The 487192-nt window shown below is 42.8% G+C and overlaps 2 protein-coding genes across 12 annotated transcripts; both read right to left on the minus strand.

The window, feature by feature from the left end:
* Positions 1 to 1576: 1576 nt before the first annotated feature.
* mrc2 (mannose receptor, C-type 2) lies at positions 1577 to 257895 on the minus strand. The gene is made up of 30 exons (XM_072248739.1): positions 257698 to 257895; positions 177041 to 177412; positions 159141 to 159314; positions 158012 to 158176; positions 153867 to 153980; positions 150504 to 150644; positions 147127 to 147315; positions 143582 to 143736; positions 142083 to 142199; positions 129231 to 129346; positions 127071 to 127216; positions 114680 to 114900; positions 84315 to 84457; positions 83484 to 83580; positions 82603 to 82741; positions 71235 to 71267; positions 67883 to 68049; positions 66833 to 66900; positions 64675 to 64775; positions 55854 to 55999; positions 46033 to 46147; positions 44889 to 45052; positions 42778 to 42886; positions 39833 to 40071; positions 34688 to 34856; positions 20785 to 20931; positions 20540 to 20662; positions 10059 to 10238; positions 2219 to 2245; positions 1577 to 2115 (listed from the first exon to the last, which is right to left on the minus strand). The coding sequence occupies exons 1-30, from the start codon at positions 257786 to 257788 to the stop codon at positions 1883 to 1885; spliced, it is 4401 nt and encodes a 1466-aa protein (XP_072104840.1). The 5' UTR covers positions 257789 to 257895; the 3' UTR covers positions 1577 to 1882.
* Positions 257896 to 270174: 12279 nt separating this feature from the next.
* On the minus strand, positions 270175 to 448289 carry tlk2 (tousled-like kinase 2). 11 transcript variants are annotated; one of them, XM_072249849.1, is made up of 21 exons: positions 448228 to 448289; positions 403516 to 403601; positions 380106 to 380174; positions 376952 to 377024; positions 375557 to 375600; positions 369856 to 369954; positions 368842 to 368937; positions 359280 to 359372; positions 332540 to 332650; positions 326772 to 326908; positions 324383 to 324535; positions 321219 to 321285; positions 320019 to 320116; positions 318847 to 318928; positions 314825 to 314916; positions 306119 to 306208; positions 300038 to 300207; positions 297905 to 298043; positions 295452 to 295563; positions 293889 to 293996; positions 270175 to 276500 (listed from the first exon to the last, which is right to left on the minus strand). In XM_072249849.1, exons 1-21 carry the CDS (start codon positions 448244 to 448246, stop codon positions 276333 to 276335), a joined length of 2106 nt encoding a protein of 701 aa, XP_072105950.1. In that variant the 5' UTR covers positions 448247 to 448289; the 3' UTR covers positions 270175 to 276332. The 11 variants fall into 11 exon arrangements, with proteins under 11 accessions (XP_072105950.1, XP_072105951.1, XP_072105954.1 ...); XM_072249850.1 differs by having other exon boundaries at positions 403516 to 403598; positions 448228 to 448255; XM_072249853.1 differs by lacking the exon at positions 448228 to 448289 and adding an exon at positions 447858 to 448161 and having other exon boundaries at positions 403516 to 403598.
* Positions 448290 to 487192: the final 38903 nt, after the last annotated feature.

A 487192-nucleotide genomic window follows, 5' to 3' on the forward strand; every position in this document is an offset into this window, starting at 1 on the left:
CCTCTCTAAAGCTTCCACATCCTTCCTGTACTGAGGTGACCAGATCTGAACACAATGCTCCAAGTGTGGTCTAACCAGAGTTTTATAGAGCTGCAACATTACCTCATGGCTCCAGTCCTCCCAAACTATGAGCTCTGCTCCCTTCTTCCCCCTCATTGCCCCAATATCCCATCCTTCACCAACATCATTCTTCACTAGTATTTGTAACCTTCCCTGTGTCCTCTATTCTTCTCTAGAAACAGTTCACCTACTTTCCACCAACATTAGGACTCAGGATCACACAGCACAGAAACAGGTCTTTTAGCCATCAACTAGTCATTTAAACCCACCCAGCACTGAGCTCATTTTATTCTCTGCACTTTCCCACAACTTGCCCCAGATTCTTCCATTCACCCAGAGAGAAATTTACAATGGCCAATTAACCTACCAACCACATTTCTTTGGGATCTTCCCTGTGATCTGTTGACTGGTCACTTCCCCAGCCCGACACAATAAAAATCTAATGAGCGTAGCAACCCTCAGGAGCCAGGAAACTTCCTAATGACCCTTTAGAAGTGGACACTTCTTTCACAGATCACATCCCATATTTCCTCTACCTGTCTTTCAAACAGGAGACATTGGACATCTGGAAAAGAAGGTGTTCCCACATCTGCCAACTTGAATGTGCTCCACATCCGATCTGGTTCACTTCCGTCTCTTCTGCCTTCACAATGAACAATGAAAATCTTCAAACAACTTTTAAAGACAAGTTTTTCAACTCCTGGCTGAATGCAAATTGAGACAAAAACAGAAGGCCATTCAGCCCTCAACTCTGTGCTGCCCTTCTACCAGGTTATGCTTAATTTGAATCGTAACTCCATTTTCCTTTTACACTTGTAACTCTTGGTGTACTTTCCTATCAAAGGTCTTCAATCCCAATTTTGACATTATCAATTGACATCTAATCTCTAGTATCTACAGGCAGAGTTCCAGCTTTTTGACGCTGTCATTCTTGACATCACCACCTATTCCCTCCACCCCCCACCCCGATTCCTATTTTCCCACCAGGAGAAATGTCTCCTTCATTCTATTCTGCTAAACACGAACCACCTTAAATATGAGTCAAGTGTATAACAAGTGACAGGTCAGAGGAGTTAAAAATCACCCTATATCAATCGAGTACACACCCCAATCTCTTAAGATTCTTCTAGTGCAGGGGTTCCCAGCCTGGGACCCCTGGGTTAATGGTGGGGTCCATGGCATAAAAAAGGTTGGGAACCCTTGTTCTAGTGTCACCTCTGTCTATTTTCTATGCTGCTCTAAGGTTTCCACAGCTTCTAGAGGGTTGGAGTCACAAGGAGATCAAAAGCTGTTCTTGGGCAATATTTCAAGGTCAAAGGTGAACAGCCCAGGTCTCTCTTACTCAGTGTAAACATATTCCTCCATTTTCATCTGCAAAATGACTGGGGTAAACACTGTGGCCAACATCCTTACCAAGCTGAAACTGAGGGAAGGTTCATCACGTGTAGTGCATGACAACTTTACACTTTGTTTTACGCACTTTTACATAAAAACACTCCTGGACCATAGTCAATAAGACAGTTGAAGCTTGTTTATTGGGGTGCCCTCATGGATACAAATTGCCTCCATTGTCAGATCGTCGCAGTGAGGCAAAATCCACCAGTGTGATGTAAATATATTCTGTATATCTATATATAATACATACATATATTATATATACATATACACATGGGGAATGAACAGGTTTCCTATAAAGGCATGTCCCCACTAAGCAGTGCCAACTGCATCCCGAATGTTACGGTGGTGGGACTCTGAGCTCTTTGTGTTCCGATCACCAGTCTATGCTTTCCACACTGCTCGAGGATGAAGAAAAGGCCCAGCGTTATTCCTGTTGTTCGTTCATCTCCATGTCTGACACCAGGATGTTTTTCTCCACCGACTCGCTGGGTGCAGAGGATGTTCGGCTGTACCGCGCACTCTCAAAGGCTCTGCGCCGTGAGCCCAAGGCTGCCCGCCGGCGATACAGTAGCAGGAGGACCACCACCACCACCGTCAGGAGCACCAACGCGCCCAGCACGTACAGGATGATATCCAAGGTGCGGCCTTGCAGATTGGCTGCAGAAACAAACACGCACAAGCAAAGACAAGTGAAACCCCGGCACTGAGTGACTGCTTAAATAAAAATCACTAGCAAAAAACTGTGGGAGGTTTTACTCACAGGAATCAGCAAGACTGCTTTCTTGAACTGTGTGAAGAAATAAAAGAAAAATTGCATTAACTTAATTAACAACCAGAGGAATTAACAAGGTTCCCATCTAAGGCACAGCAGGTGCACTTTGACTCTGTACAACAGTGTAACATACTGTAGGTGTGGTGAATAGCCAAGATGGTTAATAACTCTTCTGATTGATTTTAATCAAAATAAAAACTGCATGTGAAGTAAAACAGATTGCCAGTCTGGTACTGCATAAAGTCAGGATTACCCCTGCAAAATTTATCGACTTATTTATTGCTTTATTAGATATAGTGCAGGACAGGGCCTTCCAGCCTAACAAGCTGTGCTGTCCAGCAACCCACCTATTTAACCCTAGCCTAATCACAGGACAGCTCCAAGAGGACGACAACCTTGTTGTAGTGTTTGGAGGCTTGTGTGCCTCAGTGACCCGGAGAGCGATGTTGGCTGGAGTCAGGACCTTGTGCTTTGACTCTTGGTTGGGTCACCCATGCTAAACAGGTCAAAGGGTAGCGGCCAGTCTAAGAGAGGTCCACTGGTCCTCCAGGTTCGGGGATTCAGCTCAGGGCTAATACTTTATACTTTATACGTTTGTACTTTATTGTTGCCAAACAATTGATACTAGAACGTACAATCATCACAGTGATATTTGATTCTGCGCTTCTCGCTCCCTGGATTACAAATCGATAGTAAATATTAAAAATTTAAATTATAAATCATAAATAGAAAATAGAAAAATGGAAAGTAAGGTAGTGCAACAAAAAAACCGAGATGCAGGTCCGGATGTTTAGAGGGTACGGCCCAGATCCGGGTCAGGATCCGTTCAGCAGTCTTATCACAGTTGGAAAGAAGCTGTTCCCAAATCTGACCGTACGAGTCTTCAAGCTCCTGAGCCTTCACCCGGAGGGAAGAGGGACGAAAAGTCTGTTGGTTGGGTGGGTCGTGTCCTTGATTATCCTGATTAATTATTATTATCCTTAATAACCCAGATTGGTCAAAAAAAATGTAAACAACAATGAAGAATCCTACATCTGTGTGTGACGGTATTCCTGGGTCTCCACCTGGGACTTGCATGACTGATAGGGGCGAAAACCAAGAGGAAGCTACTGACAGGATGAAAGCGCTGTACTGTAGAGGCAGAAAGGAGCACCCAGAACCACACCTGGGGCACAATAGGACAGTTAGAGATGGAGGACCTTCATTGCCATCCTAAATGCCAGTGGTGTAACAGGCAGTAGGTAAGTAATCACAGGACCATTTGTAATGACCAATTAACTTACTAACCAGTAGGCCTTTGGGCTGTGGAAGGAAACTGGAGAACCCGGAGGAAACTCACGCATTCCACAGAGAGATTGTACAAACTCCTTACAGACAACACCAGAACTGACCTCCAGCTGTAATAGTGTTGTGTTAACCACCATGTTACAGTGACAGAAGAGGGACACTGTACAGTTTTTAAGTTTTCCGTAAAAGGTATCATGCGGGAACCTTATGGTAGAGGGCTGGATGAGTTCTATGGTGAAGGATGCATGGTAACACAAAACACCAACCGTTTATTTCAGAGGTAGGGTACAGGCTATGGCGTGGCATGTGGAAAAGGCTAGCTTTGCCTTACGAGGAGATCTCCCCTCTGCTGGAAGCAGACCACTTAGAAAACCATGGAATCACTCAGCGAGTCAGGGCGGAATCTGTGGAGAGTAGAGTTCATTCAAGGTGGACGGCACTTTTCGTGAAGGTCAGCAGACAGCTAACTAGGCTTACATCTAACCTCATAAGTTTGACCCTTGGCTTACTCCAGCACAACTGGTGACCCAGAGACAGTCAGGCTACAAACGGACCTCAACTCAATCTTAGACACTAGGGATTCTGGAAATCTTGAACAACACACACAAAATGCTGGAGGAACTCAGCAAGCCAGTTGGCATCTAAGGAGGGAAATGAACAGTTGATGCTTCGGGCCAACACCCATCATCAGTCTGGGTGAAGGGTGTTTCCATTTGATTCTGCTTGACTTGCTGAGTCCCTCTAGCATTTTGTGTGCGCTGCTGGGCTCAGTCTTGGCAGCTCAGTCATAGGATCTGTCATATTGCAGGCGGCCGCCAGGTTATGGCAGGGTTCCTGTGGATTGTCCACAACCTAAACAGTCTGTAGGTGGGAAATGTTAGAGTGAGTCAAGTTCCCACACAGCAGAAGATGCCTACACCTCCTGGCAAATTCACCCTGCCAGTCCTGCAAATGGGTTGCATATGTCTAGCATTTGTGAACTAGGCAGGGTAGAACCTGTACATTGATATTCTGTTTAAATACGGAGCATGCAAAATGAGGCTGCTGAGAACCCCACAAGTCAAAGTCAAATTTTTCAAAATGCAAAGTTCAAAGTTCAAAAGTACAAAGTAAATTTATTATCAAAGTACGTATATGTCACCATATACAACCCTGGAAAACATTTTCTTGAGGACATAGATAGTAAATCCAATAAACAAACAATCAATGAAAGATCACATCCAACAGGACGGATAAACAACCAATATGCAAAAGACAATAAACTGCAAGTACAAAAGAAAAAAAAATGAACAAATAAGCAATAAATAACCAGGACATGAGATGAAGAGTCATTGAATGTCCATAGGTTGTGGGAACATTTCTGAGTGAAATGACCTCCTTTAGTTCAAGAGCCTGATGATTGAGGGGTAGCAACTGTTTCTGAACCTGGTGGTGTGGGTCCTGAGGCTCCTGTACCTCCTTCCTGATGGCAGCAGTGAGAAGAGAACGTGTCCTGTGTGGTGGGGTCCCTGATGATGGATGCTACTTTCCTGCAAATGTAGATGTGCCCAATGGTGGGGAGGGCTTTTACAGTGATGGACTGGGCCATATCCCTTACTTTTGGTAGGATTTTCCATTCAAGGGCATTGATGCCATACCGGGCCATGATGCAGCCAGTCAATATACTCCCCACCACACATCTATAGAAGTTTGTCAAAGTTCTAGATATCATGCCAAATCTTCGCAAATTCCTCAAGAAATAGTGGCACTGCGGTGCTTTCCTCATAATTGCACTTACATGCTGGAGCCAAGACAGATCTTTTGAAGGGATAACACTGAGGAATTTAGAGTGTCTGACCCTCCCCAGCTCTGATGCCCCAGTGAGAACTGGCTCATGGACTTATGGTTTCCTCCTCCTGAAGTCAATAATCAGCTGCTTGGTCTTGCCGACATTGAGTGAGAGGTTGCTCACTCAGCCAGCTTCTCAATCTCTCTCCTTTATACTGACTCATCTCCACCTGGTGTCATCAGCAAATCTGAATGTGGCATTTAGAGCTGCACTAAGCCACACAGTCATAAGTGTGAAGCGATTAGAGCAGGGGGCTAAACACACAGCCTTGTGGTGCTCCTGTGCTGAGGGAGATTGTGGAGGGGATGTTGTTGCCAATCCAAGCTGGCCGGGGTCTGCAAGTGGGGAAATTGAGGATCCAGTTGCACAGGGAGGTCTTGGAGCTTATTGATTAGATTTGAGGGGATGATAGTGCTGAATGCAGAGTTGTAGTCAACGAAGAGCATCCTGATGTGTACATCTTCACTGTCCAGATGTTCCAGGGTTCAGTGAAGAGCCAATGAGATGGCATCTGTTGTTGATCTGTTGTGCTGGTAGGCAAATTGGAGTGGATCCAAGTCACTTCTCAGGCAGGTGTTGACGTGTTGTATCACCAACCTCTCAAAGCACTTATTCACAGTGGATGTAAATGCTATTGAACGATAGTCACTGAGGTAGGTTCAAAGGTTCAATTTAATGTCAGAGAAATGTATACAATAAACATCCTGAAATGCTTTTTCTTCACAAACATCCATGAAAACAGAGAAGTGCCCCTAAGAATGAACGACAATTAAACGTGGAAACCCCAAAGTACCCCCCCAGCTCCCCCCTCTCGCGCGTAAGCAGTGGTGAGCAACAATCCCCCCTCCCCCCAGCAAAAACAAGCGCACCCGCTACCAAGCACAAGCACGAGCTAAGCAATAGCAAAGACACAGACCTTGCAGCTACCCCGGAGACTATCGCACTTCATCCAGCATTCAGCAATCCACAGGTTCCCTCTCTCCCTCATAAGGGAGAGGGAGGTGTCCCTCATTTTCACAGCGAGCGGGAGACATAACAACCCGCTGGTTTACGATGTTAAAAAGTACGTTTCATTGCTTTTTACAAGCTCTGTGCCCAAAGATCAGAAAGATCTTTGGTCTTCGGGCCCACAGCGAAAGATTTTCCGGCCTCCCCGACGACACACGAGTCTCCTGCCGTGACACCGACCCTCAATCCGCCCGTCTCCAGAGCCCCGAGATCTAAGGCTTCCAAACACTAGGCCGCCTCTCAGGCTGAACCCTTGGCATGCCAAACAACGGCCGGTCCTGAAACCCCGAGAACGGGTCCCATTCCCGCAAAGAGCCGGAGTCAGCATGTAACTCCAGGTCAGGGTCTTCAAAAGAACCCTGAAAGAGAAAAATAAAGGTATTAAAGATGGAACCATGTTCTTCTCAGGCACTGGTATGTGAAGCCTGCTTGAAGCAGGTGGAATCTTAGACTGCCGAAGCGAGAGGTTAAAGATCTCAGTGAACACTCCACACAGTTGATCAGCACAAGTCTTTAGTACTCACGCAAACACAAGGAATTCTGCAGATGCTGGAAATTCAAGCAACACACATAAAAGTTGCGGGTGAACGCAGCAGGCCAGGCAGCATCTCTAGGAAGAGGTACAGTTGACGTTTCAGGCCAAGACCCTTCGTCAGGACTAACTGAAAGAAGGGTCTCGGCCTGAAACGTCGACTGTACCTCTCTTTGGTACTCAGTCAGGTACTCCATCTGGGCCGGATACCTTAAATGGGTTTACCCGCCTGAAGGAAGCTCTCACGTCGGCCTCAGTGACTGAAATCACACAGTTATTGGGGGCTGTGGGAGTTTGTGAAGGTTCCTCCATGGTCAAAGCGAGCAGTAAAGGTACTGAGCTGATCTGGGAGTGAAGCCTTGTCGTCACCTATGTTACTTGGTTTCATTTTGTAGGAGGTGAGAGTATTCAAGCCCTGACACAGTTGTCAAGCATCCTTCAGTGATTCAGGTTTGGTGCGGAATTGAGACTGCTTTCTGGAGAGTGTACCTGGACCTCTTGTAACGCACTTAGTCGCCACACCTGAATGCCATGGATCTGGCCCTCAGTAGATTATGGATCTCATGGTTCATCCAGGACTTCTGGTTGGGGAAGACTCTGAATGATTTAGTGAGGACACACTCATCTACAACTGTTCTTTATAAAATCCATGACATCAATGGCGTATTCATTCAGATCCTCTGATGAGTCCTTGAACACAACCCAGTCCTTCGACTCAAAGCAATCCTGCCTTCTGCAAACACCTCTTTATTGTCCTCATCTCTGGAGGTTTGCTCTTAATCCTCTGCCTGTATGCAGGTAGGAAAAGGACAGCCAAGTGATCAGATTTCCCTAAATGTGGTCTGGGCATGGAATATTAAGCATTTCTAATCATAGTATAGCAGTGGTCGAGTGTGTTGAGACCCCTGGTGCTGCAGGTTATACGTTGATGATAATTGGGCAGAGCTTTCTTCAGATAAGCCTGATTGAAGTCCACGGAAATGATTTGAAAGGTGTTGGTGTAGACTGTTTGCTGATGACAGCACTCAATATCTTGAGTGCCTGATTAAAGTCAGCCTTAGGCAGTATGTAAACTGTGGTCAGGATCATAGAGGAGAACAGTCGGAACTTAATCATTAGATGTTCCAGGTTGGGGGAACAAGGATGTGACAAGTCCGCTGCATCCAAATGTCATAGAATTTATCATGAAATACACATCCCCTCCTTGTGCCTTCTCCGAAATAGCAGTCTGGTCTATCCTATGCACTGAAAAGCATTTAGGTCTTACCAACCTATCTGGCATGTCTGGAGTGAGCTATGTCTCCATGAAACACAGAACGCAGCAATTCCTCATTCACCTCCGATACAGTAATCTTGCCCTTAGGTCCTCAATCATGTTCTCCAGTGTTTGCTAACAAGGTGCTGGGCAGAGGGAGTTTCATTCCCCGGCATTTTAGTCTGGTTTCGAGTCCTCCCTCACTTTCGGCCATGGCGATGTACCTTCACCTGCTTAAAAGTGCCATACCTGCATACTTGAGAGTTAAATCCACTGAGTCCTTCAGAAGTCCTTCTTATCATCTTATGCACAACTACATGCCTGCACAGATGCAATGAAAAGCTTACTTGTCACAGCATCAAGGAAGCTTTTCATTGTACTGATGCATATATGTAATTGTGCATATGAGAATAAACGCAACTTGTGGGGTTCTCAAATGATAAAGAGCTGCTTTCCTTCCAAAATCACATGGGCTGATTGCTGTAAATAAGGATCTGCTTGGGTCAGTGAAAGGACACATCCTGCTAAGTACTTCCTGAGGTGATTCAAAGGGCAATGGTTTGTCTACAGATTGGATAACAAGGTTGTCTGTAGATCTCTAGGTGCTCCCCAGGGACTGCGGGAACAGCAGGAAATAACTGGTCTGTTTTTTAAAGATTGTTTTGCATCTGTAACACAGTGCTTCCAATTAAAGAGCACTTTGCCGTCTACACATGATCTGATCCCAGATAATTCTTACAAAAAATGAACTTCGAAAGAACCAAAAAGAAGATGCAGGCAATAATAAGAGTGATGTGTTCACGGTAGGTTCCCAAGCAAATGAGTGTCCCAGCTAGACTTTGGTGGTCAGCATAATCCTCAGAGCTCACAAGCTCCAGTTTCAACCCTGGTGTGAACTGCCCAGGCTGGCCTTGGCTAGGACCAAGGAAATGGCAGAATGTTGGCCTTGATGCCTGTGAGTCATGGTGTGGTTGTGGAAGGAGGAAGCGGAAACTGCGGTTGGACAAAAGCTGAGCACACCAGAGTTTCTGCTCTTTGTTCCTAATTTGTCTGTCTCTGATAGAATGGCTGTCAATGTCAATGTTGAATGATGTCAGGCGGCACGGTAGTGTAGTGGTTAGCACGCTTTACAGTACCAGTGACTTGAGTTCAATTCCCGCCGCTGCTTGTATGGAGTTTGCACATTCTCCCTGTGACCACGTGGGTTTGCTCCTGGTGCTCCTGTTTCTTCCCCCAGTCCAGACCTTCCAGTTGGTAGGTTAACTGGTCGTTGTAGATTGTCCTGTGATTGGGATAGGATTGCTGGGCAGTGCGGCTCGAAGGGCCGGAAGAGTCTGTTCCATGCTGTGTCTCAACAAATAAATAAAAAATTTGGTTGGGATAAACCTCACTAAAGGGACTGAACAGCCTTCTGGGGGTATGAATCATGGCCTTGGGGGAGAGCAGGAGAAAGAGTGTCACCAGAAATATCTTGTTAGATTGTAATACGTGGGCAGTTCCCGGGTTACACCAGCGTGCCACTCCCGAGAGCTGTTCATAACACTAAGTGGGACTGGACAGCGAGCAGTTGTGTTAAGGGCTGCTGCCAGCTGGCCTCACGGACTGAGTCAGTGAGCGAGCAAGTGACCTGGCTCAGTGATTCCAGCTCTACTTGCCTCCACCCGGATCCTGATTGTCTGCACTCAAGGTGTGGGGAGAGGAGGCACGTGGAAATGCCCCATTCCCACCTGGCAGGAGATGCTTGTCGCCCTACAGCAGCCGGCAAATCCATCTCCACCCATCCTGCCAGTTGCCAAACACTCACTTGTATGTACAGGGAATAAACAAATTGAACCAATGACCCTGCCCGTTGAAGACAGCGTGTGGAGTTGCATTACATTCTGCTCATCTCAGAAGTTTCTTCTCTTTCAGCTCTTACCTCTTGGCATTTTGCAGACGATGCCTAGCGCGATACTGGTGCAGGGACCAATTCCCCAGATGCCGGTATTGCTCTTGATCCAGTAACATGAGTTTGGACTCATTAAGCTCATGTTCTCGGTTTCTGGAGCCCAGTTTGAATAGTTCAACGGTGTCTTATCGGGCCAGACAAGTGTGCCACCTGAGGCAAGGGAAAGTGAACTGAAGATTACACCAATGTCCAAAGTACATTTGTTATCAAAGCATGTATCATATCCAACCTTGAGATTTGTCTCCTTACAGGCAGCCACAAAACAAAGAAACCCATTGAAAAAGACCGTCAAACTCCCAATGTGCAGAGAGAAAAAAACAAATCATGCAAACAATAAAAAATAAGGAAATAACATTCAGAACTCAGTAAATAAACTATCGAGAGCAACTGGTTACACTGCACAGTAACTGCTAACTACAAACACTATGGGTTCGGTGTGAAACCCAAGTAATCACAGGTTGGCTGTGGTTGCTAACTAGAGTAAAGAACATTGAGAAGACATTTGACAGTCATGGGCTATTTCAATACTCTGATTGATAACCAGACTTACCACAGAATTTGATCACATAACTCTCTAACAAAAGTAACTGATTGATAACTACACTAATCACATGGTACAGTAATTACCAAAATCACCCGGTGAACCCTGCATTCAAATGACTACACGTGTGGCTCTCCGGGCTTTGCTCAGTGCTGCCCTCCAGTGTTCACTCAGTGAAAGAATAAACTGGACCAGGATTACAGTCATACGACTCAGGGCTACATTATTTTTTTTTTGTGACTGTATGTTTTTCTGAAATCATAACCATTTGTGCTTTAGTAAACAATGAAGCTATCCGTTAACCAGATTCTATGAAATGATAGAATATATGTCCTGGTAACCACTCGTCTTTCGAATTGATGTCGCTGCTTGGCCATTGCTTTAATTGTAACACCAGTTGTAACACAACTCCCTCTCCCCAGCTTCTCTCTACTATCTACCGTAACACAGCCAGTAGTTGCACAAACTAATCCAACTAGATGAACTAGTGACACACATGGTAACCATTTTAACTTTAGCACTGAATTCACTGTTTGGAAACTAGGTTAGTGACAAAATTGACTATGCTGCACAATGAGCAGAACAGCTACACCACATGGTAACTAACTACATTGCTTGGTAATGAAATATCTAGAACAACCTGATGACGTGGCCTCGAAACCCATTCACTACATTCATAGCTTATACTCTATATCAGAGGTCCCCAACCTTTTTTGCACTGCGGACCGGCCGACCGGGGGCGAGGGAGTGTTAATCACGGCTGGAATATAGGTGATAAGTCACTTATAAGTGGCTAATACACTCAATTTCATTTCTAAAGGGGTTAATCTAACAAATTTAATATTAAACACACAGCGCATATTTTCCTCGCATGAATACAGTGATAAGTCAATTATAACAGTGGTCCCAAACCTCCAGGCCACGGACCGATACATTGCCGTGAAGAATGCAGCGGTACAGCGGTGGTCGGGACGCACCCAGCACACCCTTAAGAAAAAAAGCCGAAATAAACAAGCTAATTGATTAGGTGCTGCCCGGCAGTAAATGTTGGCCCAGATCAGAGACGACGCAATCAGCAATCGCCTCTGATCTGTGCCGACATTTACGTGCCGAGTGGCACCTAATTAATTAGCTCGTTTATTTTGGCTTTTTTCTTAAAGATGTGCTGGGTGCGTTCCAGCCACCGCTGTACCACAGTATTCTTCGCGGCCCGGAGGTTGGGGACCACTGGATTATAAGTTACTTATAAGTCAATAGCATCATAACATTTTAAGTAACATTTGGACATTAAACACACAGCACATATTTTCCTCGTATGAACATATGAAATCATTGCAACACAGCAATATCGCTGCATCAGTGGGAGCCCTGGGCTTGTTTCCCTGCAACAAGACGGTCCCATCGAGGGGTGATGGGAGACAGCGATACTCGAAGGGGGTTCCTTATGTCCAGTTTATTCCGCAATTTAGTTTTCGTTGCATTCATTGCAGAAAACTCCGCTTCGCAGTGATATGATGTTGGAAATGGAAGCAACGTTTTCAGTGTTTTTGTGGCTATCTCAGGATATTCAGCCTTGGCTTTCATCCAGAATGCCGGCAGAGATGTTATGTCAAACATACTTTTCAGCCTACTGTCATTTGCAAGCTCGAGGAGCTGATCTTTTTCCCACGCTGACATGGATGATTCACCGGGGACATTCACAAATGGGTCACTGACCCATTCCTTTGCACGTCTTGGGTCACTGATGACCTCGCGTGTGTTCAAGTTCAACAGTGCGTGACAGGGAATGAGGAAAGATGCAGCTGAATCATATCGTTTCATATCCCCAAATCATATCATATTCTCGCGGCCCGTGGCCCGGTCACACATGCTTTGTGGCCCGGTGGTTGGGGACCGCTGCTCTATACCATACTATATTCTACACAAAGCTAACGGCAAATGGTAATTGCACCAACATTAGCAACTATCAACAGAAATCAATTAAAACTACACAGTAACAAAGCTAACAATACTAACTACTGACACACCAGTAGAAAAGGGTTATTGTAGGTTACAATAGGATGCAGAGCTGAGCTAAGAAGTGGCAGATGGAGTTCAAACCAAAAACATGTGAAGTGAGAACCTGGGCCTCTGTACCTCCCTCTGCAACTGGATCCTTGACTTCCTAACCGGAAGATCACAGTCTGTGCGGATTGGTGATAATATCTCCTCCTCACTGACGATCAACACTGGCGCACCTCAGATCAACACTGGTGCACCTTGGGTGTGTGCTTAGCCCACTACTCAACTCTCTATATCCCACATGACTGTGTGGCTAGGCATAGCTCAATCACCATCTACAAATTTGCTAATGATACAACCATTGTTTGTAGAATCTCAGGTGGTGACGGGAGGGCATACAGGAGTGAGATATGCCAACTAGTGGAGTGGTGTTGCAGCAACAGCCTGGCACTCAACGTCAGTAAGACGAAAGAGCTGATTGTGGACTTCAGGAAGGGTAAGACTAAGGAACACATACCAATCCTCATAGAGGGATCAGAAGTGAAGAGAGTGAGCAGTTTCCAGTTCCTGGGTGTCAAGATCTCTGAGGATCTAACCTGGTCCCAACATATTGATGCAGTTATAAAGAAGGCAAGACAGTGGCTATACTTCATTAGGAGTTTGAAGAGATTTAGCATGTCAACAAATACAGTCAAAAACTTCGATAGTTGTACCGTGGAGAGCATTCTGACAGGCTGCATCACTGTCTGGTGTGGAGGGGCTACTGCACAGGACCGAAAGAAGCTGCAGAAGGTTGTAAATCTAGTCAGCTCCATCTTGGGCACTAGCCTACAAAGTACCCAGGACATCTTCAAGGAGTGGTGTCTCAGAAAGGCAGCATCCATTATTAAAGACCTCCAGCACCCAGGGCATGCCCTTTTCTCACTGTTACCATCGGGTAGGAGGTACAGAAGCCTGAAGGCACACACTCAGTGATTCAGGAACAGCTTCTTCCCCTCTGTCATCCAATTCCTAAATGGACATTGAACCCTTGGACACTACCCCACTTTTTTAAAATATATAGTATTTCTGTTTTTTGCACATCTTTAAATCTATTCAATATACATATACTGTAATTGATTTACTTATTATTATTATTTTTACTTTATTTATTATACATTGAACAGCTGCTGCTAAGTTAACAAATTTCACGCCACATGCCAGTGATAATAAACCTGATTCTGATTCTAATTCTGATATACTTTGGAAGGTTGAATTTGAAGGCAGAATGCAGGATTAACGGCAGAATTCTTGGCAGTATGTATCACTGCCTGGTATTGAACTGTACTTCCCTCAGTCACAGGACTCCGCAGAGAGTGGTGCAGACAGCCCAGCGCATCTGTAGATGTGAACTTCCCATGATTCAGGACATTTACAAAGACAGGTGTGTAAAAAGGGCCTGAAGGATCATTGAGGACCCGAGTCACCCCAACCACAAACTGTTCCAGCTGCTATCATCTGGGAAATGGTACCGCAGCATAAAAGCCAGGACCAACAGGCTCCAGGACAGCTTCTTCCACCAGGCCATCAGACTGATTAATTCCTGCTGACGTAACCATATTTCTACGTTATATTGACTGTCCTGTTGTACATACTATTCATTACAAATTACTATAAATTGCACATTGCACATTTAGTCGGAGACTTAACGTAAAGATTTTTACTCCTCATGTATATGAAGGATGTAAGTAATAAAGTCAATTCAATTCAAGTGTGGAGGAACAGAGGGATCTTGGGGCCCACATCCCTAGATCCCTCAAAGTTGCTGCATCAGTTGATAGAATGGTTAAGAAGGAGTATGATATGTTGCCCTTCAATAGTCAAGGATTGAGATCAAGAGCCGTGAGGTGATGTTACAGCTCTATAAAACTCTGGTTAGACCACATTTGGAGTATCGTGTTCAGTTCTGGTCACCTCATTATCAGAAGGATGTAGAGTTCTGTTGAGGGAAAATAAGAGATTTGCCAGGATGCTGTTTAGATTAGAGAGCATGTCTTATGAGGAAAGGTTGGATGAGCTAGGGCTTTTCTCTTTGAAACAAAGGAGGATGAGAGGTGACTTGATAGAGGTGTACAAGATTATAAGAGACAGAGATAGAATGGACAGCCAGTGCCTTTTTCCCAGAGAGGAAATGGCTAATACATGAGAGGGCATCATTTTAAGGTGATTGGAGGAAAGCACAGCGGTAGGTTTGTTTACACAGAGAGTGGTGGGTGTGTGGAATGCACTGCCAGGGCTGGTGGTAGAGGCAGATGCATTATGAATATTTAAGAGGCTGTTAGGCACATACATGAAAGAAAAATGGAGGGCTATGTGGGAGAGAACTATTAGATTGATCTTACAGTAGGTTAAAAGTTTGGCACAATACCATGGGCTGAAGGACCTGTACTGTGCTGTAGTGTTCTATGTTTTAATTTTGACTCTGATGCTGACTATGTACCTAATAACTAGCTTCAGTGTCTGAGATTAAGCAGAAAAGTGGTCCTTTCCCAACAGGTTGTGTAAGGTAATGAAGTCTAAGCAGCGATACACCTCAACAGCCATCACATCTTCACCAGGCACAGGCAGGCAGAAGCCCTTTAGGGTAACGGCCTGGAGATTCTATTGGATTGGCTCAATTCACCTAAAACCCACTGAGGATCACAGAATTCCCAGAGGTGGGAATAAGCCAGTGCAGACCAGTGTGGAGTTTGCACATTCTCCCTGAGCAATGCTCCTTCTAAGGTGAGTGCACGTACACATCTTTTGCTACTAGCGCACAAAGGAATTTAAACTGCACACGAAAGGTTGTCACCCTCTACCTCGTTGGCATGTTAAGTATATTGCACCATCATAAACAATCACATTTCATTTTCCAGTTTCTGATGTGAACAGTGTTGACAACGTGGAGTTTGCGATGAGTTGCCTGGTGATTTTAGAACTGGCTTATTTATACTGTTTTCATTGAAGACATTATTGATTCGCTATAATTCCGAAGAAGGGTGTGAAGCACAAAAGAAATGCTAGTTCATTTAAAGCGAAATGGCTTAATGAAACAATAGAAACTGCTACACTGAAAGCTCATGAGGTCAGGAACCTGCAGCTACGAGAAATATTTATGTACAATACAGAAACTGGTGTTACCTGCGTGTATTGTCACGATGCAAAAGCTGCTGGAGAAATTGCAGGTGGGAAGAAGTGGTGTGATATTTGGAAACTTGATTTTTCAAAGCATCACTTAAAAACCAAATCATATACGGACAGTGTGCAAAAACTTCAGCAAGAAAATCTTTCATTACCCACTACAGGCCTGCTATATATGCTTTGTGAGAGTGCAGATAAACGAGAGCGAAAATGATCAAACCCAGAGGAGTTCAAAGTTCTTATTGACAGTGTTTTGCTAGCTATTAAAATGAGTACCTCTATATATAAAACTCAGTGCACATATGTTGTTGTCACTTTTAAAAAAGTTGCACAGCACAAGATTTTTGCGCACACTGGTCATGACAAATTAGAGGGAACATTGTCCCTGAGATCACACAGATTAGCTCCAGATGTTCCAGTGTCCCTTCAGTTATCACTCATCAAGAATACCTACAATACCATCTTCCTGATTAGAATCAGCCATCTGCCTTCTATAAAGCTATTTGTTAGCTTTAGTGCCAAGCTTTCTCCCACATCCCAAAGAGATGCGGGAGGGTTAGGTTAATTGGCAGCTATAAATTGCCTGTAGTGTGGGTGGGTGGCTGGAGAATCACGGTGGAACTGATAGGCACCTGAGAGAGAGATTAGATCACAGGGAATAATATGGGTGAATGGGTCTGATAGAATTGACTGAATAGCCTACTTATAGATCATGAAGAAATATGAGAATTAGCACTTGGTGACAATCAAACAAATTGGACTGGAAACCCGACGCAACTTTGTGCTGCGATTGCATCACAAACTGTATCCCACGAGCTCTCCGGGGATGCTGCACAACCATTCCGATGACTGTTCCTCCTTCACGAGCGCTGAGAGTTTACAAAATATTCTGTTTCCACTTCAGCTGCTCAGCATCCGCAGAGTTTCACCTTCAAACGTTGTATCATCAGAACAGTGAACAAATAAAGGGTTAACTGACTGGAAGCAAAAGGGTCTCCTTTGAATCATTATACTAAATTACACTCAGCACTGCTGTCTCTTCCCTTTATTGGCTGGTCACTAAAAGCATCTAATTTGATGTTCCACTGATGAAGTTAAAATTTACGGCTTCAGTTCAGGAGAGAGAGGGCACTGCACAGTACAAGATAAGCCTGCTCATTAAGTTGATCAATGATCAAACAAGCATCAGGCCTTACAGCCTTCCTTTCCAAAAGGGACTCCCAGTCATTTTCATTGTAAATCTACAAAGCTTTTATGACCTTCTCCTTTGCTTTCTCATTTTCCTCACAGATGTTTTGTCCACTGCAACCAGTGGAAGCTTTGGCACTCGGTCCAGAGGACAATTCAGAAGAAAGGCCCTGCTCTGAAGCCTCGACAGTTCATTTACCCCACAAATGCTGCCTGGCATACTGAGTTGTGACAGTAGTTTGCTTTTTGTCCCCTATTTCAGCATCTGCAGTCTTTTGTGGTTACAAAGGGACAAGAAGGTGGCATCCATCATGAAAAGCCCTCACCGCCCGATGAAGGTTCGTTTTCTTCTCTCTCTCTCTCATATTCTCTCTCTCTCTCCCCCCACTCCCACCACCGATGACTGAAGCCCCAAGTCTGTGAATGTCTCCTAGTCTACTGGGGAAGTCAAAGGTCCAATGTCTGTGAATCTACAAGTTCACTGGAGGCTGGAGACCAAAAACTGTCTTGTGCATGTACATGGGTGGGAGAGACGAACAGGACTTAAAGTTTTGATATTGCTGCTTTTTCACTTTGGTACTTTCTGTTTTGTTGTGCTCTTTCTTGTTCTGCTGATCACAGTGCGTACGCTCTGTTGGCATTGAAATGTGTGGCGACACTTGTGGGCTGCCCCCAGCACATCCTGAGGCTATGTCGGTGTTAAGACAAACAACACATTTCATATGAGACATAAATGAATCTAAAAATGACAATTAACCTGATTCTGATACCTTCACCAGAGACAAACTGCAGCTTTGAAGAAAGCATCACCGTTATCCTCCCTAACACACAGATATGCAATAAGGGCTGGTCTTGTTTGAAGAAGAGCACTTCACCTCCCATTTGAATGTACTGCAGCTCCTGGAACTTGATAATGAATTCAAATAAATAAAAATCAAAAATATCAAAGGCGGTGCAAATATGAAATATTGGACCATTTGGAGAGAGATTGTGAGAGCGAGTATGCATGTGATAGATATATATGGATACACAGGATATGGATATTCCAGTGAATTGGGCACATCATAACCATTTCATTTCGGCCCAATGAAGCAGCTGCCCCAATTAGCCGAAGTTTCATGGAAATAGTTTAAAGGTATAAAACGACAAAACTGAGTTACAAATTATGTATTTAAATGAAATCCAGAACAAATTAGAACACTACCAATACTACCACAGAACTATAAAACTGTGTATTAGTTCCTAATAGTTATTGATGAAGGAATTCATCCGTGTCATGTTCTTTTGATTGATAGTGAATGAACAAAATCAGATGCAGACACCTAGTGTAGATAATGAATTGCCTTCATACGATGCTTTCAATGATTGCATCCTCCTAACCTTCATTTTCACTGTAATGTTCGAGATGATTGTCGATACCTTCAAATTCTTTGTAGTTTCTAACTTGAAGTAGTGAAATAGTTTCATTTTCATCCCTGGCCATTTCTGGCATCTCCAAGCCTGAATGCTTGAAACTACAGTGAGCAAAGCAGTTCTGAATTGTCTTACTGCTTATTTCTCACCAAATATCAGTGACAAAAATCACTGCTTTTTAAACACAAAACTGTGCAACTGATGCTATTTAAAAACTGTTTGCTTGAAGCATGGTGTAGTGTCTAACGGCCACGCAAGCACACGTGACTAACGCCAGTTAGAAATTGTTCAGCAACAGTCTCCTGTCCCAATTAAGCAGCATGGTGTCCCAAATAAGTGAAGAGAATCCCGGTTATTTTCTCCATTAGCTTTTAGAGTTGTCCCAACACATGCTGGCCCAATTAATGGGAATCCACTGTGTATATGAAATCTGTACTGACCATCACCACCCGCCCCCTCCTCAACATACACACATACAGATGATGTTCTATTCCTTGTACAGACTCAAATCCAGCCTCCTGTATGCCTGGACAGCCTTGCTGAAGGATGTCAAGGTCAAGGTCACTCTTCAGGACTCTTTCTGGCTGCTGATTACTGATGATCGCTGCCACCTCTCAGCTTGCTAACCACCGCTGCATTAGGAGAGTCACATATGCTCCACTTGAAGGGTGGAGAGACCTCATCTAATTTCCTACTGGCCCACTGGTGCAGGCAGATTGAGCTTGGAGATGTACTAGTATTGTAGATTTCTCAAGAATGTTATATTTTTATTTTCTGAATTTCTTAATACAGACACTGTTTTGACCAATTATATCTACACTGGTTCACAGAACAATCAATTTCCCTGGAACCTATTCCCTCCAATGTTCCCATTAACTCTGCTTTTCCAGATTCCACTACATTAGGGGCAACTTCAACTTACCAACCATCATGCATTTGGATTGCGGGAAGAAACCAGAGTATCTGGGGAAACCCATACTGTCACAGGGAGAACAAGTAAACTCCACAGCACCCAAGATCAAGATTGTACACAGGTTGCTGGGGCTGTGGAGCAGCACCTTTACCAGATGTCCTACTGTGCTGCCCACAATACAAGCACTTGGTCAGTATTATTCAGTTCAGAGACCTTATGGGTGTTCTTGAAATCCCTGATTGGTTTATGAGGGGTCTGTCAGTCTGTCAGCCTCACACAGAAAGCATGCCTCTTGTGGATACTGTCCTGTACCAGTCTATCCATATCACTCTAATCTCCTGGGAGTGCTGTCTCAAAACTACAGCACCTTTTCATTAAGTAGCAACAATCCTCGGTGGATGGAAGAGTGCTTCGTGGATTATAGCATGGCACTTTGAGAGTCTACACTTATGACAATACCTCCAAGAAGACCACAACCTTGTTGTGGCTTGCTTGGAGGCTTGCGTGCCTCAGTGGCCCAGAGAGCGATGCTGGCTGGAGTCTGGGCTTGATGCTTTGACTCTTGGTAGGGTCACCCAAGCCAAACAGGTCAAAGGGTAGAGGACAGACTAAGAGTGGTCCACCGGTCCTCCAGGTTTGAGGGTTGAACTCAGGGCTAACAACCCTGACTGGTAAAACAAAATTGTTATGGAAATAGCAATGAAGATTCCTTCTACATCTGAGTGCAAGGATATTCTTCACTCTCCACCTGGAACTTGCATGACTGACGGTAATGAAAACCAAGAGAAAGCTATTGGCGCAATGAAGGAAGCCCTGAACTCCATCAGAGATGGAAGACCTTCATTGCTGCCCTAAACACCAGCAGCGAAATGGGCAACAAGTAAGTAAGTACTTGCGACAATAAATGACAGCTTTTGTGACAATAGACCTATTGAATATACATCACTGAAGCTAATAGAGTGGCCTTCCACGAGGAAACTTGACAACATTGTTCTATCAGTTTCACCACTGAGTATTTTTGTCTTTTTGGGACTTTCACAAACAACATTAGGTCAGCCCATAACAATACATGATTGCCATTGACTGGTAGCGATGCAACTTCTAGGCTTACCCTTTCAAAAGAGTATTCTGCCATTACACCTCACTGCTGAAGAATCCATGTGCTACATAAAATTAACTCCACTTAGGAACTGTTTGTTCTATTTCCAGGTTTCTATGGCGATACACACTTACCCTTTGTGTTGTACGTGAGGCTCAGCCAGGCACCTTTGGTATCATTTTCATACGTCTGTAGATGTTCCCATACAAAGACATTCTCTGTCTCGTCAAGAATGGACAGCATCTCTGCCCCTCGCACTGTTCAAGCACAATGACAATGAAGCACAGCTTTTAGCAGAGGACAACACTCCACTTCCAGAAAATGGCCAATGCCCCCCAAAGCCGTGTGTCATATTAAATATCCTTTAGCAGTCACATACCTTTCTGGCAGAACCTGGCCGCATCTTTGGGGCTCGCTTTCTTCTCCAAGTGGAAGGTGTAACAGTGATTGCGAAAGGGGATCCAAGAGGAATCCTCCAGGCTGGTTGGGCAACTTCCAGAGAAATTTGACTTGGTGGACCATGAATCTGGGAAGAAAACAACCAATACTTGAGCAGGAGGAGATTAAATTCAGAATCCAACAGTCAGAAACATTACCGCTGCTCCTCTCCTCTCAGTTCCTTGATTTTCGTTCAATACTGCGAACTACAGATGGCCAGGCTTTAGGAATGGGGGGGCGGGGAACCCTGTTCCTATGTTCCTAAAACCAGTTTCCCCCTTCAGCCGGAGTCCGTAATCCTTTATACCCAGTCAAGATTGAATTAGATTTCCCTGATAAGTTCACTTCTTTTGGTCTGTAACTCGAGTGTCACAACTATTACAATGGCAAAATACCGAGAATGTTGGACATGTGGAATATAAATAGAAATTGCAGGATACAGCCTATGCAGAGAGAAACAGAGTTAATGTTTCCAGTCAGTAACCTCTCATCGGAACCAGAAAAGGTTTGGGATGTTACAAAATTTATGTAAGTACAGTGCCAAGGTTGGGAAGACGAGAAGGTTAGGAACAAAAGCTGGAAGACTGGAGTGATTAAATGACAAACTGAAGTTTAATGCAAGCAGAAGGCACAGCTTCTAAGCCTGTGCATCACTGGCCATCTGTTGGATCAGAGTTAGTTCTTACTCATTTTAATTCAATTGCATAATTGTATTCACTGCTTGGTCAGTTAACAATTCAGAATGCACATTAACACAATTGTTTTATTATAGACAGATAACCTGGCAGTCCTGAGCTCAAACCTGAACATTTCCATCTCCTATAGAATATTTTGGCTCTTTAATTCCATTCACTCAAGAAGTGTCAGCTGTGGGTTGACAACAAATAGCATCCTAAAGTTCAGTAATCACTCTTTGAGTTGGAAGATGGACAATCAGTCAGATCTGAGTTCAGGTTTAAGGCACTGCTGTACTAATAGGGTACTGTCTAATGATGGAACCAGATCTATCTTCTCATTACAAATAATCCCCTGATGTTATATAAACTCTTGATGTCCTGATCTGTCAAGCCTGCTCAGACAGGCACCTCCCAGTCTCACCCACCTGCCACTCGTTTCCAACTCATCACCTGCAGCCTATTTAAACCCAGCTCTCATCCACAATACTTGTTCACCCTTCAAACTAGCCAGCTTCAGCCAGTTGCACCAAGCCTTCAGTTATCTAGTTGCCTTGTCAAGTTAAGTATCCATCACCTTTTGTTTTGTGGCTCCTCGTGGCCTGTAATTTTGCAGTTTATTATTAAAGTTATCGCTCACCACTAAATCGTCCACACTGCTCTGTGTTTGGGTCAAGCCTCCTCTATATTTCCTGACAGGATCATTATATATCCTTTTAAAAAAGTACTTCAAACACATTGAGTGCTTATTGGTGTAGAAAACAGCTGGAGGAACTCAGAGGGTCAGGCACCTGTTGGGGGAAATGGACTTTTTTGGTGTTTGTGGAATTTTGAAGTGTAACAATAGGTTGCCACATTCAGAAGAGCATCTGCTTTTGGTGGCTTTTAAAATAGCAGTGAAAGATACGTTACAAATATGAGTTCCCTCATCAAAAGTGCAGGGGTCACAACGTTCTCAGGGAGCGATGCATTTACTTATGCTCCCCCTTTGCTCCATTCCCATATAAATCAAAAGATGGCCCTGGCTGATAACAGAAACCATTCTTGCTCTCCCTTGCAGCCAGTTTACTGGCATCTGCTATCCTGCTACAGTTATCTGGAATGCTTGAGCTGAATGTTTACTTTATTTTTATTTAGAGATACAGTGCAGAATTAGCCTTTCTGGCCCTTCGAGCCACACCACCTAGCAAACACCGATTTAACCCTAATCTAATCACAAGACTATGTACAAAGACCAATTAACCCACCCAGTTCATCTTTGGACTGTGGGAGGAAACCCAGGGAAAACTCACAGGGGGAACGTATAGACTCTTTACAGAGGACGTTGGAACTGAACTCTGAACCCCAAGCTGTAATAGTGTTGTGCTAACCACTACACTACTGTGCCACAGGAAATGCAAATAAAAGAGTTTTAAATTAAAATAGAGAGCAAATGGTGGAAAAATTAAATATCAGAGGCAGAGCCCAGGCAGTGGGGCCCAGTCTCAGGCCTGACAGTGAGGAAAGACCCAAGGTTTGATTGATTTAAGCACCGGGCCAAATTGGAAGATTGGGTACAGGCCAAATCAAGGCAGCAAGGCCCGGCCCAACAGTGTAACAAAGTGGCAGAGCCCAGATTTGAGAGTGAGGAACGACCCAAGGTTTGGACAATTTAAGCGTGGGGCCAGATTGAAAAGGTCAGGGTGTTAGGGCCAGTCACGAGGAACAGGGTGGTTCAACTCACTACACTGCGAGGTTTACTTGTCTCTGCACTGAACTGAGGCTGTGGCCTGCAACTAACGGACTCCTGGGCCGGTTGCAGCAATGACTGGCTTCCAGGCTGTGGACTCATTTCGTGAACTTCAGTTCAGAGTGTTACTTGCTTACTTTTATTGTTTGTACCATTTTTTTTCCTGCATTTTTTTTTAATAGGTTCTATTGGGTTTCTTTGCTTTGTGGCTGCCTGTAAGGAAATGAATCTCAAGGTTGTATAAAATATACATACTTTGATAATAAATTTACTTTGAACCTTGAACAGAGGTATGAGCAGGAGAGGGGCTGTCCTTTCCTCAGTCATTAACATGCTACAACTGCACTGCAGTCTCTCACCTCCACTGTTACTGGTCCTGATTGAGTGGCAGTAAGCAGTGGGATGTTTGACATTTCACGATTGGGCTTTCTGGTGATCTCAATCAGATCATGTTTAATTTAAAAGTTTAGGTTTGAGGAATCTGGTTAATAGATTGGTAGTTGGGACTTTTATTCTTAAAGGAATACATTAAAAAAAATGTGATTACTAGCGGTCACTGAATGCATCAGTCCCAACTCTTCATTGATTTCAACCTGACAGATTCTATAATGGACAATCAATCTGCTCCAGCCTCCCCCCGCCCCCTACACACACTTCAACAGTGATTACACTGTAGAAGCAATTCACATGAAGCATGCTGTAACTACCCAAGGTTGTGAAAAGTGCTGCAGGTGAAGGGGTGATGTAACTGAGATTAAGGCTAATAAAGAATTCTACAGGATAGGAAGTCAGAAAGAGACGGAAAGCAAGGGGTAGAGAGAGTGAGAGAGAGGGAGGGAGAGAGAGAATTTGAAATGTCATATCTGAGACTGATAGATTTATATATTATTTCTGTTGTACTTGGTGCTCACTACACGGACTCCTCCTCACTGTAGAAACTAACTGCAGATTGAGTGACATCTCGGTTCGCTCTGCAAGGATAACCTTGAGCTTCCAGTCAAGAGACAAAAAGCTTGTTTGAGGCTCCCTCTCCAAGATTGCCCTGAGGCTGCTATTGACCTCAAGGGACACAAATCTTGGGATCTACGGCTACACCCAACTATGAAAACAATCAGCTCAGCCTGGAGTAACAGTAACAACCTTCAGGAAATAAGCCATCCGTCATTGCCATTCGTAGCCTTGACTCTGGCCATGAGCTCTGACCTCCTGACCTTGACCCCTGATCGTGCACTGATTTACCCTAGGATGTTATCTTGCCAGCAGCAATCTGAGCACTACTCATCACTGGTGAACTCTGAGGCAGCCCCTTAATGAGGTTCAAAACCATAAGACCAGAAAACATAGGGGCACAATTAGGCCATTTGGACCATCGAATCTGCTCTGCCACTCCATCATGGCTGACGTATTATCCCTCTTGATCCCATTCTACTGCCTTCGCCCCATATCCTTTTAACATCCTGATTAATCAAGAGCCTATCAAACCTCTGCTTTAAATATACACAATGACTTGAGCTCCACAGCTGTCTATGGCAATAAATCCCACAGATTCACTAAACTCTGGCAAAAGAAATTCTTCCTAATCTCTGTTCTAAATGGACATCCCTCAATTCTGAGGTTGTGCCCTCTGGTCTTGGACTCTCCCACTATAGGAAACATCCTCTCCACATCCACTCTATCTAGGCCTTTCAACATTTGATATGTTTCCATGAAGATGGGGTCATTTTGTTCAGGGAAAAAAGAGACTGGCAGTAAGTTGGCAGTGTACAAATTCTGAGAGGCCTAGGGAGGATAAGTAGAAATACCGTACTTCCTTTTCACAAACAAAAGAAAATCTGCACATGTTGGAGATCCAATAAACACACAGAAAATGCTGGAGGGACCTAATGAAGGGTCTTGGCCTGAAACGTCAACTGTTTGCTCTTTTCCATAAATATTTCCTTTTGCAGTGGATGGTATGTAGTGACATGGATTTACAGTAATTGATGGAGGGTTCCGGGGGTAACTGAGGGGAAAAAATTTTCATAGAATAGTAGGGGAGTGGAACTCAGTGTCAGGTGAAGTCCATTTGTGGACAAAATGGACTTTTACAATTTTATGAATTTCTGGGAAGCCATAGGACCCAGAATCCAGAAGCATGCGATGTTAGTGCTTCTGCTGATGGACAGCTGCATTGGTGCAAAACAGAGTGTTGGAAGGTAAGTTGTCCAAACATTGGCACTAGCAGCAAAACAGACAGAGAGTGAGAAACTGATGGAAAGAGAGCCGGTGGAAGAGGAAATGTGGATGAAAGGAAGCCTGAAACATCCTTGTTCGTTTTTCTTGTATGACAAAGCAAAGCAGTGAATCCAAGATCAGCCCAACAGCTGAAAACTAACATCTGCTACTGTGTTACAGGTAGAACTCTTCTCTGAAAACCAGTGGCCTTTCGATCACTGGCTCAGCTTTGCTTGAGAGAGAGATGTGATAACTGCCACTGTAAAGTGGGCAAAGTGGATCGTGGATACAACCCAGTTCGTCATGGGTAAAGCCTTCCCCACCTTTAAGCACATTTACACGGAGCACTGCCCCAAGAAAGTGGCATCCATCATCAGGGACCCCCACCATCTAGGACATGCTCTCTTCTCACTACTACCATCAGGAATGAGGTGCAAAGGCCTTAGGTCCCACACCACCAGGTTCAAGATCAGTTAGAATCACAGAGTCATAGAAAGGTACAGCACAGAAACAGGCCCTTCAGCCCATCTAGTCCATGCCAAACCATTAATCTGTCTAGTTCCATCAACCTGCACCCGGACCATACCCTCCATACCCCTCCCATCCATGTACCTATCCAAACTTCTCTTAAATGTTTAAATTGAACCCGTATCCACCACTTCTGCTGGCAGCTCCTTCCACATTCTCACCACCTCTGAGCGAAGAAGCTTCTGCTTAATATTTCCCTTAAACATTTCACCTTTCACCATTAACTCGTGACCTCTGGTTCTAGTCCCACCCAACCTCAGTGGAAAAAGCCTGCTTGCGTTTACCCTAGCTATGCCCCTCATAATCTTGTATACCTCTATCAAATCTCCCCTCAATCTTCTACACTCAAGGGAATAAAAACCTCACCTATTTAACCTTTCCGATTAACTCAGGTCCTCAAATCCTGGCAACATCCTTGTAAATTTTCTCTGTACTCTATCAATCTTATTTACATCTTTCCTGTCGATAGATGACCAAAACTGCACACAATGCTCCAAGTTAGGCCTCACTAACGTCTTATACAATTTCAGCATAACATCCCATCTCCTGTACTCAGTACATTGATTTATGAAGGCCAATGTGCCAAAAGCTTTCTTTACAACCTATCTAGCCGTGACACCACTTTCAAGGAATTATGAACCTGTATTCCCAGATCTCTCTGTTCCACCGCACTCCTCAGTGCCCTACCATTCACTGTGTGAGACCTACACTGGTAGGTTCTACCAAAGTGCAACACCTCACACTCGTCTGCATTAAATTCCATCTGCCATTTTTCAGCCTATTTTTCCAGCTGGTCCAGATCCCACTGCAAGCTTTGATGGTTTTTCTTGCTGTCCACTGGTCCCCAATCTTGGTGTCATCTGCAAATTTGCTGATCCAGTTTACTACATTATCATCCAGATCATTGATAAAGATGACAAACAACAACAGATGCAGCACCGATCCCTGTGGCACACCACTAGTCACGGGCTTCCAGTCAGAGGCAACCGTCTACCATGAAACCAGTGTCTAATCCATAGGAGCATAGGAGAAAGGTCCTATGGAGAAAAGCCTATAGGGGAAAGGTCAAGATGGCACTAGTGAACAACGATTCCTCAGGTGACATCTTCCAGATAGCAAATCTCTTAAATTATTTCACATTTTCTACACCTTCTGCTTGTTATTTTTGTCTTGTTTGTGTTACGGAAACTGTTGGAGCAGGTGACATAAAGTTTGGAGCTTGAATGAATGATCTAGCGCTCTGCTGTATCCGGAGAGCTGCCTTGTGGAGATCAGAGACGGGGACCCAAAGAGGACCGAGAACACAAGCTGACTCTTGGAACAGACCAGAGACGGGGTGTAGGGTCATGAACGACTCCATTTCGAAGTGGCAAGAAGATTGAAGCATTGAGGTGAATGTGGAAGGGTCAGAGATTGCTCCCAACGGAGGTAATGATGATCACCAGCCGGATCGGTGGCTTTCGGACCCGGGTCGCGAACATTCTTCACGGAAGGACTGAGTTCATGCAGCTACTCTCCTCGTAAGCTGACAAAAGGATGTTTTCGATATTCTGAGATATTTGTGATTATTGGACTATACTCTATATTGATTTCCTTCAGTTTTTCAGTGTTTTCTTTCTTGTGGCCGATTGGCAGGTGGGTGATCTCATGGGGAGGGGGTGGTGTTTGGGGTTTTGATGTTACTGTTGATGTTCTTTACTGTGAGTGTGGAGATCAGGGGTTGTTATTGTCATTTTTTTCTGCAAGGGAAGGGTTGGGAATTTGATGATATTGTTACTGCCTTTTTTGTTGGGGGTGGGGGAAGTCTGGGGTTTGTGAGTTTTGTTTCTTTTTCTTTTTCACGCCGGGGGGTGGGGTTGATGTCTTTTCTTTCAATAATTTCCATGGTCTTTCTGTATTTCATGGCTATCTGGAGAAGACAAATATCAGAGTTGTCTTGTATATACTGTACATACTTTGACAATAAAATAAACCTTGGAACTTACGACCTCATCTTGAATACCAAATGACTGAACCTTCTTGACCAAGCTCCCATGCAAGTCTTTGTCAAATGTCTTGCTAAAGTCCATGTAGACAACATCCACTGCCTTGCCTTCATCAACTTTCCTGGTAACCATAATATGGTGGAATTCTTCATTAAGATGGAGAGTGACATAGTTAATTCAGAAACAAAGGTTCTGAACTTTAAGAGGGGTAACTTTGAAGGTATGAGACGTGAATTAGCTAAGATAGACTGGCAAATGATACTTAAAGGGTTGACGGTGGATATGCAATAGCAAGCATTTAAAGATCGCATGGATGAACTACAACAATTGTTCATCCCAGTTTGGCAAAAGAATAAACCAAGGAAGGTAGTGCACCCGTGGCTGACAAGGGAAATTAGGGATAGTATCAATTCCAAAGAAGAAGCATACAAATCAGCCAGAAAAAGCGGCTCACCTGGGAGAAATTCAGAGTCCAGCAGAGGAGGACAAAGGGCTTAATTAGGAAAGAGAAAAGAGATTATAAGAGAAAACTGGCAGGGAACATAAAAACTGACTGTAAAAGCTTTGATAGATAAGTGAAAAGAAAAAGATTGGTTAAGACAAATGTAGGTCCCCTACAGACAGAAACAGGTGAATTGATTATGGGGAGACATATCAGACCAATTGAATAATTACTTTGGACATGGCAGACCAATTGAATAATTACTTTGGTTCTGTCTTCACTAAGGAGGACATAGATAATCTTCCGGAAATAGTAGGGGACAGAGGGTCCAGTGAGATGGAGGAACTGAGGGAAATACATGTTAGTAGGGAAGTGGTGTTAGGTAAATTGAAGGGATTAAAGGCAGATAAATCCCCAGGGCCAGATGGTTTGCATCCCAGAGTGCTTAAGGAAGTAGCCCAAGAAATAGTGGATGCATTAGTGATAATTTTTCAAAACTCTTTAGATTCTGGACTAGTTCCTGAGGATTGGAGGGTGGCTAATGTAACCCCACTTTTTAAAAAAGGAGGGAGAGAGAAACCAGGGAATTATAGACCAGTTAGCCTAACATCAGTGGTGGGGAAACTGCTAGAGTCAGTTGGCCTTTCTCCAATTTAGAATCTTAACCTGAGGACCAGACCTATCCTTTTCCATAATTACCTTGAAACAAATGTCATTATGATCACTAGATGCAAAGTGTTCCCCAAGACAAACTTCTGTCACCTGCCCTGTCTCATTCCCTAACAGGAGATCGAGTATCGCACTCTCTGTAGTTGGGATTTCTGTGTACTGATTAAGGAAACTTCCCTGAACACAGTTGACAAACTCTTTTCCGTCCAGTCCTTTAACAGTATGGGATTCCTAGTCAATGTGTGGAAAGTTAAAATCACCTACTCTAATAACCTTATGTTCCTTGTTACAGTCTGCGACCTCTTTACAAATTTGGTCCTCTAAATCCCGCAGATTGTTTGACGGTCTATAATGTAATCCCATTAACATGGTCATACCTTTCTCATTCCTCAGTTTTACCCACAAAGCCTCACTAAACCTCCCCAGTCTGTCCTATCTGAGTAGTGCCATGACATTTTCCTTGTCTAGTAATGCCAACTAGTTACTACCCTACAAACATCAGGCTCCTGAATTGGCATGGATAACTTCATTCACCTCCACTCTGAACTGATTCTACGGACTCACTTTCAAGGATTCTTTACAACTTAGGTTCTCGGTGTTATTTTTATTTGTACAAGTTGTCTTCTTTTGCACATTGTTTGTTGGTCTTTGTTTATGTGTATTTTTTCATAACTAAATATAAAATTATACTGTAAATGCCTACAAGAAAATGAATTTGAAGGCAGTATATGGTAACATATATGTACTCTGATTATATATTTACTTTTAACTTTGCGCATCGGATGGCCAGTGTTGATGCTGCAGTGTGACTTTCCACCAGCAGAGGGCAGCATTGGCACTAGTAACTCCGTACTGAGCTTTCAAAATGGGCTCTCTGTCCAAAAGAATGGTTGTTTGCTGGTGTCCACCATCCCAGCTCACCCACACTTCACACTAGGGTTGCCAACTGTCCCGTATTAGCCGGGACACCCCGTACATTGGGCTAAATTGGTTTGTCCCATACGGCAGGGGACCCCAACCTTTTTTGCACCGTGGACCAGTTTAATATTGACAATATTCTGGCTGACCCGGTGGGGGGGGGGGGTGGGAGCGGTGTTCAAGTAGGATTAAACTCACCTCAACATGTCTTTTACAGTTAGGGTTGCCAACTTTCTCACTCCCAAATAAGGGACAAAAGCAGCAGTCAAATCTCAGGACACTTTACCCCAGGAAGGACTACCATGACCATGAAGCCTTGCGTGGGCACCTATGTGCGCATGCGCGTACGTGCCAAATTTTTTCCCACTAATTGGTTTTGCCTTCATCTTCCCAACTACACTGTACATACATTATTTTTACTTTATATAGGCTGTGTATTTATCATATCATTCCTGCTTTTACTATATGTTAATGTTATTTATTTTCGGTTTTATGTATTATTTGGTATGATTTATTAGGTTATTTTTTGGATCTGGGAACGCTCAAAAATTTTTCCCATATAAATTAATGGTAATTGCTTCTTCGCTTCACACCATTTCAGCATGAAAGGTTTCATAGGAATGCTCTACCCTAGCGGGGGAAATACAGGACAAACCAATTTAGCCCAATATACGGGATGTCCCGGCAAATACGGGACAGTTGGCAACCCTATGTTCAAGTTCAACAGGGCGTGACAGGGAATGAGGAAAGGTGCAGCTGACTCATATCGTTTCCTCACAGCCCAGTAGCACACGCTTTGCGGCCCAGTACCAGTCCGCGGCCCGATGGTTGGTGACCGCAGCTATACGGGACTGCGCTTGTCCCATATTTCCCCTGCTAAGGTAGACTGTTCCTATGAAACTGTTCGTAAGCTGAAATGTCGTAAAGCGCAGAAGCAATTACCATTAATTTATATGGGAAAAATTTTTGAGCATTCCCAGACCCAAAAAATAACCCACCAAATCATACCAATAACACATAAATCCTAAAATAACACTAACATATAGTAAAAGCAGGAATGACATGATAAATACACAGCCTATATAAAGTAGAAATAATGTATGTACAGTGTATCAGAATCGGGAAGATTTGTAGTAAAACATCGGCACATACGTGCATGAGCACGTCACGCATGCGCACACAGGTGCCTGCACAAGGCTTCATGGTTACGGTAGTCTTTCTCGGGGTAAACACAAGTGTCCCATATTTGACTGCTACTTTTGTCCCTTATTTGGGAGTGAGAAAGTTGGCGACCCTACTTCACACAGAAGGGGAAGGGGTGAATTCCATGGCAACACAAGTTTAGAGAAAACCTGCATTTTTAAAGGCTACTGGATGTCCTAAAAGGCTTCAAAGTTAATGAGCTGTAGTCAACATTGTGAAGTTAAAAAGGAGTGTTTTCTGCTTTACCCTGTAATGTCTTGTCCTTGATAAAGCCGATAAACACTAAGGTCCTGAAACCAGATTATGTGGTGCCTGGTCTTTCTGACCTCGTTGTTCAGTCAAAATAAAACATATGGCAATAAATTCCACAGATTCACTACACCCTGTCAAAAGAAATTCTTCCTAAGCTCTGCTCTAAATGGACGTCCCTCAATTCTAAGGTTTTGCCCTCTGGTCTTGGACTCTCCCACTATAGGAAACATCCTCTCCACATCCACTCTATCTAGGCCTTTCAACATTCGATATGTTTCCATGAAGATGGGGTCATTTTATTCGGGGAAAAAATGTGTCTTTGCATCGTGACCCCAGAGTAATGCTGTCACATTTGGCTGTATTCATATATGGTTGAATGACAATTAAATTTGAATTGAATTGAATTGAATTGAATTTCCTTTACACACCTCTGCTAATATAGAAATGAGACATTCCAAAAGTACAGGATCTGCTAAATTAACATATAATGCATTGGGCTTTATCTGCCAGTGGCACTCACACATACTGGACTTCTGCACATCAGTTATTTAATGCAAGCGCTATTTAATTTCTTGCCATTGTTGCTTGGAAGTGTGCTTTACAGTAAAGGAAGAGTAAATGTCATGCCACATTAGTCTTTATCTGTTGCAATCATCAAGTAGCTGAGAGTGAGGTGGGATAGCTGCCATTGCAGAGTGAGTACCAGGTGAACGGTTGCCAGTGCTGATGCTGCAGTGTGACTTTTTACCAGCAGAGGGGGGCATTGGCACCAATATCACTGCACCCAGCTATCAAAATGGGTTCACTGTCCAAACAAGGAATGATTGTTGCTGGTCTCCACCGTCAACACGGTGGGGAAAGGGTGCAAACAACAGCCCTTGAAGATGTCCTCAAAGGTGGTGAGGGTTGTGCCCATCATGAAGCTGGCTGAATCTATGCCCCTCTGCAGCCTGTTGTGATCCCATGCACTGGAGCCTCCACACCTTACAATTACCAGAAGTAATATACATAGAACATAGAACATAGAAATCTACAGCACATTACAGGCCCTTTGGCCTACAATGTTGTGTTGACCATGATTCTAGGAACTGCCTAGTATTTCCCCACTGCATAGCCCTCTATTTTTCTAAGCTCCATGTACCTATCTAAGAGGCTCTTAAAAGACCCTATTGTATCCACTTCCACCACCAGCAGTGCATTCCACGCACCCACCACTCTCTGTATAAAAAAACTTACCTCTGACATCCCCCTTGTACCTACTTCCAAGCACCTTAAAACTATGCCCCTTCGTGTTAGCCATTTCAGCCCTTGGAAAAAGCCTCTGACTGTCCACACGATCAATGCCTCTCATCATCTTATACACCTCTATCAGGTTACCCCCCCCCCCCCGCCATCCTCCGTCGCTCCTGGTAAATCTCCTCTGCACCCTTTCTATAGTTTCCACATCCTTCCTGTAGTGAAGTGACCAGAAGTGAGCACAGTACTCCAAGTGGGGTCTAACCAGGGTCCTATATAACTGTAACATTACCTCTTGGCTCCTAAACTCAATCCCACGATTGATGAAGGTCAATGCACCGTATGCCTTCTTAACCACAGAGTCAACCTGCACAGCAGCTTTGAGCGTCTTATGGATTCAGACCCCAAGATCCCTCTGATCCTCCACACTGCCAAGAGTCTTACCATTAACACTATATTCTGTCATCATATTTAACCTACCAAAATGAACCACCTCACACTTATCTGGGTTGAACTCCATCTGCCACAGTCATCAGCAAATTTACTAGACCATAAGACCATAAGATATAGGAGCAGAATTTGGCCATTTGGCCCATCGAGTCCATTCTGCCAGTTCACCACCTGATCCATGTTTCCTCTCAGCCGCAATCTCCTGCCTTCCCCCCCATAAACCTTCATGCCCTGACTAATCAAGAATATATCAACTTCTGCCTTAAGTATACCCAATGACTTGGCCTCTAGAGCCACTTGTGGCAATGAATTCCACAAATTCACCACTCTGGCAAAAGAAATTCACCCTCATCTCCATTCTAAAGGGACGCCCCTCTATTTTAAGGCTGTGTTCTCTGGTCCTAGACTCCCCCATCATAGGAAACATCCTCTCCACATCCACTCTTTTCAGGCCTCTCAACATTTGATAGGTTTCAGAGAACATAGAAAATAGGACATAGAAAATCTACAGCACATTACAGGCCCTTCAGCCCACAACGTTGTGCCAACCATGTAACCTGCTTCTGCACAGCCCTCTATTTTTCTAAGCTCCATGTACCTCCCTAAGGGCCTCCTAAAAGACCCTAGCGTATCCGCCTCTACCACCGTCATCACCAGCAGTGCATTCCACGCACCCACCACAATCTGTGTGAAAAACTTACCCCTGACACCCTCTCGGGACCGAATCAAAGAAAGTTTAAACACAGGAGTATATTTTATAATGCTACATGTCACATGGAATCCATGACAAGAGAACTGGGCGGCACGGTAGCACAACGCTGGACAGTACCAGCAACCCGAGTTCGATTCCCGCCGCGGCCTGTGAAGAGTTTGTCCATTCTCCAGGTGCTTCAGTATCCTCCCACAGCCCAAAGACGTACCGGTTGGTAGGTTGATTGGCCATTGTAAATTATCCTGTGATTAGGCTTGGGTTAAATTGGGGGTTGCTGGGTGATGTGGCTCGAAGGGTCTATTCTGCACTGCATCTCTAAATAAATCAATAAACAAACTGACAAAGCAGAGAGGTTGAACATAAGATCATGGGAGGGGGCGAGCTGGGTGCCCACCAGGACTTTTGATGAGAACATCTCGGAGAGCTTGAAGAGAGACGAAGGGGGAGGTTCGTGACTAATTAATCAGATTACATGAGGTGGAAGGTCAACAGCCCGAAAAACCTAAGGCAACAGCCACATTATACAGTGAGTGGGAATAAGGAGGCAATCAACATCAGGCAGCATCTATGGAGGTATGTGGGTAGCAAAATGATTCAGATTGAGACCCTTCATCACCTGGTTACAATATGCAGATTATCAGCCTCCGTGTCTCCTGTCACTTTAAGGAATAGGTTATAATTTTGAACATCTGCCTCTCTCCAACAAGCAGGATATCTGGCCCAGATGACGAGGTTTTTACACTTCACACACTCCAACTTTATCCAAAATCACTGGCAGCTTCAAACCCTGCCTCCTTTGCGTGACAGATCCCTCCTCATCATCCCCTCCTACCTCCCGCTGCGAGGCAGATGGCTCCACTCAGCTTGGCGTCGCAGTTGGATGTCTGCCACGTCCCGTCCACATCCATCCGAGCGCAGCCTGTGACCTGATGGGGCTCTCCATCCTGCCAGTTGGTGTAGAACAGCTCGTCCCCGCTGAGCCACGAGTAGGCCCTGCGTCCCTGTGCAAAAACATAGCGGTCACTGAGCGTGAGGGAGAACAGAACCAGAGGTGGGGAGAGAGGGGTGAGGGTGGTGGGTAAAACCACAAACAATTAAATATTGCAGAATGAGGTGCATATGGTTACAATGTACACACCAGGCAAGGTATGAAACAACACATAGGGTGCACAGCAACACACAGGCATACAACATGTGAAGCGTACAACAACAGAATCAGAATCAGGTTTATTATATCGTCACAGAGCATCATAGGAAGTCATTCGTGCCTGTGGCCATCAAACTTTACAACTCCTCCCTTGGAGGGTCAGACACCCCGAGCCGATAGGCTGGTCCTGGACCTATTTCCTGGCATAATTTACGTATTACTATTTAACTATTTATGGTTCTATTACTATTTATTATTTATGGTGCAACTGTAAGGAAAACCAATTTCCCCTGGGATCAATAAAGTATGACTATGACTATGACTATTAGGTAAATTAAAAAATAAGGATCTTATAGAAACATACAACATTTTGAAAGGGGTAGATAAGATAGAAGGAGGAAAGTTGTTTCCATTGGTTGGTGAGACTAGAACTAGGGGACATTGCCTCAAGATTCAGGGCAGAAGATTTTGGACGGAGATGAGGAGAAACTGTTTTTCCCAGAGAGTGGTGAATCTGTGGAATTCTCTGCCCAGGGAAGCAGTTGAGGCTTCCTCACTAAATATACTTAAGATACAATTAGATAGATTTTTACATAGTAGGGGAAATAAGGGTTATGGGAAAAGGCAGTTAGATGGAGCTGAGTTTGCGGTCATATCAGCCTTGATCTTATTGAATGGCGGGGCAGGTTCGATGGGCCGGATGGCCTACTCCTGCTCCTATTTCTTATGTTCTTAAGGATGGCAAAAAAAGAGGGAGTGGTTATGGACCATTTGAAAGTCTGATGGTGAAGGGTAAGAAGCCATTTCTGAATCGTTGAATATGGGTCTTCAGGCTCCTGTACCTGCTCCCCAATGGTAGCAATATGAAGAGAAGATGTACCAGATGCTGGAGGTCCGTAATGATGCCGTATTCTTTTGAAGATGTCCACAATCATGAGGGGAGGAGGGTTGTGCCCATGATGGAGCTGGCTGCGTCTCCACCCGCTGCGGCCTTTTACGACCTGGGCTTTGGAGCCTCCATACCAGGAGGAGATGCAAACATCTTTTGAAATTTGCAAGAGTCTTTGGTGGCATACCAAATCTTCTCAAACTCCAAATGAAGTAGAGTCACTGGCGTGCTTCTTTGTGATTGCATCAACGTGTTCTACCCTGGTAGGTACTCAATGGGGACTGGTCAGTGTTCTCTTGACTTCCCCTCTCCGAGTGCAAGGTTGCTGCAACACCTCTCAACCAGCTGATTCATCCGCCTCTTCTGTGCGATTCCTCGTCGACACCTGAGACTTTCCCAACAACAGTGGTATAGGCAAATTTATAGACAGGTGTTTGAGTTGTGCTTAGCCACACGGTCATGAGCACAGAGAGAGCAGGGCAGTGAACTACACAGTAGCGTAGTGGTTAGCATAACGCTGACAGCGCCAGCAATCGAGGTTCAACAACTGTAAGGAGTTTGCATGTTCTCTCCATGACTGCGTGGGTTTCTTCTGCTTTCCTCCCACATTCCAAAGGCATGCCAGCTAGGGTATGTTATGGGCATATGCGATGTTGGCGCTGGAAGTGTGATGACACCTGTGGATTGCCCTCAGCAGATCCTCGGACTGTGTTAGTCACTGATGCAGACAGCACATTTCACTCTATATTTTCATGTTTCAATGTACATGTGACAAATAAAACTAATCTTTAATCACCATTCTCTCTAATCTTGAGGAGTGTCAGTGAGGAGTAGATGTTACCACTAATCTGCACTGACTGCGGTCTCTCAGTGAGGAAGTCGGGATCAGTTGCAGAGAGAGGTAGAGAGGTACAGAAGCCCAGGTTTAGATCAGTACTGAGGGGGTTGGTGGCATTGAATGGCAAGCTGTAATTGATAACCAGCAGTCTGATGTGTGCTTTGCTGTTGTCCACTTTCTCTCCGAGTGGAGAACCAGCGAGATTGTGTCCACTGCAGACCTGACGCAGAGACAGACAAATTGCACTCGCAATTGGAAGCAGGTGGGAACCTCAGAGACACAGCAGTGCGAGACTGAGGATGTCCTTGAACACTCCAGCCAGTTGGTTGGTGCAGGTTTTCAGTGCCCTGCTAGGTACACCATCGGGGCTTGATGCCTTACGAGGGGTCACTCTCTTGAAGGATGTGCTGACATTGGCCTCTGAGACAGAGATTGCAGGATTGCCGGATACTGTGGGGATTTGCACAGGTGTAGTTTCATTCTCCCTTTCAAAGCATGCATAAAAAGTGTTTATCGCTCGTCGGGGGAGTCAGGCATCACAGCCATTCATGATGATGGGTTTCACCTTATACAAAATAATATTATGCAAACCTTGCCACAGGTGACCTGCATTTGGTTATGTCTCTAACTTCACACAGAATTGCCAATGGACTCACTTTCAAGGACTCTTCATCTCATGATCTTGATACTTATTGCTTTCTTTTTGTATTTACACAGTTTGTTGTCTTCTGCACTCCAGTTGGAGAGTCTTTCATTGATTCCGTTATGGTTATTAATCTATAGATTTATTGAGTATGCCCACCAGAAAATGAATCGCAGGGCTGCATATGGTGACATATGTACTCTGAACTTTTGGTGTTCAGTGGGTTGTACTGCACTGTAGTCGAAACCTGAATCATTGGTCATAAATGTCATAAATGCCACAGTATATCACTTAGCAGACTGCGATTCGTTTGATTCATCCATAGTTTCTGGTTAGGGTGTGTTTGGTACGTTCTCGAAGGCACACACTCAATCTGATGAAATTGGTGACAACTATTGCATATTCATTCAAATCTGAAGATGAATCTCTGAATATGATCCAGTCCACTGACTCAAAGCAGTCCTGTAAGTGCTCCTCTGCCTCCCTTGGCCATACCTTCTAGGTCCAAACCACTGATGCTGTGGTCCTCAGTATCTGCCTATACACCGGAGTAGAAGTACAACCAGGTGATTGGACTTTTCAGGCATGAGATGGTACGGTAAGCATTCTTGATGGTGGTGCAACAGTGATCGAGCATGTTGACTCCTCTGGTTCCACAGGTCATGTGTCGATGGTAGTTAGTCAGGAACTTCAAGCTGGCCTGGTTCAATTCCAGCACCATCCTGTAAGGTTTCTCTGTACGTTCTCCCCGTGGAATGCGTGGCCTTTGTCTGCATCCTCAGGTTTTCTCTCACAGTCCAAAGACGTACCAGCTAGGTTAAATGGTTATCGTAAATTGTCCCATGATTAAGTTAGGGTTAAATCATGTGTTGGCAATGTCCTGCCCCCATCACATGTATGACCCAACCATTACACACCTTGCGTTAAAAGCATTGTTGACAAGACACAAGACCAGAATGTAACGAAGACCCTCCTCTTGCTTGGGTGAGAGAAGAGAGCTGTGTCACAGGCTACTGTGACAGAGCAGATGGGGGTCTGTTACACCCAGATGTATGTTGAGTAGAGGCGCAATAAGTGAATGTAATAGCAGCACGGTGTGGGAGGAAAGCGGAGGACCCAGAGAAAACCCACACATTCCATAGGAAGGACGTATAGCCGGATAACTCAGCCTCTGGCCAAGTGATGTCACCCATTGTCACCAACACCCGAAAGGTCTAGCTGTGGAGTGCGATACAACTGCTCGGTAACCTGAGGATTGATTTCAATACGTGATCTAAACAGGCCCTTCAGCCCATCTGACCAGCAAACACCTATCTATACTAACCCTCCTTACCAACACTGAGGCTCTCAAACCTTCTGCACCCTGGTGGTTCAGCTATTCTGGCATTTACAACGCAGTGATATGCTCTACGTTCACAACAACTTAGTATCAGCACATCTGAAATGGGCAGCACAGCAGTGTAGGGGTCAGCACAATTCTTTACAGGTGACCCGGGTTCAATTCCCACCACTGCCTGTAAGAAGTTTGTATGTTCTCCCTGTGACCACGTGGGTTTCCTTCCACAGTCCAAAGTCATACTGGTTGGTAGGTTAATTGGTCATAGTAAATTGTCTTGTGGTTAGGCTAGGGTTAAATTGGGCCCTATTCTGTGTTGTATCTCAATTAGATTAGATTAGGTTATGAGAACACTCAATCCTCTTTTATTGTCATTTAGAAATGCATACATGCATTAAGAAATGATACAATGTTTCTCCAGAGTGATATCACAGAAGACAGGACAAACCAAAGACTAACACTGACAGAACCACATAATTATAACATATAGTTACAGCAGTGCAAAGCAATACCATAATTTCATAAAGAACAGACCATGGGCACAGTAAAAAAAGTCTCAAAGTCCCGAGTCGATCAACTCCCGAGTCCCCAATAGCAGGCGGCAAAGGAAGAAACTCCCTGCCATAAACCTCCAGGCACCGACAACTGCCGATGCATTGGAAGCACCCGACCATAGCCGACACTGAGTCCGTCCGTCCGAAAACTTCGAGCTTCCGACCAGCCCCTCCAATACACCCTCCCGAGCGCCATCCTCTCCCGAGCGCCTTCGACCTTGCCCAGCCACCAAAACAAGCAAAGCCGAGGATTCGGGGCCTTCTCCTCCAGAGATTCTGGACCACACAGTAACAGCGGCAGCGAAGCAGGCAGTTCAGATGTTCCTCCATACTCTCACGTCTGTCTCCATCAAATCAGAATTGTGCACGGTCCCCTACTTGACAAATAACAGACATCACCACCGAAGTGGCCGCGCGTGCTGCACCGCGCCGCCATCTCCTCCTCCAACCAATCAATTAATTAATTAATTAAAATCAGCATTTTACCCACATTATTTGCAGGTTACAACCAACCACCATGCAGATGGATGGATCACAATTAAATCGAGGAGCCTCAGTCACTGGAGTTACCTCTTCATTGGAGAGTCCAATCCAGACAGGGAACTGGACACTGTTGATGACCTGTGTGAGGTAAGCCTGATGGTAGGGGTCCATCACGGTGACCAGGGTCTCGTTCCGAGTCTCGCAGAGCCAAGCGGCTTCTTGCCATGTGAGGGGCTTCTGAATTACCCGGTAGGTGCTGTTCATGTAGGTCAGCTTTGACGTGAAGGTAGGCGGGAACTTGGCAGGTACCGATGGTAGAGATGGGTCTGCAGTGAAAGAAGAAGAGTTTGGGTCAAAGGGAAAGTGAAGAGAGGCTCTTGTCTCAAAGAAAAGGCTTCCAGCTAGTTGACCAAGAAAGAGACAAAGAGTTAGACCCCCTCTTTCCTGGTGTTAATCCAACACCAATGAAGCTTGCTAAATAACAGATGAAGTAGGTAACAGTGCTGAGTAGTTATGCTGAGAGATTAGTAATTCAGAAAACATGCTTGAATCTTATCTTAAAAGTTCATAAATTGGAATTCAGCTTATATCTCCGTGTGTCCTCCCTGTGGAACGTTTGGGGTTTTTCTGGGTGCTTGGGTTTCCTCCCACAGTCTAAAGATGTACTGGTTGGTAGGTTAATTGGTCATTGTAAGTTGTCCCCGTGATTAGGCGAGGATTAAATTGAGGTTTTTGGGGGTTGCTGGGGCACTGGGTCTCAAAGGGTTGGAAAAGCCTGTTCAGCGCTGTATCGCTACATAAATAAATAAGTATCTGCTCTTAATGAAAGACCCGGGACAGTGCAAATACCAGTGATGTCCACGTCCTGAGAATGAATATAAAAACAGATGAAAAATGTATGAAAAACTACATCTGCCATTAACCCACGACTGATGTTGCTACATAGATGTTCTAGTACTGTTTTGTGCTACAAGTTTTCAGGAATTTTACCAGTCCTTTGGGATCTCATTCTCAAATTCAGTTTGTTTTTCTGTAACCCTTGGCAAGGACGTGTGGAGTCAAGTAGAGCTGAGAGACAAGTGATGCATTGATTCAAAACCAAATGGACATGAGGTGTGTTGTTTCTGGAACACAGAAGGGATGACCTAAGATTTATTTTTCAGCCTTGTGTGGAGTGCATCTTTGCTGGAAACGGTGAATTTTCGACTACTTGTATTCTGTCAGTGCAACAAAGCACATGGTGAATACAGCTACAAAGTAAGGAGGCAGCTGCTCAAAGCTGATATGTGCTGCAACTTCCTTTTTGCAGAGGGTGGTGAACCTCTGAAATTCTCTAGGCTCAAGACAGTGGGAGGCAAGGCCACTGATGGCAGTTACATGCTCAAAAGATTGAGGAATGAAGGCTCCAGGCAACTGGCTCAAAAGAAATGAGGAGCCTTGATGAATGGTAGTCGGCCATTTGGAGGGTGGGGGTGGGTAGTGGTTCCAGCTCCATGGTGGAAACACCAACAGAACAAGGATTACGACATAGCAAGGACAACAGAGAGACACACAAGTGTGGATGTTTGGGTCTGACACCTCTTGACCTTCAGACCTAACTATTGACCCTCTCTATGCATCCACCCCAGGACCCCACCTGTCTTCTGTAACTATTCCTAGGCTCTGCATCTCAGTAGCCAGTCCTGAAGAAGTGTGCTCTGGCTTTAACCTAATTACTGCTCTGAACATCCTGGTCCCACTTGCTTTACTGATTAGTGAGGCTAACCCAGAGAATATTGCCCGGGTTGGCAATCTGAATCGGGACAACCAGCAGGCCACCAGGTGGAAGCCTGGGGCATCAGGACCTTTGACCATTAGACCATAAGACATAGGAGCAGAATTAGGCCATTCAGCCCATCAATTCCACTCCACCATTCCATCATGGCTGATCCCTGATCCCATTCAAACCCATACACCTGCCCTCTCACCATAACCCTTGATGCCCCGATCAGTCAGGAATCTATCAACTTCCACTTTGAATGTACCCACGGACTTGGCCTCCACCACAGTCTGTGGCAGAGAATTCCACAGATTCACCACTCTTTAGCTAAAAAGAATCTTCCTTATTTCTGTTCTGCTCAGCATTATCTCCCTACTTTTATGTTCTATTCCCCTTGAAATAAATGCCAAAAGTGCATTTGCTTTCTTTACCACAGACTGTGAATTAAACTTCTGGGTGTCCTGCATAAATACTACTAAGTCCCTTTGCAGTTCTGATGTTTGAATTTTCTCCCCATTTAGATAACAGTCTGCACTCCTGTTCCTTTTACCAAAATGCATTATGATACATTTTCCAACACTGTATTCCATCTGCCACTTTTTTTGCCCATTCTTCCAATTTGTCTAAATCCTGCTGCAATTGCATTGTTTCCTCAGCACTACCTACTCCTCTGCATGTCTTTGTATCATCTGCAAACTTTGCCACAAAGCCATCAATTCCATTATCTAAACCATTGACAAACAATGTGAAAATTAGCAGTTCCAACACTGACCCCTGAGCCCCACTAGTCACTGGCAGCCAAGCAGAAAAGGTCCCTTATTTCCGCTCACTGCTTCCTGCCTGACAGCCAATTCCTCTATCCATGCCAGTATCTTTCATTGACGAAACAGCGCCCCACGAACAGAGCATTGGAGTACTGTAGGCATCAAGGACTGCAGGTTGGGATCTGGGTTAACTGGAGATCTGAGTTGGATCAAGGACTGAGCTCTGTGGATTGGGTTGGTTGTCACTTCCATGGATTGTATATTTAATGCTTAAATTGTATTGGATATTCAACATGACTTATCTTAGAAACATCCAGTCAGATTACAGGATGCCACCAAATGAGCAGGAAATGGCCCTCATCATGTTACATTCTATCCAATCGGATGCCACAACAATGAACTGGACTTGGCCATTTTAGATGCTAAGATACAGACCCCTCAGTGTCAGAGTATGGAGAGTGAGCAGAGATTGGAATTAATGAGTTGGATGAACACTACATAGACCATACCTTTGCTTCTCTGACAAATGTAACCATTTTTATCATTGGCGCAGCTCCTGTCATCCCAACGTCCGGTGAACTGGGGGTGTAAGGCATGCCAGATCACCACGCAGTTTACCTGCACAGACAATACAATAGCTTAGTCCTCAGGTTAAATGACATCAGATATCCAACAATGACCAGAACAGAACGTTGCTTTCTGAAGCAGACTCGGCACCAAGTAACTGAATGCCAAATGACTGACCAATTAGTGACTACAGGGATACAACCACACCTCGGCCAGGCTTCAGGGCATCAGTGTCATCAATGCATCATGTATATGCCATTGGGCCCAACTTGTGCATGCTGACCAAGATCCCTATCAACACTAATTCATATCCCATATCCCATATCCCACAATATCTTTCCTATCCATGTACCTGCCCAAATGACTTTTAAAACCTGTAATTGTAGCTACCTCCCCATCTCCTCTGGCAGCTCATTCCACATATCCACCACCTTCTGTGTGAAAACGTGAATCAGAAAACGTTGGCTTAAACTCTATTCCAGGACAAAATTCAGTGTGTGCTGGCCTGGCGGAGGAATTTGTATTTGGTCTGAGCCAATTGCCTATAAATTCATCCATGGGAAAATAAGCAGTAATATATTGGACCATGAGGACCACTTGTCTCTTGTTGGTTTGTCCTCTTGTTGCTGATGGGTGGTTTTCCATGTACCTCGCACAAAGACTCTTGCGCTCCAGAAGTGCCCATCACCTTGTTCTTTCCGTGAGTGGCCTCAACCCTGATAACCGAGAGTCTCCACAGCAGCTGATGATTGATTGTAATCCCCACTGCACCTTCAAGACTCTAGAGCAAGGAATATCAATCTTTTTTATACCATTATCTGAGGGTTCTGTGGACACCAGGTTGGGAACCCCTGCTCTAGAGAGATAGGCCCTCGTGATTGGAGCCCTTCGTCCCTTGTCCTTTCACTTCTCTCTGAGGAAGCCTCCGTCCTAGCATTCCTGCTCATGCCGGAAGCTTGCTGGGGCCTGGTTAGAAATGGATAGCTTCACCCTTTACAGTGTTCAGGGCATTGCAAATGCCTACAGTTCCAAGTCAAAGCCCTGTAAACAGTGGACATGGATAGAAACTTTTCCATCAGTAGCAGAGTCTAGGATCTGAGGGCACAGCCTCAGAACAAAGCACACAGAAACTGCAGTGGGATGCCCTCGACCTCGGATGGGAGCCAACCTGACTGGGAAAACTGAGACCAACAGGAGCAAAGTGTGGACCTTGCAGGTCCTCAAAGAAGATCAACTGAAAGTTAACTTGAGAGTGAAGAAAGTGAATTGAGAAGAGACTTGCTAAGTCAGCCTGCAGAAAGCACAGAAACAGGCCTTTCATCCCACTGAGTATGCAGCATTCTTCACCTGCCCACTTACACCTATCCCACTGTCCTCACATTCCCATCAACTCCCGATTCCACCACCCACTTACGATCTACAATTTATGTTGGCCAATTAATCTACAAACCTGCAGGAGGAAACTGGAGCACCCAGAGGAACCCCACAGGATGAACATGCAAAGACATGGAGCCATACATCTATCAAGTCCTCATCTACACTAACGTGGACACAGGAGATTCCACAGATGCTGGAGGGAATCAGCAAGTCAGGTAGCATCTGTGGAGGAGAATAAAAAGTCAATGAGACCTTTTGATCTCAGCCTGAAACACCAACTATTGATTCCCTTCCATAGATGCTGCCTGACTTGCTGAGATCCTCCAGCATTTTGTGTCTATTTTCATCGGTACTAACCTCATTTTCCTTCTATTATTTGGCAATTCAAGTGTTCATCTAGATCAGGGGTTCCCAACCTGGGGCCCATGGACCCCTCGGTTAACGGTAAGGGTCCATGGCATAAAAAACGGTTGCAAACCCCAGTTCTAGATACTCCTTAAACTCCACACAGAGAGCACCAGAGGTCAGGATTGAACCTGGGTCTCAGGAGATGTGAGACAGTAATTCTACCAGCTGCACGATTGTGCTGCCTAGAGAAGGGTGAAGATATGCAGCACGCCAGTCAACGTCATTCACAGATCAGCTGAATGGAAGCAGGCCAAGAAGTGCAACCTACCAGATCACTGGACGCGGAGGAGGCATGCTGGCCTGAAGGCTCACCAGGAGCCCAGTTGATGTACTTCAATGGTTTCTTCTGTAGCCACTGGAAGTCCTTGCTCATGTCGTGCAACCCAATCCAGAGGTCAAAGGTGATGTTCGGAAGCATGGCTGTTATAAAGGCTGATGTAAAGAAGACACAGATCAGGGAAGGCAATGACCAAAGGACAAGGAGTTGAATCTCAGAGCTGGCTCAGTGAATGAGCTTCTCACCGCTCTGGACAGAATGTCGGGAATATAATTCCAATATTGAGCAATGGCAAAACAGCAAGCATGCCCGTCCACTTGTTGGGCTTCTATGTGAAATTTAATGTCCTCTGAAGTCTAAATTATCCCCACTCACAGTGCCTGACTGACATTTAATAAATCCTGAACTGCCTCTCATCAGCATTAAAAAGATTGAATTTGTTCAAGAAAGCACACCACCAATTTCTTAAAGACAATTAGAGACAGGCAATAAATGTAGTAATAACTGCATTCAGAAAATGAATGAAAAATACCAACAGAGCGAAGTTTGAGGAAGTAAATTGATATATCACTGTTTTGTGAGGTCCATATCATGTCCCAGCTTCACTTGACACTGCTTTTCTTGATTATAGGACAGTGGAAAGGTCCACAGAAACCTGCCCTGGTCTTACTATGATGCCGCCTCTTAACTTTGTGAATCCCATTCTGAACAGCTGATCTCCGTCACAGAGATTACCAGAGTGTGAGTGACACAAGCTAAATCACGGGCTTGCTCTTCTGACTAAAATTGTTAAACTCGAGACAAGAGTCTACGTGTGCATTTGTGCATTTCCGTCTGTTATTGGTTCACAGATTGTGAGCTTATTTATCCACAGGAACTACAACTATGTATGCATACCTGTACGTTTGTTATACACATATTTGAATGTACCTCTTCCTATCATGAGTAACCCTCTACTGTTTATGTTCCTCATTGACGAATCTTGCCAATAGGATGGAGTGTGAGACAGAATAGGGATAAATTACTAAAGTCAGGGGACAATCCCATTGAACAGACCCTCTCAAACAGGTCAAATTAAACCAAAGTTAAACATGGGAACTTGGTGCAAAACTGAGAATGGATGCAGGGTTGATACCTTGCTCGTGGTAATTGGAGATTGTTGCCAGTAGCCCTCCTGCTCTCTCACAAGCAGCCTTCGCTTCAATCCAGTTAAGACGATCCATTTTAGTATATCCATTTATCTGGTAGCACTGAGGAGAGATGAGCAAGAGATCAGGAGAAAATGTAGGAAAAGAGGAAAGAAAGAAATGAATAAAGAACATGTTTTTGCATCGCTCTGTAGTTGGACGGTGTGAAGAGGTAGACGGATTGTTAGGCTGATTATGATCTACCACAAACATATGCCACCAATAGTATTTCACCTAGTTAGGCTGATCAGTCCTACGTATGTGTACGACTTTATGATTTGGACAATCAATTCATCAACATAAAGTACTGGGCCCACACCCCAGCATTATCTCCTTCAGCCTCCTTACCTTCCCTTCCCCTTTCCAGGTAGGTTATAGAGTGCAGAGAGCAAGAGAGAAGAATGAAGGAACTGGAAAAAGAGAGTAAGAATTGATTGGTTAGAGAGGCCAGCACAAAGATCATAAGGTAATACAGCAAAGGAAAGGGCAAGGGGAGAGAGAGGTGTATAGAGAACAGTTTTCATCTTATCTCTGCTCTTTTCTCCCCGGCACTTCTCCCCCCACTGAAGGCATCCTTCATTATCCAATGTCAAGTGTATGGGCATTGCCCACATGTAGAGAACCTTTGCAGACTATTTCACTGCAGGGAGAACTTCAGTGGTTTGTCCTCATATCTAGCAGCTTGAAACTGACAAGGGGTGAGCAGCCTCCTCCCTAATCCAGGCACTGAGGATGGCTGATGACCTTCATATCGCTGATGCGAAGGATGAGAGGCCACACCTGAGACCCCCTGGTGGCTGAGCCATGCAGTGATCCAGAGGAGTGAGGAGCTATTGGAAGAGGGGTGACCCTGAACCCCAAGACTCAGGTGTGGCCTGTGCACACAACACAGTGATGCAGGGTCTGTGGTGATGTGTAATGGAAGCACGGGTTGCTTCAGCCTTCAGGAGTTCCTAGAAATCAAAATGTACATTGCAATTTATACACTACACACTAGATAAGTCAGTATGCTTCATCTCTCTGCTTTCATCTCCTTGTCTAAATCCCTGTCCTTGGGAGCTGTTAGGTCAACTTTTACACTAAGATGCTGAAGTAAACATAATTCCTGCAATCCCAACTGAACCAAATGGGTCATCAGGTTGGGAAAGGGTTGCCAACTCTCCAGGGGTACGTACAGTTTGTTACCCTCTAAGAATTTGCTATTAATCTACAAGACTCTGCTGGAAAAAAAAATTACCAGGGCATGAAAAAATTCACTTCACACTTTTCTTTGAATGCTTTTATAAAACTATTGGGCATAAAAAAAGAAGTTGTGACAGTCAAGGTACATCCTATCAGTAGGTGAACCTGTTTGCTTTCCAGTGGTTAACAGAACATAATAAGCAGGAGCAGTACACCTGGGGCTTTGAGATCAGATCATAACTGACCTTCTACCTTGTCTCAAAGTTCAAAGTAAATTTTATTATCAGACTACATAAGTCACCATATACAACCCTGAGATTCATTTTCCTGTGGGCATACTCAGCAAATCTATAGAACAGTAACTATAACAGGATCAATGAAAGATCAAGTAAAGTGCAGAAGACAACAAACTGTGCAAATGCAAACAAAATAGATAGTAATAAATAACCAGAACACAAAATAACAAGATAGAGACTTAAAGTGAGATCATTGGTTGTGGGAACTTCTCAATGGATGGGCAAAAGAGTGTAGTTATCCCCTGTTGTTCAAGAGCCTGATGGTTGAGGGGTAGTAACTGTTCTTGAACCTGGTGGTGTGAGTCCTGAGGCTCCTGTACCCGCTAACTGACGGCAGCAGTGAGAAAAGAGCATGGCCTGAGTGGTGAGGATCTCGGATAATGGATGATGTTTTTCTACAGCAATATTTCATGTAGATGTGATCAATGTTTGGGAGGGTTTTAACTGTGATATACTGGGCTGAATCCACTACCTTTTGTAGGATTTTCCATTTAAAGGCATTGGTGTTTCTATACCAGACCATGATGTAGCCAGTCAATACACTCTCCACTACACATCTATAGACGTTTGTCAAAGTTTTAGATATCATGCTTAATCCCTGCTGGCTCCTAAGGAAGTAGAAGTGTTGTCGTGTTTTCTTTGCAATTACATTCACATGCGGGGCCCGGGCAAGGTTCTCTGAAATAGTAACACCCAGTCCAATTAGGACTGGCTCATAGACCTTTGGTCTCCCTCCCCTGAAGTCTAAAATCAGTTCCTTGGTCTTGCTGACATTGAGTGAGAATTGTTGTTATGACACCACTCAACCAGATTTTTAATCTCCCTGTTTTTTGCTGATTCAACACTGCCTTTGATACGATCCCAACAGTGGTGTCATCAGCCAACCTGAATATGGCATTGAATATGGCCACGCAGTCAAAGGTGTAAAATAAGTAGAGCAGGTGGTAAGCACACAGCCCTGTGGTGCACCTGGGCTGATGGAGATTGTGGAGGTGTTGTTGCCAATCCAAACTGACTGGGATCTACAAGTGAGGAAATCCAGGATCCAATTGCACAAGGAGGTACTGAGGTCAAGGTCTTGGAACTTATTGATTTGTTTATTGACAGTGGTATTAAATGCTGAGCTGTAATCGATAAAGAGCATCCTGATGTATGTACCTTTACTGCCCAGATGTTCCAGGGTTGTGTGAAGAGCCAATTAGATGGCATCTGCTGTAGACCTGTTGCTCCGGTAGGCCAACTAGAGTGGATCCAAGTTTGCCTCTTGGGCAGGAGAGGTTAAAGTTCTCTGTAAACACACCAGCCAGTTGGTCAGCATGGGGCTTTAGTACATGGCCAGATACCCCATCTGGGCTGAATGTTTTCCTTGGATTCACCCTTCAGAAGCCAGCCCACACATCAGCTTCAGATACTGAGATCAAAGGATCGTCAGGAAATGTGGACATTCACAATGGTTCCTTCATGTTCTGATGGTCAAAGTGAACATAGAAAGCACTGAGCTCATCTGGAAGTGAAGGCCTACTGTCCCCCATATCACTTGATTTAACTTTGTAGGAGGTTATACCATTCAAACCCTGTCACAGCTGTCGAGCATCCCTCATTGGGTCCAGAATCTCCACTTTGCCTGTGAGATGGTTTTCCAGAGATCAAACCTGCACCTCTTGTAGCATTCTTGGTCTCTAGACTTGAATGCCTCCGATCTGGCCCTCAGCAAAATTTCGGATCTCATGGTTCATCCATGGTTTCTGATTGGGAAGACTCTGCACCATTTAGTGGGGATACATTCATCTACAACTGTCTTAATAAAGTCCATTACAGTCCTGGTTACAACCCTGTTCTGATCCATCTGGTAAAAGCACTCCCACAATGCAGTTATCTGGGGAGTTTTAGAATTTAAATTGAGCAATGTTAGAGGATTGGTGTTATATTTTGAAGTCTGGATGCTCTGGGACTTGGAGGTGTTGGATTCTGATGTTATTAATCCAAGGTTCTTTCGGAAGTCAAGAAGGAGGCATAAAACTTGTTGCTTCATGATCATTTTATTTAGCACTAGGTAGAAGAAAGAGAATTGGAAATGGAGAGCTGCAGAAGCAGAGGTCTAGTAAGGGAAAAGAGAGAAGGAGCAAAGATGGTGGGGTAGCGTGGTCAGCTCTTTTTATGCCCCATAGATAACAGTCCATTCAAATTCATAGATAAGAGTCAACCAATCAGATAGCCCACATTCAAATAATACAATAGCAAGAGAAGCTTCCAAAACTTGCAAAGCACTAAAGCGTTGTAAGCATTGAACAAATGCATAAACATACTGTGAGCACTAGGATACAAACTGTACTAAATAGTTATGTGTATATAAGTAGTTATATGGAATACAAGCAAGCAACTAATTGTTAAGATGCAAAAACAAAACAATTAAACAGTCTAATCCAACAACCCTGCCCCCTTTGATTCTAAATCACACATTTAAAATCATTACATTTGAAAATTAAGAGGTAAAAAACTTGTGGTATCTATGTTATAAAATAGTCAAAAATTATTTAAGTAATGAAAATATCAAAGGTTATATATTCTTCAAAGTATTTATAGGATCATGTCATTGTTAGACAGATTAGTGAGTTTGAATTACTCAATTAATGATCACCCTCAGACAAGTAAAAAGGATGCAAATTATGATAAAGCATATTAGTATGACTTTGCACTCATTGTAAGTAGGGGGAACTGGCAAAAATATGATAACAACTAATATCAGAATAAACTTCAGAAAGTCTAGTAGTCGTCAAGTCTGTATGAAGTCTTCTGGCTGGTTTGTGATTTACTCACTGTAGCCCAGCAGCATACGCAGTGGGTCAAAGGTTATTAGCACTTTAACCACAGTGCTTATTGTCCTCATTGGGCACCACCTTAGCTCTCTTGCGGTGGCTGGCGTGTATCCACTTACTTTTACCTTCTACCTTCACCACCGAGTTAGTCATTAAAGGCACTTGATAAAGATCTTTCCGTCGAGTTCCCAGTGGTTCCTTATATGGTTTCTTAATCAGGATGCCCTCACCAGGAATCAGGGTTTGTCATCCTCCTCTTGGAACACTCCAAGCGGCAGAAATCTGTTGAGAAACAGACTGTACAGCTTGGGTTAGTTTCACACGATAGTTAACTGAACTGTCGGCTATAACATGTATATCAGTCTCTTGGAAATTGAGAGCTCCCATCAGTGACATAGGACACCTTGTTACTACCTCAAATGGACAGTTTAGTTTTCTTGTTTGGGGTTGCCTTGATGCTTCATAGGAAGAGCCATAGGCCGTGGTATGCCTTCCTCGTGATACTTAGTCAGTCATTTGATAATTCTATTTATTTGTTCGACTTATCCTGATGACTGGGCGATGTGGACAATGAAAAGGTCATTTAATGTTCATCAGTCGACAGAATTCTTGACAACTCTCCCAGCAGGCATGGTAGCATGGTGGCTGGCACAATGCTTTACAGTACAGTCAACCCGGTTTCAATTCCCACCGCTGCCTGTAAGGAGTTTTTATATTTTCCAGATGTCCACATGGGTTTTCTCCAGATGCCACCCACAGTCTAAAGATGTACCAGTTGGTACATTAATTGCCATTGTAAATTGTCCTGTGATTCGGCTACGATTAAATCAGGGTACTGCTGGGTAGCGTGCCTCAAAGGGCCAGAAGGGCCTATTCATGCTGAGTCACAAGAAGTAAATAAATAAATAAATGTGAAACATGTTCCTTGGTCGGAGTTGATGTGACATAGCAATCCTCATCTAGGAAGATAGTTCTTAAACAGAGTTTTTGCTGTGTGTGTGGCAGTAGCTTTCTTCGCTGGAATATCTTCCACCCATCTAGAAAACTTGTCCACTATTACCAGTACGGTTGAGTATCCTTGACACCTTGGCAGGAGTACTTAATTGTGGTTGTGTTTCTGCTGTTCCAGGATTTGCTTTCTGGAACGTTGCGCATCTTTTAGATGTTTGTCCAGCTTGTGCCCCGAACTTTGGATTTCACCATCATTGGAAGAACCTGTCAATCATCTTTTCCACTCCAATATGTCCTGGGGAGTGTATCTGCTGTGCCAGATAAGGAAGCAACATAATTGGAGCTACTCGTCTATAACTAGTGCCATATCTTCATACTCCATCACTGTTTAATTTCCCACCATTCTCTATCCAGACCTACTTTTCTTGTTAGAGCATTGAACTTGCATCTCTCGAATATCATGCATGTTCATCTATGGTATAGAGTTCAACTTTATTTCCATAATTCCAGTTGTCAGGTTCACTGTATTTGTTCTCGGTAGTTCTTTTATTTCTTTTACTTCTTCCCATGTGCTGTATTTTGCAATTTCATCCATGTATGCATTTCCATGGCTTTCCATTGTAGGCATTTTGGGGGAGCTTCTACACTTTAATACAACAAATTTAGATAGCAGTTGTATGACATTTATAAGTTCTTGTACAAGTTGGCCATTCTTGATTGGGGTTCCAACAGCCATAAGAAATCCTCTTTGTGTCTATAAGTTTCCAAAATCACGAACAACTCCAAAAGCATATTGAGAATCAGTGTAGATATTTGTTGATCTTCCTTCTGCCAACTTATAGGCTTCAATCAAAGCTTTTAGTTCTGCCTCTTGCACAGAGGTGCCAGAAGCCTTGTTTCCTGATGCCAGCATTTCGGTTTCAGAAACAACTGCCCATCCAGCCATTCAAATTCCTCTCTCAATCGTTGAGGAGCCATCAGTGTACAGAATCAGACCCGGGTTCGATGAGGACATTTCTTTGTAATAATTTGCATCTTCATGGCATGTCATTGTCCTTGCACATCCATGGTCACCATAGTCTTTCACGCCCGATGGTATCAGTGTAGCTGTATTCACCGAACACGCTTGTTAAATGATGATATTAGGTGCCTCAAGAACAGCAGATGACTTGGACCACCAAGCAGCTGTTACTTGGGAGACCCTAATCATAGTCAGTAAAGTGTGTTCTGAGTGTGGATATTGAACAGCTAATACTTGATCAAACACAGTGCTAGAAACAGCCATAACTGCCAGGTAGGTTGCCTGCACTACTCGTAAATACAGACCCCATCCTAATTGTACATTATCCAATTTAGCAGAGTAATAACCAACAGAATGATGTTGGTCTCCATATTCTTGAGTTAAGACTGCCATTGTGTTTCTCATTGACACACAGGGTAAATGGTTTACCTGTATAAGGGATTCTTAATGCAGGTGCAGTACACAAATGTCGTCTTTAAAGTCTGAAACATTTTCAGTTGTTCTTCATTAAGGGTCACAGGGTTGTCTGAGCACTTTATGTCCTTCAGCAGATTGTTGAGCGGTTGAGCAATAGTTGATGGATCTGCCACTATAGGGGTTAGCTCATTAATACATTGATCAGCAACCTAGTAATCCACTGTCAGTCTCCTTTCATAGGTTTCATCTTCAGTCCTGCGCACCTTCACTCCCGCGCACCTTCACTCCCTTGGTCTTTATTGGAGGAAGCTTTAACATTGCTGCCAATCTTATTTTTTCATCGCTGTCATCCTCACTTGAGTCACTAGGGGCTGCTGTAGAGTCAATGCCATGTCCATCCTGCAGTTCCTCGGAGTTCAGATGGTGTCGCTGTCTCTGAGGATTGTCCCATGTAGGCTGTAATTCTTCAGAATTCGGATGATGTCATTGTCTCGGAGAACTGCCTGTGTCCGAACGAGGAGCGTCAGTAGTGTCATCACTGGCAGCATCACCAGAAGCGTCATCAGCAGGACGGCCCACTTGAGGTCCCTGCTCCACTTTTTCAAACTGGTTCAATCTGCTTTGGAGCTCCGTACACTGCATGTCAATTTGTTCTTTCGTTTGTTCAGTTAATGCAGAGATTTGCTCTTTAGGACTTCTTACTGTCTATATTATGCTGTTTTTATAGTTTGTCACATTTCTTTCCCAATCAATTAGTAAATGTCTTTACTTGCCCCGTTGACTTTTCTTATTTGCTCACACACTCGATCAAGCCAACCTCGTCTTCTTATCTTTAGCTCAGGTTTCTTCTTTCCCTCAGGCAATTTCTGGATCATATCACATAACTTCTTATTCATAATAAACATAACATTGTTTGCATTTTTAATCTGGATTTTTCATTAATTTTATCAAATTGAGATGTTTTATTCAGGTAAGAGCTTGTATCAGGTTTCACAAATTTGGCCATTGTTTTAATTGTACTTACTTTTTGTTACTTTGACTGCAATCTTGATGTATTAATAGATTCCAAGTGAAATTTCAGTAGGTTGAAATGCAACCAAAGTTTTCTCACACACTTCACTGGCTTGCACATATTGAATCCTACTGCTTGTGCATATTTGATTTTTTTCTGCGCTCCACTGGCTTGCATATATTTTGCGCTCCACCACTTGCACGTATTTAATTAGTTTCGCGCTCCACTGGCTTGCACGTATTTCGCGCTCCAACACTTGCATGTATTTAATCTTTTTCCGCGCTCCACTGGCTTGCATGTATTTCGCGCTCCACCGCTTGCACATATTTAATAACTTTCTTCTGCGCTCCACTGGCTTGCACGTATTTAATTTTTACAGATCTGTTTTCTCAAAATAGTAACGTAGTAGTTCCTCACTCCTACTTCCATCCGCATTGAAGCCAGAACTAGGTTTTCTCTCAGACAATTTGGGATTAGGAGAAGCTCTTACCTCCTTTCTTTAGGCGCTGAAATTTTCCACTTCATCTGGGATTCTTCCAAGTCCTTAAATCTTCGCAACCATCCTGCCGACTACGCCAAATTGTTGGATTCTGATGTTTTTAATCCAAGGTTCTTTCGGAAGTCAAGAAAGAGGCATAAAACTTGTTGCTTCATGATCATTTTATTAAGCATTAGTAGAACAAAGAGAATTGGAAATATGGAGCTGCAGAAGCAGAGATCTAGTAAGGGAAGAGAGAGAAGGAGAAAAGATGGCAGAGCAGCATGGTCAGCTCTTTTTATACCTCATAGATAAGAAACATACCATTCAAATTCGTAGATCAGAGTCAATCAATGAGATAGCCCCTATTCAAATAATGCAATACCAAGAGAAGCTTCCAGAACTTGCAAAGAACTGCAAGCACTAGGGGACACACTGAATAACTGCAAATACATACTGTGGCCACTAGGAAATATACTAAACAGTTACATGTACATAAGTAGTTATATAGAACACAAGCAAGCAATTAACAGTTAGGATGAAAAGAAAATAATAATTAAAGAGTCTAATCCAACAGAGAGTAACCTGAAGGTGTCTGTTGTCCTTGACTTTCTCGGTGGTAAAGGTTATAGATTGGTAGGTGCTGTCAAAGTAGCCGAAGTGAGTAGCTATGGCACATTTTGCAGGTGGTACATACTGCTGCCACTGGTGCAGGGGGTGAATATATAGGGTGGTGGATGGGTACCTATCATGAGAATTACTTTATCCTGGATGGTGTTGAGCTTCATGAGACTTGCTAGAACTGCACTCATCCAGGAGAGAATCCCGTCATGTACCGGACCTGCCCTTATAGGCATGGTGCTTACGTGGAGTTTCAAGTGAATGGCAACCCCAGAATGTTGATGAGATTCATGGCACTGAATGTCAAAGGCAGGGTTTTAGACTTTCTCACTGGAGACAGCCAATTTCTGGCACATTTGTGGGGTGTGTGTTACAGCCCTAAATATTGTCTAGGTTCTGCTGCATGCAGTAGAATCTGTTTTATTTTCTGAGGATTTGCAGTTGGAACTGAACACTGCGCAATCATCAGGAAACATCCAGGCTTCTGAATTTGCAGAAGAAGGAGGACATTGAAGCTGAAGATGGCTGGTTCAAGGATACTGCCCCATGGAAACCTTGCAATGATGTTCTGGGACGGAGAGCTACCTTCCTCTGTATGAGATACAGAGCTGTTTTCAGTTCTGAAATGTCAACAGTTTTTTCTGCCCACAGGTACTAACTACTTCCAACATTTTTAATGTCAAGTTTCACTACTGTCACTATTTTGCTTGAATTTAAATTACTTTATACTTGAACGTACAAGTGAATTTGGGCCCCTAGGTCAGGTGCCGTCCTCTGTTCAATACCAGCAAGACTGAACATCTGGACTAATTCATTCATCCATTCAAAAACTGATTAATGTTCAGGACCCTGTCACACATTGACTAATGGCGCAGAAATTGGACCAATCCCTAATGAGAATGAGGTCTGTTAAAGAATGATATGCTGGCAAGTACAATGAACACAGCCTAAACAAAACAAAGCCCTGGACTATACCTTATTTACAAATGGAATCCATCCCTTTGGGCAACCCCCATATTGTACAGAGGGTGGTGGCAGTACAGGAGGCTTTATTACTGAGGTGTTTGTCCGTTTACATATGTACTGCAGATCATTCAGACACTTCTGGTCACCCCACACTCCTGTAATGAGAACACAAATGTGTGTAAGAGAGGAGCGAATGAGGAGAACAAGTGTGACAGAATCAGAATCAGAACCAGCTTTAATATTACCGGCATATGTCCTGAAATTTGTTAACTTTGCAGCAGTACAATGTCATACATAATAACAGAAAAGGAACAAACTGTGAATTACAGTAAATGTATATATATTACATAGTTAAATTAAATAAGTAGTGCAATAAGAGAAATAAGAGAAGTAGTGAGGTACTGTTCATGGGTTCAATGTCCATTCAGGAATTGGATGACAGAGGGGAAGAAGCTGTTCCTGAATCATTGAATGTGTGTCTTCAGGCTTCTGTACCTCCTCCCTGATGGTAAGATTGAGAAGAGGGTGATAGGGGGTCCTCAACAATGGATGCCACCTTTCTGGGGCATCGCTCTTTGATGATGTCCTGGATACTAGAGGCTAGTGCCTATGATGGAGCTCTGCAGCTTTTTCCGGTCCTGTGCAGTAGCCCCCAGGTACCAGACAGTGATTCAGCTTGCCAGAATGCTCTCCACGGTACATCTATATAAGTTTTTGAGTGTATTTGTTGACATACCAAATTTCTTCAAACTCCTAATGAAGTATAGCTGCTGTCTTGCCTTCTTTATAACTGCATCAATATGTTGGGACCAGGTTAGATCCTCAGAGATCTTGACACCCAGGAACTTAAAGCTGCTCACTCTCTCCACTTCTGATCCATCTATGAGGACTGTTGTGTGTTCCATCGTCTTACCCTTCCTGAAGTCCACAATCAGCTCTTTCGTCTGACTGACGTTCAGTGCCAGGTTGTTGCTGTGACACCACTCCACTAGCTGGTATATCTCACTCTTAGAAACATAGAAACATAGAAAACCTACAGTACAATACAGGTGCTTCAGCCCAAAATGCTGTGCCGAACACGTACTTACTTTAGAAATTACCTAGGGTTACCCATAGCCCTCTATTTTTCTAAGCTCCATGTACCTGTCCAGGAGTCTCTTAAAAGACCCTATTCTATCCACCTCCACCACCGTCGCTGGCAGCCCATTCCACGCACTCACCACTCTCTGCGTAAAATACTTACCCCTGACATCTCCTCTGTACCTACTTCCAAGCATCTTAAAAATGTGTCCTCTCGTGTTAGCCATTTCAGCACTGGGAAAAAGCCTCTGACTATCTACATGATCAATGTCTCTCATCATCTTATACACCTCTATCAGATCACCTCTCATCCTCCGTCGCTCCAAGGAGAAAAGGCCGAGTTCACTCAACCTGTTTTCATAAGACATGCTCCCCAATCCAGGCAACATCCTTGTAAGTCTCCTCTGCACCCTTTCTATAGTTTCCACATCCTTCCTGTAGTGAGGTGACCAGAACTGAGCACGTTACTCCAAGTGGGGTCTGAACAGGGTACTATACAGCTGTAATATTACCTCTAGGCTCTTGAACTCAATCCCATGGTTGATGAAGGCCAATTTACCATATGCCTTCTTAACCACAGAGTCAACCTACGCGGCAGCTTTGAGTGTCCTATGGACTCGGACCCCAAGATCCCTCTGATCCTCCACACTGCCAAGAGTCTTACCATTAATACTATATTCTGCTATCATATTTGACCTACCAAAATGAACCACCTCACACTTAACTGGGTTGAACTCCATCTGCCACTTCTCAGCCCAGTTTTGCATCCTATTGATGTCCCGCTGTAACCTCTGACAGCCCTCCACACTATCCACAACACCTCCAACCTTTGTGTCATCAACAAATTTATTAACCCATCCCTCCACTTCCTCATTTAGGTCATTTATCCCAGAAGGGATCCCAGAACAGATCCCTGAGGTACACCACTGGTCACCAACCTCTATGCAGAATATGACCTGTCTACAACCATTCTTTGCCTTCTATGGCCAAGCCAGTTCTGGATCCACAAAGCAATGTCCCTTTGGATCCCATGCCTCCTTACTTTCTCAATAAGCCTTGCATGGGGTACCTTATCAAATGCCTTGCTGAAATCCATACACACTACATCTACTGCTCTACCTTCATCAATGTGTTTAGTCACATCCTCAAAAAATTCATTCAGGCTCGTAAGGCACGACCTGCCTTTGACAAAGCCATGCTGACTATTCCTAATCATATTATGCCTCTCCAAGTGTTCATAAATTCTGCCTCTCAGGATCTTCTCCATCAACTTACCAACCACTAAAGTAAGACTCACTGGTCTATAATTTCCTGGGCTATCTCTACTCCCTTTCTTGAATAAAGGAACAACATCAGCAACCCTCCAATCCTCTAGAACCTCTCCCGTCCCCATTGATGATGCAAAGATCATTCGCAGAGGCTCAGCAATCTCCTCCCTCGCTTCCCACAGTAGTCTGGGGTGTATCTCATCCAGTCCCAGTGACTTATCCAACTTGATGCTTTCCAAAAGCTCCAGCACATCCTCTTTCTTAATGTCTATATGCTCAAGCTTTTCAGTCCACTATAAGTCATTCTTACAGTCGCCAAGGTCTTTTTCCGTAGTGAATACTGAAGCAAAGTACTCATTAAGTACCTCCACTATCTCTTCCAGTTCCATACACCCTCTCGTCACCATCTGAGATTCTGCCAACAACAGTTGTATCATCAGCAAATTTATAGATGGCATTTGAGCTGTGCCTAGGCAAACAAAAAAGTGTGGTAGAGAAAGAAGGTGAGAGAGTCAGCATTTGAGAGAGGGATAGCACTTCTAGAAGATGCCACAGAAGACCATTTGAATCAAATCTCTTTGCCGGATGTGTGAGAGGCTATGGGATAAAGAGAAATAAATAAATAAAAATGAGGGCCAAGAGATGGACAAGAGAATACAAGCAAAAATAAATGAGAAAACAAATAAGAAATTGAGGAAGCCTCATGTATAAACCATGTTAAATTTTGAATCTTTGTTAATACTGGAGTAATTCATTTAATGTTGGGTATTATACAGAAGTCACATTTCTATTGGTTAAAAATTATTTTAACAACAGGTATATCACTTTGGATACTGTTGTGAGGGGGATGATCAAACAGAGGAAAGTCACAGCGGTCTGGTCTCTGACACTGAGTCTGCCTCTGCGATTCAGAAGGGAAAGGGTGAGAAGAGGCATGCTGCGGTGATACGGGAGTCATTAGTTAGGGGAATGGACAAGTATTTCTGTGGGTATGAATGAGATTCCCAGATGCTATGCTGCCTCCTGGGTGCTACGGTCCAGGATATCTCAGAGCAAGTCCTCAACGTTCTTAAGTGGGAGGGTGAACAGCCAGAAGCCGTGGTTCATGTTGATATCAATGACATGGGCAGGACGAGTGATGAGGTTCTGCATACATTGTTCAGGGAGTTCGGTGCTAAGTTAGAGGGCAGGACCTCCAGGGTTGTGATCTCAAGACGAAATCAAAAAGGGTGAATCCAGGACTGACAGTGTTGTATTTGAATGTATACAGTATACGGAATAAGGTAGTTGAACTTGCAGCACAGTTGCAGATGGGCAGGTATGATGTTGCAGGCTTCACTAAATCATGGCTGAAAGAAGATTAAAGCTGGGAGTTTAATGTCCAAGGATACACACTGTATTGAAAGGACAGGCAGGAAGGCAGAGGAGGTGGTGTTGCTATGCTGGTAAAATACGAAATCAAATCATTAGAAAGAGGTGACATACGGTCTGAGGGTATTGAGTCATTGTGGATCAACCCAAGGAACTGCAAGGGTAAAAAGACCCTGAATGGAATTATATACAGACACCCACAGTAGCAAGGATGTGGTCTACAAATTACAACGGTAGATAGAATACGCATGCCAAAAGGGCAATGTATCAATAGTTATGGGACTTCAATATGCAGGTAGATTGGGAAAATGAGGTTGGTGCTGGATTACAGAAGGGGGTATTTCTAGAATGCCTATGAGATGGCTTTTTAGGGAAGTGTGTGGTTGAGTCCACTAGGGGATCAGCTATTCTGGATTGGGTGTTGTGCAATGAACCAGAATTAGTTAGGGAGCTCGAGGTTAAACAAAAAGTTAGCGACAAGTGATCATAATATGGTTGAATTCACCCTGAAATTTGATAAGGAGAAGCTAAAGTCAGAAATATCAGTATTACAGTGGAGTAAAGGGAATTATGGAGGCTTGAGAGAGGAGTTGGTCTGAATTGATTGGAAAAGAACACTGGCAGGGATGACAGCAGAGCAGCAATGGCTGGAATTTCTGGGAGCAATTTGGAAGGCACAGGGTATATACATCCCGAAGAGTAAGTATCCTAAAGGCAAGATGACACAACCATGACTAACAAGAGAAGTCAAAGCCAACATAAAAGCCAAAAAGAGGGCATATAATAGAACAAAAATAGTGGGAAATTAGATGATAGGGAAGCTTTTAAAAACCAACAGAAGGGAACTAAAAAGCCATTAAGAAGTTAAAGATAAAATACAAAAGTAAACTAGCCAATAATATTAAAGAGGAGACCGAAAGCCTCTTCAGATATATAAAATGTAAAAGAGAGTTGAGAGTGGATATTGGACCACTAGAAAACAATTCTGGAGAGGTATTAATGGGGGAGAAGGAAATGGCAGGTGAACTGAATAAGTATTTTGTACCAATCTTCACTGTGGATGACATTAGCAGTATGGTGGAAGTTCCAGTTGTCAAGGGTTATGGAGTGTATGAAGTTACCATTACTAGAGAGAAAGTTCTTGGGAAACTGAAAGGTCTGAAGATAGATAGGTCACCTGAACCAGATGGTATACACCCCAGGGTTCTGAAAGAGGTGGTTGAAGTAATCATGGTGGCATTAATACTGATCTCTCAAGAATCACTAGATTCTGGAATGGTTCCAGAAGACTGCAAATTGCAAATGTTACTTCATTCTTCGAGAGAGAGGCAGAAAAAGGAAATTATAGGTCAATTAGTCTGACCTCAGTAGTTGGGAAGATGCTGGAGTTGATTATTAAGGATGAGGTCTCCGGGTACTTGGAGGCACATGATAAAATAGACCGTAGTCAGCATGGTTTCGTCAAGGGGGGATCTTGCCTGATGAACCTGTTGGAATTCTTTGAGGAAATAACAAGCAGGAGGGACAAAAGAGAATTGGTTGATGTTGTGTACTTGGATTTTCAAGAGGCCTTTGACAAGGTGCCACACATGAGGCTGCTTAACAAATTACAAGCCCATGGTATTACAGTAAAGATTCTAGTATGGATAAAGCATAGCTGCTTAGCAGGAGGCAAAGAGTGGGAATGAAGGGAGCCTTTTCTGGCTGGCTGTGGTGTTCCACAGGGGTCTGTGTTGGGACCAATTCTTTTTGCATGATATGTCAATGATTTGGATGATGGAATTGATGGCTTTGTTGCAAAGTTTGCAGATGATATGAAGATAAGTGGAGGGGCAGGTAGTTTTGAGGAAGTAGAGAGGCTACAAAAGGACTGAGACAGATTTGGAGAATGGGCATAGAAATGGCAGATGAAATACAGTGTCAGGAAGTGTATGGTCATGCACTTTGGTAGAAGGAATGAAAGAGTAGACTATTTTCTAAACGGAAAGAGGTGGAAAAGGGATTTGGAAGTCCTTGCAAAGGATTCTCGAAAGGTTAATTTTAAGGTTGAGTCTGTGGTGAGGAAGGCAAATGCCATGTTAGCATTCATTTCGAGAAGACTAGAATATAAAAGCAAGGATGTAATGTTAGACTTTATAAAACACTGGTGGGGCCTCACTTGGAGGATTGTGAACAGTTTTGGGCCCCTTATCTTAGAAGGGATGTACCAAAACTGGAGAGAGTTCAAAGAAGGTTCACAAAAATTATTCCAGGATTGAATGGCTTGTCATATGAAGAGAGTCTGATGCCTGTGCGCCTGTATTCATTGGAATTTGGAAGAATGAGGGGTGAATTCATTGATGTTGAAAAGCCTTGATAGAATGCATGTGGAGAGGATGTTTCTTATGGTGGGAAAGTCTAAGACCAGAGGACACAGCTTCAGAATACAGGGGCATCCTTTTCGTACAGAGATGAGGAGGAATTTCTTTAGCCAGAGAGTGGTGAATCTGTGGAATTCTTTGCCACAGGAAGATGTGGAGGCCAAGTCTTAATGCACATTTAAGGCAGAGGTTGACATATTCTTGACTGGTCAGGGCATGAAGGGATACGGGGAGAAGGCATGAGATTGGGACTGAGATGAAAACTGGATCAGCCATGATGAAATAGTGGAGCAGACTCGATGGGCCAAATGGCTTAATTCTGCTCCTATATCTTATGCTCTTATGGTCTTATTTAGCAAATTCTTTCCTGTTTAAAATTTTCAATGTACAAACATAGTTCATTTATTTCTAAATTAGATTTTATTCACAAAAATATATACAGGAAATACAACACAATTGGTGTGTTTCATCATACTCATAGTAACTCTTAATTTCAAAAATATATTTTATTCATGAACAAAGTATATACAAAGGAAGAAATAGTGCACAAAATTTATCTGTGGTTGGTACATTCAGTAGTGAAAACTTTACAGAGAAGAAAACACACACATACATAACACCATTGCCCCTCCCATGGCTCCCTGGCGTAAAATACTGTTACTATGTTCAAGGGGCTTCTCTGCCCAACTCTGCCCCTCCACGTACAGCAATAGTGGGAGGAGCCCAGAACATGGTCCTCCCCCACAGAGCCTCAGCATTGTCTGCACTGAGCTTCAGTGTGCCCCTCAGCAGCCTGGACTGTGCCATTCTGCAGCATTCCCTGACAGACATCTCTCTGTGCTGGAAGACCAACAAGATTCAGGCAGACCAAAGGGTCTTCTTCACCAAGTTAATGGCCTTCCAGCCACACTTGACATCTGTCCCGGTGTGTGTCCCTGGGAACAGTCCACTGTTTAGAGAGTCCTCTGTTACGCAGCTGCGACACGACCCTTTTATCGGTCTCCACACTCTCTCACCAAATCTACATTCTGCAAAGAGGTGGGTGACTGTTTCTTCCCCATCACAGCCATCCCAAGGGCAGTGTACATTGCGGGTGATGTGTTTGTTGGCTGTAGAGGAAAGCTCTGGCCGGGAGTGGGGGGGAGTGTCTCACCGCCAGCCAAGCGAGGTCTTGGTCAGATCTCATGAAAGCATTCTTCCACACGGCTACGACCGTTTTCTCAGGGAACAAACCCATAGAATCCATAGATTCCCTGTCCCGCAATGTCTGTACAGTATTCTGCGCTGATGGACTGTGATCAAAGGCATTTACTTTGCCATCCACATCCAAAAACTCCGAGGAAAAGTTGGCTCTCGCAATTCTCTCTTGCAAAAATTAGCAGGGACGAAATGGGGAGCTAATGCTCACACACTTAGATCAACTGCCCTAGCATTCTGCTATGCACCTGCAGAATACTGTGCACCTGTGTGGGGCAGATCAGCCCATGCGAAGAAAATAGACCCGTTGCTTAACAAAGCCTGCCAAATAATCACGGGCACACTGCGCCCCACACCCACTAACATCATTTACAGACTTGCAGGCATTGCTCCCCCAGAGATTCAAAGGCACACTACAGCAAAAATTGAAAAAGGTAAACAGAATTCGGATCCACAGCTCCCACTACATCATCATGTGCCAATTTCCAACCGCCTAAAATCGAGGAAAAGCTTTGCTACAATGGAGGAACTACCGCACGGAACATCCCCCCAAACATACAGGATTGACCTCTGGCAACGAACAGAAGCCAGAACCCCAACAAACAATACAGTGCAAGACCCCACAGAAATGTTACCAGATGGGGCACTGCTTGACAGATGGAAGTGGTGCACTCTCAACAGAGCGAGAGCGGGAGTTTGTAGGACGGGAGACAATATGGTGAAGTGAGGTTTAAAGACCAGCGAATCCTGTGAGTGTGGCGAAAGGGTGCAGAACATTGAACACGTTCTGTGCAACTGCCCACCCTCACCTGATTTAGCTGACACTGACCTGCTTAACATCAACCAAACAACACTAGAGTGGCTGGCTGTCTGGTGTGACAAGCTATGATGATGACTGTAAGAAAGAAACACTTTATTATCTACTAAATGATAGAAAAAATACTTAACATGGGATGGACAAACACACTGTTGGCCAGCAGTGTTGTCTATTTGCAACACCCACATGTTTGCCATTAAAAGGGCATTAAATTATGAAACCAATTGATGTCTCCAATTTCCATGCTATCAAAAGCAGCTCATTTGGCAATAATACTTGTTCCTTTGCACCCACACTCAATGAGTTACACGCCCCCAGCGACACGGAGCTCTCCTTCAATCATTTCTGCTTTCTCCTGCCCCATCAAACTCATGTCCGACCACCTCTCATCTCCATTATTTTGCTCTGATGGTTCATTACAAATGAATACAAGTTTTTCCCATTATGCGTACTCATCAGTAATGAGCCGCTTGCTCTGATGCAGGTGCTAAAGATTTTATAGCACCATTTTGCTGAAAAACTTTGGTGTTCTAATATTTATACTTGTATGAAGATTCACTAGTCATTATCACATTGTTATTTCTCAGAGCTAACTCTGCACTGATTGGGTACTGTGCCTCCAACATTACAAGAGTCTTCATTTACCTGCTATTATGCTGCAGGGCAGGATGAAAAAAAAAGCATTTATAGTTGAAATATCTGGCCAGTAAAGTTTACTCATTCACAGCCTCTCTTACCTTTAATGGGCGACATGTAAACACATTTTCTGTCTCTAGAAATTGGTCGTGGCCTCCCAGAGGCCCAGAATACAAAGTTCAGCAGTGAGCCATCAGACCACCTGAAATCAAGAATGCCAATCTTTTACTACACTGGTGGGGGGGAGGGGCAATGGCTATTTTTTTTTTTGACTTAGAACATGACCATTCTTGTAAATGCAATTCGGGGTTGGGTGCAATGCCTCCTGCCCTGAGATCAAAAATTCTGCTTATGGTGGAACTATACCCCAACAGGAAGTGTGGGGATGCAGACATAGAGGATTATGTGTGTTAGTGACTTACCTCAGGCTCCTGTAGAACAAGATCCTTACAGCAGCAACACACACGAAATGCTGGAGGAACTCAGCAAGTCAGGCAGCATCTATGGTTGGCTACAGATGGACCTTCATTGGAGTCTCAGCCCAAAATTTAGATAGATAGATAGATAGATATACTTTATTGATCCCGAGGGAAATTTGGTTTCGTTACAGCCGCACCAACCAAGAATAGAGCATAAATATAGCAATACAAAAACCACAAACAATCAAACAACAAAATGCAAACTATGCCAGATGGAAAATTTGACTGTTTATTCCCTTCTGTAGATGCTGCCCAACTTGCTACGTTCCTTCAGCATTTTGTGCGCGTTGCTCAAAATTTCCAACATCTGAAAAATCTCGTGTTTAGATCCTAAAAGAAGTGTAGGAGAATGAGGGGTGAGGTTATAAAGGTGTGTAAAATTATGAGGGGCACAGATAGGGAAAATATGCACGGGATTGGAATCAAGAACTGGAGGGCACAGATTTAGGGTGAAAGGGGAGAGGGCAGAGATTTAGAAGGAACCTGAGAGGCAACTAGCATACCCCGAGAACGGTCAGTATATGGAATGAGCTGCCAGAGGAAGTGGTTGAGGCAGGTACATTAACAACATTTAAAAGCTACTTGGATAGGAAAGGAAATTTTGCAAATTTGCAAATGCACGCAAATGGGACTAGCTAGATGGGAATCTTGGTTAGCATGGACTAGTTGGGCTGAAGGGTCTGCTTCTGTGCTATATAACTAACAGGAAGCATGGGGGTGCTGGTACAGTGGGGGAGATGAAAAATTGGTCGTTAATCCTTTACTTGGAGTGGAGAGTATAATTGAACTTGTCACCACAGGGAGCTGTGGAAACAAACTGCATTGATGTACTTAAGGGTAAACTAGGAAAGCTCCCGAGGGAGAGGGAACAGAAGAATACATTGAACAGTTGAGAGGAAGCAGGGCGGTGGCAGGCTCTGTTTCTGCATCCCAATATCCATACAGGAAAACCAGCTGGTACAGGATTGTCGGAAAAAGTGAGACATTAATGTACAAAAGAAGGATGGCTTTAAAGAGCTCTGAGGATAGAATCAGAATCAGGTTTATTATCACCGGCATGTGGCGTGAAATTTGTTAACTTAGCAGCAGCTGTTCAATGCAATACATAATATAGCGGAGAGAGAAAAAATAACAATAATAAATAAAACAAAACATAATAATAAATAAACAAGTAAATCAATTACATATATTGAATAGATTATTAAAATATGTGCAAAAACAGAAATACTGTATATTAAAAAAGTGAGGTAGTGCCCAAAGCTTCAAAGTCTATTCAGGAATTGGATGGCAGAGGAGAAGAAGCTGTTCCTGAAATCGCTGAGTGTGTGTCTTCAGGCTTCTGTACCTCCTGCATGATGGTAACAGTGAGAAAAGGGCATGCCCTGGGTGCTGGAGGTCCTTAATAAAGGACGGTATGTCAAGAGATAGCAAGATATGGCATAGAACATAGAACACTACAGCATAAGAACAGGCCCTTCAGCCTACATTGTTGTAGTAATCAAATTCCCAACTAAACTAATCACTTCTGCCCGAACAATGTCCATATCCTTTCATTTCCTGCACATTCACATGCCTAAGAGCCCCTTATCCCTCTGTCCCTGTGGTCCATGGACCACTTGGTTAATGGTAGGGATCCATACCATAAAAAAGGTTGGAATCTCCTGCTCTATCATTATTTGTCTCCACCACCACCCCTGGCAGCACATTCCAGGCATCCACCACTCTGTGTAACATGACGATTGAAAGGATCACTTGTTGCAGGAGACCAAACACCACCAACCTGAATCGTCCATCATTATCATAGGTGTGGAGGCCAATCCACCAAAGCTGGTCCTGAACCCGAGAGAGCTGGAGAAACACAAATTGTATCCGTTATTCCTGAGGGTATGGTTTACTTAATTATCTATGTTCACTGGTGAGACCAATAATTGCTCAATGCTAATGACCCTTCGTGGAAGGGACTTCTCAAGTAAGTAATATCACAGCACTATTTGGCAGGGTGCTGCTAATTGTTGACTTCGTGATGAGGAAGCAAATGATGATAAGATTCCAATTCTGGATGCTGTGTTAGCTGCAAGGGCAGAAGGTAAAGGCATTCCCAAATAATTGTTGCCTTTAACCGTAAAAGCGGGAAAGGTTGTAGATCATGGAAGAGCTGTGACAGTTCACCCTGTAGACAAACATGTTACAGCCATAGTGGGCAGCAAACAGAGTGAATGGATAAGGTGGTAGAATGGGTGTCAACCCATCAAATGCTTTGCCTGGAGGCGTAAGTGCTGGTTTTGTCAAAACTACCTGGGCAGGTGGAATTCTTTGCATCTCATGCCTGGAGACCATCTGGTAGAGCTACTGACTCACATTTATCGCTAATTTATTTTTTATTATTATTATTATTATTTTTGTTCTCCCTGTGGAATGCATGGTTTTTTTTTTCGGGTGCTCTGGTTTCCTCCCACAGTCCAAAGAACTATCGGTTAGCAGTTTAATTGGTCATTGAAAATTGTCCCTTGATCAGACTAGAGTTAAATAGGGGTTGCTGGGCAGTGTGGCCCAGAAGGGTAGTTCTGCACCGTTTCTCTAAATAAATAAAATAAATAAATAGACAGACAGACCATCACAAGCTGCAAAAATAATCTTATCAGAAGATCTACAAGTGGGCTGTATGCATTCACATGAACAGTTAAATCAGTTGAATGGTTCCCAGTAGCCTCCAGTGCCTTACTTCCCTAAACTAACTATCCTGTCCAGCTGTGCTTCACCTTAATGCAGTCTATCCAGGAAACTACCTGCCATCTAGTCCCAGTAATGACTCCAGACTCCGGATTCTTACCTCCTGAAGACTCTGTTCCAGGAATGTCAGCTCCTGTTGACTGTGAATAGATGCCAGTTCCGCTCTGAACCAGGTGCAGATCCGACGGGCCTGTGGCCAGGTGGAGCGATGTTCAAAGAACTTGTACTCAGCATCCTTGAAACGCACCCACTTGTTGCTTGAAGAATCTGGGAAGAGATAAAAATGGCTCCGTTTATACGAACAGAGTCATTCAAAGTCAACCAAGCATCAGGGAAGGAATTCACCTTTGATTGTGAACAACATGGCAGTAGCTGCGTGTTGTAGTCCAGTCTGTTCTATTGACTTCAATCGTGATTGACATTATCTAGCCAATAATATGTGAAGGATGGGCAAACCCCAGAAATGGAACAGCAAGAGCTGGGAAATACTGAGACTGTTAACTAATGTTTCAGGTAGATGACCTTTTGTCCAAACCCAGACCAAGTTAGAATTAACACCTTAAAAGCAGGGTGTAAACTCTGCCATGGACAGTCCCAAGACCGGCTGCAAAAGGAGGAGGGTTGGGCATGGGATTAGCAACCCATCTTGTAAAGAACAAAGAGCTTCTGAAGCTCTAGGGACCTCATCGCGGGGAGAGAAGGATACACCAAGAAGATGAGCTACACCTGGGAACATTTGAAAGACTGGCCCAGGACAGAGGACACTGGTGGGCTGTTGTCAGTGGCCTATGCCCCTGTAGGGGTGATGGGCTTAAGAAGAAGACACAGGGTGTAGAACAAAAGGAAAATCACAGGTGGGACTGGCCAGATACAAGGAGGGCAAAGCTACAACTGGAAAACTGGAGCTCTTGCTCTGAAGTCACCTCTGCTCTGTGTGTGTCCAGTTCACTTTCTCAGCTGGCTGATTGGATAACTGTAAAGTACAAACTGCACATTGAAAAAATCCAGGGTTCACCTCACTCACTCTCATTCTGGAAGGTTCACCACTCAGTATTCTGCAGTCGATGAGTAACACAGTCTTCTTGATGGATGCACATTCTATCTCAGATTCACAGTTCTGAGGATACGCCTTAGGCAGCAGAGATTCAAGTTTCACAGGAGTGTATTGCAGAACTACTAAGTCATTCTCCTCACTTCTGCTTGCAGGACTCTGCTGCATACAAATCTGATCCTAATGCTGGCCGGTAGTGTAGTGGCATCCGCACCGGACTTCAAGGCGAGTAGTCCTCGGTTCAAATCTACCCGTTCCCTGCACTTTTTCCATCGGTACTGGGTTGAGCGTCGAGCTAGCAAATTGGCCTTGTAAAAAACAGTCAAATGCTAAAGAAACAGCAAGGTTGCCACCCGATGTGCCACAAGGCACTGAACAACAAATTTGGTCCAGGTCAGTACGACGATTACTTTCCAAAAATAATTGATTTAAGGAACCAGGATTTGGTAGGTGCTACATATTTGTATCTTTTCCCTACACTGAAGACAGTAGATAAGTCTTTTACAATTTTTTTCATTGATGTGAGATGGAAATGAATAGTTTCTGGATTGTTATTGCAACGTGCAAGTTGCTTCACTTGATCTTCTTATTTCTTGACTATCCTTTGCCAGCAAGTCTGTTCACTAACAACCCTCTCTAACTTTCTTGGTCACACCTCCAAAGGCTTTGGGTGAACTTATATCACATACCCTTTTGAATATCAAGACCACCACTTCCACCGAGAGGCATACAGCATGGAAGCAGGCCCTTCAGCCCATCAGCAGAATGCTGCCTATCAAATACCTACCTATACTAATCCCATTTAGAGCACTTGGACTGTATGCACCTACCCCTCGGCGATTCAAGTACTTGCCTAGATGCTTCAACATTCTGAGAATACCTGCCTCCACCACCTTCTCAAACACTGTGCTTCAGTCTCCAACCATCCTCTGGGTGAGAAAAAATCTTCCTTACATCTCTAAACCTCTCACTGCTTATCCTATATGTTCTAGTCTTTGACAACTCCACTATGGACAAAAGTTTCTTACAATCCAGCCTATCTATGCCTCTCTTAATGCTGACCTCTATCAGGTCCTCTCACAGCCTCCACTGCTTCAAAGAAAACAAATGAAATCTATCTAGTCTCTCCTCATAACTCAAACACTCCACTGCAGGTGCTTACCAGCCTGCTCTTCTCCATTGCATCTACAGTATATCCTTCTACAGTATGGCAGAAATTCTTGCTGTGAACCAATGCTATACCTAGACTTCCACGGTTTTATACACTGTGTCCCAGCTAATGAAGGCAAGCACCTTTCTTCACATGTGCGATCATCTTTATCACAGGCCCTATATTCCTCTATACCTCCTCTTCTACTTCAGGTTTTGCTACCAAAATCCTCTCTCAGGCCTTTATCACCACGAGACTCCAATAATCCAAGGCTCCTCATATTGGCTTTCCAACTAATCCCCTCAATAAACTCGAGGGCATGTAGAACTCTGTTGCCTTCATCCTGAGGAGGGACATTCCCCATCACTCTTGTCAGTTGGTCTGTCTCTATCTTGAATACTCCCATGGCATCTGCCTACTAGCCATTTCTCATCAGAAGAATTCATACACGTGCATCTCCTGCTCTTCAAAATGAAGTTCAGGCAGTTGAAAGATCGCAGCACTCATGGACGATCGCAGCACTCACGGACGATCCCAACAGCAACAGACTTGGATCTCGCCTCACGACCACAGCCCAGGAATTCAGACACCTCAACACTGACGTGGCCACTCTGACCAGGAGAAATTCTGATCCCAGGTGAATACCCTTCTGCCGATAGAACAAATCAGAGGAGGAATTTTGTCTCTAAGGGATTGGTTTGGTCATCACAAATGAATTAATCTGGTATCTTGTTAATCCTGGTGTTTAAAAGAAAGCCTCATGACCCTCGGGCTCACTCTGTCACAGAACCGCCCGATAATAATCATTGGTTTTGACCCGCGAAACAATGGAAAAAGACCAAAGAGGATTCCTACTACAATTCTGAACATTTGACCTGAGGATCAACAGAAGATAAGTTGCTTCTCCTCATTAATTTCAGTATAAGGACACGAGCCTCTGGAGAGGTGCAACTGGCAGTGAAAGCCACCAGCAGCAGCATCATCCTGACAGAATGCGTAGAACGTTGCTCCATCCGAACCTTCATTGCTTTCAGGGAATATAAACCTTGAACCGAGGGCTTGGGCCAAATTAAGAAGACACAGGATATCCTTGTTGTTAACTTTACCAAGGAGGAAAGCTGCTCTGGGAAATTCTGATCACAGTGAAGAGTATAACAAAAAACAGGGACAACAATACTCATTGCTGATAGTAAGTTCAGAGCCATTACATACAATCCCCTCAGGCTGTAGGATGGTAAAACTAGACTGTACCTTCAGTGTCTTCTGGTTCTTTCACAATTGCTCCTGTGGGGAGAAGGAAGAGTAGATTAGAATAGTCTGAAACCCCAAGTCATGCAATTCCTCACTTCAAGTTACAGACACCTGCTGGGGCAGTGCACACTCTGGCTGGTTAAGTCTAAATGCATTGATAGTAGGAAGAATGGGATGTTGTTGGAAGCCTAATTAGTGAGGAACTACTGCTTTGAGGGAAAAATTAGAGACACTTAGTTCAAGTTCAAGTTCAGGTTTAATTTAAATGTCATTCAACCACACATTGGACACGTGGCCAAGTGGTTAAGGTGTTCGCTAGTTCGAGCCTCAGCTGTGGCAGCATGTTTGTGTCCTTGAGCAAGGCACTTAACCACACATTGCTCTAGTGTCTGTTCGAGGAGTGGCGCCCCACACAGACTTCCAATCTGCCCGACACAGGCCTCTCATGGTCTGAGTCGACGTTCCCTTCCCAACCACACATGAATATAGTCAACAAAACAACGTTCCTCGAGGGCCAAGTTGCAAAACACTGCATCAACAGTCATACACAGCACATGGCACATATAACTATGATAGCAAAAAAACAAAGTTACAAAAAAATAGCCCCAGTCCCTGTGTGTCATGGCTTGTAGATTGATGGTGCATGGATGCTGTCCTGATTGTCACTTAGATGAAGAGGGTGGATGATTGGGTTGCGATAGTTGGTTGTTGATGACAACAATCTCACTCAATGTCAGAAAACTAAAGGGCTGAATTATCGACTACAGGAAGAAGAAACCAGAGGTACATGAGCCAGTCCTCATTGGGGGAATGGAGGTGGAGAGGGTTATAACTTTAAATTCCAGAGGACCTGTCCTGGGGCTAGTATGCAAGTGCCATCACAAAGAAGGCATGACAATTATCTTTACTGCCTCAGAAATTTGCACAGATTCAGCATGTCATCTAAAACTTCAACAAACTTCAATAGATGTACCGTGGAACGTATCCTGACTGGCTGCATCACAGACTGTTATGGAAGCACCAATGCCCTTGAATGGAAAAGCCTACAAAAAATAGTGGATACTGCCCAGTCCAACACAGTTAAATTCCTCCCCACCATTGAGCACATCTACATGGAGAGCTGCCACAAGAAAGCAGCATCCATCATTAAGACCCCAACCATCCAGGCCATGCTCTCTTCTCACTGCTGCCATCAGGAAGAAGGTACAGGAGCCTCAGGTCCCACAGCACCAGGTTCAGGAACAGTTATTACCCCTCAACAATCAGGTCCTAAACCAGTGTGGATAACTTCATTCACCTCATCTCTGAAGGGATTCCACAGCCCACAGACTCACTTTCAAGGATTCTACAACTCATGTTCTCAGTGTTATCACTTGCACAGTTTGTATTCTTTCGCACATTGATTGTCAGTCTTTGTGTGTGGCTTTTCATTGATTCTATTGTGAATGCTTGTAAGAAAATTAATCTCCAAGTAGTATATGGTGGCATCTACAGTACGTACTTTGATAATAAATTTACTTTGAACTTTGATTTGTAGGAGTGCATGGGCTTGTGTTTGGTTTGCCTTTGGAGTTGGGAGCAGTTGGCCAGAGGAAAGTGGGTTGGAGTTCCAGAAGCTCAGGGGTTGAGGAGTGGAAGCAGGACAGGCTACAGGTGGCCAGGGAGGTGGGTCATGGGTGATCAGGGATTTGAGGTAAGAGTGATCAGTGAGAGGCGGTTTGAGACCAAGAGTAACTGAGTAGTTTGGGCAGAGGTGCCAGAGTCGTGTTCCAGGAGTGATCAGGGTCAGGTTTGAGGTGGTGAGTGCAAGAGTTTATGGACACCCAAGATTGGAAGGTAATAGATGGGAGTTACCAGAGTGGGCCCCAGGCCAGGGTAAGGCTCTGAACACCAAGGTGTCCTGGAAGTGCTCAATGATGTCGTACCTGGACAATGTGGACTAATTACTCCAACAATGTGTTAAAGCAGGCACAATGCATCACTGTACACACAGTGGCCACTATATCCTGTACCTGAAAAGTGGCTACTGAGCATATGCTCATTTTCTTCTGCTGCTGTAGCCCATTCACTTCAAGGTTCGACGTGCTGGCATTCAGAGATGCTCTTCTGCACAACACTATTGTAATGGTGATTTGAGTTACTGGCAGCTTGAACCAGTCTGGCTATTCTCCTCTGACCTCTCTCAATAAAACAGCATTTTTGCCCACAGAACTGCTGCTCACTGGATTTGCTTTTCACACCATTATCTGTAAACTCTAGAGACCATTGTACATGAAAGTCCCAGGAGATCAGCAGTTTCTGAGATACTCAAACCACCCTGTCTGGCACCAACAATCATTCCATGGTCAAGGTACTTAGATCGCCTTTTTTCCCCATCCAAATGTTTGGTGTGAATAACAACAGAACCTCTTGACCATGTCTGCATGCTTTTATGCATTGAGTTGCTGCCACATGATTGGCTGAATAGATATTTGCTCTAACAAGCAGGTGTGCACGTGAACCTAATAAAGTGGCCACCAAGTATATAATCACTGCTCAGGTCAGGTTTGATTCAGCCTAATGGACCATTTCCCAGTTGCTAGACTGGTCACTGTAACTTTGCAATTGCAAGACTGTACACTAAACATTTTGCTAATACATGCTCATGTGGTACTGTGGAGCAAGAGAGTCATTGATGCAAGTCTGCCTTCAGACTAGCACAGCTCCAGCAACACAGGTTCGATCTTGATCTTGGGTGTTGCTCTGTGGAGATTGCTCTTCCTGGAACTTATGTGGGTTTTCTCCGGGTGCTCCAGTTTCCTCCCACATCCTGTAGACATGGTGGTAAATGGCTGCTGTAAGATGTCCCAGGTGTTGGTGGGTGGCACGTGAATTAAGGAGAGGGTTGATGGGTGACAGACAATAAGCGAGGGTGGGGGGAACTGGTGGGAATACACTGAGCTGGTATAGACTCAATGAGCAGAATAATCTCCTTGTGCGTTGTGAAAAAACAGGAAGTCAAAGAGAAACATATACTTCCGATTTCATCTCAAGGAGGAAGAGACAAGCTATTTATCAGACCAGTGCTGTACACATACATTCTCTCTCCCTGAAATCAAAAATCAATTCAATAAGTCAACACACACAATATGCTGGAGGAACATAGCAAGTTGTGTAGGGAAGTTGCTCATAGTAAGAATAACAGAGTTGTATTAGTGGGAGATTTTAATTTTCCCTGGTATTGACTGGGCCATCCAGAGTGTTAAAGGCCTGGACGGGTGGAGTTTGTGAAATCAGGAGGGCAAACCAAGGTTGTGAGATGGATCTGGTAGGTAAGGTTAAGGAACCTCCCAAGAGGCTCTCCCGCTATATAAAGAGTAAAAGGACGGCTAGGGAGAGAGTTGGTTCCCCTCAGAGATCAGCAGGGCTCCCTACGACTTGAGCCGCAGGAGATGGGTGGAATTTTTTGTGAACATTTCTCCTTGGTGTTTACTGAGGAGAAAATCATGGCTGCTCAAAAGGGAAACAAGTAAGGACATGTTCAGCACTGCATTGTGGGCCAAAGGGCCTGTATTGTGCTGTAGGTTTTCTAAGTTTCTATGTTCTAAGTGGAGATATTTTGGAGGCCATCCATATTGCCAGGGAGGAGGCATTACAGCCTTGCAGCATATTAAAGTGGATAAGTCCCCTGGGCCGGAGCGGGTGCACCCTCAGACTCCATGGGAGGCTGGAGAGAAAATTGCAGCGGTCCTTCAGGAGGTATTTGCTCTATTGTTAGCCACTGGTGACGCTCCAGAAGACCTAGAAGGTGGCTAATGTTGTTCTGTTGGGGTAGCAAGAACAAGCAGGTCAGCCTGACTTCAGTAGTGGGGAAGTTACTGGAAAGAACTCTGAGGGAGAAGATCCTCCAGCATTTAGATAGACAGAGTCCGATTTGGAGGAGTCATTGGACTTTGCTCGATGACCTTTATAGAGTTTCGAAGTGAAAGCACTGAGTATAGGAGTTGGGACATTATGTTGCAATTGCATAAGTCACTGGTGAGAACTGCGTACAGTTTTGGTCACCCTGTTGTAGGAAACAGGTGGATAAAAGGTAAAGAATTCAGAAAAGATTTATGAGAATATTGCCAGGACTAGACCTGTGTTATAGGAAGAAGTTGTTCAGGCTGGGTCTTTATTCCTTGGAACATAGGAGAATGAGGGGTCACCTTATAGAAAAGTTTATAATTATGAGAGGAATTGATAAGGTATATGGTAATAGTCTTTGCCTCAGGGTAGGGCTAACCAAAACTTGGGGGAATGAATTTCGGATGAGAGGGGAAAAATTTAACAAGGACCTGATGGGCAAATTTTTCAAGTGGAGGGTGGTGAGTATGAAGGAAGTGTTTGAGATGGGTTCAATATTTATTATTTAAGAAGCACTTGGATAGGGACAGTGCATGGAGGGGCAGCACTTAAAGGGATATGGGCCAAACACAGGAAATTGGGACTAACTGGATTGACACTGTGGTTGGCATGGACTGGTTGGGCATGTATCAATGCGGTATTGTTCCATGTTCTGTCTCTATTTCTCAAAAATATATCATGTGCCTATACTTGTCATGAACTGTTCAGGAACAGTTACTACCCCTCAACCATCAGGCTCTTGAACAAAGGGGGATAACTACACTCACTTGCCCCATCATTGAAATGTTCTCACAACCAATGATTTTACTTTAGCAACTCTTTATCTCATGTTCTTGTTATTTATTGCTATTTATTTATATTTGCTTTGCACAGTTTGTTGTCTTCTGCACTCTGGTTGATCTTTCATTGATCCTGTTATAGTTACTATCCTATGGATTTGCTGAGTATGCCCGCAGGAAAATGAATCTCAGGGTTATATATGGTGACATATATGCACTTTGATAATATATTTTATTTTGAACTTTGAATTTATCATGCCCCTATATGTATAATCATAAAGCACTTGTCTGGTATCTTGTAAGGATACATCGGTCCTCTGAATCAACACTAATCCATCATCTATCTACATAAAGACTAAGTTATCATTCACTAATCTACACTCCTCACTATATTTCATTGGCTTTTCCTCTCACTAATATATCACAGCCTTTGTCCCAGAAGTATCGCAACTTCTGTCTGCATCTCTTAATAATGTAATATTCATCAATATCTATCCCACAAATATTCCACACCTGTGAGTTACACACTAATGCATCAATAATTAATATTTCTCACTTACCTACTATCCATCATTAGTCTTGACTAACATGTCTATATCCCCACTAACACATCATCCATCTGCTCGCTCACTAATACATCACCCATCTGAATGCCACACTAATATATCATCCACTTTCACCCACAATAATACATCAGCTGTCTGTAACCCACGCTGGTGCATCACACGGCATTCCTACATCAACTGTCTGTGGCCCACGATGAGGTATCATCTGCCTTCATCCTCACCAAGCATAATCGGCCTTTATACCTCACTCAAACACAAGCTATCTATGTTCCACATTAATAAATTACACTGTCAATAAAGATTCTGCTTCCTGAATACTTTTGGGTATATCTTATGGATTTTGGGCTGCTGATTATGAAACTTAAAATGAAATTTCCCTATCATGCACCATTTTTTTTGAAATCGTATATATTTGTTATTTTAATTCATAATTCAAGTCAATTAAAATGTTGTCCACAATGTAAGCTGACCAGTTTTCTATCTTCTCCAGACATGCCTGGGCATTCTTAGGCAGGGCGGATGCTGCATGGCAGAACAGGTTTTAGAAAGACTAAAAATTTCCGTGAAGGATTTCGGTATTTGAGACAGATGTTTCCCGGGATAACTGATGCCAAGATTAAGGAAGGCATTTTTGTTATACCCCAAATCAAACAGGTCATCAATGACAGAAGAATTAGTGGGACTGGAAAAAATCATGTGGAAGGCATTCAAGGATGTCGTTGAAAATTTTCTTGGCAACTACAGAGCATCAGACTACGTGGAGCTGGTTGACAACATGCTTCATGCATACAAAACCATGAAGTGAAACATGTCACTAAAGATTCATTTTCTGTATTCCCATAGAGACTTCTGTCTTGTAAATCTTGGTGCTGTCAGTGACGAGCATGGTGAAAGTTTCATCAGAACATTGCATTCATGGAGAAACTGTATCAGGGCAACTGGAATCATCAATGCTAGCTAATTATCATTGGACAGTTAAGTGAGAAGTCTCAACTACTGAGTACAAATGAAAATCATCAATAAAACAATTTTAGCTTAGTTAGCATCAGCACTGTTATGTAATTAAATGCATTATGCATTATATTCAATAAAAGTTAATTTCTTGTCTCTCCAAATTCCTACATGATACAGGTAGTCTGAAACTATATTTGTGCTCAGCTTCAAGTCATCTATCATAAGCAAAAAAAAAAAATTCTGAGGAAGCAACACTTTTGAAAAAATTTATTGTCCAGTGTTATCAAATGGAATCCCCACTGAAACATAACCAGCCTGTATCAAACTAATATGTTATCCATTTACTTAATACCATTCCATGTCCGCTACACCTTTCACTAGGTTTTCAGATATTAGGGGACGTAGGGTCAGTGCAGGATAATGGTGTCATTATCTCATCAAATGATGGAACAGGATCAAGGGGCTAAATGGCCTCTTCTTGCTTCTATTTCTTCTGCTACGTTTGTCTCCTCGTACATCAGTCCTATCTGTATCCCAGACCAACATATCAAATTGCCTATAACCCCCACTAATAGTACGAGAGAAAATGTGCAATCATTCAATAGGCAGTATTTATGGAGTGAGAAAGGTCCATGGCCATTCAACGGAACCAGCAATTGCCGGAGGTGAAACAAGTTTTAAGTTGTAGAGAAGAGAGGAAGGGGAACAAAGAGTTAAATGGGAAACATAGTAGCAGGAAGAGACAATTTAGTCCCTCAAACTTGTTCACAATTCAGCAGGGGTTCCATGGACTCCTCGGTTAATGGTAGGGTCCACGGCATAAAAAAAGGTTGGGAACCCTTTCTGTAAAGGTTAGGAAATAAAGGTCTAGCCTACTTGATCTTCCCTCATGTGACAGACCCACCATCCCAGGAACCCACCTGGCAAATTTTACAGAACAGCCTTCTTCAGGTTAGGTGACTAAAAGTGAATGCAACAAAACGCTGTTCTGAAAATCAAAATGCACTCTATCCATCAGATTCCCCTCATCCACTTCACTGGACAGATTATCAAAGAACTCCAGTAGTTTATTTAAACACAATTTCCTTTTTTTCATAAGTCCAATAGACTTCAATGTTTTCTCAACTACCGATGTCAGGCAGATCAATAGTTCCTCTTGTGCCAAGATGAGGCCACATTATATTCTGTCTGGGTAGCCTCCAGTCTGATGGCATGAATACTGATTTCTCCTTCAGATATATAAAAAAAAATCCCCCCCCCCCCACTCTGACATTTTCTCACCTGTCTATCACTTCACCCTGGGTCCACTCTCCTCTCCTTTCAGATTCCTTCCTCTCCAGCTCTCTTACTTTTCCTACCCACCTGGCTTCACCTATCACCTTCTAACTATCCCCTTTACCCTCCCCGCCACCTTTTTATTCTGGTATCTTCCCCTTTCCTTTTCAGTCCTGAAGAAGGGTCTTAGCCCAGAACATTGATTGTTTATTCCCCTCCATAGATACTGCTTGACCTGCTGAGTTCCTCCAGCATCTTGTGTGTGTTGCTTCAATAGTTTGCTGTTTTCTTCCTCCTCCTTTATTAAAATCAGGAGATGTAGTCAGGTGATACACAAGCAGAGGACAGGGGGCAGGATGTGTAGTGAGGTTGTTCTCAGACCCCCACCCTCACTTTTTCTCCTGGTACATTGATGACTGCACTAATACTGCTTTCTGCTAACGTGTTGCCTCATCAGCTTTGCTGCCAGTTTCCACCCTGCTCTCATATTCCTAATCTATGTCAAAATGAGAAAATACAAAATGCAGTTGGCCTATTACCTGCCAGGCTCTTGAGTAAATCCCAGAATTCTAATTATTAGGCTTGTTGTTTACATTTAAAATAAGGAATCTACTATTTATTTACTAGATCTTATTCCTGCAATTTAACATCTTTAGACAGTTGCCAACTCTCCATTCACATTCCCGTCTATTGCACTCTGACTTCTGATTCCACACGCACCTTTATCCTGACACAATGCATGATGCCCTGGCCTGCTTTATTCTACTAGTTTGGCAATCCTTGTTGGCATTGCGTTCAGCTCAAGCTCCCTTTTGAATTTGCTCAAAACTGTTGGATATATTCTCTTCCAGATTCCTTCCGTGATGTGGCTACAGCACATGACTTTAGTGGTATTCCAGCTGACTCCATACTTCCAAACAGGCAAATAGGTGACATATGGTTTCGATCAGAGTTCATTGAAACTGTTCTTACTTGCAATGCCACTAACGTCCAGCAGGTGCCTCCCTAACGCAGCCCTTGAACTGGGACACTGGTACTTCTCACTTAGCACTTAAGATGTGCTCCCAGGAAGGGAAGCACTTGAAAACACACCATCAGGAGTATATAAGTGTTTCACTGCTCTCAGTGCTGTATCTCTGAGCACCGGTGTAAACCCCTGTCTCTCTTGCCACCTCAAAATCAGAAGCAGAATCAGGTTTATTATCACTGACATACGGGCACTTCATGAAACTTTTGGTTTTGTGGCAGCAGTACAGTGCAATACACAAAAAAACTTTAAAGTTATAATAATAAGTACATTTAATAAATAAATACATAGAGTAAAAAGAGAGCAGAATAGTGAGGTAGTGTTCATGGACCGTTCACAAATCTGACGACAGAGGGGGAAAAGCTGGTCCTAAAATGTTGGGTGTGTGTCTTCAGGCTCCTGTACCTCCTCCTTAATGGCAGCAATGAGAAGACGGCATGTCCTAGATAGTGAGGGTCCTTCAAAATGGGTGCCGCCTTCTTGAGGCACTGCCTTTTGAGTAGAGGGGCCAGCGTAACCAAAGACCCCACCCACCCTGGCTATCCTCTCTTCTCCCCCTCCCATTAGGCAGAGGATACAAAAGCCTAAAAGCACACACACCAGGATCAAGGGCAGCTTCTATCCCGCTGTTTTCAAACTTTTGTTCTTTCTTTACATGCTACCAGTGCATAATGTTGCAGGAGTAGTCCTGGTTGTGGGGTCTGTCGCTGGGAACATCTGGCTAACAAGCCATAACATCTTTTAGATTTCTCCAGTGCCGACTCAATTTGTCAGGAGGTTTGAATGCAATTTTACAATTGAAATATAGCAAAGAGGTGAAGAAAAATAATCTCTTCAAAGGGTGATGGGAAGTAACACAGTCTTTCTGAAAGTCACAGGAACAAGGTCAACACACACTCGAAGAACCTGAAGGTTTATGTGTGAAGCCAAGAAAGTGCGGAACAATAAAAGAGCAAGGAAAGAGGACAAGAGGCACAAACTGGAGAGACAAAAGACTGTAGCCACAAAGTTGCTGAAGGAACTCAGCAGTTCAGGCAGCATCTATAATCATCCGTCCAGAGAAGGGTTGTGACCTGAAATGTCAACTGTCCATTTCCCTCCATAGATGCTGCCTGGCCCACTGAGTTCCTCTGCTGCTTTGTCTGTTACGATGGCAAATAAATTAATTGACAGACTCAATACTGACCTTGCTATTCCATGTCAAGCACTCTGGTAAGTAATGATATCCAGAAAGCAAAACATTCCATTAACGGTCCACTTACATTTGATCATGGAAACCTATCTGGCCTGACAGATCTGGTACAATTCAGTAGCAAGCAAGCAAGAAGTTATCCATTTGCAGCTTCTCAGCTCCTGATGGGAGATTTGGCCCTAATTTCCTGCACCAGAAACATGGACCCAGCATAGCATTTCCCAGAGTTGTGTCAATGATAGAAAAACTGTAGTTCTTGTTTACTTCTACAACGATCAGCTTTGGGGAACCCCTTTTTCCCTGAAATAATATACAGTATTTAAAGAGACAAAGCTCACTCTGCATTGCTCATTAGATTGCTCCTCAACACGAAACCCTCACTATTTTCTCTGCATACAGTTCACACTTATTGCTGAGCCTTCTTTGCATCTGCAGTGGCTTTTCTGCATTCAAATGGGGTCTCTATACATCTAACATCATCTCTTACAAACTGGAATGAAAATGGTGCCAAGACATTATGATGTGTTTCTGGTTTCTAGTCACTCCTTTTTTGGTGCTGTTTTGTGAGATTTTGATTGGGGGGGACTGGCGCTGTGGCCTGCTGATAACGAGCTACCCAGCACTGGATTGAACTGAACTGAATATACCTGGACTCCTTCAATGACTTTGTGATTTGGTGTTTTGCAGTCTTTGTTTTTCACGTTTTTTTGCTGTTTGCGCAATTTGTTCTTTTTTTGCACGTTGGGTGTTTGATGTTTTTCTATGAACTGATTCTATGGTTTTCTGTTTCGTGGGTGTCTGTGGGGAAGACCAAATTCAGGGTTGTATACTGCATACATAAATGTACAGTACTTTGAATCCCTGAATCTTTGACACTACAAACAGCCACAGGATCTGGGAGTGAATAGATCAAACATTTGAAGAGTACGGGAAATAAGCTGGAGAGAAATTAGACTGGGTGAGATATTAATGGATAAGATGTGGTTTCAGATTGAATGGAGTATTAACAGATGAGGATTCTGGGAATGAACATGTTGGCTGTTATAATTTCACAGATGAAAGCTGAATTTGCCTGTTCCCTGCTTTCTGTAACGAAACCAGTCATATTTAAAGTAATGACCGCTAGACTGTGTGTGTGTGTGTGTGTGTGTGTGTGTGTGTGTGTGTGTGTGTGTGTGTGTGTGAGTGAGTGAGAGAGAGAGAGAGAGAGATTGAGATTGCTCCTTTACTGATGTGTTACTGAGAAGGTGAGAGCTTTGGTAATGGTTCACTACCCTGTGCTGAGTGCTCGATCCTTACAGGCCTCTCCTCTGCTTTGAGGTGATATAACTTGCTCCACTCTGGGCAGAAGGGGAGTATTGCAACCACCCACTAAATGTTGTCTGGATGCTGGGAATATTGCCCAGGGCTACTATTCCAGAATACTTTCCCAGCTAGACCCTTCAAGAGCATAAGGCAGAATATTATTAGTTATTGAATTCCATGTCCAATGATTGTTCTCTGCGATTTGTGCATTTAATTTAGCCTTTCACTCCACTCCAAAAATTCAGATTGAAAGTCAGGAATCTCAGAAGCTGGGGGTGGCCTGCAGCACCAACCACTGAGAACAAATGGGCCTGGACTCCATTCGGTTTGCCCGAAGCAGTTGCTTTCTGCAGATTCACCTCCCTCCCATCATCATTATTCCTACCTTTGCGTATCTTGCAAATCCAGTCCAGTTGAATCTCACATCGCACAGAACGCCACAGTGAGGAGGCGATATCTGTGACCGCACAGCGACGGATGTTGTCGTCGTCGTAGGTATCCCGCCCAAAGTTATTGTAGGAATACTGTGGAGGGAGGATATGGGTTTCAGATGTGGCCTGCATCACGATCTGTATTCTTCAGAGTTTCAAACAATGAGGAGTACTTTTACTGAGGCACTACAGGGAAGACGCTGGAATGTTTACACTCGTGGGGAGCTTGCAAGGGCTGGGGTCAGTGGGAGCACCTTGACAGGCTGGGTGGTCTTACTCCTGCACTATGTTAATGAGCTTCCAGGCTCTGGACCAGGGAGAGGACACAGCCATGTCCTCACAGCAACTAGCATTTATAATTTTTATCACTGTCAAAGGTGATTCATGGCATCAGCAGCAGATAAAGCTTGGCACACGTCCATATAGATAGTTATTAGGTCTACCTGTTCAGAGGCTGCTGAGGCCAACAATGGTGTAGCAAAGGCAATGGGGAATAGCAAGAGCCAAAGGGAATTCTTGCTCAAAGTACAGTTGTCCATTATGGTCAACAATTTATCATAATCATATGAGTTACACACTTGATTCATTGGTCACCCATTACCAGTGTCAGAAGCAAACATTCACGTAAAATCATTCACTCTGTGTAGGTGTCAATGGCTGTATAAGGTACACTGGGAATTTAACTTGGAACAAGCTAGGAGAACAGGAAAGTTATTCAGGGTGTGGTGTTTCGCTGACTGAAAAATTCTGACATCCTGGTAAAGAGCACTAAGTTACCCTATAGTGCAGAAATGCACTTTTGTTCATTCCATACGAGCCTTGTTCAGATACTCACTCCTGTCCCATCACTCCATGCCCAGCTCCGGTCAGTCCCAGGGTTCCGCCTATTCAGCCCAAGCCAGAACCAATGATTCTCATGGTCCTCCGATTCCCTGGAAAACAGGAACACAGAGTGAGAGATCCAACAATGACTTTACACCCATCTCATAACTTTCACCATCACAGTGTTGTTTTGAGATTTGATTACCACACAATTAAATGAGATTGTGGGGACAGATAGAGATTGTGTGGATTATGTAACAAATCAAACTGTGTTTGGGTCATGTTGCAAATGGGGGGATTAGATATGGATTATTTAGGGGTTGACAGGAGGAGTGGGAAGCAAGTCAGGTGTATATGGTGAACTGAGTGCTACGGAGTCATGTAAAATTTGGGTGTGAGGTGGTATTTGTTATGGATCAGACATTATATAGGAGTTAGATAGAGATTGCATGATATGCTGTGGGTATACTGCAGATACTGCAGGTCAGATTGGGTTGTGACAATAATCTGGAATTTAAAGTTATAGATTCATGAAGGTTGTGGCGAGGTTACACAAGGTTTACTGTGAGTTTGCATTGTGACAATGGAGGTTTTTGGAAATGTCTTCAGTTCTGGTAGGAACCACCAGACTTTCAAGCAACGTGTTGTAGTGGAATCCCGGGGAGTGAGTTGCTAACAGTGTGGAAACAGTGGATCTAATGCAAATTCCACATCCATGCTTTCTAAAGATAAAACATCTCCAGAAAGAGCTTGCATGAAAAGAAGTCCATAAAGGAAAAGGAAGTTAGGCACCCCAAAATGACCCAATGCCTAGCACAAAAAGGAATTCTTTAACCTGACTCACCCAAATATGTCATGGACAATTTTTTCAGCAAACTTCTCTTCTTCAAAGCTGCTGATGCTGAGCAATTGAGCTCCTTGTTCACGGCAGAACATGTGTGCCTGCACCCAGTTCTTCTTACCATAGATGGTGTTGAAGTGAAACACCTACCCAGAAGAAGGAGAACAAGTCAAGTCTGCACAGTGTAGATAATACATTAACCTGAAAAATTAACACTCAGAAGTTTAGGACAAGAGAAATCACTGGTAAAGGTTCAAAAACTCGGTAAGTTTATTATCAAAGTACATATCTGTCACCATATGCAGCCCTGAGATTCGATTTCTTGTGGGCATAGAAACATAGAAAATAGGTGCAGGCGTAGGCCATTCGGCCCTTCGAACCTGCACCACCATTTATTATGATCATGGCTGATCATCCAACTCAGAACACCGCCCCAGCCTTCCCTCCATACCCCCTGATCCCCGTAGCCACAAGGGCCATATCTAACTCCCTCTTAAATATAGCCAATGAACTGGCCTCAACTGTTTCCTGTGGCAGAGAATTCCACAGATTCACCACTCTCTGAGTGAAGAAGTTTTTCCTAATCTCAGTCCTAAAAGGCTTCGCCTTTATCCTCAAACTGTGACCCCTCGTTCTGGACTTCCCCAACATCGGGAACAATCTTCCTGCATCTAGCCTGTCCAATCCCTTTAGGATCTTATACGTTTCAATCAGATCCCCCCTCAATCTTCTAAATTCCAACAAGTACAAGCCCAGTTCATCCAGTCTTTCTTCATATGAAAGTCCTGCCATCCCAGGAATCAATCTGGTGAACCTTCTTTGTACTCCCTCTATGGCAAGGATGTCTTTCCTCAGATTAGGGGACCAAAACTGCACACAATACTCCAGGTGTGGTCTCACCAAGGCCTTGTACAACTGCAGTAGTACCCCCCTGCTCCTGTACTTGAATCCTCTCGCTATAAATGCCAGCATACCATTCGCCTTTTTCACCGCCTGCTGTACCTGCATGCCCACTTTCAATGACTGGTGTATAATGACACCCAGGTCTCGTTGCACCTCCCCTTTTCCTAATCGGCCACCATTCAGATAATAATCCGTTTTCCTGTTTTTGCCACCAAAGTGGATAACCTCACATTTATCCACATTAAATTGCATCTGTCATGAATTTGCCCACTCACCAAACCTATCCAAGTCACCCGGCATCCTCTTAGCATCCTCCTCACAGCTAACACTGCCGCCCAGCTTCGTGTACTCAGTAATTACAAGATACACAATATCAGAGGATGCAGCAGAAGAGTAAGATCTGTGGATTTTCTAGAGACAGTGACCAACTCCTGTATTATAGGTATCTTAACTGAGGCATAAGTATTGGCCAGGGAGCCACTTTTCAGACCACTACAGGAGCTTGGGCAAGCTATAAACTCAGCCCTTAACACCTCCTCTGATGGACTGTGTAATACTCTCTTCTGGACAATAGGTTAATGTGCCAACAAGGCCACATTGCATTTGTTGCCTGGTACAAGCCACAAGTCTTTAAGATGAGTGGAGGAACTTTTCAGAGCGGCGCCAGAGATAAATGGGTGACAGGGTGGAGACATGTCTCTACCAAAGGAGGTGCAAGGCACTTCTTCCCTCTGCCAGCCTGCAGGTCACCCTGGGGCAAGGTGTAGCACCTGCTTAACTCCCACACACCGCCCCCCCCCCCCACGATCCGGGTCACGTGAGGCCATGGGAGCAGGCGATGGATGGTCATATGAGCAGCTGGTGCAGATCACAAGTCCTGGTTATATGACCACTGACGCCAAGGAGACAATCTCTGAAGAGTATTGATAATGGTTGGGGTCACCTGTCTTATAAAGACACTGCCCAGAAGAAGAAAATGGCAAACTACTTCTGCAGAAAAACTTGCCTGAAACAACCATGATCGCCTAGGTCACACAATACAGCACATAACAAACAAACGAACGGTCAGGCGGAACATTTAGGATGGAGGTGAGGAAGAACTGCTTTTCTCAAAGAGTGGTGAATCTGTGGAATTCTCTGCCCAATTGAAGCACTAGAGGCAACCTCAGTAAATATATTTAAGACAAGGTTGGATAGATTTTTGCAAAGTAGGGGAATTAAGGGTTCTGGGGAAAAGGCGGGGAGGTGGAGATGAGTCCATGGTCAGATCAGCCATGATCTTATTGAACGATGGAGCAGGCTTGACGGGCCATACGGCCTACTCTTGCTCTTATTTCTTATGTTCTATGTACTTTACACAGAGTGGTGCGTGCCTGGACTGTCAGAGATGGCAGGAGAGACTGACACAATAGGGGCATGTACAAAGGCTCTTAGATAGGCGCATGGAGCCATTCTCATCCATCTGGGCTAAAGGTCCAGCATCTGATTTCTAGAACTGAGTCAACCTTAGTATGGTGATCTCAGTTTTAAGGGTTTCAAATTTCAGACATGGCGCTTTCTTGGTAGAGAGGATTCCAGTTTCCTTACAAAGCAGAAGCTTTATAAGGCATTGGTCAGACTGCATTTGGAATACTATGAGCAAGTTTGGGCACAGTATCTGAAGAAAGATATGCTGGCACTGGAGAGGATCCAAAGAAGGTTCTCAAGAATGATTCCAGGAGTGAAAGGCTTAACCTATGTTATCTCAAATCAATGTGGTTCATAAGGATGAGGCAAGTACTAGATAAAATGGACACAGAGAGGATGCTTCCATTAGTAGAACAGTCTAGGATCCAATGATGTAGCCTCTGAATAAACAGACATCCCTATAAAACCAAGATGAGGGAGGAATTTCTTCAGCCAGAGGGTGGTGAATCTGTGCAATTCATTTGAGCCATGTCACTGTGTGTAGTTGAGGCAGTGGTTCCTAGGTTCTTGATTGGTTAGGGGGCTAAGGGCTATGGGGAGAAAGTGGCTGAAAAGCAAATCAGCTATGATTAAATGACAGATAGACTCAACAGGCTTCCCTTCAAATTATGACTCTCCAATTTGAGAAAAAGTTCTAGAAGTATTGAAGTTAAGGAATCTTATAACGGTCTTAAATACCTCAGTTTGATAAGCCTTTAATCTTAATTATAGTTTTCTGAATGTAGACCAACAGGCCTAATGCAAAGGGTAGAATATAACCTCCTCCTGTTCTGGCAGCAGATCCCCTGAAACACATCTAGCTTAGGGAGCTGGGGAACTGGTAGGTCGGCTGGCTGAAGCTATGATTTGTGGACTGGCTACTCTCTCTGGCACTTAGAAGTTTGGGTCTGGTTTCTAAGCCAATTGTATCTACTTATTGAATCAGAAATTCAAAGTAGCTGCAGGAGGTGGTGAATCTGCAGGGAGTGGGGGTGCTGGAGTGGGGCAAAAGTTTAGGCACATATATATAGCTAGGGTGCCTAAGAGTTTTGGACAGTACTGTATTTATCAACGTGGAGCGGAGAGCGAGTTTGTAAATTTGGCAGGAGCAAAGGATGTTGGGAATGGTGAGGGTGGAGTGCCAAGGGAGGGGTGTGGGACAGGTGGCAGAGAAAGAGTGCCAGGGGCAGGGAGGAGGGCAGCTATGGGTGCAGACACACCTAGCCCTGAGAAAACAGGTAAGGTTATTTGATTCCAAACAGTTGGTTTATTGATCATTACAGAATGTCTCTCTGGTGCTTCCTGATGCTTCTCCTCTCCCTTCCTCTTTTCCCAACCATGATTCCCGTCTCCCTGCCCCCTTCCCACTCTCAGTCTGCAATAGAGACCCACATCAGAATCAGGTTTATCATCACTCTCATATGACAGGAAATTTGTTTTATTTTGTGGCAGCAGTACAGTGCAATACATAAAATTACTATACCACTATGCAAAAGTCTTAGGCACCTTAGCTATGTATATGTGCCTGGGGCTTTTGCACAGTACTGTAGGTTACAGTATCTCAGGAAGGGAACATTTAATTCAGTAGAGTGGGCTATGTTTGTTGAGCTCATTTGTCTGGCAGCTGCTGAAAGGCCAAAGGTCATGAACAGTTTTACAATAAGAGTGTAATTGTGGAAGATTATACCTATGGGAAGCTCGCCCTCGACTGCTTAAAAAGTGAGCTAGCTTGATGGGGTCTTGTGATATCAGGTTAAGAATGAAACTTTCTCCCTTTGAATGCTTTATTTCTTTGTGCGAGCTTGAGTTTCTTGGACATAAGACTGTTTTCTTCAGAGGAAGTAGCACAGTGGTCCTTTCAGCCAGTACTGGGCTGCCTTTTGCAGGTAGAGTCTTTTCACAGATCAGCTTTTCAGACCACAATGAGCACTGTGACTCCTGCTTCTCAGCTCTTTTACTCCCGAGAGACAGCCTTGCACAACCGCAAAAAATCAAGGCAACTTTAAGCAACATTTTATTTTGTTTCTTTCCATCTCAAACAACTCCAGAAGCTTGACTCTTCCTTTTATTCATGTATGGACACTTGCACTTTCCTCTGATGCATACTAAATGGACACTGAGGCTAGCCTGGACAGGGAAAGGGTATGGAGATCCAGCAACCCATCTCTTCCTATGGTACCCACCTTCCCGGAATATCCTGGATCTCCAGGAAGGGATATCAATCTCTTTGACAATGCTCAGAATTTAGAAGAGAGGTTACAAAAGATTTGGATTGTTTTCCTAATCATTGATACGTTGGGTCAGCACTCAATGGAGGCAAAGTGTGTAAAAATGCAATGGAACATTCTGGAAAGCATCCAACTATTAATGGCAACCCCATCAGCACTCCACTTTGTCCCATTGTTTAATCAATTGAGCGAGAGGTCACCGTAAGTGTGATTTTCCACAATTACATTTCTGCTTTGACTACTGCTAAAAGCACAGAGAAGGTAATTATGCCTGAATTTCTATTGAGCGGTTGCAGCAAGCAATGCTCAGGGCTAGGAGAATAGATCTGTAGCATTGCATGGGTCCCATGCATTATAATCATTCCATTTTTTATGACTGCTACTGTTCTTCCTCTATGCCAGAAGGCTTCTTCGTGATGCATTCCACCTGACATCTTAAATCATCAGCCACAAAGTCTGTACAAACAATCTAAAAGATTTCACAAAAAGAAAGAGAGAATTTCAAGGCAAGTGCGAAACTACCAGTCGGGTAGCGGTTAGTGCAACACTACTACAACGCTAAGTTCAATTCCCGCTGCTGTTTGTGAGGACTTTTAACGTTCTCCCCATGACTGCATGGGTTTCCTCTGAGTGCTCTGGTTTCCTCCCACATTCCAAAGATGTACGGGTTAGTAGGTTAATTGGTTGCAGGGGTCTAATTGGGTAGCGCGGGCTTGTTGAGCTGAAAGGGCCTGTTACCATGCTGCCGTTTGTTCGTTATGTGTCACGTCATATAACGTGGGCAATCGTGGTCTTCCCATGACCTTGATTTTTCTTGGCAAATTTTTCTACAGAAGTAGTTTGCCATTGCCTTCTTCTGAGCAGTGTCTTTACAGGACAGGTGACCCCAGTCATTATCAATACTTTTCAGAGATTGTCTGCCTGGCGTCAGTGATTGCATAACCAGGACTTGTGATGTCCATCAGCTGCTGTATTTCTAAATAATAAATAAATAAATAGCAATCTGCTCTGCACAGAGATTGCCTCACAAGTGCAAAGGACTCACCATCAGAGACATTCCATGCTCCTTTAGTTAATGTTACTTTCTGTGCTGTGTGCTGGTCTACACTGAGTTCTCTCTACTGCTCTGCTGTGAGATCTAAGGGAAGGCTTCAACCCAAGTAACAGGGCAGGAAACCCACAGGATCTGGTCCAGTCACAAACATCTTCAGATGCTGGAAATCCAAGCAACACACACAAAATGCTGGTGGAACTCAGCAGGCCAGGCAGCATCTATGGAAAAGAGTACAGTCGACGCTTTGGACCAAAACCCTTCAGCAGGACTGGAGAAAAAAAAGCTGAGGAGTAGATTTTAAAGGTAGGGGAGGGGAGAGAGATATACAAGGTGATAGGTGAAACCTTAAGGGGGAGGGATGAAGTAAAGAGCTGGGAAGTTGATTGGTGAAAGAGATACAGGGCTGGAGAAGGGGGGAGTCTGATAGAAGAGGACAGAAGGCCATGGAAGAAAGAAAAGGGGGGACTCATATGCTATCTAATGTTATTCTCCCTGAATTTGAGCAGAATATAGCCAAATGACCTACAAAAACAGTACTCCTAGTCCTGTCAGTTTTTGTAGCTGAGATTAGGTTAAAATTGTCCCCTAAAGATGCAATGTAAGAGTGAACTGACAGCCATATACTGCACCTTAAAAAACAATTTATTCAGCATGTTTCACATCCATAAATCTTCTAGTGGAATGCAATGAATTGATGTTTGGAAGTGCTGCTGCTATTATAATAGGGTAAGGTGGTGGGGGAGAGAGGAGGGGGATTAAGAGAATACAGGGGCCACTTTATTCAGAGGAAGATCAGAGAAGTGTAAAACTAGCGGCCATCTTCCCAGTTTTATTACTGCTGCCCACAATCAATTCTTTTTCCAGATGGCAAAATCTCATGTGAGATAGTACGGCCAACGTAAAGGCTATGGTGAGTAGCAGGCCTTGCTGCGCTGAGGGACGCAGCATCTTTCCACAATCTGAACCTTCAGCGGGAAGTGACTGCACCGTGGCAGCACTATTCTGCTGGAGCTTGGAACATGTGGTTTTGGTTAAGATAGAAAATAAATCAGACCAGTAACACTTGAAACAGAAGAGTTCGGCCTCAGCAAGTCTGGTTTCTTGGTTCCAATTCCACAGGAAAAGAAGCCCTTGGCCAACATGAATTAGGAGCAGGAATTGTTAATTTAGTTTTTGCTCAGTCAGCAGTCTGAGCCTATTGAGAGAAAACTGGAACGAGAGAGGTTACTTGGTTTGTTTTGCTGATCCTTGCCACGAAGCACAGACAAGTTCCTCTATTGCAGATCTTATAGCACTGCGTGTAATCTTCTCCAAAAGGACTTCCATGTCTTCATGGATCTGCCCCATTATATCATCGGGATACTGCCCTGTCACACGTTTTACATCATACATAGATCTTGCTCCTTTAAATACTTTGACTGTCTGGTAGGGGGAGAGGAGGGGCTACTGCACAGGATTAAAATAAGCTGCAGAGAGTTGTAAACTCAGTCAGCTTCATCATGGACACTAGCCTCCCCAGCATCCAGCACATCTTCAAGGAGCAATGCCTCAAAAAGGTGCCATCCATCATTAAGGGCCCCTATCACCCAAGTCATGCCCTCTTCTTATTGCTACCTTCTGGAAGGAGGTACAGGAGTCTGAAGGCACACACTCAACGATTCAGGAACAGCTTTTTTCCCTCTGCCATCTGATTCCTAACTAGACTTTGAACCCATGTACACTACCTCACCACTTTCTAATTTCTGGTCGTAGTATATGACCCGGTGGGAGACCCGTTTGTTCAAGATGGATTGCGAGTGACGTTCAGATAGTGGTGTGGGCATTCACATTGACGAGGGCCCAGCTCATGAGTGACAGAGAAGTTCAAGATGGGTTCCAACTTGTGCACATTTGACTGTCTAATTAGAATGGGCCCTTTTCTTTTTGTTATTCTTTACCATCCCTTTAGTTAAGATTCATAAATATAATTCCTTTAACCCTATACAGTGTGCTGTCTGTAATTTTGTGGCACTAATTTGTAACAGGGTAGCAAATTACACAGCATCCACACAAACTGGGATCTGGGGTGGGAGAGCACCTCAGTCTCACGAGTTTGGTGGGGCCAGAGGTTTTCGCCCTAGACCTACACAGCCATGGAAACCAGCAGATTTCATATACATACTGCAATTCACAATTTTTCTTCTATTATCGTGTATGGCATTGTACTGCTGCCGTAAAGTGAACAAATTTCACAACATACGCTGGTGATATTAACCTAAGTCTGATTCTGACTTGGATATTCCCCCATTGTGCCCTTTACAAACTATGGTTTTTGGGCACATTTTTCAGAAGTTTTATCTTAATGACCCAGTTCTTTGGTTAATAGCAACTCAGGGATGTTATGATGATTTGGCAACATAAGTGAAGCCAAGGTTTACAGAGCTCATTTCTCATAATGAAACATATTCCTCTTGTATCCCAGCTCTTCTACTCTAGCAAACCTAGCTGCACTTTGACCTGCTTTTGCCTTATTTAAACCTTTTGGTTTACCTTACTGATGCCAGTTGATGACCTTGGCCTCCATAAGGTATACATCATTAACTCCCAAATCCTTGCAAACTTGCACATTTACGCAAGGAAGACTTATCCATTATGATCACTCATGCAAGGGTAATGGAAAGTTAAAATGAATCCTTAGATTTTCCCCAGTGCTTTTGGATGGTAAGTCAGATAAAACTACCAAGGCTATGGCTGAATTACGTTCAAAACTGAATGAAAATTATGCCCATGACACTTACTCTGAATACATTCAATTCTAATCTTTAATGGAAAGTTTTAAGATGGATTAGGTACATCTCACTAACCAGAACATCTCAGATAACCTTAGCAGTACTTTTAAATATGTTTTAATGCAGGTTTTGATTTGTTGAGGCTATTGACAACATCCCAAAGCTGTACAAAATAGAATTTAAAATACATTTAAATTATTTATATCAATAGGTCACTTCAGACAGAATAGAAACACTGTCATAATCAAGCAATATACGATGAGGAGCTTACTTAATGTGTAATTAAGAAATGTTTATGAGAGACAGCGTCTCTCCCCCTTGGTGCTGTTGGAGGATGGTGTCAGACTTCTGGGTCTTGGGCAGGGGTTAATTGAGGTGGTTTGTGGATTGGACTCTGTAGTTCACCTTATGACGTGTTTCTGCTTTCTGGTTGCTCATTTGTTATTGCTATTTTGGGCGATTTTGATCAGGGCGGACTGCAGACAATGAACACTGAGCTGAACTGAATATGCCTGGACTCTTTTCGATTTTGTATTTTATATTCTGTGTCTTTCGCTCATTTTTTTTGTTGCTGGTTGTGCGATTTGGTTTTTTTGTACGTGGGTGGGGAGGGGTTGATGCTTTTCTTTGAATGGGTTCCATGGTTTTATTTGTTTTGCAGCTGTCTGTGGGAAGATGAATCTCAGAGTTGTAAACTGCATACATACTTTGATAATAAATGTACTTTGAACCTTTGTATATTTCCTTTTCAAAAGGACATCTGCATCCTTGATTTGAAGGGGATAATGATGGTCAGTGGTAGGTAGGCAAGAGCAAATGGGTAACAGAGAGGGCTTGAAGGCTGGAGGGCAAGATAGAGGAACTGAGCTCAAACAGACTAGCTCATCACTGGTGATGGTATTGCTGAACAGACTCCATATGGTGAATCTAGCCATTGTGTGGTCCATTTGCTTGTTTTGGGCAATGGGATTATCTGAAGCCACATCAAATCCTCCTCTTAACTGGTGATAAACACATCTGAAGCTGCTTCTGGCTCAGCTTGTACCAGCATTAATGCAAAACTTAATAGTGTGTGTACATGAATATGGCTTCAAAAAATCTGGCTGCTGTGGTATTCACAAGTAAGCAGTCTGAGGGAGATGACACGGTGGTGTTGTTCAGATGACAAAGTCTCATCATCTCATGAGTTTCCTACTCTGTCCCCTCTTCTCCCTCCCTCAGATCTTATTCTCCTCCCTTTCAATCCCCATTTGCCTACCCTCTCTAATACCACAAACCCCTCCTGCTCTCCCACTGCCCCTCTCCTCCAACTTTCCAGAGGACTACCGTGTGCCTCACTCTCCAGCTACTAGCCACCTGCATCCCCCTGTGGTAAGGCTGCTCCCCATCCCACACCATCTACCATTAAAGGATTCTATCACCTTAAAACACACATCTCAGGCCTTTTGCTTATCACCACCACCTCTGGTTCCAGACATCTGCTGAAATGTGTGGAGGGTGGAGGAAGCAGTGGGGGGAGGAGGGTGGAAGGAGACAATAGTGGGGGGGGTTTGGATTTGACTGTTTAATTCTTAGTTTAGACTGTTTAATTGTTATTTTCTTAGCAGTTTTACAATTAATTATTTCCTTGTGCTAAGGAGTTCTTATATGCAAGTTTAGTGGTTATATAATGTATAATTCTGAAAAGCTCTGGAAGTTTGCATTACTTGAATAAATGCTTTCTCATTGGTTAACTTTGTACTGCAGTATTTACTTTGTCAGAGCTGGGGAGCAGCCAATACCTGCCAAAAGAACATCTGCAGGCATTCTGACCTCTGCAAGGGACTGGCAGCTGTTGGTGGACCTCGAAGGGCATCTGAAGTTCCCCAACCATATCGCAGCCACCACCCTGCGACCAGACATTGTCCTAGTGTCTGAGTCTACTAAGCAAGTGGTGCTGCTGGAGCTGATAGTCCCATGGGAAGATAGCTTGGAGGAGGCCTTTGAAAGGAAGCTCTCCAAGTATGCAGGACTGGTCAGCAACTGTCAGCAGGCTGGATGGAGAGCGAGGTGTCTCCCAGTGGAGGTTGGTTGTAGGGGATTCGTTGCCCGTTCTTTAGTTAGAGCCTTCAGCATCTTGGGCATCGAGGGAGAGAGGAAGAGGAGAGCCATTCGCAGTACCACCGATGCGGCAGAGAGGGCCTCAAGATGGCTGTGGCTCAGAAGAGGGGAGCCATGGAGTCATAAGTAGCTAGCCATCTGGACACAAGCTGGGGTCTGATCAGCCCCGGCTGGGTCACCTGGAGGAGGTTGTATGATGTTGAAAGACCCGAAACACCCGATGATTCCAGGAACATCACTGAAGGTGTGTCCAGGAGCATCAATAGATGTATGTACACAGTAAGTAATGGTTTTCTAGTTGGTTGATTCTTATTTATAGGTCTGAATAGCATTTTTCCTTATCTTGTTGGTATAAAATACCTAAACACAAAGCAACACCATCTTTAATCTTAGCTTTCTCATCACTAGTAGATCCCCATCACTGTCTGTTCTACTTTCCTCTGTTCTATCAACTCTTAATCAAACAATTGTGAAGCAACAAGTTGATTTATTGATTTGTTGAGATACAGTGTGGAACAGGCCCTTCTGGCCCTTCGAGCTGCGCCACACAGCAAGCCCCTGATTTAATCCCAACCTTATCACAGGCCAATTTACAATGAGCAATTAATCTTTCAACCGGTGTGTCTTTGGACGATGGGAGGAAACCGGAGCACCCGGAGGAAACTCACCTGGTCACGTGAAGAACGCACAAATTCCTTACAGGCAATTGAACCCCGGTCACTGGTAGCGTAAAGCATTGTGCTAGCCGCTACGCTACAGTGATGCTCTTTTATGCTTTATATAAAACATAAGATCAGGAAAGATGCATAAATTTTATGCCTCTTTCCTGACTTCTTCTAGAACCATGGATAGAAAATACCAGAAGCAAACAGGATTGGCCTCACTTGTCAGAAAATGAGCTGCTCAAAGCTAGGAAATGGCAAAAGAAAAAGGAGGAGGAGGAAATGGAGAGTGGGGTATTGGTATTGGAAGAGGAAGAGCAGGGCTAGGTTGGAAAGCGGGAGGAGAAGGGAAAGAGAGAACAGAGGGAGGACAGATTGGAGGAGGACTGCCTCTTCTCATTGTTACTGTCAGGTAGGAGGTACAGGAGCCTGAAGCCGTACACTCTGTAAGGGGTTTCTTCTTTTATGTTACTGCGTAGGCTAATTAAAATGGCTTCTTTGTTATGTTAACTGCTGAGAAAGTCCTTCCACTAGTAGTTTGTTTGGATTATGTTATTGATAAGAGGATGAAAAAACCAATTGGGATAGAAGTTATTCTTTCTGTGTGTCTGTAAGTTATTGTGATATGCGGGTTTTTGAGCAGAAGGCACGAGAGAGAGGGAGGGAGGATGGACAAGGTGCTGTGAGTCGGCTAATGGGGTCGGACCCCGCGCAGGAGTCCGAGATCCAGGGTGTTCAGTGAGGAGAGGAGACGGAGACAGAGACGGACTCGTGTGGAGCGTCTGGTTGACCACCGTTGTTAGTCCCAGGCGGCAGGTCAAGGTGGTCCGAGGGGATCGCAGGGTGAAGAAGGAGGGTCCCGAGCTCCAACTGTTTGTGCACGAAGAGACTGAACTTTGATAAGTGTGGCGCCTTTTATTTTCCTTTTATATTTTATTCTCTATTAATTATATAGTTCCAGTAATATCTATAAACTGTAAATCATTTAATTGTATCTGGTGTATTGTCTGTTATTTGGGCGGGGTGGGGTGCATCACACAGCATCCACACAAACTAATTACCCAGTTTGGCGGGGCCGAGGGTGTTTCTCTAGACGACAGTGAGCTGAGCGACCCTGAGGTTGTCCGGGGGGGCTACAACTCAATATTTTAAGAACAGCTTCTTCCTTTCCGCCATCAGATTTGTGAATGGTCCATAAACCCAACAACGCTACGTCACTATTCCTCTTTGGGACTGTTTAATTATTGGTTTTTAGAGCAATTTGTTAGGACTGCATTGTACTGCTACCACAAAACAATAAATTTCTCAGTCAGCATCTGTAAGACAATCTGACAACAAAATCCAGATAACAGACGTCATTCATTGGACGACTGCTCATGCAGAACACCGATCCCAGCCAATGTCGATCACTTGCCAGATCTCCATGTCACTTCTCAGAGTGAAAACCTGACAACACTGCCTTTGGCCAAATGAGAAAGAATGTTGGAAATAGGACCTCTAAGTCAGCCCTCAAGCTCGAGTCTACTTGGCAAATGTCCCTACACCCCAGATCCATCAGCAAGATTCCTGGACTGAAAGAACCTTTCAAGAATATTCCCAAAGCTTCCTTGCGCAAATGGACTCATGGAAGCACACTCTCAGAAACCCTCGGCTCAGATCTATACAACCTGGCAGTGAAACTTCCAGACAAATACCAAAAGCATGTCAAGTCTTTCCGGTCAGAGGCCAAGCAGCAGGAGGGTACAACAATTCTAACAACCCACTTAGTTGTTCCATAAAATTCCACCAACCCCTCCTGCAGCAGTCTACAATTCTCTCATGAGACTCCCCAGAACCCAGAGAAGTTGATGGATGAAGTCATCCTTGTTTCTAAGGGCAAGTCTATTAAAGAGAAAAGCTCTCAGCTGTCCAGGACCCCAACACCAGGGTTTTCTTCTTAAATTTCACTGGCCTTTAGACCATCGGACATATGAACAGAATTAGGCTATTGGGCTCATTGAATCTGCTCTCCCATTATCCCTCTCCCCTCCCTTGGCGGAGATCTTTAAATCTACTTCTTTGACTAAGCTATTGCTCGCAAGTTCTAAAGTACAGCCGCTGCCTCAGAGCTGCAGTGGCCCAGGTTCGATCCAGGCTTTGGGAGCCGTCTTTGTGCAGTCTGTATGCTCTCTGTGTAACGGTTTGATTTCTTCCAGGTTCTCTGGATCCCTCCCACATCCCAAGGATGCACAGACTGACAGGCTAATTGGCTGCTGTGTGACAATATCTGGGGGAGATAATGCGAAAGGGAACGAAAGGGAAGGAGAGGGGAGGGAAATAAAAATGCGGTTCATGTAAGATTAGTGGTTGATAGCCAGCACAGACAAGGTGGGATGAAGGGCCTGTTTCCATGCTTCTGTTTCTATGACTCTTTCTCCCCATGCTGCTCACTATGGAATAGTGCATGTGTCAATACTGTGAAACATTATTACATAAATACTTCGCCATGGACAGTCCCAAGCTCAGCTGCGAAAGGAAGCTAGCAACCACATCCCGTAAAAACCCAGTGGTACAGAAATTTCAACAGAAGCTCCAAAGACCTCATCCCTGGGAGAGGGAGGAGAAGATGGGCTGCACCAGGAGACAACATGAAAGACCAGCCCAGGACAGAGGACTCAGGTGAACTGCCGTGAGTGGCCTATGCCCCGATAGGGGGATGGGCTAAATTTACATATTACACTAAGCACAAGCTGCAGTTGGCATCAGTCCTTAGAAGGTTACAAGCTCTGCATCTCCAAAGTTGACATTGACCTTGGTCAGTGTTTATAAGCATCTCCCTTTAGGTTTCAGGTTGCAATCCAAAATCTTCCCAAGTTTGTTTGCTTGCCCATCTCCTGGGCATTCACCACAGTAGGTTTTGGAAGACTATGATCAAACAAACCCCACCCAGCAAAGCAATGTTCGCAATTGCCTTCTCCTGGCACTACTTCGCTTCACAAAGTTGAAAATGAGATCAAGCTCCTGTCATTTGATTCAATCAATAAGCCTCAGCTGAGGCAGGTAACACATGCTGAGAATTGGACAGGACTACTGCTTTAGAACAAAACAAGGTGGTTAGAATAAACTAAATATCAGAGTGAAAACAGATACTGAAGCTACTTTGCAAAAGATAACCTTTAGTGCTCATCATCCCTCTCTGCATCTGATAAAAGAACATTTTAAGAATGATGCCTTGAAATCTGGGTGGCAGGATGCAGATACGTTCTACCAAAGGAGGTATAAGGTACTCCTTCCCTTCGCTGGACTGAAGGTCACATTTGGGCTTAGCCTCTCCCCCCACCCCACTCAGGGTCACGTGAGGCCATGGGAGCATGCAGTGGATGGTCTTGTGAGCAGCTGGTGCAGATCCGCAAGGCCTGGTTATGCAACCACTGACGTCAGGCAGACAATCTCTGGAGAGTAGGAGCAAACCACTTCTATAGAAAAAATTTCTCAAGAACAATCATGGTTATGGAAAGATCTTGATCACCCACGTCATACATCACGGCACATAACGAACAATTGAAGCTTGAAATCAAATAGGCTGTTCAGAAGGTACCTTTTTACCCATAGTGTGGTTAAGCTGCCACAAAAGGCAAGTGAGATATAACAGCAGAAACACTAAGCATAAACAAGTAAGTTCTGAAGGAGAAAAGAACATAAGGTTTAGTTGATAAGTGAGATGAAAAGGGCAAGAGGAAATTCATGTGGGGCACATTCATTAGCATGGTTCTTATGGTTCTGACCTCACAATCTACCTCATTATGATCTTGCACCTTATTTGTTTATTTGCAATGCACTTTTTCTTTAGCTGTTACACTTTATTCTGCATTCTGCTCCCGACCAGATCCCCTCCACTGCCACACTCCTCTGTCTGGCAGAACTGGTCCTCACCCTCAACAATATCTCTTTCGGCACCTCCCACTTTCTCCTGATTCAAGGGTAGCCATGGGCACCAGCAAGGTCCCCAGCAATGCCTGACTTTCTGTTGGCTACATAGAACAGTCCATGTTCCAAGCCTTCCACGGTAATACTCCCCAACTCTTCCTGCACAAGATTGACCACTACATTGGTGCTGCTCATTACACCCATGCTGAGCTCGTTAATTTAATCAACTTTGCCTCCAGCTTCCACCCTGCCTTTAAATTCACTTGGTCCATTTATGACATCTCCCTCTGCCCTTTCTCCATCTCTGTCTTCATCTCCGTAGACAAGCTATCTACTATAAACCTACCAATTCCAATGGCTATCTTGACTACACCTCTTCACACTGTGTCGCCTATGAAAATGCTACTCCCTTTCCTCAGCTCCTTTGTCTCCGCTACATTTGTTCTCAGATAAGGCTTGCTTTCCAGGATATCAGAGATATCCTTCTTCATCAAAGAACGGGATTTCCCTTCCTCCATCATTGAGGTTGGCCTCACCTGCATCTCCTCCATTTCCTGGATATCTGCCCTCACCCCATCTTCCCACTGTCTTAACAGGGATAGAATTCCTCTTATCCTCACCCCATGAGCCTCCGCATCCAACACATCATACTCTGCAACTTACACTATCCTCAACGGGACCCTAGCACCTGTCCCTTCTCTCCACTTTCCACAGGGATTACTCCTTCTGTGATTCCCTTGTCCATTCATCCCACCCCACTAATCTCCCTCCTGGCTCTGAGTTGGACAATCCACATCAGGGTTGCATAAAAAGAGCTACTTATTAATCAAGACAGTGATCGAGATTTTAAAAGCAGAGTTTCGTGGCAGTTTCTCTAGTTGAGGAGCGATCAATCACCAAGAGGGCTTCATTAGAAAGGGCCAATAAAAATAATTTAAGTGCAAGAGGAGTGGCCATTCTTGGGATGACCATTGTTTTGGAGTTTGCCAGTGTTTAGAGTGGCTTTGGTGACATCAGGCTGGGGTGAGATAAATTCTCTAGTAAGTTACTCTCTCTCTGTTCTTAATTGTTCATTCTTCATCCGTTAGGGCACAGTAGTTTAGAGAGAATGGTTCCAGCGGCAGTGTTTTGTACTCTATGTGGGATGTGGGAAGACTGGGAGACCTCCACTCTCCCAGATAAACACATCTGCACCAGGTGCACTGAGCTGCAGCTCCTGAGAGAACGGATTAAGGAACTGGAGCTGCAGCTTGATGACCTTTGACTCACATGGGAGAACGAGGAGGCGATAGACATGAGCTACAGGGAGGTAGTCACCCCTAGTTTGCAGGAAACAGGTAACTGGATGACTGTCAGGAGAAGAAGGGGAAATGCACAACCAGTGCAGAGTACACCTGTGGCCATTCCCCTCAATAATAACTTCAGATACTATTGAGGGGTCGACCTACCTGGGGAGCCATAGTGACCGGGTCTCTGGTACTGAGTCTGGTGCTGTGGCTCAGAAAAGCAGAGAGGTGAAGAGGACTGCAGTGTTGATAGGAGATTCCTTAGCCAGAGGAACAGAGATGAGGTTCTGTGGGTGCGATAGAGACATCCGGATGGTATGTTGCCTCCCTGGTGCCAGGATCAGAGAAGTCCCAGATGGGGTCTATGGCATTCTCAAGGGCAAGGGTGAGTAGCCAGAAGTCTTGGTACACATTGGCACCAATGAGGCAGGTAGGCAAGGTGAGATGGTTCTGAAGAGAGATTTTAGGGAGCTAGGTAGAAAGTTGAGAAACAGGACCTCCAGGGGAGTGACCTCTGGATTGATACCTGTGCCATGTGCCAATGAAGGTAAGAATACAATGATCTGGCAGATGAATGTGTGGCTGAGGCACTGGTACAGGGGGCAGGGGTTCAGATTTATGGATCATTGGATTCTCTTCTGGGGAAGGTATGATCTGTGCAAAACAAACGGGTTACACCTCAACCCAAGGGGGTTCAATATTCTTGCAGGCAGGTTGGCTAGAATTGATTGGGTGGGTTTAAATTAATTTGGCAGAGTGGTGGTGCTGAGGATGAGGTAGTTGGTTTACAAACAGAGGCAGTGTGTAGTGAGACTCCTAGCAAGGAGAGGCTGGTGATAGGGCAAAATTACAGTCAACAGGATGAGTTGCAACGTAAAAGGCAGAAAAACTCGAAAAGGGTGCAAACAGGACCAAGAGTGTTATATTTGTATGTGCGCAGTATATGGAATAAGGTCAATGAACTTGTAGCACAGTATCAAAAGGATAGGCAGGAAAGCAGAGGGGTTGGTGTAGCTCTTGGTTAAAAAAATGAAATTAAGTAATTAGAAAGAGGTGACATAGGGTCGGAAGGTGTTGAATCATTGTGGATAGAGCTAAGGAACTGCAAGGATAAAAATACCCTAATGCGAGTTATATGCAGTCCCCAAAACAGTAATAAGGATGTGGTCTACAAGTTACTTTGGGAGATAGAAAATGCATGACAAAAGGGCAATGTTACAATAGTCATGGGGGAATTTCAATGTGCAGATAGATTGGGAAAATCAGGTTGGTGTTGGATTCCAAGAGGGGGAATTTCTAGAGTGCCTACAAGATGTTTTTTCAGAGCAGCTCATGGTTGAGCCTACAAGGGGATCAGCTGTGCTGGATTGGGTGTTGTGCAATGAACCGGAATTGATTAGCGAGCTTAAGGTAAAAGAACCCTAAGGGGCCAATGATCATAATATGGTTGAACTCACCCTGAAATTTGAGAAGGAGAAGTTAAAGTGAGATATATCAATATTACAGTGGAGTAAAGGGAATTACATAGGCATGAGAGAGGAGTTGGCCAGAATTAATTGGAAAAGAACACTGGCAGGGATGATGGCAGAGCAGCAATGGCTGGAATTTCTGGAATCAATTTGGAAGGCATAGGGTATATACATCTCAAAGAGGAAAAAGTAATTTAAAGGCAAGATGACACAACCACGGCTAACAAGATATGTCAAAGCCAACATAAAAGCCAAAGAGAGGCCACATAATAGAGCAAAGATTAGTGGGAAGTTAAAGGATTGGGAAGCTTTTAAATATCCACAGAAGGCAACTAAAAAGTCAATAAGACGGTAAAGATGGAATACAAAGGTGAGTTAGCCAATATGTGTTCGTCCATCGTCGCCGCCGATGAGGACCTTGATACCATTATGATGGTGTCGAGATGAGCGCGTGATTTGGATCTAAGTGAGGGAGAGTTGCGCAGCGTCAGCCTCACTCTCTCTTCCCAATTCCCATCTGGATCCAGTGGCAAGACAGAGTCGAGACGGCTGGAGATGGGACTAGGCGCAGCAGATGACCAGGACATCTTCTGTGTCTTGTCCTGTTCTACACGTTCCATGATGCTTGCAGAGACTGCCTTCTTGACCGTTGGACCTTCCATTGGTCTCGTCCGCTCAATCCGCCAGAGTCTGTCTTCACATGCTGGGATAAACAACTCCCTATCTCACCGAGGGTTTGAGACCTGTTGGCTACCCTCACCTGGTTTAGCCGGCTTGTCAAAGGTGTATAGGGTGTCAGGGAGGGGTAGCATCTCTGGTGGGGGAACATGTCGCATCCTTTTCAAGGCTGTTAGTCCATCTTTGGTCTCCACCTGGCACTTAGCTCTCACCTGTGGCTCCCCGTAGCTGTTTGCATGCGACAGCGGCCACACCCAGGCAAGTTAGTCAATAATATTAAAGAGAATACCAAAAGTTTCCTCAGATACATAAAGTGTAAAAGTGAGGCAAGAGTGGATACTTGACTGCTGAAAAATAATTCTGGAGAGGTAGTAATGGGGTACAAGAAAATGGCGGACGAACTGAGTAAGTATTCTGCATGAGTCTTCACTTTCAAGACACTAGCAGTATGGTGGAAGTTCCAGGAGTCAGGGGTCATGAAGTGTGTGAAGTTACCATAACTAGAGAGAAGTTTGTTCGGAAATGAAAGGTCTGAAGGTAGATAAGTCACCTGGACCAGATGGTGTACATCCCAGGGTTCTGAAAGAGGTGGCTGAAGAGATCATGGAGGCATTAGTAATGATCTTCCAAGAATCACTAGATTCTGGAATGGTTCCAGAAGACTGGAAAATTACAAATGTCACTCCACTCTTCAAGAAGGGAAAGCTGCAGGGCCTGATAACTTACCTGGCTGAGTACTGAGGGGACTGTGCAGCCCAGTTATCAGAGGTTCTGACAGACATCTTTAACATCTCTGGAACAAACCACTGTCGCCTTGGGCTTCAAGGCAGCCACCATCATCTCAGTGCAGAAGGCGGCAATAGTAATCTACCTCAATGACTGCCGTCCAGTGACAGTGACTTCAATAATAATGAAATGCTTTGAGCAGCTGGTTCTGGATCATATTAAATCCCATCTTCCTGCTACATTGGACACTGTCTAGTTCACCTATCACTCAAATTGGTTCAGTGACGTTGCCTCAGCCTCTGTACTTTACTCCGTCCTGTCCCACCTGGAAAATGGTGCCTCATGTGCCAGGATGCTGTTTGACTTCAATTCAGCATTTAATACAATCGTCCCTCAGAAGCTGGAGGGTAAACTGCCCTTGGGACTCAACACCTCTGTCTAACTGGATCCTGGACTTCTTGACAGAAAGGCCACAGTCAGTCTGTGTTAGCAGAAATATCTCTAGCTCTATCACGCTGAACACTGACACACTCTCGGGCTGTGTGCTCAGCCTGCTGCTGTTCACACTGCCAACGTATGACTTCACTGCCAGATGCAGTTCAAACCAAATCTTCCGGTTCGCTAATGACACAACAATGGTTGGCTTCATCAGAGATGACGTGACGGCGTACAGAGAGGAGGTAGAGCGGCTTGTAAAGTGGTGCGAGCACAACAACTTGAGTCTCAACGTGGACAATGCCAAACAAATGATTGTGGACTTTAGGAAGGTGCAGGCTGGCCACTCCCTACTGTAAGTACACGGCTCCTCCATGGAGAGAGTCAGAAGCACCACGTTTCTGGGAGTGCGACTGCTGAACTCAGTTCAGTGAAAGTACTGAAATCCCAGGTTTCATCACGTATGAAGCGCCAGTAGCATTTTACTGTTACTTTTTAAACTTGTGTCATAAATGCATCCTATAATTTGTTAATTGACTAGGGATAATATTACTTTATATATTACATGTGTGAGATATATGCATTGTGTTGTGCACCTTGGCACTGAGGAACATTGTCTCATTTGGCAGTATACATATGTATGGTTGAATAATAAGGAACTTGAAATTCTGACAGCAGCTATAGCACTCAGCAATGAGGTACCTTCTGCCTGCCAACTTCAGGTACAATCTTGACCACCAGTACTATCTGTCTGCCTGGAGCCCTCACCTTCTCCCTGCGAGTGCACAAAAGTATTGTTCCACGTTGCTAACATGTTCAGTGCCTTGTAAAAGTATTCGGCCTCCAACCCTTTGCCCACGTAAATGAGTATTACAACCAGGGATTTTCATCAACTTAACTGAGATTTTTTATTTGTGAATCACAAACTCCTTTTTTTTTTTCCCCCACAGTAGAGCCCAATAATGGGAAAACTGTAAAGCATGAAATGTCAACACAAGGAATTCTGCAGATGCTGGAAATTCAAGCAACACATATCAAAGTTGCTGGTGAACGCAGCAGGCCAGGCAGCATCTCTAGGAAGAGGTACAGTCGACGTCTCGGGCCGAGACTCTCTTCCTAGAGATGCTGCTCGGCCTGCTGCGTTCACCAGCAACTTTGAAGCATGAAATGTCAGCAGTTCAAAAGTATTCACCCCACTTTGCACAGTACTTAGTTGAACCACCTCTCACAGCTATTACAGCCAGTAGTCTTCTTGGATAAGTATCTATAGGCGTTGCACATGATGGAGCAAGTGGGAGATGGCAAAGGTAGTGGTGGTGAGAGTGGAACAGAGTGAAAGAGAGCAAGAAAGCAGGGACAAATAGGATTGAGGGCTTTGTCCTGAAACCAGCAGTGATTTGATGTACTTCTTGGTCTCCTTTGGAAATACGTGAAGCCAATTCCTGCAGTCACTGGGCACTTCAGTTCCTTAAACCTTTATACCACACCCTCAATTTTTCTTCTTTTTGGGTCTGTATTGAAGTTTAGACAAATGATGGCTTACCTAATCCAAAGATACATCTTCACAACTGGGAAAGTCAGGAACAAGGGCATATAGCTACAAAAAAATAGATGCTCATTTAGAACTAAGGTAGAAACGACTTCTCATGGGGGTAGTTAATCTGGAACTCTGACCCTGAGGGTGTGGAGACCAGATCATTGTATAGATTTAAGGTTGAGTTAGATACATATGGGAAAGATTGAGGAATTGAGGATGACTGGGAACTGGCACAGAGAGGTTGAGGTTGGCATAGATTATCCCTGATCATACTGAATAGGGAGGGGGCAGGTTTGAAGGGCTGAGTGGCCAAGTCTTGTTCTTATATCCGACCTTCCCTAGAACCAAACTCTTCAATCAAGCTTTCTGTCACTTGTACTAAAAGTCTTCCTTCTGGCTCAGTGTGTCTATTTTGCCTGAGAAACTTGCTCTAAAGCTCCATGAGTTTTACCGCACTAAAGGGTGCTATATGAATGCAAACTGTTGCTGTAAAAGTTATGGCTGAAAATTTTGTGTGCACATAACAGATAAAGAAAGGTTGCATCAGTCTGCTAAACCCCATCAACATCAGTAATTTTTGTCCTGAGAAGCAGAACAGTTTCATAGAAATAAAAAAAAACAGGATTTCAAAAGCAAATCTTTAGATATACATGAAAACTGCGAGGGAGATGTATTAAAAACCTGCAGTCCACCATTAAGTGACAACTGAGCTCAGAACTGCTGATCCTGCAGGAAAGTTCTGAATGAGGCTGATTGTATGTTATAAAGATAAACATGAAGGTCTCTCCTAAACTGCAACCAAAGCAGTCTGGGGAAATGGGCAAGAGCTGCTTTTGTATTTCGATCACTCCCCTGAGGCAATGTTCATGATCTCAGCAAAGGACTGACAGCCAGGAGATCACAGCCTCAAATACACTTTACTTTCCAGTCGTAGAGGATACAAAGGATCTCTGAGAACAGCCGGGTCAAAGGCTAGGGAAATCGTGCCTTTCCAGATGTGCGGCCTGCTAATGCACAGGGACTCTCTGCCTGGCCTTTGCTTTAAAGTTAGCCGCAGACCCTAACCCCACCACCAGTCATAGGGTATCTCTTCCTGCTACTGCTACCAGTCCCGAAATTCTGTCAAACTGGGATTGAAAACCTCAGGCTTGTCAGAGCTGAATTTTTCAGATTTTTTTTCTCTCTCTCTCTGCTTGGGGTTGGGCATCTTTTTTTTTGTTTTCTTTTGAGTCTCCTGTGAGATTATGTGGCTGATGGGGGAAAGGCAGGAAGTGTCTAGCCATAGTGCTCCAGGCATCCTGAGCTCTCTGGACCATCTGGTCTTTCCTGCCTGCAAATTTTAATGCATGAACAGAAATCCTGGCCAAGACTCACAACCTAACAAGCCAAAAACTCCCGTGCCTTGTGCCCTGCACTCTCTGGTTCTCTACTCCTCTGCCAGTTGTCTTTAACCAATTATCTTGGATCCACATTCTCTGCTGATGGAATTGCCTACAAGTGACAACACTGCTTCCCGCCTTACGCACACTCCTCTATCATTTTGAGCGCCTGCATTAAACCTTTCTTCGAGCATCTTGACAGTGTGGAGAACAAGTCAGTTCTACGTATATAATATGGTGCAGTTCTCAGAATTGTAGAATAAAACTGAACATGCTGTAAAGACTCATCAGTCAGGCGGCATCTGGGAAGGAGAAGCAAGAGTCAGTAATTCAGGCCAATGACCATCACAAAAGGTGTAGGCAACAGCCAATGAAAGATCATCAACCTCACCATCAATCCCTGCCAAGGTCACTCTGATAACCATGCACCCCCCAACCATCCAACACAACTGGCAGTATGCACGCACGATCAGTGGCAGGCCTACCTGATAGCCCATGTCTCCCCCAGAACAGTCAAAAGGCCCTGCTCTTTTTCCTTGAACAAAGTCCAACCGGTCCCCCTCCATTAGTTGCCTGCTGAATACTTTCTTGCATTGAAAAAAACATGCCCCAAGCAACACCTGTCTCTTTGCGGAATGCAGTTATTTCAGTCCCACTCAGGGCCCCAATCTCCCCTCAGCTATACTGACACCTGTACTTGGTGCTGCTTCCAGCTCTTGTTCGAAGCTCAGAGTGTCAATTTTTACCCTGTTCTCATTTTCATGTGGTCCTCTCTAACTCTTTGCGGAGCCATATAGCAGATGCAGGCCCTTCAGCCCATCACATCAACACTGACCGCCAAGTACCTATCTGTACTAATCCCATTTACCATCACATGATCCTACTAGCTTTGTATGCCTTGGTGATTCAAATACTCATCCAGATGCTTTTCAGGTGTCGTCAGAATCTTTGCCTCCACTACCCCTCAGCCAATGTGTTCCAGATCAAAACCACCCTCTAGATCAAGGGTTCCTAACCTTTTTTATGCCATAGCCCAATACCATTAAGCAAGGGGTCCATGGGCCCCAGATTGGGAACCCCTGATATAGATGAAAATATTCTTACTTATTTCCCCCCCTAATCCTCACATTAAACCTATGCTGCCTAGTCTTAGGCACCCTCTCTTAACTCTATCAAATACACCCCTCAGCACCAAGGAAAACAAACCCAGCCTCTCCTATCTCTTCTCATAATTGAAGTACTCCATCCCAGGCAAAGTCCTGGGAAATCTCCTTTGTACACTCTTCTTCCTATTCTTGACCTCTGCAATCTTCCATCTACTTCTCTCACCTCACTACCTTTGCCATTGGGTCCATCTTCAGTTTCCTCCCTCACCCACCCAGTCCTAATCCCAACTTCGCCAACCACTAATCTCACCCACGCATAATCTCTTCATCCCAACACAAAGTGTGGCTTTTCCAGATCCATAATCAGGCACACCCTCAGAATAGAAGCACGTCCCTTTAGAACAGAGATAAGACCGTAAGACCATATACCTTGTATATAGGAGCAGAATTAGGCCATTTGGTCTATCGAGTCTGCTCCGCCATTTCATCATGGCTGATCTAATTTTCCTCTCAGCCCCAGTCTCCTGCCTTCTCCCTGTATCCCTTCATGCCATGACCAATCAAGAATGTATCAACCTCTGCCTTAAATACAAATACAGACTTAGCCTCCACAGCTGCCTGTGGCAAAGAATTCCACAGATTCGTCACTCTCTAGCTAATGAAATTCCTCATCTCCACTCTATCCTGAGGCTGTGTCCTCTGGTCTCAGGCTCTCCCACCACAGGACACATTCCTCCACATGCACTCTATCAAGGCCTTTCACAATTTGATAGGTTTCAATGAGATCACCCCTCATTCTTCTAAATTCTGCTTAATCCTGGAATAAACAAATCCCACATAACCACATGACGTGGCACACGATGATGATGGCGACGACTGAGGGATCTTCTACCCTTCTAGTACTGGCTTTCCTTTTGAATGTCCTGCAAAATAATAGAGTTGCACACACAAAGCCAGGTTTTGCTGCTCCAAGCATGCAGCATGCAGGCAGACTCAACAGGCCACGTGGCCTCTGCTTGTCCATCATTTTCATTTGGGGCAGAACAGGAAATGTCTCAGCTATGACATTGAACAGCTGAACAGCTGAACACATTTTCAAGGCTCATTTTTGAAGTTTGACATGACAAAGGAATGTCTGGGTCTTGTATAGTTAACTGTGATCCTATCGCAAATGTGGTGTGGTTCACCATGGCCAGTTATTTTAAAATAAAGCCACTGTCCACCAAATCTATGCACATTACTGTGAAACTGCTGCGTGGCACTTGGCTAAATCTTAAAAGCAGATCCTGAGTCATTCTCTTGCAGATCCAGGAACAGTCTCACAAACCCAGGTTGTTGTGAGCGGGATTAATTATCGAATTTTGGAAGGTGAAGGATCCTGTGGATTGTGGAACACCTCCGCACACAGAGGAACCATCTGGACTGCAAGTGAAGCCAGATTCTGATGCAATATTCAGTAGTGCTCTGGGTCAAAGGGATTCCTGCTGAAATGCTGCAAAGCACAGTGATCCTAATGAGTGTGAATACAGAGAACAGGCACAAGCTAGCTCAGGGAAATAGGAGGTGAGGGGAACTCAACTGAATATCCTCCCAGTGACCACAATGACTCTCAAACACTATAACCAACTGTTCATTAATAAATCAGCTTTTACTGGGTGACGATTAGAAATTTATTCTTGAAACTGAAAACATGTCTTTGAGAATGTTTACATGAATTGATTCATTTTGGTCTCTTTTGTCAACATGATTGAGCTAAGCAAATGCAACCTGCCAAGCTGCTGTTTAGTCACTTATACACTGACGCGTTGTTTCGTCAGTGAATATACACAGTTCCTTCTGACTGGGCCAATCTGCAGAAACCTGCCTGGATCTGAGGCAGACCACAGTGTCATCACTGTCTGGTGCCTATGGGGCAGGATATGGTAAGTGACTGAGAGAAAATCAGTAATGAACCATGTCAGATCTTCACAAATCACTGCAGAACAGCACCTAGTGAACAATGATACTGATGAGAATCAATAGACATGCCCATAACAACACAGCAATGTTATCGAACAAACTTTGATGCAGAGTTGAGGAGCTGTTAGAAGATCGGTTTTAGGGAATGTTGAATAATCTGGTATTGTTGGAAAAGCAATGGTGACTACAAATTTAGTAGACTGTCGTAAAAAGTCACCAAATTCATTAATGCCCCTCACCCAGTTTAACTTACAGTAAGTGACTACAGACCCATAGTAGCGTGGCCAACTCTTTAACTGTGTTCTAAAACAGTCTAGAAAGCCCTTTTTTTGTATCCTAACTGCTACATTAAAATACATGAAAGAGCACGGTAGCGTAGTGGTTGGCATGCTTTACAGTACCAGTGACCCAGGTTCAAGTCCTGCCACTGCCTGTAATGAGCTTGTACGTTCTCCCCGTGACCATGTGGGCTTTCTCTTGGTGCTCCGGTTTCAACCCACAGTCCAAAGAGTTGGTAGGCTAATTAGTCTTTGTAAATTGACCCGTGATTAGGCTAGGCTCGAAGGGCCAGAAGAGCCTATTCCACGTTATATCTCAATAAATAAAAAAGAAAACTGTACAATCCATCCAGATTCAGCTATGTGCCTGTGGGGTTATCCCTACTCTCAGCTCCTCACAAAATCCTCTTCTTCATCAACATCTGGGGACTAAATTGGGAGACCTGTCAAAGAAACTAATAAGCAACGACCTGACATACTTAGTTAAAAAAAATTTCACCAGAGTCATCTTTAAAACACCATGGGAATAGTCCTATGCCACCAGCAGGATACAGCCCACCTGTGATGGCTATTTAAATGATGTACAGGACTGGAGTCCTCGCAATTAACTACAGAGCTCGTGAGGTCAGGCAAACATTGGCATGGAAACTTTCCCTGGATTATCACCGACCGTCTTCCTTTGGTTGGTGAATCAATGTTTCTCTGTGCTGAACAGTAATTGGAAGTAATAAGAACACAAGAACATAAGAAATAGGAGCAGGAGTTGGCCATCTGGCCCATCTAACCTGCTCCACCATTCAATAAGATCATGGCTGATCTGACTATGGACTCATCTCCATCTCCCTGCCTTTTCCCCATAACCCTTAATTCCTCTCCTATGCAAGATTCTATACAACCTTGTCTTAAATATATTTACTGAGGTAACATCCACTGCTTCATTGGGCAGAGAATTCCACAGATTCACCACTCTTTGGGAACAACAGTTCCTCCTCATCTCCATCCTAAATCTACTCCCCTGAATTTTGACGCTATGCCCCCTAGTTCTCGTCCCACTTACCAGTGGAAACATCATTCCTGCCTCTATCCTATCTATCCCTTTCATAATTTTATATGTTTCTATAAGATCTCCTCTCATTCTTCCGAATTCCAGTGAGTACAGTCCCAGGCGACTCAATCTCTCCTCATAGTTTAACCCCCTCATTTCTGGTATCAACCTGGTGAACCTCCTCCAAAGCTAGTATATTCTTCCTCGAGTAAGGAGACCAGAACTGCACGCAGTACTCCAGATGTAACCTCACCAGTACCCTGTACAGTTGCAGCATAACCTCCCTGCTCTTAAATTCAGTCCCTCTAGCAATGAGGGCCAACATTCCATTTGCCTTCTTGATAGCCTGCTGCACCTGCAAACCAACCTTTTGCGATTCATGCACAAACATGTGATGAATCCAGCAAGGGCACAGAATGAAAGCACCACAAATGGAAGTCATAGCAACTTGTGAGCAAAGCAACTACTTCACCTCATGCACATCATTGGTAGATGAGATGACTTACACATAGAGGCCCAAGTCCTGCTTCCACTGAGGACATCTTTTATTACATTGTGTGGTATTAGAGTTGTGCTAAATGAGATAGACTCAGAATAGATCTGGCAGCTCAAAACTGTTTGCCTTATATCACTGGCAAATTACGTTTAATAGGAGTGTCAAATAAAGATTTGGGGGGGGTGGAGGAAGGACCATTCAACCTTACTTTTTGGTAGTAGCTGGTCTGCTTTGTTTGGGGGAGCTATCCAATTATTTTCACGCACATAGGGTGTATAAAAACAATCCTATATGCCACATACACACAACAGGTGACCTGCATTCCCAAATTAATTGCTCAAAAGATTCCACACTCATTATTCACCAGAACACAACTGGTTCTATGGTTCTACTCTCACAGATCAGGAGCTCTCTTCACCCAATAGTGCAGGGAAGGTAGAAACTTGTAGGACTAGGGTTTCCAACCTGGGATCCGTGGACAGGAGGCCCAGGACTCACACCACCAAGTTCAGAACCAGTTACTATCCTCAACAATCAGACTCTTGAACAAAGTGGATAACTTCGCTCAACTTCACTTTCCCCAACATTGAAATGTTCCCACAACTAATGGGCTCACTTTCAAGGACACTTCATCTCACGTTCTTGATATTTATTGCTTATAAATAAATAAGTTAATAAATTATTATTATTTCTTCTTTTTGTATTTGTAGTTTGTTGTATTCTGCACTCTGGTTGAACACCTTTGCTGGGTGGTCTGTCATTGATCTGTAATGGCTATTATTGTACAGATTTATTGAGTATGCCTACAAGAAAATGAATCTTTAATAATAAATTTACTTTGAACTTTGAAAAAAAAGATTGGGAACTCCTGTTATAGAATAATCAAAAGGGACATTGAACTCTACTTCAACCAGTGCAGGAGGTGACCAAGTCTCTAATTACTGTTCAAAGGAATTGAGTAATCCTACAATTCCATTGCAGTGGGCGAGGTGGGGCTCCTTGCTCCCAATGTGGGTCACAGATTCTATTGTTGCCAAAAAAGGGAACTGGATAGCGTTATAAGTGCAATGCACAACAAATCAAATTGGATCCTGTGCTCCCAGGAACAGATCAGATATCATGTAATGTACCCAGTGACCCACATCAGGAGATTCTGTTTGAGGATGGGAGGAAAACAAGTGGATAGAGTGGGAAAAAAAAAGTGTGCGGTATACTTGCCTGCACAGGTTGGGGTGTCGAGTATAAAAGTTGGAAGGTCAAGTTGCAGCTGTATAGAACTTTTGTTAGGCCACATATAGAGTACTATATGCTGCTTTTGTCACTAGAACAAATTTGGAGCCATTGGAAAGAATGCAGAAGAGATTCAGCAGGATGTTGTCCAGATTGAAAAATATCAGCTAGAAGGATAAGTTGGACAAACTTGAGCAACACACATCAAAGTTGCTGGTGAACGCAGCAGGCCAGGCAGCATCTCTAGGAAGAGGTACAGTCGACGTTTCGGGCCGAGACCCTTCGTCAGAACCCTTCCTCTAGTCCTGACAAAGGATCTCAGCCCAAAACGTTGACTGTACCTCTTCCTAGAGATGCTGCCTGGCCTGCTGCGTTCACCAGCAACTTTGATGTGTGATACTTGAATTTCCAGCATCTGCAGATTTCCTCGTGTTTGCGTTGGACAAACTTGGATTGTTTCCTCTGAAACTAGAGTCAGAGGGACAACCTGATAGAAGTATATACTGTATAATTATGAGAACCACAGAGAGGGCAGATAGTCAGAGTATTTTTGCAGAAATCTGCAAAATGACTTCTTTTTTCCCCACACAGTAGTAGGTGCCTGGATTTTACTGCCCGGGAGGTGGTAGAAGCAGATATGAAAGCAACATTTCGGAGGCGTTTAGATACAGATCAAAGAACACATGAATGTGCAGTGGATAGAGGGATAGAGACCATGTGCAGGCAGATGGGATTAGACTGACATCAGAGCCAGTCCAGACAAGCTGGGCTAAAAGGCCTGTTCCTGTGCGGCAGAGCTCAGTGTTCTAAATCATTTCCAACTTTGCACACTTTTGATCTTGTTTTTGCACCTTGGACAGATTTCTGTTTTGAAATTTATCTATGCACAAATCCACATACAATAATGGCAAGCTTGCACACATTGGAATGGTTTGCTCATGAGGAACACACAAGATTAGTACCTGTACATCTCAATGCAGGACTGGAGTATCGCATTGTGATTCTTCATTGTTTGAGTGGCTTAACTACTACAAAGAAAGTGATTTTCTACCTGAGCCTCAGATGGATTTCCACATCTCATCTTTACACAGATTCTTTCTAAGCAAGATGTTTACACTGACAGATCTGTACCAATGATGAATTAAGTCATTGCAAATCTCAGCTCCATCCCAAGTTGTGATACTCTGCAACAACTTGCATTCGATAGAGTAAAACTTTGAAAAGAGCTTTATTGGAATGCTGTCAAATGGAATTTAACACTTGATCACTTGAGAAGAAATTAGGAGAGGTGCCAGAAATCTTTCTCAAGGGGGTGGGTTTTGAGAAAGAGTGTTTGAAGAGGGAATTCCAGAGTTTAAGATTGTTGGTGCTGAGGACACAGTTTTAGAGGCAGTTACAAGATTGCACGATAGGTACAAAAGCGTTGTTGAGGATGAGATGGATGGTAAGATGCAAAATACCGCACACGTTGAAAGCCTGAAATAAAAACAGAGAATGCTGGAGAAATTCAGCAAGTCATCAAGCATGTATGGAAAAAGAGTTCATGTTCAGATTGAAACGTTACACCTGTCTCTACAGATGCTGCCTAATCTGCTGTGTGTTCCCAGCATTTTCTATTTTTATTTGAGATGGACACTAACTGCTTTGTAATAGCACAAAAATGTCACACTTTCATACCTTATAGCAATATCGGAGTGTCGGGGACGATACCCATCCTGACGGGCAGCTTCCAGTAACACTGGGCGTCGGAGTCACTGCCACTGGACTGACCCCTGGGTCAAGAGAGGTTGCCAGATTCTGCCTGCAGATATACTTGGCCCGGAAGCTGTTGCAGTCCTTCACCTCCCACAATCCAACAGAGTTCCCTGTGGCCAGCACCACGCAGCCACCTTTGTAACCTGCAACATAAGGCCCATTTCGTCATCAATTAGGCTACCAACCACAAAGCTGGAGGCAGGGATTTCTCACATTCAAGATCAGAATTATGTCACTATTCAAAATAAGGGTAGATTCAATGGTCTTCATATTTGTTAAGGAAGAATAATTTAGGTAATAGTGAATGACCGCGGGGTTATTCACTGCAGTTAATAACCCAGTTATTGTTAAGAGTGTAGCCATTATCATCATTTGTCAAACATGACAGGCAAACTGTTTACAGAAAGGTTCCAAAAATGGCAATCAGCAAATTTGCTGATCACTTATTTTATTGTGCTTTTAGCGGAGTGATAGGTATTGGCCAGGTCACTAGGGAAGAATATTCCTGCTTATCTTTCAAGGATTGCATAAATCTTTTTATATCTGCCCAGGCAGTTTAATGTCTCATGCAAAAAATGGCTGGTCTGATGGAGTAACCCACAAATTTAGGTTGAGCTTTAATGCTCTGGTTTCTGAAACATCTGTCCCAGAGGTTAAAGAGCTACCATTAAGGCAGGACCACGACCACACTTGAAGTACTACAACCATAGCCCATCTTTGTTTTCTCTTCCAGAAGTCCCCGTATCAATCACTGTCTATGACAGCAGGCAAATGCACTGCACACTGCCTCAGTTCACACTGTTAACTGTGCAGAGATCTAGCTGGAGGTTTCACTAACCTCTGGTATCCCGTCATTGCCTTTGGTTTGATGGCCCCTCACAGAACAACTGTTTGGAACTTAAGGAGATATAATCACAGGCACACAAGACTCTCCCACTCTGTGGCATAACACAGAGAGATACAAGAGATGGCAGATGCTGGAATCTTTCGCAATAATCCAACTGCTGGAAGAACTCAGTGTGTCAAGCAGCATCTGTGGGAGGAAAGCAATTTTTGATGTTTCAGTCGAAACCCTGCATTAGGACTTTCCTCCCAGAGATGCTGTTTGACCCGTTGAGTTCTTCCAGCAGATTGCTTGCTGCTGTGACATAACACAAAGGTGAACACTACCCAACATCCTCAAACACAAGCTTCTGATGTTTCTTCTTTGTTCCACCTTCTGTTCAGGAAAGGCTTGTCGTAGGAGGAGCATGTGATGGCTCTGGGCCTGTACTCACTGGAGTTTAGAAGAATGGGGGGGGGTGACCTCATGAAAAATTATTTACAAGGATGTTGCCTGGATTGGGGAGCATGCCTTACGAGAATAGGTTGAGTGAACTTGGCCCTTTCTCCTTGGAATGACAGAGGATGAGAGGTGACCTGATAGAGGTGTATAAGATGATGAGAAGCATTGGTCATGTGGATAACCAGAGGCTTTTTCCCAGGCTTGAAATTGCTAACATAAAGGGGCATAGTTTTAAGGTGCTTGGAAGTAGGTACAAGGGGGATGTCAGAGGTAAGTTTTTTTATACAGAGAGTGGTGGGTGCGTGGAATGCACTGCTGGTGGTGACGGTGGTAGAGGCAGATACATAAGGGTCTTTTAAGAGACTCTTAGGTAGGTACATGGAGCTTAGAAAAATAGAGGGCTGTGCAGAAGCAGGTTACATGGTTGGCACAACGTTGTGGGCTGAAGGGCCTGTAATGTGCTGTAGATTTTCTATGTCCTATTTTCTATGTTCTCTGAAACCTATCAAATGTTGAAAGGCCTGAAAAGAGTGGATGTGGAGAGGATGTTTCCTATGATGGGGGAGTCTAGGACCAGAGAACACAGCCTTAAAATAGAGGGGCGTCCCTTTAGAATGGAGATGAGGATGAATTTCTTTTGCCAGAGTGGTGAATTTGTGGAATTCATTGCCACAAGTGGCTCTAGAGGCCAAGTCATTGGGTATACTTAAGGCAGAAGTTGATACATTCTTGATTAGTCAGGGCATGAAGGTTTATGGGGGGGGAAGGCAGGAGATTGCGGCTGAGAGGAAACATGGATCAGGTGGTGAACTGGCAGAATGGACTCGATGGGCCAAATGGCCAAATTCTGCTCCTATATCTTATGGTCTTGTACACATGGGTCTTGGTCCTAATAATCTACATATGTCTTCTTCACTAAAAATATTCAGTGGAAATATATGAATGTGTATAACTTTGGGCAACGTACAAACTCAGAATTTTATGGACAGACATTTTGTCTTTTTACAGGCTTATGTTCCAATCTATGATATGAAAGTAGATCAATATCTCAACATACAATAAACCAATCAGCCATATTGATCTACAAATAAACATCAAGAGCATGAAAACTGTCATACTCCTGACATTATTTGTTACTTTCTACCATTTCTCACATATCAACCATTTGCTTTTATGTAAGAGTTTTTTTTTTTTTTTTTTTTTTTTTTTTTACACAAATAATAGTTTACAGCCACCTATCAACAACACTGAATTAGTTGCTTAGTCAGAGGTGAGAACGAAACAAGGGAGGACTAGCTGAGTTGAGTGAAAAACTGAAACCTGGATAAAGGAGATGAACTTGAGTGCAGCAAATCTAACCTTGTAACATGGGGGCACAGGAGACTACAGATCAGGGGTTCCCAACCTGGGGTCCAAGGACCCCTTGTTTTATGCTATTGCTCCATGGCATAAAAAGGCTGGGAACCCCTGCTACAGATGCTGGAATCTGGAGCAAATGACAAACTGCTGGAGAAACTCAGAAGGTCAGGCAGCATCTATGGAGGGAAATGGACAGGAAGTTCCTCAGATTGAGATCCTTCATCTGTATTGCCTCCTTTAAAAAGGTGGGAAGAACCTGATCTAGGCCCAGCACATAGTGCAATTATGAAGAAAGCATGACATTGCCTCTACTTCTTAGAAGATTGCAAAGATTTGGCATGACATCCAAAAATTTGACAGACTTCTACAGATGTGTGGTGGAGGGTAATGTTTATTGACTGCATCACAGCCTGGTATGGAAACACCAATGCCCTTGAACGGAAAATCCTACAAAATGTAGTGGATACAGCCCAGTCTATTACAAGTAAAGCCCTCCCCATCAGTGAACACATCTACTCAGAGCATTGTTGCAGGAAAGCAGCATCTATTAGCAGAGATCCCCACCACCCAAGTCATGCTCTCTTCTTGTTGCTACCATCAGGATGAAGGTACAGGAGCCTCAGGACTTACACCAGCATGTTCAGAAATAGTTATTACCCCTCAACCATCAGGCTCTTGAACCAAAGGAGGATAATTTCACTTGCCCCATCACTGATATGTTCCCACAACCAATGGACTCACTTCCAAGGACTCTTTATCTCATGTTCTTGATATTTATTTATTATTATTTTTCTTTTGTACTTGCAGAGTTTGTTGTCTTTTGCACACTGGTTGAACGCCCAAGTTGGTGTGCTATTATTCTATGGAGTTATTGAATATGCCCGCAAGAAAATGAATCTCAGGGTAGTATGTGGTGACATACATGTACTTTGATAATAAATTTACTTTGACCTTTGAAAGTTCTCTTTCAAAAGCAAGAACTGAATCTGCTTCCACCATTCCATGAGTAAGTAGATTCCAAATCATAACTGCTCGCTGAATGAGGAGTTATTCTCCTCCAATTGCTATCATGTTCACTATAACTCCATGTTTTTTTACTGTTCCTTCATCAGAGCCAGTTTTTCTTTATTCACATTCTCTACACCCTTGCTGACTTGGAACACTTCCCAAATCATTTTTCAGCCTCCTCCAAGGAGGAAAATTCCATCTTTTGTAGACTACTAATGACAGAGATCCCTCGTCCATAAGACAATAAGACAATAAATAGAGCAGGATTAGGCCATTCAGCCCATCAAGACTGCTCCACCATTCCATCATGGCTGATCCCTCTCAACCAGATTCTCCTGCCTTCTCCCGTTACCTTTAATGCCTTGACTAATCAAGAACCTGTCAACCTCCACCTTAAATATACACAATGACTTGGCCAGCACAGCAAACTGTGGCAACAAATTCGACAGATTCACCACCCTCGTGCTAAAGAAACTTTTTCTCATCTTTGTTCTAAATAGACGTCTCTTGATTGCCCATTGGTCAATGGTACCAGATCTACAGTGTTTTCATCAAGGTGACCAATGCTACCTACATTCTAGTTGTGGTTGAACCAGTATTTTATACAATATCAAAGCACCCTCCTTTTATTTGTTTCCTGTTCATCTTCTTATAAGGCCAGGATCCCAAAGGCTCTATTTAATGGGTTTCTCAAACTAACCTCAGCATACAGTATACCCAGGTCTCCCTTTCAGACACCTCTTCAGCCTTTTCCCAATCACCCTAATTATCACTTCACACTTCTCTGTGTTAACTTTACCTGCTATGTCCACTTATCTTCCTGGCTGTTGACATCCTCTTGAGCCCTATTAACATTCTGCTCAAAATTTACCTTAATTCCAAGTATGGAATTTTAAGATGCTTGCACACTACAGTCCAAATAGTAACATATTTCAATAAAGAGCAGTGCTTCTAGAACCAACCCTTGGACAATACCTTCAACTAGACCGAAATCAGAAACTCTTCACCACAACCAGTTTCCCATCCCAAGCAATACCCTGAGCACTGGATGAAATGGACAGCTGACCTGAAACATCAACTGTCCATTTCACTTCATAGACGCTGCTTGACCTGCTGAGTTCCTCGCTCCAGATTCCAATATCCTCCTGAGCCCATTTATGTATACGTGTTGACACCACCGCTTTTAATCTACATGAATTTATTTATACTGGAACTTTAGTCCCAAATGCCCAATCCCTCTTTCACAAACAAACAGTATGAGGTACCAAGTTCCTGGTCTAAACAGATCGGGCATTTTTTGGATCTGGTATTTCTGGAAGTACAGGGCCAAAAAAAAAAAAACGAACACAGAGGTCCCAATATTTGAGAGAATAGCAGATTTTCTATGTACTCACGTGGTAGGGAGCCACTTTTTTTTTTTTTTTTAAAACTTCTTGACAGTGTTGTATGAATTTTTACCAACACATGGATAAACACTAGGCTTGTGGCCTCAATTCACTTCCTCAATTACTGGCAAGAGGCAGTAAGAATGAATCCTTGCTATGTACCAAGAAGGCAACCAACACTCACCATTAAACATATTTGTGGTTTAAATGGTCTCTATACTGAACTACACCCATCACTCTGTAGATCACAATAGACAAGCATAAATAGTTAATGCAAAATGTAACATTGATTAGATCATAAATTGCTTTCAGCTGGTGGCTGGATACAAGAACGGCCTTTTATGATTTGTGGACTTTTCTGTGTCATTAAGCGTAAAGTTTTAATGTTCCCTAATAAGAACCTTATCTGAGCTTGCTGTAATTTGCTGTAAATAGAATCACTCTGCCAGAAAACATTTTGCTGTTCAGCAGAGTTTCCATGAGCTGAAGACTGAATCAACACTTCACCATTCATCCGTTTAAACTCTCATCTCCACTAGCAAATCAGCCGGTTGACCAGGCAGCAGACTGATCCAGAAGCTTAAAGAGTTCAGACTTGGGTCCATGTTAAAGTCAGTAGGGTTATCTGTGGAGGGGGGAGGGGTTGGCAAGAGTGTACAACTCCTCGCCCTCTGAGTGAAGGAGGAAGAGGAGGAAAACAGCCAGTGCACCACATCTCCCTACATACTGAATGGCAAAAGAGAAGTCACAGACATGATGGGCTGAAAGGACTTTTTCTGCTCTGTTGAGCTTGATTTTATGACTATCTCCACAGCCATGCTCAGGGCCCACTGATCAGTGTACACAATCCTCAGTACTCAATACTAAAAGAGTCTTCATCCCTAGCACGACCATAGAAATCACTCAGTTATTTGAAGTGCTGGGGCCTGGAAACTGGACCAATGCTTAATGATAGCTGTTGGGCAGAACACTTGTGCCAAGTGATGGAATTGGACAATATGTAGGAATCAGCCCATTGCATCTGTGCCATCTTATTGGTGGGAACGGCCCATCAGTCCCACTGCCCTGCTCTTTATTCGAGAATCTAGATCATTCCATTTGTTTCCTTCAATGTACGTCTAGTACAATAGGAATGGACTCTCGATCTCACAATCTACCACGTTGTATCTTGCATCTTATTGTTTGCCAGCACTGCACTTTCTCTGTAACTGGAACAAATTATTCTGCACCTGGTTATTGCTTTTCCTTTATATGTTCTTAATAAGACCATAAGGCCATAGACCATAAGATATAGGAGCAGAATTAGGCCATTCAGCCCATCAAGTCGGCTCTGCCATTTCATCATGGCTGATCTAATTTTCCTCTCAGCCCCAATCTCCTGCTTCCCCCCGCTGCCCCGCCATCCCATATCACTTCATGCCATGACCAGTCAAGAACCTATCAACCTCTGTCTTAAATATAGACACTTGGCCTCCACAGCTGCCTGTGGCAAAGAATTCCACAGATTCACCACTCTCTGACTGAAGAAATTCTTCCTCATCTTCCCTCTAGTCTGAGACTGTGTCCTCTGGTCTTAGACCACCTCCCCCCACCATAGGAACCATTCTCTCCACATCCACTCTTTCAAGACCTTTCACCGTTCGATAGGTTTCAATTAGATCTCCCCTTATTCTTCCGAATTCCAGTGAATACAGGCCCAGAGACATCAAACGCTCTCCATATGACAAGCCATTCAATCCTGGAATCATTTTTGTGAACTTCCTTTGAACCCTCTCTAGTTTTAGCACATCCTTTCTAAGATAAAGGGCCCAAAACTGCTCACAATACTCCAAGTGAGGCCTCACCAGTGCTTTATATAGTCTCAACATTACATCCTTGCTCCTACATCAACTTTAGTCCTCTTGAAATGAATGCTAACATCGCATTTGCCTTCCTCACCACAGACTCAACCTGCAAATTAACCTTTAGGGGATCCTGCACAAGGACTCCCAAGTCCCCACGAACTTCAGTTTTTTGTATTTTTTCTCCATTTAGAAAATAGTCAACCCTTTCCTTTCTTCTACCAAAGTGCATGACCATACACTTCCCAATACTGTATCCCGTCTGCCACTTCTTGGCCCATAGTCCTAATCTGTCTCAGTCCATCTGAAGCTTCTCTACTTCCACAAAACTACACGCCCCTCCAGCTATCTTCATATCATCTGCAATATTTGCAACAAAGTCATCAATTCCATCATCAAAAATAATTGACATATAACGTAAAAAGAATTGGTCCCAACACAGACCACTGTGGAACATCACTGGTCACCGGCAGCCAACCAGAAAAGGCTCCCTTTGTTCCCACTCTTTGCCTCCTGCCAGTCAGCCACTGCTTTATCCATGCTAGAATCTTTCCTGTGATCCCATGGGCTCGTAGCTTGTTAAGCAGCCTCATGTGTGGCAAGTTGTCAAAGGCCTTCTGAAAATCCAAGTACACAACATCAACCGATTCTCCTTTGTCCATCCTGCTTGCTATTTCCTCAAACAATTCCAAGAGATATGTCAGGCAAGATTTTCCCTTGAGGAAACCATGATGACTATAACTTATTTTATCATGTGCCTCCAAGTATCGTGAGGCCCCATCCTTAACAATGGATACCAATATCTCCCCAACCTCTTGACGTCAGACTACCTGGCCTATAGTTTCCATTTTTCTGCCTCTCTCCCTCCTTGAAGAGTGGAATGACATTTGTAATTTTCCAGTCTTCTGGAACCATTCCAGAAAGATCATTACTAATGCCTCCATGATCTCTTCAGCTACCACTTTCAGAACCCTGGGGTGAACACCAAGTGACTTATCTACCTTCAGACCTTTCAATTTCCCAAGAATCTTCTCCCTAGTAATGGTAGCTTCCCACAGTTCATGATCCGACACGTGGAACTTCCACCATACTACTAGCATCTTCCACTGTGAAGACTGATGCAAAATACTTGTTCAGTTCGTCCACCATTTTCTTATCCCCCATTACTACCTCTCCAGCATCATTTTCCAATGGTCCGTTATCTGCTCTCACCTCTCTTATACACTTTATATATCTTAAGGAACTTTTGGTGTCCTGTTTAATATTATTGCCTAGCTTACTTTCATATTCCATCTTTACCTTCTTATTAACTTTTTAGTTGCCCTCTGCTGTTCTTAAAAGCTTCCCAATCCTCCAAATTCCCTAATTTTTGCTCCATTTTATGCCCTCTCTTTGCCTTTTATGTTGGCTTTGACTTCTCATTAGCCATGATTGCATCATCTTACCTTTAGAACACTTCTTCCTCTTTGGGATGTATATATTTTGTGCCTTCCGAATTGCTTCCAGAAATTCCAGCCATTGCTGCTCTGCCATCATCCCTGCCAGTGTTCTTTTCCAATTAATTCTGGCCAAATCATGCCTCTGTAATTCCCTTTACTCCACTGTAATAATGATACATCTGACTTCAGCATCTCCTTCTCAAATTTCAGGGTGAATTTGATTATATTATGATCACTTACCCCTAATGGTCTCTAATCAATTCCGGTTCATTGCACAACACCCAATCCAGAACAGCTGATGCCCTAGTGGGCTCAACCATGAGCTGCTCTAAAAAACCATCTTGTAGGCATTCTAGAAATTCCCCCTGTTGTAATCTAGCACCAACCTGATTTTCCCAATCTACCTGCATATTGAAATCCCACATGACTATCGTAACGTTGCCCTTTGGGCATGCATTTTCTATCTCCCGCTGTAATTTGTAGACCACATGGTTACCACTGTTTGACGGTATGTATACAATTCCCATCAGGGTCGTTTTACCCTTGCAGTTCCTTAACTCTATCCACAATGATTCAACACCTTCTGACCCTACGTCACCTCTTTCTAATGATTTGATTTCATTTTTTTTTATCAACAGAGCAATTCCACCCCCTCGACCTTCCTGTCTGTCCCTTCGATACAATGTGTATCCTTGGATATTAAGCTCCCTGCTATACAGTAATCTTCTTTCAGCCATAATTCAGTGACGCCTACAACATCATACCTCAGCCTCCTGAATGATCTGGAGTTCATCCAGTTTCAGCTCCAACTCCTTAACGTGGATTGTTAGAAGCTGCAGCTGGAAGCACTTCTCGTAGTAACAGTAGTCAGGGACACTGGGAGACTCCCTGCCATCCCACATCCCACAAGCGGAGTATTCAACTCCCCTGCCTGGCACCTATACTGTCCTAGCTGAGCAGATATAAAGAAAGGAAGGAAGGAAAAAGTAATTAACTTCATGCTTTTCTTTTCTTTGCTTTCTCTAAGTGAAGACTCGAAGAGCTAAAGCCTCAAGATCACCACTCTGACTATGTCCACTCTGACGATGGCCACTGTGCTTGCCCCTGCCTTCCTTTAATTTGCTCTTGTTAATCAATCCCAAATGCAGTCAAAGCTCTATTATGCTGCCATAAACCGCTTGCTGCTGCCTTTTTCTACTCAGGCAGTGGACCTGACTGAAATCCTCTCCTGTTAATCTGCTGATGTCTGGATTGGTTGCTGGTCAAAGCTCTATTAATGAACTGATTTGATTAAATCATCTGTATGGATGTCATGCAAAACAAAGTTTTTGACCATAGCTGTACATGTGACATTAACAAACCACTTACTATGTGGGGCAGCTGCAGAATTAAAGCTCATGTCCAAGACATTGGTTCACTAAGGCGTTCTCTCTAAAGGCAAAACTCTGCTTATTCTATTGGTGGTATGGATCAGTAAATCTCTGATAGCTCACTGTCTACCTATTTGGAATTCCTGATATTTCAGGGTATTGCCCACAGGATGCTGATTCTCTTGCCCCCTCCTGTTCATTGTTCCTACCCTCTCTTTCCACTCACTGGGGTCCCAGTTTCCGAATTCACTTCTACTTCCCCGGGCAGAGGTTCCCACACCCTCTTTCCAGGACATACACTTCCTTCAGCTCACTGGTGCATATTCCATCATACTGCCCTCCCTTGGAAAGGAAGCACTGGGTTCTTGCTGCCCAAATGCCCTGGTTCTGTTCCCTATGCTCTCTTCAAACTTACTGAATCATTGGAGTATTTCAAAGTACAAACTTATTATCTGAATATCTATGTTCATCTTCTTGCAGGCAGTCACAAAACAATGAAACACAAAAGAGCTAATGAAAATCCCCATACCCCGCAAAGACAATCAAACATCCAGTGTGTGAAAAAAGAACAAACTGTGCAAAAAATAAATAACACACAGAACATGAACTGCAGAGTCCCTGAAAGTGAGTGTACAGCCACCGAGCCAGTTCAGCACTGCAGCCGAAATAATTTGTTATTCTGCTGTGTTGACATCTAAAGGAAGTTGGAGGATTAATAGAATAACGTACAATAAACCAGAAAGTCTTCCAGCCTAGCACTATCACAGTCCCAGGTGTGCCAGATTGGTGTGACTGTAGTTACACTTTTGAACTGGTAGTCCTGACAGTCCCAGCTCAGATTCAGAACCCACACACACCCCACCCCTCAACCCCTGGCATTTTAAGAATTTTAATTGTAATAATGTGTGAAATAAAGGACATCAATAAAAGTAGTAAAGAAGCTGCTACACTACTGTCCAACCTCATGGTTATTCTTTATTGTATGTGCTTATGTGACTCCAGTTTGGTGAGCTCTAAACCAGCTTGGCAAACCATTCAATTTTCTCTAGCCATGATGAAAAGGACCAGCGCTTTCTGAGGGAAGAAAGCAATGGGCAAGAAATGCCAGATTCACAAATCACATTCAAAATCTCAGGTCAGGGGAGAAACAAAAGCTTTTAAATTTACCTTGGCCAGTTTTGATGAACAGAGTCAGACATAAAGCCAGTGACGTGAGCCAAACCCGAGTGAAACGTCAGCATGAGGGCAGAGCTGTACTCATGGCACAGCTGAACTTTTTAACTTGCCTAGGCTTTACTGCAATGCACAATGCAGAACAAAGCCACAATATAAAAGAGCTGCAAAGTCTGAAATCCACAGCAGTTAAGACTGAAACATTAGCCAGAATGATTATACAGACAGCCATCCATTCACACTGCACATTCATTTCCTTGTTTTGGTTCTTAATATCATTTCCAGATGTGCTATATATCACTGTGCAGCCAAAACGCCAACTAGCTCAGATTCACTGCTTTCTGTTCATGGAATATCACAGGAGACTCTAAATACTCAGTGTCTCTCTACACAAATTTTAATGTCCTCTTTCTCCTTTAGTGAACAGAAGTTTGTGTTGGTGTTCTCTCATTAAATCAAATGATAAACAACAGCTCACTCTCATTGCATTCCACTTCTGAGTTAGAAAGCTGTACCTTCAGAGCCGAGGGGTAATGTGTTGCAGCTATATAGGACCCTGGTCAGACCCCACTTGGAGTACTGTGCTCAGTTCTGGTCACCTCACTACAGGAAGGATGTGGAAACTATAGAAAGGGTACAGATACAAGGATGTTGCCTGGACTGGGGAGCATGCCTTATGAGAATAGGTTGAGTGAACTCGGCCTTTTCTCCTTGGAGCGACAGAGGATGAGAGGTGACCTGATAGAGGTGTATAAGATGATGAGAGGCATTGATCGTGTGGATAGTCAGAGGCTTTTTTCCAGGGCTGAAACAGCTAACGTGACAGGGCACAGTTTTAAAGTGCTTGGAAGTACATACAGAGGAGATGTCGGGGTAAGTTGTTTTTTTTTTTTTTTAAAAACGCAGAGAGTGGTGGGTGCGTGAAATGGGCTGCCAGCGATGGTGGTGGAGGGGGATACAATAGGGTCTTTTAAGAGACTCCTGGATAGGTACATGGAGCTTAGAATAATAGAGGGCTATGGGTAACCCTAGGTAATTTCTAAAGTAAGGACATGTTCAGCACAGCATTGTGGGCTGAAGGGCCTGTATTGTGCTGTAGGTTTTCTATGTTTCATGCCCTATACCTGACCAAAGAGTACACACCCTTAAAGAACAAAAACTAATCGAGAAAATGGCCAGGATCCTTTTGTTTAATTGGGACACTGCGTTGCGTAATTGGGACAGGAGACTGTTGCCGAACAATTTCTAACTAGTGTCAGCCCATGCGTGTCGTGTGACTGTGAGACCGTGCTTAGAGTGAACAGTTTTTATTGAGTGTCACTTGCATATATTTGTATTGAAAATGGAATGATTTTGGTCACTGATAATTGGTAAGACAATTCAGAACTGTTTTGGTCACTGCACTTTAAAGCATTCAGGCTGAAATGCTGATACAACAGTGCTGTGCTGTTACCTGGCTGGTTTCGATTCCAGTTGGTAAAGGAGACAGTATCGCCTCCCATCCACTGAAAGGCCCCTGGATGGTTGGCATCCTGTAGACTCGTCCAGAAGTTACCAGAGCGACCAAGAATGAGGCTGATGATAAATGACTGTTCAAATCTAACAGGGGAAACAAAGAAAATCAGGACAATTAAAAACCAATATTTAAAACTGGGGAGTAGACAGCTTTGGAAGAACAGGAAGGGGCTCTCATTAATTTTGTTATTCTCTGGATGCCTAAACTGTCCTAACCAAATGTTTCAGCCTCCATCAGCCGCAGCATCCTACTACAGGACCCCCACAGTCTGTAAATACTAACTCTCAACCAGTAAGGACAGTGGGAGGGTGAGGGTAGGTATGGGAGATTGGAAAATATTAAAGCCAACAGAGGTAGGAGTCTCAGGTTTGAAGCATCCATTCCCCTACTCTGTTACCTAAACTTCCCAAAAGGTCACCCATCTCATGACTTATATTTCTTTGTCTGACATAGCTTCATTTTTTTCCAAGACCAACCATAGCCTTGCTCCTTCCATTCTCTTGAGCCTCCTACAACCAAGATCTTGGCATTGCTCTGATTATGGCCTCCAAGTCATTGCTGAATTTCAATGTGTCGTCAACTACAGACGTGACCTAACTGTTCGAGCCTTGATTTCTTGAAATCCTTACTCTAAAACCTTCTACCCTACTGCTTCCCCTTCTGCATCGTACAGCCAGATTGGGGAACAGCTTCTTTCCAACTGTGGTAAGACTGCTGAACGGATCCTGACCCGGATCTGGGCCGTACCCTCCAAATATCCGGACCTGCCTCTCGGTTTTTTTTTTTGCACTACCTTACTTTCCATTTTTATATTTTCTATTTATGATTTATAATTTAAATTTTTAATATTTACTATCAATTTGTAATCCAGGGAGCGGGAAGTGCAGAATCAAGTATCGCTGTGATGATTGTATGTTCTAGTATCAATTGTTTGGCGACAATAAAGTATAAAGTAAAAATAAGTATTGGTTACGTCCTTTGTGTTACTGACAGTCAGTTTATTCGGTGACACTCCTGAGACGCATCCTCTGATAGTTAATAGACTAAAGATGTGATGTGTGCAAGTTAACGCGCTACTGATGGAGTGTTTTGATTCTAACAATGGAGACTCAATTAATGTTTCAAGGGGCATATTCATTCATTTCCTCTGTTTATAAGGTCAAGTGGAAGATACTTTAATACTTATAGTGTTGAGTCTGGTCTGTGTAGTTGCTTGCCTGTGCCAGATGTGGAGGATCTATGATTCACCGAGAGATTTTCCACAATGAACCTGGGTGGTGGATAAACTTAAGGCAGAGCAGTACAAAGGCCCTGACAATTTCCAGCAAGAGAGGAAGCATTCAGAACAAAACAGATCCCTATTTTTGGGCACCAGGAAAGAAGACCTTTCAGTATAAGGCATTAATTGCACTGGTAATTCCAAAGGAAACTACCACCCAGGTCGTTCCCAAACTCCGCTGCCGTGGATTTAGTGAAACCACAAAACCCAGTCTTACTGGGATTTCTCACATTCCCCTGGAAAATCAGGCACCCTAATTCCAAGCCAATCACACTGGTTCAAGACTCCTTTCAGTGGGATTCTTGGCTGGAAGTGGAAATAGAAGATGTGCTTTTTAAAAAATTAGTTTAGGGTTTATTTATTTGTAAGTATTTCAATGTATTTTTAATTAATTTTTATCTTATCATTAAAAAAGATCACACGAGTTTTCATGATTTTTAATTTCTCCAAAAAAAAACCTTCTAAGCTTTGTTAGAAGGCAAAGCTCCCTCAACTGTCCCCAACATACCCCTACCAACTCCCCCTGTTTGCAGGGTGTTAATGGACAGAGACTTTGCACTATGCTGCTTCACCTCACCAGAAAGAGGGTGCACCAAGATCATTCCTCCACATCGGAACCCAAGCAAGTGTAGGTGAGCAGCCAGTACAGGGTGGATTCAACACAACCCTGCTCAGTATCACTGTGGGCTGCAGAAGAGAGGACAGAGTGAACGGGAGGTTTCTATGCTAGTGTCAATACTCCTCAAGACATTTTCTCAATGATGCCCAGGCATCCCCTCCCTAGGTTGACACTGACCATTGTGTGAATCTTCAACTACCTGTTGAGGATGGTCACCAGAGTTGACCTTTGATCTGTGCATTTCTTCAAGGCTTCGTCAAAGGTCACCGATTCCTCGCCCACAAAATAGCATGAAGAGCCATGTAATCTCCAGTTCTGGTGAGGAGGGAAAGTACATGTTAGGGAAGGCTTGAAAACAAGAGGGCGAGAAGTGGGCTACATACATCCATGAATCTCTAAGGCCATAGTCTGAATTTCCATATCAATTTTCTTGCCCCAGCTCCTTATCTAGAAAAACCTGTCAACCTCAGTCTTGAGCATATTCATTAAGGATCCATAATGAAGAAATGACACCAGAACTAAATGGCTGATGCTTAATGGCTGATGGTTCTAGCAGTTGAGGTAGCTCTTGTAACTCAGACACTATGCAGATTCCTTGCACATCTTACAAATGAAACCTGCCTGATATGAATAGAGTAGACTTCTTCAAAACAAACACTATTCCATTCTGCTGCATTATGCAATGGGTGGTTCAGAAGAAGGATCTCTAGCAGTGCCCTTGTTGGAAATCAGGAACCTCCTTCACTTGACAGTGTCTGTGAGGAGGTTTCATGTGCCTATGAGTTAAAAGAATATTGAAAAAGTAACTTGTAATTGAGCAAACTAAATGGTTGCGTGCTACTAGCTGACTGGCAATCTTCTGATGGAAGGGGTCACCACAGGAGATAAACAGTGTTTGCATGAATCAAAAGGCAAACCCTAAGACTTCAGCTCACTGAAGTAGATTCCATGTCTACCCGGAAGTCATTTTCCTAATCTACATCATGAGCCTGACAGCAATGTACAAACATCAGACTTCCCAAACCCTGATATGGATCAAATCTCCATATTTCTGACAGAACCCTATTACTGAAGAGGCATGGGAAAGACACAAAGAAATCTGCAGCACAATCATCTCAATGCAGGAGGTCATTTCACACCTCCCATCAACTACGGCAAGGCACACAAACTAGAGTGTCTCTGATATTGATGTTCATGGTGCACGTGTTTCTACATTCTGGTCACTCTTTTTTTTGTTGTTTTTGAGCAGCTAATTGGGGCGATCGATGCGGATGGAGACACTTTGGCGAAGAATGACCCTGCGGCCTCCACTAGCTAGCGGCGCAGCGCTGAACTGAACTGATATCCTATGTGTAGTTTACTTGCTTTTTGCCATTTGCACGATTTGTTTTTTCTGCACGCTGGGTGTTTGATATCTTCTTTGAACAGGTTCTATGGTGTTTCTTTTTTTCATGGCTGTCTGTGGGGAAGACGAATCTCAGAGTTGTATTCTGTATACATACTTTGATAATAAATCCACTTTGACAATGTAACAGCTACTCCACTCTTCGGCTAAAGCTCAAGTTTATTGGGTCCCTTAATAGCAGCAGGAGCTCTCAGAGGGCTAACTGCACTCATTTTCAAATAAGACGCTAAATGTGCATGGACTTTAACAGACAAGAAGGAAAGTGACTCACTTTGTTTTTCAGTAGTTAAAAAACCCACTACCTTAGTGCTTAACCAGAATCTTGACGCCATCCACAACCAATTAAACTCTCACTAAAAATGCCTGTGGTAGGTATGACAGAAAGACAATACTCTGTTAATTAGTCATTTAGTTTTTTTTTATTTAGAGATATAGCACGGAATAGACCCTTCTGGCTCTTCGAGCAGCACCACCCAGCAACCCCCTGACAAACCCGATTAACCCTATCTTAATCATGGGACAATTTACAATGACCAACTTACCTACCAACTGGTACATCTTTGGACCGTGGGAGGAAACTGGAGCACCCAGAGAAAACCCACATGGTCACAGGGAGGATGTACAGGTTCCTTACAGAGGATGCCAGGACTGAACTCTGAACTCCAATGCCCCAAGCTGTAATAGCGTCACGCTAACCATTATGCTGCTGTGGTGCCCCAGGTTAATTCACGTGTACCAGCTGGACAGGGAGGATCTGTGATATTTCTTCCTGCAGTTTTCCTACCTGGCCAATCACGTGTTATCAATTTGATTGGAAAAATGATTTTGGTTGCTACTTTACAAATACTTCCTCTGTAATGGATATTTTTATTAAATGCACTTTTCACTATCTCCAGCCTATCAAATTGACAGCTGAATGACAACCAAACTCACTCACCATGAATGATAAGAATTAAATACAGAGGGAGAGTGTCATTTTGCAACTGTTTGCTCTACAATAAAGTGAGCTGTATATGGTGCTGATAAAGTACACTTCATTTCATGCTGCTATCCACCTTGAATTTATTTAGTGTTTTGCGGGGTGGTGTCATTTAAAGCCTTGGGGTGTTGTGGTATTGGTTCTGTTTCTTTGCCTGTTCTTATTCTGCTGCCTCTGTACAATCCTTCACAGAGTATCCACTAATGTTAGAGCTGAGTCTTTTCAACAATTAAAACATCCAGCTTGAGTCAGACTTGACCGTCTCCTTTTCTGCCTTTGTCTTCACTTCCCTTCACTGCCAACTTCACAACGTCACTACCATCAGTGTGAGTGAGGTACCTTATTCCTGCTCACCGAGGCTTTTAATCTAATAAGTTTGAAGAGGCTCTGTTAGGGGAAGATTTTGGGAAACCTCTAACTTAAAATGCACCCTGTCCCCTGATAAAACCAAATAGCATCTTTATTTACAGCAACACAGGGAAGATGCTGGAGGAACTCGGCAGGTCGGGCAGCATCTATAGAGGGGATTAAACAGTTGACATTTTGGGCCAAGATCCTTCATCAGGACTGGAAAGAAAGGGGGAAGACACTAGAAGAAAAAGGTGGGGGAAGGGAAGGAGGGTAGCTTGAAGGTGATAAGTGAAGCCACAAGAATGGAAAAGGTAAAGGGCTGGGCAGGAAAGAATCTGATAGGAGAGGAGAGTGGACCATAAGAGAAAGGGAAGGAGGAGGGGACCCAGGGGGAGCTGGTAGGCAGGTGAGAAGAAGTAAGAGGCCAGAGTGGGGAATAGAAGAAGTGAGAAGGGGGGGGGGGGGGGGAAGTGTTTTTTTTTTAAATAATCGAAAGGAAAATCAATATTTGTGCCATCAGGTTGAAGGCTACCCAGGTGGAATATAAGGTGTTGCTCCTCCATCCTGAGGGTGGCCTCACCTTGGCACAAGAGGAGATCGTGGGCCGACTCATTAAAGAGCAGAAACATCCCCATTTTGTGAAAAGCTCTGCCACTGCTCATGTGGCATTAGAGCAGCCCATCTGTAAAGGAACAACAGAACCTATCCAGAGATGTACCTGAACAAGCCTGGTTTCATAACCAATTAACCTACCAACCAGTACATCTTCAGACTGGGGGAGGAAACCCACACGATCAATAGGAGAGAGTACAAATTCCTTACAGGCGGTGGTGGGAACCTGGGTCGCCTGTACTGCACAGTGTACCACGCCGCTATTTACCTCCGAACTTGTCTGTCTCAATGCAATCTCTCCAGGAACACAAACCAATCCCAAATAGGAGATCATTTATGTGTCAGTGATTACTAGTTCCTCAACTCCATTATTACCTGGAAAGATTCCGCAAACTTTTCCTGCCTTACTTTTAGATTTTTTTCCCATATACTTCCATATTTGGCTGAACGACTCAGCACTCAGCTATCAGTGGAATTCACCTAGAAACAGAAACCTTTTCCAACCCACAAGTTTTCTTTTACTTAAACCATTCTGCCTCCAAAACTTCTGCCTAACCCCATTGCTCTCATCATCACAGCAAAATATGTGATCTCACATGAAAGAAGTCTCAGTAACACACTTGAGTGGTGAGTTTGTCCCCTCTGCCTCAGAAGGCAGGCACCAGTCAGTAGGAAGGGGCACATTGAAGGTTGGTAAAGGCTGAAATTGTGTAGGGTGACTCAAGCTTGTTTTGCATTACAATATTCTCTCATCTCCTAAAGCAGGTAACACTATTACAAGGGCTTTCAATGAATGTCACTGTAACTAATTGTTCTGCTAAACTGGCACATTTAGACTACGTCCACACTAGACCGGATGATTTTGAAAACGCCAGTTTCGCGTAAAAACGATAGGCGTCCACACCAGGCATTTTTGAAAATACCTCCATCCACATTAAAACGGGTATTTGGGCGAATCTCCTCCTACTGGGCATGCACAGGACACATCAACAGAAAACAAGCGAAGAGGAAACGGTATACTTGGTACGCGTTTGTGCAGTTACAGACAAGAAAAACTTAAACAGGAAATTGTCAAACGACAGACAGCTGTTGGCTCTCGCGCATGAGGACTTAAAACTAAAAAAAACAAATACTGGAGTGTATGGAGACGAACATTGAAAAACTGACTAACTCTGTTGCAGAGGGATTTGCAATGATGAGGAATATGATGGTTCCCCCCCAGCTCCAGTACTTTTCACCGCCACAATACCAGCCTCACAGCCACCACAATAGCTACACATACGGACACACAGACCCCAGGTGGCCCCACCAACATCTTCCCCACTCCCACAGAGGGATCACCCTGGAAACATTTCCTACAGCTATAGTCTCTTCACTGATGAAAGGGAAGACAGGTTTTTTAAAACGTCCGGTTACCCCGTACACACTACAACGCCCAAGTAACGAAGAAAGAAAAAAAAAGGCCCAATCTTATTAAACAGTCTGTTGCGCAATGTTGGAGCTCACAAATACAGCCATTCATCCACCATTAACCTCCGATCGTCGCTGCCCTTCGGACCCTCGCTCCAAGTCCACCCCGTCCGGCGGTCTACCAACTCTCTCCACTCGCGTCCTCTCTCCTCATCTCTCCCCAGCAAAAGACCACAAAAAAACTCTCTTCCAGCTCACAAGAACAATAGCATGCCTAACCCTGTTACCTCTAGTCGTAACCCAAACATTACTGCTACAGAGAAACCATTACATTATCAGTGAAATCCCATGGCATGTTATACAGCAGTGAAACCCTACAGCATGTTACACTTCCTTTTAATATAGTAACATTCGTAAGACCAGAAGATATAGCAGCAGAATTGGGCCATTTGGCCCATCAAGTCTGTTCTTCATTTCATCATGGCTGATCCATTTCACTCCTAGCCTCAATCTCTTGCCTTCTTCCTGTATCCCTTCATGTCCTGACCAGTCAAGAATCTATCAACCTCTGCCTTAAATATACCTAAATATTTGGCAAAGATATCCACAGATTCACCACTCTCTAGCTAAAGAAATTCCTCCTCATCTCTGTTCTAAAAGGACACCCCTCTATTCAGAGGCTATGTCCTCTAGTCTTAGACTCTCCCATGATAGGAAGCATCCTCTCCTCTTCTACTCTATCAAAGCCTTTCACCATTTGATAAGTTTTAATGATGTCACATTTCATTTTTCTGAACTCCAGTGAATACAGGCCCAGAGCCGTGAAACGCTCTTCATATGACAAGCCATTCAATCCTGGAATCATTTTCGTGAATTTCCTTTGAACCATCTCTAGTTTCAGCACATCCTTTCTAGGATGAGGGGCCTGAAACTGTTCACAATACTCCAAGTGAGGCTTCACCAGTGTCCTATAAAGTCTCAACATTACATCCTTGCTCTTACATGTACTCTAGTCCTCTTGAAATGAATGCTAACATCAAATTTGCCTTCCTCACCACAGACTCAACCTGAAAATTAACCTTAGAGGGAATCCTGCAGAAGAACTCCCAAGTCCTATTCCACCTCAGTTTTTTGTATTTTCTCTGCACTTAGAAAATATTCAACCTTTTCATTTCTTCTACCAAAGTGCATGACCATATGCTTCCCGACACTATATTCCATCTGCCATTTCTTTGCCCATTCTCCAAATCTAAGTCCTTCTGTAGCCTCTCTACTTCCTCAAAACTACCTGCTCCCCCACCTACCTTCATTTCACCTGCAAACTTTTCAACAAAGCCATCAATTCCATCCTCCAAATCACTGACATATAACATAAAAAGAATCGGTCCCAACACAGACCCGTGAAACACCAGTGGTCACCAGCAGCCAACCAGAAAAGGCTCCCTTCATTCCCACTCTGCCTCCTGCCAATCAGCCACTGTTTCATCCATGCTAGAATTTTTCCTGTAATACCACAAGCCCATAGGGTTTCTTGCAGTTTGAACTCAAATGAGTTCAATTGGTCATCACTGGTCCAGGTGAGCATAGAAAGATACAAAGGAAATTCAGTGAGGAAACACAGCCTGTAAGGACGTTGTCCTAGAGGGAGCCTGAACATTTGATTAATGTACTTCAACCCAATACAGATAAGTATTGGTTTCATAAAGGATACTGTCGAGTGAAATAATTTCACTTACAAATATGCCATTTTACACTTGGGGATTGAAAATCCTCTCAAATGTTAGAAGAGCAACTTAAAACAGACAATTGTATCCCTTCGGATATGGGGGTTGGGTTCAACAATGAGAATGGAAAGCCCATTTAATTCTCAGTGAAGGAGAATTGAGGAGCATTAAACCAGAACATACATTTCACAAGCTATTGAAGAAATAACCAGAATAAAAGGACTGGATTTTCACTCTTTTATGATCTCCAGCCATCCTAGCTCACAGTGCAGTCATTGTTATAATACAAGTGGAATAATGTGGATGCATTTGTGAGCCAACCAAGATAGCTCCATTACGTTATTCCTCTATTCCAAGTCGGAATGACTTTTGACAAGTTTACAACAAGAAGCTGTGTTGATATGACACTTCCAGTGTGGTTTCATTTCCTAACACAAGAGTTGACAAAATGAATCTGACAACCAGCCACATTAGGGGATACGCATCACCAAAGGTAATGGGTTTTAAGGGTTGGTTTGAAAATGGAGAGAAGCGTAGAGAGGTTTAAAGAGGGAATTTCTAGGCAACTGTAGGCAAGCAGCCAGTGAGGGTACAAACATAGTCAGGAGAGGAAGAGGAGGCCAGAAATGAAAAAAAAGCACATAGGTGGTTGTGGGGCCGGAGGAGGTATCAGAGATAGAAGGGCAAAGGCACAGAGGAACTTTATCACTCATTTTCCTTGGCTGCAGAGGACCTCCGTTATCAGGTCCTGTTAACAAGGTGAGTGTTCACCAATATGGAGGTCTGCAATATGAGACTGGGGAAGCAGGCAGTGCTCTATGGCCAGATTAGGTTACAAACGGATAGTGATTTGTAAGTACATAGCTTGGGCTTGCTGTTTCTAAAGCCCTACACCTCTTCGTGCACTTTACCAGGGGTTCTTCACATGCACTCTGCCCCAGAGCCACTTACATTTCCTGTATGCATTCTGACTCATGCCATACATTGCCTCAGAGATTTTGAAGAGAAGGCTGGGTGGTAAGTGTTGATACCACGAGGCCCTCAACTCTCATGATTCCAACCTCTATCCAATTACTTGATCCTTTGATTATCCAATTTTTATGTGGCTCCAGGTCAGATTCTTGTCAGTTATATACCTTTGAGTGTTTTGGGAAGTTGTACTAAAGACTTATGCAAAATTTATTGACATAGTTGAGCAGAAGGCTTGTAGGTTGATTGATCACTGAAAATTGCCTCAATGTGCTGGTGAGTGGTGGAATCTGGCAAGAATTAAAAAAGTTCAGAGTAAGCTTATTATTAAAGTACATATATGTCATCTTATACTACCCCAAGATTCATTTTCTTGCAGGCATTCTCATTAAAAGATATAGAATAGAATCAATGAAAAACTACACATAGAGACCGACAACTAATGTGCGAAAGACAAATTGTGCAAATACAAGAAAATCAAATAATTAATCAATAATTCTGAGAACACGAGTTGGAAGTGAGTCCACGGGAGAGAATTGAGAGGAATGTTGAAAGAATTGGGTGCAGGGAAAACTAGTGGGATATGGGTTTGCTCTGTGAGCCTCAAAGAACTGAAATGGCTTCTTGTGTCATAAGGAAAAATGGAATGGCACGACAAACTCACATATGTGAAACACATTCATTAAGAATTTCACAGACCTTGCCAAAACTAACTCCACTTGGATTGTTAACTATTGGATGTGTTAATCTCTCTGCAGTAGAGAATTACAACACAGGAGGTTTCTTCATATCTCTATAAGACAGGTACTATTGTCATTTCCAGCTTGCTTGAATCAAAAAATATTATATTTAGACTTTGAATAATGTAATTTATTAAGACTTTGGGTCCTTCAGCAGCTTTCATTTGTAAAATTGGGCACTTGAATGGAAAAAAGCAGTGGGCTTGGATGTTGTTAGAGCAATCATAAACAGAGAGAAAGAAAAGGCCAAAGGTTTTGAATTTTGCATTGCCCGTTAATGAAACTCTGTATCTGGAACTGGAATTGGTTTATTATTGTACATATACCAAGATACAGTGAAAAGCTTATCTTGCATACAGATCAGATCATTACACAGTGCATGAGTTAGAAAAAGGTAAAACAATAACAATGCAGAATAAAGTGTAAAAGCTACAGAGAAAGTGCAATGCAGGTAAATAATAAGGTGCAAGATCATAATCAGGTAGATTGTAAGATCAAAAGTCCACGTCATCATACTTGGAAACCATTCAATAACCTTATAACACGTTGCTTAGAAGCTGGCCTTGAGCCTGCGGTACGTACTTTCAGGGTTTTGTATCTTCTGCCTAATGGGAGAGGGGAGAAGAGGAAATGTCCAAGGTGGGTTGGCTCTTTGATACCACAGTGTCAAAGGGCTGATCCCTTATAGCTCACCCCTCATTCCCACAAGTCCCGACTTTAGGTCAGATGGCATGTAGAGGCAAAAGCATCCCCGTAAGGAGAAGTGAGAGACAAAGTGATGCCTTCAGCTGCTTTTAAACAACTTCTGGTTGTTGGCTTGGAGGTTTGTGTGTTGATTTGTGCTTCTCTATTATCATTTCTCTAACTTATCTTGAATGCTCTTTTGCCTTCACTTTGGTTTGGTCTGTTGAAAATCTACCATACTTTTGGACCTTGCAGAAAGAGGGGGTATTTATTCTTGTGAATTCATTGAAAGCAAGTGATTCTCCAATTTTTTACATCAACGAATTATTTAAGTTGGTAAGGTAATATACAGTATTGCACCTGAGGAAAGTTAGCATGGGGATTACAAAGGGGATGAATACTTTTTCAGACTCACAATTTTGGTTTTTAATTTTTAATAAGTTGCTGACAGGTTTTGGAATTTTTCTCTTGATTTGACATGATGAATAACATTTTGTAGATTAGCTCAAAAAATCATTCTTCAATACAGTTTAAATGTAGAAAATGAGACAGTAAAATGTGAAATTAGTTGTGGGGGCTGAATACTTTTTCAAGGTACTGTATACAGAATCTTTGTGAGGGGATACCTTGAGCACTGTGTGCAATGTTGATATCCTTACCAAAGCCAGGCTATACTTGCCAATGAGCGAGCACAGCAATTGTTTCCAGACTAATTGCTAGGATACCAGCATTGGCATATGAGAGACTTGGTCAGCTAGCTGGAATTCATTAGAGCTTCGAAGAACCAGAGAGAATCACAATTCTGAAGGGTTTGATAAAGGGGATGCAAGCAGGATGTTTCCCCAGCTGGGGCGGAGGGTGGTCTACTGCTGTGGTCCCCAACCACCGGGCCGCAAAGCATGTGCTACTGGGCCATGAGGAAACGATATGATTTGGCGATATGAAACGATATGATTCAGCTGCATCTTTCCTCATTCTCTGTCACGCCCACTGTTGAACTTGAACGCACACGAGGTCATCAGTGACCCAAGACGTGCAAAGTAATGGGTCTGTGACCCATTTGTGAATGTCCCCGGTGAATCATCCATGTCAGCACAGGAAAAAGATCAACTCCTCGAGCTTGCAAATGACAGTAGGCTGAAAAGTATATTTGACATAACATCTCTGCCGGCATTCTGGATGAAAGCCAAGGCTGAATATCCTGAGATAGCCACGGAGCACTGAAAACATTGCTTCCATTTCCAACATCATATCTCTGCGAAGTGAGGTTTTCTGCAATGAATGCAACGAAAACTAAATTGCGGAATAAACTGGATATAAGGAATCCCCTTCGAGTATTGCTGTCTCCCATCACCCCTCGATGGGACCGTCTTGTTGCAGGGAAACAAGCCCAGGGCTCCCACTGATTCAGCGATATTGCTGTGTTGCAATGATTTCATATGTTCATACGAGGAAAATATGTGCTGTGTGTTTAATATCCAAACGTTACTTAAAATGTTATGACACTATTGACTTATAAGTGACTTATAAGGTCCCCAACCTCCGGGCCGCGAAGAATGCAGCAGTACAGCTGTAGCCAGAATGCACCCAGCACATCTTTAAGAAAAATGCCGAAAAGAAAAGCTAATTAATTAGGTGCCGCCCGGCACATAAATGTCGGCCCAGATCAGAGGTGATTGCCGATTGTGTCGCCTCTGATCTGGGCCGACATTTATGTGCCGGGTGGCACCTAATTAATTAGCTCGTTTATTTCGGCTTTTTTCTTAAAGGTGTGCTGGGTGCGTTCCAGCCACCGCTGTATTCTTCGTGGCAATGTATCGGTCCGCAGCCCACAGGTTTAGGACCACTGTTATAATTGACTTATCACTATATTCATGCGAGGAAAATATGTGCTGTGTGTTTAATATTAAATTCATTAGATAAACCCCTTTAGAAATGAAATTGATTGTATTAGCCACTTATAAGTGACTTTTAGTTGACTTATCACCTATATTCCGGTCGTGATTAACACCCCCCACCCCCACCTGTCGGCTGGTCCGCAAGAATATTGTCAATACTAAACTGGTCCATGGTGCAAAAAAAGGTTGGGGACCCCTGGTCTACGGGCAGTGATAGCAGTGTTGAATAGATAATTAGGTCTGCGATAAGGAGAAAAAAGTTCAACTAGGAAGATGGTGAACCTGTGCAATTTGCCACTAAAAAGGTCTATGGGGGCTAACCTTAATGAATAGGTTTAAGAAGGTGATAAGTAGATTTTTGACACAAAGCCATCAAAAAGATAAGAGTGCAGGAATTATGGTACTGAGCTATAAGAAGCTCAGAGAGGAGAAGATGGCAGCATGCCTGCGCGTGCGCAGCTCTCCGGTGAAAAATGATATCGTATCTGTTAAATAGGGGCCGTGGACAATTCTGATTTGATGGAGAATGGACATGAAAGCACAGAGGAACATCTGGAGAAATTTCTGAAGCGCTCGTCCGCTGCTGTCATTACTGTGTGGTCGGGAATCTTTTGGAGGGAAGACCTCAAAACCCCCCGCCTTGCCTGCTTTTGGCGACCGAGAAGGAGGTCGAATCGTTCACAGAGATGGCGCTCAGTACTCGGTGTCGGAGAGCTGATCAGAGCTCGAAGTTTTCGGATGACTCAGAGTCGGATTGTGGTCGGCATGGCAGGGAGAGTTTTTCTTCCTTCTCCTGTCTGCATGAGATGTGGGACATTTGAGAGACTTTGAACTTTACTGTGCTCACGGACTTTCTTCATCAAGTTATGGTATTGTTACACTGTTTGTAACTATATGTTTTAATTATGTGATTTTGTCAGGTTTTTCAGTCTTGGTTTGTCCTGTGTTTTGTGATATCACACTGGAGGAAATAATGTATCATTTCTTAATGCATGCATTACTAAATGACAATAAAAGAGGACTGCGTGTCTTCATAATCATATCATAATTGTACGAAATGGTGGCGCAAGCCCAAAGGGCTGAAAGGAATTCTCCTGCTCCATTTTCCTCTCAATGATTCTCAGACAAAACTGAGACAACCACCCATGAATCTCAATGGTAAGACCATTGCTCTCCTGACCACTGAGATTCAATACTCAATCTCTTGTGCACCCCTCTTTCCATTGCTCCTTTCCCACCGTTGCCTTCTCTCACTACTAGGCTCTGTACTCGCTATTCTCTTTTCCCAATCCCTTTATTCTCTTAGCACTTAATAAACAATCATGAGCAACAGCTTCTATGTCTCATTCTTGAATTCTGAAGAACCTCAGATCAAAAACACCAGCTGCCAACACACATGAAGCAAAACTCTGTTTCAACGCAGCTGCCGCTTGCGCTGTTGAGTACCTCTGACATGGTTTATGTTTAAATTTCCAGCTTCAGTGCTACATTGGAACCTTGCTTAGTGTTCAGGAGTAGCTTTCTAGAAAGAAGCATGTTAATGGAACCAATACTTTAAGGGCTCAGTATAATATCAGATACACAGAGATATGTGTTACTGACAGGGCGACAGCGCTGGGAAGCTGACAAGAATCCAGCCATAATTCTCCACGATTCTCAGTGTGGAGTGGCTGTCTGTGGGAACTGTGGTTTAGTGGGCGAGTGAGGAGGAGCTGTGGAGGTCAGGCCAGTTGGCAGTGGGCACTGGGGGTGTGACTGAAATCTCAAGTTCTATGTCCACCCACGTCTCCAATTGGTTCTGACAGAAGCTGCTGAGTCTCCCTCTCCTTGTTTATCAGGACCGCTGGCCCACCCCCAAGATGGCTCTGGGTAAAAGAAGCCCAAATGCCAGCAACTGCCAGTAAAATCCTGCAGTCACCGTGTTCTCCAGGGTGCATCACAACACTCAGGGGTCACCCTTCCCCACTCAGCACAAGCATTCACTGGCAGCTCCTGTACATCATATCGGTGGCTCACTCCACACTCTGCCCTGTGCCAAGGAAATCACTGTTTTATTGCTGAAGGGAGGGCCGGGCCAGGACAGTAGGGGATCATGCCAGGGACATGACATACCAATGCACAGATGGCATGGGTGCACATACTGAAGGTGCACAAGAGCTCGATCGAATCAATGCTCTGTGGAGTAACACTAATTACATTTCGATTTTGGACTCTAATGCCATTAGACTTTAGTATCACTAACTATATTTTGATTTTAGGTATAGTGCCAGTAAACTGACCTTTGAACAGCCGAGGTTGTCCTCAATTGCCTCCTCTTCCTCTGTGGAGAAGTAGCCAGGTTTCTTGCAGATGGCTGGCAGCATGCTGTTGCAAGGACCATCTTTCCAGCGACCCTCCTGGTTCCGAAAAAAGATAGAAGGTTCAGTGCTGGAGTCTGAGTGTTTAGCAAGGTCGTGGAGCAACAGCACAGGGGGTCATGCAGAGATGCACGACTCAAATGCCCATTTAATAGAGTGTCAGATTAACAAACATCTGTGAATTAACTAGGATTAAATGTCTTTGGCTGTCTGAAATTTAAAAAAAAAAGTATTTGAAGATCAAGATCTCAACTCAACCCAAAATACAAGAAAGAAAGAATTCACGTTATCCTAATCAGTCACCTCAGAACTCACAGATCTGATGTAGAAGCAAGATTTCTTTAATCCCAGGGGATCATTTATAAGATTTCTTGCCATATCCAGAGAGGATACTTTATTCTATACCAAACCCAGAAGGGGTCTCGGTGGCCAATGTCATTTCTGGTAATGTCATTCTTGCATTATACCCAGAAAGGCTATTTCATGTATTGCATTATCCCAGAAAGAGAATCCTTTAAATAACATCTTACCAAGAAAGGGGATTCCCCATGTTGCAATAAATCCAGAAAAAGCTTCCTATATAATGTACTATACTACGGAAACTTATCCCCCTGTAAGACACCACTTCTAGAGAGGATATTCCCTACTCCATGTCCTATCAAAACTGGTCAACCCGGTGGAGACACAGGTCTATAGATGCTGAGATTTGGAGCCAAAAACAAAGCTGCAGGAATTCAGCAGGCTGGGCAGCATCAGTGAAGGCGGAAGAATTGTTGGTATTTCAGGTCAAGACCCAGCATCGGGACTGAGTGTACAGGGGAGCTAGCCAACAGAAAGGGGTGAGAGGGAAGGATGAGGCAGGGGCTGACAGGCAAGAGGTGGAAGCAAGTGAGGAGGGAGATGATTGGCAGATGGGAGTTGAGAGGGAGTGGCTAGTCAGTGGGAGGTAGAGACAGATGAGGTTTGAGAGTACCTGGTCATATCAGAAGGGGTACAGGTTTCCTGAATTTAGAGAATTTATTGTTTATATCGCTAGATTGTGGACTATAAGACTATAAGTTAATACCACTATTGGCCTCACTCTGGCAGTCGAGGATAGACAGTTTTGTGTGAGGATTAAAATGGCTTGCAATTGGAGCTCAAGATAGGCGAACTCTGTGCTTCATTAAGCCTGAAGAGAGTAACCCCTCTGATTCATTATCTTTGGGAAAGGAATCTCCTACGCTTCATTATATCTAAAAAGTGTGTCCTGAGCAAGGAAATCCTTCTTAATGCGCATTGCACAGACACCAACTCACAATAGAGGAGGAGAAGGCTTCCAAATATGCTCATTAACTATTCAGAGGTGAAACAAACTCCAAAAACATTCTTAGTTCTGCTCCGGCACTTTTAGCTCTCCTGATGGCATGACCATCCCTTACCGAGCCCCAGAGAATGATGCAGTCCTCTTGGCTGTTTGCAGTATTGTTGGGCTCAAAGGGGTGCCAGTAGGTAAACCGAACAGGACTTCCATCTGACCATTCAAAGTTCATCTGGTGTTTGATGTCGTTGAGACCAATCCACAACTTCTCAACATCTGCAGCAAGAAAGAGAGGTTTTGGGAGCTGAGGAAAGACGTTGACACCAGCTCTCCTAAGCCTACAGATACGCCAAACTGCACAGAGCACAGACACATAACAGGATTCTGATGAAGGGTCTTTCACCAGAAGCAGAAACTCCTTTTCTCTTTCCACAGATGCTGCCTGACCTGCTGAGTACATCCAGAATTTTCTGTTTTTATTTCTGATTTCCAGCATCTGCGGATTTCTGGTTTCATTCTAGATCAAGTACATTGGTAGCTCAAAGGAACTGAGAAAGTTGAGTTTCGGGTGACAGCTGCTATGGTGAAAACAACGGTGAGAAAGGAAGTTGGGACTAAGAGGCTGAAGAACTTCAAGAAGGCTTACTGACAAGCTACCACCTGTTGTTCCCTGTATTCCGTCCTTTTGCATAGCAGCGATGTTTAAGAATTTGTAGTTACACTCGTATAATTTTACAACAGCTGGCCGTCATAATTACGTTTGTCAAACGATACTGCAGGGCAAGAAGTTTCAAAAGTTTGTTCAAACTTGGGTGAAGTGGTTTTCAAAATGTCCAGAATCTGAAACATTGCTTTTTATTCGGGCTATAGATTCTGTCCATCTTATGTAACCACTGTATTTGCTCCTCAGGGTGATTGCAGATAAACACCTGCCCCAACCAGCTGTTAGTATTTAGTACAAAACAGTTCCAACATATAACACAGCAAGTAGTCCTGCACTATAAGGCAAGCTAGCCTCATGCAGCAAGGGCAGAGCTCTGTCAGGTTCTTCACTTAATGTTACTAGACAAAAGATAACTTACTGAAAAAGGAGACATTAGGGCAAAATGACTGAAAATTTGTTCAAAGTGTTAAATTTTATGGAGTTTTAAAAGAAATGTGATAGAGAATGTGTACAGCATTCTTGCCTTCATCGGTTGGGGCGCTGAGTGTAAAGGTTGGGAAGTCATGCCACAGCCATATAAAACTTAGGCTGGTCCACACTTGTGTATTGTGTGCCGTTTGGAGAAGTGCAGAAGAGCTCCGCCAGTATTAGAGAGTATCAGCTATAAGGAAAGGTTGAATAAATTTGGATTATTTTCTCCGGGGCATTGGTTTCTGAGGGGATGACTTTACAGAAGTACGTAAGCATTAGGGGAGGCATTCTTAGAGTAGTTAATCAGAATCTTTGTCCCAGGATAGAAATATCAAATACTAGAAGTGATAGGTTTAAGGTGAGAGGGGGAAGTTTAAAGATTTGAGGTAATTTTTTTTTTTATTTTTTATTTTTTTTTTTTTAAAAAACACAGAGCGATGGGTGTCTGGAAGGCTCTGCCGGGAGGAAGTGGTGGAAATGGATCCAATAACAATGATTAACAGGCATTCAGACAGGTCTATGATTAGGGAGGGAATGGGGAGATATAGACCATGTGCAGACAGGTCCATAGTTTAAATTGACATCATGGGAGCACAGATATCGTGGGCTGAGAGACCGTTTTAGTGCTGTACTGTCCTACGGGTGCAGTGAGGTTCAGGAACACTCAGCAAGTCAGGCAGCAACTGGGCAGAGACCAAAATATTAATGTTTCTGTCAAAGACTCTTCATCAGAACCCTTCTGAAGGGTCCGTTTTCTGTAACTATCACTCCCTTGACCTTTTTCCTCCCTCCTTCTGCAGCTAAGCTAACCAAGATGCCTTATAACCCAGGAAGATGAAACCATGGCTGCCAATTGGAGAAAAAGTGGGTATTTGCCAGAGACTAGAATTGGAGGAGCTCAGGAACCTTAAAGTGTTGTAAGTCATAACAATTAGGAGTGTATTTAAGAATGAGATCATGGAGAAACATAAATGCTTTAACTCTGAGCTGTAGTAGACATCAAACTGCGGCTGCACTGAAACATGGAATTTCTCTGCCAGAATCCATCTCTTGGAGATTGTTGAAGGGATATCCCACTCTGTGACCAGAAAACAGGAAGTCAGCCTGGCAGCTGGTAGCAGCCTCACTCCTGAGGTTGTGTTGAAACCTCATCCATGACCAAGCCGATGATGCAGTCCTGAAGGAGGAGATGCACTGTTGGATCTATTGTTTTCCAGGTGAGGTGAACATCTGGGGTAGGGTTAGAGTCAGAGTCATAGAACACTACAGCACAGAGACTGGCCATTCGGCCCATCTAGTCTGTGCCAAACTATTAATCTGCCTAGTCCCATTAACCTGCATCTAGACCACAGCCCTACATACCCCTCCCATCCATGTACTTGTCCAAATTTCTCTTCAGTGTTGAAATTGAAACCACATCCATCACTTCCACTGGCAGCTCATTCCACACTCTCACCATCCTCAGTGAAGAAGCTTCCCCTGACTTCTCCCTTAAGCTTTTCACTTTTCACCCTTAACCTATAACCTCTAGTTCTAGCCTCACCCAACCTCAGTGGAAAAAGTCTGCTTGCATTTACCCTATCTATACCTGTCTCAATCTACGGTTTATACACACATTCTTTTTCTCTCTCTCCTTTTTCTCCCTCTGTCCCTTTCACTATACCCCTTGCCCATCCTCTGGGTTTCTTCCCCCCTCCCCCTTTTCCTTCTCCCTGGGCCTCCTGTCCCATGATCTTCTCATATCCCTTTTGCCAATCACCTGTCCAGCTCTTGGCTCCATCCCTCCCCCTCCTGTCTTCTCCTATCATTTTGGATCTCCCCCTCCCCCTCTCAAATCTCTTACTAGCTCTTCTTTCAGTTAGTCCTGACGAAGGGTCTCGGCCCGAAACGTCGACTGTACCTCTTCCTAGAGATGCTCCTGGCCTGCTGTGTTCACCAGCAACTTTGATGTGTGTTGCTTGAAATTCCAGCATCTGCAGATTTCCTCATGTTTGCGTTTTTAATTTCAATCTGTGGTTGCCTGGTCAAGAAAACAATTCTGTGCCAATTTCTAAAGAGCAGAGCTCTCACTGTAACAGAGTGCAGAACTGGGCCATACAAACCCACTCGATCTGTACCTAACATCAAACACCCACCCACACTAATTCTCCTCCATTCTCCCTGCATTCCGATCAACTTTCCCCACTAGATTCCACCATTCACCCACACACTGGGGACATTTGGCTTTATAGATGGAGTACTCAATGTCCGTAAAACCATTAGGCTTATAGGTTATCTGGCTCACTGATCAGAAACTTTAAGCACAGGTTCATCTAGGGATAAACTATTAAACAGAAACTTGATGGCAGAGGAGTCCAGCAACAGACACAAAGACAGATTACGCCATACAGTGTGACCACCTCCAGCAGTAACTTATCCTGAGCAGAGCAAAACTCCGTGCTATCCAAAAGCAGAGATCATTGGTTGTGTGTGCGTTTTTTTTTTTGCCTGCAAGGAGGGAGAGCCGCTTCTCATGAGAATCATGGCTATACCTTGCTTGACGTGGGTGAGGATGAATTCCAGCTCGGCTAGGTGATGGATGCTGACCAGGTTGCCCTCAGACCGCATGCAACTCTTCTGCGATTCCTGCCAGCTCTTGTTTTCTTGATTCAGCCGGTAACAATTGCATTGGAATTTCAACCAGCCGGGTTCACACTTGGTTGTCTGATTGGCACAGGAATCTAGAAGGGAAATATATGGTTAAGTCCTCAATAAGAAAGAGGTAGTCAGTAGAACTCAGACTCTTACTCTTATGCACATAGCTAATTTAGGGGATTTGGAAGAATTTAATCATGTGATGAGAAATGAGGAAGGATACATCAGCTCCCACTTTGTCACAATGGTTCTTGCAAGTGATGCTACGTCTTAGTTTGGAGAAAATTTAGAAGTCAAACCTTTGAACCTTTATTTGATTTTGAGAAAAGATGGGACTCATTTGCTCGTTATTATCATTTGAGTTAATTGATATAATTTTTCCACGATCTAATTGTAAATTTTTTTAGTATATTTTCTTTTCTTGCTGGCGATTTGATGTTTATTTTTAGAAGCTTTTTGTATGACGCATGATTCCGGGGTTGTACACCTAATGGGTTCTTTTTTTCTCTCACTTTTCTGCTTAGTAGGTTTTTTTTGTTATCACAAAAACTGTTTTTCAATCTTTAAGATAATGTTTTTTTTGAGGCATTGTAAGTGTTGTTAGTTCGATGTACTCATGTTATTTTTCCTGTATATAACAACAAAAAGATTTGAAAATCTCCAAGTTTGCGGATGACACGAAGCTGGGTGGCAGTGTTAGCTGTGAGGAGGATGCTAAGAGGATGCAGGGTGACTTGGATAGGTTGGGTGAGTGGGCAAGTTCATGGCAGATGCAATTTAATGTGGATAAATGTGAAGTTATCCACTTTGGTGGCAAAAATAGGAAAACAGATTATTATCTGAATGGTGGCCGATTAGGAAAAGGGGAGGTGCAACGAGACCTGGGTGTCATTATACACCAGTCATTGAAAGTGGGCATGCAGGTACAGCAGGCAGTGAAAAAGGCGAATGATATGCTGGCATTTATAGCGAGAGGGTTCGAGTACAGGAGCAGGGAGGTACTACTGCAGTTGTACAAGGCCTTGGTGAGACCACACCTGGAGTATTGTGTGCAGTTTTGGTCCCCTAATCTGAGGAAAGACATCCTTGCCATAGAGGGAGTACAAAGAAGGTTCACCAGATTGATTCCTGGGATGGCAGGACTTTCATATGAAGAAAGACTGGATGAACTGGGCTTGTACTCGTTGGAACTTAGAAGATTGAGGGGGGATCTGATTGAAACGTATAAGATCCTAAAGGGATTGGACAGGCTAGATGCAGGAAGATTGTTCCCGATGTTGGGGAAGTCCAGAACAAGGGGCCACAGTTTGAGGATAGAGGGGAAGCTTTTTAAGACCGAGATTAGGAAAAACTTCTTCACACAGAGTGGTGAATCTGTGGAATTCTCTGCCACAGGAAACAGTTGAGGCCAGTTCATTGGCTATATTTAAGAGGGAGTTAGATATGGCCCTTGTGGCTACGGGGGTCAGGGGGTATGGAGGGAAGGCTGGGGCGGGGTTCTGAGTTGGATGATCAGCCATGATCATAATGAATGGCGGTGCAGGCTCAAAGGGCCGAATGGCCTACTCCTGCACCTATTTTCTATGTTTCTAAAAGAGAAATAAACAAAATGTTGTATATGGCTTCTTCCATTGCCTCCAGACGTGCTAGTGCCTTGCAGAAGTTAAGTTTTTTTCAGAAGCAAATACGCTACTGCAATGAAGAGAAAAGGAAACCAGAGTCGAGACAATCTTGCCATAGCCCAACATTCACAATGGTTGTAGCCAAACTCTGAGAATATAGAGGCCATTCACCCCTTGGACCCATTCCACCTGTCAGATTTACACTTAATTTGCATCAACTCCATCTATCTGCTTGCTTTTGTTCCATATCTCATGGAAACCTCACCTTTCAAATACCTTCTCAATCCTAACTGGTTCCACCTGCACATCAGCCTTCCTTTATCTAGTTTCACTTACCTCCTTCCTTGTTTCCCAGATTCCAGCATCTGCAACATCTCATACCTCTGTCTCTACTCCTCTCCCTTCCCCACCAGGCTCCATTTGCCCATTACCTCCATCCTCACCACGTATCTCCTGCTAGCCCCTGCCTCACCCCTCCCTCTAACTCTTTATTCTGGCTATCTCCCCTATACGCTCAGTCTTAATGAAGTGTCTCGATCTGAAATGTTGACTACCCCTTTCCCGCCTGATTCACTGAGTTCCTCCAGCAGTTTTTTTTCCTTTCCAGATTAATGAATCAATCACTGTCTCGACAATGACAGTTACTTCAAAGCTCAGGGCGTTTCAGAGACAGAGTTCAAAATTTCCATTTCTCTTTGCGTAAAGTTTTTTGATTTCCTTCTTGAACAGCTCAGCTCTCATCTTAGCCCTTCATTTCCTTGTTTTTGAATCAGCATTATCCTTCTTCCAAACCTCCACACCCTATATAATCAAAGAAGAGGAACCATCTCCCAGCCTGATGATCTCAGAGTTTCGGGGAGCACTGCAGTTGTTCACAGAGGAAGCAACCATAACTAACACCAGTTGGCACACACCGAGGATTCTTCAATCCCTCACACAGCTTGAGACTCCTCCAGCTGGGTTACTCAAGGGCATCCTATTTTTACTCAGGGCTCCACTAAAATATCATCTGCTTTTAATCAAAATGAGCCATAATTTGCAAATTCCTGCCATATCAGGGACAGAAACAACCATGCAATTTACCCGTAGGTTTGGCTTAAGTTCGGGACACACTGGAAAATTAGGAGCTCCATTAGCCAAAAAAGGGGATCTGCTCTACTGACCTGATCTGGCATCTCTTGCTTCTCAGTGGCACTTGGCACCCCCTACAGTTCTGGGCCACGTTATTTCCTGCCTTTTTCTGAAATCATGACCATTCTATAACCCCGGCTCCATCTTCCCACCTAATCTTTGCTTTCTCTAATGTACCTCTAACATTGATCATCAGTGGGACTTCTTACCGTAGATTCCACACACAGTTGGGAAGCTACCGTGCCAATGACGAATAAAACTGCAAGCACATTGTACTTCTAAACTGTGTGTGGAAGCTACAGTAAGAAGTCCCACTGGTGATCAAGGCTGGAGGTACATTAGAGGAACCAAAGATTTGTTCTTGGTTGGTGGATCAGTGTCAGGCTCCTAGTGACTGATAGGATAAAGAGAGGGTTTGTTCTACTGAAACTTTACTCAATAGTATAAGCCTATTATGCCCTGACATGGCACAGGGATTCTGTGTTAATTAAGGAAGCCAGGACACCTGGATAATTCCTTACCTATGGTTACACGGTCATTGGATTTTGGCTTCTTCTTGCAGACGTATGGCCTAGCGATGCCGCAGTCTTTGTTTTGCCACCTTCCTGAAGATTCAGTCCGGATAACTCCACAATTTTCCTCTAACGAGTTCACTGGCTGATCTACCAGAGGGAGAAAGGGAAGTTAGATTATTGCTGGACTTGGTTTATGCCAAGGCCTCTGGTCAGTTTACCCTGTGACCGTATACAGATTCAAGGATTCAAACCTCATAGCCAGAGAGTGTAGTGCCCAATTTTTAGGTGCCACATGATCCAATTTTAATTTTAACCAAACAGCATTGTGCTGGAGATTGTTTCTAGTTGAAATCGCGACAATCTCAGACTTCATATTTCTTTACTTAGAATTGAGTTGCCTCTAAGTCACAGGGCAACCCTATTCCTGTACTAATTCCCCCATGTAACCTATTCTCCCAGCATTGCCATCAATTCTACCACTCAAGGAGTAATCTACAGAGGTGAATTAATGTACCAAGTTGTATGCCTTTGGGACATTTCAGGAAACTAGAGACCTGGAGATACTCCATGTGGGCACAAGAGTGTGCACACTCCACATAAGACACCACATCAAGTCAAGAACAAACCTGGGTTGTTGGAACAGAGAGACCACAGCTGTGCTTCTTATCCTTGTCTAAGGATAATCCATCAACCCCAGTGTTGAACCTTTGATGTGGTTTAGAGGCTTGTGTGCCTCAATGACCTGGAGAGCTGTGCTAACTGGAGTCAGGGCCTTGTGCTTTGGCTTTTGGTAGGATCAACCATGCCAAACAAGTGAAAGAGTAGATGCCAGCTAAATAGCCATGTACCCTGATCCAGAAATGTCCATTTTTTTTAATGACTTTGGAAGATCACTATGCCAGCTAACAGAGCAATCCTCTTACCCTTCAAATGTTCCCAAAAACCTATTCTTCCCACATTCCTACCAACTCCACCCAGATTATACTACTCACCTACACAAGGTTAAATTAAATAAAAAGGTCACCACTTGACAAGGGGAGAAGAATAAAATCTGTCTTTGGTGGTTTCCCAATGAGTCCCATCTGGAAAGTGAGTATTGAACTGAGGTTGTGACTGGCTCAGCTCACAACTTCAACAACAAGATATTAGGGAAGGCAGACTAAGGAAAAAACCAGAGATGGAAGGGCAAGTAGAAATGAATGGCAGAAAAAAGGGATGAAGAGAAAGGAAAATGGAGAGATAAGGACAAAAGGAAATTAGATTGATAAAAGGACAGTCAGAGACAGAAAGAAAACGTGAGAGAAGATAAAGTGAGAAAGTGTGACAGGGAATTTCTTTGGGAACATTAGGAAACTCATGGTTGATCTGCTTGAACATATTTCAAAGGCAAGGCATGCCTGAAAGCACGGGCAGTGTGGCTGCAGCTATGCAGGTCCTTATTGGGGTCAGGAGCGGCACAGAGGCAAAGCCAATACAGCTGCTGCCTCTCAATTCCAGTGAACAGGGTTCAAAAATATATACAGGAAACACAACACAATTGGTGCATGTCCTTCATCACATAGTAACTCTTATTTTCAAAAATACACTTTATTCATGATTAAAGCAGTTTATGCCATAGACCCCTAACATTAACCCCACTCAACTCTGCCCCTCCAGGTACAGCAATGGAAGGAACCCAGACCATGGTCCTCCCCCACAGAGCCTCAGCATTGTCTGCACTGAGCTTCAGTGTGCCCCTCAGCAGCCTGGACTGTGCCATTCTGCAGCATTCCCTGACAGACATCTCTCTGTGCTGGAAGACCAACAAGATTCAGGCAGACCAAAGAACTGATGACCTTCCAGCAGCACTTGCCGTCTGTCTCGGTGTGTGCCCCTGGGAACAGTCCATAGATTAGAGAGTCCTCTGTTACGCAGCTGCTGGGGATGAACTGCAACACGGACCCTTATATCGGTCTCCACGTTCCAGAAATTTCCTCAAGACATTAAAAGAGGCCATTTAGCCCACTGGAGTCTACGCTGGCTTGCAGAGTAATCCCCTTACCTCAGTTGCTGAAAATATTCAGTACCTGCCTAGGGTTAATGTTTTATAAACAAGCTTTATAACACAGGGATTGTGGGAAAGGGAGGAAGAATGGAAAGGGAAGCCTGTGAAAGAGTGGAGGGCAACAGAGGAAAAAAGTGAAAGTGGATAACATTAAAGCAGTATGCATTGCAATTTTACTCAAAATTACTGAATGCAAACCTGATGGAAACATAATAGGTTAACTTCCCACATGATTCTGAGTAGTTTGAAAGCTGTTTCCTGCCTCTGCTCATCAAGACAAAAAAGTTGTTTTCTCAGTGCACACAATGCTTTGAGAATTAGAGAATAATTCAAGGATGCCTGAAGGAAGTCGAATTGAGAGAAAATTAGTTAACCAAAAGAGGGGAAAATGTGGGTGCTGAAAATAGAAAGTTATTGAATTGCTGATCATCTGCAGTGCTTATTTAGTTTCTCACTCCACAGCTATCACCTGATCTGCTGAGTATTTCAAAGTTCAAGGTACATTTATTATCAAAGTATGTATACATTATACAACCTTGAGATTCATCTCCCAACAGGTAGCCACAAAACTCAAAAATATAAAAAAAGACGATTGTCAAACACCCATTGTGCAGAGAGAAAAAGAACCACAAGAGATTCCCATCGTTCAGCACAGAGCCAAGTAAACCTCGTGGAGCAGCAATCTGAACCGGCCCTGAGCTTTTCAATCTGGCCCGTGCCTAAATGTCCATACATTGAGTTCAGCCGAATCACAACACTCTGGGGTCTGGACCTCGATGCCTCAATCAGCCTGTATCTGATCTTTCTGATTCAGCAAGGCACTTCAGTCTCTGTCCAAACATCGAGTTTAGTCGAACCACCCGGACCCCACCACCTCAATTTGGCCTTTGGCATGGCCCTTAAAACAATGGAACCTTGGGTCTTCCTCACTCTCAGTGTCAGGCCTGGCACCTCACCTCAGTTCTGTCACATTGAATTGCCTTTAAGTCTAAAGAGAAGTTACAGACTTTTGCTTGCAATGATCATTTACCAGAAAAAGTGTGATTAACAAAATATTTAGTTGTTTTCCTTGCTTCAATGGTCACCAGTCAGAAGCCGCTGAAGTTCACCAGTGCCATCTTAACTGGAAGTTATACAGTACAGCATGGCAGACTTCTGTAGACCATCTCTAAGGTAATCTAGTCTTGAGGAAGAAATTGGATTACTTTCATGCCAGAAAGCATCTGAGACAACACACCAACCTAGTCCATAACCTGGTGAGTTGGTTGGGGGAAAGCATATGTTTAAGACAGGAAAGAATTACTGAATTATTTAGAATTGATTACCACTCTCCCAGTTGAGGTACTTCAGTGGGGACCCATCTGACCACTGCCAGCCACCATTAATGTCCAGATCATTCAGGCCAATCCAAAGAGTCGCACTGTAGCCAGTCAACAGGCCTAGAAAAGGAAACGACAGCACAGCATAAATATACTGCCTAGATTAACAGCACCTTATTTGCTTCATCATCACTATAGACTGATCATGCACAGTTTGAGGTTTTGATGTCTCTAGGCCTGTACTCGATGGAGTTTGGAAAGATGAGGAGAAGGCCTGGCCAGGGTGGATCTTGAGAGAATGCTTCCAATAACAGAAGAGCCTAGGATCTGAGGGCACAACTTCAGAATAAAGGGACTGGGACGAGGAGTGCTTTGGTTCTTGCTAGGGTCAGCCATGCCAAACAGGTCAAAGTGTAGAGGTCAGACTAAGAGTGGTCCACTGATCCTACAGGTTCAAGGGTTCAGCTCAGGGCTATCAACCCTGACTGGTAAAACTAAATTTTTACAGAAACAGCAATGAAGAATCGCTCTATACCTGTGTACAACTGTATGAACAGACAGAGATGGAGGACCTTCATTGCTACCCTAAACGGCAGTGCTGTAACAGGCAGTAAGTAAATATATCCTCAATAAAACTCCATTAGATTCATCAAATGTGGCTTTCCTTTCATAAAGCCAATTTGACTCTATCATGTTTAAAATGCCCCCTTATCACATTCATAATTACAAATTCCATCAACTTTTTATGAACTGGCAGTCAGACTAACTCCACAGTTTCCACACACAGTTCTTATCATTCCTGCTGCAAACTGTGTGGCCACAGCTGACAGAAGATTGCAGAGTTTGTGGGGTCTTGGGGTCAGAGAGACCGAGTTCGACACTGATGGAAAACTTGGCAAATATTGCATGCCTCCACATCAAAAGTGGGAAACGAGATCCCACTTAATATCGCATCATTAAGCCCACTCTGAAATTAAACAGAGGAACGTAATGATATCAGAAGTCCAAACCATTCAACCAGGCTCCTTCATTCAACAACATTATGACTGAACTGTAACACAGCTCCTATTTCCCACATTAACCCCACAACCCTTGGTAACCTTAATGTCTGAAAATCTATACATCTTTGTCTTGAATATTTGAACTGCTATGGGTTTCTTGGTTTGGGAGCTGAAAACTCAGCATTTTAGTTTAAGGACAAGCACATACAGATTAGTTGCTCTTTTATTCAATATTAAAATCTCATTATCAGCCATGTCTGTGGTCCCCCACTTCTCTATCATTCAAGTTTTTGCAAATTAAAATGAACCAAGAGAGCAGACTGCATGCATTTGGAGTGAAAACTTTGCTGTCTCGGCAGCCTCAGCCATACATTGCTCACAGGCTTCTGCCAGAGGAAATGACTCACAACATGGGAACATTCCAACTTAGGCTGATGCAAAACATTAATGGAAGTTATTCCCCCTGGGCACCATCCTAACCTCCCCCTACCTCACTGAAATCCCAGAGCTGGCAGGTCACGTGACCAGCTGAGTGGAAAAGAAAACATTTAAAAAAACATACAAAAATACTATAGTGAGAGCAGTGGAAAACAATACCACAATATCTCTAATAGAAGCAACCTGTGCTGGTTCCTCCAATTTATATAGTGTGTTGAAAACCAGTGCTGACACTGCAGTAAGAGGATTGGTTGACCTCAACGAGGAGCAGGGTCAACAGCTAAATGACCTTGGACCAGCAGTCTCCTCTCTAAGCCAATTGGTTGCAAATTTTCAACACCCGCATTGCCAGAAATGTAATTTCTAGCATCATAATCTCTCTCTCTCTCTCTCTCTCTCTCTCCCACCCCACAGCCTCATGTCCCAACCCATTCCTGCCATTTAGTTTGGTGCCTCCTGGTCCAGAGGTCGAAGAGTATTTGATTATTTCAATGGGATGGCAGGAACAGGAAGAGTTTAAACCTGTGATTAGCTACCTCGCATCTCTTCAAAACCACTACCATGGGCGACAAAGTAGCGTAGTGGTTAGCACAGTACCAGTGACCCAGGTTCAATTCCAGTCACTGCCTTTAAGGAGTTTGTACGTTCTCCCCATGACGGCGTGAGTTTTCTCCCGTGCTCTGGTATCCTCCCACAATCCAAAGGCACACTGGTTGGTAGGTTAATTGGTCATTGTAAATTATCTCGTGATTCGGCTAGGATTAAGTCAGGGAATGGCTGGGCGGCACAGCTCAAAGGGTTGGAAGGGCCGACTCCACACAGTATCTCAATCATTCAATCAATCAATAAATCAACACCAGTGGCCTTGCTTCAAAAGTAACTTGCTGACTTTGAAGCTGCATTGCATCTGACAGCTGCTATACAAATTTAAGTTCTTGCTTTCATCTATGCTATATAATCCATTTGTAATTCTAACCATTGCCTGCAGCTACCACGCACACCATGCACTGAAGGAAAGAGAGGGAGTGGGAGCAAAAGAACGTGCAATGTTAAGACAGCCCAAACCACTTCTCTGAAGGATAATCATTGATGGCAGTGTAGGAATTCTAGCAGCAAACTCCACAATATCAATGTCCGGAGTAGCTGTTTTATTGACATTGACCAAAAGTGGGAGAACTCCACTGCAATCAGCAACATCCCAACTGCTGCACCAGAAATGGCCACAGGAAACCTGGTTTAAGGTACTCTCGAAAAGAACAAGTTTCAGTCAGAGCAAGTGAAGACTAGAAGCTAAGAGAGGGGATTTCATTGAAGCACAAGACCCCAAGGGGTTTTGAAAGGGTGGATGTGGAGAGGATTTTTCCCCTTGTGCAGACCCACTCACTATATCATCGTCTACACTTTAAAATGGATGGCAGGGTGGAGATAGGTCTCTACCAAAGGAGGTGTAAGGCACCCCCTCCCTCTGCTAGCCTGCAGGTCTCCCTTGGGCAAGGTGTAGCACCCGCTTAGCCCCCTGATCTGGGTCATGTGAAGCCATGGGAACATGTGGTGGATGGTCGTATGAGCAGCTGGTGCACATCACAAGTCCTGGTTATGCGACCAGTGACACCAGGCAGACAATCTCTGAAGAGTATAGATAATGGCTGGGGTCACCTGTCTTGTAAAGGCACTGCCCAGAAGGTGGCAATGGCAAACCACTTCTGTAGAAAAATTTGTCAAGAACAGTCATGGTCATGGGAAGACCATGATCACCCACCCACATCATACAACACGGCACATAATGAACAAACAAACTCTTTTAAATCTAGATTCTATGATTCAAAGAATTCCTGCACTGCACTTTTGCATGTTACTAAGGTATAGTAACTTACTTTGCATTGTTTTCCCCTGGTACTACCTCAATGTGATGAACTGATCCGTATGGATGGCATGCAAAACAACATTTTTCACTGTACCTCAGTACAGGTGACAATAATAAACCAATTTTCCAATCTACAGAACAAGTCGTCACTGTTTAACAATAAGTGCCCACCTAGCCAATAGAAAAATGAAATGTTTTCCCTGAGGGTTGTGCATGTTTGGAACTATTCTTCTCAAAGAGCCGTAAATGCATATGGTTTAATGTGTGTAAGACAGACATTCATAGAAACATGACAAGCGAGGGGATGAAAGGTTTCAGAGGGTGATTGGGAATGTACATTGGGAAGTTACAAGCAGAAGAGCTGTGATCTGATGAATGGCAGAACAAGTCAGAGGGGTAAAGGATCTTAATTTTTACTGTATTTTCTTGGGTGTAAGATGACAAAGGTGCATAACTAGCAAATTTGGGGACAGTCATCTAAAACTGAGGTGCCAAGATTTTGTTATTCTCTCAGGGGTTAGTGAATCTCTGGAATTCTCTGTCTGTAAGGATGGTGGAGGCCAGATCATTAGATTTATTGAAGATGGAGATAGATAAATATGTGAAAGATCAAGGAAAGGCAGCAACGGGGAATTGGCACAAGAGGAGTTGTGGCCAGCACAGATCAGCCATGATCTTATTAAATAGCAGGGCAGGCTTGAGGGTTTGGTGGCCCATTCCTGCTCCTATTTTCCTGCGTTCTATGCTGCATTGCGAGTCCAGATGATGTGTTTAAGTCCCTGGGCAGGGACTTGAACCCAGAATCTTGTGACTGGCAGAGGAGTAGCGTGCAGGTGTCACTGCTGTACCGTTGATGTAGGTCTGCTCATGGAGTTCGGTGATACTGAGGAGATCAGAACTCTGTTGCTGGCAACTGGTGCGAGCCTCGCTCCATGACAGTGTTGACTGGAAGTTGAACTGGTAACAGCTGTTGGTCAGTGGGTCCTTGTCCCAGAAGGTCTCACAGTCATCACCTGCAGGCAGAGAAGGATAGTCTCTTCGTCAAGAGCCTCATACAATGCACAATTTAACGGCAGAAATGTTGGGAGGTGCAGGTCCCGCTGGAATATACAAGCCCTTGGATGTGGTGGGTTGAAACCTGACAAGGTTACATGTAAATATTGCACAGAGTCTGTAAGAACCCTTGTGGGCAAAAGAGGGCACAAAGGCTTATTCTCCTTTCCCAATCGCGCCTCACTGTCTCTCTCAGGCAGTGACTCGCCTTCGGGTGCTCACTCGGTGGTGCCAGCTCCCGCCTCACACAATTGGCCATTCTTTGTGTGCCAATCTGGCAGATCAGTCTGAGCCAGTGAGCCTCTGGGCCAAACCCAACATTGCCCTCACGTAACATTCACAGACACATAAACACATACACTTTCCAGCAGAAGGTCAGGTTGAACTGTCACAGCTGCCTGGAAGCAGAGCTGCCTTCTCAGTTCTGCAACCTATAAGAGAGAATCATAAATCTTCCCTTGGCATGGTTTGGACTACGATTCTCTCAAACTTGGGTGTCCAGTCATAAAGCCATTACTTGGCTCATGTCCCAGACACCACAGACTTCTAGCACACAGTTTGCATTTTGAAGTTTCCTTGCATGCAATCTCTGAAATAAATCAGTTGTACCATAAGATTCACATTTGTACCTAATAGAAATGATATGAAAAGCAAACTATAAATCTCTTCAAATTTCTTTAGAGTCATAAATCTACTGTACATTTCTCCAGGTAAACTGCTAAGAGTTTGAATAAAGTTTCACATTTTGAGATGTGCCAGACAGTCAGGGAATAGCTAAAGATGGTCTAACTAGAAACTCTGCAGTGAACTCTCTCAAGGGAATATCAAAGAGCTTCTCACCAGAGAAAGGAAGAAAGACAGAGACTTGGACTGTGTGGTGGAGCACAGAGAGGTTCCCCTCCTTGCACAGTGAAGCTCACTCACTTGCGATGGGACAGAATCCCCATCTTTCATCCTTCCCATAGTCCACCGTCGTTGCACACCAAAGGTGGCCATCTTCTCGCCCAATGGTGGTGCAGTCATGGAACCACTGGCTGTCGTACATAAATGGGATAGTGCAGGGTTTCCCGTGGGAGTTCCCCTGGATGGTGTAGATCTCTAAAGGAAAAACAACACATCGATTTTAAATTGGTTACAACTGGAAATGGTTTATTATTGTCACTGGTACTGAGACAGAGTGAAAAGTTTGTCCTGCGTACTGTTCACACGGATCAAATCATTACACAAGGTAGAACAAGGTAAAACAACAACAATGCAGAATAAAGTGTAACACCTACAGAGAAAGTGCAGTGCAGGTAAACAATAGCTAGACCACCTTGTTGCACAACATGTTTACACACACACAAGATGCTGGCAGAATGGCGATGATTGGGTAGCTTCTCCCACAAGGGGATGGAAATGGCTTTGTGCACAAAATTTACATCACTGCATAGTGCTCTCCTCAGAGTCTGCACTTTACAGAGTGAACAACTGTAATGAGGCACAGAACAGCAGGGAGTCAAGTCAATGGGGTTTTCTGGCTGTGGACATCATAGACAATTGAGGAGGTCATTCTAACGAAGGAAACTAGTGAATAGGCTGAATCTGTATTCATTGCTTGCCACACTATGTAGTATTTAATGTGTTTTCTGTAAAGGGGGAGAGCAGTCTAGTGTATTTGCATAATAGACGTAATGTGTCATGTTCACAGGATGCAGATATATATTACACACACACACTGTAGATTCTGGTTAATTCAACCATTGATTAATTGGGACAGTCACTAATTTGGGACAACTCTTATAGAACAAAAACAAATCGAGAAACTGGCCGGGATTCCTTTCATTTATTTTGGACTCTATGCCGATTAATTGGGGCAGGAGGCTGTTGCTGAACATTTTGTAACTAGAACCAGTTGTGTGTACATTGTGTGGCCATTAGACACTGCATCGTGCTTTGAGCAAACAGTTTTTAAATAGCAAACAGGAGAAAATCTGCAGGTGCTGGAAATCCAAGCAACACGCACAAAATGCTGGAGGAACTCAGCAGGCCAGGCAGCATCTATGGAAAAGAGCACAGTCGACATTTCGGGCTGAGACCCTTCAGCAGATCTGGAGAAAAGAAAGATGAGTAGAAGATTTAAAAGGTGCGGGGAGGGGGGAGAGAAACACAAGGTAATAGGTGAAACCGGGGGGGGGGGGGGGGGGGGGAGTGAAGTAAAGAGCTGGTAAGTTGATCGGTGAAAGAGAAACAGGGCTGGAGAAAGGGGAATCTGATAAGAGAGGACAGAAGGCCGCGGAAGAAAGAAAAGGGGTGAGGTGCACCAGAGGGAGGTGATGGGCAGGCCAGCAGATAAGGTGAGAGAGGGAAATGGGGATGGGGAATGGTGAATGGCGGGGTACCTGAAGTTCAAGAAATCGATGTTTATGCCATCAGTTTGGAGGCTACCCAAACAGAATATAAGGTGTTGCTCCTCCAAATATGCCCTCTCGTGTTAGCCATTTCAGCCCTGGGAAAAAGCCTCTGACTATACACAGGTCAATGCCTCTCATTATTTTGTACACCTCTATCAGGTCATCTCTCATCCTCCGTCGCTCCAAGGAAAAAAGGCCAAGTTCACTCAACCTATTCCCATAAGGCATGCTCCCCAGTCCAGGCAACATCCTTGTAGATCTCCTCTGCACTCTTTCTATAGTTTCCACATCCTTCCTGTAGTGAGGTGACCAGAACTGAGAACAGTACTCCAAGTGGGGTCTGACCAGGGTCCTATACAGCTGTAACATTACCTCTCAGCTCTTGAACTCAATCCCACGATTGCTGAACGCCAATACGCCGTATGCCTTCTTAACCACACAGTCAACCTGTGTAACTCTAATTAAGATTTGGAAGATGCAATTGCTGAAAACATTGTATCGACAGATGACGCAAAAGCCACTGCTCTACATACCGTCCTTGCACATCTGGAGAAGGATATTTATGTGAGAATGCTGTTCTTGGACTACAGTTCAGCATTCAACACCATAGTTCCATCCAGGCTTGACAAGAAGCTCAGAGACCTCAGCCTTGACCCTGCCTCAGGCTCCGGGACAGCTTCTTCCACCAGGCCATCAGACTGATGAACTCACGCTGATTTGAGCGTACTCCATATTACATTCACTGTTTTATTTATTATAAATTATTATAATCTTGGGATTGGGAGAATTATAGTAATCACCCCCCCCCTCCAGAAGCTTTCATGTTTTGTTTTATTCTTTTACATTATTTAATCACAGTAGGTTTAATTTGGCTTTTTTGACACTGATCAACAGAAAAAGATTCTTTCGTCTCAAAGTGAAAACAGAAACAAAGTGATCTAAATTAATTACAAATATAATACACAAAATAATTGATTCCATAAGTACTTCAATATGCAAGGGGATTGAGAAAATCAGACTGGTGAGAGGCATTGATCGTGTGGATAGTCAGAGGCTTTCTCCTAGGGCTGAAATGGTTGCCACAAGAGGACACAGGTTTAAGGTACAGAGTAGGTACAGAGGAGATGTCAGGGGTAAGTTTTTTTTATGCAGAGAGTGGTGAGTGTGTGGAATGGGCTGCCGGCAACGGTGATGGAGGCGGCTATGATAGGGTCTTTCAAGAGACTCCTGGAGAGGTACATGGAGCTCAGAAAAATAGAGGGCTATGGGTAAGCCTAGTAATTTCTAAGGTAGAGACATGCTCGGCACAACTTTGTTGGCCAAAGGGCCTGATTGTGCTGTAGGTTTTCTATGTTTCTATTATAAATTACTATGATTGCACATTGCACATTTAGACAGAGATGTAACGTAAAGATTTTTACTCCTTGTGTATGGGAAGGATGTAAGAAATAAAGCCAATTCAATGAAGGCAGTTCATTATCTGCACTAGGTATCTGTGCTAATTTTGTTCATTTACAGTCAATCAAAAGAGCACATCACTGTACACCAGATTAATTCCTCTGTCAAAGACCATTAGGAACTGACATAGCATTGTTTTTATAGTACTGCAGCAGCATTGTTAGTATTTTAATCTCTTCAGTACTTCATTTAAAAGCATAATTTGTTACTCAATTAAACATTAGTTTGACTATTTTATACCTTTCTAACTATTTACATGAAATGTTGGCAAATTGGGGCAGTCGCTTAGTTAGGCCAATATGTATTGGTCCTGATGTATCCCAATTAACCAGAATCCACTGTACATCCAATGAGGTACATGTTGTGTGTTTCTTGCTGTTGGGTTTGAACAAAGCTTCTGTGTTCTATTATTGTTATAGGTGGAACATACATCAACTCCAAGGATCACCTAAAGGTACATTTTGGAGCAGAGAGCTGAGGGGAGAAAGGAGAATAACTGTGGAGGAGAATGAGGACAGGGACTAGGCTTGGAAGGAGGTTGAGGATATTGAAGGAGGTAACCGTGAGGTGAATAGGATGTTGAGAGATTGACATTCACATTGCGAGATCATGGGACTCAGTGGTTAGAAGGATCAGAGGAGTTGGAAGGGAAAACCAAGGCAGTCAGGAGACTCAGAGGGTTGGCAGTGCTGGTATTTAAGAGGTTCAGAGCGTCAGGGAAGGGATACCCTGGAATTTGTGAAAATGAGAGGATTGGGAGAATTATAGTGCCTACAAAAAGTAATCACCGCCCCCCCCCCCCGGAAGCTTTCATGTTTTATTGTTTTACAATATTGAATCACAGTGGATTTAATTTGGCTTTTTTGACACTGATCAACAGATAAAAAACTCCATCTCAAAGTGAAAACAGATCTCTACAAAGTGATCTAAATTAATTACAAATATAAAACGCAAAATAATTGATTCCACAAGTACTTCAATATGCAAGGGGACTGAGAAAATCAGACTGGTGTCGGATTGCAAGAGAGCAAATTTGTTGAATGCCTACGAGATGGATTTTTAGAGCAAGTTGTGCTTCAGCTCACTCGAGGAAAGGCTATCTTAAATTGGGTGTTGTGTAATAACCCAGATCTTATCAGGGAGCTTAACATAAAGGAACCCTTAGGATTGAATTCATACTGCAAGTTAAGAGGGAGAAGCACAAGTCACATGTATCAGTATCACAATGGAATAAAGGGAATTACAGAATGAGAGAGGAGCTTGTCCAGGTAGACTGGAGGAGGATACTGGCGGGGATGATGACAGAGTAGAGATGGCTGAAGTTTCTGGGAATAGTTCACAAGGCACAGGATAAATACGTCCAACAGAGGAAGACTTCTGTGAAAGCTTTTTATAGGCACTGTATTCAAGGTGGGACGGGAAAGCCATTTAAATGCCAAAAGAGCTGAGGGGCAAAGGGAGACCTGTGCTGTGGAGGATGAGGCTGGGTTATCCAAGATCTTAATGAACGCAAGGCACGCTCCAGTGGGTCAAAAAAGCTTTTTTTATATGCCGATGTTGTTATGTAATAATGATGATTTTATACAATCTTGTGCAAAACTGGTTCAGCCAAGGATAAATAAGGCAACCGTAGATGAATCACTAAGTTGTTAAGTGGATTAATTGCAGAAATAATTTGTGAGGTTCACAGGAAGCTATACAAGGTGCTATTTCATTCCATGATTCCATCACTCCATATATAAATCATCCATACCAGCTCATTAAATCACAGCCGTATAATTTTCATATTTTAACTCTTTTGTTAATATGAGGGTTTGAGTATTATTTTGGGAAAGCTGTTTGCTGTATGATTATAAACACAGCAGGAAGAATAAATGAGACATTTCTCTTTGTGACCCTCTGGTGGTAACCACAGCCCAAGAAAGGCTGATTTTTCAGAGATGTTTTTTCTTGTGACTTCTATCTTGGCTGAGGAACTATTGGAAAAATCTACCATTATTCAATCTGTTCGAAGGTTTCTTGGGCATCGAAAATGAAATGCACAATAACAGTAGCACAACTGTTTGGCCAATGCCTGTCATGTTTAAAAGCCAATTATTTATTTCAGGGAAAGTGTTCATGATTGACTGAGTGATGAAAGCACTTTCTGATTTTCATTCAATCAGATAAGTTCAGTTTTTCCCCGATACTTCCAAAAAAAAAAAAAGAACGATTTTTCAAATAACCAAGAGTTTTCTGTGGGTTTTCATTTTCTGGATATCTTCTTATAACTTGCACCAACTTCCACTAACACTCAAGCATATGCACATTTTATTCACTTATTGGGTTAAGACAAGCTGCCAATATTTCACAATACAAATAGCCACGATGTCAGACACATCATCCCAAAATAATCTTTTGAAAATGGGTATTTTCCCCAGACCAAAATGTAATCACTTAACTCCAGAAATCATTGACATGATTCACCCTTTCATTTCCAAATATATTTCCAAACCATTCTTATGCAACCCTCCTTTAGCAACCTGCAGGGGAACTTGGGCCACACTGTCCAAGAGTAGACCGTCATTGTTCCATGCATCGATACATTAGGATCCTTGAAAAGCAAGTTCCCAACTTGCCTGTCATCTTTCTGACCCACCTCACACTGAACTGCACACTGCACCCACACCATTCACTCATCCCCACTCACCACTGCTGCTCTGCAATCACGCAATCACTTTTGCTGTCACCCCCACCAAGGGTCAGGCCTTGAATCCTTGAAACACAAAATAATTGATTGCACAATTACTCACCCCCTTCAAGTCAGTATTTAGTAGATGCACCTTTGGCAGCAATTACAGCCTTGAGTCTGTGTGGATAGGTCTCTATCAGCTTTGCATAACTGGACACTGCAATTTTTTTCCCATTCTTCCTTCCAAAACTGCTCAAGCTCTGTCAGATTGAATGGGGATCATGAGTGAACAGCCCTTTTCAAGTCCAGCCACAAATTCTCAATGGGATTGAAGCCTGGACTCTGTCTTGGCCACTCCAGCACATTAGCTTGTTTTTAAACCATTCCTGTGTAGCTTTGGCTTAATACTTGGGGTTCACTGTCTTGCTGGAAAATAAATCTTCTCCCATGTTGCAGTTCTCTTGCAGACTGCATCAGGATTTCCTCCAGGATTTGCCTGCATTCATTTTACCCTCTACCTTCAAGCCTTTCAGGGCCTGCTGCAGTGAAGCATCTCCACAGCATGATGCAGCCATCACCATGCTTCATGGTAGGGATGGTGTGTTTTTGATGATGTGTGATGTTTGGTTTATGCCAAACATAGCGTTTAGTCTGATGGCCAAAAAGCTCAATTTTGGTTTCATCAAACCATAGAACCTTCTTTCAGCTGAATTCAGACTCTCCCACATGTCTTCTGGCAAACTAGCTGAGATTTTATGAGAGTTTTTTTTCAGCAATGACTTTCTCTTTACCACTCTTCCATAAAGCTGCGACTGGTGAAGCACCCAGGCAACAGTTGTTATATGTGCAGTCTCTCCCATCTCAGCTACTGAAGCTTGTAACTCCTCCAGAGTTGTCATAGGTCTATTGGTGGACTCCCTCACTAGTCCCATTCTTATACAGTCACTCAGTTTTTGAGGATGGCCTGCTCTAGGCAGATTTACAGTTGTGCCATATTCTTTCCATTTCTTGATGATTGACTTAGCTGTACTCCAAGGCATATTCAGTGACTTGGAAATTTTCTTGTATCCATCTCCTGCTTGTACTTTTCAACAACCTTTTCGCAGAGTTGCTTGGAGTGTTCTTTTGTATTCATGGTGCAGCTTACTGACAACTGACTCACCAGCTGTTGGACCTTCCAGATACAGGTGTATTTTTACTACCATCATTTGAAACACCTTGACTGCATGCAGGCCTCCAAAATCAGAGCTCCATTTAACTAATTATGTGCCTTCTAAACCCAATTGACTGCACCTGTGATGATTTGGTGTGTCATATTAAAGGGGTTGAATACTTCTGCAATTAATTATTTTGTGTTTTAAATCTGTAATTAACTTAGATCATTTTGTAGAGATCTGTTTTCACTTTGACATGAAGGAGTCTTTTTCTGTTGATCAGTGTCAAAAAAAGCCAAATTAAATTCACTGTGATTCAATATTGTAAAACAATAAAACATGAGAACTTCCAGGGGGGCGAATACTTTTTATAGTCACTGTACGCAAAATGACTCCACTGCTACAGCTCTCTGGGATAGAGGACTCGAAAGATTCACAAACTTCTGACAGAAATTTCTCCTCATCTCTTGTTTACAAAGAGAACTTTCACTTCAAAACTTCACCACAAAGGTAATAATCTCTGGATTACTACCAGTGCCACGTGCTAGTCAGAGTAGAAATAGGAGGATATTTCAGATGAATACGTGGTGCAAGGGGGAGGATTTCAAATTTCTGGGGCTTTGGAACCAGTTCTGGAGGAGGTGGGACCGGTACAAACAGGACGGTCTGCAGCTGGGCTAAACTGGAACCAATGTCCTAGGGGGAGCATTTGCTACTGTTGTTCAGGAGGATTTAAACTAATGTGGCAGGGGGATGGGAACAAGTGCAGAGAGACAGAGGGGTGTAAAATGAGGGTAGAAGCAAAAAGTAGTAAAGTGAAAAGTAAAAGTGGCAAGCAGGCAAATCCAGGGCAAAAATCTAAAAGGGCCACTTTTCAACATAATTGTATAAGGGCTAAGAGTGTTGTAAAAGCAAGCCTGAAGGCTTTGTGTGTCAATGTAAGGAGCATTCGTAACAAGGTGGATGAATTAAAAGTGCAGATAGTTATTAATGAATGTGATATAGTTGGGATCACAGAGACATGGCTCCAGGGTGACCAAGGATGGGAGCTCAACACTCAGGGATATTCAATATTCAGGAGGGATAGACATGAAAGAAAAGGAGGTGGGGTAGCATTGCTGGTTAGAGAGGAGATTAACGCAATAGAAAGGAAGGACATTAGCCGGGAGGATGTGGAATCGATATGGGTAGAGCTGCATAACACTAAGGGGCAGAAAACGCTGGTGGGAGTTGTGTACAGGCCACCTAACGGTAGTAGTGAGGTTGGGGATGGCATTAAACAGGAAATTAGAAATGCGTGCAATAAAGGAACAGCAGTTATAATGGGTGACTTCAATCAAAATATAGATTGGGTGAACCAAATTGGTAAGGGTGCTGATGAAGAGGATTTCTTGGAATGTACGCGGGATGGTTTTCTGAACCAACATGTCGAGGAACCAACTAGAGAGCAGGCCATTCTAGACTGGGTATTGAGCAATGAGGAAGGGTTAGTTAGCAATCTTGTTATGCGAGGCCCCTTGGGTAAGAGTGACTATAATATGGTGGAATTCTTCATTAAGATGGAGAATGACATAGTTAATTCAGAAACAAAGGTTCTGAACTTAAAGAAGGGTAACTTTAAGGTATGAGACGTGAATTAGCTAAGATAGACTGGCAAATGATACTTAAAGGGTTGACGGTGGATATGCAATGGCAAGCATTTAAAGATCGCATGGATGAACTACAACAATTGTTCATCCCAGTTTGGCAAAAGAATAAACCAGGGAAGGTAGAGCACCCGTGGCTGACAAGGGAAATTAGGGATAGTGTCACTTCCAAAGAAGAAAAATACAAATTAGTCAGAAAAAGCAGCACACCTGAGGACTGGGAGAAATTCAGAGTCCAGCAGAGGAGGACAAAGGGCTTAATTAGGAAAGGGAAAAAAGATTATGAGAGAAAGCTGGCAGGGAACATAAAAACTGACTGTAAAAGCTTTATAGATATGTGAAAAGAAAAAGATTGGTTAAGACAAATGTAGGTCCCTTACAGTCAGAAACAGGTGACTTGATCATAGGGAACAAGGACGTGGCAGACCAATTGAATAAATACTTTGGTTCTGTCTTCACTAAGGAGGACATAAATAATCTTCTGGAAATAGTAGGGGACTGAGGGTCCAGTGAGATGGAGGAACTGAGCGAAATACATGTTAGTAGGGAAGTGGTGTTAGGTAAATTGAAGGGATTAAAGGCAGATAAATCCCCAGGGCCAGATAGTCTGCATCCCAGAGTGCTTAAGGAAGTAGCCCAAGAAATAGTGGATGCATTAGTGATAATTTTTCAAAACTCTTTAGATTCTGGATTAGTTCCTGAGGATTGGAGGGTGGCTAATATAACCCCGACTTTTTAAAAAAGGAGGGAGAGAGAAACCGGGGAATTATAGACTGGTTAGCCTGACATCGGTGGTGGGGAAAATGCTAGAGTCAGTTTTCAAAGATGTGATAACAGCACATTTGGAAAGCGGTGATATCATCGGACAAAGTCAGCATGGATTTGTGGAAGGAAAATCATGTCTGACGAATCTCATAGAATTTTTTGAGGATGTAACTAGTAGAGTGGATAGAGGAGAACCAGTGGATGTGGTATACTTGGATTTTTAAAAGGCTTTTGACAAGGTCCCACGCAGGAGATTAGTGTGCAAACTTAAAGCACACGGTATTGGGAGATGGTATTGATGTGAATAAAGAATTGGTTGGCAGACAGGAAGCAAAGAGTGGGCATAATCGGGACCTTTTCAGAATGGCAGGCAGTGACTAGTGGGGTACCGCAAGGCTCAGTGCTGGGACCCCAGTTGTTTACAATATATATTAATGACTAGACGAGGGAATTAAATGCAGCATCTCCAAGTTTGCGGATGACACGAAGCTGGGCGGCAGTGTTAGCTGTGAGGAGGATGCTAAGAGGATGCAGGGTGACTTGGATAGGTTAGGTGAGTAGGCAAATTCATGGCAGATGCAATTTAATGTGGATAAATGTGAGGTTATCCAGATTGGTGGCAAGAACAGGAAAACGGATTATCTGAATGGTGGCTGATTAGGAAAAGGGGAGGTGCAACGAGACCTGGGTGTCATTGTACACCAGTCATTGAAAGTGGGCATGCAGGTACAGCAGGCGGTGAAAAAGGCGAATGGTATGCTGGCATTCATAGCAAGAGGATTCGAGTACAGGAGCAGGGAGGTACTACTGCAGTTATACAAGGCCTTGGTGAGACCACACCTGGAGTATTGTGTGCAGTTTTGGTCCCCTAATCTGAGGAAAGACATTCTTGCCAGAGAGGGAGTACAAAGAAGGTTCACCGGATTGATTCCTGGGATGGCAGGACTTTCATATGATGAAAGACTGGATCGACTAGGCTTACACTCGCTGGAATTTAGAAGATTGAGGGGGATCTTATTGAAACATATAAAATTCTAAAGGGATTGGACAGGCCAGATGCAGAAAGATTGTTCCCGATGTTGGGGAAGTCCAGAACAAGGGGTCACAGTTTGAGGATAAAGGGGAAGTCTTTTAGGACCGAGATGAGGAAAAACTTCTTCACACAGAGAGTGGTGAATCTGTGGAATTCTCTGCCACAGGAAACAGTTGAGGCCAGTTCTTTGCTATATTTAAGAGGGAGTTAGATATGGCCCTTGTGGCTAAAGGGATCAGGGGGTATGGAGAGAAGGCAGGTACAGGGTTCTGAGTTGGATGATCAGCCATGATCATACTGAATGGCGGTGCAGGCTTGAAGGGCCGAATGGCCTACTCCTGCACCTATTTTCTATGTTTCTATGTTTACCCTCTCATGAAAACATCATCTCAGCCTCCACACTGTTCCTCTCCCTCAGAATCTTATCTGTTTCAATAAAATTACCTCTCATTCACACATTCCAATGAGTATTGGCCCAAGTCACTCAGTCTTTCTTCATGTGTCAAGCCCTTCATTCCAGGAATCAGCCTAGTGAACTTATCTACATGGTCTCCAATACAACATATCTTTAAATATGGAGATCAAAACTACAGCTGGAATCCTACATACAGTCTCACCAGTGCCCTGCAAAGTTACATCAAAACTTCTCTTCATACCCCTAGCTCATTCCATGAGCCTTCCTAATTACTTGCTCTACTTGCACCCTAACCATTTGTGCTTCATGAAACAGGACCCCCCCCCCCCCCCACAGATCAGCTGTATCACAATATCTTCTATTGTTAATTAGCTTAAATAAGAACTTGTTTTTTCATTCTCCCACCTAAAGTGATCAACCATACAATTTCCCCATGTTAAACTCCAACTGTTAATTTCTTGTAAGTTCACTTAATCTAACCATATCGCTTTGGAAGCTCTTTGTGTCCTCCTCATAACTTGCTAACCTACCTACCTTTGTATCACCAGCAAATCTGGCTGGACTTCATTTGTTCTTTACATCCAAGTCATTAATATAGCTAATAAATAGTTAAAACCCCAGCACTGATCCCTGTGGTACCACAATAGTTAGAAATGGCCATTGCAAAAATGATCGACTTATCTCAACCCTATTTTCCACTAGTAAGCCACTCCCCTGTCAGTGCAAATAATATTAAACCCAGGCTATATGTTTTTGTTGTGTGTGGTTATCAAGTGGGAATCCAGAGCCTATAGTGCCATTAGTTTGCAAGTACTCCTAGTATAGATATTGTTTTACCATATGAGGTAGGAGCAAAATTGGGCCGTTCAGCGCATCAAGTCTACTACATCATTCCATCATGACTGATCCATTTTCCCTATCAACCCCATTCACCTGCCTTCTCCTCAGAACCTTTCATGCCCTGAATAATCAAGAAATGATCAACCTCTGCCTGAAATACACCCAATGACTTGGCTTCCGAAGCCACCTGTGGCAATGAATCCACAGATTCACTACCCTCTGGCTGAAGAAATTACTCCTCATCTCTGTTCTAAAGGGATGTTTCTCTATTATGAGGTTGTGACCTCTAGTCATAGGCTCCCCCACTATAGGAAACATCCTCTCCACATCCACTCTATCTAGGCCTTTCAGTATTTGATAGGTTTCAATGAGATCCCCTCTCGTTCTTCTAAACTCCAGTGAGTACAGACCCAGATGCAACAAAGGTTCCTTATACATTAACACCTTCATTCCTGGGATGTTCTCCTAAATTTCCTCTAGATCCTCTCCATTCTTAGATAAGTGCTCAAAACCCTTCACAATACTTCAAGTGAGGCCTCAACAATGTGTTACAAAGCCTCAACATTACATCCTTGCTTTTATATTCTGGTCCTCCTGAAATGAATGCTAACATTGCAATTGCCTTCCTTACCAGAGACTCAACCTGCAAGTTAACCTTTAGGGAATCCTGCACATGGACTCCCAAGTCCCTTTGCACCTCAGATTTTTGAATTTTCTGCCTGTTTACAAAATAGTCTATGCCTTTATCTCTTCTACTAAAGTGTGTGACCATACACTTCTCAACACAGAATTCCATTTGCCACATTTTTGCCGATTCTCCAAATCTGTCTAAGCCCTTCTACCAATATTTGTATTGTCTGCAAACTTTGCAACAAAGGCATCAATTCCATGAACCAAATCATTGACATAAAAAGTCAAGCCCTGTGGAAAACCACTAGTCGCCAGCGGCCAACCAGAAAAGGCTCCCTTTGTTCCCGCTGTTTGTCTACTGCCAATCAGCCAATGCCCTATCCATGCTAGTGTCTTTCCTGTAATACCATGGGCTCTTATCTTGAGGGTAGGAATAGGATGATATGGCTGATGAATGCATGGCTAAGGAACTGGTGCAGGGGGCAGGATTTCAGATTTCTGGATCATTAGGATCTCTTCATGGGAAGGTATGTCTTGTACAAAAGGGACGGGTGACACCTGAACCCGAGGGGGAACTAATATCCCCGTGGGCAGGTTTGCTGGAGCCATTTGGGGGAAGGCGTTTAAACTAATTTGGCAGGATATTGGGAACCAGAGTAATAGGGCTGAGGATGGGGCAGTTGGTCTATAAATAGATGCAGTGAGGAAGGACAGGCAGTTGACTGGACAGAATTGCAGTCAGTGGGATGGGTTGAAGTGTAACATGGGGGCAAAATTGAAAAGGGTGATGAATACAGGACTGAAGGTGTTATATTTGAATGCATGTAGTATATGGAATAAAAGTAGATGATCTTGTAGTACAGTTACAGATTGGTAGGTTTGACGTTGTGGGCATCAGTGAATCGTGGCTGAAAGAAGATCATAGATGGCAACCTAACAGCCAAGGTTATGCATTGTATTGAAAGGACAGGCAGGTAGACAGAGGGGGTGGGGTGGCTCTGTTGATAAAAAAAAAAATGAAATCACATCCTTAGAAAGAGGTGACGTAGGATTGGAAGATATAGAATCCTTGTGGGTAGAGTTGAGAAACTGCAGGGGTAAAATGATCCTGATGAGAGTTACATATAGGCCTCAAACAAAAGCCAGGATGTGGGCTACAAATTACAACGGGAGATAGAAAACACCTGTCATAAGGGCAATGTTACGAGAGTCATGGGGGATTTCAGTACGCAGATAGATTGGTAAAATCAGGTTGGTGCTGAACCTCAAGAGAGAAATTGTAGAATGTCTACGAGATGGCTTTTTCGAGCAGCTTGTGATTGAGCCCACTAGGGGAAAGGCAATTCTAGATTGGGTGTTGTGTAACGAACTGGATTTGATTAAAGAACTTAAGCTAAAGAAACCCTGAGGAGGTAGTGATCATAATATGATATGCTTCACCCTGCAATTTGAGAAGGAGAAGCTAAAGTCAGATGCATCAGTATTATAAACAAGAGAAAATTTGCATATGCTGGAAATCCAAGCAACACACACAAAATGCTGGAGGAACTCAGCAGGCCAGGCAGCATCTATTGAGCCCTGCCGAAGGGTCTCGGCCTGAAACATCGACTGTACTTTTTTACATAGATGCTGCCTGGCCTGCTGAGTTCCTCCAGCATTTTGTGTGTGTTGCATCTGCATTACAGTGGAGTACAGGGAATTACAGAGGCATCAGAGAACAGCTGGCCAAAAGTTGATTGGAAGGGGACACTAGCAGGGATGACAGCAGAACAGCAACGTGGGAGTATCTGGGAGAACTTTGGAAGGCGCAAGATAGATAGATCCTAAAGAAGAAGTATTCTATTTGCAGAAAGATGCAACTGTGGCTGACAAGGGAAGTCAAACCCAACATAAAAGCAAAAGAGAGAGCATGTAATAGAGCAAAAAGTAGTGAGGAGCTTTTAAAAACCAAGAGAAGGCAACTGAAAAAGTCATAAGGAGGGAAAAGATGAAATATGCAGGTAGGCTAGCCAGTAATATCAAAGAGAATACCAAAAGTTTGTTCAGATGTATAAAGAGTAAAAGGAAGGTGAGAGTGGTGGAAGATGATGCTGGAGAAGTAGTAATGGAGGACGAGGAAATGGTGGACAAACTAAATATGTATTTTGCATTAGTCTTCACTGTGGAAGACACTAGCAGTATGCTGGATAATTGAGAGTGCCAGAGGGCAGAAGTGAGTGCAGATGCCATTCCTAGGGAGAAGGTGCTTAGGGAGCTGAAAGATCTTAAGGTGGATAAGTCACCTGGACCTGATGGATTACACCCCAGGGTTTTGAAAGAGGTGGCTAGGAAGATTGTGGAGACATTTCAAAAATCATTAGATCCTGGCATGGTTCCGGAAGACAGGAAAGTTGCAAACGTCACTCCACTCTTTAAGAAGGGGGGAAGGCAAAAGAAAGGAAATTTGTAGACCAGTTAGCCTAACCTTAGTGGTTGGAAAGATTTTAGACTTAAATGTTAAGGATATTCAGGGTACTTAGAAGCACATGATAAATAGGCCAAAGTCAGTGTGGTTTCCTTGAGGGAAAATCTTGCCTGACAAATCTTTTGGAATTTTTTGAAGAAGTAACAGGCAGGATCAACAAAGGAGAATCGGTGATGTTATGTACTTGGATTTTCAGAAGGCCTTGGACAAGGTGCCGCACATGAGGCTGTCGCATCGCACAGGCAGCAATCCAGAGATTACTAACCTGGAGCTCTTTCTTTTCAGCTTCCCAACTCCCTAAATTCTCTCTTCAGGACATCCTCTCTTTTCTTACCTTTGTCATTGATGCCAATATGTACCAAGGCATCTCGCTGCCGTAGACCCAATCTAAGATAACCTTGACCCTGGCACCTAGGAGGCAACATACCATCTGGGTGTCGCTTACGCGTCCATAGAATCGCATGACTGCTCCTCTAACTATGGAATCTCTTATCATTACTTCACTCCTATTCTTCCCCCCTTCCTTTCTGAGCACAGGGCCAGAGACCTGGTCACTGCCGCTCCCTGGTAGGTCGCTCCCCTCAACAGTATCCAAAGCAATATACTTATTATTGAGGGAAACGTCTACAGGGTTGGTCTGCACTGGCTGCCCATTTCCTTTCCTTCTCCTGACAGTCACCCAGATACCTGCCTTCTGCAAACGAGGGGTGACTACCTCCCTGTGGCTCCTATCTATCACCTCCTCAGTTTCCCATATGAGCTGAAGGTCATCCAGCTGGAGCTCCCAGTTCCTTAACATGTTCTCTGAGACGCTGCAGCTCAGTGCACCTGGTGCAGATACAGTTATCTGGGAGGTTGGAGGTCTCCCAGGATTACCACATCTCCCACAAGGAACACAACACAGCCCCGAAGCCATTCTCACCACACTAACTGACGAAAAACGCGGGAAAAGAAACTTACCAGAAACTTATCTCACCCAAGTTCGTTGAGCCAAATCCTTTCCACTGTAAGACTGGTCCACTCATGCAATGGCCGCTCCACTTGTCCCTACCTTATTTTATTTGCCCTTGCTAATGAATCGTGATTCAACTGTGCTGCCGGAAAATGCCTAAAGCTCGTGAATGCTCCTTTTTAAGTTTTAACTTCTCCTCTCCCTATTGCACTTGGTCACTGTTATTCAGTACCTTCTACCAAATGCTGATACAAAGTAATTATTTAGAATTGCTGCTGTTTCTCTTCCCCTAGCTCACCCTCTAAGGGACGAACATTTCCTTCAGAATCAGGTTTATTATCACTGGGATATGTCATGAATTTTGTTTCTTTGCGGCAGCAGTACATTGCAAGACATAAAGACTACTCAAATAAATAAATAGTAGAAAATTGGAATAACAAGATGGTGTTCATGGACCGTTAAGATACTCGATTGTGGAGGGGAAGAAATTATTCCTAAAATGTTGAGTGTGGGTCTTCAGGTCCCTGAACCTCTCCCCTCATAGTAGTAATGAGAAAACACTCTCAACGTTTTTATATACACTCGTACAATCATTTGCCTATCTGGTTACATATACACACACATAAAACATATTATTTTCAAGTTTCCCCATCTTTATAATTGTTCTCATGTTTCTCGTCATCAGGTCAAGAGGTCAAGATATTAAATTTAAAACAAAACTCTCAAAAATATTCAGACTGGAGACATTAATTAGGTTAATAATTAGGCAGCATTTGGTGGAAATGTTTTTCCACAGTCCCTCTACAGGCTAATGCTTAGAAGAAGATCATGAAAGAAAATTTACATCGTCCTAAATTCCTGAAAGTCAGATAAACAGAAGGAATTCATTCAAAAATAATGTGTCCTGAACATTTCATCTGCAGCGTGTTGATCTTTTAATGCAACACATACAAAATGCTGGAGGAACTCAGGACTGCCGAAGGGTTTTGGCCCAAAACGTTGACTGTTTACTCTTTTCCATAGATGCTGCCTGGCCTGCTGAGTTCCTCCAGCATTTTGTGTGTGTTGCTTGGATTTCCAGCACCTGCAGATTTTCTCCTGTTTTTGATCTTTTAATAACCTTCTTATTGAAAAACAAAAGCTTAGCCATTAGAAATGTTTTCTGTACCCAAACACCTCGAAGTTCGTACAAGCACACAATGGCTACAGCAAGCAGACCATTTGGCCCATCAACTTCATACCAGCTCTATGCAACAGCAATCCATTCCACCAACTCTCCTATCCTCTTCCATCATCCTTTCCTTTCAGGTATTTACCTCACTTCCTGTTGAATGCCACAGCTGATACTGCCTCCTCCACCGTCTAATCTCTCACTATCAGAAAGGTTTTTCCTCACTATTAGTTCTATTGTCAATTACCCCACTCTGTCCTTCCCAGTTTCTGACCTTTCTGCTGATGGGAACGGTTTCCTCTATCTAGTTTTCTCCCCTCTACCTTGTTTGATTTCAAATACATCAATGAGATCTTAAAATCTCTTCTATTGCAAGAACAGCACTAGCTTTCTTGGTCTATCTGCATAACTAAAGTTTCTCATCTCCAGAATCATTTTGGTAAATCTCCTCTGCACCCTTTCTAAAGCCCTCTTATCTTTCCTAAAGTGCAACAGCCAGAACTGAACACAGTACTCCAGGTGTGACCAGGCCAATGTTTTTTTTATAAAGATTCATTAGGATTTCTTCACTTTTACCCTCTGTGCCATTTGTATAAATAAAGCCCAGGGATCTGTTTGCATTTTAACCACTTCTCAATCTCCTCTGTTACTTGCAACAAACTGGGTACATACATCCTGAGATTGCTCCATTCCCGATTTCAATCTGGAATTTTGCCTTCTAGTTTTCATTGCCATTTTTCTCTCTTCTTGCCAAATTTCTCAGTATTAAATTTCCTCTGCCACCTATCTGCTCATTCTACAAACCTTCTTACATCTATATGAAGTTCATTACTGTCTTCCTCGCTGTTAATTATGGCCCCAAGATCTGCTTAATGTGCAAATTTGGAAACAGTGCTCTCTTTGCCCAAGTCCAAATTTCCTTTGTTAAGGAAAATAGTGGGGAAAGACTGCCTTGCACTCCGAAAAACAGCCCTTCACCAATCGGCTTAGCCAATTTTCCATTCTAGCTACCACAGTTCCTTTTATTCCATGGCCTTCATGCCCAGTAAATTCACCCTCTCAACAGGGATCCTGTTATCATCCAGGGAAAGGGAGACTGTGTGCCTAGAAGACTGACAAATCTTGTCACTGTAAGGGAGCTGGATTAACAAATTGTGTCAAAGTCAGAATTCAAATCCAGACACCAAATCACTAGTGTTGCATTAAGGAGTACTGAGGAGTTTAGACCTTACCATGATATGGTCGAGAGCACAGGTCCTCGTCAGTATTGTATATCCTCCACAGGCCATCAGAGCCTGTGGCTGCGGCTTCAGGCTGCAGATTCAGGATGCTGTTGAGCTGAGTGCCTAGACTGTTACAATGCCATCGCATCTGGGCAGACTCCTGGTCACACTCCGTCATCCCCAGGACAGGCGCGGTTCCGTTCTTCCTCTGAGTGCTCAGGCACTGCTCGGATCCCAAGCTGAAGAGGCGCAGCCTGGACACCCACTTCCACTGCTGGTTGCTGGAGCTCTCGTTACAGGTCAGGGTCAGCCCTACACTGGAACCTCGGCTCTCCAGGCAACCTCTTGCTCTCTCACTGTACATCAAAAACACACTGGTATCTGCGAATCAGAAATATGTCATTAAAATTAAACACAGAGCCCAAGTGAGGAAACAACATTCAGCTAAAGTCACTCAGACTGCAACAACACAAAACTGTGGGAAACAAACCTCAAAGGTATTAGAATAAACTCCATGCTCAGTTTTGGGTCCAAACTTTATTGTTAGCCACAAGTAAACAAAATATAAATACTTCACCCACACGCATCTATTTCTCAGAAGTGGACTTACATTGGATTATCTCAGCTGTTAAAGCTTCAAGCTGTAGAATTCATTTCCCTTTGAAACTTTTGAACATTTTGTTACTGTAACTACATACAAAATAAACTATTGTTGTAGTTGCCAATAGTCAGCTTGCAAGGCAACAGCACATTGCGCAGGATAGTGTCTACAGTTCAAAGTTCAAAGTAAAGTAATTATCAAAGTACATACAGTATATGTCTCCATATATTACCCTGAGATTCATTTTCTTGTGGGCAATCACAGTAAATCCAAATAGAATCAATGAAAGATCGCACCTACAGTATGGACAACAATGTGCAAAAAAAAACAAACTGTGCAAACATAAAAAGAAAGAAAATAATAATAATAAATAAATAAGCAATAAATATCAAGAAAATTAGATTAAGAGACCTTGAAAGTGGGTCCATTGGTTGTGGGAACAGTTCAGTGGTGAGGTAAGTGAAGTTGACTGAAGTTATCTTCTCTGGATAACTTCTTTAGTTAATCTTGCACTCAACATCAGTAAGATCAAAGAGCTAATTGTGGACTTCAGGAAGGGTAGGACGAGGGAACACACACCAATCCTCATAGGGGGATCAGAAGTGGAGACAGCGAGAAATTTCAAGTTCCTGGGTGTCAAGATCTCTATGGATCTAACCTGGTCCCAATATATCAATGCAATTATAAAGAAGACAAGAAGCAGCTATATTTCATTAGGAGTTTGAGGAGATTGGTTTGTCAACTAAAACACTTGAAAACTTCTACAGATATACTATGGAGAGCATTCTGTCAGGCTACATCGCTTTCTGGTATAGTAATTGATTTACTTATTTGTTTTTTTCTCTATTATTGTGTATTGCATTGTACTGCTGCCACTAAGTTAACAAATTCCACAACATATGTCGGTGATATTAAACCTGATTCTGATTCTGGTTCAAGAACCTGATGTTTGAGGGGTAGTAACTGTTCCTGAACCTGATGGTGTGAGTCCTGAGGCTCCTGTACCACCTTCCTGAAGACAGCAGTGAAAAGAAGTATCAGAGAGAGACAGTGCACAGAGTGTGAGATCCAGTGACGTAGTGCAGTGGTGGACTATGTTAGTTTGCTTTTCCTGGAGAAGAGGAGTCTGAGGGATGATGTGATATATGAAATTATGAGGGATTATATAGGATAGAGAGTAAGAAACATCTTCCCATGGTGGGGGTACCTAAGGCAAGAGAGAGTTAGTTTAAGGTGAGGGGCAGGTCAGTCCAGGAATATTTCCTACACAGTTCTTGGAATCTGGAAGGTGCTGCTTGAGGAAGTGGTGGAGATAGATAACCTTATAGTACTTAAGCAGCATCTAGACAAGCAGACTACAGAGCAAATACTGGTAAATGAGACTCATACAGTGGTCAGCATGGACACGACAGGGAGACTGGCCTGTTTAACGTCATTACTCTAACACACAGAAAGGGGAATAGGCACAGCAGATATTTGCAGGTAGCTCAGAACCTCTCTGGTTGCATCCTCACCACTGTTCTCTCCAAAAACGCACCAGTGCACGGCCACGCAGGAACTGAAATGCTCCCACACACAGAGCCTTTGTTGCAGCACAGCTGGAATTTTCTTTTATACAATGTTAATATAAAGTGGCACACAGTTTGCAGGCCGTGTGAAAATTTCCTGCCCAGTACAGTGGTAGGTCTGTGCAGCTGTAAAAAAACTTAGAGGGAACGTTGATCCTCACTGAGGCACAGCACATAAAAAATGGAACAATGATCATATGGTCAGGTGCGTTATTTTATTCTTCTCACTCTAGGACCACGTAGCCTAAATTAATTCTCCAGTGGAGTAGAGCCAGTGTTGCACTGTTGGAAATGTTATCGATTTGAACTACTGAACTAAGATTCTGTCTATTCTTTCTGGTAGATTTAGGAGATCCCATGATACTTTTACTAAGTATGGCACTTCTCCCAAGTTCTCACCAATATTTTTCTTCCACATGATGTCATTCCCCAGGGTTGCTTCATGAATTGGACCTGCGAGTTTTAATGAATCAAGAGTGCAGTTTTGGTAACCTACCTACTGGAAAGATGTAAGTAAGGTTGAAAGAGTAAAGAGAAAATTTACAAGGATATTGTTGGGACTGGAGGGCCTGAGTAATAAGGAAAGATTGAACAGGTTAGAATTTTATTCCTTGCAATATAGAAGATTGAGAGGAGATTTGATAGAGGTATCGAAATTATGAAGGGTAAATGCAAGCAGGCTTTTTCCACTGTGGTTGGGTGGAACCACAACTAGAGGTCATGGGTTAAAGGTGAAAGGTAAAATGTTTTAGAGGAACATGAGGGGAAACTTCTTACCTCAGAGGGTCGTGAGAGTGTGAAACGAGCTGCCAGCATAAGTGGTGCATGTGAACTCAATTTCAATGTTTAAAAGAAGTTTAGATAGGTATATGGATGGCAGGGGTATGAAGGGCTATGGTTTAGTATTGACTAGATGGGCTGAAGGGCCTATTTCTCTGCTGTAGTTTCTATGACTCTGTGACAAGTGCAGCAAACAGCTCAGCCAGAGGAGAAGACTACGCACCTTTCCAAGGCATGTTTGATTTTGATCCAGTTGACAAATCTCACATCATGTGTTTGTTTCTGCCATGCACCCACTAATTTGCAGGCAATTTCTTGATGCTTCCCTTGCATTGCAAGAGATTGCAGTCTCCTGGTGCTGCCAATTGTATAGGATGTGCTCGCAGAAACTACAAACATGACCTTCCATCTCCAACCCCACACTACTGCTACTAGTCAACCTACATGACAAAACTTCATGGCATCCCAGTTCCTGTGACCGCTGATAAGCAAACTCAATCTTTGATACTTGATTGGATGAATTTTGATTGCCATTTTACAACCTCCATTGCAGCTCCATCCAATTAAAGCATGGCTTCCTATATCATGTACTCTACAATTGCTCCGAAATAAGTGAGTGACCCATTTAATTTGTTGACTCAAGAATGTGGTGATTACATTGGTTGAGAATCTACTAAAATCTCTAGATCTAAATTTAAACAAGATAGTTTAAAGGGTACAGAACTGCCTAGATGGGCCAAAGGGCCTGGTTCTATGCTGTAATTTTCTACGACTCTATGACTTATTTAGTGGTATTCAATGCATGCAGTGCCTATAAAATGTATTTACCCCCTCCTTGAAAATTTTCATGTTTTATTGTTTAACAACATTGAATCACAGTGGATTTAATTTGGCTTTTATGACAATGATCAACAGAAAAAGACTCTTTCATGTTAAAGTGAAAACAGATAGCCACAAAATGATCTAAATTAATTACAAATGTAAAACACAAAATAATTGATTGCATAAGCATTCAACCCCCTTCAAGTCAGTATTTAGTAGATGCACTTTTGCCAGCAATTGTAGCCTTGAGTTTGTGTGGAAAGGTCTCTATCAGCTTTACTCATCTGGACTCTGCAATTTTTCCTCATTCTTCTTTACAAAATTGCTCAACCTCTGTAAGATTGCATGGGGATTGTGAGTGAACAGCCCTTTTCAAGACCAGCCAGAAACTCTCAGTTGGATTGAGGTCTGGACTCTGACTTGGCCACTCCAGGACATTAACTTTGTTGTTTTTAAGCTATTCCTGTGTAGCTTTGGCTTTATGCTTGGGGGTCATTGTCTTGCCGGAAAACAAATCTCCTAAGTTGTAGTTCTCTTGCAGACTACATCAGGTTTTCCTCCAGGATTTCCCTGTATTTTGCTACATTCATTTTACCCTCTACTTTCACAAGCCTTGCAGGGCCTGCTGCAGTGAAGCATCTCCACAGTATGATGCAGCCACCACCATGCTTCATGGTAGGGATGGTGTGTTTTTGATGATGTGCAGTGTTTGGCTTACGCCAAACATAGCACTTAGTCTGATGGCCAGAAAGTTCAATTTTAGGTTTCAGCAGACCACAGAACCTTCTTCCAGCTCATTTCAGAGTCTCCCACATGTCTTCTGGCAAACTCCAGTTGAGATTTCATGTGAGCTTTATTCAACAGCGACTTTCTCTTTGCCATTCTCCCATAAAGTTTTGACCGGTGAAACACCCGGGCAACAGTTGTTGTTTGTGCAGTCTCTCCCATCTCAGCCACTGAAGCTTGTAACTCCTCCAGAGTTGTCATAGGCCTTTTGGTGGACTCCCTCAGTAGTCCTCTTCTTGCACAGTCACTCAGTTTTTGAGGACAGCCTGCTCTAGGCAGATTTACAGCTGTGCCATATTCTTTCCATTTCTTGATGATTGACTTAACTGTACTCCAAGGGATAGTCAGTGACGTGGAAATTTTCTTGTATCCATCTCCTGACTTGTACTTTTCAATAACATTTTCACAGAGTCGCTTGGAGTGTTCTTTTGTATTCATGGTGTAGTTTATTGATGACTGACTCACCAGCTGTTGGACCTTCCAGATATAGGTGTATTTTTACAATCAATTGAAACACCTTGACTGCACACAGGTGTCCAAATCAGATCTCCATTTAACCAATTATGTGACTTAGAAAACCAATTGGCTGCACCAGTTATGATTTGGTGTGTCATATTAAAGTAATTATGTAATCAATTATTTTTGTGTTTTATATTTGCAATTAATTTAGATCACTTTGTAGAGATCTGTTTACACTTTGACACGAGAGAGTCTTTTCTGTTGATCACTGTCAAAAAAACTAAATTAAATCCACTGTGATTCAATGTTGTGAAACAAACATGAACATTTCCAAGGGGTGGGGGTGAAAAAAAAGAGATCAGCCATGGCAGAGCAGACCCTGTGGGTCAGATGGCCTAATTCTGTTCCTACATCTTATAGTCTTATGCAATACTTTTTATAGGCACTATATATGTAACACCAGGTTTATACTGTACTTAACACCTTTTTTACTTCCACATACATAATCAGTCTCACACATTTGTAGTTGCTGCCTCCCAATTTGGTTGCAAGTGCAAATTTTCCCAATCTGCAGATTTTTTGTAAACAAATAATGGAGAAGCAAATGATTTCAACTCTGGCTTCTAAGCCACTAGCTCAGCACTTCATGCCCACCCCAACATGGTGCCTCCAAGAAGTATTTGCTTCTTTCTAATCCTCTGCCAATTCCCATCTACTCCAAAGTTTTGCCATAAGTTTTAAATAGCCTGCTATGAAGAAAATTTCTAAAGCTTTTCTTGGGTGTGTTGCTGCACCACATCAGGTCTGTTTGACCAAGTCAAATGGGATTCTATTGGCTGGTAAAAGCAATTCTAAAACTACAAAACATTCCATTGGACAAAACCTCAAAAAGGCAGTTGGCATTTTGTGAAGCCTGAGTTTCTGATTTGCTTTAATTGGCCAGTGGTGCTTCACTTGAGTTTTTGTGGTCTAGAAGCTTAAAACTGAAATTATTCGCACTGGGAAACTAATGCTTTTACTTACTGTTAGATTCTTCCAATAATTGCTGCAGGGAAGGCACAAACAGATACTACTTAGAAGTTTGTGGAGATTCGGCATGGCATCTAAAACTTTGACAAACTTCTATAGGTGTGTGGTGGAGAGTATATTGACTGGCTGCATCACAGACTGGTATGCAAACACCAATGCCCTTGAATGGAAAATCCTACAAAACATAGTGGATATGTCCTAGTCCATCACAGGTAAAGCCCTCCCCACCATTGAGCACATCTACATGAAACACTGTCACAGGAAAACAGCTTCCATCATCAGGGATCCCCACCACCCAGGACATGCTCCTCTGCTGCTGTGTAAGAGGGGTATGAGTTTAGCGATCCCAGTGCAACACCCCACCATCCAGGCCAAGCTCTCTTCTCACTGCTGTCACCAGGAAGAAGGTACAGGAGCCTCAGGACTCACACTACCAGGTTCAGGAACAGTTATTACCCCATAACCATCAGGGTCCTGAACCAGAGGGGATAACTTCACTCAACTTTTTACGTTATATGTCAATGATTTGGATGATGGAATTGGTGGCTTTGAACTGTGAAAATGCTGGAAGTAATCAGCAGATCAGACTACAACTGCTGGAAGTGAAACAAGAAAGGTTTCAGTCGAAAGGCCCTTCAACCAAAGCTCTGACGTGGGGTCTTGGAGCTGAAATATTACTTCTCTATCTTGTCAGATGCAGCCTAACCTGCTGAGTAATTCTCACATTTGCTGATTTTAGATTTCCAACATCTGCTGTGTTTTTATTTTGCTTTCAGGGACTAAAATCTGATTTTAGTGAGCAAGGTGCAGTAAAATCTGATGCTTTCCTCACAAACATCATCTTATGGGTCTATCTAATTGGCTGACATGGTGAGGTAGAGTCAGAGAAAAGGATGAAATGGCACTTAGTAGGTAAAGATATTTCAGGGCAGAGTCAAGGACAGGTGGAGTTAAATGAGTCTGGAGATGATGGATCAGACAAAGGGGCTGGATTGTCTTTACGACACTGACATAGGCAGGAGCAGGACACTCAACCTCTGGAGCCTGCTCCACACCCAGTGAGGTCGTGCCTCACCCGCTTTCCACCTGATCCCCTATCTGTAACTCTGTTGTTGTCTGAGACTCCAATCAATCTCGTTGTGAGTGAACTCATTAACCACGCAGATACAGCTCTCTGAGGTGGGAATTCCAGAGGCTCATTGTCCTCAGAATAAAGAAAGTTCTCCTCACATCAGTCCTGAATGGATGATCTTATTTTAATAATGACACATGAAGCAGCCATTCATTCTACATGGTCCATGTTGGCTCATAGTGGAGCACTCTTGTTAGTCCCATTCCCCTCCTCTTATATCCCTGTACACCTGCAAATCTTTTCTCTCACGCACATACACACACACCAACTCTGCTTTGGTTCTATTTGCTTTTATTCTACACTAAAGGATAACTGATGCAAGCTTCTTTATCCAGAGACTATTGTGCTGAGTTCTAAGCTCTCCGGCCTGAAGAAACAACCTCTGGACATCCACAGTGTCAATTCCGTTCAGAACATCGTTTTCCTTCCCAGAACATCTAAGTTTAAAGTACATTTATTATCAAAGTATGTATACTATATACAACCTTGAGATTTACCTCCTTACAGGCAGCCACAAAGCAAATTAACCAATACAAACCATTTAAAAAAGACCGTCAAACACCCAATGTGCAGAGAAAAAACAAAATGTGCAAACAATAAAAATAAGCAAATAACATTCAGAACTGAAGTTGATGAAAGTGAGTCCACAGCCACAAAGCCAGTCCTCACTACAGCCGGTCCAGGAGTCTGTTAGCTGCAGGCCACAGCCTCAGTTCAGCGCAGAGACGAGTAAACATCGCCAAGCAGCCAGCTAAACACCAGCCCGACCATCTGACACCAACACACTGGCCTTTTCAATCTGACACTAACACACTGACCTTTGCAATCTGGCCCGGTGCTTACATTGGTCAAATAGTGGGTCAGTCCTTGCCCTCACATAACAAAGGATTCACTACTCAGTAGAAGTGATATTTTTTAAGAAAGAAAGGTTGAAAATAACAGTATTAAAGGTATTCAACTATGGATTAGGTGGTGTTGGTTAAGAAAATATTAAAGCGCTGATCAGTCTCCATTCAATATTAGACTGACTCGTACACCCAACTGCAGGGTGGCCCTTTCAGCTCTGAAACGCTCTCCAGTGAAACGATTAAATGAGGAGATAATGATTTCAGCTGTCCTTGCTTGGGACGGGTGAGCAACTCAGCAGTAACTGTACCAGAGCATCTAACAACACAGTGACATCAGCAGCTCTGCTTTGCAGAAGCTCAGTTTAAGGGCCACAGCAGATGAGAATTGGTCGAGTTTTAGCCTGCAGCACAGCCTTCCAACACCCCCAGCTGAGGCATCAGAACCCAATAAATATCTTCAACGCTGCACACTTGACTCACAGGTCAAGTGGAATCAGACCTACACAATGCAATAATATCATTGCTAGGAATTCAATGATCAGAACAAGCAATCAAAGAAAGAGTTCAAGAGTGGAACTGGGAAAATTAAATTCCATTGAATCAATAATAGTAACTATTGAGGTATTAGGTCGTAAGAAAATAAAACAAATAGTTCATTAATGCTCTCCAGAGAAGGGGAGTACGATCAAATCTTATCACCGAAAACTTCTGTTAACAAAAGAGATCAGAAATGAGGTCAACAGAACGTTTACAAGCTAAGTTTCCTTTGACAGTGGATGGGGCAGAACAAATCACTATAAAACTGACAAAGTACCCAGAAATCAATGACAAAAACTAAAGGAATATAAGATCATAAGACCATAAGACAGAGGAGCAGAATTAGCCCATTTGGTCCATCAAGTCTTCTCTACCATTTCATCATGGCTGCTCCATTTCCTTCTCAAGCCCATTCTCCTCCTTTTTCCCTGTAACCTTTCACACCCTGACTAGTCAAAAACCTCTGAACCTTTGTCTTAAATACACCGTATGACCTGGCCTCCACAGCCACCTGTGGCATTGAATTCCACAGATTCACTACTCTCCGTTCTAAATAGACATCCCTCTATTCTGAGGCCTCTGGTCGTGGACTCCCCCACCACAGGAAACATCTTCTCCACATCCACTCTATTGAGGCTTTTTAACTTTCGATAGATTTCAATGTCTAATCCCCCATCTTCTAAATTCCAGCGAGTAAAGGCCCAGAGCCATCAAATGCTTCATATGATAAGCCTTTCATTCCCAGAATCATTCTTGTGAACCTCCTCTGAACCCTCTCCAACATCTGCACAGCCTTTCTTAAAGAAAGGGTCCAAAACTGCTCACAAGACTTCAAGTGAGGCCATCACAGTGCCTTACAAAAGCTTCAGCATTACATCCTTGCTTTTATATTCTAATCCTCTAGAATATAAAAGAAAGGATGTAATGCTGAGGCTAGAATATAGAACACATTTAACAATGAAGAAGTTGAGCGAACGAGAATTGTTTTCCAAACGAATTTTAGAAAGCAAGAGATCAGTTCGACTGAAAGGCCTGTATAATAGACAGTGAAATAGCATTTTAGAAATAACTAAATGGTCTCTTGAGAGAGGCAGCACTGCAGGACAGTGAGCAGAGCTACTGCTTTGCAGCTCAAGTTCCAGATTCAATCTTGACCTTCAGCGCTGACTGTGAGGAGTTCTCATTTTCACATAGTGACTGTAAAGGTTTCCTTGGAATGCTCAGGCTTCCGCGCACATCCTGAATATGTGTATCTTCGTAGTTTTAATTAGCAACTGCAATTTGCCCTGAATGTGTAGGTGAGTAATTCAATCCAGGGAGTTGATGGTAATCTGGAGGAATAAAATAGAACTGGGTGCTTGATGTCCAGTGAAGACTTGGTGGGCTGAAGTTCGCAAACACGAGGAATTCTGCAGATGCTGGAAATTCAAGCAACACACATCAAAGTTGCTGGTGAACGCAGCAGGCCAGGCAGCATCTGTAGGAAGAGGTGCAGTCGACGTTTCAGGCCGAGACCCTTCGTCAGGACTAACTGAAGAAAGAGCTAGTAAGAGATTTTGTAATCTAGTAAGGTCTCTTACTAGCTCTTTCTTCAGTTAGTCCTGACGAAGGGTCTCGGCGTGAAACGTCGACTGCACCTCTTCCTAGAGATGCTGCCTGGCCTGCTGCGTTCACCAGCAACTTTGATGTGTGGGCTGAAGTTGCCTGTTTCCATGCTGAATGATGTCAAGAAAGGGAAAAAGTACAAATGAGCAACAATATATATTTTTCCCAACCCTCAACTTAGCAGCTGGTGTGTCTCTTCAAGAGGTAATTAGGATAGATTCTATAAAGGGGCCATTATCTGGGCAGGAAACCACAGGCAGTCAGGGTGAACCACCTCTATAATTACATGTTCCAAATCTCATTATTTAGAGCACCATCATCTTTGTAAATACTCAGCAATCTTTGAATCCTGAAGTCATGGAGACATGTTGCATGGAAACAGGCCCTTCACTTCTACATAATTTCCTTTTCTGTACCGTATAGAAAAAAACATTGTACTTCTTAATGCAGCCAGCCCATTGAGAGGTGCTGTACGTGTTACAGGAACCACAGGTCGCACAGGAATGTGCTAATTAACTTGTCCATGTAACCCCTGGTCTGCCCCTTTTTGTATTTGTTCCCATTATAACACTCACCACGTGACTACCCTTACTGACTCTGACATCAGCAGATGTTGTAGCAGTCCTCTTCTCAGACACTGGCACCTTTCCTTCATGTCTGCAGTAATCACCTTCCACTTAAAATAAAACCTTTTTCTTCTTAATCCCTGTAAACCACTACTCCATCTTCAATGTCCCTTGAGCCTTCTGGGCTTGTATCACATTTTCCAACAACTACTTGTTTGAAATGGGTTTCTGGACTTGTCATGGAAACAATTCTTGTCAAAGTTACCCATGAGACTATGATCAAGGTGATCCATCTCTCTTCATTTTTCTCAGTCAGCTTGACCACTTTACCCTCCATACTGACCAACATCCCTTGACCATTGCCAACAGGTTCACCCCATAGTGGCTTAGCCCCATTTTTTATTTAACTCGTTGTAATGAGGGAATCATCTGCAAAAGCTTTTTCCCTATTTCCTCTGGCAACCCCCCAAGGACTTATCCTTGATCTGATCTTTCTGCTCATTTAATTAATGCCTTTTTGAAGAGAGTATCAAATTTCCACATGGACCTTGCTGATGACACTGCCATGACTTAAACCTTGTCTTTCTATGTTTGAGTTGCCTGAGTGCTTGTCCACCAATTAATATCATATGAACAGAACATGGAAACTGGCCTTTGGCCAACTATTAAGCATCAGATCCTACAACTTCTCATTTTTGTTCTCCCTACATTCTTATCAAAAGTTCCTAAATTCTTCCACGTACCTATACATAATGGATAATTTACAGCAGCTAAGCCCCTGGGATGTGGAAGGAAACTGGAGCACCTAGACCAGGGGTTCCCAACCTGAGGTCCATGGACCTCTCAGTTAATGGTAGGGGTCCATGGCATAAAAAAGGTTGGGAACTCCTAATCTAGAGGAACCCCACGTGGTCACAGGGATAACGTGCAAACTCCCTACAGACAGTGCCAAAGGTCAGGAATGTACCTGGGTCACCAAGTTGTGAACCAGTTGGGCCAGTGTGCAACTCTGAAATTTGTTCCACCTAAACTAATAAGGCGGAGAACATGTTCACTCTTGCCACAAATGCCATTTCCTAGACCTCTGTTTGTAGAAGATAAATGTTCTGTTTGTAACTTACAACCTTGGTGCCAAGACCAAGTTCCAGAGGCTAGATCTGTGCGTAAAGAAAATCACCTACTTCCATCTCTCTGCCTTTGCATTGACTGACTTTGACCCTGGTTCATCTCATTTGCCACTGAAACAAACCCTCAGTTATGCTACTGCCCACCAAAGGGAGCTCACTTTGACATGGGATTCTTTAATGATTAAGTTCAATGAATAAGAAAGTGTTCCATAAAAGGAATTAGAATCAGGTTTAATATCACTAGAATATGTCGTGAAATTTGTTGTTTGCAGCAGCGATACACAATAATAAAAACTATATATTACAGTAGGTATATAAAAATAGATTAAATAAGTTGTGCAAAAAGAAAAAACTGAGTTAGCATTCATGGGTTCAATGTCCATTCAGAAATCTGATGGCAGAGGGGAAAAAACTATTCCTGAAATGTTACGTTTGTGTCTTCAGGCTCCTGCATTTCCTCCTTGATGGTAGTAACAAGAAGGGGGCATGTCCTGGATGATGGGGGTCCTCAATGATGAATGCTGGCCTTCTGAAGGAGGCTAGGAATTTAATGTTCATTAATTTTTAAAAATGAAGCAACAATGAGAAACATTTATGATTTATGACATAGCCTTATCAAAACTGAGGTTATCATCTCCTCTGGGATTTGTAATTCAGTAGAATGTCTGCTAGAATTGAAAGCACCAATTTCACAAACACTGCTTCAGAGGAACCCATTCTAAATCCCTTGCTCCAATCTCAGATATACAACATTCTTGTGCTGCTGTCAGTTTATTCTCAATTCTCACTAACGATCTGGTAGGATAATGTTCGAGCTATATCTGGTCTCTCTACACTGGACAAACCAAACACAGATTGGGTGATTGTGTTGCACAGCAATGGTGTTCGGTCTGCAGGAATGATCTCAAGCTTCCTTATGCCTATCCCTTTAATTCTTGATCTCCCTCCAAGCTTATTGTATGGGTCCTTCTGCAGTGTTATAATTAGACCCAATGTAACTTTGAGGAACAACACCTTATCTTCTTCCTTCTGCCCACATTGCAGCCTTCTGGACTCGATATTAGGTAACTTGCTTTCTCTGTCTGTGTCAGAAATGGCCATTTCTCCTGTAAGTCCCAGTAGTGATGGTGCTTCAGTCTTTCCTCACTCCATTAGTGCAGCCAGACCAGCTGGGAACATCCCAAACCTGCTGCAGAACCTTGCACTCTTTTGTCAATGTTATCGCCTCCTAATTGTCCCCATTAACCCATTGACCAGATGATTCCTGCAACCCATTTCCACGGTAACCCTGGCCTCTCTCTATCACAGTTATTCCCCTTGTCCTATCTATCCTCCACCTTCTCTGCAAATTAAAATTACAGTTGTTTTATATTTCTTTCCCAGTTCTGCAGAAGGATCTTCAAACTGAAATATTAACTCTTTGTTTCTCTCTCCACAGATATTTCCAGAAATCTCTCATTTTTATTTGAGCAGCTGCAATATTTATCCTTTCCTGAACAGTTTTTCCCCAGTACTTAATCAAAGGCAGGTTATGGACTGCAGGCTGCAGCAGGAAGTCCAATAACCTGCTGACTTACAATGCCCTGGCATTTGAGCCACCATCTTGGGTCATGCTCGGTAGTCATTTTGGAAGGAAATGGAGCACTGGAAAAGAGGTATGAATAAGTGAGTGAAACTTATTTGATGACCCATAGAAAGACTAGATGAACACCACCAGTGGGTGCAATGCTCTTCATGCTTAGGCTTCTGCTCTCCAGGGTGAGATGGCCAGATAAAGCCACCCTACTCAAGTGGTCAGACCTGATCACCTTCACATGATACCCACCATGATGGTAGCTGGGAACAGCTGAGGTAGTGACTGTCCTACAGACAATATAGTTCTTCAGCAATCCTCTGCAATATAGAAATGGCCACTCGGCACACCAGCACCACTGCATGCACCATGAACATGCTGCTTACTACTTTACAGAACTGTCCATAGACAGGGCCTTGCTCCAATGGAGTTCGGTAGCCCAGATAAGAAGCATGAACAATTGGAACAAAAGATAGCCTTTGATCAGGGTATGAGGTGTTAGCTGGAGAATACCAAGTTTCCTAATACCTGGTTCTTTTAGGTTGTTATAGCTGGGGATGGTAATAGGGCCAAGCTCCCACTACCTACTAAATACTCGCAATAACGTGCATCTCAAATAGCCTCTGACAACCAAGTCCAGCTCCTGGCTCATGTGGCTCAGATACTAAACACAGTGAACTGTTTCTACTGACAGGAGGGGCACAGGTTCGGGCAGATGGGCCTATCAGCTGTGGTTGGCAGCTCATCGAGGAGAAGGAAAACTTGGATCTCAAACCTCCACTGCCTTGCGGCTATATCCACTTATGGGCAAGTCTTCAGAAGTAAACCCCAAAGGAAAAATCCAGAGCTGGAGTCCGTCAGGCAGTCCTACATTGAGTTCAACGCTGACTGGAAACTGCTGCAATACTGGTGCTTCCAAACTGTATTGGTCTCTGCCATTCCTTTGGGGGTCATCAGCTGCATGGAGAGGGGGAGCCTGTTTATGGACAACAGCTTGCTCTCCATATTGTACTGTCCTGGCTTGTGTATCACGTACTCGGTTAGGATGTAACACCCAAGGTCAACCCTGACCAACGGAGGTCTCCTCCTCCTCAATATTTGGTGAAGCCCATTACATTCCCCACCCTGAGATAAGGATGTCACTGATAACACCACAGGATTTATTGTCCCAGTTTCCCCAGAGAAGATGGCGTTCACCTTCACCATTGTCCTTCTGGTGAAGAGAATCCCATAATGCTGTTCGGTAATGAGTTGCAGGATTTACATTCAGCAATACATGTGCAATCAGGAAGGTGTGTGACTTGGAGGGGAAGCTGTAGGCAGTGATGCTCTTGGCCTTTTGGTCATAGAGAATGTGGGTTTAGGATATGCTGTGGGCACCTTGGTACGCAGCAGCTGCTGCTGTTTTCTGAAGAGATCTCGGGTCAGGATGGAGTAGATAGTGGGATGGCAGTTGCTGTTGGTGAAGAGGTTAAGTTCGAGGAGGTCACAGAATCAGAATCAGAATCAGAAGAATCAGAATCCTGTATTATCGCCAAGTATGTGGACACATACAGGGAATTTGATGCCGGTTTCCCTGAGCTCTCGCAGTACAGAATCAAAAAGCAAACAAAACAACAGTGCAAATAATCGTGAACTATATACAGTGAGGTATACCTGTGTATGCACAGGTGGCCTCGGTTTATAATAGACTAAAATTCAAGTGTTCATAAGACTGATGGCATATGGAAAGAAACTGTTCTTGTACCTATTTGTCCTGGCATACAGTGATCTAAAGCGTCTACCAGAAGGAAGGAGTTGGAACAGGTGATGTCCAAGGTGTGATGGGTCTACAATGATGCTGCTTGCTCGCTTCCTGACTCTAGATGCATATAAGTCCTGGATCGAGGGCAGCTTCACACCAATAATCCTTTCCGCAGCCCTGACGGTTCTTTGGAGTCTATTCTTGTCTTGTTTGGTAGCTGATCCAAACCAGACAGTGATGGACGAACAGAGAACAGACTGGATTATTCCTGAATAGAATTGAATTAGCAGCTCCTGAGGTAGGTTGTACCTCCTGATTTGACGTAGGAAATACAACCTCTGCTGAGCCTTTTTGATAAGAGTGTCTGCATTGGGTGTCCTCTTCAGGTCCTGGGAGATTGTGACACCCAGAAACCTGAAGGTCTCCACAGCAAACACAATACTGTTGAGTATAGTGAGTGGGGGGAGTATTGGGGGGCTCCTCCTGAAGTCCACTATCATCTCCACAGTCTTGAGCGTATTTAGCTCCAGATTGTTCTGACCACACCAGAGGGCCAGCCGTTCCACCACCCGTCTGTATGCAGACTCATCACCATCTCGGATAAGGCCAATGACAGTTGTGTCATCTGCAAACTTCAGGAGTTTAACAGATGGATCCTGTGAGGTGCAGTCATTAGTGTAAAGGGAGAAGAGCAATGGGGAGAGCACACATCGCTGGGGGGCACCGGTACTGATTGTCCGGGTGCTAGAAAATAAGAAGAATTAAGTGTAAGAGTAAGAGAATTTTTTTTTCCACACAGCACTTGGTTGAAATCTGGAATGCATTGCTTCCAGATATGGCGGAAGCAGGTTCTACTGTGGTCTTCAAGAGGGAACTGGATAAGTATATAGCGGAGGAAAAATTTCAAGAAGGGACTGGGATTGGGCGGAGATGTGTGGAAACAATGAGATGCACTGGTGAAAAGCTAGGATTGACACAATGGTCTATTTCTGTTTGTGACTGTAATGTCCTGGTTAAGATTTTTACTGCTTGGCTGTAGTTAATTCATTTTAGCAGTTTCTGCAGAACCAATGTGTCCTGCTGGTAGAATGTTTTGGTTTCAACTGAAGATAAGAATCCCAGCAATTCAACTTAGGAATGTTAGGTCAGCCAATCAGGATGGTGGAATCGGAGAAAGTTCTAGAGAGGGTGGAATGGAGAGAGATTTGTGACAGACAGTAGTCTGGGTTCAGGGGCTTTTGGTAGGAGTTGCAAAGGGGGACAGAAGGGAAGATGACACAGAATGGCAATGGGAGACAAGGCCCCATTGCACGAAGTGCTTTGTGCAGATGAATAGCTCCAAGTAGTAAGGACAATACTCCTGAAAGAGAGAGCCAGTTTGCTTGAGATAGATTTCAAGGTAAGTTTGGAATGTGGTGTGTGCTTTCACGCAAACTTTGGGTCCAGTGCATGAGTTAAAAACTGAGCTCCAACTTCATGTGCACATTTGGACTGGGTCAACCAAAATGGGCCCTTTTATTTATTTTTTCTTTTCTCTTTCCTATTAACTGTTTGGTGAAGCTGAAATTTGTAAATATACTTTCTTTATAACTTTATGCATTGTGCAATGTTATTTCTTGCCAATCGACAACTGTGTGTGGGCAGTATTTATACAGCATTCACTCAAATTGAAGTTTCTTTAATCGGAACCTCACGACATTCCTGTTTGGTTGAACCCCAAATCACACTGACCCAAGACACCTATTGTGTGTTAAAGGTGGTCTTCTCACCCCTGAATCAAGTGGCTCTTAGCAGAGTTAGCTAATGAGCCAAATTTGCAAACAGGCCCGGTGAGGAGGCTACACTGTAGGGACTATCGTCTGGTGATTTGCTGACTGCTGTGTGACTCCTGTTTCAGAATTGATAAAGCGGTTTGTGTGTCTAAGCCTGTGTTTAAACTAGTGTCAGGGAAAGTGACCAAGGTACTTTATTATGGACCTCACAGAAATAAAGGATTGGTGCAATTCAAAGAGATTATCCACAAATAATGCTTGTGTTTTGAGCAGGGTAGATGTCTGAATTCCCGATGAACGGTTACTCAGAGGGCTGAGTTCTGTAAAAGCTTTGGGGAAAGTTACGCTGATTGGTGTTTTGACCAGTCAGCTCGTAAGGATGTAAAGTTAGTCCGGACCAGCAGTGACATGACTGAAGTCGTGCTGCCTGATAGGTTGGGAGACCCTGGAGAGGCAGGGGCATGGACAGTCTGTATCTTTAGAGAAGGGGACATGTAGCTGAGGGTGAAGACTTTAAAGACAAGTTGTTCTCGTCTCTGCAAAGTGAGGGAAAAGAGTTGTCTGATGTGAAAGGTCTAATGGGTCCTTCAGTGGTTGATTTAAATCCTGAGCCGGTTTTGACCATTACATCACTGGTTGATAAATGCAGAAGTGTACCTGCGGAGAGCCAAAGTTATCGTAGGGTGGGAGTGCTCTCTGAGGTCAAGCCAACACCCGATGGGGAAGAGGAATATGGGGCTTGGGCTGACCAGACATCTCAGGTACTGGATGAATGGCCGTGCTCCGATAATATGATTAAAAACAGAGACTGGGAGAGAGCTTAAAGGGTCTGACGGCTGACGTAGTTTGGTTCCTCAAGGCAGAGAACCCATTAGTCACGTCAGCTAATTACTGTCAAGCTCTGGAAGATGCCTTTGGCACTGCCAAAACCGCAGCCGATCTGATGATGGAGAATTAGTCACACATTCCAGGAGGAAGGAGAGAAGCTGTCTGCCTACCTTTTCAGGCTGGAGAAACCACTGCATCACTTGTGTCACAAAAGGGGCATCCAACCGTCTGAGGGAAATTGCCTGAGGGTGGAACAAGTTGTGAAGGGCGTGCTGTCACACGATGTGATTGCACTACATATTTGAATGACCCACAAGATACACCCTGCTCCATCTTTTACTGAGTTACTCAGAGAAGTTAGAGAGGAGGGAAACATGATTGAGAAGTGGAACATTTCCAAAAGTCAGGTAGTGTCTCCAGCTGTAGCCGTTGCTGCTAGAGAGACATCTGATGCCACAGAGATACAGCTTTCGAGGAGTGAGGTGGAAATCCTTCATGCTGAGCTCATTCAATGGATGTCTGCTCATGTCTCAGCTGAATGTGAAATCTGACCCACCTGTAGGACTTAGGACAAAGAGGAATGCTGCTGAGAAGGGTCCCTTGACGAGAGAGGTGATGGGTATTTTCTGTTACAACTGTGGAGAAGACGGACATTTCAAGTGAGGCTGTGAGGGACAGGAAAATGTTCGGAGAGTACATCAGCGGGTGATTAAACAGGGAAGAAAAGGGACAAAACTACGGAGGGACCCAGTAAAAGAATGGGCTGGTGTTTCGGAGAGGATACGTTTCAATCGGTGTATCAAGGGAAACAGTAAAGTGCAAAACCCTATTCCTGAAGGTTTAGTGGGACCAAGCTCTGATGTATCCATATGGATTAAAGGTGTTTATACTAGAGCCATACTTGACACAGGTTCTCAAGTTACTTTGCTTTATCGATCCTCTTACAACCGGCATTTGAACATTTACCATTGGCACCACTCAGTGCCATTGAGATTCAGGGACTTCGTACTGATGAGTACCCAGACCATGGTTATTTGTCCTTGAAACAAGCACAGGTGTTGTAGTAGCTGAGACTACTGACACGCCCATGTTGGTCTGCTCAGAACTGGTCAAAAAGGATGGAGCTTCCGTTCTTGTGGGAACAAATACTTCCGTTGTGAGAAGGCTCGTGGAAGCATGCAAGGAGAGGAATGGGGAGAGAGCTATTTGAAACCTTGTCTGTTCACCCTGTGTTCAGAGCTGCTTTTGAGAAGGTGCAAGTTGCTCCTAAGCAGGATGATGAGCAGAAACGAGGAACTATATGGTACACCAGTCTAAACCTGTCATGTTGTGTCCTGGAGGAGTAGCTAGAGTGACAGGAACCCCAAATTTTGCTGGAATGCCCAACATCTTGGCCATCCAGGTGGATGCTCCTGATGATCAGGAAGAAGAGTCACATTTACCTGAAACAGTACTGCTGATGAGACCTAAACAGCAGAAAGCTTCAGCTGTCTATGCAAACAGGATGAGAGTGATTGTCAGGAACACCTCAGGAATAGAGGTTACCCTCACACGTGTGGTGCCAATCGCCCCTCTTCTTCCTGTGATGGTAGTGTCTAGATTTCCTGGGGAAACAGGAAAGAAGATGTTGGAACGCAAAGCTGCTTTTTCTACTGACGAGTCTGATATTGGTTGCTCCAAAAGTACTTGCCACACTATTAGAGGGACCGAACACGTCCCTTTCCGAGAGAGGCCTCACCAGTTAGCACCAGCCCAGGTTGAAGATGTTCAGCAGCACCTGCTTAAACTGAAGGAAGTTATGTTCAGTCATGGAGCAGGGGGATCTGAGCCGTCGGACGACACAAGTGATAGACAAGGGGAGGCACCCTCTAGTAGACAGGAGGGGTCACAAGGAGTGGTTGAAGCTGAAGATGAGATAAGGAGATCTCAGAGAGTCAGGGCTGGCAGAGGATGCACCTGGGAAACAGTGTGTTATGTCCATTCCCATGGGGAGATATACTACTTCCATTTAAAAATGGATTGGGGGTCCTGAAATCACGAAATTCATTTGAATACTGTGTTATTAGTAATGGTTTAATAAGTTCCAAAGTCATGAGGACATGACTATTTTTAGAGTGGGGAGAGTGTAATACCCTGGCTAAGATTGCTACTGCAATGCTGTAGATAGTTCATTTTAGCAGTTCCTGCAAAAGCAGTGTGTCCTGCTGGTAGAATGTTTTGGTTTTGGTTAGAGATAAGATGACCTGCTGTTCAACTTAGGAATATCGTTGTGATGTTTCTTTAATCGGAACATCACAACGTTACCCAAATAATACTGACCCTAGAGGTATATTGCTTATGAAAGGTGGTTGAGTCATGTGGCTGTTAACAGAGCTGGCTAAATGAGCCAAGTTTGCATACAACCCTGGAGAGGGGACTACATAACCATTCCATGATTCCAGAACTCAGAAAGGTTACATAAACTTGTCCCAGTTACTCAAACAAAGTGCTTCAGCTTTAAAATTATTTTTGAGAGTTTTTTTTTCCCAAGGTTGGTGTACATAGTTCATTCTTTGGTCAGCATGAGGTAGGTACTTGGATGGGTATCGATATCCCACAACATTCCAACTTAGAAGTGTGGGAGCAGCCACGCTAGTCATACTGCAGACAGAGCAAAAACAAAATTCTGATGCAGGTCCTCCATGAAAAACACCTCCATCCTATGGGTCAGTTTACGGCTTTTCCCATTCCTATTGGGAAATCAGCAACTCCCCGCAGGAACAAGTGTGGGTATTAAACACTGGCAACTAATCAAATGCCCTTCCAGCCGCCAGCAAACCTCTCCACAAATATGCCAATGGACAAATCCGCAATATGTACGGACTTGCTTTTTGATTTTGATTTTTTTTACAGATTAGAGAGTTTAGCAATCACTCCAAGCATCAAAATGTTAAACAGATGCCAGAGATCCATAGGCAAATTCAAGATTCAAGATTGCTTCATGTCATTTCCTGTACACAAGTGCAGGGAGAACAAAATAATTGTTACTCCAAGTCTGACGCAGCACGAAAAAAACACAAAAGATAAAGAACACAATTATAATTAAAAAGCACAATAAATATTAATACAGAAGATAGCTTATATGTATAGATTGATTTTATGTCCATAAAGTGATTCCAGGCTGTACATAAGATGACTGACGGGAAATAATAAAGTAGTGGTGGAGTTAGTGGGTGGAGGTGTTAATCAGCCTTACCGCTTGGGAAAAGGAACTGTTTTTGAATCTGGTGGTCCTGGTTGTGGATGCTACATAGACTTCCCCCTGATGGGACTGGGGCAAACAGTCCATGAGCAGGGTGGGTGGGATCCTTCATGATGTTACTGGCCCTTTTCTGGCACCTTTCTGTATATATGCCCCTGATGGCGGGCAGGCTGGTGCCAGTGATACTTTGGGCAGTTCTGACTACCCGTTGTAGAGCCCTCCTGTCCACCACAGTACAGTTTCCGTACCATGCTGTGATGTAGCTTGTTAGGATGTTCTCTACTGCATATCTGTAGAAGGACATGGATATAAATGTCCATAATCCAGCTCTCTTAAGCTTTCTCAGAAAGGAGAGGCATTGGTGAGCTTTCCTGATTCTGCGGGGTGCGTTCCGGGACCATGCCAGGTTGTGTGTGATGTGCACTGCCAGGAGTTTGAAATTGCTCACAGTTTCCACTGCTGTGCCGCCTTTATAAAGGGGGGTTCGGGAGAACCACACATGAAGATCACATTATGCTGCTTCAAATGAGGAGAGTGATTCCACCATCCTGAACAAGGATACATCAGACCAACATTCCTCTAAATTAAACACAGTTAATGAAGTGTTGAGAAAGTCCAGTGCAGCTGTCAGCATCTGAAGACCTTGTGCCCACCAGTTCTTCTCTGTACAATATCTAGGTCTCCAGTAAAGTTTAATGTTTGGATCATTGCAGGCTCATCTCTAAGAAGTGGATGAATCGGTATTTCTTTTCTAGAGGGAGGCCAATCTTTAGCAGGAAGCCTAATCTCAAACTCTGTTGATTCATAACCTGTATACAGCAGTATAACACACTGCCCATAGAGATGTAACAGGCTCACAGAAAGACTGGGCTCCTCTGTCTATCCCAGTACTTGAATGTGACCGACCACACCAGTTCTACGGTCAAACTGTCAGAAATAATCTCTCATCCGATGAAGTCTGCAGAAATGTGATAGCCTGTCCATTGACTGCCATATTCTAGGTCTTGTTGCAACAGAATCAATTCCAATATTTGATACGCACAATTAATCTTGTCCTCAGCAACTGGTCAACCTCGAACACTACACTGCCTCGGCACTGCAGCCTATCCTATCAACAGTTGAAGTACTGTACACAAGACCAGAACCAGAATCAGGTTTAATACCAATGGCATATATCTTGGAATTTGTTGTTATGCAGCAGCAGTACACTGCAATACACTATAATAAAAACTGTAAATTATAGTAAGTATATATAAATAAATTAAATTAAGTAGTACAAAAAGAAAAAAAAATAAAAAGTAGTGAAGAAGTGTTCATGGGTTCAATGTCCATTCAGAAGTCAGATGGCAGAGGGGAAGAAGCTGTTCCTGAATCGTTAAGTGTGTGCCTTCAGGCTCCTGTACTTTCTGAAGGTAGCAATGAGAAGGGGGCATGTCCTGGGTGATGGGAGACCTTAATGTTGGGATCACACCTTTTTTGAGGCATCGCTCCTTGAAGATATCCTGGATACTATGGAGGCTAGTGTCCAAGATGGAGCTGACTGATCTTACAACTTTCTGTGCCTTCTTTTGATCCTGTGCAGTAGCCCCCACCTCCCCACCCCACTGCATCCCCTCATACCAGACGGTGATGCATCCAGTTGAAATGCTTTCCATGGTACATCTGTAAAAGTTTGCGAGTGACTTTGGTGATATACCGAATCTCCTGAAGCTCCTGATGAAACATAGCTGTTATATTTCATTAGGAGTTTCTTTGTAACCGCATCGATAAGCTGGGCCAAGCAACAGACCTACATTTGCCCACATTAGAAAACCGAAGAGGAGATACAAGGGTCTGCAGACACAAACCCAGATTCCTCCAGCACACTGTGTGTTGCTCCAGGAGGCTATGCTGGCCAAGGATGAATGCTGGCGAAATGCTGACTTCATTACATGGTGAAGCCAACAACATTATCAGACTGATAAATGAAACCACTCTGCGCCGAATGAGGTGAAGGATTGGTACTGCTTAGAGAGGCAGAAAGAAAAGTGGCTGAAGGTGGATGGAGGCCCTTCAGGCTTATGCAACTGCAATTCCCTGTTGAAGACAAACTGACATAAGAAAGGCTGAATCACCCAGGCCCCATGGAGAGGCGGAGAGAATTATCCTTCCCATTCTACATGCTCAGTTTAGGAGCTGTTTCAAAATTTCTATTTGCTTCAAATTCTAATTTAAACACTTCATGAAGGAAGGGTGAATAAGTTAAATGGTAAAAAGAAAGTTTAAACCAATTACTGGACAAAGATCATTGGACAGTGACAAGTGTGGGAATGAATACTTTTCGATGGCACCACCCCACTCATGTAGGTAAAGCTAGATGAACTTCACCTTGTGCTTAGTTACACAATGACAGGGCCTCTTCCTTCATCTCCCTTCCCTCAAAAGCAACATTCTGAGTTATCAATGTTACCACCAGGAAAACATGACTTGTGAGTTGAGTTCAGTAGTGAGAACACAGAGGAACTGACAGACACTGAGATTCTGTTTCCACAATAGACCTGCAGCAATGTAAAACTAATGCAGAACAGGATGGGATTTGTTTTATTGAAGAAAACCAGGCCAAGGCTGGATGTGGTTCTGATACGGCACAGCATGGGTATACATTCAGCTCAACCCACGTAGTGGTGTTATTATTTCAGAGGACCTGTTCTGGGCACACCATGTAAGTGCAATTATGAAGAAAGCATGACATCGCCTTTACTTCCTTAAGGAGTTTGTGAAGATTTGGCACAATGTCCAAAACTTCGGCAAACTTCTATAGGTATGCAGTGGAGAGTATATTGACGGGCTGCATCATGGCCTGGTATGGAAACACCAATGCTCGTGAACGGAAAATCTTACAAAAGTAGTGATACAGCCCAGTCCATCATGGGTAAAGCCCTCTCCACCATTGAGCACATCTACACAGAGTATTATCACTAGAAAGCAGCATCAATCATCAAGGACCCCCATCATCCAGGCCGTGATCTCTTCTCACTGCTGCCATCAAGAAGAAGGTTTAGGAGCCTCAGGACTCACACCACCAGGTTCAGGAACAGTTATTAACCCTCAACCATCAGGCTCTTGAACCAGAGGGGATAACTTCACTCAACTTCACTTGCCCCATTACTGAACTGTTCGCAGAGTTTATGGATTCACTTTCAAGGACTTTTCATCTCACGTTTACGATATTTATTGCTTATTTATTTGTTTGTTTATTACTACTTTTTTCCTTTTGTATTTGCACAATTTGTTGTCTTTTGGATTCTGGTTGCACGTCTAAGTCAGTGTGATCTTTCATTGATTCTACAGTGGTTATTATTCTATAGATTTATTGAGTATGCCCACAAGAAAAAGAATCTCAGGGTTGTATATGGTAACATACATATATGCACTTTGATAATAAATTCACTTTGAACTTTCTTCAAACACATCCACAAGAGAATATTCTCAACAGACTTCTGAAATCACCTGTGCGTGGTTCAGGAAGCCTGTCTGAAGCTTTCTTCAATATATGTTCAGACTATCAGCAGTAAACTGAGGATGCAGATGGAGATGGAGTGAGTGGAAGGGAAAATAAAGGGCAAATTAACATTTCTTTACTAAATCTCTCATGCTAAAATGTGCTTGTTTAAGTGGCTATTAGATCTAATTACTTTTCAGCTTCCGTGTTATCATAAATCTTGAAGTAACAGTGTTGGTGACAGACAGACCCAGCAACAGAGGTTCTGAACAGACCGTTGTCACAGCAACTACAGTGCAAGAGTGCTTCAGTGGCTAGGATAACATAAACTTATCACAATGGAGCTATGTTTTGGAAATCAAGAAGTAAAAATTGCAAATTTTGGAGATCTAACACAGAAGTAGAAAACAAAAGATGCTCAAAATAGTTAGGAGTCAGGCAGTGAGATGAAGAGGGTTTATACCTCAAATCAATGACTTCTTGTCTGACAAAAGGTCATCAGCCTGAAAATTGACTCTTGTTTCTCTCTCCACTAATGTTACGTGACCTGCTGAATATTTTCAATAATTTCTGTTTTAATTTTACATTTTTTGGGAAGTTCAATAGAGTTGATGCTCTTGCATGTGACTGCAGCATCCAGAACAAGGTGCCTGCCCCAGGACATGGGTCCGTTGTTTAAGACTGAGAAGAGAAGACACATTTTTCATGGAGGGCTGTAGCCCTTTGGAGTATTTCACCCCTGAAGAGCCAAGGATGCTCAGTAGAGTATATCCCATGGGTTCATGGACATGAATAAAACCCAGAGCTACAGGCACAAGACAGGACAGGATCTCATCAAGTGGCCAGTGAGACTACACAATCTAGGCCCATTCCTATCTCATAGCTTCAGATTGTGAAAGGGGGCATATAAAGGCAAGCCCTGTGAAATCACAGAAATGGACAGCATCAAAGGAAGCCATTTGGCCCTTTGATTACATGCTAACCCTGAGAATGGCCAGTTGTGCATTGTCCCACACCTCCACCACTTTTACCCTTCATCTCCAACTCTCTCATTTTCAAGTATCTGCCAACTTCCTTTTAAATTATTTAATGGAAAAAGCTAGCTGATTAGACCTAATTTTCAGTACGTGCCAGCAGTGAAAGGGATTCTCCTCATCCTTTGCTAATGAGTTTGAACTTTGGCTTTGGGTTATTGGTCCAGTTTTACCCTAAAAACAAAATTGTTCTTGAGAACCTCATCCAGTCACACCCTCATTTCTGTTACTACCGGGAGAGACCTGCCTTACACGTTTATCTCCTGGGAACATCCCAGTAAATCTCTGCTGTTGCCAAAGTCGTGTTGTCCAGAAATGTGTAGGGACCAAAGGGTGATTTATAAAGCCTCAGTATCACAAGGGGTGCATGGTCCAGGTACTTTGCATAAAGCAACCAGATCCTGTAGGTAGATACATTTACATTTGCTAGAGTAGTCATCATACAATAGGAAAACAGGTTCTTCAGTCCACAGAATCCATGCCCATCATCAGGCACCAATCTACACTAGCTACAAAGAGTACACTCTATTCTCCCCCCTTCCATCACCATCAACTACACCCACAATTACCAAGAAAGCATGGCACTGTCTCTACTTCCATTAAGTTTGTGAAGATCAGGCATGGCGTCTACACCTTTGACAAACTTCTATCGATGTGTAGTGGACAGTGTATTGACTGGCTGCATCACAGGCTGGTATGGAAACATGAATGGAACATCCTACAAAAAGTTCTGGATATGGCTTACTCCTTCACGAGTAAAGCGTTCCCCACCACTGAGCACATCTACACGAAGTGTTGTTGCAGGAAAGCAGCATCCATCAAGGACCCACACCATCCAGGCTATGCTCTCCTCTCTCTGCTGCCATTGGGAAGAAGGTATGGGAGTGTCAGGACTCACATCACCAGGTTCAGGGACAGTTATTACCCCTCAACCATCAGGCTCTTGAACCAGTGGGGTTAACTTCACCCAACTTCACTTGTCCCATCACTGAACTGTTCCCACATCCTATGGTCTCACTTTCAAGGAGTCCTCATTTCATGTTCTCAATATTTATTGCTTATTTATTGTTATCTCTTTTTTTCTTTCTTTTTTGTACTTGCACAGTTTGTTGTCTTTTGCACACTGGTTTCCCCCTGTTGGTATGGTCTTTCATTGATTCTATTATGGTTATTGTATTTATCATCTATGCCCGCAAGAAAATGAATCTCAAGATTGTATATGGTGACGTATATGTAATTTGATAATAAATTTACTTCGTACTTTGAAATGCATCATAAGTTATTCCATAAATATATTATTATACCATTCTGTTAGTGTTCCTATTTATTTGCTCTTCCTGCATGACAAAATTTTGCAAATCACAACCTTGGCAACAGGTCCTTGCATCAATCCCTGTGATACACCACCTATTACATTTTGCCAACTAGAAATGGGCACATTTACATTGTCTGTTATGCCCACCAATCTTTTATTTAGACCAAAATGTTACCTCCTGCATCATCAGCTTTAATTTTCATCAGAAGTCTTTGATGTGGCACCTTGTCAAATGCCATCTGGAACTCTAACTGTTGTACACTCTCTCTGCTCTACTTTACTGCTTGTTACACCGCTGGTGTTTAGGGCAGCAATGAAGGTCCTCCATCTCTGGCAGTGTCCAGGGCTTCCTTCATCGTGCCAAGAGCTTCCTCTGGGTTTTCACTGCTGTCAGTCATGCAAGTCCCAGGTGGAAACTCAAGAATACTGTCACACTCAGATGTAAAAGGATTCAGTAACAAATTTTTTGGACCAGTTAGGGTTGGTAACCGTGAGTTGAACCTCTGAACCTGGAGGATCAGTGGACCACTCTTAGTCTGGCCTCTATACTTTGACCTATTTGCCATGGGTGACCCTACCAAAAGCCAAAGCATGAAATCCTGGCTCCAGCCAACATAGCTCTCCAGGTCATTGAGGCACACAAGCCTCCAAACTCTATGACAAGGTTGTCATCCTCTTGGAGGTGTACACCTACTGCTCTCCAATTATTCACTGCACATGTTCCTTCTTCAGAGAGCTCCAATAAATTATTCAAATGTGATTTCCCTTTCCAAAATCTTGTTGATTTTACCTGATTAAGGGGGTAGTATTCATACTTTATCCAATTTAATGGAACCTTCCCTGAATCTAGGGAATTTTGGAAAACCAAAACCAATGCATCATTTATCACACTGGCCATTTCCTCTGAGATCCAAGGAAGCAATCCATCAGGACCCAGAGATTTTTCAGTCCACAGTTCAAGAACTTGCTCAGTACCATTTCTCCAGTGATTGTAACTTTTACAATTTCCACTCTCCTATCAAATTCCTTCTTCTCCAGCCCTTGACCTTTTCCAGCCACCTGGCTTCACCTATCACCTTCCAGCAAGCTTCCTTCCCCTCCCCCCACCTTTTTATTCCCTCATCTTCCCCTTCCTTCTCAGTCCTGAAGAAGGGCCTTGGCCCGAAACGTCAACTGTTTATTCCACTCCATAGATGCAGTCTGACCTGCTGAGTTCCTCCAGCATTTTGTGTGTGTTGCTTTGGGCTTCCAGCTATTTCTGGTAAGTTATTTCTATCCTTTATCATAATGCAAATCACCATTTTAATTCATCTGCTATTTCTTCAATTTCCATTATTAATTCCCCAGGTTCATTTACTATGGGAGCAACAATCCCTCCATTCACCCCTTTCACCTTAAAGAGCCTACGGAAATTCTGACTGTGTTTACATTTATGGCTATTTTTATCTCAGCCTACATTTCTGTCTCCATATTAATCATTCTTTGGTGTTCCTTTTTATATTCTGTCCAACCTTCAGCCCCTTCCAGCTTGCACAATTATCTTCTTTTTCTTTAAGCCTGATACTACCTTTAACCATGAATTGTGGAATATTTTCCTTCCACTGGAATTTATCTTTTCAGTGTATTTCAAAAAATACCATTAAAAATATGCACTGCATTTCACCCAGTTCTCTGGTTCAGTGCAGCACAATCTGCTTTTAGGCCGTCACTGGCCTTTGAATTAGCATATAGAATAGTATAGCACAATACAGATCCTCGGGCCTACAATGTTATGCCAATCTTTCAACCTAATTCAAAATGAATCTAACACTTCCCTCCTGCATAGCTCTCCATTTTTCCTTTCATCCATCTGCCTACTGTAAGAGTCTTTTAAATGTCTCTAATGTATCTGCCTCTGCCACCACTCTCTGTGTAAAAAAAACTACCATTGAAGTTGAAGTTGTATAAGATGTTAGTGAGGCCTAATTTGGAGTATTGTGTGCAATTTTAGTCACCTACCTACAGGAGAGAAGTAAACAAGGTTGAAAGAGTACAGAGAAAATTTACAAGGATGTTGCTGCGTCTAGACCTAAGTTATAAGGAAAGATTGAATAGGTTAGGACTGTATTCTTTGGAATGTAGAAGATTGAGGAGGTTTGATAGAGGTATACAAAATTATGAGGGATATTGATAGGGTATATGTAAGCAGGCTTTTTCTACTGAGATTGGGTGGAACTACACCCAGAGGTCATGGGTTAAGGGTGAAAGGTGAAAAGTATAAGGGAAACATGAAGGCAAACTTCCCCACTCAGAGGGTGGTAAGAATGTGGAGTGAGCTGCCAGCACAAGCAGTGAATGCGGGTTCAATTTCAACTTTTAAGAGATATTTCGATAAGTAACCTTGTACTCTACCTTCAAGTTTGACCTTCCAAACTGTATCTCTTCACACTTTTCTGGATGAGCTCCACCTGCCACTTCTCAGCACAGCTTTTGACACTATTCATCAACCTTCATGTCATTTGCAAACTTACTAACCCACCCTTCCACTTCCTCATGCACGTTATTTATAAAAATCACAGAGCAGGAGTCCCAGACCAGATCCCTGTGGAACACCACTTGTCACCTCCAGGCAGAATACACTCTATCTACCATCATCCTCTGCCTTCTGTGGGCAAACCAATTCTGAATCCACACAGACAAGTTTCCCTGGATCCCATGCTTCCTGACCTTCTGAATGAGTCTACCACGAGGAACCTTGTCAAAACCATACCAAAATCCATATACACCACACCCATTGATCTACCTTCATCAATTTGTGTTGTCAGTTCCTCGAAAATTTCAGCCAGGCTCATGAGGCACGAGTTGCCCCTCTTAGCGCCATGTTGACTGTCCCTAATCAGCTCTGCTTCTCCAAATGCTTGTAAATCCTGTCTCCAAGAATTTTTTCTAAATGTTTGCCCACCATTGATATAAGACTCATTGGTCTCTAATTCCCAAGGTTATCCCTACTCCCCTTCTCGAACAAAGGAATAATATTTACCACCCTCCAGTCTACTGCTACTACTCCTGTGGTCAGTGAGGATGCAAAGATCATCGTCAAAGAAGCGGCAATCTCTTCCCTCACTTCCCGTAGTAACCTGCAGTATATCCTGTCTGGCCTCAGGGACTTATCTATCCCAACGCTTTTCAAAATTTTCAGCACATTCTTTTGTTCCAGCATATTAGCCAGTTCAACAGTGTCCGTACATCCCTCAAGGACTCTCTCACTGGTGAATACTAAAGCAAAGTTTTTATTAAGGATCTCACCTACCTCCTCTGACTCCAGGTACAATACTGTGCAAAAGTCTTAGGCACATATATATAGCTATGGTGCTAAGACTTTTGCATAGTACTGTATTTGTCAACGTGGAACGGAGAGTGAGTTTGTAAATCTGGCGGGAGCAAAGGATGTTGAGAATGGTGAGGGTGGAGTGCCGCGGGAGGGATGTGGGACAGGTGGCAGAGAAGGAGTGCCGGGGTGGAGGTTGGAATGGGTGCAGACACATTCAGGCAAGGTCATTTGATTTCAAACAATTGGTTTATTGATCATTACAGAATGTCTCTCTGGTGCTTCCCACTCCCTCCCCTCTCCCTTCCCCTTTTCCCAACCATGATTCCTTTCTTCCTGCCCCTTCCCACTCTCAGTCCACAATAGAGACCCATATCAGACTCAGGTTTATCATCACTCACATATGTCATGAAATTTGTTTTTTTTTGCGGCAGCAGGACAGTGCAATATATAAAATAACTACAGAACTATGTTAGGCACCCTAGCTATATATATGTGCCTAAGACTTTTACACAGTATTGTACATTTCCTTTTTTTATCCCTGATCGGTACTATCCTCACTCTAGTCATCCTCCTATTCTTCACGTACATGTCAAAAGCTTTGGGATTTTTTTTACTCTACTTACTGAGGCCTTCTCCTGTCCCCTTCTAGCCTTCATGAGTCCCTCTTAAGTCCCTTCCTGGCTACCCCATAACTTTCCAGAGCCCTGTCACATCCTTGCTTCCTAAACCTTAAATATGTTTCTTTCTTCCCCTTGACTAGATGCTCCACATCTCCTGTCAACCTGCCATCCTCTCCCTGCCTCAGTGAGACAATCCTGTCCAGAATCCCCAGCAAGTGCTCCCGAAACAACCTCTACATTTCCTGTACACTTCCGAGTATATCTGTTTGCAATTTACACTCCCAAGTTCCTGCCTAATAGAATCATAATTCGCCCTCTCAGAATTAAACAGTTTCCCATACTGTCTGCTCCTATCCCGGAACGAGGCTATAGAAAAGGTCAGGGAGTTGTGGCCACTATGTCCAAAATGCTCACTCACTGAGAGATCAGTCACCTGACTAGACTCATTGCCTAGTACTAGATGCAGTCCGGCCTCTCCTCTAGTCGGCCTGTGTTCATATTGGGCCTGGGCACAGCTAACAAATTCCACCCCATCTAAACCTTTTCAACTAAGGAGGTGCCAGTCAATATTAGGGAAGTTGAAGTCATCCATGACACCAGCACTGTTTATTGTGCGCCTTTTCAAAATCAGCCTTCCGATCTGCTCCTCAGTGCCCCTGTTATGGGGGTGGATTGGGGGAGAAGGTCTATAGAATTCTCCAGATACAGTGATTGCTCTCTCGCTGTTTCCGACGTCCACATCACTGAGTCAGTAGACAATCCCTTCATGACTGTCTTCCTTTCTGCAACTGCGATACTATCCATGATTAGCAATGCTACTCCCCCATCTCTTACCTCCCTCCCTGTCCCTTTTGAAACATCTAAACTCCTGAATATCCAACAGCCATTCCTGCCTTTAACAGCCAAGTCTCTGTAGTGGCCACAACATCGTAGTTCCTTGTTAAGTTTAAACTGTTGGCATGGGTCGTGATTTCTTCACTTCACACCTAATGTAATATTTGATCAGATTATGGCTGTCGCTACTTTGGAGTATCTTTATTTTGAGAATATTAATTCAGCATATCTTGTTGCACAGTACTAGGCCTGGTATAGTGTGGCTCTCTGGTTCGCATAGAAACATGTGGTTTTAAGAAAGAATCCCTAAACCACTCTATAAATTCATCTAAGCTTCCTTTGCCCATATTAGCTTTCCCAGACTACCCTCCATGATAATTGCCATAACTTTCTGACAACTTCTCGGTATTTCTTCCTTTAGACTCTGTCCTACCTTGTGGATACTGCTAGGTGGGACGTATAAGCAATTCCCGCTAATTATTTTTTTCCCTGGTTTCCTGATGTCAGATCACCCTCTCCATTGTGCTCGGACCACCACTGAGTACAGAGCCACCACTCCATCTTTCCCCAGCTCCCTGCCCTGCATCAATGCCACAGAGCCTTCAGCATTAGGGACCCGATCCATGCAGATGTACAGGTAGTACCTCTGTAATAATATCTAGGAAGAGGTACAGTCGACGTTTCGGGCCGAGACCCTTCGTCAGAACTAACTGAAAGAAGAGCTAGTAAGAGATGTTTGAGAAGTCAGTCAGTCCTGACGAAGGGTCTCGGCCTGAAACGTCGACTGTACCTCTTCCTAGAGATGCTGCCTGGCCTGCTGCGTTCACCAGCAACTTTGATGTGTGTTGCTTGAAATTCCAGCATCTGCAGAATTCCTCATGTCTCTGTAATAATGATCAGATAACACTCTTCTCTTTCTTTTCAAAGTGCCTTCAGCTTTAAACTCTGACCTTTCATTATATTTGTAAGCTTTAGCCTTATCTATTGATTTGTCCTATACTTTCCTGTTAGTTTGTTTGACTCTTCCCATATTAATACCTTTCTGTCTACTCTTTATTCCAGCCTGAAACTTTGACTGTTCATTTCCCTCTATAGATGCTGCCTGAATGCTGAGTTCCTCCAGCATTGTGTGTGTGCGTGTGCGTGGTTCAAAATTTCCAGCTTCTGCTGATTCTCATGTTCCCACCAGTCCTTCACTGTCACTGGATTTGGATCTAAAAGAGTTTTGCAGGAGCACTTTCCCACTGCATGGGTTCAAGAAGGCAGCTCAGCCCCATCTTCTCAAGTCAAGTCAGTCAAGTTTATTGTCATTTAACTATATATATTTATCCTGACAAACAATACGTTTCCAGACATCCCACCCTGCAAAAACTCATTTCAGGGAAGTAGCACCATCAATTTGCGGGAGACTCCCGGGAGAGGTGGGATGTCTGCAATAGAGTAGCTCCTTAGCAGCTGGCCAGCTAGTTTAAATAACGTTAGCTATGCTAGTGAACGAATGACACCTGTTAAACTCACCTCAACATGTCTTTTACAGTCTTAACCCACCATGGGCAATAGAAAGTCACTGTTGCAAACAGTGCAGCGAGCAACACTGTCATTATTTTTGACCCCTATTAGGCAGGGGGTACACTTTAGTGTAGTCTGGGGTGACGTACGTTTTATAATTTTTTTGGAACACTTTGCCATGGCGCGTTCTTGCTCGCTCTCTCTCTCTCTCGTGGTCGCTCGCGCACTCTCGCTTGCTTTCTCTCTCGCTCTCTCTCTCTCGTGGTCGCTCTCGCGCTCTCGCTTGCTTTTCTCTCGCTCGCTCTCAAAAAAATTGATTTCCGTGATATTGTATATAATTTGCGGGCATCAGGGAGCCACTATTAATATGCGGGAGACTCCCGGAACTTCCGGGAGAGGTGGGATGTCTGCATTTCTCCAGACCAGGGTGTAAAGCACAGTAGTACACAAAACACAGGTAAAACACACAATAACTTAGGAAATTAAGAATTAAATCTACAACTTAATTACACACAGATAAACAAAGTAAAGTGCATAAATTAAATATTGTAGGATACAGTACGAATTATCTGATGGCATTTCAAATACGATGCAGCAGGAGATCAGGGCCTAATGGCCTGAGGGAAGAAGCTGTTTCCCATCCTGACCGTTCTTATCCTTATGCATCGGAGTCTCCTGCCTGATGGTAGTAAGTCAAAGAGGATGCTGGTTGGATGGGTGGGATCCTTAGTGATATCAAGGGCCCTGCGTACACAGGGCTCCTCTCGGCTGTACTGTATATCTGTAAGCAGTATTATGGGTGGCCAATAAATGCCAGCAAACCTAGATCCCAAAATAAAAACGAATGACTAAAAGAGAGCAGGCAGTCCACGGGCAACTGTGCTGGTGTTGCTCCCTTCCCAAGCTGTTGGATGGGCTGCAACTAATGACCTGACTCCTCCTATGGCAGAATTGATAACCCTGATGCACGTGCATCTGGAGTGGAGGCTGTTAAAGAGATACAAACAGCAACAAGGGCAGGCAAATGAGGGATGGAGGGGTGAGTGGGGGGGGAGCAAATGGCAGAGGTGTGAATGAAGGATGGAGGCCTGAGAAAAAGATGTTAGGCAGCCAAAGGCTGCATTCCGATTTTGCTGGTGATTCAGAATAAGACCAATATCTTCTCATGTAAAAATATGAGAAATGATGACAGGATGTTAACCTACAACGTTACTTCTGTTTTTCTCTCTCTATAGATACTGCCTGACCTGCTGAGTGTTTTCTGTTCTATTTCAGAGCACTAACAATACTTCAGCTCTGCAGGGCAGGACAAACAAAATCCCTGTTTATTTCACACCTTATGGTGAGATGGGGTCATGCCTGTCCTATTCATGCAAAGCTAGCTCTGGCAGACGAGATCTACAGCGAGATCAGGGTTGATCAGGCCTGATGGGTTATCGGTTTTAATGCCAGAAAACTGGTAGGGTGTCTCCGCCATTATGCACATACTATCAGTCTAAGTTTTCTTCCTGAACTCGAAAAGAGTCACAACCTGTTGGTTCACAGGGCCAGTCCTACTGCTGGACAGAGTGGGACACTTCATAAGATAACTGAATATGGTCATTGTAAACCTCACTCTTGGTGCAGTCAGGTTAGAGAGGACACTAAAGTGAACAAAAATGCTTAAATCTGAACCCAGCCCTCTTGAAGCCACACACTTCCTGTAACAACTGATCACATATGGGAACAAATATCCACTCACTCACAGGAAGTCAATTTTATTTTCCAGTAGAAGTTGAATCTCGATTATCCAGGTGAAGAGCGGGGTCCTTCCCTGTATACATGGATAGCGAAAGGCCTGAAGGTAGATAAGTCACCTGGACCAGAAGGACTACACTGCAGGGTTCTGAAAGAGGTAGCTGAAGAGATTGTGGACGCATTAGTAGCGATAGCAACAAGAATCAATAATTGTTGCAGAGGACCTGAGAATCAAAAATGCCACTCCACTCTTTAAGAGTGGAGAGAGAATATAGAACAGTACAGGCCCTTCAGCCCATAATGTCTGCGAACCTTTTAACCTACTCCAAGGTCTACCCTCCCACATAGCCATCCATTTTTCTTTCATCCACGTGCCTACCCGAGAGTCTCTTGTATGTTTCTCATGTATCTTCTGCGGCCGCCAAACCTGGGAGCACCCACCACTCTCTCTGTCAAAAACCTACCTCTGACATCCCCCTTATACTTTCTTCCAATCGTCTTAAAATTATGTCCTCTTGTACTAGCTATTTCTACCCTTGGAACAAGGATACAACTATTGTGCTTAGAATGCCTGTCCTGTAAACATTGGGGCCACATCTCCTATGCCCCAAGTGGATCATCTTGTCTGGTGTGAAATGGTCAGGATGTACGGGAGCACTTCAGCTTTTGGGAGCCATGAACGCCTACAATAATATTTAAGGAGCATCAGGGAGTGTACAGAGCTGCACCCCTCTCCCTCTCTGTCCCTTTTCTCTCTCCTCCTGATCTACCCAGTTCCACCCACACTTATCACAGCCCTCCATTATCGTTTCCATTTCCGTCTGCCATCACCTACAGTCCAGATAAAGTGTCTCGAACCAAATGGTCAATTGCACACCTCCCTCCGCAGAAGCTGTCTGACCCGCTGAGATCTTCAGCAGTTTGTTTGACGCACCTATGCTGTCAATTGGAACCCATTTAGAATTATTTCAAATGCAGTTTATTTTATTTTTTAGAGATACAGTATGATAGGTTCCTTAAGGCTGTTATAGCCAGGGGTGGGAATGGGGACAAGCTCCCACTACCTATTAAATGCTCCCAATGACATGTGTCTCAAATAGCCTCTGACAACCAAGTCCAGCTCCTGGCCTTCACGTGTGGCTTAGCTACTAAGCCCAGCGGAACTGTTTCTACTGAAAGGATAAGGGGAAAAGGCAGGTTACTGGTGCCTTAAAACCAGTTGCTTCAGGCAGATGGGGCTCGTCAGTTGTGGTTGGCAGAGCATCTAGAAGAAGTAAAAAGCCTCGGCTGCCTTGCAGCTATACCCACTCACAGGCAACGCTCAAACTAATCCCCGAAGAAAAGTCCAGAGCTGGAGTCCCTAAGGCAGTTCAACACAGTCTAGCAACTCCTGTGACACTGCTGAGTCCTTTAGATTCATCAGCTGCGTGGAGAGGGGGAGGCTGCTACGTGGACAACAGCTTGCCCTCCGTATTGTACTGCTCCGGCTTGCATATCACGTAGACAACTCGGATGCAATATCCACGGCCGGCCCCTACCACTGGAGGGCTTCAACATTACTGTAACAAGCTCTTCCAGCCCGAGCCCCCGCTGCCCAATTACACCCATATGACTAATTAACCTACTAACCGGTACGTCATCGGACTGTGGGAGGAAACCCGAGCACCCGGAGGAAACCCACATGGTCACGGGGAGACGTACAAACTCCTTACAGACAGTGGCGGGAATTGAACCCAAGTCACTGGAGCTGTAATAGTGTTACGCTAACCGCTACACTGCTGTGCCGCCCTAAATTGTGGAACAATAATTCACTGAGCTTTGCACTATTCCAGATCTGTTACAGGACAACAGCAGTAGACAGCATGTTCAGTTCTCCACTTCACTACCTTGTTCATTCCTTTTTTAAACTGGTTTACGAGGAGACCTGCCTCAGGGGTATCAAAATGTTGTGTAAGAGACACACCTGAGTTTCCAGTACACTGGATGGCAAAGCTACAACATTCCACTCTGTAATGCGAGGGCCTTACAACTGAAATAAAACTAGTGGACCCTAAAGTTCTTCTTGCCAAAGAAATTGAAAGCAAACTCAGATAATCTAACCTAAAATTTCCCATCACAAACAAGAGAAAATCTTCAGAAGCTGGAAATCCAAGCAACACACACATTTCCATAGATGCTGCCTGGCCTGCTGAGTTCCTCCAGTATTTTGTGTGTGTTGCTAAACTAAAGCTTTTACAGTTGGTAAATGCACATGTGAAACCCAACTCCAGCTGCACAGGAAGTTTAACATTCCACAATCCAAGAAGTTTGAACAGTGAGTACTTTAACATGAGAAAGGATTTTTATTACATATTAATTTCGAAGACATGGGCATGGCCTGCAAGACCTACATTTGCTGCTCAACTCCAATTGCCCGAGGGGCAACAGTAATGCCAAGTTACTTTCTTGTATCACTGGTATACATTAAAATCCTGATTTGTGAAAATCTGTCTGGGTTCAACTTGCAAGCAGATATTTAAATATTCAGGGTTCTCAGGGATGTGGGGTTAGTACAGGAAAATGGTGCAGAGGTAAAGTGATTTTAACAAACACTGGAGTGGGCACGAGAGGATGAGATGTCTTCGCCTGCTTCCAGAAACAATGTGCACGTGAAAAGTGAATGTTTTTTATATACGTATTTTTAGCGAGCAAAGAAGCATTTTGAAGAATGTTACTCGCTATTTTTGATTGTTTGTTTGCTATTTTGAATGTTTTGCAGATTGGCCTCAGAGGAATGCAGTCTCATTCAGCTGTATCTATGTATGATTTGAATGATAATTAAACTTGATTTTACTTGAACTCCAACCACCTGAATTAACAATCCAAAGTTTACATGTTCAAATGCCACCTTGGCTATCTTAAAGTATGAGCACAGTAATAAAATCTGGAAATAAAGAACAGATATCAGTGAATGTCAGCACCCCTGTCCAATAATTGTTGAAAAATAAACCCAATTCAAATGTGGAAGAGAAACCTGTAAGCCTTATCCAACGTGGCCCGGAAATGACTTGAGTCCCACACCAATCTTGTACCTACCATCTAAGGCAGCGGTTCCCAAACTCTTTTATGCCATGGACCCCTACCTTTAACTGAACACTCCGTTGAATATGGAATGGATAATATTTGCTGGTATTACTTGCTTCCCATACATCCAGAGCAACATGAACATGTACAGAGAGGACCCAACGATCTCCAGCATGGACCCACATTGATCTAGCATTAGATATCCTCCATGCCATACTGGTCTAAACCAAGTCTGAAGCACAGCTTGGTTCCCATTTTGTTGAGGGGTGCTAGACAGCAGTGGTCAGCTTGCTACTCTATAGACCTGACAATTCCTTTCAGAGGGTGCAGAGAAGGAAGTGAAACTGACCCGAGCTGAGTGGATGGCATGCTTGCTTCAAAGTTAGGCAACACCACAGAAGGACTGTCTAACTTCCACTCTGTGGGTGGAAGTTAGAAACAGGAAGGGGGTCAACAACTCTACTGGGTGTTTTTATAGACCACCCAATGGTACCAGGGATATCAGGGAGACAGATTCTGGAAAGGCGTAATAATAACTAGGTTGCCGTGGTGGGAGATTTTAATTTCCCCAATATTGATTGGCATCTCCCTGGAGCAAAGGGGTTTAGATGAGGTGGAATTTATTAGGTGTGTTCAGGAAGGTTTCCTGACACAGTATGTATTTAAGCCTACAAGAGGAGAGGCTGTACTTGATCTGGTATTGGGAAATGAACCTAGTCAGATGTCAGGTCTATCAGTGCGAGAACGTTTTGGAGATAGTGATCACAATTCTATCTCCTTTTCCATAGCATTGGAAAGGGATAGGAACAGACAAGTTAGGGAAGTGTCTAATTGGAGTAAGGGGAAATATGAGGCTATCAGCCAGGAACTTGGAAGTAAATTGGGAACAGATGTTCTCACGGAAATGTACAGCAGAAATATGGCAAATGTTCAGGGGATATTTGCATGGCGTTCTGCATTGGTGCGTTCAAATGAGGCAGGGAAAGGATGGCAGGGTACAGGAACCATAGGTGTACAAAGGCTGTCAAAAATCTAGTCATGGAGGAAAAAAAATGCTTACAAAAGGTTAAAAAAACTAGGTATGATAGAGATCTAGAAGATTATAAGGCTGGCAGATTATAACCTGGTCAGGTGTCAGGTCTATGTGGGAGAGCACCTTGGCTAGTAGGAAGGAGTTTACAATGAAATTAGGAGAGCCAGAAGGGGCCATGAGAAGGCCTTGGCAGACAGGATTAAGGAAAACCCCAAGGCATTCTACAGGCATGTGAAGAGCAAGAGGATAAGACGTGAGAGAATAGGACCAATCAAGTGAGACAGTGGAAAAGTGTGTACAGAACCGGAATGGATAGCAGAGGTACTTAATGAATACCTTGCTTCAGTATCTACTCCGGAAAAGGATCTTGGTAATTGTAGGGATGACTTACAGCAGACTGAAAAGCTTGATCATATAGACATTAAGAAAGACGAAGTGCTGGGGCTTTTGGAAAGCATCAAGTTGGATAAGTCTCCAGGACTGGACAAGATGTACCCCAGGCTACTGTGGGAGGCGAGGGAGGAGATTACTGAGCCTCGGACAATGATCTTTGCATCATCACTGGGGACGGGAGAGGTTCCAGAGGATTGAAGAGTTGCAGATGTTGTTCCCTTATTCAAGAAAGGGAGTAGAGATAGCCCAGGAAATTATAGACCAGTGAGTCTTACTTCAGTGGTTGGTAAGTTGATGGAAAAGACCCTGAGGGGTGGGATTTATGAACACTTGGAGAAGCATAATATGATTAGGAATAGTCAGCATGGCTTTGTCAAAGACAGGTCATGCCTGACAAGCCTGATTGAGAGTTAAGTCCTGTCTGGCTGATGTAGTTCATTTTGCAGTCTCCACAGGTGATCCTGTACACCACATTGCTCTTGTCGGTTGTCTTAACTGGTACCTTGGTTCTTGGGACAAGCTGTTGGTTTGTGAGCGACAGTCTCTTCCTCCATGTCTTCAGTTCGGTTCCCACCCCCCAGCAAGTCTAGTTTAAACTCTCCCCAATAGCCTTAGCAAACCTCCCTGCCAGGATATTGGTCCCTCTGGGATTCAAGTGCAACCCATCCTTTTTGTACAGGTCACGCCTGCCCCAAAAGAGGTCCCAATGATCCAGAAATCTGAATCTCTGCCCCTGCTCCAATCCCTCAGCCAGGCATTTATCCTCCACCTCACTCTATTCCTATACTCACCGTTACGTGGCACAGGCATTAATTCTGAGATTACTACCTTTGATGTCCTGTTTCTCAACTTCTTTCCAAACTTCCTGTAATCTGTTTTCGGGACCTCCTCCCTTTTCCTACCTATGTCGTTGGTACCAATATGTACCACGACCTCCAGCTGTTCTCCCTCCCACTTCAGGATATCGTGGACGTGATCAGAAACATCTTGGACCCTGGCACCTGGGAGGCAAACTATCATCTGTGTTTCTTTCCTGCATCCACAGAAACACCTGTCTAACCCCCTAACTATAGAGTCCCCTATCACTGCTGCCATCCTCTTCCTTTCCCTACCCTTCTGAGCCACAGGGCCAGACTCTGTGTCAGAGTCACGGCCACTGTTGCTTCCCCCAGGTGGCCGTCCCCCCCAACAGTACTCAAACAGGAGTACTTATTGTTAAGGGGGACAGCCATTGGAGTACTCTCTAGTATCTGACTCTTGCCCTTCCCTCTCCTGACTGTTACCCACTTCTGTCTCAGTTGCAAATACTCTGAAGATGCATGTTCTCAGAGTCATTTTACAAAAGCAAACACACTGAAACATGCCTAGACAACACTTGCATTGTACAATATACAGTTGGGAACATGTAATTATACTTTTCAAAATTTAAGGCAGATGCTAGTGATGCAGTTTTTGTAAAACTTGTACTATGTGAAGCAGTGGGAAGAAACAGAGGTAGTCAGTCGGTCACATTTTCCTGTCCTGATATTCAATAAATAAAATTATGACTAATCTTTGACCTATCACTTTCTTGCACAGAGAAATAGAAAAGTACAGCACAGAAACAGGCCCTTTGGCCCACCTAGTCAGTGCTGAACCATTTACTACCTACTCCCAGTGATGTGCTCCAGGACCACAGCCCTCCATACCCCTACCATCCATGTACCTATCCAAACTTCTCTTAAACATTGAAATCAAGCTCGCATGCACCACTGGCAGCTCGTTCCACACTCTCATGACTCTCTGAGTGAAGAAGTTTCCTCTCATGTTCCCCTTCTACCCTCTATCCATGATCCACCTGTCCCACTTGCATTTACCTGATCTAAACCCATCTAATTTTGTATATCTCTATCAAATCTCCTGTCAATCTTCTATGTTCCAAGGAATAAAGTCCTAACCTATTCAATCTTTCCTTATAACTCATCTTCCAGACCCATCAACCACCATTCAGACATCTCCCTCAATTGTGAAAAATCTACTGGTGTCTGACATGAACATTGTCAGGGATGGTGTCTTCCACAGCCCTCTTGGGAAGGGAATTTGTACGATTCACTACTCTCGAGGTGAAGAGCTTTACGCCAGCCCCAGACACTACTCACTGTGTCTTGTTTACTGCTGCTGTTATCTGTCCTTGGTATGTGACTACATCTGCCTCAGAATTGTCTTGCAGAACACCTCCATCTCTCTGCAAGGGTGACCCTGAGTTTCTAGTCACCCCTCATTTTAATTATCCATCCATTCTCACTGAGCTTTTTGTTTTTAGCCATTTATGTTGTTCCAAAGATGCCCAACACAAGGTTGTGGACCCACACCTCATCTTCCACCTGGGTACACTGCAGCCTTCAAGAGTTAATGTTCAATTCAGCCATTTCAATAACCAGCCTTTCCTGGTCAGTCCTGATGCAAGATTATCCACCTGTAACACCAACTCAGTTTCTTTCTCCACAGATGCACCTGTTCTACCAGGTGGTATTCAGCATTCTTTTTTATTTTTCATTTCCAGGAACCGCTGTCCTCTGCCTCTCACAGATTCAGCACTGTTTTTCCCATCTCATCTTGCTCCCATCTTTCTCTTTACACTGCTCAGACAGTTTACCCCATCATAGACGGCACCAAAAGCAATGATGTCACTGGGACAACCATCACGTTCTCTTTGTTCCATCAGCCTCTGCTCCTCTCTGCAATTTACAGCACATTTATTTTTCTCCTTCTGACAGACAAATCTTTGGACTGAAGCATTAACTGTTTCTCCTTCTACAGCACTATTCGTGTCCAGCTGGGCAGACAGACACATCATCAGTCTAATATCAAAAGAGAGCGTTACTGTATGAAATACTCTGCTTTAGGGGACTTAACAGATTTTTTTTTATTGCCTTCAAACAATCACAGGACAAACCAGAAGATCTGGTCATCACTTGCTAGAGTTTGCTGCATAAAACTAAAGTTCCTGTGGCAGTAGTTAGAAGATTGAGTATGGATAAGGTCTGGATAATTAATTTTTAGGATCCAAGAGGAACATTTATTACATATCACTAATTGTCTCAAAGAAGGCGCTAGTGGGCAGCCTTCTTGAATTCCTGCAATCCTTCCATGGAAGTTCCTCCTACAGTACTGTAGGGAAGGGAGTTCCCAGAAAGCAAACCCAGTGACAATGAGGACTGGTGGCAAGCTGGTGAGTGGCTCCAGGATCATCTACAGATGGTGGTGTTTGTAGGCACCTGTGTGCTTGCCATCCTTAATGGGAGACACTCTGTGTTTAGCAGGTAGCATTTCAGTGAGTGACCCCAGTGCGTTTTGTGCGGAGTGGACACTTCAGCCACTCTGTACCAGTGGTGGCGAGAATGAATCTTTAGGATCATGGACAAGCCACCAATAAAGTGGCCTGATTTCTCCCTGGATAGTGTCAATAGTGACAGCACTTAGATCCAGGCAAGTGGAGAGGATTCCTGATTTGTACCTTGTGGACAGTGGAAAGGGTTTGGTGTGTCAGGAGGTACGTCACTCGCCACAGGACACCAAGCTGCTGGCATACTCTTGTAAACAGCGTTCACATGGACTGTTCCAGTTATGATTCTCCTCAGTGACGTCCCCCCCTTGATATTGATGTTGCAGGACTTGGTAACACCATTGAATGTCAAGGTCAGTGGTTAGATTCTGTCTTGCAGGAGAAAGGCAACGCCAAACAACTCTGTAGTATGAGTGTTGCTTGCCATTTATCAGCCCAGGTCTGCAGGTTGTCTACATCTTGCAGCACAAGGACATGGCCTGCTTCAGTTGGTCATACTGGATGGCAAGGCAGGCCTGAGGAGACAATTGGCCAACTCCCGCTTCCATCTTCTTGCACTCTCTTGAGTTGTGAATGGACCTGAATGTTGTGCGATTGTCAGCAAACACTTTTGGCCTTATAATCAAGGAAGAGTCATTGATGAAGCCACTGAAAATAGTTGGGTTCAGGTCTCTGTCCCTTGGATACAAACCCAGCCTATCCTGTCTTTCCTCGTATCTGAAATGCTCATTCCCAATGTTCCAGTGAATCTCCTCTGCATCCTCTCATTTCTGTGCTGTAACTTCTCAATTATTCTGTGGCCCTATTAGAGCTGAGGAGGAAATAGATCAGCCATGAAGAAATGGTGGAGCAGACTCGATGGGCCAAGTGGCACCGTTATAAGGTGCTGGGAAGTAGGTACAGAGGAGATGTCAGGGGTATGTTTTTTACGCAGAGAGTGGTGAGTGCATGGAATGGGCTGGCAGTGATGGTGGTGGAGGTGGATACGATAGGGTCTTTTAAGAGACTCCTGATAGGTACATGGAGCTTAGAAAAATATGGGTAAGTCTAGGTAATTTCTAAAGTAAGTACATGTTCAGCACAGCTTTGTGGGCCGAAGGGCCTGTCTTATGCTGTAGGTTTTCTATGTTTCTATGACCATAAGTTCATAAAATATAGGAGTAGAATTAGGCCATTTGGCCCATCAAGTCTGCTCCGCCATTTCTTCATGGCTGATCCATTCTCTTCTCAGCTCCAATAGGGTCACAGAATAATTGAGAAGTACAGCACAGAAACAGGTCCTTCGGCCCACCTAGTCCATGCCGAAACCATTTGTAACTCTTGTTTCGCTAGTGGCTTACCATAGGGGGTGATAACCCCCAGTCTGGCCAAACTTAAGAAATCTCGTTTGGGTGGATGCTGCGCGATGTGTCCCCTGTTACAAATCAGTACCACGAAATAACAAATAGTACACGATATGCGATTAAACGATTAAGCTTTATAATTCTTACTTTGACTATATGGTTAGTAAAGTAACAGAAAAAAAGGGCCCAATCTTATTAAGCAGTCTGTTGCGCAAAGTTGGAGCTCATTGATAAGTCGATCGTTCACTATCGACCTCCTCCGATCGTCGCTGACCTTCAGATCCTCGCTCTGAGTCCACCCCGTCCGGCGGTCTACCAACTCTCTCCATTCGTGTCTTCTCTCCTCATCTAACCCCAGCAAAAGCCCGCGAAACTCTCCTTCCAGATTCACAAGACAGAGCAACAAAATCCCAATTGACTAATATGCATACCGTAGTCCTGTTGTTTCCAGCCATAACCCAAACATTGCTGCTACAGAGAAACCGTTACCTCAGCAGTGAACATTACGGAGAAGCCATTACGACGCGTCACACATTTAAACAGCCTACTCCTATTGAACAGCACCGGGACCATAGCCCTCCATATCCCTACTATCCACATACCTATCCAAACTTCTCACTCACAGGTACCACTTGTGCTGGCAAGCTCATTCCACAGTCTCACGACCCTCTGAGTGAAGAACTTTCTCCTCATGTTCCCCTTAAGCTTCTCACCTTTCACCCTTAAGCCATGACCTCTGGTTGTAGTCCCACCCAACCTCAGTGGAAAAAGCCTGTTTGCATTTACCCTATCTATACCCCTGATAATTTTGTAAATGTCTATTAAATCTCCTCTCAATCTTCTATTTTCTAGAGAATACAGTCCTAACCTATTCAATCTTTCCTTATAACTCACATCCTCCAGACCCAGCAACATCCTTGTAAATTTTCATATAGGTAGGTGACCAAAACTGCACACAATACTCTAAATGAGGCCTCACCAATGCCTTATACAGCTTCAACATAGCATCCCATCTTTGTACTCAATACATTGATTTATGAAGGCTAATGTGCCAAAAGCTTTCTTTATGACCCTATCTACCTGTGACGCCACTCTCAATGAATTATGTACCTGTTTTCCCAGATCTCTTTGTTCTACCACACTCCTCAGTGCCCTACCATTCACTGTGTAAGACTTACACTGGTTGGTTCTACCTAAATGCAAAACCTCACACTTGCCTGCATTAAATTCCATTTGTTATTTTTCAGTCTTCAGTCTCCTGCTTTCCCCCATATCCCTTCTTGTCCTGACTAGGGAATCCAGATGAGGAGTCCCAAGTCCCTTTGCACCTCAGATTTTTGAATTTTCTCACTGTTTAGAGAATAGCCTACACTTTTATTTCTTCAACCAAAGTGCATGACCATACACTTCCCAACAATATATTCCATCTGCCATTTCATTGCCCAGTCTCCTAATCTGTCTAAATCCTTCCTCAAAACTACCTGCTCCCCCACAAAGCCATCAATTCCATCAACCAAATTATTGACATAGAACATAAAAAGAATTTGGGGCATTGTGAAAGTCCATGTAAACCACATCAACTATCCTCATCAACACACTTTGTTATGTTTTACCTGATTTGGATTGTTATTTTATTTCTAATTACTAGATCTCACCACTTACTTGTGGGTTCACAGCTGTTGTTGATTGCTCATAAGGCAATTAGCTTTCATCAACAGGTTGGCCATTTTATATCTTTGTACATTTCATTTAGTAGTTAAAGCATTTGTTAGATGTCAAAGGAATTACAATCAGTATTTGAATCTGCCTTTTGTTAAAACAACGAGAAGTACTGGATTTTTACACCAGCTCCTTAAGTACTGTAACGCATTGGGGAATAGTAAAACCGCCTTCAACTCCCGTTATTCCGGGACTAGACTGACCTACCTGTCTAGCTTAAGCAAACGTAGTAAAATCTAGAGCGAGGGCAGAATACACTTTATATTTCCGAAAAAAAATCAGTTAAATAGTATCTCCTGACCAAAGTCATGTTGACAATTTTTGATTTACTCTGGTCTTGCCAAGAGTACTTTAATCCCTCCCTCTTTCAACATTCTCTATTTAGTTTCCTACAATGCGCAGTTTCTGGTAAAGTTAAAAGCAGCAAAGGCCACATAGATACCATATTCCCAGACTGAAGGAAGCTTCCCTGCCTTGCTTCAGTTATTCCATTATGAACATTTGCACCTTCCCTGGATCTAGCTTGCAGTTTTGCTATTAGCATTTTCATTTGCCTGATACCATCTTCATTTCTCTCAGTCAATTATTTTGTCACAGACTACATTTTTTCTTCCTCTTCCCTGCCCCACTTCCAGGCATCAATACTTGCATTAAAGCTTCTACCTGGAACATTTTCCAGAAAGCACATAAACCTGAAATACTAACTTCATCTCCTTCACTACAGATATGGCCCAGCCTCAAACACTTCCAGCATTTTATTTCAGACTTCCAACATATGAATTATTTGGCTTCTTGTACTCCACTTGGAGCTAGTCTCCTGTGGTCCCAAGTCCAAAGTACTCGTGGAGTGGAACATTGCCAGACAAATGTGGCAACGTTCCAAAGCAACGTCTTCATTCTCCTTTTGCTTCTGCTTAGTTACAGCTTCAGCTGATCACATCAAGTAACCCCACCGAGGCAGTGCTCTCACTATCCTCCCCCCAACTGTGCCTGAGCTGGGGAGGTGGTGCCCAGCTGAAGATTGACTGAAAACATTGTAAACCATTCCTCTTGCAATTCATAGTCCCATAGGGGGAGGTCAAATAAACTCATGTCAGTTCAAAGGGACGAGAAAATGAAGAGTAAACGAATGTTGCAAGAAGAATAAAAACATATAAAATAGGAGTTTCAAGCCTGCCCTACCATTCCATAAGATCCTAGATGATCCTTTAGCTCTGTACCTGTCCCCTCCCCAATCTACATATCACTTGATTCTCTAAAAATCCAGAAATCTGCTATGAATGAACCCAATAACTGAGTCTCCACAGGCAGAGAATTCCAAATATTCTTTATCTTCTGCTTGAAGAAATTCGTCTGTCCGAAAAGGCCTCAAGCCGAGCATGAGACCTGGTTTTAGGCTCCTCAACCAAGAGAAAAATCCTCTCTGCATCTAGCCAGTTGAGTCCTTTAGGAATTATACAAATTTCAATGTTATCTCCCCCAGTTCTTCTAAACTCTTGTGAATACAGTCCTGGTCTACTCAATCTCACCTCATTTGACTAATCAGCCATTCCTGGAACCAGTATAGTCTATCATTACTAAGGCAAGTAGATCCATTTTTGGGCAAGGTGTCCCATAAAATCACAACAAGACATCTTTACTCAAATCCTCTCTTATTTAAGGCCAACATACAAAATGTCTGCCTAATCCCCACACATTGGCTATCTGTGACTTGTCTACAAGGACAACCAGGCCTCTTTGAACATCAGCACTTGTCCAAACTCTCTCACCCTATTTATTACCTCACCTTGTTTTATATCATAAGAAATTGGAAACATGGTAATTGATTCTCTCAGCCAGTAAACACAGTGGATAGCTGAGGCATAATCACTGAAACCTACAGTACCTCACTAGTCACAACCAATCAGCTCAAGAAAGGTGCCTCTATTCCAACTCCTTATTCTCTGTCAATTAATCAATTCACATCTGTATATTCAACCCAATTCCATGTGCTCTAACCTTATAGACCTACCTCCTGTGTGGAACTTTATCAAAAGCCATCTGAAAATCTAAATAAATCACATCCACTTGTTCTGCCTTTTCTAATTTACTATTCATTTCCTCAAAGATATCCAATAGTTTAGCCAAACAGACTTTTCCTTTCTTACTTTACATTGACTCTGCTCAATCCTGCTATTCTTTTCAAGCTATTTTGTTATTACGTCCTTCACTAGGACTCTAGCACCATCCCTACTGTTGAACTGGTCAGTAGTCTTTCCCGGTTTCCTCTCTCTTACCTTACTGAAACAGTGCAGTCAACATGTGCTCTCCTCCAATTCACAGGAACAATAGAGTTTACAATCTTTAAAGCCATGTCTCCTTTCAAAACTAGGGATTAGGCGGATTTGCGATTTTCCTGGCTTTTACTCCCACCAAACTCTCCAGAACCCTTTGTCCACTGTTACTTATTTCCTCATTCTTGCTCGATCCTTTGTTCTCTAGTATTCTAGGAACTTTAATGTTTCCTTCCATAAAACAATCATAAAGTAGCTAGTTAATTTTTCTGATTCTTTATTTCCCGCTTTATAACTTCTCCTGCCACTGTCTTCAAGGGATCCACATTTGCCTTTTTGCTTCCTTTTCACATAGTGTAGAATCCATTTTGGCTTCCTCCCAGTTTACTCTCATATTCAGTACCTTCCCTTATTCATTTCTTGGTTCTCCTTCAGCAAGTTTTAAAATGATCCCAAATCTCAGACCTCTTGCTCTTTCCAGCAACGTTATCAGTCCTTGCTTAGGAATTAATTAATTTCAAAGAAAATACTTTAGAATTAATTTAATTCCTTTCATTTCTCCTTTCAGTATAGATACAGACATTTTGAGTTTTGGTGTCTTAAAGGATTATAATTTTCCTGAAAATAATGCAGCATTTCATTCACTGCCATGTCTTTCAATATACTTTCCCATCAACCACAGCCAGTTCTTCACTCTTACTTTTTTTAGATTTACTACCTTAGATTTGGGCTGAACAACATCACTTTCATACACTTATGTACAGTGCCTGTAAAAAGTATTCACACCCCCCCCGCCCCATGGAAGTTTTCATGTTTTATTGTTTGACAACATTGAATCACAGTGGATTTAATTTGGCTTTTTTGACACTGATCAACAGAAAAACACTCTTCCATGTCAAAGTGAAAACAGATCTCTACAAAGTGATCTAAATTAACTACAAATATAAAACACAAAATAATTGATTGCATAAGTATTCACCCTCTTCAAGTCAGTATTTAGTAAATACACCTTTGGCAGCAATTGCAGCCTTGAGTCTCCATCAGCTTTGCACATCTGGACATTGCAATTTTTCCCTATTCTTCTTTACAAAACTGCTCAAGCTCTGTCAGATTACATAGGGATCCTGATTGAACAGCCCTTTGCAAGTCCAGCCACAGATTCTCAATTGGATTAAGGTCTGGAGTTTGACTTGGCCACTCTAGGACATTAACTTTGTTGTTTTTAAGCCATTCCAGTGTAGCTTTGGCTTTATGCTTGGGGTCAAAGTCTTGCTGGAAGACAAATCTTCTCCTACGTTGCGGTTCTCTTGCGGAGTGCATCAGGTTTTGCTCCAGGATTTCCCTGTATTTTGCTGAATTCACTTTACAATCTAGGGCCTGCTGCAGTGAAACATTCCCACAGCATGATGCAGCCACCATCATGTTTTGTGGTAGGGATGGTGTTTTATTGATGATGTGCGCTGTTTGGCTTATGCCAAACATAGTGTTTAGCCTGATTGCCAAAAAGCTCTGTTTTGGTTTCATCAGACCATAGAACTTTCTTCCAGCTGACTTCAGAGTCTCCCACATGCCATCTGGCAAACTCTAGCTGAGATTTAATGTGAGCATTTTTCAACAGTGGCCTTCTCTTTGCCACTCTCCCATGAAGCTGTGACTGGTGAAGCACCTGGGCAACAGTTGTATGCGCAGTCTCACCCATCTCAGCCACTGAAGCTTGTAACTTCTCCAGAGTTGTCATAGGTCTCTTGGTGGACTCCCTCACTGGTCCCCTTCTTGCACGGTCACTCAGTTTTTGAGGACAACCTTACAGACTTACAGCTGTGCCACATTCTTCCCAGTTCCTGATGATTGATTTAACTGTACTCCAAGGGATATTCAGTGACTTGGAAATTTTCTTGTATCCATCTCCTGACTTGTGCTTTTCAATAACCTTTTTGCGGAGTTGCTTGGAGTGTTCTTTTGTCTTCATGGTGTAGTTTTTGCCAGGATACTGACTCACCAGTGCTTGGAACTTCCAGATAGAGGTGTATTTTTACTACAATCAATTGAAACAACTTGACTGCACGCAGGTCTCCAAAAACAGATCTCCATTTAACTAATCATGTGACTTCTAAAACCAATTGGGTGCTCCAGTGATGGTTTGGTGTGTCATCTGAAGGGAGAGAGGGATGAATACTTATGCAATCAATTATTCTGAGTTTTATATTTGTAATTAATTTAGATCACGTTGTAGAGATCTATTTTCACTTTGACACAAAAGAGTCCTTTTCTGTCAATCAGTATCAAAAAAAGTCAAATTAAATTCACTGTGATTCAATGTTGTAAAACAATAAAGTATGAAAACTTCCAAGGGAGGTGAATACTTTTTGTAGGCATTATATAATTTTATTATATTTTATAGACATTGTATAGTTTTATTAGATTATGATCACTCCTCTCCTAAGGCCCTGAATAACACCGTGAATAAACTCACAGCACAAGATGTGATTTAATACTTTATCCCCTAGTTGGCCACCTTTTTAGTCCCCACTCTACATACACCCACATGACAGGATTTCAACTTCCCCAGCCTTGCCCATAAGCACCATCACCTCGTAAACCTGCCTATACTTCTAGGCACCAGCTGCATAGCTGTCATTGCGAAACATTTTGGTTAACTTTAATGAGTAGAAATCTGCTTTAAACAATGGCTCTCCCTCCATCTGTGAAACAATTGAGGAAAGAGACAGCAAAGAAGTCAATGCAAAATCCAGATACCATGGATTGAAGAGGTGCCTCATTTTTAGCAGAAGCAGGAGGATTAGTGGAGATCAAAAGCAAGGAGAAGTCTGCTAACTCCTCAGAGCTGGATATCAGAATTACAACAGTGTTTGCAAGGGCAGAAGGTAAGAGAGAAACAGATGAAGGGATGATTGAGCAATAGATACCAATGAGTTAGCCGGAGGAGGTGGGAAGAGGTCATGAACAGAAATTTGGTTTGAGGAGATGTGCTTGACATTAACCAAAGCCATATGGACAGTTGATGTTGGAAAAATAGCAATTATAGAACCTTATAGTACAGAACATCCCACTAAGCCCACACTGACCACGAAATACCCATCTATACCAGACCCATTTACCAGCATGTTCTCCATAGCCTTCTGGGCCTTGGTGATTCAAGTTCTTGGCTAGACACACCTTAAATGTTGCTGGCTATAATCTGAGAGAGTGGCCTTCTGTGTTGAGTTTGGAGATTTAACATGCATTCTGGAGGGTGAAGCTTCCATTCAGTTTTAGATAGATAGATAGATATAATTTATTGATCCGGAGGGAAATTGGGTTTCGTTACAGCAGCACCAACCAAGAATAGAGCATAAATATAGCAATACAAAAACCACAAACAATCAAATAATAAAATGCAAACTATGCCAGATGGAAAATAAGTCCAGGACCAGTCTACTGGCTCAGGGTGTCTGACCCTCCACGGGAGGAGCTCCAAGTTCGATGGCCACAGGCAGGAACGACCTCCCGTGCCGCCCAGTGTTGTATCTCAGTGGAATATGGCCGAAGTCCAACAGCAAAAAGTTCAATATCCCATCTACAAACACGTTCCTCGATCGTAATATGACCCGGATTGCACCATCTGTTGTTAACCAGAACAGTAAGCACCCAACTCCTTTACGCTTACCGCTCTCAGTGCACTTCCGGTCAGCCCGAACGGTCTGGAAGCCGTCCATGGAAAAGTTTTGATCGGGTATGTCCTCGTGCAGCCCCGTTCCAGTGAAACACATAACACTGCACTCCCGAAATGTTCTCTGACGCCTGGCTAGCACCGTGAACTCGTCCATTTTATTACCCACCGAACTCCTCTTCTCCATAAGTCTCTGTTGTCTCGACCCGGTCCTCTTTCCTCGACTTTGTGATCCCCCTCTGCATCCTCTGTGTGTTTTCCTCCAGATTTCAGCAGGGGTGTCCGCCGCTCTGCTCACTAAACCCGCCAGCATAAGCTCAATCAGCTGGTCCCTGGAATACACAATGCGACCATACTGCTGCCACGCTAATGAGACGTGTCCAAATGTAACTACTTCCAGCGCTAAAAACCCAAATAAAACACTCTCTACCAGCATGTTAGGGAGGGTGCAGCTTCAACGTGTTACCGTGAGAAAAAAAAATAATGTAAGTTAAAAAGTAAGAAGAAAAAAAGAAGTATACTGATCGGAACGGCTGTAACAGGCTGCATGCACGACCGGCGCATGCGCACTAAATAGTCTAACAGTACAAATGCAGACGGCTCAGATCAAACTAGGGTAGAGCAGCATCAGGTCTCAGCAGGCTTGTCGACACAACAGAGCTGTTCATCTGACCAACCACCAGTCTGAGGTTTGGATTGCCAGGCAGAGTAGATTAAATTGATATTATATGTACACCACCTTGTCACCTGAAACAGGTGTTTGGGACCCTGGCTGAGGTGAAGCAACAGTCACTGAACTTGCATGGTGTCTTCAAAAGTGGAGCAGGTGGAAATTAGGGGACAAAAAGACCTTAAGATATAGGATCAGAATTAGGCCATTCGGCCCATTGAGTCTTCTCCGCCATTCAATCATGGCTGATTTATTTTTCCTCTCAATTCCATTCTCTTATCTTTGCCCCATAACTTTTGACATCCTTACTAATCAGGAACTTATCAACTTCCAATTTAAATATATCCAATGACTTGGCCTCCACAGTTGTCAGTGGCAATGAATTCCACAGATTCACCACTCTGACAAAAGAGATTCCTCCTCATCTTTATTCTAAGGGGTGTCCTTCTCTTCTGAAGCTGTGCCCTCTGTTCCTAGACGCTCCCACTATAGGAAACATATTCTCTATGTCCACTCTACCTTGGCCTTTCAATATTCAGTAGGTTTTAATAAGAACACTATGATTCTTCTAAACTCCAGTGAGTACAGGCCCAGAGGCATCAAACACTCCTCTTATGTTAACCCTTCCATGCCTGGGATCATTCTTGCGAGCCTCCCCTGGACACTCTTCAATGCCAGCACATTCTTTTTTTTTTAAGATAAGGGGTTCAGAACTGCCCACAATATTCCAACTGCAGTCTGTCCAAAACCTTATAAAGCCTCAGCATTAAATCCTTGTTTTTATACTTATGTTGTGTATTTAATACTACAATAATATTTGAGTAATCTTACATATACATCATTAGATTAAGCATTCTTGTTCATTTAAATATTTCATTATAGGTTATTTGTATAAATACGTGACTTACATACATCATCACACTACCACGTGATATGTGCATGCCTTGCTTAAAGTAAACATGAAGTTTGACCTGCACCCCTCGACTCCCATGACTTTCTTTGACTTAACGTTTTCAAGTTACAAGACATTACATTGACGAGGTTTTTTTTAAAACAAACCCAAGACAGCTACCGACCTGTTAAAGCACAGTGATACGTTCAATTTAAAAAAGTGCAGAGAGAGGAACAGTGGAATTTTTAAAAATGAGCCCAGTACATGCAGAGAGTGATGAGTTTTTAAAAAAAGCAGTGCAGCAGCACTTGTTCTTCCGAAGGGAAGACACGGTCCAAGTTTTTTTTATATCAGAAAACGGAAGGATTCATGGGTTCATTAAGAGTGAGTACAGTGATAATAATCATTTAAAAAATCAGAAATGGCTGGCTCCATCCAAAAGATAGACATATTTGATTACACAGTGGATAATTGGATTTTATATACTGAGCTAATTGAACAATATTTTGAAACAAATAAAATAGTCAATGAGAAACAAGTACTAATTTTGCTGAGTGCATTGGGTTTAAAGGCTTACAGTTTGTTTTGAAGTTTAACTGTTCCAACCAAATTATCCGAAATGAGCTTTGCTGATATTGCCAAAGTAATGCAAGAACACTTAGAACCAAAGCTATTGTTCATTGCAGAACACTTGAGATTTCATAACCAGAATCAAAAAGAAGGGGAGTCCATTTCAGCGTATGTTGCTAAATTGATGAGATTGTCTGAGTATTGTCAGTTCAGAGATGGGATTAATGATGCACTGAGAAATGGTTTAGTTTGTGGAATCTTACTAGAAAGCATTCAAGAATGGCTCCTAACTGAAGCACAACTTACACTTAAAAGGGTAGATGAAATTGCTTTATCAATGGAAACCACAGATAGAGATGAGATTGAGTTCCAGTCAGGTATGAAAGGGAGCGTGAACAAATTGTAGCATCCAAACAGAAACTGGCTTGGCCAAACAAATTGTGTTACCGTTGTGGCAGGGGCTCACACATCCCAAACATATGCAGGTGTAAAGACAAAACTTGCAGAAAATGCAAATGGAGGACACGTATGAAGAGCAGGTCGGGTAGACAAAAATAAATGGACTTCACAGGGAAGAGAAAAAGCTAAAAAATCAAGTTACAATTTCAAAAAGAGCACTAATCTGAATGCTGCTGATGAGAAACCTGATAATGCTGAGAGTGACACAGGACTGAGCAGCCCTGAGATTCACCATGTGAAAATTAACCATAGACAAGCAATGTGGCTTACACCAGAAGTGAACGGCAAATTAATTAGAATGGAATTGGACACCAGTTTAGCTGTTTCAGTTATTCCATAAAATGAGTCTGAATGACATTTCGAAGATACTGAACTGAAGCCAGCAGGTATTCAACTAAGAACTAATACTGGAGAAAAGATAACTCCTGCGGGAATGACATTTGTAACAGTGAAATACAACAACTAACAAGGCACATTGAGCTTATATGTGGTAAAAAAACAGGAGGACCAGCATTGTGGGAGTATGATTGGCTGAGAATACTACAACTTTATTGTTGATCCATCCACTGTTTGCATGCCACATCCCCTGCAATGAAGTCGTATGAAAGTGAATTAAGAAAAGATACTGGATGGAGCCACAGCAGTGTTCAAGGATGGCATTGGAAAACTCAAGCATATCAAGGGTAAAATAGTGTTAAATAAAAATACATGACCCAAGTTTTGCCAAGCCTGTCCGGTTCCTTATACCATCCGTGATAAAGTAGCCAGTGAGCTAAATTGTATGGAGGCTGAAGGAATTCTTTCCAAGGTTGAGTGGAGCCCATGGACAACACCACTGGCCCCAGTAGCTGAGAAGAATCGGTCTGCCAGGATTTGTGGTGATTTTAATGTCACCATCAACACAGTACTGAAAGTAGATCAACACCCTCTATCCAGGTTAGATGATATCTTTGCAAACCTTTCTGGAGGAAAACACTTTGGCAAAGTGGACTTAGCTGAGGCTTACTTGTAGACAGAGATGGAAGAAGAGTGCAAAGTGTTACATTCGTATAGGGTTTTATCACTATAATAGGCTCACTCGGAGCAGCACCTGCACCTGCACTCTGGTAGAAAGCTACAGAGCAGGTGCTGCAAGGCTGCCCAGGCACTCAGTGTTACCTGGATGACATCATTGTTACCAGTAAGAATGACAAGGAACATCTCCAAAACATCAAGACAATGTTAAAAAGATTAGAAGATTATGAGCTTACAGTCTGACACAACAAGTGTAAACTCTTCAAACAAAGCATCACTTACTGTGGTCACACAATTGACACATAAGGATTACACAAGTGTGCTTTGTCCCAAAGCCAAAGGATGTGACACAGTTAACAGTCCTCTTTTGGATTTGTCGACTGCTATAACAGGTTCCTGCCAAACCTGGCTGTTGTGCTCCACCCTTTGAACTCATTACTACAGATCAGGAAGAAATGGCAATGGACTAGGCAGTGTGAGGTGGCTTTTCAAAAGGTAAAGGAAATGGTACTCACACATTATGATCCACATCGCCCACTGAAGCTTACCTGTGACACCTTGCCTTATGGTATAGGTGCAATCATGTCAGATGTTATGAGTGATGGAAGTGAACGCCCCATAGCTTTTGCATCACATTCCCTTACTGCTGCAGACAAAAGTTACATACAGATAGACAGAGAGGCCTTGAGTCTGGTTTGGGGTATAAAACATTTCAAACAGTACTTGTATGGGAGAGAGTTACCCCCAATACTGATCATCAGCCACTAGTGTCCCTTTTCAATCTACGGACGGACGGTGTTGCACTAACAGCAGCAGCATGGATGAAAAGATGGGCTGTTTCTTGGAGGACACAATTACAAGATTGAATTCAAGAGGATGACTAATTATAAAAATGCTGAAAGATTATCCCATTTACCCATGGAAAAGGAAATACAGAAAAATTTACTAAAAAAGACACTCCTCGATGTTTTCTCCTTAATGCAAATCAAAAGTCTCCCTATTATGGCAGCGGTGATCCAGAGAGAAAGCAGATCTAAATGGGCACCCAAAATAATTAGAACGTGCAGCAGAAACTCCAGGACAAACTTGCCTTTGACGGAGGTTGCCTTACATGGAGATTAAGAGTGAGGGATAATGTGTTGGAGGAGCTACATGCTGGTCATCTAGGCATGGTTAAAATGAAAGTGTGGGCTCTGGTGGCCAGGGACAGATCAGCAGATCAAGCAGCTTGCCATGGACTGCTCAGGATGACAACATGTCCAGACGATGTCGAGCAACACCTCTCCATCCCTGGGAATGGCCTGCATTACCCCGGCAGAGGATTCATGTGGATTTTGCCAGACCAGTCATGGGCACAAATTTCTTGGTAGTAGTAGACAGCGGCCATTAGTGCTCCCAATAGCCTCCACTACAGCTTCACACACTGATGATGTATTGAGAAGTCTCTTTGCAAGGACTGTTCCAGAACACTTAGTCAGTGACAATAGACCCTAGTTTGTGACAGAACAGCTTCAGTCATTCCTGAAAATGAATGGAATAAGACAAATTACATCTGCATTGTACCACCCTGCTACAAATGGCTTGGCAGAAAGGATTGTCCAGAGCTGAAAAAACGCACTATCAGCAGAACACACTAAACTAACACTGAACCAGAAGCTCGCCAATTTCCTCCTTGCATATGGCAATGTAGCACACCTCACAATGAGCAACTCACCAGCTATGCTGTTTCTGGGTCGTCCCTTGTGCTCACGCCTGAACCTCCTGAAACCTGATATCAGAAGAAGGACGCAGGAGAAATAGCTGAGACAAACTGAAGGCTCCTCAAACAAGGAGTTTCAACGTTTCACTCCTGGACAAGCAGTCCCTGCAAAGGACTACATAGGCATTGAAAGTGGGTACTCTACTTGACAGGTGAGACTTATGGCTATGAAACAATCTCAGGTTCAGCTTCTCTCTGTCAGAGAGAAAATAGTTTCTCCTCATCCTTTTTATCATGATAGGCATTGTGCGAGTGTGAGGGGCGAGGGAGAGAAGGGGAAAGAGAGATAGTGAGAGAGAGCTGGAGGAGGAGCAGGCTCACACAGCAAACACTTTCTGCCATTTACCAAAGTAAGACACACAAAATGCTGGAGGAACTCAGCAGGTCAGGCAGCATCTATATGGAAATGAATCAACAGTTGACGTTTGGGCCAAGACCTTTCATCAGAACTCGCCAGTTGCCAATGCAGGAGGTAAATGTGTGCAATGCAATTAATACACTCACTGGCAGACAGACATCAAAGACAGATCTTTCTCATCTGATGCTCTCTGCTGGTCGGGTCAACCATGGATCTTGCTTCCTAGCTGTCCATGTGATATGCAAGGTAGTACTCAAGCCAGGGCAGCACAATATGGAGAGCAAGCTGTTGCTTATGCAGTAGGCTCCCTCTCTCCACACAGCTGATGAATCTAAAGGAATGGCAGAGACTGGCTGCTACCAGCAGTGTCGCAGGAGTTGCAAGTTGACGTTGAACTCAATCCGCCCAGTTGCACTCACCCCCATCATTGCAAAGTGATTTGAGAGACTGGTTCTACCACACCTGAAATTCTGTTTGCCCTCTACTCTAGACCCCCATCAATTTGCTTATCGCACCAACAGGTCAACAGAGGATGCCATCTCCACGGCACCTCACTCTGCCCTGACCCACCTGGACAGCCCCAACTCTTACGTCAGAATGCTGTTCATTGACTTTAGTTCGGCATTCAATGCTGTGACCCCCTCCAAGCTGATTGCCAAACTTCGCCAGCTTGGTATCGGCGTATCACTCTGCAATTGGACCTTGGACTTTCTGACTAACAGACCCCAATCAGTTAAGTTAGACAACCTCTCCTCCTCCACTCTCACCCTGAACACCGGTGTGCCTCAAGGCTGTGTGCTGAGCCCTCTTCTGTACTCCCATTTCACCTATGACTGCATTCCTGTACATGGTTCTAACTCCATAATCAAGTTTGCAGACGACACCACGGTGGTTGGCCTGATCAGAGGGGATGATGAGACGACCTACAGGGACGAGGTCCAGCACCTGGCCGCGTGGTGTGCCGACAACAACCTGGCCCTTAACACCCAGAAGGCCAAGGAGATCATTGTGGACTTCAGGCACACTAGGAGCCACACTCACGTCCCCACCTACATCAATGGAGCTGTAGTGGAGCGTGTATCAAGCTTCAAATTCCTTGGTGTCCACATTTCCGAGGATCTCACCTGGTCCCTGAACTCCTCCATCCTGATCAAAAAGGTGCAACAGCGTCTATATTTCCTGCGGAGCAACAAGAAAGCTCACCCCTGTCCCAGGATACTGATGGACTTTTACCGCTGTACCATTGAGAGCATACTCACCAACTGCATCTCAGTGCGGTATGGCAATTGTCCTGTATTGGACCACAAAGCACTCCAGCGTGTTGTGAAAACTGCCCAGCGGATTATTGGCACCCAATTGCCCACCATTGAGAACATCTACCATAAACGCTGCCTGGGCAGGGCGAAAAGCATTATCAAGGATGCATCTCACCCTAACCATGGACTTTTTACTCTCCTCCCATCCGGTAGACGCTACAGGAGCCTCCGCTCCCGCACCAGCAGGCACAGGAAGAGCTTCTTCCCTGAGGCTGTGACCCTGCTGAACCTCACATCACAGCGCTAAGCAGTATTGCACCCATATTGTACTGTCTCAGTACTTTTATATTTGTGTGCTGTAGCACTTACTTTTTATTCACAGTTATTTTGTAAATAACACTATTTGCATTTCTGGTCAGATGCTAAATGCATTTCATTGGCTTTGTATCTGTACTCGGCACAATGACAATAAAATTGAATCTAATCTAATCTGATCTAGTATAGGACTGCCTTAGTGACTCCAGCTCCAGACTTTTCCTCAAGGTTTACTCCCAAAAGCCTTCCCCATGAGTGGGTGTAGCCACTAGTGAGCAGAGGTTTGAGATCAGTTTTCCTTCTCCTAGATGACATGCCAACCACAGCTAACAAGATCCATCTACCTGAAGATTTCACATTTGCAGACCTCATTTCCTCGTAACCTGCCATGAATTCAGCCAGATGGATGGCCCAATCAACATCAGGTGCAGCGTTCAGGTTTCAAGACAGGACTGCGCAGATGGATTCTAATTCTGGCTCCTCCTAGGTCCACCAATGTCTATGAAATGCAAGTGAAGAGATGGTCTAAGAGTGCCAGGTGGATTAGCCCAGGCCTGACAAAGATAATCTGAGGCAAGGTTAGGGTGACACATACATTGCACTGGGCTGACCACCTGAGCTGTGGGGGTGATCATTGCAGACTGTCCCACCAACCCCATCACCAGCCAAGATGATGCTCTTCATAAAGGCTTCATTTCAAACCAGCATGCCAGCTTTAGGTAACAGCACACACCACATGCTCTCAGCTTTTGTGTGATAGTGCAAGAGAGGTCCTCCCAAGTTTGTACTATTGAAATTCTCTCAAGCAACACACCACAGACCAACTGGCCAATTATGACTCAACTCACATTGATGAGATCCAAAAGATATCTTAGTATATTAAGAAAGACGTTGTAGTCATATTAATACATAGTATGTTGCCAGAAAGGCTTATTTTGTTTAAAAAGAAACACAAGAAAAGTCTGAAGATGCTGGAAATCCAGAACAATACACACAAAATGCTGGAGGAGCTCAGCAGATCAGACAGCCTCTATGGAAATGAATAAATAGTCGACATTTTGGGTCGAGGCCCTTCTTCATGACTTCAAAGGAAGAGGGAAGATGCCAGAATTAAAAGGTGGGGGTAGGAAGGAGGCTAGCTAGAGGGTGATAGGTGAAGCCAGGTGGATGGGAAAGGTAAAGGGCTAGAGAAGAAGGAATTTAATAGGGGAGGAGAGAGGACCATGGGTTTTTTAATCCATTTTGTAGACAGTGAGTGCTAATCCCTTTGTGGAACAGGATGCTAACACAGGCTGGGACTGGGTGTGAATGAATATCGAGGTGACTAGGAGTGTATACATGGAAATGTTACTTTATCCAATGCAGAACAGTTCTCTCCAAAGTCTGCACAGAACCTAATGGAACATGGAGAGGGGAGTTGGGTGAGACAGTAGAGTGAACATTGGGGAAAGGAGTGAGAAAATTGGAGACTGTGGAAGGGGAAATGTGCAGACACGAGAGTGAGGAGGGGAAAGCGTGCAAAGGGGTGTGAGAAAGACAGGTATCTCTCACACTCTGACCATTCAATGACTTAACAAGGACTTACAAGACCTTTTTTTTTGGGCAGCATTGGTTTGCAGTGACAGAAGGTCAGAGGGCCAGGTTCAGGGCTGGAACTGGGTGAATGCCCCTTATCCGAAATGCTTGGAGCAGGAAGTGTTTTGGATTTTGGAATATATAATGAAATAGCTTGGCAGTGTTGTCATTTCCAACTCTGAATTTATGTGCTACTGGTAATCAATCTTTGTCTTACACTTAAACACGAGGAAATCTGCAGATGCTGGAAATTCAAGCAACACACATCAAAGTTGCTGGTGAACGCAGCAGGCCAGGCAGCATCTCTAGGAAGAGGTACAGTCGACTTTCAAATCTCTTACTACCAATCACCTGTCCAGCTCTTGGCTCCATCCCTCCCCCTCCTGCCTTCCCCTATCATTTTGGATCTCCCCCTCCCCTTCCCACTTTCAAATCTCTTACTAGCTCTTCCTTCAGTTAGTCCTGTTTGTCTTGCACTTGTTTATCACACATGTGTACTGATGCAATCGTTCAGCATGTTAGATTTTCATCAGTGACTATCTTGGCAAACTCATCAAGGAATTTTGCTTCTGCTTCACGATGAGCAGATGCTTTATCACCATAAATCTTTAAAAACTTCATGCCGTGCCTTTTCTTGAATTTCTGCAACCAGCCTGTGGAATATTCACAATTACCTTCAATTTTCAGTTTGTTGTGTTAGATCTTTGCTTGTTTCATGATCAGCAGACCGTTAAATGGCATATGTTCACTCCAAAGCTGATGAATCCACTCTTTCAATACATCTAAATCTTCATTTTTTGCTTTATACAGTGTTTTTATTATTTTTCATTAACTCCTGTTCATTACATATGTGAAGTCACTTCTCAGAATTGTCTGTGGTGCACAGATACCTGCATATCGCCTGGGAACCTTTCCAGCGCCTTGTGGAATTTTCCATTTGTGACATCATGACAGCGCTCAACAAAATTTGGATTTTAGAGGTTTTTGGATCTCCTGTTAGGGAATGAGATGGGGCAGGTGACGGAGGTATGTGTTGGGGAGCACTTCGGGTCCAGTGATCACAATACCATTAGTTTCAATGTAATTATGGAGAAGGATAGGCCTGGACCCAGGGTTGAGATTTTTGATTGGAGAAAGGCTAACTTTGAGGAGATGCGGAAGGATTTAGAGGAGTGGATTGGGACAATTTGTTTTATGGGAAGGGTGTAACAGAGAAATGGAGGTCATTTAAAAGTGAAATTCTGAGGGTACAGGATCTTTATGTTCCTGTTAGGTTGAAAGGAAAGGTTAAAAGTTTCAGAGAGCCATGGTTTTCAAGGGATATTGGAAACTTGGTTCAGAAAAAGAGAGGGATCTACAATAAATATAGGCAGCTTGGAGTAAATGAGGTGCTCAAGGAATATAAAGAATGTAAAAAGGATCTTAAGAAAGAAATTAGAAAAGCTAAAAGAAGATACAAGGCTGTTTTGGCAAGTAAGGTGAAAATAAATCCAAAGGGTTTCTACAGTTTTGTTAGTGGCAAAAGGATAGTGAGGGATAAAATTGGTCCCTTGGAGAATCAGAGTGGACGGATATGTGCGGAGCCAAAAGAGATGGGGCAAATTTTGAACAATTTCTTTTCTTCAGTATTCACTAAGGAGAAGGATATTGAGTTGTGTAAGGTAAGGGAAACAGGTAGGGTAGTTATGGAAACTATGATGATTAAAGAAGAGGAAGTACTGGCGCTTTTAAGGAATGTAAAAATGGATAAGTCTCCGGGTCCTGACAGGATATTCCCTAGGACCTTGAGGGAAGTTAGTGTGGAAATAGCAGGAGCTCTGACAGAAATATTTCAAATGTCATTAGAAACTGGGATGGTGCCGGAGGATTGGCGTATTGCTCATGTGGTTCCATTGTTTAAAAAGGGTTCTAAGAGTAAACCTAGCAATTATTGGCCTGTGAGTTTGACGTCAGTGGTGGGTAAATTGATGGAAAGTATTCTTAGAGATGGTATATATAATTATCTGGATAGACAGGGTCTGATTAGGAACAGCCAACATGGATTTGTGCATGGAAGGTCATGTTTGACAAATCTTACTGAATTTTTTGAAGAGGTTACTAGGAAAGTTGATGAGGGTAAAGCGGTGGATATTGTCTATATGGACTTCAGTAAGGCCTTTGACAAGGTTCCACACGGAAGGTTAGTTAGGAAGGTTCAATCGTTAGGTATTAATATTGAAGTAGTAAAATGGATTCAGCAGTGGCTGGATGGGAGATGCCAGAGAGTAGTGGTGGATAACTGTTTGTCAGATTGGAGGACGGTGTGTAGCGGTGTGCCTCAGTGATCTGTACTGGGTCCAATGTTGTTTGTCATATACATTAATGATCTGGATGATGGGGTGGTAAATTGGATTAGTAAGTATGCAGATGATACTAAGATAGGTGGAGTTGTGGATAATGAAGTAGGTTTTCAAAACTTGCAGAGAGATTTAGACCACTTAGAAGAGTGGGCTGAAAGATGGCAGATGGAATTTAATGCTGATAGATGTGAGGTGCTACATTTTGGTAGGACTAATCAAAATAGGACATACAAGGTAAATGGTAGGGCATTGAAGAATGCAGTAGAACAGAGGGATCTAGGAATAATGGTGCATAGTTCCCTGAAGGTGGAATCTCATGTGGATAGGGTGGTGAAGAAAGCTTTTGGTATGCTGGCCTTTATAAATCAGAGCATTGAGTATAGGAGTTGGGATGTAATGTTGAAATTGTATAAGGCATTGGTAAGGCCAAATTTAGAGTATTGTGTACAGTTCTGGTCACCGAATTATAGGAAAGATGTCAATAAAATTGAGACAGTACAGAGGAGATTTACTAGAATGTTACCTGGGTTTCAGCACCTAAGTTACAGAGAAAGGTTGAACAAGTTGGGTCTTTATTCTTTGGAGTGTAGAAGGTTGAGGGGGGACTTGATGGAGGTATTTAAAATTATGAGGGGGATAGATAGAGTTGACATGGATAGGCTTTTTCCATTGAGAGTGGGGGAGATTCAAACAAGGGGACATGAGTTGAGAGTTAAAGGGCAAAAGTTTAGGGGTAACATGAGGGGGAACTTCTTCACTTAGAGAGTGGTAGCTGTGTGGAACGAGCTTCCAGCAGAAGTGGTTGAGGCAGGTTCGATGTTGTCATTTAAAGTTAAATTGGATAGATATATGGACAGGAAAGGAATGGAGGGTTATGGGCTGAGCGCAGGTCGGTGGGACTAGGTGAGAGTAAGAGTTTGGCACGGACTAGAAGGGCCGAGATGGCCTGTTTCCGTGCTGTAATTGTTATATGGTTATATGGAATTTCAGATACGGAGTACTGAACCCATATTTCTTTTCATAGATGGTGACTGTCTACATGTCCACAGGACAGAGCTGAGATTTGAACCACTTACCTTCAAGACAAGCAGGCCACTCAAGAACTGAAGGCAGCCGGCCTCACCAACTCAGTGAATGAGTTAGCCTGCTCTATGCTTGCCCCTCCCAATCCCCACAGGCCCCACCAAGCAGCCGATGGCTGTAACCACACAGCACTCGGGAAACCCATCCCACTCATCCTGCCGGTCTCCTGGACACTGGTACAAGATGTCCATAAGTCAGTTGTTTGGAACGCAGAGGGAAGCTGAACATCGTTGAACACATAGGGTGTTGTGTGAACATCTGTGTTGACAATAATCACATCCAATACAGTCACATACCTCCTGGTTGATAAAGCCATTATCTACAATGGCAACCAAGGCTGAAGTGCTAGCATTCCCACCGGAGGCACCACACTGTGGGTTCACTCACACACTAAATTGGATCCCTCCCATGGTAACCCACTGGCACACAATATTCAAAACCAGTTTTGAAGAAAGGCCAAACCAAGAAATGGTTTCTTGTAGCAGAATACATCAATATAGAGATTAGCTGTACATGAAGCAAAGACACTGTGGATTTAATTGGATTTTATTATTTTCATATGTTAGTTGTCTCAGCAAGGTCGTAACTTTGTTTACAACCTTTCTGCAACCATATGCTTGACATTTAGTAATAAGCACCACATGAGTTTTAATGAATTGCCTTGAACATTAATCTCATCTTGAATATTAAATGATCAAGTTCAATTTTGTGTTTGAAATGAAAAAAGATGAAATAACCAAGATTCTAGATTTAAGTGTGTAGAGCTGAAAACATTTTCCACAGATCCTGCCTGTTCTGCTGAGTGTTTCCAGCAATTTCTGTTGGAATTTTAGATCTCCAGCATCTGTAGCTTTATTCTATGGCACTTTGAAAACTAGGAAAATTATTTTAAAAAGTGGTAGGTTTTCAAAAAAAATTACATTTAAGATTAAATGAAGTTTGATAGTGAATCAATCTAAATCCCTAAAGGTGCAAGAATTTTACCTCATATGAAAGAGACAGTCAAAGACAACTCGAGGTAAACAATGTGAAACTATAAGGCATGTAAGCATTCTCCTGATTCTGATGAGTGAGATACAAGGAGCAATTGAACAACAGGGCAGCCTTTGAGATGATTCAGATTCAGCAAAGGCACATTCCCCACAGGGACAAAGGTAGGACAATTATAGACAGAGGTCCTCAGATGGCCAAAGAGATCAACAGTGAATGAAAGTAAGAAAACAAAGTCCTTATGACAGACTTCAGGAAAGGGAACACAAATGGGAATCCAGCAATACTGTTCAAAAGGAAGAATGAGAGGAGGTAACATAAAACAGAGGAGAACACATTTCAAAAGATGACTTCCTGAGCCATGTCAGTTGATCCATTTGACTGTGACAGAGCAAGAAAGCATACAGGATCTTGGACTTGAACTTTACAGAGGAGAACAGAGGGAGATTGAAAGCATGATAAACCTTTTTATGGAACAATGGTTTAGTTGAGATGTATGGGATTTCCACGGAGGGGTAGCACCTCTGGTGAAGGGGCTTGTTATGTCCATTCCCGGGCAGCTCACTCACCTTTGGTCCCCACTGGACACTTATCTCTCACCTGTGGCTCCGAGTAGCTGTCTGCACGTGACAGCAGCCACACGCTGGTACGCCGATTCGCCAGGCGGGCTAAACCAGGTGAGGGTAGCTGGCGGGCCTCATACCCTGGTGAGATAGAGACATGCCTGTCTTATCATGCAAAGTCGGCCCTAGCGGGCTGGGCGGATCAGATCTACAGGGAGATCCAATGACCAGGCCGGTGGTACTGCAACTCTCCATAGAGGGTGAAGGACATGACAAGGCACAGAAGACGTCATGATCATCCACTGCAACTAAGGAAGACCCTCGTTTGTGATGCTTGTTCGTACGACTGGACCTGGACTTTTGCGGTCAAGAGAGTGGAATTGCCCCAGAGCAACAGCTTTTCGACTTTAAAAACTCTCCCGCACAGGTCTCCTGTCATCATCAGACACGATGGACAACCACCACCACCGCAGTATGTTTGGGAGTATAATGTCTGGCACCTAGCCCTAGATTTTTCAAAAGATGTGAAGGCCGTAGAGAGTCAGCAGAATAATGGTAGAAAGAAGAGACTTCAGCAGTTCTGTAGCAAGACTACAGAAACTGTAGCTGTTGCCTTTAACAAAAGAAGATGAAGAACTATTTCAAATCATGAAAAGTCTAGAAAGGAGCATTTGATGGAACCTGTGCAGATTTAGCAAGGCTTTTGACAAGGTCACACATGACAGGCTGATCAAAAAAGTAAAAGCCCTTGAAAATAAAAGGAGAGGGATGAATTGGATCCAAAAACAGTGCACCTCAGGAAGTGAAGGGCAATCATTGTTGGGAATTTTCAGACTCAGCGGTTGTTGATTTTGAGATTCCAAGTTCAATACTCTGTCTCTTTCTTTCTACTTAATAAATTAGACTTAAATATAGTGGGTATTTAAAAGTAAGTATGTTGGTATGGTTAACCAGTACATGGTTGATTGGAATATTGTGCAGGCACAGTAGAAGTGTTCCCACGCAGGTCTGGTGAAGAGCTTTAGAAAACCCAGTCTCCACAGAACAGAGGTACCATCCAACGGAGCGGTTATCATCAGAGTGGTCTAAGTCAAGAGTGGTAAGGTGCTACAGGAGACAGATAAATGGGTGACTGCAGGAGAGGGGAGGGAGAACATCAGATAGTGGAGAGCACCCATGGCCGTCCCCTTCAAAATAAATACTCCAATTTGAGTACTGTTGGGGGACGGGGTGGTCGGCCTACCTGGGGGAAGGAAAAGTGGCCGTGCCTCTGGCACAGAGTCTAGCCCTGTGGCTTAGAAGGGTAGGGAAAGGAAGAGGATGGCAGCAGTGATGGGGGACTCTATAGTTAGGGGGTCAGACAGGTGATTCTGTGGATGCAGGAAAGAAACACGGCTGGTAGTTTGCCTCCCAGGTGCCAGGGTCCGGGGTGTTTCAGATCGCGTCCAAGCTATCCTGCAGTGGGAAGGTGAACAGCCAGAGGTCGTGGTACATATTGGTACCAATGACATAGGCAGGAAAAGGGAGGAGGTCCTGAAAACAGACTACAGGGAGTTAGGAAGGAAGTTGAGAAGCAGGACCTCAAAGGTAGTAATCTCAGGATTACCTCCTGTGACACATGACAATGAGTATAGGAATAGAGTGAGGTGGAGGATAAATGCCTGGCTGAGGGATTGGAGCAGGGGGCAGGGATTCAGATTTCTGGATCATTGGGACCTCTTCTAGGGCAGGTGTGACCTGTACAAAAGATTGCACTTGAATCCAAGGGGGAACAATATTCTTGCGGGCAGATTTACTAGAGCTGTTGGGAGAGGTTTGAATGAATATGGTAGGGGAATGGAAACCAGTATAATAGAGCTGAGGATGAACCAGCAGGTTTACAAGTAGATGATGAGTGTAATATGAAAGTAAGGAAGGACAAGCTAATGATTGGGTACAAATAACGGGGTGGCCTACAGGGAGAGGGAAGAAGTCATCTCTCTGACGTAGTGGTGACAAGAAAACAACCTCTCCCTCAATGTCGCAAAAACAAAGGAGCTGGTTGTGGATTACAGGAGGAATGGAGACGGGCTAACCCCTATTGACATCAATGAATCTGGAGTTGAGTGGGTAAACAGCTTTAAGTTCCTTGGCATACTCATCACCGAGGACCTCACATGGTCTGTACACACCGGCTGTGTGGTGAAAAAGGCACAACAGCACCTCTTTCACCTCAGACTGTTGAGGAAGTTTGATATGGGCCCCCAAATCCTAAGATCTTTCTACAGGAGTACAATTGAGAGCATCCTGACTGGCTGCATCACTGCCTGGTATGGGAACTGTACCTCCCTTAATCACAGGACTCTGCAGAGAATGGTGCAGACAGTCCAGCGCATCTGTAATTGTGAACTTCCCATGATTTAGGACATTTACAAAGCAGGTATGAAAAAAGGGCCCGAAGGATCATTGGGGACCCAAGTCACCCCAACCACAATCTGTTCCAGGGTACCGCAGCATAAAAGCCAGGACCAACAGGCTCCGGGACAGCTTTTTCCACCAGGCCATCAGACTGATTAACTCACGCTGATTTGAGTATATTTCTATGTTACATTGACTGTTCTATTTATTGTAAATTACTATGATTGCACATTGCACATTTAGATGGAAACATAACGTAAAGATGTTTACTCCTCATGTATGTGAAGGATGTAAGAAATAAAGTCAATTCAATTCAAATACAGAAAGAGCAAAGAGTTAAATTGTACCACAGGTGAAAAATTCAAAAGGACGAAGAATGCAGGACTGAAGGTGCTGTATTTAAATGCACATAGCATTCGGAATAAGGTGGACGAACTTCTGGCGCAATTAGGGATTGGTCGGTATGACGTTGTGGGCATCACTGAGCCATGACTGAAAGAAGGCCATAGTTGGGAGCTTAACATCAAAGGATACACTTTGTATCGAAAGGACAGGCAGGAAGGCATAGGTGGTGGTGTGGCTCTGTTGGTAAGAGATGGAACTATATCTTTAAAAGAAGTGACATAGGTTCAGAGTATGTTGAATCTTTATAGGTGGAGTTAAGAAACTGGAAGGATTAGAAAACCATTATGGGAATCATATATAGGTCTCCAAATAGCAATCAAGATATGGGGTTGAGATTGCAAAGGGAGCTGGAAAAGGCATGTAATAAGGGTGATGACACAATTGTAATGAGGGACTTCAATATGCAAGGAGATTGGGAAAACCAGGTTGGTGTCAGAGTGCAGGAGAGGGAATTTGTTGAATGCCTATGAGATGGCTTTTTAGAGCAGCTTGTGCTTGAGCCTGCTCGGTGAAAGGCTATCTTAGATTGGGTGTTGTGTAAAAACCTTGATCTTATTAGGGAGCTTAATGTAAAAGAACCCTTTGGAGGCAATGATCACAATATGTTTGAATTCATACTGCAATTTGAGTGGGAGAAGCAGAACTCACAAGTATCAGTATTGCAAGGGAATTACAGAATGAGAGAGGAGCTTGCTCAGGTGGATTGGAGGAGGATACTGGCAGGAATGACAGCAGAGCAGAGATGGCTGAAGTTTCTGGAAATAGTTCACAAGGCGCACGAGAGATATGTCCCACAGAATTTGTTCTCAAATGGCAGGGGGAGGCAACCATGACTGACAAGAGAAGCCAAGGAAAGGGCACAGAAGGTAGCAAAAGTGAGTGGGAAGTTGGATGATTGGGAAGCTTTTAAAATCCAACAAAAGGCAACTAAAAAAAACTATAAGAAGGGAAAAGATGAAATACAAGGACAGACTAGCCAATAATATAAAGCAGGATACCAAAAGTGTTTTTTCAGTTATATAAAGAGTAAAAAGGAGGTGAGAGTTGATATTGGACCCCTGAAAATGATGCTGGTGAGATAGTACTAGGGTCAAAGAAATGGCAGATGAACTTAATGGGTACTTTGCATCTGTCTTCACTGTGTAAGACACTAGCAGTGTGCTAGAGGTCCATGAGTGTCAGGGAGCAGCAGTGAGTGTCATTGCTGTTACAAAGGAAAAAGTACTAGGTAAACTAAAAGCTCTTAAGGTGGATAAGTCACCTGGGCCAGGTGGACTACATCCCAGAGTCCTGAGAGAGGTTGCTGAAGAGATAGTAGATGCATTGGTCATGATCTTTCAAGAATCACTTGACTCTGGCATGGTCCTGGAGGACCAGAAGATTGCAAATATCACTCCAATCTTTACAGGACGAAGGCAAAAGAAAGGAAATTATAGGCCAGTTAGCCTAATCTCAGTGGTTGGGAAAGTATTGGAGTCTATTATTAAGGATGAGGTTTCAGGGTACTTGGAGACTAACGATAAAATAAGTCAAAGTCAACACGGTTTCTGTAAAGGGAAATCTTGCCTGACAAATCTGTTAGAGTTCTTCGAGGAAGTAACAAGCAAGGTGGACAAAGGAGAGGCAGTGGATGTCATTTACTTGATTTTCAGAAGGCATTTGATAAGGTGCCACACGTGAGGCTACTTAACAAGAGAAAACCCTATGTCGTTACAGGAAAGATACTGGCATGGATAGAGGAATGGCTAGCAGTCAAGGGATAGTGAGTGGGAATAAAAGGGACCTTTTCTGGTTGGCTGCCAGAGACTAGTGGTGCTCCTCAGGGGTCAGCATTGGGACTGCTACTTCTCACATTGTTTGTCAGTGATTTGGATAATGGAATTGACGGCTTTGTGGCAAAGTCTGCAGATGATACAAAGATAGGTGGAGGGGTAGGTAGTGCTGAGGAAGCAATGCGATTACAACAGGATTTAGACAAATTAGAAGACTGGGCAAAAAGTGACAGATGGAAACAGTGTTAGGAAATGTATGATAATACATTTTGGTAAAAGGAAGAAAAGTGTGGTCCATTACCTAAATGGGGAGAAGGTTCAAACGCCAGAGGTGCAGAGAGACTTGGGAGTCCTTGTTCAAGACTCCCAGAAGGTTAATTTACAGGTTGAGTCTGTGGTAAAAAGGCAAATGCAATGTTGGCATTTATTTCAAGGGGAATAGAATATGAAAGCAAGGAGATAATACTGAGCATTTATAAGACACTAGTCAGGCTGCGCTTGGAGTATTGTCAACAGTTTTGGGCCCTATATCTCAGAAAGGATGTATTGTCATTGGAGAGAGTCCAGAGGAGGTTCACAAGGATGACTCTGAGAATGAAGGGGTTAACATATGAGGAGTGTTTGACAGCTTTGGGCCTGTACTCACTGGAATTTAGATGAATGCAGGGTGATCTCATTGACACCTACCAAATGGTGAAAGGACTAGATAGGGTGGATTTGGAGAGGATGTTTTCTATGGGGGGTGGAGAGGGTTGTCCAGAGCTAGAGGACACAGCCTCAAAATTGAGGGGTGACCTTTTAGAACAGAAGTAAGGAGGATTTTTTTTTAGCCAGAGAGTAATAAATCTAGGGAATGCTCTGTCACAGAGTGTGGTGGAGGCCAAGTTCTTGCATACGTTTCAGGTGGAAGTTGATAGTTTCTTGACTGGTCAGAGCATCAAGGGATATGGTGAGAAGGCAGGTGTATGGAGTTAAGTGGAATAGCAGAGAAGACTCAATGGGCTGAATGGCCTAATTCTGCTCCTATGTCTATAGGAAGGTGCAGGTGATTTCATCAGCTGGTCAGAAAGGTAACAAATGGAACTTAATTCACACAGGGTAATGTACTGGGGAGGTACCCTAAGGCAAAATACAATAACAGGGAGAATACTGGGTGGTGTAGAGGAACAGAGGGGCCATGGACATTATGTCCATATATCCTAAAAGTAAGCAACACAGGTCAAAGGTCTACAGAATATAGTATCAGGGAGGTTCTGCTACAATTATATAAAGCACAAATGGACCACAGCTGGAAACTACAAGCCAGTCAGCAGATTATGGGGAGATGCGATTGTGAGGAGAGGGGAGTTTCAAGGATGGTGACAGGCCTGGACCGGAGTAACGACGTGGATGGATTTAATACAGTGGGGTTGTTTTCTACAGCACTGTTCAAAAGTCTTAAGCAAAGGGCGCTAGTTGCACAGTACTGTAGTAATTTTATATATTGCACTGTACTGCTGCTACAAAAATAAACAAATTTCATGACAAAGGTGAGTGATGGTAAACCTGATTCTGATATGGGTCTCTATTGTAGACTGAGAGTGGGAAGGGGCAAGGGAGACGGGAATCATGGTTCGGCCTCTCTGATCAGCTGAAGTTTCTGGATCTGTTCAGTCACTTTGCCCTTGATTATAGTGTTGATGAAGAAGATTGAATTTCTAGAAAATATACACCAGAATATACAAAATGTACCATCCAGACAAGTACCTCAACCATTCAGCATGCTTCATCATTTAACCACATATTCCCAGGAATATATTTAATAACATGCACTTGACTGCTTTCTGGGGCTGGAGAATTCTAGTCACTACCCTTTTGGTGAGGAAATTCCTCCTGATCTGGATTCTAAATGACATACCGCACATCCTGAGGCTGTGACCTCTAGTTCTAGACATTACAGCTGTCAAGAGCATCCTCACTGTACCTAGCTTGCTGAGTCCTGCTACAATTTCATTCACCTCTCTGAGATGCCCTGTCATTCTTCGACACTTCAATCACTCCTCGAGGATCAGCTTGCCATCGCAGGAATCAAACTAGTGAACCTTTGATGTATTCCCTCTATTTCAGGGGTTCCCAACCTTTTTTATGCCATGGACCAATACCATTAAGTAAGGGGTCTGAGGACCCCAGGTTGGGAACCCCTGCTCTAGGGCATCAACTTTCTTCATCTGGTAAGTAGATCAAAGGTGTAGATAGATGGGGTCCCGCCTAAGCTCTGTATAGCTGCAAGAAAACATTTGTGTTTCTGTATGAACATCTTCTTGCATTGAAGGCTACTGCACCACTTGCCTTCCCGGATGCTCACAGCACCTGAACACTTGCTTTCAGTGACTGATGTTGCACCTTCCCTTTTCCCAATCTATCACCATTGTGTCCTTCTGTTTATAAAAATCAAAGGAGTGACCTCCCATTTACCTCCATAAAACTGCATCTGCCTTGCATTTGCCCACTTATCTAATTTGTTGAAATGACACTGGAGTCTCTTTGCATCCTCACAAATCACACTCATCTCCCCATCCCCAATACTGTGTTGCTTGACAACTTGCAGGTGTAATACTTAGTTCCCTCATTCGCATCAGCAACTTATATTGAACAGCAAACCCTGTGGCACCAGATTGGTCATGATCTCCCACCCAGATGAACCATTATGCCAATTCTCCATTTCCTGTCAACCAATGCTCAACTCTTGCTGGTATATCACCCCCATCTCTGACATGCTTTAACTTTGCCCCCTTAACCTCTTGTGAAAAGCTTTCTGAATATCCAAATATACCACATCCACTAGTCCTCCCTCATCTTTACCCAATATCCCTTCATGTCTCTGGTTAATAAAGATCACCCTAACCCTTTGGTTGTTTCCTTCCATATCATCCCCAACCTTGATTTCCAATCCAGCAGAATTACTTTTCCAATTTCCTCCCTTTAACCAAATCAAATCACTCTAAAACCTTCTAAATTCTACAGAATAGAGCCCTGTTTTTGAGTAGAATCATTTTATATAAGGAATCAACTGTCTGGTGAATCAGTAGTCTCTGCAAAGCCAGTGTGTAAACCCTCTCCTGGGGCCTGGTGACCGGAAGTGCACGTCATCTTGATGTGATCAGACACAGACCATGCTCTCACCTTGTCTTCTACTACTCTGGATACACCGGATCGAGCTTTTCATAATTTAGGTCCTACTCTGACTTATTGCTTTTTTGGGTCCAGAATTGGTTACCTCACGCTTGTTGATGTTTTAATGTCCAATTTCCACAGGTTACTGCATTCATCTAGTCAACTATTTTCTTTAAACTTTATTTCCATTTACACCACTGTCAATATTTTGTTAGTAATTTCAGCGAACTTGGAAATGTGGCTACCTCTCCAGTTATGCAATCTGCACGCCACAGATTGTTAGGAGACATTAGATTCTGCGTAACGGGAGAGAGATTCAAAATAAGTGAGTGGGTGCAGTCAGGACATTCTGTGTGCCAGTTCCCTAGGAGATGGTGGATTGTGGGTAACGAGGCACTTGGCAAGGACAAATAAGAAGTTAGGTTTAGGCAGAGTGGCCATTGTGGAAGCACCCTTTCTAGGAGTAGGTTAGTGTTAGAGTGGGGAGTTGAGGCTTTGGCGAGAAGAGGCAGAGTCTGCAGGTAGAATTTTTTTGTTTAAATTTTCTTTATTATTTTCTTATTGCACAGTTAGAACAGTGGGGATGCCAGACAGGATAGTGGAATGCTCCTCTTGTGGGATCAGGGAGACCTCCAGTGTCTCTGATAACTACACCTGTAAGAAGTGCATCCAGCTGCAGCTTCTTTAAGACCGTGTTAAGGAGTTGGAGCTGGAACGGGATGACCTTTGGGCCATTCAGAAATACTTTTTCAGGCAACGGGAGAGTTACAAATTTTTCACTACCCTTTAAGATTTTAAAAAAGTGTTTTCTTCCCTCACCTTGGACCAGCTGATTTTGATCCAGCTGACAAATCTCACATCATGTGTTTGTTTCTGCCATGCACCCACTAATTTGCAGGCAATTTCTTGATGCTTCCCTTGCATTGCAAGAGATTGCAGTCTCCTGGTGCTGCCAATTGTATAGGATGTGCTCGCAGAAACTACAAACATGACCTTCCATCTCCAACCCCACACTACTGCTACTAGTCAACCTGCATGACAAAATTTCATGGCATCCCAGTTCCTGTGACCGCTGATAAGCAAACTCAATCTTTGATACTTGATTGGATGAATTTTGATTGCCATTTTACAACCTCCATTGCAGCTCCATCCAACTAAAGCATGGCTTCCGATATCACGTACTCTACAAATGCTCTGAAATAAGTGAGTGGCCCGTTTAATTTGTTGACTCGAGAATGTGGTGATTACATTCATTGAGAATCTACTAAAATCTCTAGATCTAAATTTAAACAAGGCAGTTTAAAGGGTACGGAACTGCCTAGATGGGCCAAAGGGCCTGGTTCTATGCTGTAATTTTCTATAGCTCTATGACTTATTTAGCGGTATTCAATGCATACACGTAACACCAACTTCATACTGGATGTGGGCTCAATTTCAACATTTAAGAGAAATTTGGATAGGTACAGGAGGGCTATGGCCAGGGTGCATGTCGATGGGACCAGGCAGATTAATAGTTCGGCCTGAACTAGATGGGCTGAAGAGCCTGTTTCTGTGCTGTTGTCTTCCATGACATCCTCTTATTGCAGACCCAACTCAAATATGTGACACACCATGAGTTCCCTACCTTGCAAGTCCCTGCTTATCCCATTCTCTCTGCTGCTGCACAGCTAATTTGCAAACCAGGCCAGTAACAGAAAAGACTTCCAAGATTATCTGACTGTCCAAAAAAATGATAAATATAGATATTCCCTTCCAACTACTTTAGTTACTTCATGAAAGCAAATGTAGGTCCCTAACCATCAGAACCAGGAACAAAAATATAGCAGAACAATTAAATTAAGAGAACATAAAGGACCCCTTCTGACAATGTGAGGGGAGCCAAGGGTCAGTGAGGGAGGGGCTGAAGAAGATCAATAAAGACATAGTGAAAGGAAAGTTAATTGGGTTATATGCAGGTAAATTCCCAGGGCCTGATAATCTATGTCACAGTGTCCCTGAAAGACCGGATGACGGCAACATTCTTCTAAAATTCCTCGACTCTGAAGCAATTATTGCAGATTGTAAACCGGGGTGGGTGGTGGGAGGAACCTACTGACCAATTTAACTAAACATCAGTTTTAGATGCAAACAGAGCACTTGGAAAGCATTAATGGAATTAGCATGGTTAACCAATCAACTGGAGATTCTGAAAGATGCAGCTTCCTATCACTGTGCACTGATAACAGGGTTGGGATGGAAGGAGCTAACCCAGAAGTTAGAGTCAAATCTCTCTGCAAATGCTGTCATTTTAAATGGAAGGCCAACGGACCCTTATTAACCAAAGATACAAAGGGATATGACATAAAGGCCAGTGGAGGGACTTTTGTCACAGAAAAGCCTCGATCTTACCGAATGTTGGTACAGATTCAAAAAGTTAGATAGTCTACCCCTCTCCCAATAGAAATCACATCAGTTTTAGGGGCTTATCTCCTGGGTACAGCTGGTCACTGTAGATGTGGATTGTAAGACAGTGTCAGATATTGCCAGGGAGTGTGTCTGCTCAGAGTGGGTCAATTCAGAAAATTACTGTCAGAACTGAAAGTTTAGGCTTAAAGACTTTGGAAGAATTTTTTAGTTTAAGCCTATGAGGTAGTCAATTTCTAAATTTAGGTCTGACCACTTGCATTACAAAAAACTGAGACTAGGGTTGGGTTTTACTTCCAGTAGTCTGGGGGCAACAGTGGGAGTTCTCAAGCTTTCCCTCTGGAGTCCAGTGAACCACTCCTGCTCCACACCTCCTGCAGAAAATGAAGTATCTTACTGCCATGATCCATTCCCTGTGTTGGCAAGAAACTCAGTGCTACTTTCCACTCTGTCTCCAAATGATCCGATGCAGACGTGTCAAGGAGGAGCCTTACAGCTAGCAGCAGTTCCAAACATCTGTCCAAACACTGTGGAAATCAATTAGTTCTGGCTCGGTCAACCAGATAATTTTAATCCTGTCTATTTTTGAGTTTCTACTTAGCGTCATCAGAAATTTACTTCCATCTTTAACAGGATAAGTAAAAATGTGGCAGATGGCGCTCAATGTTGAAAAGTATGAATTTGTGACTTCATCCTTAAACTCAAGGCAAGCAGATCAGAATACTTTCAAAAACCAGGAATGGTGCAGAGAAAGAGACTTAAAGCACAAGTACAGAACACATTAAATAGTGAAGCACAGAAGTAACACTCTGTAAGGTTTCACTGCTAATGTAATAGTTTCTCTGTAGCAGCAGTGCTTGGGTTATGACTGGAGATAACGGGGCTTTGGAATGTGTGCCATCCAATGAGAGGCATGTTGTTACTTTCTTGTGGGCCCGAGCGAAGGTTTTGCAGTCTTTTGTTCGGCGGAAGATGGAGAGAGAAGATGCCAGAACGGGGAAGTCGTTGTTTGCAGGACGGAGTGGAGTTGGAATGGGGTCGGGAGTCAACGACCAGGGGGAAAATCAATGGAGAACGAACAGGCAGGAAAACCGTGAGCTCCAACGTTGCGCTTTAAGACTGTCTCATGAGAATGGGCCTCTTTTCTCTTTTTGTTTCTTTACTAACCCTATAGTCAAGTTAAGAATTATAAAGCTCAACCATTTAATTGTATATTGTGTACTGTTTGTTATTTCATGGCATTGATTTGTAACAGGGGAACACATCATGCAGCATCCACCCAAACAAGTTTTCTCAAGTTTGGCTGGGCAGGAGACTGTCATCCCCTAGATTCATCCGCTAGCTGAACCTGAGGGCTACAGATATAATTGGAAATAACACAAAGGAAATGGAAAATTAACCTTTATCATAAATGAGTGACAGTTTCTACAGAACTGTGTATCTATGATACACAGATGCCAAAGTCTTAAACTAGACTCCTTACAGGTGGATGTGTTGGCCATGGAAATAGTGAAGACTAAAGTGACTAGTATCTCATAGTCATCCAACATGGAAACTGACTCTTTGACTCATGATATCCATGCTGGACATATATTAATTCCACCTTCCAGCTCTTGGTCAATATCTGTTGCAAAGTCAAGTTCTCACCTAGGTACTGTTCAAAAGTGGTGGGAGTATTTGCCTCCAGCATCTTACACTAGTTAAAACTGTTAACATCACAAAAGAGGTATGCCACAGTTGCGTAGCGGTTAGCGCAACACAGTTACAGCTCAGGTCGTCAGAGTTCAGAGGTCAATCCCGGTATCCTCTGGAAGGAGTCTCTGTACGTCCTCCCAATGGAACGCATGGGTTTCCCCAGCACCTCTGGTTTCCTCCCACAGTCCAAAGACGTACCAGATAGGTTAAATGGTCATTGTAAATTGTCCTGTGATTAGGCTAGGGTTAAATCGGTGTAGTCAGGGGTTGAAGGGCCAGAAAGGCCTGTTCCACACTGTATCTCTAAATAACATAAAGATTGCATCATCTCGATTTGTTATTGTTGCAAGTGGAGAGGTTTAAGGACTGCTTTCACTGAAGAGTCTATAACAATCAATGAATTTGAAAGGACAGAGAAATCTCTTTATTCTGATGGGACAGTAGAGAACAAGCAAATGTGACCTTAATGCAAGAGCCCAGCTGGTCCAAGGTGAGAGAAGAAAGCACATTTTTTTAAATCTTAAATGGTAGTGAAAAATCTGTAAATCTCCCATTGCCTGAAAAAGTATTATTGCTGGGAGGCATGTAGGTTCCAGAACTGAGATGGAACTGAGATTTGTGGTTGGCAGCAGCACAAAGAGAAATGAGGCAAGCTGAGGGAGTGAAGATTGTATCTCAGAGAATGGCAGAACTGCTCCAAGGGCCAAAAGTCAAAGTGATTTGTTTTCCCCTAAATTTGTTCTTGATACTAAATAGCTTATTTAACTATTTACCTCCTGATAAGGCATTAAAACTCCATGGCTGTTGCCCGTGATCCAGGCTGAAGTGGCATCAAACTAGGTCACAACTAACTTGTTAACCAGCTGTCGGTATCAGATTACCTATCCCATTCCATAGAACCACTAGTACTCTGCCTTGGTTTCGTGGCCTCCCCCACAGTCTGCACTATAAGCATACACACCCCTTTCACGCCATAACGTGCACGCAGCCCTCTCCTCACACTGTGGATTCTGTGCATGCTCTCACTTTACACTCGGACTAATTACCAAAGTATCGCAAGAAACAACAAGAGGTCAAATCTTCCATTAAAGGTTAAAATTTTGCTGTCAAACTGAGGAACTGGGAGCCCAGTTTCTGAAATTACTATCGGTGGGAAAACCTGAACTCTCGACATAACATCTGGAATTCTTCTCCTGGAATGCTATTAATGCCAGAGCTCAGCTTCAAGCTAAAAACAACAGCTGTCTATTATAGAAAATTGAGGGGACATTGAATGAAGTGAGCAGAACTGTCAGATGTTATCTAACCCAATGGAATCAGTTGTCCCATAACTCCTGAGATTAAGAGAATGGAGAACTCAAGTTTTTCACAGACCTTCAAGACAGGTTCAATGATACTTAATCAACCAGTGAACATTTTCTCTTAAATTTTGACTTATGATGAGACAGGGTTAATTAATAATTTAGTGATCAAGGGTTCACTGCGACAGAGTGATCATAATACAATCAATATTCAATGGAAACATTCTCAGATCCAAAATTGGAGCCTTACGCTTAAAGCCAATTGGAAAGGTGTGACAGGTAAGCCAAGATGGAAGAGGGAACTAGATAAAACTAAGACAATAATTGTCCACGGACAAAGGGAGAAATGAATCTTTGGAATTCACTCCCCAGAAGTCTGTGGGTGAGTATATTTAAGGTGCCAATAGCTTTTTGGCACCAAGAAGAATGAAAGGATAAGGCAGTTGGAGTACATTGCTGTTCAGATTCCTGCTTCTATTTCTAAAAAGTAATAATGTACGTGTTGGTGGGTGTTGTGTGCACACACATGTACAACAGAGTGTGCATTTTGTGCAACAACTGATCAACCAAATGATCTCACCTGTAATTACCTCTGTCGCAGCTGATGAGTGTGACAATCACACCATTATCTGTGTGCCACTGGCAAGTACCACCAAGACCACAGCATCATCAGCAACTGTTCCTCATCACAGTGGAGCTAAACCAATGAGACAGGATCCTGGCTACAAAATGCTTGCAAAATAAAAATGCAAGGAAAGTTCTTGCGCCCCATGAGGCAAGGATGGGGCATTATTATATAAGTGAATAGATTCCATGCAGTGTTTATAATTGATGAAGAATTGTGGTGGGGGTGATTAAGTAAATGATAAACACACACTAAAGCTGAATCTCCACATCCAATGTAGGGTTCCTGATTATTCTTTCCAATGTATTGAAATAAAACCAGGTGAGTTTGTTGCCCTGACCAATATATATTCTTCAACAACATCACTAAAGAAGTATATTATCTAGTCACTACCACACTATTATGCACTGGAGCTTTGTTCTGCACCATCTGGCTGCAGTTCCCTATGTTGCCATATTGATACAAACCCAAGGGATTGGCTGAACATGCACTGTACCTTTTCTCTTGTTTTTATTTATTCATTGTCAGAAGGTTGACCCCACAAAAGAACACAAGCCACATCTTGCAAAGGACAAGACTTTCACTTTGCCTGGGCAAGTCTTCACCAGAATTCAGGTCCCAATGAAAGGTTGTTAAGCTGAAACATCAACTCTGCTTTCTTCTCCTCCTCACAGACGCCGCCTGACCGGCTGAGTTGTCTCCAACACTTTCTGCTTCGTTTTGGGATTTCCAGCATTTATTCCAGTTGGACATTCCAGAAAATGACAAATTGATTAAAGAGTGATGATACTTTACATCCCGTCATCTTAAAGAATCCAAACATTGCCACAGATTTGTGCTAGACAGCAGTGTTCGCCCTTTACCAAACCGCAAAGAAATAAAGCTCCCACTCCCACCCTTCCACTCTCCAGTCCAAGTGGGGTTCCGCCCTTCACCGGGAACGAGAAGAGCAGGAGGAAGAACCAAGTTTTACAGGCGTCCCGCAGTTGCAGAGGCACACCATACCGCTCAATTATTACTGCCCCCCGACTTCACCGAGCCAGGAGGATGGGGGGGGGGTACACAAAACATCTTTACTCCACCGGCTGTACATTGCAACACCCCCTCAGTGAAGCACCCTTCCTACAATTCCTAACAAACCCCCCCCCCAAACACACACATCTGTTTACACTCAATTCAGGAATTCCTTCTGCAACTTTACAACCAGTAAACCGACATCGTTCCATAGAAAAATAAGGACCAAATACGAACGTGGCCAATCAAACCTTCCACACAGGCGCCGGGAGGGCAGGGGTCTCCTCCCACAGCGGGATACAGAGCCCGGTGCCGCCGCTCCCCCTTAGCTGGGCGGCGGATGGTCCAAAGTCTGAATGGAAACTTTCCCCCGTCCCTTACCTGAAGTCGCCGGGCGCGACGCAGCGACCAGGAACAGGCAGAGAGCGGCGAGGCTGGCGAGAGGGGTTTGGCGGTGGGGCCGGGTGCCCATGGCTGGTGGGGAGCTCAGGCGCGGGTCCGATGCGAGCTCCGACTGACTGCGGAGTGGGGGAGACGGGAGGAGAAGCAGCGTGCGTCAGCAGCAACAGTGCGCCGCTCTTCAACCCACTCACACCCTGCACAAACTGCAGGCACCTATGCAGATGTTACTAAATTATTATATCATTTAAAAAAAATCTTGCAATGCAAATTGCCTCCCCCGCTCAAATACAAAAAAATATTCATAGGGGAGCAAAATCTGCTTTCAATAGGAAATAATGGCCATGAGGCAATTCACGTCCAACAGCTACGTGTGTGATGGGAGCAACAAATGATCACAAACTTTGCATCGCTGAGTTTGATTGCATTGAGGCTACCGGGGAAAAGCTGCACCCTCTCCTTTGCTGGTGCTTTGTAAACATTTGTATGGTCATTTCGGAAGGGGCTTCTCACTCAAACGGACCAAGTCACAGCCACACCTCTGTGACATTAAACAGATGGAAGTTTTTACAAGATGGTCATGGAAAGTTCCAACTCGCCAAAGTTTAGACCTTACTGAAATGTCGACCTTTCGTGGGGTAACATGTTTTTGGAATCCACGGTCGATCTGCAGAAATTAACACCGAACCACAACGCAAATGGCAGTTGCTCTGTTGGCAGAAAGCAGGAGCCAGAATTAATCAGAGCAGGACACCTTGTGGTGGACTCCGCGAGTTTAATTCGGGATGTATAATTTATAGTAGGAATTACAGTCAAATTCGATACAAGAGGTATTGAGAATTGACAAGAGCAAGGATTGTATTGAAATGAAAATATGCATAGAAAACAATAGTTTAAAATGGCATAAAATCCATACAGTTTCCTATCTGGGAAAAAAAGCACAGATGCTGGAAATTTGACACAAGAACAGAAACAACATCTGTAGGAAGGAACAGTCAATATTTCAGGTCAAAGAACCTTCGCCAGTTTTCTACCCGGTTTCAAGTGTGCACATTCTGGGCTCAAAAGTTCAGTACCATTTCAGGTCCGTAAACTCCAGCCCTCATGAGATGTGCTGAATGAGAGTGCATGTGCAGAAACGCTGTTCGGTGAGACTGATGGATTGCCATACATAGTAATCGTGGCGATTAGGGGCAGGCAGCATTCCACACACAAAACAACCTGTGTTTTTATAAAGTACTGCAATAATACGTGTGCCATGAACCAGCTGATACTGCCTGTGGCTTCTGGGACTATCTTTAAAACTACTAGATAACGCTTTTCATCTTTCTCTTTGTCTGGACCAACGCCTCATCACCTCCAGCCACTCTTTCCCCACTTGCTGTCCCTTTCATCTTCATTCCATCCTTTCTCTCCACCCCACCTTCCTGCCCCCCACTGTTTGATTTTGTCCCACAATGTGCATCCAACTCATCAGCTCTTCATGATGGGGACCAGCTACTCCTAGTCCTTGCTCTTGCGTCAGACTATCTGTTGCTATTCCCCTCACATGTGCCTTTGCCACACCTGCAAGCGTCTATTCCAATTTATTCCGAATCCATTCAAACCTCTGCTACCCTGTGGCAGGTCTCTCTCAAGTCCCATTCACCCATCACTCCTGCACCAACTGACTGAGCAGCTACCAATCTGAAAAAATTGACTGTAATTTCTAATTCTGATTTTCATTACAGTCCGGAGGCATCCTCTGATCTCCCCTTGGAGATCTACATGCTCCATCGCTGTCACTTGTACCTGATTCTCTTCAATGCCCAGGCCCCAAAACTTAATAATTAACTCTGTACTTCCCTCCTTCAAAATCCTTATTAAAATGATTCTTTTATCAACTTTCACATTACTATTGAATATCCAAAATACTGGAAGTAGTCAGCAAGTTAGGAAACATCTTTGGAGAATGAAACAAATTCACTTTTGGGGTTGATAATCTTCAATCAGAACTGGGAAATATCAGGAAGGACTGCTTAGCAAGCACAGAATAGGAAACTATTTAGAATATGGTGGGAAGAGAAGAGGAAAGGGCACAAGGGTAAGTAGGTAGTAGGAGGAAGGAGAAATATCTCAAAAAGGCAGCATTCATCATTAAGGACCCCCCCCCCCCCCATCAGCCAGGTCATGCCTTGCTCTCATTGCTACCATCAGGAAGGAGGTACAGGAGCCTGAATGCACACACTCAGCTTATTTTACTGTAATTTAATTTTTTTCTATTATGTATTGCAATGTACTGCTGCTGCAAAGACAACTAATTTCACAACATATGCCAGTGATAATAAACTTGAATCTGACTGTCTTATCAAGAGCAATGAAGGAACAAGGAAGCAGGATTCTGTGGAGCCAGTAAAGAAAAAATGGGAGTGATCACAGACTCATTCCCCTTGTCCTCACCTACCACCCCACCAGCCTCCGGATCCAGCACATTATCCTCCGCAACTTCCGCCACCTTCAACAGGACCCCACCACTAAGCACATCTTTCCCTCTCCACCCCTCTCCGCTTTCCGCAGGGATTGGTCCCTCCCCATGGATCTCCCACCCAGCACTTATCCCTGTTAAGTGCTACACCTGTCCCTACACCTCCTCTCTTGCCACCGTTCAGGGCCCCAAACAGTCCTTCCAGGTGAGGCAACACTTCACTTGTGAGTCTGTTGGGGTCATCTATTGCATCCGGTGCTCCCGGTGCGGCCTCCTCTACATCGGTGAAACCCGACGCAGATTGGGGGACTGCCTCGTCGAGCACCTCTGCTCCGTCCACCACAACAGACAGGATCTCCTGGTAGCCACCCACTTCAACTCTGCTTCACATTCCCATTTAGATATATCCATACATGGCCTCCTCTACTGCCACGATGAGGCTGAACTCAGGTTGGAGGAGCAACACCTCATATACCGTCTAGGTAGTCTCCAGCCCCTTGGTATGAATATAGAATTCTCCAACTTCCGGTAATTCCCTCCCCCTCCCTTCCCCTATCCCTATGTCACTCTGCCCCCTCCGCCAGCTGCCTATCACCTCCCTCATGGTTCCTCCTCCTTCTACTACCTATTTCTTCTTCACGTTTCCTGCCTATCCCCTCCCTGCCTCCCCTCCCCCACCCCTTTATCTTTCCCCTTACTGCTTTTTCACCTGGAACCTATCAGCCTTCTCCTTCCCACCCTCCCCACACCTTCTTTATAGGGCCTCTGTCCCTTCCCCGTACAGTCCTGACGAAGGGGCTCGGCCCGAAACGTTGACTGTTCGTTTCCATGGATGCTGCCCAACCTGCTGAGTTCCTCCAGCGTGTTGCTTTGACCTCAGCATCTGCAGAGTATTTTGTGTCACCACATACAACCCTGAGATTCGTTTTTCTGCAGGCATACTTAGCAAATCTATAGAGCAGTAACTGTAAACAGGATCAATGATCAACAAACTGTGCAAATGCAAATATAAGTAAATAGCAATAAATAACCAGAGCATGAAATAACAAGATAAATGAGTCCTTAAAGTGAGACCACTGGTTGTAGGAACATCAGAAATAGAAGGCAGAATAAAAACAGGACACGGCAGGGTAGCAGGATAAAGAGCTTCATTGTTATGAAGGAGATAATCTTTCTCTTAAGGCGATCATCAGTTGGGCTGGGTTACCAGCAAGGACACATCTAGCCAGGACTTGATGTCTCATAAACGCAAAGCTAATGGTTGTTCAGTTCATGGAAAGGAAATAGGGAATGAGCCGGAAGACAATGACTGGTGTTAATATAAGACAGATTTCAGCTGTGACCGATGTGTGAACTACGACTTTCACTGAAGGTCTTCTGAGGTCTCAACATTACAAAAGGTCAGAAAGTTGGCCCCAGTGTATATATTGGAAAAGAGAAGGATACAAAAAGAGGCAAACATATAAACTAGGGGATAGAAATCAGTCAGGATGCGTGAGACAGCACAAGATTACATTTGCTTCACGTGCAGTGGAATACTAAAAAGTGCCCTTGGTAACCTGGTATTTATTAATAGACAATGAAAACACACACACCAAGTTAGTTTTGTAATGTTTAAAGTATCTACAAACAATGCTGGAATTAATTAAGAAAGTTATTACCAAAACATAAATGTTCAACGCGATAGTTCCGATTCAAGAAGTCACTGCTCATAAAGCTGAAAAAAAACAATTAAGATAGAAAGGTTTAGTTAAGGAAATCAAATTTTTTAAAAATTTGATAATAACGTGGATTATTCCACATCAGAAAATAAACACCAAGGTTTATGTCGTCTTTGCCTTTGTATGGATCCTCTGGTTTCTTGTCAATTAAGCCATTAGACATCCTAAATCTAAACAATTGAATGGACTTGCAGATCTAATTTAAAGAAAAAGAGCCATCAAGAGGATTGGGAAGCTTTTAAAGAGCAACAGAAGGTAACTAAAAAGGCAACATGCAGAGAAAAAATGAGGTACGAAGGTAAACTAGCCAAGAATATAAAGGAGGATAGTAAAAGCTTCTTTAGGTATGTGAAAAGGAAAAAAATAGTTAAGACCAAAATTGGGCCCTTGAAGACAGAAGCAGGTGAATTTATTATGGGAAACAAGGAAATAGCAGACGAGTTGAACAGGTACTTTGGATCTGTCTTCACTAGGGAAGACACAAACAATCTCTCAGATATAATAGAGGCCAAAGGACCTAGGGTAATGGATGAATTGAAGGAAATTTATATTAGGCAGGAAATGGTGTTGGATAGACTGTTGGGTCTGAAGGCTGATAAGTCCCCGATACCTGATGGTCTGCATCCCTGGGTACTTAAGGAGGTGGCTTTAGAAATCATGGATGCATTGGTAATCATTTTCCAATGTTCTATAGATTCAGGATCAGTTCCCGTGGATTGGAGGGTGGCTAATGTTGTCCCTCTCTTCAAGAAGGGAGGAAGAGAGAAAACAGGGAATTATAGACCGGTTAGCCTGACGTTGGTGGTGGGAAAGATGCTGGAGTCAATTATAAAAGATGAAATTACGACACATCTGGATAGCAGTAACAGGATCGGTCCGAGTCAGCATGGATTTACGAAGGGGAAATCGTGCTTGACTAATCTTCTGGAATTTTTTGAGGATGTAACTATGAAAATGGACAAGGGAGAGCCAGTGGATGTAGTGTACCTGGACTTTCAGAAAGCCTTTGATAAAGTCCCACATAGGAGATTAGTGGGCAAAATTAGGGCACATGGTATTGGGAGCAGAGTACTGACATGGATTGAAAATTGGCTGGCTGACAGAAAACAAAGAGTGGCGATTAACGGGTCCCTTTCAGAATGGCAGGCGGTGACCAGTGGGGTACCGCAGGGTTCAGTGCTGGGACCGCAGCTGTTTATAATATATATTAATGATTTAGATGAGGGAGTTAAAAGTAACATTAGCAAATTTGCCAATGACACAAAGCTGGGTGGCAGTGTGAAGTGTGAGGAAGATGTTATGAGAATGCAGGGTGACTTGGACAGGCTGGGTGAGTGGGCAGATGCATGGCAGATGCAGTTTAATGTGGATAAATGTGAGGTTATCCACTTTGGTGGTAAGAACAGGAAGGCAGATTATTATCTAAATGGAGTCAAGTTAGGAAAAGGGGAAGCACAACGAGATCTAGGTGTTCTTATACATCAGTCACTGAAAGCAAGCAAGTACAGCAAGCAGTGAAGAAAGCTAATGGCATGCTGGCCTTCATAACAAGAGGAATTGAGTATAAGAGCAAAGAGGTCCTTCTGCAGCTGTACAGGGCCCTGGTGAGACCACACCTGGAGTACTGTGTGCAGTTTTGGTCTCCAAATTTGAGGAAGGACATTCTTGCTATTGAGGGAGTGCAACGTAGGTTCACAAGGTTAATTCCCGGGATGGCAGGACTGTCATATGTCGAAAGATTGGAGCGACTGGGCTTGTATACTCTGGAATTTAGAAGGCTGAGAGGGGATCTGATTGAAACATATAAGATTATTAAGGGATTGGACATGCTGCAGGCAGGAAGCATGTTCCCGACGTTGGGGGAGTCCAGAACCAGAGACCACAGTTTAAGAATTAGGGGTAGGCCATTTAGAACGGAGTTGAGGAAAGACTTTTTCACCCAGAGAGTGGTGGATATATGGAATGCTCTGCCCCAGAAGGCTGTGGAGGCCAAGTCTCTGGATGCTTTCAAGAAAGAGATGGATAGAGCTCTTAAAGATAGCAGAATCAAAGGTTATGGGGATAAGGCAGGAACTGGATACTGATTGTGGATGATCAGCCATGATCACAGTGAATGGCGGTGCTGGCTCAAAGGGCCGAATGGCCTACGCCTGCACCTATTGTCTATTAAAAAGATCAGGGACAGAAGTTGAAGATACTTGATACTACTCATCATTAGATATCCAAATCTTTTGTCTTTTGAAAACCCATTGAGGCTTACCACTTAGCCTTGGGACACACGTACAAAATTCAAATCCATCACATCACTTCTCAGAGTAGTGACATCAATGGAATCTGATGTCCTTGCTTTGGAACTTCAGCCTGAAATTTTTATTGTTAGTAAGTGATTATTAAATATTATGACCTTTTTAAACCACATTACAGGCTTCGAAGGCCAAACCATCAAGCCAAGCAAGGTGCTGACTGCAAAATTTACAGCAGGGGTAATTACATCTATCAAAAGCAAACTTAAAAAAAATACAAACACAAGGAATTCTGCAGATGCTGGGAATTCAAGCAACACACATCAAAGTTGCTGGTGAATGCAGCAGGCCAGGCAGCATCTCTAGGAAGAGGTACAGTCGACATTTCAGGCCGAGACCCTTCGTCAGGACTAACTGAAGGAAGAGTTAGTAAGAGATTTGAAAGTGGGAGGGGGAGGGGGAGATCCAAAATGATAGGAGAAGACAGGAGGGGGAGGGATGGAGCCAAGAGCAGGACAGCTGATTGGCAAAGGGGATATGAGAGGATCATGGGACAGGAGGTCCGGGAAGAAAGACAAGGTGGGGGGGGAACCCAGAGGATGGGCAAGGGGTACAGTCAGAGGGAGAAAAAGGAGAGAGAGAGAAAGAATGTGTGTATATAAACAACGGATGGGGTACGAGGGGGAGGTGGGGCATTAGCGGAAGTTTGAGAAGTCAATGTTCATGTCATCAGGTTGGAGGCTACCCAGACGGAATATAAGGTGTTCTTCCTCCAACCTGAGTGTGGCTTCATCTCTACAGTAGATGAGGCAGTGGATAGACATGTCAGAATGGGAATGGGATGTGAAATTAAAATGTGTGGCCACTGGGAGATCCTGCTTTCTCTGGAGGACAGAGCATAGGTGTTCAGCGAAACGATCTCCCAGTCTGCGTCGGGTCTCGCCAATATATAGAAGACCACATCGGGAGCACCGGATGCAGTATATCACCCCAGTTGACTCACAAGTGAAGTGTCGCCTCACCTGGAAGGACTGTTTGGGGCCCTGAATGGTGGTAAGGGAGGAAGCGTAAGGGCATGTGTAGCACTTGTTTTGCTTACAAGGATAAGTGCCAGGAGGGAGATCGGTGGGGAGGGATTGGGGTGACAAATGGACAAGGGAGTCAACTAGGGAGCGATCCCTGCGGAAAGCAGGGGGGGGGGGAGGGAAAGATGTGCTTAGTGGTGGGATCCTGTTGGAGGTGGCGGAAGTTACAGAGAATAATATGTTGGACCCATAGGCTGGTGGGGTGGTAGGAGAGGACAAGGGGAACCCTATTCCTAATGGGGTGGCAGGAGGATGGAGTGAGAGCAGATGTGCGTGAAATGGGGGAGATGCGTTTGAGAGCAGAGTTGATGATGGAGGAAGGGAAGCCCCTTTCTTTAAAAAAGGAAGACATCTCCCTCGTCCTGGAGTGAAAAGCCTCATCCTGAGATCAGATGTGGCGGAGACGGAGGATTTGCGAGAAGGGGATGGCATTTTTGCAAGAGACAGGGTGAGACGAGGAATAGTCCAGATAGCTGTGAGAGTCAGTAGGCTTATAGTAGACATCAGTAGATAAGCTGTCTCCAGAGATAGAGACAGAAAGATCTAGAAAGGGGAGGGAGATGTCGGAAATGGACCAGGTAAACTTGAGGGCAGGGTGAAAGTTGGAGGCAAAGTTAATAAAATCAACGAGCTCTGCATGCGTGCAGGAAGCAGCACCAATGCAGTCATCGATATAGCGAAGGAAAAGTGGGGGACAGATACCAGAATAGGCACGGAACATAGATTGTTCCACAAACCTAACAAAAAGGCAGACATAGCTAGGACCCATACGGGTGCCCATAGCTACACCTTTAGTTTGGAGGAAGTGGGAAGAGCCAAAGGAGAAGTTATTAAGAGTAAGGACTAATTCTGCTAGATGGAGCAGAGTGGTGGTAGAGGGGAACTGGTTAGGTCTGGAATCCAAAAAGAAGCGTAGAGCTTTGAGACATTCCTGATGGGGGATGGAAGTATATAGGGACTGGACATCCATGGTGAAAATAAAGCGGTGGGGGCCAGAGAACTTAAAATCATCAAAGAGTTTAAGAGCGTGAGAAGTGTCACAAACATACCATCAACGCTGCTCTCAAACGCATCTCCCCCATTTCACACAATCTGCTCTCACTCCAAACCTCCCGCCACCCCACTAGGAATAGGGTTCCCCTGGTCCTCACTTACCACCCCACCAGCCTCCGAGTCCAACATATTATTCTCCGTAACTTCCGCCACCCCCAACGGGATCCCACCACTAAGCACATCTTTCCCTCCCACCTCCCTCCCCCACTTTCCGCAGGGATCAGTCCCTACATGACTCCCTTGTCCATTCGTCCCCCCCATCCCTCCCCACTGATCTCCTTCCCGGCACTTGTAAGCAGAACAAGTGCTACACATGCCCTTACACTTCCTCCCTTACCACCATTCAGGGCCCCAGACAGTCCTTCCAGGTGAGGTGACACTTCACCTGTGAGTCGGCTGGGGTGATATACTGCATCCGGTGCTCCCGATGTGGTCTTCTATATATTGGCGAGACCCAACACAGACTGGAAGATCATTTCGTTGAACACCTATGCTCTGTCCTCCAGAGAAAGCAGGATCTCCCAGTGGCCACACATTTTAATTCCACATCCCATTCCGATATGTCTATCCACGGCCTCCTCTACTGTAAAGATGAAGCCACACTCAGGTTGGAGGAACAACAACTTATATTGCGTCTGGGTAGCCTCCAACCTGATGGCATGAACATTGACTTCTCTAACTTCCGTTAATGCCCCACCTCCTCCTCGTACCCCATCCGTTATTTATTTATATACACACATTCTTTCTCTCTCTCTCCTTTTTCTCCCTCTGTCCCTCTCACTATACCCCTTGCACATCCTCTGGGTTTTCCCCCGTCCCCCTTTTCTTTCTCCCTAGGCCTCCTGTCCCATGATCCTCTCATATCCCCTTTGCCAATCACCTGTCCAGCTCTTGGCTCCATCCCGAACCCCCTCCTGTCTTCTCCTATCATTTCGGATATCCCCCTCCCCCTCCCACTTTCAAATCTCTTACTCACTCTTCCTTCAGTTAGTCCTGACGAAGGGTCTCGGCCCGAAACGTCGACTGTACCTCTTCCTAGAGATGCTGCTTGGCCTGCTGCGTTCACCAGCAACTTTGATGTGTGTTGCTTAAAAAAAAAATCACTTTTAAGTTGGAAGCATGGGTTTAAGTTGAAACATAATAACCTGTCTAAATGACTACCACCCAGTGGCACTTCCATCCACAGTGACGAAATATTTTGAGAGGCTGGTGTTTAAACATATCAGCTCTTGGCTGAGTGGTGACTTGGATCTGCTCCAGTTCACCTACTGAAGCAATGGGTCCACAGTAAGTGCTATCTCAGTGGCTCTTCACACAATCCTGGAATTTCTGGATGGCAAAGATACACGTCAGGATGCTCTTCATCAATTACAGCTCGGCATTTAAGGCCATCATCCCCTTAAAATGAATCAGTAAACTCCAATACCTGGGCCTCAATAACCCCTTGTGCAATTGGATCCTGGATTTCCTCACTTGTAGACCCCAATTAGCTTGGATTGGCAAAAACATCTCCACAATCATCATCAGCACAGGAGCGCTGCAGGGATGTGTACCTCACTCCCTGCTCTACTTTCTTTACACCTATGACTATGTGGCTAAGTACAGCTCTAACACCATATACAAGTTTGCTGAAAACACCACTATTATGGGTTATCAAAGGTGGTGAAGAATCAGCATACAGGAGGGAGATTGAAAATGTGGCTGAGTGGTGTCACAACAACAACTTTTTACTCAATGTCAGCAAGATCATGGAACTGATTGTAAAAATAAGGACAGGGAAACAGAGGTCAATGAGCCAGTAATCATTGGAGGATCATTAACATTAAATTCTTGGGTGTCTCCATCTCAGAGGACCTGTCCTGGACCTATCATATAAATATTATTGTGAAGAAAGCACAACAGTGCCTCTACTTCCTCAGGAGTCTGCAGAGGTTTGGCTTTCATCAAAAACCTTGCCAAACTGCTATAGATGTATAGTGGAGTGTGTGCTGACTGGCTGCATCATGGCCTGGTATGGGAACACCAATGCCTTTGTGTAGAAAATCCTACAAAAGGTAGAGTATTCGGCCCTGTACATCACAGGTAAAACCCTCCCAACCTTTGAGCACATCTACATGAGACATTGCTGTAGAAAAGCAGCATCCATCAAAGATCCTCACCACCCAGGCCATGCTCTTCTCTCACTGCTGCCATCAGGAAGAAGGTACAAGAGCCTCAGGACTCGCACCACCAGTTTCAAGAACAGTTACTACCACATGAACAGTTATTCATTTAAGGACTCTTAGCTTGTTATTTTATGCTCATTATTTATTTACATCTGCATTTGCACATTGTTGTTTATTGATCCTGTTTACAGTTAGTATTCTACAGATTTGCCAAGTATGTCCGTAGAAAAAGAATCTCAGGTTTGTATTGTGGTGACATGTATGTACTCTGATGATAAATTTTACTTTGAGCTTTGAATGCAGTTCTTACTGATTGATGGAAGGAAGCGGTCTTTGTTGCAAATGGATTGTGATTGTCTCAGTCCAATTCTGACTGGCATGGGTTCAGCAAACAAAGATGTCCCTAGTTCAGCACTCATTGCAAAACACCGAAGAGGCCACAGGATGGCAAGTATAGGACAATTCAAATCCACATTGATGGACATCTGGATATTAAGGGAACCAATGGATATCTGTGGTGTTAGCACAAAAATTGCTCTGAGGCAAAAGACCAGCCATGATCATTACTTTTCTTAAAACATTCATTCAATAAATGTGGGCTTCGCAGGCTGAATTAGAACTTAGCTGCCCTTGAGAAGGTGGTAAGCTGCATTCTTGAACCATAGCAGTCCTCTAGGTCTGGATATATCCTTGATACTGTTAGGGAGAGTGTTTCAGGAAATTGACCCAGCAATGGAATCTTTCCCAAGTCAGGATGGTGTGCAGCTTGGAGTACAACTTCCAGGAGGTGACAAGGGTGCTTTTGCTGCCCTTGCCCTTCTAACTGATGAAGGTTATGTTTTTGGAAGGAGCGAAGACTCTTTGGCAAGTTGTTGCAGTGTATCCTGTAGATGATACAAACTGTTGCTACTGTACATGTGGTAGAGCAAGTAAATGGTTGTGAAGTGAGTATTGAATAGTCAAGCAGGAGCACAAGGCCAAATGGCCACCTCTTGCTCCTTTTTCTTTCGCTCTTGGTACACTTAAACATGAAACAAATTGCAGGGACAGGGGAGCTGTAATATTTCAGTGGGCCTTACCTAGCCCTGATGTTCCCTCTGGAACGTGAAATGGAATCAGACTCATGTTAGTTGAAAACAAATCCATGTCAAGTAACTTTTTGGCTTCATTATAACAAGTCTCAATCATAAGACTGGTTGTGTTCGCCTTGGCTGATACCCATTGCTCCAGCAACATAAACAGATTATCTGGCCATTGCTGTTGATCAGACTCTGCTGTACACAGACTCTTCTCCAATAGACTAAGCAAGAGAAAGCACCACGGGCCATAAAGTCTTTTGGGATTTCAAGGTCAAAAAAGATGTAAGGAGTTGTGGGCAATCTAAATTCACAATCCTTAACAAATATGGTTGTCTTCACAACCACCTGCCTCCAACATTTTTTGACCCAGTTTTTTTTTTGTTGTATTGTATTTAAGTAGCAAGTGAGCCTCAAGTTACTTACTTGTGTAGATGACACACAATGCAAAGAGCACGTGGCAAGTCCATCCATAAAGAGCTTGGTTTACATTCCCCAATAACTACATTGGAATATTTAGGCTTTGCTTAGACAAGTATCCAGAACTGTCACATTTCAACAGCGGTGTTACCCAAATGCCAGTCAAAGCAAAAGGACACAACACAAATTGTACTCCGGACAAGATAAAATAATATTTTCAAGGACTTAAACATTTTTATGAGATTCAATTTATTAGCAGATGAATAAAAGGAACAATTTCTACATTTCAGCAGCTATCAATGGACATCTAGCAGTTTGGTATCTGCACAAAGCAATACAATTTATTGAAATATACACAGCAACCCTTGTCAACAGACTGGGTTATTAGCCAAGCATGTATTTCACAGTGACACATACTCACAGGGGCTCCACGGTACCTTCCTTTTGATTCAAAAGAAAATATCTGTACCGGTTTAACTTCACCCCTTCATTTTTTTCCATTTCTTTTGTACATTAAAGTAAAGCTGTTGTCTAGGAGAGGCTCACACAGTTGAAATCAGATGTCAAACCACTACAGTATACAGTTAAATAGAGGCATTTGTACACATTTCTTTAAAACAAAAGGAACTGTTAGGAAGAGGAACCACAGGGAGAAATAAGCTGGTCTGAATGTTTACAAACCAGGAGTTATTCACAGTGTTTTAATTAGCTGCAATGAAAGAAAATGAAAGGAACACTAAAACTGAAATTCCTGCACGTGTAATTACAGAGTGACACTCAGCCACAGAGTGATGCTGCTGAGTGTTTTAGCTGTCGGGATGTAGTGGCCGGGGCGGGGAGAGAGAGGAGCAACATGAAAGGGAGAAATTGTCCAAAGATTGCTTGTATACAACGTACAACTGGGATAAACAAATTCCAATTAGAAAAACAAACTCACACAGTAAAGGAATTAACCAAACAGGTTTTCCCATAAACTGACATGGGAAAACTATGGGACTCTAAAAACTAATTTATCAAAATGCACACTGGGTCACCTCTTTTTTTTTTGTAAAAACACTTCAAGGGGGGAAAAAAAACTGAAACCCACCAAAAACTCAGTGTATTTAGGTTTTTTTTTTGCAATGAGCTGTTGCAGAGCACAGCTAATCCAAATACCATAACTGATTTATGAAATGCATCAACTTTTCCAACCTGCCAAGAAGTTCTCATGCTGCAATGAAATTCACTACAAAAGTCAGGAATCGAAAGAACATTTAACATTTTTAATATTTATTGGCATATAAACACAGAACTGTTGTTACCACGGAGATCTCCTCCCTTTGAAAATAAACTCCATTACGCACATTCAAAAAGGTACAAGATCACTTCTTTTTCCCTGAAGATTTGTTTAACTGAATTGCAGCAACTGCATGCCACTTTTTAAGGATTCATCTGAAAAATACTAAATAGCAACTTCCTACAATGCTCAGGTGAGCGGCGATTTCAAGGCTTGGAATGGATTACATACCTGTATACTTTGGGGCGGGTTTGGAAAGGAAAATCCAACCCAAGGTAAAATATGAATAATCCTAACCTGGGCTGGCAAGGTAGTTGCTGCTCTGTTGATCACTCCCAGAGCAAGATTTATCTGATTAAACTCCAAAGCTGACAAAGATCACCGAACAAACTATGAACATTTCTATACAGTTAACTAACCTGCATTTATTATGCATGCAGATTTCTCAGTGACTGCACATGACACCCAACTCTTTAACGCTATTTCACAACATCAATTGTTCCCTCCTTTTCCCAACCCAACTTCAGAACTTGGGCCATTTTCCCCATTTCTGATGCTCCTATTAACTGCCATCTATATTGATGATCAAAGCTGTTACTTGCTTGGTTAAAATGTTGACACAAATGTTCAAAGCAGGAAAAATACTGCAAGTGTTTAATACAGACATTACTTCCAGTCAGACCTCTGCAGAGGCAACTCTCTCCTCTGGAGCAGGTGATAGGTGAGACCAGATGAATGGAAAGGAGGACAACTGCCAGTGCTTATACTGACAAAACCTGCGTTATCTATTGTAGCGGCCATCAGGCAAACTTACCCAAGCAGGTCAGCAACACGCTAAAGTAACTACCTCTTCCAGTTTGCGCTGCACTCTCTTCATCTTCAGACAAGCAGTCAAGGGAACACACCTTCACTTAGTCTTTTGACAAAAGATCAATATATAATAAGTTTCTAGAATGCCCCTTTCTCAATAGGCAGAACTACTACTAAACTCGAGAAACTAAAATGCAGCCCTATGAGAATCAGATTGATGACTTATGAATTGCTCCTGGAAGAGGCTGCTGTTTCATCAAGACACCACTGTCAACTGCAAACTCTGTTTTCTGTGTAAAAATAGTTCCTCTGGCTGCATAGTACCCAACTTACTATGGTTTTCCACAGCCTCTTCTTTAGAGTAATAATATTCCCAACCATAACATACCCCATATGTGCATTGATACTAGAAATAAAAGCAGAAAATACTGGAGTCAATTGACAAAACACTGCATTTTCTGCTTTTATTGCAGCATCTGCAATTCTGAGTTTCATTTACTATTTTCTACTGTACTAAGTAAACTCATACAACTATTTAGAAAAGGAAACCTGACTAATTTAATCAGTTATTTAAAATAGCTCACTAAATTGCATACCACTGGCACTGAAATACAAGAACTTGCAACAACATTTCAACAGAACAGTAAAAAAGACAAATTTAAGAAAGCACACACAAGGTGCTACTAATTCATAATATTTTGAAGTTTATTGCAAACTTTGGGCAGGTTTCTGCACGACAACTGATTGCATGTTCCATTCCATTCACAGACCTAAAAAAATGTTTGTGCACGAGAATGCTGCCTTTAATCTGAGGCGCGCTTAGACTTACTGATAACATTTGCTATTTTGTTTTACTCGGCCAATCTGTAGGTAACACTTTAATCCCAATTGCTTTCCTTATCCTTTATATTATGGGATTATTGATTTTGCACCAACAAAATATCCTAATTTCTAGAGGGATAAAAAAAGTTCTGTGCCATTAGAACTTTTGGGGAGAGGAGGCACAGAAATAGCAGCAATTTCATTAATTGATCCAAATTAATCTAATCTAATTCCACAGGCTACACAAAGACATAATTCCATAATTCAATAGCTGTTAGGGTTACCATTCCAAGAATTGCCTTGAAGACAAGAGGATGCCCTTATATCTCAACTTCATTTTCCAGGAAATATGAGCTCTCGATATTCAAGCAACTGCTTACTATTTCTGAAGAAAACTGCCTATGAGATGAATCCCTAAATGGCATTGATCAGTTCCAATATCTGATCACTTGCAACATTAAATGTTCTGTTTTCTTTTCAGGGTTTTTCCAATGGGAGGAAGTATCGCTTGCTGTGAAATACTTTCACACAAACTACTGGGCTGCTCTGCAAAGTTCTTGAAAATTTGCACTTTCCCTGCTCCTACATCACAAAACAGGTCTTAATCCTTTATCATTTTGGTCAGATCTACCATAGGCTTGGTTTGAAATGGGAGGGGAAAGAACAAAATAATACCAGGCAATGGAGACATCTTGTGCTTGATGCCACCGGTTAGTCCATAAGCACCACAAATTTATTCAAAGCTTTAGTGGGAGTACGGGATAAACATTACTTAAGAGGGGCAAACAGCACACTGCAAGCAAATTGCAAATTATAGAAAGGGTAGGCACAACAAAAGAGCTAGAGATAAGGTTGAGAATGATGAAGCAAAGGAGTGTGAGAGTGAGTAAGGAAATGAACAAGAGGAAGTGGTGAGGGAGGGAGTGGAATAGCTCTCCCCACAACCAGAGCCACAACTTTTCAATACAAATGCACAATTTATTCACTGCTGTACAATGTTTATTTATGATTTAGTGTATTTTGCAAACATATGCATTCTACCCAGATAGGGGCAGAGATACTCAGATGCAAAGATCGGCACTTGGATCAGACATTCTGGGCAGCACTGGATTAATAAGCTCGGTGTAGGCACAAAATTTTATGAAGGAAAAAATCAAAGTCTATTCAAAAATTAGATATTTATACAATGCTTGTAATCCCTCATTTTTATTAATCCCTGTTTTTAATGCAGCCTCCCAAAACACCTTCAAGATGGATGAAATCAAAGCAGTGCGAGTTTATTTTTGAACATTCTTTGTGCTGTGTTAATAATGGGAATTTTTATGCAACAATGCTGGATGGAGGTCTTGGAGGACCCAAGTTGGAAACTTAGATCCCCTTCTCCATGATTAAGTTGAAGGGGACTTTAAGAGGGTCAGTGACAAGCTAGTCAGCTTAGCTTTTGGTTATACCGGACTCGGGTCTAGGAGGTTTAATTTTATTTTTAAAGGAATACAGCACAATAACAGGCCCTTCTGGCCCAATGACACCCATGTAACCTATTAACCTACTAACCCATATGTTTCTGGAATGTGGGAGGAAACCGGAGCACCCGCAGGAAACCCACAGGATCACAGGGAGAACGTACAAACTCTTTACAGACAGCAGTGGAATTGAACCCTGGTCGCTGGCACTATAATAACGTTATACTAACTGCTACGCTACCATGCCATCCCAATTTTTTTTTGGCTGTTAAATGGAGGAAAATGAAATGTCTTCAAGCCAAGATCAATGGTGAAAAGGATTGTGAGTATAGGTAATCGGTGGGGCACTAAGTTTGTACCCTGGGCTCCTTTGCCCTTTCAGTATTTTGTTGTATATTTTACATGGACATCTTGATTGTGATTATAGTTTAATGAAGTATACTCCACTAAACACAATTTTTTTTGAAATTTAGAAACTATTCAAATAAAAGATCAGGTATCACAAAACAGTAAGACAAACACATGCCCTCTAAGCTGTAACACTGAGAGTAGCCTTTGTCACATTATACTTTTAAGTTGCAAGTTAAAATTTTTCATGATCAGAGATTCACGTTTGCTTCTAACTCCTCAAGTTCAGAGTAAAAAAGAAGGAAAAACAGCTATTGTGGAATACTCGGAAATGTATTGCCAGACTTATCATGGCTAGGAGGCAGGGACTTTCAATACATCTGACCAACTGCTTTTAACCATTGCCCCAGGATGGGGTTTGGTAGGATTTCACACAGCTCTGACCTCGGACTCAGAGCTGTGTAATTATTAGCTTAACTGGTTCTTTGGCTGCTCAAGAATTGGTCGCTGCATTAATGGGAAGGGGTATGATGTTGCCATTTAATAAACTAACATGTCCAGAGTTAGACCACTCGGCATTTTATTGAAAAAATCCACTCATCTTGAACCATTAACAAACAAACCCTGAAACCCTAAAAAGATAATAGAAGTCAACTTTTCAAAAGTCAGACTTTTGCTTTTCCCTCAGTTGAATATTTTCAGTTATATTCCAACCCTTCCCCCCCCAAAAAAATAATTCCGGTGTAAACCGATGGTTGATTGCAAAGTGTTTCTCTCGTGTACTCAATACACCAAATTGGTAACTAACATTTACATGCATCTTCCAAGAGAAAGGTAACCAAAAGCTGGAGAAGGGCATGGGGTGAACAAGACTGATATTTAAAAAAACCTTTGCCAAGGCGAATAAAACTGAAAAAAAAAACACATATCTATGTGGCAAAGTAGTTTTTGTACTGCAGATTGATCGAAGTTTTAGTGTTGTCTGTCTAATCCATATTGACCCAAGCAAGGAACAGTGAAAGAAAACGCAACATTGAAAAAGTATCAGAAACCACAGCTGAGAAGTGAGCTCAGACGGAGGCAGTGGGCAAGGGAGAAAGAGAAAAAGGTCTGATTTTCTTTAAAAGACCATTAGAGTTGCATTCATAACAAACTCAAAGAACACCACTGCCACCAACAGGCAGTTTTAAAAACTTAAACAATTCAATCCCCGGTCTGTCATTTATTTTCAACCTGAAGTTCCCATTCCCAATTTGTATTACTTGAAATGGGGAATTGGACAGCTGATGAATGGATGTGGGGAATGGGATGGGAGTGGGTAGAGGAAGGCAATTTAAAAAGTGAACTCCCATCTTGTTCACTCTCTACCAGCACAAAGCCCTTTCAGTTCAAGGCTGAGCTGCTGTCAAGGTACATGGGAGCAGGATGCAGATTCTCATCATTGTCCTTTTCGTTAGCAGCCATCAGTCATGGTCAATAATTCATAGCCTCTGACATCATGTCCTTACTTTCTGCCTGGAGCAACACAGTCTCTGTCCATCTCTCTTAGGAGAATCCGTGAAGACGTTCTTCCCCACAAACATACGGAGAAAACACCTGGTACAAATCATCCCCAGCACGGATTCTGTACTCCTTTTCTTTAACATACTATCATGTGGATAGTCTGCATGCTCAGTTTGAGGTGCTGTTATTTGATGATCCAGACGTTGATGCGACCACACCTGGACTGGTACTGGACACTGACTTCCTAATATGAGGCATCAAGTATGGGTCACTGGCAAGTTGTTGAACATCTATCCGGTCCTCTTTACGATATGCCAGACACCGGCGGATAAATGCCTACAATACAACAAGGGAAAGATTAATTTATGCAAATACAAATACAATAAAAGTGCTGAATTCTCTCCAAATATTGGCAGGAATGAAAACCAAATATATGTAATAATAGTTCTTTTGAAGTTTAGTGTTAAGGAACTAAACTTATAATAACTTAAACAACTAGATGAAGAGCTAGTCACCTGGGACTGTTGAAAAGTAAAAAAAGTAAAAAAAAAGTGAAAACAAAAAGTAAAAGTAAAGAAAACTAATGGACCCTGAATGTCACTGCAGAAAAGGCAATTCTTCACCCATCAGCAGTTCTCGGAAAATGATCACTTCATCTCACCTCCATTCCTGCCCAAAACAGTGATTATGGAACAGCTTCTTCCCCCTCTGCCATCCAATTTCTAAATTGATATTGAACCTATGAATACTACCTCACTACTTTATTTATTTTTGTTATTTTGCACTGCTTATTTTAAACTTAAATGTTATATATATATATATATATATACACACATACACACACTAAATGTAACTCAGTTTTTTCCCCTCTTATATTTATCATGCACTTCATTGTATTGCTGCTGTAAAGTTAACAAATTTCACGATATAAACAGGTGATATTAAATCTGATTCTGAAATCTGCCCTCAACTGCGGTTGCTTCAATGTGTTGTTTTTTTTAAAAATACAAGTACTGTAGATCTCCCATATTGCTCACAGCAATGAGGCAATGAAATGTATTACAGAAATCTGGAACTTTTAAATCTAATTTTGAAATTGGCAAAACCTGAAATGCAGGGCTGAAAGATAAAGACAGTGGGATTATGAGAAGAGCAGGACAGAGGAAGAACAAAGGTAATTATAAGATACAAGAATACTGTCTGCAAATAAGAAAGCATATGGAGCCCAGAAAACAATAGGAACATTTATAAAATTATATAGATTTTTTACTTGTACCTCCACATTATGCATTCCTAAAAAGTTCTATATCGTGATTTTCCATGACAAACCCTTGACAACAATCTGTGGTGATGTGGGGTATACTGTACTAAAGGTAAAGCCAGTATGTATGCAGAGCTCAAGGGAGGAGTAGGGGGAAAGGAGTGGGCAAACACAATTGGAGAGGGAGTTTTCATGTGCAGGGCTTGATTAGAGAAAGAATGCAGAAACTTGAGCTACAATCAAGGCCAAGGAGAGCGCAATCGAGCATCAAATAGAGGCTGCAAAGGAGAATTTGGAGGCAAGGAACTGTGGCAGGTAACAAGAGGTAGGGGTGAAATGGTTACACAGAAATGAATGGAGATTTAATACTAGTTCTCGGATGGCTGTAACTGTTTTTTACCCCATGTCTCCTCACCACACCATGAAAGGCTGCCTGCTGAGTGACTATTCTGTTGCAGTTCAAAATATGCGAAATTATTGTTCAAGGGTCTGGGAAATGAAATAGCTTTACAGAAGCTAGGTCTGGACATCAAAGACAGACAGTTGCACTAGACACTAAAGGTGCTCTACAGCAAAGGGACTGTGTGGGAAGACAGATTTAGACTTTTGAAAATAGTGAATGTCCCATTTTGTCACTGTAGAAATTGCCAAATTCTTCACTAGCAGCAGATTAAATTGACAGAATAAACTCAAGGTATTTAATAAATAAATTTAAAAACAATTTTAATGGTTAATTTATTTTACAAAAGTTGTTGATTGTCCATTATTTATAATTACAATCAGAAAATCATGCATTTAACAAAACAGCATAGGAACAGGCCCATTGACCCACAATGTTGCACTGAACTAATTACTCATTAAAAGCCTACTAAATAGTCCCTTTTGTCTACATAATGTCGCCATCCCTCCATTCTCTGCATACTCATGAGCCAGTCTAAGAGCGTTTTAAGCACCTTTATTGTACTTGCCTCCACTACCACCCCTGGTAGTACATTCCAGGTACCCAAGAGTATGTTAAAAAAAAAATTGCTCCAGATACCTCCTTTCAACTTTCCCCCTCTGACTTTAAATGTATGGCCTCTGGTATTAGACATTTTAATCCTGACATGAATATCTTGGTCAAGGCCCTTGCAATTTTATTCTTTACCTCTCTGGGGTAATAATCTGGGGTATATTTCATTAGATCTTGAGGACTTGTCTGCTTTAATGTTCTTCAAGTGACCACACCCTAACTCTTCCTTAATCTCAAATTGCCCTAGGATATTAGCATGCTCCACACTGATCTCACTATCCCCTTTCTTTTCCTTTGTAAATACCACAGCAGTGTTTATAAAGGGGATAATTCATTTAAGACCTTGCCACATCCCACCTCCAGTCACATGTTCCCTCCTTTATTTTGAATGATCCTATCACTACCTGACATAAAGATGAAATTAAACAATTTTATCTTGCAACTATTCATTTATGGCTATTGTATTTCCTTAATTACTTTTCAATTTTCTTAACTGTCTAATTATCAATTACTTTATTGCATATTCAAGTATGCTTTAAAAAATTATGAATTTACATACTTAGAAAAAAATACAAAGCTCACTTTCCAGCAGTTATGTCAATCACTCTCCCTTCAGTACTGATACATTCCATTAAAACAACTTCATTCACAAGACCTATTTTGAAAGTGCCAGGTAGCCAATGCTTGCACTATCGTACATGAACTTGGCTTTACGGCCAGTAAAGATTTTGCTGGGCAGCTTGTGAATGGAAACTGGACAATCAACTGATCTAAAGAGAACAAGCGAGGTTAGATCTACTATTAGCAATAATGTTTCTGCTATAGGTACCTCCAAGGTTGAGTTTGATCAGTTGCTTTCTGGAAGTTGGCTTAGCCATTTACTTCAGAAATAATACTGACTCCTACTGCCACGTACACTACCCCTTGCCAGTGCAAAACTGCCTCATGACTATCAGTTCTACAGTACATATACTCATTTAATTTTACCCAGGAGAAACATATCAGTTCTTGGCAAGACATCCTTTCATTCAGTTCTTTAAACTGTTTATTCCACAAAAGATGAAATTCTACTATTCCACTAAAGTTGAACTATACCAAGATCCTTTATTTATACAAAACAACAGGACATGCATCCCAGCCAATTTATGCGATTGCGATAAGAATAGCCGTTCTACATGCAGCACATATGCCAATGATTTGTAAGTTTTGTGGGTCAAAGCAATGCTAACCTCACCAAGTTCAAGTAAGGCACCAAGCTACCATTGTTCAGATCGAAAGGGCATAAGTTATTGCTCATTGCGTCTGTTATGCCACAACAATACTTGCTGGTGCCAGCACCAATTCTGAAAATGTCTTTCTCTGGAAACTTCTATCAATATCAAGGATCAAAGTTCCAAATAAACTTATTATCAAATATGTCACCATATACTACCCTGAAACTAATTTTCTTACAGGGATTCACAGTACAAAGAAACACAATAGAATCAATGAAAGACTGCACAGAACAGGGTGGACAACAAAAGACAAACTCTGCAAATCAGTTTAGTGGTGGAATCAGTTTATTGTTGGGTTGAGTGAAGTTATCCCCTCTGGTTCAGGAGCCTGATGACTGAGTGGAAATAACTGTTCCTAAACCTGGTGGTGCAGGATCAAAAGGTCCTTCCTGATGGCAGCAGTGAGGCGAGAGCATGGCCTTGGTGGTGGGGGTCTTGATGATGGATATTGCTTTCCTGTGACAGCGTTTTATGTAGATGTGGTTAATGGTGGGGAGGGCTTTACCCGTGATAGACTGGGCCATATCCACTACTTTTTGTAGGATTTGCTGTTGTTTCCTTGGTGTTTCCATACCAGGCCGTGATGCAACCAGTCCATATACTCTACACTGTGCATCTGTCGGAGTTTGTCAAATTTTAGATGACATGCCATACCTGGGCAAACATCTAAGAAAGTAGAGGTGGTGCTGTGCCTTCTTTGTAATGTGCTGGATCCAGGACACAGCCTCTGAAATGATAACGCCAAGGAACTTAAAGTTACTGATTTTCTCCACCTCTGATCCCCTGGTAAGGACTGACACATGGACCTCCAGTTTCCTCCTCCTGAAGTCAATAACCAGCTCTTTGGTTTTGTTGATATTGAGTGAGAGGCTGTTATGGCACCACTCAGCCAGATTTTGAATTTCCCTCCTATATGCTGATTCATCACCGCCTTTGATTTGGCCAACGACCGTGGGAGTTGTGTGAAGTTGCCTCCGTGTTCTGTCAGTCAAAGTGAGCATAAAAGTCACTGAGCTCACCTGAGAGCAAAACCTTGCTGTTACATATGTCGCTTGGTTTTACTTAGTAAGAGGTGATGGCACTCAAGCCCTGCCACAGTTGTCGAGCATCCTTCAGTGATTCAAGTTTTGTCTGGAACTGCTATTTCATAGGTGAAATGGCTTTCTGGAGATCGTACCTGGATACCAAGGATTTTCTTTGATCGCCACGGATCTAGTAATCAGCAGATTGCAGATCTCATGGTTCATCCAGCTTTTGGTTGGGGAAGACTCGGTATGATTTTGTGGGGACACACTTGTCCACAACTGTCTTTATAAAGTCCATGACAACTGTGGTGCGTTCATTCTGATCCACTGATGAGTCTTTGAACATGGCCCGGACCATTAGCTCAAAGCAATCCCATAGCTGCTCCTCCGCCTCTGCCTCCTGCAACCAACTCTGTAGTCCATAGAAGGAATAAAAATTACTGAATCCTGGACCATAACTCATACAAATCACCAAAGGTGTAGCTACACATTATAAAACTGGCCATTTTTATCTCCACTGATGCAGGTCTAAAGTTCAAACCCATGATCACATTCACCTCATCTCAGCCAGGCTACAATTTCTAGAATAAATTGCTAAGCAAAAAGTGATACTGTGTTCACTGATCCAGATATCCTAGAGCATTACAAATAGGCAGAGAGGATTATACTTAATATGTTCACTGCTCATAATTTCGTAATGAGTCCATAGAAACATAGAAAACCTACAGCACAATACAGGCACCAAACATGCTGTGCCAAACATGTACTTACTTTAGAAATTACCTAGGCTTACCCATAGCCCTCTATTTTTCTAAGCTCCACGTACCTATACAGTAGTCTCTTAAAAGACCCTATTTTTTTTCAATGGTTCTTGTTCCAGTCGAAGCAAGCAGCTGAGAAGGAGTGAAGAAATTGGGTAGAAAAAGACATTTTTTTTTTTTAAGCACTGCTCGGGGAGAAGGGTCTGCACTGCGCAGGCACGTGACGTAGCGCGCCGAGGTTTAAAAAGAGAAATTTTCAACGGTTCTTGTTTCAGTCGAAGCAAGCAGCTGAGAAGGGGTGAAGAAATTGGGTAGAAAAAGTCATTTATTTTTAAACACTGCTCGGGGAGAAGGGTCTGCACTGCGCAGGTGCGTGACGTAGCGCGCCAAGGTTTAAAAAGCAGACCACCATATACAGCGGTCATCGTCGGAGTGGACTGAGTCACAGTGGGACGGCTTTGGCTCAAACAGGCTTCGGCGAGAACAGGCAGAGGCCACGGTAGGTTCCGGTAAGTTTTTTGTTCAGATTGTTTAGTGCAGTGAGAATGCCAGGCAGGATGTTGGAATGCTCCTCTTGCAGGATGTGGGAAGTCAGGGAGCCCTCCGGTGTCCCTGACAACGACACCTGCAAGAAGTGCATCCAGCTGCAGCTCCTGACAAACCGCGTTAAGGAACTGGAGCAGGAGCTGGATGACCTGCGGATCATTCGGGAGAATGAGGAGATTATAGATCGTAGCTACAGGGAGGTAGTTACGCCAAAGGAGCAGAGGACAGGAAATTGGGTCACTGTCAGGCGAGGGAAGAGGAAAGGGCAGGCAGAGCAGGGTTCCCCTGTGGCCATTCCCCTCAAAAACAAGTATACCGCATTGGATACTGTTGGGGGGGATGACTTACCTGGGACTAGCCGCAGTAGCCGGATCTCTGGCACTGAGTCTGGCTCTGCAGTGCAGAAGGGAGGGGGGAAAAAGAGGAGAGCAGTAGTGATAGGGGACTCGATAGTTAGAGGTGCAGATAGAAGGTTCTGTGGTCGTGACAGAGAATCCAGGATGGTTTGCTGCCTCCCAGGTGCCAGGGTCAAGGATGTCTCTGATCGATTGCATGACATTCTGAAGTGGGAGGGTGACCAGCCAGATGTCGTGGTGCACATCGGTACCAATGACATAGCAAGGAAGAGTGAAGAGGTCCTGGACAGTGAGTATAGAGAGCTTGGTAGGAAGTTGAAAATCAGGACCTCAAGGGTGGTAATCTCAGGATTGCTACCTGTGCTAGGTGCCAGTGAGAGTAGGAATAGGATGCTCTGGAGGAGGAACAAGTGGCTGAGGAACTGGTGTAGGGGGCAGGGTTTCAGATTTCAGGATAATTGGGACCTCTTCTGGGGCAGGTGGGACCTGTACAAGAGAGACGGGTTACACTTGAACCACAGGGGGACCAATATCCTTTCAGGGAGGGTTGTTAGTGCTATTGGGGAGGCTTTAAACTAGATTTGCAGGGGGATGGGAACCAGAGTGCCAGAGCTGACAGTGTGGCTGGGGTGAAAATAAATGATGTTGAAAGTTTAAGCAAATCCGCTGATAGAAAGGTTGTGAGTGGTGGTAAAAATCTTCTGAGGTGTATATATTTCAATGCTAGGAGTATTGCGGGGAAGGCGGATGAGTTGAGGGCGTGGATTGACACGTAGAATTATGATGTTGTAGCAATTAGTGAAACTTGGCTACAGGAGGGGCAGGACTGGCAGCTTAATATTCCAGGGTTCCGATGTTTCAGATGTGATCGAGGCAGAGGAATGAAAGGTGGGAGAATAGCATTGCTGGTTAGGGAAAATATTACAGCAGTGCTCAGGCAGGACAGATTAGAGGGCTTGTCTACTGAGTCCTTATGGGTGGAGCTGAGAAACAGGAAAGGTATGGCCACATTAGTGGGATTGTATTACAGACCACCCAATAGTCAACGAGACTTGGAAGAGCAAATCTGCAGAGAGATAGCAGGCAACTGCAGGAAACATAAAGTTGTGGTGGTAGGGGATTTTAATTTTCCATACATTGATTGGGACTCCCATACTGTTAGGGGTCTAGATGGTTTAGAGCTTGTAAAATGTGTTCAGGAAAGTTTTCTAAATCAATATAGAGGGACCAACTAGAGGGGATGCAATATTGGATCTCCTGTTAGGAAACAAATTAGGGCAAGTGACAGAAGTCTGTGTAGGGGAGCACTTTGGTTCCAGTGATCATAACACCATTAGTTTCAACTTGATCATGGACAAGGATAGATCTGATCCTAGGGTTGAGGTTCTGAACTGGAAGAAAGCCAAATTTGAAGAAATGAGAAAGGATCTAAAAAGCGTGGATTGGGACAGGTTGTTCTCTGGCAAAGATGTGATTGGTAGGTGGGAAGCCTTCAAAGGGGAAATTTTGAGAGTGCAGAATTTGTATGTTCCTGTCAGGATTAAAGGCAAATTGAATAGGAATAAGGAACCTTGGTTCTCAAGGGATATTGCAACTCTGATAAAGAAGAAGAGGGAGTTGTATGAAATGTATAGGAAACAGGGAGTAAATCAGGTGCTTGAGGAGTATAAGAAGTGCAAGAAAATACTTAAGAAAGAAATCAGGAGGGCAAAAAGAGGACATGAGGTTGCCTTGGCAGACAAAGTGAAGGATAATCCAAAGAGCTTTTACAAGTATATTAAGAGCAAAAGGATTGTAAGGGATAAAATTGGTCCTCTTGAAGATCAGAGTGGTCGGCTTTGTGTGGAACCAAAGGAAATGGGGGAGATCTTAAATAGGTTTTTTGCGTCTGTACTTACTAAGGAAGCTGGCATGAAATCTATGGAATTGAGGGAATCAAGTAGTGAGACCATGGAAACTGTACAGATTGAAAAGGAGGAGGTGCTTGCTGTCTTGAGGAAAATTAAAGTGGATAAATCCCCGGGACCTGACAGAGTATTCCCTTGGACCTTGAAGGAGACTAGTGTTGAAATTGCGGGGGCCCTGGCAGAAATATTTAAAATGTCGCTGTCTACGGGTGAAGTGCCGGAGGATTGGAGAGTGGCTCATGTTGTTCCGTTGTTTAAAAAAGGATCGAAAAGTAATCCAGGAAATTATAGGCCGGTGAGTTAACGTCAGTAGTAGGCAAGTTATTGGAGGGAGTACTAAGAGACAGAACCTACAAGCATTTGGATAGACAGGGGCTTATTAGGGAGAGTCAACATGGCTTTGTGCGTGGTAGGTCATGTTTGACCAATCTGTTGGAGTTTTTCAAAGAGGTTATCAGGAAAGTGGATGAAGGGAAGGCAGTGGATATTGTCTACATGGACTTCAGTAAGGCCTTCGACAAGGTCCCGCATGGGAGGTTAGTTAGGAAAATTCAGTCGCTAGGTATACATGGAGAGGTGGTAAATTGGATTAGACATTGGCTCGATGGAAGAAGCCAGAGAGTGGTGGTAAAGAATTGCTTCTCCGAGTGGAGGCCTGTGACTGGTGGTGTGCCACAGGGATCAGTGCTGGGTCCATTGTTATTTGTCATCTATATCAATGATCTGGATGATAATGTGGTAAATTGGATCAGCAAGTTTGCTGATGATACAAAGATTGGAGGTGTAGTAGACAGTGAGGAAGGTTTTCAGAGCCTGCAGAGGGACTTGGACCAGTTGGAAAAATGGCTGAAAAATGGCAGATGGAGTTTAATACTGACAAGTGTGAGGTATTGCACGTTGGAAGGACAAACCAAGGTAGAACGTACAGGGTTAATGGTAAGGCACTGAGGAGTGCAGTGGAACACAGGGATCTGGAAATACAGATACAAAATTCCCTAAAAGTGTCGTCACAGGTAGATAGGGTCGTAAAGAGAGCTTTTGGTACATTGGCCTTTATTAATCGAAGTATTGAGTATAAGAGCTGGAATGTTATGATGAGGTTGTATAAGGCATTGGTGAGGCCGAATCTGGAGTATTGTGTTCAGTTTTGGTCACCAAATTACAGGAAGGATATAAATAAGGTTGAAAGAGTGCAGAGAAGGTTTACAAGGATGTTGCTGGGACTTGAGAAACCCAGTTACAGAGGAAGGTTGAATAGGTTAGGACTTTATTCCCTGGAGCGTAGAAGAATGAGGGGAGATTTGACAGAGGTATATAAAATTATGATGGGTATAGATAGAGTAAATGCAAGCAGGCTTTTTCCACTGAGGCAAGGGGAAAAAAAAACCAGAGGACATGGGTTAAGGGTGAGGGGGGAAAAGTTTAAAGGGAACATTAGGGGGGGCTTCTTCACACAGAGAGTGGTGGGAGTATGGAATGAGCTGCCAGACGAGGTGGTAAATGCGGGTTCTTTTTTAACATTTAAGAATAAATTGGACAGATACATGGATGGGAGGTGTATGGAGGGATATGGTCCGTGTGCAGGTCAATGGGACTAGGCAGAAAATGGTTCAGCACAGCCAAGAAGGGCCAAAGGGCCTGTTTCTGTGCTGTAGTTTCTATGGTTTCTATGTATCCGCCTCCACCACCGTCACCGGTAGCCCATTGCACGCACTCACCACTGTGTAAAAAAAAACTTACCCCTGACATCTCCTCTGTACCTACTTCCAAGCACCTTAAACCTGTGCCCTCTTGTGTTAGCCATTTCAGCCCTAGGCCTGACCAGAGTGTGATATTTCCAATAGAGCAGTTGTGCAAATGATATCAACACCATGTGACAAACTAACCCAGAATTAACCTTCAAGCAGACAATTTTTAAAAGGTGCAGATTTAGAAAATAATGAAATGGCAGTAGGCCTTGTGACCTTGTAGTCTGCTCTGCCAATGTCAGGACTGATCCTGTATCTCAAATTCATCTGCTGCAACATGACACTTCATTTTGTCTTTATTACAAAACTCTGATCATTGAATTTCTTCAACAACGGAGATCCAGAGAATTCCAAAAACCTAATGAGTGGAAAAAACTTCTTTTCATCTCATTCCTAAATCTGAATATTTATTCTGAGATATAGCTCCCTCATTCAAAACTGAGAAAATAGTCTGCCAAAATTTTACTCATCTTAAATGAGATCTGTCACATGTTGTAACTCCAATGAGTAAAAGGCAATATTATTTAATTGCTCCTCACAGTAACAAATTCATTTCAGGATCCAGTTGTACATCCGAGTATCCTCCAAGAGGACCGCAACCTGGTCGTGGTTTGGAGGCTTGCGTGCCTCAATGACCCAGAGAGCTATGTTGGCTGGTACTAGGACTTCATGCTTTGGTTCTTGGTAGGCTCACCCATGGCAAACAGGTCAAAGGGTAGAGGCCAGACTAACAGCAGTCCACTTATCCTCTAGGTTCGGGGATTCAGCTCAGGGTTTACAATCCTGACTGGTAAACTGAATTGTTACAGAAACAGCAATGAAGAATCCTTCTACATCTGAGTGTGATGGTTTTTCTGGGTCTCCACCTGGGACTTGGCACTACTGACAGTAGTGAAAACAGAGAGGAAGCTACTGACATGATGAAGGAAGCCCTGAACATCACCAGAGATGAAGGACCTTTATTGTTGCCCTAAACTCTACTGGCATAACGGACAAAAGAGGGACATCCAAGTATAACCTTCCTTTGCTTACAAGACTCCAGATGTGGTTATAAAGTCCTATGCAAATGTGCAAGACTTGAAGAGTACTTCAACCCATTTATAATCAAGGCCAACAGAACATTTTCCTTCTAAGATGGCAAGTTCAGCTCTACACTAATTATATACATATTAAACCACTGAAAAGTGCTCATTTTTATTTTTCATACTTGTGTTACACTAACTTGTATCCACCCTTTTCACTTAATGTTTGGTCATTCATCATTTCTTCCCAAAATTGTTCTCAATAGTTGGGTTTACTGTACATTAGAACCATAGAAACTACAGCACAGAAACAGGCCCTTTGGCCCTTCTTGGCTGTGCTGAACCATTTTCTGCCTAGTCCCACTGACATACACACGGACCATATCCCTCCTTACACCTCCCATCCATGTATCTGTCCAACTTATTCTTAAATGTTAAAAAAGAACCCACATTTATCACCTCGTCTGGCAGCTCATTCCATACTCCCACCACTCTCTGTGTGAAGAAGCCCCCCCCTAATGTTCCCTTTAAACTTCTCCCCCCTCACCCTAAACCCATGTCCTCTGGTTTTTTTCTCCCCTTGCCTCAGTGGAAAAAGCCTGCTTGCATTCACTCTATCTATACCCATCATAATTTTATATACCTCTATCAAATCTCCCCTCATTCTTCTACGCTCCAGGGAATAAAGTCCAAACATATTCAACCTTTCTCTGTATAACTGAGTTTCTCAAGTCCCGACAACATCCTTGTAAACCTTCTCTGCACTCTTTCAACCTTATTTATATCCTTCCTGTAATTTGGTGACCAATACTGAACACAATATTCCAGATTCGGCCTCACCAATGCCTTATACAACCTCATCATAACATTCCAGCTCTTATACTCATTACTTTGATTAATAAAGGCCAATTATTGGCATTTTGGTCAGAGCTGCACAGCAGTGAGGGAGGCTCTTTTACTCAACTCACTCATTCCAATCTTGATGCCATATGTTCACATTAGGCCCATATCTCTCTACTTTTTTCCCTTTCAAGTACCTGTTCAAATGCCTTTTAAATCTTGAAGTCAGTTATATTGATCCCAAATAATCTTGGATTCATTCCTCACTATTAGGGCCCCCAGAGGAGGAATTTGAACTATGCCTAAATGTTATCTTTGCACCTTGCTAACTGATGTTTCCAGCACAAGGATAAGATTGTCTGGACTAAGCATATATAAATGGCTATTTACAGGATTTTCCCTCCTCCCCTTTCAATTGAAATGAAACCAGAGTGCTCAGTAACATTTATCAGTTAAGGTAAGATTGAAAATAGCAAGCAAAGATATAAACACTTCATTAGTGATTACACCTTTGAAGCTGACAAAATGGGGGAAACATTATAGATATTTTGCTCACGCCATAGATTCTTCAATGACCTAGCATACTCAAATGATCAGCTAGACCATACTAACAACAGGGATGCCAATATTCAAAAATCCACAAAGCGTCACCTCTTCAAGTCTCTTTAGCTACTACTCCATCCCCTGACTGAACTGTTATTCAGTGCTCCATTCTGGAAATAAATATGTCTGGGTGTCAACAACAAAGCTCTACATGAAAGATGATGCTGTGGTGACCCACTTTCTAAGCAGGCGAACTAGCTCACAAAATGGCGCGCACAGTGCAGCTGCAGTTCGGCACCAGCCGGTTCACGTGGAACTTCACACTGGCCACCATGGCCCAACCTCTCCTGGGGGTGGACTTCTTGCGAGCTCACAGCCTGCTGGTTGACTTGCAAGGGAAAAGACTGGTCCATGCCAAGACTTTCCAGATGTTCTCCCTGGGTGAAGCCAAGTTGCTGGCCCCACACCCGGACTCTATCACGCTGTCTGACAATGAATTCACCAGAATCCTGGCGGACTTTCCATCGGTTCTGGCACCGCAGTTCACAGCAGCCATGCCCAGACACGGAGTACAGCACCACATCCCGACCCAGGAACCACCCCTCCACGCCCGTGCACGAAGGCTCCCCGCCGGACAAGCTCCAACTGGCGAAGGAGGAGTTCAAGAGGATGGAGGAATTGAGGATCCTACGGCGGTTCAACAGCCCATGGGCCTCCCCCCTTGCACATGGTGCCCAAAGCAGCCAGGGGCTGGAGACCATGCGGTGACTACCGCAGACTGAACGACACTACAACTCTAGACCGCTACCCCGTGCCACACATACAGGACTTTGCAGCAAACCTGCACGGGGCAAGCATCTTTTCCAAAGTAGACCTCGTCCGGGGATACCATCAAATCCTGGAACACCGTGAAGACATCCCCAGAACAGTACTCATCACCCCGTTCGGCCTGTTCGAATTCCTCCGAATGCTGTTCGGCCTGAAGAATGCCGCACAGACGTTCCAGCGGCTAATGGACGCGGTGGGACGCGACCTGGACTTTGCGTTCATTTGTTTGGACAACATTCTCATAGCCAGCAGTAGTCATCAGGAGCATCTGTCCCACCTCCACCAGCTCTACTCCCGCCTGAGAGATTTCGGCCTCACAATCAACCCAGCCAAATGCCAGTTCAGACTCGACACCATCGATTTCCTGGGCCACAGGATTACCAAAGACGGGGCAACACCTCTGCCCGCCAAGGTAGACGCGATCCGCCACTTTGCCCAGGCCAACACAGTCAAAGGCCTGCTGGAGTTCGTTGGTATGGTGAGCTTCTACCACCGCTTCCTCCCCTCAGCAGCCCGTATCATGCGCCCTTTGTTCACTCTGATGTCGGGTAAGGGCAAGGACACTACTTGGGACGAAGAGGCCGCAGCCGCTTTCGTTAAAGCCAAGGAAGCCTTGGCAGACGCCGCGATGCTGGTGCACCCCAGAACGGACATTCCAACCGCCCTCACAGTGGACGTATCCAACACAGCAGTCGGTGGGGTGCTGGAGCAACTCATCGAGGGGCGCTGGCAACCCCTGACCTTCTTCAGCAGGCACCTGCAGCCACTCGAACTCAAGTACAGTACCTTTGACCGGGAGCTGTTGGCACTATATCTGGCAATCCGGCATTTCAGGTACTTCTTAGAAGGCAGGCCGTTCACCACATTCACGGACCACAAACCGTTGACCTTCGCATTCACGAAGGTGTCTGACCCCTGGTCATCCCGCCAGCAGCGACATCTGCCCTACATCTCCGAGTACACGACGGACATCCAGCACGTCTCGGGAAAGGACAACATCGTGGCGGACGCACTCTCCAGACCAGCTGTCCAGACCCTGTCCTGGGAGTGAACTATGCAGCACTGGCGGGGGTGCAGCAGGCAGACGACCAGATGCCCAGTTACAGGACCGCAGTCTCGGGTTTGCAGCTGCAGGGCTCCCTCGTAGGTCCAGGTGAGAGGACCCTCCTGTGTGACGTGGCTACCAGCCAACCTTGCCCCATTGTCCTGGCAGCCTGGCGGCGGCAAGTTTTCAACTCCATACATGGCTCACCCATCTATCAGGATAACCGTCCGGATGGTCTCCAGCAAGTTCGTGTGGCATGGACTTCACAAACAGGTTAGCGAATGGGCGAAAATGTGCATGCAGTGCCGAACAGCCAAGGTGCAGCGGCACACCAAAGCCCCGCCGCAGCAGTTCGAACCCACCCGCCGGAGGTTCGACCACATTCACGTGGATATCGTGGGGCCCCTGCCAGTGTCGCGAGGAGCACGGTACCTCCTAACTATGATAGACTGGTTCACCAGATGGCCAGAGGCGGTCCTGCTCACCGACACCACCGCCAATTCCTGCGCCCGAGCACTGATCGCAATCTGGGTAGCACACTTCGGGGTACCGGCCCACATTACCTCCGACAGAGGCGCCCAGTTCGCCTCCAGCCTGTGGTCAGATGTGGCCAGCCTGTTGGGAACACAGCTACACCACACAACTGCCTACCACCCACAGTTGAATGGACTAGTGGAACACTTCCACTGTCACTTGAAATCGGCTCTTCTGGCCCGCCTGGAGGGGCCTAACTGGGTGGACGAACTTCCCTGGGTCCTGCTTGGAATCCGCACGGCGCCCAAAGAGGATCTGCACACCTCGTCGGCCGAGTTGGTGTACGGCGCACCCCTGGTCATCCCAGGAGAGTTCATACCAGCCCTATGGGGGCAAGAGGAAGAACCCACAGCAGTCCTGGACAGACTACGCGAAAGGCTCGGCAACCTGGCCCCCGTACCGACCTCACAGCACAGACAGATCCCGACCTGTGTACCCAAAGACCTGCAGAACTGTAAATCTGTATTTGTATGAAGGGGCGCACACCGGGCACCGCTACAGTGGCTGTACGAGGGGCTGTTCAAGGTGATCAGGAAGAACGGGTCCACGTATGTTCTGGACACTGGGGAGAAAGAGGAGGTTTTCACGGTGGACCGACTCAAACCGGCCCACGTGGACTTGGCGCAGCCGGTCGAGGTTCAGGCAACCACGGCGCAGAGGCAGACCACCCAAACAGAGACTGATCTAGACTGTGGACATTGTGGGGTGTATCACCAGTTCTGGGAGGGCGGGGGGGGGTGGGTTATGTGGCGACCCACTTTCTACACAGGCGAACCGGCTCACAAAACGGCACACGCGTCGACAGAGAGGACAGCCCCAAAATGGCGCTGGGCTTTCTTCACCAGCATGGGGAGAAAGCCCGCACGCGGGGAGTGACTTTTGTAGTGCACCTATGATGTCATTTCCGCCCGGAGAGGGCAGAAACAGAACTGTGTAAAAGCCAGTGCCGCGAAGTTTGAATAAACTAGTCTTGAGTGCAACTTACAGATTGCGTACCATTATTTCTAGCTGTGTGTGTAGCACATCGCTACAATGCCTCCAACTGAATAATACAACTTGCACTAAAATATTTAGGAAAATTACAACTGACATTTCTTAAATTTATCTTGGAGATAAATGACAAGTTTATCCTGGCATGGCTCCCTTTTATTGGCCATTTCCAGCTGCCATTGTGTTGCTGCCGGGCCCATTTGAATTGCTGCAGTCCATGAGGCAAATTAACGATTTCAATATGGACTTTAAGGAATTTGAACCAAGAAATGAAGCAGCAACTGAATTCAAGATAGATTTGCAGTTTCAATTATTCAAAAGTTGAATGCCCCATTAACTACTTGGCCTCGCACAAGAGCTAGGAACAGAACATTTTTCTTAAGGCAAATATTGGGGAAAATTCAAAGCCACTACAGTGAAACTTCATCTTTGTTCTGCAGCAGTTATTTCCCTTTCTCCCGTCATTAGGGAAGAAACAGTACTTAAAAAAAAAGTCATTTCTTCATCCAGCTATTGAGGTGTGTGCAGGAGATGCACTCAATAGATACTATTTTGCAGGACAACAAAAAAAGGCCATCACCTAGAAGATCACAAGTACACACATCCCATTACATCAAGGCTAAAGATACTTCGACCATAAAACGTAGGAGCAGAATTGGGCCACTTGCCCCTCAACTCTGCTCCGCCATTCCATCATGACTGATTTATTATCCCCCTCAACCCCATTCTCCTACCTTCTCCCCATAACTTTTGACATCCTTGCTAATCAAGAACCTATTAACCTCCACTTCAAATATACCCAATGACTTCACTACCCAAAACAAAAGAGATGGTTGTTGACCTCAGGAGGACACAGAACCACTACTCTCCGCTGAACATCGACGACTCCTCCGTAGAGATCGTTAAGAGCACCAAATTTCTTGGTGTTCACCTGGCGGAGAATCTCACCTGGTCCCTCAACACCAGCTCCATAGCAAAGAAAGCCCAGCAGCGTCTCTACTTTCCGCGAAGGCTGAGGAAAGTCCATCTCCCACCCCCCATCCTCACCACATTCTACAGGGGTTGTATTGAGAGCATCCTGAGCAGCTGCATCACTGCCTGGTTCAGAAATTGCACCATCTCGGAACGCAAGACCTTGCAGCGGATAGTGAGGTCAGCTGAGAAGATCATCGGGGTCTCTCTTCCCACCATTACAGGCATTTACACCACACGCTGCATCCGTAAAGCAAACAGCATTATGAAGGAGCCCACGCACCCCTCATATAAACTCTCTCCCTCCTGCCATCTGGAAAAAGGCACCGAAGCATTCAGGCTCTCACGACCAGACTATGTAACAGTTTCTTCCCCCAAGCCATCAGACTCCTCAATACCCAGAGCCTGGACTGACACCAATCTACTGCCCTCTACTGTGCCTATTGTCTTGTTTATTATTTATTGTAATGCCTGCAATGTTTTGTGTACTTTATGCAGTCCTGGATAGGACTGTAGTCTAGCGTAGTTTTTGTGTTGTTTCATGTAGCACCATGGTCCTGAAAAACGTTGTCTCATTTTTACTATGTTCTGTACCAGCAGTTATGGTTGAAATGACAAAAAAAAGTGACTTGACTTGACTTGACTTAGCCTCCATAGCCATCTGTGGCAATGAATTCCACAGATTCACTACTCTCTGGCTAAAGAAGTTCCTCTTCTTCTCTACTTTAAAGGAACGTGCTCGACTTCCGAGGTTGTACCTTCTAGTGCTCCCGCACAATCGGAAACAACCTCTCCACTCTATCTACTGTAGGCTTTTCAATACTGGATAGGTTGCAATAAGACCCCTCTCATTCTTCTAAACTACAGCGAGTACAGGCCCAGAACCATTAAATGCTCCTCATATTAACCTTTTCATTCCCAGGATCATTCTAGCAATTGCAACAAAACTGCTGGCTAAATTTTAAATTGGTTATTCAGTAAATAATAAAATGCAAGGAACAGGGGACCTGAAACCAATGTTGTTAATAGTTGTTACACACCTTTGGCTGTATAATCTCACCTTTGCTTCTGCACTGTTCACTGGCTTCTGAGGGAACTGCACCTCTGTGGCTTTCAAAATCGTGTTTTCCTGTAGAATGTCCTGTTGGGACTGGTTGTGACCAAATGGCTGTGGAACAGAGAGGGAGAGGTGAACATCAGAGATTAAAATTGCAAGCTTGAATATTAGATTATCATTCTGAGGGCTGTGTTTTTGGGACGTAGTACATCTCAATACAAAGCACCTTGCAGTTTTGTAGTACATTAACAATTAGAGATAAATGAAGGGTCCACAATGAAGTCTGTCAATGATATTAAAATTAGCAGTATGACTAAGAGAGGAAATTCTGGGTTATAGGCAGATCAATGGACTGATTCAGTGGGTACCAAAGTGTCAACAAGAATTTAATTGGGAAAAGTAAGCTAGCACCAAAGGAGTGTGATACATAGTAGGACAAAGGGAACCTAGGACCTACTGAGAGTTGGGTGCCACAGAAGCGTAGCAGTAAGCACAACAATATTACAACTCAGTGTATGCGTTCATTTCCGGTGTCATCTGTAAGGAGTCTGCTCGTCCTCCCCATGAATCACGTGGGTTTTCTCCGGGTGCTCTGGTTTCCACCCAAAGTCCAAAGCTGTACGAATTAGTAGATTAACTGGTCATTGTCAATTGTCCTGTGATTAGGTTAGGGTTAAATCGGGGAGGGGGGGGTTGCAGGGTGGCATGAAGGGCTGCAAGGGCCTATTCCTCTCTGCATCTCAATAAGTAAATTTAAAGCCAACAACAATTCTGAATGGCATGGGACTTCCTTCATCTAAATACAGAAAAAAAATCAACTGGACAAACAAACTTTAATACAAAGTAGCAAACTTCCTGTAAAACGAAGAGGTTATGGGACATACGCAGGAATCCCCAGGAAGGCAGTGACACCCTAAGGAATGGCTGATAACATCGCTAGGCAGATTCCAGGGAATGGAAGTGCAAATGACCAGAAGCACCAAGGCAGTTAAAGCTTGAACTGACCTTCACCCTAAATCCCCTTGCTCACTCCACTACCATAACCCTGGCATCCACCACTGCCCAAAGCCCAACAAATTCTGACCTGGCACCAAGTCCTTTGGGACCAAGGACCAATTCCAGGGCCACATCAACACTAGGCAATAGAAACTCTACTGGCAGTCACAATGCCATAGTATTGTTAAGACCAGGCACACTACTTGTAGATAGTGGCTTGGCTGTGTATAACACTGATACAATATTCATGGGCACAGTTGTGTGTTTAACAAAGGGGCACTAGCTGGCACATGTCCATCATAATATGATCATAGGGGTAAGGTACTGGGGAGGAAAAGGCAGGGAAGGAATGAAGGAAAGGAAAAGAATAAACACTGTATTTATGTAATGCGTCTTCAGGTTTTAGCCATGTTACATTTCATGTATGCGAAGAAACCTTTGTATTATTAATGCATAAAGAATTAGTTTGTGATAACAGTCCCAGAACTCAAAGTCAGTTTTTATTTTGACTCTCAAGATACCAAGTACATTCGGTGTAACATGTAACATTTAAAAATAACCAGAAGTTACCTTGCGCCCATATAGACATTGATAGAATATAACTCCCACAGACCAAACATCGACCTTATTGGATATCTTAGGAGGCTCTTTTCCAACCACAAAGCATTCAGGAGGCAAATACCTAACAGGAGAAATGTTAGTGCACAATAAGCTACAATTTCTGTTTTGATTATATCAACATTAGACAGGCTCAATGTACTAAGTGACTACTATGGAAGAACACAAAGAATACAGGAGAATAGACTTTAAAAACCAAGAGACAATAGTTTTTCATCTAAAGAGCAAATGGGATCAAAACACGACTTTGGTGTGTTAGGGGAAGCAGCCAAAAGCTAAATGCATTGTGTCCCAACTTTTAGTCAGCTTCATACTATTCCATCATCAAAAAATCATTAAAGCTCAGTAATTGCTGGTGACAAATGTCTAACTGTCCCAGACCCATTACTATCCATACAAAGACAAAATTAAAAATAAAAGCACCTTTATTTAACATCTTACATAAATTGCTCATTGTATGTACAATGTAGGTACAAAGTAGTCAATGCACTAACACAAATACCAACCCTTACCTCCAAATACACTCTTACACTTACAAACTATACACACATTGCCTGTTACACACCTATTTGAAAGCCACCTATTAACTGCACCTCTGCTTATATTGCACACATACAGTACAAACTACATGTCCTACGTAATGTACAACTGCATTGTCTTAGTTGCACACACACAAACTTATACAATGTCCACTTTACCCAGACACGTACACATCCACTTAAATCCTACACATTGCTCAAAATATGATAGCTATCATGAGCATCCAGTGCTGAATGTCTGCTCAACTAAGCAAAGGGAACGTCTATGATAGGGTAGGGACTGAGACTATCCATATGTCGACTGTTTTTGGCACAGTCTAGCAGAGGGAAATGATGCTCATTAAACCACAGCTGATCTGTCAAAGGAGTGTAAGGCGAGGAAGATGAATGAGAGCAGGTGGGAGAAAAATGCTGGAACCGTGGGAGCAGGACACAATCACAGCTACAAATATCAAATTTAAGAGAATACTGAAACAAAACTCAGCTGAGGGGCATGATGAGTGAGAGAGTAAAACTGAGGAAACTGGATGCAACATGGCTCTTTCAACCATGAAGTGTTAGTATTCAGGAGGTGAGACGCTCACCACGGGATACTAAGGCACTAACCTCTGAAGCCTACTTGCTTGGCAACCTATTCACTATTCTCAAAATTCAACCCTACCACTGAAACAAAAGAGAAGTTTTCTGCTAAATGTTTAACAAGGTTTATTGCCCAAAGCACAAGAGATTCTGCAGATGCTGGAAATCCAGAGCAACATACAAATGCTGGAGGAACTCAGCATTTCAACATACGCCCTCTGGGTAGCCTCCAACCTTATAGCATGAACATCGAATTCATTAACCTCTGGTATTTTCTCCTCCACATTTCTTCTTTGATTTCCCATTCTAGCTCCCCTCTTAACCCTTATCCTCACCTGCCATCACCTCCCTCTGGTGCCCCACCTCCTTCCATTTCTCCCATGGTTCACTGCCCTCTCCAATCAGATTCTTCCTTCTTCAGCCCTTTTTACCTTTCCACCCATCACCTCCAAGCTTCTCACTTAATACTCCTCTATCTCCCATCCACCTTACCCGATTTCAGCTATGACCTGCCAGCTTGTACACCCTGCACTCCCCCACCTTTCTATTGTGGCTTCTTCCCCCTTTCACTCCAGTCCTGATGAAGGGTCTCAGCCCAAAACATTGACTGTTTATTCCCCTCCATGGATGCTGCCTGACTTGCTGAACTCCTCCAGCATTTTTTTGTGTGCTGCTCAAGGTTTACTGCTGAAGTCCAGGATTTAAGATTCAAAACACCCCTCCTTTGAGCTTGCCCAGGAGTTACTTCTCTGAAGTACACTTTATACAATGAGGGCTTAAAAATCCCAAGCTCAAAAATTGACTAGTTTTCAGCTATCCCTTTATGTGCCTTCAGTAGCACCTGTTCAGCTCTTCTGAAGTACCTGGCACCAAATGAACACAGAAGTCAAATGTGAGAAGTGTCCAGTCTAAGCTGGAGTCACATGCATCTTGTGCACTCTGTTGTTTAAAATCACAGTCCAGATTGATACTGAGCACCTCAGCTCAAACCAAGCCAAATCAAATGCTTACAACACTTTTCAAGTATTTTTTAAAAAGACAAAAGGAACAGTTTAGTTTGATTTATTTGGGCTTTAACTTGGCATAGCACAAGCTTTGATGTCTAATGATTCACGTTGGTACAAGCAGTGTCACATGAAGGGCGGTTGCAACATGCAAATGATATTTCATGCTCAACAAAAAACAATAATCACAACTATTTATATTATATTTCAACCTAATAAGCTCAAGTGTTTCTAACAGAAGCCCATGTGAAAAAAGCCAGTTGGTACACCCATGGAATCTCACCAATATGTGCCTGCTCCCTGTGACGTGAGTTCCATTCCATCCACTGAATTGTAGCTATCATCATCCATGATTTTAGATAATCCAAAATCTGTGATTTTTATTTCTCCACATGCTGTCCCATTCACCAGCAGAATGTTACCTGTGAAAGCATGAAATCCCACGCATGATCACAAATTGTTTCCCCAAGTCCTAACAAAGCTGCAGCATCATGCTAAGACAGTATACATTTAAAATTCAAAAACACCCTATTTATTGTGCACTGTACTGTACATTGAGTACAGCCATTGAAAACTGGCACACAATACTTTACAACAGACATAATGGATAACCACAATGACATTCTCCATTCATACATCACACAAACCCATTCCTTTGAAGAAATCAATTTTAAATCTTCTTAAATATAATACCTGCAACATAATCCAAAAATGACAAATATACTTGAGAAGCCAAAGATTAAATTTCAAACTCTGTAAAATCAGTCATAGGTGTTCAAATTCATAAGATCCACTCACAACTTTTCTCTGCACATTAAATATAAATGTATGCGTGTTATGAAATTCTAATTTGTAAAGGTTCAATGATCCTTTCCACAGAATTTATTTCTGTTCATATTTTATAGGGTAAAGGCCCTTGAATTGTGAAGTGGCAAGGAAAATCTTTAGTCACACATGCACGTTACATTTGGACCATTGTTTTGGGGTGGGTACAAATTCATGGTCGAGGCAGGTGATTGGGGATTGGATTCTGCAGTACATTTCAAATTATTTATTCATCTGAATTTCAATACAGTAATGACAGCACATGAAACACAGATAGCCCCAATGTAGGTACATCAAATAACTAGAAAGATGTCATTAATTAAGTTGACAGGAATGAAATATACAGGATAAATGGCACATTTTTGTCATAAGTTTAAAGGACATTGGTGAGACCATACTGCAATTAATTTTGGAAGGACTGATTTATATTGGACACATTTTAGAAGATTCATTAAATAGATTCCAATAATGAAAGCTTAATGAACAAGAGATAACCTCAGGTCTTTATGAACATACAAATGACCAGGAGGTGGTCCCTTGGCCCCTTCAGCCTATCCCCAATTTAATAAAACCTATTGCAAATTTAACTCTGCATTCCTGTCTGCTCACCTCTCATCCATAACCCTAACCTTAAGAATCTACCTCTGCCTTATAAATATTCAGTATCTTTCTTCCACCTTAAAGATTCACAACTCTGTGGAAAATAAAATCGCCTCAAGTGGGCCACCTCTTATTTGCAAACTAAAGATCCCAGTTTCACAGCCTTTTATAAGAGAAAGCATCTTTTCTCTATGTATCGAGACTCCCCAGGATCTTGCACCTCCTCTCTCCCAATTCAATCACCATGGGCTATGTTCTCTTCCAGCTTTTCTCAATAGAACTTTCTGAATCATGAACCTTGCTCCTTACTTGTACGTTTACAAATCAACAACATTTCAATAAGGTTATCTCTGGTTCTGAATTCCAATGATTGCAGGCCCACCCTTTTCAGTTTTTCTTTACAACTCCATCATGGGAACAAGCAAGTCCCAACACACTACCAGAAACATCACAACCCACTCCATTAAAGCATAAGACAGCTCAAACGTCCATCAGAAATGGCTCTAGGCCAACTGAGTTATAAAGGATAGGAACAAACTGACTTTGAAATAAAACCTCATCCCATTAACTTGCCTCACTATCATCACCCTTGTCTTTCCACAAGTCTTACACTTATTACAATACTAGAATAAAACAGTTCCAGTTGAAGCCTTTTATAATCATTTGCATTGGACATCAAGGAGTACAAAATATTGCAGAATTATACAACTTGGGCTTATTTTAGAAATTAAATCAGCAGGGACCCTAAAGAAAGTAATTACAGAAAGTAATCGTAACAATTATTAACTTTTGCCAACACTTATTTCTATAGAGCTCAATAAAAAGTTTTTTTCAAATATTAGGAACCCTTTATAATTATTGTACAACTCGCTGCAATATTGACATTTAAGTGGAACAAATTACCTTGCTTTAGACTTATACATTATGAAGCTAATTTCCCCAGTTACATTCTGCTACTATGCCAATATTAACCTTCAGCAGAAATACACACCTGGCTTGAGGTCATAGTGGATGATGGGGGGCTTGATCTCATTCAGATATTTCAGAGCATTGACTACCTGCATGATGATGGAGCGGCCTTCTTTTTCGGACATTAACTTGTGTTGTTTTAGGTAAAAATCTAAGTCGTTGCCTTCACAGTACTCCAACACAGTACAAAACCTGAGAAATAAGATAAGTACATCACTTCATCACAAGTTTTCCTTTTTAAACACGATGAAAATATTTTATCTAATTGCATTTTCCACTTGGAATTAGTTGGACCCAACTCTGTATAGAAGATGAGGCATTATTTGGCATGGGAAGTCACAACAAATTTTCCATCTTTCCCCATTCCCTTATATCTGAGCAATATCCACAAGGATAACACATCTATCGAACTGCTCATTTTCTACTGTGGTCAATGAGAGACGCATTATCCAAAGGTTGAATTCATTAAACATTTAAGAGTCTGGATAATGCTTGAAAAACACTCAGCAAACAGTACAGCTATGGAATTACAAGATCTTCAATCTGTTTCCTCTCTCCTCACACAAGCTTTACCTCTCAGCTGAAATGAATGATCATGTGCCTGGCTTGGTTATCTTTGAAATATCTCTGGGGAAGTAAGGAACATTGCAAATCTCAGCAAAATTGGGAGGGCACATTTATCAAGGCTGAAAATAATGCTGTTGGTGGAATTTTCCATAAAAATTAAACTACCTCAATGTTATTAAGCAGAAGACTACAGGACAGAAACAGGCCTTTCTGCCCATCTAGCCCATGCCAAACTATTAATCTGCTTAGTCCCATCGACCTGCACCTGGCCATAGCCCTCCATGCCTCTCCTATCCATGTATTTGTTCAAATTTCTCATGAATGTTGAAATCAAACCTGCACCCAGCACTTGCACTAGCAGCTCATTTCACACTCTCACCACCCTCAGTGTAAGGTACATCCCCCACAGGTTCTTCTTAAATAAACCACTTGTCACCCTTAACCCATGACCTCTAGTTTTCACCCAACCTGTTTGCATTTACTCTATCTATACTATTCATAATTTTGTGTACCTCTATCAAATCTCCCCTTGTTCTCCTATGCTCTAGGAAATACAGTCCTAACATATTCAATCTTTCCCTATAATTCGGGTCCTCAAGTCCTGGGAACATCCTTGTAAATTTTCTCTGCACTCTTTCAATCTTATTGATATCTTTCCTGAATTGTACATACACAATACTCCAACTTATTATCCAACTCCAACATCTAATACAATTTCAGCATCCCAACTCCTGTACTCAATACATTGATTTATGAAGGCTCATGTGGCAAAAACTCTTTGCCACTCTATCTACCTGTGACACCACTTTCAAGAAATTATGCATCTGCATTCTCACATTCCTTTGTTCTACCACAAAACTGGAAGCCATCCTAAGCCCCCTTTTCAGGGAATGCTTAATATACAACTACAGCACTTATGAAATTCAACAAATTCTGCAATTTTTGCCAGTTTGACAAAGAACCTTAAAGCAGATAGCATAAACTTAACAAATAACAGAGCAATTTGTCCTTTTACAGCTGTCAGTTATCAAGTCAATGGAGACTTAGCAGCTGTTTAAACAATAATGTCAGCACAAAGTTTTTTCATATGCTCTCATCATCTATATTTTTCCAGAGTAATGTGTTAAACATCATGGAACTCTAAACCAATTTGGAATACTCGATGGAGACTGCAGATGTTGGAATCAGTCCAACAGATTCCACAACAGTAAGCTTCCTTCAATGATCCATTAAGAAGCCAGCAAGTTAATCAAATCATTTCAAAACTCAAAGTTCAAAGTAAATTTATTATTATAGTCCATATATGACACCATATAAAGCTCACCTCTGTCCCAGGATACTGACAGACTTTTACCGCTGTACCATTGAGAGCATACTCACCAACTGCATCTCAGTGTGGTATGGCAATTGTCCCGTATCAGACCACAAAGCAGTCCAGCGTGTGGTGAAAACTGCCGAGCGGATTATCGGCACCTAATTGCCCACCATTGAGAACATCTACCATAAACGCTGCCTGGGCAGGGCAAAAAGCATCAAGGATGGATCTCACCCTAACCATGAACTTTTTACTCTCCTCCCATCTGGTAGGCACTACAGGAGCCTCCGCTCCCGCACCAGCAGGCACAGGAAGAGCTTCTTCCCTGAGGCTGTGACCCTGCTGAACCTCACATCACAGCACTAAGCAGTATTGCACCCATATTGTACTGTCTCAGTACTTTTATATTTGTGTGCTGTAGCACTTTTTATACTTTATACTTTATTGTCACCAAACAATTGGTACTAGAATGTACAATCATCACAGCGATATTTGATTCTGCGCTTCACACTCCCTGGATTACAAATATTAAATATTAAAATATTAAAAATGAGTAAATATTAAAATTTTAAATTATAAATCATAAATAGAAAATAGAAAAATGGAAAGTAAGGTACTGCAAAAATAAAACCGAAAGGCAGGTCCGCATATATGGAGGGTACGGCCCAGATCCGGGTCAGGATCCGCTCAGCAGTCTTATCACAGTTGGAAAGAAGCTGTTCCCAAATCTGGCTGTACGAGTCTTCAAGCTCCTGAGCCTCCTCCTGGAGGGAAGAGGGACGAAAAGCGTGTTGGCTGGGTGGGTCGTGTCCTTGATTATCCTGGCAGCACTGCTCTGACAGCGTGCGGTGTAAAGTGAGTCCAAGGACGGAAGATTGGTTTGTGTGATGTGCTGCGCCGTGTTCACGATCTTCTGCAGCTTCTTTCAGTCTTGGACAGGACAACTTCCATACCAGGTTGTGATGCACCCTAGAAGGATGCTTTCTACGGTGCATCTATAAAAATTAGTGAGGGTTTTAGGGGACAGGCCAAATTTCTTTAGTTTTCTCAGGAAGTAAAGGCGCTGGTGGGCCTTCTTGGCAGTGGACTCTGCTTGGTTGGACCAAGTCAGGTCATTTGTGATATTGACCCCAAGGAACTTAAAGCTTTTGACCTGTTCCACTTGCGCAGTACTGATATAAATTGGGTCGTGCAGTCCGCTACTCCTTCTGAAGTCAACAACCAATTCTTTCATCTTGCTGACGTTGAGGGATAGGTTATTGTCTTCACACCATGCCACCAGATTCTTAATTTCCTCTCTGTACTCAAATTTATCATTACCTGATGTACAATTGTTGTGTCATCAGCAAACTTGTATATTGAGTTTGATGGAAACTTGGCTACACAATCATTGATGTACAGTGAGTACAGCAGGGGGCTGAGTACACAGACTTGTGGAGCACCGGTGCTCAGAGTGATTGTAGAGGAGAGCTTGTCCCCTATTTTTACAGCCTGGGTCCCGTCTGTGAGGAAGTTGAAGATCCAGCTGCAGATCTGAGTGCTAAGGCCCAGGTTCTGGAGTTTAGGAATCATTTTATTTGGAATGATGGTATTAAAGGCAGAGCTGTAGTCAATGAAAAGGAGCCTTACCTATGCGTCTTTATTCTCCAGATGTTCTAAGGAGGAATGTAGGGCCAGAGAGATGGCATCTGACCTGTTGCTCCAGTAGGCGAATTGCAAAGCGTCGAGGTTGATGTGTGCAATAACCAATCTCTCGAAGCACTTCATAGCAATTGATGTTAGAGCCATAGGTCAATAGTCATTCAGGCATGCCACTTTGCTCTTCTTCGGCACTGGGATTATTGTTGCTTTCTTAAAACACGAGGGGATCTTAGACTGAAGCAAGGAGCAGCTGAAGATGTCAGCAAACACTCCAGCTAGCTCGCTTGCACAGGCCGGAGAATCCGTCCTGGGACACCATCCGGGCCTGTCGCCTTCCTTGGATTTATCTTCAGGAAGGCCCTTCTAACGTCCTCCTCGGTGATGATGAATCTCGATGCCACCAGGTCCGGTTCATCTGGAGAGAGCGGGACGCTCCTCTTCTGTTCGAATCTTGCGTAGAATACATTAAGTTCATCAGGAAGAGAAGCGCTACAGTTATTGATATTCCCAGCCTTTTCTTTGCGCCCAGTGATCTCAATTAGATCCTGCCATAGTCTACTGGTATCTCTTTGGTTAGCCTGGGCTTCCAACTTGGCTCGATGTTGCCTCTTGGCACCCTTAATGGCTTTCCAGAGTTCACACCTGGATTCCGTGTAGCGGCTGATATCTCTGGACCTAAAAGCCGCAGCTCTAGCCTTTAAAAGGGACTTGACCTCATAATTCATCCAAGGTTTCCAGTTAGGGAATACCCGGATCGTCTTGCAAGACACACAGTCCTCTATGCATTTCCAAATAAAGTCTGTGACAGCTGAGGCATACTCATCGAGGTTAGCTGCCGAGTCCTTGAATACTAACCAGTCCACCGATTCAAAGCAGTCACGGAGGACCTCATCCGTTTCCTCCGTCCAACGCGACAATACTTTTGACACCGTGACTGTGTTTATTCGCAGTTATTTTGTAAATAACACTATTCTTTGCATTTCTGATCAGATGCTAAATGCATTTCATTGGCTTTGTATCTGTACTCGGCACAATGACAAAGTTGAATCTAATCTAATCTATACAACCTTGAGATTCATTTGCTTGGGGACATACTCAATAAATCCATAAAAGAATAACCATAATAGAATCAATGAAAGACAGCAGCAACTTGGGTGTTCAACCAATGTGCAAAAGACAATAAACTGCAAACACAAAAAATTTAAAAATAATAATAAATAAGCAATAAGTATTTGGAACATGACATGAAGAGATCTCGAAAATGAGTCCATAGGCTGTGGGAACATTTCAGTGACGGAGCAAGTGAAGTTGAGTGAAGCTAACTTCTCTGGTTCAAGAGCCAGATTGTTGAAGGATAATAACTGTCCCTGAACCTGGTAGCGTGAGTCCTGAAGCTCCTGTACCTTCTTCCTGAGGTTGAGGAATACTTTTAACCCAATTGTATACCTGTTTGCAAGTCAATAGACTAACTTGATTTCAAGACATCTGAAATGCCACCATCTATGACACCATGAAAATATCTACTGGATCAAATAGCCTTGTCAAAAAATGTGTGGATGTCTTTTTTTTTTAAAAAAAGTGCAACTTTCCTGATTTTATTCAAGAGATTTTATTTCTACTGCAAGTCTGCTTCACGCACATACTTAAGATTTTTTTATACTAAGAAATAACACAGGCCATCATTCAACACACACAAGACATTAGATGAACTCTGCAGACCAGGCAGCATTGATGGAAAAGAATAAACAGTCAACTTTTCAGGCCGAGATCCTTCATCAGGACTGGAAAGAAATATAAATTATCAGAGTGAGGTGCTGGGGAAAGAGAAGGAAGTACAAGGTGGTAGGTGATAGGTGAAGCCAGGAAAGGGGGAGGGGCAAAGTAAAGAGTTGGGAAGTTGAATGGTGAAAGAGAAAGGAGAAATCTGATAGGAGAGGGTAAAAACCATGGAAGAAAGTGAAGGGGAGGAGCATCAGCAGGAGGTGATGGGCAGGTAAGGAGCTAGGTTGAGAGGGGAAAAACAGGAATGGGGAATGAAGGGGTACATCACTCAGCCCACTAGGTTCACACCAACCCCCAAAAGGCCAATCCCATTGGTTCCATTCCTCCCTCACCCCCATCTCACATGTCTATCAGCCCCCTTTCGATTCTTATTAACAGAGACCAAGGAATAATTTACAGTTGTCATTTACATACTAGCACATCTTTGGGATGTTAAAGGAAACCAGAGCAGCTGGAGTAAGCTCGTGCTCATGGAGAGAACGTTCGGCACCTGACGTCAAGATCAAGCCTACACTGAAGCTCGAAGCTAGCAACACTAATTATTACAGGAAGCAAATTTCCTTGTCATATTGCCAGAACATAATTGTGTTCACAAGTAGAGAATGCGGCCATTCTTGAACACTCCTAGTAAATCATGTCAACAAGGGAATTATTCATATCTTTCTGTTTAAAAAGGAAAGCATAAGATACCAAAAATGTGACATTGCTATTGTCTTAAGTGGAAGGGGTGATAAGTGCAACACCCTTACCCAACTGCAGCTCTATTAAATGTCAGTTTAAATGAAGGTAAAAACTTACGAGTCTGTATCTAACGAGAAATAATCGTAGAGTCGGACTATCCTGGGGTGATCCAACTCCTTGTGAATCCTATATTCTCTGCAAGCATGTCTGAAAACCAAATCAGTAATATTAGACAATGTGCAATCTGCTCTGAATGCTGTTATAAAATGAAACCAATCCAATGTGACAAATAACTTTGCAGAACTGCATTGTTAAAGATATTGTATGCATCAAGAAACAGGAAGTAAACTCTATAATATCATCCCTCCATGAGCTGAACTAACAAACCAAAAAAAAGTAACAAAAAGAAATTCAGAGGTATGGGAAAGTAATGTAAATTGTGCAGTTTTATCATTGCTTAAATTTACTAAAAGAATCAATGGTTCAGTTGCTTATTTTTAAAAAATGGTACAAAAATAATTTTCTGGAAACAGCTAGCACAGATAAATTTGACAACGTTTTCTGAACCATTGGAGCATATACATTTATGACAAACATCCACTGAAGTATTTACTACATGATGAGAGTTGGTTTCCATCAGCATTCCAGATTGTGAACAGCTGTGGTATTTAGATCAAAGAAATGTGCAGCGTGTCCTTTTGACCTGGCTTAAGAAGTCTCGTGTGAGAATCCCTACAATAATTCTGCAATACACAATTGGAGATAGGTTTCTTTTCAAACAGTTTATAGATTATTGTCCAAACAGCTTACAATTCAAACAAGCTAAATTCAGGACAGTTCATGAAGCAGCATCAAATTACCACCAATATGGGCATACTGCAAAAAAAAACAGAGAACAAGTTCTACCACCATTTTCTGATTGTGTAGTTGGAGTCTGTGTGGATAAAGACACTCTGCTTAATCATGATCCCTTATACAATAGCACAGTCGAAAAGGCAGTAGAGAAATGCGGAAAGAGTGGGGTGGGAAAAACAAAATATCACAAAATCACAGAACGTTAGTAACAAAATCTTCAGTTCAGGATCTACACTCAGGGGCGACTTTATTAGATACACCTGTTTGTTAATACAAACATCTAGTCAGCCAATCATGTGGCAGCAACTCAATACATAAAAGCTTGCAGACAAGGTCAAGAGGCTCAGTTTTTGTCTAGGCCAAACCTCAAAGAAATACCATCTAAGGGACTTTTACCAAGGAATGATTGTTGGTGCCAGGTGGGTGGCTTGAGTATCTTAGAAGCCGCTGATTTTCTGGGATTTTCACGCACAAGTCTGTAGAGTTTACAGAGAATGGTGTGAGAAACAAAAAGTATCCAATGAGCGGCAATTCTCTGGGTGAAAACTCCTTGTTAATGAAAGAGGTCAGAGGAGAATGGCCAGATTGGTTCAAACTGACAGGAAGATGTCAGCAACTCAAATAACCATGTGTTACAACAGTGGGGTGCACTAGAGCATCTCTGAATGCGCAACACATCGAACCTTGAAATGGATGGGCTACAGCAGAAGACCACACCCTGGTTTCACCTGTGCCTTACAAAGTGGCCACTGAGTGGACCATAATACATACTACAGGACCACTAATTACAGGACTCTCTAATCTCAAGGAGATTAACCTTTTGGGCAAATGTCTGAGATCCAAAAATAACAAGGCCATAATTGTGGGCGATTTTAGTTACATAAACATCAATGGTGGCTGAGACAATATTAAACGTTTAAGAGTCGTTCTTAACCCTGCAACTCCTGAACCGGCTTGGATAACTTCATTCACTACCAGTATGTTCTACAAGCTCACTTACAAGAACTGTTTATAACTCATGTTCTCAGTATTACTTTTATTTGCATAGTTTGTCTTCTTTGTCAATGTATAGTATTTATTGGTAAAATTATATTCCATTTTTTATTTCCTGTAGATGCCTGCCAGAAAATGAATCTCAAGGTAGCATATGGTCACATACAACACCTTAATAATAAATTTACTTGGAACTTTAAACTATATTCAAGAACTTAATTATATAACGAAGCCAACATGAAGTTGACATCAAAAGATTCGGAGTGTGGGTGAGTTAAAAGTGTGGATACAGGACAGCAAATTGAAAGCAGTAACCATAGTTTGGTTAGATTCAGCAAATTTATGGCAAAGGGCATTGCCATACCAGTACTAACAGTTTTACATCAGGCTACAGCCAACTTCACTAGGTTGCAGTGATTTAGCAAAAGTGCACTGGAGCAGATGGATGAAGTGTCAGTGTCAGAGACATGCTAAGTATTCAAAGAGGAGAAAGTAGTCGTTTGGTCCAAAGATCTTTCAAAAAGGAGCATTCCCAATCTAGTTATGAAGGAACACATGGGTCAGGTAAGCTTTTCCCCTTTTGTTTGCCTTATGTACATAGCTTATGTTGCAAGATAAAATTATTAAGGAATTTAAAGGCAAAGAGGGTGCATGAAAAATTATTGGCAAAAAAGGAAAGCTCAAAACTGTTTTATAAATGTGATAAGATCAAAACAGTAACAGAGCAATGCCCTTTCATTTGGCTATATTCATGGGTAATCATGTATGGTCGAATGACAATTCAACTTGAAATTGAACTAATCAGACTGTGGGGTTTTAGAAAATATGGGAAACAATAACAGAGGAATGGGAACAATCAGTAGCACCAACTAGAAGGCATCTCACGTAGTGAAACAATGGTCAAAAGCTTATGTAAATTATGAACACGATAACAGGAAGTAGATCTCATGAACACAGGACTTTAAAAAAACAAGACTGAACATGGGTTAGAAATGGCATCAAGGTTGAACTGGATAAAGGTTGCTTTCAGAACCACAAGGCAGCAGGAAAGATAGGAATGTGATAGAGGCATTAAAGAGAGAGTGTGATTTGATACTGTTAGCTTAGAAATGACAATGAATATTAGATCAGAGACAGGAGAGCTAAAACCATGAACATGTTGGTAATAAAGATTCAAGAGGTCACATTTTTATGGGGATCGATTTTAGAAGAAGGGATAGCAAAACAAGAAAATAGAACTCCCAAAGTATTGGTCTAATAACCAGCTGTATGCAACCTCCTTTTTATAAGGCTCTCACAAAATGCTGGAGGAGCGTCAGCAGGCCAGGCAGCATCCATGGAAAAGAGCAAATAGTCGACATTTCGGGCTGAGACCTTTCATCAGGACTTAAAAGAAAGTATGGTGGAGGGAAAGGCAGAAGTAGTACAAGATGGTAGGTAATAGTGAAACTGGGAAGTGGGGTGGGGGGGGAGGATGAAGAGCTGGGAAGTTCATTAATGAAAGAGATAAAGGAATGGAGGAGAGGAATCTGATAGGAGAAGACAGAAGACCACGGAAGAAAGGGAAGGGGGAGGAGCAACAGAGGGAGGTGATTTGCAGACAAGGAGATAAGGTGAGAGGGGAAAACAATTAATGGAAGCTGGAGAAATTGACATTCATGCCATCAGGTTGGATGCTACCCAGATGGAATACAAAGTGTTGCTCCTCCAACCTGACTGTGACCTCATCACGGCCCACTGAGTTCCTCCAGCATTTTGTGCGCTACTTTGGACTTCCATCATCTGCAGATTTTCTCATGTATTATAAGGCTCTGCTAGTCCACACATCAGAATTCATTAAATGAAAAACAAAAATGTAGTTGCTCAGATCTGAAATAAAACAGGTATACTGGGAGTACTCAACCAGTAAAGCATCATCTGTGGGAAGAGAAGCCAGTCAATGCTTCCAGTCGGGGTCCTTCCTCAGATAAGACCATAAGATATTGGAGCAGAAGCAGGCCATTTGGCCCATCGAGTCTGTTCCATCATTCAATCATGGGCTTTCCCATGGGCAATCCAATTCTTCCAGTCATCCCCACTCCCCTGCCTTCTCCCGATACTATTTGATGCCCTGACTAATCAAGAACCTATCTATTTCTGCTTTAAATACACCCAATGACTTGGCCTCCACTGCCGCTCGTGGCAACAAATTCCACAGATTTACCACCCTCTGACTAAAGTAACTTCTCTGCATCTCTGTTCTAAATGGACATCCTTCAATCCCGAAGTCGTGCCCTCTTGTCCTAGACTCCCCTACCATGGGAAATAACTTTGCCATATCTAATCTATTCAGGCCTTTTAACATTCAGAATGCTTCTGCGAGATCCCCCCTCATTCTCCTGAACTCCAGGGAATACAGCCCAAGAACTGCCAGACGTTCCTCATACAGTAACCCTTTCATTCCTGGAATCATTCTCGTGAATCTTCTCTGAACCCTTTCCAATATCAGTATGTCCTTTCTAACACAAGGAGTCCAAAACTGCACATAATACTCCAAGTGTGGTCTCACGAGTGCCTTACAGAGCCTCAACATCACATCCCTGCTCTTATATTCTATACCTCTAGAAATGAATGCCAACATTGCATTCACCTTCTCCACAACCGACTCAACCCGGAGGTTAACCTTTAGGGTATCTTGCACAAGGATTCCCAAGTCCCTTTGCATCTCTGCATTTTGAATTCTCTCCCCATCTAAATAATAGCCTGCCCGTTTACTCCTTCCACCAAAGTGCATAACCATACACTTTCCAACATAGTATTTCATTTGCCACTTCTCTCTGCAGGCTTTCTGTTTCCTCAACACGACCTGTTCCTTCTCCTATCTTTCTATCATCAGCATATTTAGCCACAAATCCATTAATCCCATAGTGCAAATCATTGACATACATCGTAAAAAGCAGCGGTCCCAACACTGACCCCTGTGGAACCCCACTGGTAACCAGCAGCCAGCCAGAATAGATCCCTTTATTCCCACTCTCTGTTTTCTGCCAATCAGCCAATGCCCCACCCATGCTAGTAACTTCCCTGTAATTGCATGGGATCTTATCTTGCTAAGTAGCCTCATGTGCAGCACCTTGTCAAAGGCCTTCTGAAAATCCAAGTACACCACATCTACTGCATCTCCTTTGTCTATCCTGCTTGTAATTTCCTCAAAAAATTGCAGTAGGTTAGTCAGACAGGATTTTCCTTTCAGGAAACCATGCTGGCTTTGGCCTAACTTGTCATGTGCCTCCAGGTTTTCTGTAATCTCATCCCTAACAATCGATTTCAACAACTTCCTAACCACTGATGTCAGGCTAACAGGTCTATAGTTTCCTTTCTGCTGCCGCCCAGCCTTCGTAAATAGCAGAGTAACATTTGTGATTTTCCAGTTGCCTGGTACAATGCCAGAATCTATCTATTCTTGAAAGATCAGTGGCTGAGTTCTTACATCATTTCTGATTTTGTTTTAGAATTAATTGCCATTTTTCTTAAAGTACATTAATGATTTCAGGTAGATGGAGCTTGTCAGCCTGGGAAGAAAGTCCATCTACGAGAGGGAAAACTGATTTCAAACCTCCGTTGCCTTGCGGCCATACCCATTCATGGGAAAGGCTTCCGGAGTAAACCCTGAGGACAAATCCGGGGCTGGAGTCCCTAAGGCAGTCGGATGTTGCTTTCAACCTCGTTCTGGCAACTCCTGCGACAACACTGGTGCCAAGCTGTATCGGCCTTTGCCCTTCCCTTGGACAACATTGGTGTCATGGAGAGGGGAGACTTGCAGCATGGGCAACTGCCGGTCTTCCATACAACCTTGTCCAGGCCTGCGCCCTGGAGAGGACACTCCAGTAGACTTTCCAGGTGCAGATCCATGGTCTCGCGAGATTAACGGATGCCACCACCACGTCAATGACAAAATTTTTTGCAAATCTGCGCAGTAATTTTTATGCATATTTAAATGAAGAAATTTACCAGGATGTTGCCTGGTCTAGAGGGCATATCTTATAAAGATAGGTTGAGTGATCTAGGGTTTTTCTCTTTGAAGCAAAGAAAGATGAGAGGTGACTTAATAGCAATCTACAAGATGATAAGAGGCATAGATAGAGTGGATAGTCAGAGCCTCTTTTGAAGGGAAGTAGCAGCTAATACAAAGGGGTATAATTTTAAGGTGATTGAAGGAAACCTTAAGGGAGGGGGAATGTTAGAAGTTCTTTAAACAGACTGGTGGGCAATGGAACACCTTGCTGGGGCGGTGGCAGTTAGGGGCATTTAAGAAACTAGTTAGGCACATGGATGATAGAAAAATGGAGGGTTATATAAGAGGGAAAGGTTAGTTTGATCTTAAAGTATGTTCAAAAGTCAGCACAACATCGTGTACCAAAGGACCTGTATTGTGCTGTAATTTTCCATGTAATCCAAGCTCAATCAGTCCTCAGAATTACGCCATCATTATCTACCCCAGCACCTCACTGCTGTCAATTCCCCGATCTTCCAAAAATTTATCCACTTCTCCAAATACCCCCAAAGATCTCATCTTTACAACCTTTAAGGGCAGAAGATTCCCAAGATTCACCACTTTCTGTGAGAGACTCTTGCACATGTCAGTTTTAAATAACCAATGTCCACCCATTTGAGGTTTCCACTAGTGGGATGACATCTCAACATCTGCCTTGTCAAGACCACTTAAGTATTTTGTACGTTTCAATAAGAAATAAAATAGCCAGTCCTTTTCCACAAGTTGGGGAGTTCAAAACTAGAGGGCATTGGCATAAGGTGGGAAAGGTATATTTAACAGGGGTCTGAGAGACAACTTTTTCCACAAACAGGGCCATGCAGATATAGAACGAGCTGCCACTGTAAGCTGTAGAGGCGGGTACAATTATGCTTGATCAGGTACATGGATAGGAAGTGTTTCTAATGGGACTAGCTCAGTTAGGCAACTTGGTTGGCATAGAAACTTGCCCAAAGGGCCTGTCTTCCAATTTGAGTAGGACTATGATACAAGATTATCTCTCCTTCTTTGAAACTCCAAAGAACATGGATCTAACTTCTTTAGCTGCTCATGATAGGTTAACAGCTGGAGACTGGAAATAATTCAAGAACTTCAAGTGCCTCTTAGTTTTCAATTAAAAAACTTTGTGCAGTTGTAAACCAATGCAGAATTGAAGAGACCATAAATCTTTGTAAATATTTAGAAATAAAGATGCTTTTTGCTCGAGCAACAGCTAAGAAGGTGCAAGAAGGTACACCTCAGGAATTACTCCATCCTTTAGAAGCTGCCAATTCACAAAACATAACAGCTTTAAATTTAATTGCTTGTGCCTGGAGGAATACAGCTATGCTGTAGAAGTTAAATTTAGTACATCATAATGAACCAGACACATGCTAAAATGTCTGAATTTGCTATAATACACTTATTTTCTGGAAACCATTAGTTGATCACAAGCATTATGGCGGGGGGGGGGGGGGGGGAGAAACTGGTTTCGTTCCTACAAAACAGTCCACACCTCAATTTTCTGTGATGTGAAGCTGTGTCATCTGCGTATACAAAGAACCAGAATTGCAAAAATAGTTTACTTTTTAAAAATCACATACAATAATTGCCATCAGCACAAAGTCCATATCTCAAATTTTAAGGTAGCAATTTTTGAATTTTACAAGGGGTCATTCCCATTACCCAAACAACAGGGGGTTGCCTATACCAAAAACAACTCCCACTTTGATTGAAAATAAACCAATGCATTCAAAATGTTAAAAGCCCAAATTTCTTTCTAGCCAGCATAATGTAATCTTATAATTTTTTTGGAGGAGTACATAAAATATCAAAAAAATCAAAAAACTCATACAATATAATGGTGGGTATTCTTCAATAAATGTGATTGACTTTGGAACCTCCTGAGATAGTGAAAGGCATTCTAGATCTGAAAGTCTAACTCCTGCATCCTTCCTTCTAAACAGTGGGAAGAACAAAGTGAGTCTGTCACCAAGCAATTCCACGGAATTGTCATGGACAATATAACCATATAACAATTACAGCATGGAAACAGACCATTTAGAATTATAATTGGTTATAATACAATTTGGGCACCCTGAGGAAGTAACAAGGAATCAATTGTATAAAGAACTCCAATGTTTTTCAAAATTTCTCATTAGATTTAGAGGCAAAAAGTTATCATTTCAAGGATCTTTGGTTGTAAATGCATAGCAAATGACAGGACTACAATCAAAATCATAACCTGTAACTTTTAAATAGGATGCACCTTTAATTTTTATTCACTTCTCAGTTGCTCAGTAGCAACGTTCATGCCACAGTGAGATTGTGAGTTCCAGCTCCCACTTCAGAAAGTTGAGCACATACAGTAATTAGAGATAATCTAATGTAATACTGATACTGCTATACATTCGGAAATGGTGGTTTTCAGATGAGACATGAAACTAGTCACTCTCTCGTGAATATGAATGACTTATTGTACACAGCAGTTTCCTCGGTGTTCTCGAATTGTTCAGCCAACATTCTAAAACAAAGGATCCACCTGCATCATATTGCTGCTTGTTGAAATTTTATGAATCTATGTTGTGAACTTACAGCACAACAGATTCAACAAGGTCCGCTCATGTGAAAAATGGGGGGGGGGAAGAATCCCACAATTCCATTTTCGCACAGTAGAATGCCCTTCAGCCCAAGTTCACACTGTCCATTAATCCCATTTTATTCTTCCCATATTTCCATTAACTCCCCTTAGTTCCACCAACTATTCTTTTACTATATATACTTTTACAGTGCCCAGTTAACCTGTCGACTGCAACATCTTTAGGATCAACAAACATGTCACCAAATAAGCCCATATACTGCAGCCCTTGGCAAAGTATCATTAAAAAGACTACTGTTTTACATCTGATTAAGTTAGAATACTATCAGAATTCACACATACACTCAGACAGAAATCTTGTACTTACTTGTGGTAATTCTCCTTCTTTTCCTCCCTCCAGGTTTTATTTAACTGATGTATTTTCACTGCTACATATCTCTGTTCTTGTAAGTCAAATGCCTATTGGAGAGGTTTAAAGCAGAAAACTTGAACAAATGAAATAAAAAAAGTAATAGCAAGCATTGTTTGGTGGTACATAAGACACTTAAAAATTCTCACTACATAGTTAATGCACATGCTATGCAAGGACTTCTTAGAAACATAGAAAACCTACAGCACAATACAGGCCCTTCAGCCCACAATGCTGTGCTGAACATGTCCTTACTTTAGAAATTAACTAGGACTACACATAGCCCTCTATTTTTCTAAGCTCCACGTACCTATCCAGGAGTCTCTTAAAAGACCCTATCATATCCGCCTCCACCACTGTCACCGGCAGCCCATTCCACGCACTCACAACTCTCGGCGTTAAAAAAAAACCTACCCCTGACATCTCTCCTGTACCTACTTCCAAGCACCTTAAAACTGAGTCCTCTCATGTTAGCCATTTCAGTCCTGGGAAAAAGCCTCTAACTATCCACATGATCAATGCCTCTAATCCTCTTATACACCTCTATCAGGTCACCTCTCATCCTCTGTCACTCCAAGAAGAAAAAGCCAAGTTCACTCAACCTATTCTCATAAGGCATGCTCCCCAATCCAGGCAACATCTCCTCTGCACCCTTTCTTTAGTTTCCACATCCTTCCTGCAGTGAGGTGACCAGAAATGAGCACAGTACTCCAAGTGAGGTCTGAACAGGCTACTATACATCTGTAACATTACCTCTTGGCTCTTGAAGTCAATCCAACAGTTGATGAAGGCTAAAGTACCATATGCCTTCTTAACCACAGAGTCAACCTGTGCAGCAGCTTTGAGTGTCCTATGGACTCGGACCCCAAGATCCCTCTGATCCTCCACACTGCCAAGAGTCTTACCATTAGTACTATATTCTGCCATCATATTTGACCTACCAAAATGAACCACCTCACACTTATCTGGGTTGATCTCCATCTGCCACTTCTCGCCCAGTTTGGCATCCAATTGACGTCCCGCTGTAACCTCTGACAGCCTTCCACACTATCCACAACACCCCCAACCTTTATGGCATCAGTAAATTTACTAACCCATCCCTCCACTTCCTCATCCAGGTCATTTATAAAAGTCACAAAGAGCAGGGGTCCCAGAACAGATCCCTGAGGCACACCACAGGTCACCAACCTCCACGCAGAATATGACCCGTCTACGACCACTTTTTGCCTTCTGTGGGCAAGCCAATTCTGAATCCACAAAGCAAGGTCCCCTTAGATGCCATGCCTCCTTACTTTCTCAATAAGCCTTGCATGGGGTACCTTATCAAATGTCTTGCTGAAATCCATATACACTACATCTACTGCTCTACCTTCATCAATGTGTTTAGTCACATCCTCAAAAATTCAATCAGGCTCCTAAGGTACGACCTGCCTTTGACAAAGCCATGCTGACTATTCCTAATCATATTATGTCTCTCCAAATGTTCATAAATCCTGCCTCTCAGGATCTTCTCCATCAACTTACCAACCACTGAAGAAAGACTAACTGGCCTATAATTTCCTGGGCTATCTCTACTTCCTTTCTTGAATAAGGGAACATCTGCAACCCTCCAATCCTCTGGAACCTCTCCCATCCATTAATGATGCAAAGATCATTGTCAGAGACTCAGCAATCTCCTCCCTCGCCTCCCACAGTAGCCTAGGGTCTATCTCATCCGGTCCCAGTGACTTATCCAACTTGATGCTTTCCAAAAGCACCAGCACATCCTCTTTCTGAATGTCCACATGCTCAAGCTTTTCAGTCCACTGCAAGGCATCCCTACGATTGCCAAGGTCCGTTTCTGTAGAATACTGAAGCAAAGTATTCATTAAGTATCTCCGCTACCTCCTCCGGATCCATACATACTTTTCCACTGTCACACTTGATTAGTCCTATTCTCTCACATCTTATCCTCTTGCTCTTCACATACTTGTAGAATACCTTGGGGTTTTCCTTAATCCTGCTCGCCAAAGCCTTCTCATGGCCCCTTCTGGCTCTCCTAATTTCATTCTTAAGCTCCTTCCTGCTAGCATTATAATCTTCTAGATCTCTATTATTACCTAGTTTTTTCAACCTTTCATAAGTTTTTCTTTTCTTCTTCACTAGATTTTCAACAGCCTTTGTACACCATGGTTCCTGTACCCTACCATCCTTTCCCTGTCCCATTGGAACATACCTATGCAGAACACCACGTAAATATCCCCTGAACATTTGCCACATTTCTGCTGTACATTTCCCTGAGAACATCTGCTCCCAATTTATGCTTCCAAATTCCTGCCTGATGGCTTCATATTTCCACTTACTCCAATTAAACGCTTTCCTAACTTGTCTGTTCCTATCCCTCTCCAATGCTATGGTAAAGTAGATCGTGATCACAATTCTATCTCCAAAGCGCTCTCGCACTGAGAGACCTGACACCTGACCAGGTTCATTTCCCAATACCAGATCAACATATCTACATATTGTGTCAGGAAACCTTCCTGAACACAGTTAACAAACTCCACCCCATCTAACCACCTTGCTCTAGGAAGATGCCAATCAATACTGGGGAAATTAAAATCCCCCATCACAACAACCCTGTTATTATTACACCTTTCCAGAGTCCATCTCCCTATCTGCTCCTCAATGTCCCTGTTACTATTGGGTGATCTATAAAAAACACCCAGTAGAGTTCCTTCCTGTTTCTAACTTCCACCCACAGAGACTCAGTAGACAATCCCTCCACGACTTCCTCCTTTTTTGCAGCCGTGACACTATCTCTGATCAGCAGTGCCATGCCCCCACCTCTTTTGCCTCCCTCCCTGTCCTTTCTGAAACATCTGAAGCCTGGCACTCTAAGTAACCATTCCTGCCCCTGAGCCATCCAAGTCTCTGTGATGGCCACAACATCATAGCTCCAAGTACTGACCCATGCTCTAAGCTCATCCGCTTTGTTCATAATACTCCTTGTATTAAAATAGACACATCTCAAACCATCAGTCTGAGTGCATCCCTTCTCTATCACCTGCCTATCCTCCCTCTCACACTGCCTACAAGCTTTCTCTATTTGCGAGCTAACCGCCCATTCCTCCGTCTCTTCAGTTTGGTTCCCACACCCCCCGCCCCCAGCAATTATAGTTTAAACTCTCCCAATAGCTTATTAGGACTTAATTATTAGTCTATGTATGTGTTCTAAATAGAGGTGAGGATTAAGAAACTGATTTCTATCACCATTTACTTTTCCTTTAAAATAGATTTAAAGGACTGAAATAATTAAAATTAACCCCTTATCATTATAAAATTGAAAAGAATCACCAACTTAGCACTCATTTGAACATCAGTGAAGCAGAATAAAATTCATTCAATAATCCCTCTTTATCTAACATTGACATGTTAATGGAAACTGCTCTATTTTATGTTTATTGTTATGGAGCATGGCTGCCATCACTAGGATAGTTTACTAGTTTGTAAGCTTAATTTGGAAAAAATCCATAGATCTCAATTGTCTTATCTCCTAACTTAAAGTAAAACCAGTGGACCTGGGGCAGTGATAACTTGTTCTGCTTTCCAACACGCTACAAATCTATTCTCAAAATGAAACTAACACTGAACTATCTATGAAAGGAGGAAACTAGCTGTAGAAGTCATAATTGTATTAAAACAGTTAAATCAGATAAATATGACATGGATACAAAAAATCCAGCCAAGAATGAAGGAATGCAATTTTCTTCTCTGTTAGCTAAAGTAACTTATGAAATGTGTTTGACTGATCTCAGTCAAGTCTGTAGTTGAGTAAGGCAATGGCAGAAATCTGCTTCCAAATTGAAATTCCCATGTAAAGAATTTAACATTTGTTAAACAGCTGTCCCAAATTGAAAGCATTTTTCTCATTTCTCCCCATCAATATTCCACACTTCGTACATTTTTTGGTGAACCTTACTTTATTTATTGAAATAACATACCTTGTATACTTCACTAAAACCACCTCTTCCCAAAAGGTATAATAGCAAATATCTGTCATTTAACGTGGGGTGGTCTTTAAATCTGCAAAGAGAACATTTTCATTTAGCTGAAACATGTTTGACTATGAAGTCACATGAACAAATATTTTCTTAGTCATATGGCATGCTCAATATTTTTTCTTTATTTTACGTATATTTAAGGCAGAGGCTGATAGATTCTTGTTTGGTCAGGGCAAGAAGGGATATGGGGAGAAGGCAGGAAATTGGCGTTGAGAGGAAATTAGATTAACCACGATGAAACAGCAGAGTAGATTTGATGGGCCAAATGGCCTGGTTCTGCTCCTATACCTTACGGTCTTATATGTATTCAGCAATGTTTAAATGGCTGCTGGTTTAGTAATCTGGAGTTAATATGAACTTTTTCCTTTGGTTAACAAATAGGCCATAATGGTTATACACAACTGACACTGGTGAACTGATTTATTATTGTCATATGTACTGAGAAAGTTAACTTGCATACAGTTCATGAAGAAATTCATTATAACAGTGCATTTCATGGAGTGCAAGGTAAAACAATAACAGTGTAGTTACAGAAAAAGTGCAGTGCAGGGAGACAATAAAGTGCAAGGTGTACTAAGGTCATCGAGTATCAACTTCTCAGAAAAGCTTTCTGGGTTTAAGGTTGCTTGAATGAAACTTCTAACAGAAGCCAATATACTGGCTCTGATCCAAGACCAACTGGCTATCATCTGTCACATTCACATGGCTAGTGTGGGATTTGACTATGCAGTAAATGCATGGGCTCTAATTACACACTTCATTTGTGGAGATTACACACTTTATTTGTTGAGATTATGTACTGATTTCCCAGCAGCTAACTACAGTCCTCAATTTTCACACGACTTTAGCATGGATGCTTCAACATGGCCAGATCCTCATAAGTGACCAGTTCTGAAGGGCAAGAATGGCATTTTGATGCTTTACTTTTAAAAATATATATTTGAGGTGAAAGATAATTTTGTATGCAAGATATAGATTAGACAAAAATTTCAGTCATTTTAAATATGTCAATGTAAAGACACACAATTCTTGTCAACCTATTCAGTGTATTTCTCACAACTTGACTCAAGTTGTACTTTATGGTAAGACAAATATAGTAACTGGTAACTTACTGTGAATTGTCTTCGTTGTGTATCCTTTTCAGTTCCCTAATGTGTAAATTCCGCACTCTTTCTAATCGCTCTAGCTCTGCCTGTATCTCTGCCTCTTCCTATAGAAAGGAAAAATTCTGTAAATGGTAAATGCAAATTGTGCAACAACTCAATGCTTTTTGAACAGTGAAAACTGGACTTAATGCAAAAAAAAAGCCAGTATAAAGCAAAAACAGTATACAAGGACAAAACAAAAAAAAATTAAGTATTTTTAAATTCACTAATTTGAACAAGATTATAGATTATTTTCTTGAAATGTAAGATACAGAAATACATTTTATAAATCAATGTTGGCAAATCACTCAAAGGCAACCAATTCAGATACAATTTGGTATAAATTGGCATCAAGGTCAAACCGGGGACCAAGGGTTGGGCCTACTCCGGCTGCTTTGGGAGCAGATCTGGGACTCAGTCTGGTTCGGAATGCTGTTGATTTGCTTCAACTGTTTGCACGATGTGTTTTTTTCCCCTCTCTTTCTCTGCACAGTGGGTTGTTTTTTTTTAATAATAGGGTTATTTCAGTTTCTTGCTTTGTGACTGTCTATAAGCAGACAAATTTCAAGGTGTATAATTTATACATTCTTTGATAATAAATGTGCTTTGAATCTTTGGAAAGATCAACAAGCCTCTCTCAGACCACAAAGGCTGCCGATCACCCATTTTAAGGTGAAACGCAGCACTGAGACGAACAGTTCTGTGCATTCCCCTATTTCCTCTCACCCGATGTCAGCATGAGCTCTCAAGCGTAATTTGGCAATTGTCAGGTGCTTTGGAAAATGAACAGGACTCATGCCCTCTACATTCATCATTTAAGATCAAGTGTCAGAGAGACCGTCAATGGAAACAGACCTCTACTCCAGCAGGGTTTGCACCTTTAGCAGAGAATGAGAATGAATTCACTATAAAAAGATTAAAAAAATAATAACGGTTGAAAAGCAAGATGCAGCAGTTGCTGGAAACCCAAATAAAACAGAAAATGCTAGAAACGCTCAGTCGAGCAGCAATTGTGGAGACAGGAACAGTGTTAACGGTAAAAGGTCATTAACCTTGTTTGTCTCTCCACAAATAACTGCCTGAATCCAACTTAGGAGCACAGATTCCATTATGTATTCTGGCTTGGGACATGATGAACCTCCGGCCCAGGACAACGGCTAAACAAACCTTTTTTAAATGTCCTAATCTTAGTTTGAAGATTTCTTCTTGTTCATGATATTCTGCTAAAGTTAACCTGCAGAAAGAAAACAGATGATCACATTTCTGCAAAGATAAACTATGCATCAGTGATTTGGACACAACCTTGAATCAAATGTTTAATTCATCTGCTAGCTCAGAGGTATCCATTTCACAACTTTCACAGTCTCAGTGATGCGCATTGCAACTTTGTCATGGATCCATTAAAAATAAACTAACAGATGGAAGAGCTCAATAAAAGCATACAGTTGTTGCTAAAATATCAGTTATTGTAGATGGAAAAAGATTGTTTAATCCCAATTATAAAATTACATAGGAACACATAATTTTAAAAATGAATCACATTCCAAATGTCTATTTTCCAAATAAATACTATTTTATTTAAACTTGGAACATTCCTTACATAAATTAAAGACAAGTTCAAGCAAGGCACAAATTAAAGAACGCTGTTATTTTTAGTGAGGCCAATACCTTTTCTTAGACATTAACAGAAAATACAAATGTGTATGATTTTTCCAACTTACTATTAAATGCACAATTACATTTAGAAAGAACAAAGTGAAGTTACCTGAGGATAGGTATAACAGCAATACTAACAATTCAAATGTTGAAATAATTGTTGTAGCTTTTACGAGGGGTGATTGATAAGTTCGTGGCCTAAGGTAGAAGGAGTCAATTTTAGAAAACCTAGCACATTTATTTTTCAACATAGTCCCTTCCTACATTTACACACTTAGTTCAGCAGTCATGGAGCATACGGATCCCTTCTTTGTAGAAGTTGGCATCTTGGACCTCCAGAAGTGGTCCACAGCAGGGGTGATTGCTAAGTTCGTGGCCTAATATAGAAGGAGATGAGTTACGCAGCTCTCATTACATGCATGAGCAGTTCAACTCTGAGTGATCATGCAGAAAGTTTGAAGTTAATAACTTATGTCCTTCTACTGTAGGCCACAAACTTATCAATCACCCCTGCTGTGGACCACTTCTACAAAGAAGGGATCCGTATGCTCCACGACCGCTGGACTAAGTGTGTAAATGTAGGAGGGGACTATGTTGAAAAATAAATGTGTTAGGTTTTCTAAAATTGACTCCTTCTACCTTAGGCCATGGACTTATCAATCACCCCTCGGGAATTCCATTAATAATTTTGAGGGAAATCAACACCTGGAGCAAAGAATCCATTGTAAAGAGGATCACTTGGGAAAAGGGAAGGAGGGGTGTTGGGGAGGTTGTTACTGAGGCCAAATGGTTTGTGGTATGCATGCAGTTAACCACCAACGTAAGCAGTAAATAGCAGAGAGCTCAGGAGCATTGATGTACAGAGACAGGGTGGTGCCAAATTTATAGTTCCTTAAAAATGGATAGGCTAGTGAAGATAACATCTGGCATACTTGGCTTTAAAATAAGACACTGAGTATAACAATTCTGAAGTCATATGGTGGCTGTACAAAACTCTGGCCAGGACATATTTGGAGTACCAAGTACAGTTTCAATTGCCACGCTATAGGAAATATGTAGTAGCAATAGAAGAGAATATAGAAGAGATTCACCAGGAGGTGGTCTAGAATGGAGGGCTTTACTTCGAAGGATAAATTTGATAGGCTGGGTTTATTCTCAATGGAGGCTGAGGTTTGACTTTATAGAGCGGCATAGATAGGATAGATAGAAACTTTGCCCTAGGTTGGGGGACACCTAAAACTAGATTTAAGGTGAGAGGCGAGAAACTTAAATGAGGACTGGGGGGTAGGTCTTTTCACACATGGCTGAGAGCATATAGAATATGCTGCAGTGGTAGAGACAAATGCAGTTAACATCTAAGAGGCATTTGAACAGGTACTTGGACAGAAAAGGAGTAGTATGATATAGGTCTAATACAGGCCAATGGGATTAAACATTACAGTTGGCATGGATGAGTTGCAATGAAAGGCCCAATTCAATGCTATGCAACTCCTTCTCAAAGAGAGCCAGAGCTCTATCACAATAGACCATCCTTTATTCTCATATAGGCTGTAACAGTTTTAAGGCAAAAGTCAGCTTAATTTCACAAACATTTTAAGTGCTGTTATTTTTGTTCCACTTCAAGGAAAGGAAATCCAATTGATTTAGTGAGAAAAATACTCCAGAAGATGCTGTGACTTAATATTCCAATGGAAATTACTGCTCTTAGGATTTAGTTCTTTACATCACAGGCTCAGCCAATCAAATATACACATGACTGCACCTCCAGATGTAGAAGCACAAGAATGCCTAATTAATACCTTAATTCTCTTAGTCGTCTAAATTATCTTTTTAATCTAACTTAGTACATGCCCCTTTCCACTATCAATATCTTGGGGGTGGGAGGCAGAGTGGTGTGTGGAGGGTCTAACCAGATAAAGCAATTTATTAAATGCATTTGCTCACAGGATGGGTAATGCCTACATTTAACATAAATGCACCCATCAGAGACCCCCACCATTCAAGCCACGCTCTCTTCTCTCTGCTGCCATCATGAAGGTGGTACGAGAACCTCAGGACTCACGCCACCAGGTTCATTAACAATTATTACCCTTCAACCATCAGGCTCTTGAACCAAAGGGGATAACTTCACTCGCCCTGTCACTATTGTCCAATCAGCTATAGATTATGCAGCTGCAGGAAAAGAACCCAGAATCTGGGTTTCCCCTCCACTTGTGACTCCTGACTCAAAGCCTTTTTTAATCAGTTGAGTAATGGAATACCCTACACTTGCCTGGATGAACAAAGTTTCAGCAACACTCAAGCTTGACACCATTCTTTGTAAGGCAGCTTTCAGAACTGGAATCCACGTGCAAACCTCTAACCATTTAGATAAAGGAAAATCGACATCCTTACCTGTTCCAGCCTAAATGCCACTCTGGATCCATCAAAATGGTCAATTCTTAACTGTCCTGTGAAATGACGTACTGAGCTCTCAATTCAAGGGCTGGCAAGTTAGGGCTGGGCAATAAATATGGTCATGCCAATGATGGTAACATCCAGTGAATTAATATTAAAAGGAAAATGAAGTAGTGCTAACACTAAGAGAAGGTCAGTAAAAACACAAAGCCTGGGATCAATAGACCACACAGCTGAAAAGTCATTTTAAATCTCAGTTTGCTCGTAACCTGACTCACGTTTCATTTTCCGCTCCATTTGCTTTGTTTTTCCTCTGTTTCTGTTCAGTACTTGTAGGTGGCATCTGACACATGGCTGCAGGCTTTCGTTTTGCTAGAAGCTTCCTCTGTCGCTCAATTTCCTCACGCTGTGTATTTATTCGCTCTTGCTGTCTGTTCAAAAATTACAAAGCTTTAAAAAAAGGGGCTGTGTTTGATACTGTGGGAGTACTCCATGGGAGAATAAGAATGTGGGTGAGGGTTACTGAACAAATCCAACTGTGTAATAAGTTAGAATGATACAGGTACACAAAACAGCATGCACTGTACGTCTCAAGATTAGACACAAAGTGTAACATACCATATACACAGGACCACAAGCAACTTCCACACATACACTGCATTCATACAATGACAATGCACACCCCTACTAGTGAACAACAATACACTAAACCACACCACCCCTCTTCTTCCTTCTCTCAACCCCATCATTTGCACACATCACTATCTGTCACACAGGTTCAACTCTTCCTATCTGAAAATCCACATTATATTAAAGCAGCAGAGGATATTCCTTTATTTAACTGATGACTAGAAGGTGGGGCAGGAACCCAGTTTTGCCCTATAATTGTCCTTTCAGATTTTCACTCCCTAAAAGGCTCTCCATCATCTCTTCAGACTTGCTTTATCATTCTGCCATTAACCAAATTTTTTTTATTCAATTATAAGTTAAGACTTCATACTCTCTCCTAAAACCTGCATTTCTGTAACTTGCCTCCCATAGTTTGGTGTTTTCCCCACTAGGTTATTATTAGCAATTGATTTTAATTTAGTGAGCAACAGATAAAGTTCAAAACAAACTATATGGTACAAATTTTTAAATCAATAAAACTGTGACAATAAACCATACAGAATGTACAATTTGCTTCCAGAATTCTGCTGCAGTTATGAGACTAATGACGTCTAACACCATTTGATTACTATCAGGCTAATGATCGATGCATTGAAAAAAAAAAAGCCCAACAGCAAAAGCACTGGATGAAATGCAACATGAAGCAAGTTTAACATGAAAAAATGATCATTTCGCCAAAGCAATAATTAAGAGAAAGCCATAGTCTGTAACTGTTGTTTCCTTACTTACTTTGAAAGGTGGTGGTCACTTGGTCCACACAAGTTTACAGCAGAACAATCCCTTTCTGATTTCCTTATCCCTTGTATTCATCCCTTCAACTTATTCTCTTACTTTCCAGTCTGTTGACTCCTGACACTTACATACACCAAGTACTGTATACAGTAGCCAATTAACCTACCAGCATGTCTTTGAGATGGGGGTAAAAAGTGTAAACTGCACACAAAACAGCACCCAAAGAACAAACCTGAACTAGAAATGAGAGGCAGCTGCTATACCACTCTGCCATCCTGTTGAGTTTTATATCAGTGATTAATCCTAAACCAAGTTTCGACAGTTTGTGCACTGTGAATCTAAAAATCCTGTCCCAACTTTTGGTGCAGCTTAAAAGTTACAGATGGAAACTAAGTGAGATAAAAGCAGGAGGTATATGATGTCACTGGTGAATTTGTTCAGGCAATAGTGCTATTAAGGACCATACTGAATCAAGCTGATAAAGCCAATGGTAAACTGCTTTACAGAAGCTCCTACATTAAGATTTCTTTCACGTATCTCAGTTTCATGGCATGCACTTGAGAGATTTCTGAAAAGCATTATTAGTAAAGTATCACAAGCACGGCAAGTAACTAAACAATCATTAAACTTGATGACAGCCCAAGACACATGTCAATTAAGCTACAAGTACTACAAGTAAATGAAAACAGGAGGAATGCTGGAACAGCTGAAATTTAAGTTGTTACTATATTCTTTCTTGCAACATTGCTTGGAAAAGTCAAATTCCAAGTCACGTTCAGTATTTTACACTAGAGATAAAGTATTTAAAATAACCTAGATTAACTGGATCTACTAAATCTCAAAATTTCCTGAAGATAAACTAAATGGAACCAAAAGAAATGAAGCCCTTTTTATCATTCATGCAGAAACTACAGAAGTATCTTTTATTCATTTGTTAACCTGTTAATTGTTGCATTTCTTTTGGGACTCTGTTCAATCATCAGTTCAAGTTGGAACCCACAACCCAGTAAAGAAATTTATTAGGTGGGATCTTCTATACTACAGTTTAGAAAATAGCTTCAGGTGTAATAAAGCTTCACTGATGGGGCAGTAACCTGCTTATTATTGTTCATGTCTGATGTTCATATCAGTTTAAGCAACATGATTAAAATTAGGGAAGCCACCTACTCTTGGTTTTTAAAAATGAAACTCCTGTTGTGCTACATGAACAGCTTTGATTTTATTCACACTATTCATTGGTCATAACTCTCAAAGGCTAAAACTTACTTAATAAGATTCTGAAATGCATAACCATCTGTCCATTGCTCAGTGAAGGAAGCTCCGTGCCGGACTGTAGTGAAGTGACCTAGTCGCAGTCGGTCCTGCATACTTTTGTCTCGACAGGCAAGCTTCTCTTGTTTAGACTGAGTGGGAATAAACATGAAATAACAAAAATATTAACCATTTAAGTTCCCATTCCTTGTAAATTTAGTCTTCAGTATGACTGACATCCCTGGGCCACAAAGCAGAAAAAAACTGATGAACTCAAATTCTAAACACTTGCTAATTATTCACATTTCCTCCCTTTCCCTCCAATCCTACCCCAAGGTTTGGCAACTTGTGGTAATTGACAACATTCTGCAATTCTGTCATTGTCTACCAGGAGATGCAGAAAGCACCTTTTCAGGCACAGTGCTTCCAGATTCCCTCCTCTCCATTTCAGAAGGACACGAGAGGCATGTTCTTTTTTTGAGGAAAATAATTCAGTGACTTTTGTTTATCCAATTTTTGGGTCAGTATGATGGTCCACACTGTCAGAGATTACTCAGTTACACTTTCTTCCTCCAGAACAAATTGGGAGTACCTCATGGGTCTTGGACAACGCCTTGAAGAATGACTTCAAAGCATACAGATGTAAAAATGTACAAACTTGGAGCACTAGGTGGCCACTTACCCTCTCAAATCTGCTCTACCATTGAATAAGATCTTGCACAATCTGATTGCAACTTTAGCTCTACATTTTAATCTACTTGTGGCGACCTTTCAACCCCTTCCATATACAGGATTTCCCTCCACCTTAAAAAAAAGACTTTGGTTTCACTAACATTGGATCAGTGTTTCAAAGTCCAACAATTCTCAGAAATTTTGCCCGCATTTCTACCTTAAATGACTATCTTTAAAAAGCAATTCGTAGTTCTAGATTCTTCCACAAGAAACATCCTCAATACTTCCTGAGGGTTCTTGAAAACAAGGAAGTAGATGTTTTATTCTTCTAAACTCTAGGAGATATAAGATAACCAATCAAACCCATCTTCATGAAACAACCCTCCCAATCTAGCTATTAATCCATAAACATTCTTTGAATTGCTTCCAATACATTATCAGTTTAATTAAGACCAATACTGTACAGTTCTGCAGAGTTAGTCCTGCCAATACCCTTTCTCACTGAAGTATAACCTTTGTAATTTTCTGCATCAAACAGCAAGATTGCTAGTTTTCCTAATTTTTTGATGCACCTGTATTCCAGCCTTTTTTAAAGTCATGACCAGATTTCAGTTGCTCAGAGATGTGCAATTTCTCACCATTTAGATTATATGCTACTTTACTTTTCCTGCCAAGGTGAACTGATTCACATCTTCCCATATCATTTACAGAGTTATGCTCATTCCCTTCACCTATCTATATCCATTTGTCCATATATCCTTTACACAATTGACTTTTCTACCCACCTTTGCCTTCAGAAAATTAAAAAAAAACTGCACTTTCTGTCCCTTCATTCAAGTCATTTATATAAACTGTAATAAGTTAAGGTCCTAGCACATAGATTACATTTCAAAGTTCAAAGTATCTATACCATAGACAATTCTTGAAATTCATCATCTTTGTTTTGGCAGCCACAAAACAAAGAGACAACAGAATTCACGAAAACCCCAAACCCCACAAACACCCAATGTTCAAGAAAATAAGATCAAATTGTGCAAACGATTAGAAAAACAAAAACAACGCACAACACATGAACCACAGAGTCCCCCAAGAGTGAGTCCACAGCCATGGAGCCAGTTCAGTGCTGCAGCCTGTCAGGAAGCCAGATGGCTGCATGCCACAGCCGCAGAGCTAGGTTTAGCGCAGAAGCAAGTGCCAATAGTTGCAGAGTCAGTTTAGCGCTGAGGCGAGTAAAGCCTCACAGAGTAGTGAGCTGAACAACAATTTGTTCTTCACCTTTGGCCTTGACACCTTATTTTTAATCTAGCTTGGCGCTCAAATCGGCCGAATATTGGTTTGTTATCAGCTGTCAAGCACAGGCACCACCACTTCAATCCTGCCCGAGTTCAGTCAAGCCCCAAGTCCGTTCCAGTGATGGCTGCTGCGGCCATATCTGCATTCTCAAGAATCCAGTCCTCCAAATCTTCAGGATACCAAAAATCGCCAGGTCGTACAGTTTAAAAGCACAACTGTCAACGGGAAACTACAAGCTGCAGATTGCAATGATTGCAGCCCCGAAAAAGTATACTTAATAGAATTGTTAATAGTTTTGCTAGCTGCCCGCAAAACGTCGCCGTGTCTCACCAGCGCCATCTTCTTTTGGGCTTCATAGTTGGCACAACACTTCTTATCTTTCCAACTACTTTTTGGTAACCAGCCAATCTGCACGATCTGCTTCTAATTTCTTTAAAAACCTTTAATATGGCACCTTAGCAAATAACTTCTAAAGTCTTAGTATATCCTCTAGCCACAAGTTACTTCTAAGAACGCCAATGAATTGATCAAACGCAAGCCCCCTTTCACAAAACCTCATTGACATTGTCCAATTACTTTGAAATTTATTTATTTTTTAAAAATGTCCTGCCATTGTCTAAAAAAATAGCTTTAACTTTTGCTTAATGGCCAATGTTAAGCTAACTATCCTGTAGATTCTTGCTCTCCAGTCCCCTACCTTTTTCAATTGAGAAATATTTGCTTTTTTCCAAACTAATGATACCTTCCCCTGTATCTTAGGTATTTTGGGAAATTAAAATCCATACATCTGTTCCCACTAGCCACTTTTTTTGATCCCTAGGATAAAGGCAATCAAGATCCTGAGACTGGTGATCCCACAACTTTCGTATTTGCTCTGTACTTTCTCTTTTGATTTCACTTTTCCCCAGTACTTTCTTCCCTTTCAATTCTACATTTGCAGCTATTGATTGGATGTTGCTTATAAGAACACAAGCTCCTGCACCTAATAAAGTGGCCAGTGAGTGTATATTTGTGGTCTTCCACCGTCTTCTACCCCTTTCAAAGTTCAACCTGCTGTGTGTTCAGAGATGCTCTTCTGCAAACCACTGTTGTAATGCATGACTATTTGAGTTACTGTCACCTTCCTGTCAAATGTGAGAGGGTTGTACTATCAAGAGAGGCAAGACGAGAGGACACAAGAAAACAGGGACAATAGGTCATTTAGGCTGCCATTCCAATATGATCATAACTGATCTATGCTGGAACCAACTCCCTTTCTTTGCCAGTTTCCCACATAATTGTCAATTCCTTGATCTTTCAAACATTCATTCATCTCCATCTTAAATATATCTGATGATCTGGTCTTAACCAGACTTGAGGTGGGCTCTAGGAGATGCAGAGAATTCCAGTGATTCACTGCCCTCCGAGAGAACAAATTTCTATACACCTTCATTTTAAATGACTGGCCCCTTATTTTCTGGTTGTGCCCCTTTTTGACTCTTCCACTAATGAAAACATGTTAACACCTATTGAAACTCCAGCCTCTCATGAAGACAACCCTCATATTCCAGGAATTAACCTGGTGAATCTCCTTTGCACTGCCTTCAATGTCACTACTGTATTTCATTTATTTAGGTAAGTGCCAAAACTGTGCATTATATTCCAAGTGTGCCCTCATCAACATCTTGCACAACTGTAACAAAATCTCTCATCCCTTCGTAATATATTGTTTGCTCCCATAACTACTTGTTGGACCTGCCTGCTGGCTTTATAGGCTTCATTCACTAGTTCCCTATGAACTTCACTCACTCTCCATTTTAGGTGATCTGCCTTTCAATTCCTCTTACTTCCCCACTTTTAAACTTCATCTGCCATATTTTCACTCCAAGCTATCATTATCCCATTACAGAAATACAATCCTCATTGTAACATGCCTTTTGACTTCTCTTTTTTTAAAATCACTGGCAAACCTGGAAATATTTCATTTCCTTTCCTCCATCAGGTGATCAATGTAAATGGTAACCAGTTGGGAGCCAAAACCAATCCCTGGGGAACTCCACCAGTTACGTCCCTCCAAATGGAAAATGACACACTTAATTCAGCTATGTTTTCTACGCCACAGCCAGTGTTCATTCTGTGCTAACACACTTCTTCCAATACCTTAGGCTCTCAACTTATGCACTAGACCCTCATTTGGCACCTTGTCATATGCCTTTTGGAAATCTAAATAAATGGTCTATATATACACAAATATATATCAACTAATCTTATCACTTCTACAAAAAAATTCAGTCTAATTTGTCAAACATAGCTTATGTTCCATAAAACTATGTTAATCAATATTGCTTTCATAGAGTTCATGAAGTTATATGGCATGGAAAGAGGCTCTTCAGCCCAACTGATTCTAAATGATTAGTTATATCTCATTAATTACTGACTGACTCTCGTATCTGCCAATAATGGTTGTTAAACTAATTTGCCTATGGATCCCTACTTTGTACCTTTTTGAACAAGTCACATTGGCTGTTTCCCAATTTTCTGGTACCCAGGTCGAATATAGCAAGTTTTGAAAAAATTCTACAGCGGGCCCACTATTTCTGCAGCCGCTTCATTTTAAAAACCCTTGGGTGCAGGCTATCATGTTGTGATGTTTTTACTTTTTGCCTTGTGAGTTTCTCTACTTTATCCTTGTGGCTGGTATTTTTACAAGTTGCATACTTTTGTTCAAATAAGCTCATCTGTTATATTGGGGATATTTAAAATGTTCTCAACAATAAAGACTGATGCAAAAGATTAATTTACATATCCCCTGCTTCCTTTTATTAATTTCCCAGCTTCGTTCTCTGGCGGTCCCAGAGCTACACTACAAATGGTTGAGATGGCTTTAGTTGGAGAGTTATGAACAAGAAGATATAGCTACAAAGTAAAGGGGCAGTTATTTAAAATGAGTTATGAAGAAACTTCAATCAGAGACTCTGAATCTGTACTTCTCAGCTTCCCACAGGTGATGGAGGCCAGATCATTTGATATACACTCAGTGGCCACCTTATTAGGTACATGTGTACACCTGCTAGTAATTCAAATACTTAAATCAGCCAATCACGTGGCAGCAACTCAATGCATAAAATCATGCAGGCGTGGTCAAACGGTTCAGCCCAAACATCAGAATGGGGAAGAAATTAGATCTAAGTGACTTTTGACTGTGGAAGCCGGTGCTAGACAAGTTGGTTTAATTATCATACTGTTGTTCATAGGACACTGATGCTACAAATCCTTCATTACAATAACCACTGATGCAAAGTATTAATTGACTGATAAAGCACTTTTCAATATGCTTAGGGGGTAGAAGACACTGTACAAGTGCAAATCTGATATACTTGCATTTACATATCATCTTCCACAACCATTTATCCCCAAAGCACTTTGCAGCCAAGTGTTATTGAAACAAGAGCACTATTACAAAGCTCCACAAACATTAACAGTCCGAAAATTACTTCTCAGAGAGTGATAGTAATTCCTAGGTTATCAGGTTGATCTACCCAACTTACATCCAACCATCTTTAACTCACCACTACCCATTTTCTGAGCAGAGAGACAGACTGTTGGTTTAATGCAAACATATTATGCCACATGCCCAGTGTGTCCCAACACAATCTCCGTACTGGTAAGAAAACAGATGATTCACCTAAAACAAAAAATTCTCCCTGTTTTGCTATTTTTACTTATTTAAATAGGAAATATCCAAAGATAAAAGTCTAGGACAGTTGTAAATCTTAATGAATAATTGTCCTCAATTAATCCCTTATAGACCAGTACTTTCTATAAAAGGCTCATCGTACCTTTTCTATTAGCAGTTTTTTACTCATTGTCACACACTTATTTAACCGTTCTTTGTATCTTTCAAGCATTTTCTGTTGTTCATCTATTTGTCTTCTTAAGTCACAATTTGCCTGAAACACAAAGAAAATCAATGAGCCACTGCTACATTTACAAAGAAAACTGCAACAACACCAGCTGCTAACCTGGTATTAAAGTTAATGAGAAAATAATAGCAAAACCATCATGATTCACTGCATTAAAGGAACAACATCTTGTTACTGAAAAGGCAGAAAGAAAAATTGTTGCTTTTCAATATCGCTGGCTGAGATTGTAGTGGCCCCTAACCCTTTGGTAGGCTCAACTTCTAAAAAGGACTTAGAAATGTAGACAAAATTTAAGTTAAATAAGGAGTACTTTTACTTTAAATCCAGTCCTAGTCAATTTTTATACATTGGCTAATACCCAAAACAAAATAAAAAAGGGAAAAGAGATTGGCAATGGGGCAAAAAAAAAGCTAAAAATTGATTGGTTGATTGGTTTATTATTGTCATGTGTGCCAAGATACAGCAAAAAGTTTGTCTGGTATAACATTCATACAGATCAAATCATTACACAGTGCAATGAAGTAGAACAAGTAAAACATAGTCATAGTCATACTTTATTGATCCTGGGGGAAATTGGTTTTCGTTACAGTTGCACCATAAATAATAAATAGTAATAGAACCATAAATAGTTAAATAGTAATATGTAAATTATGCCAGTAAATTATGAAATAAGTCCAGGATCAGCCTATCGGCTCAGGGTGTCTGACCCTCCAAGGGAGGAGTTGTAAAGTTTGATGGCCACAGGCAGGAATGACTTCCTATGACGCTCTGTGTTGCATCTCAGTGGAATGAGTCTCTGGCTGAATGTACTCCTGTGCCCAACCAGTACATTATGTAGTGGATGGGAGACATTGACAATAACAATGCAGAATAAAGTGTAACTGCTATAGAGAAAGTGCAGTACAGGCAAACAAAGTCGTAACGAGGTCGATTGTACAGTCAAGAGTCCATCTTATTTTACAGGAGTTTATTCAAGAGTTTGATAACAGCAGGATAGAAGCTGTCCTTGAGCCTGGTGGTAGACACTTTCAAACATTTATCTTCTGCCCAATGGGAAAAAGGAGAAGAAAGAATGCCCAGGGTAGGGAGGGTCTTTGACTATGCTGGTTATTTTACTTAAATGGCGATAAGTATAGAGAGGGGAGGGTGGATTCTGTGATGTACTACGTTGTGTCTATAACTCTGCAGTTTCTTGCGGTCTTGTGGAAGCAGTTGCCATAACCAAGCTGTTATGCATCTAGATATAATGTCTTCTATGGTGCAACATAAAAAATTGGCGAGGGTTGACAGAGATATGCTAAATTTCTTTAGCCTCCTGAGGAAGTGGAAGTATTGGTGAGCTTTCTTGCCCATGACATCAACGAGGCAAATAGACAAAAGATTATGTTGCATCCAGAGGGTTGTAAAGTGCTTGACCACCCAGCAAAAACCCACACAATCACTGGGAGAAAATCTAAATGAACCTGGGTCCCATGCCAATAGGACTGGGCCACCAAGTGTCCTGCCAATCTAACAATGATGCTACACCATAGTCTGGTTCTGCGCAACTGTGTCTACAGTACATTGAAAGTCCAAAAATTATTGCAGCTTTTTACACAATCCATGGCTTGTCCACAGGATTAGCCCCATTCATCAGAAAAGCTGTCAATCACTGACACAGTGAGAGTCGACAAACATTAGATGCCACTTGTGGAAGGCTTCCAGCCAAGATGCATGCTTGCTGAGAAAGTAACAGTCTGTACTTCATAAATGTCTTTACATTTAGGAAGTAGCCATGTAGTCACACTAGGTCCTGCTTCATTTATTACAAAGTGATTGAACTAGCGAAGGTTAGTTGATTGAGAATGATAATTAATGATATAAACATCATTCAAATTCAAGTATTAACATTTCTTGCTTTAAGGAAGATAAAATTCATTATGTAACATTGGCAAATATTGAATGTTTAATAAAAATGAAAACATTTCCTCATTCTCCCAAAAGAGGAAACAAAGAACAAAAAGATTTTCCAAATGTGAACAGTGACCATTCTAATACAGTACTTTCTAACAAACATCCATTAAATCCCTTCCTAACCGCAACTTTTTAAACAACAGACTTCAATACCATGCATCACTTACCGAGCAGTAACAAGCATACAGATATTCCTACACCGTAGTTTGTGACATAATGTACAAAGGATCTTAACCAGAAAAACATGGCCAAAGGATTCATGCCAAAAAAGATGAACACTTCAACAGACTAAATGAACCAGAGTTTACATTTTACTTAAAGCAGATAACCAACACTAGTGTTTTTACAGGAACAGTATATAATGTACACTGGTGGTACTGAGATTGTAACAGGATTACAACTATAAAGATCATGTCTCCGTTGCTCAGGCGGAACAGTTCATGGTCAGAGTGCAAGTTGCTCTGAACAGTTGCGCTGTTCATAATTCATGCATACATTCAATTCTCCAACTGTTACGGGCCTTGCATCTGCCCAAACGTCATATTGTTCCATTTTCATAAGTTAGTACATACACTGATGTGGTTGTCAGGATTATGCATCACTCAAGCCAGGCTCTAGGAAGTGCATTTGTAATCCTGCATCCCTAGTGGAACTTTACATATATTCCTGGCTACTGCTTTTCATTGCACAACAAATCACCCTTTGATTTGAAGGCAGTTCTTATTCCATGTTTAAAAGGACTCCTTTCAAAAGTACAACATATCAAGTTTAGGCTGCACAACAAACTTGCTTTTGTTTCTGAACTGCTGTGACTGTTATGATACCACCATTTTCACGTTTGTACCCATTGCTGGCACGCAGGTTGATAGCTCTGTAAGGTTTAGATTGCCTGATAAATGTTGTCCATCAATTCCAGCTGCAGCAGACTTCACATCCTAGACCCAGAATGAAAGCCACAAAGCCAAATTAAGTCTTCAGTGATGTTACAACTAGATCATCTTTCAAAGCTTTTCCCTTAGTCCGTACAATGCTGCCTTCCTCGCACATTTGAAACAACCATTCCACCTTAATCAAGGTCTGACACATGTACTGAGAGGCCTTTGAAATAGACAAGTATATTTACAGATGCAACAGCAGAAACTAATACCACTATTCAAGTATTCTGTGGACAAGATTGCTTCCTTAATTATCTGTCCTTGAACTGTTAATTAGTGTTGTTCAACACAAATCATAGCACCCCAAAGTTTTGCCTATTGTCCATGGACCAGCCAGTCAAACAGTGTTAACAATTATTCTCCTCAGGCACCATGGCTAAACTCACGATACCCTTAAAGAGAGCCCGCACTAGCAAATACAGCTTTTCACTCAACCATCGGTACAGGAACTCTCGTTTGATTTTATTCCCCCACCCCCCAATTCAGACACACTGAATGACCACATTAACTGAAATGGGAAAACAGCAACTCACCAAATGAAGACTGGATCAGACACCACAGACCCAGACTGTGGCACGGGCTCAAGGACCACAGTTCCTGCTTGGCCATACTTAATTTTCCAGGTGTAAAAGGTTTGATAAAATCCACACTGGGGAAAAGTCTTAGAGGCATTATTTTCCAAGATACCAGAACCCTTGAAAGAATAGTACAGCACTCTAAAGGCTGCTTGGCCCACTATGTTATGCTGATAGCGCACACAGTTAAAAAATATTGAAATAAAATGCCCTTTCCATAGAGTCATAGTGATAGAAAAGTACAGCACAAAAACAAGCCCTTTAGCCCATCTAGTCAATTCCAAAGCCATTTAAACTGCCTACTCTGGGACCAGAGCCCTCAATACCCCTAACATCCATGTACCACTTGTGCTGGAAGCTTGTTCCACATTCTCATGATCCTCTGAGTGAAGGAGTTTCCCCTCATGATCCCTTATACTTTTCACCTTTCACCCTTAATCCATGACCTCCAGTTATAGTCCCACTAAATCTCAGTGGAAAAAGCCTGTTTACATTTATCCCATCTAAAACTATCATGATTTTGTATACTTCATCAAATTTCCTCTCAATCTTTCCTTATAACTCAGGTCCTCCAGTCCATTTTTCAAATGACTCCAAAGGGCAGAACGTGAAGTACATCCACAATCTTTTAACAAGTCACCCAGCTGGCAGTGATTTTGGACTTGTGTTTGACCATACACATATGAAAGTTTGAGACACTGAGGCATAAATAGCTGGTAGTTCTCCCTGCAACCAAAAACTACCAGTAAGCCAACTGACTCATTGTTTCCTTACCAATTTACTGAAAAGGAAGAGGCAGGAGGCCACTGCTTGCTGCTGGCTTCTAATTCAAACGAAAGCACAACAGTATGATCAAAGTAATTGCTGAAAAGTAATAAAAAAAGGAAACAGATGCTGGAAATCTAGCTTAAAAAAGAATGCTGCTAATATTCAGTGTTCGGGGTGCATCTGTCGAGGTTGAAGAGAAAGAGGAGGATTTGGGAGGGGAGGGGCAGAAGAGAGAGAAAAGAGAAAAGAGAATTAAGGCCTCAGACAGAGAAGGAGATATAGCAATGTCTGCAGAAGGAGACAGAGAAACTGAATGACAATTCACGTTGGTACCAGGTTAGAAAGAATGATAAGGCTTACTAATCACAAGTGATTTCGCTGGAGAGATGTAAACCGGAAATGAATGAGGACAATGAAGATAGAAAAATAATACTGGAACTGTGAGATACATGTAATGAAGTTGCTGGAAATCTGCAACAAAATACAGGAGAAAATATTCTCTGGATTGTTGCCTCTGTCATGCACCAGTGAGGTCAAGAGTATGATGATTTGGCAGATGAATGTCTGGCTGAAGAATTGGTGCAAGGGACAGAGTTTCAGATTTCTGGATCATCAGGATCTCTTCTGGGGGAGGTATGACCTGTACAAAAAGGACAGATTATACCTGAACCCAAGGGAGACTGAAGCTGTTGGGGGAGGGTTTAAACTAATTTGGCACAGGGATCAGAACTGGAGTGATAGGGGGAGGACGGACAGTTGGTGTACAAGCAGTTGCAATGTGTAGTGAGACTGTGAGGAAGAACAGGCAGATGATAGGGCAAAATTGCAGTCAGTGGGATGCGCTGAAGTGTAACAAGGGTAAAAATCAAAAAGGGTAATGAATACAGGATTGAATGTACTATATTTAAATACACACAGCATATAGAATAATGTAGATGATCCCGTAGCACAGTTAGAGATTGGCAGGTATGACGTTGTAGCCATCACTGAGTCATGGCTAAAAGAACATCATAGTTGGGGACAGGAAGGTAGGCAGAGGAGTTGGGGTGGCTCTGTTGGTAAATAATGAAGTCAAATCCTTAGAAAGAGGTGACATAGAATTGAAAGATGTACAACCTTTGTGGGTAGAGCTTTTAAAAAAAAAACCGCAAGGCTAAAAAGATCCTGATGGCAGTTATTTACAGGCCCCTGATGTAAAATAGGAAATAAACAAGTGAAAAGTGCAATGTTACAATAGTCATAGGGGATTACAATATGCAAATAGATTGGGAAAATCAGGGTGATGCTGAATTCCACGAGAGGGAATTTGTAGCATGCCTACAAGATGGCTTTTTAGAGCAGCTTGTGGTTACGACACTTGGGGAAAAGCAATTCTGGGTCGGGTGTTGAGTAATGAGCCAGATTTGATTAGGGAGATTAAGGTAAAGGAACCCTTAGGAGACAGGGATCATAATATGATAAAATTCACCCTACAGTGAGAGAGAGAAGTTAAAGTGAGATATTATCAGTATTACAATGGAGTAAAGGGAATTACAGAGGCATGAGAAAAGAGCTAGTCAAAGCTGGTTGGAAGGGGACATTAGTAGAAATGACGGCAGAACAGCAATGGCTGGAATTTCTGGGAGCAATTCAGAAAGCACAGGATAGATACATCCCAAAAGATGAAGTAGTATTCAAAAGGGAGGATGATGTAACCATGGCTGACAAAGGAAGTCAAAGATAGCACAAAAGCAAAAGAGGGGGCATATAATATAGCAAAATCAGTGGGAATTAAGATGATGGGGAAGCTTTTGAAAACACCAACTAAAAAGTCATAAGGAGAGAAATGAAAAAATGAAGGTAAATATCTCACTTTGCTATCAGGAGTGGGGTAGCATGTCCAACGAGGGTCACTAGTTTAAAACAAAACAAATGGTAAGATGCAACAGCACATTAGTGCAAGGGGATTTATTTAGTGCCAGGTGGAGAAAATGCAAAAGCAATCCAAAAGTTGTGAAGAGGAAAAAAAAGTAGTTACAAATAGGCAAATGAAAACAACATGCACGTAGAAAAATTTACAAATATACAGAGGCTTTCTCCACGATAAACTTTGTCTTTATCTTTCCATATAACTATTCACCAACCATCAAATAGAACATCCTCACCTCCTTAGCAAAGCCGGTCCGAGGGTTTAAATCTGCCTCCGCCTGGCCTAGAAGGAACAGGAAATCCTACTTAGGTCAGTGGGGGGGGGGGGGGGGGGGAGAGAATCATGTGACCAGACCATAATTATTTCAGATGATTGGAACATTATAAACAGGGATTCCACAAAAAACGCCTCAGTTAAACCCATAGATCAGTGTCCACTTGCTCAGATGAATACCTGAGTGTTGCTTGTGTAAGGTGTAGAGTGCCTGCTCCTGCTAACTCAGGCATTATTTTAGGACACCCCAAACTGTCCCCCAGGTCTTTTGGGGCCATTCTACTGTCTACAAACCGATGCAACAGTGCGAGTGAAAATAAATGAACCCGTTTGGAATGCCTATGTCTGGAATCCTTATTTTTAAATGAGTTATAAATCAGTAAAGCATGTGAACTCAACGGATTGTTTTGATTTGCCATGCAAGCCATTGTTTTACTGTTTGGTTGTGTAAATGGTGAACTCCTAAGAACTGCAGAATGGGAGGGCAAAGTGTGTGAAGGTAGATTAGTCACCTGTATCAGACGGACTACACCCCAGGGTTCTGAATGAGGTAGCTGAGGTGATTGTGGAGTAATGATCTTTCAAGAACATAGAATAGTACAGCACAGTACAGGCCCTTCGGCCCACAATGTTGTGCTGACCCTCAAACCCTGCCTCCCATATAAGCCCCCACCTTAGATTCCTCCATATACCTGTCTAGTAGTCTCTTAAACTTCACTAGTGTATCTGCCTCCACCACTGACTCAGCAGTGCATTCCACGCACCAAACACTCTTTGAGTAAAAAACCTTCCTCTAATATCCCCCTTGAACTTCCCACCCCTTACCTTAAAGCCATGTCCTCTTGTATTAAGCAGTGGTGCCCTGGAGAAGAGGCGCTGGCTATCCACTCTATCTATTCCTCTTATTATCTTTATCTTTCAAGAATCACTAGACTCTGGAATGGTTCTGGAGGACTGGACCATTCCAAATGTCACTCTACTCTTCAAGGAGGGAGGGAGGCAGAAGAAAGGAAATTATAGCCAGTTAGCCTGACTTGAATGGTTCGGAAGCTGTGACAGTCCATAAATCAAGGATGAGGTTTCAACATACTTGGAGGCACATGATAAAATAGGCCAAAGTCATCATGGCTCCCTTAAGGAGAAATCTTGCCCGACAAATCTGTTGGAATTCTTTGAAGAAATAACAAGCAAGATAGACAAAGGAAAATCAGTGGATGTTGTGTACTTGGATTTTCAGATGGACTTTGACAAGGTGCCACATGAGGCTGCAACAAGATAAGAGGCCATGGTATTGCAGGAAGATACTAGTACAGTTAGAAGATTTGGTAACAATAAGAGGCAAAGAGTGGGAGTAAAAGGAGCCTGTTCTGATTGGCTGCCAATGACAAGTGGTCTTCTGCAGTGGTCGGTGTTGGGACTGCTTCTTCTCACGTGACATGTCAATGACTTTGACGACAAAATTGATAGCTTTGTAGCCATGTTGGCAGAGGATACAAAGGTAATTGGAATGGTAGGTTGCATTGAAGAAGCTGGGAGTCTGCAGAAGGACTTCGACAGATTAGGAAAATGGGCAAAGAAGCGGCAGATGGAATATGGTGTTGAGAAGTGTATGGTCATGCACATTGAAATAAGGAATAAAAGGCATAGACTATTTTCTAAGTGGGAAGAAAAATACAAAAATCACAGTTCAAAGGGACTTTGAAGTACTTGTGCAGAATTCCCTAAAGGTTAACTTGCAATGTTAGCATTTATTTCCAGAGAACTAGAATATGAGGCTAAGGACAGCTCCAGCACCATACTTAAGTTTGCTGACGACACCACTGTCGTTGGTTGAATCAAAGATGGTGACGAATCAGCATAAGGAGAGAGATTGAAAATCTGGCTGAGTGGTGTCTTAACAACAACCTCTCACTCAATGTCAGCAAGACCAAGGAGCTGATTATTGACTTCAGGAGGAGGAAGCCAGAGGTCCATGAGCCAGTCCTCATCGGAGGAGCAAAGGTGGAGAGGGTCAGCAACTTTAAATTCCTTGGTATCATTATTTCAGAAGATCTGTCCTGGGTCCAGTACATAAATGCCATTATGAAGAAAGCACGATAGCACCTCAACTTTTTGGAAGTTTGCAAAGATTCTGCATGCAATTTAAAACTTTGACAGACCTCTATAGATGTGTGGTGGAGAGTATACAGACAAGTTGCATCGTGGCCTGAGATGGAAACAATGTCCTTAAATGGAAAAGCCCACAAAAAGTAGTGAATATGGGTAAAGCCCTCCCCTACCATTGAGCACATCTACACGGACTGTTGGCACAGGAAAGCAGCATCCATTATCAAGGACTCCCACTACCCAAGGTACTGCTCTCTTCTCGCTGCTACTAGGAGGAAGGTGGCACATAAGTCCTAGGACCCAAAACACCAGTTTCAGGAACAGTTATTACCCCTCAACCATCAGGCTCTTGACCCAGAGGGAATAACTCACTCGCCCCATCACTGAACTGATCCCACTAAGCATGGGCCCTTCATCATGTTCTCGCCATATTTTTTTCCTTTTGTATTTGCAGTTTGTTGTCCTTTGAACATTGATTGATTGTCCATCCTGTTGGGTGTGGTCTTTCATTAATTCTATTGTTTCTTTTATTAACTGTGAATGCCTGCAAAAGAAATCTCAGCATTGTATATGATGATGTATACGTATGTATTTTCATCATGAATTTACTTTGAAAGCAAGTATGTTAGGCTGAGTCTTTACAAGGCATTGGTCAGACTGCACTTGGAGTATTGTGAGCAGTTTTGGGCCCCTTATCTAAAAGATGTGCTGGCATCAGAGTAGGTCCAGAAGAGGTTCATGAGAATAATTCCAGAAATGAAAAGATTAACATATGAGGGACATTTGATGGCTCTGGGACTGTACTCGCTTGAGTTTAGAAAAATGAGGGAGGATCTCATTGAAACCTATTGAATAATGAAAAGCCTAGATAGAGTGGATGTGGAGAAGCTGTTTCCTATAGTGGGAAAGTCTAAACCCAGAGGGCACGGCCTCGGAATCGTGTGATGTCCATTTCGAACGGACATGAGAAGGCATTTCTTTAACTAGAAGATAGCGAATCGGTGGAATTCATCGCCACAGATGGCTGTGGAGACCAAGTCATTGAGTATATTTAAAACAGAGGTGACAGGCTCTTAATTAGGTTAAGGGAAGAAGGCAGGAGAATGGGGTTGAGAGGGATAATTTAAACGCCATGATGGAATGGCAGAGCAGACTCAATGGGTTGAATGGCCTAATTCTGCTCCAATAAAGGCCTGATGGCCCAAATGTTATGTCAGAAGGTAGACAAAAGTCTTACCCTTCCGTAGTTGCACAGTAAAATTTCACAGTGGTGCAAATAGAAGAGAAAATCAGGGAACACCAGACAAAACAGCCCCTTTGAAAGGGAGGGCAAATCTGGTGGTGGCAAAATTTTGAAGTTGACAGAAATTAGAGGCTGATGCGCTTCATGCAGATGGAAAGGCGAGAACAAGGGAAAGGGAAGAGGATGAGTACAGAAGAGAACAGACAGTTAAAAACTGTCAGCTGGGGTGGAGGGGATACCATTATTGAAGAAAAAGGAGGACACCTCAGAGCACTTATTGGGAAGATGCCATCATTAGATCAGATTCCCTAGAGGCAGAGAAAATGGGAAAACAGGGCCCTTTTATGAAGCAAAGTAAAGGGTGATGTGATCAACAATGGATGGAGGCTGTTAAGAGATAGTGATTAGCACAGTCTATCCTAGAGTTACAGGAGAGGAACAGCGCAAAATTGGTAGCAAAGAACAGCTAGAAGCTGCACCAAATTATTAACCTAGATCCACAGCTATTTTGACATTGAAATATATTCCGATGCTTCACCAACAGAAGAGCTTGAATGTTTCTTCCAAAAATTAACTACTTTCTCACTTTTTTTTTTAACAAAAAAGTGAAATGTCTTCTACTTCATGAGAATGAATCCTGGATCCTTTCCAAAGACATTCAAGGCACAGCAATTATGCTTGTCCATATATTGCTTGCACACTTTCCATGAATGGGTAGGCTTATCTTAGTTCTTTCATTTCCTCTCAATTCCAAAGACATGCTGTTTGGTGAATAGGCTACTGATGGGCATATATGTCAGGGGGAGGGGGAGGGGGAGGGGGAATATAGCAAGGGTAAAGGGAAATGAGGGGAATGGGATTAATCACTTTCCTGCCAGCTGACATAAAACTGTGGGGCCAAATAGCTTCCTTCTGTTATGCTGTTAGAACAAAACGTCTATAGACCTGGTTAACTAACTTGTAAGAAATGTGATTATTGATTCAGGTTTCATTCAAATAGAATATGGAAAATATCATCCAATTATGAAACAGACAAATATTGCCCCTCCACCAACAAAATTCTTTTGACTGCTGCTAAGTTTCATAAAACATTCTACCAAAATAATAATTTTAATAGCACTCAAACTAGTGAATAGCCCAAACTCTAGTGCCATCTGATGGAAACAATTAATATAACAACCCAAAAGCCAAATGCTGCAGATACTTGAAACCTTAAATCAGAAAATACTGGTAACACTGGACAAAGATCTTGCTTTCTGACTACAGTTGGGTGAATTTTGGACTGCTGATCATGAAAATCAGCAATACGAAGGGAAACAGGAAGAAGACAAGCAATTGGGCTGTGCGGAAAATTGGATCAGCCAAGATTAAATGGCAGAGTAGACTAGATGGGCCAAACGGCCTAAGTCTGCTTAGGAAAAAAAAGAAAAAAGTCACCTGGAAATTTCCCTATCATGCAACTTTAAAAATAAATAAATAGCCTATACTTGTTGTTTCAATTCATAATTCAAGTCAATTAAAATGCTGCTCACAATGCAAGCTGTAAAGTTTTCTATCTTGTCAAGACATGCCTGGGCAGGTTTAGGCAGGGCAGATGCTGCATGGCAGGACAGGTTTTAGAAAGGTTTTAAAATGCTAGAATTTTAGAATTTATTTAAATCTTACATCCGTCCCACAACATGAGGGAGTAAAAATCTGTGTATTATGACTCCGTTTCAATGTATGGACATGTGAATTTAAAAGTTTAATGGCTTGTAAAAAGAAGCTGTCCTGTAGCCTGTTGAACCTGGCTTTAATGCTGTGGTAGAGTTTGCCAGACTGAAGCAGCTGAAACAGATCATGGTTGGGATGACTGGTGTCTCCAGTGATCTTCCACATCTTCCTTCAGCACCTGCTGCTATAAATGTCTGCAATGGAGGGGAGTTCACATCCACAGATGCACTGGGCTGTCCATACCACTCTCTGCAGTGCCCAACAATGAAGGTTGGTGCAGTTCCCATACCAGGCAGTGATACAGCCAGATAGTATGCTCTCAATGGTGTCCCTGTAGAACAGGGGTCCCCAACCTTTTTTTGCACTGCGGACCGGCCGACCCGGGGGGGGGGGTAGGGTTGCCAACAGACAAGAGTAGCAGTCAAATACGTTGTGTTTACCCCAAGAAAGACTACCATGACCATGAAGCCTTACGCGGACACCTATGTGCGCATGCGTGTATGTGCCCATTTTTTTCTACAAATCATTTTTGGCAATTCTGTTCAGTGAAACTACACTGTACATACATTATTTCTACTTTATATAGGCTGTGTATTTATCATTTCATTCCTGCTTTTACTATATGTTAGTGTTATTTTAGGTTTTATGTAACAGCGCATGAATATAGTGATAAGTCAATTATAAGTCACTTATAAGTCAATAGCATCATAACATTTTAAGTAACATTTGGATATTAAACACACAGCACATATTTTCCCCGTATGAACATATAAAATCATTGCAACACACCAATATGGCTGAATCAGTGGGAGCCCTGGGTTTGTTTTCCTGCAACGAGACGGCGCCATCAAGGGGTGATGGGAGACTGCGATACTCGAAGGGGGTTTCTTATGTCCAGTCTATTCCGCAATTTAGTTTTCGTTGCATTCATTGCGGAAAACTCCGCTTCGCAGTGATATGTTGGAAATGGAAGCAACGTTTTCAGTGATTTCTTGGCTATCTCAGGATATTTAGCCTTGATTTTGATCTGGAATGCTGGCAGAGATGTTATGCCAAACATACTTTTCAGCCCGCTGTCATTTGCAGGCTCGAGGAGTTGATCTCCTTCCCGCACTGACATGGATGACATGTGGGTAATGACCTCGCATGCATTCAAGTTCAACAGTGGGTGTGACAGGGAATGAGGAAAGGTGCAGCTGACTCATATCGTCAAAGCATATTGTTTCCTCGCGGCCTGGTAGCACGTGCTTTGCAGCTCTGTTGTTGGGGACTGCTGCTGTAGAATGTCTTGAGGGTTTCAGGGCCTGTGCCAAACTTCTTCAGTCACCTGAGGTAGAAGAGACACTGTTGTGCCTTTTTTGCCACAAAGCCAGTGTGTACGGTCCAGGTGAGATCATTGATGACGTGTATACTGAGGAACTTGAAACTACTCACCCTCTCAACTGCAGACCCATTGATGTTGATCGGGGCAAGCCTGCCTCCGTTCCTCCTGTAATCCATGATCAGTTCTTTTGATTTTTGGACATTGAGGGAGAGGTTATTATCCTGACACCACTGTGTTAGTGTGTCAACCTCTCCTCTGTAGGCCGTTTCATTACCACTAGAAATAAGGCTGATCAAAGTCATGTCATCTGTGAATTTGATCATCAGATTGGTGCTGTGTGTGGCAGTACAGACGTGGGTGTAAAGGGAGTAGAGAAGGGGACTCAGAACACAACCCTGGCGGCACCTGTGCTGAGGGACAGAGATGAAGGAGCCCATCCTTACCACCTGTCAGTGATCCGATAGGAAGTCTTACTGCACAAGGTGGGGTGCAGGCTGAGGTCTCTGAGCTTCCTGTCAAGTCTGGAGGGAATTATGGTGTTGAATGATGAACTGTAGTCCAGGAACAGCATTCTAACGTATGTATCCCTCGTCTCCAGGTGAGTGAGGATGGTGTGTAGTGCTGTTGCTATGGTGGCATTGGTAGACCGGTTCCATCGGTAGGCGAATTGTAGGGGGTCTAGTGTGGGTGGTAGCACGCTGCAGATGTAGTCTTTAACCAGCCTCTCACACACCGTTTTATACATTGCATTTACACGCATATCAGTTTACAATCACATTGATGCACATGCTCCATACGCATAGCATCCTGTATGCACTCATTATAATAAAGCAATTGTATTTTCAGCAGTATTTGTGATAGCAAAATGTCTCGCTAATGTTGCAAGAGCTGTGATAATTTGTGACATTTGTGGCGAGAACGGGCTTGGATCTCAAAGAGAAACCATAACTCCTCTTATAAAGAAAGCCTACGAGCTCTACTTTGGGTGTAAAATTGGCGAATACAAAGCCTGGGCTCCTCACATTTGTTGTGCAACATGTGCTGTCGATCTTAGAGCTTGGCTCAAGAGTCCTCTGAAGTCAATGCCGTTCGCTGCCCCAATGATATGGCAAGAGAAGGATCATGTGACAGGCTGCTACTTCTATCTGACCAGTATGTCTGGCTTATCTGCTAAAAACAAGAAATTCATTGAATACCCCCATCTTCCTTCAGCCATGAAACCTGTGCCGCATGACGATAGTCTTCCAGTACTGAAGCCACCAGAGACATGGAGTCTACAGGAGGCAGACGAAGATGCCACGATGCACAAGCCAGGAATGGAAAATGACACTGATACATATTTTGAGCCCTTTATGTCAAGTGAGCCTCACCTGATAACTCAATCAGAGTTAAACAACCTGGTCAGAGACTTGAATTTGTCAAAGGCAAAAGCAGAATTACTCGTTTCAAGGCTGCTGTCACCGTACTAAAGAATCTCAACATTAAAAGGATTGACCACTCCACAAGCAGTTGGTTCCAGCATAGCAAAGTGTGGCACATAAGCCACTTGTTGACCCAGCAAAGATACTTTTGCCTCTTCTTTACATAAACCTAGGGCTCATGAAAAATCTTGAGAAAGCGATGAACAAGGTGAACGATTTCTACTTTTGAGACAGATGTTTTCCAGAATAACTGATGCCAAGATTAAGGAAGGCATTTTTTGTTAGTCCACAAATCAAACAGGCAATTTGAAGAACTGCTAGTGGGACTGGAGAGAGAGAAATAAAAAGAGGGGAAAAATATCAAATCACATGGAAGGCATTCAAGGGCATTGTTGAAATTTTTCTTGGCACGACAGAGTACTAAACTACATGTTGACAATGTGCTTCATACAAAACCATGAAGTACAACATTTCACTATGGATTCATTTTCTGCATTTCCATTTAGACTTCCTCCCTGCAAATCTTGGCGCTGTTAGTGACGAGCATGGTGAAAGGTTTCACCAGAACATTGCATTCATGGAGGAACTGTATCAGGGCAACTGGAATCATCATTGCTGGCTGATTATTGTTGGACACAAGTGAGAAGCCTCAGATACAGAGTACAAAAGAAAATCATCAAAACATTTATAGCTTAGTTGAACTGTTGCAAAGCATTAACACTGTTACGCAATTATACACATCATTTTCTATAAAAGTTAAATTTCTTGAGAATTTGCCTGGTGGCCGCTGATGGAGTAACAGCTCTCTGCTGGTGCTCCTAACTTACTTTTGTCTCCAACCTTTTGAAATGCTACTGTTAGACCGGTTATTATATTACTATGACTAGCAAAGCAGCTTTGGAAGCTATTCAAAAGCTTACTGAGAAGTTTCAACAGTTCAGAAAAGAAGCGTTGGCTGATTCGCAACAAGTCAACGCTGAAATTAAACAAATAGATATGAAATTAGACGATATTCAAGCAATTCTAACCAAGCATGATAAGAAGATAAAGGAAGATGAAGAGGTTATTGCTATACTGGATGAGAGAATGGATGATTTGCAAAAGCTGTATGAAAAACAATCCAAGTCCAACGAAATACTGAGACAGAAGATTATTGATTTGGAAAACAGGAGTAGGAGAAACAACTTACGAATCTTGGGACTTAAACAGCAAACGGAATATTCCCTAATATTATAAAGTTTCTGTCTTTCATTGATCGTGCTCACAGATCGCCTATCTACAGATCGACTTCAAAATCAAAACCAAGATCAGTCATTATATGCTTCCATGAATTTCAAATAAAGAACTGTCTGATTTGCAATGCCCGTGGAAAAGGTATGATTGACTACCAAGGTCAGAAGATTCGTATTGTTGAAGATTTTTCATCGGAAGTTATGGCAGAATGTGTTAAGTTTAAAAAAGTTATGATGGAGCTATACAGACAAAATTTTAAGCCTTCTCTTCGTTTCCCGGCTCGACTGAGAATCATAATGGAAGGTGGATCATTTAAATGGTTTTGTACGAAGGAGCAGGTGCAAGAATTTTTAGACTCAAAAAATGACTATATAATAGATTAAAAAATGTTGCAAAAATAGAAATACTATATATTAAAAAATGACTAATATTTTTCAGTATGAATAATTGCTCTTTGTTTGATAAACCTAAGCTTGTTTTTTTTTATTGTATATTATTTAGTCTTGGTTGGAACAGTAAATAACCTTGAATTCTTTGGAGCGGTTCCAACAAGCTTTCTAAGGGGACGTTTTCAGTGGGGGTAGATAGTGGTTGTTCTTTGACCGATTTTCTCTTTGGGAGGAGGGAGGGGGATGGGGGGTTCTTTTTTTTCTTGAAGCTGATTTGGGAATCTAGTCAATTCTGTTGCTTAGTTAATATATCTCAAGGTATATTATTTGGGTTTAATATACATTTCTCTGATTGCTACTTTAACCTTTCTTATAAATAGTTTTAAAATGGATCAAAGTATTAATTTACTTAGTTTTAACGTGAAAGGGCTAAATCACCCCGTGAAAAGAAATAAGATTTTTGCCTATATTAAAAAACTTAAGGTACCAATTGCTTTTCTTCAAGAAACCCATGTACGTAAGTGTGACAATTCATGCCTTTTTAAATCGATGGAGAGAATCTTATTTCCATTCCCTATTTCAGGTCAAAGCCAGAAGGGTTTTGATCCTTATAGATAATAAAGTTCCCATTGCTCAACATAAAGTAATTTCTGATATTAATGGGTGTTTTATTATAGTATCAGGGAAGCTAAGTAACAAGCTAATTGTATTTGCCAATGTGTATGCTCCAAATAATAATGACCCAGGTTTCACTGAGCACTTTTTTTCATTTTTGCCAGATTTAAGTCTGTACTCATTGGTGATGGGTGGAGACTTTAATTGTTGCTTAGATCCAGCTTTAGATCATTCATTTTCTAAACTAATGATACCAAATAAATCAGCTATGTTTATTAAATCTTTTTAATGAAATGTGGTATTGTTGATGCTTGGCATTTTTTTGATCCAGTGGACAAGGAATGTTCGTTTTTCTCTCATGTCCATCATACATGTTCCAGGATTGATTTTTTTTTATTGATAGCCAAATAATTCCATCAGTTCGATCCTGTGAATATGAAGATTGCTGCCTCAGATCACACCCCTGTGCTCCTATCTTTAAATCTCCCTGGTCTTCTTTCAAAGGAGTTGAATGGAATTATTTATTTAAAACTTTAGAAAAATTCAATTTTGGACCCGTTTTCATTCAATGGATTAAATTACTTTATTTAGCTCCTTCTGCTAGGGTTATCACTAATTCTCATATTTCCAAACCATTCAAGCTTCAACGTGGCACTAGACAAGGCTGTCCATTGACCCCTTTGCTTTTTGATCTGGCCTTAGAACCTTCAGCCATTGCCTTTCAAGAATCTAATGATATCACCGGTATTTTAAGGAGAGACACTATTCACAAAGTCTCGTTGTACACTGATGATCTGCTGCTATTTATTTCTAATGTTGAGACTTCGTTACCGCATGCGCTTTCTTTACTCTCCTGTTTTAGCCAGTTCTCAGGTTATAAATTAAACCTACATAAAAGTGAACTTTTCTCTTTGAATAATTTGATACCAACAAATTCTAACCTTCCTTTTAAAATTGTAAGAAACCAAGTTACCTACTTAGGTGTAACATTTAATAAAAACTATAAGCATCTATTTAAAGAAAATTTTCTTACCCTATTGAATCACGTAAAAAGGATACTATCAAATTGGTCACCTCTTTCGTTATCACTGACTGGCCAAATTAACTCGATTAAAATGAATATATTACCTAAATTTATTTATCTTTTTCAGGCATTGCCTGTTTTTATTCCTAAATCTTTCTTTGACTCTCTTGACCTTATTATATCTTATATATGGAAGAATAAGCATTCTAGATTAAATAAAATTCATCTTCAGAAAGATAAAAAGAATGGAGGATTAGCCTTACCAAACTTTAGATTTTATTATTGGGCAGTTAATGTAAGTAATCTTACATTTTGGTTATATTACACTAATCGTGAGGATTGCCCGATGTGGGTTTTTTTTTTAAGAAGCTAACTCTGTCAATAAATTTTCTATTATTTCTCTTCTTGGATCCTCACTCCCTTTGTCTCTGAGTAAGTTAACTGATAATCTGGTAGTTAAACACATTATGAGAATTTGGATACAATTCTGGAAATATTTTGGGTTATTGAGATTTTCGCTTTTGAATCCCCTTTTTTCTAATTACTTTTTCAAACCCTCTATGATTGATGTGACTTTTAAAGAATGGGATAGATTAGGTATTAAATGCTTTTAGGACTTGTTCGTAGAGGGAAGTCTCTTTTCGTTTGAACAACTGTCAACTCAATATAGTTTACCCAAAACTCATTTTTTTCGATACCTACAAATAAGAGATTTTTTATGGTCTCAAGTAAGTACATTTCCTAAAAGCCCTGATAAGAAACTATTAGATGTAATTTTTAATTTGAAACCTTTCTATAATGGATCTATATCTAATATTTATAATATACTGTTGAGAATGAGAAGTGTTCCTTTAGATAAAATTAAAACTCTTTGGGAACAAGACTTACAGACTTCAATTTCTAAGGAAACTTGGAATCAAATTTTTAAATTGGTTAACACTTCATTGTTATGTGCCCGGCACTCTCTCCTACAATTTAAAGTGGTTCAAAGGGCCCATATGACCAAGGATAAGTTGTCTCGTTTTTATTTATATATATCTCCGTATTGTGATAAATGTAATAATGGAGAAGCTTCACTCATTCATATGTTTTGGACAAGCCTGAGTCTTGGAAAATATTGGAAAGAAGTATTTCAAACTTTCTCGATACTTTTCAAAGTAGACTTGAAGCCTAATCCTTTGACCGCTTTATTTGGTATTGTTGGAGGAAAGGATATTATTTTGGAGCCATCTGACTTGCACATTTTGGCTTTTATTTCTCTTAAGGCCAGAAGGACGCTCTTGCTTAAATGGAAAGATGCGGCCTCTCCTGTTCACGCTCAATGGTTATGTGATAGATGTCATGTTTCAATTTAGAGAAGATTCGATGTTCAATCTCTGAATCTAGTCAAGACTTTCAAACATTGTGAAGACCTTTTTTTGAATTATTTTCAAAACCTTTGATTTGCTGTTAAAGCACAGATGATGACTTTTTTTTTCTTTTTTTCTTTACTAATCCGGTTTGGTCTTGGTAGTGGGTTAGATTTTTTTTATATATAATAAAATTACTTCTTTCAATGTTACGAATTAATTAATCTGTATGAATATAGGGTAAGGAGTCTTTATATGCGATTTAGTATGATGTATTGATATATATTATTTTCTTGTACTCTGTATTCTTATATGTAAAATTAGTAATATAAAATATTGGAAAAAAAGTTAATTTCTTGTTTCACTAAACTCCGATGCAGACTAGCACAGAATGACAGAAAGGACGTCAGTACTGGCAGAAATAGGGTAGTAATGTTTTGGCCAAGAAAAAGCCATTGAAACGAGAAGCAGCAAATTAAACGTTAAGGAAAGAGAAAAGATGATTGATTTTAGCAATGTGGTATATGAACTATGGACATCTGAAAATGCTGGATTCAAGACTTTAGAAAGGCAAAGTTAGGAGACCACATACTCAAATGATGGGTCAGGGGCAGAAAGAATAAGCAGCTTCAAATTCCTGGACGTTAACATCGCAGATGACCTGTCCTGGGCTGAGCACAAAATGTAATTACAATGTAGGCAAAGCAGTGCCTCTTCTTCCAAAGGGGACTTAGCATGTAACCAAAACTCTGCAGTTATACTGTTGAAAGTCCATTCCAGTCAATTAGGGCAGCCATTTATTTAGAAGAACTCTTAACAAAAAAAGAATTGAGAAAATAGCCAAGATTCCTTTCGCTTATCTGGGACACTATGCTGCTTAATAGAGGTGAGAGACTGCTGCCAAACAGGTTCTAACTAGTGTCAGTCACGTGCACTTGAGGTCATTAAACACTACACCATGCTTAGAGAATAGTTTTTAAATCACATCAGTTGCGTGTGTTTGTGTTCAGTTGCTGAGAAATATGCAATAAGACAATTCAAATCTGTTTTGCTCACTACAGTTCCAAGCATTCAGGCTTGGAGATGCCAGAAACAACTGGGAGTGAAAATGAAACTACTTCACTACTTCAACAAGTTGGGACCTACGAAGAATCAAGTTATCAACAATAAACTGAAGTCCTGGAGGATGCAATTGTTGAAAACATTGTATGAAGGCAGTCCATTACACTAGGTGTCTGCACTGATTTTGTTCATGTACAAAACGACACAGCAGTGTAGAATGAATTAATTCCTCCATCGATAACTATTATTAGGAACCAATACATTTTTATAGTACTGTGGAGGTATTGATAGTGTTCTAAACAAGAAAAAAAATCTGCAGGTGCTGGAAATCCGAGCAACACACACAAAATGCTGGAGTGACTCAGTAGGTCAGGCAGCACCTATGGAAATAAATAAATCATTTGTTCATCTGGAAGGATTCCTTGGGTCCACGATGAGAGTTTTTCCTCCCTTCTCATTCTTTCTGAAGTATCCTGCTTTCAATGATCATGATCTCGTCTCCACTATACTTGAATGGTCCTGTGCATTTTTGGATGATGACTTAGCAAAACATCTTCATTCAGCCAACAAAAGTGACCTTGAGCTTCCAGAAGTCTGACACTTTAATCTTCTATCAATGTCCATTGGTTCCAAGAAAGCCCAATGCAATCTTGAGGAACAGCACCTATTTTCCAACTAGACATTGTAGCCTTTTGACTTCAAAATCAAATGCAATGATTTCAGATTATTTCCCTCAACTGGTATTTCAGATTTCATTTGTCTCCTTCACCACCCATAGCATGTTCTTCAAAATAAATGCAGCCCTATGTTGCAACTTTACCAACTGGGTGCTGCTCTTTGGTATGTTCTTATGTACTCACTGTATCATTCCAGGTGAAGTATCCCGATTCAGAGAATATGGCAACTTTGCAACTAACACTACCTCCACTTGTATCATTCAATCCCTCTCAGACCCCACCCCCCTTTTCCTCCCAGTTTTCTTTGCAACTTAAAATTTATTTCCAACTTTTTCTGGTTCTGATTGAAGGACTTAGACCTCATATGTTAAAGTCTTCTCTCTTCTCCTCCCACCCCTAGTGCTACTTAATTTGCTTAATAATTCTAAGATTTTCTGTTTTATTAATAACACATTTTAAAAGGGAACATCCAGACTGCACCAAATATAATGGGGCTTATTTATGATACTACAAACCACATCACAACTCAATTTTACCCTCCATATATGGACAAACACTGAGTAGCTCCAGCATTTTGAGGTGCTACATTTTGGTAGGACTAATCAAAATAGGACATACATGGTAAATGGTAGGGCATTAAAGAATGCTTTAGAACAGAGGGATCTAGGAATAATGGTGCATAGTTCCCTGAAGATGGAATCTCATGTGGATAGGGTGGCGAAGAAAGCTTTTGGTTTGCTGGCCTTTATTAATCAGAGCATTGAGTATAGGAGTTGGGATGTAATGTTGAATTTGTATAAGGCTTTGGTGAGGCCAAATCTGGAGTATTGTGTACAGTTCTGGTCACCAAATTATAGGAAGGATGTCAATAAAATTGAGAGAGTACAGAGGAGGTTTACTAAAATGTTGCCTGGGTTTCATCTCCTAAGTTACAGAGAAAGGTTGAACAAGTTAGGCCTTTATTCTTTGAAGTGTAGAAGGTTGAGGGGAGACTTGATAGAGGTGTTTAAAATTATGAGGGAGATTGATAGAGTTGACGTGGTTAGACTTTTTCCATTGAGAGTGGGGAAGATTCAAACAAGAGGGCATGGGTTGAGAATTAGAGGACAAAAGTTTGGGGGTAACATGAGGGGGAACTTCTTTACTCAGAGAGTAGTAGCTGTGTGGAATGAGCTTCCAGCAGAAGTGGTTGAGGTAGGTTCTATGTTGTCGTTTAAAGTTAAATTGGATAGATATATGGACAGGAAAGGAATGGAGGGTTATGGGCTGAGTGCAGGTCAGTGGGAATAAGATAGGGTAAGAGTTCGGCATGGACTAGAAGGGCTGAGATGGCCTGTTTCTGTGCTGTAATTGTCATATGGTTATATATATTTTTTGATTTTAACTTATGGCTTGTGACAATGGTTAAAATCTGAATTACACTAATGATTCAGGGGCCTGAACCGGATATTGTACGCAACTAATAACGCTGACACCTAACCCCTTCTGCCTGCACATGGTCCACATCCCTCCATTCTCCGCACATTCATGTGCCAAAGAGCCTCTTAAATCTTTCTTATATCTGCCTCCACCATCCCCGGCATCGCATTCCAGGATCACCGTAATAAAAAAAATACTTTTTCTACACATCTCCTTTGAAAATCCACCCTCTGACCTTAAATGCATGCCCTCTAGTGTTAGGCATTTCAATCCTGAGGAAATGTTCATCAGGTCTCCTCTAAGCCTCCTCAGAATCTCAAGCAAGTCAAATAAAACAGAACTCTGGAATCTATATACTACTAAAATTCTCATGCTCTGTTTGTCTGTTTGTGACCCAAACGGTGCACTACAATGGCACTTTATTGACTAAATTGACTTAAAATATGCTAACTTACAGAATGCATGCAAAGTTCAGGGTTATATATTCGTATAACACTGCTCACTCGTCAATCAACAAGCCCTGATTTCCACAACCCGAGCCGATTCCAGCTTTAATGGAAACCGCGACGTGACACCACGACACATGCACACGGCCAGCCTCAGCAGCGCCTCACGATGGAATTCCTTAATTCAGTCGAACTCTCTGGATTGCCACCACATAAACTGGAATTGAAGAGGGAATCTCCCATCATTTCAATGAGGAACTTGGATCCACCAAGGCTTTGCCATGGAACGCGAATGATGGTGGAAGAACTGCACGACAATCTCATCGTAGCAAAGATAAACATTGGTGCATTCAAAAATGACATTGTCATGATCCCAAGAATTACTCTCAGTTTATCAGAAGGGGAAGATGTCCCTCTTCAGCGGAGCCAGTTCCCGATACAGTCATGCTTTGCTATGACTATACATAAGGCACAAAGCCAAACCATGGAGAATGTGCTGATTTATCTGGAGAAACCGGTATTCCAGCATTGTCAGCTGTATGTGGCTTTAAGCCGGGGAAAAAGAAATGAAGACATCAGAGTATTCTTAAAGGGTGACAGATCAACCAGAAATGTGGTCATAAAAAGTGTCCTTCGTTAAACGAGGAGGAGCTATATTTGTCTTGCTACGCATCTTTCTTTTTTAATAAACTGAGTTTTTCTTCTTTAATTTCCAAAGCACATCACATCAGACTGCACTACCTTTCTCCCAAAGGGTGCCCCAACGGCTCACCCGGTTGTCTAGTAAAATTGAGAATCAATAATAAACAAATAATTACTGGATTGTTATTGTCACCTGATATGCAAATTAATATACAAGTCTGACTTCCTTGCGACACCATGCCAACAGCAATGTGGTTCATTCCTATCCATCCTTCAAAATTACTTGTAAACTGTTACACTACAAAACTTGATAAATCACCCAGCATCAAGCTAGAACGGAGAAAAACAACAATCACAGCCAAGCCTTCTTTACAATCATCTGAGGTACAGTTAATCTTCTGGTAAGATGGTGGCACGCTCTGATGCAGTGGCTTCTACGGGGCCAACCGAAGGTGTTATTGCCCCTCTTAAAAATGATTGCCAAACCCTGCTGGACATTAAGAACTTCAAAGTACTGTAGGCCTACCCCATCAGCAAGTTGATTGTTGGTGGAAAAACTGAAGGAGCTGGACTTGGTGTGGATTGTGCTGCTGCCTGCATCAGAAAGACATCAGAGGAGACAGTGCGCGAAGGCTGTATGCAGTCTAACAGCAAGTGATCATTTTAGTCACTTTCCTTGTAATCACAGGATCCTGCTGGGTATTTTTACTGAGGAATGCTGCACGTCCGATCCACTGATTTATTATCAAACAGCTAGGGTGGATGGCGGGGGAGTTGCGTGGCCTCGGGGTTATAGCTAGAACTAGGCATCAAGCAAAAATGCTGCCTGGTTACAGCTGCCCAAGAGAAGGGCATTGAAGTCTGTGCATTCCAAGCTGTGGCTCCTGTCAGATTCTGCCATTCCAAGAAAAAAAAACAGCCTATACAGTACTCTCTGCAAGTGAAACACTCAATCTCAGGGCATCCTTGGTAAGTTTCCTCTGCCAGTTCAATCACATTCTCCCATTAGTGTAATGACCAGAACTATAAGTAGTACTTCAGCTATGGCCTGACCAATATTCTATGAAATGGTACCATAACCTGGCTGTATTACATCTAATGCCCCGCCATATTTGGTAATAATGACCATGATAGGTTGATGCAAAAACACAACCAAATTCATAATTCCCTTAAAAGGCCACTGCTGCCTCAAGTAGAGCCAGAATTTTGAGCTGGCCATCACAGATACCAAATTGAATAATGAATGACTAAGTACAAGGTCAAATCAGTTTCCCAGCATCAAGGTTCTTGTGCAACTCTCACATTTTCAACCGTGGAAAGTCATACAAGAGGTTAAAAGAGATTTTGCTAGTGTGTTTACCTTCAGCATAGCCAGGTCAATTTGCCTCCAGTAGCAGAAAATAGGCAACATGAAAGCAATCTCTCCAAGAACCCTCAGAGGACTAAGTGGACTTACCTTTACCAATCAATATAATTAGGCAGTCAGCAGTGAAATCACAATTGCCCTGTCTGTCACCTTCATGATGGAGAATCAAAAATTACCCAAAATGTGGTTTTGATCACTCTGCAATGGTAGTCCAGAGGCGAGATTGGAAGCCTGCAACCAGTGGTGTATCACGAGGATAAGTGCTGGGACCTTTGCTGTGTGTTATACATGTTATCCAACTGGATGAAAATGTAGAAGTTACGATTAGTAAATTCACAGAGGGTACTAAGACTGGCCTTGTTTTTAATACTGAGCTAGGTAGACTGTCTGCAAAATGATATCAGTTGCTAAGAAGAAAAGAATGGCAGAATGGAATTTAATTCAAAAAGTTTTAGGTAATTTTTTTTTAAAACAAAGCTAGGATAAATACAATGAATATTAGTACTCCAGGTACCACCAAGAAACAGGAGAAAACATTGTATACACAGCCAAGGATCCCCAATGACAGCAGCACAGATAGGTAAAGTGAATACAGCATAAGGGATAAGCCTTCATTAGCCATGGTAGAAGTCAAAAGCAAAAGGTTATGGTACAACACAGCACAGACTCCATGTAGAGGGCCGCTTGCTGTGTTATAGGAAGGATGTAACTACACTGTAGGGTATGCAGAGATTAATCAGAATACTCCATTTGTAATCCAGGGAGCGCTAAGCGCAAAATCAAATATCGCTGTGATGATTGCACGTTCTAGTATCAATTGTTTGGCGACAATAAAGTATAAAGTACTGTTGCAATGAACAGGAGGCGCTGAATAGGCTGGGTTTATCTCCTTTGGAGTGAAGAAAGAAGTACTAAAAGGTACGAAGGCCATAGGGTAGATATAGAGATGCTGTTCCCCTTAGCAGAGGGCTCTACAGTCAAGAAGGGAAGGAGTGGGTAGGAGGTTTAGAAGTGATGAGGAAAATATCCAGAGGATGGTTGAAATATGGAAGGCATTCGAGGTGGTGAAAGCATTATGCACTCACACACATTTATTTTTTCGATGAGCATGTGAAATGACACACATAATTCAACAGCACTGTTTGTATAGAATGGAATTAAAAACTTCGGGGAGGAAAGAATCTCCATCAAAAACAAAAATTACCAGGCATTGTACTTGTAAAACTCTTACTTGGCCCAATGATAGTTCTGTAAAATGAGTGGCACAAATCAGTAATTGCTATTGGTGGAAGTTTGTGTCACAATGGTTATATTACCCAGATCTAGTTTGATCTGTAAACATTATTTCAAATAAAATGAATTATTTTGACATTACATTCACTCCATTAGTTACACAACCTTTATATTTCTCTGTTGACCTGTATTTCCAAGTGTGCTCAGGTCAGGTATGGATTCAGGATCAATTCTAAATGTGGCTAGTACATATGGGCCAATGGTATATTATCTGAGCATTTAAATAAATGAACTTGATTTCTAAAGTTGTATTAGGGCACAAAGTAAAAAGCAATCTAGACAAATTACACGTACACAAACAAACATGTACTACACCTCAAGAGAGAGCATGTTTCATTTCTAAGTTGCTCTCCCTCTACAGGCAGATCTCAGGATCTATGCTTTACTTTGCACCCTAAAACAGATTTAGAAATTAAATTGCTACATTCCAAATATGTCCCATTTGGCACATGATTGGGCATATGAACCATGCAGATTCCAAATCCAATCTAGAGTCCATGCTTGGCATGAGAGTGTTTGAAATACAATAAAATGAAGGAATGCAGAAAGGAATCAAAAGGAGGCTCACATTTTGTACAGAACTTTTTTTTTTGCGCAGTTTTATGTGAGCTTCCATAACACCTGGGGGATTATCCACAGGTGTATTGATTTCAAATGCTCAAACCCATTACACCAGTGCTAGTAATTCAGCAAAATTACTAACTCGATGTAATCCCTTAAATGATGCCCTTCTTAAGGAGTGAATCCCATACACACTTTGCAGAAGAGCTGTGATAAGGAGACCTAGATCAGGTTAAATGCAGAAACCATCTCCTTTCTGTTAGCTGTGGCAACTGTGCTCAAATGTTGCATGTTATTAAGCTGCACCTTTGCATCTTGATACATCAGAAAATGCAGACTTAGTTTAAATAAAAGATTTACCCGGAGTAAATCATCGATTCGGCCTTCCTTTTTTTCCAGGTCAGAATTTTTGTTGCTTTCCAAGGCAGTGAGCTTTTCCAGTGTGAAGTCTGTCTGCAAACACACCAAACCATTTCCTTTAATAAAGATTTTATACTTTAGTTATCAAAAATCTATTTACGACCCAAGTATCAACTGCTTACAGTTCAAAATTTTATGTGTAGAAATGTTTCATAATTTTCTCTGACAATATCTGGCTACTTTTTTTTGGTAAGACCATGGGCAACATGATAGTGTAGCAGTTGTCATGACATTATTACAGCTTGGACAGAGTTCGGAGTTTAATCCTGATGTCTCTGTAAGGAGTCTATACGCCCTCCCGGTGGAAGGAATGGGTTTCCTCTGAAAGCTCCAGTTTCCTCCCACAGTCCAAAGACACATTGGTTAGTAAGTTAATTGGCCATTGTAAATTGTCTGGTGATTAGGCTATGGTTAAACTGAGGGTTGCTGGGTGATGCAGCTTGAGGGACAGAAGGGCCTGCTCCACACTGTATCTCCTAAATAAACCCTCCTGGCAGCAATTCAATCTGTCCTATCAGTTCCCCACATTACCTTGAAAACTTAAATCAAAGCACTCTCCAACTTGTAAATTCCAATAAATGCAACTGCATTCTGTGTAATATTTCTTTGTAATCTGATGCTCAGCATTTTACTAACATTATGCAATCGCTCCAAGGTTAAGCCATTTCTTCCCCAAGGCATGGTACTCAGAAACCTTTGTGGTATTCAAGATCTGGTTTCGCTGTAACAATTTCAATGTCCTTACACTCACATTCTTTTGATAAAAGCATTCCAAAAGACTGCTTAAATATTTTCATGACATTTGCTGATCACGTTGACATTCACTTCCTAGCAATGTACCCACCACCTCTTTGGACTTCTAAAGATTCCACCTTCAGAAGGCTAGAGTACTCTGTCCAGTCAGGGCTTTCACCTATCACCTTCTAGCTATTCCTCCTTCCCCCCGCCCCCACCAAACCTTTGTATTCTGGCATCTTCCCCGTTCCTTTCCAGTCTTGATGAAGGGTCTCAGCCTGATAATAACTGTTTATTCCTTTTTATAAATGCTGCCTGACCTACATTTCCCCAACATCAGAAGAATCTCTAGTCTTTAGGACCTTGTATTGCTTATGTGAAAATAAATTTGCCCAGTTTGTACTGTTCTGCTTAACCTCTCGACTCCCCTTAGCATCGGACCATTTCCGTCCTTACTCCTCACAATTAACCCATCTCTGTATCATCAGCAAACGTTGATACCTAGTTTTATAATCCCTTACACCTGCAGCATTAGCAAACACTTCACATTTGCATCTACAAAAGATACTTGCTGACCAACTCTGGTCACATGTTGCCCTCTAGATGCCTGACTACTATCCTGGTTTGGATAGTGTATCATTTGGCATGGCTCCAACTTTCTAGAGTTCTTTCAATTCATTCTTATTTTTAATTTAACCTTGCTTTCAAATCATTCTGTTTTATTACACAATTTTGACCATGCTTTTTAGAAGGCCATACAAATAACATTTACCACTTTAGTCAATTCTTCAAAAGCAGTAGTCAGAAATTACCTCATCATTCATTCAGCACCACTGCTGGCTCTCCCAATTTTATGAAAAGTGACTTAATACCTTGAAACCTTATCTTTAATTACAAACCCCAGCAATCTTTCAATAACAGACATTTAGTGCCATTATTTTAGTTAATAGTATTACTATATGCATGTTTCAGAGAGCTTTTGACCATCAATGAATAGTTCCTCAAGATGGCTTGGACGCTAATATACAGTGCCTATAAAAAATACTCACCTCCCCTTGGAAGTTTTCATATTTTATTGTTTTACGACAATCAATCACAGTGGATTTAGTTTGTCTTTTGTTAAAACACTGATCAACAGTGTAAGACCCTTTCATGTCAAAGTGAAAACAGATCTCCACAAAGTGATCTAAATTAATTACAAATATCAAACAGAGCAACTGATTGCATAAGAATTCACCTCCCCCCCTTTAATATGACACACCAAATTATCACTGGTGCAGCCAACTGGTTTTAGAAGTCACATAATTAGTTAAGAGCCCATGGAATTACAGGAAAGTTACATACGTGGATAGAGCATTGGCTGATTGGCAGGAAACAGAGAGTGGGAATAAAGGGATCCTATTCTGGTTGGCTGCCGGTTACCAGTGGTGTTCCACAGGGGTCCGTGTTGGGGCCGCTTCTTTTTACATTGTACATCAACGATTTAGATTATGGAATAGATGGCTTTGTGGCTAAGTTTGCTGATGATACAAAGATAGGTGGAGGGGCCGGTAGTGATGAGGAAACAGAGTCTGCAGAGTGACTTGGATAGATTGGGAGAATGGGCAAAGAAGTGGCAAATGAAATACAATGTTGGAAAGTGTATGGTTATGCACTTTGGTAAAAGAAATAAACGAGCAGACTATTATTTAAATGGGGAGGGAATTCAAAGTTCTGAGATGCAACGGGACTCGGGAGTCCTCATGCAGGATACCCTTAAGGTTAACCTCCTGGTTGAGTCGGTGGTGAAGAAGGCGAATGCAATGTTGGCATTCATTTCTAGAGGAATAGAGTATAGGAGCAGCGATGTGATGTTGAGGCTCTATAAGGCGCTGGTGAGACCTCACTTGAAGTACTGTGGGCAGTTTTGGTCTCCTTATTTAAGAAAGGATGTGCTGACGTTGGAGAGGGTTCAGAGAAGATTCACTAGAATGATTCCGGGAATGAGAGGGTTAGCGTATGAGGAACATTTGTCCACTTGGACTGCATTCCTTAGAGTTTAGAAGAATGAGGGGGGATCTCATAGAAACATTTCGAATGTTGAAAGGCATGGACAGAGTGGATGTGGCAAAATTGTTTCCCCATGGTGGGGGAGTCTAGTACAAGAGGGCATGACTTAAGAATTGAAGGGCGCCCATTCAATACAGAGATGCGAAGAAATTTTTTTAGCCAGAGGGTGGTGAATCTATGGAATTTGTTGCCACGGGCAGCAGTGGAGGCCAAGTCATTGGGTGTATTTAAGGCAGAGATTGATAGTTATCTGAGTAGCCAGGATATCAAAGGTTATGGTAAGAAGGCGGGGTAGTGGGACTAAATGGGAGAGTGAATCAGCTCATGATAAAATGGCGGAGCAGACTCAATGGGCCGAATGGCCGACTTCTGCTCCTTTGTCTTATGGTCTAAATGGAGATCAGTTTTTGCAGACCTATGTGCAGTCAAGGTATTTCAATTGATTGTAGTTAAAAATACACCTGTATCCGGAAGGCCCAATTGCTGGTGAGTCAGTATCCTGGCAAAAACTACACCACGAAGACAAAAGAACACTTAAAGGAACTCTGCAAAAGTGTTGAAAAGCACAAGTCAGGAGATGGATACAAGAAAATTTCTAAGTCACTGACAGCTAAGTCAATCATCAAGAAATGGAAAGAATATGGCACAGCTGTAAATCTGCCTAGAGCAGGCCATCCTCAAAAACTGAGTGACTGTGCAAGAAGAGGACTACTGAGGGAGTCCACCAAAAGGCCTATGACAATTCTGGAAGAGTTACAAGCTTCAGTGGCTGAGATGGGAGAGAGTGCACATATAACAACTGTTGCCCAGGTGCTTCACCAGTCACAGCTTTACAGGAGAGTGGCAAAGAGAAAGACACTGTTGAAAAGAAAACTCATGAAATCTTGGCTGGTTTTTGCCAGAAGGCATGTGGGAGACTCTGAAGTCAGCTGGAAGAGGTTTCTATCGTCTGATGAAACCAAAATTGAGCTTTTTGGTCATCAGACTAAACACTATGTTTGGCATAAGCCAAATACCGCAGAGTGTCAAAAACACACCATCCCTACCATGAAGCATGGTGGTGGCTGCATCATGCTGTGAGGATGTTTCACTGCAGCAGGCCCTGGAAGGCTTGTGAAGGTAGAGGGTAAAATGAATGCAGCAAAATACAGGAAAATCCTGGAGGAAAACCTGATGCAGTCTGCAAGAGAACTGCGACTTGAGAGAGATTTGTTTTCTAGCAAGACAATGACCCCAAGCATAAAGCCCAAGCTACATTGGAATGGCTTAAAAAACAATGAAGTTAATGTCCTGGAGTGACCAAGTCAGAGTCCAGACCTCAATCCAACGGAGAGTTTGTGGCTGGACTTGAAAAGGCTGTTCACTCACAGTCCAAATGCAATCTGACAGAGCTTGAGCAGTTTTGTAAAGAAGAATGGGGAAAAATTGCAGTGTCCAGATGTGTAAAGCTGATGGAGACCTGTCCACACAGACTCAAGGCTACAATTGCTGTGAAATGTGCTTCTACTAAATACGGAGTTGAAGGGGGCAAATACTTAGGCAATCAATTATTCTGTGTTTTATATTTGTAATTAATTTAGATCACTTTGTAGAGATCTGTTTTCACTTTGACACGGACGAGTCTTTTTCTGTTGATCAGTGTCAAAAAAGCCAAATTAGATCCACTGTGATTCAACGTTGTAAAACAATAAAACATGAAAACGTCTGGGGGGGGGGGGGCTTTTTATAGGCACTGTATTTCTTTAGTATAAATGTTAATACAAAGTAACAACTGAACAAGTGAAGCATTATGTCCACATTTCTGTGAACTCTGAGCTCAACATGCCACTCTCTGGCTCAGTGCTCATTTCCTCATGCCCTTAACTCCAAAAGGCGACCCTTTTCACCCATTTTCTGTACTCTTGATCCACCTGGACACTTTCCACTGGCTATTTACCCTATTCATTGCTACATGCTGACACGACATACAGCATCTTAACTTTTCTACTTTCGTCTTGCAACCAAATCTACCCTCTTCTGAACCAAGAACCAACCTTGTTATCATCCAACTTGCTGACAAGAGGGTTGCTGTTGTGTTTAGTGAATTAACCTGTCACAGAGGGTAGACAAGCTATCAGTGCTCAGACACCTCTTCATACTTCCCTTTGGATCATGAGCCTTCCAAATATCACATGGTCTCCCAGACAGCAATGGGCCTCCTTTCCACAGGAGATCTTCATTCTGCAGCTTACAGTGGCCCAGCCTAACATAGCCACTTCTATCTCCTGCCCAAAATCCATAAGCAGGACTGTCCCGTGCTTCTGCTTTCTCTTGCCTCAGTGAACTCATTTGTTTCTACCTCGACTAGACTCGACTCTTTCTCCTCTGGGCTAGTCCCTTCCCACTTACAGTACATTCATGAATCTCTTGACACCCTGCACCACTGTCGCCTCCAATTCATTGGACACAACAGACTCATCTCATCATGAACATACTATCTCTTTAATACCTCCATGCCATACCACAATGGTGTGAGGGCTTCTCCCAAACAGAGACATAATCAGCTTCCCTGCATTTGCCCCCTGACGTTGTTCTCCTATTGAATAACTTTTCTTCAAGTTAACTTTCTTTGGATCAAAACTCAAGTCATGCCCATTTTTGTAGGATGTGTGTGTGGAAGTTGCAGTAAATCAAAGGTTAAAGCAAGGGTAGCCTGGGGCAGTTGTAATCTAGTGAGACCACTGGGGACACCGCTGCTTACTACAGACAAGATAGGCTGGGCAGACTGTGACAGTGTACTCAAGCCAGATGAGTGAGGCCTCTGTAGTGAGACTTTTCCAGAAAGAAAACAGTGTTCCTTTACACAGTGGGGGTGGGGGGAGGTGGGGAAGCACAGAGACAGACAAGATAACAGAAGAGTGTGAAACATACCCAACAACCAAGGCCCTATCACGTTTACTAACTTCAAAATATCATCAGCTATCTGCTTGAAGTTTTGATTAACTTTAGCTTCTATTGTGAATGACGACTGATCTTGCAAGAAAGGAATTCAAACATATACAATTCACAATTATCAATATCTGTAATTGATAAGCCGATTTCTGTATAAAAATACCAGTTTCCTGTTCAGATTTCAGAACCGTGTGGATGACAGACCCATGTTCTCCTCGAGCACAAGTAAAATCAAAGGAATGGTTGAGTTGTAAGGGTCTGTGTGTTCTGAGCCCAGGTATTTTAGTTATTTTGTTTTATTTGATTACTGGCAACAACAAGTTACTTCAACCTTTTGAACAGTCTTTGTTTCAGGCCTACTCAGGCCCACTCCATCAACTCTTCTTGTGGTACACCGATGACAGCCACAATTCCAAGCAAACTTTCCCAAACTCTGGACCCTGGGAGTCAATGCATCCCTCTACAACTAGATCCTTGAGTTCCTGACCAAAAGACCACAATTAGTACGGATAGCCAGAATCACCTCTGCCACAATTATTCTAAATACACCTGTCCTCCACAAGGTTGTGTGTCCTTAGCCCTCTACTCTACTCCCTCTACACTCATGGTTGCGTGATCAAATTCTTCCCTAGCGCCACAAGTTTGCAGATGATACCACCGTAGTGAGCCACATCTCAAATAACGGTCAGTCGGGGTACAGGAAGGAGATAGAGCACTTAGTGACATGTTGTCACGACATCAACCTTTCTCTCAACGTCAACAAAACAAGAGCTGGGTAATGACTTTGGTGGGGGGTGGGGATCAGTGCTTTGAAGTTGAGAGTTGAGATGCCAACATCACCAATAGCCTGTACTGGTCCAACCACAGTAATGTCATCGGCAAGAAAGCTCACCAATGCCTCTGCTTCCTCAGGACGCTAAAGGAACTTGGCATATCCCTGTCAACCCTTACCAATTTTTATCAATGCACCCTAGAAAGCACTCTAGCTGGATGCATAATGGTTTGGGTATGGCAACTGCTCTGCACATAACTGCAGGAAACGGCGGAGTTGTGGAAACAGCTGAGCACATCCCAGGAAACAGACTTTCTTCTATGGGCTGTCTATACTTCTTGCTGCCTCAGAAGTCAGCATAATCAAAAATTCCACCCACCCTAGACCTTCTCTCTCTCCTCCCCTCTCCCATCAGGCAGAAGATACAAAAGCCTGAAAGCACTATTACCAGGCTTGTCTATCTAACTGTTATCAGACTCATGATCAAATATTTTGGCTTCACCATCTATCCCATTTATGAATCCTGCACTTTATTGTTTACCTGCATTGTAGTTTCTCTGTAGTTGTTACACCTTATTCTGTGTAATTGTTTTATTTTACTCCAACTCAAGGTACCATGTAATGATCTGATCTGTATGAACAGAATGCAAGACAAGCTTTTCACTGTATCTTGGTAAATGTGTAAATAATAAACCCACATCAATGGTGCTCTCTCTTGTACTCATGCAGAACTCAACAATCTCATTATTTTTACAATTCTTTTTTGTATCTATCTTTAGAAATAGGTTAGCTACTAACATTGATTACAAGCCTACCTATTTCCACAGCTATCTCAATTACTCTTTGTTCTGCCCAGTTTCCTAAAAGAACTTCATTTCATTCTTTCAGTTCCTTCATTGCATTCATCTGTTATGTTTTCTCTGATGAGACTTACCACACAAGGCGACTTCAAAATAACTTCTTTCTTTCTGAAATAAGGCTTCCCTTCCCCTGTACTATTCTTTGAGCAAATCTCACCCATGTGGCAGCAAGTCAATTCAGAAAAGTATGTAGATATGGTCAATAAGTTCAATTGTTGATACTGACAGGGTAGTTTGAGTATCTCAAAAATTGATCTCCTGAGCTTGTCACACACAACAGTCTAGCGTTTACAGAGAACAGTGTGAGAAACAATGAAAAAACGTCCGGTGAGCAGCAGTTCTGTGGGCGAAGACATCTTGTTAATGAGAGAAGTCAGGAGAATGGCCAGATTGGTTGAAACTGACAGGAGGGCAACAGTAACTCAAATAACCATGTGTTACAACTCTGGTGTGCAGAAGAGCATCTCTGATTGTACAACATAAACCTTGAAGTGGTGAATGGGCTACAGCAGCAGAAGACAGTGAGCATACACTCAGTGGCCACTTTATTAGGTACACTTTATTAATAAAGTAGTTACTGAGTGTACAATATCACTTAATTGGTTCTCAGAGACTCACATTGCTAGTGGTCATACTCTTCCAAAATGTCTTTCTAGAATTGTGGGCTAATTTTAATGTGCCCTTAAGATTGTTTCCAATAGTCGGTAAGATTGTCAATCAAGATTCTTTTGCATCTCTCCGAGCTATCAGAATCTGAACAAAATTTTGCTTTTCACAACTTTCCAATTCTCTGCATTCACTTCCACCATATGCCCCCATGCCTCCAGTAACATCAGTGAACCAGATGGACTTAAATGACAATCTGGTAGATCATCAGTAAGATTTGTATGTTTCTAAGAACTACTAATTATTAACTGAATTAAGTTCCAGATCTATCATGGCAACACTTTAATTAGAATTTCTGGATTATGGATCTAGTAATTTGTATATAATCCTATAATTAATCTAATCATGGTTATTGTATTGGGCATTCTTGTGCTCTCCAGCAAACATCTTTACAAAAACTAACAATAGATTAAAATTTTTTCTCAACTCCCTTCTATTCTTCTCAGCATTCACAAATTAATCCAGTCAGATTCTGGCAATTTGCCTTTCGTCCAGCCAATTTTCAATACTTTCCTTTACTTATCTTGCTCTGGCATTCTGCTCAGTTCAAAATCAAAATCCATTTCCTCTCCAATAACCCTTGTTTTCATAAAAATTGAGATGATGTATTAAAGCTAAAAACAAATTGCTGGTAGGATTCAATGTGCCATGTAGCACCTCTGGAGGCAAAATGATGGCCAACATTTCAGGTCAAGATCCAGCATCAGAACTGAGTCCAAGGGAAGACAGCTAGGATATAGAAATGAAAAAGAGGGGTGAAATGGAGACTGGCAGGTGATAGGTGGAACCACAGATGTGTGGAGAGGGAGAATCGTGGGCCGATGGAGCTGACTCAAGTTGAAGTAACCACTTCCTTTTTAGTCCCATTGCATCTCTGACAATACCATTTTTATTTTCTCATACAATTGACCTGGGTGGCGGTGTAGAGATACACTTTACCAAAGGAAGTGTAAAGTGCTCCTTCCCTCTGCTAGCCTGCAGTTCACCATTGGGCAAGGTGCATTACCTGCTTGATCCTCCACCCCCCCACCCCGGGATCAGGATCATGTGAAACCATGGGAGTGGGTGGTGGATGGTCATAGGAGCAGCTGGTGCATATTACAAGTCCTGGTTATGTGACCACTGACGCCAGGCAGACAATCTCTAAGAGTATTGATAATGACTGGGGTCACCATCTTGTAAAGACACTGCCCAGAAGAAGGCAATGGCAAGCCACTTCTGTAGAAAAAATTGCCAAGAACAATCATGGTCATGGAAAGATCATGATCACCCACGTCATACAAAATGGCACATGATGATGATGATACAACTGATAAGCTTAAAGCTGAAATTGAATTGAGCAATACACAAAATACTAAAGAAACTCAGTAGTCAGGTATCATCTATGAGGGGAATAAATAGTCTACATTCCAAGCCAAAACCCTTCATCAGAATCTCTCGTTTCTGTAATTACATTGAGCTCTGGTTTGTACTTTTATACAAATCATACCTGCGACTGCTTATGTTGTACATTAGTTATCTTTTGTGAATTACAGGAATGCTCGGTGTTGGCTGACCCCACTGATGACGGACTGCCATGCTGAACCTCGGATTTAAAACAAAGAACATGCATCATTTCAAATCTCAAATCATTTTAGCTTCAATATACTCAGTTGTGGATTGAGAATTGGGTTTGTTTCAGCTATAGATACTGCTCATATATTGATAATGACTCATTTTGCACTTTGGCCTAAAGCAACTTCCCTTGTGAATCCCACCCTTCTAGCAAGTGAATACTCAATCACATACCCAAGGAGCTGAAGTCTGATGATCAATAATCCTTCAGCAAATGTTTGCCACATGCTGACCTTCACAATACTACCCAAAATTGATAGCTATTTCCATAGTATATTTACTTCTCCATAAAAGCTCTATCTAAGCACCTCTCCTTTGCTCAGCAGCAACTCTTCCCTCTTACTCCATTCTCTTTGACACGCAACTCTCCCCCCACCACCTTTGTTGCTTCATCTTTCCTTTCCTAGGTAATAATTGTTCTCCCTCAGTTCTCCTGTCCAATTCACCTGGCAATACTTTCTCTGATATCAGACCACAAATCTGTGAACTAGAATACCTACAACACTCTTTCAAAGATGAAATCACATAAATCACTGTTTCATCAAACCAGTGACCTTATGTGAATCGGGCACCTGATTGCTCCTACATTCATCTTCTCTTGGATTATTTCTTTGGCACTCCAGCCAGTTTAGACACAGCTCTTTATTTCAATTTCTCAATGTGAATATTTCATTAGTAGTAAAATAGTACACAAGACTTGGAAGCCCAGTAAGTAATTTCTAATTCAAACTGGGGCTACTCAATATCGAATCTTCACTCAAGGTAACCATACAGAGTCATAACCTGAGGCCAGTTACCTTAATTGGTGTTGGAATATTGTTTTTCATTAAATTAGTAGGGGGCAGCATTGTAATTTAAAGACATTTCCCATAAAATACATAATACTCACAGAAGGTGACGAATATGACAAGGAATGTTGTGGCGATGAGCGAGCTACAGGTGGCACACTCCGGCCTGGACTTGTGCCTGTGACATTCCCACCAGCAAACTGAAACACAGATAATAGTTGGGTAGGACATTACACAACAACGTAACAGAAGCTGGCTCAGAGTGACCAAAATAACAGCCATTGCTTTCCATGCAAATTAACAAATTATGGGATGAACAAACTATGGTCCAGTATTTTCTACTACCTGTACAAATTAAAATCTGACTCAATAATTGCAGAGCATTCTGATCTTTCAACGTCAAGAGATGGTGGATCACATACATTCTAATCTCAGCTTTACTGATACATCTTAACATACTGTATACATACCAATGTGCTATACTAAAATATTGCATTAAGTAGTTCCATTACATAAAAGGCAGCCACTCCAACTACACTGAATATCTGAAGCCTAACTCAGCATTGCCAAGAGAACCATTAACATCCATTGTTCACTGCTGGGTTCAATCACATTAAAAATTTGTTCTGAATATGCAGCCACAGTTACGAACGCCCTTTGCTCCCCATCTTTAGCTGTGTTTGTAGCAATGATGTGCTACCATTCAGAATCATGTACATTCCAAAACAATCTCTCATTCTTTTAAATTTTATATGCCCAACCTTCCTTCATAAAGTAATCCATTCATCTCAACAATCTACTTTCTAAAAATTTTCTGAAATGTTTCCAGGCAAGTGGTTGAGGGATACAAGGAGACCACTAGTGCACACAGACTCTAGGTGTTGTTACAAACCCTGCAGTCACTGCAAGACTTACATGGTTTGATATTTCACACTCCTCATGATAAGGCCAACATCCAATTTGCCTTCCTCCTTACTTGCTATACCTGCCTGCTATGCGTTTTTGGGTGGGGATAATCTATGACTGTTCAAACAAATGTTTTTCAATTCTTTCTCCAAAATTTCATCACCTTGCATCAAATTTTTGCCCACTCATTTAACTATACTGTATTTCTATGCAGCCTTTGTGTCCTCCTCCCAATTTACTTTCCCACACGTCTTTATATCATTAATATATCAGGCTGCAATACACTCAGCCCCTTTATCCACGTCAAACTGTTACGTCCTCACTTCTCACCGCGCAGAGGAGACGTTTGAAGTTCACATTCCTTTTAGGTTAAATAAACTAGCTTGTATTCGAAAAAAAGTGGACTATACCAGAAACACGAGATTCTGCAGTTGCTGGAAACACACACACACGGCACATATACACACACACATGGGGTGCACACACACGCGCGCACACACACACACACACAATGCTGGAGGTACTCAGCAAGTCAGGCAGCATTTAAAGAGAGAAACAAACAGTTGATACTTCAGGCAGAGACCCTTCAAAGGACTGGAAAGGGGGAAAGACTCCAGAATAGGAAAGTGGGGCAAGGGGAAGGAGAAATAGCTAAAAGATAATAGGTGAAGTCAGGAGGGTGGGAAAGGTAAATGGTTGGAGAAGAAGGAATCTGATAAGAGAAAAAGGAATCTGATAGGAGAAGAGAGTGGACCATGGGAGAAAGGGAGGAGGGGCACCAGGGGAGGTGATAGGCAGATGAGAAGTGGTTAGAGGCCAGAATGGGAAATAGAAGAAGAGGGAATGGAGAGGGAAATTTTTTTACCAGAAGGAGAAATTGATATTCATGCCATCAGGTTCGAGGCTATCTAGACATTATGAGGTGTTGCAACTTCACCCTGAGAGTGGTTTCATTGTGGCACAATAGGTGGTCATGAACCAATATGTCAGAATGGGAATTGAAACAAGAGTTAAATGGTTGGCCACCAGGAAATTCCACTCTTGGTGGGTAGAGCAGAGGTGGTCCACAAAGCGGTCCCACAATTTGCGTCTGGTTTCACCAACGTAGAGGAGGCCACATCAGGAGTGCCAGATACAACAGACAACCCTAACAGATTCACAGGTGAAGTGTTGCCTCACTTGGAAGGACTGTTTGTGGCCCTGAATGGAAGTGAGGGAGGAGATAAATGGGCATGTGTAGCATTTCAGTTGCTTGCAGAGGTATATGCCAGAAGGCAGATTAGTGGGGAGGGATGAATGGACAAGGTAATCACAGTATGAGCGATCCCTGTGGAAAGCAGAAGGTGGGATGGGTGAAGACGCATTTGGTGGTATGATCCTATTGAAGATGGCTGAAGTTACAGAGAATAACGTGTTGAATGCAGTGGTTCATGGGGTGGTAGGCGAGGACAAATGGAACTCTAACCCTGTTAAGGCAGCGGGAAGATGCAATGAACACAGATGTCCGGCAAGCGGAGGAGATTCAAATGAGGGCAGCATCAATGGTGGATGAAGGAAAACCTTGTTCTTTGAAGAAAGTCATCTCTGACGTCCTGGAAAGGGAAGCCTCATCCTGGGAACAGATGCGGCAGAAACGAAGAAACTGAGAAAAGGGAATGGTATTTTTACATTGACCACCACCCTGGTTGTGTGGATAAACTTCTGGGTCACCTATTGTATCCAGTGCTCCCAATGCAGCCTTCACTTCACTGAAGAAACGAAACGCAAATTACGAAAATCGTTTTGTTGAGCGCCTCTGCTCCATCCACAAGGAGTGGAATTTCTCAGTGGCCAACCATTTTAATTCCTTTCCACATTCCCATATGTCAGTGCATGGCCTCCTCTTTTGCCACAAGACCACTCTCAGAGCGAAAGAGCAATACCTCATATTCCGTCTGGGCAGCTTCCAACCTGATGGCATCAATTTTGATTCCTCCTTCTGGTAAAAATTTCCCTCCCCCTTCCCTCTTCTTCTATTCACCACTCTGGCCTTTTACCTCTTCTCATCTGCCAATCACGTTGCCCCAGTGCTCCTCCTTCTAGTCTACTTTCCTCTCCCATCAAATTCCTTCTTCCCCAGCCACTTGGCTTTACCTATCATCTTCTAGCTAACCTCCTTTCCTACCCCCACCTTTTATATTCTAAAATTTTCCCCCTTCCTTTCCAGTCCTGAAGAAGGGCCTCAGCCCGAGACATCGATTGTTTATTCATTTCCATAGATGCTGCCTGACCTGCTAGATTCCTCCAGCATTTTTTTGTGCACTACTATACCAGACAAATCAGCAGCACACTTTTTTTTTAAGGATGAACTTCAACTCTTTGGAAAATGATTCAGGTTATTTTTAAATCCCAGCATATTGAGGTTAATGTGATGGTCAATGAGCTAATTACCAAGTGTCAACACCTGAGCATCAGATAATATAAAACAAGGCAAAGGATGCCCTTGGATAAAACTAGTACAAAAGTCCAAAACTTTTGTTTTCAGAAATCCTGTTGTGGAGGGGAAAAATCTCTTATGGGCTTCAAATGAAAAATCTCAACCAATTATGCAGACGTCAGGTAAACAATTTTCTCTCAATAATCAACGGTACAGAATAGAGGCGATAGACTAAATTAGATAAATACTGATTTGGACAAATGAGGGTATTTAGCTGTATGAGGTACTTACAGACACACTATTCAAATGCAAGAACCAACTTTAAGACAACCACAAATAACACTGGACAACCAAGATTTTGTTTCCTGAATACCTTTGGGCGCATCTTAAGGATTCAGGGCTAATATTCATGAAAATCACCACGAAATTTCCCTATCATATACCATTTTTGTTTTAAATCACCTACATTTGTTATTTCAATTCTTAATTCAAGTCAATTAAAATGTTGTCAACAATGTAAGCTGAGAAGTTTTTTCTTAAGGCATGCCTGTGCACGTTTAGGCAGGCTGCAGGGCAGGGCAGGGCAGGTTTTTAGAAAGGCTATACAAGCATCTCACATACATCGTTCTTTGCACTGCGCTTGCATGTATATTGGTTTGCGATCACATTGATGCGCATGCTTTGCTCGCACAGCAGAGGTCAGGTAAACAGTTTTACATAGCATATTGTGTGTACTCTTTATAAGAAAGTAATTGTATTTTCAGCAGCAAAGTGACTTGCCAATTTTGCAACAGCCGCAATACTCTTGTTATATTTGTGGCGAGTATATGCTTAAATCTCAAAGATGGAGCACAACTTTTCTTATTAAGAAAGTCTATGAGCTCTAATTTTGGAGTAAAAATGGCGACAAGACAAAGCCTGGGCTACTCATATTTGCTGCGCAATAGGCACTGCTGATCTTAGAGCTTAACTCAGCGGTACTTGGAAGTCAATGCTATTCACTGTCCCAATAATATGGCAAGAACAGAAAGGTCATGTGACAGACTATTACTTCCATCTGACCAGTGTGTGTGGTTTCTCTGCTAAAATCAAGAAATCCATTGAATACCCCAATCTCCCTTCAGCCATGAGACCTGTGCTGCACGACGATAATCTTCGAATACTGAAGCCACCAGAGACATGATTCTAGAGGAGGCAGACGAAGATGCCATGATGCACAAGTCAAGAATGGAAATAGACACTGATACAGATTTTGAACCCTTTATATCAAGTGAGCCTCATCTGATAACTCAATCCGAGTTAAATGACCTGGTCAGAAACCTGGGTTTGTCAAAGGCAAAAGCAGAATTACTGGGTTCAAGACTGCAAGGATGGAATCTGCATCACCAGGCACAAAAAAATTCCGTGAAGGATTTCAATATTTGAGACGGATGTTTCCAAGAATAAATGATGCCAAGATTAAGGCAGGCATTTTTGTTGGCCCACAAATTACACAGATCATCAATGACAGGCAATCTACAGAACTTCCAGTGGGACCAGAGAAAATCACATGGAAGGCATTCAAGAATGCTGTTGAAAATTTTCTTGGCATCAAACTACATGCTGCTGGTTGACAACATGCTTCAACCATACAAAACCATGAACTGCAACATAGTCATAGTCATACTTTATTGATCCCAGGGGGAAATTGGTTTTCGTTACATGTCACTAAAGATTCATTTTCTGCATTCCCATAGAGACTTCTTTCCTGCAAATCTTGGCACTGTCAGTGACGAACATGGTGTAAGGTTTCACCAGAACATTGCAGTCATGGAGAAACCGTACCAGGGCAACTGAAATCCATCAATGCTGGCTGATTATTGTTGGACACTTAAGTGAGAAGCCTCAGCCCAGACTATAAGTGAAAATCAACTAAACATTTTTCACTTAGATGAATTATTGCAGAGTGTCAGCACAGCTATGCAATTAAACGCATTATATTTAAATTTCTTGTTTCTCCAAATTCGTATGTGATACAAGTACCCTGTTCAGCTTCAAGTGGTCCATCATAAACAAAAAAAATTCTGAAGCAACACTTAAAAAAAAATTGCTGTCCAATGTAATCAGTCAAGCATAACAGGATGTCTTAATACATGACACACAGGTAGTGTACAAGCTGATAACTAATCTGGACAAAAGAATCTCCTTACACCCATCAACAGCACAAGGGTTAGCATTCTGCTTTGAATTTTAAAATATATTGTTAATGTTAATTAAACATTAACACACAACGAAAACCTTCACATTGTTCCATCGCTTCCATCTGCCTTAAAACTGGGTATATGCTGAATGTCCTACCTCTACATACAATGCTTAGTTTAAGTTATAGGAAATAATTGAGCCTTTTGCTCATAACAGTTGATAACCTGAAACTGACAAGTGAACAATACAGCAATGAGTGTAATACAAGGACATGCCTGGTGTAATACTCTGCAGCTTACCTCGAAGTAATCACTAATTTTATGTCCCCTTGGATTGCCTTTGCCTACAATGAAACAATGAAGTATTAGCAACAAGATAAAAGAATTCTTTGAAGTTGAGAGTTGAAGATCTATTTTCCCCACTCTTCTGAATATGAAACAGCAAAAAAAAATCTATCTGTACAAACGTGCTGCAACTTGAACTTCTCCAATAATCCACGATCCAACTATTTGGAAATGTGAATGGTTCAGCATCTGACTCATTATGCCATATTTGTTGCACTTCCTTTCTACTCATTCAATCATGATCCTCGGGAAAATTTATCGCAATATTGTCCAGCATCTAGAAAAAAGCTAATTAAAATTGAATTTGGGTATAAAGCAAAATCATATCCAATAGGCCAGAAAATTTGTCAGTCCAGTAGCAAAGTCCCAAATGTGCCAGATAATCAAGTTTATTATGGAGTGTATGTAGTGTCCAGGGAGGGGTAGCATCTCTGGTGAATGGGGCTTGTCACTCACCTTTAGGCCGCACCGGACACTCAGCTCTCACCTGTGGCATAAAGTAGCTGTTTGCATGCGGCAGCAACCACATTTTGGTACACCGCTTTGAAAGGTGGGCTAAACAAGGTGAGGGCAGCTGGTGGTCTCATGTGATGTCAGCTCCAGCGGACTGGGCAGATGAGAGCAACAATGAGATCCAACAGCCAGGAAGGCAGGTCATGAGGAGCGAAGCGCATGACAAGGCACAGACTTAGTCATAGGCATCCACCACAACCAAGGAAGACCCCAGTTGTGACAACTAGACCCAGATTTTCAACCCTATGAGATTATGCAGGAACTGGGTTTTGGTGCTAATTGGAGATTTTGGCTGCAGGAAGGGATAGTGGAAACATGAAGAATCTCAAAGACTGAGATTTCTGTATATCGTTGATGTTTTACGATTTAAGATTTTTTAAAAGGCAACAGCATAACACTAGATTAATTGATTAGCTCCATTCAGCAACTGAGGGACAATTGCCTGAATAACCACCTTCCCTGTATTCAAATAGCCACTTGTATTTAAAGAGCTATTCCCCAGTTGTTTTGAACATGGCAGTATCCTAAATATTTGTTTCGCAGTTCTGTAAAACACATCTGGACTTCCTTTACAAAGTTAAAAAGGTAGTAAGTATGAATCATGTGAACAAGCAGCATCTGAAAAAAATATTCCAATTAAATAAACCTTAGAAATTGAAGTGACTTAAATGCAAACAGAAGGCTGCATTTGGGCAACCCACTGAAAACACATCTTCAAAACAATTGTCTTTTTCACAAGAAGTCCACTGGTTTCCAAATACAGCACATTCTCTGAAATCCAACAGTAACAGTACTGTTATATCTAAAAGGAATGTTTCCAGCAGAAAAATAACTGACCTTGATTGGCATCATTGTAAGAATCTGCCTTTCTCTTCCTTCCACGTTGATCATTTTGTTTCTTCTCTGGTGTCTAGAGATGAGAAAAAAAATACTCAAAGAAAAAAATTCCTGGTCTATAAAATTCAATGAGCTACACAAGTTTTTAAGATAACCATCCCATGTGCTCTTGGAGAAAGGAGAAGATGAGAGTGAAATTAGGTAAGATTTTGTCCCACTGTCCAGCGACTTGTACATCTTGACCCATCTGACTCACTATCTTGGATCACCAGATAAACAGAATTCCCCTTCTGCTTATACAGCTCAGACAGCAAGCAGTCTCTTCCAGATGTTTTATTAGAGTCAAAGGAATAGATGGAGCCATTCAGGTCCACCAGGAATCACATTTCCATTATACAGGACAGGAAGTTCTGGGAGGCTGTGCTGTCTGTGACCTTTCTGTTGCACAGACCAGCATAGAAGGATCTGCAGATCCTTAATATGCCTGTGAGGATGCTATTGAATGGTCGTCTTCCTTAAGGTTGTGGATCACAAAGCTCCTTCTGTGAACCTTTAGGAAGTGTAAGCACATCTTATCCTGTGCCATGGTGCAAATGCTGGACTGGAAGGTGAACCTGGAGGATGCAGTGGTGAAGAACTGGACTTGTTAGACTTTCACCTCTCGTAGTTCCTCCCTCACATATACACTCCCTTGATTCCAGAAGATGCTGCAACTCTCTCTGGAATTTGCACAGTTCTGTCTGACCCTACCTTGCTTTCTGAACCCCTTTGCAGATGGAGAACCTCAATGTCTCCTTGGTCACTTCCCACCCGCGCACAGGGTAATTAAAGAGGGACTTCATGCCCCCCTGCCAACCTTCTGGTCCTCCTGTAGGTGATAGGAGGCAGAGATCAGGGAAGAACACTAGCTTCATGGTGATCTGACCATGATGGGCTTCAACACGAAGAGGAAGTCAATCCAGGAGCAGGCTGAGATGTACAATTACGACCAGGTGGGTTGTAGCTGCACTCCACCTGCAGAGGTATTGAAGACATTGTGCAGTTTGGCTATTTTAACCGTTTCCATTAGGAATCTGGAGCTGCCGTCACACTGCCGGATTGATCCAGCCACATTGATGATACAGTTGAATTCACCAACCAGAGCGACCAGCCAGGACGGTGAGAGCTGCTGGAAGGCAGTCAGCTGCTCGCTCTGCATGAGTACATGTTATTTGCAGAGCAGAGTATTTCAGTATATTACGTCTGCCATGAGGAGACTCACCGCAACCACCTCTGACTAGGGTGGTTGAGAGTTGCCTCCCTGCAGCAGAATCACCAGGCCAGAAGCATGACAGTTACTGACACACCCCGCCCCAACCACACAGACAAACTGTGGAACTACAATGCGACCACCTCAGTTAGTTGCAAAGATGTGGTAGCTCGCACTTCTGTAAGTTCACATCAGCCTTGACCTCGGTAAGATATTTGCAGTGCCCTTCATACTGCTGAAGTTTAAGAATGCTAGTTTTATCACCTTAACTGAGTACTGCAATCAGTGTTCTTGTCCACTTTCACTCAATTTGACGTGTTATAGCCTATAGCCTTCATAAACTGCCTCACTATTTGTGGGCTCAGGTACTGAGAATGGTCCTTCCCCAGCTGTGGCGATGCTGGTGGTGTGCCTGGGGACAAGCTGGTCTGTGGTCCTGTTCCAATGTATTGCTCTGGTTAACCGACACCATCCACCTCTCTAAGCTGGGGTGCATCAGGTGCAGTTCTCCCAAAGCCGGAGGTGACAGCTCCTGCTCTGCTCCCGGTCTCCCAGAGCTGGGAGGCAGAAGCTTCTGTACAATTCCCAGACTCCAGAGCTGCTATGTATTAGAGTCTGTATTGCTCCCAGTCTCCTGGAGCTGGGGGCTGATAGCCTATGTTGCTCCTAGTCTCCCAGAGCTAAGAGATGGTGGACAGAATTTCTTCCATATCCATATTTGGTTGTTGACTCCTTTCCCACTTTGGTGCTTCCTCTATGCACGTCATCAGCTTCCTGTATTTGCTTCATCTTCCGACAATTAGAGGCTGCTGGCATCTATCTGCTGTCCTGTCCTTTTCTTCCCATTCCTTTTACTCTCAGGAGCCCATTGTCTCTTGGATGGTGTCTTCTGGGACTTCCTTTTCACCACCCACCATTGTTTTCATCTCTCTGTCCTCCCGCGCCCCTCCATTGATTCCTCCTTGTCTAGGGTGATCGAGAAGTGCTTGGTCTGATGGCCTTTCTGATTGCACTGAAGACTACACTGCATTGGACCACCAGATGTCCAGACTGGGGCTTACCAACAATCCTGCATCAACTTCTGTCATCCCACCATGTTCTTAAAGGTGACATTAAAGAAGCTGTTACTGGTGAAGTCTTAGACTCAGAAGATGTCTTTCATTTTGAACTCTCAACACTCCAAGCAGGACCTTGCCAATGAAAGTGCCTGACAAAGGGATTCTCCTCGTTGAGGTCCTTCACTGCCAACCTGACAGTGTTTCGGATCCCAGTCCTCCTGCCGATGCACGCATAGCTGCAGCGATCCAGAATGAATTTGAACATTGAATACTGAAAAGGGGTGTTAGATTAGCTTCCCCAATCAGCATGAGGATCCAACTCTACGCCAGAAAGTTACGTTTTCCCACTTGGTCGCAAAAAGAGTCTCTCATGTCTTCCATCTTCAGTGTCCAAAAATCTACAAGTCAGCCCCACAGAAACTACACTTGATCTTAGCCAAAAGGTTTACCCCATTACTGGAAGAAGCTGAATATCTTGTGTTTTTCCACTCTGGCACCAACTCCTCTTTCAGATAATGGCTCCAGTGAGCCACTAGGTTAGTGACCAAACAGATTTCAAAAGAAGCCACACACCAAGAAGAAACACATAGATAACAGGTGAAGTTCACAGCCAATATATGTTTACCCTTGATAAGATTTGACTGTACTCATGCAAGATTCTTTTACTTTTTAGGACCAGGTGATTTTAGTCTCACACTGGACTAGTTTCTTGGCAATATGATAAATCAATGTGTGATCTTAAGAGTCTGTTGAACACAAGAGCCCCAAAAATTAAACACCTTTTACTTTTCTATGTAAGAAAGAATCAATGTATCAAACAAAGCATCCACGGTACACAAATACTAACCTCTGATTCCTTGTCACTTAGCGATCCCAAGCTACACAAGCTCTGATTGGACGACTCGTTGACTGGCATCTACAAAAAAGAAGAGTGGTGATTTCTTTACCTCCCTTAATAACCAAAGTCCATCTAACACCAACATTTTACAAGGATTATATGCTGCAAATGTATCTCATTAGCAAAATTAACTAATGGCCAGCACAAACAACTATTCAATACACTACTTTTAGAAAGGCAGAAGAACCTGCCAAGTGGTTCCAGTATTTACCTCAAGGGATTGGCCACTCAGGTCAAAGACAACGAGGAACTACTTGCCTTGGAAGTAGTGAGTTTTTGAAACTTTCAACCCAAGAGTACGGTGGAGGCCCAGCTGCTGAGTATACTTTGATAGAACTTTAGATATTAAAAGGTATCAAGGGTTAAGGGATCAGTGCAGGAAAGTGATATGGAGCCAAAAGATTAAATGAATGATGCAGCAGGTACGGAAGGACCAGTGGCCTGCACTACTCCTTTTGGTCCCTATACACACACACTGTACAACCAGATCAAAAATGGAAAACAGGAACCCACGAGTCAAAACATGAATGAAAAGTCTACTATTCTCTGCCCATAGCTGGTTTCCACAAGAAAAATACAATACCACATGACATGATCAAATGAAAAGGCCATTATAAAAGTAATCAACAGCATCACTGCATCCAATGCCCATGAAAGCTTTAATCTTACCTGGTTTTACATTTTAAAGAAAACGGCAGATTCATAGCAGTTGACTGGCGACTGCACTTCACAATGTTCTAGCATTTCAGTCAAACTGTAAAGACCTGAGTTAAGTGCACTGTAAGAAAATAACCAGGCAGGCTCCAGGTGCAACAAATAATCCTTTGAGTCAATACTGCCCAAGCTTCCAGACATGCATCTGAGGACATATGCCAAAAATCTGGGAGAAATGACCCACAATTAGCCTGTTAAAGGCCTCTCAAGCATACTGATGGGATTGTACCTCTCAGTTAATATCCCATAGCCATACATTATCATAGCCAAGTTATCATGTGGCACTGGAGGTGGAGACCAGCAAGGTACTGTTGAGGGGGATTGGTCTTGATATTCCAAGTATCATTTCCTTGATCTCATGGCAACATGTCAAAGTGCAGTAAACATCCAACCAATTATGACACACCTTCACCTGATGAACCAGTATTCCTCCACATTAAGCATAATCTGAAAGAGGCAGTTGCAAAGCAGCAGTTTTCCAACAAGATATCACAATAATTGAATAAGCTGATGAAGTTCTGAACACAGCCATCTGACCAGGCCTGCAGCATGTGTTGAGAACCCAAGGAGAAAACCCTACTTGAAGTGATCCTCATCAAGATACACATCACAACATATCATTTCAATGTAATGGTGACTAATGACCTTTACATAGTGCACGTGGAGAGAAAAATCCACATCTTCACACGTAGGGGACTCTCCAGAGAGTTCATAGCACTATCTCCCCCCCACAAAGGAGCAATACCAGACATTGCTCACATAACCATTAAACCATGAACTAACTCAACCTGTGCACACGAGAGTATGCCAGAAGCAACATGAATAATTAGAATTAAGAATCTTAGTGTCCGGAGACAAACCTAGCACAAAAAGATGGTTGAAATTTTTGGGAGTCTAGTCATCCTTCCAGGAATTCCTAAATACAACCAACTACCTTTGTTCACCAATGGCCTTTGCTCCAAAATAAAGTCAGACATGATAAATTTATTGACGTTTGCAGACTTCAGTTCATAGCTACTCAAGCTGATGAAGCAAACTATTCAACACCCAAACAACATGCTGTGGTGAGTTGTACCTATACTGTTGAATTTGAAAGCTGTGGGTTAAAGTTTCAGTCCAAGGATTTAAACACAAATCTTGGCTTTCGTGCAATAATAAGGCAGAGTTACACTAGTAAAAGTCTCATTTTTCAATCACTGCTTTCTTGAGTGGATGTAAAGGATTAATTGGCACAAATTTCAAAGAAAGTCAGGCAAGCTGGCTGTTAGTTTTATCCACCAATCAACACCATTAAAACAGCTTATTTAGTTATTAACAGATTGTTTATCAGAGCTTGCTATGTTTCTTACATTACCTCAGTGACTATGCTATAACATATGCTTCACTGGTTGCAATCACATCCCGAGGTTCAGTGGGAATACCAATTGAACTTAATACTCCACTATTATTCCTTTTGGGGAATTGTGTGGAGAGGTGTTGCTATTACCACCACAAACCAGAAAGTTAATTGCAGTAATCACGTAAAAGGTGTAATGCCCTGGTTCATTACTGTTATGCTGTATGTATTTCATTTAGCAGTTCTATAAGTGCAGTCTGTTCTGTTTACAGCTTGTTTGTGCTATTGTTGAAGATAAAAGATGAGGAGAAATGTGTGATAGGATAGTCGAATTAAGGGGAGATTTCTCTGGTGAGGGACAATAAGGTTGGGCTTGGGCTTGTGTTTGGCAGGAGATGGAGAGAGAATACACTGGGGAGAACCAGTCGTACCAGACGATCTGGTGGGGAGACCCATTTGTTCGAGGTGGATTGTGAGCAAAGTTTGGAAGGTGGTGTGTGCTTTCATGTTGACCAAGGGCCCAGTGTGCGAGTGATGGAGGATTTCAAGATGAGTTCCAACTTGTGCATATTTGACTGTTTAATTAGAATGGGCCCTTTTCTTTTTGTTATTCTTCATTTACTCTTTAGTTAAGATTCACAAATATAATTCCTTTAACCCTATACAGTGTACTGTCTGTTATTTCGTGGCACTAATTTGTCACAGGGTAGCAAATTACACAACATCCACACAAACCGGGGTGGGATGATCTGTCTCAATCTCACGAGTTTGGCACAGACAAGGAAACCAGGGTGTTTCAAGGGCAAAGTTATAAGATCAGGACAAAGGATGCATATTAGCAGTATATTTTTTTACTCAACTCCATCATCTACAAGGAACTTAATGAGATGCAGCTCCAACAATATTCAAAGTTATCATCCAACCAAGGAATTCTGCTTGATTAGTGTAGTACACACAAAATGCTGGAGGATTTCAGCAGGTCAGGCAGCATCGATGGAGAGGAATAGAGTTGATGTTTTGAGTCAAGCCCCTTCGTCAGGACTACGTAATTAGTACCTCATGGTGGTGGTGGCATCCGTTAGTCTCGCGAGACCATGGATCTGTGCCTGGAAAGTCTTGCTTCAGTCTGTGTTGGTAGAGCAGCGTCTGTTGTGGCTGTAGAGGCCCACACGGGAGTGATAATCTCAGCTGCAGCGACTGCACTTGAAGGCGCTGTCCTCCAGTGTTGTCCTGGTGCTGTTTTTTTTTCGGCGAGTGTGCTTTTCTTCAGCAGCAGCCTCAGCTTCTCTTCTCCTCTTTTTAGACCTCTGCGTAGTTCCAGCCTCCAGCGATCGCTTGCAATGTCCTCCTCAACGTTCATGTTCAGTGACTTTATGTCTCTCTTGCAGACATCTTTGAAACGATGCTTGCTGGAGGCCAGTTCCCCGTACAACAGGTCTTTCGGGATCCTCCCCTCTGTCATGCAGTGTATGTGGCCCAGCCAGCGGAGACGGCGTTATTGGAGCAGAGTCAAGAGGCTGGGTATCTGGGCGCGGGCCAGGACCTCATTGTTGGTGACTTGGTCAGTCCACGTGATGTCCAGGCTGCGTCTCAGGCTGCAAAGGTGGAAGGCGTTGAGACGCCGCTCTTGTCTGGAGTAGTGGCTCCAGGTCTCACTGCCGTAAAGCAGTGTGCTGAGGACGCAGGCCCTGTAGACTGCAACTTTGGTGTGCGTCGTCAGCTTTCTGTTCTCCCAGACTCTCTTTGTCAGCCTGGCGAATGTTGAGGCTGCTCGTCCGATCTGACTGTTGATCTCGGGGTCTAGGGAGAGGCTGTCCGTGATGGTGGAGCCAAGGTATGTAAACTCGTGAAACTACCTCCAGCTCGTAGTTGTTTATGGTAATAGTGGGGGGGTGCTCAATGCCTTGGCCCAACATGTTGGTCTTCTTCAGGCTGATGGTCAAGCTGAAGTCCTGGCAGGCTCTTGAGAAGCTGTCCATGAGGCGTTGCAGTTGCTCTTCAGAGTGTGTTGCCAGTGCTGCGTCGTCTGCAAACAACATGTCCCTGATGAGTACTTCACGAACCTTGGTTTTCACCCTCAGCCGGGACAGACTGAACAGCCTCCCGTTCGATCTAGTGTGGAGGTTGACACCATCAGTTGATGTTCCAAAGGCGTGCTTCAGCGTGACTGCGAAGATGATGCTGAACAGGGTGGGGGCAAGCACACCGCCCTGCTTCACTCTGCCGCGGATGCTGGAGGCCTCCGAAGAAGAGCCGTCAAGCTGAACGATGCCCTTCATGTCTGTGTGGAATGACTGAACTATTCCAAGGAGCCTTGGGGGACAACCAATCCTGGCGAGGATTTTGAACAGGCCATCTCTGCTCACAAGGTCGAAGGCCTTCGTGAGGTCAATGAAAGCGACATAGAGTGGTTGTCTTTGCTCTCTGCGTTTCTCTTGTAGCTGTCGAAGGGAGAAGATCATGTCGATTGTGGAGCATTCTGACCTGAAACCGCACTGAGACTCGGGATATATCCTTTCAGCTATTTTCTACAGTCTGTTATGGACCATGCAGGCAAAGACCTTCCCAATGATGCTCAGCAAGGAGATTCCTCTGTAGTTGTTACAGTTGCTTCTGTCCCCTTTGTTCTTATATAGGGTGACAATGTTGCAGTCTCTCATGTCTTGCGGCACTGCTCCCTCTATCCGGCAGTGGCACATTAGTTCATGCAGGTGGTTTAGCAGGACGCCCTTTGCGCATTTGATGGCCTCTGGTGGAATGCCATCCAATCCTGGTGCCTTCCCAGTGGGCAGGCTTTACTCAGCTCTTCGGCAGTCAGCAATGCATCCAGTTCCTCCATGACAGGCAGGCATTCCACGGCGTCTAGTGTGCTGTCCGAGATGCTGTTTTCTCTGGAGAAGAGTTCAGAGTAATGCTCCACCCATCTCTCCTTCTACTTGCCTTTGTCATTGATGGTCTCGCCTGTTATGGTCCTCAATGGTGCTGTCTTGCTCTGGGTTGGCCCGATGGCTTTCTTGATCCCCTCGTACACTCCATGGATGTTGCCTGTGTCAAATGATGACTGAATGCTTTCGCATAGTTGTAGCCAGTAGTCATTTGCACAGCGTCTGGCTGTTTTCTGGGCCTTGCTTCTTGCTGTCCCTTAGCACTTGCAGTGTTGCCTGGGTGGGTTGGTGTTTGTGCTCTAGTATTGCAACACACTTTACCTCAATGACAGCCAGCAGTGAGCTTACTTGAGCTCACTTCAAACCAGTCCTGTGTCTTGCCCCGTTTCTTCCCAAAGGCCTTGAGTGCAGTGCTGTGGATAGTGTCCCTGAGAGAGTCCCACCTCTGCTGAACATTTACTACTGGTGGGTCTGCAAGGAGAGCATCCTCCAGTGACTTGATGAACTCTGCAGCTTTGTCTGGGTGTTGCGTCTTACTAGCATCGATGTGCTGCTTGCATGGAGGCTTGGCGTAGTGCATCTTCTTTGGCCGAAGTCTGATCTTGCAGCAAACCAGAGAGTGATCCGTGTCGCAGTCGGCACTCTGAAAGGAGCAAGTATGAGCATGTTTCTCAGGTGACGGCGTCTTGTGATTATCAGGTCTAGCTGGTGCCAGTGTTTGGAGTGGGGATGTCGCCAACACACTTTGTGGAGGTTTGGTCTGGAAGTAGGTGTTGGTGACATATAATTCATGGAGCATGCAAAGCTCAAGCAGTCGTTGCCTGTTGTCATTCATGCTGCCAATCCCATACCGCCCCAGGCAGCTTGGCCAGGAGTCGTAGTCGGCGCCCACTCTGGCATTGAAGTCGCCAAGTAGCAGCAACTGTTCCTGACTTAGGATCTCCTGTATCATCATTGAGAGCTGGTTGTAGAACTCGTCCTTTGCATCTTGTGTAGAGTAGAGGGTTGGGGTATAGACGCTGACAAGGTTGACAGGCCCGTTGGATGCTGGAGTCAAAGTGAGAAAATCTGCTCCATCCTTTTCTTGCTCGGCTCTACCATCTTCAGCAGCGAGAAAGACCCTGTCATCAAGAACACCCAGCTGGATGTGAGATCAGGCAGGAAGTGGTCAGCCCGTGTAGCAGTTGATGAGACAGAGTCCAGATTGAAGCACAAGGAGACAGTTGGGGCTATCCAGCTAGACCGCCAGGGACTTGGATGGACAACCCACAAGTGGTGGTCATCTTCTACACGTAAGGAGCGCCGTGAGCTTCTAACACAAGAAATACGAGAGGTAGAAGAGGAGAAGAGGTTAGCTAAAACAGCTGGCCTGGCCAAACGAGGGGCTTGGACCTGGTGGGAAAGTGTTGAACAACAACATCTATCTTGGAATGTTCTGTGGCAGATGGAACCGCTCCGCATTTCTTTTCTATGCAGAGCAGCGTACGATCTGCTCCCAACGCCTGCCAACCTCAGCACCTGGTATGAAGATAAGACAGACAGGTGTGCTGCTTGTGGCGAGAAGGGAACACTTCAACATATCTTGAGTGCATGCAGAGTCAATCTTTCCAGCGGCATGTACACTTGGAGACATAATAACGTTCTCAAAGTTGTAACGGAAGCGGTTGAGCAGAGAGTACTGCAGCACAACTTATCTCATGCCCCATGTTGCACAGAACATCGCATATCATTTGTGAAAGAAGGCTCCAAGTCAAGGATGTACAGCATAGGCTCACGATCAAGCATACTTTCTTCAGCCAATGATTGGTGTGTCAAGGCTGACCTGGACGGGAAAGGCAGTTTCCCGGAGCAAATAGCTTTCACAACATTGAGTCCAGATATAATCGTATGGTCTGACACCAGTAGAGAAGCGGTTATTGGTGAACTCACAGTCCCCTGGGAAGACAACATCGATGAAGCCCATGAGCGCAAGTTAACCAAGTATGCAGAGTTAAGATCAGAGTGCAGAGACAGAGGGTGGAAGGTCTCATGCTATCCATTCGAAGTAGGCTGCCGTGGGTTTATTGCGTTCACTCTCCAGAAGTGGCTGCGTGACCTTGGCTTCACTAGAAGAGAGATCAAGTCAACCAGCAGGGCTGTAGCTGAGGCAGCAGAGAAAGGATCAACATGGGTGTGGACCAAGTATGTCCAGAGGGGCAGATAGTCAGACAGTGTATAAATATCTTGCAAACCCCTCAGTAGTTGCATAGACACCTGAAGAGTAGACTATCTGTTGGATGGAAGTGACCAACAACTCTGATAGAGGCAGATGCCAAGTTTTTAAGCTCACCAGTGGGAGGTGGTACTTTAGCACTGCTGGCCCACCACCTCGAGGGAGTCTTGATCATAAGCGGGCCGAAACTCCTGAAGACAGGTGGCAGATCAACTGATGATCCCACTGGTGATAGTACAGGACAGTTAACATCTTAGTCCACGTGTATTTTGTAACTCAATTCACGGCAAAGCCGACACCATGCTCTCTGGTCTCGTCTGGGCCCTTCCCCTGCCAGGAGGTATAGTCTCTCTCACGTAGGGTTCCCAACTCTGTGAGACGTGTCCCTTGGAGCATTGTGATGTCCACTTGGAGTCTCAGCAGTTCACTGTTAATCACTGCTGTCTTGTGTGTGTCGCTGATCTCCCAAAGGTCATCTGATAAACCAGTGGTCATGGTCCGTATATTCCAGCATCCTAGTCTGAGTGCTGGCTTCTTTCTTTGTCTTCTAGTTGTGCCTAGTGCAGTGTTTACAGTCCGCAGTACGGGCTACATGTATCCCTAAGCTCCACGCACCCAGTGGAGCAGGTGGTAGCTGTCCAGTGAGACGCGATGGTTTCTCCCTCCGTCGAAAGCAACCCCTGGCGCCTTGCTCTATGCCAATCGAGCGCAAGCTTATAACCGGTAGACTGCTGCTTTCCGTATTGTGCCATTGTGGTGAGGCAACGCTGAAGTGTCTTCTCCAGGGCGCAGGCCTGGGCAAGGTTGTGTGAAAGACCGGCAGTTGCCTATGCAGCAAGTCCTCCCTCTCCACGACACCGATGTTGTCCAAGGGAAGGGCAAGGGCCGATACAGCTTGGCACCAGTGTCGTCGCAGGAGTTGCCAGAACAAGGTTGAAGGCAACATCGGACTGCCTTAGGGACTCCAGCTCCGGATTTGTCCTCAAGGTTTACTCCCGAAGCCTTTCCCATGAATGGGTATGGCCGCGAGGCAGTGGAGGTTTGAAATCAGAGTTTTCCCTCTCTTAGGTGGACTGCCTTCCCAGGCTGACGAGCTCCATCTACCCGAAGCACTGGTTTTAAGGCGCCAGGATCCGCCTTCGCCCCTTCTCCTGTCAATCGAAACAGATCCGCCAGGCTTAGAGGCTAAGCCACACGAGAAGGCCAGGAGTTGGACTTCGTTGTCAGAGGCTATTTGAAGCGCATGCCGCGAGAAGCACTTTTAGGTAGTGGGAGCTTGTCCCCACGACCACTCCTCGGCTTGAAAACCTCATCCATCACCTTAAAAATGCAATGCCACCACCATAACTATACTGTACATCACTGACAAGATGGCATGGTAATACTGCAGTACAAGGCTTCATCAGTACTTCAAGTCATGAAATGCCTACAAGATATGTACAGTAAACATATGGAAATACTGCCATCTGTAAACTCCCTTAAAAATTGTACATCTTGACACAGTATAACCACCAGCTGGATCAAACTTCTGGCACTGGGCAATGGTGGTCTTTCAAGTGCTGGTTAAAGCCCATGAATAAAATTCCACCAAGGCTGCATTTGTAGCAAATAGAATGCCATTCAGACCTTACATTTTCCAACATTAAGATTATTACTGATTTCCTACCTCTTCCAGTACTATCCATAACTGGCAACTCCCTTGGCGTCTGTTCATTCAAAACACAGATTTATGGACAATATCCACAGCCCTCTGTTGAAAGAAATTTCACAAGATTTACCTCCAAGGGGAGAAATTTCTCCCATCTCAGCCTAAATTACCTATCCTTTATTTTGAAACTGTGGCTCATGGTACTAGACTTCTTGCCCTTGGGAAAATGTCTTTCCAATATCTAACCTAACACATTCTTTAGGATTTTTGTATGTTCTGATGAGATCACTCCTCTTTTTTCTGCAAAGAGTCGCTGGCCGCATCCCGACATGAGAACCATTAGTATTTTTCACATTAACCATCACGATCACCAACTACTGCTTCAATTCCATGTCTGATAAAGAAAAGTAGAACACCTACAGCACAATACAGGCCCTTTGACCCACAATGCTGTGCTGAACATGTACTTTAGAAATTACATAGAAACATAGAAAATAGGTGGAGTAGGCCATTCGGCCCTTCGAGCCTGCACCGCCATTCAGTATGATCATGGCTGATCATCCAACTCAGAACCCTGTACCAGCCTTCCCTCCATACCCCCGATCCCTGTAGCCACAAGGGCCATATCTAACTCCCTCTTAAATATAGCCAATGAACTGGCCTCAACTGTTTCCTGTGGCAGAGAATTCCAGAGATTCACCACTCTCTGTGTGAAGAAGTTTTTCCTAATCTCGGTCCTAAAAGGCTTCCCCTTTATCCTCAAACTATGACCCTTCGTTCTGGATTTCCCCAATTATCCTCCCGGCTAATGTCCTTCCTTTCTATTGCGTTAATCTCTCTAACCAGCAATGCTACTCCATCTCCTTTTCTTTCATGTCTATCCCTCCTGAATATTGAATATCCCTGAATGTTGAGCTCCCATCCTTGATCACCCTGGAGCCATGTCTCTGTGATCCCAGCTATATCATATTCATTAATAACAATCTGCACTTTTAATTCATCCACCTTGTTACGAATGCTCCTTGCATTGACACGCAAAGCCTTCAGGCTTGCTTTTACAACACTCCTAGCCCTTATACAATTATGTTGAAAAGTGGCCCTTTTTGATTTTTGCCCTGGATTTGCCTGCCTGCCACTTTTACTTTTCACCTTACTACTTTTTGCTTCTACCCTCATTTTACACCCGTCTCTCTGCACTTGTTCCCATCCCCCTGTTGTGAACTAACCTCCTCTCTCCTAGTCTCTTTAATTTGATTCCCAACCCCTAACCATTCTAGTTTAAAGTCACCTGAGTAGCCCTCGCAAATCTCCCTGCCAGGATATTGGTCCCCCTAGGATTCAAGTGTAACCCGTCCTTTTTGTACAGGTGTGCGCCAAAAGAGGTCCCAATGATCCAAAAACTTGAATCCCTGCCCCCTGCTCCAATCCCTCAGCCACGCATTTATCCTCCACCTTGTTGCATTCCTACTCTCACTGTTGCGTAGCACAGGCAGTAATCCCAAGATTATTACCTTTGTAGTCCTTTTTCTCAACTCCCTTCCAAACTCCCGATATTCTCCTTTCAGGACTGCTTCCCTTTTCCTACCTATGTCATTGGTACCTATATGTACCACCACCTCTAGCTCCTCACCCTCCCACTTCAGGATATCTTGGATGCGATCAGAAATATCCCGGACCCTTTCATCAGGGAGGCAAACTACTATCCGGGTCTCTGGACTGTGTCCACAGAATCACCTGTCTGACCCCCTAACTATCGAGTCCCCTATCACTACTGCCCTTCTCTTCCTTTCCCTACCCTTCTGAGCTACAGGGCCGGACTCTGTGCCGGAGGCACGGCCACTGTCGCTTCCCCCAGGTAAGCTGTCCCCCCCAACAGTACTCAAACAGGAGTACCTATTGTCAAGGGGCACAGCCACAGGGGCACTCTCTAGTACCTGACCCTTCCCCTTCCTCACCGTGACCCACTTGTCTGCCTCCCGTGGCCCCGGTGTGACCACCTGCCTGCAACTCCTCTCTATCAACTCCTCACTCTCCCTGACCAGACGAAGGTCATCGAGCTGTAGCTCCAGTTCCCTAACGCGGTCCCTTAGGAGCTGCACCTCGGCGCACCTGGTGCAGATGTGGCATCCGGGAGGCTTGGAGACTCCAGGGCCTCCCACATCCGGCACCGAGAACAACAAGCTGCCCTCACACTCATACTGCCTTTCTCCTCAAATAACAACAATAAATGAATACCAAACCTTCCTCGCCTCACCCGTTTCCACCTAAGCCCGTTGAGCTGAAGCCCTTAAGCCTTCACTCTGCTCCCAGCTCACTCCGCCGCCCACGAACTACGCTGCCCACTGTACAAGGCTGTGCTCCTTTTAATTTTTCCGCGCTTCACTGCCCGACGTCACACGCCTGCGCAGTCCTGCCTCTCTGAACGCTGATGGAAAAAAAAACAAAAAATTCAAAAATGGCTTCCTCCGCACTCCCGCTCCGATTCTCAGACTTCCTTCCCTGAATTACCAAGGCTTTCCCATAGCTCTCCATGTTTCTAAGCTCCATGTACCTATCCAGGAGTCTCTTAAAAGACTCTATCGTATCCGCCTCCACCACCGTCACCGGCAGCCCATTCCATGCACTCATCACTCTCTGCGCAAGAAAAAAAAACTTACTCGCAACATCTCCTCTGTACCTACTTCCAGGCACCTTAAAACTGTGCCCTCTCATGTTAGCCATTTCAGCCCTGGGAAAAAGCCTCTGACTATCCACACGAACAATGCCTCTCATCATCTTATACACTTCTATCAGGTCACCTCTCATGCTCTGACTCTCCAAGGAGAAAAAGCCAAGTTCACTCAACCTATTCTCATAAGGCATGCTCCCCAATCCAGGCAACATCCTTGAAAATCTCCTCTGCACCCTTTCTATGGTTTCCACATCCTTCCTGCAGTGAGGTGACCAGAACTGAGCACAGTACTCCAAGTGGGGTCTGACCACGGTCCTAAATAGTTGTAACATTACCTTTCAGCTCTAAACTCAATCCCACGGTTGAAGGTCAATGCACTGTATGCCTTCTTAACCACAGAGTCAACCTGCACAATGGCTGAGTGTCCTGTGGACTCAGACCCCAAGATCCCTCTGATCCTCTACACTGCCAAGAGTCTTACCATTAATACTATATTCTGCCATCATATCTGGCCTACCAAAATGAACCACCTCACACTTATCTGGGTTGAACTCCATCTGCCACTTCTCAGCCCAGTTTTGCATCCTATCAATGTTTCACTGTAACCTCTGAAACCTCTGACAGCCCTCCAAACTATCCACAACACCCCCAACCTTTGTGTCATCAGTAAATTTAAACTATCCCTCCACTTCTTCATCTAGGTCATTTATAAAAATCACAAAGAGTAGGCCTTGGATGCCATGCCTCCTTACTTTCTCAATAAGCCTTGCATGGGGTACCTTATCAAATGCCTTGCTGAAATCTCTATACACTACATCCACTGCTCTACCTTCATCAATGTGTTTAGTCACATCCTCAAAAAATTCATTCAGGCTCGTAAGGCATGACCTACCTTTGACAAAGCCATGCTGACTATTCCTAATCATGTTACGTCTCTCCAAATGTTCATAAATCCTGCCTCTCAGGACCTTTTCCATTAAATTACCAACCACTGAAGTAAGACTCACTGGTCTATCATTTCCTGGGCTATCTCTACTCCCTTTCTCGAATAAGGGAACAACATCTGCAACCCTCCAATCCTCTGGAACCTCTTCTGTCCCCATTGATGATGCAAAGATCATTGGCATAGGCTCAGCAATCTCCTCCCTCGCCTCCCACAGTAGCCTGGGGTACATCTTGTCCTGGTCCGGAGACTTATCCAACTTGATGCTTTCCAAAATCTCCAGCACATCCTCTTTCTTCATGTCCATATGCTCAAGCTTTCCAATCCACTGTAAGTCATCCCTACAATCGCCAAGATCCTTTTCCGTAGTGAATACTGAAGCAAAGTATTCATTAAGTACCTCTGCCACCTCCTCCGGTTCCATACACACTTTTCCACTGTCACACTTGACAGGTCCTATTCTCTCACGTCTTATCCTCTTGCTCTTCACATACCTGTAGAATGCCTTGGGGTTTTCCTTAATTCTGTTCGCCAAGGCCTTCTCATGGCCCCTTCTGGCTCTTCTAATTTCATTCTTAAGCTCCTTCCTGCTAGCTTTATAATCTTCTAGATCGCTATCATTACCTAGTTTTTCTGAACCTTTTGTAAGCCTCTCTTTTATTCTTGATGAGATTGTCAACAGCCTTTGTACACCATGGTTCCTGAACCCGACCATCCTTTCCCTGCCTCTTTGGAACGTACCTATGCAGAATGCCACGCAAATATTCCCTGAACATTGGTCACATTTCTACCGTACATTTCCCTGAGAACATCAGTCCCCAATTTATGCTTCCAAGTTCTGCCTGAGAACTTCATATTTCCCCTTATTCCAATTAAACGCTTTCCTAACTTGTCTGTTCCTATCTCTCTCCAATGCTATGGTAAAGGAGATAGAATTGTGATCACTGTCTCCAAAATGCTCTCCCACTGGAGACCTGACACCTGATCAGGTTCATTTCCCAATACCAGATCAAGTACAGCCTCTCCTCTTGCAGGCTTCTCTACATATTGCGTCAGGAAACCTTCCTGGACACAGCTAACAAACTCCACCCCATCTAAACCCCTTGCTCTAGGGAGATGCCAATCAACATTTGGGGAGTTAAAATCTCCCACCATGACAACCCTGTTGTTATTACACCTTTCCAGAGTCTGTCTCCCTATCAGCTCCTAGATGTCCCTGTTACTATTGGGTGGTCTATAAAAAACACCCAGTAGCATTATTGACCCCTTCCTGTTTCTAACTTCCACCCACAGAGACTCAGTAGACAATCCCTCCATGACTTCCACCTTTTCTGTAGCCGTGACACCATCTCTGATCAACAATGCCACGCTCCCATCTCTTTTGTCTCCCTCCCTGTCCTTTCTGAAACACTTAAAGCCTGGCACTCCAAGTAACCATTCCTGCCCCTGAGCCATCCAAGTCTCTGTAATGGCCACAACATCATAGCTCCAAGTTCTGATCCACGCTCTCAGCTTATCCACTTTGTTCATAATACTCCTTGCATTAAAATAGACACACCTCAAACCATCGGTCTGAGCGTATCACTTGTCTATCACCTACCTATCCTTCCTCTCGCACTGTCTCCAATCTTTCTCTATTTGTGAGCCAACCACCCCTTCCTCCATCTCTTCAGTTCAGTTCCCACCCTGCCCCCCAAACCAACAGAAGAAATGATCTGAGCCCAAAATGAATTCAGGATGGAAAGTAGAGTTCAGGAGAAAATTCAGAAGGTGCCTGCAGTAAAGAAGACGCCATTCAAAACTGGACATTTCCCCAAAATTGAAGGCAATAATAACAAACTAATGTAGCCTTGCACCAATCTGACCACCTTGCCCCCACAATTGCACTCCTGCTAGTTATTTGCCTCTTCTCTGTGTAGACCACCCACTGCCTTATCCAGCCATGTGGACAAAGAAAAACACACCAGCTCAATGGCAGACTTTTCTTATAAATTCCATCAACTTACTGTAAGGCTATTTTTGGACTGAGATGGAAATGTGCCATGTTGGTTCAGGTGTTGCAATTTCTCTCAACAACAAGAAACTCTGATTCACAGGCTTGTGCACTGAATAACATGAACTTGAGTTGATGTACAAAGTTCTCCTTGGTACATTCCAAAGTGGCACTGCAGATAGAGCTGCTGGCTCACAACACCAGAGACCCAGCTTCCATCCTAACCTCAGCTGCTGCCTGAGTGAATTTGCACATTTTCCGCATGACCATTTGAATTTTCTTTCAGATGCTTCAAGTATTCTCCTACATTACAGGTGTGCGTTTGTAAGTAAATTGTCATTAATGTGTAGGTGAATCATAGGGTGGAGTTGATGAGAACATGGGTGGCTGATGGCCAGCACAGACAGTGGACTGAAGGGCCTGTTACTATGAGGTATCACTCTACAGCTCATTTCATGAACACTCAATGCTAAGGAAACAATTTTAAAATGCGAATGGTTTTAAGAAAATTACTATTTATTAACAATGCAGTATTAGGTTGCCCATCATGTGCTGCAAACTAATTTTATCTGCACTAACCTACAAAGATTATACGCTATCGGAATCACATTTCTATTTACTCAAGATTTGTAAGGTTCCATACAATTCTGATTTGAAGGATCAGGTGTCTTTTTGTAATTTACATAAAATAGAATCTTTGGCACCACTCTGCCCACAAAAACAAGATACAATTTCCATTCAAAAATCATTAAACATTTATAACTGGGATTCCCAGACAATCTTTCCTCATTAACAGAACCAACAGTTGTTTTATGACGGGAACTTCCAAAATCTTTTGGAAAGGCATGCACCTCCTCGTTCTGCCCTGACAAGACTGTGGGGCGATCAGTTTGTGCACAGCACTGAAAACATTTTGAAAGTCCGCAGAAAGACCTTGCAGCTTCCTGTACCTTATTTTTCCGAGGGATGAATAATATCACTTTCAGAGTCAGACTGATGTCAAAAATATTATTTAACAGCTAAAACAAATCTACAGTCAGAAGCATAACAACTGGAATTCATTACTGCAGACATTTCCCTTCATGGAATATTTCATCATTTTTGACTCTGCAAGAGTGGATCACCCACTTGAATTGTACAGGCTAAATTTTAAATTAGATAAGTAACATCACTCACTTCTTGTTCTGGGACTGTGACAACTTGCCAATAGAACTTGTGTTAGTTTTGCTGAACAGATGCAGAAGAGATAGAATCCTTGGTGGATATTTGGCACCCATTTTGTTAATCCTTTGCAAAGGCAACTTCCAATTAAAAAGTACTGGTCAAAGAACACTGAGGCTGTCTACAAGAAGGGTCAGAGCCGTCTCTATTTCCTGAGGAGACTGAGGTCCTTTAACATCTGTCGGACAATGCTGAGGATGTTCTACGAGTCTGTGGTGGCCAGTGCGATCATGTTTGCTGTTGTGTGCTGGGGCAGCAGGCTGAGGGTAGCAGACACCAACAGAATCAACAAACTTATTCGTAAGGCCAGTGATGTTGTGGGGATGGAACTGGACTCTCTGACGGTGGTGTCTGAAAAGAGGATGCTGTCCAAGTTGCATGCCATCTTGATCAATGTCTCCCATCCACTACATAATGTACTGGTTGGGCACAGGAGTACATTCAGCCAGAGACTCATTCCTCCAAGATGCAGCACAGAACGTCATAGGAAGTCATTCCTGCCTGTGGCCATCAAACTTTACAACTCCTCCCTTGGAGGGTCAGACATCCTGAGCCGATAGGCTGGTCCTGGACTTATTTCATAATTTACATATTACTATTTAACTATTTATTACTATTTTCTATTACTATTCTATTACTATTTATTATTTCTATGACTATTACTATTTACTAATAGTAATATTACTATTTCTATTACTATTTATTATTTATGGTGCAACTGTAACGAAAACCAATTTCCCCCGGGATCAATAAAGTATGACTATGACTAAAAGCAATTTTTTGTTCCCCTTCTTTTTACTTTCTATTTAGAAAGGCCAGAATTCTTCCAAAATCAGATGAGAAGACTTCCTTAGCTTCATCCTTAACTTCAAAGACTATTAATGACTCATGTATTAATGACCATAGCCTGCTAGTTCTCCACAAGAGGACCAGTGTAACACAAGATCTTCATCTACCTCACAGAAGAGGTTGCTAAGGTACTAAAATGCTAGGCTAGCTTACTCTTGATGGCAGATCCCAGTCTATAAAGATCAGTCTTATTCTGGTTTGCTCTCCCTGGAGCTGCAGTCCACCATGCTGTTCCTTGAATTGGCCATCTCATGCTTATCATACCTCACTCAGGGCAGCAATATTAAAGCAAAAGAATCTAAATTCCTAGGTTATGGAACAATGGTCAGGTCTGTTTCTGTTAGGGCCGTCCACAAGGGTCATGACATTTCCCACTGAGTGGAAATTCCTTGCGTGCGTGAGACTTCTTTGAACATGGGATATCTGTTACTTACAAACGACGAGGAGTTTGATGGATTTAAGTGACACAATTGGTTATATCTAACCCTCAACATCTTTCCATAACTCCTTCAGATAAGGATGGGGCGGGGGGGGGGGGGAGAACAGGACACTGCTACATTTCATATGTACACTAGTAAGTGGGTAAGAGCGATTAAATGAAAAGCAAAAATAATTCTGGACATGAGGAATAGTTGGTTTGTCAGCATTTGAAGAGAAAAGCCAATAGCAATCTACGATTTCCTTACTAGTGAGTGATCACCTCCTCAAACATTTCCCACCAAACTACTCCATGCAAAAACATTTAAAATAACAAGAGCTTTGTGCCAGTAATTAGGAATCGCCTGATAACAGTGTCAGCAGCACAATGTATCAGAAACTACTGCTTGGAAAAGGCATAGTTCCCAGTCACATGCATAATTGGCTTTAGAAAATGTAACAAGCTGCACTGCCAGGTGCATCCAATATGCACGAAGTTCCTTGTTCAAAAGCACAATTTTACCAACACAAACATATGAATTCAGAACACTGCCCCATAAGCATGTTCCACAATTTATTAAAATCATGGCTGTTTTCAATGCAAATTCAGATTCTACTCCAAGTTACCTTTCACCCCTTACTGATCAACAGTCTTCTTCTACCTTAGCAGCAGTACATGCATATTTAAACAGATACTACCTACAATGCTGGATGACATGCATTCATTGATTTTGCCATGGACAAATTTAACAGTACTTGCTCATTAGTATTGTTGTTACCAACTGCAGCTTCAGGCTACAAATTACCAGACTGAACAGAGGAATTTGATATCACCAAGTAGTTCTGTGGAACTTCTTGACTCAAATGCTAGCTTCCTATTGCCGATGTTAGGGGTCTGGGGGAAAGCTCTTATGAATGCAGTCCAACAGCACACTAGAAGCTTGGCAACAACCTAGATTGCATGAGAGACAAATGTCTGAATGACATGAGAGGTCAGACAATAGCTGGGTGCATGATGTTAGTGATAGACTTGGTGTTGACAACCCAACCCTATCACGAGATGTGATTCCTTATCAGATGCTGAAAAACCCACCGTGCATATTAGGATAAAGTAGTCAACTGGATTAGAACATCACCCCTAACATTGATATTTCCTATCAGCACAATATGCCACAATCTACAAAATGCAAACTGCAGCTCACTGAAATACCCTCATCTCACCAAAAAACTTTCAAGACCTCGCAATCAACCTGCAAGTCCCATGGTGGCTTGGAAACAGTCAGTTATTTCATTGTTGCCCTAGACCTACCTGGAGAACAGCATTCATTGAAAGAAGGACACCACACGAGGCAGAGAGGCCTACCCGCCTGCCACAGCAATAAGCTGCTCATAGACTCCTTCTCTGGTAGTGATCAAAGGCAGGCAGTCTCACTCACCCCCTGCATTCGCGAGTGCCTCTGCCCTATGTTGTCAATGTCTCAGCTTTAAAATTCCCATCCTAATATTCAGATCCCAATTTCCTATCCTATACCCTTGGGACAAGTAGCTTGGCTTCTTAAGTATCCTAAGAATGGAAACCAAAATTACAGTATTTCAGGTGTGGTCTCACCAAGGCCAGATATAATTGTGATAAGACATCCTTGCTCCTATACTTAACCCTTTGCAGTGAAGGTTAGCATACCACTTGTGTTGAAACTTTTGTTTGCTTTCTGTGGCTATGCATGAGGACCCCAGCTCCATACTTAACCTTTTTGCCTTAAAGTTCAATATTTCCCAACCTAACATAATTTAAACACACAACCTGTTTTTCTGCGTACCTACCCAAGTAAATAATGTCACATCTGTTGAGCAGTACTGCATCTACCCACTCGGTCCCTTTGTTTAAATTACCTTTAAAGCCTTCTTCCATTCCCCTTGCAACTCAATCCCATTATGTCTCATTAAGGAAAATGAGCCTAACTTTAGAATGTACTATTGGGCAATTAATATTCGATATATTACTTTTTGGATTCACTATTCAGATATACATGAATGTCCTTCATGGTTGGATTTGGGGGAAAACTCAGTGAAAGGATTCACTGTGGCCTCTTTACTGGAAGCTCCTCTTCCCTTTTTGTTTTCTAAGATTAGTAGACAAGATTTTATTTATTTATTTAGGCGTGTGCAAGTCTGTGCATGTGCGTCTGCGCGTGTATGCGCGTCTGTTGTTCGTGCGTGCGTCCGTGATGTCTTTTTCATGCCTTTACAAGGGGTGGAGCGAGAGAGACTGAGACTGACTGTGTGGCGCGCCACTCCTCACACAGACATTTTTCCCACAGTATTTTCCCTTTATTTTATGAGGTCGAGTTGCAATCTCAACACTCAACCCGGCACGGATGGAAAGCATACTAGGGGGTGGACCCAACTAGCTTCGAACCTGGGAACACCCGCTCCCGGGTCCAGCGCTGATGTCATTGCGCCACCAGCAGGCCTAGTAGACAAGATTTTAATCCTATTATTAAACATAAATTAAGAATTTGGTTTCAGTTTCGTAGATTTTTTTTTGAGTTAAATAATTTTCTTTCTAGTAATATCCATCTCAATTATTTTTTTTAAACCATCAATTTTGGATAAGGCCTTTTTTAACTTGGAAAACCAAGGGAATAACAACTTTTTCAGATTTGTTTTTAGGGGACTGTTTAATGTTTTTTTCTCAGTTGATAAATATGATTTATCTAACATACACTTTTTTAGATATTTACAAATTAGGAATTTTTTTTACGTGGTTTGTTGCCAAATTACCCTTCTGCTTATCCACCTTATATGACAGACGCTCTTTTTCAGGGTTGATAGCTATAATCTATAAATGGTTATTGAACTCACGAATAATATCTAACAATAAGATTAAATGCGCTTCGGAATCAGAATTTCAAGTCATTTTCAGATAATCAATGGAGTAAAATTTTTCATTTGGTTAACAACTCATCCATTTGTGCTTATCATTCCTTGATACAGTTCAAGGTAGTGCATTGGGCCCATATGTCAAAGGATAAACTAGCGCAAATTCTCTCCAATATCAATCCTATTTGTGACAGATGTAATACTGAGCTGACCACTTTAACTCATATATATTGTTCTTGTATAAAGCTAGATAACTTTCGGAGAGATGTTTTTAAAATACTATCAAAAGTTTTGGATCTGGATCTACAACCTAGTTTGCTTACAGCAATTTTTGGGATTAGCCCATCAGAAGCAGGAAATAGTCCTGTTTCCGCTCAACGTATGATAGCCTTTTTGACCTTACTGGCTAGGAGAGCCATTTTACTGAAGTGGAAGGACTCTAATCCACCTACAGTCTTTAGTGGGCTGCAAGATGACAGATGGAGTTTAATGCTGATAAGTGTGAGGTGCTACATTTTGGTAGGACTAATCAAAATAGGACATACATGGTAAATAGTAGGGCATTGAAGAATGCTGTAGAACAGAGGGATCTAGGAATAATGGTGCATAGTTCCCTGAAGCTAGTTCCCTGAAGGTGGAATCTCATGTGGACAGGGCGGTGAAGAAAGCTTTTGGTATGCTGGCCTTTATTAATCAGAGCATTGAGTATAGGAGTTGGGATGTAACGTTGAAATTGTACAAGGCATTGGTAAGGCCAAATTTGGAGTATTGTGTACAGTTCTGGTCACCAAATTATAGGAAAGATATCAACAAAATAGACAGAGTACAGAGAAGATTTACCAGAATGTTACCTGGGTTTCAGCACCTGAGTTACAGAGAAAGGTTGAACAAGTTAGGTCTTTATTCCTTGGAGCGTAGAAGGTTGAGGGGGGACTTGATAGAGGTATTTAAAATTATGAAGGGGATAGATAGAGTTGACATGGATAGGCTTTTTCCATTGGGAGTAGGGGAGATTCAAAGGAGAGGACATGAGTTGGGGGCAAAAGTTTAGGGGTAACACGAGGGGGAACTTCTTTACTCAGAGTGGTGGTTGTGTGGAACGAGCTTCCAGTAGAAGTGGTAGAGGCAGGTTTGATATTGTCATTTAAAGAAAAATTGGATAGGTATATGGACAGGAAAGGAATGGAGGGTTATGGGCTGAGTGCAGGTCGGTGGGACTAGGTGAGAGTAAGCGTTTGGCACGGACTAGAAGGGCCAAGATGGTCTGTTTCCGTGCTGTAATTGTTATATGGTTATATCAGAAAGTCTTTCTTTTTTTTTGGTCGTATCCTCAAAATGGCCTGCCCAGTCCCTTTTTTTTTTAAATATATAGTGTAGTGGGTTTTTTTTCCCCCCTCTTCATTTAAAACTCAATGTTTTTTCTTTTCTCTTCATAAACTGATGAGGAGAATTGCTGTTTTCATTTTTTATTATATTTTTTATACTAGTTTAACAATATCTATGATTTTGACAATGACTATCTTAATCTCAGTTTGTATTGTTACTGATATCTATATTTGAGATAATTCTCCTCTTGATTGTACTTATGCTTCTTTTAAATCAATACAAAGATTAATAAATAAAGAAAGAAGAAAGAAATTTTTAGTTTTCCAATTGGGTCATTACTATTGTAAATAGTGAGTCCACTTTGTATTATTCCCATGATATTTAAGTGTCTTTTTCACATTTCTTTTTGTATTACTCTGGCATTTTCTCTAGTATTGATAGGCCGACTGATCCGCCCATCTGTTTTCTTTCACTTTTTCAAATTGTAGGGTGATAGTCTTAATATCCAGCAGGGACTAAAGGGCGTCAGCACTATTAAATTGTTCAACTTCAGTTTCTTCGGGTCCAGAAGTGTGCTGCTGATTGAGAATGTTGCCAGTAAATCGGCACCCATTTTAATTTATTTATTTATGGAGGTGGGGTTCTCTAATCTTGTACTTTATGAGCATTGTTTTTCTGTGTTTCCAAGAGAGTGAACTGTTGTGCTGTGGCTTGGTGCTGCAATTGATGAGGTGTTTTGGTTTATTGTGAGGGAATGTTGGCGATATTGGAGGATGGAATCGTGGTTCTGCATTTATGGGTTGGACTATTGTATTTATGGACTGTGGACCTCCCCCCCACCCCCATCCCCAGCTTTTTAAAAAAATAAACAATCACTCATTCCTTTTCAGTTTTGTTGTGCAAGGGGAGGGCGCTTAGTTTTTTTGTGCGGGGGCGGGGGGGGGAGTTGATGATCGGAATGCTGTTCCTTTTGTAAGGGGGGAATGGGAGTTCACGTTTCTCTTTAAGTGACCTTGATGCTCTGTTTCGTGGCTATCTGGAGAAATACAAATTTCAGTGTTGTACATGGCCAACATGCTTTGATAATAAATGAACATTTGACCTTTGAAGGGCATTTTAGATGACCTCAAGGTTATAGTGAGAGGCCCAAACAGAAGTATTTTTATGGTAATAAAGTCAATGAATGTGGCTCACAAACAGCAGATGGGTTAAGACACAAGAACTACGCGCGATTTAGACAATGCCAAAACATGCAAATGAAATATAGGAAAGTATCAAGGACAGATTTATGCGCAATGTCTGGAAGCCATCCCTAGTCATTCTTTGGATATGCCACTAGTGGTCATAGTCTTTTTCCAGACGGTGCCCCTCATAGCCCTGGCTTTCACAAGGTACAAATGATGTCAGCCTCCTTAATGCCATCCTTGCCATTGTTAATCTGGGAATTGGAAATCTTGCAGAGTATGCAGTAAGAAACCTCTGACACCTGATGTGTATTGGAGACTATAATGAAGCTCTGTACTGAAAATTCTGTTCTGAGAAACAGAATCTTTCAGGAGGTAGAGGACCTGCTCTTGCAGGTGAAGAAAAAGGAACCATGGCATTACTTTGGTGGAGTCTTAAAGATAATTTATCAACCCCCATCATTGAAGCAACAATGGGAATTTTATTTGTTGCCAACTGAGACCAGAAGTGTCAAAGCATGCAATTTCCTTTATTAAAAACCAATTCAACTTCAAGAGTACTTAATTGATTTTGATATATCTATATGTTGTACATGTCATAATAAAAGTGCATTCCCTTTACTTCAGATAAAAATGCTCATTTTGGTTGTTGATGGCAAATGACAACTCTCTCAAAGTCAGTTCTGAGCAGGTATTGAAAGAAAGCAGCTAGGAACACGAACTCAACCAGTCTTTCTAAAACCAAGGGAGAAGAGATAGCATTAATCTTGCTCTCATGACTGACAGGCTACAACAATGCAACCTCAAGTCAATATGGCTAAACCAAAAAGCACACGTAAGGGAGCAATTGTATTGGAATCTTGCATATTGTTTTAGCTTTTAAGAAGAACAATAGAGAACAGCGATAAACAAGACAACCAGCAGGTGTAAATGAGATAGGATTTTAACAGATGAGTATTACGAGAACTCAGCAGTTGTGCTGTCCAGTGGTCGAGGAAATTCAACCCCATTTTCTAAACTGCTCTTTAAGATAAATACAATATTTAATCAAAATCTCAAATGGTGGCTACCGTCTCTTACCTTGGTGACTCCCATCCCAGTAAACCTTGCCTCAAGGAGCTCCTGCCGCCTTGGATCAAGACTGTGCAGTTCTTCCATCATTTCTACTGAAAAGGAGTAAACATGGAATTTTAGTTGATATCCACTCAGTGTCATAAGAAAAATGGCTACAATAACAGGGACGAACATTAACATGGGTTAACAGTGCAGTGTTCATTATCAGAACTTAGTTCTTGCAGTCAGCTCCCTTCATCACATTTGCAACAAAATGGAAATTGCCCGTGCAAACATGTCATAAGACCATAAAACATGAACAGAATTAGACCACTCAGCCCATTGAGTCTGCTCTCCCATTTCATCATGGCTGATTTATTATCCCTCTTAACTGTATTCTCCTGCCTTCTCTGAATCATTAGATCACCTCAGTAAAACAGCCAACATAGCACACACTAAATGCTGAAAGAACTCAGCTGGACAGGTAGCTGTCTGCCATCAAGGACATACATGCAGGAAGGTGCTGGGAAAAGGCCAGCAATATCATGAATGAGTCCACCCAACCCGCTCATGGACTGTTTAAGACCATGAACCAGAGGAGCAGAATCAGGCCACTCAATCCATTGAGTCTGCTCTGCCATTCCATCATAGCTGCTTTATTATCCCACTCAACCCAATTACCTTTGATACCCTTATTAATCAAGAAACTATTGCAGTAGTGTATTGCTCGTAATGTGGAAGGATATCCTGAAAGGCTCTTTAAATGAGACTATCTGGGTGGAATTAATGATGAAAAAGGAGGCCATCATTTTTGTTTGGGATATATTGCAGGCCTCTTAACAGTCAGCAGAATGTAGACAAGTCACAGAGCTGTATGAGCAATAGCCTTATAAGTAGTAGGGGATTTCAGCTTCCCCAATATTTGTGTGAAAGAGGTTGAATTATTTGAGGCATTACATAGCCCTACTAGAGAAGTGATGAGATTGGATCTAACCTTAAGGAGAATGATCAGTCCAATGGATGAAGACAAATTGGTCAAATGGTGGGAGAGCATATTGTCCCACTGCCATCAGGGAAGAGGCTATGCAGCATCCACCAGCCAGGACCACCAGATTCAAAAACAACTACCTCCCCCAAGCCATCAGGTTCAACATATTCAAACATGTTAACACCTTATAGCATCTTCACACCTGTCAACAGCATCAGCATCTCACCCTTTTGCAGTAAAAGGTGAAGAAACTATCAGCAACTTATATTATTTGCAGATTTCCCAACTTCAAAGTAAAACATCAAAACAGATTCAAAATAAGGCCAGTGATCAAACCACTGAATTATCCCCGGAGTTCAAATCTCACCACAACAGCTGGGTCATTTAAATACATATAATTAAGCAATTTAAAATGCAAGCCACAATCAGTAAAATCAACAATGAAATTACTAAATAATCAAAGGACAGTAGTGAACCAGATGGGTTCTTAAATGAAAGAGAACTTGTCCCCTTAATCAGCCTAACCTATAAGCACCCAAATTCAGTAATACTTCCCCCTGAAGTGGCTTTTCAAACTACTCAAGACTTAAAATCTATAGACAAAACAGATCAGCAGATTAAGGTAGACCACCCAACACCAACCCAAGTTTAACCAAGTACATGCTGCAAGTATCTCCTCATGGGAGCATCTAAATGGAATAGCTGACCCACAGGTCCAGTCAAACAATAGCCTGACCTTGTGCTACTTATAGAATGATAGCTTTTAGCCAACGCCCCAGACTCTTCCATCACCATTCTATGCCAGCAGGATACTTAAGGTTATCTAAAATCTACATCAACTGAGAAAGTAGACCAAGGAATGACAGTTGGAATTTAACTGACAAGTGTGAAATGTTGCAGTTGGGTTAGTAAAACTAGTGTAGAACAGAGAGACCTAGGGATACAAGTACATGGTTTACTGAAACTAGTGGCACGTGTACAGAAAGTGGTGAACAAAGTACATTTGCCTTCATTAGTCAGAACATGGAATACAAGAGCTAGGAAGTCACATTACAACTGTGCAAGTCATTGGCAGGACCTCACTTGGGAGGTATTCTATGCAGTTCAGATCACCTAGCTGTAGGAAGGATATCATCAAGCAAGAGATAGTATAGAAACATCCACAAGGATGTTGCCAAGACTAGAGGGCTTGAGTGATAGGGAGGGACTGGGTAGGGCAGAGTGAAGGCCAAGGATAACTTTGCAAGATCATCAGGGGCACAAATAAGAAAGACCATCAGTCTTTTTGCCAGGATAGGAACTCTAGAACTAGAGGACAAAGGCTTAAGATGAGTGCAAAGATATAAAGGGAAACTGAGGAGTACGTTTTTCCATACTGAGGGTGGCAAACATTTAGAACAGATATATCGATAGGAAGGCTTAGACAGAAGTAGGCCAAATGCAGGAAAAGCTTAGGGAGGTACTACAGTTGGATAGGGCAAGTTGGACCAAAGGGCTTGTTTTCTGTGCTATATAACTCTATGAGCCTAGAACTATTCAAGTAGGGGCATTGAATAGTGTCTTGACAAACATTTATACTTCAACCAGAGAGTACAGATTGAGGCATTCACACACTGCTATAGTGCATCTTGTATTTGGTACACAGTGCAGCTACGTTGCACGAGTACAGGAGGGACTGGAAGTGTAAGGTTCTGGATGCAGAGCCAGTCATCTGGGCTATTTTGTCCTGGAGGGTACTCAGTTTCATCAATCATACTAGAGCTGTAATTGTCCTGGCAAATAGAAAACATTCCATCAGATTCCGGACTCTTACAAGGCACTGTAAAATTAGGATGCAAGTCACACCCATTCTCTGACATGCTCTCGTAACCACGGTATCAGCATATGTACGTGTGGCTGACCCATTCAAGCTTCAAAAGAGTAATGACCACCAGAATTTTGATGGTGAAAGTCACTGAATGGCACAAAGAGATAGTTCGAGATGGAGACATGGAAGATGGTTATGCCTAGTGAGCCTAACCCAAATGTACTGTATTTTACTAGGGATTGCAACAAGATTCAATGCTACAAGTAGTAAATAACACTTTTGATCTTGGACAATTAGACGTAGGGCAGGGATTCCCCACCTTTTTTGATGCCATGGACCCTTGCCATTAACCGAGGGGTTTGTGGACCCTAGTTAAGGAACTCCAGACTTAAAGCATCGTTTATGGAATTTCTGCATTATTGCTCAGGATTGAGTTGACTTGTCTGGAACAACTACATACCCTCCGTTAGGTATGACTCAAGATACTGAAAAGCTTTCAATTTCACTGGGACTCTAGATCATGATTTCAAATGCTGCCTTCATGTTAAAGAAAGTTGCTCTTGATAATTCATAAAATATCTCTTGGTAATTCAACTCTCATAGCTGTGTTCACAGCAAAGTTTTAGTGATGACATGGTCAAGAGATTTCACAGGGCCAGAAATGAAAAGGGCTACTGGTCTCACACCGAAGTACTAAAATATGCCCTCATACGTTCATGCAACAAATGAAATACAGTATCAGAGGCAAATCCAGAGAGCTTCCAGTGAAAACTACACTATTCTCAAATTGACATAGCCTACCAGGAAAATCAAGAAATTCAAGTATGTGTAGTGGTTAGCACAACACTTTACAGTACAGGTGACTCAAGTTCAATTCCCATCACTATCTGTAAGGTGTTTATATGTTCTCTCCATGAACACGTGAGTTTCCTCCCACAGTCCAAAGACATACCAGTTGGTAGGTTAATTGGTCATTGTAAATTGTGCCATGATTAGGCTAGGATTAAATCTGGGGTTACTGGGCAGTGTGGCTCGAAAGGCCAGAAGGGCCTATTCTGCAATACATCTCAATAACTAAATAACATTCCCACAAAATGATTGTAATTAATGCAAATTTAATGGGTAAACAAATATTCAAGCAGTAATGATTCCTCAGGGTTTCCTCAAATATCAGTTTTTCCTCAATTTTAAAAGCCGAATAGATCTTGATTTACCAAATAAACTATCTGGAAAGCTCTCTGGAAAGACGTCACCATAGCATGGCAACTCAGCGTGCAGCTTCAAAGAGCATCATCAAATATTCCCTTTTAGGACTACTACAGCTGAAATTTACAGTCACAGGTACTTCAGTAAGCAACTGCTTCAATATGTTTACAAAATCTATTGATATTCACAAGTAACAGACTCCAGATCACCTAGGCAGTGAGTGCGGTCTCACTTAATAAAAGTGCAGCAAATACACTGGGCTGCAGGTAAAACTGAAACACAGGACCCCAAGGCCCCCACTCCTGACCATTCTCCTGGCTAATGTACAATCTCTGTAAAATAAAATTGAAGACCTCAGAGCAAAATTGTAGTGCCAGAGGGATGCTGTATATTTTGCTTCACAGAGACATGGCTCACCCCCAGCACTCCAGACAGTACTTCAGCGCGAGGCCTTCACCTTCCACTGCATGGACCAGGCGGTGGCGTCTGGTAAAGGCAGAAGCAGTGGCATATGCTTCAGTGATGTACAAACTTGTCAGTTTGTCTCACCCCTGCTCTCCTAACCTGTAACATCTGGTGGTCAAGTGTGGTCCATTCTATCTGACAAGGGAATTGACTCCTAATAGCAGTCAATGTCAGGCTGGCACTGGAAGAGCTATGCATTGTGATTAACTGTCACGAATCAGTGCACCCTGATGTCTTCCCAATCATTGCAGGGGATTTCAACCAGGTTTGCTTGAAGAAGTCTCTGACCAACTACCACCAACTTATCACCTGTGGAATCAGTGGAGGCCAGCACACTTGACGATTGTTATACCACCATCAGAACATTTACCATGCCATCCCACACTTTAGCAAGTCTGATCACCTATCTGTACTTCTACTCCTGGCACACGTACAGAGACGGAGGACTGCATTGAATCGGTGTATTAGACAATATTCCAGTCAGATGCCGTAGAAGAACCAGGGGATTCACAGTCTGCTGAGTGTTTGATTTGTGATGTTCAAGATTGGCAATCCAGAACTCTACAAGAATTCCAGGTACGACCTACAGAAAGCTATCTCAAGAGCAAAAAAAGCTATTCCAAGTAAAGTTAGAGACAAAATTGGATGCACACCAGTTATGGCAGGGTTTGCATATCATCACTTTTACAAGGCAAAACCTATCATAAATGGCTGTGATGCTTCCCTTCTCCAATGAATGCATTTATGCATGCTTTGAAAGGGAAAATAAAACTATACCTGTGTGAATCCCAGTAGTATCTGGTGACCCTGTGATTTCTGCCTTGAAGGCTGACTGCAAAACATCTTTCAAAAGGGTGAAACCTTGCAAGGCGTCAGGCCCTGATGGTGTACCTGGCAGGGCACTGAAAACCTGTGCCAACCAATAGGCTGGAGCACTTAAGGACATCTTCAATCTCTCACTGCTGCAGTCAGAGGTTCCCACCTGCTTCAAATGGGCAACAATCATACCAGTGCCTAAGAAGAGCAGGGTGAGCTGTCTCAACGACTATCGCCCAGCCGCGCTCACATCTACTGTGATAAAGTGCTTTGAGAGGTTGGTCATGGCTGAGCAAGGCCCAAGACCCACCGTAATTTACCTCCTGCCACAACAGGTCAACAGTGGATGCAATCTTGCACGCTCTCTACTCAGACTTGGACCAGCTGAACAACAGCAATACCTATGCCAGGATGCTGTTTACAGCATTCAACACTATGATCTATCCCTTTCAGTACCATTTAACAAGCTTCAAAACCTTGGCCTCTATACCTCCCTTTGCAACTGAATCCTTGGCTTACTCTTCGGGAGACCATAGTCATTGTCGGCGAAGATGAGATGTTATTTTCGATCCACAATCAACACCAATGTACCTCAGGGGCGTGTGCTTAGCCCCCTGCTCTACTCTCTATACACCCATGACTGTGTGGCTAGGCACAGCTCAAACACCATCAATAAATTTGCCAATGACATGTGTTGTTAACAGAATCTCAAGATAAGAGAACATACAGTAGTGAGGTAGATCATCTGGTTGAGTCGTGTTGCAACAACCACCTTGCACTCTATATCAGTAAAACCAAAGAAATTGATTATGGACTCCAGGAAGGGAAAAATCGGTAGAAGACACAGCAGTTCTCATCGAGAAGTCAGAAGAAGTGGAAAGGATGAGCAGCTTTAAATTCCTGAGTGTCAACATCGTTGAAAATCTATCTTGGGCCCAATAGATTGATGCAATTACAAAGGAGGAAAGGCAGCAGCTGTATTTCATTAGGAGTTTGAGGAGATTTGGTATGTCAAAGACTTGAAAATTTCTACAGATGTACCATGGAGAGCATTCTGACTAGTTGCATCACCACCTGGTATGGGGGTGCCAATGTGCATGATCAGAAAAAGCTGCAGATGATTGTAAACTCTGCAAGCTCCATCATGGGCACTAACCTCCCCACCAAGGACATCTTTAAAAGATGACAATTTAAGGTGGTGAGAGCCTTCATGGAGGACCATCCAAATCATGTCCTCTTCTCACTGCTACCATCAAATTGGTGGTACAGGAGCCTGAATTCAATATTCAATGTCTTAGGAACAGCTTCTTCTACTGTGCCATCAGATTTCTGAACAATGAACCCATGAATACTACCTTACTATTATGCTTTCTTTATACATTATAATTTATGTACTGCACTGTACTGCTGCCACAAAACAAGCTTCATGATATATCAGTGGTAATAAACCTGATTTTGATTCTGATTGTTCCTTTGGCCTCTTTTGCTTCTTTGCTATCTCTCCTAAGTGTGACTAATACCTATCCAAGCATCATCTGTTTTTCTTCAATCTTCACGCGCCAAAAATTTAAAAAATCACTGGGTCCAGGTTCAATGCCGTTTTTAAACTGATTCCTTTTTTCAACTCATTTTAATCTACTTAGAACAAGGGTTCCAACTTTTATAATGCCATAGATCCCTACCATTAACTGATGGGTCTAAGGATCCCGGGTTGGGAACACCTGATTTAGAGGCTTGGGAATGGAGGCACAAAAGAAACCCTTGCCAAGTTAAGCCTGTGTTCATTGAAGCTCCATTCAGATTGCTTACATGGAATGTAAGAATGGAGGAGACAATAGTAGATTGGTTCTTATGGAACATAAAGGCAGAAAAAGCAAAAGAAGCAGTAAGTATTAAGCACATTGAGGAACACTTAACAGCACCACCCAACCAAAAATATTGAAGCACGACTACTTGCTCATTCTCTTTTTAATTTACAGATGAACTGGGCGATTGGACTTTTCCTATAATTTGCAACCCATCCAATACTGTTTGCCGGTGTTCATGCTAATTCACAGATTTTTTTTTACATTTCATGTTTCTGAGTGCATCAATATTCCAGGAGAAAGATGGCTTGTGTTCCTTCCTTAGTTTTGTGACCCATATTTTGCAACAGATCTCAGCTTCAACTTTTATAATCACTGGTTGTTCATGCCATCCAAACTTTCCATATCAAAAAATGCCCTAATCGAAATTGGTAAAGGGGTTCTATTAATCCACACACAGGGGTTTTAATGCTCCTTATTTTCCAACGTGGTCATTAGTTGTCATCTCCAACACACACTTTCCATCCCTGGCACAGAAAAAATATTGCCTGAGAGTTCCTGAAAATGCTGTAAAACCATCATACTTGTGTAGCTGGAAGCTTGTGTGGAAAAAAACTAATCATTAACCCACAATCTGAAACTTATAGTTTAAAAATCCCTGCTATCAGACTTTGGGATTTGACAGGCAGGTGTGAGATTACAAGCATGTCTAATGGCAATACTCTAAGGAATTGTATCATCTGTGACTTTAAAATGATCTAATATCAGTTAAGCTACAAGTGTGCCGTAAGCAGCTCATCTACATTGTTAAAGCATAATCATTTCTGCAGTCAAAACATCTTCAGTTGATAGCTGGAAGAGATCAGTAAAAGATTTACTAAACACCAACCAAGTAACATTCCTACAGCAGCACAGAGAAGGACCTCATGCACACAACAGATGCAATTTTGATCTGATCTTGGAAACCTGATAGCTACTGGGAAAAGTTACACCCTCGAGACATTTTTACTTCTGGCAATAATTGATTTCTAAAATCATAGAATCATATTTGCACTGAAAACAATGAAATTGAATGGAATGGCAGTTACAAAAACAAAAACTCAAATAAACCCAAAATCTGCCCAGCTTCAAACACAGCAAAGTTATTGATCATTGCCTAATTATTTGAAGTTATTAATCTTTCATGGCAGATAACATATTCCTTTTCAAAAAATCCTAAAATGACAACTACTGTAAATAATGATCGTTGTTTTGAAAGCCAACAATGATGCAATAGAAGAATGCTAGGATTTCAGAATTGTTGAAAAAGAAACAGTACTCCTGCATATTGACTAAAGTGCCGTTCTGAAAAAAAATCTGATATAGTCCAATAACTAAACTTCTCTGAACTGCAATTCATTTACTAATTCAGTAACCCCATGCACCATAATCTACTTAAGTGCCAACCTGCCAATTGCAGAAGTTCTCAGTTTAAACTCACAAGTTGGCCTAGATTTCTATTCCAAGCAAAATCTGAATGTTTTCGTCTTTTTTTTTAAATAAAGTTGAAGATTAGGATCTTGCTGCCAGTGGGCTGTAGTGCAGAAACATGCTTCACAGAAAACAACTGAATTTTTTGAATGCACATCAGCATCCAATTCGGCTTTTCTTGTCCCCAAATAAAAGATCCAAGATTAAAATGACCTTACAGGAATACATTTCATGGGAGTATTAACATTGCCCAGAAAGGACTATTAAATTAATCACATCTTTTATTCACTCCTTTAATTTGATTATGGACTTGAACTTAGCTCTGGCTAAATTAGTTGCTTACTTACAATTCCATTTAATAAAGTCATGAACTTAAATACATCAAGCTTTTTTGATATCTGAAAGCCTTTCAGATTGAACATTTCCAATACTTGAAGTATATGTATTACTGTACAATTTTCACAGAAGTCATTTTGATCTTAACACCAAAATAATTAGGGAAAAGTATAAACTGGAGGTCTGATAAGAGTGAAATTAATTATTAGCCCAACTGAGATCACATCAGCTGCCGTGCTGACCAAGGATGAACTATGACTCAGAATTGTGCTTAGTAAATACATGGTACAGTGGCAAACCCAGATACAAATCTCAAGTGGATAAGATGCAATACTACATCAAGCCGAAGTCGTCATCAACATCATCATCAGGTGCAATGCCCAGTTTGAGCTTTGACTGCCATGGCCCACACACTCCTGTTTCGGGTCAAGTGGATCAATTCATTGGCATTCATTTCCAGTTCTCTGGCTGCTGTCTTCATCATCATTTGTCTTTGTCTTCTTCTTGCTTTCTTCCCTTCAATCTTTCCCATAATTACTGTGCATTCTAACTCCTCTTTCCTAATCACATGTCCAATGAAGTTGCGTTGCCTTTTCATGATCTCATACATTATTTCTCTTTTTGTGTTTGCTCTGTTCATGACACCCTCATTAGACATTTGATTCATCCATGATATTCTTTGCACCCTCCTCAAAAACCACATCTCTGCTGCTACAATTCATTTCCTCATGTTACTAGATATTGTCCAACATCCTGAGCCATATAACATAACTGGATAAACGTAACATTTCAGTACTCTGAGGCGGGTTGGCATGCCTAGTTTAGTATTGGTCAGTATACTCTTCATTCTTGTAAAGATGCCTTTTGCCATCCCTATTCTTCTTTTGATGTCCAAGTCACACCTGCCATCTGATGTCACCCAGCTTCCTAAGTAGCAGAAGTTCTGTACTTGTTTTATGTCTTCCCCATTTATTCTCAGCCTGCAGATAGGATTCTCCTTCCTTTTGGATATCACCATACATTGTCTTTTTGCAAATAAAAAAAGTTAGCCATAATTTCCATTGTGACTCCTACTGAATCTGCATCGTAAAATTTCGGCTGTACTGTAGTATTTCCACACCCAAACAGATGGTCAGTAGTTAAGTGTCAAGATGAAAGATTTAAAAAAAAAAAAAAAAAAAAAAAGTTTCATAATACCCAGAGGTGGTCAAAGGCCCAATGTCTGCAAGTATGGGGCCATTGTCTCAAGGTTAGAGGGGCCTGGAGCCAGCCTGTCCTGAGGTTGGAGGCCTGGTTGTGGTTTGTGGTGGAAGGGTCAGGGGGAGGGGATGGGAAAGGGGTTTGATTGGCTGTTCATTGCACAGTGTTCTGCTGAATGTTGTGGATATGCTCTGTTGTTGACAATGTCACAGAATTCAGAATTATAGAACACCACAGCTCAGAAATAGGCTCTTTGACCCATCTAGGCCCTGCCAAACTGTTAGTCTGAATACTTCCATTGACCTGCCCCATATCCCTCCTCATCCATGTACATATCCAAATTTCTCTAATAGTTGAAATTGACCTCACAATCAGCACTTGCGCTGGCAGCTTATTCCACTCTCACGGCCCTCTGAGTGAAGAAGTTTGCCCTCTGTTCCCCTTAAACTTCTCACCTTTAACCCATGATCTCCTGTTATATTCCACCCAACCTCAGTGGAGAAAAAGCCTGTTTGTACTTACCCATCTATGCCCCTCATAATTTTGCATACCTCTATCAAGTCTCCTCTCAATCCTCTATGTTCCAGAGAAAAAAAATCCTAACCTATTCAACCTTTCCCCATAATTCAGGTCCTTAAATCCCAGCAACATCCTTGTAAATTTTCTCTACACTCTTTCAATATTACTTACATCTTTTCCTGTAGGTAGGTGACCAAAACTGCACGGAATAATACAAATTAGGCCCCACTACCACCTTATACAATTTCAACATACCATTCCATCTCCTGTACGCAATACATTGATTTACAAAGGTCAATGTGCCACAAGCTTTCTTTACAACCCTATCTACCTGTGACACCACTTTATGTCCCTGTATTTCCAGATCCCTTTGCTCTGCCAGACTCCTCTGTGCCTGACTGTTCTCACTGTATAAGACCTACCCTGGCTGCCCCCCCCTCCCCCCAAAGTGCAACACCTCATACTTGTCCATGTTAAATTCCATCTGTAATTTTCCCACCCATTTCCTCAGAGTCTGCTGCAAGCCATGATAGCCTTCCTTGCTGTCCCCTACACCAACATTGGTATCATCTGCAAATGTTCTGATCCAGTTTATCACATCATCCAAATCATTAATATAGATGACAAACAACAACAGACCCAGCACCAATCCCTGCAGCACTCCACTATTCACAAGCCTCCAGTCAGAGAGGCAACCACTCTCCGGCTTCTTCCACGAAGCCAATATCTAATTTAATTTACAGGCCATCTTGAAAGCAAAGTGACTGAATCTTCTTGACCAACATATGGGACCTTGTCAAATGCCTTGCTAAAAGTTTATGTAGCCAACATCCACTGCCTTGCCTTCAAATTTCCTAGCAACTTCCTCAAAAAACTAAGATTGGTTAGACTTGACCCAACACATACAAAGCCATATAGACCATCCCTCATCAGTTCCTGTCTCTTAGAATACCTTCCAATAACTTTCTCATCAGTCTACAATTTCTTAGTTTATTGTTAGAGCCTTTCTTAAACAGAACATTAGCTATCCTTCAATCCTCTAGCACTTCACCCGTGGCCAAGGATGTTTTAAATATCTCCAAGTCCCTGGCAATTTCTGCAATAGCCTTCCACAGGGTCCGAGGGAACACACTGTCGGGCCCTGGAGACTTATCCACCCTAATTTGCCTCATGACAGCAAACACCTCCTCCTCTGTAATGTTTCAGGTCTATGACCTCACTACTGCTTTGCCTCACATCGAAAGACTGTGCCCATCTCCAGAGTAAATGCAGATGCAAAATTTTCATTTAAGAACTCCATCTTTTAGTGCCACGCATTGATCACCACTCTGATTTTCCAGAGGACCAATTTTGTCTCTTGCTATTCTTTTGCTTGTAATATATCTGTAGAAGCCCTTAGGATTCTCCTTCACCTTGTCTGCTAGAGTAACCTCATCTCTTCTTTTAGCCCTCCTGATTTCCTTAAGTGTTCTTTTGCATTTCTTATATCCTTCAAGTACCTCATTTGCTCCTACCTGCCTGTACTTGGAATGCACCTTTTTCTTATCCATGGCATCAATCTCTCTTGAAAACTAAGGCTCCTGAAACTTGTTATCCTTGTTTTTTTATTCTGTCAGGAACATACAAACCCTGTATTCTCAAAATTTCTCTTTTGAAGGCCTCTCACTTACCAAGTACACCTTTGTCAGAAAACAACTTGTCCCAATTCACACTTGCCAGATCATTTCTGTCACCATCACAATGCCCTTTCTCCAGCTTAGAATTTCAATCCAAGGACCAGACTTGTACTTGTCCGTAATTACCTTGAAACTAATGGCACTGTCATCACTAGATACAAAGTGCTGCCACACACAAACTTCTGTCATCTGTCATGGCTCATTCCCTAACAGCAGATCAATTATTGCAGTCTCTCCAACTTGGGACTTCTACCCACTGATATGAAGACTTTCTTGAACACATTTGACTAACTCTATCCCACCAAGTCCTTCTACAGTATGGGAGTCCCAGTCAATATGTGGAAAGTTAAAATCACCTATTACAACCTTATGTTTCTTACAACAGTCTATGAGCTCCCAACAAATTTGCTCCTCTAAATCTTACAAACTGTTGGGTAGTCTACAATACAGTCCCATTAGTATGGTCATACTTTTCTCAGTCTGTACTCACAAGACGAGTTCTCCAATCTGTCCTGATTGAGCATTACTGTGACGTTTTCCCTCACAAATAATGCTACCCCTCGCCCTTTAATCCCTCCCACTCTTACACCTAAAACAATGGAACCCCAAAACATTGAGCTGCCATTTCTGCCCCTCCAGCAACCAAGTCTCACTAATGGTTACAAAATCATAATTCCATGCACTGATACATCTTTCCTACAGTAATCCTTGCATTGAAATATACGCAGCTCAGAACATTAGTCCCACCATGCCCAACCTTTTGATTCCTAACTTTGTATTCCTAACTCTCCAAAACCACTCCACTATCTGTTCTGGCACACTGGTTCCCATCCCCCCTGCAACTCAAGTTTAAACACCCCCTGTGCAACACCAGCCCAAATCTTCCTGCTAAGATATAGCCCACCCCCCGCCTCCAGTTCAGGTGCAAACCATTCCTTCTGCACAGGTCCCACCTTCCCTGGAAGGGAGACTGATGATCCAAAAATCTGAAGCCCTCCCTGCTACACCAACTCCTTAACAATGCATTAAACTATATAGTCTTCCCAGTTCTGGCCTCGGTGGCACTTGCCACAGTAGTAGTCTTAAGATCATGACCCTGGGAGGTCCTGTCCTTTAACATAGCACGTACAGTAACTCCCTGAAGTCACTTTGCAGGACATTACCCCCCCCCCCACCCACATTATTGGTACTGATGTGGACATGACCTCTGGCTGCTCACCTTCCACTTAAGAATGCTGTGGACTAGATCTGAGATATCCCTGACCCTGGCACTTGGGAAACAACAAACCATCTGGGAATCTCATTCTCATCTACAGATCCTCCTTTCCATTCCCCTAACCAATGAATCCCCTATCACTACCATAAGACAAAGGAGCAGAATTAGGTCATTCAGACCATTGAGTCTGCTCTGCCATTCATTCCATCATGGATGATCCCAGATCCCACTCAACACCCTACACCTTCCTTCTCACCATATCACTTGATGCCCTGACCGATCAGAAAACGACCAACTTCCACCTTAAATCTACATATGGACTTGGCCTCCACCACAGTCTGAGGCAGAGCATTCCACAGATTTACTACTGTCCAGCTAAAAAAAAAATTCTTCCTTACCTTTGTTCTTAAGGGTCACTCCTCTCCACATCTGCCCTATCTAGTCCTTTCAACATTCGATAGGATCCAACGAGATCTCCTCCCACCCACCCACCCACATTCTTGTAAATTCCAGTGAGAACAGGCCCAAAGCTGCCCAAATGCTCCTCGTATGTAAACCTCTTCATTCCCAGAATCATCCTCGTGAACCTCCTCTGGTCCTGCAGCTCACCTATTCTCCCCGCTGCCCTTCTGAGCCAGAGTCAGACTCAATGCCAGAGCCCTGACCAATGTTGCTTTCCTCTGCCAGGTCATTCTGCCCCACCAGTATCCCAACTTTTTGTTGAGGGGAATGGCTACAGAGGTACTCTGCACTGGCTGCCTATCCCCTTTCCCCAGTTACCAGTGTCCTGGACCTTGGGCGTAGCTACTTCCCTGTATGTCCTGCCTTCAACCCCTCAGCCTCCCAAAGGATTAGGTGTTCATCCAGTTCCAGCACCAACTCCTTAACCCAGTCTGTTAGAAGCTACAGCTGGATGTACTTCTTGCCGGTGTAGGCACCAGAGACACTGAAGGTCTCCCTACATCCCGCAAGAGGCGCATTCCACTATCCTGTCTCGCATCCCCATTGCTCCAAATGTGCAATGAATAAATGATAAAAAAAGACCTACATGCAGCCTAGCCTCAATGAACCAAAGCCTCAACTCCCCACTCTATTACTTGGCCCACTTACACAATGGCCGCTCTGCTTAAACTTAGCTTTTTTAAAAAATTGGCCCTTGCCAAGTGCCTAATCATGCCCAATTCAATGTTTCCTTGGGACTGGCAGGGAAAAATGTGCTGACTGCACCTGCTCGCTTCTTTTAGACTCTTCCCCCCCCCCACCCCACCCCCACCCCAAGCAATCCAGTCTCTCCTCGGGACTGTGGCGCACAACATACTGTAACTGCACCCACTTGCTTCTTTTGAACTCTTCTTCTCCAAGAAATCAGGTGTAGTGATTGACATTTGCTGGTTGCCCCAGTATCTACTCAGATTGCATTGGTTGTTAATGCAAACAACACATTGTACTGCATGTTTTGATGTACAGTACAGATGATTAATAAATTTAATATTTAGTTCTTTGAGCCTACAATTCAGAGCTACAATGCCAATGAATAAAAATCCAAAAGCTTTATTAATAACATTTTGTTTTACAAACTGAGATATTACAGAAACTTGGCCAAAGGTGGTTAAGAAATATTTTAAAGTAGGAAAATGCAATGAAGAGAATTTGAAAGCTTACACCTTCAGTTTATTTTTTTAAAAAATCACATAAGAGACAAAAAGACTGATTAAAAAAAATACAAATACCAAACTACAGAACTGCAATTAGATCAGAGGATCGTGGGACTGGAAATGATTACAGAGTCAGGTCAAAGTACTGGAGGGATCTGAAAATGGTGTAAGACTGGGAATGAGTTTAACCCGAAGCCAACTGAAGTCAGTAAACAACAGTCATAGATGAACAAGATACCATCTTGCACAATGTTAATCCACATCAGAAACCAGCAAAAAAAAATCAGGTGTAGTGACTGACATTTGCTGGCTGCCCCAGTATCTCCTCAGAATTCATTGTTTAATTATGTTTTCAATACACAAGTGTAAAAGGAGAACAGAACAATTGTTATTCCAGATAAGATGCAGTACACACAAAAACAAGAATACAATTAAAAGAAATACCCAAGATAGCTTATATACATAGATTGATTGTACGATTGTATGTCCACAAAGTGATGCTGGAGTCAGGAGTTTCTGTACATAAGGTAGCTGACAGGAAATGATAAAGTAGTGGTGGTTGGGGGTGAGGAGGGGTGGGTTATCAGGTGGAGGTGTGATTAGCCTTACTGCTTGGGGTAAGTAACTGTTTTTGAGTCTGGTGGTTGTGGGTGGGATCCTTCATGATGTTACTGGCCCTTTCCAGACACCTTTCAGTATATGTATCCTTGATGGTGGGTAGGCTGGTGCCAATGTTGGGAAGTTTCGACTACCCGTTGTAGAGCCTTCCTGTCCATCGTAGTGCAGTTTCTGTACCACGGTGTAATGCAGCTTGTTAGGATGCTCTCTACCGCACATTTGTAGAACGACATGACTACAGATGTGCATAGTCCAGCTCTCATCAGCCTCCTCTGAAAAGAGAGGCATTGGTGAGCTTTCCTGATTCTGTAGGATGTGGTCTGAGATGATGAGAGGTTGTGTGAGATATGCACCTTCAGGAGTTCAAAACTGCTTGCAGTTTTCACTGCTGTGCCAATGTAAACAAGGGTGTGAGATCTTCTGGTTGACAAACATCTCCTTTGTCTTGTTGATGTTGAGGAAGAGATTATTTGCCTGGCACAGGTTTCAACAGAGTACCAGAATAGTTAAAGCATTCACTTTTTTTTCCCCCATGTTTCATTTTTAGTATGTACAGTGCTTATGAAAAGTATTTACTCCCCTTAGAAGTTTTCATGTTTTTTTTGTTTTACAACATTCACAGTGGCTTTGTTTTTCAACACTGATCAACAGAAACAGACTTCTGTGTCAAAGAAAACACAGATCTCTACAAAGTTACTAAGTTAATTACAAATACAAAACAATAATTGATTGTATCAGTATTCACCCCCTTTAATATGACGCACCAAATCATCACTGGTACAGACAATTGGCTCTAGAAGTCACATAATTAGTTAAATGAGGTCAAGTCCCTTTAGAAGGCCAGAGCTGCGGCTTTTAGGTCTGGGGATACCAGTTGCTACACGGAATCCAGGCATGAACTCTGGAAAGCCAGTAAGGGCACCAAGAGGCAATATCGAGCCAAGTTGGAATCCCAGGTTAACCAGAGGGATGCCAGTAGACTATGGCAGGGTCTAAACGAGATCACCGTGGCGCTTCTCTTCCTGACAAACTTAATGTATTCTATGCAAGATTCGAACAGAAGAGGAACGTCCTGCTCCCTCCAGATCAACCGGACCTGCTGGCATCGAGATTCATCATCACTGAGGAGGACATTAGAAGGGCCTTCCTGAGGATAAATTCAAGGAAGGCGACGGGCCCAGATGGCATCCTGGGACGGGTTCTCCGGGCCTGTGCAAGCGAGCTAGCTGGAGTGTTTGCTGACATCTTCAACTGCTCCTTGCTTCAGTCTAAGATCCCCTCGTGTTTTAAGAAGGCAACAATAATCCCAGTGCCAAGGAAGAGCAAGGTGGCATGCCTGAATGACTATCGATCTGTGGCCCTGACATCAATTGCTATGAAGTGCTTCGAGAGATTGGTTATGACACACATCAACCACAGCCTACTGGTCAACCTCGACGCTTTGCAATTCACCTACCGGAGCAACAGGTCAATGGCAGATGCCATCTCCCTGGCCCTACGTTCCTCCTTAGAACACCTGGAGAATAAAGACGCATACGTAAGGCTCCTTTTCATTGACTACAACTCTGCCTTTAATACCATCATTCCAAATAAACTGATTCCTAAGCTCCGGAACCTGGGCCTTAGCACTCAGATCTGCAGCTGGATCTTCAACTTCCTCACAGACAGGACCTAGGCTGTATAGGGGACAAGTTCTCCTCTACAATCACTCTGAGCACCAGAGCCCCACAAAGCTGTGTACTCAGCCCCCTGCTGTACTCACTGTACACCCATGATTGTGTAGCCAAATTTCCATCAAACTCAATATACAAGTTTGCTGATGACACAATTGTAGGCCATATCTCGGGTAATGATGAGTTTGAGTACAAAGAGGAAATTAAGAACCTGGTGGCATGGTGCAAAGACAATAACCTATCCCTCAACGTCAGCAAGACGAAGGAATTGGTTGTTGACTTCAGAAGGAGTAGCGGACCGCACGACCCAATTTACATCGGTGTTGCGCAAGTGGAACAGGTCAAAAGCTTTAAGTTCCTCAGGGTCAATATCACAAATGACCTGACTTGGTCCAACCAAGCAGAGTCCACTGCCAAGAAGGCCTGCCAGTGCCTTTACTTCCTGAGAAAACTAAAGAAATTTGGCCTGTCCCCTAAAACCCTCACTAATTTTTATAGAAAGCACTCTTTTAGGGTGCATCACAACCTGGTATGGAAGTTGTCCTGTCCAAGACCGGAAGAAGTTACAGAAGATCGTGAACACGGCACAGCACATCACACTACACAAACCAATCTTCCGTCCTTGGACTCACTTTACACCGCATGCTGTCGGAACAGTGCTGCCAGGATAATCAAGGACACAACCCACCCAGCAAACACACTTTTCGTCCCTCTTCCCTCCGGAAGAAGGTTCAGGAGCTTGAAGACTTGTACGGCCAGATTTGGGAACAGCTTCTTTCCAACTGTAATAAGACTGCTGAACGGATCCTGACCCGGATCTGGGCCGTACCCTCCAAATATCCAGACCTGCATCTCGGTTTTTTTGTACTACCTTACTTCCCATTTTCCTATTTTCTATTTATGATTTATAATTTAAATTTTTAAATATTTACTATCAATTTGTAATCCAGGGAGCGGGAAGCACAAAATCAAATATTGCTATGATGATTGTACATTCCAGTATCAATTGTTTGGTGACAATAAAGTATAAAGTAAATGGAGATCACCTGTGTGCACTCAAGGTGTTTCAATTGATCGTAGTAAAAATATATCTGTATCTGGAAGGTCCACTGCTGGTGAGTCAGTATCCTGGCAAAAACTACACCATGAAGACAAAAGAACACTTAAAGGAACTCCGCAAAAATGTTGTTGAAAGGCACAAGTCAGGAGATGGGTACAAGAAAATTTCTAAGTCACTGAACATCCCTTTGAGGACAGTTAAGTCAATTATCAAGAAATGGAAAGAATATCGCACAGATGTAAATCTGCCTAGAGCAGGCCATCCTCAGAAACTGAGTGACTGTGCAAGAAGGGGACCAGTGAGGGAGGAGGCCACCAGGAGACCTACGACAACACTGGAGGAGTTACAAGCTTCAATAGCCAAAATGGGAGAGACTGTTAATACAACTGCTGCCAAGGTGCCTCACCAGTCGCAGCTTTATGGGAGAGTGGCAAAGAGAAAGACATTTATATAAAAAAAAACTCACTATGAAATCTCGACTACAGGTTTACCAGAAGGCATGTGGAAGACTCTGAAGTCAGTTGGAGGAAGTTTCTATGACCTGATGAAACCAAAATTGAGCTTTTTGGCCATCAGACTAAACACTATGTTTGGAGTAAGCCAAACACCATAACATCAAAAACACACAATCCTTACCATGAAGCATAGTGGTGGCTTCATCACGCTGTGGGGATACTTCTCTGCAGTAGGTCCTGGAAGACTTATGAAGGTAGAGGGTAAAATGAATGCAGCAGAACACAGGGAAATCCTAGAGAAAAACCTGATGCAGTCTGCAGAAGAACTGCGACTTGCAAAAAGATTTGTTTTCCAGCAAGGCAATGACTAAAGCATAAAGCAAAAGCTCCACAAGGATCACTTAAAAACAAAGTTAGACCATAAGACAAAGGAGCAAAGTTGGCCATTTGGCCCAGAGTCTGCTCCGCCATTTTATCATGAGCTGATCCATTCTCCCATTTAGTCCCACTCCCGCGCCTTCTCACCATAACCTTTGATGCCCTGGCTACTCAGATACCTATCAATCTCTGCCTTAAATACACCCAATGACTTGGCCTCCACTGCTGCCTGTGGCAACAAATCCCATAGATTCACCACCGTCTGGCTAAAAAAATTTCTTCGCATCTCTTTTCTGAATGGGTGCCCTTCAATTCTTAAGTCATGCCCTCTTGTACTAGACTCCCCCACCATGGTAAACACCTTTGCCACATCCACTCTCCATGCCTTTCAACATTCGTAATGTTTCTATGAGGTCCCCCCCGATTCTTCTAAACTCCAAGGAATACAGTCCAAGAGCGGACAAACATTCCTCATATGTTAACCCTCTCATTCCCGGAATCAATCTAGTGAATCTTCTCTGTACCCTTTCCAACATCAGCACATCCTTTCTTAAATAAGGAGACCAAAACTGCCCACAGTACTCCAAGTGAGGTCTTACCAGCACCTTATAGAGCCTCAACATCACATCCCTGCTCCTATACTCTATTCCTCTAGAAATCAATGCCAACATTGCATTCGCCTTCTTCACCACCAACTCAGCCTGGAGGTTAACCTTGAGGGTATCCTGCATGAGGACTTCCAAGTCCCGTTGCATCTCAGAACTTTGAATTCTCTCCCCATTTAAATAATAGTCTGCCCGTTTATTTCTTCTGCCAAAGTGCATAACCATACACTTTCCAACATTGTATTTCATTTGCCACTTCTTTGCCCATTCTCCCAATCTATCCAAGTCTCTCTGCAGATTCTGTTTCCTCAGCACTACCAACCCCTCCACCTATTTTTGTATCATTAGCAAACTTAGCCACAAAGCCATCTATTCCATAATCCACATCGTTGATGTACAACGTAAAAAGAAGCAGCCCCAACACGGACCCCTGTGGAACACCACTAGTAACCGGCAGCCAACCAGAATAGGATCCCTTTATTCCCACTCTCTGTTTCCTGCCAATCAGCCAATGCTCTATCCACGTATGTAACTTTCCCGTAATTCCATGGGCTGTTATCTTGTTAAGCAGCCTCATGCGTGGCACCCTGTCAAAGGCCTTCTGAAAATCCAAATATACAACATCCATTGCATCTCCCTTGTCTAGCCTACTTGCAATTTCCTCAAATTGTAATAGGTTTGTCAGGCAGGATTTTCCTTTAAGGAAACCATGCTGAGTTCTGCCTATCTTGTCATATGCCTCCAGGTACTCTGTAACCTCATCCTTGACAATCGACTCCAACAACTTCCCAACCACCGATGTCAACCTAACAGGTCTATAATTTTCTTTTTGCTTCCTTGCCCCCTTCTTAAATAGCGGAGTGACATCTGCAATCTTCCAGTCCTCCGGAACCATGCCAGGATCTATCAACTTTTGAAAGATCATTGCTAATGCCTCCACAATCTCCACAGCTACTTCCTTCAGAACACGAGGGTGCATTCCATCTGGTCCGGGAGATTTATCTACCCTTAGACTATTCAGCTTCCTGAGTACTTTCTCTGTCGTAATTGTGACTGCGCACACTTCTCTTCCCTGCCACCTTTAAGTGTCCAGTATACTGCTGTCTTCCTCAGTGAAGACTGATGCAAAATACTCGTTCAGTTCCTCCGCCATCTCCTTATCTCCCATTACAATTTCTCCAGCATCATTTTCTATCGGTCCTATATCTATTCTCACCTGTCTTTTACTCATTATGTACTTGAAAAAGCTTTCAGTATCCTCTTTGATATTATTTACTAGCTTCCTTTCATAGTTCATCTTTTCGCTCTTAATGACCTTCTTAGTTTCCTTTTGCAAGCTTTTAAGAACTTCCCAATCCTCTGTCTTCCCACTAATTTTTGCTTCCTTGTATGCCCTCTCCTTTGCTTTAACTTTGGCTTTGACTTCTCTTGTCAGCCACGGTTCCATCCTTTTTCCATTTGAAAATTTCTTCTTTTTTGGAATATACCTGTCTTGCACCTTCCTCACTTCTCGCATAAACTCCAGCCACTGCTGCTCTGCTGTCCTTCCCGCCAGTGTCCCTTTCCAGTCAACTTTGGCCAGTTCCTCGCTCATGCCACTGTAATTTCCTTTACTCCACTGAAATACCGACACATCAGATTTCGGCTTCTCTTTTTCAAATTTCACAGTGAACTCAATCATGTTATGATCACTGCCTCCTAAGAGTTCCTTCCCCTCAATCTCTCTAATCACCTCTGGTTCATTATACAATACCCAATCCAGTACAGCCGATCCCCTAGTGGGCTCAACAACAAGCTGCTCTAAAAAGCCATCTCGCAGACATTCTACAAATTCTCTTGAGATCCAGTGCCGACCTGATTTTCCCAATCCACTCGCATGTTAAAATCCCCAATTATCATAACACTGCCCTTCTGACAAGCCTTTTCTATTTCCTGTTGTAATTTGTAGTCCACATCACTGCAGGTGTTTGGAGGGCTATATATAACTTCCATCAGGGTCCTTTAACTCCTGCGATTTCTTAGCTCAACCCATAAAGATTCTGCACCTTCCGATCCTATGCACCTCTTTCTAATGATTTGATATCATTTCTTACCAAGAAAGCCACACCATCCCCTCTGCCTACCTGCCTATCCTTCCGATACACCGTGTATCCTTGGACGTTCAGCTCCCAGAGACGTGCATCCTTTAGCCACGTCTCAGTGATGGCCACAATATCATACCTGCCAATCTGTAGCTGTATGACAAGATCATCCACCTTACTCCTTATGCTGCGTACATTTAAGTATAACACCTTAGGACCAGTATTTGGTACTTTTTGCTTTGTTAATATCCTGGAGTGGACAAGTCAGAGTCCAGACCTCAATCCAATTGAGGGTTTGTGGCTGGACTTGAAAAGGGCTGTTCACTCACGATCCCCACGCAATCTGACAGAGCTTGAGCAGTTTTGTTAAGAATGGGGAAAACTTGCCGTGTCCAGATGTGCAAAGTTGATGGAGACCTATCCGCATAGACTCAAACTTTTAATTGCTGCCAAAAGGTGCATCCACTAAATACTGACTTGAGGGGGGGGGGGGCGAGTAATTATGCAATCAATTATTTTGTTTGTAATAATTATAATAAATTTATAGCAATTTATAGAAATTTGTTTTCACTTGACAAGAATCTTTTCTGTTGACCAGTGTCAGAAAAGCAAATTAAATCCACTGTGATTCAATAATTGTAATAAAACATGAAAACTTCTCGGGGGTGTATACTTTTTATAGGCACTGTAGCTGTGGGATTTCATCAGATTGAATTGAATTGACTTCATTACTTACACCCTTCATATACATGAGTAAAGATAGTTGCATTGTCTTTGTCTAAATGTAAAATGTGCAGTTCACAGTAATTTGTAATAAACAGTCTGTACAACAAGACAGTCAATATAACAGAAATACAGTTGCATCAGCATGAATTAAGCAGTCTGATGGCCCGGTGGAAGAAGCTGTCCTGCAGCCTGTTGGTCCTGGATTTTAAGCTGCAGTACTGCTTCCCAGAAGGTAGCAAGTGGAAGTTAGTGACTGGGGTGACTCAGGTCTCTAATGATCCTTCAGGTCCTTTTTATACACCTGTCACTGTATATGTCCTGAATAGTGGGAAGTTCACATCTACAGATGTACTGGGCTGTCCACACCACTCTCTGCAGAGTCCTGCGATTGAGGGAGGTACAGCTCCCATACCAGGAAGTGATGCAGCCAGTCAGGATGCTCTCAATTGTGCCCCTGTAGAAAGTTCTTAGAATTTGGGGGCCCATATCAAACTTCTTCAACCACCTGAGTGAAAGAGACACTGTTGTGCCTTTTTCACCGCACAGCCAGTATGTACAGACCACGTGAGGTCATTGTGATGTGTATGCCGAGGAACTTAAAGCTGTTCATCCTCTCAACTCCAGATCCATTGATGTCTATAAGGGGTTAGTTCCATCTTTATTCCTCCTGTAGCCCACAACCAGCTCCTTTGTTTTTGTGACGTTGAGGGAGAGGTTGTTTTCTTGACACCACTGTGTCAGGGTGATGATTTCCTCTATGTAGGCTACCTCATTATTATTTGAGATTAGGCCAATCAGTGTAGTGCTGCCTGCAAATTTAATTTGCAGATTGGAGCTGTGGGTGGCAACACAGTCATGGGTATACAGAGAACAAAGGAGGGGGCCCGAGGGGCTCCTGTGTTGCAGGTCAGAGATAAGGAAGCCCACTCTTACCACCTGCCGGCGATCTGACAGGAAGTCCAGGATCCAGCTACACAAGGCAGGATGAAGGCCGAGGTCCCTGAGCTTCTTGCCTGGAGGGAATTATGGTATTCAATACTGAACAGAACAGCATTCTCACGTACACATCCCTCTTCTCCAGATGTGCAAGGACGGTGTGTAGAGCTGGGGCTATTGTGTCATCTGTCGATCGGTTGTGTCAGTAGGCGAATTGTAGTGGGCCCAGTGTGGGTGGCAGCATGCTGCAGATGTAGTCCTTAACCAGCCTTTCAAAGTATTTGCTTATTGTTGAGGTGAGTGCGACAGGACACCAGTTGTTCAGACATGTTACCTTAGTCTTTTTAGGTACAGGGACAATGATGGATGTTTTGAAGCAGGAGGGTACTCTACCCTGGGAGACGGAGAGATTAAAAATGCCTGTAAGCATACCTGCCAGTTGTGCTGTGCACATCCTGAGTACTCGCCCTGGGATGCCGTCCAGTCCCGCAGTCTTGCGACTGTCCACCCGTTGGAAACACCTGCATACTTTAGCTTCAGAGATGACCAAGTTGCCAGTCGCATTATCTTGGGCTCAGTATTGGAGCATAAAAAATGGAGCTCGTCTGGGAGAGAGGCATCAATGTTGGAAAATCCACTGCGTTTCACTTTGAAATCTGCAATGGTGTGCAGACATTGCCATAAGCTGTGTACGTTGTTGGTGGATAGTTGAGTCTGAACCTTGTCTGTGTGTGGTTGTTTTGCTGCCTTGATGACTTTGCACATATCATAGTTGCATTTCTTGAGCTCCTACTGATTACCGGCAGTGTGAGCTCTGCCTCACGAGGTAAATGCTGCTTGCATGGAACTGTTGATCCGGGGTTTCTGGTTTGGAAAGACTCCACCAATTTTTGGGGACAACATCCTGATGCACTTCCGGATAAAACTCGTGACCCCTTTCGTGAACTCAAGAGATATCGTCATCACGGAAGACATTCCAGTCAACATCATCAAAGCAGTCCTGCAGCATGGAGCCTGATGGTCGGACCAACAGTGGACAGTTTTAACTATGGCTGCCTCTGGTTTCTGATGCTGCCTGTACTTTGGCAACTGCAAAATGGAGGAGAGATCTGATTTTTCCAAATTGGGAGGGGGGGAGGGGATCTTTGTAAGCATTGCAGAAGGGAGAGTAGCAGTGGTTGAGCATGCTATGTCCCCGTGTGCTCACCTGGATGTGTTGGCAAAACTTGAGAGACTTTAGTCCGTGACATTCTATGAAAGTCACCAGCGACAATGAAAGCAGCCTCCATGTGTGCAGTCTACAGGGTGTTGATGGTCTTGTACAGTTCTTTGAGAGCCAGGTCAGTATCTGCAGCGCATCTGTTTCAGACACACCCCCATATACAAATAAAACCTTAAAACACATTTTCAGTGCTGGAACTCAATTCATCACCTCAATATTATGGATCCTGAGAGTTGGCACTGGAAGCAGCATCAAGAATGGCCATTTCAATGGATCCATAAGCACAGCAATGCACACAAATGGGAGATGGTAATGAAATGCTTTATATTAATGAGCTCAATGAACTGCAGAAGTGAGAACCTTGTCTTTTTGGTTTAAGAAATCTGAATCTGAACTAATGTTTTTTGGATTCTAATTAAAATGGAACACTATCAAGAAAACAAAATGATGGGTATTCCCTTTTCTCAGTTCCTTTGTCTCTGCCACATCTGTTCCCAGGACGCTACTTTCCATCCTCTTTCTTCAAATAACACGGTTTCCCTTCCTCCACCATTGATGGAGGTCACTCATATCTCCTCCATTTCCTGAATATCTGCGCTCACACCATCTTTCTGCCGCCTTAACAGGTCCTTCCCTACCACCCTATCAGCCTCCGCATCCAACACATCAGCCTCCGCAACTTCTGCCATCTCCAAACACATCTTTAACTACCCTGCTGTGCAGGGATTGCTCCCTCCACTATTCATCCCTCCCAGTACATCCCTATAAGCAGCCAAACTTCTACAGCTACTCATTTACCTCCTCCCTCATCTCTATGCAGGGCCCCAAACAGTCCTTCCAGATGAGGCAACACTTCACCTGCGAATCTGCTGGGGTCAGTGGTAAAAGTCTGTCAGTATCCTGGGACAGAGGTGAGCTTTCTTCATGCTCCGCAGGAAATAAAGGCGCTGTTGCGCCTTTTTGATCAGGATGGAGGAGTTCAGGGACCAGGTGAGATCCTTTGAAATATGGACACCAAGGAATATGAAGCTTGATACATGCTCCACTACAGCTCCGCTGATGTAGATGGGGACGTGAGTGTGGCTCCAAGCATGCCTGAAGTCCACAATGATCTCCTTGGTCTTCTGGATGTTAAGGGCCAGGTTGTTGTCAGCATACTACGCAGCCAGGTGCCGAACCTCATCCCTGTAGGCCGTCTTGTCATCCCCTCTGATAAGGCCACCCACCATGGTGTCGTCTGCGAACTTGATTATAGAGTTAGAACCATGTACAGGAACGCAGCCATGGGTGAAAAGGGAGTTCAGAAGAGGGCTCAGTATACTGCCTTGAGGCACGCCAGTGTTCAGGGTCAGAATGGAGGAGGAGAGGTTGTCTAACTTAACTGATTGGGGTCAGTTACAATGACCAATTAACTTCCCGGTACATTTTTAGACTGAGAGGAAACTGGAGCATCCAAGGAAAATCCATGCATTCCACAGGAAGGATGTACAAAGACGCCTTAGAGGATACCAGAATTTAATTCCCAGGTCCCAAGCTGTAATAACCACTACGCTCCATCAAGAGACTTCTTACAAAACCAAAACACATGAATGGTACTCCAAATTATCAAAGAGAAAATTTGGAAAGAATAAGAAGTCTTAATTTGGATAATCAATAGTCATTTTGGCAGATTTGTTTCCAGGAAATTTGATTACAAATTCTCCAATCGTGGCTGGACCTACAATGCAATACCAAGGGAGAACTGTATTACCCTAATACCTTCTGACAATGTGTCAAACAAGAATTGAGGCAACAAGTAGCATAGAGTATCAAAAGAAACAGCAGTGACTCCAATGGGCAGAGAGAAGTAGAGGTCCACGAGAAACTTATGAAGTTGTGGCTGCCAGTGAAAGACAGAAGGAATAAAATGCATAACTGGCAGAAACCAGAGGAATGGTAAGTTCAGGGTACAGGAAGAGATGCACGGAGGAGTTTAAATATGTTTTACAGATGAACTACAAACCAGCAATCTGAGCTAGTGGATTAGAATGTAATGTGGGTCTTCAGTGGCAAGCCTGACACAACGCAAGACATTTTACAGGCAAAGGTTTGCATAAACTTATGTTCATCTAGATTGAAATCTGTGCAAGGGAACAAGGAGGATAAGGAAGTATAGATAAGGTTTGGATGTAGATAATATTTTATTTGCACGGAAGGTGATCAGTTCTGCCTCAAACATAACATGCATGGAACAACAAACAATCTGCTGAAAAGGCTCAGTAGGTCAAGCGGGATCTGAAACCCTGTATCGGGACCTAATGGCAGGGCTTCAACTAAAAATATTGACAGTTCCTTTCATCCCAGATGCTACTTGACCCACTGAATCCTTCTAGCAGATTGTTAGACTGTTGCTCTAGTTTCCAGTATCTGCAGTCACATGTTGTCGTAACATCCATGAAATTATTTAAATAATTATAACTATTGAGCAACAGACACAAAATGCTGAAGGAACTCAGCAAGTCAGGCAGCAGGTATTTCGAGCATTTTGGGCTAAGACCCTTTATCAGCATTGTAAAGGAAGGAGATAGAAACCAGAATGAGGTGTTGGGGGTGGGGGCGAGAAATAGGGGAAGTAGATCATGAAGCCAAATACTGGTTCTAGTACTGGGCAATGAACTTAGGTGACAGATCTCTCAGTGGACCACCATTTAGGATATTTACCAATGTTAGCATTGCCAAGAACAAGTAAACAATCATTTAGGCCACAATTACTACAACTCCCTAACCTTTAGCATAGCCATGGACAACTGGACGATCATTTAGGACACAGTTACCACACCTTCGTGACCTTTAGCACAGCCAAGGATAAGAGCAGACAGTATGGGAAAGTAATTTGGGGAGGGCTAATTATGGTGGTATTAGTCAGGAATTTGGGACTGTAAATTGGAACAGATGTTCTCAGGGAAATGCACAACAGAAAATGTGGAGGTTGTTTAAGAAGCACTTAAAATGGGGTTATGGATAGGCTTGTCCCACTGAGGAAGGGAAAGAATAATAGTGTTAAGGGAACATGGTTGACAAGGTGAAACATTTAGTCAAGGAAGCATACTTAAGGTTTAGGAAGCAAAAATTAGACAAGGCTCAAGAATTAGATAGGAAAAAGTATGGGGAATTATAGACCAGCAAGTCTTAGTTCAGTGGCAGGCAAACTAATGGAGAGGATTCTTAGGAGCATTTCATAAAGCATATTCTTATCAGGAATAGTGAGAATGGCTTTAAGGGGCAGGTCATGCTTCATGGGCTGAGCTTTTCCAAAGAGTTGAAAAAAAAACAAATTGATCAAGATAGAGCAGTAGAACTGGTGTATATGGATTTTAGTAAGGTGTTTGAGGTTCCTTAAGGTTGTTATAGCCGGGGGTGGTGATGGGGAATAAGCTCCCATGACCTATTAAATGCGCCCAATGATGTACATCTCAAATAGCCTCTGACAATCAAGTCCAGCTCCTAATCTTCACATGTGGTTTAGCCACTAAGCCCGGTGGAAGCGTTTCTACTGACAGGAGAAGGGGGCAAAGGTTACTGGCATGTTAAAACTAGTCATTTAAGACAGATGGTGACCGTCAGCTGTGGTTGGCAGCTCATCTAAGAAAAACTGATCTCATTTAGGGGAGATGTCAGAGGTAGGATAGAGAGTGTGATAAACACCTAGAACACATTACTGGTAGTGATGGTAGAGACATTAATGAGACTGTTATATAGGCACATGAATGAAAAATAAAAAGGTTTATGAGTTGTGTAGGAGAGAGGGTTAAATTTATCATGATGTCATTATAGATCAGCACAACACTTAGGCTGAAGGGCCTGTGCTGTTTGATACAATCCAGATTCCCATATCCCTCAGTCTGTAAAAATTTCTTATCCTGAACGTACTCAATGACTGAGCATCCATAGAAAACCAAAGACCTGGTTCTAGATTCTGCAACTGAGGAATTCAGTCCAAAACCAACCCCCCCCCCCCAATGTGACCCGTTAGTGTTTCAGCTCTCATACTTCAAAATTCCAGTTAGTGCTGCCCAATTTACTCTGAGTCACAAAGCAACACAGCACAGATGCACACCTTCAGCCCAACAAATACACACCAACCATAGTGCCTACCCAGCCCATTCCAATTTCCTGCATTTGACCCATATCCCTCTGTTTCTTAAATATTATTTTACCTGCCTCAACCACTTCTTCTGGTACCTCAATCCATATATTCACCACCCCTTGCATGAAAAACTTGCCTCTCAGGTTCCTTTTAAAATCTCAACCCCCCCCCCCCCACCCCATATCTCTGCCCCTAATTTGGGACTCCTATATCCTAGGGAAAATATAGTTATCTTTCACTTTATCTATGTCACTCAATTCTAAACATGGTCACCCCTCATTCTCCTACGTTCCAAGGAATGAAGACCTAGCCTGAATAACCTCTCCCTATAACACAAGACCTTAAGAGGACCCCCTCATCTCTGGAATCATTGTACAACTGCAACATAGCCATAATTCCCGACTCTTGAACACTGGCCAAACTGGTTTTGAGGTACTTTTTTTTTTGCTCTCAATATCTGCCAAAAAGTGTAATTTAGAGATAATTATCCAAGTAGCAAGTGAAACACTTTAGAATAGCATAATCTTGCTCTTCCTGTTTGGGGGAGGGAAGTTGGAAAAATACATCTAATCTTCAACACAAGAGATTCTGCAAATGCTTGAAATCCAAAGCAACACACACAAAAAAATGCTGGAGGAACTCAGCAGATCAGGCAGCATTCATGGAGGGGAATAAAAAGTTGATGTTTCAGGCCAAGACCCTTCATCAGGACACATTTTATAATCAGGGCAATCTCATCTTCATTCAGAACAGTGGTACAATGGAACCAAGAACTTACTATGCAAAGAGACCAGCTACACTTCCAAGATAGGAGCTCAAGTAGGATGCTGTGTTTGAGATCTCAAACAATTAATCCAAAGCACATCTTTGAGTGGTGTCTGGAAAAGTTATTCTGTTCTATGGAACATTAAGGTGATTTGCTGCTGTTGGCAATATAAATTAATGATGCCACACTAATAACTCAAATTGCCACAGACAAGGCTCTTGCAAATTGAAGTACATTGCCTTACCTACTATAATTCTCTCAACAACCATCCTTAACAAGAGATTTCTGGAGAGTTAAGGCATCCCCAAATTTCCTTTCCCATGTCATCCTTCACCTTCTTACACTAAGAAATATAAATGATACAAAAGACAAAAAAAAAAAAAACAGGGAAAATGTTATATAGGTTGACAAATATTGCAAGATCTTTATGAACTCAACAGTCAAATGCTTACTAGGGAATAATCCTTTTTTTTAAATGTCTAGAAGGGCTACTAAAGGCAGCCAGTCTCTGAAGTAAGGAATAAGCACCTACACATAGAGTGATGACTATATTGTTTCAAAATTAGCAGCACAGAATTAAATATCACCGTTTAACAGCCATCTACCTGCTGCATTCAGCAATTAAAATGTATTACTAATACACACACACACAAAATCATTTCGTCCAAATTTTGATGACAGCGCAAACTGTTTAAAAATATCTGTAGCACCTTGAAATTGATCTCTTAATTATGCTTAGCAAAAAACAAAACTTAGAAAGTGTCTTTCTTAAAAACTATCTTTTCAACATTTCAAGAGTGCATCACATTTACTTCACAAAAATCACATTTCAAATTACGGAACTAAAATTAGCGTCCAAAACAAGCAGAAGGAAATTATTTGCAGTTTCAATGAGTTAGCATCTCTCTCCAATTAGTAGACATAGAACTACATGCACGAAGATGCCATGACTTACACAAAGCTGATTAAGGGCACCTACATCAAGCAAATGGATTTGACCAATATCATGGGGTTGCCACTCAACAGGAACTACACCCAGCAGAATGGCAAGTGTGAATTAGGTGGAAAACTAAATAACACGTCATGTTTGGATAGAAATCCACACATTGCAATCAAAATGACTGTTTTTGCAAATTATGGATGTACTGTGAAAAGACATTAGAACCATGTCCAACCCTTCTACAATAGACTTAGAACTGTCAGCGATACTGACAGCAGGCTTTAATGATTTTTCAGAGAGAAAATAATGACCTTGCTTTCTTGGTTTTGATGTGAGGGTTTAAGCTGCAACCACAAAAGAAAAAAAATAACTAGCTTAATATAAAAATGCTAATGTATTTGCTAAAACGAGATTGAGTTTGCATGTTTTTTTTTGAAAGAACAATCATCTCTGCCCAAGGTTTCAATGATATCCTGCACCTCATATCACAAGTTAAAAGTTCAAGCCAGATTGAATGAGTATGTGTAAATGCCAGCAGCTATAGAAAGAAAACCTAAAAGTACACTTCCAGCCTGGAGAAACTGTACCATAGGAATACACAAGCGCCAAGTAGCATACTATACATCCAGCTAGGTGATCCAAAGATGAGCAAAGTCCTTCTGTCCTGTCACAACCATTCTGTAGAGGTGTTGACAATAAACAACTAAACACGAGATGAAGGCAGCTTCATCAGGGACATTTCTATCTTCAACAACTGCAGAGCAACCCAAGGATGTAGCATTTGAAATAAACTACAACCAGAAATTCCAAGTCCATGATCCATCTCAGCAGCTTCATGAACTCCTGTTATTACAGAATCCATGAAATTTAATTCGCTTTGCACGATAAAAAAAAGGCACAAAGCCTAGAGACTACGTACTTCAGGACCTTGGCTATAGTACAGAAGACTTGCACTCCTTAATTATCTGCACCTGTCCATACTGTTCCAGTTTGGTTTCAACACTGGCATCTAACAGCACAATAGAAAATTTTCAAGTACACAAAAGCCTGAACAATCCAATTATTGCCATACCAATCCAAGTGTTAACAAACAATACTTTGCTGATTTGTACCTATCTTTGATTTCATTAGGTTCATTCAAGCTACAGATCTTATCACAGCTTGGGTTCAAAAATGGGCAAAGGATTGAATTCTGGAGGAGAAGCAAGAGAAAAAGGCTGATTTGACATTACAGTAGTATTTGTTTGGGGATAGACAGCACAAGTAGACACTGTGGCAGATGAAAGCTTTCCAGAGGCATCAACACAGAAGATAGCTGTCCAGTAACATCCAGGTACAATTCTGCTGCCTAATACCAATTCATTGTTATCCAAATGTTATAGCTATTGCTCAAGGCTTTCTATCTTCAGTACAACATTTCAAAGGTTAACAGCAATGATAAACCCACCATTCATTGCAGAAGATGGCTACTTTCCTAAACAAGTATTTTATGTAGATGACACTGGTCTTTCCCCACCTCCCCCCGAAAGTTGTTGCCCTCATCCACCTTTATCTAAGGATGAGCAAGCAATTCCAGGCTTCAAGAGGATCACCTTAATTTTCTCCGTGCTTCTTTAAGAGGGCTATGAAAGGGATTTCTCAAGGTGGTGGTATAATTTAATAAAGAAAAGCTTGAATGATAACATTGCTCTTCCAAGATTATGCCATATCGTTTCTCTCTCCATTCACTGAATATTCATAAGCACAGTCCCTCAGTGAATCACTGGATCGCTAGCATTGTTTATGCAAGGACGTCCTACAGCTTGGTTTTTAATCTTAAAAAAAAGACAATGAATCATCCAAAATATTTAGTGTAAAATGAGAAGACTGTAGAATTATTCAGCTGATGTCACTATCCTGCAAAGGTTTCTCATTTCTATGAAATATGGACATTGTCACAAGGGAGAGGAAATCATGTGCAATACAAATAAATTATCCCCAACTAAGGTTCTGTATTTAAAAAAAAAGAAACAAAATATCTGCTTTTGGTGCACATTTGCTTAGTTGAGAGGACTCGAGGCTTTTATAACAGATTTTTTTCCTGCAAGTGTGCTCAGGAAGGAGTACAAGCAAAAGTGAGAACAAGTGTAAATGAGATATACTGCATGTACACAGAGAACACATACAGAACAAGATGCTGTAACGTTTGAGATACTGAATTATAGTATTAACTCAAAAATTAATTGGCAGAATACTAAAAACAGCATCTTAGTTTTGGCAATGAGCAAATGTATTACATTACACAGTTAACATAATGCACATGTACTGCATGCTGAGTGGAACAGAATTTCATTCTGTCCTAACATTTGGACTCAATTATATTTTTAAACATTTGCTATAGATTACATTCATCCTACAATTAGGCCTTTTATTCTTGATTTCTCACCACACCCCAATACAAGCCACTTCAGATCTCTGAAGCTAGACTGTTTGCTTTTCCTCCAGCTCCTTTTGCAGTTCTCCAAAAAATAAAATAAATCTACTCAAGTTGTATTTCTAGAACTACTTTCTTCAGTTGGGCTAAGTCATGCACTCAAACCCAAAGTAATTGAAGACAACATGCCTTTTTTCATGATTGAAGGTTAAAGATGTTACTTTCTCAGACCACACCAAGCATGGCAGCTTTCTATTGGATTAAACCTAAAGAATTCCTGCATCTAGTTTGTTTTCTGGTCATTCACAGGAACGGCTTTAACCCAGCCTAATAGCAGTGTATCAAACATAATTAGTAAAAAAAAAATTCTACAAACTAAAGAGCATCTTCAAGATGAAATGGTAACAGGCATTTTCAGTCCAGGTTTATTTTATCCCCAATGGACTCTTCGAGCATCAACTCACAAAAATCCCAGTTTTATCCTCAAATCCTTAATTCCCATACTATTCATATCAGGGATGCTCATCTTTCCAGAAGACCCCTACCATCCACCCTTTCCAAATAGTGAAAAAAAGTGTGATCAATGCAGCAAATCACAAAAGGTCAGGAGGATTCCAAGTCCAGATAAAGAAGCTGTTGATTTAAACAATTGAACAAAAGTGGAACAAAATTAGATGCATTTGAGCAAGATTCAAGAAGATTCATTAATTGAAAGAGCCCATTGTTTGGGGCGATTGCAATTTAAAAGTCGCACAGATCTAATGCTAGAATTAAGGCTTGATAAAGCTGCAGTTAAGCATACATGCAAGCACACAGATAGCAATAAATTTCAATGTAACACACACACTAGAGACTCTGGCATTATGGGAAAGAGAACAAGGACATTTGCACCAATGTCAGAATCATTAAAAAACAAAATCAGTGAAGAGCACAAAAGTTTAGATTAAATTTTATTCCAAGATTCAAGGGGAGTTTGGGTTCAAAGATAAAACAATGCAAATCAATGCAAATCACCAAAATTAATTAAATGCTCATGGGATTTTACCACAAGGGAGTAACTAAAATGTAGTTACACCAGTGCACAAGCTCAAGGCTAGGTTCTCATTTTAGTCACTCAAGATTGCCAGTTACATTGGACAAAGGTGGAACAAAGAAAGGCATCAATTTAAAGGTTGCAGGCAAAACACAAAAGCAAGAAAATAATAAATTTCAAATAGGCAAACTTTAATTAAAAAAATAAACACAAGATACTGAATATTTGTTACTCAATACCTGATGACTGGGAGCTTCAAACAACAATTAAACTTTGGAAAATTTGTGGGTTCAAACAAAAGTAACCAAACACACGAATTTGAAGCAGAGCTATTTCAAAGAAATAAGGTGCAATAAATATTGCATGTCAGCTTGGAAATGGTAGTACAGAATTACAAACAGAACTTGCAGGTATCAAGCATACAAAGTACCAGAGTGAGCAGATTGGCTTCTAATGATCTGTGGAATGTACTTCTCTACATTTACAGCAAATAGTTCTTTTAATACACACATTAGAAATGCATATAGCCATGAAAAGTATCTAACCCTCTATCTACACTCTATTAAATTCAACTTTAACCAAAATGGAGACTTTAGAAATGACAAGTACAGTTTTCAGAAGAGTAGAGCTCAGAATCATGAACCAAAAACAGGCTCACCTTATAATGAACAGGCTCTTCAGCCTTACTCCCAAGTAGCATTTTATAAAAGGTGCTGTGGATCTGCCTTTATCGGAATATATTCTCTCCAAAGACAATCATTCAAAAGATTTAACAGATACATTTTAAGCACTGATTTTTTTAAAAAAAAAACAAAAACTCATTTCCCACCAGGTTTATAAAAAGATGCGAGGAAGAGATTCATCTTAGATGGGTTTACATTCCATGTATGTACACAAAATCTGGTTCAAAGCATTATTCAAAGCATTAAGGGTGGGTGGGGGAGGGGAAAATGGAAAGGGGAGGAAAAAGAAACATTGTTCAAACTGCAGGTCAGCACTGATTGATTCAACCTCAGGGCTGAGGGAGACAAAGACATTTTAAAAGTTAAGCACAACCTAAAAAAAAAACTGGGACTGAATAATACCTCATGCCCTGGTCTAACCATCTTTTACTGTCGAGCCCTACTTCATCTTAAGACGACACACACTTCCTGTCTGCACTGTCATAGAACATTGCCAAGGAGAATCACAGAATTTTACAGCAGAGAACGAAGCTGTTAGGCCTACCAAGAAAGAGCAGTCCACTAAATCCTGTCCTTTTGATCTTTTCTCCTCTTAAAATTTTTCCTTTTATTAAATATTTACCTACTGCTCTAAAAAGAGATGTTATAAATCCTGCTTGTTCCAAGTGAGTCAGTTATTCTGCATCTTTGCAAAACATTTAAATAAAAAAATCTCCTACACTCTCTTTGTTCTTACAATATTAAATCTATTGCGTTCAGTTACCAATTGTTAAACAGTAGAAACACTTTTTTTTACAAAAAAGATTACCGCTACAAGAGAACCTTCAAAATGGAATATTCACCTCACACCTCTGGTAATCAACATTCTCTTTACATACAGCAAACTCCTCATACCTGGTGACATATAGAACATCTGCTCTGTATTCCCTGCAAACCACCCCCCCCCCCCCCCCACAACCCTCATGGTCTTAACACAATTCCTGTTACAATGTGCACAAAACTAGACATCACATTCTGTGGCCCAACCAATAATTTGCATTGATCCATCACTGCTCTTTTCACTCAAAAATGCTATTAACAGTAACCCAAAATGCTTAACTCTATTAAGCATATGTTTAGGTATACGTTTTATGTCCCTGAGCTCCACATTTTTTTTTTTAATTTAAAATCTTGTAATTTGGTGCAATGGCTCCACATTTATCATTTCCAAATTTTTCCGTCAGACACTTCTTCAGCTGCCCAAGCTTTTTTTGCAGCATCTGTGTAGTTTGATTTTTATACCCTTAATTAAGTGCAGATAATTGTGACAAACAATGTAACTGACATCTGCACCTCCCCTCTGTAATATTTATTAACCATTATTCTGTCCTCTATTCCAACCTGCTTGCCATTCCTTGGTGGCAATATATTATCATGGAAAATCTATACCTGCACATACATTTCCTTGTCAATATACTGTACACAAAACTCCACTGGACACAACCTGCTTTTGGTCTTGTAGTCTAGAAATCATATTCAGGCCAGTCTATTACTACAATGACACTCCCTCTCCGAGAACAGATACCTCCTAGACAACTTCAAAATCTGACATCATCTTCTGTCACATTTTAGGGAGTTAGAATATTTTGTCCTTTTATATTTCCATAAGGCTGTGAAGTGGGTGATCGCCAAAGCTGGTAGGATTTTAAAATATAAATATTTAAGAAACAGAATAATTCCAGATGTCTCCTTGTCTGAATTTTTGCCTGGACACAAAATAGTGGCCAAGATACCTTGCCCAAATGCAGGACTGATTGCAATCCACTCATCCTGTCCCATTCATGGTAATTTGGTCAAGAGCAACACTTTCCCCTTCACCTGATCCATTACAAGAAGAAACATCATATTCATTCTCCTATCTCGTCTCTCCATTGCCTTGAGCAGCAGGCTTTGGCCCTTCACTGAAGTCTCTAACATTAGTAAATTACAGCCTATAAAAGCTACATTTGCAAAAAGGCCATACTATCCTGAATTTTAAAGTATTTAACCTGTATATACAGGTGTCCCCCACTTTACTTTTACGAAAGACCTACATTAGTACCTGTTTTCACTAACCGAAAGAAATCCGAAGAGGATTTTCACTTTTACAAAAAAAGGCACCCACTTTAAACTTGTGTTTATCCCGAGAAAGACTACCATGACCGCGAAGCATTGCGTGGGCAGGTGTGTGCGCATGCGTTTACGTGCCCAGTTTTTTTCTACAGATCAGTTTTGGCTAAATCTTCCCAATTCTGGTAAGTGAAACTACACTGTACATACATTATTCTACTTTATATAGGCTGTGTATTTATCATATCATTCCTGCTTTTACTATATGTTAGTGTTATTTTAGGTTTTATGTGCTAATTGGTATGATTTGGTAGGTTATTTTTTGGGTCTGGGAACGCTCAAAAATTTTTCCCATATAAATTAATGGTAATTGCTTCTTCGCTTTACGCCATTTCGGCTTACGAAAGGTTTCACAGGAACGTTGTACTTTCGGATAGCGGGGAAAACCTGTAACAGAAACTCCAAGGCTACAAGCTTTAAGTCTGACATGCAATATCCCTGAAAATTCAGTATGTAGCTTTACAAGACAACAAAAGTTCAAAACACTTCATTTAATTCAAGCCTATAAGGCTTGATTGAACTTCCTGTCTGATCACATGATTCATGCCAACAACACCTAGTAAGTTTTGACAAGGTTTATTTTAACATTTATCATATCATCTCATCTGAGAGCAGCAGGATTGCAGAAACCTGTAAATAATATGATGGGATTTCATGCAATTAAAACACATCTTCCGACCCCAGAAGAAAATATTTGCAAATAAATTGGATCGAGAATGTCTAGGAACATAATCTGGTGTCCTGAAAACACCTTCGGCAAGCCCCAGAAAGATGTATTGATGAAATACAGTGCAGTTAATTAGGCCATCAGTTAATTGGGGCAGCCGCTTATTTGGGATAACCCTTAAAAAACAAAAACTGACGGAGAAACTAGGCAGGATTCCCATTGTTTATTTGGGAAACCTTGCTTCACCATGAGACAGGAGACTGTTGCTGAACAGTTTCTAACTAGTGTCAGTTGCGTGCACTTGTTTGGTCATAAGACACTACATCATGCTTAAAACAATCAATTTTTAAATAGCGCCAGTTGCGTGTGTTTGCGTTCAAAAAGCAGCAATTTTTAAACCACTGATGGTTGGTGAGAAATAAGCAGCAAGACAATTCAAAGGTACTTTGCTCACTGTGGTTTCAAGCTTGAAGATGCCAGAAACAATTTTACTACTTCAACAAGTTAGGAACTATGAAGAATTCAAAAGGTATGGACAATCATCTTCAATGTTGCAATGAAAATGAAGATTTGGAAGATGCAATTACCAAAAGCATCATATGAAGGCAGGCCATTATCTGCGCTTGATGTCTGCGCTGATTTTGTTTATTTACAGTCAAAACAACACTGCAGCATACATTTGACGGAGAAATTCATCCATAACTATTAAGAGCCAACACAGTTTTACAACTCTGTAGACGTATTGGTAATGCTTTAATTTGTTCTGTATTTCACTTAAATACATTAATTACTTGGTTAAACAGTTTGTTTTTTTTAAAAACCATTTCAACTATTTCCTAATTAGGACAGCTGCTTAATTGGGCCAAAACGTACTGGCCTTGATATGCCGCAATAAACCAGAATCCACTGTATATCTGAATATCCATCAAAACCCATTAACAATCCTCTGTTATATTAGCTCCTTAGTCCACCTGAAACAACAAGGGGCCAAATTCAGTTTCCAAAGATATTGCTGGTAAAACACAGCGACATCTTACTAGCAGCAAACAAAACTAAACACTTTATTACTGACACTTTTGCTGGTAAACAATCACTGCAATCAATAGCCTGTAACTTCCCTTTCAGAGTTGAGCTTTCAAACCACCCGTACGACCTGGCGTTTTTGCAGGGTGAACTGAAGTCTCCAAGGTGCAGGGCAGTTGTGGCGTGATGAATACAGACCGAATCGAGGCAGCAGGGCACAAGCCCAAGAGCGAGGAATGAGCCAATGTTTGACCTTTGCTGGACTGGACTTGGAGCCAATTCAAAGCGACAGATCCAAGGCAAGGCCCAGACGTATACTGAAGCAGCAGGGCCCAGGTCTGAGAATGAAGAGCAAGCCAATGTTTGGCCAGTTTAAGAATTGGGCCAGTTTGAAAAGTTCAGGTTGTTGGGGCTGGAGGTACTGAACTGAGGCTGTAGCCTGCAACTAATGGGCTCCTGGACTGGCTGCAGAAAAGAACTGGCTTTGCAGCTGTGGACTCACTTTCGTGAACTTTAGTTCTGAAATGCTATTTGCTTACTTTTGTTTGCATGATTTGTTGTTTTTTTTTTTGCATTGAGTGTTTGATGGTCTTTTCTTTTTAAATGGGTTCCAGTGAGTTTGTTTTGTGGCTCCATGTAAGGAGACAAATCTCAAGGTTGTATAGTATACAGTGGTGCTGGAAAGTTTTTGAACCCTTCAGACCATAAGACATAAGAGCCATTCAGCCCATCAAGTCTGCTCTGCCATTCAATCATGACTGATCCTGGATCCCACTCAACCCCATACACCGGCCTTCTTGCCACATCCTTTGATACCCTGACCAATCAGGAAACTACCAACTTTTGCTTTAAATATACCCAGATTTGGCCTCCACTGCAGTCAGTGGCAAAGCTCTGGTATAATTTTTTTCTTTTTCTGCATAAATACAAACTAAAATGTGATCAGATCTTCATGCAAGTCCTAAAACTAGATAAAGAGAACCCAATTAAATAACACAAAAACATAACTGTTCATTTATTTATTGCCAAAAATGATCCAATATTGCATGTATTTTTTGGAAAAAGTATGTGAACCTTTGGGGTAATACCTTCTACAAAAGCTATTTGGAGTCAGGTGTTCTAATCAATGAGATGACATTGGAGGTGTGGGTTGTAGAGGTGCCCTGCTCTATGAAAAAGACACACAAAGTCAGGTTAATATCAGAGTATCTGTTTATGTGCACCATGCCTTGATCAAAACAACTTTCAGAGGACCTCAGAAGAATTGTAGATGCATGAAGCTGGAAAAGGCTACGAAAGCATTTCTAAAGGCCTGAGCGTTCATCAGTCCACAGTAAGAGAAATTGTCTACAAATGGAGGAAATTCAGTACTGTTGCTACTCTCCCCAGGAGTGGGCGTCCTGCAAAGATCACACCAAGAGCAGAATGTGCAGTGCTGAAGGAAGCAAAAAAGAACCAAAGGGCAACAGCAAAAGACCTGCAGAAATCTCTAGAACCTGCTAAAGTCTGTGTTCATGGGTCCACTATAAGAAAAACACTGAACGAGAACAGTGTTCATGGAAGCACACCACAGAGGAAACCATTGCTCTCCAATTAACAAAAAAAAATCATTGCTGCACATCTAAAGTTTGCAAAGACCACCTGGATGTTCTACAATGCTTCTGAGACAACGTTCTGTGGACAAATGAGACAAAAGTTGAACTTCTTGGCAGAAATGCACATTACTATGTTTGGAGGAAAAAGGGCACTGCACACCAACACCTCATCCCAACTGTGAAGCATGGGGAAGGAGCATCATGGTTTGGGGCTGCTTTGCTTCCTCAGGGCCTGGACAGCTTGCGATCGTTGAGGGAACAACGAATTCAAAATTGTATCAAGACATTTTACAGGAGAATGTTAGGGTAGCAGTCCGTCACCTGAAGCTTAATAGAAGATGGATAATGCAACAAGACAATTCTCCAAAAAAACAAGAATAAATCAACAGAATGGTTTAAAAAGAAAAAAAAATCATATTTTGGAATGCCCAACTCAAAGTCCTGATCTTAATCATAGTCATACTTTATTGATCCCAGGAGAAATTAGTTTTCCTTATAGTTGCAACATAACTAATTAAATAGCAATATGTAAATTATGCCAGAAATAAGTCCAGGACCAGCCTATTGGCTCAGGGTGTCTGACCCTCCAAGGGAGGAGTTGTAAAGTTTGACGGCCACAGGCAGGAATGACTTCCTATGACGCTCTGTGTTGCATCTCAGTGGAATGAGTCTCTGGCTGAATGTACTCCTGTACCCACCCAGTACATTATGTAGTGGATGGAAGACATTGTCCAAGATGGCATGCAACTTGGACAGCATCCTCTTTTCAGACACCACCGTCAGAGAGTCCAGTTCCATCCCCACAACATCACTGGCCTTACGAATGAGTTTGTTGATTCTGTTGGTGTCTGCTACCCTCAGCCTGCTGCCCCAGCACACAACAGCAAACATGATAGCACTGGCCACCACAGACTCGTAGAACATCCTCAGCATCGTCCGGCAGATGTTAAAGGACCTCAGTCTCCTCAGGAAATAGAGATGGCTCTGACCCTTCTTGTAGACAGCCTCAGTGTTCTTTGACCAGTCCAGTTTATTGTCAATTCGTATCCCCAGGTATTTGTAATCCTCTACCATGTCCACACTGACTCCCTGGATGGAAACAGGGGTCACCTGTGCCTTAGCCCCTCTTCCCTCTGGGAGAAGGTTCAGGAGCTTGGAGACTCGTACGGCTGGATTTGGGAACAGCTTCTTTCCAACTGTGATAAGACTGCTGAACGGATCCTGACCCGGATCTGGGCCGTACCCTCCAAATATCCAGACTTGCCTCTCAGTTTTTTGCACTACCTTACTTTCCCTTTTCTATTTATGATTTATAATTAAAATTTTTACTATTTACTATCAATTTGTATTCCAGGGAGCACGAAGTGCAGAATCAAATATCGCTGTGATGATTGTACACTCTAGTATAAATCGTTTGGCGACAATAAACTAAAGTGAGTAAATTCCTCCAAGCCAATGTGCAGGAGTGATCAACAGCTACCGGAAACATTTGGTTGCAGTTATTGTTGTACAAGGCAGTCACACCAGTTACTGAAAGCAAAGGTTCACATGCTTGTTCCAACAAATACATGTAATATTGGACCATTTTTCTCAATAAATAAATGAACAAGTATAATGTTTTATTTATTTACTTATTTATTTGGGTTCTTCTTCTAGTTTTGGGACTTTTGTGAAGATCCGATTACATTTTAGGTCATTTATGCAGAGATAGAAAAAATTCTACAGGGTTCACAAACTTTCTAGCACCATTGTACGTACTTTGAACTTTAACTAACCTCAATACAATAATCTAAGATGACAATCAACACCAGCAAATACATCCCAAAGTACTTTGTTTAAAAAAAATTATAGATGAGATTTATATTATACAAGACTTTTGGTGCAGGATGAATCTAGTTTATGGATTCAATATACTTCCAATAAATTAGGAAGCAAACTTTCAAGATCAAAATTCTCTTCAGTCCATTGACATCTATTTAATAAAACTACTTCATAATAAATACTCGGAAAGATTTGACAGAGACAGAACAATAGAAGCTGTTCCTTTAACAAATAACAAGCTTAAATCACATGACAATAAACAAGTGCTCCAAATGTCATTCACTTTCAACCAAAAAAAACACGCCAAACATAGTAAAAAGCCATTCAATTCAATTTTTGTACCACTTTAAGTTTAATTATCAACCATAAATGAATATCCATGAATACAACCAAACAAAACACTGTTCCTCTGAGGTCAAAGTGCAAAGCAGTACCAATAGTCATACACAGCACAAGGCACATATAGCACATACAAGATAGCAGTGAACATACAGTCACACAAAAAAAATTGCCTGTCCCTAAGTGACATGTCTTAAATTCATGGTGCATCAGTTGTCAGCAAGAACAAGCAGTTCTCAGTAGCCTGCAGAATGACTTAAGAAAAATAATTTCATTCCTCACATTATGTAAAAAAAATCCAGACATTAAACTTCAGTATTTAGCATTTCAAAGAAACTTAACATAAAAATAACAGATTCTTCACATAAGTAATTAAACTTGATAGCTGCTTATATTCAGTTATTCTACATTGTAAAAGGTATGCAGAACACATTATACCTCAGGTAAACACAAGATCTAATACAATTTAAGTTAATGAGGCAACAAGGGATAGAGAAATATACCAGTATATTGACTTTCTCAGGTAAATTGAATAAGCTCCTCTGTTCCAATTCTACATTAAAATAATTTCACATTCATTCAACCAAAGGCAATGCTACATAAATCTACAAATTAGATTGCTGGATTAATTCCCTATAAAGTAATTTACTGGACTAATTACCTCAAAATGCATTGATTCATTATTCACTTCCACTTTCTGAAAAAGTGAAGAGTATAAAAGCTGTTAATATCTGTATTATATATAATCTTTTATACTAGAAAAAAGTCACAACTCACCATGTAACTGATAAGCAGTTGCTGAACCTTTCATAAATGTATAACATTCATCTCAAGGTCTGACTCAGTGAAATCAACCAACAAATACAAATAATTTACAATCAGCAATACCATATTTAAAAGATGGCAAAGGATTTTTAAATATACATGCAGATCAAATGCTCTACCTTAGCAATAATGAAAACAAAATTTATACTTACATCTAATTACTACAGAAAATTTATATGCTTCAAATTATGAAAAACATTTAATCAGCAAACTAAATGGGCGTACAGAGAAAGTATGTCTTGAAAGGTGAACAATGCTTCCATCGTTTAATTCCTTTGTAAAAATAAACAAAGCTGTCATAATGTGTAGTGCACTTTAAACAAACTAGGTATATCCAACATCCCTATTCAAACGCAGTACAGATGCAAAAAAAATTGTAACGCTACACAAGTCAGATGTCATAAAAGAAAAACATTTTGCAGGGTCAAATTTGAAGGAGGGAGGAGAGCAAAGGTGGGGTTGGGACAGACAGAGATGGAGGGGGCACAGAAAGTATGATAAGTTTAAGGGACGGTTTGGAAAGAAACCCTCTGCTACCCACATCAAAAGCTTTTACCTCCACTCCCACCCCAGCAGCAGGTCCCATTGAACTCACTATTTTACAGGGGTTTAGGCTACTACGACTCCTGCGCAGGCGCAGTCCATACACCAACAGCTGCGCATGCGGCAAGCGGTCAGCTTTCGGCCAGACGGCGATGCGCAGGTGCAGTTCCCGGGAATCCCGGCCGTCCAATGGCCGCGCATGCTCAGTGTCACGGTCAGCGGACACTATTTGGCAGTGGAGGGAGGGGGTGTTAAATTACACCGAATCTCTGGGGTAAGGCAGGGAAGCCAAAATAAAACACTCCCCAACCAGCCCCCCCATCGTCTCCCTCTTCCCCCACCCACAATTCCCGGTCGCCGCTTCAACTGAGCCACCCCTTTCCCAAACCAGGCCTCGGGCCTGGAGCTGAAGGCTACCTCACAGAGGCAGCGGTGTTTCCAGTTAGAGTCCAGGAACCCGGTCCAATTGGGCCCGGCGGCGGACACCTGCTGCCATTCCACGGCCTGCTCGTCGCCTACAGCCACAACGCTTACCTAGTGTTGGCGGCCTGGGTGATGAGAGGAGGCGCGCCCGACCCCGACAGTTGTCCCGGCCAACAGATCGAGCGACAGGCGAAGGGATGGCGGGAGGGCAGGGATTTATCGGGCCTGGCGGCGGCCTGAATTACACCACATCGGCCCTGAACCTACCCTCGCCGCGGTCTCTGAGCAGCTCGGCCCCAAAATCCCCCTCCACTCCCTGGATCTTAAAGCGAGAATGTCCCGGCTCGGGGAAAAAGGGGGCCCGCCGAACCGATTAAAAGTTAATCAACAATAAAACAGAGTATGTCCTCTCGCGAGATTATGGGCAGGAGCCCCCCTCCCCTCTGCAGGGAGTCCTGACCCGGGGAACCGATCCACTCACCTACACACTGTTCAGCCATCCGCTCGCCCACCTCTCCACGGCTGTTTCTAGTCTACAAAAAATAAAACTTATTGCAATTGATTTCCTCTGCCACCAGGGAAGTGAGATTGTCCAATTCTTGTTTCCAGATCGTTTGGGCTAAATAAACAAATAAATTAATATTGCAACCAAAAAGCAACTGCAGAAGAATTCAGACTTGGTATAAGGACTGCCACCCAAAATTTTAACAGAGTTAACTTTTCATTTGGAGTGTAATGTACAAAACAGAAGCAATTTTTTTCAGCATCTCCCTCCAATTATCACTCCACCTTAAAAGGGAAGTCTCAATTTATATAAAGATTAGAAGTACATTTACGTGTGCAGCATACAACTCTGAAATAAATCTTCCCCACAGACAGCCCTTTCAATGAAGGCCAAGCAGCCATTAAAATACTTTTTTTAGTGCTTGAAATCACATTGCCAATTCTATGCACCAAGGTCTGTAAAAAAGATCAGATAGTGTTCTTCACTGATACAGGTTGAAGGATAAATACTGGGCAGAAATCTACTTTCAAATATTCCCATGGGATATTTATATCAGGATATTAATTTAAAATTTCTGGGACGAATGATGGCTATGAAGAACTCAATCTTTATCAAGAGCAAACATAGTTCTTAAGCACCTTTCTCATTGATGAAATTTGTGACAGGAAATTGAGACACTAGCAGTGTTCTCAGTAGTAGGCTTAATGAATAGTTTGCAATATAAACAGCTTAAAGTAATACATCAAAAGATATAGGAGCAAAATTAGGCCATTCAGCTCATTGAGTATGGTTCACCATTCAACCATGACTGCTTTTTTCAACTCCATTCTCCTGCCTTCTCTTCAATCCTTCATTCTTTTACCACTCAAGAGCCTATCAATCTCTGCCTTAAATATACCCCAAAGAACTAATTTCATTGCATGTATGAGTGATGATAAACCTGATTCTGATATGGGTCTCTTTTGTGGACTGAGAGTGGGAGGGGAGCAGGGAGAGGGGAATCATAGATGGGAAAAGGGGATGGGAGAGGGGTGAAAGGAACTGGAAGCACAGCGAGACATTCTGTAATGATCAATAAACCAATTGTTTGGAATCAAATGACCTCAGGGCCAGGTGTGTCTTCACCCGTGCCACCGCTGCCCTGGCACTCCTTCTCTGCCACCCGTTCCACACCCCTCCCATGGTGCTCTACCCTTGCCATTCCCAATGTCCTTTGCTCCCGCCAGATTTACAAACTCGCTCTCTACTCCATGTTGACAAATACAGTACTGTGCAAAAGTCTTTGGTGCCCTAGCTATACATATGTGCCTAAGACTTTTGTACAGTACTGCATGAGGAGTGTTCGATGACTGTGGGCCTGTACTCGATGGAGTTCAGTAGGATGGGGTGGGGGGGGGGATCTCACTGATGTATACGGAATACTCAGAGGCCTGGACAGAGTGAACATGGAAAGAATGTTTCCATTAGTAGCAGAGTCTTGGACCTGAGCACAGCCTGAGTAAAAGGACTATTGCTAACTATTTGAGTCCTGACAAAGGGTCTCGGCCTGAAACGTCGACTGCACCTCTTCCTACAGATGCTGCCTGGCCTGCTGCGTTCACCAGCAACTTTGGTGTGTGTTGCTTGAATTTCCAGCATCTGCAGAATTCCTGTTGATTACTAACTATTTGTTAGCTTTGTTAGGCCTGCTAATCTAGTTGTGTGTGAATATGCTTAACAGCTAGTGGACTAAAGACCCAGCAGCAGTGAGACAAATGATCATAACATATGCTGTAGTGTTAGTGGCTGAGTGCAAATGTTGTTTTGAACATAAGAAACATAGAAACATAGAAAATAGGTGCAGGAGTAGGCCATTCGGCCCTTCGAGCCTGCACCGCCATTTATTATGATCATGGCTGATCATCAAGGAAGAACATAGAATCAGAATCAGTTTTAATTTCATTGGCCTATGTCATGAAATGTGTTGTTTTGCAGCAGCAGTACATTGCAATACATAATAAAAATTATAATTTACAATAAGAAGTATATATAAAAAAGAAAATTAAATAGGCAGTGCAGGAAGGGAGAGAAAAATACTGAGGTAGTGTTCATGGGTCCATTGTCCATTCTGAAGTCTGATGGCAGAAGGGAAGGGGCTGTTCCTGAAACATTGAGTGTGTGCCTTCAGGCTCCTGTACCTCCTCCTTGATGGTAGCAATAAGAAGAGGGCATGTCCTGGGTGATGGGGTTGATATCTGTCTGTCTCGAAGGTCACTGGGTGATGATCACAAGTCTGGACGGAAGGTATGGAGATCCTGAGATGCCCAGTCATCAAGATCCCGCTCTCAGCCTCACCAGTGTAGTCCAAAGAAAGGCTTTCGATATGGGTAGAGCTGCATAACACTAAGGGGCAGAAAACGCTGGTGGGAGTTGTGTACAGGCCACCTAACAGTAGTAGTGAGGTTGGGGATGGTATTAAACAGGAAATTAGAAATGTGTGCAATAAAGGAACAGCAGTTATAATGGGTGACTTCAATCTACATATAGATTGGGTGAACCAAATTGGTAAGGGTGCTGAGGAAGAGGATTTCTTGGAGTGTATGCGGGATGGTTTTTTGAACCAACATGTCGAGGAACCAACTAGAGAGCAGGCTATTCTAGACTGGGTATTGAGCAATGAGGAAGGGTTAATTAGCAATCTTGTCGTGAGAGGCCCCTTGGGTAAGAGTGACCATAATATGGTGGAATTCTTCATTAAGATGGAGAGTGACATAGTTAATTCAGAAACAAAGGTTCTGAACTTAAAGAGGGGTAACTTTGAAGGTATGAGATGTGAATTAGCTAAGATAGACTGGCAAATGACACTTAAAGGATTGACGGTGGATATGCAATGGCAAGCATTTAAAGATTGCATGGATGAACTACAACAATTGTTCATCCCAGTTTGGCAAAAGAATAAATCAAGGAAGGTAGTGCACCCGTGGCTGACAAGGGAAATTAGGGATAGTATCAATTCCAAAGAAGAAGCATACAAATTAGCCAGAAAAAGTGGCTCACCTGAGGACTGGGAGAAATTCAGAGTTCAGCAGAGGAGGACAAAGGGCTTAATTAGGAAGGGGAAAAAAGATTATGAGAGAAAACTGGCAAGGAACATAAAAACTGACTGTAAAAGCTTTTATAGATATGTGAAAAGAAAAAGATTGGTTAAGAAAAATGTAGGTCCCCTACAGACAGAAACAGGTGAATTGATTATGGGGAGCAAGGACATGGCAGACCAATTGAATAATTACTTTGGTTCTGTCTTCACTAAGGAGGACATAAATAATCTTCCGGAAATAGTAGGGGACAGAGGGTCCAGTGAGATGGAGGAACTGAGGGAAATACATGTTAGTAGGGAAGTGGTGTTAGGTAAATTGAAGGGATTAAAGGCAGATAAATCCCCAGGGCCAGATGGTCTGCATCCCAGAGTGCTTAAGGAAGTAGCCTAAGAAATAGTGGATGCATTAGTGATAATTTTTCAAAACCCTTTAGATTCTGGACTAGTTCCTGAGGATTGGAGGGTGGCTAATGTAACCCCACTTTTTAAAAAAGGAGGGAGAGAGAAACCAGGGAATTATAGACCAGTTAGCCTAACATCGGTGGTGGGGAAACTGCTAGAGTCAGTTATCAAAGATGTGATAACAGCACATTTGGAAAGCGGTGAAATCATCAGACAAAGTCAGCATGGATTTGTGAAAGGAAAATCATGTCTGACGAAGTTCATAGAATTTTTTGAGGATGTAACTAATAGAGTGGATAGGGGAGAACCAGTGGATGTGGTATATTTGGAATTTCAAAAGGCTTTTGACAAGGTCCCACACAGGAGATTAGTGTGCAAACTTAAAACACACGGTATCGGGGGTAAGGTATTGATGTGGATAGAGAATTGGTTGGCAGACAGGAAGCAAAGAGTGGGAATAAACGGGACCTTTTCAGAATGGCAGGCAGTGACTAGTGGGGTACCGCAAGGCTCAGTGCTGGGACCCCAGTTGTTTACAATATATATTAATGACTTGGATGAGGGAATTAAATGCAGCATCTCCAAGTTTGCGGATGACACGAAGCTGGGTGGCAGTGTTAGCTGTGGGGAGGATGCTAAGAGGATGCAGGGTGACTTGGATAGGTTAGGTGAGTGGGCAAATTCATGGCAGATGCAATTTAATGTGGATAAATGTGAAGTTATCCACTTTGGTGGCAAGAACAGGAAAACAGATTATTATCTGAATGGTGGCCGATTAGGAAAAGGGGAGGTGCAACGAGACCTGGGTGTCATTATGCACCAGTCATTGAAAGTGGGCATGCAGGTACAGCAAGCGGTGAAAAAGGCGAATGGTATGCTGGCATTCATAGCAAGAGGATTCGAGTACAGGAGCAGGGAGGTACTACTGCAGTTGTACAAGGCCTTGGTGAGACCACACCTGGAGTATTGTGTGCAGTTTTCGTCCCCTAATCTGAGGAAAGACATTCTTGCCATAGATAGTGTACAAAGAAGGTTCACCAGATTGATTCCTGGGATGGCAGGACTTTCATATGATGAAAGACTGGATGAACTAGGCTTATACTCATTGGAATTTAGAAGATTGAGGGGGGATCTGATTGAAACGTATAAAATCCTAAAGGGATTGGACAGGCTAGATGCAGGAAGATTGTTCCCGATGTTGGGGAAGTCCAGAACAAGGGGTCACAGTTTGAGGATAAAGGGGAAGCCTTTTAGGACCGAGATGAGGAAAAACTTCTTCACACAGAGAGTGGTGAATCTGTGGAATTCTCTGCCACAGGAAACAGTTGAGGCCAGTTCTTTGCTATATTTAAGAGGGAGTTAGATATGGCCCTTGTGGCTAAAGGGATCAGGGGGTATGGAGGGAAGGCTGGTACAGGGTTCTGAGTTGGATGATCAGCCATGATCATACTGAATGGTGGTGCAGGCTCGAAGGGCCGAATGGCCTACTCCTGCACCTATTTTCTATGTTTATGAAGCAATATGTCTGGCACCAGCTTGGCTGCGGGAGCTATCAGAAGGATGTTCAAGGTTGTTCAGCTGCCTTAGGTGCTCTGCTCTGGATTTGCTGTCTGGGTTTACTCCCGTAGCCTTCGTCTCTCCCAAGGCTTGCCTACAAGGCTGTGGGGCTATTTATCCATAGCTGGGGATCTGGTTCATGAGCAACAGGGTGTGTCCACACACTGGTGGGCCTGTGTGCTACATTTTCCGGGGCCAAGCCTCCTCCTCATCCTCTGTAGTTCAGCCTGAGTCTGAAGGGAGTTCAGTTTCTGTGTGTTGCCAGCAAGGAAGCACTTCATGAGGCTTGCTGTACTGGCAGGGACAGACTTACACATTCAGCTCTCCTTTTCACAAGACTGCAAGCCAGCAGTGGAAGCTGAAAGTGAGAGCGATTACATTACCACACTAGACGCATCACAACAACCATTTTGACACTACTTTTAATGACACTTCCTCTTAATGACAAATAAATTTACAACTAGTTCCATCCAGTTCTACCTCATCACTGCCTCTCTCAAGATTTCCACCTTTCCACTGTCTCTAAGTTAGCTCATTCTTTGTCTGACATCCAGTGCTGGATGAGCAGAGATTTAGTAATTACTGGAAGACCAAAGCTACAAACCCCATTTCCAGAAAAGTTGGGATATTTTCCAAAATGCAATAAAAACAAAAATCTGTGATATGTTCATTCACGTGAACCTTTATTTAACTGACAAAAGTACAAAGAAAAGATTTTCAATAGTTTTACTGACCAACTTAATTGTATTTTGTAAACATACACAAATTTAGAATTTGATGGCTGCAACACACTCAACAAAAGTTGAGACAGAGGCATGTTTACCATTGTGTTACATCACCTTTCCTTTTAATAACACTTTTCAATCGTTTTGGAACTGAGGATACTAATTGTAGTAGATTTGCAATTGGAAATTTTGTCCATTCTGGCTTGATATAAGACTTCAGCTGCTGAACAGTCCGTGGTCTCTGTTGTCTGATTCTCCTCTTCATGATGCACCATACATTTTCAATAGGAGATAGATCTGGACTGGCAGCAGGCCAGTCAAGCACACGCACTCTGTGACTACAAAGCCACGCTGTTATAGCTCGTGCAGAATGTGATCTGGCATTGTCCTGCTGAAATAAGCATGGACGTCCCGGGAAGAGACGTCGCCTTGATGGCAACATAAAATCCTAATATACACCTCAGAGTCAATGGTACCTTCACATACATGCAACTCACCCATGCCGTGGGCACTGATGCACCCCCATACCATCACAGATGCTGGCTTTTGCACCTTTCACTGATAACAATCTGGATGGTCATTTTCATCTTTGGCACGGAGAACCTGATGCCCGTTTTTTCCGAAAACTAGCTGAAATGTGGACTCATCTGACCACAGCACATGGTTCCACAGTCTTTTGGTCCATCTGAGATGAGCTCGGGCCCAGAGAACTCGCCGGCGTTTCTGCATAGAGTTGATGTATGGCTTCCTCCTTGCGTAATACAATTTCAAGTTGCATTTCTGGATGCAGTGACGGACTGTGTTGAGTGACAATGGTTTTCCAAAGTACTCCCGAGCCCAGGTGGCTATAATTGTCACAGTAGCACGATGGTTTCTTAGGCAGTACCTTTTGAACTGACTAACAATTCTCTCACGAATTTTGGCACAAAGGGGTGAGCCATGACCCATCCTTGCTTGCAGAGACTGAGCCTTTGATGGACGCTACTTTTATACCCAGTCATGATACCTCACCTGCTACCAATTAGCCTGCTTAATGTGGAGTCTTCCAAACCGGTGTTACTTGAATATTCTGTGCACTTTTCAATCTTATTTTAACTCTGTCCCAACTTTTGTTGAGTGTGTTGCAGCCATCAAATTCTAAATTTGTGTATATTTACAAAATACAATTAAGTTTGTCAGTAAAGCTATTGAAAATCTTTTCTTTGTACTTTTGTCAGTTAAATAAAGGTTCACGTGAATTAATATATCACAGATTTTTGTTTTTATTGCATTTTGGAAAATATCCCAACTTTTCTGGAAATGGGATTTGTACTATTTTCAGTCCCTGGCATTAACTGTATTTTGTCCACCAATCTATCCCTCTCCCTGACTGAACCAGGGAATCTGCAGTCTAAGGTTTGCCCCTGTAAAGAGCTTCTGTATACATCTTATTATCGACTTCATCCACCTATAGAACAAACTGCAATTCAGCTCATTTACCTCTAAAGCCGCTCATCTATGCATGTACAAACTTAATAACGATAACTCAGCAGTCCACATGAAGGATCCCGATCCAAAATGTTGACTGTCTCTATCCCCCTCACAGATGATACCTGGCTCACTGAGTTCCTCCAGCATCTTGTTTATTGATAACTCGGACACCCAGCTTCCACGCCTTTGACCGTCCAGCACAGCTGTTCATCATGTATGTTTTCCATTGTGCCCTACTGTCAAACACAACTACAATCTTAAGATTTAGCCCTGGGTTTTCAAAGTCCTTTGTGATCCCATCTCTCCCTTCCTCCAGCACTGCAGCCTTCTGACATCAGTCTGCCAGCAATTACAAATTTCTTACAATCTGGTGTTCCCTCTCTAAACTTTTCATCCTCTTATCTCCCATATTTATTTATTACAATACGGCATGAAATATGCTCTCTTTTACCCCTTTGAGCCACGCCACCCAGCAATCCCCCAATTTAATCATAGACTGATCATGGGACAATTTACCACCGACCAATTACCCTACTAACTGGTCTTCTCCGTGGATTGTCACCTTGTCGCGGTGGAGAAGCTTGTGTGGTCCTGTGATCCCGAGAGCAATGCCGTCTGGAGCTATGCTCCTGGTAGGTTCACACATGGCGGTAAGGTTGAAGGTGAGGTCCCTGACAAAGAACAATCCAACCAAGACCTCAACGGTGGAACAGGTGGACGAAGTTACTTCAAACTCAACGGCTGTGAAGGCGGATGAAGGCTGCAACAAATCCATCAGCTCCAATCGTCGTGCCATGACATTGGAATCAGTTGGTTGATTTGTGAAGTATTATGTGCTTCTTGGAGTGCAACATCAAGTACATGTTAAACAAATACATGCACAGGCGTCTTCACTCTGTGGACCACTTCTTCAGAACAAAGACCATCATCCTCGACCTCGAGGGATAGCCACGACGACTAACTACATCTTTGGACTGTGGGAGAAAACCAGAGCATCAGGAGAAAACCTATTCATTCCACAGGGAGGACGTACAGACTCCTTACAGGTGACGTTGAAATTCCAACTCCAACATTACGAGCTGTAACAGCAGCGTGCTAACTACTACGCTACACTGGTGCTTGAAGGACTCCCTTTAGTAAGGGCCTGTACTCTTCTATGTTCTGCGTTCTATTTCTATAATCCTTCTTGTAAAATGTTGCATCTTGATTTATACCTCTCATTTTCTAACTTCATTGTTACACTCTTTGTCCATTCTGTCAGGAAATGTAGAGGAAGCTTGACCCAAAAGTGGAGTGGTAGAGACGATTGAGCAGCAAATGATATTTTACTATTCATTATCAAAATAACAAGCCATGAGAGACCACAAAGCAAGAGAGAACAGATACAAGTTAACTGAAGACTAGGAGCAACAGGTTGAGATTGGCTGGTTTGATAAGTGAACAAGGGCTGTGGATGAGAGCTGGGTTTAAATAGGTGGCAGGTAATGAGTTGGCAGGTGACTCCTGTAATTAGGTGGAGACTGAGAGGTGCCTGCCTGTGCAGGCCTGACAAATTCCTCTTAACATTTTAAATACCTTGATCAGATTGCCAAATGTATGCAACCTGGACTAATGAATTAACCATTTAACTCTGCACCATTCTGATAAATCACAGTGGTGCAGCTGGTAAAGCTACTGCCTCACAAAAGTACATGTATGTCACCAGATGCAAGACAATGAAGCTTAGGGTTGTATATGGTGACATATGTATACTTTGAAAAGAAATTTATTTTGAACTTTGAACTATGAACTCCAGCAACTTAGCTTCAATGTTAACCCCTGGTGCTGTCTGTGTGGAGTCTCCTTGTGAATGCAGGGCTTTGCCTGGGTATTCTAGTTTCCTCCAACATCCCAAAGATGTGCAGGTTGGTGGCCACAGTAAACTAACCCTAGTGCGTAGGTGAGTGGCAGAGCATGGGGGGATTAAAATGGGAGTAATTAAGATTTACGCAACTGAGTACAACATGAATGCCTAGGCTCATCGGGTCTTGGGCTCGTTGGACTCATTGAGCCAATGGACATGTTTCTGGGCAGTGGCTAAACCCAAACCATATTTATCTCTGTTGAGAATTGATGCACAAAATGTACTGCTTACCACTGGATTGGAACTAGGACTGATTATGGTGATTTGGAATAACAATGTGAACTAGTTTCACATGAAAAATATGCTCTTCCATTGGAGTGGAGGTACACAATTTTTGATGTCTTCAAAACATCTTTGAACTAGTATTTATATCACTGTTTCCTTGGTTGTTATAAGACCATACGACATAGAAGCAGAATTAGGCCATTTGGCCCATCGAGTCTGTTCCGTCATTCCATCATGACAATATATTATCCCTCTCAACCCCATTCTCCTGCTTTCTCCCTGGAACCTTTGACGCCCTGATTAATCAAGAACCTATCAACCACCGCTTTAAATATACTCAATGAACTGGCCTCCACAGCCATCTGAGACAATAAATTTCACAGATTCACTACCTTCTGGCTAAAGAAATTCCTCCTCATTTCTGTTCTAAGTGGGTGTCCCTCTGTTCTGAGGTGGTGCCCTCTGGTCCTAGACTCCCCTATTATAAGGTTTCTACTATAGGAAACATACTCTTCACATCCACTCTGTCTAGGCCTTTCAATATTCAGTAGGTTTCAATGACATTACCCTCCATTCTTTAAACTTCAGTGAGTCCAGGCCCAGAGCCATCAAATGCTCCTCTTATGTTAACCCTTTCATCCCTGGGATCATTTATATTGAACCTCCTCAGGACCCTCTCCAATGCCAGCACACCTTTTCTCAGGTAAAGGGCCCAAAACTGCTCACAGTACTCCAAGTACAGTCTGACCAATGCCTTATAAAGCCTCATCATTACATCCTTGCTTAAAAATCTCTATTATATCCAGCTACATCTTACCCACAAATCATAAACTTTCAATGATTCTTTCAAAACCTGTCGAATTGAAAGGTCTTGGCCCACAACATCAACTCTCTATTTCCCTCCACAGATGCTGTCTAACCCACTGAGACTCTCCAGCATCTTGTTTTTTGCATATCAGCAACTGCATTCTTTTGTACCTTTAAGAATCCCGTTTCCTCATCATATCTGCCTTCAGTCTAGTATTAACATCCCGTGACATTTTTTGAAAATGAGTAAGAGAAATCTCCTCTAAAGTCAGCATTTGTCCCTGAACCAATAACAATAAAACCGTATTATCTACATGGTTATGTAGAACATTGCTCTGTACATATCTTGGGTCAAACTGATGAAAAGGCCTAGTCCATCATAGGTGAAGCCCTCCCAACCATCGAGCACATCTACATGAAACGTCACAGGAAAGCAGCATCCATCATCGGGGACCCCCACCACCCAGGACATGCTCTCTTCTAGCAGCTGCCATCAGGAAGACGGTACAGGAGCCTCAGGAGTCACACCGCCAGGTTCAGGAACAGTTATTACCCCCCGACCATCAGGCTCTTGAACTAGAGGGGATAACTTCACTCAACATCACTCACCTCTATCATTGAAATGTTCCCACAACCTATGGACTCACTTACAAAGACTCTTCATCTCATGTTCTTGATATTTATTGCTCATTTGTGTATTATTATTGTTTCTTTCTTTTTCTATTTGCGCAATTTGTTGTCTTCTGCACTCTGGTTGAATGCCCCAGTTGGGGGGTCTTTCATTGATTCTGTAATGGTTTTTATTCTATAGATTTATTGAGTATGCCCACAAGAAAATGAATCTCAGGGTTGTATACTTTGAACTTTGAGGTCTTTGAGCTGAAATGTTAAATCAGTTTATTTTCCACCGACTCCGCCTGACCTGTTGAGTACTTCCAGCATTTTCTGGTTTTATTTATGATTTATGAAAGACTCTTCTTACAACCATGTAGGAGTCCAAAACAGAATCTGCATGGTTGATTTGTAAATGTAAAGCCAGCAGCAGTCCTCGGGAAGCAGGCTGTAACTAGTAGAAAACAGCAGATGCGTTGGCAGCAGTCTTCTGCAGAGTTAGTCTTGGCTGAGCAATAGCAATAACGTCTTTAAAAATTTTGATATTCTGAGTTTAAGAAACATTGCCTAGAAAATTCTATGTCAAAACGAAATAATTGTGTATTCCTCCTCACTGAATGTACCATGATCGTTGTACAAATGTACAATATGTTTCATCAAAGGAACACATCCTAGCAGAGCAAAACACACACAGAATGCTGGAGGAACTCAGCAGGTCAGGCAGCATCTATGGGGGACTACTTTGTTGAGCGCACCTGCTCTATTTGGCAAAAATGGAATTTCCCAGAGGCCAATCATTTTAGTTCCTATCCCCATTCCTGTTCCAACATGTTGGTCCATGGTCTCCTCTTTTGTCACAACGAGGCCACTCTCAGAGTGGAGGAGCAACACCTTATATTCTGCCTGGAGCCATCTCCAAGATCCAAGATTCAAAAAACTTTATTGTCATTCTAACCGTACATCAACTCTGCAGGACAGAATGAGACAGCGTTTCCAAGGAGCAGTGCAATTATAACATAACAAATGCAACACTAAATAATAGACATAACAATAAATAGCAAAACACAACAGCCACATGTCGGTTAACCTCAAGTTATAAGTGTCCAGTGCAAGTTAAAAGTGTCCAAAGCAGAGTCAGGTGGAGCAGCTATTTAGCAGTCTGACTGCCTGTGGGAGGAAGCTGTTTAGTAGCCTTGTGGTTTTAGTTTTGATGCTCCTGTAACATTTGCCTGATGACAGAAGAACAAACAGTTCATGGAGAGGGTGTGAGGGGTCTTTAATGATGTACCGTGTCTTCTGGAGGCATCGACTCTGAAAGAGGTCTTGGACAGAAGGTAGGGAGACCCCAATAACCTTCTCTGCTCCCCTAACCACCCTCTGCAAGGCTTTTTTCTTGACAGCACTGCAGCTGGAGTACCAGGTTGTGATGCAAAAGGTCAGCACACTCTCAACCACGCCTCTGTAGAATGTAGTTAAGATGTTAGTGGGGATTGACATCAATTTCTCCTTCCTGTTATTTTTTCCCCCTCCCTCTTTGATTCCTCACTCTGGCCTCTTAACTCTTCTCCTCACTATCACCGCCCCCTGGTGCCCCTCCTTCTTCCCTTTCTCCTATGATCCATTATCCGACACTATCAGATTCCTTCTTCCCCATCCCTTTATTTTTTCTACCCACTTGGCTTCACCTATCACCTTCTAGCTTGTCCTCCTTCCCCTCCCTTCACCTTTCTTATTCTGGCATCTTCCCTCTTCCTTGCCAGTCCTGAAAAAGGGTCTTGGCCTGAAAGATCGGCTGTTTATTCATTTCCATAGACGCTGCCTGACCTGCTGAGTTCCTCCAGCATTTTGTGCGTGTTACTCTAGATTTCCAGGATCTCTTGTGTTTACGTCCAGGCAAAGCAGTACATGATGTTAACACTGATATTCTAGCTACTGGCAGTGGTTAACCGAGCTATAAGCATATCAGGCTTCAGACCTTAAAGGGACATACTTGCCAGCAGTACCAACATCCGATAGAGATGGGAGAGAGGCAGGGCTGCTTCTGGAACCACCCTCCTGAACCATCCCTGCTTTATGGACAGGGGTGAGGAGACAGTAGGAGGGGGTCTTTGTGTGTCTGTGGGACCCTCGGTAGCAGTCTTCAAGGAGTTAGCTGGCTGAACTTATTTATTTAATTACTGAGATACAGCACGGAATAGGCCCTTCCGGCCCTTTGAGCCGCACCGCCCAGCAACCCCCGATTTAATCCTAGCCTAATCACGGACAGTTTACCATGACCAATTAACCTCTCGACCGGTACGTCTTTGGACTGTGGGAGGAAACAGAAGCATTTGGAGGAAACCCATGGAGTCACAGGCCCTGCCGGGAATTGAACCCAGGTTACCTGCACTGTAAAGCATTGTGCTAACTTCTAAGCTCCAGGAGTCAGGACAAGGAGTCAGGAGCAATGTTGGAGATTCAACACTGCCTCCTCAAAGATGTGGCTTCCAGCATCTTCCCTTCCCCTACACACCACCGCCCCTATCTACAACACCCATCACACCATTCCTCATGGTTACTGACCCATGAGTCCTCTTAGTCACCCATATAACCCCACTTATCACCCCACAATTACTGACACAACTGTAGGTCCCACCTACAGCCACCTACCCTCTAATGTTACTGACTTCAAGCAACACCATTCCTCTTCCCACCAAACCCCATACAGTACCTGCAGCTGTTGATCTAGATTTGTAGTTGCTTCCAATAAATGGATGCCTTTCTGTTCTGGGTTAAGGAAACTGCATCACACAAACTTCAGAGGACATCCTCATCTTTACAGATCGAAGTTCAGCCCATGCCAAAGTCGAGGAGGCTACAAAACTCTCCAGTAAAAGAAGCCTTTTATATTCCTTCTTCATAAGACAGTCTCCAATCATTGCATGTGCCATGCTTTCCTCTTGCAGATGCACAACTAACTGCGGGCTGGAGGAGCAATACCTCATATTCTATCGGGGTTATCTCCAACCTGATGGTATGAACGTTGATTTTTCCAACTTCTGATAACCACACTCCTCTACTTCCTCACCCTTTCTTTTTGTTTTCCTTCATTCTGGTGGCCCTCTCACCCCTCCTCTTCCCTTTCCCTGCCCATTACCTCCCTTTGGTTCCCCACCTCCTTCCTTGTCTTCAATCGTCCACTCTCCTCTCCTATCAGATTCCTTCTTCAGCTCTTTACCTCTTCCACCTATCACCTCCCAGCTTCTTACTTCATCCACCCCCCCTCCCCACCCACCTACCTTCCCCCTCAGCTGGTTTCATCTATCACCTACCAGCTTGTACTCCTTCCTCTCCCTCAAAACTTCTTATTCTTCTTTCTACCCCTTCCTTTCCAGCCCCGATGAAGGGTCTTGGCCCAAAACATTGACTGTTTATTCCCCTCCATAGATGCTTGACCTGCTAAGTTCCTCCAGCATTTTGTGTGTGTTGCATCTAGAGTACTTGTGCCCTCAAGTTATTTTTCAATTTCAGTTTATTCTAAGATCTCCATCCTGTCCTGCACTCCAAGTTCACCCACTGGGGCAGGAGGAGGAACAGAAGGAAGAGGAACAACATCATGGATAGTAACTTCACCATAGACGGTCCCAAAGTAGGAAAGTTGAGCAACGGGGTTAGCATCACAACACGTAAAAATCCGGTGCTACAGAAATGGCAACTGACGATTGCAAGGCTTCACCCTTGGGAGAGGAAGAATACACTAGTAGATGGGCTATACCTGGAAACAACGTGAAAGACTGGCTCAGGACAGAGGACCCTGGTGAGCCACTGTCAGCGTCCTCTGCCCCAGTAGGGGTGATAGGCTTAAGAAGAAGAAGACATCATGAACAATGACGAAATGGTGAAAGAGTACACTGTTGTCCAAACCTGAACAATCCTGATGACTGGGGTGTTGCTACAAGTCAGATTTTCACAGTACCTGTACCTCACCATACTGTACACAACACAATAGAGTTAACTTATGTCATACACCTGATGTCAATCATCACCACGTTGAGATGCTGGTCTAAAAGCAACAAATACTGGAAATGTTCAGCAACTCAGGAAGCATCTAGGGGAGAAAAAGAGTTATTGTTTCAGGTTAATTATTTTTCATCAGAACTAGAAAAATATTAGAAAGAACATATGAGGAAGAACAGCTTAGTTTGGAGGGTGTGATGGATGGGGAGAGGGAGTTGGCTCCAGTGGGCATCTTTCAGTGAATCCGATGTGGTCATTCTGCAGAGGAGTGTACACATCTCTGCTGCCTGACAGGAGTTAGAAAGGGGTGGCAAAAAGGAGGCACAAGAGACTGCAGATGCTGGAATCTGGAGTGACAAACAATATGGTGAACAAACAATGGTTCCAACTGCATCTGTGGAGGGTGGGAGGTGTCAAGACCCTTCATATGGACTGAACAATAAAAGGAGACCGTAGGTATAAAAGGTGTATCGGAATTGGTTTATTATTGCCATGTGGTACACAGATACAGTGAAAAGCTTGTCTTCCATACTGTTTATACAGATCAGATCATCACACAGCACATTGAGATAGAACAATGCAGAATAAATTGTAGCAGCCACAACGAAAGTGAAGGTAGAAAATAAGGTATAAGATCAGAATGAGGTAGGTTGTAAGATCAAGAGTCCATCTTATTATTTTTTATTTATTTAAAGATACAGCACAGAACAGGCCTTTCCAGCCTTTTCAGCCGCACTGCCCAGCAACACCAGGTTTAACCCCAGTCTGATCATGCGACAATTTACAATGACCAATTAACCTAATAACCAGTACATCTTTGAACTGTGCGAGGGAACTGGAGCACTTGGAGGAAACCCATGCATTTGAGAGAGAGGACGTACAGACGACATCAGAATTGAACTCCGAACTCTGATACCCTGAGCTGTAATACACTGTGTGGTGCCCAATCTTATTGTACAAGAGGTCCCTTCAATAATCCGCAATAAGAGCGGGATAGAAGCTGTCCTTCAGCCTGGTAGTAGGTGAGGAGAAGTGGTGGAGCAAGACATGACAAGTGGTAGGTAGGTCCAGGTGAGGGGGTCATAGGGAGATGGAGTTTGGGAACAGTGAAAATAGTGAGAGAGGCTCTCTAGGTGGAAACAAATAAGGGCATTTATGAGGAGCCTCCTGGATTTATGGTCTGATGTGGTCAATGCCTTGACAGTCCCGCCTGACTGAGTATAAAAGATGGCAAGGAGTGTAGAGGAATCCATCTCCCACCTCTCATTAGATTGTACAGGGCCATGGAGTAGTCTTCCACTCTGGAGGTGACATACCTTTACTTGCAAAGGTCTGGTAGTTATCCCACTTTGTGGCAGTTATGTGGTAGTGTGGTAAGAAGGCCCTGGGTGTGGCTGGTCTCCATCAGAAGCGAAGTTCAGTCAAAGCAGGGAGCTGACTAACAGAAGGATCAGACAGGAGACAGCTGGGATGTGGACATGTTAGTCAGACCTGGCAGAGGCTGGAGAGTGAAATGATCAGCGTGCTTTCTGGATCAGAGCAGATCGGAACAAAATTGTCCGGGCAATTCCCTGAGATGCCTGTTGGCATTGTGATGCCTGACAACTCTCTCATCCCTCAGGAATTTAGATTTGCTCCTCCTTCCACTGGCTCTCAGGCTATATGCACACTCTAGGGATGAAAATAACATAAATTTCAAACCGGTACAGTCATATCACCTAATGTATTTCTACTGAAAGCTCCTATCCTTTTTTAACTGTTACACCTGTCACGTGACCGGCAACAATGAATATAAAATTGAGTCAGGTTTTATAAAAACAAACAAACATTTAATAAACTCTGCTCAAAAAAATAGCGAAATGTATTTAAACGACTGACTTAAACGGAAGTTAACTGCTATACGGCAACTCTGGAACAGTTCTTAAAAGGGTAAATGCGAAAACAGTTCTTAAAGTGGTAAATTCGAACACAGTTTTTAGAATGGTAAATTCAAAAGTCCAAGAGACTTATACAGTCAATTAGGAAAGACGTTCCTGAAGTAAAGAATTCCTCGAAGACGTCACGTTACTGCTGATCCCAGCCGGGACCTGCCTTGTCCGCAGGATTCACAATGATGGAAATAAAACAGTTTAAAGGAACCGACCTTTTCCTCTGGCAAATAGACACTGCACTATCCTTCCTACTTTTGCAGGGGATATCTCAGTTGCAGGTCACTTTTCTTGAACGAAGATTCAATACAGGTTGAGCCTCTCCAAAACCGCCAAACGATATCAGTTTTACTCGACTCTGCGAATTCCTGTATTTTGGTAAGGTCTTCACTCTCCAATACTACTTACAATAGAAAGAAGAACTCCACTTTAAAACAAAACTGGTTAATAAGCCGAATACGCAGCAAAACGGAGTATCTAACACGAAACTAATCTGAAAACTAACTGCGTCACCAGAGGTCTCCCTTTTATATACCTGTTGAGAACAGGTCATCATGTAATCTCACTGGCGGGAAAATTTCATCATGTGACCTCCGCAAGACCATTACATCACCCTCATAAGACAGTCACAAGATATCCATGAAGTATGTAACACACCCATTACAGTTCACTTACACTCTTTTCACCTTCTGGTATGGAGCGGCCACTGCACAGGATCAGAAAAAGCTGCAGAAAGTTGTAAACTCAGCCAGCTCCATCATTGGCACTAGCCTCCCCAGCATCAAGAACATCTTCAAATAGTGAAGACTCAAAAAGGCGGCATCAATCATTAAGGACCCCCATCACCCAGGACATGCCCTCTTCTCATTGCTACCATCAGGAAGGAGGTACAGGAGCCTGAAGGCACACACTCAATGATTCAGGAACAGCTTCTTTCTCTCCACTATCAGATTTCTGAACGGACAATACACTCATGAGCAATACTTCACTATTTTACCCTCTAGTTTTGCACTACTTATTGAATTAAATTTTATTATACATTCTTCTTATTGTAATTTATAGTATTTTATGTATTGCAATGTACTGCTGCTGCAAAACAACACATTTCACGACATATGCCAGTGATATTAAACCTCATTCCGGTTCTGATTCTGAGAGCTGCTTTGCAATGAGTCTACTAATCAAAATAACAAAGAAAAATGGTAGCCTGGTGATTAGCACAGCACTTTACGGTATAGGCAACCTGGGTTCAATTCCCGCTGCTGCCTGTAAGGAGTTTGTATGTTCTTCCCGTGACCACATGGGTTTCCTCTGGGTCCCCGTTTCCTCCCACAGTCCAAAGATGTAGCAATTGGTAGGTTATTTGGTCATTGTAAATTGTCCCATAATTAGGCTAGGACTAAATAGGAGGATTGCTGGGTGGTGTGGCTCAAAGGACAGAAAAGACCTATTCTGCGCTGTATCTCAATAAATAAAATTCACTAAGGAATCATTGCATGACCTTTCGATTGGTAGGAAAATGTAATCATTGCCAAGAATGAACATTAGGATTGATCAACTGCTTTGCAATTATGCTGTCAGATAGCACTAAATGCTGTATGAGATTTACTTCTTAAAATGAATCACATGATGAACCACTTTCTAATCTCTCATCCAAAAGATAGCACCTGCCACGAGGGTAGGGCACCCACAGAAGTTCACTGAGGAATTAGCCTGGTACTGGGTGCAGATTACTGGCTTTGTGTTGAGTGATACCACCATCCCAGGACATTAATAACCACTGAATATTTCCTACAATGCTGAACATCACAGGACATCATCAGTGGAATTGATATTGAACAGGAGATGGATGATAGAGAGTGAAGTAAAAACAACAGTTGTATTTAACCTAAGGATGCCTTATCAAGGATAAATGAGCGGAACTTATCTATTTAATTTATCATATGATTTTTTTTTACAAAATAATTTTTCACTTATTTTTATTGACTTTGACTTTTACTTTCAATTGCAGATTGAAAGTAAAAGTCAAGGTCAACAGCTGCATTGTGGCTGCTGGTTGCGGGCATCTGTCCAGTTCCTCATCTGATCTGTGATCTAAGACTATGAACACCCACAGGCTTTGCGGCCATGGTAACACACAGTGGGCACAATCTGTCTTCACAAACACCCACTGGATTGGCATACGGATGAAGAATTCTGGTAGGATTTCACCACTCCATATGCACTGCTGCTACCTCATCAGTCTTGAGTGTTGGTGGGTTGTGTGCTCATGGTTAAGTAATCCTGTCCTCAGACACATCATGTGGGTGAGCTGCTCACTGTGCTGCCCTATGGTTTTTACTCTCATCACACAGGCCACTGGAATCTCATGCGTGTTGGCCAATGCTTCTGGGTCTCCAAACACAACTCCCCTGTAGACACATCCTCCTCTCACTCTGGACTGACGGATTCTACAGTCCTACAGCAGTTCAAGAAGGCAGCTCACCACCACCTTCTCAAGGACAACTAGGGATGTGCAACTCAATGCTGGATCATCTACATTCTTGAATGAATATATCAAAGAAATCGAAGGGGTGTCTGCATCTCGGAGCAGTGCGGTAACCAGGAAACCTTCCCACTCCCCCATGCAATGCAGTGCCTGAATTTTAGACTCAAGATTACAACTCCAAGATTAAGTTCCTTGAGCTGCAGAGCTTCAAAATAAAAGTTTTTCTTTAATCTTCCCAGCTAAGGGCAGCATTTAATGCATATCCTTAATGGCTTGCCAAACTGTTTCATGGGATATCTGAGGGTCAAACATATTGTCATGTGTCTGAAGTCACATATTGGACAGTGTGGGCAAATTGGACCTCTTTCTCAAGGATGTCAAACAAATGAATGTTGAGATAAACTTTTGGATAAATCTTCTGGATATTCCATCTTTTTTCAAATGATGCAAAAGATTTTGGCACAAAATGAAGATAACTATAAAATCAATACACACAGAGCAATATTGAAGGGCACAAACAGGGTACTTTTCATTGTATCACAACAAGCCATCCCTTGGGCACCAGAACTCCAGGTGATGCAAGAAAGAAAAAGAAATTAGTTGAAGCAAGAGAAATTAAACCTCCAGGGAGAGGAAGACAAAGATAGAAAGAATTAAAACAAACAGCTCATTTCCCATGTGATTACGTTTCTACCTTTCGCTGAGATTGCTCACCGAGGGAGTTGGAAATAAGATTTTAAAATAAGATAATTAGAATTATTTTTGTACATCCAGGGAATGGAGTTATGCTTCAGTAGAGGCCATGCAGTGCACAAAGATGAAGAATTCTGGTAGGATTTCACCATTCCTACCTCATCAGTCTTGAGTGTTGGTGGGTTGTGTGCTCATGGTTAAGTAATCCTGTCCTCAGACACATCATGTGGGTGAGCTGCTCACTGTGCTGCCCTGTGGTTTTTACTCTCATCACACAGGCCACTGGAATCTTATGCGTGTTGGCCAATGCTTCTGGGTCTCCAAACACAACTCCCCTGTAGACACATCCTCCTCTCACTCTGGACTGACGGATTCTACAGTCCTACAGCAGTTCAAGAAGGCAGCTCACCACCATCTTCTCAAGGACAACTAGGGATGTGCAACTCAATGCTGGATCATCTACATTCTTGAATGAATATATCAAAGAAATCGAAGGGGTGTGATGATTCATAATGATAAAGCATCCATGTCCCTTGGGGCTAGATTCTCACTATTGTTGTCCACAGCTATCTGGTCCCACTGCCTTTGGAGCATGTGTCTCAAGGGTTTACTGGTCAACTTCTGTTTCTTCCCACCTCCAGGTCTTCATAGGGTTACATTACAACTTGAGATTTCACAAATTTCTGTCTGAATAGATTAATAGAATGCGAGGAAGCGATTTTATGAATGTTTTCACTGTCTTAAGGGGAACTGATAGTTTCATTTCATCTACCCTATTCGTGAGCAATGAGTTTGTGTCATCATTTGTGATGAGCTAGCCAGCCTGCAAATGTATGCCCACATAGCATGCCCACAACTCACTAACCTTAACCACAAACGAGAGAAAATGTGTAGATGCTGGAAATCCGAGCAACAGACACAAAATGCTGGAGGAACTCAGCAGGCCAGGGAGCAACTAGGAAAAAGAGTACCATCGATGTTTCCGGCCTGCTGAGTTCCTCCAGCATTTTGTGTGTGTTAACTAACCCTAACCATATGCCTTTGGCATGTGGGAAGAAACTGGATCACTTAGAGGAAAGACACGTGGTCACGTGGAGTAAGTACAAACTCCTTATGGACAGCAGCAGGGATCAAACCCTGATTTGTGATCGGTGGTGCTGTAAAGCAATTGCACTAACTGCTTCGCTACCTTGATGCTGTGTTGGCGCTGGACAATAACGCAAATGACGCATTTCACTGTGTGTCTCGATGTTTTGATGTACACGTAATATGAGGATGAGGAGTTGATGGTTAACATAGAGATGGTGGGCAGAAGGGTCTGTATTTGTACTGTATTGCATTATCATTCTATGATAACCTGCACTAAATGAAAAGTAAATACAAACATGTTCTTCCAAATGATTTTGCAGCAAATCCAATGTAGGTAGATATATAAAAACACACTGATCGCTCAGCATTATGTGCCATGTTGTATGATGTGGGCGATCAGGATCTCATGAAAATAATTGTTCTTGGCAAATTTTTCTACAGAAGTGGTTTGCCATTGCCTTCTTCTGGGCAGTGTCTTTACAAGACAGTGACCCCAGCCATTATCAACACGTTAGAGGCAGGAAACATGTTCCCGATGTTGGGGGAGTCCAGAACCAGAGGCCACAGTTTAAGAATAAGGGGTAGACAATTTAGAACGGAGTTGAGGAAAAACTTTTTCACACAGAGGGTTGTGGTTCTGTGGAATGCTCTGCCTCAGAAGGGAGTGGAGGCCAATTCTCTGGATCCTTTCAAAAAAGAGTTAGATAGAACTCTTAAAGATAGCGGAGTGAAGGGATATGGGGAGCAGGCAGGAAAAGGGTACTGATTGTGGATGATCAGCCAAGATCACAGTGAATGGTGGTGCTGGCTTGAAGGGCTGAATGGCCTACTCCTGTACCTATTGTCTATTGTCTCTTCAGAGACTGTCCACCTGGTGTCAGTGGTCACATAACCAGGATTTGTGATACGCACCACCTGCTCCCATGGCTTCATATGACCCTGATCCAGGGGGGCTAAGCAGGTGCTACACTTTGCCCAAGGGTGACCTGCAGGTTAGTGGAGAAACGGAGTGCCTTACACCTCCTTTGGTAGAGATGTATCTCCACCCTACCACCCCTATTGACCTGTAATGATAACTCTGTTCCTCTCTTCAGAGGTACTGATTGATAATCACAGAGACTACGTGTTAACATGCACCACTTATGGTATAATACACGTGGATTTGGAAGGATAGAATCCTTTTTGGGCTGTGGTACATCTCAGGGTTGACTGCAATGCATGTGTACAGTCAATGGCACTCTGGAGAAGTTTGTGTTCTGAGGGAAGCTCCCTTGACTTCTATTTGATCCCCCAAATTGCACCCAAAGAGTCATAAAAGCACCGTGCAGAAGAGTGTCTTTGGAGTCTGTAGATATCTTGATCATCCACAAATGAAGCTGACAGGGTTGGTGTACTAAATAGAAGAAAGACATATTTTTATTGTGCCTTTCATGAACTCACATTGCTTCAAAACACCTTTGTAAAGTCTGGAATGCAGGAACCAGATTGCACTGTAAAGATCCACAACCAGGCGGCAAAGATGGTCAAGTGGTCAAGACATGGGATATTCTACATCCAACTCAGAGGCAGATATACTTCAGTTCAATATTCCTTTCAAAAATATCTCCAGGAAAACAGCACTGTGTTTGTTTGAGAAACTTATTTGTCTCATATGTGGGTGAAAGTGTATCTCTGAGACATGACTTACAGTATTTCTATACACACTTAAGTACTGTCATACTTGCTCAAAATATTGTCATGGATTCTGCTCTATCCACCCACACAGCCAGATGGTTCTCTGGAAACTATCTACCAGAGAGTTGAAAAGATGTGAGCCATGTTCCATACACTGCTGGATTGATAGGTATATGCAAAACAGATCCATTAGATTACATTATTTTCTTTTTCTTTTCTGCGTTTCACTCTTAATATTTATCTAGTTTTGATCCATTGAATAATTATTTTTGTTAATCTCTCTCTCTCTTTATCTCTACGTCTACCTCACTATCTCCTTAGATGTTCCCTGACCTGTTGAATAATTCCAGCACGCTCTGCTTTTATTTAAGGCTGCAAGTCCTCGCAGTTTAAAAGACAGGCCCTTGGAGGTTGCAGTAACCAGCCAACTTAATGGGTAGAAAAAGATATCTGGGTGGTACAGTAATTGTTACGGGATAGGGCATACTGCACAGCATGCAAGTCCCTAAGGAATGTAATTGTTAGCTAAGGCAACAGTCCCGGTTTACCTTGAACTCAAGGACAGAAAGAAGTGGAGCAGTCCCATGGAAAACCATATAACTCTTGGTAACAGATGAAGAGTTTATTGCGCACAAGATGAGGAAGATAATGACAATATATTCAAGGAAGCTGTGTGCATTCAAGGTAGGGATCAATAGATTATAGATACTGAGTGAGTCAAGGTATATAGTCATAGTCATTGTCATACTTTATTGATCCTGGGGGAAATTGCTTTTCATTACAGTTGCACCATAAATAATAAATAGTAAGAAAACCATAAATAGTTAAATAGTAATATGTAAATTATGCCAGGAAATAAGTCCAGGAGCAGCCTATTGGCTCAGGGTGTCTGACCCTCCAAGGGAGGAGTTGTAAAGTTTGATGGCCACAGGCAAGAATGACTTCCTATGACGCTCTGTGTTGCATCTTGGTGGAATGAGTCTCTGGCTGAATGTACTCCTGTGCCCACCCAGTACATTATGTAGTGGATGGGAGACATTGTCCAAGATGGCATGCAACTTGGACAGCATCCTCTTTTCAGACACCACCGTCAGAGAGTCCAGTTCCGTCCCCACAACATCACTGGCCTTACGAATGAGTTTGTTGATTCTGTTGGTGTCTGCTACCCTCAGCCTGCTGCCCCAGCACACAACAGCAAACATGATCAGAATATTGGCGCCGAGTCTAAGGTCAACCACAATAGTATTGGGAGCAACATCTAATCTTCTGTTGGAACTCATCAGGTCAAGCAGCATTGGAGCAGCAACATTAGTAAAAGGCAGGTCAGACACGAGGGGCCAAGTGGCCTACTGTGATTTCTTTTTCTTATGTTTGAAAGCTTACTGTGAAAATAATGCACAAGCCCATGGGACCTTGGAGTACACAGTGCACTGAGAGTGGAGTCACAGGTAGGCAGGGTGGTGAAGAAGGCTTTTGGCAGACTGGCCTTCATCGGTCAGGGCATCGAGTATAAAAGTGGCAGGTGATGGCGTGGTTATACAAGATGCTGGCGAGGCTGCAATTGGAGTATAGTGTTCAGTTCTGGTCACCTTGCAATAGGAAAGATACTATTAAACTGGAAAAGGTGCAGAAAAGATTTTCAAGAATGTTTTCAGGACTTGGGGGAATGAGGTTGGACAGGCTAATACTTTATACCTTAGAGTGTACGGGACTGAGTGGTGACCATAAAAAACCATCAAGGTCATAGATAGAGTGAAGTCTTTTCCCAGGATTGGAGAATCAAGAACTCGGGCCATAGCTTTAAGATGAGAGAGGAGGCAGGTATAATAACAACTTTTAAAAGACAGACAGATTTAGAAAGTTATAGGCCAGGAGGTCAGGTTGGTCTGCATGGACCAGATGGGCTGAAGGACCCATTTCCATGCTGAATAATTCCAAGTCCCCCTCAACGTATACCCTGCTGGGGCCCTCTCATCATCTCTGTTAGGTGCAGACTTGACAATCAGAACTCGCTGATGATTGGCTCTCCTCCTGCCTTTCCAGAAACTTGAGAGCATCCAAAACTTGCTGCCTGTGTCTGAAATACACTGCTCTTTTACACATCGCACTGTGCCTACTCTCCTAGACTGACTCCAGATTACTGATGGCTCTGAAGGTAGGAGCCCTTAATGTCAAATGCTGCTTTTCTGTGACCTCGCCTCTTGTAGATGTTCTCAATGGTGAGACCACCACTCCCTGAAACCTCTTGAATTCCATGCATTGGAGTTCCCGTTTTAAAACCCTCCCCCTCCTTCCCATTGTTCCAAATTTGCCCCCAACCCTCAGAGATAGCCATTGTCATCCACTTCCACTTCTTAACCACTCTTAAATGAACAAATCCACCACTGGTGTCATGATCTAAGCTTTGAGATTCCCTCTCTGAGCCTACCTGCCTTCCTACCTCACACTCTTCTCATTTAAGATCCTCCTTAAAACTTCTCTTAATATCTCCTTAAATGATTGGATATCAATATCTTGTTTATTAATACTTTTGTGAAGCCACTTTACATTTTTCTGCATGAAAGGCACTTTATAAATAGAAATGGCAGTTGTTATTGTAACTTGAATAGCTGCAACACGGATCTGCCTCATAATTACCTTCCTCTGTCTAACAATATATACTCAGAGGAGGAACCTTTCTACTCAAAGCTCCTGAGGCCAGCACATGCTAACCAAAATCACCTAAAAGGCACAGGTGCTATCAGGAATGGAATGGAAGTTTCTATATTTGCCTCACAAATCCTCTAAAATTCTTTCATGAGGATGTTGCTAATGAAAAGTATATTTCAGTTTCCAGAAGGCCATTGATAGGAAATTAAGAAACTGGGGAATCAATTGACATTGACTTCGCCTGCCACAAAACATCTTCACTATATTATATTATTGACCATAGGCCACCTAGCTCATCGCCCAAAGGAGAGTTCTGCACTATATTCCCTAATGCATAGAGGTAATTAGGCAAAACTCCAGAAGATTCATCCATTTCCACCAGTAAATGCAAGCCAGCCTTACCCTGCATACAGCCACAATACCTGCCCCAACTTGTTTCTCATCTATTGACAAATGAAAGTTCAAGCTGAGCAATTTGGTACCATGTATTGGAAAGAGAATGAATACAAATGGGAGGGCATAGTTCTGAATGGGGTACCAGAAGAGAGGGTACAGGGGCTCCCTGGGTTACACATGATCTAGCTTCATTTAAGTCCTCCCACTCATGAATGCATTTTATAAGTTAGTAGCAATATTAATCAACTGTTCATGATATTCCTTAATGATTGCAACAGTGTATATTTCAATAGTTTAATTATGGGTAGTGTTAGGGTGATTATTCAATGAAATGAAAGAATTTTATAGTAGGAGTATATAGAGCGATATGAGATGAGTGGCTGTAGAAAATGGACATTTCTGACTTGTGGAGAAATTGAATTATACGGTTCTCAGGGACAGAGTGAGAGATGGAGAGCACAAAGATCATGAGCAATCCTGGAACTTGTTCATTTCATTACTCTGAATAGCTAAGCCACTCACATTGACCAGCACATGACAATGGCCAGTGGGTTCACTCACACCAACTGCTCCAGTTCTCACTCACACTGACTGTTGTTTTGTATATCAGTCCTGACAGTTGGTCTCACTCACACTGACTGCTCCATGGTCCAACCCCTTTCCACATTGTCTGGTTTATTCCTCTTTACATTTGTACAGAACTGGGTTCAAAAATGGTGCAAATTCAAAAGAAAGACTGGTCATGTGGAACTATGTAGTTGATGTCAAAACTATTCTCACTTCAGTTGGTATGTTCTTCTCTGGGCAGTCCCTGGCCTGCAACTAGTAGCAATGCCCCTGAGTAATGTTCAAGTGACCAATTGTAGCTGGCCACTCTGAAATAAACTGACTTGGCACAGACCTGGGATTGAACCTGATATATTCCTGCTCTGATCATCTCAGTAGCACTTTGGGAGGCCACGGTAGTATTGAGCCAACAAGGGAGGCATGAACGTTGAGGGGTTGGGTGGGCATACTGTATATACCTGGATCATAAATTTCCTTGTAGCTTAGCAGTCCCATAAGCAAACACATCCACGTCTCATATGTAGAGTCCAAAATGTGGATAAAATTATCAGCAAGGCTTTGCAGTCAAACATAATCACACAGGAGTTAGCCAACAAAATGGGAAGCTGTCCAACTGGCTGTAGATGTGGGATTTGGGGGAAAATAACTCTACAACATGGCATTAGATGAAGACTCTTACAAGTGTACTTAATGCAATCCACATGTAGACTTCACACTGTCAAATTAGAATCTAGATCTAGTTGACATGTGTGTTCAATTACGTGTAACACTCCGTATAGGGGACTGGGATTTGTGGAGAGGTTATCTAACTCCTGTTGCTCATAGCTTTTGGCATTTGTTCTCTTTGTCAGTGGCTCTTAATCTCTTGGATCTTTCTGGTTAGCTGCACTGAGGAAACACACTGGATGAAATGTTAACCCTTTCCCATGTAATGGGTAGGAGGAACTGGAAATGATAAGCTTACAGCTTAATTTTATAGAGGAAGTCACAGTATCTCACTCTGTAAAGAAAAATATGCAATTAGATATGAAGGGATATGTTCAGTTCTAGGCTGTCATTGTCCTATGTGGATTTCCCAGTGATTGCTATTGGTTTATTATTGTCGCGTGTATCAAAATACAGAGAAAAGCTTTTATTTGAATGCCATCCAGACAGATCATTCTATACACAAGTATATTAGGCAGTGAAAAGGGAAGCAGAATGCAGAATAAAGTTTACATTTACAGAAAGAAAGAAAGAAGGGAGAAGGAAGCTCATTCAAGTGGATGTTTTTAGACCATTCCTTGCACTGGGAGATGCAGCCTAAAGCATTGGTCAAAAATAACCTAAAAAGCTTCCCCAATTACTCAAAGTAAAACCCATTGCTTGATCTCCCTCCCCATTCCCATTTTGTTCCCACTCTGCACCATTCTCCCCAGTTGCAACCTCCACCATCACCAGCAATCCTAGGTTCCGTGCTCCCTGCAACAATATTCTGTAAAAGTTGTCTTCTGTCTAAAAGCATTTCTTCCAACAATTAAAAGAAATAGCAAGTCAATGAAAAGATTTCTAACAGAGCCACAAGTCAAATATGCACAAATCTTTGGTTGATTCACTGAGATAGACGAATGCCTACTTTTGCACCTACTAACATTTATCGCAGCTCCAGTGATCTTCATTGCTCTAGGATGGCAGTTTCATGGGTAAAGCCTTTCCCACTATTGAGCACATCTACATGTTGTGTTGTTGCAGGAAAGCAGCATCCATCATCAGGGACCCCCACCATCCAGCCCATGCTCTCTTCTCACTGCTGCCATCAGGAAGGTGGTACAGGAGCCTCAGGACTCACACCACCAGGTTCAGGAACAGTTATTACCCCTCAACCATCAGGATCTTGAACCAGAGGGGATAACTTCACTCGCTCCATCACTGAAATGTTCCCATAACCTGTGGACTCATTTTCAAGGACTTTTCATCCCATGTTCTCAATATTTATTGCTTATTTATTCTTTTTGTTTCTTTTTTTCTTACTTTTTGTATTTGCACAGGTTGTTCTCTTTTGCATATTGGTTGTTGCCTGTCCTGTTGAACACGGTCTTTCATTGATTCGATTGTGTTTCTTGTATTTACTGTGAATTACCACAAGAAAATGAATCTCAAGGGCTATATATGGTGACATATATGTACTTTGAATGCCATCCAGACAGATCATTCTATCCTGCTGTTATAAGACTATGAAGTGGACATCTTGTCGAACAAAATGGATTCTTGCTCTCACAGTCTACACCATTATGACCTTGCACTGCACTTTCTCCATCACTGTATCTCAGTATTCTGCATCCTGTTACTGCTTTTCCCTTGCGTGATCTCAATGTACTGATGCAATGAAATTATTTGTAGGGATGGCAGGCAAAACAAAGTTTTTCACTGTATCTCAGTACATACTGTATGACAATAATAAACCAATGCACTATTTTAACTTGCACTTTGGGATGGTGTTGATCAATTTGTCCTTCCACATCTCCTCCAGTGTCGTCATTGATGGATATGATAGTTGGAAGAGAGTTCCCGGTAGTTTATCCAACTTGGGCCCTTTTCAGAAGGTCAACATGGTTAAAACCGCTGGGTTGAAGACAGCATCAGGTTGACTTTGTTGCTGCTTCTGTTGGTAGTCACTGTCTTGTTTCTAAGGCATCTAATGTGTTTGCCTCTCAATGAAGGACACTCAGGAAAAAGAATTTGCTTCTCACAATGTTCCAAATGGCACACAGCTAAGGAAGTATTTCAAAGCATTGTCACTGTTATAATAGGAACTCAAATTATGCTTATTCTCAAGTTCAAGTTCAACTATCATTCAACCATACATGAATACAGCCAAACAAAACAATGCAACACACATAAAAGTTGCTGGTGAATGCAGCATCTCTAGGAAGAGGTACAGTCGACGTTTCAGGCCGAGACCCTTCGTCAGGACTAACTGAAGGAAGAGCTAGTAAGGGATTTGAAAGTGGGAGGAGGAGGGGGAGATCCAAAATGATAGGAGAAGACAGGAGGGGGAGGGATGGAGCCAAGAGCTGGACAGGTGATTGGCAAAAGGGATATGAGAGGATCATGGGACAGGATGCCTAGGGAGAAAGAAAGGGGGGGGGAACCCAGAGGATGGGCAAGGGGTATAGTCAGAGGGACAGAGGGAGAAAAAGGAGAGAGAGAGGAAGAATGTGTGTATATAAATAAATAATGGATGGGGTACGAGGGGGAGGTGGGGAATTAGCGGAAGTTAGAGAAGTCAATGTTCATGCCATCAGGTTGGAGGCTACCCAGACGGAATATAAGGTGTTGTTCCTCCAACCTGAGTGTGGCTTCACCTTTACAGTAGAGGAGGCCGTGGATAGACATGTCAGAATGGGAATGGGATGTGGAATTAAAATGTGTGGCCACCGGGAGATCCTGCTTTCTCTGGCGGACAGAGCATAGGTGTTCAGCAAAATGATCTCCCAGTCTGCGTCGGGTCTCGCCAATATATAGAAGGCCACATTGGGAGCACTGGCGCAGTATATCACCCCAGCCGACTCACAGGTGAAGTGTTGCCTCACCAGTGAAGTGTTGCCTCACCTGGAAGGACTGTCTGGGGCCCTGAATGGTGGTAAGGGAGGATGTGTAAGGACATGTGTAGCACTTGTTCCGCTGATATGTTCCACATCCCATTCCCATTCTGATATGTTCCACATCCCATTCCCATTCTGATATGTCCACATCCCATTCCCATTCTGATATGTCTATCCACGGCCTCCCCTACTGGAAAGATGAAGCCACACCCAGGTTGGAGGAGCAACACCTTGAATTCCGTCTGGGTAGCCTCCAACCTGATGGCATGAACATTGACTTCTCAAACTTCCGCTAATGCCCCACCTCCCCCTCGTACCCCATCCGTTATTTATTTTTATACACACATTCTTTCTCTCTCTCTCTCTCTCTCTCCTTTTTCTCTCTCTGTCCCTCTGACTACACCCCTTGCCCATCCTCTGGGTTTTTCCCCCTCCCCCTTTTCTTTCTCCCTAGGCCTCCTGTCCCATGATCCTCTCATATCCCTTTTGCCAATCACCTGTCAAGCTCTTGGCTCCATCCCTCCCCCTCCTGTCTTCTCCTATCATTTTGGATCTCCCCCTCCCCCTCCCACTTTCAAATCCCTTACTCACTCTTCCTTCAGTTAGTCCTGACGAAGGGTCTCGGCCTGAAACGTCGACTGTACCTCTTCCTAGAAATGCTGCCTGGCCTGCTGCGTTCACCAGCAACTCTTATGTGTGTTGCTTGAATTTCCAGCATCTGCAGAATTCCCCGTGTTTGCAAACAAAACAATGTTCCTTCGGGGCCACAATATCAACACATTACCAACAATAGCATAAATAGCACATATGGTTACAATATCAGAAAATATAGTCATAGAGAAGAGAAAATAATACAGCCCCAAGTCCCTGAGTGGCATGATTTAAACGGATGGTAAGTTGTCCTTGTCCAGTTTGTTCTTCCACCAAGGTAACACTGGAGGGCAGAAGTTAGCGAACAATGGAGGGCTCACAAACATCAATGAAATGAGTGGCTGGGTGAAGTATTCTGGTGATTTACCAAAGTGCAAATGTTGGCTGGGATACCAGGAGAAAACACTTCCTCGACTTTTAAGTTCTGCACCAAGTGCTTTTGAATTCACCTGAAAGGGCAGATGGGGTGCTAGTTTAGTGCACTGATGTAACATGTCATTTCAGATGATGCAGCTCTCCTTAGTACTGTCATAGATCCCGGCTGGAGCTACGTTGAATGTAATTCCAGCTGATAAAGCCGAGTATTCTGTAGTCAGCTCTGTTCTGGAAAGCCTTCATAATGTTAACCCATCCATGGAAGATTGATTTCCTCATTCACTATCTCCATCTAAAGTTGAAGTTCAAGTTTAATTATCATTCAACCATACAGGAATACAGCCAAATGAAGCAGCGTTACTCTGCGGCCAAGGTGCAAAACACATCACCAACAATGCACAGCACACTGCACATAGCACAAATAGCATGGGTGGTTATGATTTCAGAAAAAAAACATACAGTCACAAAGAGAAAAAATAATATAGCCCCAAGCCCTTGTGTAGTTAAATCAGATCATGTTTAATAATCAAAAATGTCATTTTGTGATCATCAGACCAACACCATATCCTACAACCAATCAAACTCCTTCACTTTCAATTCAAGTTTAATTGCCATTTAATCATACATGAATACAGCTAAATGCAACAGAGTTAATATGGGGTTAAGGTGCAAAGACACATTACCAACAGTCACACACAGTAAACACAGTTTTACTGCAGGAACAAGAGACAGAGGAAGCAAATATGTAGTCAAGCATATTTGTGATGTAATGACATTATCTGTGTGATATTAGTCTGCCATTATATGAGTTGCACAGATATGTGCAGCAGCTGTTGCTATTTTTTATTGATTTATTTTATTTTTTGAGATACAGTGTGAAGTAGGCCCTTCTGACCCTTCAAGCCGTGCTGCCCAGCAGTCTCCCAATTTAACCCTAGCCTGATCATGGGACAATTTACAATGCCCAATTGACCTACCAACTGGTAAGTCTTTGGACTGTGGGAGGAAACCAGAGCCCCCGGAGGAAACCCATGCGGTCGTAGGGAGAACGTACAAACTCCTTACAGTCAGCAGCGAGAATTGAAACCACTGTACTGTAAAACATTGTGTTAACCTCTTTGCCACTATGTACTAATTCCTGGTATCTTCTGAGACTGGGTGCCACTGTAATGTAGTGGTTCACGCAATGCTATTACAGCTCAGGGCATTGGAGTTCGGAGTTCAATTCCAACCTCATCTGCATCATCTGTAAAGAATCTCCCCATGAAGTGTGTGGGTTTCCTCCCACAGTCCAAAGGTGTACCAGTTAGTAGGCTCATTGGTCATTGTAAATTGTCTTTTGATTAGGCTAGGATTAAATTGGTGGGTTGTTGGGTGGCATGGCACAAAGGGCTGGAAGGGCTGTGGTGTATCTCAATAAAAAAATAATTCAAGACATTACTCAGCAATCCTACAAAAGTAGCTCAAAGAACACTTCCAACATTTATTGAAAAGGTGGTGGAGAGATATTGCAGCCTTTCTGGCGGAGCTGCGCCAACATTGCTGTTGGGCAGGGAGTTCCAAGATTTATGTTGCACAGCTCAGGCAGAGGCTGGGTGAGTGATACACTGTGACGGGTACAGAGAGAAGGCTCAACCTTGAGAATTGTGCTGGAAGAAGTACAAAATGGCAGCTAAACTGCAGACAGAGTGTGCTTAATTGAAGAATGTAAAATCAAATAGGTCCTTCCCAGGGCACAGGGTGAGGAAATTCTTTTATTGAAAATAATAATCTGGAAAGAGAGGTTGTTATTCCGAAATTGCAGTCTCTGAGTACTGCCATAATAGAGTAGAAGGCAATTCTTCTGACACAGTCTGACTCCGAGACATTGCATATTTTCTAAACTGGAAGCCCCACAGAAAGCTGAAGATATTCCTTTTGCAGGAGATGAGAGGATCACTTCAACCTCCAGTCATCTCAGATAACAGGAGAATTAGTCAGCTACTATATTATGGCATTAAAGGATTTATCCACAAATTGCTAAATTGGTGAATTCTCAGACCTTGCACTGTGAGAACAATTTACGTGGGGCTTATAATTTACATGGAATTACAGGGGAGTTACTAGCATGGGTGGAGTATTGGCTGATAGGCAGAAAACAGAGAATGGGAATAAGGGATCCTATTCTGGCTGGCTGCTGGTTGCCAGTGGAGTTCCACAGGGGTCAGTGTTGGGACCACTGCGTTTTACGATGTATGTCAATGATTTGCACTATGGGATTAATAAATTTGTGGCTAAATTTGCCGATGATACAAAGATAGGTGGAAGAGTGGGTAGTGTTGGGGAAACAGAGAGCCTGCAGAGAGACTTAGATAGTTTAGGGGACTGGGCAAAGAAGTGGCAAATGAAATACAATGTTGGAAAGTGTATGGTCATATACTTTGGTGGAAGAAATAAATGGGCAGACTATTATTTAGATGGGGAGAGAATTCAAAATGCAGAGATGCAAAGGGACCTGGGAGTCCTTGTGCAGGATACCCTAAAGGTTAACCTCCAAGTTGAGTTGGTAGTGAAGAAGGTGAGTGCAATGTTGGCATTCATTTCTAGAGGTATATAAGATCAGGGATGTGATGTTGAGGCTCTATAAGGCACTCGTGAGACCACACTTGGAGTATTGTGTGCAGTTTTGAGCTCCTTATTTTAGAAAGGCTATACTGACATTGAAGAGTATTCAGCGAAGATTCACGAGAATGTTTCCAGGAATGAAAGGGTTACTGTACGAGGAACGTCTGGCAGCTTTTGGGCAGTATTCCCTGGAGTTCAGGGGAATGAGGGGGGATCTCATAGAAACAATTCAAATGTTAAAAGGCTTGAACAGATTAGATATGGCAAAATTATTTCCCATGATAGGGGAGTCTAGGACAAGAGGGCAAGGCTTCAGGATTGAAGGACATCCATTTAGAACAGAGATGTGGAGAAATTACCTTAGTCAGCGCGTGGTAAATCTATGGAATTTGTTGCCAAGAGTGGCTGTGGAGGCCAAGTCATTAAGGCAGGGATAGATAAGTTCTTGATTAGCCAGAGCATTAAAAGGTATGGGGACAAGGCAGGGGAGTGGGGATGACTGGAAGAATTGGATCAGCCCATGATTGAATGGCGGAGCAAACATGATGGGCCGAGTGGCCTACTTCTGCTCCTATATCTTATGGTCTTAAGATCATATGCCCTCTAACATCCTCAGGATTATGTTATGGTGGGCAGAAATTTCTATATCCACGTTTGACAGGAAGTACAGTTAATTTCAAGACAGATTCTGGTGTAGTTCTGAGTGTACCAGGTCAAACACAATGCATTGTGCACTATAACAACCAACAATTAGAATTATCAATCACTGACTGGGCCACCCAAGGACATCAATTTTCCTCATTTGAAACCACTCCATGGTTGCTCTGGTAGTGTGCTTTGGATTGCTGTCATGCTGAAAAACGAACTTCCTCCCCAGTTTAAACGCAAACAACAGGAATTCTGCAGATGCTGGAAATTCAAGCAACACACATAAAAGTTGCTGGTGAACGCAGCAGGCCAGACAGCATCTCTAGTTCCTCCCCAGTTTAAGCTTTCTGACAGAGGCGAGCAGGTTTTATCCAGGATCTCTGTATTTAGCAGCACTCATCTTCCCATCAATCGTGACCAGATTTCCTGGTCTTACTGCTAAAAGGCATCCCCATAGCATGATGCTACCTCAACCATACTTTACTGTAGGGGTGGTGTGACCTGGCACATGAACCGTTCAGTTTGAGGCCAAGAAGTTCCACTTTAGTCTACAGTATCTTCTAAGCGATGCTTTGCAAAGTCTTTACAGGCAAGGATATGCTTTCTTAAGCGGTACGTGTGGCGTAAATTTATTACTATGCATCAGTCAGGTAACACCATACTGTTTGGCTCTATTCACAAAAAAGCATATGGAGGTTAGTGACTTCAAGAATGGATATGTTGACTGTCTGAGGCATGTAAGTATTAAGAAGTTGGAGGTATTACATGCCTTGAAATACATACTGTAAGGGTGCATAAAGCCTCAGTACTGGATGAAGTCTATCCCAGAATGTGATGGGAAGCAAGGAAAGAGATTGCTGGGTCCTTGATGGAGTTTTTTGAACCTGTTAGCCACGGTTGAGGTACCAGGAGACTGGAGGAAAGCTAATGTTCTTTACATTTATTTAAGAAACGCAACAAGAATAAATGAGGGAACTAAGATCAGTGAGTCTTATGTCAGGGAAGTTATTGGAGAAAATTCTAAAGCGAGGGAAGAGGACCGGGTTGAAACAACAGAGGCTTATGGAGAAGAGAAGTTATAAGCCGTGTCTCCCCTCTCTCATTATGGGCAATGTGAGATCGCTGGGGAATAAAATGGACGAGTTGACAGCGCTTGTCAGGAGTCAGAGAACATTTTGGGAGAGCAGTGTTATGTGTTTTACTGAAATGTGGCTGCACGAGGACATACCCGACCAAAACATTTCCATAGAGGGCTTCCAGACCGTTCGGGCTGACTGGAATTGCACTGAGAGCGGTAAGCGTAAAGGGGGGGGGGGGCTTGCTGTTCTGGTAAACAACAGATAGCGCAATCCTGGGCATATTACGATCAAGGAACATGTTTGTAGCCCGGATATTGAACTTTTTGCTGTTGGACTCCGGCCATATTATTTGCCAAGGGAAATCTCGCATGCAATTGTGATTGTTGCATACATCCCTCCCTCTGCCAACCCGACGTTGGTATGTAACATCATTTACACCGTCATAGCCAGATTACAAACCCAGTACCCGAGTGCCCTCATTACCATCTTGGGTGACTTCAACCATGTTACCATGGCTAGAACACTGCCCAACTTCACGCAGTATGTGAGCTGTACAACCAGAGGGGAGAGGACTCTGGATTTGATGTACGCTAACGTTAAGGATGCATACAGCTCCTCTCCCCTACCCCCACTGGGAAGGTCAGATCACAACCTGGTGCATCTAAAACCCTGCTACGTGCCTCTGGTGAAGAGTAAACCTGCAACCTCGAGGACAGTGAGGAAATAGTCAGAGGAGGCTTATGAGGCGCTCCAGGGCAGGCACTCTGTGAGCCACATGGAGAGTATATTGATGGGCTCACAGAGTGCATCACTGATTACATCAACTTCTGTGTGGACTGCAATGTTCCAACAAGAACTGTCCTTTGTTATTTAAATAACAAGCCATGGGTAACAAAGGACATCCTGAACGCTAAAAAGAGGGCATTTAGAGATGGAAGTAGGGAGGAGCTGAGGGCAATACAGAGGGACCTGAAAGCCAGGATCAGGGAGGCTAAAGACAGGTACAGGAGGAAGCTTGAGTGGAAACTCCAGCAGAACAACATGAGAGAGGTCTGGAGAGGGATGAGGACCATCACTGGGTTTCGGCAAACTAGCAACAGAGGAGCTGAAGGCAGTGTGGACAGGGCCAACGAACTTAACCTGTTCTTTGACAGATTTGACATCGTAGCCCCTGCCCATCCCCCACGAGTCATCTGTTGTCGGCTCCCAACCAACACATATTTCACTCTCCCCTCCTACCCCTCCTCATAGTCCCCCACCCTGCTCTCATGAATATACCCCTCCCCCACACGAAACCACCACGGTGGGCTTCACAGCTGAACAGGTGAGAAGACAGCTGAAATGTCTCAACCCAAGCAAGGCTGCAGGACCGGATGGTGTCAGCACCAGGGTGCTCAAAGCCTGTGCCCCTCAGCTATGTGGAGTACTTTGAAATGTATTCAACCTGAGCCTGAGGCTCCAGAGGGTTCCTGTACTGTGGAAGACGTCCTGCCTCATCCCTGTGCCGAACACGTCGCGCCCCAGCGGCCTCAATGACTACAGACCGGTGGCATTGACCTCCCACATCATGAAGAACCTGGAGCGACTTGTTCTGGAGCTGCTCCGGCCTATGGTTAGGCCACACTTAGATCCCCTCCAGTTCACCTACCAGCCCCGACTAGGAGTTGAGGATGCCATCGTCTACCTGCTGAACCGTGTCTACGCCCACCTGGACCAGCCAGCGAGCACTGTGAGGGTCATGTTTTTTGACTTCTCCAGTGCATTCAACACCATCCGCCCTGCTCTGCTAGGGGAGAAGCTGACAGTGATGCAGGTGGATGCTTTCCTGGTGTCATGGAATCTTGATTACCTGACTGGCAGACCACAGTACGTGTGCTTGCAACACCGTGTGTCCGACAGAGTGATCAGCAGCACTGGGGCTCCACAGGGGACTGTCTTGTCTCCCTTTCTCTTCACCATTTACACCTCGGACTTCAACTACTGCACAGAGTCTTGTCATCTTCAGAAGTTTTCTGATGACTCTGCCATAGTTGGATGCATCAGCAAGGGAGATGAGGCTGAGTACAGGGCTACGGTAGGAAACTTTGTCACATGGTGTGAGCAGAATTATCTGCAGCTTAATGTGAAAAAGACTAAGGAGCTGGTGGTAGACCTGAGGAGAGCTAAGGCACCGGTGACCCCTGTTTCCATCCAGGGGGTCAGTGTGGACATGGTGGAGGATTACAAATACCTGGGGATACGAATTGACAATAAACTGGACTGGTCAAAGAACACTGAGGCTGTCTACAAGAAGGGTCAGAGCCATCTCTATTTCCTGAGGAGACTGAGGTTCTTTAACATCTGTCGGACGATGCTGAGGATGTTCTACGAATCTGTGGTGGCCAGTGCTATCATGTTTGCTGTTGTGTGCTGGGGCAGCAGGCTGAGGGTAGCAGACACCAACAGAATCAACAAACTCATTCGTAAGGCCAATGATGTTGTGGGGATGGAACTGGACTCTCTGACGGTGCTGCCTGAAAAGAGGATGCTGTCCAAGTTGCATGCCATCTTGGTCAATGTCTCCCATCCACTACATAATGTACTGGGTGGGCACAGGAGTACATTCAGCCAGAGACTCATTCCACCGAGATGCAGCACTGAGCGTCGTAGGAAGTCATTCCTGCCTGTGGCCATCAAACTTTACAACTCCTCCCTTGGAGGGTCAGACACCCTGAGTCAATAGGTTGGTCCTGGACTTATTTCCTGGCATAATTTACATATTACTATTTAATTATTTATGGTTTCATTACTCTTTAATTAATTATGGTGCAACTGTAATGAAAACTAATTTCCCCTGGGATCAATAAAGTATGACTATGACTATGACTAAAAAGGACAGGATTTGAGTACAATTAGAAAGGTAGAGACAGCCAACGTGGCTTTGTGCAGGGGAAATCCTGTCTCACTAATTTGATTGAGCTCTTTGAGGAGTTAACAAAGGAAATTGATGATGACAGAGCAGTGGATATTGACTTTAGTAAGGCATTTAGCATGGTCGGCTGGTCCAGAAGGTTAAGGTATGCAGGATTCAAGGCAAGCTAGCTAACGATTCAAGGCAAGCTAGCTAACTGGATCCTTAGTTGTTTTTGGGAATAGGGGACAGAGGATGGAAGTGGCAGAAGGATGCTTTGTTGATTGGAGGTCTGTCACTAGTGATGCACTGCAGGGATTAGTTGTTTCTGACATATTAATGACATGGGTATGAACATAGTATGTAGATTACTAAATTTGTAGATAGCATGTAAAAGGTAGTGCTGTAGTTAGTGAGAAAGGGTTTCTGAGGCTACAACAGGATGCAGATCAAACAAAAGTTGGGCAGAGCATTAGCAGATGGAATTTAATCCTGACAGCTGTGAAGTAATACATTTTGGGAGGTCAAATTTGGATGAGAGCATTAACAGCAAATGATAAAGCACAAAGGAATGTAAATAAACAGAGGGAGCTTGGGGCTCAAGCACAGTACCCTGGAAGTAGCCATGCGAGTGGGTGGGTGGTGAAGGTATATGCATGCTTGCCTCTATAGGTTGGGGTGTTGCAACTTTTTTTTAAAACATTGGTTAGGCCACAGTTGTAGAATATTATGTGCATTATTCTGATTATGGGATGTGGTTGCAATGGAGAGTAGATTCACAGGATATTACCTGGATTGGAGATTTTTAGTTAAAAAGAGAGATTGAATATGCTGGCAACACACACAAAACGCT

Source organism: Mobula birostris, chromosome X, assembly GCF_030028105.1.
Source record: "Mobula birostris isolate sMobBir1 chromosome X, sMobBir1.hap1, whole genome shotgun sequence".
NCBI classification, from domain to species: domain Eukaryota; kingdom Metazoa; phylum Chordata; class Chondrichthyes; order Myliobatiformes; family Myliobatidae; genus Mobula; species Mobula birostris.

What these genes read in the sequence shown, in the direction of transcription:
- mrc2 (XM_072248739.1), bottom strand. Translation starts at nt 257,788, where the DNA reads ATGGGCACCCGGCCCCACCGCCAAACCCCTCTCGCCAGCCTCGCCGCT. An exon ending in ACAACCTCGGCTGTTCAAAG is followed by an intron (nt 129,347 to 142,082) that starts GTCAGTTTACTG and finishes CCTCCTCACCAG; the next exon opens with AACTGGAGATTACATGGCTC. An exon ending in CTGGAATCGAAACCAGCCAG is followed by an intron (nt 114,901 to 127,070) that starts GTAACAGCACAG and finishes CTTATGTTGCAG; the next exon opens with GTTACAAAGGTGGCTGCGTG.
- tlk2 (XM_072249849.1), bottom strand. An exon ending in GAATCGATGATTTACTCCGG is followed by an intron (nt 332,651 to 359,279) that starts GTAAATCTTTTA and finishes TTTGTGTTTCAG; the next exon opens with GCAAATTGTGACTTAAGAAG. An exon ending in CAGGGAGCAGGCACATATTG is followed by an intron (nt 295,564 to 297,904) that starts GTGAGATTCCAT and finishes TTCTCCTGTTAG; the next exon opens with GTATTTGCCTCCTGAATGCT.